Source organism: Centroberyx gerrardi, chromosome 10 (genome assembly GCF_048128805.1).
Source record: "Centroberyx gerrardi isolate f3 chromosome 10, fCenGer3.hap1.cur.20231027, whole genome shotgun sequence".
NCBI classification, from domain to species: domain Eukaryota; kingdom Metazoa; phylum Chordata; class Actinopteri; order Beryciformes; family Berycidae; genus Centroberyx; species Centroberyx gerrardi.
This window is the reverse complement of record NC_136006.1, coordinates 13659210-14235925: the sequence shown is the minus strand read 5'-3', so window position 1 is coordinate 14235925 and position 576716 is coordinate 13659210. Positions and strand designations below refer to the sequence as shown.

Sequence of the window (576716 nt, the reverse complement as noted above, 5' to 3'; positions counted from 1 at the left end):
CATTCTGACAAATATTTATTCAGATAGAGGACAAGTATACCCACTCCAGCTTTCTGTTGACTACATGTTTGTAAATTTGCTCCCAGAAGAGGAGTAGATGATGCATGAAAAGCAAAGGTGTGCTTATTTGTTTTTACAAACCATCACCTGAATTTTGGTAATATAATATTTGGAAACACTTCTTACCGTAAATCAAAAATAGTATTGAACATAATGTATGGTTACTTTTGGGAAGTTGACTTTTTGATCCTGGCTCCAGCATATTTCTATACGTATTTATATTATACTGTGTCCAGGCTGTACTGTCTTTAAAGAAAAAGAAAAAGGGCATTTTTATCTATCAAGGACAATGTACAATATTCTTGTAGTTATGACGGAATATACTTAGATAGTAGTTACTCATGGAACATATGCAAAAAAATAAAAACAGAAATGAGACAATTTTATTTCCAGTATAATTAGCCAAAAGATCTTCTATTTGTAACAGATAAATAAATCCATTACGTACCTCTGTGTTGTAGTCTCCCTGAGAAACGCAGAACTTCAGTGTGCGTCTGGATATGGAGTGTACCTGGGAGTTTGGAGTATACTGTCTGGCCAAAAGATGGCAATGTTGCAGTGCTGAATTCCAAATGAGTCTTCTACTGCTTGACCCTCCGTTGCAGACTGGCCACTGCCTTCCCCTGCAGCAGTCTTCTCTCCAAACTAGCCCAGAAATTTGTCATCCTCACGGTATAACTGCACTGAAGTGTAGGAAGAGCGTTAGAGTCGACCACTAAAGTTCCACCAGAAAAGTTGATTACGTAGAGGACGAATAAAAAGACAGTTTAGTGTGATGGGTAGAGGGAATTGGGCCACAATGCGTTGAACTGAGTTTTTTTTTTTTTTTTTTCGTCATAAGTGTTGCTTAGTATCCTATAAGCGCTTTGTCTCTTGGTACAGTTTTGATTGGATGTGGTGGCTGAGTATAGTTTCCAGGTGCTTTGTCCTGTTACCTGTAGCTTTACACTGGTGTGAGACAGAGGATGGAAAAAATTGTCTTATCTGAATTTAACAATTAATAACATTTTCACCATTATTCATTCTATATTCCTTAATCTGCAAATGTTTTGTTCTGTCACACAGAGCAGCTCCTGTAACTGTGGACAAAGTAACAATTTTGTACTCCAGCTCCAGCATTTCAATAAATGTACCATCACCTTATGTCTCATGTCCACATGATATGAAACTAGGTTTAGCTAGACAAAGTGTTATATGGACTTTTTTTTTCTTTTCATTTTGTTCTTTGAGTGTTTCAGGGTAATTACAGACAGTAGGAACTAAGGCATTGCGATGCGTTTTGGTGCAGCCATATAGACACCCAGCAGGCTAGCAATTAGACAGCTATTATAGGGCTAAAATAACTGAAAATGTGCCTCTCTAAATGGACAATGCGGCTATGTCCTACAGTGAAAGGGTTAACATAACAGGTCTGCTGAAAATAAATTGTCAATTTACCACTCTCAACAAAATTACATCCTTCTTAGATTCTTGCAGAGGGGAATTGAGAAGAAAAAAAGCCCACAACTGAAAAAGCTTAAGGTTTTCATTAATGAAGAATGGAGAGTCTCAGTTCAAGAAAGGTACAAAAAATGACATCACTTTAACTTTGTACACCTTATGGCAGACTCTTGAGGGACACTTGTTTGTTCTGTTGTTTTGAAAGTAGCAGGAATAGAACTCTCTCCCATGGCCACTTTGCTGGTCTTTATTATTGGCTTATTGCCTTTAAACTGTCACCACTCAGAGCATTGCTTCTCTCGTGGGATTCTCCTCAGGGATTTGAGGGAGCTTGGCTGGCTTGGACTACTCAGCTCTGTTGCACGTGTGCTACTGTGACATGTTGCACGCACTGTACTCTGACAGTGCTTATTCACACTGATTTACACACGAAACAATCTCTCTGACATTCAAAATATCTGTGTGAGACGTGTCACTGTTTACTTACAAAATCAGTTAATCAAGCTTTTATCTGGGTGTATTTATTATGATTTATTCCTACAGTTTTGCCATGCTCTCTGTTGTAAAAAGGCCATGAGAGTAAAAGATGGTGAGCACCCCCTGTTTAGAACTGCTTTGTTCCTTAGGGGTATAAATTGCATTCTACAATAGGCTGTGGATGTTTTACTGCATAAGGTCAATACATATGAAGAACACAAGAGCTGAATGCCGGTCGAGCCTCAGTCAGGTAGCTTCTTTGCCTTGGGCAACTGTTGTTTATTGGCTATTGCATTAAAGCGAAAGTGTGCCAGGGAGAGGTTCAAATAAAATCCCACACAGAGAGATAGAGCATAAATATTTCTAATTGAAAAAACTGCTTTTTCACATATTTCAGTTCATTCCCTCAGTCATATAGGCTACATTTCAAGTAACTACCCTGTTAATCTATTCAACTAGTATTCTATTTGATATTTGATTGTTGAGTAACATCCTTAAATGTTTTATTCTTTCTTCGGAAATGTGACAGTGTGGAGGAACGGGAAAGACTTGATTTGAAGTGTATAGAAATCCCAAGATTTAGCAAGAGGGTGTGATTTTCTGCTCCTGAACCTAATCCCACCATTCCTCCACCTCTCCTCTCTTATGCCAGTCACATTTTCTAATTAGCTTTCCCTGTGGAGGAAGAAGATGGATTATATTTTAATATCTGGGGCCTAAAATTAGTTTATATTTTAGCAAGTTAGCACTTCTTAGAAGTTGATTTACTCTTGAAGCTGTAAAACCCGTGAGCTTGCAATTAATCATTCTCTTTGGTCTTGTTCTCAAGGAAAAAGAGAGGCTGCAGTGTCACTAGCTGGATCACAATAGGTAAACACCTAATTTACACTATTTAGAAATCACCTCTCTAGTATTGTACAACATATGACACTCGCTCCCTCAATTGTTCTGCCCTGCTCCAGTTATTAATTACAGTACACTTTTAACAAAGCGACATTGTCTATGACTAATCATCGACACAGAATGATTAAAGACGTTCCTCGCTTTTTTGAATTACTTGCTTCCCCGTCGTCTGTGTTCATTCATGAGCTACATGGCACTGCTTTTTTTCTCATGGTCAAGAAGTCGGTTTGCTGTTATCCGATTACCAGCGTCCTGAGAGGCTTTCACAGGCCCATCCATCAAGTCTAAGGGGTTGAGGGAGAGCCTCGACAAGGCTGCTATAGTGATGTAAAGCACTGAAGGATTCGTACATGGTAATTATAGAGAAGGCACTGCTTGCCTTGTATTTAGGCATACATAAGATTGTACATGTAATATGCCATTATCTGATGCACTCTGCCGTAACTCTAGAAATAGATGTGTGTATTTTTTCCAACCATGATGAATGTGACCTCAGTGTGTAACTGCAGAAGGCTCATATTGTGAAAAACACTATTTTCCTCTAAGACAAAATATAATGGTATCCATCAATTTTTAACATAAAACTTAGTATAAAATTGTACCTACTGAGTACTGCGGATCTTCACTTGAAGAAAAGTTGTCATGGTGAAGAAAATAGAGATAATATGGATTGACTGAAGTGTGCCTGACAGAGCAGGTGTATGGATGCTTTTCTTCACCAAGCAGCCCTCCCTCACAGCCCCACAACAGCCACACAGTGTGAGGAGAGTATCTCCTAAGCCTGGATCTGGCAGGGCTTTGGAGTGCTGTTTGGTGACTGGAGCTGGAGCTGTGTTGGGAGGATCATCAGTGGCTCTCTCCCAGGGAGATGAGCAGCATAGGCCAATTTCATATGCGGGGCTCGGCCCCTGGGTCTGGGTGGAGGTGGGCTGGGTCCACCCAGTATCCTGGCTTCATTAATCATCCCGCCAAGGCTTACCGGCAAACCCCCTCTCCGCCCTCTCCTAGACAACCCCTTGGATTACACAGAGCCAGCGAAATGTCAGCCCAAATCTGAGTCTTGATGCAGATAATCATTTCAATAATATTTCTCCATTTGTGCCCCCGATGCCAGGGGAATAGAGCTTTTCCACTGTCAGGTAGCATAAGACTACAGTTGGTGGGAATACTTGACTCTGAGCCAGATGGCTTAGCCATGCTTGCAGCATATGTTCAACAAGCAGGCCTGTGCCGAGCACGCATTAGGTTTTTATTAATTTGAAGCAGCCAAGAATGCATATATATTTACCTGATCCCGCCACTCTATGCCACCCATCAACCCCCATGTTCCCTATGGAGAAGTTAGGGAGACTAGGCCTTATTGGCGTTGGCAGGAAGTAAAAATGTGATGATGGTTCGTATTTGATGGCTTAATACAATGCAGATGTCATAAGAGACTTGATAGTTAGCACAATTACATTATAACAAATTTTGTATTACCCCAAAATATGTTAGCTAGTTATGTCAGAGAAACATCATATGACCTCAGCTATAGTTACCAAGGCTAATTTGATTTGAATTTATGATCTCTATATTTATAGATTAAAATTATGTTTTCCTCCTTATCTGGCTTCTGTTTAAAATGAGAATGATTTTGTACCTAATCAAAGGCAAAGATGCATTTATGCCTTTGATATAGTGGCATTGACCATAGTGGCACTGGTTGTTACGAAGCAAATTACCATTTAGATGCATGAATATGCTTGGGCCCAAGACAAAAGAAACAGTACTGCATGGGAGGGCAAATTTATTCATTACCACTAAGTTGAACTTCCCTTTAACAGCCCTGTGCTCTGCAATCCTGGGAGTTCTTCTCTCAGTGACTTATGGTAGTGTAGGGGGAGGGGGGATGGCGCGCCGAAAATGTCAATAGAAATAGTAAGTGTGAGAGGGAAGGCTTGCCTAATTAGTGCCCATTTAGATTTTATGACGGCTCTGAGATCTGCTCCTCCTGACAGAGAGCACTATAGTTGCATATTGTCCTAGCCTGAGGGAACCATAGGAATATCCAGATTTATTGTACCTATCATACCAGCATATTTCATTTGCCATTATGAGATGCCATCTTGCAATGATGCCAGATTATTTATTACAGATTAAATTGTGGGACCTGGGTGGTTCAGGAAGATTTCAAAGTACCATTCCTCTTATTAACTTCTTCATTATCTGCCCCACTGTGATCCAAAAGCACCCTCCTTCCTACCTGTGTTAACAAATACATTACGGATTGGACAATGCCTAACTGTTTCTCTATTTCTCTGCATTTCTTTCCTAACATTAGTGCCTGTGTGCACCACAACTCCCCTGTTTCTTCTATTTAGGGCAGACTGCGCATTTCATGAATCCTAATTTGCAATTAAGAAGTTCTGTTCTCTTTGTTTGTTAATAACTGTAACAATTGTAAAGAAATAATGGCGAGCTTCATCATTCTGATTTGTCACTTTGAGTTGGTTTGAATAAATTGCAGTTGATATTGTGAAGTATGTTGGGATTTCATTATATCAAGCATTATATTTATGTGCTTTCGTAGCTGCATGATGTTTTGAGGTAGACTGTAGGTAGGCATTTATTATTGCACCCATAATCGTCCCTGTAAAGCTTTACCTTGCCTTGCCTTCATTCTTGTCCTGCTCCACAATTGCCAGATGCTTCAGTGGTTTAATGTCTTTTGTGTATTAGGTAATGTTTATTTACTATGTCCCTTAAACCCTTGGATGTTGGCATTTATCCTATTTACACATCAATATTACGTCTCCATGAAGGCCTTGAGAGTTGCATTTAAGTAGTTGTGCAGGGCGGTATTAAAATGTACTCCATACTGTGAGGGGAGCTCGTCAGGGAATAGCTGGGCCCTGGACTCCCATTACCCAGTATAAAAGTGTCAGCCACTTTAATTACATTCATGCCTTCCACAGTCCATTTTACTGCAGCCGCAATCAGATTTCATGCACACATCTCCAGCCTCTGTCTCAACCATTTGGCCGCTGTTGGTGGTGAGATGAGCATCTAAGTTGCTTTTCAGATTTTCTTCTGTCTATCGATCTGAACTGATGATATATGACTCAGAATATTGTTAATGTGTTGTCTGGCCTAGACATTACAGGTGTTTCCAGTTGGTCATGGATCTTCAGTCACGGGCTGAATGCTTTGTCTGGGGCTTGGTCCCTCAATGTGAATTTGAGTATCTGTTCCTGGTATTGTTGATTAAGTTGGCATACTCAGCCACTAAATATCAGTGCACCCCACTGAGAGTGGTAGAATTGGCTGTACACAGGACACCCTTACAGGGAAGGGTGGCAGTGGAGGGGGGAAGGGAGGGTCAAGTTCCACCGGTCAGACTGTTAGCGAGTGCGGAAGAGGCAGTGTCACTTACTGTTTCACGGGGAAGCTTCCTGACCTTCTAGGAGTGAAAGCGAGATCCTCTCTTGTTTATACTCAGCCATGGATCAGTGCTTGGAATATGTCTACATCCTCTCAGCCAATTTCACACAGAGGAGGCGCAGTGTGGGCGGCCGACACAAGCCGCTTCCCCTGGACGATGAGGCCCATCCCTCACACACGTCCTCTGTCTGTGACTGGAGGTGTGGAGACACAGACACAGACAGAGGCACTCTACTGCTCCACTGGGCCACAGAACTATCCCCTCCCCAGGGACCCTCATGTTGGGACAAGCCTCTGACTCTGGGTCCTTATCTAAGAGAGGAAGTACTCTCTCTGCCAAACAGCCCTTCCAGTAATGAAATCATAAAGGGATTTATTGCTTTGTTAACACTTCCAGGATGATTCTTTGTACCTTTTTATGTTTTGTTTTCCTACAGTTACAGTGCATTTTTAAATTTGTATTCTTGTACAACTTTTCCAAACAATGCAGGATCCATCATGGAGTTGTATCTCCCAATATTGAACAGTGAAATGCTGAAAATACATCTCATTAGAGCCTCAACTGAAAAGCCCTGTTTTGAAATGACAAGGGAATATAGTCCTGCTTAAAGTAATTGATAGGCACAGTAAGAGGACATAAAGCACTCAGGTGAATTATCAGAGAAGTCATTAATTACCTCTAATGATTTGATCGTGACAAGCACGTTTGCTATAAAAACTATTTATGATGCACATTAAGGTCAAGCTTTTCTTAAAACAAAGATTCATGCACACATCAGTCATTTGAAAATAAACACAAACAATTCTGCAAACCTCTAATTAGAAAATAAGGGATTTCTACTATGTGGTCCAATCCGATTTTGCATTAACAATCAAATGGTAATCAAACCTCAGTCAGTGATCCCACTTCAGACCCACACACTCCTCCTGGATGAAGCCACTTCACTTCATGCCCAATTGATCTAATTACATAAAGAGAATTCTATCTCTCTCTCTCTCTCTCTCTCTCTCTCTCTCTCTCTGTCTCTCCTTTGCTCTCTCTCCCGCCCTTCTCTCACTCTCTGTCTCTCTCTCTCTCTCTCCCTGTTATAATGGTTCCTGTTAGAATTCAGCTTTTCAGTTAATTAAGTCTTCATTCTTTATCACAGTGGTAGACCTGGGAAGACCATCCAATGTCCTGTCTTTCCGAAAACACTCTGTGTCTCTCTTCCTTTTCTGTGCGGCCCAAGCTGCGGGGAACTCCAACCACTGTCTTATGGCTCTGCTGCTTGCCTTGCAATCAGCGACCCCTGTTACTCAATTATGGGGTGTGAATTTGGGCTCTTTGGTGACCTTCTCCCAGTGATCCTGCCACTGACCCTTCAATAAGAGCGCAGCCTTCCCGCCACTGCTTTGTGTGTTGCATCACATTTTTCATTTGTGGGATCTTTATGAAGGAGGAAATGAAAGGAAGCGGGTCACTCACGTTGTGTTCTCGCATCTCCCCACTTCAGAGGCTCTGAACAGGGGCCCGGTGTTTGCTTTGATTCTATGTAGGGCACACCGTAAGTTCAAGGGTCGGAGGGCAGGAAGCGTCACTCTCTTGTAGGTAATCATATCCAGCTTTGTGCTCCCTGTACCCCGACACTGAGGGTGGCAGCTTAAAGGCTGTCTGGTGCCTTGTTCCACCACCGGACTACACCAAGGCAGCTTTTGATATCTGCAACACCAAGTCTCCCACTCTAGTCTGTATTATCGTGGAGGATTCGGCTCAGCTTTTGTGTTGATGTAGAACTCTTCTCTGCAGCAAACCAGTTTTTTATGTACCGTACTTCATTTCAAGCACTCCAAGTCAGGGTTTTAAGATGACATATTAGCCAGCTCTGGGGTGGTTAAAGGTGATGCAAAGATTACAGCTATTTACTGAATTATCTGTCTGTGAGACTACCCTCATATCTCTGCATATATTACCTTGAGCTTGAGTTTAAAGAGCGATTGCTCAGAACAAGGAAGTTAAAGAGGCAATTACATAATGAAATGGGCCATCAATTCTGTTCGTGGCCTTTTTCTCTTTGAACAGAGATGGCCCAGATATCCCTGGTTTAGCTGACCCAGTAGAAGTACAACTGTTTGTATTAAACTCTCCTTTATCAAGGGACCCTTAGATGCTGCATGGGTCTGTCTGGCTTTCTATCTCCATTCCATAATTCAGTTATTAATTACCCTCACTGAGCTACGGCAGCGGCCATTGTATTTACAGTGTTTCCATGGCAACCCTAGCCCATTTATAAGGTATGTGTCAGTATTAAGACCTGTATTGAAATGGCCTCCATCTAAATATAGCAGTGTCTCATAACGTGGGGGTTATTATATTGAAATTAACACTGCTCCATTGCAGGCTGGTAATATTCAGCAATCCCAAAGCTTGCAGAAAAGAAGCTTTCTTTGGCTATATTGCATTATCTGCGCTCATATATTATTGATGTAGAATATTTATTTTATAGATTATGAAAATATATTATATATTTGCTATATTATTATAATTTCATTTTATTTCTATGTTCATAAAAGAAGAATAAATTAATTATAACAATACATAAGATATTATTTATCTAGTAAAAAAAAAAATGTCTTCATTCCTAAGATATTTTCACAACAATCTTCATCGAGCTATGCTGCGTTATTCTGTTGCCCTTTTAAAAAGTCCTAATAGTTCAGTTCCATTTACAGTACCATTCATTGTAGACTTACCTGACTTTCTATTCTTGGTAACAGAAGTTTCCATGGACTTGAACAGTAGACCTAAGTGTCCTCTCAGCAGCCCCAGTTTCTCCTCTGTTCTGCTCAATATTATGGCTTTAGTCTACTTTGTCCTTCTGGTGTGGAGAGTCAAAGAGTAAGATAGTCGGCGGCTCTTATTCAGGCCCAAACAGGACCCACACCTTCTGTTACAGCCTCCAGCCCTGGGCCCGACGGCAACCTGCTGCCAGGCCTATGCGCTCTGCCAGTTGTAGTTTTTAATTGGCCATCTGGGGAAAGCTGGATCTAGTGGCTGGATATTAATCAGTAAATTAACCCAGCCATAATACAGCTCCCTCCCAGTGGAGGCCCGGCAGCTGTGGGCAGAGAGAGAGAGAGAGAGAAAGTGAGACGAACCATGGGCTGGAGAAGCTGAAAAGGGAGGCTCCCGAATGGGCTGGCCCGTGATTGAACATTTCCTCCTTGTCCCCTGCCACGCTCCCCTGTCTGCAGCGCCACTGACCCCCAATTTGTCTGACAATCACATGGAGGATTATCTCCAGCATGTCAGTGCAGATGTCACAGGTACTTCCTCTCACTAAGGACAAAGCTGGAAATTCAGAGTTAAAGCTTGCTTTTCTGGCCAAAACTGACAGCTGTATTGAAAGCTGGAGTGATTGGAGGGAGAGTGCTCTACAAAAGTTCAGGGGGAGGTTATACTTCTGCAAGGTCTTTCCTGTGTGGAGAACTGTTGTGTGTGTGTGTGTGTGTGTGTGTGTCTGTGTGTGTGCGCGCGTGCACATGCACGTGTGTGTGATTGTTCTTGTATCATTAGTGTATTTGACTGACTGGAATCGCTGGCGGTCCCCAGAGCCAACCAATTAAAAGGCTAATGAATATACAACAGCTAATTATTATAAATAAGCTAAATTATCACAATAGCCTGTGCTTACAGTTTCAACACTGAGTTTGGACATACTGAGTATAGCAATCGAATTTGTAAGGTGCACACCCACATTACTAACAAACCGATGTATGTCATTTACTGTAAGTTAAGAGATCAAATGAATATGCTATTGTGTTTTTAAAACCAGATCAAAGATAAACAAGGTGGTGCTTGTCTCGCATTGTTACAACACACTCTGTGAGATGGGAGGCCATTTGTAGAAGCATGATTTCATAAGAGCACTTCAAATAAGAGATGCTTTTAAAAAGGCTTTGAAGACCACCTTCAGGGATGCTTCTTACCTAGACTGGCAGCGTTTTCTGCAAATTAAATGTCTATTAATTGAGCACTTATGTTACAAAAGCGACTCCCTGTTAGTGAGACCATTCGGGTTATTTCTATACAGGAACATGCTGGATCAGGAACTTGTATCATGCTAGGCTGCAGTTGTTCACATGGTCTCAGCCTCGGCATTCAAAAAAACAGAATAGCAGCAGATGTCACAATACATCACAGGAAAGCAATGTCAACCACTGACCCACTACACCTCTTATATATTCATGCATAACAAACACAAAGACTCAAACCCATGCGACTCATGCCATCTGACCCTATGGAGGGCTTTTATGGTGTGATGTCATCACGCCCCATTGTCATAAATGAACCACCTCACTTTTCTGCTTGACTGTCAATAAATTTTCAAGGGGCCTCGGTCATACATCCCTCCTCTACTGTGCTCTGGATGGACATGAAATAATTGCCACGCAAGGAGTTGCACGTTTCCCTTTCTAATTTTAAGGGTCAACAGCATTTTAATACCATTTTAAACACACACCCAATGTTTTTTATGATGCATGTACAAGCGGGTTTTGATAGCTTAACCAGCCAAGCATGGTTAAAGAGAGAAACCATTGCAGCTGCTTCCAAGACCCACTTAATTTAGTCCCCTGACCCTGGCTCACCTGAGTCTGCATGGAAATCATAATGCAATTCAAGTGTGAAGAAAAATGATATACTGTGTATTTACCCTAAATATTTATGCAGGGCCTACTAACAGTCATGCTTACTTCTAATAAAGGGAAAGCGATGCCTTGTAACATTGGCAGTGCTAGGTTGCTGCTACATTGCCCGAGGCCATTGTTTTTTGGCATTATCATTTTCATTGGATTCCATACAGGGCGGTGTTTCTAGTGTTTACAATGCCTGGCTCATACAGGCCCTAGGTGTTTTACAGAGCCATTTTGGATATTGAGAGGTTTCTTTTAGAATTTTTGACTTTATTGTCAATAAATAGGAAAGTCCACAGAGCTAGTCCATATCTTCAATATGAGCTCAATGACACATTGAGTGTGATGTGCCATATGCTGACCCATATTTACTGACATCATATGAGATATGACTCCTATCCAGCCACCGTAGACCCACTAATGCCTCCGATGTTGCCCTGCAAAGGAAACAGGGATTTGCCATGAGTGTGTTCTCTAGGTGATATTCCTTTGTGTTTCTTTCTCCCTTTTCCTATCATATTTTTCTCTCAACCCGCAGTTGCAATTCACTCAAAGTGACAGCTGCTGTGGGGGTCCAACAATGTGTCTATTGCTCAACATCACCACTATCTCCTGACCTGAAGATGCCACACGCCACCTAAGGGATGAAAAGCCAAGCTGAAAAAGACACAATGGGGTAAAAGAAGTATCTGTGTCTCTGTACAGTAGTTGTACTGCTGAATTGACTTGTTATTCTGCAGTTCAGTTCCTAAAGAAGAGTGTCAATAGTTATTAGTTGCCTAACAAGAGGATCAGGTGAGCCCTGCAGCAGCAAAGCAAAGCTCCCTGAGGCACAATCATGTTCAGTATTTCCAGAGCGGAGGTCTGTACAGTACTCTAGGTAGCGATCTTCCAGAGGCCTATTAGACTAGTGTATAAAGAGTCAAGCAGAGAGGGTGTCTCATCGGCGCTGATAACAGGGTATCTGGTCAAGTCATTAGCTCTCCTCTTATTGAATTCCTCCAGCCAAATAGACCAAATGAAGCTAAATAAAGCTATAGATGGTGAGGAGCCTACAGCCCATTAATATGCTGCCACCTCGCTCTCCTCCTTCCAGAGCCGCAGACACGCACTGCCTCTCTCTCTCTCTCTCTCTCTCTCTCTCTTTCTCTCATTCCCACTCTCTCTCCCTCTAGCGCACGTTGCCTCTTTTCTCTTTCTCCACATGTCTTTCTCTCCCTCTATCCATCTCCTCTCTCTCTTTCCCACTGTCTTTCTCCTCCTCTCATTCTCAGCTTCTCTCTCTGTCTCTGTCCTCTCGCCCCCTCTCCCTCCCTCCCTCCCCTCTCTCCTCCCTCCTTTCTCCTCCCTCACTTTCTCCTTGTCTGGGGGCCCTAATGGCGAGCATGTACAGCAGCTCTGACACCGTCACATCTGCTGGCAGAGAGGGTCTCTCCCTCACCACACAGCCTGCTAATGAGATCTTCCCCCATTTAATTAATACCATAAGAATTTTAATTCTGACTGAATCAATTTAATGTGATGTGATTTTGTCAGCTCTATTCCCCAAGTAAGGAAAAAAACAGAGCGGGCCCTGATGCTTATTACATACATCATTTCACGGGCCCTGCATTCCCTGCTGACTTAAACAAATTCTAATTAAGACTAATTAAAGCATCATTTATGAAAACGCTTGTGATAGTTATGCAAACATTCTGGGTGGGTATGCTCTGCATGATAATTACCCCCCGGTTTAAATTAAGACCTGTTCCCTGGCAATTATGCCAGCCACACACCAGTACCTCATGGAAAACGTTCTTTATTCAATTCCTGCAATTAAATATGAGACCTGGCTCATGAACTATCCGTTCAGAATGCATTTTTAAGAGGGGAAAGGATGATTATGTGTCGTTTTTTTTTTTTTTTACTCGTTTTCCCCTCTGTCAGGTGGAGTAAATGGAGCCAATCCAGGGTTCTGTACCAGAGTTACAATGGGGTTAAAGTGATGATCATAAAGCAGCCAGTGGTGACTGATATCCAAGCTGACACCTGCTGTCTTTGGTTGAGGTGATTAGTCTGTGTTTTCTAGGTGGGTTTTCATCACGTTAATGCCGGTTAGGCAGATGTGAGCAGACTGCACTGTCTTAGATCTCCACCTCTGCTCACCGACGACTTTCACTGAACCACTTCAAACACACAGCAGCCTTTCCACTGTACAGTCGGTTTTGTGATGTGCTTTAATTTGGCTCTTGTGATAATTCAGTGGCCATCCTCAACCCAGAAGTAACACCTTTACAAAGATCGCCCTCTGAGATCTTAAAAGAAATATATTTGAAGTGAGACTGGGATCGTATCTGCACTGCTAGAGGTAAGAGTTTGATTCCAACTCTGGTAGTGGATGGGGCATTGGACAAAAACGCCCATCATATGGCATATGAATATTGCTGTGGACTGAATAGTCAGATGGGAACCTCCACAACACTTACAGGCTGAGAAATAGTGAATGTTGATGTATATTACAGGAGCAGGATTTCCCCTCTTTAAATGAATGTGCTGATGCAGTTGCTTATGTCAGCTGGCTGTTAATAGACATCCTGCAGAACGCTGCTCTTTATCAGGCTTTTAGCAGGCGTTTACAGTATGACGCCATTACACCTAATCTACTCTGTTGATACAGCAGCACACTCCCACCAATACATTGTTTCACAGTGCTGAAGACCAGGCTATTCTTACTTGACTTGCACTATTTAAAGGATTTTAGACATATTAATGGTCCTGAAACTCTTACAGTACTGTATCAATAGTTAAAATAACCACCCACCACTCTTGTCAATGTATCTGATTTTATTTAACCCTTATTTATTAGACTTTTCATGGTTCCTTCTGTTTGTTAAACTTTTCATGCAATTAAATGTTACTTTTTGATCATCTTCAAGCAACTCCACAACAGTAGACATGAGCATAAACTTGGCCACTCAATTGATTACATACCCCTTTTATGTCATAAAGCCACTTTACAATACTTTTTCTTATGGACGTTTGCATATTAATACAAGATACTTTGTGTAGCTTTACCAGTATAATGATGAACAGATGTGAAGCTCTATATATGGCATGATACTTCATAATACTCTTAAATGCTTTTAATAAAGTTATGGCTTCCGTGCGCTCAGGTGGCGTGACACGGTGGTGTTGTTTATGTGTTTGCACAACACTTATCACTTCTGTCATGTTTGTTTACTTTTCTCGGTGTCTTCGATTTTGGCAACGCCGCAGCTATATTGCTTTTTACTTCTTGAGAGGCAGCTGGTTCAATAAGATGAGAAAAAAAGAGGCTGTATTCCCAAATCAGTTGCAGGCGAGGTTGAGGGAACTCAGGCGGTAGGGAGCAGGCTCCAGTTCCACCCACGTCCTGTTTTACGTGCGCTGCCTCTCCCTGTACATGCAGATGGCACAGCGCTCCCAGATTTCATTTGAGGTAATCTAATCCCTCCACTGCTCCCTCTAGAAAGGAGGAGTATTAGCGGCCATATGTCAACCAGATTTGTCAGATTATTCATTACAATTAATTGCTGTTCCACTTAAGGCCTTTAAGGCTGTGAATTGCTCCGAAATCTATTGCAAACACAAAAATTATGAGTAAAAGACTTTGGCCCTGTCATTCAAATTTCAGGCTGACCTTTAGCGGAGCCTGGCTTTTCTGAGGGAGGCAGGAGGGAGAGCCTTTCTAATTGGTGTTCTTCGGCTTTTTTTTTTATTTTCCATCTACAGGTAGAATGTCTGTCTCTATTGACAGGGAAGACAGGGGAGACTGTTGCACCAGTCCAGAATGATTATTCCTACTGTCCACTGAAGTTAACTGTACTCATTTTTGTTGCAGTATTTTTCCACTAAATATGCTTATATTATATTGGTTATATTCATAATTGTAATTTGTTTTGCTTATTGTTGGGATGCAGTAACGCCATAGTTAGATTTCTGCACACTGTACACTGTCAACTGAATTTCAATGTGGACCTTTTTTCGAAGGTTGGCTGCAAGGCAGCCTAATAGCCACCTGAATTAATGTGCTGTCCAAGGATATGAGCCATAATACTTTGGTGATTAATGTTTCACTGGTGCTCTGCTCCCATAGTTAGGGCTCAGACCCCAGAGATAAACTATTCACTACACACTCAAATCACGTTCAACCAACACACACATTCACATTCAACTCTAAACCAGATTTCTTTTTTTGTGTAATTTTGATGATTTCATTAGTAGAACCAAACCTGGCTAAAAATTATTGATTTTAAATCCTCTTAGCCCAAATCACACTGAGTAGTCCTTGAAGCAAAAGTCACGGCAAATTACATCATTATGATTGACTATGATTATGATTGAAATCCATGTGGCTGATTCATTGCTGATGATATATTTTGGTTAATTATGGAGTTAAGGCACTAGAGGAGTGACTTTAAGCCTGTCTGATTGGCCCACTTAATTGTGCTTTATGAGATGGGGCTTACATTGCAGGGCTTAGAGACTCAGTGTTAGGGTTGAAGTGGGTGGAGAAAATCTCTCCCAGGTCATATTACCCAGGCCAGAGTTAATGAGAAGGTGGAGGTAAGAGAATCCATCACCATATCAATCTGCACCACCTCTCCTTTCACCTCCACACCAACTATGTTTTTCTTCTTCTCCACATTGATCATCATTAGTACGATACAACGTTGTCATATTGCTAGTGTTACCCAGCACCTAATAATAGCTATACAGAGTTCTTGTGCCGTGTTGAGTTAGGTAAATTAGTGAATAAATTCAGAATGAACTTTGTCATCAAAGAGAATTGCAAAGGCTTTTTTAGAATAGTTAATGGTTTACATAGTCCACAGATTATTATATTGTCATCACCAAATGTTGATAGGTGGGTGGTTGTTTTTGTATGCTGAAAGCTACTAGCCAATATGATTCAGGGAAAAACAGGCCAGTCTAGTCTCCATCATTAATCACAGACAAGAAGGTCCGCACACCTCTCTCTTGTTTCTTATTCTGCGAGATGGCTCAGCCTGACTCAAGCGCCTCGGAGCAGCTCGATGAGATCTCATATCCATCTGTATATTGGGGGACGGAGGTGTTGAAATACTTCAGATTCTCCTCTATACTCAAGGTGCCGGTGGATCGATGCTCTAAACGCCGGTTGCCTGGCCTCGTCTCGTCACTGTACTCCTGCCGACCGACACATCCTCATTATACTACAATACGGTTGCCACTAAAGGTCATTCTCCCAGAACATAATCACACACAATCAAAACCACAAACTTCATATATCAAGGAGACAGTAAATAGCCTCAGGGTTTATTTTCTACTGCCACAGAAATGCTTCCAGTCTATTCATAAGCTGAAGTTGGGGTGACTTGAATTAAGATCTGATGCCACATATACAGTGATGCTTAAAAAAATAATTTTGAAGATGAACAAACTGACTTATTTATTTGACTTGCTCATTCAGAATTCATAAAGAATTTTAAGTATTCTTGATCCTTTATACCTGCGCTTGTACTATGTTGTCTATTCACAGTAACAGTTAAAAACGGGTATTTAAATGTGATATTTGATTTAAAACCTCTTGTAGTCACTTATGAAATGAAGTTATTAAGATTTTAGCTGCCATTTGTCAGATTACAGTTATTCAAAGCGATGGGCTTTGTGTCCAAGCTCCTAATCTTTTTTTCTCCTCCTCAATCAGGAGTAGGTTGTCATGAAAAGAAGTGTCAAAGTAAAAAAGAGCGGAAACACACCCCTCTCCTCCATATTACCATAATGAGGAAAACACACTTAGTGGGCCATGACCTGATGTCATCTGATTATACCCATGATTAATGATATCCTTTTACCAAAACACGCTACTACTGTAACTGTCTGGGATTAAAAGCTGCAGATAGTAATGTATTCCTGGTTTCAGAAATGTGTTCTTGTATCCAGTATTAGACAATGTGTGCGTTTAATACTAACCTATAAGCTTTGTTTTTAATGGAATTTTCTGCAGCCATTTTTTTTTGTCTTTATTCTCATATGATAAGCCTCAATAGGGTTTTTTTTTATCAGCTCGATGTGAAGCTGTTGTATCTCAGGGCTTGTTATGGACTCCACTTTGTGAGCTATAAATGATTTGAACAGCCAGCACCATCTGCTGTAGAATTAGACCAATTCAGTTTTCATATTAAGTCCAACTGTGGATACATGTGCACTTGCCACTGGGTCATAGTTATAAACCAGTGTTTTTTTTTTCCTGTCAAAACTGCATTTAGAAAGACTGTTCAGTGTACAGTCTGTAACTGGTCAACAGCGTGTGGTAAAATAACAAACTGGGGTTGACACTTTCTACACTCATCGGTCTGAAGATGATCTCAATAATGGTGCAATAGTATCCCACGAGAGAGCAATAAGCTGAAATGCTAGCGAGGCTTTAAACCTTCTTGTTTTGTACTCAGACTCCAGTCTCCAGATACCAATGTCCAGTCGATGACTCAGTTGAAAATATTTTCCTCTGGTTTTTCCTCTGTCCAGACGCCATGTCAACAAAGCCCCCAGTGTTGCCTAGATGTAGGAGCTACAATGTCAGTCTGTCTGCTTAATTGCGAGTGGGATGAATGTTAATTTACTCAGTCAAGAACCCTCTTTGTAGCACTTTTATAGCCCAGAGGTGTAGATTTACATCTTAGGGATACAATGAGTTTTAGCTTGTACTAAAAGGGGGGTGACAGGGCCCACATTCCTTGACCTCCTACTGCATATTGTTCTATTGTATATGAACACCTCTCTGCCACGGAGCGGCCCTGGTCGGGGTAGGTGTGGGGGGGTTGGAGGGGAGGGGGGAGGGGGGGTCATCCTGACCTACAGCTGAACTTGGACAAAAGGCAACACTCCATATTTGTTCAGTCTGCATGGTCCACTTCACTGAGTGGAAGTGATACAACTGTGCACTACATATCTGTCAGCACAAGACTCAAGACCTTTTTATTTGTAATGCACTGGCTGCAAGTACATTCATTTCTGGCTCTGTGATTTATTTATTTTATTTTATTTTTTTTATCATTGAAATTTATCCTCTCTATGTTATACCATAATGAACAAATTCAATTCCCATTTAAACAGCTCAGACTTTATCAGAATTTCAGGGAGATCTACTTCACTAGTGCATAGTGTGGTATTGTGTAATTATAAGAGAGGTGGTCGTGGCCTCAGGGGATTGCTGCTAGATTTCACTAGAAAGGTTCCTGTGCACTACATAAATATGCTCAAGAAATCCTGCCTGCATTTGTGTATTGGGCTGTCAAAAAATTAAATGAAAAGTCATTCTAATAGGCGACCCTTGGCCTAGTTCATATTTCCTGTCAATTATGAAAGTATGAAGCCATGCATAGTTATGAGGCATGGGCGGGCCCATTAAAATTCATAAATGATTTGTGTTTATACCAAGTTACCATAAACCACTTAATTCCACGTGGTCATGTAGAACTAATTTTGCTCCCCAAAGTATACCTTAAAAGAGGCAGGTGCATTGTATTTGGGTGAAATCTCCCTATTTTTAATTTACTTCATTATAATTTTAACATTTTAGAACAAATAAACAAATCTGAATGGCTGTATTTTTGCTGTGATATTGATAGCACAGGATTTAGCAACAGTATAATCATAATCAGTTGTTTGTTTAAAGCCAGTAGCTGCATGGATGGATTCTTTTGCCAACTGCCACCACAATGGGCTAATTGTTTTCTGCTAATGATACCTTATTCACCAGTAAACGTTTTGGGGGCCTCTTGGGCTCTTGTGTAACTCAGGTGTGTGTAATTACATTTCTTAAGGTCAACCTCTCACCAGGATGAATTAGTGAAATTGCATAGTTGACCACTTCAGGGCTTGGATCCAAATGCAATTATCTTAGTTAATAGATCTGCTCTACAATGGTAGATGATGATATGGAATGCAACCAATTGACACAAAGCTTAGGATGTTACAGAATCTGAAGTTATTTCCCAAAAACCTATTATCACTTATATTCTTCATGTAGAAAAATATGGAACATACCCAAACTAGTTGTCCCCCATTAGGCCAAATTAAGGACAACGGTGTTGGTGGTTAATCTTAAATGCCAATGTAAATACCGGTTGAAATACACCAACACTTGATTTGTTTTCTCTCACCATGAGGAGCAGGGTATGAGATATTGATCAGAGCATATCCTGGTCAATCAGACTAAATGATTGCCTATAAGCCCCCAGCCTCTCCCGCTGGCTGGAAGGCATGAGGGAATCCAGAGGAAACCGAATTATAGCAGCCTAGATATGAGCTGCCTGGCCACTGATAGTCCCCCGCAGTCTCGAGGAACTGAGCAATGCAAATGTACAATAAACAGGGCCTAAGCTGGTGGAGGTCTTTCAATCACACAGGGGCAATAGTTCAACCCCCGCCATGCATAATCCCAGCCTTGAAACCCCTGGGACTCCAGGCTCCAACCTGCTCAATGGCACAAAGATATTAGATAGCCATATGTAGATTCACTAGGTAAACAGACTCTCATGATAACACAATACGCTTCCTTTTCTACCAGGAATATATTTGAAGCTAAGTTCTGCTTTCTTCTGAGGGAAGGCTCAAATTGAAGGCTTAGCTTTGCGGCATCAGAATTCGATGCAGCTGTTTGCTTTGTTTAACGTCCTTGATATATCTCTTGCTGAGAAGAAATTGGTATCTCTTCTTTGTGAATTAAGTTCCCAGGGTGTTTGCATTATAGACCGGCCTAGACTGAAGAGCGGCTGATAGAGGGCCTGTGTGAGGGGTTGAAGTGTGTTTAGGCGGCTGGTAAAAAGATGAAAAGTGCACTCAAAACCGAGAAAATAAAACCTTATTGAGTGGAGAATGAGTCGGGGCAGAAACAGTTATTTTCAGATGCGGATTTTAGGAGCAAATGTTATTTGATTACAGCTTAAGTGGTAAATAGATTTTGTTTTAATGAGCTGATGGCTTGGTTTAATTGATAGCTTGGTCAAATTTTATCGCAAAGTATCCTCTGTGTGATTATCTTTGTATAGTATTTGGCAGTTTTTCTTGATGCCCCCTCTGATATTTCAACAGATAAGGTTCATCCCTTCCTGGGACATGTTTACTTACTCACTCATTCACTCAATCACACACGCGCACACACACGCACACACACACACACACACACATAACACATACGGATCCATCAGAGAGGCCCATATGGAGACACACGACAAGTGCGCGTACCCTCTCACTCACACACACACACAGCTGAATAGAGTGTCTGTTCATATGGGGGAGGGTTAGTGAGGAGAGGAGAGAATGGGGTGGGGAGGGGGGTTGGGGGGGTGTTGACAATGTGCTCCAGGTCTCCATAAGCCCTCCTCCCTCCCTCGCCGGCGGCACAGCAGTCCCAGCAGGAGCCACTCCAGCCCGGGGAGAGGATCCTTCCGGCCAGCGGGGGCTCTGGAGGGGGGGGGGGAGCCACAGAGAGAGACACGACATGGGCCACTTTACGCTCGCATCACATGATCCGTGTGAAAGGAGCTGGCTGATGAGGAGCTGACACTGATCATCCATCCAGCTCGTCCATTATGTCAGACAGTGTGAAGTGACAGGACGACGACGTCTTCAAAATCCAGTAGATGAACCTCTTTTTGTTTGCAACAAATGTAGCAGAAACAGCCGCAGGAGTCCCAGATAGGATATTGCTAAGTTGTTCTGAAATAGCTCTACTCAAATGTGATTAACGCTCAGTTTTTTTTTTCTTCCAAATGCTTTTAGAGAGTTGATTTGTGAATTTGTACTACACCTATACCATTAATTTGTCCGAGCAATACATATGTATATTTGTTGCTAATGATGCCTCTGAGGTAGATTTTTTGTAACAAATACAATACTATAATTGAAACTCATTGCACAGTAGACAACAGCGTGCAAATTAGATATATTCAAAAGTAACACAATTTCAAAACTTGTGCAGAAGTAAGCTGAAAGCATAAGGGAAGAAGCAGGAGGTTGTTCCATTTGGTGTCGAACATGCGAGCCTGTTCAGAAATGTAAGCACTCGTGAGTAAGAGATGATAATGATGGGATAATAGGAATCTATTACTCCTTCAGTTTTTGCACGCCTAATAATTAGATTAATTGAATGACACTAATTTAGAGAAAATGAGGGACCCAGTGGTGTTAATTCAACCTGTGTTTCCAGATGCTCATTTCTAAACAGCTAAGTGAACTACCTAATCATAGCCCACCATCTGGGAATTCCCCTCCAAGGCAGCAATAGGAGATGGAGCCATAATATGTTTTAAAGCCAGCGACTGACAGTAGCCTGCAACTAACCATATTGAAGCCTCCATTTAGCCTCTCCAGCTAACAAATAGGGGGTAAAAGTGAGCACCTTGATTATTAACTCCCCGTTCATTTAGGGCACCTAATGCTAATTTCTGCCTTTTATATGAAGGTAAATAAGGTCATTATGGCTGTGTTAATGATTAGCATATCTCACAGGTGTAATTCTCTAGGAGTATTGCTCTGAGACTCCTTTCCTTCAGTAAAATCACTCAGTGCCACGCCAACAAAGATGGGAGACGGACTAATTTATCCCCAAATTTGCACCGTGTATAAAAAATCATGCAAATGAACTGGGTTCTCAATTGGAAGACACAGCATTTGGGTGACATTAATCAAAGAAAAATATGCAGACAAAGGTGACAGTAATCCCAATACTCTGCATAAATGGCACAGCTGTGATTTTGCTCACCATATCGTTGTACAGTATATGCATGGACTGCAGCAAAAATGGAAATTCTATACATTATAAACCTGTCTTCTTCTCTCATGACTGTGGGTGTCTAACACCTTTCATTTTAACTCACAGTGATCAAGTGGTTATGGATTTTAATAAGAAAAAAATATTACTGTTTTCACACTTGCTAGAGAGCTGGGGCTTCCAATTCCAGTAACGCAATTACAAGAATCTGTTGGTTTTCCCATTATCACTGAGAGTTGGCAAGAAGCAAAATTTTCATTGTTTCAACTTGCCAAGAGAAAGAAGAAATTTGTGATTTGCAAATTAATATGTACTTTTGTAGCTGAGATGGGTTACAGGATGACTGATAAAGTTAAGGCAATTCAGATAAATTGGTGGTTAAATGAGGGAGACATCTGCCATGATAAATTGTGAAGGTTCATATATGTTTTTCAATCTGGTTAATGATGATTGATATAGACATGTGATAATCCTAATTATCTCCCAGTGCCTTTTGCTCTATCCACATGTGCATCTTCATTAGCTCAGTCAGCCTATAGATATATGCCCATATACAGTTCCTTGGAGTGTGAAATTTTCCCAACAGTCGTCTATTCATCTGCTGGATGTACTGGTGTTGTGAGAACGGTGCAGCGCCGCAGCTCAAGCTCACCCAAGCTCTTGACTGAGTTGTAGTGCAACCCAGCCTAATCCCCCAACAGAGCCGTCAAGCCAGCCTGCAAACAGAGCTCACTGTGGGCTCTCTCTGCGTGGTGGGAGCAAACCAACATCATAACAAAGGGTGTTTATGGAAAAAAAAAGATGCTGGCGCAGCCGACCAGAAAGGGCTTAGCAGTGATCAGACCCCGCTCCCACCTTTATCCTTCACCGTTCACATTGAAATGCAAATATCAAGGCAGGGTTTCCACCCGCGTGCCACTCACAAATTGAAAAGCAGTTTTTATCTATGCAAATGCAAGCATGGTAATTGAAGTTAATCAATCAATGCTAGCTTTCACTAAAACCTTGAACATGATTGAATAAAGTAATTATCATTCAGGAGAAAATGATGAAGTTGTAGACAGCATGAACCTTATTAAAGGAGGATTTTGAGTCACAATGGCTTAATTTAGCCAGCAGCCCCCTCTGTCTCTCTCTTCTTCCTCTTCTCCCCTCTGTCTCTGCATCTCTCTCTCTTTCTCTCTCTCTCGCTCTCTCTCTCTCTCTCTCCCTCCTCATTCTATCCCCCTTTTCTCGCTCTCTGGCTCAATCTTGTGTGAAGCAGAATAGCTCACTGTTAAGATTTTTTTAAGGCAGTGTGAAATATGCCCAAGTCAGACTATTTCTGCTACATGGCATTGGGCGACTGCTGATTAGTAATATTTATTGCATGTTTAAAACTATATTAGTGATTCTTATTGAATATTACCTGGGGAAACAGTCACATTACCTGCTTTCTTTGAAACATGGCAAGCATGCATGCATGATACTTTGACATGCAGCAAACTTATAAAATATATTTTGCAAAAGCAAGCTACCATACTGCATTTGCCTCGGCAAAAAATAATTCAGCGAATGAACAATGAGGTAAAATAATTCCAATTAAGTACCAATTGCGGCGTGTTAAATGTACATCTTGAAGAAAAGTAACATCCCCTTAGAGCTTATCCGCGCTGACCGAACCCTCTCTGATTCACACTTGATGTATCTGTTCTTTGAGGGTAAAGTGACACTTGTACACGATTGTTGAGGTTGGGGATAAAAAATGAGATGTCGGTGTCAACCATTTTTCGAATGAAGGCTTTTCCCCCAGCTTCCACCTGTCAGCCAAGGCAGCGGTAATTGAGACTTCCAGTGTCCTGTGGCTGGCTACCTTACTGTGGCTCTCCTGGCTGCTCTCCTCATGGCAGGGCTAGTTAAAGGCCTCTTCGGTTTGTCACAGAGTTTAATATGCACCCTACATAATTATGCAGGATTCACAGTGCTATCAAACTGCAATTCAAATTAGTTCAGGATTAAAGGCACAGAACAGTACTGGTTCCTTAATTGCATTGTACTGTGCTGATCACATTCAAATACCCATTACTCATTCCCTCTGTGGAGCAATAAGTCAGAGGGATTAATACTGAGGCAGGTGACAGGGCCAAGCCATTAAAAGGCAGTTATGCAGAAAGCATGGCTGGTTTTATTCACGTTAATGAAATCAGCGAAATGAAACTGTAATAGATTTATCAAAGCTCAGATGGATTTGCAGTAAATCAGTTTGATTCAGGCAATCAAACTGGACAATGGAGATAGTTTTCAGCTACAGCAGTGGATATCAGGCAGCAGCATGTGAGAAGTGCTGATATTCTTCTTGTGAGGATTTGGAGAACACCCGGTGCCTAGGCCCTATTCCCAGAGCTGGGCCTGCTCATTTTTGTCAGCTAAATGGTGCCAGTGACTGATAAAACATACAGCCTTCCAGTTAAACACCATATTCGTCTACCCCCTTCTCTCATCTCACACTCTGTCTCTCTCTCTCTTTCTCTCTCTCCCCTTGAATTTATGGACCGTGTGTTGCTGATTCTGGCTTGTTATACAGTGCGCAAGCCCATGAATTAGAACCTAAATTCACTTGCATCAAACGGATTAGTGTTGAAATCCAATCCATCCGTTCTGAGCTTGTCTCATGACACATTCTCTCGACTAGCTGTCCAACAGAGGGTGCTAGCTGGACAAAACATACGGTAAAAAGAATAAAAATACATTTTGCAATTTAAAGTGAATCCTCAAATCAAATACAGCAAACATATTAACACAGTATCCTGTGCAGTCATGTTAGCAAACAGTAAAATAAATCGTTTTTCAATTGGCAATTGACCCTTGAAAGGAGCACCATTTGACCAATCAATAACTGACATTTTGCATTCAACTCTATATACAGTCGGTTTGGAGGCAGTCACAGTGAGCGAATTCTGCATGAGACCAACGACGCCAAATTCCAATTTTTTCCTCCAAGTCCAGCTTCACATTTTTTCACTGAAGAAATGGTTAAATGACCTGAGCTCAAACGACATTATTTTTCAATGTGTTCTTAATGAGTCGTCCACTGTACAGTATAAATTCCAATTACATCCAATTAACCCCAATCAGAAGCACCTCATCTCCAGCCTTTTTTTTTATTTAATGGTTCGCTGCAGCTTCAACCATTGATTAGGCTGAATGAGCAGCACTACTAAATGACCACCTTGAAGGAGACGGGAGCTGTTAGCCTTAATAGGGACAGCATGGCCATTACACCTCTGTGTGCACAGTCCCCTTCTTTAACAGGCTAGATCAACTTTTATATTGGGGTCTGACGGGCCCCTATCCAGGTTAATTTTGACTTTAGCCCATTTGCTTCGAGGGAAAATGTTAAGTAGAAACCTCCCATCCATGAACGCTGGCCCATTATTTTCTAATTACAATGCATTTAGATCCTCCAGTAGGCATGCATGATTATACACAACGCCATTTGAATGTGTACACAATGGAGATGTTCCTAAAGCAAGCAGTTATGAAACCTAATGGCACTGTGTGAGTAGCCTTAGTATTCTTTGTGTCTTTACGTGTTCTACTCTGCAATGTATTCACCAAACATAAAGGAAAAAGATGAGGAATGGATGGCAGATGTGCATAAGGAACATAAAATAGCAAAACCAAGAACACAATAATACAGCCACTGGTCAATATCATTTATTCCAAAGACTATTTTAGGCTGAAAGTGATCACAGCAGCTTATTTTACATTTCATTGCTTTTGTCGGGATCAAGACAAGACTCTACCCAACTGCAAGAGAGAGACAATGAAGATTAGAAATAAAAGCGCAAATCCATTGAACATCAAGTATCCTCGAGTGTTAAAGCTGGCAGCAGACGCTCGGATAAGCCCTCCCACATACTTAGTCTTGAGAATTTCAGTGTTTGTGTTCTTTTGAGGAGTTTGCATTGCATAATACCCATGTGGCCGGCCACAACAATCTGTAGATTAAGCCCAGCAAAAATATGTATTAGAACTCCCTGCCTTTACGACTAACAGTTTCACAAGTGCATTCGAAAAACAATTCCCTCATAATTTGAGCTTTGTAAAAACAAAACAGCAATCGTTTCTTGATGAAAGCACCCATAGTCAACATTAGAAGTGGATTAACCAGGAGAAGAGAGCTGGAGATGTACAATAGGTCTTTGAAACAGCCTTCATATGCAATTGTCACAGCAGAGCCAAACATATGAAATCTTCATTTTAACAGTGTGCGTAAGAAAATAATTGCTTTATTTATAGATAGTGTGAAATTAAGCACACTTAAAAGCCTGGGACAGTATGGTTTAATCAACCCCCTTGATTCATGCTCTCAATTCACATTGCATCTGAAAGCAAGGCACATTAAATACATTCCCTTATTACTCTATAAATGCAAGTGGCCAAGCAGACAAAACACAAGTAATAAATTAATAGTAATAAAAACACCAACTGCACAGACAGATACAGAAATTAAAAGCCAGCATCAAATACAACACGCCATTCAGCTTAATAAAACGCAAGACAATAACATTTCTTGGAACCAATCACATGCACCTAGAATATTTAAACACATTTACTGTTGATTTGTATCTCATTTGACGTTGACTAAATTAATCTAATAAATATCTAGCATTTACAGTCCTTTTGGGAAGGATAATGTACAGATTTTGATGGCAGTGAGTGAAAAATGCAATCATTTTCCAATTACGCCTTGCATTGAGTACAGAAGTCACATTGCATTTCATAATGTAAACCATAGAACTTTGCTGAAAGTGCAATCAAAATCACAATATCCAGCAAACACTAGTATAAAACGTCTTCATGTTTTCAGCATCTAAATTGTATAAAATGGCACAGTAGTACGGTACACAGCAGATATATATTTTTTTAAAACAAACCACAAACAGTGCAAATCAAGTTTTCAGCATAGCCTATTTGAAGCAGCAGCCTACAGTATATGACTCTCTGAATCACATCTATAACATTCAGTTGTGAGATTTCCTGACTGCATCTGAGCAAAAGAGATCACATTAAAACCACCGACGAACAACATATAAATACTATGAACAAATAAATACTTCTTATTAAACATCATTTAAAAAAAAATAAAATAAATGACTGACATTTCAGCTCATACAGTAGTGGAAAAATAAAAAGTCAAGTATGATGGAAGAAAGTCTTTGAAGTAGGAAGCATGTCTGCCACATGGAGTGTACAGTGCCGTGTGTGTGTGTGTGTGTGTGTGTGTGTTTTGGCAGAGCTGCCCGCCGAGAGCTGCCAACACCATCAGGTCAGTGACTTTGGGATGACTGAAATACATTTGATTTAGTATGCCTTATGTGCTAAATGGAGGAGACGTACACATACAGGTACCTCAGTTTGATCTATTTCGACGTCCCGTATTAGAATCAAGCTCCTCTGACAGCTGCCGCCATTTCACTCTAGTCTATTTTTCGGTGCTGAGTCCAAACAGACTCGGCCCGACCCGCCCGCCCACCCATCCAGTTTCAGGGCCTGGCTCATACACCCCCCCCACTGCGGTCCACAGACACCGGCTCCCTCCGCTCCACACTCTGGTCCAGACTCTCCTCTGCAGTCTTCATTAGCATGGCGAGACGGTTGTCGGACACCTGGCCTTTCCTCACCGCGCTCATCAGCTGAGGACAGAGGTACATCCACGCATGTATAAACACATGTTCAGAGGCACTGTACACACGTATGAACGCACATACATCTGCAGTATAGAAGGAGCTCAGCGTTTACCCTATACCCATAAAGAACAAATCCACTACAGTCCTGCGTTCCCTGAAGGTCCAGGATAAGAATAAGAAATAAAAAATGGCCTTCAATCCACTACTTCCAGAACTTGGTAGAAGGCCCTTCCAGTTCCTTGGTACATTCTTCCAATTATACTGCATCAGCATGGTACTTTATAACACTGAACCAAAGGACATACAGTATACAAGGTTCACCATCTAAACCAGAAGTTTGAAATCAAAGAGTCTCCTAATTAGTTAGATTTCAACAGAATGTGTCATCAAAATGTCAGAAGCCTCCACACTTTTAACACATCCCACAAAGGCTTCAGACATCTCATACACGTAGACTCCGCTTATTACAATGACAGCTTATTGCTGATGAAGCACTGTATAGTGACAGTGTATAATACAGGGCGCCTTCTCATAATGATTCACCTCTCAGAGAGAGATTAAAAAGCCTAATGGTGTTATATAAAGAGGTGTGGCCATGTGGACAGTGACCAGAGTATATTTTTTGAGGGAACATCCATCCCAGGTTTCGGAGTGGCTTGAGATTCCCATGACCTCCTCCTTCGATAGCGGGGGTCTTATCTCTGGAGGGTCAATTACCATTCGCTTTTGCTTGATCTTGTTTGTTTAACTTGACACAGTGAAGAAAGGCCTGACATTGACCAGAATCCGCTGCATTAATGTGTTTCATGTTCTGCATTCATCATTGTCACAGAGCTGGAGAAGGCTGCCAGTGTCAAGGGGGACGGGGAAGATGGTGTGTTTGTGTGTGTGTGGTTGAGAGAGAGAGAGAGAGAGAGAGAGAGAGAGAGAGAGAGAGAGAGAGAGAGAGTGGTAGAGAGAGAGAGAGAGAGAGAGAGAGAGAGGGGCAACACTCATACACACACACACACACACACACACACACTTTCTCTCTCTGCAAAAAAAAATTCATTTAAAAGCAAAAAAAAATAAAAAAATAGTATTAGTATTAGTATTATACCTGTAAGAATTCATTCAGCTCCACTTGTCCATTTTTATTCAGGTCAACTTCACTCAGGATTTCATGGAGTGTGTTTTCATCAATCTGGACACTGATGCTCTTGTAGAAAAAAGTGAAAGGTCATTAACTACTGTAAAAGGTAATAGGTCACTAATTGAAGCCAAGGCAATATTTTCACAATATATGCATAGTCATCTTAAAATATTTTGACTGTGAATTTCACCTCCAGAAACTGTTCAACTCTACTGCCTTTAACTACAAGTGTGCAAAACACTTTATATATTGAGACATGAGAATACTGCTTATCTCAAAACTTAAACCTGAATTATATTGTTTGTTGTCTGAAGGCTTCAACTGACACCAATGATTCTTTAGCCAAAAACTCCAGAGACTAAGGATGAATACTTAAAGTAAGGATGAGCTGAGATGAGAAACTGCCTGGGTGTCTACCACTTGAGTGCATCTCACCAAAAGTCCAAAAATCATTCAGAGCAGCTCAAATGCAGAAAATATAGGCATTTCATATCAGAAGTGATGAAAGATTCTTATGAATATGTAACTTCAGTATTTGCTGGTGACGACATGTTTAATTTAGATATTGCGTTGACAGAAACTCCCACACAAACCCCACAGCAAACCCACAGCTCAATTAGTAGTGCAAGAAGGTTCTCTTAGAGAGACCTGTCACTAGCTGAATCTCTGTTTACAGGTAATCCATACACTTCCAATCAAATTGATGTGAACAGGCCTGAACTAATGACAGGACCAAATGATACGATCCTATTTGTTATACCCCAGAGGCTTGGGATCCCCACTCATTGAATGTTTCCACCACAAGTCGTTCAAACACTCACGCTGTTACTACAATACCAAAATACAGATTCTAACACGTTTATGAATCAATTTCTATGACTTTTCCATGACATTAGTTGTAATTTCCATGACCAATTTCTGTCTGAATCTAAGCTCTAAGCTCTATGTATTTTTTTCTCATTAAATAGCTGGTTATATTGCACCAAATCTTTGTTTAGCACATGTAAACAGGAAATGTATGGCTTATTATTCCTTCAAAGGTTGACAGTTCAACACCCAACTGGCTGAGAAAACATTATGAACATATCTCCATGACATTTCCCAAACTTTGTGGATGTGTACTGTATCATTTCCATGGCTTTCCCAGGTTTGACCGAAGGAACCATGACCGCAGCGATCGATGGTGAGACAGAATACTTCATTAGGAATATGATCACAGGGAAAAACAACGTAGATGTGCTGTGCCTGTGAACAGCTGGAGCGGTGGTAGTGAACTAGCATCTGCCTGAGAGTCTGAGTGTCATGGTTACTGAGCTAAAAGAGGATCATCAGCACACGGCTTCTATTAAAGGAGAGAAATCTGAAACCTCCACATCTCATAAAGGCACACAAGAGAACAAACGCCCACTAGTAATAATCACATACGGGAACACAGACACATGCATGCACACGGACACACACAGACACGCCGATCTTTACCTCTAATACTCTTTGAACATCCACAGTTGTGATGAAGCCCTTGTTTTCTTTGTCAAATTTATGGAACCTTTTCATGTATCTGTCAGCAGAGGAACGAGGAACACCTGTAAGTAGCCCTCCAGACAAGACAGGATTGGCCGCACAATTCAACTTCACATAACTTCACAACTTTTTCTTTTCAACGCACACATTTATGCATAAACCTGTGTGAAAAGGCTGCAACTTATGACATCAAAAGAGCAATGTGCATGTAACTAAACACACTGTATGCGGAATAAACAAAGTTACACAAATCCAATGTCCATGTAGAGTGTTATCAGGGAGATGATGTGCTTCAAAATCAAAATCAGTGTAATCACCAGGTACATTTTAATTAGCAGGTTACCGTTGATTTGAAAGATGTCACATAAATATAGCAAAGTAAGCAGACATTAACAGACACAATGTAGCTAGCAAGAAACAAGATACTTTACCAAGTTTACACAATCCAATAAAATCCACAAGATACGCTACATGGTTACAATATCCACCTCTGAATCCTCATGGTGCCTTACCTGTCCACCTCAGGGGGGGAGAGGGTGATCTCAGAAGTGTCAGTTAGCTGCTCGGACCGGGCCTTGTAGCCCATCTCATAGTAGAGGAAGCGCTTGGCTGCTGCCAGCTCCTCCTGCAGGGACACATGGGCAGGTGGAGGGTCATTAGAGGACATTCAATATGACAAGCGTTTATTTGTAGTAGCATATGCCAGTTTGGAGGATGCTTTTGTTCAAAGCGCCTTATAGTACCATGAGTGCATTTTTAGCATCAGTGGGCGCCGTGGGAACTGAACCCTTAATCTGGGTGGGGTATAGGACTATATAGGTGTATAGAATTACTATAGTGGGTTGTCATCCACTAACAAATCAAGTATTTGCACTCAAGCCTGAAATCCACTATATTCAGATTATCCTGCCAACAGTTTTCAAATTACGTAAACTAAGAATCAAGAACTGTTCTCCTTGGTTCTCCTTGGAATTGGACGACCTGAGATTAGTCACGTCATCATATTTGAAAGTCCCAAAACAATGAGTAGTTTGCTTCTCAGAAAAGTGCAGTAAGGAATGTAAGGAGAGCAATCTGATCCACATCTGGGCTGCACTTCAGACGTCACATTATGGAGAGAATGACAGGAAGGGCGAGGTTTCATCTAAACTCAGCAGAATCAAACTGTATCAAAAACACTACTAGGTAGGATGCTATTAATAGACCAATACAAACAAAACTCCAGACGGGAATAGAAAGATCAAAACAATACCTATTTAGTGCCCACGCAGGCAGTGTGAATGGCTTTTGTGTGGCGCTTATTATTGCAATCTCAGTGTAGCAACGGTACAGAGCAAATCTCAGTAATTAACCTATGGTAATGACAAAAGCCAATTTATGGCTCTTAAAGATCAAATGTATCTGGGTTAATGTGAGGTCAGTCTAATGCATGTGCAGGAATACCAGTGCTGGAATTGTAGTAGCTGGTTGGGAGAGATGTATTGGGAATGATGCCAGTGGGAATAATGTTGTCAAAAATGTCCATTCTAAATAGACAGTAATGCACCAGCTTGTGTCAGGTTACATTTCCATTGACTGTGAGCACAGCAGTAACGTTACACTTTGCAGTTACATTTATACACAAAATCAATGACCATGATGTGGTGAGCCTGACAGAAGACAGACACATTTTTGGTGTCATTTTTGAGTAGTTTTTAGCTACAGTTAGTCTGTGTTAGCTGTTCAATATGACAATGTCTTAGATTTAAGTGAGAAAATGAGAAAATGTCTGGGACGTTCACCTTCTTCTTCTGCTCGCTCCAGCTCAGGTTCCTCGCCATGAGCTCCACGATTCGAGGAAGCGCCTCCTCCGCCGCCTGCACGTTCAGGAAGCCCAGCCGCGTCCGCCGCGCAACCACATCAATGGCTGTGCATGCATACTCCTTTATAGCATACTGAACCTAGAAGCAACTATGGTTAAAGAGACTATATATCTTCTGTGAACTCCAAAGATCACTCACATGTTCAATACATGATCTGATTGACAGTATTGATATGCCGCCTGCCAACCTCGCTCTCGATGTAAGGAAATTCCGACACGAGGCGCTTGCCAACAATGGGCCACCTCTTCCCGGTCACGTGGGCCATCTTGGCCACTTCGTAGGCTCTGCCTCCGTAGGTCGAGGCCAGATGTTGGGCCACCTGGACACAGTGACAGACACAACAGGCATTAGCTATTCAGCCAGACTCCAAACACAGCCCACTGACAGATCAGGGCTCCTAGGGAGTTACGCTGCATTTAAATAGCACCTTTTGATATTAGATCAATACGACGGATTAACAGTCAAGTCACTCATGGGGAGATGCTGAGGGGAGACAGCATGCTTTGACTGTGATACATTATGTGCCAGAACTAAACAAAGAAGTTATTTCAATTCCAATGGTTTTGTTACTTTTTTCACAAAAGGTCAAGCGCTGTCAAAAATATCAGCATATTGACCTTTTTAAACATTCCAGAAACATTGGGATCATAGATTATGCTTTCTTCTCCTCTTTCTTACTAACAAAGGGTTAAAACTCATTCACACCAAAGTCGCAGGGGGCTGCAACTCTCTGTGCTTGTCATTTGCAGGTCATTGTACAGTTCATTTGAAGTCTAACATGGCATGGACTGTCCTGGTGATATGTGTGTATTGTCAGGAGGACAGAGAGACGGCGTAGGATGACAGCAGGCTCTGTTAACACTTGAGTGGATCCACTCAGCTCTCACACACTGGTGGCTAATTCACTCGCTGGCCTACATGAACACTTGTCTCATCATCATCATCCGTGTTTGCTGTCCAGCTCAGAAACTCGCTAAAGATTTCTATGAATGTTATTGAATCTTTTAATCTTGTTTTATCTGTGCACGCACCTACACATATTAAGAGATACACACTTGACCTAGTGCTGTTAAGACTGTTAAGACTCTGGATTTTTGTGTCCACTTTTGTGTTTTTTACTCTGTCTCTCCTAGAAAGTTTTCTGAGGCTTTTATGGCAGCTGCCCTGACATTATCTACCGCAGAACTGCTGTCCAATACTGAGGAGCCGGTTTCCCTTTTTAATAGCACATGCGTTACTATCCTTGACTCTCCCCTTATAGGGATAAGAAGGCGAATACAAAAGATCGGCCTTGGCTCATTGAGAACACTCGGGCCTTAAGGACAGCGAAGGAGAGCTGAATGAAAATGGAGGGCAAATAAGCTACGGGTCTTTTTAGACATTCGAAAAGCAATATATTGATATGCAAATTAGCACATGACATCATCTGGTAACTTCTATCGACTTTCTGAGCAGCAAATAACTACTACTTCCTTGGCAACAGTTGGCAACACTGCTTGTGTGTAGAATTTCAGAGAATTTCACCGCAACGAATTACATAAGGAAAATGTATCAATCACAGAAATAACGATTTATTGACTACTATGACAGGGGTGGGTGTGGGCCAGAAGAGGACACATACTCGCACACTCGCAGAAATTTTGGTTAAGCTTTGCCTGATTTCGAACCAGGAAAAACCCTTAAGAATTATCACAATCCAAGGTTTCTGTTCAATGTTACAGACTCTGTCATCAGCCCCTCATAATGAACCTGCATTCTGTCAACCGACCTGAAGCCAGCTGCCAGAAATTTGGGTGTAATTTTTGATGCTGAATTAAGCTTTGATGTACAGGTAAAGAGAGTGGTGCAGTCTTTAAAACAAACGCTAAAATTAAGACATTTTTATCATTTAGTAATCTGGAGAAAGTCATTCATGCTTTTATTTTGTTTATAATACTGTAACTCTTTATTTCTGGCATCTTTTACCCCTCCAGCAGATTTTAACTGGTACAAACAGGCAAAATCACATTACTCCAATTCTGGCATGTCTTTACTCGTTACCTGTTAGGTTTAGAATTGATTTTAAGATTTTACTGATCACTTTTAAAGCATGGTTAGGTCTGGCCCCAGGCTATATTGCAGACATGTTAATCCCCTATGAGCCAGTGTGCATCCTCATATTCTCAGGCAGGGCCCTTCTGGCTCTTCCAAAGTCTCGGCTTAAGACTAAAAGGTGACCGAGGTTTTGCCATCAGGGCCCCTTGGCTTTGGAACGGCCTGCCTGAGAAGCTTAGGCTGCCAGAATCGGTATCATCTTTTAAATCACTTCTTAAAATCTATTTTTCTAGACCTAATTTTATGTGATGTCTTTATTATTTTTACCCTCAGTGTCTTGCTCCGTGTTCTCATCTCATTTTTTTGGATTGCTAAGCACTTTGTAAACTGTGCTTTAAAAAAGTGCTATACAAGTACAGTTTATTATTACAATCACTATATTATCATTGGGATGTCAGCGTTCTGATATCACAATTATCTTCTTTTTTTGTGCAAAACCAATTTAGAAACAAAGAACCATGAGCTGGGCCCAACTGATGTTTAAGATATTAAATGTCTATCTATATGTTATATAATTAGCATATAGTAGCAGTGGTTTGGGTTCAGATTACCTATGATAGTTCAAAGGTAAAAAAAATAAACACAAATTATACCACCTCCACCTCTAGGCCGTAGTCCTGCACCAGTCGGATGTACATGGTTGGCGTCCAGTCTTTGGCCCCCTCTAGCATCAGGCCCACGGTCCGACTGCGTCCGGCCGGCAGACTGTGGGCCTTCACCGCAGCATCCAGCGTGTGCTCAGCCATGGAGCGGTAGGTGGTCCATTTGCCCCCTGCAGCATTCAGAAAGTGATATTACCACATGCAAACAGATCGTCTGTTCATGTTCAGGCTTCCAACTCCGTTATACAAATAACTTTCAGGACGTGTGCAAGGAATATATAAAGAAGGAAGGGATAATACATCATTACAAGGCACATTAGTGACCATGGGAGCCAAACTGAAAAGCTTTCAGCGCAGTTACCGTCGTGGTGAATGGGCAGACCACTGTGTGTTTTACAGAATAATCAATCCAGGCAATGGAGCCGTTGGTTATTTATTATGTGGCGCTAACTATCCTTTTGTGTATTTTCTAAGAACAGGTTCTTTGATGGCTTTGTCAATTCTTTCATGTATTTTGATAACAATAGGTGCATCTGCTAATACTGAAATAACATGATCGAGATCGCTCCTAGACCTAAAATAATAAATCAGTGCGCTCAAAAAACAAATTAACCTGACAGCCATTAAATACTAGCAAACTGATAACTCTAATAACAAATCACTATGCAGTGAAACAGGTAAACAGGCCGTTAAACACCGTTAAATTGCACTGTAAGGTTTTCAGTTTGGCTGCCATGTACGCCCATATGCTGCACAGTGTCTACATTTCTATGCACAGAGAATTATGTTGTCAACCTGGTTCCTCAAGTAACCAGGTTGCATGGTCAACACATGCAAATGTCATAACTTTATTAGAATAACATGAGTAAGCACGTTCTTTGATTATGAGAAACTCAGTTAAGATGCCTGGCTTACTCCAATATTAAATTAATTGCTGTGGCATGTAAACATCTTACTCTTTTCACTTTTGTTCTTTTTTCCGATTTGCACGGCGTTATAGGTACATTTTGATGTCAACAAAAAAACTTGCAGCCAGCAGTACTTACTATTACTACTACAATTGGGATAATAATTTCTTTCCCATGTATAAGAAGTAACCTACTATTGTTCAATGAAAGAGGGAGGAGGTAGCTGGCGTCCGCACCTTTTCATACTTTTTTTTTTTTTGCTGGCAGACCCTTTTCTGTGTGTGTGTGTGTGTGTGTGTGTGTATGTGTGTGTGTGTGGGTGGGGGCAGGGGGTGGGTGCCCACAGGTGGGTGTAAATATTCTGTTCAATAGTTTAGTCATAGCAACAGCGATATTCAGTCGGAGGGTATAAAAGTGCATGTAGTGTAAACACCTTAACCTGAATAAGACATTAACCAGAGTATGGCTGATAGCCAGGTTACTCCATGCAAATAGCCAATGATGTTTCTGGACCTTCTTTCACTACAGATTCCCTGGACTTTTCCAGGCTGTTATTGAATAAATTACACCAGAACATGCACTAAAAGGCAAAGCGTGTATAAGTCATGAACAATGACTAAAGTATATACAGTAATCAAATTTAATAACCATATTTTTCTTAATTGTAATGCACAGACAGTAGTTTCACTGTAGTAACTCAGAATATGAAGTGATGACAAAGTATAAAATTATCACTTTCGTTGTTGAAAGATACCTTTTAAATGCTTATTTCTGAGAGAGAAATAATGTAGGTCTATTTCCATCATTTCCATTATGCTACAATTTCCCTCCTTGAACGTAATGTGAATCATTTTTTATGACTAAGAAAATGTGTGTGGACTTCACAAAATCTTTGTTAAACTTGAAGAGAATTGGAACAGAATAAATTTGATATAGAGCTGTTTTTGGGAAACAACTGGTTTCTAGGTTTTCACATCTACACGTACACAAACACATGCACACACATGTACGCATTACAACGCACACCTTAATGGTACTTTTAATAGTAAATACCTTAATGGTAAATTTTACCTTAAGTGAAAGACAATCCAGAGACACCTTATGTAGTAGGTTTTGTGTTTAAATTATGAAAAACATAAGGAAATCTGTAAATTGTGGCGATAACACGTCAAAACACAAGATGACACGGACAAAAAACACCATTTCTAAATCCGCAGATGTATTCTATATACTCTCTAATACTTGCAGCTGGTTCCCGACCCTTTTTAGGAAGAACAGGCATGAAATTGCGGGTACTGAACTTCAGACAAACTTCTCACCTTGTCGCACTTGAATAAACTTTATATCTCTGGATATCAATATGTCTTTTATTCTGATCAGGAGCAAAACACTAGCACTAAGAGTTTTTGCGTTTTCTGTTGTTTTTATGCTGCCTTGTGGTAGCTCATTTAATACACCTTATGGAATTTTAAAGGATTTAAAGGGAAAATAACTGATAAAATGTCTTTGGTGCTGTATTAACATAGGAAGTGGGACTAACCGGCGATGGTAACCAGTCCACTGTCGCTGATGTTGACAATGTGGTTCCTGCAGATCGACTGTGTGTCCTTGGAGTTCGGGTCTGTGACTAGAGGACGGATACCACTCCAGGCTGCCAAGACATCTCCTCTTCTCACTGCACCAGACAAACACAACAGGGACAAGCATGTTAGCAAATGCAAACACAAATACGTGGGAATCTATGGTATGAAGACACACACGTCTTGTGGATATATGCAACGCAGGCGTATACATGCGTGCATACACACACACACACACACACACACACACACACACACACACACACACAGAGGAATTATTGCATTTCAACACACAACCCTTGAAGAGAGATGTCTCCATCTCTCCTCTCTATTTCACTACCACAGCAGGAAAATAAATGAGCTCCAGCTGCTGCTCCTCAACAATCCACTTTCCTTATATCGTAGTGACATATAAAGAATTAAATATTAATACGCTGTTGTGTATCGATTGAAAAAATACCTGCCACTATAATGGGCTGGTTGATATTTCTGAATAAAACAATGACAAACTCGTTACCAAAGGGCATTTTTTAAACATTCATGACAGTTGAGTAGCTGTGGAGCAGAAGGCCTCACATGGGCAATAAAAAGCGTGCAGATGAAGATAATGCCCATTTATAGCTGTACAAAATGAAAGTTATGCATGATAAACAATGTCTCTTGAGCTGTATTAACCTTGGAAGACCTGCCACAATGGATTCAACAGTCCAATTGATTATCTTGATGGCTGAAAACGTTGGAATGGTTCAACTAATCCTCATCCTGAACCCTTACAAGTCAATACAGTGTACAGTTCATACTGTATGAAGACAATATAACACGTCTAATGGAAATTATTACAGCGAACAAAGGAGAGACGTCCTTTGAGTGATTCGGGATGTGAAGGCTAAAAGATTTCTAAGACTGAAAATATTCGGCGAAAAAAACGTTTTTCCATTCTTTGATTCCAAGAGACCGAGTGAGCCACACTGATGCCTCCTTTGTTAGGCTGACTCATGATTGGGGAATGGAACTGTTGTGTGGTGTGGAAAGATTTCACCACAAAGACAGAAAGAGAGTCCACTTCAGACTGCAGGAGCAGAACAAAGAGAGCCCAGTCTTTAAAACATACCAGTCCAGTCAGCAGAGAGCAGAGTAGACTCGAGTCCAGTGCAGTGGAGTAGGGATCTGGAGCTCGATGTGTGTATCACTAGTGAGGCTGGTGTGACTGTGAGAAGCCATGGAGACCCCACTCCCTTAAGGGAAGGACTGGGGGGGGGGACACACTGGCTGTCCACTGCAGGGCCGGTCGGTCTTCTGAGGTGTCACCGCCATACAATGTGACAAACCCCTCCGGTGTGACCCTTCCACACCCCCCCGTCCCCTCCTCCCACCTTCTCAGATGGATGAGTGAAGACCCCGGTCCGGGCGCCACCACAGGCAAGGACGGAGACGCCGTGGAGTCCGCCAGTCACGGCTTCTCGCTCCATCACTTCACACTTATATCCCCCCCGCACTTCCCTCCTTCTTCCTCCCTCTTTCTTTTTTGTTCTCAGGCCGCAGGGTCTCTCTGCTCATTTTGTGACCACAGGACTTTACCAGGGTCTCGCCCAGACATACGCCACATGTCACCCCGCCGTCCGCGGCCACGCTGCCTGAAGCCGGACGCTAGTCTGAGGCCTGAGCTGGAGAACCGCTGTGACACATCCCCAACAACTCTTCCTCTGTCTGCTCTCTCTCTCTCTCTCTCACTCTAACTTATCTCTGTCTCTATTTATCCATCTACCTCTCCCTCTCTCTCTCTCTCTCTCTATCTATCTATCTATACCTGTCTCACTATCTCTCCTGTGTACTTTACAGTAGATCGAATGGACGACATCAGCTTACTTTTTCCTCCATTTTTTCCCTTTAGCATATAGAAGGCAGAGCTAATATTGAGGAATGCAGAAAAAAACCTCATGGACTAATCTTGTGCTGAGTACAGCCATGATAATGATGATGGATTAGAAATAAGGCAGTGCATTGGGATTACAGTGCTATTAACTGGCCAGGGGAGGAGGATGAGGAGGCAGACCGGTATCAAGCTAATCAATCAAATAATCGGGACAAGCCCTTGTCTACTAGAAACAATTAGACCACTTCTCCAAAATCAATAGCCCTGCATTCTGTTTAGATACCCACTGGTCACTCATTCAATAAAGCCTCCATGGGTTTTGATAAGCCTGCCAGTCGGCAAGGGCCATTTGAGGCTCCGAGTGGGAGCAAAATACATCAAAGAGGCTCCAGGAAGGCCTCATAAAGATTGCAAATCGAAAACAATATAATTTAATGTGGTAAAGGTTATTTTTCCACCTGTTCATTATCAAATGTCTCATGCGAAGGCACTGGCATAAAGGGGAAAAAATCTATTTTGTCTTGAGTGTTTGGGGAAAACAGGAGGGACATGTATTATATCTAAAGGAAAACAAAATAACGATGGAATCAAAGGGGTTCATAAAGTTGCTCTGAGAAATAGTCCTGGTGGTGGAGGTGTCTCCTGTTTCCAGCGCAGCTCCTATACATAATTAAAGCAGGAATTTGTATCTGTCTGCACTCTGTGGCCTCCTGATGAATTAATATCTGGTAGAAGTCCTACACAGCCATCAGATTAGCTCATTTATTTCTGTCAGCTGCTTGCTCTATCAGCTATTTGTAAATCAGAGGGGGGGTGTGGGGGTGTGTGTGTGTGTGGGGGGGGTGGTGTTGAGATTGTTGGACGTGTATTTATTATCATAAATGGCTGTTATGAATTAGGTCTGATTCAAACGTCCAGGCTATAGTGCCGCAAGTGTAAGCGCACAGTGATGAGTCATTTTTTTTTCCCTGTGAGAAATGTTATGTTGACATTGTTGCGCTAGTTATACCTTAAGCATCACAGCCTTTCCCTGCATACACCGACGCAAGATTGACTGCAGACACAAAATCATGTGCGGGATATGACAGCTTCACATATAACGTTATGGAAAAGACAAATACTTGTTGATCTAACTGTGATCCATTATCAGTTAAGTATAATTTCGAGATACTATGAGGATATCGTACAAAAAAGAAACACACCTCCTGAGTAGCCTAGAGGTCAAGACCAGGTATGTGTGTGTGTGTGTGTCAGTGTGATAGTCACCTTCTACGTCAGGACTGAGGTAGTTGCGGACCTCGGTCAGGATGAAGTTGATGTCCTCCTCCACGGGGATGGGGTGCTGCGTGATCTCTGTGGGTGTGTCTGTCGTCCCGGCGATGGTCATCCTCTCCCAGGGCAGGAAGAAGATGACGCGACCGTCGCTGGTGGCGGGGTCCAGGAGCCCCATGTTGTCGGGACTGGAGGTGTGCGCGCGCGTGTGTGTGTGTGTGTGGGAGGGTGCCGGGGTAGGGAGGGGAACAAACAAGACGACTGCATTAACCTTTGGTCTGCTGGGGAGGGGAGGGCACGAGCGGGCCGGCTGGTGGAAGGGACACCCCATAATCAGGCTCCTGTCAGCGCTGTTTCCAGGAGATTAATTCAGCTGGTTTCAATTCCAGCCACTGCTCCCCTTGCCTCAACCCAGAGTGCACATATTGTCCTGTTTAAAACACATGCACGTGGCACTGACTCAATTTAACACAGGAATAGCAGAGGGGGGAGGTTGGGTCGCGGGAGTAGCCTTCCCCCCCTTGCAAACACAAATAACATGCATCAACAAGAAAGCAGAAATCCCAGATCCGGTAGAGGCAGAGAGGAATCCAATCAGAAAGTCCATTTGCACCCTCCGCCATGGGAAAATGTTTGATCAGGCTGGGCTCTGTTCAAAAATCTGGATGTACCTCTAGATAAATCACACACAATATCCCAGGTTTGCCTGATGTTGCAGATCTAACTCTAACATTGACTACTAACAGCACACCATGATACTCCTCAGCACCACTGAGCACCTGCTCTGATCCAGCCATAACAGCAGAGACAGTAAGACCAGCCAGACAGCGCCTGGTTGTTGTGGCCGGATCTGTTGCCAGGGTCTGTGGAGTCTCTACTGGCGCTAGCTAATGAATTGATGAGACGGCAGCGCTAAGGAGCAGGTGATACAGGGGGACAGTGACAGAGACGTAGGGGCCTGCCGTTAGTTACCTGTAATAGCCTGGGATGACGATGTGCACCCCAGCACTGGGCTGACAGATGTTGGGGTTCTTCTGATCATCCATTTTGCGCAGCGCGTCCGTAAAAGGTCCCGTGGCATTGATAACACATTTGGCTCTGACATCAAATTCCTGCCCTATGAAAGAAAACAGCATCAATCACCAGGGGCTATTCATCTGTGGCTGGTGACAAGCCGGATTATTAATTTATCAGCGAACACCCCCCTCTCTCCGTAATAGAGTGGCTCGAGTGTGTCCATGGGAGACTTCCCAGGATTGTAATTAATAGGAAACAGACATACCTAATTTCCCTCTCGCCTCTTTGTGTCACAGAGTAGCTCAGGAGGCAGTGACTGAGCGAGTCTTTTGAAAGTGTGGAAGGGAAATGTTTGTTAATGTGATGCTTGATGTTGACGAGCTATATAATGGGATGCATATCAAAAGATACCGTGAGGATAGTAAATGATGTTTTGACAACGAGTTGAATGACGGACTACCCTTCTAATTTGACATGTGACGCTGACATGTTTGTTTGAATTTCCCATCATAAGCTTGTAATAGGCATTTTTGCAAGGAAGAAAAAAAAGGGAAAAAAAGACAAAGAAAAAAGAACTGACAACAAAACTGTGTTTCTATTATCCTTACAGTTTAAGCCCTCTCTCTGTGAGGCCTCCCTCTCACATAATGAAAAGTGAGACATCTCTTCTGAGAGCACACTTCCGTCTTTAAAAACATCAGGGGGTAGTCATGTGTTGAGATCCTCAAATCTTGGTTATTCATGAAATGTTTCAGAATACCATCTTTTACCCTTAACTGCTTTATTCTTCCAAAGCCGGCCCTATGCATGACATTTAAAAGGTAAGTAAGGCCATTTGGAGTACGCTAATTCCGTCTTATGTCCCTCCCTACCAGATCTGAAGCAGCCCTCTACACCATAAAACGCTTATAAAATATTAAAAGCCCCTGCATTAGATGTGCTATGACTATGTGCAAACTAGCACTGAATAAGAGGTGCAGGGAGGGCCCCTGTTGTGAGGGCTGGGGAGAGTGGGAGGAAGGGGGAGGCAGGAAGGAAGGAAGCGGCTTTTGTTGGATTTACCTGTGATCACGTCCCTGCAGTGCGCTCCGCAGACCCTCTCCTTCCCCGTCTGAGGGTCTGCCCTCTTCAGTAGGTGCACCACTTCAGTGTAATTGGCTATGGCAGCCCCATACCTGGCAGCAGTGAGGGCGATGGCGAGGTTCATTCGAGCATCGTTGTGTTGTCCTGCAGCGGGGGGACAGGACCAGAGCAGGGGGATGTGAGTCACCCCGAGCCTGTGACTGGTGGTATGGAAGTGTGTCGGAACCGATATGTCACATCTGTCCCTGTCACTTTGCATCAGCGCGATGGCTGCTCCGGCCACACAAGGAGCACACTTAAAGCCACAGTGGCCCTTTGGCCTGAGAGCGGGCCCCAGCCGCCCCTCCCTCCCTCCCCTCCCCTCCCCTCCCCTCCGCGCTTCCACCACCCCCTCCCCTTTCCTGCACTGGGAAGGGGAATTGGAGGGGGGTGGGGGTGGGGGTGGGGGGCTGCTGCTCAGGAAAAGGCAGGGAATGTGGGGATAAGGAGTAGGCGGGTCACAGCCTTAAATATACCAAGAGTAACAGAAGTAGGAATTTACAAACCTGTTCTTTGATAGCGCGTGCCTATTTTGTCCTCACGTGTGACACATGCTAGAGTGCGATTCCTGCCTTTAGAGGAGAGGACGCTCATTTGCTACTATAACGTGTGTCACCATGGTGTGTGTGCTTCATCCTACATGCTCAGAAGGCAATTAGGTTCTTAACATAACACTAATTTCCACACGCAGATTACAAAGTCAAAAGAGGATAAAAACAAGTTAACGTGAATCAATGACATGCTACCTTTTAAAACGAAAAACACAAAACAAAACATAAAATGATGGGATTGAATTGAAAAAAATCACTTCCACTCCCGGTAATCACATTTTTCAACATGCGAATGTGAAGGGAAAGAACTGACAGGCAGCTGATCTGCTTGTAAAGCTGAAGATCCCTCGGCAGAATCCTTTTAATGAACAGAGAAATCTAGTATCAAGATTTATGGATTAATCCCTCTTCCGCTTTAAAATACCAGAGATCTATATTCAGAGTCACAAGGTCACAAGTTTTGTAATTTAAATGAAAGGGTCTAAAAGGTGACAAATGAACAAAGCCCAGTTTCATTAGGAAGTGATTCTTATGTACATCTTTGAAGATTTATTGCTGGACAATCCCTTGGTTCAAAAGTAAAGAGAGAATAGAGATGATTAATCACTTTTAATGTTGGTGTCTCGGGTGACTTTCTTTCTATTTGTTATTGCCAAGGAAGTTCAAGTCCTCATTGTTGGCCGGGGAAAATGTTGCTACTTTGCAGGAATGAGCAGGGTCCTTTGTGCCCTGATTTATTTTACGTTTGAGCGACTTGAGGCAAGCTAGCTGGTGGGCTCTGCTTAATGCTACGACATGCTGGAAGCCATTCCACCACTACGGGAAATAAATAAATAAATTGAAAGCAAAAAGTAAAAAAACAAGAAAACAACAGATTTAAAGGCCACATTTTAGAATGAATTACATACAAGAGTATGCACCCTGCCATGATGTATTAGGGAGACCATGGAATCCACTTCTTCATCTCTGTAGGGTGAATGTGACCATTATAGTATGTGGTTAGCAAACTTATGCCATTGGTGTTGTGTGCGCATGAACACACACACACACACACACACGAGTATCTGGCCAGAGAGGGGCACCAGTAGGCAGTGTCTAATCCTTGGTGATTGCTGAGCCTCCCAATGACCTTTGACCCTGTGATTCACAACTCTCTGTTGTGAGCCTGTCACAGATTGGCACTGGGCAGAGAGCCGGAGCATTATCACTACATTAAATGTCAGGAATTCAAGGATTAGTCAGATCATGGGACCAGGATTTATGAATGAGTAGCATAGTAAGGCTATAATAACCTGACACGCTGACGAAGATAACAATAATGATGATGATAATTATCATCAGCAATTAAAAGCCAAAATGGCCGAATGACGGAGCGGCGCTAAATGAGCATCACAGCTCCCCGGAGGAGAGGAGCCCCCCCTCCCAACCCGCCCCTACCTCCGCTCCGCTCACACCACCACTCGTTTCAGCCTCCTGGAGGTACAAAACTCAGTGGAGTGAGAGGAACTCTGCGGCTGGACAAAATGCTGCAAAATGACAGGGACAATAATGACAATGAATTTCATGTCTCCCAGTCATAGAGCCAGAGATGCTTGGTTGGGCTGACTTGTCCAATTAAATTGTTACAGGTACAGCGGGAGATGGAGTTATTATCCCAGATGCTTTTGTCAATTACTCCTCTGGCAAAATGGAGAAGGGCACAGATGAATGGTAGATAAACACATGAAAAGAGGCGATATTTCCTTAAAAAGATTTTAAATAGAGTGCAGCGCTTTGAAAATGATTAAGCGTATTATTTATATTGCAAGGTATTGTTAACACATGCAACACTACAGAATATTTAGAAGAAGATGCTTGCTGCTTTTGAATAGTGTGAGTTCATTAAATCCTCCATTAGGATATCTGTTTTGTCATTTCTTACTAAAAGGTACATTTGTAAAGACTAGATTTTCTGAGGCTAAAGGATGTCTACATGTTGAAACTATCTGACCATGATGGCTTGAAAAATCCTGAGGAGATGAACCCAAGCAGTCAAAGCCCTATCCCCAGTGAAGAAGGTCAGGATAGAAAATGTCATTGCCATAATGTTCCCAGTTGCATATGGAAAAAGGGGCAGAAAAGACAGCTTGAGGAAAAATTAAATATATGTGAACAGTCTGATGTTTTAATTTTTTTTTCCATGTCCCTTGCCAAACTAATAAAAAGAAAATAATTCATTAATTTTAATAATACCGTAAAAATCTATACACAAGCTTTGTATTTTATTTTATTTTTTCAGATTTTGCTGCTGTCTTAAACTAAAAAAAAGGAGAAAAACTGCTATTATAAAACAGAACAAATATAAATAGCTCTAGTATAATCCCCCCTCTCCCACTTACTTCTGCTAAATGAGTAAGGTTGACAGATCACTGCTCAGATAGCAGCCACATTCCCTCAGAAATATGTTGCCTTTTTGCAGTACATGGGAATCCACATATCCTCAAATGCTAAATGAAGTCTGACAGATAGCCTAGAGAAACAAAGTTGGGAGTTTGCAGCTACAAGGGAGACCTTGAGTGAACAGGACATGCTATGTACACCCTGGCTAACAATCAACATATGCTTTGTTTTTCTGATGCCAACACGAGGCACATATAGCCTGGAGAAAGATGGATCCTGGGACTGGTTGGAACGCAACGCCTACTGGCTATTTTCTGTTTTAAACAATGTTGTTTCTAATTTGTTTACGCTCACATAGATAGCAATTACACAGCCATGTGAGACACAGGGTATTTCACTTAGAAGGAATGCTAGAGAATTAAAGCAAAGATATAAAAATAACAATATTTAAGAGTATTTATTTTTCTAGGTGCCAAAAACACACTGTGTTCTAATGATTCACACTGTACTGCTTTCCTCTTAACACCACATTTATATAGAATTAAAATTTTAAAAGGGTTTATGCCATTTTTAGGTTATACATGATTGTGAATGACACAGAAGACTTTCAATATGTGACAAAACTCCATACATCATCCTTAAATTTGTTAATACATTCTGAGAAACTCCCTCATCACTGGACACCTCCATTATATTTTTTGTTCTAATAGTCAAATCATTAAAATTGTATTTCTCACACTACTATCATATGGGAGAGCTAACTATATATTATTTTTCTACAAGTTGCAGTTAGGTGGCTGCTCCTAGACGGAGGAGGACGCCTCCAGCTGTGATAAGTGCTCCGATTTTTAACATTACGCAAAGTGATGCATACGCTGTCACGGTGCATAGTTATGTACACAACATGCTATATAAGATTTCATGATTTGTGGCTTACCATCGTAATAGACAATGGCTCCCACCAGCTTGTCTTTCTTGAGCATGGGGAAGAGTTCGAGAGCCTTGTTCTTGCTGAGGATATAGCTGCTCTTCAAGCACTGGGCGCCTGCCACCAGGTCATACATCTTGATCCCTGCCCAGTAATATGGCAGCTGCCACCACCTTGCAATAGCATTAGGAAAAACACTACATCAGTGGGCTAAGTAACACACATTGTGGTTGACATGTTACCATAGAGTCACACTCTTTTATTCCTTATGATATTGTCTGCGTCTTACTTCTCTATGATGGTTTTTGTTGCTCTAAAAACTACTTAATTTCGTGATGGGGCTGTTCAGGATGTACTGAACTCCAGTGTGATTGATGTTAGTTGTGTCAGGCTTTGTGGGAGAGTGAGGGAGAGGGGCTGGGATGGTGACAGGCAGTATGATGAGTTAAGGCGGTGCCACGGCCCGGCAATGAGAGAGAAATCAGAATCTCCTATCCCCCTCTCAGTAATGAGCCACACCTGTACACTGCTTTAAATACCAGAGAGAAGCTTTAAATGTCAGGTGCAATTAAAGCTTATGATTCAAGGCTGCACCAATCAAATCAAGGCCCCCGAGTTCACCCAAGTCTGGGAGAGCTGGGGCGAGATGGTGCGGCGACGCCATGGACCACTCTTCCTTTACCCTACACCTCGATCGGCCTCTCAGCCCCAAGGTGATTGTCTTTAAAGTTTACTGCCATGCTGCTGAACTTCTCCATCTTCCCAACTCCATGCCTTTACCAAGGGAAAGGTTTACTGCCTTTACTGGTATATGAGGTGAAAAATGATCAGAGGATATGGAAAGCGGGGAAGGGACACAGCTCTTACTTGTACACCGGAAGCATTATGGGTAGGGGGGCCGACAGATGGGGGGCGACAGCCAGCAAATTGGAACGCTCGTGCAGGGCTTCTTTCACCATCGTGTACTGGAGGAGACAAGAGGGTCAAAATGGATCATATCCTGGAAATAAAATACATTGCAATTTTAGTTAATTTTAGTATATTTCAGTCTCATCATCTAGATACTGAAATGAAAAATCTGTGCATAACAGAATCTGTGCATATACTTGAAAATGGCAGCATTTACTTAATACGGTTTACTTTGTTTTGCTGGTATAAGAAGAATTTGTCTAATAAAAAATCAAGCTTTTGTTAGTGATTAGATGGTTTTGAGACTTGAAAACAATATAATACAGTTTTTGGGGGTAAATATTCTTGCTGACATGGAAGTCCAAAGTTCCCAGCCCAAAACACTGTTGCCTTAATTTGCCCTCTGTTTCATCTGAGGCATGTACAGTAGTATAGCCTCCACTTTACTGTCGAGCTGCTGACTAGGCAGTTGTGTTTCTTCCAATCACACTAATTGGTTTCTTCCACTGCTCACCTCCACGACCCTAGCATGTTCATACATATAGCAAAATAAGGCTCCCAAAGAAAACACAAGCTGAGAATAATGAGATTCCTCAAATACTCTGAAATGTAACAGAAAATGGTGACATTTCAGTTTGAACCCGGGTGACTCGTCTTAAACAATTCGCAGACAAAGGAGGATCCATAGGCCTTATTCCACCCATTACTTTGAAATAATCTCATGTATTAATTCACAACTTGATAACAACAGGGGTGGTACTCTGCCAAGTTGTAAGAATTCTTTTAAACAACTTCAGAAAATTCCAGGCAGGCAGTCATTCAAGGCAAACATGTCAGGGCTTCTCGTGAATGAAAAATGAACATGGGAGGGTAAATAAAGCAATATGACCAGAGGGACCAGGAATTCTGCGGATAAGTGTCAGCTGTGGAGAAAAAATGAAGCATTTACCTGTTCGTAATCTAATTTCATGATGGCTTTCTGTAGATATCGGACTCCTCCGTGAATGAGCTTGGTGCTCCGGCTGCTGGTGCCTGATGAGAAATCGTCTCTCTCCACAAGGGCAGTTTTGAGATCTGACGACGGGAACCAAGGAAACACATCAACACCGAGCTGATATTTGGCTACTTATTGTCCCAAATCTTTAGAACGGATCGGATGCTATTCACATATGCACATCCTTCCACTGCAATATTCATGATGGGAAAAATATTGTGAGGCCATACATATTCCATTGGGTAAAAACAACAATCATTTCCACCAGTATGACAGCATGAACCGCAAAAAGGAATCAAATGTTTTTACGAATATAGTTAAAGAAACCAAACTTAGAAAAGAAATCTACTGAATGTCAGTTTTCTTCAGCGTATTTTTTTTTTTGAAGGAAATTGTATGACTTCCATAACATGTTTTAACATTGAAATAGCTCTTTACTTCGACTATTAGAAGCTTCTTTGCTGTCCCAGATGGTCTGTAAATCCCAATTTTGAAAAGAAGAAAGGAAGAATAACTGAGGATTAGAAGAAGGGGAATGAAGGGGCTTCGAAACCCCCTCTACACCGCCATTAGACAGCCAGAGTACATAAAGGGGCAAAACAAATTTAAGAAGCCTCCAACCAGCAGCATAGATAATTGATTTAGTATGTAATGGTAATCGCAAGAGGATGCTCTCCCTCATTGGGAGGGAACAAAAGAGTCATCTTTTAATTTTTTGGTGATTGGACTATGGCCCATGGACGTGTTAAGGGGAGAAATCCTCCCAGTCCAAACATTGTGATGCTCTAGACATCATAGCAGACATGTGAAGCGCCTTACAGGCCAAGCCCCAGGGAGACGGCTTGGAAGAAACTCCATCACAATGGTGAGGAGGTTATGCAACATCAGGATGGAGAATACCCATTTGAGGTTGCAAGGAGGGGCTGAACAAGTGTCTGCCGTGAAAAATCCTTTCAACAAGCTGTTCCCAAAAACTGTGGCTCTTGTGCCAGATGAAAAATTGGGATTTATCCATTCTTCACTCATGAAATTGAAAGATCCATCAAATATATTCCTAGTACAGGATATAGCAATTAATTTTTTCTCATAATTTGTTATAACAACACTTAAAGTGCATATACCACATATCCTTGGGAACTGGCAGTAGCTTGAAAAATGGAGAAACGGGCTGGCCAGTATATAATAAGGTTGCCAGTTCTGATCTCCACAGCAGCTGGCAAAGTCTATGTGATGGAAATTAACAAGACGCACTCTTCCCTCCAACAGTACAAGTCTGAGGTTGTAATGAACAGTTAAGGCCCCAGAAACAACCAATGGAATCAAATTGAATGACTTGCTGCTTGGATGAACAGTACAGAGCTCCAGCTCTTTTATCCAAACCAGTGGACAAAAGCAACTTACTCCGTGTGACTGCATCTAAGGCACAACCTGAGCCTGTGGCTCCTCCTCCAACGATGAGCACATCAAACTCCTGTGTGCTGCGTAAGGCCACTAGCTGAGCTTGTCTGGATGGGAGCTCATCCATGTAGACCATGTTCACCTGTTCAGCCGCCTCCACATGCGATACTCGGGCCTATACCATCCACGCAAAACAAAACCAGTCATCCATTTCATTGTCATATGACTCCAGGGGACAGTACACATTAATAAATGTGTTTCATTATTATGCATATGTCTTCATATTCCTCATGATGGATTTAGGAAAAAAGAAACCATGCATTTTCTGAGAAAAAAAGCTGTCAGACATCATCAAGCAATAAAAAACAATAAATCACATGCTAATTTATATTCCCCTCCCCATAACATTTCAAAATATTGTCTATCTAGATTAATCATAGAATCTGCATGTGGCATGCAGAGGGACTGTATTGAGATATAAAGATAATAGGCTAATTTGACAAATAGCAAGACTTTTAGTTGCTAGAGATGGCACAAGATTATCTAAAACACACAAAACACAAAACAACAAATGACATGCATTCACAAGTTCATTGCAATTATTAGTGTCATGTACACATCCCAGACGCACCATACAATCTATAGGCTACCATTTGTCATGGAGCAGGGGCACTAGGCAACTGCACAGGATTGTAGGATGCACAGTAACTGAAATTACTCCAAGTTGTTCCTTACCCATTCATACTTTGGGACAGAGACATGGAATAAAATAGTATTACAAAACAGGTATTAACAAAATATAATGATTATGTTTCCCAAAACAATAATATAAACCATAACTATTACGCTTAGTCTAGTATACACAGAGCTGAAATATATAGTAGGACTGAAACAAAAAAAAAACAACTTATCTTAGCAATTTTTATTCATCAAACTTAATATGGAAGCTTCTTATTATATTAATAACACTCTGATAACAACACAACACAGTGAGTGTTGCTCTGAAACACTCGAGGATCTCACCTGTTTTCTCCTGTAGTCTGCCAGTTGTGTAAGGCCATAAAATACAAACAAGCCTCCACCAGCAATGACAGCAGTTCCCTTCACTGCCTTGCGGAATGCCATGCCTCCTCCTGCAACGCACAGATAGAGCCCAGTTAGTGATTAACAGGGAAAAAAAAAGAAAAGACAACAGCAAAGAATGCAGTGTAAGTAATCCGAAACAAACTACATACAGCAGGCCTAGTGCGTTAATTCGGCTGCGTTTGGAAATTAAGGATCTTATCTTTTCCTAAAGTTTGGGTGTCATTTTGAGGAGCCCGCAACTAGTACTGGGCAGACTGAGAGTCGCTTTGCTATAGTCAATAATACCATCTCAACCACGGCCCATTCAACTGGTCTGGTACCAGGTCTGGCTCGTAACACCACAACTTGGATTGTGCACTGCACTACACTGGAGCCACTAGGAGAAAAATCCTCCCATCCAGCTGCTTAAAGGAGAAAGCCATGCAGCTTAGGCAAAGCTTTAGCCAATTCCCTCATCATCCATTCTAGGACGCTTTAGTGGGACCGAATTGGAATCACAGCAAATTCTGGTACAAAAAGGAATCTCCTACAGTATGCTAACTATCAGTGGATAGCCTTGATGAAACCAGGCTTGTATCCGTGCATGATGCTCAGCCTCACTCACACCTCAACTGGCTTGGATGGAAGAAAAATGACATCGCATTGTTTTATTTCAGAGCACAGAACGTATTCCACATCTAGCCAAAACAATGAAATTATCTAGGCCTATAGCTTTTTGGGCTATGAGACAAATGTAATCAGTACATTTTACCAGTGATCTTTTAAAAGCCTAACCTTGCCCAATAGCCAATGGCAATGACATGGTATATAGGTGTCCTTAAGGTCTACATCCATAACAATTACAAAGAGATTCAGTTTAACCTATTTAGACTCATCTCAACCTTTTATAATTCAGATAGATTATTAATCAAAGAGATTGACAAAGAAACTAATGGTTTGTCTGATTTTCACTGGGGCACGATCCAGCCAGCAATTGATTGTGGCACCAGGGACACCTGCAGCTTCAGAATACATTTTCACTTTCAGGAGGGAAGAAAAAAACAGCACCATGAGGAAATATTGCCCCACGACATGAATATGCAGGGACTTGATACCAGCAGTGTCATTACTAATGTTGCTGCCAATTACAGAGCATGTCATGACACTGTGATTCATGAATATTCATCGCTGACTGATATAGACAGCAGCACTATGCGGAGGCCTCTATCCCCATTTTACTGTCTCATTGTGAATGGTGAACAGGTACCTTCATCATGCCATGGAGGCGCCTTCCAGCTGCAAGACAAGCTGTTCCATAAGGCATTGCTAGTTAACAGTGTGTTATATAAAGGTGTATAAAAGTGATGAAGTGCTCCCTGGCTCTAAAGAGCAGGCATTAAAGCATATTAAGTAGACATTTAAGCTTGTAAAGTGGGAATCTAGAAATGGAAAGAAGACATGGGGCAAAGGAATGCCTTCAGGGTGGGGCTGTTCAATTCTCAGAAAGTTTGATACCCTCTAGTGCTTAGAAATGAAATGAGGTTTGTGGGTCCCACCAGCAGATTTTGCAAACTACCTAGACTACAACTTAAAGAGAATATAACAGGTTTCCCCCTATATGTTCTGAGCCAATTGAACAAAAAAAGGAAAAAAAAAAATGTATTTCAATTGAGTAAGGGGATGAGTGACTGAGAAATTACCATATCCATTCTTGGAGCACTGCCATATAGATTACTCAAAGCAGCGAGAATGCACTCTGTGTATTGTAGTTTCTCAAACGCAAATCTACAAACCTAATCATGTGACACTTTTGAAAGTTTGGTAATTAATGACCCAAATGCAGCTGTGCAATATGTGAAAAGACTGCAACAGCATCACAGAGATTCACCTGTAGTGTCTGGTCTATTTCAGTATGATAATATGATCTAATCTGATCATTTCCAAACGTCATATCACCGGACGTGTTGTCTGAGCCAATTTAGTATCCAGCTGACTGCAAAAAAGAAGACAGGTCGTTTAATGCATGACAAAAGCCAAGTGATGCTGATGGTGGGCCCAGGATCTGTGGACCACCTGCTCACTGGAAGCTAGTGGCATGCTAACATTAGCTGGAATAACGTTGTGCTGCAGACGCTAAGTGACGGCGCTGTGCTGTAAAGTCGCAAACTTACTTTAGTCCCGATGCCTCTAACGCTACCGGCCTCGTCAAACACTCTGCTGAACACAGTCTATCACAGACGGGCGCTTGACACCCGGGAGGCATCCGGTTGCTAACAACAACCATTCTCTGGAACCAAAACCAGGAAGTAGCTGGCCCGTGATCGGCATCCCGTCCAGCGAATCAGATCCACAGACGGAAGCATCTTGCCCAATCGTCTTTGTGGGCTGACGGACCGGCTCTCCTCGCGACCCACCGAGCGCTTTTGCCCCGGGTCGACCCTCAAGAAAGCAAACCAATGTCACAGCCCGCTTGTCTATTTGTAGCAGCGGATTTAAGCGTTTTCTGACCTTGGGAAGGCGGCGTGTCTTATCCAGAGATAAAATATCTGTGCTGCACATTTCTGGACAAGTACCTGCAGAGGAATGGATAAATGTCTTTAGAGCTGTTACTTGACTATAATGTAGGTTATAGTGTGAGCCAATCAATGAGACAAAAAAACACTTTCTCTCTCTCTCTCTCTCTCACACACACGCGCGCGCGCGCGCACACTCTCTCTCTCTCTCTCTCTCTCTCACTCTCTCTCTCTCTCTCTCTCTCACACACACACACACACACGCACACAAGTGATTGGCAATGTCAGTAGACATTTCCTCAAACAATGTTAAATATATAATCTTAGGAAATAACTTCGATGTGATTAAACCTAGCTCCTCACTTTCAAATGATTGTCAATTAATTGCGCATATAAATGAGGAAGTTAATTATTCTTCAGTAAAATGGGCAATTAAACTGCTAATTGTGTTTTCATTCTAAATTCTAAATGGTAAATGGATAACAGTAGATTAAGGCTATTACATAGTGTGACCAGCGTACTGTTATGGATCTTTTCAGACAAAACTGTTTGAATATGCAGACTATACGAGCGCTTATTTGAGTAATTTCATCTAAAACTAAACCACCCTTTAGCATGGACAGTTGATTTCAATAAAGACACTGGAAGTCGTGTTTCTGGCTGAAGCACTCACACAAAGGTCTTGTACAGCTGTCGCAAAACTGAAATAGGTGCATACACTGTAAAAGATGCAAGTGAATAAAGCTGGTCTAATTACAGTGGCAACCATAAAGGCAATAGTTGGGGAAGGGCAAGTTAATTACGACTTATTGTAGTTTATTGCATTATCAAAAACCTGTAAACTTTTACTACACTGTACTTCTTCTACTTTTGAATAGCCACAGTGCAGTGTGGAGAATGTGTAATCTGCAGCAGGAACTGAGCTAAATACCACGTTTTTTGTTTTTTTGTTTTTTTACAAAAAAAAAAGGCCTTTTTCATGTACAAAGCATGCCATATACGATTGTTATAGCCTACCTGAAAATGATTTGGTGTGATCATATCGCCTTAATGGGGTTAGGTTAATTAATAGGTTAATTATAAGAAGAGGTAAAGAGGGGCTGGTTGATGTATGGGTGGTGAACAATAGTGTCCTCTAGAGGTGAGTGTAACCATGATATATAGAGTTTTTTTTCATCTTGCATGTCATACCCTTATGCCGAGGCAATTCTTTCCCACTGAACGGGACAGTCCAAAAAAGGCTGTGGAGACTTACTAATGGCTGTGCTGAGGCATCTATAATAACGTGCATCATTCCCCTGGAAAGAGCACAAGATGCTGTGTGGCATGTGATGTTGGCCACTGTTATGCATTTTTGGCATGTGGACTTACATGGGCTCAACATCTCTTTTAATATTTGCTTAGTTATTCCAGCCTGCTCTATCCTCACCTTGGATTGCTGCCTAGGCCAATATGCAGATACAAAAATGTAGGCCTACTTGATTGGCTACAATGTGTTGGTGTAAGATTACACTGAGATCAGTAATTCTATCGCAGTTCTGTCACTGCAGAACAATAGAGCCAAAGAGACTATTTTGGCTACTGCGTCAACGTGAGCGTTTTCTGCGTCACTCTCCATTCTGCCCGCTGCTATCACGTTTCCCTCTCTGGGGACTAAATTGGTTCGCCCATGACAACTGGCTATAAGCCTACTAATTATCCGCCTTCCTTCTGCAGCAGCTCACATACACGGTCCGAGCTCTATGAATAGGTAGGCCCCCACGCACCCGCGCCATTTGAGGTCTAAATTTGGAACACAATTGAAATACAGAAATCCTGTCAGAAGATAGCGAAGAATAATATTGACCCCGGCTTCATTAGGCCTATTTCAAACAAGTGCAGTGGGTCTAGCATATCAGCCTCATTGTGACACAACTGCACCTATAGTCAAAAATATATAGTCCATCAATTTTGCACAAAAATAACAATAACATACTGTACGCCCACAAAACTCAATAGTATTGCAGAGACGTTTCTTCTACAGCATTACCTGTATATTCTCTAACATGAACACCTGGTTACCAAAATACACCTTTACGCAAATCACCTGGACGAGACGGTGCTACAGAACTGCTATTGACAGGTATACACCCTGAAAGTCAAACTTTGATTGTATCAGACAGAAATGTGTGATATTCAACCTATTGTCTCTGTTTAAAATCAATAATAGTAGCTTACTGTGTGGTAACATGTGGTGATGTAGTGGTGTAGAAAGGTGGGTAAACCATGACCTCCATAATAGTAATCTCCATAGTAATCACCATATGGTAAAACAACCATCAAAATAAACAGAAGTCAGTTATATTTTCAGAAAAGCATACATTTATGATTTGGCTTCTTGAAAAATCCTCATAACATACATCAGTTGGACACTACTTAATAAGCATATGATGTATACTATGAATTTATGCCATAGAAATTCATATCAGCCTAAAAAAAAGCGTGGGTTAACTCTATTCCTCAAATGAAAAGGCGGGTGAACTGAGTTTAGGTGGGTTTACCCTCCACTACATCCCTGGCCATGTCCATGTGGAAAGCAGCATAGAACACATACCACAAGACAAACATACTCACCAGAAAAATTGGGGCTTGAGAAAGTTCCCAAACGGATTGGTCCATGTCAGTGTCGACGCAGATGACGTTACGATGTGAAACACGTGGGCCACGGCATCCAGCGCTCACATAAACAAAGCCACATTGGCCAGACTGGGTAGTCGATGCTTGTGTCGCGATCAGTGCTCGGAGTCACACGATTTGCCTGGCATTGTTGGGTACCGACGCTCATGATTTGGAGCTTTTACAGAAATTGATGAATACCCCCTGCATGCCTATTGCATGGATTGAAAGCCACGATCCTGATGTGAAAGAGGTAAGGTTCGGTTTGCCTATTTATTTGCCAGCACGGTCTGTGTCTGCGCTTTAGTTGTGCCACTTTGAATCGAGGAATTTACTGTAAATCATTTTTGTATTCTGCAGTTTGCTTCACTGTCCGGTTGAAATTATGCGATATTGAGTCTTGCTGTCCAGACTGTTGAAATCTATGGGTGTGATTGATATTTCACGGGAATTTTCAGCATTCTTCTTGTTTCTATACAGAAGTTGCGAAAGTCACCGATGTGAATTAGGCGAAGTTGCTCTATTCACGCGGAACCACCCCGTAATTTATAATGACTAAACTAAAGAAAAACGTCATGTTTTGCTTAATTTCTATAAGCACTTTATGCACGCATTAAATAACCTACCTTTATTCATTAAACACCTTTGTGAGGTTGTGCGTAATGTTGTGCGTTATTAAAAATTGGTTACACTTTGTGCGTAAATTGTCTAACTTGATTCTGATTGATTCTTGGAACTCATGATCATCTTTAGATGGTACTTTATTTTACAAACCAGTAAATGTCAAAGTTATCTATTTTATTAGGGGAAGATTCCAGAACAGAGCCGCTTTCTTGAATCCTGACCCCCATACAACTCCTGACATTACCCATTTCAAGTGTCACCGAAAAACTGTCAGAAGACTTGAGGTAGGCTTTATTATTTACAAATACACAATACAGATTTGTTATTGTTGCATATTTCATTTTTTTCTGAAAAGTTTCACAGATAAAAAGTGCTGTCATAGACTATTTGTTCAGAGTAAATTTATATCTTATTAATTTGTAAAACTTAACTGATAATACAGCTTGAAGTTGGAACAGCTCTTATAGGAATTCTGAGGAATTTTTGCCCATTTGGTTTTCAGCCATGCCCTGCGTTCAGGCTCAGTATGGATCATCACCTCAAGGAGCTAGTCCTGCTTCCCAGAGCTACAGCTACCATACCGCAGGAGAATACAGCTGCGACTTCTTAACACCTGAGTTTGTTAAGTTTAGCATGGACTTGACCAACACTGAGATCACAGCTACTACTTCTCTCCCTAGTTTCAGTACATTCATGGACAACTATAACACCAGTTACGACGTTAAACCGCCCTGTCTGTATCAAATGCCCCACTCTGGAGAGCAGTCCTCTATCAAGGTGGAGGACGTCCAGATGCACAGCTATCATCAGCAGAGCCACTTGCCACCTCAATCGGAAGAAATGATGGCTCACTCTGGGCCTATGTACTTCAAACCCTCCTCGCCTCATGCCCCAAGTACGCCAAACTTCCAGGTTCAGCCTAATCATATGTGGGAGGACCCAGGTTCCCTCCATAGTTTCCACCAGAACTATGTTGCCGCCACCTCTCACATGATAGACCAGCGCAAGAATCCGGTGTCACGGCTTTCGCTATTCTCCTTCAAGCAGTCTCCTCCTGGTACTCCTGTTTCTAGCTGCCAGATGCGGTTCGACGGCCCGCTGCACGTCTCCATGAGCCACGACAACCCGGGCGCGCACCGTGGCCTGGACAGCCAGAGCTTCGCGGTGCCCAGCGCCATAAGGAAACAGGCTGGGCTGGCCTTTCCTCACTCCCTTCAGCTCGGCCACGGGCACCAGTTGATGGACAGCCAAGTGCCATCGCCCCCGTCCCGAGGATCTCCGTCAAACGAGGGTCTGTGTGCAGTATGTGGGGACAACGCAGCCTGCCAGCATTATGGAGTGAGAACCTGCGAGGGCTGCAAAGGATTTTTCAAGGTGGGCTGACAGTTATCATGAATCAGTGTTACTGTTATTACTTGCAAGATATGCAGTATGTCTCTTATTATTCACGGCACCCGTGTGTTAAATGCTGTCCAATTTCTGAAATTACATAAACATTTAATGACATGCCAGCTACACGCTTTGTAAAATGTGGTTGATATTATCAAGCAACAGTTTAAAGTACATGTGTAAAAACTTTATATCACTTTATATCAAAATCCAATTGAAAACCCTATCCTTACCAATCCACACAGAGCTTTTCTCAGAGGGATGAGTAAAATATGAATGACCACGAATTTGTATTTGCTGAATGTCTATCCCCTCTTGTTCGGCGCATACAGAACAGTCCCAAACAGGAGATGAGACAGATATAATATCGTTTTCATCTTTTCAATATTATATTTGCATCAGTTGTGCAGCAATGCATAGTCCGTGTTCTACATGTCATGAACTCTGATATATAGGCCTGCATGGTGAAATTATGTTTTTCTTTTTCTTTTTTTCAGCGTACTGTTCAGAAAAATGCAAAATATGTGTGTTTAGCAAATAAAAACTGTCCTGTTGACAAACGCCGAAGAAATCGTTGCCAGTACTGCCGCTTCCAGAAGTGCCTTGTCGTTGGAATGGTGAAAGAAGGTATGTTTAGGCCATGAATTAAATTATGGGAGTCCAATAGTTTATATTTTCACGCTGACATACTAGAAACACCCTGTGCGTAATGCGTATGGGATTACTGTTTTATCCAGATTTAACCTTTTACGCACGACATTAAGAGTGTATATAATGATGACTTAGATATATCATATCTTTCTCCCAACACAGTTGTCCGGACGGCTAATCTAAAAGGTCGAAGAGGACGCCTACCATCCAAACCTAAAAGCCCCCAGGAGCCCTCCCCACCCTCGCCGCCGGTGAGCCTCATAAGCGCACTTGTTCGGGCCCATGTGGACTCCAACCCCTCCATGTCTGCCTTGGACTACTCCAGAGTAAGTAAAGGACAACAATTCCACAAACCATACGCAAAACACATTTTTTTAAACTCAGCAACCATTAGTCTTGGAGAAAACAGAAGTAACAAAAGGACTGACGCTCTCTTTAATTTAGCCTTGCTTTTAGGTAACAATTTATTACCTTGAAAAGTTTTGCGTAATACATCCTTGCATTCCTAACTTTGTCAGGCTTTTAATGTGGCATATTTTACTAAGTAAATTGCTTTGAAATTGAGAACTCAATAAAAAGAAGACATGAATTTAATAGTAAAAAAGCACTCTCTCTCTCCTGGAAATGGGCTTTTGCAATTTCACGGATTATATATTTTAAAGGACCTCATTAAAGCGCTGTTTAAATTAAATTCCAGTTCCAGGCTAACCCTGACTACCAAATGACTGGAGACGACACTCAGCACATCCAGCAGTTCTATGATCTCCTGACGGGCTCCATGGAGATTATCCGGGGCTGGGCGGAGAGGATCCCTGGGTTTTCTGATCTACCGAAGCAAGATCAAGATCTCCTCTTTGAATCAGCCTTCCTCGAGCTTTTTGTTCTGCGGCTGGCATACAGGTAAGATGCGTAATTATAAAAAATAACCTAGGCTCTGGTTGAACATCAGCCCCTCCTTCAAGCTCCACTGCTTTGGGTTTTATTAGCTGCCCAATAATTAGGAGGCTCTTAAATTCCCATTTATAGCCAAGGGTAATTAATGACACTTTGTTATTAATTGCAGGTCCAACCCAGTGGAAGGCAAACTTATTTTTTGTAATGGAGTGGTCTTACACAGGCTACAGTGCGTCCGTGGATTTGGGGAGTGGGTGGACGCTATCGTGGAGTTTTCTTCCAACTTGCAGAGCATGAATATAGACATCTCAGCTTTCTCCTGCATCGCAGCTCTGGCCATGGTAACAGGTGCGTAAAGACCGTCCTTTGGAAATGTTATGTTTCGGCAACGCATGTAATATAAGGGAAGTTACTGCTTCGGAAATAATTTCTTGAGTCATTGTCTCAGTTTTTCTTTATGTGTTTACATTTCAGAGCGACACGGGCTTAAGGAACCCAAGAGGGTCGAGGATCTTCAAAACAAGATAGTCAACTGCCTCAAAGATCAAGTGACATTCAATGGCGGTGGATTGAATCGTCCCAACTACTTGTCAAAACTCTTGGGAAAGCTCCCTGAACTCCGCACACTATGTACCCAAGGTCTGCAGCGTATCTTTTACTTAAAACTAGAGGACCTAGTCCCTCCGCCAGCAATAATTGACAAACTTTTCCTCGACACCCTACCTTTCTGAGTTCGACGCATTGACTCAATGGCGAGACCTCAAAGAACTTCCAAAGACTCTGTTTGAGTCAGCCTGACAGATTTTTAACGTATTATTTCTGAATATTTGCAAGCTCCGTAGGCTAATAGAACAACAATACCCTATTGTGAGTAAGGCTTGATGAAAAAGATTAACAGGAGGAAAAGAAAGAACTGAGCCCTCGTTTTGATTGCTATGTAATTCCTCGAAATTATTGTGAGTGCCACACGAAATGAATCATCACGGGGAATTTCTCTCCACTGGACAAATTGTCAACAAAATTAATCCGGTCTTGCAATTATCACTTACTGTTTATTTAACATCAGCTCCACTGATTAAGCATACTCAGATGTAATATATTCCATTTATATATACACACACTGTATATTATGATAGATTATGTGATGCGTCCAATGCATCAATTTATAACATGTGTATAAAGTTTGTTATAATGAAAAGATTTCTTTTTTTTTTTCTTTTATGACTCGTGCCTATGTGTTTCTGTCAGGATCCCGAGGTTTGAAAGTATCCAGAAAAGACAACGCATGTTCTAGGTTTTATAGGCACTTGCTGAGGTGATGTCTATATATAATATATACCGGACACTATGTAGTCTGCTAGATTTGATACAGATTCGTAGTACTGGCACACCTTTTATGTATGACGCATATGTGGAAAAAGTATCTCATCTGTATAGAAAATGAGGGACCCATGGTGTTTGTAAAACTGTCAGACATTCCTTGTTTGTATGTGTTGTAAGTATTGTTGCTGTTGAATATAAACGTTTCTATATATTTATTATTTCTATTGCCAAGAGCTACACTAAGCATGGTGCAATTTAAACGATTTCAAACCATCCAAATTCATGCTGAGCACGTTGTCTATGTTTTATGTCTTATAAACGTCTAGGTAGTTTTGATTTAACACGTTTGGAAATGAAAAGTCCATCTTATATCAAAGGTTCATGAGTTTGTGATAGGCCTACATCCTTGCCATCATGATGTATTTAGACTTACTGCAACGCATTTGGTGCCGAATTCAAAAGGTTTAGAGAGAAAGAAATATTTAATGTTTACAAATAAAACTTTTAAATCAATTCCTTGCTAAATAGTTTCTCTGAAATTACTTTATTCTTCAAATTCAGGCTTTCCTGATCGAAATAGGCTACTTTAGCACAACTAGGAGAGATTAAAATGTACCATTCCAGTTCCATCTAAACGCCTAATTTATTTATTCCCTCGCGAAATATTAGTATTGTGATTAGCGTTTACAGTCATTGACTGAAGAAGGCATATATGCACAATGACAAATCGTTTAATAATGCAACAATTAGTTGTACTTTACTGGCACTGGTAGTATAGTTTAAATGTAAATGTATAGGCCAATTTAGTACATAGGACTAAAATAATTTCTTGTTTTTTAAGACTATCAATTTCTCGCAAATAATGGGCAGGCCTACTACTGTTTTATTTCGACAGTTTGAACTTTTTTGTTCTGATAAAATATGTTGCTGCAGAAAAGCACATCTCATTATTATTTGGTCATTTCGCTCGTTTTCTTAAACGCCAATTGAACAAAAATTTCAGTAGTCAAACTTACATTTTAATATCATCTAACTTGGAGACCATCTAAAACGTTTCTCTGGCATGCTATATATTTGAACAATGTAAAAAAATGCTTTTTATTTGCCTGTCCCGGGCGGTTAAGCGATGAATGCAGACATAACAACCAATCTTTTCATTTTGTAATGTAGGCCTATTGGTATTTGACAAAGGCATTCAGCGGATTAAATCATATTATATTCTTCGTTCCTAACACACATACAATTTTTCAATCGATCATTTAAAAAAAGAAAGCCAGATTTTATCAATCAGAATATGCCACTGGATTGGCTGTTATTTGCTGAGCTGATGCGAATTAAAGTTTGGGTTGTCTTTCTGAACAGACTTTACGCGCTCCTTGTTGCATAATGGTCAAAGGATTAAAACATGTAATGTCCACTTTTGGATCATTTCTATTTGATTGAGAAATAATTTCTGTGGCTACTTTCAACCATTTCAGTTAACTTCACTTATGCAAATGCAGACAATGATCCCTTCTCATCATGCCGACAAGTCAGACAGCAACACAAACCAGTTCCTCTCCAGTTTATTAAAGTCATCACATTCTGCCGACAGTAGGATACAGGGCCGACTAAACAGTAGGCTACTACAAATAAAGAAAAAAAATCTTTACAGAGTGTGCAGCTGAAAAGAGATGGAAACGTATATTCTGAAATTTAAACTGGTTGTGCATAGAGCCACCTGCAGCACAGGTTTATGATTTGCGGCTGGCGCACCTCCGCCTAATTTAGAAATTTTCAGTGGATCAGAAAGAGATTTTGAGAATGTCACGAATATCCCATTTAATTTCTGCAATTTGAGCTGTAACTTCAAACGGAGCCGGTGGCTGAGCGAGTACGCTGTTTTAAATAGTTGTAACTGAGTAGTTTGTTGTTTTATTGTAGTTTAATAAGAAACCTGTCATTGCCCTCAGCCTCCCACAAACCCCCGGGGACTCCAACTCCGAGCAGCTATTCGGATTTCCTACGCAGCCTCTCCCTTCTAAATCACACAGATTATAGATAGGTAAAAAGTCCTGTATACTTTTAATCCCATTTACTGATTGGCAATGTACAAGTGCATTTAAAATCACATTTAGATGTCGCTGCGCACCGAATTTACATATTGTAGCCTATGCTGTGCAAAAATGAAAGACACTGAAAAATTCTAACGTTTCTCAAACTGCATTGATTGCGCAGGAATTGAAGTAGTGCCGCTGTCAGAGTCCCTTTACTTTACTGTATCCGAGCAGAGAAGTGACGCCAGGCTCCGAGGCGATGTCTGGGACTTATCCACAATGATTCCACATTTATCACATGATCAAGATGAAAGGAACAGCTTCTTTTGAGAGATATTAGCATGAGGCAATAAATTGTCTAAATAATTAGATCGTCACTGTAAAGTGCTAATTCCAAGGCAAATTGGGATTACATTCAGAACCGGTTTGCTGACATTTAGCAGATCTGTTGAAAGGGTGCGTTACAATGTCACAAGTTCCCTCTATATTGACTCAAAGTACAGTTAGGTTTTAAATATGTCTATCTCTACACAATAAAATATGACACATGTAGCAAATACTTCTGTCAGTGTTTGTGCATGAATATACAGTATGTGCTAGGGGATTCTGAATCAAAATTCATTAAGATCTTGAGCCTATGACTTAATTTCCTCCCCACACTTGACATCAGTGGAAGGTTACACATTATCATATCAGCATAAGCAGGCCTAGAATAAAGGGGGAGAAATATATTGCAGTTGTTCAGTCTTGTGTTTGGCTCCCACAAAAGAGAGAGAAAGGCTGGAGCTAAAGCCAGCAGGTAAAGGTAGCCGACTGCCTGTTTCCACGAGGAGAACAGAGCGTGTGTGTGATGCTAACTGCTTGTACAGCAAGTGAAAAGGCTCCAAATTATAAGGCTGCATCCAAGCTTCTGAGAGTGCTGCTTCGCAACTGCAGTACCACCATTAGACACACACACAAACACACACACACACACACACACACACACACACACAGTGATGATTATGGTTTGTGTTGCATGCGCAGCTGCACATGGCTGCATTTTTGTCTAATTTTGTGATGCAATTTGACAGGCTCACGTGTGCTACTTGGTGGATTTGAGGAGCAGAGTGCTGTAGCTGTAGGTACGTTAGTCTGTTGGCAGGAACATTGTAGTCGTACGTTTGAAATGACCATTAATATCAACTATTCTGTCAGGAGCCATGCTCTAACAAAAAAAAAATTTGAACAAGGACATATTTTCTTTGACTGTAATATGGATTCCTGTCAACTCTTGTAAAGGTTCTTATGTTGACGATATCGGCCGTGACTTAGTTTTAGGCTGAAGGTCTAATGTATGAATTACCATGTTGGGAAACGGTGATAAGCTAGACCTTTGCTTCATGTGATCCCCATGGTGAGAGAGCACTTGACCTTTCACCTCTGCACTACATGAGGACTTGGTACACATTTGAAGTGGAAACCTCACTGCTACTCACATCGCTGTACTGTAGATGTGTTTTAGATGGAGTAGCTGAAGGTGAAAGCTTTTGTGTTATTATTATTTTTTTAACATAGCAGCAAAGACTAGAGTGCTGCATCCAGTCAATGGGGGACAGAGAGGAAACATAAAGACACGGAAATACACATGATACAAACTACTATACTACATTGTGTAAAACTGTTTATATGTTGCCTGTTGACTACTACAGCAGATTACCTGTGGACAGAAGTTTCTATGTTTAATTTTCTATGTTTTGTCTAAAAACAAGTCATCAGAATCTCATTAGAAGTTAAGCCTGTCAGCAAAGACACCTGAAATAGATCTATATGTACAATGTTATAAAAACAAATTCCACAACATGTTCTTTATTACTTTCCAGACTCTGACTCTCCAAGTGATTCAAATAACCTATCTTACTCTTTATATAAGTCAATGCAGTCTGCTGTTTGACGATGGTCCTCAATAACTTGATTTATTATCATGTCACTATTTCTTATAGGATGTAAACTATTTGGGTGATATTCCTATTATATCATCAGTTTTCCTTGCTCATTTCATACTGTCCAATGATCTGCATCCAGTCCTCCCTCTTCACTAGACTTCAGAATAGACTCCTTTCATGTTACGTTTCCACTGTTTAGGCACAGGGCAGCGGCGAACACTTCTGAGCCTGCGTTAAAACATGTTGATTACACAACTTATGAATCCCGTGAGTCCTGGCAACTATAGCACTAACCGAAATGAATGAATAATGAGTTCAATGATGAGTGCATGGCCCTCTGGATACGAGTGTCTATAGTTATATTACTGTGACTTATTTGATTTACCATATTGAAATGCTCATGATTGTCGAATAAATAATGCAAAAAGCAGATTTTCAAGTGGTGAGGCAAGAAAAGAAAGCCACCTTGCATATAGATGGAAGTGGGTCCTGTCTGTCTCCCAGCCTGTGGCCCAGAGCAGCTTTATCATTCATAGGACTAAACAGACAATCAATTCAGCAGCCATGTATGAAGGATGAAGGGATGCGACAAGCTGTGAATGATGAGGAGCCAAAAATCAAAGGCTTCAGTCCTTCTTAGCTCTAATGGCCATTACCAAGCCAGACAGCACCAGTAAAATGAGGTTAATCATTTGCAAAGATCCTTTCAAAAAAGATTGACTGAACTTGATGCCTAGTCACATCACTCATAAATATTTACTTCATATTAAACAGCTGTGTATAGTCAGTCTGTTATTGCACATTGATTTCTGATGGATGCCATCAAATTATTGTTTCAAGTGTGGTCAGCAAAATCCATTAATGCGACGCTTGTACCAAGGCTCAATTCTGCTAACCACAAGAAATTAATAATGCAATGAAATTGACAGGACCTTATGGTGGGAAGTGATTTCTGCGCGTCTTTGCAGAACTAGACTTGGAATAAAACATGAAAAACAGGTAGGGTGATTCTTACAAATGAACATATCATCACCAGAAACCATAACAGCCTGGGTAAGTAGCCTCTGTATACCTCAGTGAAATATCCCCACAGTTTAAGTTTATGGGCACAACATGCATCAGTATTGAACACATGGGCTGAGTCCTTTGACCTTATTGACAAAATGAAATCGGAAATTTCCTTTATAGAAAGAGTTAATGTTTCCTAGGGCGGACATGTTTCCGATTCAATTAGTTTTAATGAAGCCAGTGCTCAGTGGTTACTGAAGTAGAAAAAACAGGCATAAATGCCTGATGGTAATAGAGGACATATTAAGGAGGAAAGGATCGGACACACATCGGAGTGTGTGTTTCTAAGTGGCGAAAAATGCCTCTATCTGGCTGGTAGGAGCCAGTGGCTTGGGAAGCAGTGAATTGTATGAGCCTCAAATGATGCATTAGGTCTCTGGGGCGAGGCTGGAGGAGATTCAGGAACAAACTGTAAAAACACATATTAGAGAAGAAGAACATGTTTTTGATGACGCATGTGGGGTATCACCGAGAAGACACACATCTCATCTGCATAATGTTATCATGGCAAACGCACTAATTAATAAATTCCATAGACTGGAAATGTTTTGTAATGTTGCTGAAATTTTGAATTCCTAAAGAGATTTAAAAATGCTGCTCATGACCTGCTTTTTTTTTGTGTGATCTCCCCGATTTACACCTTACACTGTGACAGTTTGATTGAATGCACGGTTACAAACTATCCCTCCCTCTGATGTCACTGTGCAAAATGTCAACATGGTCAGATGCATTGGCTCGGTTCCAACAAGAATTTGCCCTCAACCTGTGTTATGGTTTGTGCTACTGCTCCATGTGAAGTGAAACACATTAAACACACCCATGCACATGTAATCGGTTCATGTTTTTTAAGTCAAATTGTGTGTGTGTCGTGTGTGTGTGTGTGTGTGTGTGTGTGTGTGGTGGGGAGGCGGGGCTAAACAACTAAACATTTAGTTTAGTTCAATTGGGGATGCAAAATGGCGCGACTTAAAGTACTCAATGCTGAAAATTGACCTTACCATCCAAAAGCAGGTATATATTCTCTTAAGCATTGAATGGAAAACATAATCATAGTTTCACTTATCAGAATATAGCAGAAGTCGTGTGCTTCATTCAGACAAAAGCAGAACCACACACCAAAGATAAGTTTGTCGAGTAGCTCATCTGAATGCGAGGCCTATAGCAAAATCAAATCAAAAGAAAACAGAGGAAATATTTTTCTTGTTTTGACATGACAGTTTTTGAAAGTTCAAGCAGAAAACCAATTATAATGAGCACCAAGCCCAAGGCCTCTGTCTATGTCATCCATAGATGATAAAACAAGCAGAGGGGGGGAAGAGAGAGCAGTTGCTGTAAGTTAGTGCCAATAGGTGGTGGAGCTTATGCAGTCCTCCGCCTCAGTGTGTGTTTCGCCGTTGAGTTTCCAAGCAGCTGGATTTCACTACAGATCAAATCAAGTCAGGAAAAGAGAGTAAAAGAGCTTGGTTTAATGTAATCTATCCCGCAGCAGCCCAGGTCAAACGCATACAACAACGCCGCATATCGTTTACCCGTCTTCTCAGCATTGACTAACTGGAGGTAAACAGGTTTGAAATTGTTGTTGAATCCATGGGTCGTTTGGGTCTCCCCTCTGATGCCATTTGCTGTTGTGTATGTATGTATGTATGTATGTGTGTGTGTATTTGTGTGTGAATTAATGCATCTGCGTGTGTGTGTTTGAATGCATGCATCCCATAGCACATAGCACATTCACATCTACAGTGAGAGGGTGCCACTAGATGGGTGTCCCTATAGGGTCAAGAGGACATTAAGAGTAAGAATGTGTGCAGGTGTGTGTGTGTATGTGTGCTGGACAGGCAGTAGGGAATGGGTGAGGGGGTTGTGGGGTGTGTGTGTGTGTGTGTGTGTGTGTCACAGCAGACAGAAGAGATCCGGCCCAGGCTCCCACACAGCTTTGTCATATCACTGGGAGATTAGGAACACACACATGTCAAGCAAGGCAGAGCCTGCTGCAATAATGCACCTGCCAGCTCTCTAGATCCACTCAACCCCTGTTCAACCCCTTGTTCCTACGTGCTAACACAAAGGCACACACACACACACACATACACACACCCTTCCTTAATGCAAGTATAGAAATACAAGGACATAACTTGAGGTCAGTGGTAAAACGATTGGTTGTCAACAGCATTAAGCTTCAACTTAGCTTGAGATGTAGTTAAGAGGCAAGACAAGAGAAGAACAGTTCAAATACAATGTGAGTACTAGAGTGTGTTGGATAAAATGTATTTCTACACAGATACAGCGAAAGCCTATACATGAAATATCAAAGACATGGGAAACGTGGCTATTTTACATGAAAAAGGAGTGATAAAATACAACCAGCCAGAAGAAAGAAGCTCCTCGTCTTTCTTCTTCGTGACCGAGTTCCCCGAGAAAAGGAGGAGAAGGAGGGCTCAAAGAGATTCATCTCCGCGAGGATTCAAGGTCAACCAACCTAGTCATCCTAGAAGCACTTGAAAAATATGGAGTGAAGGCTGGAGATATTCTTCCCCCAAAAGGAGCATGGAGGGAAGACTCTCACTGAAGAGAATCACTGACCTTCAAACAAGCTCTCCATCCATATAGAGTAGGGGAAGACATGCACAATCCATCAAAAATGCACATGAACTTTCCCTCTTCAAATAGTTCCCGCTTGAATAGCAGTCAATGGATCAACTATGAATATTGCATATACTGAAATGCAGGCTAAGGCGTTAAGATTGAATTCACTGTGTAAAAATATTTTTCTAAACCTGTGATATAAAAATATAATATCTCAAGACATCTGACTTGATTTGGTTTGGTTTTGGAAGTCTACAAAATGCCATTATTTTCTAACATTTTGAATCAAGACATTTTTGGTAGCGGACAGTATGATAGTGGAGGATGAAATGAAACCTTGTTTTGTTTTTTGTAATATAAACCTGATTCCTCTTTTTGTATAATACAAAAGTATGTAAGATTAAACATTTAAATGATCTGAATGTAAAGAGAAGAGAAAATATAACACGATCAATAAAATGTATATATAAAAAAAAAATCTGAATCCACACTATGGCCATGAAATTGCCTTTCACCACAGTCCCTCTTCAGGAATGGAAAGATCAGTGTTAATTTTCAGCCCTTCTTTGATTGGATGAACCTGCCTCCATCTTGCGCGACATGGCTACCACAGGTCAGTGGCTGGTGCAGCGTAGCATGAAACAAACAAATAGAAAAAGGCACCTTGTGGCACTCTACTTTCACCAGAATGTGACTGACGGCAAGCCTGCCAGGGCCTTGTAATGACGACCAGTGCCTCCTCACCAAAGAGAGGGAGAGAGAGGGGGGTGGAGGGGGTGAAAGGGCAAGAGAGGGAAGAGAGAGAGAGACGGGGTGGGAAAGAGGGGAAAGATGGATAAAGAGTTGGAGATGGGGAAAGAGAAGAGAGAGAGAGAAAGAGATGGAGGGAAAGGGTGAGAAAGAAAGATACACTGCTAAAAGAGTGCAGGCAGAGGTAACAACTGAGCAGAACCAGCTAAAGGGAAAAATAACTTATATTACGGGTGTTTGCTGCTCAAAAAATACATCAGTAATAGTATGTAACAGTATCCAGATGCATTCCTTGTTGAGTGTTTGGAGACTGATAAATGGTGTATTGTGACATGGAAGTAAAAATCTCTAAAAATGATCTGAAAATGAATGAAAAAAATTTAAGACTTCAAGACACCACACGCTTTCAAACACCTGTCAGATATTCAGAAGTATGATCTAAAAATTGGACATACTTTTCCTCCTGATCTGTCTACACACTGTGGATGGAACAGTAATGTGTGTTGTGTTATTATTTCATGGATTAGGGTGGATTTTCTGAGCTGGTTGAATACTCATTTTCTTTAGTATTAATCAGCAAAAAATACAGGGGGAAAATCCCTTAGCAGCATCAACTAACTGCTAACACATACAGTTCATTAAAACCATTAACTGCTAAGACATTCAGTTCTTTCAAGTTTCTTTACAGGACAGTCGGCCTCCATTAGCATTTAGTTTGGTTTTCAGATAATATAGTGAAGACGGGCATGAAAATAAGAGGACAAATTCATTGCATAGTTTCCTGGCCAAATCCTATCTCCACACATAATCACAGTGTTTCAAGACGCCGTCCTCTAACAGTGCAGGGAAACATGAGAGCAGACTGGACAGGACAAGGTGGAGAGAGCAGGGGGAGGAGGAGGAGGAGGAGGAGGAGGAGGGGTAAGAGAGGGGACAAGAAGGGGGAGAGGGGAAGGGAGAGCAGGAGAGGCAGGCCGATCATCCTGTGATAAGACAAGGAAAATAAGTCTGATTATCACAGAGGCTGGGAGCGTTAGACAGACAGTTGGGAGTCATCTCAAAACTCAGGAGGGAAGAGACAAGACAAGAGGTCACAATTATGCCCCGCTAGCTGCGCTCCCCTCCTCCTCATGAAGTCCGTTAATATATTCGGTTAGTTCCTGTATGGCGCGGAGGGGAAATTCTAATTAAGGGTGGGGGGAATTTTGACACATGTGAGGCAGAGATCAATATTTAGCACCATAATCAGCCATTCCTGATGGCTTGACGGTGTCACTGTGAGCAGACTGCAGCTCTCCATTAGTGCGCTTGGGAAAGAGCAGGCAGCCAGCCGAGCAGGCGGGCTGGAGAGGACCGACGAACTCCCAGCCATCATGAATCAAAGGAAGTGATGCCTCTTGTGCTCCACGTTGCCTCGCTTTTTATCTTCATTCATCCTTTTAAAAGAAGAAAAGTGATCTCTGTCAGGCCTGTTTGTGATAGGGGTGCAGGGAAAGTGGAAAAGAAAGAAAGAAAAATGTCATACAGGGGGATGCGGTAGATCAGGAGGAAACACGGGGACTATAAGATGATTGCGGGGAACATACATGGTGTTCACTATTGAATGGTTCCTCTTTTTGGTTTAATATTCAATGAAATAGGTTTATTTTAATTTTTTAATCAAAAGCCTTTTATGATTATATAACACTATTCGTTATAGTGCTTTTATTTGACTAAAAACAGGCTGTGTTTTTGATCCTTTCACCAATTCTTGTATTTATTATTGTATTCATTTTCAAAATAGATACACACACACGCGCACACACACGCGTGAACAAGGCTCTCCAGCTGACATGGATAGTGACCATTGACTCAGTATCAGGAACATGGTGTTGTTTCCAGAGGGCAAGGAGAGAGGGCGAGGGGCAAAGGAAGGGGTGGAGGGGTGTGGGGTGAAGGGGCGGGGGGGGGGGGAGGGCAGCCCGGCCCGGGGTGTCCCCTGTCTCCTTGTGTCAGCCCATCTCCTTGTTCTTGCATGTCACTGACACACACGTGGGTACTTACCACCCCAAGTTGCTCCAATTAATGGCCGTCCCACTGTGCTGTCCGTTGCGCCGAGTGCTAGTGTGGGTGACAAGGAATGGTCTGGGATCTGTCTCTCCGGTGACATAAGGAAGGAATTTTAAGAGGGAAAAGTGATGCAAACACACACCGCCTCATGCTGCGCCCAGATAGGTAGATAACAAAGACTCTTGTAAATGAGTGGCAGCGAGGAAGGCATTGAGGATTCTCTAATTACTAACTGCAATCTATCTAAGTCACTGGCCTTCTAATTTGATTTATCAGAATGCATGAAATCCCTTGGAATAATGCCCTTATTAGAAGGACAGAATTGACGGGGGGACAAGAGGTCTGCCGAGAGGAGGAGGGAAGCGGAGATTTAAGCATCAATTACAGTCAAAAGGAGAATTAATAGTTATTAATCCACACAAACATAGCTATCGTCCTCTGCTACCTCTCTCCCATTTGGAGACAATCCCACTCACACTTGCCACACACATACGTGCATACACTTCCACCACACACACACACATACACGCATACATGCATATAGAATACACACACTTCTTCTGTTGACATTCACACGCATGCACACACATACACACGCAAACACATACACAAGCATGTGCACAAACGCACACCCACACACATACATTCACGTGTCAAAGCATGCAAATGTAGACATAGACATGCATACAGCTGAACAGAGAGTGAAAATGAGCAGTTAAATAAAATAATTCAAGTGAAAAAACAAGACAGCAATAACCAAGGCAAGATGCCATAAATATCTCTTACTCTGAATGGTGATATTATTTTGTCAAACGGTAGATCAAAGGTCTTTAACTCTTTAACTAAATTCTTGACTGCCAAATTCAATTGCTGTCAGTCTTCCAGGGCCCTCAATGTAATATGTGCATTTTGATTCAATTTGCCCGGCAAATACATACATATACATATTGTTTATTTGGTTATGGGAAGAAAAAAATCAATACTTATATCTGTACTTCGTCATTCCTAAGTGCATCATGAAATAGCAAAATATCCCTCTAATTTAATCCCGCAAAACCACATAGATTGTTAATTTTGTGCTATTAAGCATTTGCAACATTTACAATGTCTTCTTTTGCCTGTTGATGACTGTTGTTTGTCCCCTTGTATGGGAAAAGAACATTTTATATATCTAAAAATTGAATTTAGAAAGGTCAATCTCTAAACAAATAACAATAAATCAAAGATGAAACTAACTTGTATCATTTCCAGGGACTGGATTTCAAAGTAAACATGGAAAAGTTTTCATAGACTGATTTAGATTAAACGCTATCATTACGCATACAGACCTATATGGAATAGAAATACATTTTTCTGTGGAGGAAGAACATTTAAGGAAAATCATCATCGTTGAAGATTATTCAGATCATCCTAATTAATTCTTATGTTACAGTATTCATTTAAAAAAAAAATTCCAAAACCACGAGGTCATACCACGAGGCACTACAGTAACGACGACAAAGGGACAGCTTGTCATGTTTAATTGAAAGAGCCGTGACTGCGGTGATGTTGTATTAGGTTATAGTATGGTCTGAGTTTTATGTTAAATCCTTTGGTTTTTGTTAAAGGGTTGCTGAGTGGCTGAAAGGAGAATGCCAGTGTGCTGTTGCCTTGCTGTCAGTCACAGCGAGGCAGTATTTAGACAGGGAGCTGAGAGGTCTGCTCCGCTGCCAGCTCCTGCCTTTTAAACAGCCCTTTCCTCAGAGAGACAGCTTAGCGCTGAGTGCCAGTCAACCCTGCCCGCCCGCCCGCCCAGGCCCCCCCACTCTGAAAGCCTCTCCACTAAAGAACAATTTGGCTGAGGGGAGAAATGATTGTGTATGGCCAGACCCAAAGGTACATTGTGATGGGTCTATCCCCCTTTTTCAACAAAGTGGAGCAAAAGGCATCTGGACAGCAGATTCATCAGCATTACTTGAATGGGGGAACAAGCTCATACAGCATTACGTGGCTGACAGGGAAGATGAATCTAGGCAACGCGGCGCATCGGGGATCCTCATAGACCTTCAGTCACGGCCCGTGGTAAAGACTGAAGGATGAGAGAGAGGTTGTGGAGATACACATCATGCACTGTCTGGGTCCCATATTGTGGTGCTGTCCTGTAGAGTGTCTGGGACAATACTGTGTTAGCTGCCAGAGTGCTGCTGACACCATTGACAAACCACTATGGTGTCAGGCAGTCACTCACACTTCCACAGCGTGTCTGTCATCATGCTCAAACAGTCAGGCACTGACACCTTTTCACGTGAATGAAGATCCTCCAGTGACTGACAAAAAATAGTGGATGGCCTTTAAGGAGGGAAAAAAAACACAGCAAGAATAGCACCTCTCTGTAAAAGGAGAGACTTATAATTTGCAATAATGGCACGCCAATAGCTCTTGGAGAGAAAATTACAGGAAAAAGCGGATCTGAAATATCCTTTTAACTGGCAGAAACAGATCCATTGTAGACAGAAGTCTTGTTTACTTGGTAAAATGGCATCAATTAGGAGCGGATGGCAAAATTAGCATATTCTCTTAATGGACTGGCCTTTCTTGTGCGGCGCTCTCGCACTGATTGTATGGAAGGGACATGTTAAGGGAGACTGAGAAAAGGTCAGGTGTCTGCACCATTCAGGTGATCATATTTTTCACCAAACAGTTGTGCATTCTCCATGCCTATTGTCATGTTATACTGGAGCTGAGAGCAACATTCCTTTTTCTAGGGAAATGTTTTTGAAATCGTCATGGAAAAATCCACTCATTTTGACAAGAAAATGCACTTCCAAGATACTGGGCATGTAGCACTTTCCAATGTTTGCTGTGTTTATTATATTCTGTATTCATAAATAAATTTTTTTTTTTCAATGATTTTGTTTTAAAAAATAACTTGCTCAAAATTGACACCTCCTTATTATCAAAGTAAACCAATAAATGTTATCTACTTGTGAAAGAAAATTCTAATAAAAATTACATAAAAAAATGTTTTCTAAAATACAATGAGTAAATCCCATATTGCGCAATAGACTATCACGGTGTCAAAGACTAATGGACAAAACTTAAGTATAACCAGATCTACTGTGTCTTTTCTTTCCAGATTCATTAGCCTCAGCAGACTCTTGGGATTTAAGCATACTCTTTCATTCCTGGGAGAAAAGAAATATAGCCACAAATTAGAGAAATTAACAGGCAATTTAGAGAAGTGTTCAATATCCTGTGCTGAGCACTGAGCTAATCAATTTGAATGATTTGCCAGTTTATTTTCATTATTAACAGCGCCCACCACTGTGGAAGCTAATTAATTCCAAAAATGATATTTCATCATCAATGCTGCAATAAGTATCCCAAGAAGGGCTCGGCTCCTCCCAGCAAGACCAAAGCAGGAGACTGCAAATTCTCTTCCTCCTCCTCCCGCCCCTCCTCCCCTCTCCCCTCGTGGCCCTGCTCCCACCACCCCAAATTGACTGGTCTTGCACAGTTGCAGCTGAACAAGAAAGGAATTGCTAGTGTCAAGACACAGTTTACAAATATGACATCTCCTCTGGCATGGCTGGAAATATGAAATATTGATTTATGTGCAGTAAAAGGTCTTATAAAAATGATCACATACACATGAGGGATTAATGCGCAGAAGATCAATAGAAATTTCATTCTTGACACTAGACTGTCACCTATGGTGAAATGCTAAAATAAAGAAATCAATATTATCTATGAAATGTCAAATTTATTATAATTATGTGGATGAAAGCTGGCCAAGTGGCTCCCAGGGGGCTGAGAGGGATAGGTTACCACTCTCAAGCATCCCTCATGTCCCTCCTTCTCATGCTGCCAATTTTGAGAGCAATATTGGTGTAAAGGGTTTTCACCCGTTATGTATGGCCTTGTTGTAACAAATTCCTCCTGGAATATTTAACTGTGGAAAGACTGACAATGGACAGAGTTGCAGTTCATAGCCTGCAGGTTGTGTAGTTAACAGCTGTTAGCTTTGGCACATACTGTATGACTCTGCCCTCTCGATTGAAACCTATTTGGCAGCTGCTGCTGACATGGAGAAGTCACAGGCCACTAAAGTACGACATCTCAGCATGCATCCTGATTCAAGGATGACACATTCACTCAGACAAGGTATTGATCTTGAGGCCGGAATATATCAGTAATCATGCTGCTTTGTTCTTTTGCCTGGAAAAATAAAATATTTCTAGAAAGAAGAATCTTAAGTGAATAAATAAAACTACATTATTGCTAGACAAAACCATGCAGTTAACTTCAGTTATCATGGATTCTTTTCTATTATTGGATGGATAAGCTAATCATTTTATTTTTTTTAAATCGTATCTTATAGTGAATTGAAATTTACTGAACCAGCTTTCCATCTAAACATGATACCGAGTGACTTGAGCTTCAACGTCTACTGGGCTTTTTCAAAGTCCCTTCAATCCTTTATTTGCTATTGCGTTTAAACTAAGAGCTATTTGTGTTCATTCAATTGTTTTCCTCATCTAATTAATATCCTTTGAATGTGTGAGGATCAATTTATTTAATCAATGTTGGGTAGTGCCTCTGGCCTTCTAAAGGTCACTTAGATATGGAATGGCAAATCATCAGAGCCAGATCACAAAGGGGAGCGCAGATTATTTGAATGTGGCAGGCAAACTTTGCATGTAAGAACACAGATTTCTCACAAACTATCTCAAATGATTTTCCTTCCCGTCTTCCCATTTCAGGCAGTTGTCTTTTTTCCACCAGAGGCCCACTGTACACACTAGAGTGTGGCAGCTGTGTAATCCCTTTAACAACGGACGGGCTATTAAATGAACCGGTGGTACAGCTGCAAATACCCAATAAAGCCAGCACAATATCATCCCTATTAAACAGTAATCTCAGCAGGCTTAAGAAGTTCTCTGAAAAACGGGAGGAAAACCATAACAAAATGTAATCAAGCAAAACATGGGGATTTTCCTCAGCAGAATAAGCCAAACAATTTTCACAGCAGCTTACATGAAAGGTGTTGAGCAACAGCACTCCAGCCTCAGAGAACTTCTCAGCCCCTTCAGGTGACCGCGGTTTGCTGCCTTATCACAAATATAGAGGCACACAACAAAAAAATGAGCCTGTCAATCGAAGCAATTTATCGCCACAGATATTAACAGAGAAAGGGAAACGGGGGAAAATAACAAATTGTGTAGTTACATTTTAAAAGTGACCAAATCGAATTCATAAGATCACAATTTGAGAGATAGAACCCAGTTTATTTCTCCTCCCTTTCACGGGCTTATGTGCTCTGTCAGATGAAAGCGGAGCAGAGAGCCGGTGTTGATGGAGCCTTTGAGCCTGGGAGAGGAGGCAGAGCAGCCCCTTGAAGGGGGGGCCGGGGCCAGCGATAACCGGGGAGGCCGCAGGAGCTCCCTCCGCCGCCGAGGAAGGTGTTCCAACTTATCAGAGTCTGCACGCAGGGAATGATTACCCCTCTGCCGGGCCGATTACTGCTGGCTCTCTGGGTCAAAAGCAGGCCAGGATGAAAGAGAAAGCTGAAGCCTCCTATCCTGCCTCCAATCATCCATTAGCACTCAGACGGAGGGGCCTGTCTAGCCCTCCACCCTCACACCCCCCTCCGACACGGGCTTGTCAGTCTGGTGCATATGAAGAAGAGGGACATAATCACACTCACACCGATGTCATGGAGGACAGCGCAGGGCCTGGAAGGGTAATTTATGGATCTGAGTCTAAGCGCCTCCTAGAGATATTATTTATTCATTTGAGTTTGTTTAAGAACAATCCTCATCATCTGCTGGGTGAAGCAAAGTGTTGAGCGGTGTTTACACTATTGATGTAGGGTATGTATGCTGATCCCCACTCACATGAATAAGAATTTGAAACAGGCCGGATAGTACAAACAGCCTAACAAGCGCAGATCCATCAAACAACAATAACTGATTGCAGCAAACACCCGGACAAGATTTGCCCCTCTTTTTGTTTTGTTTACCATATTCTAACCATACGAGAAATATACGAAAAGGCATGAGAAATGTGCTCATGCTGGTCTTTCATATTCTTGCTGTGTGTGCAGTATCTACTCTGTATGTGTTTTCATCATTTTCATGAGTCTCCATTGAATACAAATGGATATTGTATTCTCTGAGAAATATCAGTTAGTACTCGAACAAACTACATCTGACTGAAACTGTTCCACTGGCTCCCAAGTGAGCAAGACGCTACAGTTGGAGTATCTACATTTAATGCTTCACTCTGTATGCATTCCCCAGCTGCAGTGATGTTATGGGTGGACAATGGGCCGGTGTAGCACAGCTGACCAGACTCACCTCAGCCTATAACAGCACAACCCTTCAGATTAAGGTCAGTGCTCCAGCCAGCTACCTCTCCCTCCCTTCCCTTTAATACCGGAAAGAGATAGGAAAAACTGCAAGCCAATTGTTAGTGGCATCTCTGATGAATAGAGTGTAAAAATTCTCCCTCCTATGCCTCCATGCACAGGTCAGCGTAGGGGTCTTTACAATACAACGGAGTAATGCCTTGTTCAAAAACCTCAATTGTGCAATCCCAGTGACCAATCTATTAGGTGATATGGAGAGCTGGGTCTCAGGGGAGCGGGGTCTGGCTGGCTGAATTTGGGACAGATGAGTGGAGGGAGGGAAGCTGTATACTGGCTCTCCCACAGGTAATCCTAAAAGAGAGGCTGCACGTCAGTCCTGAAGCACAAGTGGGCACTGCCATTTACGAGAGAGTAGCCGAAACACTCAGGCTACGACTTCAGAATTATGGAAGAGTATTAGGGCCACTGTAGGTGAATTGTTTTTTTTACCATAACCGGAGGGAGGGGGGGTAATATTCTATTCTATATTTCTGAAATTATGAGATTAAAGTCAGAAATTTGTGAGAAAAAAAAACTTGGAAGAATTTTGGAAGAAAAAACTCAGAATTTCTGATATTAAAGTCAAAAGTTTGCGAGAAAACGCTGTCTTTTTTCTCACAAATATCTGACTTTAACCTCAGAGTTTTTTTCTCTGAATATTACCCCTCTCCTTCTGGCTGCGGTAAAAATCACCTACAATGGCCCTAATACTCTTCCGTACCGAATGGTTTATCAGCAGCGCTTCATGATTTCACTGTCACTTAGCTGGGCAGCATGGTGGCATAGAGAGGAGGAAGAATATCTTTCTACCAGAGGACTCAGTTTCAAGCCTCCCTGTCGAAGTGTCCTAGAGCAAGACACTGGATCCTTACCAGCTGCTGCTCTGCAGCTGAACCTGCGCTCTGACCTCTATGGAGGGGGGGGCAAGCAAAAAGATACATTTTCTACGAGGATCAATTAAGTATCAAAGTACTCTTATTTTTCTTATTTATATTATTAAATCATGTCAGTCCTGCTTCTGCTGACCACCGAGCCTATTACTTGGAAGATAACAAGGTAAATGGAAGCACAGGGAATCACATAATGGCCAAAATGAAGGGAAGACCAACATCAAGCCTCATTCCAGTGAAGGACTCTGGTGGTTCTTGTGCTGAATGGGGTGCATTTCCTGACATGGAATCAATCAAACAATCCCTAAGATGACTGATCAAATTCTAATCATTACTAACATAACGATTCAGAGTGATCAACTTCATCCCATGCTGCATTTCTTTATTGATAGGAGCGGTATCTTCCAGGATGACACTGAACCTATTAGCAGCCAATGATTTGAGGAGCATGGTAATAACGTTAACCATATGTCAAGGGCTTTTGGATAACCAGAAGTGATCCCAGCACAGCATTTGAGAGATACTGAAACAGTGTCCGAGATGGTGTTTCCCATCACTGTAACAAAGACGGCGTCCCGGATGATGACTCAAAATCAGAGAAGTCTGCACATCACGCTAGTAGAGATAAGCGCTGACCTTGCCCTTTTGAAGATGAGCAGACAAAAACCATGTCAGAAATAGTAACCCACACCATCACATAGACACTATCACTGGGTGAAATCTTTATGCTGCTGTTTCTTCTATTTTGACCATACCCTGATGGCTTCTTTTATATTTGATCTGTTCAAATTGATAAAACATGAAAATACACGCAAAATGAAATAAAATGTGTAAATATAAGAGGAAAAACAGGCATCATTCAGATGAGAGGGAAAGTTGAACAAGGTAAGAAATTTTCAAGGCCTTTACAAACACAGAGGGAGATCTCAATACATGGAGAGACCTGTGGAAATGCTGTTTTCAATGATCCGAAGCATCTTGTCTTGTCCTTTTCACATGGTTCCAATGAATTATGTATCTGCAGTGATTTATGGTGCTCCATGCTCAACTCTCTTCCTCTCCCTCGATGTGGAACCCTACATGGATTTTCCACGGGGAGCCAACTGGGAATACCAAAATTGCTCAATTTAAGGAAGTAATTAAAACTGTCCGCAATCAATATTTATCTTCAGAAGGACCCTGGTGGGGGTTTAGGGCCTCCCCATCCCCCAACCCCGCCCCATGTCTAGCCCTATGTTCCTCTCCTCCTCTCACTGACAGCTGTCCAACTCCTGCACACAAACCAGAGGCAGGAGCAAGCTGTGCCCACTAAAGACTAAAATGACATGTGTCGTGAATAATGATTGCTGTCTTTACTAATCGGATCTGAAATCTTAGGTTTACAACAGTGACAATATCAATTCTGCAAAATAATGAGCCAATGCATAACATGTTGAGTAAGTTTGGTAGACTAAGCCACACAATTTGTGGGGGAGTCTGTTTGTAGAGGGATAACTCACCCTTTATTTAGTATTTAGCGCAACAATTAACTATAATGTTAGAGCAGTCAATCCATCACTTTCTCACAAAGCAACACCATTTAGATACCGTGACACTTATCTAATTTATGAATAATCAAAAGCTAAGCTGTTGAGCATTCTCCTGTTTTGATAGTCTGCACTCGGATAATTAGTTTGACATTATCCTATCACCTGTGCAGAAGTGGTAGAACTGCAACAACACACAGTTTCCTAGAAAGTTATCTAAATATTCAAAAAAAAAATTTTTTGTACATATTCAGTATTCTACATCCAAAAAAACCCCCAAAAAACGATGAATGATGAAAATTACTTGGGGAAAAAAAGTATTTATAAGCTAATCTCATGTGAGTCTTGAACAGTAGAGTGCTGAATTTTAGAGCAACACACTTAACTATACTTATGACTAGACTGATAATCTCTTTAAAATAAAAGCTCAAAATCTATAATAGTCTAATAGAAATCACACACACTTAACCCGACCAAGATATAGGGTCATGATGTGACAAATTCCATTAAAAGAAAGTAACCTCGAGTCCCCCAGACTGATATATCACACTTTAATTCAATAGAGAGTATTTACTTGCGATCATTTCAATAAGGTGAAACGGTCATGTAAAACAGAATTGCGGTGGCATGACAGTTTGGTTAGATCGTCTTTGGAGACCTCTTGCTGCGGGCAGAAATCATGTCTCTGTCATTCTATATCATCAATTTTAATTATCCTCACAAGTGCTCATTCTGCTTCGGGCACTAGCAGGAAAGGCAGAATCTGGGAAAAATTCCTTTAATCTATTTGGGACCTGAAGTGTGAGACCCCTGTCTGTCACAACACCCCCCAAACACACACCCCCGACCTCCACCTCCCCTTCACACACACACATACACACGCACACTCACACACACATTTGCGCTCGGATGCACACGCACACACACATACAGTAAATGCTTGCTCCACACTCCAAGTTCATGCTTGTACAAATACATACACACAAACAAACACACACATATAGGCCTACACACAAAAACTCAGTTATGCTACATGAATGAATAAGTCACTTAATCTGTGATTCTACAACACAAAATGATATAATTTTTGCCTTTTTTCCTGCTTGAATGTTGTTTCCAGTGTTGTTGCTGCACCCCACTAGGAGTCATCCAGTAGGTCAATATGAGCAAAGGTCATGCACCTCCTTGCCAATCTCCTGCTGTAATTGACCACCACAGACATTTAGTGATCATTATGACGCCCCCAGTCCCTTCTGTCCTCACTGACATGGTGGGGGTCCCTCTGTTAACCCCCCCACCCCCCTGCCCCCACTGGGTGAGACCACCCTCTGTCCAGTGACAGACCATACGCACGGCAGCCACTATCTGTAGTCTCCTATTCTTTTATGTTTTTCTTCTGTTTGTGTAATTGGCTTGTATTGTTTGTTTTTTACCTGCTATGGATCTCTTTTTTAAGATGAGTCTTGAATGAAGTTTGAATGAATGAATGAATGAATGAAGGCTATAGCTGGATTGGGCTGTAGTAGGTGTGAAAGGTGGGATGAGGAGGATGCGGAGACAAAGACATCTGGTTGGACAGGAACGGGCTGCTGATGTTGCTCAGAGTTTAGATTACTGGTGTTGATCTGGCAGTTTAAGGTACAACATCACCTGCCAACCAGAGTTTTTCAGTCGACCGGTGTTCCCCTACAGGCACACTGACACAACACCTTCTATTTAACTGCCGACTGTTACCATTACACCACCCCAAATTTGAGGTAATGGAAAAGTTGGGTCCTCACATCACTGAAGGGAAAAACAGAGATGATTATATTTGCTTTCCTGATCCACAGAGTCGCCCCCCACCCTGCTCACCCTGTAATATAAGAGGCTGACCCTTGTCTAGGGCCGTGTCCTCATGCTCCTGCTCAATGTGGACATATTAAAGTCACAGAAAGCCGGATGAAAGGCTGACAAGGCCATCCACAGTTGTTATCACAGTTACCAAAAAAACCCAATAAAGATAACAGTTTTGGACACTGCAGATAAAAGGGCAGGTGAGTACTTCACATTTTTGGGCTTACATCAAAACAGGAGTATAAAAGCGATATTCCAACATAGAGTAATTAATACTAGCCTTTAGCCTTTAGAGATTTCAAAGTCCCCAAGACAAGTTATAATTTTCTATCATGGAAATGAAAATGGGACGTTTGCCGGACAGAAAAGTTTGGTTCAAGTTCTGTAGTGCTGAGTTCTGTCACTGGTCCAATTTTATGATATACAGTCGATGCAACCATTATAGAATACCATAGCTTCGGTATTTTCTGGCTGTTGATGATGCCTTTATTTACACTGCCTGTAGTTCAATAAATCTGACAGATGATGAGCGACTGGAAATCCCTATAGCAAATAAGCATGCAATATAGTTAAATCCAATTGAGGCAAATTGCATGCATTTTCTGTGATCATTAAGTTATTAGCAACACTAGAGGGGGCAGAAAAACACTTGAAAAGATTTCTTTGCTAATTGCAATCAATTCCTTCCTTTCAGAGAAACTTCCGGTGCCTTATAGGTCTTTTGCTTTCATGGATTTCAGGTGGGATTTCATGGATCTGCTTTACCCTAACAATAGCAACAGTGTTGTCGGCATCCGAGAGAGGAACTCTTGAAACATGTCTGAGGATATATAGCTCAATATTGTAGTTCACAGGAGGAGATATTTAGGTGCTGCTCTGCATACAGCTGACCCATTACCAATAAAGTGCGGACTGGGATGACCCATAAAAAGACACAATTAATTGAAAAGGGAGTAGCGTATGATTGGCAACCACCGAGAAGTGAAACAGACAGAAATGAGAAATTCATAATGAGTTCTTGGCCTCAGTGAAAAATTCCTCTCGCCCCGGGGTGAGAAAGAAAGCTAACCCCCCTCTCCATAAAAAGCAAGGATAAAGGAAATAAGTTTGAAAAAATCACTGCCCAGCTTTTATGTTTCACTCTGTCAGCTGAGTGTCAGGGATTTGCTGTCATAAAGATAGTGAAAGCTCAAGAGCTGGTGCTTACCAGGAATTAATCAGTTTAGGTTTTGGTCCTGAACAGAAAATGTCAGACATTGGCTCTCAACTCTTGTAGGTGATTTCTTAGAGCCGAACAACACAATAATCCCACTCTCACACCTATAGAAGGTCAAAGTTGGTCAGTGAGCCAAGAAATACCATATCAGAGCTTCCTTCCTCTTCAATTGCTGCGAGTATAAATTATGGAATTAGTGTATTGATTGCCAACTATGACTTCAAGCAATCACTTTTACAGCCATGACAAGATTATTTTATCCTACTTTTCCTGTATTATTATATGTTGTGTTTGAGTTATTCTTCCAGCATGGGAAGTGACAACTTGAATTTATTCAATAAAGCGGGGCAGTTAGGGAAGCCAGTGAGGCAAAAAAGAGAAAACACGGCATGAGGGAGAGAGACAGCATTCCTGCCTGCAAGCCTGCCATCCTAAATAAAGAAAGATATCTGCCCAAATAGTGCGCTGATCAATACATTCATACAAACACAAGCACATCATTTGTTAAGTCTTGGGTGATATCCTCGATGTGTTGCACGTGGGAAAGGAGTGAGGAAAAAAAAACACATCATAAATTACAGATAATAGAGTTTGCAATGATTTGTAGTATCTGAATGGATAACGTGCCCTTGTGTTATGTTCATTTGTTTGCAAAATACAATATGTCATAATAAACAAAAGAGATTAGGATTGTTTTTGATAATACACTGATCTAGTTTCACAAATTATTCAATAGTATTATTACACCAGTAGCAGGTATTCTCACATGTATCGGATTGGAGTTAAATAAATCGAAAGTGAGTGTGCCTAAGAAGGAAAAGGTCATGAAGCTCTCTGCATGGAAAAGCCTCCTGTAAGGGTAGGGGGAGATGTCTATAGTATACTCTATACTATATACTGTATATCTACTATATAGTGCAGAACTTAATAAGTCCCACAGTTCTCTGCAGTCATACAAAAAGTGAATCCAGACTTTGATCGTAACTTTAACATTTCTAATTTGTAAACTAGATCTTAATTTCAAAATGCGATTGAGTATAAACTCAGTGAGTTTATAGCAACCAATTAGTGGAATACCTTTTCGGCAGTGTTGTAAAATCATACAGAGTCCAGGCCATCTGTCTCTCTCTGCTCAGGGAATGCCCAACTACTTTCTCTCCCATACTCCAGATGTTTGGCTACAGACAAGTGTTAATGCAATGATCCATACAGCTGCTTTACACATACTGAGCCTGCTATGCAAATTGTTGTCATTTACAGACTGTGAATTTCAATGGATCTGGATCCAGTTATGCTAATCACCAATGAAATTATGTTGTGTGCATGATGCTGAATCATGCGTATTACTCAGAGGCAGGCATGCTCTCGTACAAACACACACTATGTACACTTGCACAAAAACACGTGCACACACATGTAGACAAACACTGATCAAACACAATATTTAAAAAAAAAAATGTAACTTTAGATGCAATGAAAGTATTTTTGTCTCCCATAAATGATTCAATTTAACTGGTACCACAGTGGTTGGTCGAGGTAAAAAGCAATATTACATGTGAGCTCTGATTGATGCACTTTCCCATTTATAATCTCATTTGTATTGGCTTTCCTTTTCTCAACTGTACACCTGATACCTGTCAGTTTCCTCTTTCAATTTCATTACACTAGATTTACAATCTAAAGTGTAGCCCTTGACATAAAAAAAAGCTTTGAGACTTGATACCATGGGTGATTTCCAAAAATGATGCCCCAAACAAAATACTGTGTAGAAAATTAGTGAAGAGAATGCAGTTTTCACACTGAACTGTGACCTGTGTTAGAAAAGCATGACTGTATCAATGCATAACAGCGTATATGACTGTTCTCACCAGGTTTAGCAGTGAATAACCCAGTAAGAGGAATTTAAAGGAACCAATTTGTGCAAAAAGTGTAAAAGATAGAAACAGCGGCTCAGTCAGCGGAAGACAGACAAGCATCTTTGGTCTGGTATTGCATCGAAATGACAGGCCCCAACCAGTAATCTGACACATCTTGATCACAGCACAGTCCTGATCTTTCTGTCACACTGGGGATTAAAACAGAAAACACAGGGCTAACAAGGGTCAGATATGAAATTTCAAGGAAGTGACACATGACAGGACAAACAATTAAGTGTCAGTACGCTGACCTTGGGGCAACAGTTTTACACCATGACCCTCTATGCATTAGTCATTCCACCGGCAGCGTTGGTGGGGGGAAAAAAAAGGGGAGCCTCGATTCTCTTGTTCATCCATTGCCACGGGCCCAGTGTTGTTCATTGTTTAGTCGTTATGATTAAAAGATGTACAGCGCTATGGAGATGGGAGAGCTTGCGATTTGTCTTTGTCTGGCCCACCTCGTACAGTATTCAATGCGAGTCACAGATCCGCATCTTAAGCTAGTTGTGGTCTTTATCAAGCACGCACAAACACGTATTGCACACCATACACACAAACACAAACAAACACGCACACACACACACGCACACGCACACACACACACACACACACACACACACACACACACACACACTTGTCATTCCTTTTCAAAGGGGTGAAGACAAAACATAAATGAGGATGCAGTTCCCCCCTTATCGGGTTTGGTGCCATGGTTTGCTGTCCAATAAGACAAGGAGCAAATTAAACTTTTTAGCATTTGGCTATTTTAATGACCTACACAATGAAATTACAACAGAAAACTAATCCTTCACAAGAGGGGCCTCTATCAATCTTAGGATTTTTCTAATGTGGAAGCTATACGATTGCATCTCAGAAATCAAGGAGGTAATTACTCATGCAGACAGCACAAAATGAAGGAAAAAAAGCCATGTTCTGCTGAGTATTCCTTTTAGAGCAAGCAACCGAGCAAGCAATGGTGGCGCTATAATCAGTCAAATACCACTGCTAATTTTTCAGGTGGTGAAGGCTACAGCATTTTTACTTTAGTAGTACCAATGTTCCACAATAAGAGAGTTAACTAGGAGATCCTCCCTTTCATATCTCTCACCCTTCTCTATCTATCGTTACATGATAAACACGACATCTATTTACAGTACTATAATAATAACTTATAGACAAAAAATACTAACCTTTTTTAAAACCATTGAGAATGCACATATGTAACAGCCAACCGGTTGAACACAAATAAGTGCAAATATCTAGCAGTTTTGGTGCAGGAAACAATCTTAAAAGTAGTGTCAGAACATTACTGTAAATTTAATGCTTACCTTTGGTCAACAGGTGGAAGTAATTGCTGGAATAGCAAATAAATATGTAAGCAATATCAAAATGTTTCATCTTTTTAAAAAAAACATTTTAAAACCATATTCAAAAGAACTTTTTAAAGGACTGAATAATGCATGTGGTTGTATCACTGCCTTGCACATAAAAGAATATTGTCTAATTAGTCATTAATTTCTAAATGTGTTTTTAATCATCAGAGACATTGGCCAGTATGGTCTCATTTCTCTGTGACAGCTGGTGATGCTTTCCTGCGATTCACGGTAATCCACTTTTTATTATGAAGAAAATACTGGTATTTTTTTATACAGCCGGGAATGAATAAATATTATACGTGGCAGGGACATATGGTACTGAATTGCTCGTCTAAATCAGAACAGCAATTACATAGCCAAAATTTCAGAAACAAAATTCAGCACTTTCAAAGCCGCAGCCTACAATTAATCAAGCTGTTTTGGTTTAATTAACTTAAGGATATTCATAGGTACTTGAGGAACTGTAGGAATTGTTCACTATAAAAAACACTTTTAACCCATCATGAACCCAATATGTTATAAAGAATTCAGGGCCAAAATATATTTTGAATAAAAACAAACTTTTATACCTTCAATAAAAGTATGCTTGAAACATATTCATTTTATTGTAGATGACACAGATGTTGAAATTCAGGCAAAAGATCTACAAATTGGAAAGTGTTAAAAAAACAACCTAAAAAAACGATATCTTAATGTTTACAGTGTTGCTTATACTTTGTTTTCAGATAATGCTGGCAGCTGCAAGAACACAATACACCCACATTCAGACCAATGAATGGGTTACAATTTATGACACCTCACAAAGAAATTTGGCATAGTCACTATAGTGATGGAATTAGCCAATTAACCAAGGCCAACTGCCACAATGAACCCATGAGTCCCACAGCATGTAATATCCCCTTTTAGCTGGCAGAGCAAACACCATAAATACTGCAAATGATACAGAATCCCAGAGACATACATTAACTTTTCATGTAACGAAGGTAACACGCCAATGATGAAGTGTAAGCACTTTGCCTCATACCGTAGTTTACTTGCTTTTATAATGCATACTATTATGTAAATGAACATGACATGACCCAAATCTGCTCTGTGTAAATTAATGTATTTTACCTTTAAGATAAGATGTGTTGTATCCACCAAGCCATTTGTGTAATATGTTAACAGGGAGGTATAGCTCAGATTTAGTAGCTAAAAAGCAGCATAAATTACATTAAGATGAAGCTGCTGAGCAATTCTGCTACTTAATGATTTCCATAAAAAGCATTAATATCATTCTATCAGCAATAATAGTGTTCACAAGGTGCAAAACAAATGCCATTAGTCATCTGTGGCCTCTGTGCTATAATGGTACAGTATGTCAGTTTCACTAACTTAGTTCAGTAATTTAGTTTTGGACCAGTCATCACAGACTCCAATAAAGTTCACACCGGCATTCTCATAGTCAGGCTTTGATTCAATAAATATTTGCTCAGGTAAAAACCAACAGTATATAAGTCTCCAGAGGCAATCAGCAATTCTTGCTCCTCTCTGGTAATCACTGTCTTTTGTTGTCATTTTTCTAAATACAGCTTAATGTGATAAGAACCTCTGGGAATCAGGATGTCAATATTCATTCCCGTTTGTTGAAAAATGTCACACTTTGACAGAATTACATGACTTTATGTTGCACAGGCACAATGTATTACAATTAATTAACCAATTTTGCTGGATAAATATTCACTTCTTGGAAAATAATTTGGGAGCCGCAACTTCCTAACATCGGAAACAAAAAGGCAAAATTCCAAGAAATCCTGACAAATGTAAACCTGAGATCGCAACCGTCCAAAGAAAGAATACCAAGCTTGGCAAATTAAAACAAACTAAACAAACAAACAAACACACAAAAGTCTAAGAAGCACATAAGTGGGGTTATGACCGCTACAATATGAAGCGGAGAGGTTGACTGGATGGAAACAGGGGGCTGGGGACACCTTTTTTAAACTACTTCTCCTGCAAACAGCATTATCTTGATTAAAGTTTAATTAAGGATCACATTTGGCTGTGCCTTTCACAGCGATCTACATGAGCAGATTTCCTAGGGCTTAACTCTATCGCTGGGAAAATCCTCCTTTATTACTTTCAACCTGTTGTAAAAGCTGTTGGCACGGAGGGACGGCTGCCTCATTCACTGGCCTTGTTTGCTGCTGGAAAAATCCCAAGTCTCTGGAGATCTCCCCACAGTGGTTCAATTTAATATCTGTCCTATCACTACAAGGCTCGGGCTCATTATTAATGATACTATTCATTAATTTCTTGTTGGGCTGATGTTATTTATTAAAATATTAAAGAAAGCTCCTGAGACACTCTCACATAATGAGGGATGTGTCCTCCTTCCACTACCCCCCTCCCTCCGCTCTCCCCTCCCTCCTCGCTCCAACCCCCCTCTGCTGGATGGATGGAGGGTGGAATTACCCCACTCGGACGCTGCTAGCCTGCGCTCCCTCATTAGTCGTTCTCCAGGGCTGAGTGACACCATAAATCCATTCTACACGCCGACCAATGGCAGCCATATACAAACGCACACCGCTCGCCTCGCCCCGTTAATGAGCCATTCCCATGCACAGGGAATTGACTACTGTCCATCCACCATAACTGGACAGTATTTTTTGGGAGAGCTAAATTGCAGCCGTGGTGTAGATTTAGGGCATCGGATGACAGTTTAATTTCTCATTAAGAAACTATCATGATATAAACTTGGAACTGAACTGATTGGGCAATCGGCACTGTTTACTATAGTAGTAAACAGCGGTGTGCTGATAGTGTTAGTGTTGATCAAAGCAGCATACCTACTATAGTTAGAAAGACTATAGGCAAGTAGAAAACAAAGCAAATGACTCCACATTTATTTCAAGCAATGGAAATTAAGTAGAAGTCGAAATAACATAAGCCTGATTTTCACCAAAGGGTATTTCTTTATTAAAACAAATAGTCAAATATTAGCAGAGACAATAATCTATTTAAGTACCATATTAACAAGTATATTTTAGAATAAAGCCGTTATATGATTTTGCCAGAGGGAAGATAATTGTAAGAAAAAAATACAGACCTTTATCTCCATAGAGAGGCTGAGAAAGTTCCCTGGTAAAGACGTTAAAGTGAGTGGTTAAAGAGGCTTGGACATTACACGCTCAGCTAGCATCACTCTGGCACCTTAAATTTGTGTATGTCATCTGTTTGAAACCCGCAGTATTAATGGTTACACATAGAAACCAAGAATCCATTAATCATAATAATTAATCTGATCCAATTATATTGCATAGAAATATAACAAATTGCAGGGAAAAATAATGATCTATCACTGCCATGTCATAGGGATATGGGACTAAAGCAGTAATTAGACGGAGGGATTTTAAATAGTATACACCAAGCGAGCAGCTGATGGCTCTACTGTTTGGATCTGATGATGTAATTAGAGAGGAGGGTGAACACAGTGTCTTCGCTGGTACAACTAATGAAGGTCTAGCCAGAGGTCTAGCCAGCTTTTCAGAAGCAAGATGTACAAGTAATTAATGTTTTTTTTTTGTGATTGTAAGTAAAAAAATCACAATTGTTGTTTTCATTTGTATGGTAAATGCTGTTTGCCTTTGTTGGGTGAAGTCTGGACCAGACTTGTGTATGCAAGGTGCCTTTTATAGAACAATTACATCTGACTTCACAAAAAAAAAAAAAAAAAGCCTGCACATTGTTAGAAGTATTTGAAATTGACTGCAAAATACTGTAACCTATGGTTTCAAACTGTACGTTATTGTTTATCTAAATTTGGCAAGGGAATGCTGACACAGTTCATGAATGCAGAAATTTCTGGGGTGTGTGGGCAGGAATGCAACAAGAGGCCTCGGCAACTACGACAACTTTGATCTCAGTGTTGTGACGAGTACAAAGACGTCAGCCGCTTATCACAGCTGCTCCAGAGTGTCTCCACAATAAGACCTCAGAGATGCTCTAAAATATGTTAAGATGCAGTAATTTCCTCGGGCTGCAGATAAGACTCACAAAGAAGGTAAATCCTCAAGCATAAAACCCATTCAATATTAATACAAACGCACTATTTTTCACTGGATATAACACCATGTGCCAAACGCTACAGCATATATGTTGCTGCTATACTCTCCACACCACACTTAATCACAAGCAAACTACCCTTAATAGGTAACAATAAAATTCAATAAGGACATAAACAGCACTTTGTCAAACACCCTATAAAGCCAATAAAAACATAAAGTAAAGAGACAGAGTGTTCTGAGCAAAAAGCCCCATAGAAATCCTCCTCCGCTCCTTGTTGTGGGAGCCAGTTGTTGGCTTCTCGTGAGTACAGAATTAATCACCTGCCTGCCTCCCCGGTCTCTGTGCTAGGACCTGAGGACGGAGGTAATAAGACAGGCCCTTCAGGGATGCACCACAGAGAGTATAAATATCAGCTGCTATGCATATGTAAATCACTCCCACATTTATTTATTTATAATTTTTTTTTCCCCCCTCAAAGGCTCAAGTGTGCTAATATCAAATAGCAAGCTTTTAGGGAGTGTTTAATGCCTGTTGGTGGGTGGTAGGGAGCGGCGGACTCTGGAGCGTGCAGCAGTTCATGAGTAATTAAGGGGTGTTTTGCTGAGCATAAATAATGCTGTTTGTATTGGCCTTACACAGGAGTGGAGCGAGGAGAGAAGAGAGAGAAGGGGGTGGGGGGTGGGGGGGGCAGGCAGGGACAGCAGGGGTTAACCCCTCCACACACACCTCCCCTCACCACTCAGCACCTCTTAACACAACACACAAGCAGGGAGAGACTCATTTGTTAGTTGTATACCACTCAACATTACTTAAAGAAAATTATTGTCCGTGAAGACCGCTATGACGTGAGGAAGCGGGGAGAGTTACAGTGTTTTTTTTTCATTACCCTCCCTAATCACACTTTGTTAAAATACATGACATAATTGGGATAGATGGGTACTAATATGGCAATGAGCACTAAAACACAGAAAATACAGTTTTCGTCGTAATGTAGGAGTGTAGCATTGTACAGTATTAATAGTACTGTATATAAATATGAGGAAAAAAGTATCCTATACACATATATCTCCTCTGCATTGTTTATTGTGTAGTCATTGTTTCGGTTGGAAGAACTTCCTTAAGACAAACAAGCTTAATAAAAGATGCAGAGGTTTCTTTCTTGAAAATATGGAGGGCAAACTTTGCCGTGCGATTCCTTGCATGTTATTCCTCTATTGGTATTAAGCACGTACGCCCATGACATTATGTTAACTTATCAGTATTATCATAGAGCTTTTGTAACAAATTGAACATAAAAAAATGTTCTCCAATCATCTGAACAGTGTGTACCTTAAGTCATGTCAGAGCAGGTGATTTTCAGTAGGAGTTATTTCCTCACACCTTTGCAAAGGAGTTGACAGGCCATAGAATGTACTGCACTTGAGCGCACTAATGGTCAGTGAGCAATCCCCTCACTGCAGAGACCAAAGCAATGAGAGCCATTTATAGATCCCTCTCTCACGTCTCCTTTCACCACCAACACGTTCCCTTGCCCTTAAAAGTACTCCGGTATAAGCAGGCTTGTGCAGTTCTACTTGCCAAGGATGCCACTCGAAGCACTGATTTTTTTTTTGGCCACAGAAAGAGCACACAAGCTTGATTTAGAGTGAGTTTTTCTTATAATCAAAGCGATACCTGGGCTGTATTTTCTGCAACACAAAACATTTATCATGCACATGAAAAATGTATCTTGTTAGCGTTCATCCAAGCAACACAGCAAGGAGTATCGCCATGTGAAAAAACAAAGCTCTAGAGGAAATATCTAAGTGATTCTAAACGGTGCTCTACTTTATGAAACTGTGTTCCAATATTGCTTCTAACAAAGAGGGAATAGATATCACCCTCCTCCTTCCAGTTTTAGATGCCACAAAGGACTATGCTCTGGAAGAGAAACAGGCTCACAATATAGGCTTACAAGTTCCTCTGGGTACAATTATACCATATCTCTCTAGTAACAAGTGGCTTAGGTAAGGGGACAAGGGGACAACCTCATGAGTGAAACAATTTAGCTGTCATGACTGTGTGGCAGGGCCCAGTCCTGTTTGGGAAGCTGGCCGATCCCCAGAGTCACAAGATAATAGTGTCCAGCCCAAAGAACCAATAAATCAATCTGGTTTAACAACCACATTTCACAGACCTCTGTTTAGCTCCATCAACAAAAAACACCAGTATGTGCCTTTAAAACAAGCCTCGGCTATTTTTCACCGTGACATCCACAAATATCAATTCACTTGAACGGGAGCAGCATTTTATCTATATATTTCTCTGAGCATTTCTGTTTACCTTCCAGTTAATTAAAAATTCTAAAAACAGAATTTCACATATTGCTGCTATATTCATACATATAGTAACTGAGACTATTATCCAAGAATGCTAAGAGAATATGAAAAGTTTATTCCACTGAACTAAAGACAATCAACTCCATGATCATGTACATGGAAAAGAGCTGTTTATTCATTAGACTTTTAATAAGCCAAGGTATCACAGCAGATGCATGCTGGGATTGTTTGTGACTCACCAGGAGGTAATGTAAAGCTAACAGGGACTGGCAGCACCTGTGCCCCCATGTTCAAGCTGCCAGCACTGTGCTGCGGGGCCCAGGAGAGGCGCATTAGCCGGGGCTGCGACTGGAGCTCAGCTAGCCCGGTCCCCATGCTGGGGAAATGTCAGCAGAGAACCAGCCAGGTCCACCGAGCCCTGAGCCTGGCTCTGGCGCCCAGCAGGACTCTGACGTGATCATGGACGGCGGTTGTGACACATGTAAGCAATGACTCCACACAGCTATCTGATCAGCATTACGCCTCTGTCAGAAGGCAGTGACTACAGGAGCGTGATGGGAGCTGTGATAGGGCTCCCTCTCTCATACGGGTCAAAGATGGAGGCGGCCCGTCCAGCTCCCCAAAAGCACTGAACTCTACCTCTCTAACACAAGATCTGCATGGACAAAAGAGTACTAGAATCGCATTGAGAATATCTTTCCAAATGTGTTCATAATTTTAATTTTTTGTATGTATTTATTTTTAATGAACACACAAGTAGGATTTAAAATACGTCGGGAGCAAAACAAGCATTATTTGTCATAAGCCTGTGTGTGCATCAACCATCAATCATTGCCATCAGAATTGCCATAGTCTGCTGTCAGGCCCTATTACCGCTGAATTCATTTCCCTCAATTAATTCAAAATCTAACCCCTTGGCAGCCACCAATGTATGTTTTTTTATATCCATCCTCCCACCTATTTGTCAAAATGGACTCAGTGACAGTACAGTAATGCACATTCATTATAAAAATGAGAAACAATAGTCCACACATATCATTAATTAACTCAACATTTAGAAAAGACAAATATACAGCAATAGGTAGCATTTCTGTAAATACTGTGGTAACCACAAGAGTAAGCTTAAAAATTATATACTTAGATTTCCAGAATTAATCTATTGTTAAGCAACTTTAAGCAATTTATTTCTTACATGTTTTGCCCAAAATAGGAATAATGCGTTCTGTCTCTATCGAGAAGTACAAATCTCATTTTCAGAGAATATTTGTTTTCAATGATTAATGTTAGCAAACCCAACTCTTCTTTGATATAATTAATAATTTTTCAGACCACAATGAACTAGCAATGCTGATTCTAACCAAACATGTGAGATCCCATCAGCTAAGTATGAAACAAGAAAAGACAAAGAAATGTCACTGGAGTGTATTACTGTCTGATCATTTGTCTTATCTAAATCCACCCCCAGACCCCCACTCCCCTCCACACACACACACACACACACACACACACACACGGGAGCGTTTGTGCGCATACACAACAAAATAGAAAGACTACATAATTAACACACAGCACAAAGCATAACTATCCTTATCACTGTGGCTATACTATAAAACAACAGTTTTGAATAGAGGAGGACAAGGAGACATTAATGCTTCAAATGTAGTGTTTAAATTAATTAACTGTAAACATGATTTAACTTCAGGATATCATTTGAAAGTATAATTGCCCACTGGGATTAAAATGAACTCTGTGGGCTGCAGTGTCACCCCACTGAGCTCCCCATGTTGGGAAATGTCCAGTGTTAAGATTAATTTGCATCTTTGAGGGGAAAGTCTTAATCTCAATCTTAAAGGACATTAAAAAAAACAAAAAGAACACTTGGAACCTTCCTCGCAATCAGATGCAATTTGACTACAACGTTCACCATGCAGAATCTGCGATTACATTTTTCCTGTGCATGATTCCAATCGCTTTAGCGGCTGTGCGGGGAGCATTTCACCGTGCATATTAATTACACAGGGGCTTTGTCGTGTGAGGGTCTCAGCGGCCATGCTTGCTAAGCCGGCTCATTTGAACTGAGAGTGCAGCTTTGTGAGCCTGCTGTGCACATCACGCCCTCAGTCAGGAGGCAAAGGGCTGCAGAGATGGGTTGCTGGTGTGATTACCGGTTCAAAAATAAATACCAATTTCTCACCTGCACCTGCAGAATTCATGCGTCTAAGCATCGCACAATAGGATTAAAGTGCGCCTATTAGCCTGTGTTTATTAGTGATTAATGGATCAACGCTGGAACAGATTAGAAAGTTAGGAAGACTGATACTTCTGTCCACTTACAAACCTATGACATTTTCTAACTGCACTTTAAAACTTAAAATACAAATTGATTTTGTTCCAATAATGAGAGTGAAGAAATTCCTTTAAAATATCCTGTACATAAAACCTGTACTAGTGTTGATTTAGCACCACAGGTGGTGCTATTCTCCAGTTTTGTAACTTTAAAAGCACCTGTTCTTCAAAAGAATAGATCACTGGGTCATGTAAATCAATCGGTCTATTCCGCTATTTGTTTCCTGTGCGGTGCCATTGCCACAAGTCTTAGTTGACATGAGCTCATGTGACATTTGGGAGGAGGGACGCGCAGGAGTCTGGGCTGGTTAGGCATACAACACTGACTCAGCTTGCTGATGTGTGGGACATTTCTCACATTTCTCTAGGCGAACCCCCGTACCAAACAGCTCCAAATAGCTCTGATTAACAATTCCCAGACAGGCAGAAAAGAGATTTTCTTCCCATTTATTCCGAGGGGCACAAACTTTGAAAATGACATGCAATTATGTCTAAAGATCACATGAGAATATGCCCTCAAACATGTGTTATGCTTTGTTTTGATTCCTCCTGTACATAGTACAGAGAAAAAAACACATGTTCCTGATGTTGAAAGTAAAATATCTCATGTTAGGATTCCTGACATACTTCTAAAATAAAAAACACTCCAAATAATCCAATAATCCAAATGATTATGTGTTACAGACACATAAAAAGTGTGATAGATAATAATTCACTGTAGTGCTGTAACTCACATTATGACTATCACTTTGTATTCCTAAAAGCATGACTTTGACAATCATGGACAACTCAAAGCAGGGTCAGTTCATCTCTATTTTGTGACCTGCAAAGGGTTAATTGCTTGGGTGATGAGATATACAGGTGATCACACTTGTTTGACTAAATCTAAGGAAGTAATAATTGTCCAATTTGATAATATTTTATAATATAAAACATGATTGTAAGGAACGCACAACACACGGTATACATATTTTCTGTGGTATTTGCATCAGAAAGCCACACCTGCAGCAACTCTGTGTCCTTGAAATAATTACAGTACTGCTGTTATGGAGGCAATAATTCATCCTCATTGTCCTGAACTTTCCTGTATAAAAAAGAAATCTCAACACACACTGCTAATGTCCATAAAGCATTCATTGTTCAGTGGGAAGCATGAATTAGGCCCCATTCAGTATGTAGAAATGATATCCAAATCCTGTGATGTGTCCTTTTGAGGCACACCTAACAAGTTTGCCCGTTTCTGATTAGCTCAGCAGAAACTGTGATAGTTTACCTTGATAAATTAGAGGAGGCAAGATTTAATGAACGGAACATGGGGGTCACCTTTGTTTCTTGGGGTGATAGAATAAGAAAAAAACAAACAGATTTTTCTTACTGCCACATGCCTCTCCTTAATAATCAGATTTCTCATCCTCCTCGTAATAGAGGGTGCACAGAATCTCATTACCTTCTCTAGCTGAGGGGAGAGAGGCAACACTTCTTCTTTGACTTCCTCAGTAAACCGGGAGGGGCGGGGGGCTTCGGGGGGTTGGGGGTGGGGGGGGTGGAGAAAGCATGGGACACAGAGTTCTGCTTATTTGCACATACATCGACATCCCCTTACAGATATGTAAATGACTCAGGCAAAACCCAAATGCTAAAGTCTACACCATTAGTTTTCCACTTCATAATCTCCACATGGGGCCGTTAGAGGGATAATGTACCATACAATACATGGTTTACTTTTAATTAATAGGGAAAACGTATTTTGAAATGAATATTAAATCTAGATTAATGTGGAAAACCTCCCAGCTCCTTTTAAATTTAAGGCTGTGTTCCATTGCAAGAAAGGGGGGAAAACGGTGAAAGGAGTTTTCTTAAGAGAAAAGGTTCTATAAATATTTAAATTCAAGAGGCATGAAATTGGTAAATGGAACAATGGAAGATCACAAGTTCATTTTCCTGCAAAATAAGGGGATGGCATGGTTATCTTGTCACCGGAGGAGAGACAAAAGCACGGCGAAAACAAAAGAAAAATGTTCACATTGAAGATAAAATGTTTCATAATTGGTATAGCTGTAGTAAATGCTGCTTATGTATCCTACCTTCAAGTGTCAGAGGAATACAACAAGTCAAAAAATAGAAAAGTCCGCTCTTTTCTGTTCTATTCTATTGGCTTGAGTAGTCACACATTGCAAATATGATTATCATTCCAAATACATCTAACTCAATACTGTACAGAACAAAAAAATCTCATAATACAATATACAGTAAACTCCATCCGTCTCATTTTTTTTTTTTTGCATTGACTGTAAGATAGGACATGTAAAACTAGAAACGCCCATACAGAACTTCATTCCAAGCTACAATCCTATGACAGAGGCCCAGCGGTGGTCTAGGTTTGGAGCCAACATCAGTCCTCTTCTGAGGTTTTTAACAACATCTGTTTGATCTCCTTTGATCATCCTTTGATCTGACATAGTCCACAAATAAAAAGCAAAAGCAAAAAGGACAGCTCCTCCACCACCCAAAGTGGCATAACCCTCTACACCCTCTCTGCTCTCCACAAATGCCAGACTTTATTGCCAGGTACTGCCCTGGTTAGGCCAATCTGCACTTCTAACATCCCCTTTCCCCACTTTTATTGTCACCCCAGTAAATCCATCTGCAACTTCACAAACTTCCCTGATCAATGTACTGCAGGATTCTTCCTTTAGCCCACAAGCACGCATGTGTCAACCGAGCTTTACGGCTAAAGATGGGATGTTTGTTTATATCCGTCACTGATGGCGGTTCATATACTAAGTGTTTCTCTTCTTTTCTTAGCACATGGGGTTCTACGACTCCCCTCAGCAGTAGGTGACAAAGCATTTAGCAGCTCTTCTACAGTAAGTGACACATTTGGCTGCAGTTTGCATCAAGTACAACAATTAATGCATGTTAATTCTTAATTATGCTAATTTCATTTGAAATGGGCTGTGAGGTTCTAACAGGGTGGCTGGGTGAGAGAGGATCTGTTGGCGACACGAGGTTGTTGTTTTCTCTGGTAATGCTCCTAGCACATTCACATGTCCTCTGGTGTTAGGGACCCTTAATGAGGACGGAAGTCCAAACATGACATGTTCTCAGCTCATAAACATAATTGGGGTGTTTTTTATCTGTCAAAAAAAATCACAAACAATGTAATTCACTTGCATGCATCCCTACCAAAATTTTTACTGGTAGAGAAGAGTAGTTTAAAACACCATGGTTGTGTTTTTAAAACAAAAACTGTAGTGCACCCAGGATTGACTGGAGGTCTTTTAAAACACCATTCGTGTTCTCTGAAACACAGCTTTCACAAAAGAATTACCTTTTTGGTAAAAATACCAAAAGACAAAAACATTCTGTCAGTCATAACCTTAATTAATTTAATTATTATAAAGGATCATATTCTTTTCATTTGGAAATATTGAAGTGTCATAACTTGGAATATGGATTAAGATATAATTTGTCTAGAAAAGAGCACAGTGAAAGGCAAGAGTGGTTGAATAGACATATACACTCTCCTGGGAAACTGTTTGCTCTGCCTTTATGGTTTTAAATCTAGCTCATGCTATACTATGCTATAGGCCTACATCTCTCTCCACTATTCCCAGTCTATTTTCAATATATTATCTGAAAACAAAACCTCTTGTAAAAAGCTTCTGATGGACTTCATGTTTAACAAGAAGCAGTTAATGCTCTCTCCGTCTCTACTCATTAATATACATATGGTCAATCATAATTAGAATGTTAAAATTCATCCATCTCAGTGTCATCCTGCTTAGAGCATATTGCCTCTGAAATGTTTGGGTTCAGTCCTGTGTCCGGTCATAGCTTCACACTCAACATCATAATTCCCCTGAGGATAAAGCCCTAAACCAGAGAAGTGATCTGTCTGGTGGGTAATGTACTGTACACATATTCAGTAATGAGATAAAATGAAAGCATACAGTGTGTAGACAACTTAGTGTCTCTAATTTTTAGATTTAAAATTATGAATTTAGATGTGCCACTCATTTTGGTGTTCTACATCTACATCACCACATCATGTATCGTTGTATTGTTAACTACCGCTACATTGAAGTTTTACGAGTTCTAAGAGCACTGTAGCCCTTAAGGGTATAACCTTGTAAATAAAAAACATAAAGACAAACTGGTGAACTGTGTGTTGAGGAGATGCAGTGAGATTGTTTAAATGGAGTTTATGGGTTGAGAAATACTTTCATTATGCCCCTAAGAACAGGGTGAAAGTGAGAAAAATTGTGTTAAAGTGTAAAATACTGTAAAAACTGAAGCATCATTTTGAGTGTTGAAATGACTTTACCATGTCTAAAAGGTATTCAAAATCTAGAGATCAGGTGTTTATTTAAGTAGGACAGTAAAATGTGTCCCGGTGTTTCCAGAATAAAGTGCTTATTTTTACATAACACCACAACTGGAAACCTACAAAACGTGCAATTTTGATTTTACAGTTCCATAAAATGTCTCTTACTCTCCTGTACTGCAGGTATTCAAGGAAAATGAAGAGGACATGGTTTTGCACAGTTAAAGACTGTGGCAGTCGGAATATTTCACCTGACATGAGCTGTGCAAGTCGCATGGCACAACCAACCACAACTGGGCCATTAAATATATGTAAATGAAGAGAAACACAAGAGAGCCGGGGCATAATAGCACGCACAAGGGAGAAATGGATCCTGGGTAGTGATTAATTTATTTGATGATGCCTCTAGTGAGGAATTTTAGGTCACAAATGAAGTGACAGGATGACAAATTACCATTTTAAGGAATTTACTGGGAATCATTAACGAACAATTGTCAGGTAGTTTACGGCAGGCAGAGAAGATGGAATAAATGTAGATCTTTTTCCTTATCTGAGATAAATTCTTTTTTTTATTTTTTTTGGCAAATCCTTGTTAGAGTGCTTGTCTTATTATCTGAAATGTATGATGTAGTTCTAGCTAAACAGTAAATTCATTTAGAACGGGAATTGGCACAATTAAATTGCTGGTTAGCGGGAGGTAGGAAATTAAGTTAGAAGCGGATAACGAGAAGCAGTAGACTGTCTTTTCATCAGGTTGCCAATCCGGCTAAACCCTGCTGTCCCCACTATAGTTTCTTATCTATGTTTAGGTTAACAAGCAACTTTTGTAACACTAGAATTTCAGTCTTGACACGCATAGTGTAGCCTAGTGACTTCAATTGATTCTGTGAAGTCCCTTGGATGGAGTAGTTTCTCTTGAAGCTCTGTCACTACTTCAGGGAATATAGCTATCAAGCTTCCCAGACTGGGGAGTAGTGATTTAGGATATCACCTTGATCATCCCATTCATAATGACCTGAAAAGTAATACAGTAATCCTACTGTAGATCAACACTTCTAATGATGCTTGGTAATTTCCATCACAAGCCTTATTGAGAAAGAGCAGGATTATGCAGAGTGATGTAAAACACGGCTTAATCCTTATAGGAATAGTATACAAGATTCATTTTGTAGTAATAAATAAAAAAAGAACACCCAGGAAGTGTTGGGAAGAGTACATTTCATACATAGTTACTGGGCTGAGGTCGTCCTTGGGGACTTGCTTCTCATGGCATCTTTCAAACTATTTGGCTTTCTAACTGACAGAATAAATCAATTCATTAATTAAAACTAAGCTCGTGTAAACGATGGTATCATAGCTTATTTAAGTGTTAAAGGAGACAGATGCTCTGGCAAGAGTCTCTGTCAAGCTTGTCTGTCCCGTTCAGTTTGCTGCCTTTAAATGGCTTTTAAAAGCCAGTGGTAAGAGAGAGTTGAAATGACAGGAGGAATTTTCACTGTGTATATTAATTCGACAGATTCCTTGATTCCCCTCCTGGGCCCCTCTGGAGGGACCCAATGCTTCAGCGACTTGATGGTACATTACAGTAGGTGTGACAAATGTCTTTGGTTTAGAAGTGCCAGTGGTATGTTGCTTCACAGATGACATGTCACTGGGATGTCTAGAAACACTCATAATTGCACTTTCCAAAAGGGAAACAGCCTCCCAATTTGGTCCACGCTGTAATCATTTGTCCCGGAGAGGAACCTACTCCGTGTCTGGTATCGTTAGATTTGTTGTATGTGAGGCATCATACTAGAAGAGCATATTTTTGCTTTGATGGCCACAAAAGAGAAATTCAAAGAGAGTGTTGTCTTTGAAATAGCTGCTATTTAGGAGTACAAGAAGCTGTTTAAAAAAGTTACAAATGTAATTTCAATGTGGCTGCATGAACTATACACCAGAATTTACAGAACAATGTGGTCTATTTTGCAGCCTCTTATACTAAATAGCCTACTGAATATCTACTAGATGAATGGTTATGGAAGCCTCATTTTAAGAGTACCTTATGACCCATTTAATAATGGTATTATTCGCTTTTAGCTAGAGAGTAGGAGTTGCACCTCTGCTTGTCTCTAAATTCACTGACCACTGCAACCTGGGCAGGGAAACACACTGTCGATGTGATAGAAAAAAAGAGCATCTCAGCATCTGCAGGACAAAATGAATATGAAAAAATGCCTGACAGTTCTCTTTTACATAACATTTCCTTGAAGCACTTCTCTTGATTTATGCTACAGTACACAGAAGCAGTGCACCCATATCCCTTCCTCTGTCCCAGAATGCATTAAATCAAATATCACAGTGGGGCAACTTGGTGTTCCTACGATAGATCTGGGTTATTTTGCTCACAAGTTTCCTCTAAATTAATTACATGAATGATTACTTTGCTCAGAAAAGCAACACACTTACTGAACTGAAGTCTAGCAGTAACACAACAGCCTATCACAACTCACTGGTGCAGACAAAGCCTATTTTTACTCACTACTTGCTGAGTTTCAGTATTACATTAGAGGGAAAACATGGTGAAATTGGATGTTGAAATTGAAAACTCTTCTTTGAAAAGTTGGCTTCTCTGAAGAATGAGCCACTTCTCTTGTTCTCTTTCACCAGTCGGAAAATAGAAACTGATTTATTGATTATTTAATGGGGTGGTTAATCATTTGTCAGGACGTTTGTTGGCACTCCAAAAGAATATATCATACATTTCTCTTAAGGGTTTAATTTGAATAATTCAGTTTTGATGTAACAAACAGAAATTCCTGCACACTTCGACCTCAGGCAGAATTGACCAATACACAGACATAACAAAAAGTCTATGGTCACTTTATTTTAATTTCAGGCACGTATTATCATGCTTTTGCAGAAATCTTCTGGTTGAACAAAAAACTGTAGCTAATCTGTTCATCTCTACAACAAACAAATAAATAAATAAATGACCTATACAACATCAGACACTATTCACTAAACTATCAACATGTAGATGCAGCAGAAAGTGTTTCCTTTTTTGCCACTGAACTGAAATAAAAAATATTTATGTAATATTTATGTATATTTCCACTGTCAAGCTGTTTTTTTCTTTACAGGTAAGACATGGATACTCTACCTCTACATAACCCCTGACCAGCCCTTTTTGGTGTCACAGCTGAATGCATGAACGACCGGGGTAATGTTCACACTCTGCATTGGATACACATTGCATGTACCATGAAAGTGAGTATGAGCTTCTTTCCAGATTGTGCCCAATTTCATGGTCCTATACACACACGGCATCAGTTGATCACACCGATTTGGCATATATACTGACAGTGTTTTCAGTAGTTTAAGGTACTGTCTACGGCATGCCTTATCATGGATAGTAATGGCACAAATATTATTCTGCATTCTGCATTTTCAGTTACACAGTCTTCCCACCAATATATCAAACCATATCTTTTATGTTTTAAAGAGGTGTATGGGACTCTATCAGTGAATTTAATGTGCCCTTTGTATCATTTTAAGAGCTAAGAAATTACATCATAAACTCATAATGTAAAATTGGGAAGTTGTCTTTCCTACACACAACCTGTTTTGAGATAACAGAGACCATGCAGCTAATTCTGTTACAAAACACATGCAGAGTAAGTGAGATCATTTCCCTCAGTGATGCAGAAAAAGAAGCAGATATTCCTCCTCTTTTTCCTCTTTCCTGCTCTTGGCCTGTGTGATGAGAATAATAAGCAAGGCTGAATACGAGGGATGTTGTGTGTGGTTGTGGTTTGATTAACCTCTGCTCCAAGCTGTTGCTCCACACAGTATCATTGCCTATTGACCTGCAGATGCTCAGAGCTAGGGCCGGTGCAAAGGTCTGGAGATCTGGGACCAGCAGTGGTAACAGGCCCCGGCCTAATTGTCTGTTCTTTGTAAGCTGAAGTTATTGGCAGCTGCCACTGTCTCAGCCGCTCCGTCCTAGCCCCGGCAAAACGAACCAGGGCCTGCTAATTGCAATGGCCTTTTCATCATCTCAAATCAAACGCTTTCATACAAGCCCAGGGAAGCAGCATCCTTTCAGACCATTAGTGAAGTAGGTAGCTACTGTAAGTATAGAGCTGAGCTCAGAGCACAGGCACACCACCACCACCACCACCACCGCTGGGGTGTTACGCACTCTCCCTCGCTAGCTATGGGAGTATTTAGCACACAGCCCCATTGACCTCCTCTCTCTCTCCGTACCTGAATGCCATAACCCGATTTTACCAGTCATTTAAGAGGGTGGTTGGGAGGAGAGCGGATAGGAGGGGGGCGGTGGGTGTAAGTGGGGGTGTGATGGTGGGGTGGTTGGAAAGTTCAGTGGTGCTGGATTGTAAGGGAAGGCAACTGGTCCTCCTGACAAGAGATCAATACTGTCCTCAGAGTGGCTGGAGTCAAGCTGCTGGGTCTGACAGGGGGCCGTGTGGCGTAATTGGATCAGGGGGCGCAGCAAGTCGCCTGCCCACCCCCCCTTCAGCACTGTCACAGCTGTCACATGTCATCCCCCTGCACCGCTGTCACCCCAGGAGGCTAGTGGTTCTCTCTCTCCCCTTCCCCTCGCACCCATGCAAATGTCCACTTAGCAGATGAATGCCGCTGATATTAGGCACATTCTTCATGCTTTTATGCAAAAGAAAGATCTATGTCATCTGAGAATTTCATGGAAATAAAGTCGCCATTTATTCAGCGCCGAAAGAGTGAAACAGCCTGTAAAAAGTGAAAATGGTTTGGTTCAGCTTATTAAAAATGGAAGCAAAATAAGGCTTTGGAAAAACAAACAATAAAGGAGTTCGGGGTAAGGGGAAATCGAAAGAAATAGCTGATGAAAAAAACTTTATAGACAACATACAGTAATGAAAAATCTCCCACCTCAGTATTACCTCATATAGCACACCAGAAACATCTAATCCAAAACTATTGATTGACTGATGTGTAAGCTCTCAGAATGTCTGTAAATAAAACCTTACATTGTGAGATGTAGGACTCACAGAATATTGTTAGATCTGGATAAAGTCACTGGATCCTCAAGCATAAACGGATGAAAGAGAGGAAAGAGATGTGTAGTATCTAAATTTTATTCTAAAATGAACTGCATGATCACTTTTATCTGTCATTTTTCAGTACAACACAGGGGAGACGATGATCGATTTCAGCAGGGAAGATCGCGTGCTGTAAATGGACAATAATGGAAATAATATGATTGTCTTCAGTTAATCTAGCCAGTATGAGTCCAGCCGAAAGCCCTTAAAGATTCAGAGCAGTGTTCAATTCCTGGCAGAAACTGAGATGATGTTTTGTCCACCATGACTAAAATGCTTTCTAAAGCTAAGAGTTTGAAAGCTGCAGTAATTGTCACCATTTTATCAAAAGGAGCCCGAGCGCGTTTGGAATAATCACACATCATGTGACAGACGCAGACGTTTCCGACTGCAGACATCACAGAGCTGGGTGGATTAAAGGCTGGTTAAACATTAAACAGGAATCCATATGTAAATTTACAGCACCAATTAGGAGACACTGTCTGTGATGTAATCCTCCAAGAGACTCTCTGCCCTCAATTTTCACACACTTAATCAAATTAAAAGCTTAGGAGCAGCATGATTATCGGATTATCAATGATACATGTACAATTCCTTTTAGTTTGGGCAAATAATGAGTGGATTCTGGTACAATCTATCCAATGGCTTAAGTCAATGTTGATTTTTTTGGGGATATCTATTGTGTTGCTCCCTTTGAGGAAAAAACAACAAAGTAAGAATGACTTTTATTATATCACAATCAATTTATCCTCACTTAAAAATTTTTTTCCTAGAAACAAATTTAGCTAATTTCCTCTTGTTGAGCATGCACTTATATTACGCAATGGGCTGATTTTGAGCACAATGGATGTTGTAAAGGTGTAGACAAGGCCATCAGTTCCATTTTTGTCCCTGGTGACAGGGAGATTGGTTGTAGACATTGGGAATGGCAGAGTTCAGATGGCACTGCTTTGATCATGAGTCCTGAAGGCTCATGGACCTCAGGGCTGGAGAGGCTTTTCAAACAGGCAGAGCACGTATCACACACACACACACACGCATGCGTACGAACACACACACACACACACACACACACACTGTGAGGGTTAATACTCTAATAGCACATGCACAAGTGAACTCACATAAACACACGCGGGTGAAGCTGAATCATTGTTTCACTGCTCTATGACAGCAAAGCCTCCTTCAGGGACCACATGTTCACCTTGGCAGTCTCAACGGTTCAGCGGCCCCAAGGATGTGGTTAACAAATGGGGAAAAAGCTCTCCAACTTCAGGGCGGTCTCGGGCTTGTGCTAAGTGATCTGTATTCCCTGTGAATCTGCTGTTGCCTAACCCTGTGAAATTAACAGCACTTCCTGAAACTCGCCCCCCTGACCTCTCACATAATACAAAATTCACAAAGCACCATGCATGAGTGTCCTTGTGTAATGTAAAAAGGAAAAAAAAAAAGGGGCCAGAGCCAGGGCCAGATATTTTCTCCACCACACATTGTTGGCAAAGACATGTGAATATATGTAATTCAATGTAACTGCGCCGCAATATACCATATATGCCCAAATATTAATCTATTAATCTATTTAATCTTGAAGAATTTAAGTTTTTTCTTCTCTCTCTCCATTTTGGAGACTATTCTCAATAGTAGGAATTCCAGGAGGATATACCCAAGTTTTGATATCTGGAGGAAAAAGAAGTGTTTTGTAGACATAATTTACCAGATACCACCTGGTGTATGACAGTGAACAATATAAGGAACAAGGCTCTCGGAGTATCCAGGAAAGTAAAGATTGGCAGGTAAAAGTGAGGCTTACAGGCTGACCTACACACAAGACCTCTTCATCCGTGACTCATAATCACTACTCTGGGGGAGTCACATGGTCTGCTAAAAGGCAGCCAAAGCCATTATGGGGGTGCTTAAAACTCCACTTAAAGATCACTTTATAGCCTATTACTTTAACTGTGGTTTGGTATTTACATGACACTTCCAGCAGCTTTTTGGTTTGGTAATACAGTGGCTCGTGGGTAGAGCATGTTATGTGAGGGTCTGCTGTGACAAAAGCAGTCAACATCCAGGTAATAACAATATAAAGGCATAGGGGATTCCCGCCAAGCCATTTAAGCTTAAGTTATTGTATTGAGGTATAAGACTATTCAAAAGCACCTGATGAAGCCATATCATCTGGGATGTGTATGACAGGTATAAGTACATTTGAAATTACATTTTATGATTTGTAAGAAAAATGTTCTTTGTTATGGAACACCATCACAATGTCTTACGACTGAAATTCTATAGATTTCTTTATTTTCTTGGAGGATATTTGTATGGTGGCATGAAATGGTGCGGCTGCTACATTGTGTATTGCATGACCAGGGCCTGGTCCCCCAGCAGGGCAAGCTTGGATCAGTGGAGACAGCCCCTACCCCGGGGTCAGCCGCGACCGCGCGACCACACCGCTCCGATGTGATGTGGAGCCGGGGTGATGGTGTGTAAATAAAGGGAGAGAATTGTGAATCTTGTCATGGCTGCGCCGAGCGGAGCAGCTCAGGCAAAGATGGTTGCCCGCAAACCTGACTGGGAGGTGGTTTGTGCCTCTGTGTGTGTGGCGGTGGCTGGCTGGCCGGCCGGGCAGAGAGTGACTACGACACCGTCACCGTCACCGCGTCCCTCTCACTGCCTCCCTCTGGCCTGACAGCTCAGGACCAATTCACCCGACTGCTCATTGCTGACATATGACTTAATCACCCGCATGTGCTCTAATGAATAGCCATATGAAAACAATTATGGCTATCAGACTGGCCATGGCAGGTATTTTGTTGTTAACAATTCAAGCTTTTTCTCTGCCTCTTAATCATATCCGAGAAAGTATGATTACATATAGTTGTCTCTGGTCACTGACAACTTCTAATTACTACTTTCATTTTTTTCCCCCCTCCACTTTGAATGTACGATAGATAATCACACTAAATAAAAGGCCATTATCAGGGGTATTCCGACAATTAAGCTTCAGATGGATCAAAATTATTATTTTACTTCAATATTTCAATATCCTGCTCTGTCTGAACCCCATGCATTGTGCAAATGTCTCCTCGACAAAGGATTACAATCAATTAAACATTTATGAAAATGGCATCGCTTCCTGTAACACAGGGCTGATTCCTCTGACATTTTGTACCCATTATATTTTCAGACATTTGATGCTGTTCCGACTCACACTTGGACATTTTGATAAACACGGGCATGGGCAAGAGTGAGACAAGGTAACCCAGTGAATCTCTCTAGTCTGATTTTAAACTGAAACTTGTGTTTTCCCCACAGTGGGAGGTTAAGAATAAGCCATTCCTAAAGTTTTTTTCAAAGCTGTCAGAAAGGCCATGAACTTGCAAATCACAGGCTAATCATAGAATAATTATAATCTTTACCAATTGCATTTATAAAAGTGCCTTTAGATGGGGGTAAGCATTGTCTGGGACTTTACAAAAGTGTTTAACTGTTACTTTTTATAGGCCTGAGATGTTTGGTGTGCTTCTATAGCCGTTTTCATCTGTAGAGTAAATACATGATACTCATAAACGTCATTATTTCAAATGAGGTATATAAATGACAGAAATGATAGTATTAAGAAATATGCTGATATGATGAACATTATCTTTTGCTTTAAAAATGCTGGACTGAGATTATTAGAGGTTTTATTTCTTGCATTTCCATTGAACCTTCATGAGCGGCGCTTTCGCCTGTAGCTTGAAATAAGCAAACAGAGAAAACAAGAGATGTGAATTTATGTAGGGAGAGTGTCTATGGGTTGAATTGGCAGACACCTTTACCATTGAATAGATTCATATCCTCTGTTTATCATTCATATCTATGTTTATGCATAATACCATTTCACATCATGAGGCTTTATGTGAAGCAAACTCCTTTTCTGACAGAGTTTGTCTAATATGAGTGAGGCCATGGGGAGAGGTTGTCAATGTTTGCCAGTGGGTTTGCTCAAGGATGAGAGTGTGATGAACATCTCACCTCTCTATATGCAGGAGATGTGATTTTAATTCACTGTAAAAACACAACTCACTTGCCACTCAAGGCTTTGAAATTCTTAAATATTTCACAAAAAAAGTTGACTATCACACTTATTCACCATACAGTTGTAAATGCAAAAATTTACTTCACCCGTTGTGGGTCAAAATGACTAAGCAAGGTTCAAGAGTCTTCTGTGGATTCTTTATTCAGCCATGCATGGTTCAGTTCAGTGTTCCAGACAAGCAACAAAGAAGTGACAAAGAACGGAGTTCAGGATCCACTTATATAGGTTAAAGTAAACAAAACTATAAATCTTGGCTCATAGCCAAACCCACTTGGTTCAAAACCAAACCCACTAGTTCGGACTTTTTACTGCGTGTCCACCTATAGAATCACTTAAAACCACACATAACCATATATAGTTATCATGCATGCATTCAAGCACTGATTACATCATTGTAGTAAGCAGGACAAAAAACACTCCACTTTCCAGGACAAAGGAAAGCAAGAACAGAGTGTACTATCCATATAAAAAAGCACATTATACATTTTATTTCTTACACAGTATACGACTTCCATATTGTAAATTGTTTATTAACTTTGCCTGTGATCTGGTGGTGGTTCATTCCTATCTTAAAAAGGGAAAGCAAACATTACTCTGATATATTCATTCCACATCGCCCTTCAATAATGCATTATTTCAAGAATAAACCTTGAAGTCTTGCTTGCTTTTTATGCATTTGTACACTGACAAAAGGTCTATAATTCATGCTGGAATTCTGAAAAAAAAGAATAGTTTGGATAAACAGCATGGTTCATTCCACCGTAATTCTTTATTCAACTGGCATATCATGGAAATTTCAACAGTCATAGTAGATTAACCTTGTGTGTGCTTTCTGTGGCTCCCTCTTTGATAGATTTACATGCATCCCGATCAAAACTCTGTTTGGAAAGAGACAGACGCTTTATTGCATTTCCATCCCTTTCTCACCGCCTTGACCTTCCTCTTGCAAAATAATCACAACTGTTATGTTGGAATATTTAGTCATAATAATTATATAAATAATGAATCGCCTGAGGTTCAAGTATTCTAAATGGACCATGCACATAGAGCATGCCTGCCACCTGGCTTGTGACATGCAGTCTTCAAGACCACAGTGCATAGGAAGGATCATAACTGGAAGGTCATATAAGGCAGCAGTAAATAAGAGAAATAGGTAGTTTTGTTTTCTGAAGTATGTAGTTTGCTTTCTGAATTCACTTCCCAATGTTACGAATTGTGAAATGTTTGTATTTGCTATTGTCTTGGATAGATTTCCTCTCCAAGCACTTTGTGACAGACAATGAATGCAACATTTGTTAACCTAGCAAACCCGGCATGAAAATCTATTTGATGTTCAAAACCGGCTTGAGGATCTTTAAAGAAGCTCTGCAGAAACAGCGGCATTCCCTCTTTTTATTAAGCTGCCTAAACTCTCTATGTATTCAGAGCTACATCAGTGCAAACATAATCATGCAGGGATTCAAGGTTCATCTATAAGTCTGTACTGTGTTTATCCTGAAATGCAAGTGCTCTACTCAATGAGCTTTGAATACTTATGTTTAATACATGGTGTGGACATTCCTCTCTTACGTCCATCTAAAAAGAGCTATGATGTCCTCTATATACGCCTGACAGTAACAAGTGCTGCCTCTTTCCATGACATGGTTTGTCCTCTAAGCAAAGTTGCTGACATTGTGGGAGGATGAGTGAAGACATAACAGAGCGGTGCTTGTGATTTGCTTCACATCGGACCCCATTCACACCACTTTACACAAATTAGTAATGGTATCCCCAGGTGGGGTGCACAATATACAACTGTGTGATTACAATATCCATATGCACTGTGGGACCCAAGATATGTAGCAGAAGATAGGGATCCTCCATACAAATATGAAAATCAACAGTGTCCCCCTATTCCATATATAATCAGTCAGCCCACTGCAGGAGGAGATATCAGCCTAGCTTTCCATTTGCTGATAGTGGCATGCGGCGGCATTAAGAAATCACCCTGAATGTGCTGGGGTAGATAACTGAACATGTTGGGTGTCTACGGGAGATATATTTACACAAAACAGGGAGCAGACAGGGTAGATCTAATTGACTAGGTAACAGTTTGCCGAGGTTGGTACGACAGGTCTCAGAGTCGAGTGGACGAGGGGCTTACGGAGAGACCGTCAGAGAGCAACAGATTAGTGCTGACGTCTCTGCCACATCAATTACAACCCGCTGCTTGGCTGGGGAGGAATCCCCACCACTGTCTCTTCATGGCCACCAAGCACAAACTGGCTGTGTCAGAGGTCATCCAGGGGAGGAAGCTCAAGGCCTTGGACCTCCCAGTGGGAGTCACTCCGGTGGGTTGGTGGTTCAGGCTCCCCTGTGGAGGGAGGTGCCACAGAGAGTTTCATAGCAAACCTCAGACCTGTCACTCACTGGAGCCGCATGGTCCTGCACAGTAGGAGGCTGGAGACTGCTATTTCTTTTGTGCAGGCTGTTTTCATGTTTTGAGCATAGGTCTGTATATTCTCATACCATAATCCTGTACTTCTCCATTCACTTCTGGATTACAAATCAGCAATACGTTCTGGCCACTTCAACAGTCCAAAGACATGTCAGACAAATGTATTCCCAAAATAATAATCAAAACAGCAACTTCAATTGTTCATTAACAAAATATTGTATAGTCAATAATAACAGAAGGCCATGTGCATTAGTAGATAAATAGTTCTAGCAATGAGAGTTAGTGTTAGGGATGTGTTAGGAGTAGAACAATCAAGAAAGCATGCTATACAGTTTGTGTTGCCGATATTTCAATGTTATTTGGAAAGGGGACAAGGGAAGTTTTTGAAATGTGAATATCATGGAGAATCTTCTAACAGAGTTTCCTCACAAAGGCTTAATGGCTGTGCAATATAATGTTAGTGATACCTTGAACTCACAGTGCTGTTCATCAACCCAAACATCCGATCCGCCTATAATTCAACAGTTCCAAAGCATCTCCAACTCTCAGCTAACATGTACACAAGCTCCTGGTGTGCTGGCTCAGTGCCGGAAGCCACCAGGCCAGAACGGCAGGAAGCCATCACATAGAGTTACCCTGCCTTCTCTGGCTGCCTGTTGTTGTCCAGCCTGCCAGCCGAGGACCAGTCAGAGCCCCCACCACAACACACCCAGATCCGCGTCCCTGTCGGTGGGGGGCTGACACCAGGCATTAGCCAGCCAGGGCCTCTGATAGCACCAACACCTCCACCTACAGCCCGAACCCCTACCGCGAACCTCCACCACAAAGCCACAGCAGCAGCACAAAACCAGGAGCTAGAATCTGCACAAATACATTTTGTTCCTTGACATCAGCAGTATTTTAATGGAATTGTTAAGAAGGGATGTTTTCTGTAAACATAGAAAGAAATTTCCCCCAAAATTGCACTTTTTAAAATTATTCTTCTCTCATAACCCTTCTGAATTTTTCCAGATAACATTTATTTATTTATTTTTGTATAAATCTCACCATTGTATAGATTTTGACTATATTAGTATTACCTCTACTTTACTCTCTACCCTAATACTAAATTATTTCATTAGTTAAAATAATTATTTTTATTTATTTATTTAGTCATTCAGTCAATTATAATCAAGCATAGAGGAAAAGCAGAGTGATGAGGCACTAAGACAAACAATCTTATAGAGGCCCAAATCACTATAAAGCAGGACTGCAGAGACTGGTACAGTGGCATCACAATCCCATTAACTTTAATTAGATGAAAAGTGATGCTCACCTTTCTTCTGTGACAACAAATTAATGATAAGCCAAAGAGAATTAAAACCATGGTAAGTGAAACCCTTTTCTTCCCCCCAAGCTGCTCTACTGGGTCCCAGCCTCACCTAAAAGCTCATGAGAATTTAGATCAAACCCCTCCTGTGCAGAGCTGAGTGAGACCAGCCATAAATTGCTAATAGACTAAATGAAACGAGGTAGGAGGCTCCTGCTCGGCAGCAATTACCCCTTAGATCTAGTCATTCATATCCCTGCATGTCTCGTTTCATCAGGCTAGTGCCGGCACTTTGTCAGGCCCTTTTTGTTGCGCAGCTCTGGCTTGGTTTGAGGACTGACCATGCCACCGATATGCTGGGGAGCATTTGAAACAACAAAGTGTCGTTTGACTGGCTGGCCGTCCACAGGAGCGGCTCCTCTTCCTGCCTTTCATGTAGCATGGGTTTATATAATCAATTATTAATCAAAGTCGCGTTTTTGAAACCCAAACTCAAAGACACTTCTACCACACTTAAGTATCTCTCTGTGTTTTTGTATTTGCTTGGCTGCCTTTTTATGACTTCATTTATGATGCCCTTATAAGTTTCTGATGAGCAGCTATTATGGTACAAGTTCATGCAGGAGAAGGTTCTTTTTTGTTATGGTGATCTATACTAGACAAAAGACACACATCATGACCATGAATTACCACAGCTTAAATGAATCAATTGCAATACCTCACATCCAATCAGAATATACAAGAAAAGGTTGTTTTGCTTATTAATAAAGCCATATCAGCTGCATACCATGCAGAAAAGCAACTAAAGAGCATTATGAGAGATAGCATCAAAACTCAAATTAATATTCAGTTACAGTATTGTATTTCACAGATTTAAGGGATAATTCCTGCCTTTCATGTTATATTCAGATGGCTATTTGGCATGCGAGTAGCAAAAATAGCTGACACTGAAGGCATCATTTTTAATAGCCATATAAACATCAGTAAAATGTAGCCACTGCAAATGAAAGCAAACCATACGTGCAGTCATTGTAGAAGTTTCACTTTTTACTGCATCCTTGCTGCACTACTGTTACACAGTTGTTTTACCCTGGATAGAAAATGTTTGCAAACTTTAATTCTGTTCACTATCCAGTTGCCAGGAGGTGTAATAATATAGCAATTTGAAAGAAATTTTATGTGTTTCAACATACCTAATAAATTCCACTTTACATTTGAGAAGCAATAAACTGAAATAGCCACTGCTGCACCAATGCAGGATAGATGCATGTAGGAGCAGCCATACCATGTTTTAATCAAAATCTTCCCTTAAGCCACAATATTACATACTACAAACTATAACCTTAAAATCCCTGTGAATTTCAGGTTGCAACAAAAGTTACAGAGACAGGAAGATGGGAATCATGGGTGATTGTTGCTGTGATTGAGTGTAGTTAAGAAAAAAACAATCACATGACATGAGACAAAGCGACATGATAGGTTAGCGAAAGACACCTAGCTGCTTCCACCCAGGTAGGTCCAAATATTTGCTACTTAAATAACTTCATAAAAAGTTTGACATGTTTGCACTCTGTTGATTGAGTGAGTAGCTTTGTGGCACAGACTATGCCAGTATGATCAAATCCTGAAATACTTTAGGTCTAATGTCTCTTTATTAGCCTACACATTTTTGATAAGATCAAGGTTAAAGCTGGAGAGTCAGACATGTAAATCATTATTCAATTAATCTGTTTATCCTTGGGGGACTGAAAGTGGGTGTGAGAGGGTCACTTGCAGGTGCAAGATGGCTTAGCAGATAGAGCGGTGTGTATGGAGCGCAGTAGAGAACTGGTGTGAGGAGGTGAGTACAGGATGAAGAAAATCAGGCCCATACAGACCTCTGGACTTGTTGTATGGGTCACTTTTCAACAGAATATCTCTGTGAATAAACCCCTATGAATAAATATTGTGCCACTTGCAACTCAATTCAACCATTCAATAAAAAATTCATCCATTCTTTGGGAGACTCCAACTCTTCTGTCCACCTTTTATTGTTAGACAAATTGAAGTGTGCACTGGGAGGGAGGCCAGCGGTAAACACAGAGAATCCATTTAGCCATCCCATCCCAGGCTGAGAGGAGAACTGGGCCCTTCAAAGGCAGAGGCAACAATGTGAGTGACATCAGGTCATCCTGCCTCCTCACAGTCACCTGGCTGATAGAATTGTTCTGGGGCGAGATAGGAGGCCCTGTGAAGCACAGCTTTTTTGTCATTGCCATATCTTATGATTGATGGCTCCATGGCCGCAGTGAATCTGCCCTTTTTAAATAATTTATGTTGCCCATCGCTATGGACAAGTAGCTTATAACCGGGTTGTTATTTTTCCATTGACTGGAGAGATCAATACTTTAAAGACATGACATTGCCACTAATGAACTATTTAAGTGGCTCTCTGGAGTGCAAAACAATTGCAGTGTTTACTCAAAGCAAAGAAAAGGGTGAAAACAGTTCAACTTTATTGCATATAATAAAGTTCTACTTTATTGGATAGAGACAAAAGAAGACTGTCAGCACATACAAAAGGTGCAAGCCAGGGTTGGGGTCAGTTCACTTTCAATTCACTCGATTCAACAAGCAAATAGAAACTGTAATCCAAATAAAAATAATGGAGCCTTCATTCTCAATATTTTTTTTATAGAATATATAAGAAACTTGTTATGACAAAAGATTTCTGTTTTGAATTTTGATGCAAATCCACATCTTGATATGGCTGACTTGAAAGTAAAGTGGCCTAAAAAAAGTAACTACTAAAAGTAATCAATCTTTTTATGCGGGTAGTAATATTTTCATTATATCACAATAACATAGTAAGCCATAAGATCATAAAATATGCCTATTATTAACACATGGTTGATTTGACTATTTGATCAAGTACTGAATCACATATTTCACTGGCCAAAAATCATACAAATAATACAAAGGGACTGAGATCAATCAGTAGTGCATCTTTGATGCTGCTGTTGGAACATTATAACACACAATCTAAGACCTCTAAGATACGCTGCGTAATTCCCTAACCCAGTCCAGCAGAGTTATGTGTTGTAAATCAAGAGGCTCTTGTTCATTCTCCCTCTAACAAAGTGACAAATTAGCTGAACAATAGTGTTTGAATTCTTATTAAAGTTGATTAATTCATATCATTAGTTGATCACACAACAGCTCATAAAATATAGTAAATTAATTTCTTTACTGTGATTAATATGTGAAACACTTGAATTAACATCAATAAATCAATTTGTGAATCAATTACATTATCATGTTTAAATACAGAGCTAATAGTGTACATTAACTAGTGGTGTAGAAGTGATCATATATCATTTGACATTACAAAGAGGAAGAGCAGAAGAGCAGCCTTAAATGATCAATGATCAAACAGATCCACCTCTGACCTTAATGGGTCCCAATACATTTTGCATGACATTGTTACTGTGAAACAAGGGTAAGTGATCCACTACCAGAATTCAATGTAAGTCATGCTTCCTTTGATCTCACATTTACTGTATCGGACTAGTTACAAGGGAGCTGCACTGTTCCCATCAAATTACACAGATAATCCTGGTGGGTGCTTTTTGTTACTGAAACAAGAAGGTGATGTGAGCCATTAAAGTAATGCCTCAGCAAATCAGTTAAGTTAAAAACAAATACTGTACGCATAGTTGGACCTATTCCAAACAATTGAAATATCTGAATCAAAGTCCATCTCCTAAGGTGCAAATTTACAGATAACCAGATTCCCTGTATCAATTATGTATGAAGTTGAACTTGGTTTTAGAATATATGTTAAGTATACTGTAGCTGAAGTGGAGACACTTCAGAATCCAATTTAGCACTTGAAAATTGCCTTGTATAGATGACTGCCTGCTCCAGTATGAACAAGCCAGGTATGAAACGTGTATCAAGGCTTCCTTCTGGTTGCACTGCAGAGAGCTACAGACAGCGCCGCTCCCTTACAGGGTTGCTGCTCAGGGGTGTGAGAGGTCTACTCAACCAGCTGTTGTGTGGATCAGTCAACAGAGTTAACGTGACACACTTTGTAGAGAATTACACCTCTACCACAGTGAGCTTTGGGCCTATATGGTCTCGTTAATAAACCTGGACCTTGTAATGGCTGTCTGATCGCTCAAACGTAGGAGCAGCAGCTAAGGGAGGACAAGGAAATGTCATCAGACATGGAGAGGGAATGTACCTCCACCTTTGTTTAAGGTTCATGTGGGTTGAGTTTGATTGGTCTCGGTGTTTGTGCCAGGGCTTGTTATACTATATATGGGCATAAGACCTGACTGTTTTTTTTACCACCTGGCTTGGTTAGGAACCTGGCTTTCCAATAGGTTGAGTTCATCAGCAATGAATGCAGCTATACAGTAAGGGGTGCTGCATATGATCGGAACAAAGAATGTATAATAGTACATGGAGTACACTACCAGTCAAACGTTTGAACACACCTGATTGAATGTACTATGATTTTCATCTTCATCTTAAAGCCATTTTGATCTAAAGGCTTATGTTTAAATGCTTGAAATGTGTTTTTAGACAAATATAAATAGTGAAGTTGATGCCTATGTTTGAATTTCTTTCCAAAGCCTTTGCCTTTCCATCAAGGCAAAGGGCAGCTACTTTAAAGAATCTAAAATATAAGATAGTTTTGATTTGTTTAACACTTTTTTGGTCACTGCATAATTCCATTTGTGTTATTTCATAGTTTTGATGCCTTAACTATTATTCTAAAATGTGGAAAATAGTAAAAATGAAGAAAAATTTGGTGTGTCCAAACTTTTGACTGGTAGTGTATTGCTGACGATGACTGAATCCATTATTGCTATGCCAAAACTGCAAACAAGAATGGATCAATAAGCTTAACTTAAATGTCCTCAAGGTTAGGTTGTGGTTGTGGTTAGTTAGGTGTGCCTTTTCTGACATAATATCCTACTCTTGTGGCCTATATGCCACAGGGGGCACACCATGATGGACATATGATCAATAATACAACATCCTAATATTCGCATATACAGTATGTAGCATAAATCTCATGTGCCAATTCATTTTAACTTTAGGTATTATTGTATCTAAATCTTTTTTTTTTTCTTTTTATGTAGGATTGTAAGCATCTTAAAGCATCCCTTGACTAAACTCCTTGTGGTGCACTGTGGGCCTGACCCATTCAAATGCCAAAAACGCTTAACAAAAGAAGTCTCTTCACAACAGATGTAACAGCCAGTGGATATTAGCCCCATGTTGCCCTCTTGTATCTCCTTCCTTAGCTCTTCCCATTGACTCCACTGATGTATTTTATCACATTCTAAAAGACATACTTACAAATGCATTACTGCATCGAAATGCTTACCAACTTGAAACAATCCATTATTATGGAGGGGATTGAATTAATTCCTTCTCTTGCACCAAGAATTGCTTGACGCCTCAGAAGATAATTTGCCATGTAATTCTTTTCACCCACACAGATGCACCAACATACAGTAACCACAATATATATTTTTTTATTTAACCCTGATAACAACCATTAATTCATCAAGAGTAAATAAAATGTTTAGTTGGGAAGGGACATTAATTATCACATTCATCTGCTTGCTGTTTCCAAACTGGGCTATAATGAAATGTGCTGTAATAAGAGATTGCTCTTGGGGAGGCAAGCCGTTTATGAATCGCTAGAGGTGCAGCAAGCTGCCTTCCCCCTCGAGAGATAGAAATTTATGCCGTACACCCCGCTGATTGTTGAGAAGGTAAAGAACCAATAGCAGCATGTTCAGAGGTTTAATTTAAAGTGTGTTTCTCACTAGGCTGCTCACAACACTTAATTAAACTCTGCTGTTTTGGCAATGACAAATGCTGCGGTGCAGGAGGAAGCTGGGCTGCTGTGACTGAGAGGCTTTTGTAATTTCTTTCATGTGCAGCGACGGCCAGATCCAGGTCAGAAACTGTAGAATTAAAGAACTAAACAAGATTTAGACATGTGGGATGGGGGAGGGGTGTGCGAGGGGGTTACAGTCATTTCTTTCATGGGAATACATCTTTTTTCTCTCTTTTTTATGTTCTCACTCATTTTGGGAAAGTTTTTGTCATAGATTTATGTGGGTTGAGCTTCTGTGCCTGGGTTTCTGCATTTATTGCTTTTCACACTGCAGTTTCCTAAGGCATGTGTCTGCTTGATGGAGACTTCAACATTTTACTGAAAGGTATGATGAATAAAATGAATAGTAGGCTCATGCACAGCATATCACTCCTATTATTTCAAAGAGCCTGATCTTTCTATTAGTCTCTTAGCATGACTCTTGATTTGCCGAGCCATATTTTCACCAAAGTCAGCAATACTTTTAAAATATGCAAGTAAGTGGGGGATTTAACGTCAGAGGTAGAGCACACAAAACATCAAACTCGGGGCAGTCAACAAACTGACAGAGAGTGACTAATAGCTTTTTTTCAGAGTAGAAATCCAATTCATGCCAAACAAAATCTTATTTTGTTTCAGTAATGGTATGACTGTATTATTGTGCATTTCATGAGATCCATTTAAAAGGTGGAGCCAGCCTAGCACATACCCACTCCACAGCCCTGCCTGCTGCCGTGTTATGAAGAACTCCAGCTATACTACCAGGAAATAACCACAAAGATGCCTGCGAGGCACAAACAGGAGCTGGAGCATTTCATTCAATAATGTAATCCAGACTTTTAAGTAAAAGACCTCAATTCTTATGTCCTTTTTTATTACTTGAGTGAATGGTACCACGTTATTTTTCTGTGACAAGCCAATGTTTTTGCAGAGAAGTCTATCAAAACTGTATAAATAAGTAGTGATTTTACTGCGTATGTAGCCAAGAAAACATAAGAAAAACCACAAAGTACTGAAGTTGGAGAATCTTTGACCACAATACACTCACCGCTACAATGTACAATTTTTGTTATCAGGCAAAAGCTATTTAAAGCCTTAGATAAAATTTAAACTAATCTAATGGCAGCTGTATCGTGCATCACATCTTAAACATTTCCAGTTGTCATGAAGATAAAAAGACATCAACTATTAATCATCTACGGAATAACAAATCTTAAAGCACCTCCAGTCATATGATTATGCTAATCATAATTTAATTAAGGGGGCCACAGTATTTACATTGCACTAAGCCAAATTGTGAAAATTGATCAATGCAACTGCATTAATGTACATGGACAGACAATTATATTTGTTTTCATTACCATGTGAAAAATGTCACGCTCGTCAGTTCATTTAGAAATTTAGAAGAAATTCCACCATAAGTGAAAAAGAGCAAAAAGAGAGATCACAAAAAAGGAATAATGCTTGCCATATGCAGATAAGAGAAAATATAGTATTTATCCTATTTGATATAGAGGATGAAAACAGCCCCACATGTATTTTGGTGTTCTGTAAATGCCAGTGAGACACAGCAGCATCCGTTGGAGTTAACGGTGCAGCACTTTTGTGTTCAGTAGCACAAATCATTAATCATGAGGCCGGCCATATTCTTGTAGTGCCTGTGCTTTCATTACTGGGCCTAATTAAACAGTTCTGTGAACTGGAATCTCAGATTCCTCTGTTACAGATTATCATTAATTATGGTGAAAGTGCTCAGAGATGTTGGACTCAATTATATTCTGCTCAACCCTGGCAGTGGGGTGATTCATTGTTCTGAGCACTCCACAGCCGTACTGTCTCTGCTTATCACCAACCTCCACTTTTGTAAATTGGGCTCTGCCAGCCAACAAACTAAGAATTATGTGCTGCTTTTTTCATTACAAACATGTTGGAGGAGCACAGACCAATTAAGGCTGGGATATTTTGTGTGGAGTGATGAGGCAGGCATTGGTGCAGGGAGATGGGGGTTGGTTGGGGGGGTAGTATGGGAATGAGCTCACCATGCTGAAGTTGTGGCTTTATTACCATGTGTAGCGCAGCCCACAGCCAGGGCTAGCGACTGATCATGCCCAGCGTATTTCCTCAATATCTCAGAGCTCACAGTATTGTAATGGTTGTTAAAATTGGAATTTTGACTGAATATTATATTGATATTTCAATGCAAGTGTGGTAAACAGATTTCCATTGTACTGGAGGAGGGATTAACTGGGGATTTCTATTATATTGTGGCAGCTATGAGTGCATATAGCTTGGAGGAAAGTGTTAACTTTTCATAATATTTGTGTATGACATGCAACTTTTTATGCAGCTGAACAATGTCAATATTACTTCTCTGGTCTTATGTAGGGTCCCTTGGGGTCTATGATGGAATAAGTGTGTGAATGAGATTATTGGCCACCTTCTTTTCGGGTCAGAATCTAGAAGGAAATCTGAATCAAAGAGAAGCAAAAGTTCCAACAGTAAGCCTGGGCCTTAGCAGTTTGCACAATTTCATATGCCACAGTAGGTGGTGATTTTAATATATATGAAAATCAGCCAGTGCTGTGTGCATGTGTCTCTTATAACATCACCGGTGGGAGATTTTCACCGCCTTACAAAGCAGGACTGTTTTTGTTTCCCCTCGCTACAGTGTTTACTCAATACCAATCACAATAAAATATCTGTTTGGGTTCCTTTACCTTCAAGAATTATCATATTGAGGTAAAGGGATAATAGTCTGAGAAAAAAATAACACAAAATTTAAGATTTCACAATTTCTTCCTTTTCCCTAAACTATGGTTGGCCTAATCCCATAATTCCCTTGGCAGAGGAGCAAGAAGTGGGATCTTTCCTAGTCGTGGCATAGTGGCAGCTCATTGAAAATGTAATACACTACTTCCAAGTCACAGGTCAGCTGGCAATCTGAATTTTAAAAGGACTGTGAATAATATTCTGTTTTATTTTGAAAATGAACTTTGTGGCCTCCATCATGAATCCAATATATGTCTTAATCTTCTGGGCTCTTGAAGCCCACGGCTCTGGGAGAGGGCCTTTGACTCCTGAACCTAATAAGGAAATCACTTGTTTTCTCATCCGTCTTCTCATTTCTATAGGGACTGACACAAAAAAGTCCTTTATTTTTAAAAATAATTGACAAAGCATAAAATGTGTGTTATATAATGTAAAGGCTTTCTGAGATGTCAAGTATTCCGCCCCTTTTCTACATACATTGAAATTATGTCATACTAGAGGGCTGAAGCACTAACAGAAATAAATAGAACCATTTAAAACAATCTAGACTTTTCCAAATGGTAAACATCAAAGTGGAGCAATTGGATTTGGAATATCCTTTCATGGATTGTTCTTATAGATATTAACACAGCATCTTGCATTTCTGTTTTGTGGATAATTGTACATATAAGGCATGGGGAATTGGGCACTTATCACATTTTGCTTAAGGCATTTTAAAGTATAAATATTATTATTATTATTATTTATCTCATAGGTCTCTCTGGCCTGTTCTATGGAATTGTACAGGCCAGTATGCCTACTGTATTCTAAAGAAGAGCAGATTAACATCTGAGCATCTATTGTTATTCTGAACTGAACATGGCTGACAGTGGCAGTGAATTTAAGCGTTAATTACGCACTAACCTTTTCAGAATGGATATTTAGACATGCTGTGTCCTGCGACTCTGAATGTTCAGGAAATGAAAACATCCAACGACCAATCAGTATCTACTCACATTAGCATAGTCTTTTAAAGCCCATCGCCCCAAAACATGGCACGGAAATCCTCTCCTATTTATCTTAAAATAGCCACTTAACTTTGACTGACACTAATTCTTACTACATGAAACTGTAGAAACCCCTTCATTTCCCCCTTCTGTCTCTGTCAGAAAATTACAAAAGACAGAGTTTGTGATGTCCCCAGTGCGCAAATCCCTTTATTCTGTCAGATTACAGCATTTGATATGACGTAGCGCGGCATGCTGGCCTCACACGCCTGCCAGAGAGAAGGGACCTGTCAGCGGCGGAGGAGAGCAGTGCAGATCATCACTCTGACTGATCCACAGGCCCAGAGACTGTCATCTCCTCCGACTGTACAAGTCAACACAAATAAAAGTGAGGAGGCAAAAGCCATAATGGCTGGGAGAGATCCAGGCTCATTGTGGCCATTACTTTTATTCAAACCTTACAGATGACATGATGTGAAAAATGAGCCTGTGTCTAGTCGGGTGCCCATTAGTGAGTGAGCACATTATCTCCCCTTTTTCACATTGAATCTCCTCCCTGCATGCAGTGGCAGATGCTCCCGAGGAGTCACTCACTTTTATGGGCTTTTGACTGCCGTACTCTTTTAAATACAGGGGCCTGCACCAGGCAGAGATGACGTATGGCTGTCAGTGCTCTTTACCCCACTGACAGATGCCTTCAGTGGATCCTTCCTTAAACCTTCTTTTCGAAACTGAGGGGGACAGCTAACCTCTTCCCTCACAGAGCAGACAAGCATGCATCAAATAGATTATTACAGCAAAGGAGGTGATTTCTAGCAATTTCTATTACCAGACAATTACAGTGCAATTTTCTTAAGTACTGTCTAAAGGCATTCATGAAATACTATTGCTAAAAACCCTTACAGTGTTACCACACAGGAAAACTGAAAACTTCATGAAAATTGAATTTCATTATGCAAGGCTTTGTGCAGAAGATAATCCTGTATTTCACAGTTAATTGCTAATTGTCCAAAGTCATTCCACATATTATGTTAACATTATAAAGACATTTTCTCCGAGGCTTTGATGTTAACAAACATCAAGTTCAGGCCCCTTTTTCTCTCACCCCTAATAGTCGTTAAAACACCTCCTCCAGCTGATGAAGGAAAATCAATTACTTTCTCAAATCACTGTGTTCCTGTCACATTGTTGTGGCTGGGATTGACATGACGAATGACAACTGCCTCCTCTGCACTTCGTCCATCTATCCAGACTGGAAGAAGTTAGCAGCTCCACGTACCAAATCTACTGGCACGGAGACACTTCTACCACGATTTTCACACTCCCACTTGGTTTCCGACGCAATATCACATAAATGAGGCATATCACATTTACAACCCCTTAGTTTTCAGCGCTGTCATCACCCTTTCGTAAATGCGTCCAATAAGTACAGTGGGACTTTAATCCGTTGCCAACAGCACGCATCTGATCTATGCAGAGTCATTTTCAGCGGTTGTTGGGATCTGGGTTGAACATCACCAAGCAGATTGACTGACATTGACTGAAAAAATATTTAGTATAGGATTAGACTTAATCCACAGCTGGGAAACCAGCTATGAGATCATTAAATGATCATAAAAACACATGCATTATTGGCTTCATATCAATGGCACTATGCCTACAATGAGGCACATGTGAGAGATAGGCCTATCCCTTTCTTCATTTCCAAAGCACAATTATGCACCAATGCACTGTATGCTACTGATAACTATTCAACAGCATGGAAACCCCCAGGGAAGGAGCCTATTTTAAAATACCATATAGCCTATTGTATTTTAACAGGAAATACATCTGGATGCTCTGCTACAGAGCAAAGGGAACAAGCTCAGAGGTTGTGGTCAGTGACAGAGAGCCTTGGCCTCTCCCAGGCATGAGTATGAACCATAGCCGCTTGGTTCAATCTAATCTCTGACATGAAACAACAAGCCTTTGGGACGCCCTCCCAGTCCACCCCTACACCACACAACATCATAAGCAGCACAACATAGGGAGTTAGATCTACTGTAGCTGTCAGGGGAGGAATATGTTTCCATTTTACAACTTCACTGGCAGAGAAGACCATACAAATGCTCCTCTATTTCTCCCACTATTGCTCACTCGTTTGAATCTCATGTCAGTTTTCCCTCAGTACACACACTCAAAGGATTCCCTGGTGACTGAGTCCCATTACTGTCCTGAGACTGCTGCACAACAGAGCTGCGGCACCAACATCCCCAACGATGCCAGTCAAATCCCCACATCCCCAAGTCCAGCAGCATATAAGAGAAATGGGGTTTTGTAGTGGGGCCACAAGTGCAGTTTCAACAAACTCCATCTCTTCACTTCTGTCTTTTTCACAACGTCCTGCCTCATTTAGGCAGTAAAAATAGGCCAATATTCGCCAATGCTCCTCAGAGTACAGTAGTTCTCATGTAGGTTCAGCTTTGCATTTCAGATCATGATGAATGAAATGGTCGAGGGGCCTGGTCATAGTGTTATATCAGCAGTGCTGCTCTCATTGGCCCCAGGGCCAATATGAGGATATGGATTAGATGAGAAAAACTTTCAATTCCTCAATGAGGCAGTTTATTGGGCAGCATAAAAAACTCAACAAAAAGTCAACACACTGGAGTCTACTCTCATTTCAGCAATAATTCCACAGCGATTAAATTATTTAGCATACTAAAATTAGTAAAGTGCATTGTATATGTAATAGTTCTTGTAAGGTCCGTTAAAAAGAAAAGCGAAACTGTTCACATGGTTCCAGTTTGCGTTGTCAGTGTATACAAATATACCAATGTTACTACCTATCATTCCAGAAGGATCTCAAGTATGATTGTGCTAATCACCTGACACACCTGATTTCCCGATTCATTTTCTCCATTCATCTTGAGCAAATGTAGCGACAGCTTGCAATCTGTTTGTTTTGAGTTGTCAAAAAGGAACCAAAGGCATGTATCAACACAGAATAAATGCTGCTGCAAGATGTCACCAGCTGCACATGATATGATGAATTACAATCATATGTTAATCAGCAGGAGTTGCAGTAATGGTTTGTTTACACGGCATTCCATCACTAACCTTCATGGACTGTTTTCTCAGGAATTTTTACACCGATACGGATTCTTGAACAGACAGGAGTGGACTACCATTTGCAATACCAATATCCCCAGATTGTTTTTTTGATTTGTTTGTTTGTTTGTTTCCAGCAGTATGGAAACAACTAAAAATGCATTTATAAAATAAAAAGTGTCTTCCGTGAAACATTAACTGAGTTTGTTCATGCATTCATAATTACTTCGTCTAAATCTGCTCGCTTATATTTAGCTGTTGTTACACATTTCATGTAAGACAACCGCTGCCCGAGACACAGCTGACAATAATGGAAACCCAATGCTGTTTTTCATCTTTCATTATTCACTGTATCTCTCCCAGACATGCATGCACAAGCATATAATGTGTGCGTGTGTGCGTGCGTGTATATATGTGTGTGTGTTGTGCAAGGTTGGCTACAGAGCAAACAGCAGTAGGTCCGGCTACAAGGTCAATACCAGCCTAAGTACCTTTTTATTTCCCCAGCCACCCACAATGTTAGATCCTGCAGTTTGTCCAGCAAACTTACTAATGACTGGAATAGCCCTGCTGCTCCACTATTGTTTTCCTTATCCATGTGTGGGTGAGTGTTGAGGATCTGCAAAGTATCTAATTAATGGACACTGATAAAGGTGCTCTTAAAATACATCTATAGCGTATTAACTACATAATAGGATTTAGGATAACAAAATCAATATTTAGGTTTGAAGTGTCTTAAAAGAGATCTTAAAGCTTAAAGCTGAAATCAAAGCATCCCCTCAATACGACATGTCGCTAAAATAGGCCTAATCTTTTTCATATTATTTACAGAAACAAATCTACATTTATCAATGTATAACAAATATATATCCGCATGAATATAGCCTATACATTCATAAATTCCTTTTAGGTAGATGTCCTGAGAGGACAACTGATCCTCTAAAAAAAAGAAATCACTGACTTATCCGAAAGTCAGACTCCAGTCAACTGGACATCAAGAGGACGGGTTCAGACCTGATACCTTGGGTGGCACTGCTATCTCTCCCTGGATCTTCTTTAACTGGCACTGCACAGCCTTCCTCAGTCATCTCAAACATATATTGTACATACAGTATAATGGTAAAGGCACCTGGAGATATAGTTTAGAAGTCCTTGGTTAACTTGAGGACTTGGGTAATCCTGCTCAATGGAAATAGCCACATACTGCCAGGGAAATATTAACTCGATGAAATGGCAAACAATAAAATATTTTTAAAGGAGTGACAATATAGCTAAAGTAATTATTACAATATATTTTAAATTATCTAGAAAGGAGGCTACTGTGCAGTGTGTAAATAAATGAGAGTCAAGAGTAAATAGAGATATCACAAGCACAGTCACACTTATAAACTATGCTACAACTAAATTGCTTCCACACACCATGGGCTCAATATGCGATTTAAAGGAGCCTGGCGGTGGCAATATTCCTCTGATATGGTGTTTAGTTTTAATAGGAACCCTCAGCTCAAATACGAGCTGACAAACACAGCAAGACAAACACAGTCTCTCTCCGGCAATGAAATATACACTATCAAATAGACCTGTACCTTTTTGAATCCGCTGTGTGGGTGAAACTAAAGCGCAGAACAAACAGCGTTCTGATATGGCTTTGAGGGTGATAACAGCGTCTGACAGGGTGGAGAGAGCAGGCTTTGGGCTCGGTGCGAAAACACAACCTGTGATTGACATGATTCCCTGGCCTTAGAGAAGTTTACCTTTTAATAAGAGCTCAGAGAGGCCCTCTCAACAACCTGGTCCGGGCTCTCACCGACAGCAGGCGACGGCTGGGGAGGTGCGTGCGCGTGTTTGTGTGTGTGTGTGTGTGTGTGTGTGTGCGTGTGGATGCACATGTATGGGCGTGCATGGGTGTGTGTCCACTTGTAGCAGATTTCAATCAAGGATTTCAGCCATTCCCAAATATCCCTTCTCTTTTGGGCCAAGCTGTTTGAAGAAAATGAGTGGATTCAGGATCAAGAGCCTTTCTGGAGGAATTTAAGTCTGTTTGAGGATTATGACTTCTTCATCCTGTACAAAGCCTGCAGAGAGGGCTATATGCTAGCCCTTGGAGGCCGGGCTTAGCAATGCATTCCAGACGGCGATATAAAAGTGATAAAACCCAGGCAAGACACCACGCGTTTGGGCACAGATCTTCAGAATAAATACAGAAGTTGAAAACTTTTAGTGTGACTCTGGAATTATAATTCGGACACGGTGTTATAATGTGCATGCGTACAACATGTTGTTATGGATTTATTATATGCAGTAATAAAGAGTACATAAGGAAGTAATGAAGCCAAAAGTGAAGAAAGTCTTTCCTCCTACCCTCACGTAATGCTTCTGAAAAAATATAGCCATATACTCCTCCCTCACAATCTCAAACACCCCCCTCTTCAGCTAGTGCAACATATTTCCAAGCCTACTTATTGCCTATCTGAAATAAACATTTGTCTGATCCTCCCATTCCCGGCTTACTATTCCTGTCGGTGCTTGTTTCCTTGGACCCGACAAACTGCTGCAGCAACCACACCTCCTATCATCTGACTTATAAATTACAATTAGTACACCAACGCCTCCCCTGCCAGCTCTGATCAACATCTTCAGTTTTCAGCAAGAAGTTCCTGTAGCATTGACAAGATGCCTGATCTGCTTCTGAGAGATGTCACCACTGACCTACTATTCATTGAAAAGCTGAAATGACCGCGATGGCCACTTTCCAAAACCTTCATTAGTTACACAGCTGCTGAATGAACAGCAGAGCCTAGGTCTGGATCATCTCTGAAGGGACCTCCACTCAAATCTGTCATTATTTACCCTGTTTACAGCATAACCTGAAAGCAAAACAAGTAATCAATAGAAAACGGGGACAAATTACTGTATGTGCCAATATTTAAGACAGCTGAGATAAAGGGCTCTCAGCCTGTAATAGATTCTTTGGGGGAATACACTCGATTTACCTTAAGCTTATCAAGCAGAGGGTTTGTCAGTTGCTGATAAGACCATTAGCTGGTTGTTGATGAAACAATTTGGTATCATTATAATTCTCAATTTTGTAAATGGAGATCGTTCAATAGATAAGATTAACATCCATCGAATATGCCACCTAAATTTTATTGCAGGATATTCTCAATTTACTTTAGTACTTTTTTTGTATTCCCGTTTAAAACTGACAGAAATTGTAGGCTTTAGTGTATTTCCTTTAGCTTACCTTCAGAGAGTTTAAAGTGTGTCCCTATGTACATGCCTATTAAGCAAAATCCACTATGTAAAGCCTACAGTCCTGTTGTAATCAAAGTGGGTTTGGAACCACTTTATAGAAACCAAGAGACAATCATCCCTCATGTTACCTAAGATCCTCGGCATAACGGACTATGAGCATTTAAATCTTTTTTAACTAGCCTGAAAACTCTGACCAGGAATCATGGACGCCGCTAATAGTCTTACCTTATCTAATCGTTTAGTCAAAAATTCTTTGCTGGAGCGCTGTTACACAAGATGTTATGGCAGGCAGCAATTACTCCATCACCGCACACTCTGAAAAAGATGCTGGGACACTGATTTCAGCAACCATTTCACCAGCATGAGAGTCTCAACTCTGCCGGCTTCGTTGAGGAGGTCATGGGACTTTTTTTGACCCCAGAACAGTGTGAACTTGTGTAACTATGGCTCTTCTGTACTTCACTTATTAGAAATCTTTTGTTCTTGATCAAATGCGCCCACCCCCACACAAAAAAACAGCCAGCCAGACAGAGTGAGGCGATCCTCCTGAGCAAGGGAAGCCATGAACAAGTAGGAGAGGGGAAGTAGCTTCTCCTACAGACAGTCGCAGCAGGGGAGGGACTAACTATAGCCACATCAATGACTAACTCTCACAGCAAGGACACCTCCCTTCACTTTGAAAAGAAAATAAATTAAACAACAAAGAGGGACACTGACATTCACTGCCTTTCAGTTTGTTACTCCAAATAACTGCTTGTAGTATGTCCACAACAGGATCATTGTTGAGCTCAGTAGCCACTAAGACAACAGTAAAATGAAGAAGTGTTTTAAGAGCAAAGTTTGCTGCCCAGCAGGAATGATAATTTGTATGTGGATTCCTAGATGAAGCAGTAAAAAGTTACCTCATCTACTGGCCTAATATGGTCATTCCAACACAGGAGGAGACCCATCTCTGCACTTCTTCATGCATTACACACACAATCAATAATGGAAAAATATACACTGCGAAAGGCCTTAGTCGCACTGCCTACAAGCGGCATTGATAAATGATTTTGTGCCAGTTATGACAGCAAGGTGCACGCAGTGAAGAGAGTGGAAGGCCTTTTTAATAGTGCAAGGAGAGAATTAAATCAAACCCAGGAGGGCCTCCACTGGAAAGGAGGGATGCTGCATCTCTCTGCTCTAAATCACGGCTCTACTTAAGCCCAGCCCTCTCTTTGCCCATTTTTCTACATTATCAGAGGAAACCTGTCACTGCCGTCTATGGGAAAGTTTACAAATCATGATTTATCAGAGAGAGGAGCTCTAAACACCTGTGTGAGAAAATAAGCATCTCCTGCATTATTATTTATAGGCCAAAAGTTTTTTTTTAGTCACCTTTGAGTTAAGCAAGTATCTCAAACAATGTAAAGATGTTTTTTTACTGTACTTAAGATTTAGAGTTTTATCCAGCTCATAGTTTTGTTTAATGAATGCATTAAATTTTAAAAGCCAAAAAAATGCCCTGATGAAATATCATCGCAATACCTGTAGACTATGGCCTCTGTATATCTATACAATTCCTGTGCAAACAGTGTGCTCATTCCATAAGTCATCAATGTAAAACCCTGTAGTGGGCAATACCAAACACAGCACCTTATTATCTCAGGTGGGGAAGAATGAAAAAAGGGCTTAAAAGGGAGTGAAAAGTTTCCAAAGGTCAAATATTAATCAAACTCATTACCTGTGGAAGAGAGGGATTATTCCTGGTTGCTGCTAACTGGTTTAGCAGATTTTTAACCTCTGTTTTCTTTTCAAAGGGCTGAAGATTCCCAATGGGGCAGATGTCCATGACTCCTCATTTACAACAGGATAAGTGAATCATAGCGGTCCTCCTGGGCCTGCTAGAGACACAAACATCATGTTTTTGAAAAAAGAAAAAAAAACATACATAATACATACAGTAAACTCTTGTATTTATCTAGACAAACATGGCTATATTATACCAAGCACATTACACCACATGGCTAATTATTGCTTGTTTTTAATCCTGTGACTTTAATGCCCTGAGAACCCTAAACCACAACCCAGTTTCTAGTCAGTCTGTGCTCGAGAAACCGTCAAAGCCACACCAGCTGGGGAGAGAAAATCCTGCTTACTGGCCACCAAGGCCAGTCGCTACCACTTTATCCAGTAAATACTGCAGAAGAAAGCGACAGAGAGCGAGAGCCGAATGAGAGGGAGAAGTGGTTTATACTCATGAACCCAGGGTGATGGGCACTCTGGTCCACTCTCTTCTCTCTGGTCTTAATGCAGAACTTTGTACAGGCAGGAGGTTCGTATCGGGGAGACGCACTGAACCTGACAGACAGAGGCAGATGATGAGACAAGCCTGAATAGGCACAGACCTTTTGTGTATTGGAAAAATATTAGCCAATCATTACTGCAAATGTCTTTACAAATAATTTAGCTGTCAATGGGGAACAACGCGTGGATAGTTAAATGTTGCTGAGTGGAGATTGATGTTGTCAGATAATAAGAAAACCAATGTATATTATTAATACTACATCCATATGTTAACTGTGAAAGCATACGATTCAACAACAAAGTAATTAAGACAGATCAAACACACACACACAGACAGACAAGAGACTATTACACTACACAAGAGCGTAAGATTTAGCATGTTATCACATCAAAAAAAACATCTGCAGATTTCTGAATGTTTTTTTTACTTATTTTTTTTTATTTGTGATTTAAAATGTTTGTTTTCCATTTGAATATGAAGACTACATTTTCCATTTTTTGCAGAATTGCTGAAATAATTTATATCCAAATGTGGATTGTCTTGTCTTTTCAGGGGCAAAAGGATACGAGATAGCATTTAGGGTAATTTCTCATGCATATGAGCCTAATTTTGGGTTGTAAAACCTCACGTAGCCTAAACATGGAGAGTGGTTGATGCTAAAATTTTAAATCTCCATAGAAATGTAAAGAAAACATGACGAATGGTAAAGTGTCCACATGGCAACATCGTGCACTGGTCTTTGAATTAGAAAGAATTAACTTCTCACTCCACTTCCGTTCCAAAAAAGTAGTCCTTTACACTTTTAATTGTTTTCATTTACTAATTTGAAAGAATTGCAGATGTAAAATAATTTAGCTTCATTTTAACATTTAAGACAAAGTGCAATTTAACATGTAAGACCACAACATAAAAATATAATTTCTATGAATTTTATTAGTACTAAAATATAGCTTATCAAGAATTGTATTTTCCCCATCACACATGGAAAAAATAATCTTAAAAAAACAAAAAAAAAACAATCATAAAAAAAAGAAGGAACCGTAAACGCTCTAAGGGAAGTCCAGGCTGTAAATGTGCACAATATTCCACATTATATACATGTCATTTCAGAGTGCACTCCGAGTGACGCAGTGTCAAATCTGTGTGACAGATTTAGGTGAACGCTGGTGAAGGAGCCCTGCGTGGGGAGAGCGGCTTAGGGCTGACTCAAGCAGCCAGTACACGATCTCCAGCAGGCAGAAAGGAGCCCCGCTCACTGCGGGCCGCTGCCTGTCCAGCCCACCAACACTGACAGCCAAGCAATAACCTGACACCATTGCCATCTTCTGACAATATTCACACATGACTCTTTGTGTCTGCTTTTTGGGCCCATTCTAAGTTGGGATGGCATGGCATTTGTTGAGGGATTGACATGAAAACAAAGCCAAGGCATTTAGGCTGTAAGGGGCCAGTGTCATAGCTAGTAATGAAAAAAAATAATGTAATAAAATATATATGTAAAGTAGTCTGGACGAATACCAATTTGGCTTATAAACTTTATGGTTTATAGAGCTTGAGTTAGTGAGACTGGAAATATGAGACATATGAGGACGATTCTCAAAATGAGCTAATTTTTGGTCATCATTTTTAAGGTAATGTCTCCCTCTTTTGGCTGATACTGTAGGATGAAAGCAGGAGACACACACTTTCATGATGACAACAATCAGCTTTGGATCAGAACATCAAAATAGGTGTATTTAGGTCTTGAGGCCCTTGGCTATATGTCCTTTTATAATTGTTCGCCTGAGTTATTTAACTCTCCAGAATGGTCAGTGTTTTCACGTATTCTTTTTATTTTATGCAGGGAAAATGCATTGAAAGTAATTTTATTGTTACCTGAAATCATTGGGCATGAAGACATTTTAATTGAACATGTGATACGCAGTCATATTTTTCTATTCAGTTGGATTATGTTTGGTCAAACTAAACTTTAAAGTAAGGCACTCATCACTGAGGGATGAACATGGGGGAGCTCCTTCTGAAAACTGGGAGCTCCCTGACATCTAGTGGACAAAACCTAGACTGTTTGGAGTTTGGAGTGTAGCACAGGCCTTCTGCAAGAGCAAGGTGGAAAAGACCCTCTACAATTAGAATTTACACTGTTTACATTGTTTTTACTGACATTTACAGCTTAATATATTATAAACTTGTCATTTCTGTCCAGTTATGCAGAACCACAATGGTACAATAGGCTGTATTATCCATAACTTAATAAGCATATGGATTTATGGATCTATACTTGGCATTCCAAGTATAATAACATAACATATACAAGTATAATAACATAATATTCCAAATAACATGGTGAAATATTGACCATCTTCAAAGACAACAAACTTCTATTTCTTAATGTCTTATACATAGGTCTTTCCTTATTGCTCTGGATAACCAAGTGTACTATTCAGGTTGAGCATATATCACATTATCATAGGTTCATGGAATAGGGCCTATGATCTGGAGAAAATGTGATATAAACTAAACACTTTAATTTATAGTCTTAAAGGCACAGTTTAGTTGACCGTGTATATTTACGATAAATTCACGTTATTGACGAGTTTGACTTATAGATGTAAAATAAGAATTTTAGAACTTTCTTAGCCAGTCATAATACAAATCAGAAGTCTCTTTTACTCCAATGATTGAAAATATTAAAAATGTAAACAAACATTTACAGCATGATAACAGGCTACATGCAAAATTCACATTTGAATGTCCCTTGCTGTGATTAAAGCAGTCCTGTTAGCCCTCCAGTGTTAGACTAGAAATTTCAGAATAATAAAATCTTCAGTCCAATAAATCACTATGTACAGGTAAAGAAGCAAAATACTGAGGTGACTGTTTCAATACTTACTCCATATAGGCCTACTGCAGTTATGGATTGGGCCTTCAGGGTCTGACCTTCACTAGTATGGAGACAGGAATGAAGGGTAAACCCTAAAGTCAGCTTACCCATCTTTTTATTTTAGAGTTATATAGACTTTACCCTCGTTTTAAGCTACCATGAATCCTTATGGTATAAATTCAGAGTAGGCTACATCATAGTAACTAATATCAAACTTTTCTTTTGAGAAAGAAAGAAAAACAACAAATGAATGCTTTTCTGAAAATATAATGGATTCTTGTTCATATTGGTGGTTATTTACCGTATGTTCACCTCTCTCTCTTTACCCACCTTTTTATTTACCACTAACGTACATCACTTGACAAACCCAAACCCAACTTAACTTGGGGGCTGAATTTTCTTGTCTCTCATACTAATGTCTGCACCGCCCGAAAAGCGTCTCGCTGTGAGGAAGACAGGCTAGAAAAGCTATATTGTACTACCGTCCGACGCTAAAATGATCCTAGTGCATGGGGATGTGACTGGACAGCAGTTTGACACACCTTTACCTCAAGTAAATGCAGTTCAAAGTTTCTTCCCACTCAAGCATAAGGAGGTCTCCGGTGCAGGTAGGTCTTTGGCGGGGAAAATTAACCGACGCAGGTGGCTAATCAGGAAACAGGCAACATCCTCCACAGGTTTTTGGCCGTTATATTAAAGTAGTCTAACATGTCGCTGGAGTTTATAGCTTATTCTGTGGGGCTTGCCTTTACTGTCACTTTTCCAGTTCCCACAAGTCCTGAAGTCCGAGCAATAGCGCCCTCTGTTGATAGACTTCTTCTTCTTCTTCTTCTTCTTCTTCTTCTTCTTCTTCTTCTTCTTCTGCTTCTTCTTTTTCTTCTTCTTCTTCTTCTTCTCTCTCTCTCTCTCTCTCTCTCTCTCTCTCTCTCTCTCTCTCTCTCTCTCTCTCTCTCTCTCTCTCTCTCTCTCTCTCTCTCTAGTTTCAATTTCAATTTTCAGTTTCAACGTGCTTTGTTGGCATGACATCTAAATATATCTGTGTTGCCGACGCATACCGGTTGATATAACTGACGAATAAAGGGAAAAAAGAAAAAAGAAACATCTGGTAATAACAATAAAAGTAGCTAAAGAAAAAAAAAAAAGTTATACATTCTCTCTCTCTCTCTCTCTCTCTCTCTCTCTCTCTCTCTCTCTCTCTCTCTATCTCACTGACACACACACACACACACACACACACACACGTACACATAGGCTACATGCACATGCTCACCTCTCACTCTAGTAGTTAAAAATAGACCAGGTCTGAGGTCCATAAAGATGATATGACATACTGCTTTTGTTTTTGTTTTGTTTTTCACCACAGCTTTGAGTGGCTGCCATTTCATCTACTTGGTCCATTATTAAAAAAAAAAAAATCTGAAGTAGGCATGAAATTGTGTATCATGGTCACAGTGCTCAGAGAATTACTAACTGTAAACTTCACCACTGACTCATCACTGTATCCCAGCCCTGGTCTGCCATCTCTCTATATGTTCAGCTTGCTTTATTGGCATGACAACTACAATAAATACATCTCTGTTGCCAAAGTATATTAAAAAATAAAAAAGTAGTAAATAAAAAAGAAAGAGAAGCATGGAGTATAAAAAGGTGAACATAAAATTAGGATCTAACAATTAAATAAAATACACAAGTGAATTTTGTGCCCTACAATATGGTGCTATGTATATTCTGTCTCTCATTTTCTCTCTCTGGCTTTGTTGTTGAATGTAGTGAAACTTTATATTATTTGTTGTCCATGTGGAACTACATGTGTGCTGCTTGAAAAGATGATTTTAGATAGATAGATAGATAGATAGATAGATAGATAGATAGATAGATAGATAGATAGATAGAAAAGTGTTACCGGAAGAAAAGTGCTCATACATCAGTTTGCTGAAGCTGATTAGAGCCGTGATTGCTGCACCTTTACAGAGTGGTTTGTGGTGGCAGAGAGTGGTACAGCAGGTACAAATCTTGAGTGACTATAGTGCTCTCTCAAAGAGGATATATGGGCAGGTGTGCTTAATGGAGGTCTTCATATAGGTCAAAAAACCCAACCCCAAAATAACCAAACCCAACTTATACCCAACCTGACAGGACATGACTTTGGTGACTTCAGCCCACAAGAAAAGAATATGTTGAAGAGCGCTTGGCCCCCAAGCAGGCGAAGAAGAACTGCCAAAGATCAAAAATAATATATTGTTATCATGATATAGAAGCTCAGTACTCCTAGCAATGAAACTGCACCAAGGACCAGACCAGGTCAGGGTGAGTAGCTCTGGTTTTTGGGGAAGCAAGTGTAGCCGAAGACTTGTAGTGCCAGTCATCGGACCACATAGGGCCAATTTCTCTATCTGTTTTTAGTCTGAGGTCAGGCCAAAGATGTCTTGATAACATTGAAGGTGCAACTACATTATTGATCATGGTTGTATTTTAAGTCGATGATAACTAAGCTGAAAGGTGGGTGTATACTATATGCTTAATACACCAGATATAGAAGTGAAAAGTTAAAAAAATAAATAAATAAATCACTTGTAGAGTGAATTCATTTTCCTCTACAGCCTCCTTGTTTTCTCTGTGGCCTGGAAACTGGAAATTAGTAAAAAAGCTGCCTGCACTGCTGTTTGATCTGAATTATGGTAAATTTAACCAACCACTGAAAACAACAACAGTAGACTGTACCGTTAAGAGGGACACCACTAGCTCACTGTAGGATTGTGTATGTAGTGAACAGTTTTCAGATGTTGCAGCAGAAGTGTTGCTGAGTGTTGCTCAGTTTTGTTCCACTTCATCACGTTCTGTTCCCATCTTCTCTGGTGATAACTTTTTGACATAGAAACAAGAACGCCCTTCTGCTTTTCTGTACAACCCTTACAAACATTTCCTCTGGTGCTTAGAAGTGTTCTTGTGGTATTTCTGTGTGGTACTTGATTTAAGATTAAGAGGATAGAGCAATTCTATGGTAATTTACCATATTTCCCATGATAATGTGCCACAGACATTACCACACACCACATTTGTTGTGATGATGCACCACAGGCTTTATGCTGCTGTACTGCAGATGTTTACACATAGAAACCACACAGAGTGCCATGCTGTAAGTATCAGACAAGTATGGCTCGGGTACAGAAAAGTGTGCCCAAGTACCCAGTATCTAAATATAAATACTAAAGGTGAGTAAAAAAAATCCTATCGTAACTTGTCCGACAAAACCCCACAAAAAGCAGACTATGACAAGAATACCACAGCAAATTTTCACAGAACACAATGGTTACCGCAGGAACAGTTTCTGTTGTGCTGGAACCGCAGGAACATGTAGTGTTTCACCACTGGATATTTTTGTAAGCGAAACAGAGTAGCTGTCTCAGCTGGGATGGCCCTGAGCAGTGTAGAGACTGCCAATGATTCAGTGAATTGTAATGCCTCTTTATAAATACAAATGATATATTATAATTTACTTATTTACAATATAACTACAAACATTCTAAAAGCTTATTAAGGAGGGCAGCTCTCTGCAACATTTACTCTTTTAGGTCCCGGTAGTGGAGTTGATGAATGAAGCTGCTTAAGGATCTTTGGAAGTCTCCTTATCAGAAGATGCCCAAGATTTTCAACTTGATGATGCCCACTAGGGAAAAGGGTCTGCTAAATTTGCCCACTATTATCAGTATCTTCCATCTATTGGTATTATAAATATTCATGACTCACGTGGACCTACATGTTGATGTGTCAAGACAGTCATCAGACTAAAACTTGATCATAAATATGCTTCAAGCTGATGGGGAAAATCTTATTAATTTAGTAGTTTGCATATTAAGGATTTGGACAATGCACAGTCATGCACTTGTGAACTACAGACAAAACCACAAATGTTCCAAAGGCTGACTGTCTTTTTGTCTTTTTTTTCTCTATACTCAAGTGAATCCTCTCTCAAGATGGCAAAGGCCACGATTTTTTAAACATGCTTGGGGGCATTTGAGTTACATCTGCTTTGTCTGCAGAATGTGAAAGTTTGTTTCATACACCTAAGACACAATTTGGCAAGACATTGGTACTAGCAGCAAGGGAGGTTCATGCCTATGAAACGGAAAGGGGAGCATGTGCCAGCGAGGCAGCGGCAGCATACAAACAGTCAACGAGAGAGTGTGGTAAATCTGCAAAATTGTCAGAAAACTCTAAAGAGTAAATTGTGCTGTGTCAACAACTGTGCTGGCCATGTGGCCTTGGCTCATGTACATGCCGCTATCAGCACTGGTTTTGATTGAGCATCTGGTGTAAGACATTCTTCAAATAGAGCGCAGACTCCTCCTACTAGACCTGCCTCCAGCGTATGCTGACTTGGTCTACTGGTATTCTCATAAATATTCAAAGCTGGGGGATGCTTGTCCAGGTCGATGTGTGTTGTGCTCATTTCATGTCAGGCCCATCATAGAGACTAAAACTTGCTATCATAATATGTATCACAACTGCAAATATTTCCATGATATGAGATAGTTGGATTATCGTAAAAACTGAATGGCATTAATTGATTATGGAGGATCTGTACTGGTCTCTACAGAAAACCTGGCAGTGCTGTCCATCATAATGTATCTTGTCTAGAGTAATGGACAGCCAAATAATGGACAGTGACATATATGGCCTGAAGCTTACATGGACTGCATACAGTAATTTACCCAAGAGCTTTCTTCTACTGCAACCTGAAAGTGGCTAGGGAGACAGAGACTTGGGAAGAGGCTCTGGAGTACTGCAGGAAACATCACACTTCTGTCACTAGCCTGGAGTCTCAGAGTGAAGTGCCTCAAGCTCAGAGGGAGATCGGGGAAGAAAGGGGATGTCTGCATGTTGGCTGGCCTCCACTACCCAGGATACCATTGGCAGTGGGTGAAAGGTAATTCTCCAGAGAGAACTGGCACCAAGGAAGACACAGGCAGCTTGGAGTCACTTCTGTAGAGTTATAAGCAAAGACTAACCTAAGGGACTGTGCAGTCTCTATTATGAATGCTTCCAAGAATCAATAGAAGAGGCTGAATAGAATAATACTTTGGCTCAGTAAGGTTAATTCCTCAGTTTGAATTGTGCAATGTTGTTGACAATTCTCCTTTTGAGCATTAGATGGCACTATTGTCCTTATAATGTAACTTGATGATTGCACCTCCAGACAAATCAGAGTGCTCTCCAGTCATTAAACAGCATGATGGATAATATCAACAGCTAGTTCTAGGCTATATCCCATTGGGAAGTAGAAAATGGTTTCCATTTTCATTTGAAAAGTTTTGCACGCTGTGCATGTGCTGTTTAATATGGTTACAAATTGGGTATCATGAATGCAATTTTTAGCAGTGATGGATGACATGTGGAACGAAATGTCTGATTGTCAGTGATTTCTCCAATGATGCATTGCAGAGTGAGAGGAAAATGCTGTCAACAGCATAAAGGAGCATGAAATCTGATTGGTTAGGAACATGTTGAAAAAGTCTATTGTATACTGCAACAAATCAGCGTATGATTACTGCAATGTACATCATCACTTGTATGAGTATTGTAAAGATTATGGAAATCAACACATTTTATTGTTTACATTCATTATGTATTCAAATGCAAAAGCCATCAAGGCAACTGGTATCTGCATAGTTTTTGGTCATGTCCGAGAAGTGTCTTAAACCGCCTTTGATTTTTCTGTTGTGATACCTTCTATCCCTCCAAAGGCTGCCTGGTGTTTCATTTACCTGGAGTTAGTGCCTCAGTACAGAGCGAGCCCAATGTTGTCATTTTAAATGAAGATGCATGATGCCAACAGGCTTACATCCTGCATCCACTTCATCTTCATGTGTTCTGGGTGTACTTAAAGAAGGTAAGGATAACCTTGCTTTTACAGCTTACATGCTCTCACCAAGGTTTCCAGTGTTACAAACAGTAGCTAAGCATGCAGAAGGTCTCTGAGTATACTCACAGAGAATATTATTTGATCACAGAGGAGGAATATGCTTTGAAAAAAGACAGGTCATGGTGATCGTAATTGCTCGGAAGTGTTCGTGAAGGTAAATAAAAAGATCAGACCTGTCTCATGATAACTGGAGCAGACAGAGGAGAAGTATATTTGTGCAGGATTTCGTAAGAATACAGCGCATACAGCCCAGAAATATGTAAATCTCCCTTCGGTGTCACAAAGGATTACTCCAACAAACTCTTCTAATCTTTCATCCTCGTGGCGTCATGCTTGTAGGAACCCCAACACCCACTGAAATCATTGATTAGTAAATAATGTGAGGATGGTATGAATGCACAATGCAACTGTCCACAGAAATAAAGCTATTTCTACAATTATCCAAAGCATGACATGGCATAATGATTGAACTAGAAGCATATTCACTTTATTACTTAGTATTTGCCTTTTTGCTTGATCTTGTCAACATAGATTTGACCCTGATTGCTGAACAAACTTTTCTTTCAACCATGCATTTGTTTTAAGTGATCTCCTCATCAGCGCAACAAATAGCACATTGAGGCTGTTGGGTGAAAATCTTTTAAATCAAATTTGGATGCTTCATATGATCGGTATGTTTTGTGATCCTAGGCCCTATCAAATCCATTCAGAACACATTGCATTGAGTGTATACTTGTATATGTGTGTATACTATACAAAAGAAAAACTCATGGTTGTTAATATGCAGTTGTAAAATTACAATAATGCATGGTTGTTAATCAGAAATTGAGTCAGTTATTTTTAAATTCCTGAAAAACTTTTTGGAAATAGAGTTTTCTTCCAGCATGAGTGACATCTGTCTTGGGGCAATGCAGTCATTTCACTACAAAGTTGAGATTAGTGCCAGGTGTACACTATGAACAGCATGGGGGGGATTATGCAGGGGGCTTCGTGGGGGCTGAGGGAGGAAAGAGACGTTTTCTCCCAACCCCTACAGAGAAAGGTAGCCTGCGCTCAACATCAAAATGGAAAATCTTCAACACCTGACAGAGCTCGTCTGACAGAGGGAGAGCTGTGTCTCATTATAGGTGACTCATTATCTGCTCTACTTGGTGTGCTGTGCGTATGTGCAAGTGTGCATGTCTGTGCGCGTGTGTGTCTCTGTGTGTGTGCGTGTGCGTGTATGCTTGCGTGTTTTTTTGCCTGTGCGTGTGCATGTGTGTGCACAGCTGTGTGGTATGACAGGGAGACAGAATCACAGTGAGGGAAATGCCGTATTGTTCCTGGCATGAGGGGATTTTCCCTTTGAGCATGCCAGACATTTGCAGAAGAATCACATTGTATCCAAACACATTGTGACCATAAGAGGGGGTCTAAGTTTTATAATGTGACCATAAAGGGACAAAAAAGGAGAAAAGAGGTCAGTGTTTTATTAAAAGTGACAATTCTCTGACCTTTATGTTCATTGTTGTAAGTCAGGCACACATACAAAATGATCTCTCTCTCTCTCTCTCTCTCTCTCTCTCTCTCTCTCTCTCTCTCTCTCTCTCTCTCTCTCTCTCTGAACTTCCCTCCACTCTATGTACACAGGGATATAACTATATCGGCTCTAGCTGTGGCTCTGCTTCACTGGACAGACCTGTTCTCAGCCCCCAGTTTTCTGATTTAAATGGGAGGCGTGGGTATCTGAGCAAAACACCGCGTTTTCCATTGGAGTGGCAGTAAGGATGATATTAATTAGCATAATTGCAATGACCATGCGGACTGAGATTATTGTGTGGCTGCTAGGCTGTCTGTTCTATTGTAGCTCCTCTCAGAGCCTGTGGATTGCTCATTGACTCACCCAGCAGTAGCGTTTCCTAGCAACGCCTCTTGAATGTACTGTACAGTACTTCCCCATCTCATGGGCGCCTTTAATAATCTGCTTTGCTATTTCCATGTAAGCTTTGTTAAAAGATTTATGATGCATCTAAAACTGTGCTTTTCTGACTGCTGTTCTCTCAGTGTATGGTAGTAAATACTGTAGATTCACAGGATGATATGTGGCACACAGCAGGCCAAATGATTTTTTTTATATGCATCCCTTTCTGTGATGAGAGAATTATAACGATGCAAGAATTTAAGGACTCCAATTCACACAGTAAGGGAAAATGCGGACCACCGCTCACAGCTCGGAATGAATTGCCCCAGTGTGATAGCAGTGCGCTGTTGAAGAATGGCTTTGACCTGGGTAATTTCATTAATTGTACCACACTCCTGATAGACAGTTTTAATAAGTGAGGATAATTGCACTGATGTCCCTGGAGGGACCTTGTTGTCATGACGAAACAGTCTGAAGGCAGACATCGTGTCATGGTATTACACAATACAACTAGCCAGAATTTACAGTGTGGCCTCAGTCTCCTCTGTTGTGTTATGGTGGAGAAGTAAACATCAAATAATAACCACGAATGCCTCATATAGTCCAGGTTCACAGGTTTATCAACAGCACCCAGTCTATAAATGAGCAGGAGTGCATTAGATAGCAGCGAGCTAAGGGTAATAGGAATTGAGAAAGGTTATCTGTTTGCAGGTGATGAATCCCGGCGTGACATGTATTGTTGTTGCCTGGGTCCAGCTGAGAAATTTATGGCCCATATAAAGGCTCCTCATCATGTGGCTGACAGACAGTATATATTCTCGAAGACAGGAGATCATGACTCCTGCTGCCTGTGCGAAATTGCGACTAGGATCTCTTGCTGAATCAACTGGAGAGAATCCATCTGCATGTGGGTTGGTATGTAGACCGCGTTGCCTTGACTTTGCCCTGAAAATTGCCCTGTTTTCTATTTTCCTTTGCAAGTCCCTCACGTCCATCACCTCACCTTTATCCTGGGTAATATATTTGGAATCCTACTATCGTTACTCGAAACGCCCCCGACCCCTCCCTCCCTCCCCTCCCTGCACAGACGCATTGATAAGGATTCTTCGGGGGTCTCTCCAGCATTAAATCACCTGCTACAGTATCTGACTCACTGAGCGTGTATAAATATTAAGGTCTGCAGCTCCTCAGCACGCAGCAGGAAGCCTCTTTGGGAGCTCAACATGTTTTCCTACATCCTGCTCACCGCGCTGTTCGACCACCTTTTCACAGCGTATTGTTTTATTCATGTCTCATATTGAACTTCCTCTCCTATCACCGAGAGCTAACCTATGCCCATGATTGCCGCTTGACTGCTGCATCCAGCGGTCTTGTGTCAGGCCCAGAGTTAGCTCCTATAATTCTGTTTCTGTTGTGTTTTTTTTTGTATCATTCTCTCTCTCTCTTTCCCTGTTTCTGCCCAGTTCTTTTCCCTGAGGTGAAGAAGATGTTGTCTCCCATCTGGCTGACTTCACAGCAGACTGACAGTCTGTTTGCAACTCTCTTGTGACTTGCTGCTGCATGGTGTTCATCCCACTGCCAGAAGCCCCTCTGAATTAATCCATGCACATTCCTCTTTGAGTTTGAGCGTGTTTGTTTAAATGTAACCGTAGTCTTTTGTTTGTTCGTCTCTCAAACACCCAGCATCAGTAGAGAGAATTCCACCTGGGATATTATCACAAAGACCCTTCTTTATTCCAGTACATGTAACACACAGCAATTAGTGGAGGTCTGTATCTGAATTAGCTATTTTACTTAGTGTCTGGGATAGTCAAAGAGCTGGACTGAGTATGCAGTGCAGTTTTTTCTTTTGAAACGACAGTCATCTTGAATGCTTAATCGCTCTTTAGCGTCAATGGCTGCAGGGAAGAAATCTGACACTGAAACTATCCCACTGAGATAAGATTCTCTTCAAATCTGTGCCTATATTTAATTTGTCTGCCCCCCCTCGACATCACATTTGGAGCCACAGTTTTACAAGGGTTCTGAAATCCTGTGACTAATGGCTGAGTGTATGGCTTCCAGCATTACTAAATGTTTTCCCACAAATATTCTCAAAACACATCGTCCCCTGACACATTTGCATACTGTAATAACTGGACATTTTATCATGTCATTCCAATGATCAAATTAAAGAGAGTCAGTCCAAAACAAGATATCTGTCATTTGAAAAAACGAACATCTACTCTTACATGAATGCTGGCCTAAAATTAAGGTACTAATAAAGTCTTAACTCATCTGCAGACCTTTGCTTACAAGATAGCTATGTTTTTGTCTGGGTTTTTGAAATATTCAGGTCAAGAAGTTGTAGATTTGCAGTATTGTGTAGAGCTTTAGATATATTCTAATTAACCCATCAAGCGGCACATTTTTTCTTAACACTGGACAAATTTGGTGTTAAAGAGCCACCTCAGCTCTCCACTGTGACTATTTTCCAGGCCAGGTGGTTCTATTTGGGCAAGGATAAAGTGAAACGAGAAAGAGTGCATCAGCAGTTAGAACTCACAGTGAGGTGATTAAAGGTAGTAGTGAAGGCCCTTTCTGGGAGCAAGAGATTAAGACGATGCTACTCTCTCATCTTCCTCAAAGTCAAAACCATTTGATGTGGTCCCTATAGGTTGCTCGTCCAAAGCCAACTCAACGTTTCCTGGCAACAGATCACAAATGAAATACACATATTCAAATATGTTTTGATGAGAGTGGCTATCATTAGACGATAAATTGAAAGATTGGCTTGGCACATCACAGAACATTTGAATTTCCTCCTGCTGAGGATTTGGCAACAGAGGAGATTTTATATGGCCTGAGCCTAATATTTGCAAATATATAAAGTCGTTCCTCTTTCACTGGTGTGTAGGACATTCATATAATACATGTGTTTGCACTTTATCACCCCCATAACAATGAATGGAGAAACAAATAATTGTTTAATTGAGATGGTAAGCAGCGCTAAAAGCATCTTGGCCTCATAAACTTTGTTTAAGCTTTTTGTTTGGATGTCCTGACTCTACCTGGTTTATCTTCAACATAAACAGTACCTGGGGCGACAGGCCTTAAGGACTTCAACTTTTAATCCTTCTGTTGAAATGCTTTCCCCTTTGGCAATAGTTTGTACCTCATCAAAGGAAGGTCAGAGTTTGTTTAGGAATCTACACAAGCTCTCTTGCTGCAGTCTCTTGAGACAGCTTGTTTGTGAAATGTTGCTCAACGTTTAATTTAGCCCGTGGATCATCCGGTGTATGTGCATGTGTATGTGTGTATGTGTGTGTGCGTGCATGCGTTCATGCATTCATGTGTATGTACAGTATGTGTGTGGGTGTATGTGTTGATATGTATGTATTTATACATATGTGTGTGCGCATGTTCGTATGAAAGGTCCATTACATATTCCACTTCCATATGTCCCTTATTTTACTCAGGGGGATAATCACATTAGAGTGAGTCACACTTGACCTCCCTTGCACAGGATTTAAATGCATCATAAATACTTCTCTAATGTAGTCAAATCACTGATATGTTGCATGTATGCTTGTTGAATGTGCCATTGATTGTGTTGTCAAAGTGATGAAATCGTAATAGCCTTTGATAAGAGTAGGGAGTAGGGAGCATTCATTAACTGTGTTCCTATATGAGCATTATTATCCATGGTCATTGTCAAGTTTGGAAGCGATGGAGCAAATGATTCAGATAAAGAGCTGTTTTGAAGGCATTCATACAGTGCACTTATGAGCTGAGGTCTCACTCCCTCATTGCTTTCACTGATTTCCTGATGTAGAGATGGCCATTGTACGCGGATGATGCAATTAGCACAGATACATTAAACATGAGCCATGAGCCGGGCACCGGAATAAAATGGAACAGATGGTAAGCATATTTTGAGCTGAGCCAGACTGAATAATTTCCCCAACTGATGATACAGCACCGCCAAAACTGCTACCGAAACTTCCAACCGGTTGTTAGCAAAGTTTCAGTTCATATATGCAAGTCGTCTTGATCTGGCCCTGTGTCAAAAATCTTGGAACAGCACATTTTATTTTAAAATGTTTCTGACAAATCCCGAGTTTAGGAAAATGTGAATGTGCAGGGCCGTTCTAAAAGCGTTCATGACCATGCTCAACAAGCTCCTCCATTAATTTAATTACTTCAGCGTAAACTATCGACAATCATAACGCACCTTAAAATCATTAGCAGTTACTCATAATCCCCCTATATAGGTAAGCTCCATTTAATCCACAACAAGGTTTTGTTGCATGACATTCTGTCTTCTGTGTCAGACAGCATGGAGCCGATGCAGCAGGTTAGCATGTCACGTTGAGATACTGGATGTTTGTCCTTGAGGGACAGCTGCCCTCAGACCTGCCTGTCAGTTTCAATAAGAGATGGCACAGCATTTTGCAGTACGTTTCCTAGAACATACATTTCAAAAATGTAATATGCCCTAATCGTTTTTTTCTGCAAAGTGAGGTTATTTTCATTGTCTAGGAACTTAAACTCATTTATGTAAAAGGTTTAGAAATTTTTGACTAATGGTTTGACTTGTGACAGCTCCAGGAGTCAGCAAATGTTTTATTGAACCAATGGCCTGGTCAAGCGTGTAGCTTATTATGCATCAAGGTCACAGGTTTTTTTTATAGGAAAGGCCTTGGTTTTGTCACTCCACTTGTCACTGACAAAACTCATATTACAGGGGGCAGCGGGGGGGGTGTCTAGATATTGATGGGCCCCCACAGGTCAATCGCTGCTGTCAAATATCGACAATTTCCTTTGGAAAGCTCTCCCATCCGTTTATAAATGACAATTTAGTAGATGATTATCCATGTGCACTTGAATTACATTCATAACTATACAAGCTAACTCCCTCTCACAGCTCACTATTCGGATCTTATTTTGTTTGGAAAGCTTTCTGGTCCTCCTATTGAAGTTTACTTTTGACTTCTTTGTTTATTTGTTATGACTATATTTGACATTTGATGCTGAGGCAACCAAGCCAAACCATAATGGTCATTAGTTCTCTAAAAATGACATTTTTCACAGTAACTTTTTGTTTGACTGCATTATGCATTACGTTGCTGAATGATTCATTCACTCTGACAAGTAGCCCATAATTGAATGTAACCTTCATATGCAATGCTGTGAAAGCTATCAGACTCACCCACGTTCGAGCTCATTGCCTCCGGGAAGCCTACTTCCCATTCTACCCCAATTAAGATTGTTTCTCCATGTTATTACTTTCAGCATAACTCTCTAAAAATGAAATACAGTTAAGAGGGAGAAAGGAAAAAAGGGTCAAATTTACAATTGAGCCAACCAATTAGGTAGTATTTTCATGGTCCCACACTGTTCATAGTAGGGTTTCTATAAACAGATGTGTCATTCATTTGTCTAGACGAAGACAAATAAGGTGTTCTTTTCCGCTGTGTATGGTGCTGTTCACCTCTTTTCAATCTGTCTCTGCAGGATGGAAAAGCAACATTAGCATATTTAATCAGGAAACTGTCAGTGGGTTTAAGTAAATTATGTGCCAAGTTGTTAAACTAATTCACTTAAATTAAAACGTGTCTGTGAATTATCTGAGGAAAGTTTCCTTGTGATACGAATCACGCTTAATGTAGCAGAGAACAAGGACCTTTGTGACAAAAGCGACCTTACCTTCGTCATTTTATCTTTATCTTCATTGTCCAAGGTCCTGCCACCTATATTGATCTCATCAATCCTTAAAAACAACAGCAGAGGTGGAAAATTAATATCTTTTGTAGTTACATGGCTCCAATAAAGGGGAAGGCAGAGAGAAAGAAAACAGTGGGATTTAATGTTCTATTCTGCAACATTTAGCTCAATCAGCTCCCTGTGGCTGAATGCTGAAGGGAGGCTTGACTCCTGTGGTGAAAGAAAGTGGAGGCTGTGAGTCTGCTCTACTTTATTTCTCTATAGCATCAAAAATGCATGCAGGTGAAGTGCATTATGGCTTACATGGAGTGCTACGTGCGACATATCCATACAGCCTAAGCATTTTACCCCTCAAGTACCACGTGTTGCTACTTAGCATCTAAGCATCAAATATGGCTGGTCCCTTCATAATGAAGCATCCAGCATCTATTATTAATAGAGTGTAAAGTCTGTTCTGAAAATTATTTCCTAGAGACAAAAATAAAGCAGGTTTCTCACCAATATTATTACGTACGAGTTTGCTTGACAATAATATCTGGACAAGAGGTTTTTAGTTGTTTTTTTTATCCTAAGAAACATACAGCTACAGATTCTTTAAATATTGATCTTACATTGTTGTTAGTGAACAGGATTAATTAACCAGTTTATCTCAGATTAATATATTAACATGCTTAATAATAATTGAGTGGAAAGTTGGGGTGTGTTCAATAATTAAGTGGAGAGTTATAGGGTGAAATAAATAGGAGGGGGGGAATAGCAAAATGATGTTGTAATTGAGTATTAGCAAACAGCCAAGTGTCTGTGTAAACTGAACAGGGTTCTTGGCAGCATTTAAACACCTGACTACCTGGGGACCGGTACTACACAGTTTACAACTAAGGAAACAAATGCAACACAACCCAGACTCTTGAAATATTCATCCCACTGCTAAAGGAAACACTGAAATGGCAGCGAAAAACAACAATGAACTGAATGACCAACAGCAGGACAGATTACACAGACTTCACCTAACAAAGTGACTCCATCCTGAAATTTACTGTGGATTTCAGGGCAAGAATAGTAATCCAACCGGTCAAAATAGAAAGAGAAATCATGAATCACAACCTTTCTACAGTATATAAAACATGTACAGAAAACGCTGAATTTAAATTAAGCTTGAGTGCTAGCATTATGAGGACATCATTTAATCCAGTAGCAGTTTGCTGTTGCTAGGTAACAAGTGCTGTAGGGGGAAACCCTCATCATGAAGTATTTAAAACGCATCATTAATTACTAATTTTCAGACAAAAGTATCTGAATACTTCTCTTGAATATTATTATTCACCTTAGCAACAGCTTGCCATGTGGTAACCTTGATTTCTTCACATAGTTGGGGTTATTTTCAAAAGGAATGCAAGCACTGCTCATGTCGTAAACTGAATTGTCTTGGTGAACATTTGATTTTAATAGGGTGTGTATGGGCCATTGCTGTACTGCATGCTAGATCAAAGCAGTCATGTATCTCACATTCGCAGATGGATAATCACACACATACACACACACACATACACATGCAATCTCTTTCTCATAACTCCATAACCCCGTACTTATCAAACAGTTGCCTCCACAGCAACAGAGCTGAGGATGCAGCCGAGAATCCACCACCCTCGTCTGAACAGGCTTATTTTTAGCAGGCATGGATTATGTGAGAGCACTTGTTTTATTTCAGTCCTACTGGCTCTGCTTGAAGCACCACAATTATTTGATGCCCTTCTAGTATGCAGAGTCATTTTCCTCAAGCGTACATCCAACACATGGACGAACAAAGGTGGTACAATTTCTCAAGGTTCCTTGCAGCGCACAGAAACATTCCTTGTGGCCAGTTATTTGGACAGGCACCTCCTGGTTTTGCTTCTTCTGTAAAATCACTTCAGTAACTTGAGTAATGGGGTAATTTGTCACGACTGAAAATGAAGTCCTCTTTCACAAAATTCCATGCAGAAAATAACATTAATTATATCTTGTTTGCTCGTTACTGAAGTAAAGGCACAGAAAAACAGGAGATACAACTCGCTACACATCACACAACATGACGGCAAAAAGAACAAACAAGATATTAAATTAGATCATAGATCATTCTTCAGTGACAAATTACTGTACCAAGGAGGCCAGTGCGATGTCTGTACTGTCAAATAACATGTTGAACGGTGCAGCGGCAGTAAACAAACCACAAATCATTGTCCGTGGAGGTTCACGTTCTCTACCGGACTAAAGTGCGGCGGCTTTCCTTGGCTGGAGAAAAGGCAACAGAATAGCTCATGCTCTCGGAGTAATATTTTTGGCAAAGGAGGGCGACAGTTGCGCACTGATCTTAAAGCAAACATGAAATGGAAGGGAATAGATAAAGAGAGCATCAGGCAAACAGGCTCAGTATTCCACAGAGAGTGGGCTTGGTGTGATGTGTCCTCAGCTCCTTTTCCCTGCGCTGTTGGCGACTAAAGCAGAGATGGATTCTGACTCAGGTGCAGACAGAGCTGTTTTGCAGACGCCTACACCAGTTATCTTACAAATACAATACACCAGAGACGAGGCATCTGTTAGGCTCTGTGTGTGTGTGTGTGTGTGTGTGTGTGTGTGTGTGTGTGGAAGGGGCGTGGGGGGGGGGTGGGTGTGAGGGTGTGAAGATGTGAGAGTGTGCATGTGTGTGTGTACATGTAAAACGATGGGAGAGAACAACTGATTCTGATAAGTATTTGACTTGTGTGTACAGTTCTAAATATGCCGGATGATGAAGGATTATTTAACATCATTTGACCTTTCCATCTTTCTGTTACTATGTATGAAGCAAACTCACAGCGATATACTGTAGAAAATAATCAAGCAAAACACGGATAATCGAATCTCAACACTGTATAATTCTCCTGAGATTAAAATGTGCCGAATGCGAACTACACAATGCAAACTGGACCAGGCAATGTGTTGTCTTGATAGCAGTTGCACTAGGCTCTGGCTGCCGTTTCCACACCCGGTTATCAAACCTGTTTGTATTGTCAGGATACGGAGGAGCTAAGGGATCTAGAGTAAAAGTGTAAATGTAAAACAAGCCATGACAGAATCTGACAAGAGACAGAAATATCCTCTGCTCCTCTCTCCCCCTCTGGTGTTCTCTTTTACACTCTCTCAACCATTTTAATCTCCCCCTTAATACCATCCCTTGCAGACTCAACTTTGATCACTGTCATTTTGCAAACTTACAGGATTGGAAGGATTGAGACGTATGCATTATTCATCCCACACACCAATTTAGGTCTCCTCTGCTGCCTGTAATGCACTTCTCTCATCTCCCTGTCAGTTTTGTCTTTTGTTCAATTGCTCTGTCATAGGATGGTACTGATCTTTGGGGATCTGTAATGGGCTACAAAGTTTAAACCAAAAGGAAGTCTCACAAAATTACGCAGCGTTAACAGTTTTTGAAAAAATTGAAATAAAAATAATCATATTATAAGAATATATATACGATTATTAAGGTTTATTGTCCTTTTTGTCCAAGTTCACTTGAAAGGGCAAAGGCCCATTACTAGTAAATATTTCATGTTGTTTCAATGACATATATATATCGATATATAGTGAGAATCTCAGTCTTTGCAGTCCCACACGTATAGCCTTCCTAGTGCATTTGGCATCAGTTTAACTACAGTGTCAACAGGCGTGTAAAACAACAAAAAAATAATATGGCCCTCATATTTGTTTCATTGTGCGGGTATTGTCTAACCAAGGCCATGAGCGCCTTGAGCAAGAACAAACACTTAAATGCCAGCTCCCCTGACCCAACCTGCACCTCACTAAATCACACCCAGAACTCATGAGTCATGGACTCCATAGCCGCTGCAATGAAAATGAATTGGAAATCACAGCAGCCTTACACAGTAGATTCACTTTCTAGGCAAATGGATTTCAGACTTATCTGCACTACTAAAAGAAGATCACCATGTAAGAACACTTGACATTTCCTCAGCTGATTTATGAGTACATAAAATGGCATGTGTTACTGTAAGAAAGGTTCCCTACAAATCACTCCACATGGAGCTCCGAGGTAAGTGGAAATTGGAATAAGTGGAAAAACACAAGCTGACTGACAATCCAACAAGGTTGCATTTTTATGCTAAAACTGGGTTCACACTGACCCAGGATTGAATAATAAAGATCTGTTTTCAGTACACCGTGAAACACACTTACATGTTGCATTTGAAAAGGCAGACAATGCATGTCATTAAAAGGGAAAACATCATCAAAACAAATCATTGTAATGCTGTGGCACTTGTCTTGCTTCAAATTGTCTCGTTCAATACAAAGCCACCCGCATTTCCCCCATATGAAGTACCACTCTTCGTATTTGATACACCATGAATCATTCCATCTTGAGGCTGATACATGAAGTGGAGCAGTCTCTTCTCTTCACTGAAAGGAGTGTCAGTAATCAAACAATTTCCCCCTAAACATTTTTTGGACAAGACAACCTGTGAAACAGCTTTATATTTAGCAGTCACAAAGGGTCTGTTAGAGTGTCACTCAGCGAGGGACAGTGGGAGAGGTGTGCAAACAGCCAGTCATCTTAAGTCAACACGCTATATTTAGCTTTGAATGTTCAACCCACTGTTGTGGTTATGAAAACAAAGTGGAATTATCATTGCAAATTTCTGACTGGAGGAACTCATCTGTTTTTCAGCAAATACATAGATGGAGGTGGGGGTATTTATGAGAGCCATTTGGATTCAATAGAACTCATGAAGGGAATGGAAAATACAGTCATTTCAGTACAAAATTGTGTTTCATTTGTCCTGTAATCAGCAACGAATACCAGCTGTTTCCTTGCCACAGGCTGCCTCTATGTCAGATATCCATTCTTAAGAAGCCTGATAATGAACATTATCAAAATATCCTTCAAATGTTTAAATTTTTTTTGCACAAAATGCTAATGAGTCTTTAAACTCGGAATAACCCTTTTCTTGCCTCCTACTACAGCATAACAATACTCCCACATCTTCCAAATACACTTGAGTCAATTACTGTAGTATTGAAATGCTATTTCTGTGGTGCTGCATTTATGGATCTCCTGGAAAACCCCCCCACTGCTCTCAGGACAAAAGAGGAAAGCAAAATGACACCTAGAGCAAAGATCTCCTTGGTGATAAAGGCTGATTGACTCTGGGAGAGAAAGTGCTGATTTAAGGTGCAGTAAAGGGATTTGCACCCTGTCTTCAAGACTTCAGAGGATAATGCCATCAGCAGTTCTAATATTCTGATCCATCCCATAGGTTTATTTAAGAGCTTCAGAACAAGGGGGTTATCTCTGGATAAAGACAGAACAGCCCAGAATTAATCCAACTGCCTGTGATTCCTACAGTTGCGGCACTGACTGGATTTATCTGCACAAGTCCTTTAGGGTAACTCTTGAAATACAGTTATTATTTACACAGCTTATTTGACAGCAACAAAGTGTGCACTGTGAAATATGAACAACTGCAGTGATTATACAGGGTATGATCAAAATAATAAAAACGCCAGAAGAAAGGCTTCTCTCGGTGGCACTGGCTCTGTAACGTTGCGGGATGCTTTATCTGACATGGTTTTGGTCCAGATTTAGAAATAGATCACATCATTTCACAGGCCTCCATGTCGTCTCAATAAGGAGAGATAAACTTACAAAAATAGTATGAGTGATTCATTGTGAACTTTGTGTCTTTCATGTTTTACAAAAGGTCTTTAGAATGTACCGCCGACTCCAAAAAGATACAATCGTCTGCATCTCTGCCCCTGAGATTTTTGGAGAGGGTTACGGTCCAGTTATCTGCTGGAGCACAAGGTCAATATCAATCAGCGTGGAATTTTTAAATGATCATCCGAGTGTGTCATCTTTATCAGGGCGTTCTGACTCCTCTGATTAAGTGTGTACTTGTATGAGGCATTTACAAAGAAACAATTTCCTCTAAAAAAAAGGCTGATGGAAAGCCGTGGCACACTAACATCATCATACTGTTGACACTACAGAATGGTAAGTAGGGGTATTTTCGTGCTGAAAGACACTGTGTCCCAGAGAGAAATGCATCATATGGATGGAGGTGATTGTGGCCGCTCAGAATTGTTATGTCTGCAGTGATTTGAATATGCTTAGCCCTAAGCAATGATTAAACCTAAACTATTGTGGGAAACACACCCACAGCTAGCGCAGAACCACCACAACACTCTACAGTGGCAGAGGAGTGTTGTTGGTCTTTCCATCATTTTGACCACACCCTGTAATAGGCTTATTCATTCCATTTACTTCATTAGAGCGGGTAAAGCATGCATTACATTTAGTCAAAGTAGCAAGGTGTTAAATATTTATGTTAGATCTTTATTCCTGAAGAGGTTGGGTATCATACAATGTCTTTGATGCGTTTAGAGGAACCAGATTTCATGGCATGGATTCAGTAAACAGAATGGATATGGGGCTGTGGTAAACCCTGTGGCTATATAAAGATTATAGTCATAATAACATTATTGCTTTCATCACAGAGGAGGGAGAATACGGGCTCTTAAGACAAAGGTGGTGACTTCCTTACTGTTATAGGCCCACCTCTAAATCTATGAGTAACCAGTAACACTTAAGTTGAAATTTTAATAGAGTGTAGAGTTTGACCATGTAGGCCTGGATCAAGTTGATCTTTTTAATAATGAAACAAAGTGATTGCACAGTACCAAGCAGCTGCACTGAGCAGTACATTTATGTCAAAATGCCCATAAATGCTTACTAATAACACAGGGTATTATATAATGATTGTTTTGTGCTCATAAGGTCAGAGTATTGACCCTCTCAACTTAAGTGTTACTTTAATAAGTGAGTGAGAATCGCGTAGCATTGTGCCCAGTTCCAATAGGTCATATGATGTGGATAATGCATTTTCAAATGTAAAATGCATCATCCAGCAAAATATGTTTGATCAAATAATAAATTCATAAAATTGCACATGGTAAAATATCCTATATATGAAATACCAAAAATACAGCTGTGAACAAACATGGAAATGGAAACAAGGTAATATAGTTAAGGCTAAACATCTTTGTCTATTACCTTTGTATAGCTAAGTCAATAAGAGTAGCATGCAATCAACATAACATTGCCACAATTTTACATTAAACAACAAAAGCAATCAACTCAAAACAAATGTATGTGCCCTTCGTCACCACAAATTAGAACCATGTAATGTAGGTTTTCCATGTCGTAGACCATATGGCTTTGTGCAACTGTTCACTGTCAGTAAATTCACTAATTAAATCATTTTTGTAAAATAATATATCAATAAATGTCATGCCAGAAATTATTGAGATTCTGTTCTACATGCGCTAAGTGTTTCTTACATGCCAGATTGTGCTAATCGTACATCATCCTGAAAAAAATCAGAGGTCTTTCATCATAGCATGTATACTTACATCCAGGAACAAATGTGCTGTATTCCATCACCCTACTTTATATAAGGTATATGTGCACATATTCATATACTACATTTCTTTTAATATAAGAATGTTGTCCATTAATAAATTAGGGAATAGTACAAGGAGGGTTCAAGGAGGGGGGAAAAAAGGGGTACGGCGTAATAAGTTAAAATATGTCGCCTGTTTTACGTGAAGCGATCTGAATTCATCTTTCTGAGTTTGGGAGGCAGGTGTCCGTCCATCCTGCCCCCCCCAGCCAGCCGCTGCAGCTTGGGAGGCAAGTCCGCCACCGACTTACTCATGGGCTCCGTGCTGATCTTGGAGGCCTTGCCCGCCTGCTTGTCATCCGAGACGCCGGGAACGGAGCTGATGCGCTGCAGCTTCATGGGCAGGTCTCCCAGGCTGTAAGTCATCTCCGAGGTGGTGGAGCTCATCCTCAGCAGCTTCTTGGGCAGGCCGTCGCGACCTGTCATCTTCTGGAGCTTGGTGGGCAGCTTGGTGGTGCTCTCATTGTCCTCCAGCGTCTCCAGGCAGTCCAGGGAGTTGTTTTTCTCCCCGCTGTTGCACAGGGACGGAGCCATGAGGGGCGAGGAGAGGAGCAGAGCCTCTTCCTGCTCTTTCACGCTGTACGGCGGGGTGGGCACCTCGAACGTGGCGTGGAACTGAGAGTAGTCCACCTTGAAGAAGCCTTCCTCTAAGGAGATAACCGGGAAGAAGCGGTGTCCCCACAGAACCTCGTCCTCCGTGTAAGACGTCCTCGCTTGGCAAGTCATCCCTGTCAAAGAGAAAAAACATACAGAAACGATCACCCTCGACGAATTGTCTGACTGTTATTACTGATTAAAGAAACAGGTAGCACTCAAAAGTCCATTGTAATTCTCGAATTATTTTAATAAACTCATTTTATTAAAAAAGCAGCAGCGGGGGAACAGGTACACAAGCGAGAACGAGGGGACAAGAGAAACACTTGTGTACCTGTTCCCCTCGTTCTCATTCTCGCCCCTCATCGCCTCTCATTCTCCAATAGTCTCATAGGCTCAGTAGTCCATTATAATTCTTCAATTATTTTAATTGGAGAATGAGGGGTGGGAATGAGAACGAGGGGACGAGAAAACGAGAGAATGAGGGGCCGAGAGAAATGTTAAGTGTACCTGTTCCTCTCGTCGCCTGTCGCCCCTCATCGCCCCTCATCGCCCCTCATCGCCCCTTTCTACAATTAAAATAACTGGAGAATTATAATGGACTTTTGAGTGCTACTCCCTATTTCTTTAATGAGTTGTGCTTGATGGATTCAGCACCAGGTCCTTTTGGTTGTGCGCAAAGTTTTTGATTATTGACTGTTATTCCTGCAAATTAACTTCAAGGCTTCAATTTCACATAGCAAATTATGTGTCATTGTCTTGTCAGAGCACAACACACAAGAGGCTAATGTTTTGGAGTTGAAATATTTGACTACTATAGTATTAAACACCACAGCCCTGATTCAATTATATGCCTGGCACTGTGCCTCGAGACTCAATAATGCGGCATTCTCCAAGATTCTTGCCATTTTCAGATAACTAAGCAAACAATATTGTAAACAAATCTGCATAATGAATAAGTACTTATTACAGAGGCAGCTGCCTAAATAAAAAGCTTAATTGATTTTCGGATTCCAAAAAATGATGATTATGAGCAAGTTCCAAGCTAACTTGAAAGAGAAGTTCAAGTACAGCTGAGTCAATTGCTGCATCTGTAATTTTTTATATGAATCGCTAATCATTCAACTATTTACAAGCCTAGTTACCTCCGCCAAGGAGGTTATGTTGTCGGTGCCGTTTGTTTGTTTGTCTGTTTGTTTGTCTGTTAGCAGGATTACGGAAAAACTACAGGCCTGATTTTCATGAAACTTCGTGGAAGGGTTTAGCATGGGCCAAGGAAGAACCCATTAAATTTTGCAGCGGATCCGGATCCGACTCATGAACAAGCAATAATAGCACGAACCTTGGCGGAGGTCTGCGCTCTCCGAGTGCCTTTCTAGTTCTTTCTGAAATCACTGTGAGACAAATGTTCATAAAGACACTGCAATAAAAATTGTCCTCATCAGATTGTTACAAAAGTAAATTTGACATCAATTTAGTTTTCATAGTGTCTAATTTCTTGAATTTTGTCCAGTGGACCTTTATCTGAGGTGCCACATTCATACATACAAAACAGATTTGGGCTGACTAATGACCTACACACAAGACAGAGAAACAAGCTACCCTAAAATTTAGCCAAGAGCATATAACTTCACATATTTCTGTGCATTTGAGGAGGAAAAACTATGTGCAAAAAGCTTTCATTTAGAACTTTACTGAGAGGGAGAAAGATTGCTCTATTTAGACCCTTAAAACGAGTAATGAAGGTCCTCTCCACATCCAATCATAAGCTACTTAACAATTCAGTCCACACCTTGACCTTGGCTAGTCACTACAAAAGATAGAAGATTAAGATAATCAAATTACTGAAGAGGCAAACCACAGGGGGGTGGGGGGGTGGGGGGGTGGGGGCTGACTGCAGACAAGGGCTCCAGGAGATTTAGCTCACACTAAAATTTCTTTGGACGGTGGACAGCTTTCTTAAACAATAAAGGTAGTTTCAATCCAAAACACAAAACACACGAAACCTCTGTTGTGCAATTTTCTTAAGCTTGACAAAAGCTGAGATGAGTGAGAAAATCCCTGTTCAAAGCATTAAATTCTGTCCTTTTGAGACTACAAAATAAAAGCATGTAACCCAATTAGAGTTATCTATTTAACATCTTCCCAGTGTGTGTGTGTGTGTGTGTGTGTGTGTGTACTGCTAACTAAGTTCTGCAAATTCAGCACAAGATAGGAGATTATGATGCATTTGCCATAAATTTTCCCTCACAGGGGACAGTGAATTAAATCCATGCTTAAACACTCCCCTCACGTCCTCAAAAACAAATTAATGCAATTAGTAAAATTACGAGGTTTGAATTAATGATCAACAACATATTTTTTTCTTCACACAAAGTTATGGCATGATTATCCATGATCACTCATCAGCATTATTCAGCAGCTGCTATCATAACTGTCTGAATAAGAGCATTATATCATATTACGCTGCTTACAAGCCCTATCCATCTTAAACTCTATAACTCAGTTTGCATCTTAAACAAAATACTGAGTTTGTAATATCAGTCCAGCATAGTAAACTAGCCTTCTGTTTAGCATAGAGTAATGGCTGGGGGCGCTCGTGTTGAGGCTTGTTGAAGTCCATTAGGAAATGAGTGATTGCAGGACATTATTATCACATGTTTTAATTACTGCCTTAATATTGCTCTGGCAGCAACAATTGAGTCCAAACTAAGTCGCAGCACTCATTCACTGCATAGATGTTGTCATTTAAACTAGAGGCATCTGTGTTTCCACCCGATTCCCAAGGTCATAAAATAATTCACTGATAACAGCTCTGTACACAATCACAGATGTGCGAGAGACTGAACATCAAGTGCGTTTGGGGTATTCAAAATATTACTTCTGCACTATCGCTTCAGAGTCCTAAAGGCTTCAGGCATATGGAAGTGTGCTGCGACGAGTGAAGCAGGCAAGGCTAATGAGAACTTTAGGCCAAAACGATTGAGAGTAAGTGTGAATGGAAATCTTATTGCATTGTGAGCCTGTGAGACTTCGCTTCCAGCCAAAACATAGTCACCGTTTGATCATCAACAGGCTCGCGCATCCTATAGTGAGAGAATGGTAGTGGAAATGTATGTCTTTCAGTTGTTTTTGTTCTTCTTTTTTTTTTAACAACTATTATAACTATATACTACACCACCAGCAGCTTGCCAGACTTCACTCTTCCCTGCTTTATAGTGCGGTCTATGCTGCAATGCTAAATGGCTATCAACATTTACAGGACTTGTAAAAACGTGCTGGAGAATGTTAAGAAAAAGATTGAAACGATTGAAATGAAATTGTGCCTGAGGCAAAGAGGTTGCTACAGTAATACACAAATAGACAGGAATAGCTTCATCCTACATCTATTAATAATGCTATGGTGTTCCTGCAGATGGTGTAGGAGTGACTGGAAGACCTGCATCTCTGGAAACACATGTCCCCTGCTGGCCTGGGCTTGAATCCCCGCTGAACCTGCTCTGCTGCTTCCCCTCCTCTCCAGCCGCTCAGCCTCCAACTGCCTCAATAAAGAAGAAGCCTCCGTGGTGTGAACTGCCCACTCTTCTTCAAAAAATGACAATGCTATATCAGTTAATAATGCTCATGAATTTATACACGTATTGCCATACATTTCCACATCTCATATCACTCAAGGTACTGACGCCTGAACCACTGCATAATTATAGATGCTTCTGCATCATATACCATTGTCTTGCTACAGAGCAGCAGCTTTGCAAACACCCACATCCATATGGTTTACAGCATAACAGAGACGGCAGTGGTAATAATCTATGCGCCTTGCCCTTCAGAGAGGCCATCGACACAGCCGTATTATGAAGCATTTTATATCTTCTGGAATATGGCAGAAATAGAGACACAAATATGAGACCACACGATCATAACTGAGTGCAATTTAACAGCCTACAGTGGCAAGCATGTGTTTAGAAAATAAAACTTGATAACAATAGATCATTTCAACAATTATATTATTCCTAAAAGTCAGACACATTTGCGCAGACAGACAAAAACAATGTTTTGTGTGTATATTGTATTATTATTAAAGCCTTATGTAACTCTAAAATTCATACCTGCCCTGAACTCAGTGTTTCTATGGAAACCAAACTGTAGGAATCTGTGCATGTACCACATGACAACCATGGACCTTTTCACTGTTGAGTTCAGTCAAAAGTAACCACACACACACACACAAAAAAAACAAAAGTATCGTCCCTCTCTTGGATCATAACAGTGGAAAAGATCCAAACTGCTCCAAATAGGGTTTACCACTCAGGACAGGGTCAAATCATCCATCATGCCTCCAAACCCAGGCCGAAATGGTTTTACTGTCAGTGCAGCCATGACCTTTTACAACACATAAGCCCTGCTCAAAGTGCCTTTGTTTTGATGGGGTTGTGGAATCATATATTTTGGTGACTTCTCATCAAAGAAGCCTTGAGCTCATATTACAAATGTCATCTTTAATAAAGCAGAGAGCAATGTTCCCCGTCTAGGTCATACATCATTCTTATATTGCAGTGTGTCTTATACTTGTGTCATCCTCATGGTATCCACATGCATGCACACACAAACATGCACGCACACACACACACACACACACACACACACTAATGATCCTATTCTATTTCTACCATTGTGTGCTGCTGGGGATATACAATTGAAAGACATCACACCGGGGAGAAACACTTCCGATTGTGTGTACAGTGTTGTCACAGCTAGTTAGAAGTGTTGGTAGCATCACTTAACACATGTTGAAAAGTGACCCTGTTACACACATGCACACACACACACACACACACACACACACACAGAACTTCAGATTATTTGTTCCAAATTATAGGGGTTTGACTGATATGAGTTTTTGAAGGCGGATACCATTATCGTTATTTTTAGACTGAAGCCAATAGCCGATTTTGTGCCAATTAAGGTTACACTGATATATTGCTTTACCTATATATCAGTTTGCCAATATATATATTAGTTTGCCGATATATTGGGATGATAATGGCGTGTTATTAAATATATCATATATCATAGTCAGTTTTTTGTATGAAAATAGTAAATACAACAATATATATATATATATATATATATATATACACAACAAAATATTCAAGTATTCAGTGTTTCCCTCAGAATTTTAGCAATTAGACACAAGGCACCACACTACACCCCCTCCCTTATTCAGTGGCAGGGGATACATTGGGAAGAATTAATTTGCAAAAAGCATAATTGAACAGTTAAATGAATAAATAGAATGTGGAAAGAAAATTTAATTAAAGTTAAAATTTTTTTTTTTTTTTTTTAAAGTTTTACAGACTGTAGCTGTGGTCAGGGAGGAACCTGCAACATATCAGCAGTGGGCCAAAGGCCAATATCGGCTCAATATATCGGCCTAACCCTACACACACACTACATTAAATAACACAAAATGTAGAAATCCCATATCCCATATAATTTCAGGGATATGAGCCTCATTGGAGCGTAAATGGTAATAACTCAGAAGAAAACTCTAACATGATGTTGATGATGGCAATAAGAGTAAGAATAAGAATTACAATAACAGTATTAATAAATGAGAACTTTGTTCATGCAGCACAGTTTCAAACACAATATAAATGAAGCACAATACACAAACAAAAATAAAACCAAAACATGCTAAATATAAATCTACATTTAACACAAAGAACAGAAATGCAGTAAGAAAAATAAATGGATTAATTTAAAAATCAGAACATCAGATATGATTCAAAACACTGAAAATAATATTGCATAATATTGCATTTCCACTTCTATGAGCTGTTCCTTGAGATTTCCTTGAGTTTTCCACAAAAATATGCCTATGCAGGGTGTGGGGCATAAGGGTGATATCTCCTGACTGGCCTGTGTATCTTAATCCCACACAAAATTTTACTAAGTGTGAAATCCCTTCTGAAGTCCCTAGTTGCTGAAGTTCACCCAGCAGTTTGCTGCGCTCATTCCCGTATGCGATATCCATATGACAGCATGAACGGCATTATAATAATCCTCTGCTGAATCCACAAATTCAAGACAGATCTTAAAAACTGCATCTCAATAAAGGTAAATTTCATAGGGGAAACAACATGGAAATCAGAAAATAACGGTCCTCTGCATCGATGAGAATCAAAATGATGATATGACAATCAAACAGAAAATGATATTACAGCCATGTGCAAATCTCCAGATTGAATGTCTGTCTTGAGATTACAGTATGCAACCCGCTTTCATTATGGACTGAAATAAAACACTCACATCCCCCCAAGGAGACGGCTATAGTGTCTAGTGTCTATAGTGTCTAGAATAAACTTTCAGATTCAGAGGCCCAAAAGCCATCTCAGCTCGAGACTCTAAATAAATGCACTTTTCCTTGATAACACAGAGCTGGCTGCTTTTGTGGTCTAACAAAGTGAAGCAGCCACAGAGTCGGTGGAGTGACAGCTAAGATAAAATGGGTTCTTTGGTGGCTGGAATAGAAAAGCACTGTAAACTCTGAGGCAGCCTGCCAGTGTTTCTTGATAGTAGCTGAGAAAAGCCAAATGGTATTCACAGACTACGGAGGCAAAAAAAAAAAAGAAGCTTATCCAGGTTATGGAAGCCAGAGGATCATATCCGCTTGCTGCCTGGCTCAGTCATATTCTCTACTGTAGATCTGGGGTTGACACACCCAGGCCAGGATGTGTCAAGGGCCAGACCGAAGAGCACGGAGCCACTTTTTCTGCAGTTCTGTCAGTCCATCTAGGCAGAGTTTGAATCTAGGTTTATGAAAAAGTCTGTGCTATTATATGATTCAACAACCCACAGGCACCAAGCAAATGACACTCAAAATTGACGCCTTTGTGAAAATGAGGGTTTATTCAAATTACTTCTCTAGATGAACTCTCGCAATGCAAGTCACTGAAAGGAAGGTGGGCGTCAAAGAGTTCTTCCCAACCTCCTATTTTGTGACAAACTCACAAATAACCACCCAATCACTCTCTCTCTCTCTCTCTCTCTCTCTCTCTCTCTCTCTCTCTCTCTCTCTCTCTCACTCTCTCTCTTTCCTTCTCTCTCACTCTCTCTCTCTCTTTCTCTGTCTGGCTCTCTCTTTTTCACTCAGTCTCTCAAATACTCACAGCCACAAACACCCTCACACTCACACTCACATACACAAACTCCTCCATGCAGCCTCACTCACCAGTGCAGTGCTGTCAGCAGAGTCCCCTGACAGTCTATCAGGGCTGTAGAAACAGCTCAAGTGTTATGTATGAGAAAAACACTAGCAGAAACAAGCATGAGAATCTGGATGGTGAATACAGAGAACATCACGACACAACACCATCCCGGATTCAGCCTTTTATCCAAGCGCTGCTCCCATTGTCAGGCACTCGCTGTGGCCAAGCCTATCAACAAAATGCTTGGCAGTGCAATCACAAATGCCTTTACTGCATCACTAAATGGTGAGGGACAACAATTAAATGCCAGACAATTATCTTGTTCTTCGTTTTGCAAAGCATGGAGAAAGGATTCCCATTTGTCTACTTTTAGGATCTGTGATATAAAATATTAAACAGCTGTGCTGAAGAAGATCACTAGCGCTGAGCGGAAAGCTGAAGACGAGGAGAAAATAAGTATGTTGGGCAATGTGCCCCAGCTTATTGAAGAGAGGGCACTTTAATTCGCAGGACTGAATAATACAGTTACGAGTAGTTTGGCTTCTTCACAACTGACTGGTCACCCTTTTCAATAAAATGTTTGAAAGGATAGAACAAATTGTGTTTATAAAAGGATGAAAGAAAAATTTCATTTTGATACAGATATTTCTATTGTGGCCACAAGTCCTCCCTGATAATCTGTTTCTATGGTGACCACCGTCAAGTGGTAAAGTGTAGAAAAATCCAGAAGCTTTCAGTGACCTGTTTTTCTATGTTTGACTTTTCAAAGATGGAAATAAGTCCCCCCCCTGTCAAATACTGTTTTAGTATTCAATCCATTTGCAAAGGTGGCGTCCAGTTGGTTGCAGCTCCGAGGTTTATTCCACCCGTTACAACGCAGGGTGAGCGATGAGCGCAAGGAAAACAGAGAGGAGGAGATTCGCTGAGGGAAAACTGCTGTGGAAGTGCACTGCTATGGGGGAGGGGTGCTAGGAGAGCCAGGATGCTGAGGCAATTGCTTGAGTGTGGAGGTAGTTGGGAAGGGAAGGAAGGGAAGGGAATAGGAGTAGGAGCTGCCAAAGCGCTCTTCACGAGGCGGGGTGTCAGGCTGGTCAGAGGAACGTATGGCCGTATGCCATGAGCAAAGCCAGGAAAGCACATATTACCAAGCAAAGGCACTGCTGAACACTGCTGTAGAGGAAACCAGTTTAGCAAAACAACAATCGATGGATCGCCTTCAGGCCGTACAACCACTATTGGCCATGAGAAAAATCACACTTGGGTTGTGTCCATAACAATTGGAACAATGCATGGCTTTCTCTCAATATAGTTATTATATACTGAGTGGAATAAATGATTAGGAATCCCTTCTCTTTCTATGAAACAGACTGACTGGGGAATCCAGGTGAAAACTGCAATCTCTTATTGATTTCGCCTATTTAATCCACTTCAGTCGTGAAGAGGAGAGCTTGATGAAGGAGAAAAGAATGATTTTTAAGCCTTGAGACAATTGAGACTTGAACACTACTAAAGAGGGTGTAACTCACTATTGAGAAGCTGTCCCTATTATTTTGCAAGTTTGCCACTTTTAGCACTTGAGCGAATTGGTCCAATAAGCTCAAGCATGCCTGAGTGACAGAAATAGAAACAGATATCCCAGAGGAAGGTCTTACTAGAAGACTAGCCCTAAGAACAAAATGTTCGTGCGGCTGTGTGTTTAGGCCGCAGATCGATTCACCTGCACTTCAGGGACAGTCAAGGAGCTACCAATCAATACCGCCAGTGACCAAAACACTGCGAGTGGATCACAACCTTTCTCACGAGGATAACCTCCTACACAAGTGGAGCCACTATATTCTGTCAATTATGACCATGTCCCACATTGTCCTGAGCGTGTCCCTCCTCCATTATGACAGGGGTTAATGTTGAAGCCTACAGCCTGTGTAGGTTATTACTAAAAAAAAGTGTTCTTCTCACAACACCATGGCATACACGTCTTCGGAGACATAGGCAATTATTTCTAGTCAATTATTTCTAGCTCTTCGTAGCGTGACGAGAAGACTGAGGCACCCTGGGTGAATGTGTTTCTGGTGCTTTCGTCACAAAACAGGTTCATCCCGGGTCTGCCACCACACCTTCTCTACCAATGATTTATTACCATCCAACAGAGACTTGACAAATCCCTAAAGACACAATTACCTTGTTTCCCCTTGGGAAGCCAGCACAGTTCATCTAAAGGGGATAATGAATCCTCGATGTCATAGCCGGTTCGTTGCGATGCCCATTACTTGGAGTTCGACCCCAGTGCAATTATTATATATACAGTCGTCATGAGAGGTAAAGCCCACAAATGTGTTCCCTGAATAGCTTTGTTTTTTTAGTCTGAAATTAGTAATGCTAAATTCAGTGTTATCTGCCAAGTCCATGTGAAATGCAAAGCAAGCCAGATTGTCTTTGTCAAAAGCATAATGAATGTTCATACAGTACTGTAGCTACCTGTGACAGGTATTTCAAGCCTCTGAAATTCTAATTTGAAATCTATTCATGCTGCCTAACTTTTACAGCAAATAATTTAAATGTCCTATATTTTACACTTTCCAGTCTTGAGGTCCATTCAAAGCTGTCTGTGTGGTGTCATGTACCAAAAACACTCTCAATCCATTTTTACGCGAACCGGCTGTTTCTGTTGCTGTGTCTTTAAGGCTCATTAATATTAACGACCCTCTGTTCTGATTGGCCAACCATTTCAAGAGTGAAACGTGAGACACCACAGCCCCGGCAGCTACAGATAGGGAAAACTCTCTGGTAAATAAACAATGGCAACCGCTCAACCGCTTTGAAAAAAAAACGCTTTGTTAGCCTATTATTTCTTACAACAGCTGGTGTTGTAGGAGGACAACTGATAATGAGCGTGACCGTTGTGACGTCACAAAGTTACGGAAGTCAAAACGGCTCGTTTAGAGGCTCGGTTTTCTAATCGTGTGACTGTGTGGATTTAGTTGGCGACCGTGTGTTTTGACACTGTCACGATGTTTAGATAGCACATCCAACTCCTTTATAATCAAAGAGGCAAGGGAAATGCCGTTTTCCACAATGTGGGACCTTTAAGCTAGAAATATGTAGAATATTTTAGAATTTTGCAGTATATAATAATACAGTAGTAATATTGTAATACAACAGACTCATTTCGTGTACTACCAGGGAAATACCTCAAATATAAAAATCTCAAGAATAGCATTATTTCATTGTATTCTGATCGAGAGTTTACATATCAGTGCACACCGTAATGACACACATGCAACACAATCCGCAGCATGTTTGACATTATGAAAGATTCAAGGCAGGTAATTGAAAAATTTGTTGTTAATGAAGTCAAATGAACCGAATGAGTGAAATACATTTTTAAAAAGCGAGCTGTGAGATATTAAACATGTGGTTTATCGGAGCGCCTCAGCTACGCAGGTCGGGCTCCGCGGGGAGGGCCGCTGCTCTCCTGTGCTCTGACCCTGGGCACGTTAGATTTAATTGGAGACTCCCGCTCTCACCTGATCTGCAGCCTTACTTCCCCACTGAACCCACATTAACCCTTTGAACCGCCGAGCCCGGCGTGAGTGCGGCACGGGGAGGAGAGGACACGCTCTCGGTGTAATCATTCAGAATGAATTATGGTCACTTTCTCCAGAGGCCGGTCTCGACTTTCACAGTTGGCTCATATGTGAGGTTCACTTGTGCCAGTGTTTACCTAAGTTCTGCAGCACCTGACTCCACGCGACCCCGGTCCTCCAGGGCGACGGCCTCTTACTCATATGCCTGAGACTATTAGACCTCCAGCGCAACAGAAAGCTCTCCATTTCCATTTCAATTACTGCTGTTAATGATAAAACACAGATCAGGCCATGACATTGGCTGCTCTGCTAATCTGTGGCAATAGATGTTTCCAATTAATTATGCTGGCTGGCTTTACTACTAGACCAAGTCTCCATCAAAGCAATTATTACTCTCAATTTCACATTCTAAGTGTATATTGTTATGTGTATTTGTTGCATACCCCTAATTACAAAAGCTATAATGAAAGTGTAATGTCACAAAATGATAACTCAATGCTTTCTTCACTACACAGGTATTTTGTTTTTCTTATCTACCCAAACTGAGTGACAAGATTCTCTTTCTCTCTGGTGCCTCTTATTAAATCTATAAGATCCAAATACATATAACTTCCAATCATACTGTAAGCGATGTCTTTCCTCAAAATTAAAAGTTCCTGAAGAATGCAATTCAGGTCCAAACAGACTTGATTTAAAAGATGCTGTTGCACCATTTCTATTCGAGTCAAAGATTGTGCATAGGGGATGCGTCGTTATTCAAAGCTGTTCTCTCCAACAGTCACATACTGCATTTATGCACACATAAACACATGAATAAACATTACCAATAGATCCAGTCTATATGCAACCATCTCCTGCCTCCCACACTCATTTTAAAATGAGCAGATAGCTGAAACTCAGTAACAAGGATATTCTATTTTTTCTTCTATAGCAGTGAATCACAAAAAAGCCTTGTGGCGGTAAAAAGAAGGGGGCTAGCAGAAATCTTTGAAAGCTATCAAAATCAATGCACAAGTTTATGGGAGAATAGAGTGTTTCTGATCTTTCTTAAACAGATTGTTTTATAAGCAATCAAATATAATCAAAGCAAGAGATCAAATTAAATTCAGTATTTCATCAATGGACAACAACATGACATACAACACATTGAGTGGATTATAATTAATCAAAAGGGAGATTATTAGTCAGTTTAGTAAGGGTAGCGTTTGCCATACAAATTTGCTGTGTCATCATAACAGTGAAACAGAAGTCTAATTGAAGCATAACTAATTCATGAGCTAAGAAATACAAGCATCCAAATGAATACCAAAGACAACTGAGTTCATCCTGAATTCTACTCTTTAAGGACGTGGTCTTCATGAAGCCTCGCAAAACTGATATTTTCTGCCTGGAGACATTTCTAAATGGCTTTGCAACATCATGTGAATTTTCACGGCATGTTCCTAAAAGCATATTGATCATGCTTCATGCATTTGCACATCACTGTAAACAGAAAGAGTTTATGCTAATGATACAGTTTATGCTCATGGATCATTGCTTTTCATAGCTGACACGATGGGTGAACAAAAAAATACTTTACAGAACTTTTGCAGATCTTACATTGTGTGCTGACAAATTTCTTTCCCTTCTCTATCATACATTAAAAGTTAGTTCCCTAAGCTTGTGAAATTAAAATCTTAGCTTGTTCATCTTTACTGAGCATCAATCCTGTGCTTGTTTATCTCAGTACTGAGCACAATTTCTTCTCTGATCTCATAGGTAGTTAAGCATGGTCTTAAAGTACAAAACCGCATGTTAGATCTACAGGTTCAGGTTGTGGTTTAATTGCATCCTGTGCAAATTCAACACTGCAAATCATGAAATGAATTCAATTGTTTTACAGTGATTGGTTTCACGGTTGGAGGCAGCTAAATGGTTGTTTGCTACAGCATATTCTGCTTCTCTAGAACTGCTAATGAATAAACCGCTTATTGCTTCGTACTTGCACTTGCGTAGCGTTTAACAGCATTATTGGTGCCATTAGGATACCGCTCTTAACTTTTGATGTATTATAAGACTGTGTGTACGCAGATATCAACCAGCTGATGATTCAACTTCAGGTCATCCTGGGCCCTGTAGTGGTGCAGTGGAAGTGAGCCGGCAATACTATAAATAATACTATTAATAGGATATTGCATAAGCATGCGATTCTTGAATTCTTATTAACACATAACATGCGCTATTAGCTGATAAATCCAGGATGATGGCTTGTTGACACTTGAAATTCACTCAAACACCATCAAATTCATCTTTGTTATCCAAGTTCCTCAAATGTAGTTTAGAAGGACCTTGATTTGGTGTTATTTTACACTGAGATACACATCAACAAAGTAACAAAGGGACACAGCACTTACCTAACCTAATACCTCACATGCATATTCATGCACGGCAACAATTAACATGACAAATAGCACTGCAATCACTCAAAAACTACTTGATATAAAAAATATTGTTGTTGTTTTTTGCATTGATTGTCATTGTGACCAGACATTATCCATTTTAGTGCTTTTGCTGTTCATGTTATTGTTCAGGTTTATGTTTTAAAATTATCATTTTAGTCCATGCGTGCTTTATTGTGATGGAGGGTATAACGTTTCTACTTCTTTACTAAGTGACTACCCCATGTGTTTCAGAGCAAGGCATCAGACAGCATGTACAGCATATTTACTGCATGCATATATTTAACAAGCAACACATCCCCCCACATTATTTCACCTCAGCACCCCAACTGAAAACATCTTCCTGCAGCTGTGTTAGAAAGCCATCTTGATAACCACACAGCCACAACCGGCGTTACTCCAGAAGAAAATCTGCTATGAGACATCTTAAATATCTCAGTTGGAATGTGCATCACACTGTAGTAGCGATCAGAAGATTTTGGGCTCCTATTCAAGGAGGAATCGCACATACAGTTCCTACAATGTCGTTATGTCAGAGGTTACGGCAAAATGGAATACTTCTGGGGTCTTAAGTGTACTTGGTTTTTTTTTTCTTGTGCATAACGAGATTCAGTTAGAAATATGTATGTGCAACCTTTGGAAAAAAAAAAAAAGGTTTCTATGTCAAAAAGGGCACTATGCTGTGTCTATTAGCTGTGCTCTACAGAGAAAGGCCAAAGAACCCATGAGGGTGTACTTTTTATCTGCAGTGGAGAGTATTTTAACTTGTGTTCCAGACAGTGATTTTTCAACACATACGAAAAAAATAGATCTGGGGAGTTGGGCAGCTTCTTCACTAGTAAACACCAAGCCTCATAAATATTTCATCTTATTCTGTCTCTGCTGTATCACCTGTTCTGGCAAGCAGCGCACTTCATGGTACAGTAGCTCCCCAGTGTCCTCCTCATCATATTTCACAAGAGATCCCTCTTAATACCAGGTGATTTTGTCAATAAACCAATTTCATTTTATGTTCTCCATCCCATGTTTACTGGTGTATTACTGAAATTGTATTACGATTCCTATACCATAGGAATAAAAATCTAAGTTTAGGTGCAGTGCTGCAATCCTGACTACTCAAGGAGAGGTTGCCATGGAAACAGAGTTACATTGGCCAGAAATGAAAGCGTCTGAGGATTTAGACTTTCACTGTACATCAATTTTTAACCATAGATTGTTTTTACATCAGCCTTTCCACCAACTTCACATAACCACAAGTGCTCCTCAACGCAGAAATTTCCGTCAGATGAAAACGTAAGCAAAACAGCTCCAAAAATGTACCCCGTCATGTTTTAGAGAAGATGCCTATTACAAGTCAAATGGGAACTATCTGAATAAGCACCATCTGATAACACATATTTCTGTGACAGTCACTGTAAATATTGTTTTACATGTATATAATATAATATTAATTATATATTAAATCATGTCATCACAATAAATATTTGTATCCAAGCTTGTGTCCAGCAGTGGGCAAGTTCTGGTTAATTTGCCGCACAAATTACTCTTATAATAACAAATTCAGATTCTATATACATTACTTATTTATTGATTGTTACTTAAATATTATAAATAAAACCCTGAGTGAACAGCACATTGTGCGTCATCGAAAGACAGAAAGGAAGAAAGAAAGAAAGAAAGAAAGAAAAGGAGAATTGCAATTGATAGAAATCAGTCTGTGAGGTGTTTTAGTGTGTGGTAAACCAACTTTTGATGGGCATGTCTAACACTGCTCAAACTGAACAAAGGCTCTGTACTATAATCCATCAATATCCTATAAGGATCTGCACATTTTGCCTGAATATGTCAAGTGTCGAGTCAAATCAAAATGATATAAAAACTGCTGTCTGTAAGGAATGTAATGTCTTTGCTAGTTGTAGTCTACAGTGTAGACCTGTGAGCCTTCCTGCCACATCTCCATACGCTGCTTTCTCTGAATCAGCCGACTGTACTACCACTGCTCTGCTGTTAATTCCATAACATTGAAGGAGTTCTCCCCACTGTATTTTCAGCTGTGTCAAATAAACGTTTGAGTTTAGAAATAGGGGCTCCACGATCACAGTAGAGAATTTCACTAGGGGCATTACTCATCTTGTGGAAATGGAATTCCCAAATTCCAAAAGGACTGCAGAGAGCAAATGATTATACCCTCTGAGAATAGGAGCCATGAGGTTAGTGCTGTGGAGGCACAAAGACAGCTTAATGGAATTTGTTTCAGATGAGGAAAAAATACAGCCTAGCATTGGCTTGCTGGAGTTCTGAAGTGGTCAACACTGATATGCACTTAGACTAAGCAGCGAAGCCTTTCTGGAAAAATAAAATGTTCTCTTCAATGTTACATGCTACGGTTTGCAAGTTCTCTCGAAACCTAAACTAGGCTCTACTGCCCCAAACCCAGAAACCTTTAACACATTAATTAAATGCCTGCGACATAAAACTAATCAGGTATGATTTATACATGCTAAGCACTGCCATATGTTATAAAGCACATTTGCCAGAGAAAAAGAAAAATCAATAAAATGCAATCAACAAGGCATCAAGAGGTCAAGGGAGAGCCCATTTAGATGTGGGCTATTAACACCTACAAAACGGTAACTTACATTACTCATCAGATTCTATGTATAAATAGATATCCCAGCACCTCAAAATATTTTAAAGACAATAAACCGTATAACATATCCAGTCACTGCACCTGTAGCCTGCTATCAGCCACAACATACTGTGTAATAATGTATGGGCCCTCATTTTCACAAGTGCAGGCCTATAAAAAGGCATGTTTGTGGTTACTCACCTGTGGTCTCTACTATTCCTTCTAGTATCACCACAATTTCAAACTGCTCTGTTTGCATGGATCTCTGGGAGAGTTCGTAGAAGGGGCTTTTGGTGTCAATCACATGGCAGATCGTGAGCGGTGAGACGAGAAAGAGCTGGTCTGCCCCAGTACTGAAACCCACGTCCAACTCCAACTGATCCAGCGGAAGAAACTCGCCTTCAGGCGTCTGGCGAGACTATGGAAGCGTACAGAGAGACAGAGAGAGAGAGAGAGAGAGAGAGAGAGATGGTTGGTGGGGGAAGGAAGAGGGGAGAAGGGTTTAACTATAGCTACCAAGTGAGCCTTTGTGACAGCTATTCACATTTTGTAAGCAATCAGAGCAATCAATCATCACCCTATCAAAGAAATCACTATAATTTTCTTATAATATTCCTAAAGGGACTCATACACTGCAAGAAATATCCATCTCAACAAGTCAATTAGTCTATCATTGAGTCTTAAAAATGTATTTTTCTTTAAACAAGTGAAGCAAATCAACTTGTTTCATGAATTTTCTTGAATCAAGTGACATTTTTGATATACTAGGGGAGTGATCTGCTTTATTCTGACCTGTGTCAAGACAGTGAAATTATCTCGCCCCACTGGCAGAGTTTTTCACTTTTTTGAGGAAAAACACAATTTTAACACTAGATATCACAGTAAATGACTTGGATATTGTTTCCAGTTTGTCGGTGGTACTCCATACTGAGTTCATAGTGACCTTATAGCACTTTATAGTAGCCTATCTTCCTATACTATAAATGTATTATTCCTAGACTATTCCTATAGGATTACATTTACAATGCAGTGACATTTGTATAGTATCCGTCTACCATTTGTTATAGAATTACTATAGTTTTTGTAAGGCCAGGAGATAGACAGCAAAGGGAAATCCACTGGTGAGACTCTGCTAATAAGGGACTTCAGAAGACCAAGTTATAGCCCAGTGGCAACACAGACTCCCTCCCCACTTTGTAATTCAAATTGTTAAATCAGGTGCAAAAATGAGCAATGGAAACAATACTACTCCCAAGACCTCACTGAATACAGACATGGACATTTCGTTGTGCTAAGGGCGTTTTGCCAAACTTGGTGGTGGATTTTTTTCCTCAACGAGACACAAATATGCAAAATGTGTAATTGGAGGGCTCATGCGTGGCGAAAATAACAGGCCTTCCCTGCTATGGCATATCAATTAGACAAAGATAGCTAATGGTCCAATTGGTGATTATGGTCATTCCATCATTTGTATCCATTACACTGTATAGGCCTACAAGGGAAAGTGGAAATGACGATGATGCTTGTTAAATGCCATTAATGCAGAGGAGTAAATGTTTAACCTGAGTGTGTGAGTGTGTAGGCCTATTTGTGTCCAGTCGTGAAAACCGTGCATTTGATTGAACTGGGGCATAATAAACAATTGTGACAGACAAAATATTTATTGGAAAAATATTGGGCGCATCCACCAAAGTAGTGGCACTTACTTTCAGCAATTTGCAGCGGATCTGTGCGGAGACCATATGGCTATTACGCAGGTTGCCGACCCTGAACATGAGAGTTAGTTTTCCATCTCGCATAGAAATAGCCGCATGTTCACTGAACATTAAAGTCTCGGCCCTTTTTTTGGGCTGAGACATCTTGATGAACATACAGCCGATCAAAAAGGCATCGACGATCGATCCGAGGATCGACTGGAAAAGAAAGAGAATGATCCCCTCGGGACATTTGTCTGTGATGTATCTATAGCCATATCCTATAGTGGCCTCAGTCTCTATGAAGAATAAAAACGCTGAGGGAAAGTTATAGACATTGGCCACACATGGAGTATACTTGTCATCGTGGGCTCTGTTGAGGTCTCCTCTGATGTATGCAATGACCCACCACATAGAGGCCATGAAAAGCCATGCGACTGTGTAGGTTAAGATGAAAATGAATAGATTCCAGCGCCATTTCAAATCTACTAGTGTTGTGAATAAGTCTGAGAGGTATCTGCTGGTTTCACCACCCAGGTTTCCATGCTGGACGTTACATCGCCCGTTCTTGTCCACGAAGCGTTGCCTCTTCTTCTTTTTCTCTGGAGGAGGCTGATTGAATCCAGACCCGCTAGATGAGGTGGTCACTACCTGATAATCGTCCCCAAATTTCTTTCGAAGTGCAGACATACTACGATGACAGCAGCGAAAGAAATAATAAAGGATTCAATGGGAAAGTCTCGGTTGTAGTTGCTGCAGTCCTTAATGCCCGTGCGCAATGCCTCCTAATTGGAAATAAGACGAGAAAAAGTGCGCTGTCTTCGCCCTAACTAGTCATGCACCGTCCTCTTTCTCCACACACTACTGGTGCTACAGTCTACAGCCATGAAATGTCAATAATTTACGAGTAATTTACAAACCCCGAGGAGAAGAGCCATATGAAAAATAGGCGACGCACAGGATAAGGTATCCAAACGCGCCAGTCGCAGTCCAGGTTTTACAGTTTTATCATTTGGTGCGTCGTGGATTACTCATCGCCCATGCAGGTTGGAGCTATGCAGATTTGTTTAAAACTGTCCTCAAAGAGTAAGTTTTCATTCGAAAGTTCAAAATCCTTCAGTGGCCCATAAAACACCAATATCTCTGCGTAATTAATCGTTGGAAACGGTTTCCTCGATGAAACAGATCTGTGCGCACTTCCGACCGATTTGATGGTGTTGGAGAGGATTCGGTTCCCAGTCCTTCCTTCGTGGTCTGTATACATAGGATATGAATTGCATCCAAGCATATGACTGTAAAATATGATGGACTGGGGGAGAAAAATCACTGTCCCACTGTCGTCATTTTTGGCTGCGCGCATCGACGTTAATTGCCAGACTCTTTCTTGTACCTTTTCCCCTCTTCTAATGAAATTTCGACTGTATTCTCATGGTCAGCTAATAGAGATCCACCAGATGCTCTTTTGGCTCCTTAGATCCTTTATTTTCCTTCGATTACCCCGCACGGCTCCTGCGCACTTCCACGTTCCCTATGCAATGATGCACTCACTATTGCCTAGTGGTACTACAAAGACATACAGTTTGGAGGGGGAGGGAAGAAGTCTCTGCTACTTTGAAAGGGTTTTTTTTTTCTTTTTTTCTAGCAAGTGGTCAAGTCTGTGAAATTACAGCGTTAACTGCAATAAATGTCATGATGGCTTGAAACGAATCAATCACATTGAATGCAACATTTAATAATCTATTCGATGCCTGTAACAGGAGAATTAATAGGCTGCTGGCTCTTTGTAAGGTTACCATATTGGTGAGACCAATTAACGTGACCCTAACTTTATTATGATGATGATGATGATGATGGTTATTATTGTTATTTTATTTTTATTATGTTAACTCAGTAGAATAAATGCATGAAAAAATGTCAGAAAAATAAAATAGTCTGTTAATAAAATGGTAACAGTCCTACATATAATGGTGACAGTCTGTTTTCATCTCTATTACAAAGACACTGCCATGAATGTAAGGCATGATCAGTCTCCCTTGTATAATGGTCATGGTAAATATATGTTCCTTGTTTGATTCAGTGTTGTATAACATGCAGTCTATCACGACCTTATTATAATTTTTGTGTCAGCTTTATGAGAAGCAGCATATCTGCGGTAGGAGGAAGATGCCTCCCATGTGTGGTGGACAGTTATAGATGCACCTTCTTTACCGGCTATTCTTCTGGGTCACCTCTGCTAACAGCCACTGATAACCCCCTTCAATCCCATGGGCGGGTGCACCTGCCTTATTCCCAGAATGCTTTTCTTCCCCACAACAGAGGTGGATGGATATTGTTCATCTGAACAGGGTAACAGGTTATGTGCAGGAAAGCTGCTGACACTCGCTACAGACTGTATTAGATCTCATGGGGGACAAAGAGCTCTGATGGAGCTGCAACCAGGATGCACTACACACGATTCACTCATCATATTACCCAGCGCATGGCCACCAAGGAATACACCCACACCATAGTTACCCAGGCATACACGCTGTCTCTCTCACACATATAAGGCAGTATGAACAATCTCCCTACCACCACCACCTCTATCTCTCTCTCTCTCTCTCTCTCTCTCTCTCTCTCTCTCTCTCTCTCTCTCTCCTGCTCTCCCCCTACCTAAATATATTGTGATGTTGTGTATTTCTAAATCAATATGGGCTGGCAATATTCTACCATGTTAATAAGCCATTATCAGTTAATTAAAAAAATTAGTCATTAATGATTAGGGCATTGTTCCAGAGCAAATTCCCATGCGAACCGGTTTTAGCTGGAGAGAGATCAGTAATGAACCAGCGCAAGGATCAATTCACTTCAACTGAGGAAGTTCAAAAACTAAAGTGAAACTGTAATTAAATTAGCAGACTCTGGACATTCATTCTCTGTAAAGTTGCGATGGGATGGGAATATGTGTGTGTTCGAAGTTTTTGAATGCTTGAATTGGATTGAATTTCAAATAAAACCCGCTCCCAGAGTGAACTGAATCCGCTGATGAATCTCCCGGAGCTTTGTGATTAACCCACCTCACCTCTGAATCAAGAATGACAGCCACCCACAAGGCAGTGCTACTTACCATGAGTTGATGTGTCAGTGTGAAACATACTGCTTTTTTACCCTCTCCCCTCATGTCATGCAGCAGCTCTGAACTTCCTTGTGCCGAGATACGCTGTAATGTCTCATTGGTTTGGTTTCATTGCCTGAGCTCCCAGGGATCAATAGACTGTTGAGTCAGTCTGGTCCGAGATGAAACCTACCAGTCTCATTATAGCTCCCTTCCCTGGTCTACTACATGATATTTCATATCCAGTCTGAGCCCAGCATGCCCTACTGTACAAATGGACATCTTCTAAAAACAGCGCTGAGGCCATTGGCTAACATAACTGTTTCCAAGTGAATGATTGCATAACAGTACAGCTCTGTGCTGGAGCTTGTGTCAGTGCAATGTTAATGTGCTTCCAATTGCTGTCTGTGAAGCTCTATAATTCAATCCTCTTGAGGGGGATAGGAAAATATTTCCCCATCAGTCAACAGGCCTTCATCCCAGCCAGGTGAACACCAGCTACAGTACTGCAGGACTCGGCTCTGTGCTTTTATAATGAGTGCAGGGGGACACGGGTCATCCACCATGCATTCTGGCCCTCATTAGGAGGGAAAGGCTACTCACATATTTGCAGAGCAAAAACAACGCTATTAGTTTGAACTGGCTAACGGCCAGCCTGCACCATGAGCTAGAAATTTTTAATTGCCATATTCTCAGATATACGCATCGAAGCTTAAGTTTTTCACAACTCTTGTCAAAGTATCTGTCTTGCATGTACTTTTAGAAAAAGCAATTAAGGAACTCCCAAATGTGGTGGGATGTGTGATCACATACACCATCTATTTCCTTTACAGCGTTCTTATGTCTGTCTCATGACTCAGTTTTACGTGATACTAACTATATACTGTAAGTAACAAACCTGGTAATAGGAATGGATTATTGTCACTTACCAGAAAAATGTTTTTGCAATCCTGGCTATTTCTATGTGTTTCAAATTCATGAGCTCCAATTTCCACATGGATTCATTTCAGCAGGATCAGTCAAAGTGAGACAATTATACAGTCAGCAATTGCATGTGGTGGAAAGTAGTGCTATTTATGGCATGCCCCCGGCAAGATCGGCGATAAGGGACTCTATGGAAACCCTTATTTGAGCTATCATTTCAATAGTGTCAAGCAATCACAACTCCACACAATTAGTTTTTTAATTTTACTGATCATATTGGCTTTGTCACTCAAAACTAAACACAAGAAAGAGGTTAAGGGTTGGGCTCATTCTTTTCACACACTGAGAGGCAGATGATGTGTAACATTGTGCTCTAAATTGGAAAATATGCAGATTAGTTCTTGTTTTGAGATTACTCCAAGTATGAGAATCTGTAGAAAAGCACAAATTTTGCTCCTCTGAAACAAAGACACTTTATCGCCACCTCCAGAAAATGACAGAAATGTGGTATTATTGTTTCAAGTTTATTGATTGCTTTTTCCCGCTATAACACCATCTTCCATCACCATCATTGACTAGTCTTGAGTAGGGGCATGTAGTAGACACTTCCTGCAACAGCCAATGTAAAATTCCCATCAGACAACGATGAGAAACACTTTGATGTTCTTGTGTAACCCATTTTATAAAAATAGCCCTGGCAAAACCTGAAGGGAGGGGGAATGGGATTGATTTATTAATCTAATCAGACCAATATAGGAGAAGAGATACATTTGTCCTGCTCTCTGTATCAGCTGGGATGGCACTTGAGGTCACTGTCTGGGAAGATCAGCCAATCACTTCACCCGATCTTCTCTAATTTTCCATCTTCCTCTGTAATCTCTACAATCAGGGACATAGCAGGCGCACCGCCTCTGCTTTGATGTTGGGTTCGATGGATTTGTTCTTCTATTTCCCCCCACAAATTCACTACTTCCTCATTCAAAATTCTCTGTAATCTTGTTCTGCTGGTACAATATTGATTTTCGAATTCTAAACCAACAATCCTCTGCTCATGAAAGACGTGTGCGATGATTTTCTCCCGGCAAAGATGAGGTTTTAACGTGATCTGGTGCATGCTCACTGGATCTCGAAGCACTAACAGGCCTTCCTCCATCCTTGGCGTGTAATGTGAAACCATGTGGTGGATGGATGGACAGAGCAGCCATCTCTAAACCGGTGATCCCATGGAGCAGCGCAATTGGGTCAAAAGATGGAGCCTCCGAGGGACATATGAAACTGTCAGCATCTTGTGGTAATCAAAGGACATTACAGCTGATCATGAGCTGCGGAGTGACTGGGACAGGAGCAGCAGCGTCTCATTGCATTGGAAACTCAGGATGAAGGCAAAATAATGGCTGATAACGAGAATGATACCTCTAATGCCAACAGCTTCTCAGGTGGGGAATTATTGTGGCTATAGCACTATATAGGTGTAACGAATAAAAATGTGTATGGGATAAACATATAGAAAATGTGGCACATTTACTATTGTAGTCTGTAGGTTTTCCTTTCCCCAACTGAGGCAAGACCTTATTTGTTGTTGCCGTGGTCAAAAATAGCATCTGAACAGGAGTGTTATCTGGAACAGCTCCTGGTGATTGATGATTGATTACTACACAATTACTGTTGAAAGCAGCAGGGCTCCTCCTCCTAATCACTGCTTTCGTCGCTAAAAGGGGATTATCACATAGGAGAAGCTTGTTAGAGCCACTTCCTCCCTACAAATCAATAAAAATTACTCAAGAGATCGCAAACATGCGTCAGGGAAGTATCAGTTGAATCCTAGGCTGGCTCTGCACATTTAAAGACATGTAATGTACAGTACGGTGTGGTGTGTGTGTGCGTGTGCGTGTGTGTGTGTGTGTGTGTGTGTGTGTGTGTGTGTGTGTGTGCATGTGTGCGTGCATGTCCCTCCTGTGGCAGAGGATCTGACCCCCACTGAGACTCCTAGCCTCAAACCATGTCTAATTAAAGCTGCTTTTCAATGCAGGCGCTTTGGAACCTCAGGTCCCCTCAACAATTAAGGGCAGGATTTCTCCTCTGGTCTTGAGTAAAAAGAAAGGGCCCATCCAGAGGGTTGATTATCCCTTCTCTCCTCCACTCTCCCTCTGCCCATTATTGGATTCACTGACTAGATGGAATCCCATATATCGAGCAGGGAGGGAGAGACAGGCAGACCTGCACACAATCAAGTACACCGGAGATGCATGGAGAAATAGGACAAAAAAAAAAAAAAAAAGCGGTGATCTTATTCGAAGTCACAACACAAAAGTGTTAAGAGCCACTAGGCATGACAGGCTAATGGTTACAGATTAGGGAGGCAATCCTGTAAAAGGTCAGAGGTTCAATCCCTGCCATTATGTCCTTTTGAAGCATCCTTGGGCAAGACCACAGAACTTGAATGGATAGACCGGTTGTTCCCATTCAAATCAACATTCCAGGACGGTGGGAGCGGCAACCATTTTTATGTGTACCGCTGGGCTAGCTTCCGCATAAACCGACTTATGGCAAGTCGCTGAGGCGAGACGTTGTGCAGTCAGAACTAATGGACCACCTCCTTCACCTTGGCTTGCTAATATGCTAATGGGTTTTTTTCTTAAGAGTATTTATTTGGGCATTTTTGCCTTTATTTGATAGATGGAAGCAGAGAGACAGGAAACATTGGGAAAGAGAGAGGGGGGTGACATGCGACAAAGGTACGCCTTAGACCACTGAGCCACCAGAACACCCTGCTAACATGCTAATGTTGACTAGAAGAGCTAGCGAGAGAAGTACAATCTTTGCTAATGCTATGTTAACCTTGTCGCTAACGTCAGCATTCAGTTGAGTTTTGACAGTTTGCTAAGCACTCATGCAACAGACTCATCTGCACAGTTCTCAAGCCAGTGTGACACACTTAACGGCCTTAATGTCCAGACTTGCATTGTCACCATAGCAACTAACCCTTAAAATTCCACAATTGTGAGCATCGTGGCAGCTCAGTGGTCTAAGGTGCATGCCATAGGTGTGCAGGTGTGACCTGGGTTCGAATCTGGCCTGGTACCTTTGTCGCATGTCATCCCCTCTATCTCCCAGTCTTTTCTGTCTGTCTCTACTTTGATCTGTTGAATAGGGGTGAAAATGCCAAAACAATTAAAAAAAAAAAAATCCATAACTGCCATTTTATGCTGTACTAGCCAAATTACCATGGCAAACAGTGGAAGGACCATTCTATCCATTCAAGTTCTGCGGGCAAAACACTGAACCCCTACCTGCTCACTCACTGTAAGCTGCCTTGGATGAGCATCGGCTAAATGCCTAAAATGTAAGCTGCTGCTGTTTTAGTTGCACAGCAGCAGCAGGGCGATAAGCATAGGAACTGTAAGTGTTTTTACATCGCCTGGATTAAAAGCATAGCCACAGTTTTATCATTCCAGAAGACCCATTACCTAGTATGAGCCCGTGCTTCATACGGTCGATAACTGTACAGTGGAACGGAAAGAGTTAACCGCCTGGCAGTCTCCATGGTGAGAAGCTGCGATCACGTTCTACCTCTGAGAGCCACAGTGAGCCATGTCAGATAAGGCTTCCATTAGGGCTATTATTTTAAACCATCTCACCCCCTAATGGACTCCCCAGGCCCGGCCACAGCCTGGCTATCTTATCCCCACGGGCCCATTCTACCGTCCCGGTTCTGCTTCCTACAGGTGTGAGACCGGCTGATTGCCCCGGTGCTAGAGGGCCCCTGCTGAGGCTGCGGTGAAGTGCTGATGTGTTGTGCAGTTAATGTCAGCCCCATGAGAAGCCATTAATAACTCTGGAGTGGTTACCTTGGAGAGATTTACAAATATTTATTAAAAAGCCACCCATCCCTCCTGAGTGCGAGAAATGGAAAAAAAGCGCAGTGGCAGAGTGAGTAAAAGGCTAGCCAATACTTTCCATCGATGTGTTCTGTAGAATAAAAACTGCTTCACTGTATGGATTTCTATGTGCTGTAAAAAATGTACACACATTTTGTTAGTAATATTTGTAGTGTCCAGTGTCATTTGGTCATTCAATCTCCCTCGACAGTCTCCCATTTCTGTATAGAAATGTTAACTTCCTTGCATAAATGTATACCAAATAATGAGCCATATCAAAGGTACCCCTCAATGGATGATAATGGCAGTGGCTTGAGACGGTCACATCCATTATAATGCGTTTGTTTCGGCATCCAGTTGTATGTGTTTTATGCTCTAATGGCCACCATGGAACAGAGGTTGCAAATTACCACCTTTAAAAGCCCACACATCCTCCTCCAACCCATAGAAGACCGGTAAAGAGATATACAGTGGTCTTAAAAGTTTCAAGAACAAGGTTTATTAAACAACTGATTTATTGGTGTTCACAGTTTCATCAGTTTGCTTGAAACTGAAATGAATGCTGATTCCAGGTTCAGTCAAAGTTTTATTCTTCATCCCATTTTTTTTTCTTTTTACAAAAAAGGCAAAAGGTACAAACAGGTAACGTCACTTTACGACCAGCACATTGAAACACAAACTACATTCCTATTGTAGTACCATGCACTTTAAGATAATGAAAAACAATAAATATGTGTACGCAATATGAAAGAGTTGATTGAATTTCAGTCTGAATGCCAAGCAGACAGTTGGCAAGGATTCAGTATTCAAGCAGCATTAATAGTATTTCACCATTAGTTGCTCCCTCATGTACAATTGCCTAAGGTCCTTTAGGTAGTCTGAGAATTGGTTTCATGGGACAGATGATGATTTCTCAAACACATTGCAATTTCAAAAACCAAGGTAAGCACTGGATTTTATTACCATATTTATGAATAAAACATTGCAATACCTCATGATCTTTTACCATTCAATGTCCTTTTTTGAAAAGGAGTGTTCAAGTTTTACAGCATCTTAGAAAAATAATTGGTTCTGTATGTACAACAATAATGGTGATAGAAACATGTCAACAGTATTATGTACAATAATATTTGTTGCCTGATCCAGGTCAATAATGTCGTGAAAAGTACCTGTCACATTTGCTTGGGTGCTGTCTGAATATTGATATATTGAATATTGACTTGCTGACAAATGCTAATGTATAACTGAATGTTTGGTTGAGCATAAATATGGTGATGACATATTCATGACATATGACATTTATTTAATATCGATATACTGTACGATTGACCTGAAATGAAAACAGACTTAACATTCTCCTTGTTAACAACAAATTAATTCAGTCGTCTAAAAACTGATAAACCAAATACCAATCAACATTCTAAAGGCACACGCAACTATTCAGTTCCAAGACATCATTTTTGCTCAAGATATTGTAAAGAATTGGGTAATGTCTTAATAGAAAGAATCGGAAATCATGTCCAACCTGATCAAGATGATGAAAGTATTTAATAATGAGGCTCTCAGACGGCCTTGATAATATCATATGGAACAGAAAGCGCCACAGTGCAGTAGAAATATTTCAGAAGAACACGTGTCCACGTAGGACAAACTATTACATTCATTCAAAATGAATCCTATCTGCACATATCAGAGTGCTACTTCATTTCCCAGCCACTTCTCTCAATACTTCAAACAACTTGCAATAAACTTAACTTTAAGGCATACTCTATCGATCCAAGGAACAGGTCCAAAGAACTGTGGCCTCACATTTTCAAAGCGGTATATATAACTCCTCTCTAACAATGGAACATTATGTGATTTCTCATGTTGTTATTTTTAAAAGAGGGAGGATGTCATAGCTGCACTATTTTTTTCCTGCATTCATTCTCTATGTATGATGGTAGTTTGAAATCTTCAGCTTGGTTTTTTCTCTCCCATTGTCCTTACAAATCCTCCGTAACAACATCACTTTCCCATTAGTCCATTGTAACTCTGACACAGATATGAAAAGAGGATGTGCAGCACGTTGTCATGAAAAGAATCGTCTCCTTTTAGGATCGTACCTAGACACCAACGTACCGTATGTACAGAGCACAAGGCAGGTCATTTACAGTGCAGACCTATGGGGAGATGGACATTGTAATGCTCTGTGTTATAGATGCTATTCTATTTTATTGTAAGTCCTGGAGCTAAGCATGGCTAGCAGCTGGCGTACACAGTGTGAGTGCTTTGATATCAGCGTCCTCCGCACACAGAACTCAGTCCTCACAAATCATTCTCCCCGTCTGGACAGAATGAGGAGGTCACCGAAGCTACAGCTTGTTATGTGGACTGATGGCAGGCGCGGCCTCCATCAAACCTGTGGTGAGGAGACGCCACTGGAAACCTCCGTAAAGGAAGAGAGGCCACCGCGGCCCGGATCCCTGTATACGTTGGCCGGGCGATTACAGGAAGGAGGCGTGGGATGTGCGTGATAAAGAGCCACCTGGCGAAGGTGTGGGGAGCCGGCACTGGTGGAGATGAGGACAGAGTGGCAGAAGAGAGCGGTGAGGTGGGGACTCAGACGCTCAGGGTCATGTTGCGGAGCAGCCACTGCTGGGAGCGGCTGCCTGTGCAGTCTCTCAGCGTGGGGACCATCTTGTCCTCCTCAGAGGGCATGTCCAAACACTGGTTGCTGTTCACATGCAGCAGGGTCAGTCGCTGGAGAGACGAGAAGAAAGCAACAAAGGTAATTACACAGATGAAAGCAGGCACACATGAAGGTACAAACACACCGGTGTTGTACGACTCAGTATTGATGACTCAGACTCAGACTTGCACACTGAGGACACCAAATTTGTAGCTGATCATCAGGTTAATTAACAGTACAGGCCTACATGTAGACATAGGCTATGAAATATTACAACGCAACTACTGATAGGATGATGTAAAATATCGATGAGTGTGCAGCGCCTTGGAACGAGAACATCGCTAGCTAACTGAGAGATGAAGATGGCTCCACCATGTATTGTGAGATTTGCTTACATAGATTTTACATAAAATTGTGCAAAAAGTAGTTCCACATGTAAAATATGTGAAAGGACAATAGAGGAAAAGACTGTTCTAGCATGGATTACTTGGACTCATACTGGTTACTTGAGACTCGACTCGGACCTTGGTGACTTGGTCTTGGATTTGAACATTGAGGATTTGGGACTTGACTTGGACTCAAGGTTTTGTGACTCGACTACAATACTGAAACACACAAATATATGTTAAAGGAAATTCCACCCTGGGATATTCATATATTATTATAAATCATCTATATATCATCAATCAAGTTATTTTGTGATGTGAGGTGTTTACTTTTTTCCTACTTCAGTTATTTAGTTCCTACATTTCCCAAAATGCCTTTCGCCAACCCCCAGACAACATGCATAACCTTCTTGCATTTAGTATATGCAGGTGGACAGAGCAATAGATAAGAATGCCGATGACGTGGCAAAAGGCCACGCCTGCAAAGTGCGGTACAAGTGCAAAACCCTTTTCATTTACTATGGGCAAAACAATAAATTGACATTTTCTGTGGTTGCTTTTTCTGTGTTCTAATAATTTATGTGAAATATATATGGTATAAATAATTTGAAGTTACCTTTTCATGGCTGTCAAACAACAGCATGATCATTAAAATGTTTTTTCTTGATGTGTCAAAATGCTAGCATGACTCCACTCGGAAGTTGCTAGCTTGTTAGCATTTTGTGACTTCCAGAAAAAAACAAATTATTTACACCATATACATTTCACATAAATTATCAGAATACAGAAAAAGCAACCACAGAAAATGTCGATATTTTTAATAAGTTGACTTAAATAACTTTATAAGTTTTGCCCATAGATATACAGCGGGGCATATCACTTGTACCGCACTTTGTGGGCGTGGCCTGTTTGAAACATCACGCCATTCTTATCTATAGCGATAGTGATAGCGATAGGAAGAGCAAGAGAGCAGGTTTTTCCAGTCAAGAAAATGTGGGAGTTGTGCCCCTGACTCAGAACACAACATGCCTTGCGGCTCCATTGCATTATGGTCTATTGAGGCCACTGTCAGTAGAGAAATTGGTCACTGTGCCACTTCTAAGATGGATTTCTCCCTGTATGACTGCTGAAAGTTGGTGCAAAATGTCTAAAAAGAAAGAGTCCATAAAGAAGCCCTTGCTCTTTGTTTCTGAGGGACTAAGAAAAATACACTACCAAGCAACAAAATGGGCCCAGAAATGCAAAGTACATCACCAATAGTTTTTTTTTTTTAGGGTGGATTTTTCCTTTAATTTGTATTGTATGTGAGTTCTTTTTCTCCATTATATCTCTTAGAAAGACTGTACAGAAATATTAGATCTGGGTTAAGGAGAGCACAATTGAGCACAGAATTTTTCAAATGTATTTCTGCATTACGATTTAGAAAAAAAAAAAAAAAAGCTCTTTCCAAATAGACTTCTTCTACATTGCTATTGATTTTGCAGTATCTTAAAATGGGAGAGTAATACCTGTGTCCAGCAGGATTACAGCAACAGGAGAATGTGAAGCAAAGTTTTATTGAATACCATCTATTGAGTTTAATTCACTCTCTTGTCCACATAGTTGGGAAGTTTAACTCTTTAATGCATGGCCCAAAAACTTAGCACTTTTCCATAACCTGGGTCAAAATTACCCATCATTTATTTCTTATGGAAAATCAGAATGTTATTACAATAAATGTACAGTAGAGGACATCATTTGGTGTAGAAAATTTGGCATACTTGCATAGTTTTTTGTGCTGAAAAGATCCATGTAGAGTATAAATGCCTTTAGCCATGTCTGTAACCTGTAGCGCCACCTATAGACTGCATGTACAGTATTTCAACGCTACAGTAGATGTACAGTAGATATGAAACATTGATGTGGAGGCCTGAAAAGATAGATAGATAGATAGATAGATAGATAGATAGATAGACACTTTATTTATCCCAAAGAAATGGGTCATATGCAGAAATATTTTTCAGCAGATATGAGACTGATAGATAGAAAACTGATAACTTGGAGATTTGCATATATTTAGGCTACATACTGAACAAAAAGTATGGTTAAGTATGATTGCAGCTGCAGCCACACATGTTGGGAGCCTGCAGCACCTATGGGCCATAGGGTTACTTTTCAGGAGATATGTCAGTTGTTCCATCCTCACGGTAATTTTTGGATCAATGAATTAAATGATGCATTAAACCATGCAGAAGAAGGTCTCTACTCCAAAGTATGATTGCTACTGCACATTTATGAAATACAATTTTTTTTAAAAATCATTAAATTCCCATTATAAATGAATTAAGGGTCATTTTGACCCAGATTATGGACACTTGGAGTAGTGCTACAAAATCATCACTTCCTCAAAAAAAATGAAAGAGAGAAGTGAAATTTAAATTGATGCAAGTTATAAACATGTTTTTCAAGGATTACAAGAAATATTAATGTGTGGTATTTTATTTACAAAATTCTGCAACAAAAATTATGTCACTGGGTCATTTTGATGCGGTTCATGCATTCAAAGGCTGGGGAATAAACACCCTAAAACAAATTAAACACATGTTATTCCTATGAACACTGACAGTTCAGTCTTGATATGTCAACATGGACAAATCTCTGCCAAGGCTAGAAAGAAGAGAGCCAAGACTCTTTTGATGAGCTGCAACACTGACAGTGATGGGAGACTGATTTTGTGGACAGTCAGCTCCTAGGGTGATTTCAGAGGGATATTGATACTATTTTATGGTCCACAACTCAACACACTGAGATAAATCTCATTTGGATGGAAAAGCTATGAGTCCACAATCAGTGTCCAATTCATTCTCAATGAAGCAGTTCCAGGTTTTGTCTCCGGATAACATCACAGATTAGAGCCTTGATCTCTGGCTTCAGGCTTTGGGTTGTTGACGCTCACAAATATCAGTCAAACTGTGTCAGATCATGGGAATGATTTAATTGTTGTAAGGTGGATTTTAGCTTTAAATTGTTCTGACTTAACTGGAATTTAAATGCACATATTACTGGCCATATAATGTAACAGTACTTTACATTGCATATTGCTCATTGCACATATCTGTACATAACTCAGGGCACATATCTTCTATTTTTATTTGTATTGTATTATATATTTTTACATTTTTATTATTCATATTAGATTTTATGTTGACATCTGCACTAAGAGAAATTCCTTCTACATTGTACTTGGTGAATAAAGTTCTGATTCTGATTCTGACAGAAATTCTGAGAATATTTACTCTGCAGCGTAGCATTTTAAGTAGCATATAACAATATGAGTTCAAATCTGTCTCCTGACCCGTTCCGCATGCTGTCCCCTCTCTCGCTCTCTCTACTCGTTCCTATATCTCTTTTCTTTTCTGTCACGTAAACCAGAAATGCCATAAGATAGAACAACCCCTTTTAAAATGTCTAGACTGGAACACACCCATTGTGATGAGTTGAACTGAAGCACCATAGGAGCATGTGGAAATCAATGTCTGACTGCCATCATGGCCAAAGCTCTACGGATAACAGTCTCCACTAACGGCTGGAAGAGAGGGTCCCAATGGCCTTGATTAACCATTTATGTCCATTTCCTCAGAAGTAACATACAGTCGTTCAGCAATTTTGTACCGCAGTGGCATGAGCTGCTTTTCTGATCATAACGATCACATATAGAGGAGTGAAGGACTGGGAGCTACAGAGAGGCAGTGCCTCTACTGAGGAAAACAATGGCAACAGACAAACTGGAAAATTGTGTTCCACTGAAAGTGCTAATAAACCACCATACAGTGTTGCACTGTACATTAGTGCAAGGATTTCCACAAGAACACCTGGCTCAGTCTTGGAACTCAGAACATGTATCAGTGTTAACAAACCAAGAAATTAGAGATTTATTCGGTTTCAAAATTATGCAACCTAACATTTTCAAACTCAATAGCACAGAACATATGAAAGGAATTAAATGTAAAAAAAAAAAAAAAAAACAGGAATGGTGGATGATAATGATGTGTATTCACCCACAACTACAGACCAGAACCTGCAGCTGACTTTGTAAAGCATGAAAACATACGTATGGGCAGTATTTCTTATCCTGAGGTTGTGGGTAATCCTTCATTAAAACATGATTGTGCCTAGACTGTTGACAGAGGATATTAAAACTAATGAGCACACAGTGAGGCGGAGGCCATGTTTGAGCTTAAGCCTCACTCAAAGCTATGAAACACAAGGGCCTGACGTTCATTCTGCCTGGATACAAAGAGCTGCACACACACGCACACACACACACCCACACACACACACCTCTTTACTGAAGTACACGTTACAGACAGCCCTACAGGGCACATTTGTTCAAACAGAACAACACCAAAGAGAGCAGGTGGCATATACCCTTAAACACCTGCTGCAGAAACTGAAAAAAGAGAACAATAAGGCAGCCCTACAGTACAAACGTTTCTCTATTCATGTTTTATTACACAAAATAATTCCTTTTTACAGCAGTCCTTGGACTGAATCGCAGAACCCTCAAGAGCCTCAAACTTGACTAACTTCTCTCTACGCTCTTTTGGGATAAGCAGAGCAAATCAAAAACATTTTCAAATCAGAAGCTAGTGGTTTAAAAGCTTTACTAGTAGAATGCCCAAATGACGAGCCGTAATAGTAACGGATGCCATTGAGGTAGGGTACTTCTTAATGGCATATTCAAGCATGCAGCTGCTGAGAACAGGAGGTAGGCCTAATCAATAAATCATAAGAACATGGCTGAGGCAATAATGAAGGTACTATTTTTGCTTTCATTCAAAGATTCAAACCTACTCTAGTGGCAGAAATGACACAAGAAGAATATAACAGTGGGAGGAAGAAAAGCCACTCCATATTTAATGAAAATATTAGAAATATGGAGGCCTTGTCCTTTGCTCATAATTATTTCATGACTCCTCTGGGCAGTGAAAACACCCATCTCAGCCTCTCAGCAAACCAACCGGTGTCGGAGGAGCAAGTCGCTGTGTGTGTGCACAGCTGAGACCGGCTAATTAAATGAGGACGGTTTCTAACCGTCAGCCCTGGGTGAGGAACATTTATCCCCTTTGTCACCAAGCAGCACACCGGACTTGCTGACAGGCGCAGAGCTCCTGTGTAAGGTGCGCTTGTGCCGACACTGGAAGGCACTCTACAGGGCCGAGCTGGTGTGTGGCAAATATAAAAACAGCAGACTCCTTCTGTCAGGAGGCAGAGTCAGACAACAGTCTCATTTGCTCTAATGGTGCCCTGCCCCTGTGTCCGTGCCCTCCTCTCGTGCCTCGCCATGCCACAAGGACCGGAGAGTGTGGGAACAGCAAATCAGGCCATCTAACAGCAGGTCACTTCACCACCGCAACTCTGACACAGACCAGCAGCCCCGGGAGCTGCTTACCCAATTTACCCTGGCTGGCCACAAAAACTGTGGCATGCTACAATGAAACTGCTCTTTACCTTTTTACAAGATACACCGGTCAGACTCTAGAGACTTCTGCAGAACAGAACTGGCTGCAGGGTGAATGATAGGCAGGTACACCTAGATTGGAAGAGGCAGATAAATAACAACCATATAACGGACAGAAATGCTGAGCCGAAAAACATTCCTTAAAAAAATATGTAAATAGACAGGTAGAGCGGTGAAGAGCATTGATAATTGAAATTCATTGGTTTTACAATAGGGATATGGCACACAGTGTACACAGCTGCTTCAAGGCCATAGGAGTGTTCAAATGCAGAACTCACTTCCCGAGAGGCCAGGGCCATGAAAGGTACGCTCACAATGAAGGATCACTTCAAAAGAACTTGTAAACAATGGCAAGCCCATTTCAATCTGCCCAGCGCATAGATAATCAGCTAAAAATAAACACATCCTCCTCCATTTCAGGCATCATTCACCCAACGCTGGCAGTCCAGTGGACGGCCTGTGAATTTTCACATCAAAATCAAATATTTATGTTGGAAAATAAATGTCAAATGAAATCTAATTTAGCATGAAGGCTGGCTAAAGGTCTTGCAGATAGCAGCTTGTACACAGCACCGTCTTGACGGGACATCTGTCATTGCTTTATTTGTCTGTGTCCCTGTCTTTATGCATTCTCTCTGAAAGGTCACCGGTAATAGCTACTAAATACCTTCTAAAACTATTTGCATGCACATTCTGACTAATGCCTGAAAGCTCACATCATAACAACAATTTCTGCATATATTTACCCTCACAGACAAAAACAAGAAAATTGCAAATACAGTAAAAGCAGAAACGATTGACTATAAAACTACCAACTACAGCCAGAACAGGGCAAACTAATCTACTTCCAGCTCGCACAACGCTGACGACAACCTAGACCACTACACAGCAGCTAAACCGAGCCCAGGACTCTACTCTAAGCCTTGTTGTACTAACCTGCTCCGTCCCAGGCCCTACACCCCTAGAGAAAATAATCAGTGGGACTGAAGTAGAGGCGTCTAAAGACCTCCAGGCGCGTGTAGTTGCGGAGGATCCAGGCCTGCATGGGACTGTTGTTACAGTGCGCCACAGTGGGGCCGTAGGTGCCGTCCTCCAGGCGGCTGATGGTCAGACATGACTGGGTGATGATGTGGAGGAAGGTGTGCTTCTGCAGGCAGCCAGGAATGAAATGGAGAGATGGTAGTGAAGGTGAGAGGAGCCAAATGTATGACAGGACATCATAAGTCGGACTCATGGTGATTAGCTATTCTTGATTTCATCCATCTTTTCTTGACAGCAAATTTTCCAGTTTAGTAAGTGGTGATTTTTCAGTGACAATTATTTGGAGCTGACAAGTGTTGATTGGAGTTGTTTTTTCACTCGTACAGCAGATATGGCTCTGAGGCGGCTGTTCAAAACTATCTAAAATTATTACATTTATTCTGATGGGTGTGGACTTATATAAACATTTGCAGTGTTGATGTTAGATTTTTCTCTCAGAGTTAAATTAACCTTGGAAATGTTGCTGTGTTACCATGAAATATTACAGACAAAAATATTTTTGATAAAATCAAGAATCTAAAGCTGATCTTTCTTGGTTGCTAAGACCGCTTGATAACTGTCTTTCAGTTGGACAACTACAGTAACTAGAGCATTGGTCTCTACTGTACTAACACAGGACACATGTCTATTCAATAAGTAAAAAAGTACAGCTGGATAACTGGATAAAGGGATAAATCTTAGCTAAAAGCCACACTGCAAAAAATAAATAAATACATAAATAAACATATTCTTTATTTAAATGTATGCTGAGGCTAGAGAGATGATTTGACTGCCATCATACATGTAACTGGTATATTGGTGTGTGTTTTCTGCTGGAGAGAACAGAAAACACAGCTCATCTCTGGCTGAAACCACAGCTGAGTGGGCGGGGAGAGGGAAGGCTGTCTCTCTGTCATGGCTGTGAATCAGAACAGCAGGAATATGGAAAAGTCAGGTACTTCTGTGACACCGAAACTGATGACCAGATGAAATGTTAATGGTATTGTAGCAACCCGGGGTTCAACCGTATCAGCCCTTGTCCGTCACACTAGGGCTAAAAATAACCTCGGCCATTAACAGCGCTGAGACCCCAGTGCTGTTTATGACGGAGGCCTGGTCTTCTTCATTTATGAATTATTCAATTTTTCATATTAAGAATGTACCCAGAGAACAAAGTGTAATGAATGGATTCCTCCCAGGGTTTGTACAGTGGTTGATGGAAAGGCCTCAAGGCTTCTTCTCCTAGTCGTATCTACTACTTGTCAGCAGATAAGACATCTCAATCATTGATAGATGACACCACATATCTTCTTTTCTAACCGTCTCCCAGAGGTGAGAAAAAAATAACTACATGAATTGTTAATATAAAGGATGCTTTTAAGTCGTACAATCCAAAATGTATTGTGAGTCAATGGGGCTTGAGGAGAATATTGTAGTTTTCCTGAGATTCAAATTGTCTTTTTGTTTTCCCTTCAGTGGCCTGCAACATCTGTTTCTAAAGTTGACTGAATGTTGAAATGGAAAATCTAATGTTTAATGTACAAACTCTCCCATTGTCACTTATCCAATCTTTGTTTTCAATTTATTGCTACTATGATTGAACTGAGACTCACACATTTGCATGTTGTACGCATCCAATAGTGTCTTGCATGAGTTGCAGGCCAAATGGTCTATAATGTACCACTCAATATCAAATTTTATTAGGGTCATAACTCGACTGGAGATTTTACTATATTCCTCCGGCCAAAAGGCTCCATTTTACACCAAGATTTAAATGATCTTCTCTAATGACTATTGACACTTCACAGTCCACACGGTGCTTTATGGATGACAGTCTAAATGACCAACGATCTAAACATTGTTATAGGATATTACTATATTACGCAAGCACAGGACTCAAACTAAGGGACAATAATCAGAAGCGATGACTTGGACAGCTTACCTCAAAATCATATTCCCACTTGCCAACATACTACATGAGAGGAGAAAATTCTTATGGCAGACAAACATATGGCAGATGCGTAGATACAGCTGCTGGGTGCACAATGCAACTGGAGTACTGTGCTAGAACTCAGAGGTAAAACTCAAATACTGATATAGAGCGCCATCTGGTGGCACAAAACTGTTAGACCATAACCAATTTGCCATTACGTGAGTCTACAATGTGCATTACTGTACATGCAATCTCTTCCAGTACAGAAAGATCCGATCAATCAGCATTTCCACATAGTTATGATTCAAAGCATCATCCATCGAGAGGAAGGAACAGACCGCCATGAGAACCTTGTTGCGGAGTGTCTGGCTACTGTGGGAGACATGGGTCTTACCTCGGCGTCATACTCAAACATCTGATTGCCCTTCATGTGATGACACTTGAGCATGACGACAGGTCCGTTGAGGCGGGACACGTCCAGGCAGAGGTCGTCCGTCCTGATCTCTTTATCCGCCGTGTATGAGAACACCTGGAACCAAGATGCCCAGCTCAGTGGATGCGTGGCACCAACAATGCCAAGATTATTCATTTACCATTCCAGAAATGCATACAATCATGGTGCTGGAAAGTGCTTTCGATAAAAGGATATGTCACTAAATTATATTTCTATTTATACTTTGACTTATTGTTTAAGTGCTGTCCAACCCGTGATGACTCAGATAATGCACTCGACCTGGTGATTATGGTGCAGTGCTTTCAGAAAGTATTCAACACCCTTGGCTTTTTTCCACATTTTCCGGTGTTACAGCTTGAATTCAAAATGAATTAAAATAGGATTCTTTGCCACTTATCTACACACAATAACCCATAATGGAGACTTGTAAGGATAAAGGGAACAATGAATGGAGCCAAATACAGGCAAATTCTTGGCAAGAGCCTGCTTCGGAGCAAAGAGATTAGATGGAGGTGACTATTTATGTTCCATGGGACAATGATCCAAAGCATGCAGCCAAATCAACACTGGAATGGCTCCAGAACAAGAATGTGAAAGTCCTAGAGTCGCCCAACCTTGAATCCTACTGAAAATCTGCGGAATGACTTGGAGATAGTTGTTCACACACACTCCCCATCCAACTTGACCGAGCATGAGCTAATCTGCGAGGAAGAATCCAAAAATCCAGATGTGCCAAGCTGATGTGTCCAAGAGAGGACTCGAGGCTGTAATCGCTGCCAACAAACTGCTTCTACAAACTACTGACTCAGGGGGTGGAATACTTATTTAAATGAGATATTTCAGCATTTCATTTTCAATAAATTTGCAAAAATTTCTAAAAAAAACATGTTTATCAACTTGTCATTATGGGACATTTAGTGAAGATTTTGACAAAAAAAAATCCAAATTTAAATATTTTGAATTCAGGCTGCAGCATCACAAAATACAGAAAAAAATCAAGCGGGTTGAATCCTTTTTGAAGGGACTGTACATGTAAATAACAAAAAAGATTGTTTTTCATTTTCTTCTCACCTGATTTCCACCCATGCCATGACAGTTGAAGAAGCCAACTTTCTCGTTCTCTTTTCTTCCCATGTTGTCCACGCATTGGTTGGTCTCAACATTTCTGATCTACAAGTAGGAAGTATGCAGAGTTAGAAGTTCCTCTAAACTCGAACCAGGGCTTGAAATTAACTTAAATTTTGGCTCTAGTGAGACAATTTGGCTGGTGGATCTCAGAGTTACTAGCTGAAAATGTAACTGCATGCATTTCATCATTTTTATTAATTAAGAGGTTGATTCCAGAGTATTTTATTCACATCAGTGAATTACTTGTATTATATGTATTACCTGTATTATATTGCCCAAGGTTGCTTGTCCAAACAACAAAGCAAAACGTAACATTATGTTGTTTTCTATGTCAAGCCAGTCACAACTTGCTCACCATTTCTCATTAAATGTTCATGGTGTTTTCTTTACCTCCTATTTTTCATTCACCTCTTCTTCTTCACGGTCACTGAAAACCTCAGTCCTTTTTGTGTCTTTCTTCTTCTTAAATGCTACTGTTTCAGCTTCAATATCCTGCGGCCTTGTTGCACCACATTCTAGCTTATTTACTCTTTTCAAACATTAGTTATAATTGATCTATCTAGCTTCACCTTCACTTCATCCAACCTGACAACAACAGCTTTTTGTTTACATTACATGCTGGTGATGTTGGAGCAATCAGAGCACACACAAATCACAGCCACAGTAAATAATACTAACTAATATAAGCTAACTAACTAATAATCCTAACTAACTAGTATAAGCTTTGTTTTCATACAGAAACTACATCAGAGCACCTCACCCACAAAAGCGGCAGGTAGAATTGAGACCAATTTCTGCCTGCATTTAGCGAGTTGGCAGGCGTTAATTTCAAACCTTCCAAATTCCTGTTAGATTACAAATTTACATTAAATTCACAGCCATTTTGGCACAGATATCAAGTCTAATCACACAACTATTCAGTGAAAGATGTAACCTAACCACATTAGATATTTTGCCAGTACGTTGTGCTAATGTAACTCCTAATTATGGACACTCTTTTAAGGCTGGAAAGAATAAATGATCTGACTACACAGTTCTGAGCACCCCCTTCTATCACCAACCCCCAAAAACATTTACTGACTTTATAAGCCACTGAGCTATCTAATAAACTAACACATTCCTAGAGTCCTATAGTTGAGCTGGCTCTATATGTTGCCTAAGCAGCTTATTATGCCTATCATGCAAGAATAGTGGCTCCCATAATTAAGTGATATAAAACCTAATGGCTCCAGCTGTTAAAGATTGGCTGACTGTGTGTTATGGAGGAAGAGAATCAGTCAGGAGAAGTCTAGTTATGAGGAAGATGGGAGCTGAGGTGCCGCAGTGGCTAAGGGGGAGAGAGAGAGAGAGAGAGAGAGAGAGAGAGAGAGAGAGAGAGAAAGAGAGAGAGGGAGAGAGAGAGAGAGAGAGAGATTCTACTGCAGCACAGCACAGCAGCACGGATGAAAAATCTTCTCATTCTCAGCAGTGTGAAAGTTGGAGGATTACAAACTCATTTCACCATCAAATCTTCCATTCATTACTTTAGATGGCCTCCTTGTATCGTACACACACCCTCTTCTGTTGGAGTACTGTATATCAACACAGTGCCATGGGCATCAACAGGCAAATCAGTCAGTCAGCGGTGGGACACTACCAATTGTGTCTGTTGCTTAGTGAGCAGTATCTAATTAATACAAGGAAATTAATCTTCTATTATCAACTTAACACTTATGAATCCTCCTACATTAACTGCAAATTTTCACACAGCTCCCACAATTCCCTTCTCAAGTTCAGAAAGAACTACTCTATCTGCTCAATCTTTAACTACTCATGTCAACATTAGATGAAATATTTCCTGTGTTTTTGGATGTATGATATTGGAAATACATAATCTATGCAACAAAAGGCAGAACCTCTTGGTCACAATTCACAATTCCCTGTCTTAGATGGCGTATAACTGATAATTGCACTTGTGCAAGGTGTTTTGAAATTCTTTCTAGCTAAATATGAGGTTGGTATCAACAGCTACTGTATGAAAATCCCTTTTGTTTGTTTATCATACCAGTTCAATAAGAATGGCCGGGGCTGTTTGTTTTTTATCTAGTTCCATTCAACCTTTTGCTGAATACTGAGATTTTCAGATTTATCTCGCAGCGATATTGTCTTGTGAATACACAGCTCTGAAGCAAAGCCGTATCTGACTCACTGCAGAGGGGAACAGTGTAGCTGCTGTATTATTGGGGATCAGAGTACAAGAAAGCTCATACTTCACCAAGTGAGTAGTATCTCCTTGGGATCTGGGAGTCTGGGTAGATGTTCTCTAGGTACCAGGAAAATGGTTTGCACTGCAGGGCTTCGCGAAGGGCTTTGCGAGAAGACACGTCTCCGTAGTCCACCCGCACCACACCTGCAGACACAACAAGACGAGGAGTCAGCCCGATGCATCATGAAGCATCATTAGTCACTATTTACCTTCATTCTCTGTAGTGCTGAAAGCCATATACTGTTCCCTTTGTTCTGAAAATAGACAGGGCAATCCGGTGTACTTGCACCACCAAGGCTGAACACCAGAGGGACCCTCTATATCGTCACATCTTGTGAAAAGTGCAAGTTTATCTGAAAACACAAGCTATTTGGGTGGTCAAGGAATGCTTTTCTATTGAATATTGTGTAAACTGTCTAATTTGTGCAAAGGGAAATAAGTCCTATTCACACACCTAAAGTATTGCGAGAGCTGAGGCATCTCCTATAAATAGACTGCACCAATCGTTGTGTGTCACTGTGTGTTTTACTTCATCCAAATGGAAACTACACATGATGTATCAGCCTAGATGCAATTGAAGATTGAAGAGGGATTAGACAGCAACTGGGCACAAACACTCACAAACACATTAGGCAGATGGTTTCTCCCTAGAGTGCTTCTTGAGGAATCAAAGCATGTATGTAGATAAATCCAGGGGGTAATTTATCATGAAAGAGCACGATTGCAATAAATGAAAATAGAATACATTTTCAAAATCAGCCGACACACACGACGCTACAGTGCATCCACCCATCAAACGCAAGCCGCAGACAATGTAAACAACACCTCCTGTGATTTCAACAACTTCCAACACTTTAATCTGGGACGCAGCCATTGCAAGTTGTCAGATAAAAGGTATAAGCTGAAGACCGCTCTCTCTCTCTCCCCCATCGCTCCCCCCCCCCCCCTCTCTCTCTTTCTCTCTCTCTTCCTTTTCTCTTTCTCTCTGTAGGGTCTGAGCATCACATGTTTCAGATGATGAATAGCCTCTTTGATCTTGAAATCGCCAGTGCAGAGGAGGGACGAGGAGGGAGATGCACTTTTTAATAGGATCACTAGATGCCACTCCCAAACTCAGCCTGAGCACCATGCTGCGTTCCTCTGTGCCAATATGGGAGGCCTGGCAGCGGCGTGGCCCAGATCATTCTCTCTAATATCCTCGAGGAACAGACAGTCATTGTGGGGCCGCGCTAGACAGAAAGACTCATCCATCACAACCCCAGCTCTGTCTCCGCACCTGCCTATAGAGAATACTGCCTGGCTGCTCCTCCACAGAGGGCTTATGAGTGGAGGAGGAGGTCAGACTCATGCCATAAGATCGGCAGATTATGGATGATCCCTTATAGGTTGCCTGGCATCTAAAACACTTAACCAGATATCTCCAGGCCGCTGCTGTCTGCTAAAGGGTAATCACATTACTAGGCCCGACAGATGGAGGGGTACTCATCTCTCAATCTGCACAATCGTATTGTTGTAGTTTGTCTGTGGGTGGCGGAGCTGGAGTTGGAGCCTCTCCAGAGATTTGGAGCACGTCATAAAAAAGACCGTCTTTGATAAATTTCTGAACTCAAGTTGAGAACAACACGGTTGCACTTAACAATGTGGGAATTAACCAATTCCCAATTTGGGGAAGGTGAAAGCACCACTGCATGCCAATATAAGACAGAGGAAGGGAAAAAGAGAATTAAAATGTTTAAATGGGTGAGAAGCATACAGCACAAGGGACTTAGAAGAATAATGAAGTGAAGAGGAAGGGGTTTTTCCTTTTCACACCAATCTGTTAGATGTAAGCTAATGCACTACCAGGAGGCATATAACAAGCACAGAGGAGTCTGGTAATATTGTAATGAGAAAAGGACTGTTCATATCCGCTTTTGAACAGTGATGCATACTGCATAATGCATCTATTAAAGTCCTATAAAACATGCTGGATTTAAGCCATTGTCAGCATCGTCTCCCGTGTGTGACTGCTATTCCAGCGGCAACAAGATGTAACCTAATGAAAGTAGTCTCACCACAGCACCGTACCTGGTGATATGATATAGAAGAAATCTTTGAAGTCGTCCATCCAGACCTCGGCCAGGCGCCTGTTGTTCTTGTTGATGACTTGGCCGGTTCCTCCAGGGAAGCTGTATGGGGTCGCTTTCCGGAACACATGGCCCACGTGGGAACATGTGACAATTTCCAAAGAGCCGCCGCATTGCCAGATCTGCACACACGTAAGGACAAGGTGGAATTACATGTGGCAGGAAAACAGACAAATACACACAGATACCAGCTTCCCCCCCCCCCCCCCCCCCCCCCCGGTTGACTGTCACTTACTCTGAAAGACATTTCCAAGTTCTCTCCACCCCAGATATCCATCCCTGGATCGTAGGTTCCTATTTCTTCAAAGTATGTTCTGTCTATAGAGAATAAGCCTCCTGCCATGGTGGGGGTCCTACAAGAGACACAGAACAGATTAAGACAGGATACACAAAAAATATCATGTCTTCTCATACACTACCAGTCAAAAGTTTGGACACACACATTTTTCTTTATTTTTACTATTTTTCACATTTTAGAATAACAGTAAAGACATCAAAACTATGAAATAACACAAATGGAATTATGCAGTGACCAAAAAAGTGTTAAACAAATCAAAACTATCTTATATTTTAGATTCTTTAAAGTAGCCGCCCTTTGCCTTGATGGAAAGTCAAAGGCTTTGGAAAGAAATTCATACATAGGCATCAACTTCACTATTTATATTTGTCTAAGAAACACATTTCAAGCATTTAAGCATAGGCCTTTAGATAAAACATAGTACATTCAATCAGGTGTGTCCAAACACAACATTCAGAATATAATATAGGTAATAAAAATAATTTGAAAACAAAAAGCCTAACAGGAGGTTATCAGGTTAACAGGGGCTATTATCTTTATCTTTAAATTGATTCTATACTGAACTAGGGTCTGACTTTAGGATATTGTCTTGTTGCTGGAAGTAATTTGCATACAGATGACAATTTGTACCTAGCTTTGTATGATACCTGACAAGGAGTTTGAAGATCAAATGTAAAGGCATCTCCGAGCAGACTCTGTATTTTCTATTTTTATATATTGAAGATGAATGAGCTCATACATACTGTAGATACCACAGGAGACCGCAACCGCAACTATGTGGATGCTATTTAGACTCGATGGTTTGCTGCCGCATCAGTGGGATATATTACACAGAGGAAAAGGATCTATTTCTATCTGCAGATAAAAATGGCACCTTTCATGGCTATCAACATCAGAAGAGTGTTAGTGAAAGAAGCTAACCATGTCTTCTCCGCGGCCGACTACCATCACAAGCAAACCTTTTTTCAACTGAGATGAGAAGCCGAGAGCTAACATTTGTTCGAACTTACAAAACTGTCTTTTCAATATATGTTTTTTTGTTATTTATTTGTAATTTGACTGTCCCTCTCTTGATTCTTATCACAGAGCATTACGCAAGAGGAAAGTCAGTCACAGCTTCCCCTGGAAAACTATTTGGATATAGCTTCAGAGGAGGGAGGAGTATTTCCTTTGAGTACCTGACAGCGAGCGTTCTGTCCCCTTTGCGTCGATCCATCTCCCGCTGGGGAACGGGGTACCAGCGGAAATTCAGCTTCCAGTTGAATCCACCATAGGTCATGTCCGAGCCCGCCATGTATTCAAACGTCTCGTCGCTGATGACATCGATGATAGGGCACACCACCGCTTTCCTGAAGACAACATATGGAGGAATGTATATTATATTTTTATGTGAGTTATTTCCTCAGAACTCACCATTATAATATGGAATACAAATTTGAAGAGGTATTAGCATTTCCATTCCATTTTTACACCCCAAACCGAAATCAACAGTCCCTATACATTTTCTGACTGTGAACAGATCTTTTGTCTTGTAGAAAGGAATTAACTGCCAACTGCTGACCACACATATATTACTTTATGCTGTAGCTGCATAAACAACCGCTTTGCTACCAGCTCAATACTCAGAGACATCTGCTTATCATTTTTCCTGGCATGACTGCTAAGGAGAATCTCCAGATAGCTGAAAAATAGCTATTGCATTATTGAAAGTTTATCAGCATATGTGAAGACTTAAATAATGTAGCCATCATGAACAAGGGTAAAATATTACAGTGTGTATTGTTAAGTAATTTATTTTGCTGTTGGCTGGCCAGGGGCACAAGGGGAATCTTAACAATGGAGATGCCGTCTGAAAACGGATAAAGGTGAATTGGAAAATGTATTTTTCAGTGAAACTATATGACTATTGCAAAGGTTGCTAAATGCATGACTAAGTCTTACCAGCATCCAAGAAATACCCTTTCTTGCCTTTTGAGGTAACAAACCAACCTGTGTTATGAATTATGTCAATCTGCACTCAACATATATTTCCGGCACACAATCTAATCAGTCTGAGCGCCTCTATACTCTTGCACATACTTATAGACATCAATACATGTGCAGGAGCATACAGCAAAAGTGTAATGGTTCTATAATATAATATTCTGTGTAATATGATACTAATTTCTGCCAGGCACCTGAGGCAAAATGAATGTCTGACCTCAGATAAGAGATGCAGCACAGGAGAATTATTATCAATGCAGCCATCCATTTATGTCACTCTTTCACATAGATATACCCTCCAGCTTTCTTCTCAGTATAGCTATGAACAAAGGCTGAAATAATTCCTCATTTCCCAACAAATAGTAGTACAGCGTATACACCTTGTCACTTTAAGTCGACATTGGAATCGTGGCTTCATAAACACATCTACAGTCCAAAAGCTGTGGAGGAAAACACCTTAATGAAACAAACAATCAGATTTCCCACTCTGCTGGGACAGCATTAGGTTTGGAAAGGCACATACAGCTGTCGCAGCTGAGGCTGCATGTCCTTTTCCACTTTATTCTAGACTCTAGCTAGCATCTACTATCAGCATCAGTTGTAGCACAGCTAACACAAAGACAAAGCTAATTAGAGCTAGCTGTTCCTCTGAGGCAGCAGCAGAAGCAGACGATGTAAAATGATTATCTTCTCCTATCAGCAGTCATGCCCAAACACTCCATCTGTGACTGACAGTTTGCTGCCACATCAATATTCAGATATAACTTTGCCTCAGCTGATGATGCAACTTAAGTGAAATCTGATAATACCACTATAATTGAAGCCTCATTCAGAGACTGAATACTCAAAAGATTATTTTCAATTGCAGCAATATTAAAATGAATGACACTGAGTAGCTCTTGAGCGCTCCTGTGCACTGCTCCGAAAAAGCGGCTTTTATCTGCTATTTCATATAATCGTCAGTTCTGCCTCAGAGATCAGCAGCAAAGTTGAGACTCTCAGTATGTAGCATTTTGGCCCCTACCTGTCCTCTTTGATGCGGGCCAGCAGAGGTTCCAGCCAGCCCATAGTACACTCACAGTGGGCATCCAGGAAGGTGATGACCTGTCCTTTGGTGGCTGCCGCCCCCCTCAGCCTGGCTCTGATTAAACCTGAGCGCTGCTCCATCCTCAGGACCCTCACTGGCACCTCCAGTGTCCGCACATAGTTCTCTAGCTTCTTCTTCAGGAAGTCTGTGAGGAAATCACACACAGCACACATCACCACATGGTTTTCTCTAGAGAAATTAATCTTGATTGTGTTTTATTGTCATTTGCTATAAAGAGTAAATGCTGATTCACCGGATCCCGTGTATTAACTTGAGATTAATCATCTAATTGCGCCTGATTGACTTTGTGTCATACGCTGTTCACAATAATCAACAACCTGCTTGAGTTCAAAATATATTACTCTGTATCTGTGACTACAAAGTTAAGCTTTTGTTAGCTGTTTTTGGTCTGAGCGATAGTTTAGACTACCAACCTCTCTCACTGGCGTCGTCGACTAGCAGAATCTCCACTAGTAAATGTCTGGGGGAGCGGTTAATGACACTGTGGACAGTTCGCAGCAGGGTGCTCCACGCCTCGTTATGGAACACGATGACAATGCTGGTGTTGGGCAGGTCATCAGGGTGCACCTTGGTCTTACAGCTAATAGATCGACAGTAAAAACAAGGGGTCAGTAAATCACAGTTAATTAAAGGGACGTTGCAGAAGGCTTGAGAGTGGAATAGTCTGGGAGAACAGAATTTGAGTGTATCCTGTTGCTAGCCAATTACGCCCCAAGTGCAAAAGCATTGTCACTGGAGATTTATTGCCAAAAATCTCCCAAAACAAGGAAAACCAATGTTGACAGCTATGTCAGCATGTCCTTGGCTTGATGGGGTGTCTGTCACAGCCAAAGAGTGAGGATGTGGGGGTTTGGGACGACGTTGTAGTGGATGATGTTAAATAAAGAATGAGCCTGCGTTAGAGGAGGGGAGGTGGAAGGCCAGGACAGCCAGCGTGGCAGTAGGAGTGGTAGTGGGAGTGGGAGGTGACGGAGGGTGACAGAAGCCATTGGAGCAGACAGCATTGCTTGCTTAGTCCCGTCCATTCATGGTGACAGCACAGACTGACACAACTAGGCCAGGAGGGTGGCCATTAAGACAACATCCTATTGCCCTCCAGAGGCAACGGCCGGCTCTTTTGCACAGGACTGGGCAATTTTCACCATACAGCTGGTGAAATTTGCAAAGCCAAGCTGTGTTCTGTAGTACTGCTGCTAGAATATTTATATGTAGGGAAGGGTAGGGTCCGTAATGGACGGAAAAATTGAAAGAATTCCAATCTGCTGAATGTTCACTTTCTCTCAGAAATATACATTATCTTTTGTACTACGTAAGCAAAATGATCTTTACATTTGCATTCCAGTATTGAAAAAAGAAAATGTCTTTCAGTAGCATCATATATAGGCAAAACGGTGGTGGGTGGGTATGAAAAAAAAAAAGATATTCTTGTAGCATTTTGCTTCTACTGTTAGCTGACTGGCAGAGACCTTGGACTGCTCTTAATGAAAGAGCTGTTGAGAACTCATGTTCAATTGGAATATTTAAACGTGAATCACTTGGGCGATGTCTCGAAGAGCGGAGAATGCCTGCGCATATCAGCAGCCGGAGATGAATGTGCTCATGTTTCACGCAAATTGCTCTTCGGGTTTTCATTAAGTGCTCAAGTGGATCTTAGATGACGGTAAACAAAGCCCTAGTCCCATTCAACTGTCAACCCTAATGTACACAATTGAAGGATCTGATGGATTTGTGCATTGATGCAGTGCCAGTAATTAGAGATTTTTTTTTTTTTCACATCAGATAAAGTAACTAGTTCAGATAACATCTTATAGAATTTGGTCACCTAAAAAAGCATATAGGAGAAAAATAGCGTACAAATAGTTCTCTTTAATCATCAGGATTACATCACTTTGATAGTTCAGAACATTTCATTTGTAGGAGCGGCGCCTTTTATCACTGTCTGCAACCCTGCTGAGTCTCTTCTGAGGAGAGAAAGGAATCCCTGCTGCCATGCTGAGACGTCTAACAAATTTGTTAGAATCCTGGAAGACTTTCTAGTGAACCCAGAGCCCAAAGTCTAGACACATAAAAGAGCTGAGAACCTAAAGTCTAGAAACATAAAAGAAGTAAGGAAGCAGAAAGCAGAAACTATCAGCTGAAATGTCAGCTTTTTGATAAAGAAACCGCGGTACCTACTGATGCGTGATGGGTATGAAAGGTATCAAAGCTTATAGGAGGATGTCGAGGCTGCGAAGAATGTGAGCGCCGGTGCTGGAGTGTGGTTGGTTGGAGTGTGTGTGTGTGTATGTGCCTGTGTTTGTGTCTATGTACATGTGCATATATTGTACTGTAGGTGTAATCTGTAACCGAACACCCCGCAGTAGTATCAGGGTCTGGGTCAGCAGCGTGATTTACAGCATGCGTATGGAAAAAGCTTACTCACCCGTCCAGCCTCACGTCTGGCAGACTCCTGTTGAGTGCGATCATGTCACTGGCCATCAAGTTGAACTGATTAATCTTAAAGAGCTCCTTCATTTTCTCCTGGTCCTCCTTGGGGATGTTCACCGACTTGCCCATCTCCCCCGGACCCTCGTGGCTCCGTGATATCACCGCTGGAACAGAACAAGAGGATATTGCACATAAAGGAAACTCTTCACTTGTTGGATCTTTTTCTCAGTAAGGAGGTGAGAAATTAACATCAAAATACAGTATATTGTTGTAAATTCAGTCTGTATATACACTACCAGTCAAATGTTTGGACACACCTGATTGAATGTACTATGTATTTCATCATCTTAAAGTCATTTTGATCTAAAGGCTTATGCTTAAATGCTTGAAATGTGTTTCTTAGACAAATATAAATAGTGAAGTTGATGCCTATGTATGAATTTCTTTCCAAAGCCTTTGCCTTTCCATCAAGGCAAATGGTGGCTACTTTAAAGAATCTAAAATATAAGATAGTTTTGATTTGTTAAACACTTTTTTGGTCACTGCATAATTCCACTTCTGTTATTTAATAGTTTTGATGTCTTTACTATTATTCTAAAATGTGAAAAATAGGAAAAATAAAGAAAAATGTGTGTCCATACTTTTGACTGCAGTGCACAGTTTATTTATAAAATGACCAGAGTTATGAAAAGCCCAGAGACAAAGTGACAAATGTTCTTTTCCTCTGACTGACCTCCCTGGCCCCAGTCTGCTGGCCGTTTCTCACTTTTTATCAGTGAGAAACAATGAAAGAGTTGCGGTGAGGGAACAGTGCAGAAGTCAGCATTGCGAAAGTGGATTATATTATAAATGCAGCACTGGATTTACTGTAACCGAAAGCGTATTCAGTCAAGATGAAAGTTATACATGACACAAAGTTAGAACTGTGCTCATACTCCTTCAATAATATATCAGCTGCTTTTGAGAGAAAGAAGAGCGAGTCTCTAATCTCAGTTATTCAAGGCTCCGTGGAAAGAGACTGAACTAGAAATGAACTCTTAGTAAGTGATCCTTGTCGTTTCGAGAGTGTATGTCAACTCCCGGGAAGAGAGGATGGCACTGGGTCATTGTGAGATGTTAACATCCGCACATCATCTGCACTGGACATTTCAGGGACAGGGTCATTAACTGTCCCTCCAGGCCGAAGAGAGGCTGAACACAGTCTGACACGCACACAGCGCAACGACGCATGCTGGATCTACCACTGAAACTCTATGTAAAAGCACTCCATATAAATCCAAACACTATATACAAAAACTTGAATGTTCCTATACATTCATGTAAAAAAAAACAAAGCAAAAACACAATTTCCCCAAAGATAGGATAAGATGAAATTTTGACAACAGTAATAAATACAGCAAAGACAAATAGAGTGAAAATAAGAACATAGCAAATGAGGGTTCAACACTAGAATGTGTTAAGCAGAATGTATTCATGAAAACTATGAGGAAAGGTATAGATTACGGCATTATGTGGGTGTGCACAATAACAGCAGGAAAACTTACTGAAACAAAGAACAAATGAATGCAGAATATGTACAATATGAAAATATACCAAAATATGAATATGCAGTATATGAAGTCAAAAACATTATAAAAAAATACCAATATATACACAATAAATACACAATATATAATAATGAAAGATACAAGAATATGAAGAAAACAATTATGTGAACTTAAAGCATGTATACATGGTGTGCAAATATGTGTCGTATTCACCTTAACAGCTCTACAGAAGGCCATGCATATGTACAGAAAGTGTCCAGGCATGTAGACATACATTATAACAGATTATTCACCTGATCAATATATTGAATTTAGAGATGTAGATAACATATGCCCTAAATGTGCCTATTTGGAAAAGTGCATTGCTAGATGTACACCAGATGGAGTACATGTGTGTTTGTCCGAAGCACATGTTGTGCATTATTGTCTGTTCTCAGTATCACTATTTTTAGCAGAACATACTTATGGATCAAGGTTTCTAACTTTCTAACTCAATCTGTTAGAAAGATCTGAGTTCAGAAATTTGGGAAAACATACTGATAGATGGAAAAAAAGTATGAAGCATCTTTCCCACAGTTGTTCACTATGCGTTGCTGTGTGTTATTAAGGCGCGCCACGCTCAGTCCAATATCTGCAAAACATCAGCACCGCTGCTGTTGCTGCTGCTGCAATATAGCCAGCTCCCTTCAACAAAGGTAAATAACCTCTCATGGATTTATGGACTGTGCTCTCTCACTCTCTCTCTCTCTCTCTGTCTCTCTCTCTCTCTCTCTCCAATAATCTCTTAGAGTAGAGGCAGTGATTTCCATGAAAGGGGGCCACACAATTCACATTAGCTGCATGGCCCCAGGTTAAGAGGATTCCCTACGACCCTTCGCGGAGATGGCCTGGTGTCTGTTGGATTGTTAACCTCAACTGATCCGGCTCTCTTCTCTATGGTTGCTGCTGACACTCTCCATTAGGACATTGGCTTAAACCTGATGGGCCTGGCTACAGAGCTGAGCAGGATTATTGAACAAACTGTCCATCAAACACATGCTCTTACCAGCCTCTCCAATCTATCAATCTATAGGGATGGATCATCACAGATCAAAACTCTTATATGACACGCAGTTGAATATAGAAGGTTCTATGCTCGGCAAAACCAGTTCAGGCATAAGCAGAAAATCCAGCAAACCATCAGTTTGGGTTGCCCTTATATTGTTTGTCATCACCATATAAAAAAAATCGAACTATTGATTAGTTATAGCTTCACATAAGCCTATAGATACTGAAGTAAAACATCTTCCAAGGCGGCTTTTTGCCTGTTGACAATGGATTACTACTGAATAACAAGTGGGAAAACAGTATCAGATGGGAACAACTGCAGCCAGCAGTTGATTTTGTGAATTTTGAAAGAGTCCTCAGGCCTTGAAATAACAAGCAGTAGGAGTTATCATTCCCAGATTACCATGCATAGTTGGTCTCTTCATCGCTATGTACAAATAGACGAGTTGCATTCTTCAACTATGGATTGACCTATATTTGACAGGAGATATACAGTTCACATCTACTATAGCATGAATTTGGTTTTGGTCTAATTATGAACTTGCTATCTTTCATTTGTGCTAAATTACATCTCAGTCAAAAGAGCACAGAGGCCACTGGAGCTATTGTAACAGACGTTCTCTTTACCTTGAGGACTTTTAGCTTATTCTGAACCAAACCATGTATTATTCTGGGTATCAGGGTTTATCTTGGTCACAGGCTTATTACAGGTTATTACATCATGTGTGAGTTGATATATGTGGGTTTCAGATGTGAGTAGCACATATTCATATATGAAGACATTTGCCACCGTCATTATGACTGAATATTATAGTTTTTGGCCCCCAACACTTTCAAAGTTGTCCATCTTTGAAATAACACAAATGGTCAAGGTTGAATATAAAGGTCAGAAAGACAAGCACTCCAAACTGATTTCCTTTAGCAACACAGATCAGACCCGCCTTAGAAAACAAGCTTTCCATGGCGGTCCCAGCCCAACACACTCATATTGACCTCCTGACAAAGAGCATTCATTATAAATGATGACCACAATCATCTGGGAAGAAAACAGTGGCTTTGTCCTAAGGCCAACCAATCTAATTCAATGTCCCTGCCCACCGCTTTATCCCAAGCAATTACGGTGAAAAGGTTCCCCCACACACTCGCAGGTAATGAGTCTTCGGAGATATGATCACTTCCCGGCTCAGTGTTGAACAAAAATAGAGAGCAATATGTCTCTCTATCTAATTTTCTGTGTTATGTGACAAGCTCAGAACAGTGGGAGTTCATTAGCTGTTGTAACCAATTAGCAATGTTGTTTTTTCCAGTGATGAGTGCAAATCTAGATTTTCTAAACAGCATACACATGGCACATATGCTTACATACTGTGCCTATTCTGTAATATATTTCATCATTGAAATGTCTTTTGAGAGTTTGAGAGACAGGTGTGCCTAACCTCAGCTGGACCCATTGAGTCCTGCCTGCAAGGTTGCATATTCCACTTATCAAGAGGGACCAATTGCTTATTCCAGGTGGACTGAGCCACTGATCTGCATGCAGCCCGGATTGTGTTATCTGCTTTTCATCCCGTGGCTTCCAACATCCCCCAGCTATTTTCATGCTAAATTTACTTTACAGAGGAAAGTCTGTGCAGTGGTGCAGAGTTGGAGGCTCTTTCATAGGCTCGATCCACTCTTTCTCCCTCCACCTCTCCCCTCTCCCGCTCCTCTCTGTTTCGTGCCTGCCAGTCTGACCCAGCTGGCATGACATGTATCAGAGACGCTCCTGCTGGGCACAGCACCAGAGGAGGCCAGGCACAAACACCCTGCAGAAGTCTATTATGCTGCTCCACTGTGTACCTTAGTCCTAATTGCAGCATACCACCTTTCTGTATTACCACCAAGTGGGGCAATGCTTACACAAGGCACAAAAATATGGGGCAATCAGGATTAGATGTGTGACATTTAAACGGAACATTTGCAAAGGTAAGAGTGTCTAGAAAATGGTAAGCTTCCTCTGTGAGGGGGGCAAAGTCTAAATAATTCATACTTTTTTTTGTATTCTGGAAAACAACAGAAAGTATGGATTGGATTCTGTGACACACCCCACATATTGAATTCACAAGAGTGGTGTCATGACTGAGATCTCCTCACCTCAGCTCCTTCTGCCGTCTCAACAGTGACGTAACCTCATGGTATCACATTTAAATCAATAGCCAACTGTTACACTGCAACTATCTATTCTGCAATTGAAGCGACATAGAGATATCTGTATGACACAATGATTAATTCATGAGGATAAGTGCAGGCAGTACCAAGAGAAATAAGTGAAATTCTTTCTACAAATGAAATACTTGACAAAAAAAGATAGTTCTATCTTCTTACTGTTAATGGCTTTCTTCTGGTTGTTAATGATTTTTAAAGTATATGCTCCATCACGACTTGAGGAGTAATACTGCAGCTGAAGACAAGCTGAAATTTAACAGTATTTGGATAGTATGTATGCATCACTAAGGCCTTGAACACACGCTGGCACTTTGTAATGTTTTGAAAATGATTTCAGCTCCATAAACCTGTCAACACTTTCAAGGCTTGTTACAACATTTTACTTTCAACCGCTGAGGACATGGTTTTGGAAACAGATCAAAAACCACTGAAAGATTTAGCAGTGAATGCGTACAGCGAAGAGGTGTCAAAACATTATCCACTCCACCACTTTATGTTGACTCTCACACACAATTCCATACATAGGGTAGCTTTTATAGAATAAATTAATCTGGTGGATTTGGTTTGTTTATCTCCAGGTACTATCAAATTCCACTGCTACATTTTAGGTTTGTTGTCAGCTGAGTAAGCAGCAAGGGAATATTCCTAAGCAACAGCAACTCAACTGCTGTTGCTCTGTTTGCTTCATCAGTGGCAAAGGTGTGAACATTCGAATGGTTAATGGTGCGGGTCTCATTAATGTTAGCAAAGACTGCAGCTTTGTCTCCAGGTGAATCTCCTTCCCAGACTCCATGAACCCTCAGCCCAGCATTATAGATAGCTGGTTCAGCCAAATTTTAAATTGCACACTGGATTTGGACAGAACAGATAACATTTCCACCAGAGGAGAGAATTTAAACAAGTTCTTAAACCCCATTACATACAGTCAGGACTTGAGGTTAGCACCAGCCAATGCAGGTTAAAATTGGCTGTGGTGGGTAACTGTCAATTCTCCCCCCAACTTTGGCGGTTGAGGTTCTCTGATGTAGTTTTTCTGTATGAAAACAAAGCTACTATTATACTGATGTTGTGATTGATGTGTGCTCTGACATGGCTCCAGCATCACCAGCATGGGCTAGATAGATCAATTACAAATAATGCTTAGAAAATTAACTAAAATGTGGTGCAAAAAGACCACAGGATACTAAAACTGAAACAATACCATTTAAGAAGAGGAAAGAGACAAAAAGGACTGAAGTTTTCAGTGACCGTGAAGAAGAAGTAAATGAAAAATAGGAGGTGAAGAAAAGACCATGAACATTTAAAGAGAATGGTGAGCAGGTCGTGACTTTCTTGTGTTTGACATAGAAAACAACGCATTATTGTCAAGACTAATGGATATAACCTGTGGAGAACTCTTAAATTCTTTTGCTGTTTGGACAGGCAACCTTGGGTAATATAATACAGGTAATACATATAATACCGGTACACTGATACTAATAAAATGCATTTTGATACTTGTAATCAACCTCATCATTAATAATAAACATAATGAAATGCATATGGTTACATTCTCTGCAATCCTTTGAATACATTTAAAGAAAAGAAAAAGGCTGTTAATTCTAAATTACCACTACATTAAAACATTTCCAAAACAAAACCCTCTAAAACCTGCAGGTGTGTAAAAACTACGACCCCTTAACTGTGTGAAAGGTAACTTGATATTCTCAATGAACGTATCCAACAGCGTGTGTGTCTGTAGCTTTCAAGCCTGTGTATGTTGATAAATGGACATATTTATGTTGTTAGCCAAGATCCTGTGGTTACATGGGCCTATACATAATTTATGCATCAAATCAATTGTTTGTCTAGCCCATGAGAGAGCTTATGCAACTTCTGTGTTCCTGCCTTTTACATATTAGCATACCACCTAACACACCAGTATGTCAAGGAAATGTTTCTGTGTGCTGTACGTAAAATGTTATATGAACACATGGGCAGGAGTGACCGGCCATAAAGTTTATGTTGATCAAACTGAGAGGAACGGACCGAAGCTGAGGTGTACCTGCTCTAATCAGGAATTTAAGGCACACATTCTATCAAAGGCCATTATCGACCCGGTGATGAACAACCTGGGATTACTGACCCCTTGTTCAAATTAGATGTAATGGAGTGGAAATTGATCGCCATCCATAAGCTCATACTGTAGGCTTGTGCAATTCTCATATCAAAAGCATGGTGGATTAGAATGAATTTAAGGCTTCCTATGTACTATGGTCTCTTACAGACTCAACTGTTGCATATTGAGATGTAAAGATCAAATTCAACACTATAATACAGTAGCCCTTTTACTGCATAAGCTTTAATTGAATGATAACTACTTTAGTGTGACTTAACTGGAAGGCTTAGTGGACGAGGCTGTATCTGAACAGCTACTTCAATCTTTATTCCATAAATAATCAAATGGAGTTTAATCAAAATCCACTCAAAAAGTGAACATAAGAAACAGTGCCAGACTAAGAGTGGCCTAAACCTTCTTTTCTGGGCAGAATGAATACTTGAGTCTCATTTGACAATTTAATTTGCTTAAAACACTCACAGTGCCGTGACTGTGTCTGAAAATAGCCTCAACACACAGTTCCATGTATTCAACTAATTGTCACATTTAAACTAATTTAAAAGCATAAAGTAACTCCCATGTAACATTAGACTTTTGTAATGCTAATTAGTCTCAGTAGCTGGGCGACTTTATGTCGCTCTGCCTCATTCTAACCTTGAAAGCAGCTTAGCAATCCTCTTGGAAACCTGCTTATTTGAGGGCAAGTGAGGAAATGAACTGCTAAAGAAGGACAGTACGCTGCGGTGGCTTAGGTTCATCATCACACTCACACACACACACACACACACACACACACACACATTGTTCCAGATAGCGAGGCAAGGGTAAAAGACCTGGATCTTTCTCTATCAGTCCAATTGGTGAATCTAAAGCAACACAGGTTATCAGAAAAAAAAATCATAATTATCATAAAACTCATTATCATAAAACTCTTACATCAGCCCTATTGTAGCAATTCAAAATGTCCTATATATATATATATATATATATATATATATATATATATATATATAAATATACATTTATGATCAAATATTTTGAACGAATTCACTTTGAATTTGACTTTGTTTGAGAGGTTAAATTTAAGTTTAATTATATTGCATTTTCAGAAATTCATCCTTTTTCCGGGTAGTTTCAGACTAACTCTCATCAACACATCACAGCTGGACCTGATTGGCTCCCCTCACTACATAATTATTGCTAAAATCCTTCCAATCCACCAAGTTTGCAACATTTATTTGCCATCATGAAGAAAATTATTCTTATCCTGAGCCGTAGTATATTTGAAAACAAAAACATGAAAACTGAATAATGTGGCCTCCAACCTTTAATATTAAAGTTTGGAGTTTCATGAGAAGTGAGTCCAACCTGAGTCTTGGTCACTGCTTGATGCGTCCCTGACGACTTCAGGCCACATCAAGTCTCTGTTCTTTTGGGTGAAAGGTGTAACGGTGTAACGGTGTAACGGGGTAACGGTGTAACGGTGTAACGGGGTAACGGGGTAACGGTGTAACGGTGAAACGGTGTAACGGTGTAACGGTGTAACGGAGTAACGGGGTAACGGGGTAACGGTGTAACGGTGTAACGGGGTAACGGGGTAACGGTGTAACGGTGAAACGGTGTAACGGTGTAACGGTGTAACGGAGTAACGGGGTAACGGTGTAACGGTGTAACGGTGTAACGGTGTAACGGGGTAACGGTGTAACGGTGTAACGGTGAAACGGTGCAGACTCACCTCTGAGGGCGGGGAGCAGCGAGCGGTCCTTCCTGTCGTCACATTTGTTACACTCGCTGAAGTAGAGCAGCAGGAACACATCCACCAGCACCCACACTAAAGAGGTGGTTAAAACCACCTTGCAGTAGACAAACCGCCGCATCACCTCCCTGGGATGTCAGCCAGCCAGACAAACAGGAAGGGAAGCAGTGAGTGCTCAGGAGCGCCCTGTCTGCTGATGAGGCGTTTGAACCGTGGAGATAGGGTGAGGAAGCAGGGGGGAGACTGTGGATGTTCCACCAAGAGGCGTCATCCCACTGTGGAGAGGAAACGACAGGCAAAATAATTTTAAGTTTAATGACATCACCCTGCCAAGGCAATACAGGCTCCTTTAGCTATCCTGATAATATTCTTCCTACTCAGATTCAAGACAGAAAGTCAAAGTGAAACCAACGATGATCTAAAACATTGAACTCATGAGGAACTTATGAGGAAACAATATGTCAGCAAAATCTGTGAGGAACTACACTTGAAGTAGATCAATATTTTTCTCTTGTAAAAGTGATTAGTAATCAACTTCCCGAAACTCTTCACTTTATGCATTTCATGGCTCTACACAATCACGGATTACTTAGCATTTTTCCATTTGAAAGGATAAGTGAATGCTCATTTCCCCTTTGGAGAGTTCTTCCACTTCCGCGATTTGTGGGGGTTAGAAATCTCATTGGCATGGGATATATGCCTCACAGTATTTCAGATGAAAAACAAAATCATTTGCTATCAAATGTGACTTTTACTACACTCAAAATTATGGGCTTGTGAAGGCAAGCCTACTTTTGTCTGCTGAAATGTTTATGAAAGTATAATCAAAATTGAACTGACGGAAAACTAAGCTTTCAGCTGAAGAGAGTGAAATGAGTTGAAACGCAGAACACAAATCTAGCCAGCAGCCTGTTAGGACTGCATAACAGATTAACAAATAAGCTACAGTAGACATCACATAGCATAGTACATTTAAATATAAAATATAAAATATATTTTCCTTCATTATCTACTCTATAGATATCTATGTATCTATTGGGGAGAGAGAGAAGAGGATGACATGCGACAAAGGTCCCAGGCCAGATTCAAACCCAAGATGTTGTGGTCACACGGTATGCACCTCACCCAGGACGCCCCAAATATTACAGATTTATTATATTAAATATAAAGGAATATCAAAAAAAGTCTAATTAATTCTGTCAGCTTAACCTACTACATACAGAAACATGAACGAATGAATGCACTTACATCAGAGGACTGTTTTCTATTGATCATATTTCCATACCAAACACTATAAACAGAAAGTAATAGTGTGGTATTGCAGTAAATATTGCAGTATATGTGTGTATATGTGTGTATATGTGTGAATGTGTCTGCCTGTATGCACGTGTCTGTGTAATGTATGTATGTTAATGTGTGTGTATGTAGGTGCATATGTATGTGCATGTGTGTGTGTGCATGTGTTCATTTGCAAGTGCCTGTGTGTGTAACAGCTTATCATATCCCACTTTACTTTTACTACTAGTGGACAATGCCTTCAGCATCTCTTGTAGGGAATTTGACAATCTCATTTCCTTATCTTTCACTTGCAGCGTGGCGACGGTTTAGCACTCCACACACACCGTCCTCTCCGCTCCCTGTCTAAATGTCCATCACAGGAGCTGACACCGCTGCCCTGGGCTAACTGTTATCTCATTCAAAAACAAGGCTGCCTCTGTCCAGCCGCATCAAGAGCCTCAGATCACAGTACGGTGGCTGCTCACAGACAGACAGCACACTTGACCAGAATTCACACACCATTCATAGTCTTCTGACTCAAGTAGATGGACATTTTGATGGGCTCGGCCCCAATCCACACTTCCTGAAGAATGATAGTCTAATCAACAAAATGGTCTCAGCGGGTTAAGCCTTATGAATCTGCACAAATGTATGTAGCATAACATTTGAAACTGATTCAATACAGCATGTACACACCGCCAGAAAACAGAACTAAAGAGCACAACCGTGCTGAAATCAAAGTCTGCATACAGCATCTCACCTCCGCTCACATCACTGAGAGTTCGATGGTGACTCCATCTGATCATGTCTGTTTGAATCTCTGACCATCTGCTTGGTGTATCAGTGGCAGAGTCATGTTTGGGTTTGGTACCACCAACCACGCTACAGGCAGCTTGCTGCTCAGCGCTCGCAGTCTCCTCCGAAGTAGTCTGGGTCATTAGTCCAACCATCTGCACAGATGAATATTCCTGTCTGCTGAGCAGTGTGCTAAAAAGAGGTCTCTCCACTCATTACAGGCCACACATCCCACTGAACACATCAACACAAGTCTAAACAACCAGGCTTTATCGACCACTTTCCTGAGGTGTTTAGCCCCGTTAACACTCTTTGCTGCAAAATGGTTGGTGCTCTGCTGTCAGCTGGGTTATTATTTATTCATCATTCATTCATCAGGAGTACCTCAGAACAATTACCAGACTGTGTTAACTAATTGCTATCCTCAGTAATCTATACAAAGTCCTACAATTGGACACGCCTGAGATCAATACGTGACATTTGGTACCATGACAGTAAGATGAGGAATGAACATTTGGAGAGAACAGCAAACTGACACAGAGTTGGGCCTTTTTAAACCTTCTGCGCTCCTCTTCAGCAGCAGAGCCATGCTACACACTCATCGAGATATTCTCCTTCAGACCTGGGAGTGGCCAAGTCCAACCACAGTCTGCTACTGTTGGCCATTGAGTGAATGGGGGTTAAGTGCCTTGCTCAAGGGCACCTCAAAGGCAGCCCTTGTGAGAGGAGAGAGCATTACTCATTCACTCTGTCAGACCCAGGTTTCAAACCTTCCAGTCACAAACCTGACTCTCTGATTACTGGGCTATTATAGCCACCAGATGCACCAGAGAGCTGATCCCCTTAATCCCATCGTGCCAATCTACTGTAACTGCTCTAATCACACCAAACAACAACAGAGGTAGAGGTGTGCTCCTGTGAGGCGATATCAAGCAGTTATAGGCGACAGTCGTTTGTAACAGTTTTCCAGTAGAAAATGCATGTGTGAGATTATCAATTTATGATTCTCATGGTGGTTTTAAAGGTGTGACGTGTCAACACACAAACTCTCTCCATGGTTAGTGTAGAGATGCAACCATCTGCTGTTAGCCTACCTCGTATAGCTGTACATTACAGTTTGACTTCATAGTTTATTCTAGCAGCTGTGGGATGCGACAGGAGTGAGATGGGAAAACAATCTAACGACAACAGTAGTCAACAGCCAATAAGCACTCAACTGATACCCTATAAACACTACACATGATATCCTAGGTTAAAAGGTTATTTGAAATTAGAACCATTCCCATCGTCAGCATCAGCATCAGCATCATCTATGTATTCACCCACATGTAATGTTAGTGAAGCTCGTGACATTATTTTGCTAACGGAAGGTGTACAAGCAATGGAAGATGAGAATATTCTTTACTTACCTAAATTATAGATGGAGTGAACCAATGACCCGTTCCAGCCTTGCTTTCCAGCAACGTGTTGAATAGGGATAACAACAGACATAACCTAATGCACAATTAATGGCTAATTGAAACTGGACGAATCGGTCCTGCAAACACACGGCTTCTCCAAACGAGACCCATAGTCCGTCTCAGTATATAGTAGTCCACAATCAGCGTGACACTGCCGGTCCCGTAATAGCTCGCATGGTACCTATTTGGACTCCTTGATATAATTTGTCCCTAGTTGTGTTGCAGTCGCCCCGTCATACAATCTCCATGAATCCCCCCATTCGGTCCGATTGCTGTGCAGCCAGTGCTAAAAAAAAAAAAAAAAAAAGCAATGCAAGATCTGTCTAGGTATGCACCTGTTCTCCGCCAGAATATTATATGTATAGCGGTGAGGGGACAGGCGAGATATTATTCTAGCACAATCTAACCTCAGTCAGCACAGACCGACCAGCCAATGTCTGGTTTCTCCTCTGTGATTGGCTGCGAGCTGCGTCAATCATGAAATCCTCTTGAAGCGGAGCGTCACTGGCATCTGGTAAATGTAGGCATTTTTTCGCTGCACCTAAAAGCAGCGCTAACCCTAAACAGGCACCGCTGGGGTTATAGGCCTTATAGTTTTGCGATTTGCATTCGTTGTTTAATTGCAATTAAATTGTAGGTTATTTTCAATTCGTTTTTAGACAGGAAGTCGAAAAAGAGAATAGAGAGTGGCTTCTATATTGGGATTCTGCCTGGGGAGGCATTTGTTGAAGGTGCTCTTTGGTTTCAGTTGTTGCATAATCAAAAAAAAAATTGTTCCATGGCTCTTTTGACGCAAAAGCTTAGACCTTATAGTTTCATTGTTTTAGTTCATAGTTTTACCATCATGCTGAATGATGCATCATAAGCTGCTTAAGAATTTTCATGTTTGTTTCTTCTTTGTTCTTTGTTTCTTTCTTGTTGTTGTTTTTTGTTTGTTTGTTTTTTGCATGTAACAACAAAAGGAAAGTTATATCCAACAACTATGCTTTCTATCTTTCTTTCTGGCTGTGGCTTAATTTACAACCAGGTGTGGTTGAACTTACAGAAACGTGAGACGTGATGGAGTTTATTCAGCATGTCTGAAAATGACTAAATAAAATCAAAGCTCCATTGCAGCGTCACGTAGACAATTAGCATTTGACACTATTGAAACCTAAACATTAAAATGAACATTTAAATAAACAACATGAACTGCATACAACTGTGTGTGTGTGTGTGTGTGTGTGTGTGTGTGTGCGTGTGCGTGTGTGTGTGTGTGTGTGCGTGCGCGCTGTACCTGTGTGTGTCTGTAGAGCAATTATTTTATATTTTACAGATTCACTTCGTAGTCTACATTACATATATTTTGTGCTAGGCCTTTTTTATTGGTTTCATGTTGAACAATGCTGCCATCTGCTGCTACTGGAGAGAGATCTTTGGTGCTGCATAAGCGTATGAGAAACCATTATAGCCCCAAACACTTCGTCAACATAATTCTTGATAACTCTGCTCAATTAGATGTTGCACAGCACAGAGTCTCTCCACTGTCTGTGATTTATATGAAACTGTTTTGACCCCATTTAACATAGTGCAGCCAAGCGTGTCACAATGATAAAAATAGTCTATCCCTTGTAGGATAGATCTAAATCCCATTTATGAACCAAATAGCTTGCATTATGCAGATAAAAGCTCGAATTGGATTCAAAACACCCACTAGATGTCAGTGTATGTTCTGCTTCCTCTGAGCTTCAGTTCTACTCCTTCGTGTCATGGCTTTGTGCGCCTGGTATGGGAAAAAATAAAAGTTAAAAATTAAAAGTGATGAATTTGCACTTTAAAATATATCTCTTTGTAATTTTGATGATGTCTAATAGTGATGTGCTGTTTACCATCACTATTCAAAGAACCTCTTGGTTCCTCAGCACAACCCATGTAGCAGTTGTTATACCAACCTTTCATCCTCTGACCCCTGATAACATCCACACACTATAGGTGGGGCCACATGGTGTGTGTGTGTGTGTGTGTGTGTGTGTGTGTGTGTGTGTGTGTGTGTGTGTGTGTGTGTGTGTGTGTGTGTACATGTACCAGACCTATACATTGGTTGTCATTTAAGGCAATAAAAGTCAGCGCCATTGACTTCAATTATCATTAGAGACACCAGAAAAAAAAATGACTGGATTAAAGTATAGGGTACTGATTTTGCAATGCCATAGAGCAGTTCTGTGTTAATGAGTGATTCCATAGAAGCAAATTGCTCTATAAACAGTAGAGCCACTGGTTTTTCACATAATGTCACATAATGGTTCCATCTATTTATGTAGATAGATAGATAGATAGATAGATAGATAGATAGATAGATAGATAGATAGATAGATAGATAGATTTTTTTAAATCTCATTTTATTAATCAACCAAGGAAAAATAATGCACTTAATTGACTGTTTGCTTCTTTGGCTTTTATGTTTGTTGAAACTGTATTGGTTCTCTCCCACCAATACACACACACACGCAACTGCATACATACATACATACATACATACATACATACATACATACACACACATACACACATACATACATACGTACATAGGCTACAGTACATACATGAGGCTCAGTCTCATGGTGGCGCTCTTGCTGTGTTCTGTGTCCTGGCTCTGCTCAGCACTGCCCGCCCTGGAATGGTTTCACCCAGGCAGGTATAGCTGGGCTATAATAACCACGGGTTGCTGGATTCATTCCGCTCTGAAACTGGCTACGGGACACATGAAATCTCCAGTAATGCGATGCCAAAGCAGGTTCATAAACTCCAGAAGAGCCTTACCTGATCTGAAGGAACTTCTTCAACTCCCCACCTCATCATCTTTAGTTTCACTTGATGACAATTTCTCTGGGATCGCGTCAGGTGCTTTTTTTCCGGCTTTCGCATCCCTCGCGCTGGTGATATCTGAAAGTTTAACAAAGTGGAGATGAATACCACCGGGTTCAACCATACGGAGAGCGGACTGTTCAACAAGACAGAGGAGTTTTTTTGCTGCAACTTTTCATCCGTGGTGACTGATAATGGCTTCGTGGCCGCCGCTCCGGACGAGAGGAGCCTCTTCATCATGCGGGTCGTGCAAATAGCCGTCATGTGCGTTTTGTCCCTCACGGTGGTGTTTGGCATATTCTTCTTGGGTTGCAACCTTCTCATAAAGTCAGAGGGAATGATCAACTTTTTGGTAACGGACAGGAGACCGTCAAAAGAAGTGGAGGCAGTTATTGTTGGAGCCTACTGATTGATAAGGACCGTTACATTTAAGTTGCGAGTCCGTGCGTCCAGCAGCTGATGTCTGATGGAGACGGATGAGAGGAGCGGCGACGGACGGCTGCCCAAACGAACCCTTGTTTTCATATTGAGTGTTAAACATAACTTCAGAGGAACAGTCACCATGTAAGTGGTATTTGAATCCTGCTGGTGACTGAGGTACACAGGTATTCATCCTTAATTCCTGTGGCTGAAACGTTATGCCAACAAAGACTCACGCATCCCCAAGAGGTATAGTGCGTTTTAAGCCTCTTTGTTTATAAAGTATTCAGTCACGCACTATTGTAATTTGAGTAGTTTGAGCACCGTCATTTGTCAAGCAGCATCCTTTTGTCATGATAGTGGCAAACTGGTCGTTTTTGCTGCTGAAAATACCCTCTCATATTGCTAATGCAATGGAGAAATGAATGTTTAACATGTATGTTGTATGTGTTTTTGCATACAATATGCAGTATATTAATCAGTGTATTTATCTGAATTTCCTGGTGATTCTGTAAATTAAGATTGACTGCGTGGGCGGTGGAGAGAGCCCAACATAGCCATGTATCTTGTTAATTGGAATAAATTCATTCTGTAATTAAAGTTTTCGTTTTAATTAAGAAGGTCTATTTTTCTACGTTCTCTAATTGAAAATCAGAAAGTGCCCACCCCTTTCCCAAAATCCTGTTTCCTTTTCAAAAACTAATTACTTGCTTTAATATTTCCAGAGACAGCCCAATACCACTGCAGAGATTTGTATTGTTCTCATTTAATTATGCATATTCTCTGGTTTTTATAAAAGCAGCATGTGGATTAGACACTTACCCTTTTTGTAGAATATATGTATCTTTAATTTGTTAACTCATACTTATATTTAGCTTGACAAGAAATGGGTATTGTGGCTATTGTGCGAATCCAATGGTTTAAATCTCCATTGCTAGGTATATTTTTCTTCCATGCATGAGAGGAGTAATGGGAAAATGAATCATCATGAATCCACAAGTCGTGACTTTACACAAAAAGATTTTCCTCTCATTTGCTTTTGCCACGAATAATCATAATGTAAATGTTAATTCAGTTCTCCAGTGCAAAAAAATCATTATTTTCCTCTTGTTTTTTCCTGTTCTTCTTTTTGGCTACTCCCAAACTGACTACATTCATATTTGAAAGGCATTAATTAATATCCTACCAGTGATCTGTTATGAGTCACGAATGCAGTTTGCTCTCAATTAACATTATACAGTTTCCCAAGAAGTGACATTTTCTGTCTTCGGGGGGCAGATTTTGATCCAAGGAGCGTTTTACATCCTTTCTCCTTTCCATCAAAGCATCTGTTGTGTTCTGCTCCTGGCTCACCTGGATGCCAGCTCCCCAGGGAGAAGCCAACAGCTTCAGAAATGACTTGCCTTGTCAACCCAGGGAGAATGAAGCCACTGTGCAATATGCTGCTGTCTGATTGCCCACCTGTGCTCCATATACAGAGTTAAATCGTTTGAATCTATTTGCTTCCTCTAAACCGCCCACCCATCTCAATTCCTTCTTGCTTCCTCCTATCCTCCCTTCCTGACTGCCCATGGTGGATCAATCTGATAACCAGTCAGCTCCATGTATCCTGTTTGACAAGGCCTGTTATTACGTGTTGCGATTGATGGCCGCAGCTTGTTGAGGCTGCAACACTGACCACTGCCTCAGCCCAAGTCCTTATGTCCTAATGCCATAAATTGCACTTGAATTGAAGAGAGAGATACAACCATCACAACAAATTGAACAAGTGTTGCTTGTTAAGTGCTCTTGAGGACTTTTACTTCAGTAATGATCTATGTAAGAAGGCAACAGCCAAGAGAGAAGAAGGTGTTTTTTGTCAAATGATTTTGTCTTTAATTGGAAGTGCCAAGCAAGAATAGTAGAGGAATATTGTGTTTCCTGTGTATATGACTGATGAATTGACCAATAGGGGATTCATACATCACATCTGCCCTCCTTGAGATGTGCATGAGGCCTGAATAAGTTATTGATGAAAACTGAGGATGTTAAGTGTATGTACTGTATCTCAAGTATGCTCAATTACTATCGTGTACATTCCTGAAACTATTTTCAACCATTGTGTGTCTTCCTTATAAAAGTATACTTCATGACGGATCAATTTTAATTGCTGTGATAATATGTATCCCTCATTTAATTTGGTTCACACCGCACCTCCAAGTGATGCACAGTATCTACATTTACACAAGTATAGTCTCAACTGAGTTAAGAAATGACAAAACAGATGTTCAACAGATGCATTGCAAGTATGAAAATCACACTGAATAACTTTTTGCATCCACATATTGAGGTTCCACTTGTACATTATCTGGTAGATAAGTTGCAGTTTATGTACAGTTGAAGCAACTTCCTTGAACAACGTTATGTATTTGTCCAATTTTCACCCCAGAATTGAATCTGTATAGTTTTAGAGCAGCACATTATTATTATGTATTGAGACAAATTACGTCCTAACCTTGACTGAATTTAACCCCAATATACAGGAGACCAGCATGCTTGTCTTTTTGTAATTAGGAAATAAAACCTCACTCCTAAAATGTAATTCACCTGATCAAATATGTCGTGGTGCAGTGGGCATAGCAAAATTAATAGTTTTAGGTCAAAGCAGCAGGCAGAATTATTTTCCGTATGTGATACGCAGTATTTCCCTCTGCTCGGTGTGATTGTTTTCATTAAGGAGTGCTGGGAATAGCTCCCAGGAAAGTGTTGTGGCAGTTTAATATCCAGCAGAGAACAATTTTCTGTCTGCAGCCGCACCATTGTTAGTTTGTCCCGCGGTGCCTGAGACACGCTTATTCAGACTGGAAAGCACTAGATTCTGAATGATTTTTAAGAGCCTTTAAGAGGTAGATGTAATGTTGGAGATAAAAGGTTGAAAATGAGGAATGTATATGGTACAAACATTTCTGTAGGAATTATCTGTGCACTACCCTTAAGAGAGTTTCCTTGATAGACAGCTGGCACTACTAACTCAAAGTTTTCACACACCCGTCACACACCAATGCTTAGAGAGATTTAGAGGATAACAACACCAAACAGTCATCTATACCCCTGGCACTCCTGCTATCAACAAACTGATAGTCCTCCGCAGGGCTTAAGAGTAACTCCTCCCTGGATATTTAGGTCTGTGCTGTGAGTTTAAACACAGACTTTTCTCTGCACAAACCGAAAAGACCAAGCCAGGGAATTAACCACACATGGTGCAAATTCAGCATTCACAGTTGTATGGCGTGGAAATGCCTCATTGTAAAACTTGGAAGGTCTCATTCCCCCAGAGTTATGTTTTCACATTTTTTTCTGAAAGGCAGAGAATATCATGGGTCAAAAAAGAAGAAAAAAGGAAAAAACTCTTCATGTTATCAGTATGTACCGGCAGTCTGGGTGGAGAAACCCATGTATATCACCAGCTAGAAACACCAGTATAGTGCAGGCCAAAACAAAATCAAGGCTACTTTATGCCTCATCCATGTCTCCTGTATGTGAGCTGTGTTCCACAGTCACAGCATCAGCAGGGTGTTGATTGTAGACTAAAAGAGGCTTGAGGTCCTAGCTCCCATATGATTGGCTGGTTGGTGGAGGCCCAGTCGATGAACTGGATAGCGACTAAAAGCTTCAGATAGCAGCATGGCAGCCACAATCATCTCCCCTGTTTTCTCCTATTCCCTCCCAACTCCTCATCCACAGTACATCCATTCCTTCTTCTCCCCTGTTCGCACCCTACTTCTGCCATGTGACAGTAGGAAACATGTAGCTGTTGATGGGGTCTACTAATTTATAGAATAAAATAATGATTGTTTTATGTTGGATTTTTCTCCACAGTATTTCTCTTCATGAAAATATATTTGACGCACAGCATATTGATTTTGTACTGCGGTTGCTTTCAAAGCCGGGTCTTGCTTGAACTAGATCTTTGACCCCACTGGAAACTGCACTTTTGGGGGGAGGCTCAATAGATTTTTAAAAAGTGAACACAGGCTGTGCTAGCCGGGGAAATACACACACATTTCCATCAGGGATACAAGGTTATTGAGTCTAAAACAAGCGGTCGCTAACATCATATGGTGCAGTGATTCGACGACAACATCAGTAATCGCGGAATTCCAGCTGTGATAAATCCCCGCAGACTGGTTTTGGAGAATAATTCCATTACTTGGGGTCTCAGCTGGGTCCCGGCCAGGGGATGAGTCATGGCACTCCTGTGCTGTTGATTGTTTCACGCTGAAATATCACAGGGATTTAACATCTGAACAATCTCAGCCTCCAACACTTACTAACTCCGCTATAATCCATTATGTGTGCATGTGTGTGTGTGCATCTGTATGTGTGCATCTGTATGTGTGTGTGTGTGTGTGTGTGTTTTCAGAATTTTATGCAACAATAAGCCAGCAATAACACAATAATCTCTTTTGTAGAATATGCAACATAGTGCCAGTTCAAAATGGACTCACTGTTGTTGGAGGTAATCAAAACATATCAGGGTGGTAAAAACTAAAAGTGTGATGCTGTAAATATTACTTGGCATGTTATTTAGTTCAAGAGACTATTGCCCTCTTGTTATGAAAGAAACAAAATAATTTTACATAATTATAAATAATCTCGTCCTTTCACAATACGATCCTCACGCTGCAGCATTTCACATTATTATGGACAACCAGCAGTAACTCATTATTCATTTTAGTCATGCAAAAGTGTAATAAGTGTTTGTTGCTTTAAAAATAATAGCTGTGATGATGTGCTATTGACCCTGAAATCCATTTCAATCCTTGTGTTAAGGGTGTTTCAGGCTTTATTGACCTTCTAATCATGCATCTCTCTGGCAGCCACATCAGCTTCATTGTAGCCTCGTCTCTGAAAGAAAACTATTACTTTGCCTTCAGAGGAAGGTTTCTGCATACACCATTACCACAAAGGTAATAACTTTTTCCAGAAAGTGCTCAAAGCACAGATGAAGTGTCTCTTTTCAACAGATATTAAGGTAAACTTTCAAGTAGCCCTTTAAATTCAACAGTGAAGAATGCAAGGACTTTGCACGGCCATGTTTATTCTGTGTAAATACAGTCTGACAGGGAGGCCAGTTTTTATGGGAACACAGCACACTGTTTCCCATTGGGTCAGTATACAGGTTTCATGATGTTTTCGGCTCAGTAAAATCCTAATCACCTGAACTATCCCTCACCCACCATGTTTTAAAGAGCTTACGTTGACCTACATGCTGCACAGTTTACTCTCCAAGCATACTCCGCTGCTCTTCAGCCTAATTCCCCGAAGCCTGAGTAAAGATGCCATTAGCTGTCATCTTCTGGATCCACCTGTACTCAGCAGAACACTGTTCTTTTTTATTTTACCAAAAATTGCATTCCACTTCTTTAGCTTGGGGATGGACATCAATAATAGATGGCAGGTCTGAGGAGCAAAGCTACCTAATGAAACAGCAAGGTGTTTAATAGAAATATACATTATTTAGCCAACTACTTGTCTCAGGGCATGTGACCCGTGTCTTTCTGCTGTTTATACCCTGGCTCATGTATATTTGATCACTACTTTTCCAGCACCTATACAGAAAATTCAAGCTCATCCAAGTATAAGCTTGTTGTTGTGGTTGTATACCAGATGCCTAGAAGGGCTAGCTGTACAATAAGTCACTGTATACCCTCTCAAAAGATATCCATGAAAAATGTTGTAGACCCTAACACCAACAGATTCTATAAAAACCTCTCTGTGCAGCATAACCTTTGCACATTTTGTCCCAGTACAGTATTTTTATGTTAAAAATGACTTCAACAGAACACAAAAGCCCCGCTGGCGATCTCCTTCCTTTTCTAATTTCCTGCACCACGTTGTCTTCTGCCCCGTCGCCGTGACTCAAGTGTATTGGAACATGTATTTTTCATCAAACTGCTGAAAAGGTCTTCCTTTGAGATGGTTGTGCCCAGAGCTCTTTGTGTTGAGCTCTGACAGGCGGTCTCAATGGCCGTGAGGACCGCCCTCTCGGGCCACCGGAGGACCTCAGCTCTGTGCCAGGCTCACGCTGGCATCAGAGGGGCAAACTCATCCTCAAGCCCTATGCCATCATCATATCATCATCATCATCATCATCATCATCATCATCATCATCAGCTCTCCTGAGCCCTGACTGACGTGGAGGAGTTATTATTCTATCAAACGATTCACCACCGACTGAGAAAGGCAGGACTGTGACTGCTGCATAACAATACAGTATTGAATACTGCCAAGGTACATTATTACTGATATTGAAAAATGCCTTTACAAACACAAATGTTCCAAGCGTGGTGTATTTGCTTCTTACATAATGACATATCACAAAACATAATGCACACATTGTTCCTAGAAGCCAAGTGATCATAGACATCATAAATGATAATTATTTTTTCAAAAGTACAAATGTTCCTGTCCAGCGCGTGTACCAAGAGATGGACTCTTGGCTGAGCAAAGATACACTGATGAGAAGTGTTCTCTTCAGACCTGGCCGTAGGAATCAGCGCTGACAGCTCGGACCTGCCTGCCAACTAGCAGTGTCCTGGCTGCCTCTGTAGTGCACTCCCGAGCCCCAGCTGTCAGCTGCACTCAGTCACTGTACCAGTAATGAACAACCCATGGCTAAGCCAACCTTTACCATTACCTATGCCCTTCTGTGATCATCCTATGATGACAGCAACATAATTTCTATACTTTCATAAACATAGCCGCTACAGGATTTACCAACGGATTATAGATGAAGTTGTGAGATCATGTTAAGCGTTTTTTTCCCGCAGAATAGTAAATATTTTTACAGTGATGTTACTGATGCAGTGACTGAAAATCCTTGCTGATGTCATTTTCTGAAGGAGGAGGGTTAGGAGGTTTTGTGATGCTCCATAGGAAACCAGAACAGAGGAGCACTGGGTTCACAATGAGGCTGCTGTCTACATACAGTATAGAAGGTAGGTATAGCACCTCTAATCTGATTTGCCAGCTGAGCAAAGTGTCTTGTGTTTTAGAGCTGTGGTCCTACCTTGGGAATTCATGCCTAATGGTGCGCTGCCTGGTACTGTCACAGCACATGAAAGTTAGCCTGAGCGCTGTATGATAAAACCTCCACAGGGTCATGACTTATTGAGCTTCCTCAAATTGCTTCTCACGGTGCCGGAAGCTGTTCCCCTCTCTGGCCGGGCTCCATTATCGCCTGGCTGTGTCTGCAGGTGCTTTACCATCACATCACTGCCTTCCTCCATTTAAGTCATGCAGCAGCTTAGCTCCAGAGAAAGCAACCACACTGTATGTTGGTGATAATCTCCAAATAGACAAATCAGCAAATTTATGACCGATACGGGTGGAGGTTGTACCGATAGGAGGATCACGTTTTTTTCCCGAAATGGAAATGAAAACATGGTCCAAATATGAAACCAAAACAATAATGTCATCTTTGTGTGGCAACATCCACAGGTGGAAAAAAATTATGATGGACTTGTACATGGAAAATCTGGCATGACGTTGAATTGTGCCAACAAATGTTTCCAAAAGCACATTTAAGACATACAGAAAAAAAGACTATAGTAACCGCTTAACAATACATACTTTGTTAAGCATAGTTCTGCCTTTGAGGAAGAGAACAATTACTCCCAGGTTTGACTTTTCGATTAAAGTACCATAGTTTATAAAAGGCAGTTTCCTTCATGGGAAGACTGGGTGGGCAAAGATAAGCAGTCACACTGACAGAACAGATCTATCATAAAGCAGAGGAGATAGAGAGGGAGACAGAGAGACAGAAAGTAAGGATAACAGATTAGGAGAAGAAAGAGAGAGTCAGAAAAAGAGATGACTTATAAAAACATTACTCTGTGCAAATGATGTTATCTGAGCACACAAAGCCAGTTCCAATCACTCAGTGTCAAAATCATCCACTTCACAAGCTGTGTGTGAGTTTACAGCCATTGAACATGATAGATGACATGCTGAAATGCCACTGATAAAACAGTGCTGGTTCCAGACAAACGTATGGATGGCAGCCAAAGAAACAATTGTTATTTATATTTCCCAAAATCTTACATTTATAGATACAAAATCACTTTATTGTGTATTTATTTCACAGCTCTATACACGCCAAAACAACAGGGAATAATTTGCGATTTTGTTGACAGTTGCAACTTCCCTGTTCAGATCTACCTTTCAGGATTCTTTTGTTCAATCTGAGCTGCCTTTCAATTCCAGTAGATTTCCCTCTTTTGTTCACCGTGTTATCTCTGCTGTGTTTTGTGTGTGTGTGACACTGTCTCTCCTGTTCTCATACGGTATAATGGACAGCATCGGTGGTGCAGCTGCAACCAGGGAGCGTTGCTGCGGTGTGTGTGAAATGACAACCCAGCCTAGCAGAGCCACACCTTAGACGCACAGCAGCTGTCACAAAGGATCAGCATCCAGCCCGCCACACTCCAGGAGCCGCTTTCTAAAAGACCTCTGCTGTTCTGTTGTCCTCAGTGCTTATTCTTACAAATGAAAGGTCAGCTGCATCACATGACCAATAAACTCCTGCCTGTGTGACTGTGTGACTCCGGCGTGTCTTGGCAAATCCATCCAGGCACACTTTACATCGACTCAGCTCAATCTCATAACACCTATTTTCATGGCTTATCCAAGGCACAATTTTCGGTTATTATTGCCGGGACAATTTCTCTCACAAAATAAACACACCCTTCCATTGCTATGTCACAAATTGCATAAGCTTTACATGAACGGCTGATAAAAGCTGATATAAAAAAAAACAAATTAGTATTCACAAATGTGCCATTTAGCCATTATGTAGCTCTTATCAGCTGTCATGAATGAGTTATAAACAAGAGTTTGTGCAAAGTGTTACCAGCCATCCAATCACGCACTGGAAATATGATTAGCCTATTCATGTTTACCATATGCACCTTCATTCCATTTTCATTAGGATCAAGCCAGAGGATCACCTATTTTAAAAACAAAGCTCAGCTATAATATTGTGAATTATGTGCACAGCTGCTTGAGCAAACACATAAAAGGTCTGATCTCAGAGCTTTGCACCTGGCTAGTGTTAGAGATGCTTTGATCTTTTTCTCTGCTTGTTTTCCCTCTTTGTAACCATTAAACAGCTCCCTGATTCCTTTGAAAGGGCCAAATGGGGAATTGATCAGTGATTAAAACGGAAAAGAGGAGGAGAGGTGTCTTTGTATCCAAACAGAGTCCCGGAGTCCTGTGGGTGGAGGTGGAGAGGTGGCTTTGCAGAGGAACGAGCAGAGTGTGGCTGTGGTTGTGACAGGGCAGTTAGAAAGGTGTTTAGAGTGCTAACAGCCAGGCTGGCAGGCCGCTGCTGTGAGAGAGGTGCAAGAGCATCCTGACTGTCATTAATCTTAGCCCCGCAGTCGCAGCCCATCTCATCTGCAGCTGGTGTTCGCCATTTTAGTCTGTCTCCCTGACCTCGGGTCTGACCTGCTCCACTCCGCTCGCAGAGCTGATCCTATCGCTTGACAACACCTCAGGGCTTCACCTGACCGATGGCGCCTCTCACTACACCTCTCATCACACATTTACCTGTCAATGGGACTTGCATCAGTTCATGACACAGAGCATCTGTCCTGTCTGTGTCCTTTTTAAAGTCATAGCTGGAGGAGTTTTATTATCTTGGTGAGAGCTGGAGTTAGACCACATCAGTTTGGTGATATATATCGGCCGATACTGGCCTTTTATTAAATATGAGATATCTGCCAATACAATGGAGGTTCCTGCCTGACCACAGCTACATAAAAGCAGTTTGTAAAATCTGCAATGACATTTTATTTTCTTTGCACATTTTATTTATCCATTCAGTTGTTCAACTATGTTTTTTGCAAATGAATTATTCATTTAAAGGCCTAATTTATCCATGAGTTTCCCTTAGCATTGAAAAGGTGCGGTGGGTCACTCACTTCTTTTAAGCCCACTTAAAAAAAATTCAATGGAGAGTTTTAGTGTCACATGATGGTCTACATGCTGTTTCAGAGGCTTTTCCACCCTAACAATAATAAAATTCTGGGGGAAATACTGAATTCTTACATTTTTTGGCATGAAAATGGTCAAATCTAAAGATATTGATATTGAATATTGGACTATTGGAGACTTCAGTCTAAAAATATCGGTATCGGTCTTCAAAAGCCCATATTGGTCGAACCCTAGTGAGAGCACCATGTGCAATATATTTACTTCACAACAACTGTCTCTCACTGCCATGAGCATAAGGATCCAGGCTGCACACCAAACACCATAATCACTGTGTACACTTTCCAACTACAAATGGAACTGCTGCACACGTACAAATTTGATGAACTTGTGTGCTGCAATATCAGCTATTTCCCCCCCTAAATCTAAACCAGGCAAGAACACATGCCTTCCTGAAGCCACCCACCATCAAATCATAGACTGCTTAAATCCCCAATCAATGCCTGGGGTGATTACTAGTCACTGGACTCGAACTTCAATTCACACACTGCCAAACACAGAGCCATATGCCTCTTGTTGCCAATATTTGTCCCTCACATTCATGCCAGTGGTTTTCATTTCAGAGACGCGGTAGAATTAAAATCGATGTGTATGAATCCATGGAATTTTCCACTGCTGTGAACCGCTACCCAGAGCCTATCACGTGTTTCGCTCTGACAGCAGAAAGGAACACCACTGTTACACTAAATGACTGGCCAATATGGCAGATTGATAAAAGCAGACAAAACAGTTCTCCTATTACATCGGCAAGAGGCGTGTATAAATCAGTAGTCAACAGTCAGCAATAAACACAAGGCCTTTACAAATGATACTGTAACTCATAATCATCACTTAGGTCATTATGTTGAGTCTGAGTTTCCATTGAAGCATTTTATAGCTTGCTGAATCACACAGTGGACACAGATTAGACAAGCCAGAGAGAATCATATATAAGAATGAGTCTCTGGGCTTTTTTTTCTTCACAGTGCAGCTTTAGCCATAGAGAACATACCAAGCATGTTGTTAGGCCAGTTCAGCATGAATTCAGTCAGCTGACAGCCAATGAAGGGCTGAGCAGGTCCCTGTTGGAGGAACCCCGGGGCAGAGAGAGAAAGTAGCGCTCCAACCCCCCCACCCCCCACCCCCCCACCCCCCCACCCCCCATACACTTTCGTCACGCAATGCCACAACGCACATCAGAGCATCCCAAAACAGGCAGCCTCTAAGGGGTGCCTCTCTGTCACATGTCAGACACGGGCATTATGTTGTCTGGGCATTTGAAAGATTATTGCAGAGGCAAATTGGTTTCCAAAGGTTTTCCTCTAAAAATAGCTCCCTCAGTGTGGCGCCATGCCATGTTAGGTTATTTTTACAACACCACAGATGTGATGCACGATGAGAGTCATGGCACGAAATAGATCAAACTGATATGAAATAGGCTGTTAATATTGCTACCCCCTTTTACAGCATGTGTCAACCCAAGATAACAACAACACGAAACAGATAATGTGGTGAAAGGATTAGAAAAAAATGTACTTTTCTTCTCAGGCGTGATATTGTCTATGCATCTCAGGACTAATGCCCTCTGACAGCCAAGTGACAGCAGTCACTCCTGAAGCCCTGAGCAACGGGCATATAGGGAATGGCGACCTCCACGCACTCTCAACACAGGCACCCAGACACACACATGCATAAGTTCACACACATTGTCACACACATGCACACACACACACACAAACACTAAGAAGAGGTGATCAGGGCCAAGGATGGTGACGGCTATGACAAAAGGCTCCTGGGAGTGAATGACAAGCTGCCACTGTCACACAATACATTTCTGCTGGTCAGCTGCTGACTGACGAAAGCACTGAAAATTACAGGCGACATTTAGAAAATTGTTCATTTCATAATTAAATGGCAATAACATGTCAGCTGCTGAATTTCCATTGTAGGAAGGGTTGAAAAGGTCTAGCTTGTCTGTAAGGAACAAGAAGAAGAAAACATGTTATGGTAATAAATTAGTGTAATTACTGCTAGACAGAAAAGTACAGCGTGATTTAAATGAGTTTGCAAATACATGATGTATTTGTGATGCTGAATTGAGTCATCATGTGAAATCAGGCTTGCTTAAACAGTAGAATATGAGAAGGAGTACTTCATGGTGAATAACATCAGATATCTCTCTATGTCTTTCTCTGAATTTGCCCCTATGGTTTTCAGTGGTCTTCAATTCTCTCTCTCTCTCTCTCTCTCTCTCTCTCTCTCTCTCTCTCTCTCTCTCTCTCTCTCTCTCTCTCTCTCTCTCTCCTGGGTCTTCAGTGTCCCTCTGCTTGCTTTCAGGCTGCATTTTGGTGACAGCACTGTCAAAACACATCAGCTATATCCAGAGCAGAGCAGGTCTCAGTGCCACCAGGCTGTACCACCTGGCTCTGTAAATGTAAATGAAAAATCTCTCACAGGGGCTATAGACACCCTCATCTTCCCCTAAAACCACAACATTAAAGCTTCTCCCCCTCACACACACCAAATGTATTGTTTTTGTAGTCAGTGTCTGACAGACTGCCCTAGGCTGAAAGGAACATAAATTGAACTCTAATAATACCCATAAATGTGATAATGTGTTTACTCAAGAATGATGGGACAGGAGATATTCTCCATGGAAGGGATTGGTCATTCACGTAGCAACGTACATAGCAACAAGACCCACTGGAGACCAGAAAATGACGATTTTTTTCTTTTTTATTGGCATTGTGACTTTCTCCCAAATCAAATAAAGCACATAATAGATAGTGAAACCGCACACAGTGAACAGGTACAGTGATTAACATTAACAAGCAGCAGATTTTTTCGGTCAATTTGCCTGTGTCTCAATGGAGAGTAATATATTGGCCCAGCCCCCTGGTGATTTCTGCTAAAATTTGGAAGCCGGTTATGGATCATGATTATTATAGGTGAATATAAATGCTGAGCTCAGGGCTCTGCGGAAATGAGACAAGTGCCCACCACGGCTGTGTGTGTCACACTTGATTTTGTGGCATCTAATCCCAGGGACTCTTTCCTAATTGGTCCTTAGTAGGTACTGCTGTGATGGGGATCTATAGAGAAAGGACAACTGCAGCTTTAAAACCCGTCAATGACATCATGAATATAGAGTCTAGCAATTGGAGGTGGATCTATAAAAAGCACAAGGGTGTAACTGTAAAAACAGAACCTGTATGATAGGCGCAGTCCATGGGGGTGCAGATGTTCAAACGAGGTTAAATTAGTCCCTTTCATCAAATCAACTCTCTATCTTTCTCCTCTTCCAAGTTGCATGACTTCCTACCAACCTTAGAAGCTCTGCTACCCATTACGATCAATCAATCAATTACCATTGAATGTTAATTAATAAAATTACAATTAAATTAATGTATGAAAAAGTTGCACATAACTGAGGCTGTGATGAATCCAGAATCTGTAAAACGAATCTGTGAAACATTCCCGCAAGATCTTTCACTTTGTGTAAAAACAGAAATTTAGAAATGGAATGAAATGGAAATTTAGCCTACTTCAGGAAAAAGCTGTCTGTTTTTCTTCTAGTGTACCTATTGTGGATCTCAGCTAATACATAACCTGTTGTGTATTCCAGACACTCAAAACAGCCAAACACAAATACAAAATGTCTAAATTTACAAGAAATGTGTTAAAAAAAAAAATGCAAAAAATCTTTCACCCACCTTCCAAATCCTCTACAAAATTTTGTACACCTAATGTGGGAAAATACTATTATGCCCTTTACCGGCATTAATGTCCTGCTGTGATGCCAAGAGCAGCTGTGTTGGAAAAAAAAAAAAATCAGACCTATAGAAAATCTCTGTCCCCATATTGTCTGAGCAACATCCAGAAAGTCATGTTGTATGGACATGCTCCTGTGTCTTAAAGGGGATGCCATAAATAGCTGTGAGCCATACAGTGTTTTCCTAGAAGGATGTGGGCATGACATGCTACAGCGTGGGTCAGACAACTGTCACATAATATTAGCCTCTGAACACAGGCTCTGATTACTGGCAGGTTGGGCAGATTTGACAGAAGGCAACTGACACTTTGAGATTCATGTTTGAGTAGCTAGGACACTGGAATGGATTCTGAGGGCCGGTTATTAAATATTAAGCTGTGGTCGCTCTCTCTCTCTCTCTCTCTCTCTCTCTCTCTCTCTCTCAGACCTTGGTTTTTGTCTGGTCAAAGCACCACATGCAACACATTTCTTTTCTTCTATATTCAAATGAAAGATGAAAGAGTTTCCAAGGAAATATTACTCCCAGACCAGTTTCTTTCTTTCCAGTCCTTTATAAATGAATTAATGTCTCCAACTCCTGACCTTTATTCGCATGTTTAGCTCCAGATATGATAGGCATTACATCCTTCCAAGACCCCTTTATGGAAATGAGCATATTAATACCTACTGTTGTCTTGTTAGTGGGCTTGTGAGTGGGTTTGCAGATTTAATAAGTTGCTCTAATAAGGAGCAGCTGCCACTCTAACAATAACACATGATACTTCATTGGTAACATAAGAAATTTCAATCCATACTTTAAACAACTGCTACATAAAATGATCACATTTTGCATTACCAAGTTGCAATTTTATTTATCTATTTTATGTATGGTTGCCTCAAATACAATTGTGTAAGAAATATGTGCAGTTATAGATGTCAGTTATGTGTGAGAGAATTACATGTATCTCTATTACATGTGTTTTTGTCTGGCTATTTCTTCACACAATACCACCTGTCTCCAGACTGCAATTTGTTTGTAATGGAGTTGAATAGATGGCCTTTCGGTCCTCAGCCATTTCCCCCGGCAGTCCAGTTTCCTAGAAATGACTGTTGTACTGATGAAGTCCCAAGACAGAGTCTGATTCTGTAAGAGAGATGTATGACAGAGCATACTAACACACCCGGTACAGCGGGAAATAGACTGAGGGAGACGCGGCAAATACATCCCTCCCCATTGTGTTTTTGTGAGTAAAACGTGTGATTTTCTATAATGTGTCTCTGGAACTGGAAAAATTGAAGTTGAGAAGGTTGGAAAACATAGTATGCAATGTGTTTATATTGCACAAAATAGTATACTATATATATATTGCACAAAATAGTATACAATGTATATATATTGCACAATGCAGGTACAGGTTAAACACAGACATTTTGCTTTGTTTGGTGCGTAAAAACCAGCATCCATATATGTAACCATAACCATAGAAAAAGGAGGTTTGCACTCAAAAAGAAGTAGGCTTTCCAAACCTTTTATGTTCTCATTATGCTAATTTTTGTATTTTTTTATAAATGCAGAAGAAACATCAGGCACAAACGTTTCGGCTAGTGCGAACCATCTTTTTTCTGCTGGTGGTTTATTAGGTAAGAAATGTGTTTGTGTTGAGATATTGCTGCTGTTGAAACTCAGAACACAGATTGATACCGACAGACTGTCACCAGCAGTTAAACCGCAGCTAGACCAAATTTCCAAAGAAAAGAAATAAGTCAAGACATATTATTTTGATCCGCCTCTTTTACAGGTAGTGATATACTGTACAGTCATCATTGTCAGGAAGGTTTTCAGCCTAATTTCTTGTTTCAAAGTATTTTTAAGAAGAATTTATTCATTAGTCTGGATGCTCATTTTATACTTTCTTCTCCCAGTTGTCACCTGTTGAGTGACTTTATGAAATAATGCTGCAATGGGGACACCACTCTTTCATTAGAGACTGCCTTTCAAGATGATAGATACCCTTACATTTTTCTCTGAGGGGAAAGTAACACTTCTCTTTGTTTTGATCTATTGCAAATGATGCACCTCATTGCTTTTCAGTTAAGGTTTTTCAGTAAAGCTTTTAAGTAAAGATTTATTGAACTAATGAAGTACCAAAGTTACCATCCCAGCCTGCTTTAATGAAGATCTTTGTACTTCGAGAGATGTGTGAGTCAAACTAGGGAAGGTTGATTGTTGTACATTTGATGTTCATCAGTTTCACCTCAACAGTGGTTTAAAGAGGGAATTATTCAGTCACTTCTCCCATTCAGACTTTGGTAAAATCAAGACCATTTCAGCATCAATTACATCCCTAATTTGGGATTTTTTTAGTATACCAATTAGGTATATAATACGATTCTAAAAAGGTAGCAATTGCTGAAAGAAAATAATCTCTTCACCACTTAAGCATCTCACTGTAACTCAATTTTGTTGCAATGTGCTAGAAACATACTGGCAGTCCTTGTTTCAAGCACTCAGTCACTCAATTTGTGAGTGAAACGATGTCTCCAATGCGAGGAAATAAACATTAAAAAAGCCAGTAGCGGGAGAAAGTGGTACCACAGGGGGCAGTACATTGTGATTCCAAATTGGCTATTTATGCCATCCATAAATTGAAAATCCTGCATCAACATTTCCCTCAGCACTTTTCTCATTGCACCCACACTGTTGAAATTTGGCAAAGATTGGAATTATGCTTCATTAAGTCCTGAAATCTCCACCAAATCTTGTAGTGTATTTCCACCCTAATTCATATCATCGATCGCAACAGCAACAGCAGAGCGAGGGCTTTTATCCTCAGTCAATGGTTAGAGAAGAGGAGTGTGAATACTGAACCATTAGATTAGTCATCCAAACAATTAGGCATTGTCATGCTCATAAACACCACGGCTGTATAGAGAAGATAGAGGACAATACAAAAAGTTGTTGATGCTCATCATTCAAATCTGCACTGACTAAAATGCATTCTATCACTATAGATGTTATTCAGTGTCCCGTCAAATGAGGCCTTTGTTGGCTAAATTGATTTGGTTTACTCTCTGCTTATAATTTATAAAAACAACTTCTATTAATTTAGAGTCTGATACTAAAAGATGAAAATATAATGGTGTTGTCTTAAATACCCCTTGACCCAGTGAAGTGAGACTGATACTGCTGAAGGAGAGACAGTGAAAAACAACTCAGCAATGTTCTTTTAATTAAAGGCCTGTCTCAAGTCTGACAGGACAGACCTGTGGTATCAGAGCCACTGAGAAATGGCACAAAAGGATTGCTCCATGCGTGAAGTCAACAGGACCGCTCCAGCCTAAATGAGAGCCGGCGGAGAGATGGCTTCTGCCCAACTGTTTCCTGGAGATAAGGGGGAACTGAGCATTTGGGACGGAGCAAATTAAATAAGTCAGGCAAACAGAGAATGACAGTTTAACATGCTATCTAATTAACAATCAGGGATTGCCAGACACAAACGCATTCAGAAGTTTCCAATTTGGCCAAAATATAACACGAAGGAATTGTGAAATTCCCCACATCATCAGTAGCTATTTTTCATCAGAGGGAAAACTATCACCGGTTTCCTCTTGGGTGAATAGTTTTGACAGTTTTGAGATGTTATATTAATCCACATCAAGGAGGTGTAAATGTTTAACTGCTAGCCCTAATACGATTCTAAGCGCAAACAAAGCAAATAGTAAATCAGAAGAAAAGTAGGTATGCTAATCAGTTTGCATATGCCATCACTGTATGATCTGTTGGTGAACTATAAAAGAACCACAGAACAATAGAAGATCCAATTGTGGTTCTATATACCACTAACAACTACCACAAAGAATGATCTTTATTAATTTATACTGAAAACAGCATATCCAATTAATTAAGTAGGTTCTTTGTTAGATATATATAACACTACTGTCATGACTAGAACATCTTCTAAGTGCCTCATTTAATAACAAGCTTATGCAACTCAATAAAACTAAATAAATCATAAACTCCGGCGCCGAGAATAGAATTTTTAACGTGAGAATTAACGACCCCCCTCACCATTCACTGATGCATTATGATCACAAAATAATAATGACCTTTCACTTCATCTTGAGAAATTGCCTCGCAGGTTGGAATAATTATGAAAACGAGCCTCAACAGAGAGCGAGCTCGGTGACTAACGGGAGATGGATTCATCACAGATTGAATGATTCCACTGGCAGCGGAAGGCACTGCTTTTAATGAATTATCAAAAGCGTCAGCGAGTTAAAGTGGATGGGGATTTTCAATGGAGCCTCCCCACCTGAGCTTCAGACAAGAGGTTTTTTTTTTTTTTTTACCTTGACTCACAGTTCCCATCAGGTTTTCGCCATTTGGTTCATGTGAGCCAAACTCTGCATGCTCATTATAGATTGGGAGCAGGTGCTTTCAACTAAGTGAATATCATAATGCTGTGTCAGTCACCACATGCAGGAGGACAATGGCTCTGCCTGGCTGCCTGGGGGTCCCATGGGTCTCATGGAAGCTTCAAAATAGAGCATTCAAAGTCTCTTAGAAAGTAGAACCCCAAAGAAAAATTCCCTCTAAATAATTTCAAAAAGGGTAAAAAGTTGAGGGAGAAGGCAGAGAATGAAACAAAATATTCCACTTTTGCATTCCCTTTCACTTTTATTCTGTGCATAACTAAAACGTGATGGGGGAAATGGATTTCCAGTCCACAGTTAATGCTTGCAAGACTAGATCTAAGATTATAACACAGCAATGGAACAGATATAATTGACATTTTAATTAAAATCACCATAACTTAATGACTATTTGACTGATGCACTCACGTACGCTACGTGCACACAGACACCTCTGACGCAAAGATATTATTCTTTGAGTCATTTTAAGAAATCTTTTGACAATACATGACTCTTTGTCAGGTGTTTGTTAAAGTCACTTCATCGCTGTTCATTTCCAGTGTGCATTTTTCTTTTTTGCTAACATTGTCATGGAAAAGTAGTGCGTGAGACTTGGATAGCTGATGACTTTCCAAGACAAACACATAATTTTGGCTCAATATTCCAGTCGCAGTTGCTTCAAGTCTCCTGCACTCCTAACATATAAAGCAATGACCATTTCCAAAAGGCCATTTTATAAATTCTGTGCTGTTATCTCAGATGTCCTGAAGATAAGAACGATGTGACATCCCCTTTCTATCCATTTCAATTCTAAAAATAGGAACCTCTATATTCAGAGAGTGACTCTAGCTCTTTGACTTGTCACACAAAAGCTTCAAAACAAAATGTTCTGTTCTCTTGCGGCCCTGGTGGTCAATCTTGCATGTCAAATTGGTATTGCCAGATGTGTAGACGCATTCCAATATGATGCAGAGTCTCCTTGCATAACAGATGTCGAGTGGTTCCTCTGGATGAGCATTGTTTTGGATATTTTTTTCCCCCAGTGCTGTTAAGTATTGTGGGACTTAACAAGGCGTAGTGAACCTGCTGCCCCTGTCCCATTTTACAGTACACTTCCCAAAGCTGCTCCCTCTGGGATCAGTGTCCCATTCCACACCTGATGTTGGTCCCCCACCTGATCTCAGCAGTCTTTCAAAACAACTCTGCTTACTTTCACAAACAGATGCCACGACGAATCTAAAGATAGTTTTCTGACTGTGAATCTTTTTTTGCTCTCATTATTTGCCCTGTGCCATAACAACTGCACTCATTTAGACTGGAGAAACTTTAGTGAGCCGCACTAGTCTGTCTCATAATCTCCACGGACTGAGATTGTCTGATTGACAGTCAGAGTATTACACACAGACAAATGAGCACTATAATAGCTAATTGACCGCTCATTCATGTCCTGAACACAATGTTCTGTGAACAGGGGAGGGACTGTATAACAGCAATTACATTCAGCAGTGGAAGTCAATATGCTTATCGATTCTGCGTATTTTTCTTTCCCTTTGGGGTAAGAAAGTTCTTTGCTGTTCCTTGGAGATACGACTTCATCAGATGGGTTTAAATGGGCGACTCTCTTGAAAGCAGCCTATATTTCAAAGTAATCTTGCCGGAGCAGTGTGGTGAGTGTGGTTAAAAGCCATGGCTGATCCAGAGATTACACTGTAGCCCACATACACTTTGTCGAGCTAAGCTGAAAAAAAATCCTGTGACTAAAACATTCATCCTGCATGCGAGCATAAGTTCCATTTGACTATTAGCAGATGTAATGGTGCACTCTCAAATAGTAGAGAACTCATGTTTTAATTAACCAATGGTGTTCAATAGGAAGCTCGAATTTGCGGCTGCATAATGCATCAATTTCTGTAAATTGCCTCTCATAAAAAATACAGGGGAGTTGAATTAATTTTAAATGCTGCACAGACGGAATGAGAATGAGCTACACTAATGATTATATTGGTATTTGTTTTGATATACAAAGCAAGGAGACAAATAAGCCTCATTAAAGCATTGCTATTCAATTCATAGAGTGTCTGTGTAAGTTTTCCAAAGCAAAACATTTCCACTGGCATTTAGAATATACTGGAATTAATTAGATTCAAGAGGCTGATAGCTAATTCTGTTATGTTGTATTGTGCTCTATGTTATCATACAGAATGTAGATCTTCATGATACAGATTAGATTGGTCAAATACAAAAGGAAGTCTAGATTAGGGATTTTGTCTTGAAAATGAAGATGGAGTGACATTTAGAAGAACTTCTCTAACGCCACGGGGGCGGCTACTTACCCGGGAAAGTTCAGGCACGAGAGCATCTAAAACCCTCAGTGCGTTCAAAGCCTCATTTAGCGCTCACCAACAAGCCTTAGCTCACTATGAACCGGAGAGATTCAAGCAAAAATCATCTACAGCACATTTTCATTAAATTTCTGAAATACTTTAAATAGTGGCAGCCATTAGACGGCAGATATAACGGAGCTTGTTCCATGAGCCAAGTTATTTTCTAGCAACCAAGCATCCATGATAAGCCCTCTACAAGTGCAATCATGAGAAGACACTGCAGCAACAGGATATTCTTTTGGCAATTTGAAATGAAGGAGTTGAAGCATAAAGGCCCATTTCAAAGACTGCTATTACACATAAATCCCCTGGCAGCATCTTTGTGCTCAAACTCCAGCCATTGCTTCACGTTACAGACCGCAGCCTCAGCAGCCAGTGAGTGCCACCAGCTGGACGTTAGTCCTCAGCTGAAAAACACACACCGCCTCAAATTCATCAGATGAGAAACTGTATATGATGTCCTTTGCCTGAATGCAGTCCGACTGAAAAATTACCTTTGCAGGTACTGTATGAGTGAAGATAAATCAAATGCATGAAGCCCATCTAGTTTTCGAATATGAATTATTTCCCCCATAGTATATTCACATTGTTAATGCATTTCAGTCAGACAAGAGAATGTTTATGTCTTTTGTCTTCTGTCATTTATATCAAGACTGATGCTTTTATTCATGCACAGAGATAGTCGAGAGGTTAAGTCTGCCACCTTCAGAGCCACATGTGAGCTACTGCTGGCCAAGAGTTTTGTCCTCCTCTCTTCTACTCTACTTTCCCACTGGCTAAACAAATAAAAACACTAAAGGTGAGCGCGCTGCCCACTCTCCATCATTGAAAAATAGACTCATTTTTCTGGGCTGTATGTTAGGAGACATTTATTGATAATAGTAGAGAAACTTTCCACAGTTACACCCCTTCTCCTTCATCACAGTGAGAGAAACAAAATGGCCACGAAGATCGAGACGGCATGGTAATTCTGCCTTGATAGTTGCATGCAGGAGGGAATATTAAAAAAAAGAAATGTATTATTGATTTTGATATATTTATCCAAGATGGTAAGATCACACTAAATAGTACATCAGTCATGCGCCGCCTGACACTATCCATTTTGTCATTCAGCCCTGGAAGCGCAAGTGTGTGTGACACTCCCTCTGTCTGTCTCCCCCACACACACACACCCTCTGTCTCTCTCTCTGAGTGACAACCTGTCAGCAGAAGCCTGACCGTCTCACTTTCTGACAGCCAGCAACACATCCCAGATCCTCTCAAACACACACATCCTCTTGTCAAAGACCACAGCAAACACGCAATCAGCAGAATATCTCAAGTGCTGAGCGTAATGTCAGGTTTATCAGATAATATGGAGATATTCATATCCGTAGCAGGGAATCCTCCTGATTCTTTATGGGACAGGATCAGTATCAGACGGTAATTCCTTTCGACAGAGATTGTCTATTACATGTATAAAAAGCCAAGAATGATGATGAAAAAGAAAAACGTACTATGCAAAATGTCGTGCCTGACATTTATTATGATTTTCAAAAGTAAAGGCCTTTACATTCTTTTTTTGTTGTGCTGTGACGCCATCCTTATGAGCTTCTGTGTGATTTTCATCTGTGAAAGCTGGAAAACTTGGTACTTGGTGTGTGTGTGTGTGTGTGTGTGTGTGTGTGTGTGTGTGTCTGTGTCTGTGTGTGTGGCAGTGCAAGGGAGGGGTACAGTAGACCCCTCTAACCTAAATGATTGATATCCATGAAATCAGCAACTCTTTCAGAACAAGAGACTGTGAATAGCTGGTACTCAGCAATCAACAGCTTTGTGTGTGCGCTATAATTGCAGCCCAAAAAGGAATCCTACCAAAAATAGTTTCTCAACTCCAGTAATAAATTTACTGTGCAGTCGATGTAGCTGTACGGCAATGAAACGGAGGAATATATAATACCAGAATATGAATTATCACGTGGCAGTGCAATGTCATAGGATAAAACAGACTGTACAAGCATGCAGGAAATGGTCATAATATTTGATTAGTTCGCGCAGAGGTCATGCTTTGATTGATCAGTGATCCGGTACAGTAGTCAATAATCACCCACAGGACAAACATGCTTTTAGACAAATGTATGTCCCTTTTTAAACAACAAACAACTAAGCAGTGGTTAGGTTGTTCATTCCTCCCTTATTGGTATTCAAAGGGATATTGCTTGTCCAACATATTGTAAGGACTCAGCATATCCTTCACCAATACACAAAGCATTGCAAAGCCGTACCGTCCAACACTGGCATTCTTATAAAAAGTATCACAAAACACCTTTTGTTACACGTTTGTTATCAGTAGAGCCTGAATTCCAACCGTCTGTGCACAAGAAACAGATACGAGGAAAATAAATTAAATTAAAAGAAAGTAATTAAATGTTTTTGTGTACCCCACACACTGCAGAACCAAGAAGTCTTACATTTGTACAGGCCCAGTGTAACTAATCACATTGAATCACTTGAAGTGAATGGTTACTCGAGCTACAAAGGATTACTGGGACTTGTAGATGTTCTTTTCATGATGCAGCAACAACAGTGGTGAACTCCAGGTATTGATGAACTGATGAATGGCCGCCGAGTTTATCACACATAATCATTTTGACTCATTTAAAGGCGAAATCCTTGAGTGAAATTAACCTCTATTTTAGATCAGAGAGATGTGAAAAGCTTAATAGCCATCGGCAAATCCAATAAACCCATCAGTGATCACAAAAATCTCTGATTGGGGCTTTAAGTGACAGAGAAAATTAACCTTGATCAAACGAACAGATTACCTTTTCCTCGCTTAAAAAATCTTTGAATCATTTAAAAAAAAAGAATGGATGACTTTTCTTTTACAAACATTTCCCCAAGTCTTCACAGAAACACTCAATTAAGAGTTCTTCAGATGCAAAAACTCCAATCAAAACAAAAAACATTAAACCCAATTAAGAATCCTTTTAGAACCTTTATTTTTAGTGCGTAAATAGAAAACTGAAAAGTTTACTGTAATACACAGTGTGTTGTTGATAGTTAATGTGACCACGGTGGACAGGAAGCCAATTGTTAGATGAGAGCAGAGTGCCTGGCAGGCAGGTCAGGAGCCGCACGCTGGACTCATAGTTCATGGAGTAAAACAGCTACAGGCAACCATTGACGACCTCATATACTGTGAATCAATCACACACACAACAATGAGGCATTGGTGAACTGTGTTGGAATACATAAATAGAACAGCAAAGACTGTACAGTCCACAAAGTTGCAGTGTATGTTTTAAAGCTATTGTGAAATGGTTTCAAAATCTATTTAACATTAATTATCTACAAACAAATAAGCCAATGAAAAACAAAAGATGATCACATGCCAAATTAAATACAGAATCCAAAGATTGCACCAGAATGATGTTGTCTGATTTGTGTATTGAGACATATTTTATTGATCCCTGTCAGGAAAGTCTCTTCTCATTCATCCCCTCCAGGGAGGTCAGAGGTCAGGGTGAGCCACAGCACAGCGCCCCCTGCTGGTGGCAGGGACTCAGCGTCTTGCTCAAGGACACTTGGGCATGTCTTGGGTTGTCTGGCTGAAGGAAGGTCTCTCTAGCTGCTAGGATACCATGCTTTCTTTACGAATTTTGTGTTGTTTTTTTTAATAATTCAATCCAACCGGGTCTATCTAAAGCTACATAACACTGTTGACCCACAGGGGGTCTAATGTTTGTCTGCTTCCCTGCAGACAAGCGATGTATCCGATGTGTGGCTGGCTGACTGCTCCCATCATTAGTCTGGAGCTCAATCCATCACCAGCCCTCACTGTCTCCTCACTGTCTTTTTGGCTTGTTAAGAGAATGGATAGGGAATACTACAGCACTTGTCAGTAAATGGATCAGAGTTTATTGCCGTCTACCTCAGCAGTGGGCTCATCTGTTTCACAACTCTTTTGTTGCATGCTTCACACTCCAATAGCAGCACTCTAAATCCCAGAGACAACTTCACAGTCAACAACAGCACAGCACAATAAGCTCCACATCTCATACCTCTGTTAATATTCATCCTTTATTTTTGGAATGATCTTGGATGAATAACTTGAACAGCCAATATATTTAAGATGGTATTTATGGTATCTCTGAAGAATGGGAACAGCAATAAATGGAAATTATTCCTTTGTTTCCCAAAATCAATGTGTTTATCAGGCCATCAGACTCATTTTCTGTTTGAATAACCCTCATAATGGGTGAGATGCCGCTTGACCTTGTTGTTCTGGATGGTGTGAAATAACGCGCTGTGCCCTGCTTGAACTCCAGACGAAGAAGAGGAAAAAGAAAAATAATACTGTGCGTCGTGCGCGTTCTGTGTCAAAATGACCAAAATGCGTGAGCAATTGTGCAAAAACAGGAAGAGATTCAAGACAACATAGGCTGTGTGAATGGCACTTACAGGGGTAAAAAGCCTAGATTGACCACTTTCCCATTTCCCACTCTCATCGGGGCTCGTTCCAGCCACATACAGCCAGGACAGCTGTATCAGAGGCCAATAATTGGAAAATCACAACCAAATTATCCCCAATACACCAAGGTAATTTGCTGTGTCTGAACACCAGCTACTCCAGCATCTAAAATGGGCACCTGTTATAACATCTAAAATAACACGAGAAAATGTCAGTCGCTGTAATAATGTCACACACTAATAGCTTTGTAAAAAAAAATTTGTTGGGTTATCATGAACAAGGAAGTGAGAAATGTGCATCCTCCCGTGGAGTGCTAAGCAAATCAGAGGATCATAAAATCTACTAAATGTATCTTAAGTAAAATGAGTTAAGTTAGGATAGTAATGACATATATTAAGCTAAGAAAATGCAGGCAATCAATAGTTGGACAAACCTTCCTATAATGTGCAGAAATTATGACAAGGACCCTTATAGAAGTTATTTTTCAAACTCTTTTTCAGTGCTTCTTGCGATTTCCAAATTAGATGGACTATATTGTTGCAAATTGATATTTTTCTCAAATGCAAAATATGGTTTGCTTTACAGTATAGCCCTTCTTTCCATTTTAGCGCATTTCTGCACAATGGCTACGCAGAATGAAGCGACAGAAATGTTACCTTTGACCTTTCCGCATTGGGAGGAAAACTAACCAATCGCGTTGCTCGTTGTTGTGGGGTGACCAAGTTCCTTGGATGCTCGCCTCTCGTCAACATGGTGAGTGCAGCTTTTTCAAAAGAATAGTTTATTTACAGTTAACTATTGGTCAGAAATATGCCAAGGTTTCTGTCTAAATCATGTTCCTTCGGTTACTGGCTGTCTTTCTGTTCCCCGGCGGCTCTATCAATGATACAGTATTGAAAATGACGGGTTAGCCAGAGTGTGTTAGCACTTGGCTAAATTAGCGGCATACACATATCGTCGTGGTTCAGACTATGTCTTGGAACTGGAAATCGTAACTCATGGCATGTCTATCATGAAGTAAATGTTATTGATTTGAGAGTTGATAGCTAGTAAGCTTTAGCTACACTTAACGTTAGCAAATAAATTTCTCGGCAGTCACAAATTACAAATATGGGTCAATAAAAGGTACATCCAGCTAACTGACTAAAATCCCATAGCAGGTGTTACCGTCTTAATATTCGCTACCAGAATTTAGACAGAGTCTATAGCTAAATGAATCAATGGCCAACAGGATTTCAACCGGTACCTTGTAGCAGGTTAGCATTAACATACAGAGCTGCTACGTTCTTGCATAAATCGTGTCAGTGTTTGCTAATATTATAAGTCATTTAGCATTAGGGGAAATGGACGAACAGTAATGACCAAGAGTTCACGTTAATTTTTAACGTTACCCACTGTTCGTTAAGTTAGCGTGCCAGCCATATTTAATGGTAACTTGCTGAAGTAAGCACGCTGCTAACTTAATATTCATCACACCAATGGACCTTATGAGTTCCCTAACCCTGCGTGGTCTCTTGTTCATGGCAGTCTTCATCGGAGGCTAATAATGGCCCGAGCCAGGCGCCACCTTATCCAGGTGTCCCCCCCTCAGGGATGCCTCCCCCCTTTGTAAGTTGGTGACAGAGATGTCCATGTGAGAGTGGTGAATTGCCTACACACATAGGTTTTTAACATTAAAGCTCATCATAAAAAGTTTCACCCAGTCCAATGTGTTTTTTCTGTCCCTCCCCTTTCTTTTGTCTAGATGGGACCACCAGGAATGCCGCCTCATTTCCCTCCCATGGGAATGCCCCCTATAGGACAGCGACCACCTAACATGACTCCTATGCCACCTGGTATGATGCCCCCTGGTATGATGCCACCTATAGGGGGGCCTCCAATGGGACAGGTGAGCTTTGTAGAAAACTTATTCTACTCTATTCTCTGTAAAAGTTTTTTTGGACTTCTTAGTATTTAGGGTGTGAGCGGGCTGGATTTCTGTAGCCTGCAGCTTCATGCTCATGCCAGTTTTCTTCCTGCAGCTAGTAGTTGAATAAGGACTTACCATTTGTAGGCCAAATAATAATGTTGACTGCTCCAAATTGATTACATTTTTTTATGGGAGGTGGTTTATGATTAGCACAACCAATCTAGCTTAAAATGAGTAGCCTGTTAATGGTTTGGTTAGGCTACACTATAGGCATGGAGCTGAGACAGTTTAATGTATAAGCTTCAATTTCAGTTGCAGCATTTGTGTTCATGCAAGGCTCACCAAAATACACTCGCCCCTCTTCCTCATTCCATAACAGATGCATGAAAGAAGTTAGACAGATCATTTTTACCTTAACATAGGCACTTGGCAATGTTTGGACAACCTGCTCTTCTGAATTTTGACCTAAGTTGTGTAGAGAATTTTTATTTTTTTATTAAAAACATTTTTTTTTTTTATTGTTATCTTTATAACCAGGCAGGTCAGTTAAGAACAAATTCTTATTCACAATGACAGCCTGATGTTAAATGGTAATCGGATATTGAAAATGAATTAATAAATAGACACAAATTGTTATTATTATTACTCTTAATATTGATATCAGTAGTAGTATTATATAATTAACAGTTAGTGAAATCAAAAAAGAAAGAACCACAGCATTGCATGTCTGTGTGCAAGATGATTATTAATTTGCATTACATACACTATAGCAGGGATGGGCAGTCGTTTGCCACGGAGGGCAGACAGTCTGCAGGTTTTTATTCCAACCAAAGACTACAGCAGGTGATTTCACTGATTAATTCCTCCCTCTGGTTGAAGATGAGCTAATCAGTAAAATCGCCTGCTGTGGACTTTGGTTGAATGAAAACCTGCAGACTCTCTGCTCTTCATGGCACATGACTGCCCATCCCTGCCCATTCCTACACTACAGCCTATCAGGGATGTAGCCGATTGGAGGGGGAAATAATTTTCTTGTGGACCACTTGGGATACAGACCATTGCAATCTGTGCTTGTCATCTATAATGTCTGTTTGAGCAGTTTGGTCATTCGGGACCTGAGGGAGTTTCATGATCATGCAGTCCCCTGATCCGGTATTTAGTGACTTACTGCACCAGCAATACTCGACTGCTACTCCAGATCAAACATTCACTACAGTCCAAAAGTAACTGCAGGGCTGTATCAAAATATAATGCTTCCAAAAAGACTTAAGGATATTCTTTTTCATGCTCAAAAGCACCCAGTTTATTGAAACATGTCACATAGTTGACATCAAGTGATGACCAACCATGCTTTTTGAGAAAAGTTCCTTTTTATGTTGTAGCTTCCCTGTTTGGTTCAGCTCGTCTCTACAGAAGCTTGTGTATTTTTTTTATTTGCCCACCTCAAGAGATTTGTCACTCTACTGAGATTTCAACCTCAGAAGAACATTGATTTTGGGTGGTTTTGTCTGAAACCATTGCTAGTGTTCCAGACATAAAAAAATACCACCTATGTTGGGGAAAACTCCTGTAGTACACCTATTATTAATTTTGAGAGGTGTGCAGTTAATTGGCTGACTGAATACTGATGAGGAAGTGATACCATTTATGTCAGCGATAGCCAAAGATAATGAATATAACTGTGTTTGTGCTAATTGTAGCTAGCATATGTGATCCCGTTATATATATAAAAATGTGTGATGTGGTAGTGGTGGGGGGTGTCAGCTGCCAGCGTCACAAGTCTAAAAAGGTGGTGAGGGACTGTAGTTTGGCACGTTGCTGCTTCACAGAGCACAAGCTGTGGCATCACACCGTCAAATAGGCTCAGCGGACTCTGTATCAGTCTCACCTTCTCCCCCCCCAGTCGCACATAGCCTTTCCACTCAGGCACCAACACCCTGTCTCACACTGTGTCTTAATACTTCTGCCTGCACCAAGTGGTATGGAAATTAGTGGGTCAGATGAATATTTCATGATGCTTCTTTTATTAGATGCCAGGCATGATGCCACCCATGATGCCAGGCATGATGATGCCTCCTCGCATGCCAGCTGCGGCAATACAACCAGCAGGACCGGTAACTCGCCTCACTTTTTCTTTCGCATCAGTGCTCTGTTTCACACTTCATAAAAATAGTCTGCAATCTGTCAGGTGGGAACTTAAGCATTTGCACAACTAGCTAACACTGCAAAGTGTTTGAACAGTACTGATGTAGGCCTATGAAAATTTTAAAATCAGAGTATTCAGCATCACAGAGGAATAAAGTGCTGTGATATATCTCTCTGTAATGTGTTTATGCAATACATGCTTGTATATGATGCAAGTTTGGAGTAGGATATTAGTTCCTTAACCCTTGTGCTATCTTCATATTCTGTATGCTCCCCTTGTCCTCGTGTCAAAAATGACCCGGTCTCACTGTCCCTCCTAGTATAAAAGCCTCTTCATTTAATTTTTAACCCAAAATCTATTTTGCATGAAGAAAGAACCTGTCACGTATCAACTTGGGGAATAATGTGTTTTCCTACCTCACCATCCAGGTATTCTGTATTTATTCAGTGTACACCACTGTACACTGTACAATGCTGTACAGTTTTACTGTAAAATATACATCCTAAGTGGACTAGTACTGAATCACCCCTGACTCTATTTCTTGCGAGAAAACCATTTTTCTCACGAGAAAAAGAGTGCTTCATAGTTACTACAAATCATTTATGAATTTTTTATAAAAATGTGTTTAGTCTGTAATTGATTTAATAACGGTCGGGTCAAAAATGACCCAAAGACAATCTTTGTACCCTGATAGTGTACAGCTTGTATAAAAATATAAAAAAGGTAAATATTTCACTTTTTCTAATTGTAATAATTTAGGAGGTTTTCACTGCTGTTAAACTCAGAAACGGGTCATTTTTGACCCGAGGACAACACAAGGGTTAAGATATTCCAGACCACATGTTGAAATGAGCTTAAAATTGTCATTAAATACAGGGTATGATTAAATTCAAAGTGAACACCTGTGTATATGTGTGTATATATAAAGTCGTCCCTTAGTGTCTCTGTAATGCATTTCTGGGATGGCTTTGGCCCCCCATACACACAAGTACAAAAACACTTGAACCCTTCACTATTGGAAGACTATATTGGTGTTCCGTCCATTTTTGCATCATGACCACACTATTCCGCACCAATTCTATTCTTTTTGTGTGAACTATGTTTTTTTTGTTACTGGATAGTAATTAAATTATGCAAAAGTGTGATCTCTGATATGTGAAGTATTTTGAGAGCAGCCAGATGTCGTTAGACATCCACTTATCAACACAAGTATATTTTTGCATGTTGAGAGTTTTGTACTAATTAAGAAAGCCTTCTCAAGTGCTATTTATTGTAACACTGGAATTGATGAGTCTATATTTGCAGCTAAGTTCATTATTCAGTGGTAATGAGGAGTCGATGTAGACTTCCAGCAGTGTGAGTGTTCCCAGTGTTGATATGATATTCCTTTTCACTAATCAAATCGTCTTTTCCGCAGCCTGGTGTGGACTCCACAGGTGAGACCATTAATTGTCCATTCACAAATCATATTCTTGGTTATTTTCTGTTCTTCAGAAGTATCTGATTTATGCTGATTTATGTTTTTATCCTCACAGCTGCTGCACCTGGAACAGCTGTAAGTCTAACCTCATTTTCCTTTGTACACAGTAACTTCAAGTGTCCAAGTTAAGTTTTACACAGTGTCATGCTGTCTTTCCTGTAATTGTAGTCGATCAACCTTGTCATCTGTTCTTTTGTCCTGCAGAGTACCACAAATGGATCTCCGCAGGAAGAACAACCAAAGAAGGTTTGTGGACATCTAAAAAAGAAAGATAGGAGAGCTGGATGATATACAGACTTTAAATATTCATTAGGGACTGATAAACCATTTAAAATAAAGACATAGGTTAGTTGCTTGCTTGTTTGTTTTTCAAAACACAAAATTTAACCCAGAGCAGCTGATTTATCTGTTGTTTGTTCTTGTCCTCCTCAGAAGTCCCTGTGGACAGAGCATAAATCTCTGGATGGAAAGACCTATTATTACAATACAGAGACCAAGCAGTCCACATGGGAGAAACCGGATGATCTCAAATCTCCCGCAGAGGTACAAACATTTATTACTTCTATCAAGTGTACTCTTGAAATGGACTCTAGTAATGACTCATTCAACCACTCATTCTCTTATGCATACACACGCCGTTCAGATATATTTTGATGTAACTTTTATTTTCATGGGGATCTCAACATCTCTATGGTTATTTCACTGTAATGCATGACGACTGAAATATTTTCCCCATCCACTTTTCTCTTGCAGCAAATGCTGTCTAAATGCCCTTGGAAGGAGTACAAGTCAGACACAGGGAAGCCTTATTATTATAACTCCCAGACTAAGGAGTCCAGATGGACCAAACCCAAAGAACTGGAGGATCTGGAAGGTAAAGAGCTGCTGACTGATGATGAAAAGACAGTAACGTAGCATTAAGTTATTGTAATACTAGACAATGTTACACTCTGTGGATAAACCCTTAAAAAAAAAAACCTTTAAAAGCTATGATGAATGGCTGACCGCTGGCCTGTTTTAGTGATAATGCCATGCATTAGTTTCAGCGGCGGACGGGAGGGGGTCCGGGCATCATTAATACACAAACACAGGAATCACAAATACAGGAACACATGCTGGGTCCTTCAGAGCATTTATCTCTGTGCTTTTCTCTCATCTGCAACGTGCTTTGAAATGAAAACAAGTACCCTAACAGCCATCTCTTTTTGTCTATTCCAGCCATGATCAAAGCAGAAGAGAATGGGTAAGAGCTTCCTGTTTACCTTCAGCTACCTTGCACTGCTGCATTATTTTAGATTGTGACTTCGGACAAACCCTCATTAAGGACAACACATACATCGGTTGTTAAAGAAGATGAAAGACAATCATTTCTTCCTCCGTGATCAAAAATCTATTCATGTTTTTAGAAATATGCCCATATACGAGAGACCTGACCCTTTTCCATTCCACGCAGTGACATTGTACCGTTATTCTAACTGACACGCCGGTCATGCCGTATGACTGGGCCCGTCACTCATAATTGGTCCGATTTCAGAACGGTGGAGGCTGCGGCGCCCGGCACCGCCCCGGCCCCTGCTCTGCAAGCAGATCCCACGGCCACCATGGCAACCGTGATGGAGGCAGAAACGGCAGCCTCGGTCTCAGAGGAGCACCTGTCCCAGGCGGCCATGCACCACACAGCTGAGGTCAACGCCGCAGATGCACCCTTGGCTGCACCAGAGACCTCAGCTGCCACGGAAACGGTCGCAGCCAGGTAACATCGCTGTCTGACACGGAGACGCGTTCCGCCTCGGTCCTCAGATGATCAAAGGCCAGAACCGTGGGGTCACAGAGACAACTGGCCCATAATGTCATAGGGGTTTATATACACAGCGCTGTGTCAGCTAAATGTATCTGTGGATACAGAACACAAATCTGCCTTCAGACCTGTTGCTGGTCTACATATTGGCTACATAGAAATGCAACTACACAGGTGCAGTCCATGGTATACCAGAGTAAGGAGCATATTGTGAACTTTTGATGTGATGAGATTCCAGCTTATGACCTGTGTAGTCTGTCCTCACCCCTCTCTCTCTCTCTTTCTCTCTCTCTCTCTTCCTTCTTTCCTGTCACTCTTGTAGTTTGACTCAGATCTGAAAATGCAAACTCAGCTCAATCCAAACCTGTTTTTTTGTGAACCCAAGAAAAGCGTGACATTTTGCAAGGAAATGTTTTCTCTGGTGAAATAGTATATATATATATTTTTTTTTTGGTAATGTATTATTTTGAAGCTGAACCTAACCCAAGTGAAGGAGGTCCTATTTGATTTGGCATAAATGTCAAGCTCTCATCACTCTCCACTATATACTGTAATCTAAAAAATAAATGAGCAGTATACTTGTTATCTTGAAGTAAAATAATCCTCTCTTATAAGATCATCCCAGGGTCACAGTAATATTCTCAGGGCACCATGGCTCTGATGCTTGTACTCCTTAATATTGGTTGCTTGTAATGTTGATCATCTAGGAATAGAAGCTTTTTCTACTGTTGCATTCATTGTAAGTCACTCTGGATAAGAGCATCAACTAAATGGCTAAAATGTTACATGCAGTCGTAGCTAAATTAATCAAATGGCATCTTTTTTTCTTACCCTCAGTACTGATGTTGCTAAGGAGGAGCGCCCAGAACTTCAGAAGAAGACTTACAAGTGGAACACAAAAGAGGAGGCCAAGCAGGCCTTTAAAGAGCTGCTGAAGGAGAAGGTGAGTCTATAGCCATGCTGTCAGATGGGATTACTGCTCAAGTGAACTAGGTCAAACACTGTGGGAGAGTGGAGAGGCTGCACTATTTCTGTAGGCCAAACTGGTTATATTTATGTTAATTGACATGTAACAGTTGAAAAATAAACACAGTATCAGTATGCTGTATTCATCGATATTTTTTTTTTTTTTACAATGTTTTACATTGCAACAATAAGGAAATACCTTTAAGTCTGCTCAATACATTTCAGTTAATAAAATGTATTAATTCCTCATGACAGTTCTGGTAAGCTGGTAAACAAGTTCTACTTTACAGAGGTGGGTTTTGGGGTCAGAACAGATAGGACTATCCTAAAGCACATCTGGGTGTAAAATTTTGCAATCTACAAAGTCAGCTTCTTGTCAATGAAGCAACTCCAAAAAGTCTCTGTAATTTGTAGGGGCATTTGCTGACTAAGGGTTATAGTCTATTCTCTAGATTCTAGTGTAGTTTTTCATGTTTGCAAATCCTGATTGAGCTGTCCAAGATGAAACAAAGAACGTGAAACCTCACAGATTTAGATGCACTTAAAAATACCGTTAAAACTCAAACCCCTATCATGGTCCATACCTGATGTCTGTTTATGAGCACAGCCTTTGTATTTTGATCTGTATCTAATCCCCCCCCCCCCCCCCCCCCCCCCATGAGCCCCTGGGAGGTCTTAGCATGATTGTTAAGCTTCACCTCCTGTTGCTGTGGATGTGTTGTGTGTTTGGCGGTAAGGTGGCTCAGCGCCGCCCGCCACCAATGCTGCTATATTTAGGTTCTTTTTAATTTGGTGCACAAAGCTCTCCTCTGAGATTGCTCGCCATTTCCCTGCAAGATCTTAATGGCTCTGTCTTTATGATTAGCGTTATTGGATCAAAGGCACGGGGCTGCCTGGGATTAAGACAGTGAGAGAAAGTGGCATGCCTCAGTGAGTTAGAATAACTGTGACAACTGACAAGCCGGATGCACGCAGTGGAATCGGTTCATAATGGATGAAGGATTCGCTCTCTGGGAGAAGCGCGTGGCAGAAAGGGCACTTACATAAGTCCTCGATGGCATTTCTTTGAATTATTGGCACTCCACACCTCTTAACCCGGCATCTATTAGTAATTAAGAAAATGCATTGCCTTGGCTGCGAGGAGCCAAAGCAGCTCAGCTCAGTCCCACTTGAGCCAGTTCATTCCTGCTCCTCCTGGCTCACGTGCTTTTCATATACACATCCATGTGCGTTAAAACAATCCCTTTTCCCTGATCTATTGTGCTATTTAATATATATGTAAATTTAACTATTCCATTTAATGACTTGCGTACAGTCATGGTATGAGGTGTAACACAGACGTTCCTCACTTTAATTGAGTTTTATACTCTTCGGATTTCAGGGTGTGTCTTCGAACGCCTCTTGGGAACAAGCTATGAAAATGATTATCAACGACCCTCGCTACAGGTACCCTATTCTCCTGGGAACAGTCAAGCTTATTTACAGTACCAAATGAGGGCAATACCCATCTCTAACCACAAATCTTGCTTTTCTTTGTCAATGAAGTGCTCTTCCCAAACTGAGTGAGAAGAAGCAGGCGTTCAACGCCTACAAGGTCCAAACGGAGAAAGAGGAAAAGGAGGAGGCTAGGATTAAATACAAGGAGTCCAAAGAGACCTATCAGAGGTTCTTGGAAAACCATGAGAAGATGACATCTACTACTAGATACAAGTAAGTGCTGTAGTCATCTCACAATAAATGTGTGTACACTTTTTTTTTTTCCTCTATTGACTTGTGGTTCCCAGAATTGTCAATGTGATTATGCGGATGTAATCAATGAAAGGTCATACATGGTTTGTGCTGAGTTACACGCCATCATGCAGCTACAGCACTGTTAAGTTTTACGTTTCTCTGACCTGTTAGCTCACACACACTGTGGTCGGTTAGGTCTGTACATACTCCATTTCCAGCTATAACACAGTGTTGCTAGGTCACAACTTGGCAAATGAACAGACTTGAGGAACATGGTGTGTCCTGGTGGCTCTGCGGGGCTTAGGCACATGTGACAAAACTGGTTTGAATCTAACTCGTGACCTTTGTTGCATTTTCTCCCATCTTTCTCACTGAGCTGTACACTTACACTAAAACAGCGCAATGCCCGAAAATACATGCATATTTCTTATTCTTGAATACACAGTAAAGATGGAAGATGTACAGAGAAAATTAGGCTAGGTACATTAATAAAGTGGCAGATTTGATGCCACTTCCATACTGCGTGTGACATCCAGCAGACCAGCGCTCTTTGTCTGGTGTTTGGGTGAAAGTCACCGTCACGGCCAGAGGGGACACATGGATCGACTGGTGACCTTGACAACCGTCCAGTTTCAGAGTGCAGCTGGCACTGGGGTTGTTGTGGTGACCGGGGCTATATTCTGCAGTGGCACACAACGGGCAGCTGGAGAGTGGCAGCGGGGCTGTCTGACTACGACGATGTGTGTGTGTGTGTGTGTGTGTGTGTCCTTCTCAAGTCTAAGACCTCGACTCACCACAGTCAACCACAGCTTTTGGCTTTGATGAGCATCAAGTTTGGGATTTGGGTCAAGAAAGTGAGATGTTTTGAAGAGAGTCTTATTTTGTTGGCAGTTTGACTGTTTTTTTTTTGTTTTTTTTGGAGGGTGGTAGATTTCACAAGTTTCATATCAAGTGGACTCAACAGTGCATGTGATGACCTGTACTTAGCATGGAAAACCAGTGTGCAATGGATGAGTTTGGCCTATGAAATGCTGCCCTCATGTGGATAATTGTGTCACTGTGCAGTGTCCTAACCGTGTGTTTGTCTGTATTTGTGTGTGTGTGTGAACCAGGAAAGCAGAGCAGATGTTTAGTGAGCTGGAGGTGTGGAGCTGCGTCCCAGAGAGAGACAGACTGGAGATCTATGAAGACGTCTTGTTCTACCTTGCTAAGAAAGAGAAGGTTAGGCCTTCAACCAGCACTCCTACTCATCACTCAAATTTCTCATGCTCTTAGCAGGTCTTTAAATGGGGTAGTCAGTCTGAACGTGTTTATCACGATGCAGCATTAATCTTTCAACCCTCATTTGCAAATATCCCAGATGTTGTCTGGTAATGGGAGCTTGTGAATATTGGTTCAGTTAACAATTTCCTCTACTGCACTCTTATCTGGTGCTACAGGAGCAAGCCAAGCAGCTAAGGAAGAGGAACTGGGAGGCCCTGAAGAACATCCTGGACAACATGGCCAACGTCACGTACCGCACCACCTGGTCTGAGGCTCAGCAGTACCTGCTAGACAACCCCACCTTTGCAGAGGATGAGGAGCTGCAGAGTATGAGATCAGACACGCATACATCTGTTCACTTACATACTGCTGTTTGAAACCACAATTGTTTACCTTCACATCACATATGTATATTTAGATATAATATTTTATGACAGTCATACATGCACAAACAGAGCTGTTACTGCGTTGTATAAGGGAGAAACCAAAGTGTACTCAAGATACAATGGGTGTGCTGGGTTCTGTGTTAACGTATGTAGACTTTGTGAGTTCACCCTGTTGATGGTCTTCTGTTTGTTGTTGACAGATATGGACAAAGAAGATGCCCTTATTTGTTTTGAGGAGCACATCCGGGCGCTGGAGAAGGAGGAGGAGGACGAGAAGCAGAAGACCCTTCTCAGAGAGAGGCGACGACAGCGCAAGAACAGAGAGGCCTTCCAGGTGAGAGGGAATGGAGGGACTCTCCACCTGCATCTCAAAAAACACTCTCAAACATAAGTCACCAGGTCAGGTGAAGAAAAGCTGGCCTGACATCCTAAATGTACTTTTTAATTTAAAATTTTTCACATTGCAAAGAAAAGGTGGAGTATAGCAGTAGTCTGTTGTAGTTAATTAGTTAATAATAATCTGTCCAAATCAGAAAAGCAGTAAGGGTGCTTCGATCAGGATTTTTGGGGCCATCACCGATCGCTGGAAGCAGTATCGGCCGATACCGATCACAGGGTCTATTTGAAGCCTTCTATTCATCGTGTAGCATTATTTATTTATTTAACTATTCTTAACAACATTGTATATTAAGTATTAAAATTAAGAGATGAGAAAGTATCATGAATTGACAACTGTTTATTGGCAGGCAACATGTGCAACATATTCCACTCTCTCTCTTAGAGACACAACTTAAACCAGCAGCCTACGCTTGGTTATTGGGAGAAGCTTAGATCTTAACAAATATAGCTTTCCTGTGGAATAAAATAAATACAATTTTATAAAATAAAAATTACAATAAAAGCTAAATGTGCACAACACACCAAGTTAGAACAATAAATTATATATAGGCCTACTGAGGCAACAAAAATCAATTCCAATAGATGGAAAACACAGGGCCTTTATCAATTTACTCCAACTTTAGAAACTATAAAAACGGCAACATAACAAAATATTTTTCACTATTAATCTGGATTGAGGGAGCAAACATTCAGAGTCAGAGTTAAAAAGTAAATATTAATGTTTTCAGTCCACTCAGTGGATACTGACTAGCACCTACAGTAGCCTATATACAGCTAATCTGCTAGTCTCGGAAACCCAGCTGTATTCCGAATAATGTTAATAACCCTTAGTTCTTCTATTTGGGAATTCAGCTGGTCGTCTTCTTGGCATGGAAAAAAAAATATCCCTCACGCCCGTGTGTGCAATGGGAGGCGAACAGACGGGTCCGGGGAGAGAGAGAGTGAGCGAGCGAGACAGAGAGCGAGAGAGACAGAGCGAGAGAGACAGAGAGAGAGAGACAGAGAGCGAGAGAGCGTGACACACACACACAGAGAGAGAGAGCGCGACACAGAGGGAGAGCACGAGAGACAGAGAGCGAGAGACAGACCGCACAAAGAGACTACTTCTGTTTGGATCTCTTCCCAACTCGTCTCTCCCTAACATTTTTGCAAATTTATTGTCTTTTTCAGACACCTGGTAGAACTGCCAGACTGGTGAATCCATTTTAGCGGCGCAAATTGTCTCGCATGTTTTGCGTCATCTGATCGGCGCTTCTGATCGGCCTTTATAGAGACCACCGATCAAACTATTTAGAACGAATATCGGCCGATAACGATCGGTGGCTGATCGATCGGAGCACCCTTAAAAAGCAGCACAAGTTCTGAGTGAAGAAGCGTATGAGATTTTCCGCTTCGTGAGTTTTACTCAGTATCTGTCCTGAACTCATGTTTTGTTTTTTTCCCTCTCAGAAATTTCTGGATGAGCTCCACGACCACGGTCAGCTCCACTCCATGTCTGCCTGGATGGAGATGTATCCGACCGTGAGCTCCGACATCCGCTTTGCCAACATGCTGGGCCAGCCGGGTAGGACAGCAGGCTGCTGCACACGTGGCCACACATGTCTCCGTGAGCAGAATGCTCTGAAGCACGTGTCATGCATGCATAAACATCAAATAAACATACAGAGATAGAGACGTACACAGTCCACAGTATTCACAGTAGTTTCTTATTTTTCCAGAACACTCAGCACGTGAAATCCTGTTTCTTCTTGTCTCATCCTTTTTGCATCCTGCTGTGGTCTGCTGGCATTTTTGCACCCTGACAGTGTTCTGTCAGGTTTATTCTTGTCTCGCTGCAGCATACAACATAATGACGACATTTTTTATTTATTATCTGTTCCACAGGTTCCACTCCCCTGGACCTGTTCAAATTCTATGTGGAAGACTTGAAGGCCCGCTACCACGATGAAAAGAGGATCATCAAAGATATTCTCAAGGTGAGATCTCACTTTAACCGCTGCACCTGTTCCACTGGCAGAGAACACACATTTATAGCCTAACATAGGTCACAGGAACAAATTGCACACTTCACATCTGGCCAATACCACTGTTTATTCTAAGAGGATTGTGTTTGATATATTTTTATTTGGCACCATAATCTTCTATATATTTATCATCTTATTTCGTGCATCCTTTTCGTGCATCTTTCATGTCCTTCATGGTGCTTCCAGGACAAGAGCTTCTTGGTTGAAGTCAACACTGGCTTTGAGGACTTTGGATCAGTCATCAGCTCAGACAAGAGAGCCACCACACTGGATGCAGGCAACATCAAGCTGGCCTTCAACAGTGTAAGACTCCTGTCCTTCATACATTCTACCTCCATTAGCTTTTAATATAGTTCCTAAAGATGAACACAGATGCTTACAAACGGCATCTGCCCACCAGCTAACATTTCCATGATTCAGCCAATGCTTAACTTAAGCCTTAAGAATATCAAATGTGCGCTTTACCTTTAAACTTGACTATTGACTTCGTAGCAAGGTCATTGTAACCTCTTTCTGTGCAGTTACTGGAGAAGGCTGAGGCCAGAGAGAGGGAGCGAGAAAAGGAGGAGGCCAGGAAGATGAAAAGGAAAGAGGCAGCCTTCAAGAGCATGCTGAAGCAAGCCACACCGCCGCTGGAGCCAGAGGCTACGTGGGAGGCAGTACGTCCTTCAATGATTCTATTCCTATGGTTTCACAGCTCTGTGTGCTTTCTATTTGGGCATATCACCTTGTTCTTAGTGCTTGTTTGGTGTTTTTTTGATGACTGAAGTCTTGTCATCCCAGATCCGGGAACGATTCTTAAAAGAATCTGCCTTTGAAGATGTGACTCTCGAGTCAGAGAGGAAAAGGATATTCAAAGACTTCATGCATGTCTTGGAGGTAAGGCTCTTTTGCCTGTCATCTCGATGGGAACGGGCTGTCATTCCCATCTTGATCTTCAACTGACAGTATCCGTTATGTTCACAGCATGAATGCCAGCATCACCATTCCAAGACAAAGAAGCACTCCAAGAAGTCCAAGAAGCACCACAGGAAGCGGTCTCGCTCTCGATCGGTTAGTGGTCTTCACCAAACCCTGCTTAGGCCGCCTTTGATCATTCCTGCACCACACTTAGACAGGAGCTGTGGGCAGATAATTTAACAATCAGTGATGTACTGGAACACCCCTCTCCACACCAGTATCATGGTTCTAGACCAGTTAATTTCCTAATGACTCTCTACTTTTATGTCTTGGCAGGGCTCAGAGTCTGAGGAGGATGAATACCACAAGAAGAAAAAGAGGTCGCAGTCCAAGTCCCCCTCCGACCGCTCCTCCAGTGGAGAATCTGGTGAGTGGCTTTCACAGCCAACATTTAAGTGGATGTATTAATCATCGTAGGGAAGAAGTGCAGTGCTGTGGCCGGTCACTTGACATTTCATTTTCCTACGTGCAACCAGAGAGAAGCTATAAGAAGTCCAAGAAGCACAAGAAGAAGGGCAAGAAGAGACGCCACAAGTCTGTAAGTCCACAGGAGGGCTCAAGAGTCCACAAAAAATCTTGATTATTTGTTTGTTTGTTTTTTTTAAATGGCTGTGAACGTACACTGATTCTGACCTTACTTTCTAGGCCTCTCCTGAGTCTGACAATGAGAAGAAAGGAAGAGACCGGGATGGAAAGCGTGAAAAGGACCTGGAGAAGGATAAAGAGAACGACAAGTCCCGGGGGAAAAGTCACTCTGACTCCAAACAGAAGTCTCCTAAAAGGAAAGCAGCCAAAGAGGAGGTTGGTTTTTGTTTTTTATTCCGGTCACTGAACTTGACCTAGAAATTCATGCACCTGAATTTTTAATGATTTTTAGTGTTTTGTAAGATTACCTGATTACCGGATGCTGAAGTAGATGGGGATTTGAGGAGTGAAATAGTAGTTAAAATTTAAAACGATGGTTTAAAAAAAATTACTCTTATTAGGGCTAGACAAGCTGGGAGGTTTCAAGGGAAAAGATGCCAACGGGCCACATTTTAGTGTCATTTAAATATTTTGTTTTTTAGTGTGTTGGAAAATTGCTGCCAGCGAAAAGTTCAAAATCTTTGGGTGTGGCTACCAAGTTTGTCTATCCTACCAGCCACTTTAGCCTGTAGACAAGTTAATTTTCTTCCTTCAGTGTTTATTTCAGTGCTAAATCCTTGCTGTGTTGCATTCAGGGTGGCTGGGATACCTCAGGCAGTGAGCTGAGTGAAGGAGAGCTAGAGAAGAGGAGGAGAACTTTACTGGAGCAGCTGGACGCACCGTGATCGTCCCTCTACAACCATCCTTTTATCTTCCTCGTCCACTTTTACAAACATGCATTCCCTTCCACGCTCATCTGACTGTACCGCTCACACCGCACTGGACGGACCGCCTGGGAGAACACCTTCCTCTGTTATGTATGGGAATGTGCTACACTGAGCTCACACGCTTATTTTGTGACTGATTTAATTTGATATCAGGAAGGGTCGACCTGTGGTGACATGTCAGATAGCCCTTTTGTTGCCTTTGTTATGCTTTAGATACATTTTTTAGTCGATTGTAGTTGTACATGTTTTCCTTCGCCAATAGTTTTGATATTCAATTAAAAGCAAATCTTAATGCCATGCTGACTGACTCTACCTTGCAAATAATGGCAGAGCTAGAAATGAGCCGTTTAGGGAAAGTAACTTGTCCACAAGTCCAGAGCTACTGGGGAATATTTCTGAATTGAGACTTTTTAACTTAATTGCAGCTGTATGCCCGAGGATCAATTCAATAAGATTTTAATTGGAGCATTTGTTAAAATCCTCTAATTGATCTGTACATGTAATAAAATACTATTTCTGTGGATGATGTCTCTAATGGGATACTTTGGGGGATCCAGTGAGGCTTTAGTTAAACGTGATTTTATTTTACATGAGAGAGGTTATTGGTGGATAAAGTATAAAGATGCCTTGGCATGCTTGGATGACAAGTTTTAGTAGTCCAACCCTCCCTAGTCTTAATTTTAGCCACTGCTACAAGAACCTAATGCCAGAGCATTCTGACAAAACCTCCATTTATGTGTGGCCTTAAACAGAGGTTCGCCTCCACCAGAGATCATGCTGTTGTAGCCATCAAATGTTGGAATAGAGTCCTTCATGAATGGATAAAACAGTTGGAAGAAGGAAGCAGAATCAGTGCAGCATAATATTGTATCGAGTCAATACCCAATATGATTTCATCCATTTCAAAGCTGTATGAAAGGTCACAATGCTGTTCTAAGGAATGCTCTTAATGTTCGTAATGAAACTGTCTGCGAAAGAATTCTGAAAGTCCTCAATTCATCAAGCAACTGATATTTGTCTTTGTTTTCATGTATTTTTGATTTGGATGCTCTAATGTTGTAAGGGATATGTCTGGTTTCTATTGTAGTCAAATGAAAAAAAGAAAATTGCAATACTTTGCTGCTATGGTCATGTGTTTTTGCCCAGGTATTGTGAACATCGGGGAGCGCTCTGGTGATTCTCAACTTATACCAAGTTCTCCAGGATCAATTTCAACTAGAGAGTAAGAGTGGAAAATATTCGATGAACAAAAATTCTGTATTCAATGTAAATAGTTTATTTGATCATATTCGTTGAAAATCTCAGATCACCTAATTTAAAAAAGCATGTTATTTAAAGTATTTTGTAATAAGCACAAAATGCCTAAAATACATTTCTGATGATGAAGAAAAGAAAAACATGCCAGTATTATCCAGTCAGAGAAATGTTGCTGATATAGAGACAGTGAAGTTCACAGAGAAAAGATGAATGGCAGCACATGCTTCAGTGGAGATATTCATGGTCCAGAGAGAAGGGTGTATCACAAAGCCACAACACACATAAGCCAGCTATTAAAATCTAACTTTATAGTTACAATGTCTATCAAGTATACAAGGCTAAATCTGTCGTGTTCATGAAGTTAAAATGGAAATATGTGCATAATTGCAAGTCGGAATATGTTGTATATGTAGCTGGCTTTGATATTGCTGACACACCCTCGAGCAAATTCAGTGATCCAGTGCCTCCTGCGTGACAGTGGGGCGTTCTGATTTAACACACTAGCATCTTTCTGTTAATGGTTTAAGCCACTGTTTTTGGCTTAATTAAATATACAAAACGGAAACAAAAACTATAAGTTAAAAACATTCAAAGTGTATAGCACAGGGCGTTGAAAACTTTGTTTAAACAATATGTACAATATTAACCTGGTAATGTAGTGAAGTAAGAAGTAAAAAAACATGGTTTGTAGCAAAATATCTGTACATTTAGAAAACTTTTTGTGTTGTGTACTTTGTTTTGCCATGTCTTTAATGACTACGTGCTGCCAAAACAACGGACACACGTCAAAAGGAAAACATGAGCAAAAGCTAAAAGGAAACTTTTCAGTGGTTAAATACTATACATTAAAATTACAATAAGTGAGTAGACACAGTAGCCTAGATTATGATTAACCTTTTAAACGTTTTCAGAGATAAAATGCAAACTTAGATCCAGTTTTGACAATGAGTTCATCCAGTAGGCCTCAGTATCTTCCTTGCAGTCTCTACACTTGGCTGAAAGTGTACACGGTTACTTTGAGTCCTTTAGAAGCTCTTCTAGCGGCCACATAGGCTTAATTTGTTCCCAGAAACCAGCAGATTGCTGTACGACTGCAGCAATGCAACATTTGAAATGGATGGAGTTCTACTTAAGCAGACAGCCTAGTTCTATAGATTGAGAGCTACGAATTCACGCTTGGTCCAGTAACCATAGTAACACCGATGAATGAGAAGTTAATATACACCAGTATGGAGAGGCCGTGCTATATACAATTCACATTAGCCTGGTCTCGTTTTTTTAAACAGTTTCTTCTTTTTGATATAATTTCTTTACACACATGTACCTCGTACTTGCGTAAGCACTTCCATAGAGTATTAATTAGTTTTGGATCGCTGCTTTAGTCTACACAACTAGCACGCATCTGTTCATCAGCCCTTTTAGTAGAAGTTGAAAAGCTCATGAGATTTTAAAAAGTGCTGGTTGAGCACATGGTTGACTTCTGAGAGGAATGGAGAGAGCACCGGAATGTACTAAGATACTATGGAGCTTCATAGTCATCACCACAGGCGGGATATTTGCAACAGCTAAGGGAACGCGTCCCATACATTCTACATGTTTCCGAGGAAGCATCTCTTTACGTGGCTCTTTGCTACAGACCCTTGTGTCCAGTTTTACACACCACAGGAATCTTACAATTAAAGCCTGGTCGAGTTGTATTGCTTGAAGTGAGAGTAATAAAAAAAACAGTCATCGGACAAACAGAAGACAAAATGACATTGGATCACAAAAAATAAGTTCAGGCACTTGGCTTGTCTAAGGTTTCTTACAGTCGACCTCTCAGACATCTTTCTTTCTTTCTTTCTGTCAGTTCACACCATCCCCAGTCCTTCATAGTGAGAAGCTGCTACTACACCACAGACATGGAATGACATCACATTGTGTATTCTTATGTAATATATATACATATTCATCTCTATGGTTGCTACTACACTCTCAGCATCATCTTTCACTTGTCATCCTTCACTTCACATCCATCCTCACCCTCTCTCTGTCATTACCCTTCCTGCCCATCTATTTCCCCCCTAGCACATGCACTGTTCCCTCATCACATGACCACTTCGGCGTTGTTCACCGGCCGCAAGTTCTGATCATCAAAGCGTCTCCTGACACTCCTCCGCACCGCGTCAGCTCGCCTGTAAGGCTGATTCCTCAGATCTGAGAGGGGAGGAGGGAAGAAGGGAGGGGGGGTGAATAAAAGAGCTGTCAGTCAACTTGTCAGGGCCTTTTGATGAGCCGACAGGCTCAGAGCGCTGGCAGCCTGTCACCCAAAGCAGCTTGAGTTCTACACAGAAAAAAACACAACCTCCAGACCAGCTCTATCTGGGTGTTAGGACCGAGACAGGCCATAGAAAAGTCCTGAAAGGGTTTCAAATTGCAAGCCTCTGCCAATATCAGATGCCTCTTGTAAAACCGAGAGGCATCTTCCCCATAGAAACATTGTTTTACAATGTTGTAAAACATATGCTTTAGTTCCAAAAGTGAAGAAAATACTGAAAAAGACCATTTATAAACTATTTGTATCATAAGACATGCAATATTTCTATTATGAAGGAGATCATGAAGGAAGAGAAAATACAGGGAGAGGTAGATCAAGATGGGCATTATATATCCCTTGTGGGAAGAGAGGAAAACAAGGAGGGAGGTAATAAAGAGATGCTTGCCAGGTTTGGGACACATCCACCACTACAGGAGTGCTATTGGAGGAGTTCCTTACCCTCGAGTAGACATTGGGAAATTTAGTAATATTATTCTTCTTTAGGGCTAGATGAAGAGAAGACAAAATGAAAGTTAAAAAGGGATGGGGAGGATGACCAGAGCTTGTCATCCCAATATTTCACAATGGCCTTGCAGCGAGAGCGCTGTGCGAGCAAAGCGGGTGAACGAGAGCGGAGCAAAGTGGCAGGAGGCTGCTGGGGCGAGGCCAGAGCGGGGCAGGGGCGAGGGCAGGAGGGGTGACAGAGCTGGAGGCAGTTAACTGGCACAGCTGGCACAGAGGAAGACGGAGGGGAGAGTGGAGGATCAAAGCTTCTCTATTTGTTTTCTTTTTTCTGTGTTTCTAAACCCAGACTGCTTTGCAGAGTGGCTACCAGCAGGACAGAGGAAGAGCCCATTTCAAATTACAGAGGAATTACCGACCGAAACAAACAAACATGGTTCCCAAAGACAACAGGATTGTTAATGTTCAACAGCACCTTGACCAAGAAACCAACCAAAGCATGCATGCAGCCAGGTAAACACTGATAGCCAATGAAATGTTTTTAATGAATTACTGCTAAATAGGTGTAAATTCAGTGAATCCACCTGGTTGCATGTTAGTAGCACACACCGAAAAACAATGTGACTGTAAAGACAGAGTGCTGGATTGCAAAAAAAACATATGCACACATCATGCACCATGCAATGCGTTAGTGAATATGACCACATCTAGCCTGCCAGTCCACAGAAAGTCATTTGACAGGAAGGCGACCTATCAGCAGGTGGCAGAACCAGGCACAAGGTAAGGGGGACCGGGAGAGCAGGGATGCATTGTGGGTAGGGAGCAGGGAAAAGCAATTGGCATGCAAGAGGCCAGAACAACAGCAATCGTGATAATGAACACACAAACATTCAGTTTTCATGGAAACATTGATTAACACAGGAGAGCAAGGTATAATGCCACAGGCACTTACACAATTATGAACAGCAAGGAGTCATACTAGTCATGTAGACAGCTGGGATATATTGTGCAGTAATGATGTGGCGCTATACTTGATGTTTCATGGTACAATTACTATATATAGTGCAACATGGGACTGCAATATGTTTAGTGGTACTGACTCAATTTCCCCTCAAGGATCATTTAATTTCCATCTAATCTGATCTAAAGTAGAAAGCTGTGCAGCCTTCCATGCACAACTTAGTCTGTGTTATTCAATCTACAGCCACTAGATGGCAGCTGCCAACTTACTTGTGTGTGCTATACTAAAGAATGAGAAAGTAACTGTACATTCTTCACCAATCTTAATCTGCTGTCGGTACAGATAAGAGCGACCTTGGAGACTGTTCCCTCTGTGACATTATGGTTTGCTGTGGTTGATAATACACACAATGTTGATGAATGAGGGTGTCACACTTCATGCAGGTGCAGGTGGGGGAGAAAAGTGTTACCCCTTCACCTCGTCATGCTTAGGAGGGAGGAAACACACCAATTGCATGCGCACACTCGCATAAAAACACACGCACACGCACACAAACACGCACACATTCACACACACTTGTCTCAACATCCATGACGGGGCTAAATCGGGCAGAAACATGCACAGGTCTCGAGTGTGAGAGTGAGAGACAGTTAAGAGAAAGGAGTGTGTGAGGGCGGAACACGCAGGGTGGTGTGAAGAAGAAGAGAGGGCAAAAGAAGAAGAAGAAGAACGGTATTGTTCCAGCAACCTTTCAGAAGAGAGAGAGTTCTATAAGCTTAGTAATGGTACTCCTCATTGAGGGCGGGCTCGCAGAAGAACCGAGAGCCGCGCTTGGCGGTGCGGGCGGTAAAGGGCACTGTCTTCAGCACTGCATTGAGAACAACAGGGACAACAGCCAGGACAAGACAAGACAAACACAGTATAAGAAAGCAGACTGCTACAGGGTTTAGCACTGGTTAGCAAATACCCAACAACAGCATTGCAGAGCATGGCAAACATCTGCACTTCTAGGATGTTTCGAGAATGAATTCTAGCAGGTTAAGCTCTATCGAGGGCCTTGTGGGCTGCTGGCGGGCAAAAACTATTCTACTGTAACACTTGTGTTAAAGTTTTACTAGACTAGGCCTTTCTGACCTTGTTTGTTACAGTATAACAATGTTTTATTGTTACAGAGACCTGGAGGTGTTGCTGGCTCAATGTGAATTTCAATTGCCTGGGGCGTCTACCTCTAGTAACACATTTACAATATTCCTGAGGCATGTTTCATTGCTCCTCAGTAAAAACAAGATGGGTTTTTCCTTCCCTGCTGATTAAGGAGTCCGTGGTGTAATGCAAGGACCATGTAATATAATGATACAAATCAATTAATGATCTATGAACTAGTCACAGCCCGGCCCTGTCTACATACAATTGGTGTTACAAAGCAACGACAAGCAGATAAGAAAAGCAATGATCATCACACACATTTTGAGCTGACTCAGAATGTCACTAGATTAGCTGGATTGTCAATGCATGTTTGTACTTGATGATTAATGTTAAGTAAAGCCTTAGGTTTTGAAACACCCGACGGCTGAATTGTGAAAGAGTCGAAGTAATTGTGTTAGTTGGTTTAGAATCCCTTGTTAATGACTGAATGTAGAGCACAGGAGAGACCTGCATGCAGAGCGCCCTGTGTGTGTTTGTTTGTGTGTGTGTGTGTGTGTGTGTGTGTGTGTGAGAGACGCCACTGGAGCCAGGCCCAGGTGAGGTTACCCGTGATGATGTCCTCAATCGCCCCGTCTTTGCCTTCATAGACGTGGCGGCTGTCCTTCACCTGTTTCTTCCTGAGCTCCTGGATCAGCTCCTGCTGCTGCCGCTTGCTCTTATGGGAGGGAGACTGGGGAAGACACACACACACACACACACACACACACACACACACACACACACACACACACACACACACACACACACACACACACACACACACACACACACACACACACACACACATTCATTTGACGTGTAATGAGTATTACTCTCAGTCATGACATTTCTTGACAACACTAGTATAATCTTCAGGTTTCTCCCACCCGTCATTTATTTTAGCTCTGAAGTGCTTTTATGCAGCTAATTCATACAGCCCTTAATGTGCACATTAGTGTGTATGTGTGTGTGAGTTAATTGAAGCATTTAAGTAGTATAACTGCTGATCCTGAGTTGATGTGATGCGGCCCAGCAGGGCGTCAGGCTGTAGCACCCGATATAACTACAACCAGCAGGCAGTCAGTGCATAGCTAATCCTGCCATCAGGAGTCTGGAGGGAGGGAGGGAAGGAAGGAGGGAGGGAGAAGAGGATGAAGTGGGGAGGAAACGGAGCCAGCTTACCTTCTGGCCTGCTTGATCCACTGTAGCCTCCTGCCCTAGAAAGGAGGGGGGCGGTAAAGGGAGGGAGGGAGGGAAGGAGGGAGGGAGATGAGGATAAAAAGGAGGGAGGGGGAAGAGAGGAGGAGGGGGAAGTAAAGGAGGGGGGATGGGGAAGGAGGGCGACTCACCTTCTTGTCTTCCTCCATCATGGCCTCCTGTTCTAGAAGTTTCTCCATCAACATCTGCTCGTGTCTCTTCCTCTGCTCGTTGTCCTCCTCCGCTTGCTAAGGGGATCACATACACACACACACACACACACATACACACACACACACACATACACACACACACACACACACACACACATACACACAAGCAGACACACCCTGTTATGAATAGTTTAAATGTGCATCTGTTTATCACAGAGAGCATTAGTGTTGTCACGATAACCACAATGTATCTACCACAGTACTTCAATACCATTGCGAAAGATTGAACTCAATATTGAATTTTATAAACATTCAATACTTTCACCAAATGTGTTATATTGAAAAGAAGAAGAAGAAGAAGAAGGATTTAAATAGGCAGAGCCGCAGTCTGGCTCTTAACAGTGGACTGCAGCAGTCAGAGTCAAACAGCTGAAGACATGGCAAGTGTCAAACAGTCCACCATGTCTTCAACTGGATCCCAGTCCACCTAAACTGGTTGACAAAACTGGTGCCAGGAGTGAAATATGAACTAATTTGCTTACAGAGCCGACAAAGACTGAGACACCCAACCAACATCAAAACCCCTGTGCAAAAGCTGCTAAAAAGCTGTAGAAAAGCTGTAAAGAAGTGCTGTAAAACTTTGCTTGATGGTTTTTGTTGTTTGCTGTGGTATCGCAGTATTACATTTTTAGACATTAAACTTAGCATTGGTACTGAACTCAAAAATTCTGGTATCACGACAACACTTGAGGGCATACAGATGTCTAGCCTCATATACACATGAACACACACAGACATGAACACAACCGCACAGTCAGAAAGACACAAAACAGAAAAACAGAGAGGGGTTTCACACATCGCTCTCCCAGTAACCCCAGACTGACCCTCCCCAGAGGCTGCTGGGGGGGGCTGCACTGACGTGAGCCAGGCTGACATGCCTAGAGCCAACCGGCTGGCGAGGTGTGTGTTCGTCTACTGGGTCAGCGTGATTGTGTGTGTGTGTGTGTGATTGTGAGATGATTATCCGGCTCACCCTGTAAGCCTTGACAAACCGCACAAACACGGGGAAGAAGACGGAAGGCGGCGTGGTTTTGGAATTCTCCCCGAAGAACTTCACCGCCTCGTCAAAGGCGTCCTTTCAAACACAAACGCGTTATTTTCACACTGTATCATCACCCTACTCAAAAGTGTTATTGTCCTGTAGTGTTATTAAAAGATATCTTCAACAGCATTTAAAGATATCTTATTAGACTAATTAGCGTATTTCCTTGGATAACATTCAAACGACTTAATTTAAAACGGCAGCTGTTACCATAAACAGACACAGAGGATAAGGATAATGCCTTAGTAGAGTAGTACAGTGATGACTCGGCGTGTGCTGAGGTTACCTGTGCGATCTTGGCATCGTCCTGCAGCTTTTTGAGCTTGGCCTCGTTGTGTGTAATGAAGTCTTTGAGCATGGTGTTGTGGCCGTGCATGCTGTACTCTCTCTTGGTCAGCTCCATGCCTCGCTGCAGCTCCCTCACATCCAGGAGGACGTTCTCCAGCGACACTGTGAACGCACGTGCACAGTTAGACGTACGGATACACACACGCAGCTACACACACAGCTGTACGGAGTAAGAGGGAGCGAGCGGCATGGTGGTGGAGTCATTTCAAGGCAAAATGAACAGAATGAGAAACAACTGAATCCCCAAGTACAGTAAATATACAAGAATTTGCCTCTGTCGCGTCAATGGAGACAGATGGAAAACGTATGGAGTTGTACAGTACATTCTGGCACACACAGGATCTCACATCTATGCACTAATCACAAGAAATACAACTGCATTGTAGAACTCACCTGCCGCAGCTTTCTCCACATAGTGCAGCTCATTGTAGAAGAGAGAAACCTGCTGGTATTTCTCCTTCACCACGTTGGCTATGTAGTGTAACAACGTCAACTTACGGTCTGTCGACTTGGTGTCGAGTAGCTGTGAGGAATTTAAGAGATACGATGAGAGATGAGAATTTTGTGAAGAAAAAGTGATCAGCTTAAAAAGGCAGGTAGAACTAACTTACCAAGTCTAAACTTTGTAGCTTGAAACCGTACACTGCTCCTCTTTTGCTACTGTTCATGTAGTTTCCAAGTGCCAAGATAATCTGTAGAATAAAAAAACATCATTTGAATAAAAATGAACCCCGCACATTCACTCAACATTACATGCAATCCGTAAAGAACGATACACGTACCTCTAGGATTTTCTTTAGCTTCTGCGATGACTTGATGGACACAGAGGCTGCGATGATTGCATGAAGTTGCTGTGGGGAAACAAAAGTGAAGATGAGATGAGAGGCAGATGTCAAATCCAGTGCGGCATCTTCACTTTCTGTCATCGAACCCTCACAAACCAGGAGTAATCATATGAGAATGCAGCATCTAGGATTGCAAGACTACCTCTAATGATTTTCAGCCTGGAATGCAGTGGAGAGATTTTGTCTCCCCATCCTTGGATCCAGCCCACCCCATGTTGGGTCCCAGCCCTTTGAAACGCATAAAGCCTAAAATCCATTCCCTAATTCTCTGTCTGTTTTAAGCAAAAAAAGGATCCTGGCTCTCACCGGCGTGAGCATCTGCACGCTCTCACAGAAGTTGCCGATGAAGGCCATGATGGTCATTTTCTGCATGAGCCGCTCGATCTTGCTGAACTGCATCATGAAGCGGTCCTCATCCGTCAGGCTCTCCAGCGGCTTGCGCTCCTTCTCAAACTGCCGCAGGATTTTAATCTCGTTCTCTGTGGGCTGGAAGCGCATCAGACACTCCACAAAGTCCACCGGCAGAGTGCGCAGGTCAAACCTGAGTGGAGGGAGGAAACAGGAGGGTGGCAGGCACATAAAGCCATATTAATACTTTCAAACTAAAGCAAGATATAGACTAGAAAATATAGAAAATGTACTCATTATCTTACAAAATGATTGATGACGAACGTAAAGGGCATTATGAGTTACTACAAAAGTTATCAATCATTTTAAGACCTTTGCTTACAAAATAGTTCTGTATAGTTCAAAGTATATGTATTGTAAATGTAAGTATAGTATATGTATTATATGTATACCCACATGCATATATACACACATACACACAAACAAGCAAATATTCAGCACACATGTTCATGTTTATGTTGCAAATATTCAGCACACATGTCTCTCATTCATAAAAGAGTGTGTAGGTTAAGCAAACATTAGAAGGATTGTGGGCTTTTGTTTTGAAAGGTCTTACAGTTGAATGGCCTTGCAGATCTCCTCGGGCGTCTTGCCCACTTTCCTCAGTGTGATGGCCAGGTTCTTGGCCCTGTTGGAGTCCAGCAGAGCCACCTTGTTGGGCCCCTTCTGGATGACCTTCTGCTTGCTCATGGTCACGTCGATCGCTGGGCCCTGGGCCTTGGTCTTGAACATCTCCTCGAACTCATCTACATTCAGGTCCTGGAAGATGACAGCGAACGAAAATGAATGAACAATACAATACAATGGTAGTAGTAGTCAATTCCTGGTATTTATCTAGGCACTAAGACTGACTCTTACCTCAAGTATCCTCTCATCATCAATCTCATTGAAGACGGTCCCGTTGATCTGGTTGGGTTTCAGAGCCACCCAGTTGAAGACGGGCATACGGAACTTGGTCTTGATGGGTTTCTTAATCTTGACGGCTGGATAGGACACAGAGGAGTTAGTGATTCCTATCTCCTGTTGGAGCACACACACACACACACACACACGCGTGCAGGTTGGATTGGTGAAAGGGTAGACAGGTATCTGGGACTGATGACACGCATGGAGATGACTCCCTCTGTGGCTAGACCCGGTGTCCGTCTGATCTGTTAAAACAAGCCACTCCTCATTTTTAGCATTTTCTTAGCTGGTTTTAAAATAGTTAAATATATAAACTTAATTTAATCAGAAGGAATTTGAAATATGATTGATATACCACAAGAAAAGAATAGGCAGTGTTCGGCCTTTTTAAACTAAACAACCCACTGAGCAATTTTATGTTGATTAGCCATTTAAAAGACGTGTACATGTGGACTTCTCTGGTGCATATTTTTGATATATTTACAGTTGTTTGCGCATTGTTTAAATATGTAATAATGTCTTTACTGCTTGGTCTAGTGCTCAGTGGGAAGGAGGACATTTCTTACTTTTTCAAGCAGTGCGAACCCCTCAGTTTCACTCTCTTGCCAGGCAGCGCTGGTATTACGGGTGCATATGGCGAGGTTTTCCCGCTTGGCATGGTGACAAACTGTATTTATCTGGGAGATTACGGTCATTTGTGGTGCCCGCCTGGACTTATTCCTTGAAGCCGAATCCTGAGGTGGCGGCCAGCCTCGCCACAGTGGGGTGAGTGCCACACACACACACACACACAGGGTGCCAGTGGGGGCGGAGATATAAGGCAGTCGGGAGTGTGGTGAACAGCATTCCAGCTTTGCGCAACACTCGTCTATCGCTTACTATCACCTGCCTGCCGCAGCATGTCACTGTGTCTCAGCATGCAACCACCAACACTTTGGGATGTTGCAAGACACGTACATCATACACACACGCACACGCACACACACACTCTACTTGTATATGCAGACAAGGTACATCGAGGTGTGAAGGAATACCATGCAGGTGTTTGAAATGCGGTATTTTCTTTGTTGTGTCATCAATTCAGAAAAATCTAAAGTTTTATGGCGAGGGAAAACAGCAGAATGTCAAAAGAGAATTCATAAGCTCATGGTTTATGGGATGTGGAACTTGTGGTTTCATATCTTGGCGGGCTCATGTTGTTAAGAAGTGTGGCAAAATGAAAGAAAAAAAAAAGAGAATATGTTTGGGGCATTTGAAAACAATCAGGGATCATTTCAAAGAGAATGCATGCAACACAGAGTCCAATTTCACGCATGACTGCAGTTTTTCAGCGTCGAGTGCCAAGGATGCAAGAGCCCACCTCCTCACAGGGGGCTAGTTCCTGTGTGTTCAGCTGGGATTCAGACACTGAAAATACCATTTTTCAAACTTGTGGGAAAGGAACATGTGGGAACTTGGGGGGGGGGGGGGGGGGGGGGGGGGGGGACACCACACATGACAGACAAAACCTACAGAAAAGTTTGATGGGTCCCTCTGGTTGGCAGAAAGATAGGAGAGAGAAACAATTCAAAGAGAAATCATTAAGAAATTGGCAGAGTTAGTGAGAAATTAGGACAGCTTACACAGGCGCATCTCAAACACACATAGTAAACCGCTGTGCTTTAAAAATAAGACTCACAGTTGCTGCTGCTCAGTTTTGTTTTCTGACTCAAAGGTTTCAAAGTTTCTCAGGGCAACCTTAGGCCGTTTATTCACTGTGGAAGTTTAGCTATTAAGCTATTTAATGGCATAATCCTTTTTCTAACCGTCTGGCCATGATCTTGTAGCATGGTATCATGGGGGTTGGTCACGCACACACACACACACACAGTATATACCGAGGAATGTGTACACCCAAATGTACACACAGGCCGGTCTGGTTACAGTAAATTCTATTCATCGAGTCAGATGAGGGTCTGGCTGTGTTACCTATCAATTCTCATCATCTGAACAGGAGCATCAACAGGCCTGAGTCACACAGAGATTGGTCTGGCGTGACTGACAGACAGGAAGTTTGATAGCCTCGGAGCTTCAGACATCCTGATGCTTATCACATGGGCTGTCGACTCAACTCTGGGGGGAGGACTTGGTTCATTAGACCTGATAGTCTGTCTTACAAATGTTAACGGCTGCAGGATTTGACCAGTGTATAGAGATATACTGTTTTACTGTGATATACTGTCCCAAGATATGCAGGAAAAATACCACAGCCATATATAAACATTAGCATTGAATTTCAGGTCGTGAGCCCACTGAGAGAAGTCTGACACTGTGTTATCTGATGGCAACCCAAACCCGCATTTTACTTCAAAAGAAACTCTTGTGTCCATCATGAGATCATCTTTCACTACGTGGCACACACACACACACACACACACACACACACACACACACGCTTCCATGTGGGTATTTTGGCCATGGGTGACCTTACCTGCTAACCCAGAGTTCATGATGACAGTGGGGGTTCCACAGCCGGGCAGCGGGGGGGCTAGAGGAGGAGGTGGAGGGGGCAGAGGGGCCGACATCGCTGTAATGGGTCCCGGGGGCGGAGGGGGAGGTGGAGGGGGCGGCGGCGGCGGAGGAGGCGGGGGAGCCGCTGCCGGCTCGGCCGCCGACGGCCCGTTTGGCACTGGAGGAGAGAGGAGAGACGAAGAGGATGATAAGCGAAACGAGAGGAGAGTGCAGAAGGTGTAGCGTTAAAGTAGAGGAGGTAAACAGGCAGAAAGGCAACAGCAAATCATGCGTGTGGAAATGAGAAAGCAAGTTTCTCCCACGGAGACTGAATTGTAGGTGACTGCAAATAAACTCATCGCACATAAATCCCTTACTGGCTGACTGGCTGAGCAATCCTCCGGCTCTCTAAGCTCTGTTCCCGTTTGTAACACCTCTAATGCCAAAGGATTGTGTGCAGATTTGTTGTTTGGGTTCCTAGCTATTACATCAGGTTGTCAAATTCCAGTGAAATACATGTCTAAACATGAACCAGTCATAAATAATACTACCTTGTCAATAAGCTATACTGAAATATGATTGATCTGGGGTTCTAATTTTTGTTATCCAGTTCAGTTGAGTCTTTTCTCATCTTGATCATTTTTTTGTATTGTTGATTGTTTTTATAAGCCCCTTGGATCTGCTTTATTCCACCTGCACAATGTGTTTTTCCCCTCTCTCTTCTTTCTGCATTTCATGGATGCACTGAACTAAAACTAAAACCTACCAATGCCATTGACTGGCGGTGGTGGGGGTGGAGGGGGCGGAGGTGGAGGAGCGGGCATGCCCGGCACGCCTCCCGCATGGTTTGGACTGACAGCCGCATAGTTCCCCCCTGGCGCGGCGCCCGGTACGCCCTCCACGCCGGAGGGTGGCGAGGGCAGGATGGAGATGTCACCGTCTCCCTTCTTGTGGATCTTGATGGTGCCCTGCTTCTCCAGCTCGTGGATCTTCTTCTCCAGGTTACACTGCCGCTGGATGGCCTCGTCTTTCTCCTTCACCATCTGCCGCAGCGAGTGCACCTGCGAGCTGGCGTCCTTGTATACTTCCTGTTTGGGAGCGGTACAACCGGGAAGTTAGAATTGTAAAAATACATACATAATGTTGGCTATGGAATGTGTATATAATGTGAATTCATAAGTATTGTGTATATGATGTTGCAGATTATACTTCTCCTATGAGCATGTAAACCAAAGCTAACAAAGGCCAATTGTTTAATTTTGACTGGTGTCACATTAAAGAAAAGTTTCCAACTTGTTATTTGCGAGTGTCTCATATTAATGAGCTGTGCCAGTGTGCGTGCCTGTCCTTTGTGAAATGACAAGTTAATGAATGAATATGAATGATCAGAGAGCGAGTCTGACCCTGATGGATTCTAGGTCCTTGTTCCTTTGCATCAGCTGCTTCTCCAGCTCCACGATCTTGGACATGGCCTCGTTCTCCATGTCCTGCAGCTTCTCTGTCATCTAGGAAAACAACAGCCAGGAGGAAAAGGTCACGCAGTGATATGGACTCATGGCGATGACAACATCCAACTCTAATATGTCAACTCTGCAGACATGTCAGCTAAAAAGAGATATGGCGCAGCAGGATGCAAGACATTTAATGTTATATGTGTTAATGTGTCTATGTTTGTGTATTAAAGAAATATACGTTATGGCCTAAAAGTTATAGAAGCAGAAATTCACTGTTTTAAATCTCCAGATCATCTGGGGAAATCTAGGAGGGGAGAGTGAATAAGAAATGTTTCCCCTCACTCAAGAATCCCCATCTGGATGCCCTTGAGAGAGAAATTGAATCCCTAGCTGCTCCAGTGGAGCTGCTCAGTGGCCAGCTCTAGAGGACTGTGGTCGAACTGGGAAGATCCCAGGTGTGAATGTGTGCAGCTGTGAGAATGTGAGGCTGCTGAAAGAGACACATTAACGGAGTAAATAAAGGTTATAAAAAGTGTGTGCGTATGTGTGTGTCCGTATATATATTGTGTCCTCAGTCTTGCCTGGTGGCTGACAAGCATGAGACCATAGCAAAACCTGAGGCTTAGACTGAGAGGGAACCATGCGATAACAAGCGAGTGTGACAGAGCTTCAAACAGACTGCCATGCACCCTGTCACATCGCTGGCGTTGACGCTGCTGTATACTGTCACACACACTCTCCGTCAAAGTGCCCTGACATGCTGGACAGTAGTACATAGCAGGTTGCCTGAGAGGAGAAGTGGGACTGAAGAGTCAGTTGTGTCTGAGTTCGAAAAGCAGAAGGAACAGTTGAGGCCTCTCACATGCGACATGTTCTCCTCCAGCTCCTCTACCCGCTCCAGGGCAGCGTTTTTGGTCTCCGCGTCCTCCAGAAGGGCTCCCACGTCAAACACGTTATCCAAGTAGGCCTGGATCTGAACCTGCAGCTTATCGCTCTCCGTATGCTTTAATTTCTGGAACACACACAAGCGCACACACAAAAAGAAGACAGAGTGAGAAAAAGAGAGAGAGGCAGTCAGAGAGAGAGAGAGCGGGAGAGAGAGATATAGATTCACTTATTCAGTTCACTGCACAAGGCCAACACCTCAGACTCAGAGGTGAGCATCGATCTGGCCTCTGCAGTGAAGCAGCAGACAAGGGTTTACAGAATTGACCGGTTTTCTAAATTCATGGAAAACTCAGTATTGACTGCGTTTCTGCGGTCGCCGTCTCTGGGGAGCCGTAATGACAATCTATGCTTCTGGCGCTGAGCTGAATATTAAAAGGTGTAGCGTTCCGGGGGCTATCTGTCCATTTTTCTTGCAGCGGCGTGCTCCGACTCACATCCAAGTACTCGTCCAGGCACAGCTTGGTGAAGTCGTACTGTAGATGAACCCTGAAGTTCATGTCCTCTACTGAGTGCACCACAATGTTGATGAACTGCATACACGCCACCTAGGGAATATACCAGGAAAAATACAGTTAGAGGAGGACGTCTCAACGCAGAATACAGGCTTTCCAAACGTTTTAAAAAACACTGTATATATTAATGTACTCATAGGCAGGAGGTATACAGTAGGAAGCAGTACACTCAATTATGAGTAACAGTAATTGAAAACTAACTTCTGCGTGTAGAAATTATTCTATGACCCTGAGATAAACCCAAGCTGTTGATAACGCATTGTAAAAATGCAATGAACACACTTACAAGAGATATAAGGTTTTTGTAAGGCAGCTAAGACATCAGCCTGCATTTCTATAAAAACGGGTTCATGCTCATTATTATCGACTTTAATATCGCTTCCTCTGAAATCGTGTGAATAAATCCTGATTATTGCGCTTTGTGCGAATGGCAGCGTAGCTTACACCCTAGCTTAAAGGGATCTGCATAAACAAATCAACCAATTCAATGCCACTGGCTGCCTTGTGGGAGGCTGTATAAACAGATCGAGGGGGATCTCCTCACTGTGTCTAATGTACACACTCCAACACCGGCGTGCATTCTCCTCAGCCTGACACCGGCTTAATGAACTTCATGTAAGAAGCTCAGAGTCGTCTCGGTGCGAGATGCCAGCGCTGACAAAATCTGTTTGCTTTGGTGCTGGTGTCAAATGACGGCCTACCAAGGGACTCAGAGCTGACTTGTGACTTCTGGCACACAAGGCCTATTCAAACAGAGCATCTGTTGGCCCTCACTCACTAACTCTCTCTCTCTCTCTCTCTCTCTCACACACACACACACACACACATGCCCCACATCAATAGAGACACTTAGATGGAGAGGCATATTGGGGAAAATCATGTCTAACTGGCACTCTCCTCACACAGCGTCTTTCATTCTTCTCTGCCAGGCTAATTAGCAGTAATCAGCGTGGAAATGACAGACTTGGCACGGGCTCCTCGCTCAGGGCCAATGCAGTTCGATTTGCTACACCAAGCGTCTGTAGTTTGTGCTGTGATGAGGGATTTTAGAGGGCTCGCTTGGAGACTGATAGCCTTTAGGGGTGTGTCTCCACTGGAAGTAAAATTTTTAACTACAATGTCAGAGTGGACAAATGTGTGAAGACAGTAGTGCAGTCGTGTTTTGAAACTAATGAAACTTTCCAAATTTCTGTCTTTTCATCACATGGAGACTCTGATCCATGTTTTAATTTCTTCACATCTCGACCCTTAACTCCCATACACCCGTCTTACCAGAGTATATTGAGATTACAGTTAGTCCGAAATGCTGCAGCCAGACTCTTGACAGGAATAATAAAACAGCATATTCCCCTCACTCAGGGCTGCTGCAGTTCATCTGTGGCTTGCGCTGTGATGTGGGATTTTAGAGCGCTCGCGTGGCGATCGATAGCCGTTTGGAGCGTGCGTGAACGTACCATGAAGTCGATGTTGTTGTCCTCGTTCTTGAAATGCTCCATTAGCTTCTCAAACCGCTGCGTCTCCACACACACCTGCGAAGCACACCACACACACATCACTTATTCATTTAAGTCTTCGTCAAGGTGTGGAAGAGGAACCCACATTACTGTATACAATCAATCAATGGATCGATCAAACTTGATTTGTACAGATGGCGTCCCTGCCCCGCCGCTCCCTCGTCATTTACACAAACCACGAAACTTGCTGCCTAAGCTAAAGAGATTCCAGATTTACGCTATAATTTTTGTACTGTCTATACACAGTGACACTCAACACAACTCCCTCCCTCTGGCACCACTGGCTTTAGAACAAGCATGACCTATTTTCCCCGTCTGTCTGTGAATACCATATCTACAGGAGAAAGGGAGACAGAGAGAGAGAGAGAGACAGACAGAGAGAGAGAGAGGAAGAGACGGGGAAAGAAAGAGAGAAAAGGAGAGCGGGGAGAGAGAGAGAGAGAGAGAGAGACAGACAGACAGACAGACAGAGAGAGAGAGGAAGAGACGGGGAAAGAAAGAGAGAAAAGGAGAGCGGGGAGAGAGAGAGAGAGAGAGAGAGAGAGAGACACAGACAGACAGACAGAGAGAGAGGAAGAGACGGGGAAAGAAAGAGAGAAAAGGAGAGCGGGGAGAGAGAGAGAGAGAGAGACAGACAGACAGAGAGAGAGGAAGAGACGGGGAAAGAAAGAGAGAAAAGGAGAGCGGGGAGAGAAAGAGAGAGAGAGAGAGATAGAGACAGAGAGAGAGGAAGAGACGGGGAAAGAAAGAGAGAAAAGGAGAGCGGGAAGACAGAGAGAGAGAGAGAGACAGACAGACAGACAGAGAGAGAGGAAGAGACGGGGAAAGAAAGAGAGAAAAGGAGAGCGGGGAGAGAGAGAGAGACAGAGAGAGAGAGAGAGAGAGAGAGAGCGAGAGAGAGAGACTGTAGTTCAGACAGTTCAGCTCGGAGGCAATGAAGAAGATGGGGGAATGATAAAGAACTGAGGAGGAGGAGGGAAGAAAGAAAGAGGAGAGGCGTGTATCCAAAGACCTCAGCATAATGCCGTGTGCCCCCGCCTGAACCCTGTCCTGAATCCTGTCACTGTTAAATAACAAAAACCATTGTAAACATTGTAAAAAAAGTAATGTAAGAGACAGAAGTGAGAGACAGTCCACGCATGCTTCCAGTAGTCGCAGTAATCAAGCAGCCCATAATGGCCATTTCTCAACCTCGTTCTCATTAGATGAGCTCCGGTCTCCCTGAGCCTTATTCTACCTCTAATGCCAATGCCGCTGAGAGTAATGCTCAATATTTCATTCTGGGGTGTAAATATTGCATTAACTGCAGTCGGCCCACGTTTCTGGGCCCATGCTACAAAATGGGGCTGCTGTTAACGCCCACTCCATCATAAAACTCCCCCCTTCTTTCGACGGCAGCCAGAATACCTCATACAGACAGGCAAAGGTCAGGCAAGGCTGTCTATTACATCTCTCTCTCTCTCTCTGCTATTCCACGCTTTGATGCGTCTGCCAAATCCGTTAACACACACATAACTGTTTTCTCTGGATCCCGGTGAGGTCAAGTGGGTCCTCCTGTGCTATGCAGCCAAACCTGTGTCTGTAAGCTATTGACAAAGTGCTGAAGCGCACTCCTTGATGCTATCCCGCTCGGCAACGAGGAATCCGCCGGTCACACGTCTGCCGGGGAGCATTCCTCGGGGCTGAGTCACCGTTTGAAATTACACAGTCGAGATATAATGACATATCCCTCTCCTCAGACCCCACTTCCCCTCTCTGTGCAGCCCGTACCTCCTTAAAGTTGTCGAACGCAGAGAGAATAATTTCGTGGCCTCCTCTCACGAGACAAACTGCCGCCAGTAGCTCCAGGACTAGAGCTTTAGTTCTGTAAAACAGGGAGAAAATAAAGGCATGGTTAGTAAATGAGAAGTGCCGGCGCCACAACAAACCCCTATTTAAACGCGGCGCAAACAAAGTCGAAAAGAGTCTAATTTAGAGTCTCGTCACCACTGAAATTTCGATGTAGAATGGAACAACATAGCAATTACAGTGTTTATTACAATTAATGTCCTTTTAAGTTCATAGCTTTTGAAATGCTGATCAACGGCAAGAGCTTTATAAAACAGGAAGAATGCATTCTAATTCACTGCGATGAATCTGCAAGTATTTTGCTGACACAGTGAGGTTATGAGAGCCAGTTCACTAGGTCTGGCTGATATGACTGAGTTTTGTAATATCAGAGCCTGAGAGGAAAAAAATTTATAGAGTTCCACATTCTCATCTAATCCAAGGGATTAGAAGGCAGGTATAAAGAATGAATACTTCAGACATAATCCTTGTGTGTGTGCAGTGTGTGTATGTGTGTGTGTGTGTGTGTGTGTGTGTGTGTGTGTGTGAGTGTGTATTCGGAGAGGAACACCCTGTGCCTCGGGTTTATTCATGCAGTATTTCTCTGCCTGGATGAGACATTATGTGACAGGTGACGTGAGGGGGTTTCACATCCACTTTTGAGGAAACGCTTAAGCCCCGGGACATAGAGTGAAAACACACACACACACACACACACACACACACACATACACATATAAGCCAGTCCTTCTGGTGCCTGTCTCAGTGCAGCAGCTGCCAGTGCAGCGGAGTGTGCCAGCGGTGCCCTGACCTGCCTGTCAGGATGAATGTGGCCCTGGGCAGCAAAGAAACTCACTCTGGATCAGGCTGTTCAAAAGAGCAGGTGCACTGAGGCTAACCAGCAGCAACAACAGTACTGCTGCAGCAATGAGAGGGGCTGGCTGAACACCTTGGCAGCTCCAGCCTCCCAAAGTCAGATAGGACTCTCTCTCTCTCTCTCTCTCAGTCAATGGTTAGAACTTACCTGGGGTTCTTATTGTTGAGACTTAGTGCAATTTCATTCACAGCGTGTGGGTGTGACATGACCATGTTGAAGCCATACTGGAACATGAAAAATAAATGGAGAGGGAGAGAGAGAGAGAGAGAGAGAGACAGAGACAGAGAGAGAGAGAAATAAGCAAATTAACAGAGAAAAGGAGCTACTTAATAAACAAGGGAGTGCATTCGTTCACTTCATGAATGAAACACGGGAACATGGCAGTGGAGCAAATTGGATTTGGACTCAGACGGATGTGTGTTTCAGTCCGAAGGGAAGTCCGGGGAGTGTAGAGGGCCGACTTGGCTCACCTGGTAGTTCATGATAGCGCGCAGGCACATGATGCAGACATGGACGTCATCTTTCTTACACACCAGTCTGGAGTTCTTCAGCGTTCTCCGGCTGGGCAGCGTGTTACAGCTGAAAAACGGCATAAAACAGACAAAAACAATTAAGCATAAAGTGGAAAAAGGGAACGAGGAGTGGTGTGTGCGACCAAAAGTAGGCCTGAGTGCATCTGAATGCAAACAAACACAGCGCACATGGCTTGGGTAAACAAGAAAAACAGATGCCATTTGTGAATGAGCCCACGCACACACACCGCCACCCCTCCTCCTCACAGGAGGGCTACTAAACCGCCGCACTACGTTACATTAACACACACAAAGGCCACATAATCTACAGCCTCACCAGGGGCCACAGGGCTGCCCCCTTTCAATTGTTTTAATTTAACTATCCTATACACAAAGATATCACTTACAGCTAGTACAATAGCGGCCCGTCATTTGCATGCAGGGCAGCGATCGCACCGGCTTTGTGCGGACAAAACCGGAGACTGGGCCTTTTCTCCTGGTGCCGCTCTCACAATAAAAGCGGAGCGCTGGAGTAGCGGCAACGCTAATAATGTGCAGAGCCGGGGTTTATTTTCAGACCCTTGTCACGAGGTGCTCTTACCAGCCCGAGTTCTGGGAAATAAAACGTGTCTTCAGGCAACAGATAGACACACTGATTCATGTCAGCTCCCATGCCTCAGGGCGTGACTCTGACTTGAGTCACAGCATGGTGCGTGGGTGCGTGTGTGTGTGTGTGTGTGAGAGAGACTCCTGAATAGGGCTATAGCTTTGAATGAGGAGGCAGCAGAGTCTTAAGCTGTGAGGAGGATTAAGGATAAAGGGTAGTTGAGGACAAATCAATATTTAGGCATATTCATGTTACAATCAACCAGAGAGCAGTGAGCCTTCATGACTAAAAAATGCAGGGAATCCTATTTATGTTTGTAAATGTGGGTTTGTGTCTGTGTTTGTGTTCACGCATGACTGCAGCTATGTGTGTGTGTGTGTGTGTGTGTGTGTGTGCCTTTGTATTTATGAGTATTCTCCATGTTCTATTTAGCAGGATGTGGCGCCTACCTGCTGCAAAACAAGTTCCCCAACATAAATGCAGTCGTTTGGTGAGACACTTGGTGACAGAATTGGAACACTGCTTCACACGGCGGCAGCAATAATCTTTAAGGACTGGGCTTTTCCTGTCCTCATTATTCAGCACACAAAATAACACACGGCAAAAAACAAAAAATAAAAAGCAGGAGAAAATATTTGGAGGAAACGAGTGGGCAAACACACCAAAGTAATGATAAATGATGATAAAACTGCAGCACAATATAATAACCTGCTTTGACATGTTTGAGGTTACAAAACGTGAAAATCTTTCAGTCCATTTTCTCGAAGACTATGATAAACACAGCATCTTCTAAACGACACCACAGAACTGCATCAAACACTGAGACTAAGACTGTAACTACAGACTAGGAAGTAGGGGTAAACACAGCTACGTATTTCTACTTAACTCCAAGTAGCTCTTAAGACATACCGTCGTTTCTGAGAACACTTTGGACAGTTCAGTGCGCTCGGTGTCCTTCAAGATGGCCGTTTCAAAAAGACACATACAACTCTTAATTTGACAGTCATTGAATTCACATTATTCTAACTTTAAGGGTGATACACACAATAAGGGGCAGCGATTCTGTATGATGGACAAATTAACATTTAAGGATTATGAAACCATTGGTAATAGGTTGGAGCCGATGTTTGTCAATTAGAATGACATCTTTGTTAAAAAAAACAAGAAATAGTGCTGAGTTTGAGTTGATGCATCCAAAATACAGAGGATTTTTAAGTAGCTACTTAATCTATCCCTACTGGTTGCAGCCTATGCTTCAGCTTTTACAGGGCTTTTGTAGAAACTACGCTAGAATCTGCACATAATGGTGTTAAGGGAGCCACACAAGCATGGAGGCAAGAAACAATGAGTGTAGAAAAATCCATTTGCTCTAAGGGAAAAGGAGAATTCAGTCTCAAGCGCAGGAGGGGAGGCTGGCAGTACAAATAATTCACATCCCCGACACAAACAGTTGGACAAATAAACTGGGCAGTGCTAGCAGGGAGGCATACAGTATAGCGAGGCAAGGGGATTGTGTGTGTGTGAGTATGTGTGTGTATGTGTGTTAAAATGTGAGTTGGGAGGCAGCAGGGATGCAGGGTTAGCGCTGCAGAAAGCTCAGTCTGAGCCAGCAGCGTGAAGCTGAGACCTGCCTGCTGCTGAAGACTGGAAGACAGAACAGCAGCTGACTGGAGGAACACCGGGACAGAAAACACAGTCAGCCTCACTGATGACACTTTGACACGTTACACATCCCAGAGGGTGATGATACGACAGCAACGTTTTGAGGCAATAGAGGGCTAGTATCTAGTAGAAGCTAGCGTTAATAGCTAGTAGTACCACGTTAATATTTGTTTCGAAGTAGCAGCTAAAGACAAGACAGTGTCCTGAGTCATAGTAACCTAAATATGTAAACAAATCTACCTTATCAGACTATTCAGATTTAATTATCTCTCTTTTTCTAACCCGGTTGCTATATATCTAGCCATTATTTGTGCACAACCACAGGACCTCCATAATGGCACCAGACCTGGTTGCTAGGAGAACTGTGATGCAACAGATGGGTGAACATTGCTTTCAACTGAGAGAGGGATTGACAACCGGGACAAAATCAATATAGAATAGAAAGTGTAATAAAAGAATAACACCCCAGAAGTCTAAAAGGTCCTTTAATCTGTCTCCTCCCCTTTTTAAGCCCTCTCCTTCACGATAAAAGTAGAGTTAAAGTCGAGTTTTCACCTGAATCACCTGGTCAGTTTATTTCACGGCAAGAGCAGGTGTTCCTAATATTTTGGAGTAATCAGTGTATATATTATTGGTATTGACGGTGTAAGTCTGTCTAATGTACAAGTTCCTATCAACTATACAGTTATACAACCTTGTGTGTTTTATTATATCTTTAGTAAATAATATTCCTGCTAAATAGATAATAGAAATAATAGATTTTAGATGAGAAAGGAGAAAAATCTTAAGGGAATGAGGAGTGGTGTGTGCGAGAAAAATCATACTTGTACACTTACAACTCAAGGAATGAATGAATGTGGCTTAATCCATCATTATGCAAGGATCTCATATTAGGAAGACATGTGCTGCATGGTGTCAATGGTGCTCTTTGTGCACAATTTATTCGAGTTAACCCGTTCAGACTAAAGGATTAGAGGTTATAGAAGTCAGTGTGAGCACTGCACTGAAACATCAATGGAACGACGAGGAGGATTAGAATGAGCAGTTAGAAATAATGCATAATTGGATGGGATTTGTGTTTCAGAGTGTATATTAACATGGGCTTATGAATGAACTGCTATTTAATCCTCTCTGCACAGAGTTTGGTGGTAAAATAGTCAGTTTGGTGTGTTTAAAAAAAGATTTATTCCATAATCTTATCTTCTCCTGAATCATCTGTCTCAGGGAAAAACATCTGTGTGTCACCCGTGTGTCATAGAAACTTATTATCAGCAACAGTCGTAACAATCCACGGAAAACCGTAGAAAAATGTATTTGCTTCCTGCCACAGAAATGTGTCTTAAGCCATTTAAAGACTTACAGGCCTCATGACTACATGAAGGGGCTATTCAGACATCACATGAAACGTGTGACCTCTCAAAACAATCACAGTACAATCACATTCCTGCAACCAAACACAAAGGAACAGGGACAATACTATACAAAAAGTGCAGAAACATGAAAGACAAAGTTAGTTTTATAAAGTCACAAATCACATAAAACATAGATGGTGAATGGTGAAAATACAATCAGATTTTTTTTTGTTTAACTGACAATGGCAATGGTAGTTTGCCTGTGTGTGTGTGTGTGTGTGTGTGTCGTACCGTAACGTGGAGTGTCTTCCAGCGCGGGTGATGCCGTTCCCAGTGATGGGAGATGGCAGGGTGCCTCCTCCATGCAGGTCTTCTATAGAGCGGCTCCAGGGCTTGGACTTGTCCACCGACATCTCTGGGTTGTTCTCCAAACAGTCCCCATCAAACCTGTCGCACCACGGAAATAATACATGCAATCAGTCTCAAATCACTGCACGGTCTGACCCACGGTCCTCCTGGAGGGAAATGGATCAGGATTGTTCAGAACATTATGAAAGCGTGTTAAAAATGTCTGTTGAGGGAATGGGAATGATTGCACAAGATCAGAAGTCAACAATGCCTTTCACTGATTTACAAGGCACAAGGCTGGCTAGCTAATCTATCCATATTTCGGAACTATTCTGATTCATACTTGTCCTTTTGTCATTACAACTGGAATTAATAAATGCTGCCCTGGGTAACAAAATGTTAGAGGGTAATGATATAATTTTAGAATTTCAATGCTGGTCTAGACATTATAAATAAGCAGGAAGGCTCATGTTATATTATAGTTGGCAGATGCCTACGAAACAGCTGCTAGTTATACCTGTTATGACTTGTTTCGGTTTTTAAAACTGGTAATTTCGATGACTTTTATATGTTATTTAAATGTCAGTGAAACTAGCTGAAAACTCCCATTACCAAAACGTAGCCATGGTCATATTCCAATAGAAACAACACGGGAGTCATAGCGGTGCTGCAGTGGTACTGAGGGTAAACACTCTTTTACGACTAACCATTAGAAATGTGGACAGACCATAATAACATATGGCGAAGTGGGGGGTGAATTAAAACTTTAACTGCGTGGCTCTTTGGCCCTGAATAGGGACCTTGTGACTGACTAATAATCACACCGTCAATCTATGAATAGAAGCCTATGGTTGGTGTAATACACAGAGCAAATGTGTCGGGAATGGGGCCGAGTGACTCAGTGTTTCTGACAAGCAGGCAGTGGTGGTGTGTGGTGGTGGTGGTGGTGGAGATGCATCAGCGGCGATGCAGAATAGCAGCATTGTGTCCGTTGTCTGCGCTGCATATAGACCATGGTGGTATAGAGTGAAAGGGCTGGTAGCGACTTACGTGACGGCGTACTGTGCAAAAGAAAGATACTCCACCAGCACGTCCAGGCCTTTGTTCTCTTCATTTAAGAATTCCCTCACCCACCTGAGGGGAGAAAGGGAAAACAGTTTGAGTTCAGCAACAATGTGTATCCGCAGTTTGTCAGCTTAAAACCTCTTGTTAAACCATGTTGTCAAACGGGCCATAACAGCTAGGCAATTTTTTGAAATTCTATCATTTGTTGTTATGATGGTTATTTGTATGGTATACAGTACAGTGTGGCCATTTGTTGTCTTTTTTAAAACACACTATCCATGATCTGACCACCCCTGACCTTGGTAGACTGATGTTTTTAGATTATTCACCCTGTCTCCTTCGATTTTCCCCCCTTTCGCCAAAAAGAATTGTAATGACCTGTTTCAGGGACTTCAAAGCTTCCTGGCTCACAGCAGCAAACATATCACACATGCACAGGTTTGCAAAAGCCCAGGCAAATGCACAAACAAATGCATGCAAGCACACACACACACACACACACAGAACCTCATTACCATTATTCAGTCTCTCTCCTTTCTCTCTCTCACTTTCTCTCTTTCTCTCTCTCTAACACAAACACACACACACACACACACACACACACACACACACACACACACACACACACACACACACACACACACACACACACACACACACACACACACACACACACACACACAGTTTCTAGTTCGGTTAAGGACAAGCCCCCAGAATGATCAAAAGCCCATTCTCACCTTCCTTACAGGCACTGAACTGGGCCACCCATTCAGCACTCACCATGCTTTCATTTTTTATTCTGCACGGAAAAGCCAAGCTTTTCAGAGCAACGTTACAACGACCCTCAGCATGCACCGCTCTCCCTCCGCTCTCCATATTTATGAGCAGTGTGGGCTAATTCACAGAACATCTTTATTTAATTGCATCAGTGACGGTGTTGCGTCTATTTACAGGAGCCCCAATTGCTTCGACGGGCCGCGATTGCTCCATGATTAGAGAAATTTGCAAAGCATAAACATAATGGCACGCAGGCAGGCCTTGAGTGGTACTGTGTGGTAAATGGCTAACGAGGATGTAGGCTAAACTCCCCTAAAAATCCACTAGCTGCTCCTTTATTAGCTCCCCTGTGGTGTCACTACATGGAAGCATGCTAGACTAAGTAGAGCGTCCAGTAAAGCGGTGCCTGGTGGGGCCGTTGTGTGTTTAAAGGGTTTGGAGGTGTGACCCAGCAGGGCCACATGGTAATCATTACCACAGGACACTAACTAACAATCCTCCCATTCACCACATGTTGTTGACCGCTCAGCAACATGCGAGGAGCAAGCAGTCGGGGAGCGAGGGTTAGAATCAGCAGTACCAGTAAAGGGACAATCTGCCTATTATATGCAGCCTACATGACAGATAGATTTCTCTGTTTCACCTCTGAAAAGAACGAGTGATTATTCACTGTCTGAGCGGGTGACATCTTGCTCCCTCCCCATCCCCAGCCCCCACCCGTCTCTCCCTTCCTATCTCAATCCCCCCCCCCATTATGATAATGCTTCATTGTCTAATCTAGATTAGGTAGATTATTTATGTAATCTAGTTTAGCAACATAAGGTCGCTAAAACAAGGGCCGAGTTAATCCTTGTAAACAATGCCTCGACTGCTCTGCCAGATGGACACGCCTTTGGCTGTGGTTGTGGTTTGTTTTGGTTTGATGAAGTGCAGAATCAGATAAGCGTGTAAACGGTGTGTAGGAGTGTGAGAGACAACATGAGAAAATTTGTGCATTTGTGTGAGTGAGCAAAACAGAGGGAATGGGAGTATATTTTGTGTCTGTGAGGGAGGAAAAAAAGAGAGAGACAGAGACAGAGAGAGAGATGGCAGTTGAGATAGACTGTGTGTGTGTGTGTGTGTGTGTATTAGAGATCTTGTGACTGTTATGCAACCTCCCAAAGTATCTCTGCATCTCTGCTGTCATAACAGCCCGTGGCCAGCGGATGTTCTGCGTCTTCCTGTCCCTCACAGGGTCTCCAGGCCTCCTGTCACCGCCCACCTCCGAGATAACCAGCCTCCGTCCCTCCCAGCCGCTCGCCCTCACCCTGATTCCTCCCTATAAATCCTGCCTACAGCTCCCAGAATGCACCACTGGCCTCATTACTGATGCTGAGCCATCCATCAAAGTCCTTCACTATCTGGGGCCCTAATCACGTAAAGAGAAACTATGCACTAGAGCAAGACAAAAGGATGAGACGACATGCGACGCTCATTGAGATATTGATCTTTCCTGGAGGGTGACTGTACAGCATTGAATCGATATCAGCTGTGGCAGGCTGGAGCTTGCCATCCTGGAATACCTAGAATTACTGATGAATAGCCCAGTGTTTTGTCATCTGATGGGAAATCATGAAGCCATTTTAGTAACATCTCTAAGTCATATCTCGTACACTGAAACAACATCGACTATTTATAAAAGTTACACAGCAGAAGTATTTTTTTTCTACTAATGCCTGTTCCTGTGTCGGCCGCCGCAAACAATCAATACATTCATCCTTTCTCGAAGACCACATGGCTTTCTGTGTAATATTAGGCCAGAGCGCCGAGGTGAAAGGGGGATGGTGGTGGTTGGTGGTGGTTAGTGTAAACGTCTGCGTCTCCCGGTGTCTGGAATGCCAGACTTTCCCCCCTCAATCTAATACCGCCCCGGCCTGGGACGCTCTCAACACAACCTTCACACAATGCTACAATGACTCACCCTATATGATTGGTCCGTAATGAAATTTCCAGTTCTCTCAGGACTTGGGTGGACTCCTGGACTCTCCGTCTGAATTTCTGGGGAGGAAAGACAGAGGAGTTAATATGTCATCGTACCACTAGGATTGTAAATCATAAGAGGTAGCGCAGGGATGTTTGGGCTGGCTCTAGTACACTGGCTCAGCGAGGAAAGAAAACCTTTTTTGACAGAAAGGTCAGACAAACAGGCATAGTCCTAACCACGATGACATTCAAATGAGAAAGCAGGCAAGCGGTGCACTGATTAAAAATCAAAGTTGGGTTTGGGTTATTCTCAGAAGACTTTTAGCAGGCATTTTACTTGCCAATAACCATTCAACAGGCTAAAAGAAAAGGCAAGCTGACTCAACAGAGACTGCAAATATGAAATGGTCCATGTTATCTTGTTTGCTCAAGTTGGTTCTTTATATAGCAGTAATTCCTGCTGGTAACTGCCTGATAAAATCAAGTAACCTGATTGGTTCCCTCTCATACCCTACCAGTGTGTCTCAGCAGGGCACACAAGCACATGTACACACACACACACATTCTTGGCCGGGTTACTGTGGCTACAACTACAAGAGAGAGGTGTGTGAGTGACGTGCATGAAGGTACGAGCCGCCACTGAATATAACAGAAAACAACAGAACAGAGAGCGTGAGGGGGTTCCTCGCTGCTTTCATCCTCTGACAGGAGGGGATCTGCAATACCAAAAACAAAAGCCTCTTCAGGCTGTTATGCAACCGGAGGAACAAAACAAGCAAAGTGAATGACAGCCCCGGCCAGTGATGATCACACAGCCTCGCTGTGACGGGGGGAACCTCCCTGATGAGAGAGAGTGAAATCATTGCATCAGAGGAGAGTGGAGGAGAGAAGAGAAGAGAAGAGAAGAGAAGAGAAGAGAAGAGAAGAGAAGAGAAGAGAAGGACTTCCAGCATCCATCCAGAGTTGGAGGGCCTGAGCACTTTCCATGATGTGTTTGTATCGGGGAGGAAACAGAGCTCAGCCCCATGTTAACCTGTTATTAACATCCACACAGAACAGAGATGTTCCCATAGCCAGGGTCTCTCTCTCTTTCCCTCTCTCTCTCTATCTGTCCCTCTCTCTGTGTCTTTGGGCTAGGGCGGTGTGTGTTTGGCACATGAGGAGATGAGAAACAGAGTGTTTTTATTAGGGAGGAGCCCTTTGTGTGTTTGTGTGGAAAGCAGAGCGTATTTAGGGGTACTGCGCAGGCTCCCAGAGGCAGGCGCCCCCTCCCTCCCTCCCGCCTAACGCCCCACACTCCACACTAAGTACTACCAGCTGCAGCACAGAGCTGTAGAGAGCAGGAAGAGAGACAGCAGACAGGGTGAAGAGAGGACGAAGGGAAGGGAAGGGAGAAAGAGGAGAAAGGGGTAGGTGGGGGGGGGGGGGGGGGGGGGAAGCAGGCGGCGAAAAGGGGAGGAAAGTAAGAGGAGAATGGATGTAAGAAAGGAGAGAGAGAATGTGTTGAGAGTGGGGAGGATAAATAAAAAAAAAAGAAGGGAGAAAGATTTGGGGAGTGTGAGCTCAGGAGGGGTCATCCTGGAAACAAATCAATGGCTGATACATTCTTGGGGACTTGTTGGAATGGAGCTCTTCCTCCTTGGCTGCCGATTGGCTGGGAGCTGCCCAGAGGAATGCACCGGAGCCTGCCTATGGAAAGCAGAGGCAATGACCTCCAGCTCTCTCACAGCGGCACAAAGTGGCAATTGTTTGAGTCTGAAGAAAAGGGGGTTGGAGCAGGAATGTAGAAAGAAGCCCATAACTCTTTCTTTCTCTCTCTCTCCTGCTTTTTTATGTCTCTCTCCGTCCATCTCTTTCTCCCAAATATCACCCTCTACCCTTTCTCTACCCTTCTCCTCGTGTCACTGTTCAATTGCTTATTCCCTCTCCCTCCATCCCTCTTCCTTTCTTCCCTCTCCTTTGCCCTTCTCACTTTTCTCTCTCCTTCAGTCGCTCCCTTTCGTGCTTCGCCGTCTGCTGCAAGCGTTTGATCCGGGCGAGGAACACATGACTGGACCGTGGTAGCAAGGCTCCACATTATTCAAGTTCCTTGTAGGCCTTTTTCCCAAAATCTCATGGGTCTTGGCCCACAGGCCTAAACATGAAAAACATGAAAATAAACATGGGCTAGCAGTTTAAAATCGAACCTGTGAACCTACGATCAGACAGTCATGCGGCTACAGATGAATTCAATAATAAAAAAAAAAGACTCAGACAAACAAAGAATCTGAATGTTGGCCTCTCAAACGTCTGGTTTGGCCTAAATCCTTCAGCCATGACCGCGTTGAGTGTTTACACCCAGGGACGTTTTAACCTGGTCACCAACTTCTCAATGTGGAACTGATCCCCCCCTTTCATCACATCCCAAACAATCCCCCCCCCCTCCCAAATACACACACAGACACACACATTTATAGACCCAGTACACCCAGCACAAAATATCCCAATCTATACTATCTATACTAGCCATTGAGCAGCTCCACTGGAGAAGTTGGGGGTTTGGTGCCTTGCTCAGAGGCACTTCAACAGTAGTTGTTGAGTGAGGGAAGAGCATTAACAGTTAACTTTCCCCTAACTAGATTTTCACAGCCAGTCTGGAGGTTCATACCGGCACCTTTCCATTCACAAGCCTCATTCAAGCATCACTCTTAGCTTCCTCCTTTACCAAATCCTGTGTCAGAGAAGAGTGTAATCCCTCAGTCATGTTAGGCATTAGAAACCATATAGGACTATAGTGATATCAGCCCTATGGCTGGACATCAATAATGCAGGTCTGCGGCGTGTCAAAATATGAACCGTATCTCTACACAAGATGTATGACACATTTTCTGCCCTTTTATTTTTTTTTTATCAGGTGAGAAGAAGAATTCACTTCAAGAATACTGAAAATGAATTCACTCAACAATCAAACCGAAGCTGCCATACAGGTCTAGAGAAGATAAGTATGCGTGTGTGTATTTTTGTGTAAGTTCGTGAGTGTGTGTGTGTGTGTGCGTGCATGCATATGTATGCGTGTATGAGTGAGTGTGTGTGTGCCTCTGTGTGCCCGTGTTGTTCCATTTCTGTCACAGTCATCATGGCTGGTCTGCTCTGTTCACGCTGCTCTAGCTGGCTTGTCGTGACGTCGTTGTAAAACTTTAATTCCAGTCGGTGTAAATTGAATTATCCAGAGCGATTTGCTGTTATTCTGGCAGAGTCTCTTGGTTAATTTGTTTATCACAGAGATGGGTCTATCTCCAGGCACTCCCCCCCCCGCCACCATCCCTCTCTAACTCAGCCAAAAAGCCTTCATTTTGGCAAAGCCTGAGGCTGGCTGATACTTGGCTGTGCGGAGCCCCTCCCCTTACTCCCTTTCGTTCTCTTCCAAGCAGCCGGAGAACCGGCCAGAGCTGGCTGCTCCGCTCTTCCCACCCCGAGCTGCTGCTGGATTACATAAGACGATTTTATCATTTAGCCACGATACTTCTGATAACTCCAGTTAGCTTCTGCCATGTTGCAAGGTAATCTCACTGCAGCTAGAGATCGTTAGCCTCTGCTCAGGTAGCAAAATGGATCTCGCTCTCTCTCTCTCTCTCTCTCTCTCTCTCTCTCTCTGTCTTTCTCATAGCCTACTGACTGTCTGCCATACGAAACCTTCCTTTGTCTTCAGCCAAGTTTGGGTTTCTCAACTAAGTTTGGGTTTCTCTTAGAGCTAGGTGATATGGAGAGCATTAATATCATGATAATCATAAAGAATGATCTCAACATAGACATATAGCGATATCTACATACTGTATGTATGCAAATCACATGTTAAATAAACAAATCAATGTTCATCGTACTGAACTACTTGATAATTGTCATATTAAACTGAACTCCAATAGCATTCCCGAAAATATTTCAGATCTCATTCTGTGAGAGATTTGAATTAGTATTTGCTTATCATTCATTTAGACAACCGAATTCTGTATCACAATATCTCAATATCATAATTTCATCACAATGTCATTCTATTACATGATGATAAATGCTCTCTTTTGGCTTTCCAGGGAGGTCAGAGGTCAGAGGTCAGGTTCAGCTACAGAGCAGCCATCGTGGGTCAGGTGGGGGTTCAGTGTCTTGCTCAAGGACACTTCAGCAGGGCAGAGGCTTGCTGTCAGGAGGGCTTGAACCCGGGACTTTCGGATAAAGGACGGTCTCCCTGCTCACTAAGCCACCCTGCTGCCCGTTATCTCACGTTTTGCGACTAAAGATAGCCGTTGCCAAGTTATCTCCTCCAGCGGCCCTGCTTTTCCCAGGGCCAGAGTGCCGTCTTTCCTCAGCTGTGGGGATATCCTGGACTGGAGATAGAGGGTCGGAGGGGAAGGAAGAGTTGAGGCAGTGGAACAGGATGGCATGTTAGCGGGGGCTCTCACCTTCCTTGTGACTGCTGGGTCCAGATAACTCCTCAGCTTCTGGATGTACGTGTGAGGGGGGTTTTTCACTTGGAATCGCTCCTGTGGAAAAAAAGAAGAGAGAGGAAAAGAGGGTGAGAAGAGAAGAGAGAATGAGAGAGAGGGAAAACAGTAGAGAGGAAGAGAGAAACATTAAAAAAGCTGTATTTTGTGGCAAGTAGACCATCAGTTATAAATGAAAAAGCAGTACAATGTTTATATTTTATGCATTTATCTTGTCTCTCAACGTTTGGTATTAATTTGTATTCCTGAACTCAAGTAAAATCAAGTTATGAACTCTCTCACTAGTCTGAGCACATCTCCAGTATAAGCTGCTGTTGACACCGAAGCCGTCAGATTAAAACTGAATGGGCCTTGAGTAAATAACAGTCACCGTGAGTCATCCTCCAATCGATGTGAACTCCAAGTTATATACTCCACCGTAAGAGGCGGTAAGTGTGAAGAACAGAGAGGGCCCGGTTTAGCGGACGTGACCTGCCTTTGTATGCGGCCATGACGACGACAGGTCGGCCCTCTGTATGCAAGGACCTCGGGTTTAATGAACCGCCACTCGGCACACAAAGGAAAATAAGATTGTCTTGCTGTTGAATTTATCATTGGACCAGTGTTTCCTGGAGATTTTCTTGTAGTACGTGGGGTAACTTTGGTTCGCTGCCCCAGGTTCACTTCTGGACTCATTCCAGGATCAGTGGCAGTAGGTGTGGCAGTAGAACGGCTCTCATTTGGATATTTATATTATGATATATGGACAATTGCAGGTCTAGATCACACTCCGATTCCACTTAGCAAGGAAACTGTGGCTATTAAGGTCAATCTGTGTGAGGAGATCATAAACTGCCTTCCTGGTAATGACCATCGTTATAGTTTTAATGTGCTATAATGCATGGCTTGCCTTGGGGATTGTGACCAAGCATGTGTATGTGTGTGTGTGTATGTGTGTGTGTGTGTGTGTGCGCGTACATGTCCTAAGCTCAGTCAGGAGGCAGGCTGGGTGCCTTAAGCAAACAAGCAAACAGGTTTTAGGTCAAATCCCCCATCATTGTGCTCTAAATATAAATACGAGAGATTAGTGCCGGCTTTGGCTCATCATGGTGAGCGGGAAACAGTATTTGGATCAGGTTGAGTGAGCGGGAAGCCGGCATCACACCGCAGCAGCAACGCTGGTTCTGGTCAATGATGTAACGCGCTATAGAGGGATTTACTGCATCACGGAGCGTGGGAAAGAAAAGCATGCCGTTTAAAGAAACTGTTCTCTGTCCACTGTATGCAGAGAGAGTGAAGATGTATCCTTGTTTAGGCAACTAGCTAGGACAACTGACTGGCCTTAAAGGAAGATTCCACCCTCAGATACACCGTTATATATCATCAACCGGTAATGTTCAGTGCATTCCAGGAGTTATTAGGTGCTTAGGAGTAGCTCAATAAGAGTCTGGGTATGTGTTTGTTGGTTCGTTCACTGGAAAGTTTGCACCTTTGTTCATGGCTTATGCTTTTTGCAATGTGCGGCGCTTAAGGGAATTACGGTATGCGCTCCTATAGGCCAAGCAGAGCCCTAAGAGCCCTGTATAAGGGAAATACAGTGTGCACTCATACACCAGGCAGTATGGCAGAAGTCAAACAAGCATGAGCCACATCTAGGTTGGTGTACAGTAGAGTCACATACCAGGAACTAGCTTGGTTAAGTCAACACATGAATTAAATATTTTGTTCAGTAATTCTCTTAGTTACAACAAAGCTGTGCTAACACAGCACTTTGGTGTTAACAGGTGGAGTTCTTAAAGTCAACGTAGTTTCACTCACTCCAATCATCCACACCACCCACCCTTCCGCCTGAGCACCTATGAAGTGGAATTTTACTTTTTTGTTGTACCCACTTTCCCTCAACCTGTCTTGTCTAGTTATACTTCAGTTAGTGATTTGCTACTTTTCCCAGAATGCCTTCCAATAACCCCTAGAAAAGAGGCGTGAACTTGTTGCATTCATATGTGCAGGTGAAGGAGAAGGCAGTAGTTACAGCAGGTGAGTGAGTGACTTCAGACTCAAACAGTGAGCGCCACTCACTCAAAACACTACATCTTGTGGCTGAGGCTACTCTAGAGGGAGAAATTGGTTTCTCTGCCTCTTCTGCGATGGATTTCTCTCTGAATGACTGTTGAACGGTGCAAAAGGGTGAGTCGAAAAAGAAGGCCTTGCTCTTTGATGCAGTGGGACTGACAGTCTGACACCAACATTTTCTGCTGTTAAAATCCATTGTAGCTGGGGCGTCCTGATGGCTCAGTGGTCTGAGGCGCATATCATGTAACCGCGATATTCTGAGTTTGAATCTAGCCTGGGACCCTTGTCGCATATCATCCCCTTCTCTCTCTCTCTCTCTCTCTCTCTCTCTCTCTCTAATCTTTCACGTCTCTCTTCACTATAAACTTTCAAATACAGGAAAAAAAGAAGAAAAAAAATCCATTGTAGCTGTGCTGGAAAAGTCATGTCCTCTATGTTTGACCACTTATCTGAAAGGAATAAGAAAAATACACCACCAAACAACAAAGTGGGCCCAGAAATGCAAGGTACATCGCCAACAGATGTTTTTCTCTGATGATTTTTCCTATATAAGCTAACTAACAAATTAGCACAGTGGCTCATGTAGTAGGCCTATATGCATATGATGTACTGTACATGTAGCATGGTATATAGAGATGTAGTATATGACATGTATATGATATATGTAAAGCCCTTTGAGACATGCTTGTGATTAAGGGCTATATAAATAAACTTGACTTGACTTGTTATGGCTAGCCAGCTCGATTTAGCTGCTGCATGTATATGGTTGCTGAGACTGACTTAATTGCTCTGGGCTACGCTGCATTATCAGCAACATCACATCTATCACTGCCTATCACTGAGTGCCGCTCTCATAAAAACAGGAAAGACGACAGTGGTGTCAGGAAAGAGAGTTGGCTCTCATGACAGTAACATGGACCCAGCGGGCAGACAGACAGGACAGTCTTGTTTGAGTGTTTTGCTGGCAAATAATAGAGGTAGAAGATGTGGCAGTCTAAATGAAAAAACAAGTGAGAAGTGTGTAGCCTGCTGCATGTAACGAAAGAATGGGAAGTATGGAAACAGACCATAAATAAATGAGGCAGGACTGTATTGTATAGAACACACATGTGATTTATAGGAGCAAGTATAAATGAGTTCCTATATGCTCTATGGCAGCTATAAAATCAGTCTGGGGGAGCTGATCTGGATTAAATCTGAGATGTGAGGTAGACTGCCCTCTCTACACCTGAAGAGCACAGCAGGGGCCAAGGAGTTTAGGGAGACGGAAGGGTCATGAGGGTTAATCTGGTACTGTGCCAGGAGTTTGGGCTTATGTAACCTCCTGAGGAGAGGAGAGGAGAGGGAGAGGAGAGGAGAGGAGAGGGGAGGGAGAGGAGAGGAGAGGAGAGGAGAGGGGAGGGAGAGGAGAGGAGAGGAGAGGAGAGGAGAGGAGGAGTCCTGCATGTGAAGCCTTCAGTTACTCCCAACCCTGCTCTTCTGCTGCTAAGTTATAAGGACAGGTGGAGCATAACAGATAGACAGATAGTAGTTCAAAGAGGCATATATTGTATTTTATAAACTAAAAGCTGTGGAAATTCTACTACAATGTCTCATAGAGGACAAGGCTGCTGTTTGTTGTATACAGACATCATTTGGGTGCTTGACACTATCCCAGCAAGACAAGACAAGTAGATCAATCTGTGTAAGAACAACTTACTCAGATAAACCAATTTGTCAGCAGGAAACAAAGTCAACGGATTGTGAAAAATAAGTCGTAGGATTTGACACTGACGAATTCATCATATCCCTTCCTTTGTACTTTACCGGCTTTTTCACATCAAGAGCATCCTCCATATTTCATAGATGCTCATAATTGCCCTAAAAACGTTTAATATTTCAACCTCTGGCGGCGTTTGCAGGGCCTGTTTTTCAAAAGGGGATGTACCTGTCATCTCTGCTTCTCTCCCTCCCTCCATCACTGTTGCCATGGTTACATAAAGAGATTCACTGTAGCTATGACACAGAAAACATTTTACTCTCGGAGCTGCCTGCGCTGTCATGGGGTTGGCTTGTTGGGAAAACATGAAAAGAAAAATCTAAAGAATATGGTACATTAGAGGCCTAATTTAGCAATATGATGATGTTGACTGTCTTATACCGTCTTATGCTGTAAACAGCAGTTTCTTGGGACTTGGCCACCCACTAGAGGATTTACAGTGCTGTATGGCTAACAAACTTTACACCTACATTCAGTTCATTTTGGGGTTGGATGAGGCTGATCTATGTGGGCAGGAAGATTATAGTGGAAATCCACCCTTGACCAGAATTCACATCGGGTATTCCTACAGCTCTAAACATTTTAGTCTACATTTGTATGAATGAACAAGCCTCTCCCTTAGAGAAAGGGGAGCCAAGATTCTTGTCCGTGAAATCACCGAGCAACATTTTTTGGAGTTGCTTCATTGACAATGAATAGAAGACCAACTACTTTCACTTCATGTGTGAAATAACTCCACTCCAAACTGAAAGAGGATCCTCAACTGCTAGCAAATAGCATGGTGGGTTCTCTCCGGCACCGTTCTCTTCAGGGTCGGTGGCTATCAATAAGGACTGAGTGGCTGGTGGTCTTGATCTTCTCTCCGTCTTCCCCTCTGCTCAGGGAGGCAGAAAAACACACTGGCACGGAGGTCGAGGTCTGAGTGGAGCACTCAGACTGCAGCTCGCCGCACAACATGCACCCTCTGTTATTTTCCACACGCAGCAACAACACCAATGACAGACTCCGCGTTTTAACTGGCTAACTGATGTGTGCTCCCTGCTGCGCCACTTAACCCACTTGACCAGCGAAGCCGGGGCAGAGCCTCAGGCCCGGGAAAGACTTACTTACTGGATAAAGGCAGGGCAATGGAGCATGGGTGCCAGGATCACAACGCACAGCGAGACGGACCTTCTCTGGTGTTAGAGATTCTTTGAGACAGTGCATATTGTCTTCTCAAGCGTGATATCATTTTTCGGCCAAAATAAGGGATTTCAGGTACTGCCCTATTTTAATATAACGTGAAAATGAATGACGTGCAATGCTAATATTGACTATTTTTCCATGGAGGTTTCCTCTATTATGCATTTCTGTATTTGTTGAGGTGGATTCTGATGGGTTTTGAAAAATAGAAAAACGCTAGCCATACTTAGTTTAGCATTTCAGCATTTCATGGCTTAGTAATGTGAGAATAACTTAGATTTGCTCCATGGTTGTTGGCAAACTATCTTTTTTAATTCACTAATGTGTTTCACCCCTTCTAAGAACAGAATGATTGGCAAATGGGATCCAAAAATCCTGTTTGCCAATTTTGGATCCCCATCCGGATCCAAGGTGTAATCCGAAAGTCCCACATTGACAACAACACTAGACTTATAGTGCTTGTGTTCACTTTATTAAACTGTAAAGGATAGGCTGATTGGATGGTTGATGAGTAGAATTACCCTCAGAGACTGGCCACACATTTGGTTTAGATCACTAATTAATACTGTAGGATTTTTTCAAACAATTGCTCTTGGGAGTCTGGTAATTGTGCAGCAACAGTACAATAAATGGCACTTCTACAGCGGCTACATCAGATAATATCATATACGAGACGAGTACATTATGCCTGAAAATGCAAGAGTTGGTGCCCACCTGATCGCAGATGAGTTCCCACTTCTTCTCATTGTCATACTGCCGCAATAGTCGAGCTTTGTCTGGAGGAAGGTTCATCGAGTTCTGAAAGAGAGGAAAAGGTCAAAGTTAATTGGATGTTGATAATGAAATGTCATCAGTCAAATTAGTCCAGAAACACCAACAACCTACATTAACTAAAAACAATTAAGCTCAACAGACAGAAGGGAAAGGGATATGAGGGAATTGTCCATCATTAGGGTATAATGCATGTTTCTTTAATCTTTGTTTATCTAGGGAAAAATAGGACTGAGCATGTATCCTCTTTTTTCACTGACACCCTGCTTCACACACCCATTCACACTGGCAGGGTACCTACAGGTTTAAAAAAGCCAAATATAAGAATTTTAAGACCTTTTTAATGCTACCTGGAATTAAATTGAAAACCAATTTAAAAACCTAAATAAAGAAACAAAGCTGCCAAACGAGCTGTTAAGGAACATGCGCAAAGAAGCCCATCATTAATAACTGAATTTAAGACATTTTAATTTAAGACCTTAAATTTCAATCATTTATTTTAAGACTTTTTCCGACTTTTTAAGTACCAACAGACCTGACTGGGAGCTGCCCAGTACAACCACAGTCTCAACACTACTCCTCATTCACTTTCCCTGGCAGGATTTTCCCAGGCAGTCCAGGATTCAAACCCACAACCTTGCGGTCACAAGCTCACTTCTTTAATATCAAGGCTACCGCCAACCCAAACCGCTTGTGGTTAAACAGCTTACCTAAATCTTTGCCATTTGATACTACGCAGTTACCAACTGTGTGACAGACTGAAAAAAACATAATCCATGACAGAAAAACTATAAAAATCCCCAAAATATCTGCCTTGCTGATTAGTATGCAGTGATGTCGTGCAACATGGCTGGGAAGCGAGCGGCTGGGGAGAGCAGGTCCCTCCTTAACGAGTGTGACACTGGAGCAAAAAGGAGAAACATCTAAGCCCCGTTGTCTGAGCCACCGCTTTGAAGCCGAGAACCTGGGGAAGGAGCTTGACCCTGTCATACTAACCGGCATCAAATGTATTCAGCAGTCACTCAACACCAAGCAATTGCCCAGACATCCCAAGACACTGTACAGAGGGCGAATGAGAGAGTGAGTAAGCAAGTGAGGGCGAAAAAGAAAGTGCGTTTGAGCCTTTTGTAAACTAAAGAAGGATGTTCTGTGTGTTTGCCAGCAATATACTTCTCAACATCGATTTTTCAAACTTCATTTTTCATACTTTTTCATTACTCTTCATTGACTCAATTCCTTGGGTGAACAAAATATCCCTTTGTTATAATGTTCAGAGAGTGATTTCCAGAGAAGCGTGTGTGTTGTGCGGGACAAATCCAATCAGACCCATGTGTTGGTTAAAATTCTGCATGCGTAAAAATAAGCTCCTCATCCAAAAAAAGGATTACACAATTCCTTTTCTTCTTCCGTTCTCCCTGCTTGCCTTTATCAGCATCTGCTTCATGTAACATCCCTGTACTTGTCTAAAATTTGGCCCTCACTCCATATGCATGTTACACCCCACCCTTGTGCGCATTAGAAAAGCTTGAAACAATTAACCAGTGCTTAATCGCACCACCTATGTAGAGCGCAGGACATGCCAATATGTCAGCAAAAAAACATGTGACCCAGCAAGAGGTAGGCTGTGTTGCAGGCAGGCATCAGTTAGGCATCCGGGGTAAACACTTCTCATCTGAAACACAGACCAATCCAAAAATCCACAGCCAAAAAGAATTCTAATAAAAAAATAGGAAGCTAGTGTAACTGACTGCTCCGTCGTTAACAGCAGCCTACACTGGCAAAAAGCTATCAGTTCAAAAAGTGAAGCCTACAAACGTCAGAGTTGTTTACTGGCAAGTTTGGCAATTTATTTGTGTTTGTTGGTGAAAGGTTTGTTGGTCAGGCTCTTCTGACTTTGGACAGCCTTCAATTACACAAAGGGTACAAATGGTGTTGTGAGAGTGTTTTCCACCGCTTAAGGAAGGCAAAAGGGAAAATGTGGCCTTTATTCCGCGCTCGGCTAGGGGTTATTTTCCCCCTCTCATTCAGTGGACTGGATCATCTATCAGTGTGTGCTCAGTGCTGAGCCGCCGCTTCTCCTCCACTGGATTTTCCAGCAATGCGTACGGGGAGTGAGAAGAAGATGGATGAGGAATATCCTGGGATCGGGTCTATTTCCATGAGCGAGTGATGCTGGGATAGAGTCAGAGATGGAGCGAATAGCCTAATCCCCACCTCGTGTCCGTGGTTTAAGGAGTGTGTGTACGTGTGTGTGTGGGGGTGTGTGTGTGTGTGTGTTGGGGGGGGACTCGTGCTGCCACTGGCACAAGGTATTAGGCCTGAGACACTATCCATTTTTTCCTACCATATATTATACTATGGTTACGCTATTGATCTATACAATGATCCATTTTAGTCTTAGGTAAAATCAATGTACAGAGAGGTGCTTCGGAACAGGGAGGGCTGGTATACTGTAGGTACCAGGGGGACAAAGTGTCATCTACTGTATCTTACCCACAGAGGAACGAGGAAGGCCAATGTAAAGATACACAAACACAGGTACGCACGAATAAGATATGATCTGAGTAACAGCAGTAGTAGCGGGGTTCATGGGTAGAAATTTCTCAATACAAATACCACTTTCTGGACTTCAAATTCAGTCGTGTTTTCAAACAATATGTTGTTCAAACCCCCTCTATGCTGACTGAAAGAAAATGTCATCATGATCTAGAGTAAATTCTGTCCTTAGTTGACGCTATTTGCTTTTCTAAATTGAGGCCAACCACGCTCAATTGATCTCCTCCACAGGAATGCCAATAAACCTGCAAAAAGACTTGAGATCCCAATGTAAGAATACAATTTTGACGCTTTCCAGTATGTATTCATATCTGTTGATGCCTCAAAATCAATATCAAGCACAACGGTAACAGGCATGTTTTATTTGATACGAGCCCCCTGGTTGTAGCCTGCCATGCATTCCCAGTCTCCCGCTGAAGAGACCAGGAAATTGCATTAGTATTCAGCAGATGCTGCGAGTCAGACCGACTGCTGCTGTGCTGACTGCAGGGAATTGGGAGTCGGTAGGGCTCTATTGACTCAGTCTGGCCGCTAACCAGACAACTAGCGTTAGTACCCCCTTTCCTTCCCTAAACACATTAAAATACAATTTGACACCCGAGTTGCCGGTCACAATGAATGACAGAAAACCACTAACAGTCTCTCCATATTAGACACAGTGCGCAAAGTGCACAGAGGCAAACCCCTTCACATCATATGGACGCTCATATGATAATTTGATAGCTCAAATTAAAGGAGGGTGGATCATTAATGAAAGTCCTTTCTAGGCCTCTGCCTTGTTATGTTTGGAGCTCGGTGGCCTGCTGGCCTGGGGACAAGCGGGTTTGTGGGAACATCACTGACGTAGGTGCTGTGCTCCTGCAGACTGGCTGGGTGGCTGGGTGGCTTGCCGAGTTGCTGGCTGGTTGAGTGGATGCACAGTTCTGTGGGCTTCCTGTCTGGTGAGGCTCCAACTAAAGCAAAGAACCACTTCTACCAGCCTTCATGTCCTCCCAATGCTAATGAACTGTGACAGGCACTCAGCTTGCTGGGGTCAGGTTACCCTGTGTCTACAGCCATGCTCCCTCTCTCTCTTTCTCTTTGTGTGTGTGTGTGTGTGTGTGTGTGGATGTTATTAATGGGGTGCTGTTGAGGAGGAGGGAGGCAGCTTTTCACCAACACCTGACCGCATCCAACCTAAAACATGGCAGACCACCCTCACTAATACACACACACTTCGTTTGACTCATTAGTAAATGCCACAGTAATTACAGTGTTACTATGACAGTGTAAGCAGGAATATGACAGGTTTGACATAAACAAATAGACTTAGATTGCGTTCCACTGTCAGGTGCTGCAAACACAGTAAATTTACATTTACATTTATTAATTCTCATTGCAACTTCAAAACTAATTCAGAAATCTAAATTCACCTGAATAAGTGTCCTTCTAGCCAATTAATGTAGAGGCCTTACCAATTTGGTTTTAGTGTGCAATAAATTTGCTTACTGAAGTAAGTCAATAAGAATGAATTACAAAAACACCTAGCCTAAGAAAGTATATCCTAAGAGGCATGACTATAAACCTTGACCTTTTTGGATTAAAAGCCATATTAGTTATTTAAACTGGGTTTCAGTAATTCTTTTTCAAAAGACGGACATTATCCCTATCGGTACATGCCCAATGAGGCTGGGTAAATAAATCAGCAGACTGCAGCAGCAAGTGTGTGTGTCATCCCATGGTCTTTCTGGGTGTTGTCCAAGGTATCTTCCTAAAAGGCTATACTTAGAAAAGCCCTTGCTGAATTAGAAACAGAAACACAACAGAAACACAAAGATTTTTTTACACAGCACCACGCTCACTGGCATTTTGTAAGCTCAGTCACATCCAATTATCCAAAAAGCAGCCATCGTGGGCTACATGTAGTGTTGCTATGTAGTGGGTCCAATACTATACTCAAAAGCTGCTGAGCATGTAGCCTACCTAGCAGTCGATCTCTAACTGCCGCTCATCCCAAGGTCATATACTGTCTGGTCTTTTTTAACAAGGGTTTGTGGCTTTACACTGAATTGGCGATTGACATCGGAGAATTAGGGCTTATGGGAAAATGACCTGCTCCATATTTAATGACCAGAGATCTGATGGACATCCTCCATGCCATTCCCACACGGCACGTAAGCGAGGCAACACCTAAATAAAACAGACGGAATCCCTAAAACATTTATTGTCTATGCATTACTGTGGATAAAAACCACCACAGATTGCAGAACTCATGACCAGCAGCTTAAATCTTTAACAGTTGCTAATGATATCAATTTAACCTCAACGCTTTACTGATAGTAGGGCCTGAAGGCCCAGGAATACGGCTAGAATTTATATGTGTCCATCCAGTTAGCCTCTCATTAGGCAGCATGACTCATGAAAGGAGCAAAAACAGACGGTTGGCTCGAAGCCCACCAACCACCCACCACGTTCCAGGAGGTCTGTGGAGGAATGGCCTTCACAGCACAGCTGGCTAGAAAAGCAAACAGATAGCCCACATGATAGGCCTACTTCATTTTGGTGTTGTGACGAGGAGGAAAAGACGAAGACTAAGCCAAGTTGACAAAACCTTGAGATCTATCAATTACAATGCCTGACAGTGAGTCTAAGAAATGAAACATTGTACACTATTGACCATGCATACAGTAACCCTAACTGACCACTATGTGTTGCAGCAGAAAAGTTTATCATGGTCAAGGTCCATTAAAAGTCTAATTTTATCCTCAAAGTAAAAAAAGACTTTTAAAAAATTAAAAAAATTAAATTTGGGCGCATTGCTGCACCTACAAATAATTGTCATGGTGCCACTTGAGAAGAATTCCCTGGGATGTCCTGTCTTGTCTGTGCCTACAGCCCTGCTTCTCCCTGCAGGCTTGTCTGCACTTTGCATATAAAGCGCAGCCACCCTGCATCATGATACACAGAAAACTGTTGCCAGGCCAGGCAGCACAGAACGAGCCTTTATACATTTCACTGAACTATGCCCAAAGTATGCATCTCTAATGATCCAAGTTTGCTCCAAAGTCCTATCCCCAGCTACGAGAAACACTACTGAACAGGAGCTCAGTTTTACATGCAGGTGTAAAACTGGTGCTGGTTGCCTGGATGACAACTGGATCATTTTTCTTTCTTCCTAGCGAGACAGTGCGTGCATATAGTGTGGGAAATTTATGCATATTCGTTAATCATTATTTAAGCCTTGTCTGGCTGTGTTAATTGTGATTGATACACAGTCCTTTGTATTAATTGCATTAATTATGTTCATTACCTTAATGGCCTGCATATTGTGATTTCTGTTCTTCCCTCTCTTTAGAAAACCGTGCTTCACATGCTGCATACCTGACAGATAATACTGCATCAGGAATCCGCCTGTGTTATATTAGACCCCAACTGGACTGTTCTGTAATCCCCTGCAAAGAACTATGATAATTATACACCAGCGAACCGCTACCCTTGTCTGGCTTTGATTATTACTCACAAGAGCCCCACAGTGACTCAGACATTTTAACTCAGACTAGCACACAACAAATACACGTTTTTTCAGACCCCTTTGTTGTGATCTGTTCTGTTTTAGCCAATCAAACGTCAGCGTGACTTTGTTAACCTCAAAGCTGCTTTTTAATTGGGTAAAATCAAATCCCCTTCTCCAGACTTCCTCTCACAAGATATGTATATTCCCCATCCTGGCTTCGAATTAACATTTGACTCAGGAGGAACGCTGCCTTCAAGTGCTGTCGGATATATTGTAATTTAAATTTGAGCGCACATGAACGACCCAACAAACTGCTACATACAACAAGGAAAGTCGGGATTTTCTATGATAGCAGAGTTGCCAAGATGTGATGTTTAGGAGATAGAAAAGCATGGTTAAAAGTAAAAGTCATCCATTTTATTTTATGTCATTGTTTGGCATTGTCTTTAAGTAATTAATATTGATGTATGTTTCTATTTTCCATATTGAGATATCCAGTATACCCAGAATATAAAATTGTAAAAAAAAAAAAAAAAAATAGAATTGCACATTTTTCAATAAAAGAAATTGCTGCTTCTTAAATTTTTTGGGAGTACTTCTGAAGTTTTGCTGGTTCTTCTAAGTTTCTGAGGCTGTGACCGCCAGGGCTACCAACTAAAAAACTTGACTTGGAGCCCTGTTAGGTACTTGTTGCATCAGTGTAGCTCAAAACCATGCTACCATGGTGAAAAAACAAAAAGACAAACTTTCACAAAAGCAACAATTTATCTAAAACGTCCACCTTATTAACTCACATTCACAGGCCCATGCATCACTTTGTTAACCTCCTCCAATGTACTTATTATACACGACAACAGGACGGAGAAATCTAAGAAAGTGTGCAATGCAGCACCTCTCTGCCGCCCACCTCCTCTCAGATGTCTTTCAGAGCAGGGATTGATAGGTCCCTGGGGTGCTGGGCTACAATGAGTGCGAGGCACGCCCCCTCTCTCCTCTTTCTTCATTCTCTACCATGTACCCCGCTATTGCTCCGGGACCTGAAAACACTACAATCTGCATGCAATGGTGAATTTCTCTGGGTCACGTCAGAGCTTATTGCTTTACTCTATTTAAGACAAAGACAAAAGTCGGTGCCTCTCATTGCCCTCAGTGAGGGGGCTGGATTTTTTCAGCTCAGCTGTTGCACATCCAGACAGCCAACCAGACGGAAGCGAAGGCAGTCGAGAGTCTGGGAAAGGGCTGGACTGGGCTCCGTGAAAGACTTGGCCCTCTCGCATTACTCTATTCCCTCATCGTTTCCTGAGCTAGCCAGCACATCCAGCATTACTTGATCCCAATCAGCGCCAACGCAACCAGCAGAACACTGTTATCTCAGCTTTCGTAAGCAAGGCATAGACAGAAACTGACTGACCAAACCAAACTAATGACCCTAACAAATCCAATCACTTTTGGTTGTATGCTGTGAACGCCTAGGCCAGTTTGTATTATTCAAAGCAATTTTCCAACCTAACATACTGTTCATCTCTTGTTCTTCAAAATTGTCTTTCCAAATCAGGGTTTTCAGGCACCGGTCTACATGCCACAACAAGAAAACCCATGACAGCGTCAGGTATTGATGACTAGTCGTAACAATCTTTTTCAAATTGCTCAATATTCCGGAAATGACTAGATCATGCGCTGTTCTCTCACACAATGCTCACTTCATCAGTCACAGGGGACATTATGTTTTTAAGGCGGTTACACAGTTATAATGGGGTCAGTGCTGCAGGCTATGTTATATTACAATAGTCTCTGAGTTGTAAAACACTTGTCCAGGTGCACCGATGTGTGATCCAAGAGAGCACAACACCATAAAAAGACAGACAATAACTATCGCCTTGCATGTGCTGCAATTTGTGGCCCACACTACTAATCTAAATGGCTGCATTCCAGTTCTTGATCCTATTCAAGTCCACGGGGGCAAGGATAGGAATAAGAAGTGGAAGCGCCCTGCAGCTCCCGCCTACAAGAATCAAAATCTTTCATCTCCATGGTGGGGGTAGAGCGCCACAAGTGCAGCCATCAGGGTGAAAGCAGTTAGGAGTAGGACCGCCTCTAGCCATGCGCTATCCAAACCGAGCTGTCCTCCCCTCATTAGCGCAGCGTGTCTCCATAATCCTTGGCATTCTGCGGGGGCACAGGTGTCCCTCGTCTGTCCTCAGATTAGCTTTGTAATCCCCAGGACCCCCTGCCCCGGCTCACAGGCCCGTCTCAGCAGCCTCCTCAGTCAAGACAGTAGTGTTTATGTTTGTGAAGCTGTTCAGTGGAATGCCTGTAGACCAAATGGTGAGTTCAAATGTTTGAGCTCGGCCTCTCATTTCCCCCCCCAATCACATTCCAACAAAATTCCAGTCCTGTGCCTCGGTGGTGATCAGTGTGTCCGGATAGAAAAGGAGCAACCGCATTCTAACCTTAGACAGATAGTGAATAGGCCATATCTACCACTGCATGAAGCCTTACATTCACTAACAAGAGCTCATCTGTCTCTGGGCTGCTGATAAATCACATGCCATTTGATATCTGGGTATAGATGTTACATTGTATGTTAAAATTGAGGGTAAAATGACTTGATATAGGATGGCTTGCATGCTGAAATGTATCCAAATACCAGACATGTTGTGGAGTGGGTTTGGAGCAGCAGGAAGTTGTCCAAATAAAACAAGTGATACATGCACACAGAGGAGGTCTAGTCAGGCCAGATGTTGGGTTGCGAAAGTGCATGGACTGAGGTGGAGTCCATGTTCCAGTTCCAGGGAACAAAGAATATGAATCAGAAAAGTTGTTTATCTAAAAGATAAACAATGGCTCAAGGGAAGCCTAAATGCAGTGGGTTATGGAAATGAAATCATCGGTTTACTTAAAATCTATTAAACAACGTTTCAAGAAAACACTACCAGAAAAAGTTTCATTACTCCTATATTCGTAACAGTTCATTTCAATAGGCGACAGCAGGGTGAATGGGAAATGACCCTATCACACATGGGATGCTTGAATCTCAGAGCTCACAATAAAGAATTTGAAGACTGGCTTAATACTACCACTAAGCGTAATCCTTTTAGACATTGTAATCTGATTTGTTCTATTTACCACAACATCCCAAGATACACGCCCATACATTCACAGCAAAACCTTTGATGTAGCAGGACATAATGTCATGGCAAATAACACTGCATGTAATCCAGCCTAGTCACTTGAATTGTTTCTGCGCAGTCGTCCAATTTATCAGGCCAAAATGAAAGGACTGCCCCGTTAATATAACCCCAAAAAGTTCTAAACTTGCCTTAGGATATTGTAAGTATTATATTATAAGTATAAGTACAATACAATATAACATCAATACAACATAAAAGCAACGCTTTTTCCCCACGCTGGATGATTCAAACAGTACTTTAGGCCTTGGCACTGACATGGCCTCTAAGTGACAGGGAATGGGAAGTGAAGAGGTATTCATTCAATGATTACTGAATGATATGTAGCGATTTGCTTACTTTGCTTACTAACAGAATACCATTTGAGGCATTCAACATAAGATGATGACAGACTCAGACTATTAAAGTGGGAAAGATGCTTTACTAACAGGGTCTGGCTTGCTGTCAAACATGCGCACTAATAACAGGCCTAAACATCTGCACATACTGAGGAAACCTAAACCGTAGCGGCCTGCTTTCTGTTTGGGTTTGCCAATATGGAAAACACTCAGGCAAGCTTAACTGTTGTTTGGAGATATCAAATTATTACACTCTAGCATTTCATTCAGTAGCAGGCAGCAGCCTGAACACCTTGTTGGCCCGGAGCTGTCAAAACAGGTTAGGGTTCTTCTTTGCTCTATCAGTGCCTCTGGAATAGTCTTGGCAGCAGTGCTAACACTTCTGACACAGCTGTGGGCTCAACTCTAGCAAAGAGAAACAGATGATTACCGATTAAAACCCAGGACCCAGTAATAAACCATAACCCTGTAATCCTGCGGCGGTGATTCCCCTGACATCTATGACCATCACCGCTCCAACGCTGAGGAATTCTGAACAAAGAACGGTACAAATAACCCTCCTCTTCCTCCTCCTTCTCCTCCTCCTCCTCCCTATAATGAGATGACTGATGCTCTCTGAACTGCAGGTGCCCACCACAGAAATGTGCATCTGTATCATCCAATCTACATAGGCTATGGGAGCTTAAACAACTTCAAATATATACAGTATATATATATATATATATATATATATATATATATATATATATATATATGTATATATATATATATATATATTAGTGTAGCCTATATATATATATATATATATATATATATATATATATATACATATATACACACACATACATATATATATATATATATATATATATATATATATATATATATATATATATATATATATATATATATATATATATATATATATATATATATATAGGCTACACACCAACTTGAATGTGGCCAATTTTGAAAACAACATCAAAGGCTTGACTGAGTTTCAAAACAAGTTAAAAACAACACTACACCCTAGTCAAAAAAAAAACAAAAAAACAGGAAGTTCTACGCTTATTTCAAGAGGCTGTTTTTTTATACCCCTGCTTTGGCTTTTGAGTTTTTCTGGCATTACATATCTTAATCTAAATCCTTTGCCATGAGACCTAGGCTGGTTTACTCCACCCTGGTTTCATGACTGTGTGTGTGTATGTGTGGTGTGTGTGGGGGGCCCAGGGTGAGGCACATCTTCTATCCAATAAGCCTGTAACAACAGATTGCTGCATTGTCTGGAGCCTAAGGAGCTGTCACCGGGGCCTATATCAAACCCTGGCAAAAAGCATGGGAGTACATTCAAATGCAACAGGACCTCCCATTCTGCACTGCAGATGTTGCTTCTGGCAAGACGTTAACCAACAAAACCTTCCTTTTTGACTCTGGCAGCTTCAAAGCCAGCACATGTCCCAAAAGATGGCTGAGAATCATTCGGGACAAAACGTAAAAGCTTAAAAAATGACTATGGCTACCTTAAAGAAAACTTCTAAATAACGTAAATATTTCAGCACAAGTTATGGATGAAGTTATGGTGTTATACGTTATGGCTCTGCACGCTTTCCTACATTTGGAGGGGAGCATACAGTCGGTCTGGATACAAGGTTGTAAAAACTGGATGGACGTCTGCTGACTTCTCCAAGATGTCAGCCAGTAGACCATAACTCCTGGCAAATATACAGGCGTCATAGAACAGTGTTAAGCAATTCCAAAAAGCTACACAAAGGCAGTAAATAAGCCAAACAAACAAAACCGTTATAAGGAGTTGGCAATTCAATGGTAGCCTAATATCAAAATGTAAACATACTTGATATAGACTAGCTCAAGGCCCTAAAATGAAAAGGGCAACAACATAAATACCACAAGATAATGAAGGCCCTGCCGCCACAACACACTGATACTAATTTGTCAGAATGACACGGAGATTTGAGGGCTAACTTTGCTTTTGATTTTGACTGGGTTTCTGATAAAGTTTAACACCATGAACATAAATTAATCCTTAACACTATATAACAAAACAGACACTCTTGCACAGCACTTGGGCCAAACAATCTCATTTTATAGCACAGCTGTCACCTTGGACCCTGGACAGAGCCAGACTATAACGCACTTCACCACAGAGCTGCGACTCTCCCCTCCTTTTGTGTGGCCCTTGTGCCAGTCCTGCTGGACAACGCTGGCAACTGGCTGTGACCAACATAAAAGCACCAGACTTGGTCTTTCCCAAACTGCGTCATCTTACACCTGCTCCTTACACAGGAAGACCCACAGGAAAGACAGTACTAGCCAAGTCCAAGGGTGCATCCAAAACTAAAGGCTATTGTCCTGATAGATGTCAAAAAGCTGCTGGAGAACGTTTCTGTTTATTTGGAAATGGGCCTACTTTTTGTCCTACTTTTCAATTTAATTGGCATTCAGTATGACATTACACTGACATCAAGTAAAAAGCTCAACTGCTCCTGCTATTCTGTAACTGAGACAGAAGGTCGCCATGCAGAATCCCACTAAGACTCATCTCATTAGTCCAGCACCCAAACAACAGTCAGGGACTGTTGTATGGATCCTAAGAAACTAAGCACAGGTGATCAAAGACGATCTTACTTAAAACCCTCAGTGAGGTTGATCCCCATTTTGTCAGTATCTTTTTGCTTGATCGGTGCTGTGCAGTCCATGCCACCCACGCAGCAGTGGAGAAATCAGACCAACACCATAACCACCCCCAAATGTGCAAATGTCAAAACCGAACTGAGAACAACAATACTGATTGAAGCCCCAGTGGTTTCAACTCAATGGAGCCTGCACACAGCCAAAGGACCCGTTCCCACACAATCAGCTGACCCTCTGCCAGCCAGGCAAGAGGCCTTCAGGCTCTGCTGCAAGGCTTTCAGCAGCACATTATCGCACACCACCGCAGCACCTCACAACTCTTCTCAGAGGCTACACTGGCCAGCACACTGGCTGCCGGGTCTCATCTCTCCCCAAGCAGCTCATGCTAGACTCTGTTACGGCTAATTGGTGGGTGAGCATCCTGGGGCTCTGACACCACGTTGCTGCTGCTGCCACTCAATCAAGCCTCCTACAGAAACACACATGCATGTACGCACAGACACACACACACACAAAAACATACTACAGTGTACTGGGCATGGTGGTGGCCTCTCGCGGCCCGCCGGGTCTGGGTGCAGTGCCAGGCTCTGTCTTGGGCTCTCCACAGAATAAAGAGCAGCTCTGTTCCCCGGGCCTGCTGCACGAGATTCAGCTACTGTTCGCCCTCTGCTCCACAGAGAATGCCCATTGTTCTGCTTTTTAATGAAGAAGAGTCAACATGAAAATCATGCTAGCCTCGTCATTTCCTGGGTTCCAGGTTGAACCACAGCGAGCTTGGGCCTCTCAATGTGACGAATTAGACTTCAGCTGAACATGAAGGCTATTGATGTGATAAATCTAGGGGGTTGATTTCAAATACACTGTCTCACGGCAGAAATAACAGCAGCGCGCGACCCTTCGGCAGCCTTTAAACAAAGCAGCTTAGATGTAATCTGGCCAGACTATTGAGAGGAGCAGCTATAACAACAGCTAAGCCTATAGTCCCCATATGGCATTTAAATAATGGCCGCAAACTTCTCTGCCTTCAAACTTCACTGACAGCAAAGTCATGCTATTCAGCAAATACTCTGCGGCCCTTAGATGAAGGCGCATGATCTCCTAGATGTGGGTACAATTTAATTTGATGACAACTCTATGGTTAGCTGAGGCAGAGGAGCAGCCATGAGGCCTGAGCTACATTCTTGTTGCACAGAGTCATCTTCCTGTGTTGCAGTGTAATGCATAGACCAACCCATACATGTGACTCACACAGATTGAGTATTTTCCAATCATTTCACATGGTGCTTTCAGCCAGAATGCACTTAGCCAGACACAAATGCCACTTTATAGCCTCGCCTACATTCTCTAATGCTTTGCTAAATGATAGTGTTGGACTATTGATTAGGCAATGAGTACAGAGTAAATTGATCTAGAAGGATATTGATATTACCATCCATAAAATACCTTCACTGGGATATCAGCATTGTGTTGTACATAGTAAACATTAAGAGCGCTGCCCTAGTACTAGACAGTCTTTCCTTATTATTAGGCCGAGTGCAGCCCATCTTATTTTCCTCCTAGCAAGACTCGTGTCACAGATGCTATGGCAACCACAAGAGAGGTGCAAGCTTGCAGACATGCTTCCAACAGAAAGCATACTGCCATTTTCCCCTTGACACTATATGGGAAAATCTAAACCCACGGTACACTAAGACTAGTAACATTCAAAACAAGAAATACTAAAGAGAAACGAGGCCTTGGACACAGAGAGCAAATTGCTCATTGAAAAACTTGCGAACAGAGATTAAATTTCTGTTTAGGCCTGTGTGGAAAACTACCCGCCTCCAGTATCTTAGACAATGAACGTTTGAGTCTAAATTATGCCTCTCTTCATGGTCAAGGTCACATGTGAATTAGCCTCTCTTATCATGGCAGAAGCCTTGCATTACAATTAGCCTATGTCTAGTTCGAGTATCAGCTTTGGCCCTAGGGATTCTCAAGACAGAGACTTCAACGGGAGCTTTTCATTTAGTTAAAAACAGCCGATTCAGCCAGCAGCAAACCTTGACTTTTTCCAGTAAGCACTCATACACAGCCAGCTCACTGTATCTGACAAGCGAAAGGCAAAATTGAGTTTAACAATCAGACTGGAAGCACTGAAAATGCAAGATGCCTTACAGAGCGCAAGCTAGCAAACAGACTGCCTGGTAGTTGTTGGTATCCTACTAGAAAACCTAGTCAAAGCAAGGATGTTGAAATTAGACTGAATTAAACTTAAAAAGGAGAATACCAATGTCTACAGCCCATTTACTACTGTTTTTCAGCATTTACTTATGTTTGTTTATGTTTTTAAAACACAAACTTTACGGTGTCAGACCTAGCTTGAAATTAACTCCTCTCCCGGCTAACAAAGACGTCCCACATTAGAAGACACAGATGTGACAATAAAGTTTGTAAAGCCACATGTTTTGAGGGATTATTTCCTGGCGGAGGCTTCCATTTCTCCCTGTGGGTGTCAGGTGATTGACAGTAAGTAGGGTGTAACATAATGCACACACTGATATGAAAACACTCAACTCGAGCACAACGAAATAACTATTTAACAAAAACTTTAACAAAACCACGTTAAGGCTTCATGTTTACTTTGATGGCTTATCTAGCTGCGACAAGTCTGTGGAAATAGTTTTTCATACTGAAGGGCAGCAAATGGCTTCTTCTGAAGGGAGGAAAACGAGCCCTGATATCTTCACCTATGCTGACTGTGTGTACTTCTGGTTTGGTTTGGTTCTGGTTTGTCAGTGTAATCACCATCCAATTCCTATCGTGCAACATATGCCAATATTGTGCACTTGTAGGTCTAATAATCAACTCGTACAGCAGATGTCCAATTCATACTGAATGAATTAGCCTTACTTAATAATACAATGCTGGTACACAGGAGTCTAATTGAAACACAGACAGCTACTGTGGATATCAGCAAATGTGCCCAAACCCAGAGGGCCTGCACTGTGTCTGCACAGGAGCAGCGGCTCTACATCCCTGCGGGTTTTCAGCCAGTCTGCTCAGATGATGGAAGTCATGAGTCAAGGTCTGAAAGGAGCTGCTTTTCATAGCACACAGCACGGACCTGAAGTCAGATGTGTCCTTGCTAGAAATTACAGGGTCTACAGAGAGGTCAGTGCTTTAATGTGGTCACATACAGCACAAGCCTTTAATCCAAATGGTTCCCTACAGTGATCCAGGGCTAGGCTGTTGATCAAACCTATTCAGGGTGGCAGCTTAGCCCTTATGTAAACATCACTGCTGCTATTCCATCACCTCTGGCTCCACAACATGTGGAAGGAAAACTACACTATACTGCAAACAGACCAGTCAAAAATTCACAGAATCATCAGCTAAAAATAGCCAAACAAAAAAAAATGCTACATTACATGAATTAAGGAACAAAACAGCTGAATGGATTAATCAAAACTTTATGGGAGAGAATGTGGCACAGTAAAGCTTATCATTAGCACACAATATGAGGAATGATGTGGAAGAGTAGGTGAAAAGAAACAGTGATCGTTGATCAGCGGCCAAGTACACTTACAATTCTTTTCCACAGCTTTATCAGTGGTTATCACTGATATGTAGGCTACATAGATGACTGAATGGTCTGACGAGGTATCTTCCCGATCATTAGCTATTCAAACTGAAGAGATTCTGAGGTCATCAGAGCCACACGGTGCCACTCACTGAGGCAATCAATGGAGCCGCCCGCCATCAAGCATGGCTGACACGCATCAGGGTTTAAATGGCAGTAAATAACACTAAGTGCTGCGATTATAGCACTAAATTCTCCTAATGCTGAAGGGCTTCCATCCTGCCAAGAGCAAAGGCATCATACTGGCAGCAGGGAGGGAGTGGGGGAGTTTCCTGACATGCTATGAGCATAGTCATTCTGACAGCTAGCCCACTAACTCATCTCTTTTCCTCTTATCCACACCTAGAGTTGGACAGGTGGAGCGTTTTTTGGCATGCGTGGTGAGGATCAGTTCTGTAAACCAACCTTTAGCCCGTTCTCATTCCGATCCCTTCAATTTACTGCTGAGAGCATTTGTCAAACCAGGTGTCAGAGGGAACCCTTTGCGCTCAGAGATTGTAGGACGCAGGTGATCCTGCAAGCAGACGTGATTAAGAAGACGGCTCCAATCCCTTAATAGTGTGACGTCAAACCTCACTACTCCAAAGTCTGCCGCCGCCAACACAGAATAGGATTGATCAGCTTCTGACATGCAGCTATTCCACCCCGACTAGAACACTGTGACACACTATGATCTGACTCCCACAAAAACTTGATCCAATTTTTGTAATTGGCTTACAGGCTAAGAGATCTGTGCCACTGCACCTCTTAAGAAAACAAAGCTATGTCTGTGCCAGAAAAAAGGGTCAACACGCAAAGTCAGAAAATTAAACCCTTTCCCTTTCCTCCAAGACAAGTTTACAGTCGCGCAGCTAAAAACCTGCTTAGGTTTTGCCAAAGTCCAAATCCTTCTGCTGAGGCGCTTGTGTTTACGAGAGCACTAGGCCAGGCAACAATCACGTTTGACCCATATTTTGCCAGCTCATAAATTTCGCCATTACTTCCCTAGTACACTGTTATGCCATTTAGGTCTTTATTCAGTGACTGGAGGGCATTGTACTGGAAATGCCTCTGGTCAGCAAGAAGTTGTCATTTGTTATTCACAGTGAAGGCCTATATGAAGTTACAATGTTTTATAACATAAGATAAGAATACATGATGAACAACACTAGCAGCCCACAAAATGATTACAAACCTCAATAACTGGTTTGCAATGCAGACTTGGTCAATATTAGTAAGGGCAGTGTTATACAGATGAGACCAGTCAAAAGTGTCATCCTCCAATTTCACCACTAGCCCAATTTCCCCATAATTTGTGTCTCTCTCATTGATGACAGCACAGTCTCAAAGTTTTGATTTTGCATTACAAGGTTATTAGTCTGTGTCTACACACATATTAATATTAACCTGAGCTGTTACCAGTTCAGGATGTGACTGATGTTGCAAAACCATCTGGCATGCTCAGCATTCATTTCCAGGTAACATTATTGTTGACACATGAGGATGTGGCTGATCTTGAATGCTGTGCATTAAAAGCTTCAGTAGTGAGCCAGCGCCTGCATTCATAAAGTCATAAAGTTGGACAGGAACGCCATTAAAACAGTAACTTACTGTTTTTGACGGCAGGTGTCTCTTTGAGAGGATTCATGTGGCTACACTTGGAAATTTACAGAAGCATAATTGTAGCTTGACCTATGTGTGTTTAGACTGCACTATCTAAATGAGCAGGCTGCTGTACAAATATTTTGTAATGGGAAATCCCAAGTTGGATCCATGCGTCTTTTTTTCTTTTATTAGGGCCTAGGGAGTGTCAAATGTGATATTTGATTTACATTCACCATGACACACAGCAAAGAGTTTAAAAGTTGGCGAAGACATTTATTGCAACACTTCAAAGACCAACTTGTTGAACGACTGGTTTGAGTGGCTGTTGAATTCAATTTGCGCACGGTCCTGCTACAACTTCATCTCTACTTTGATGAGGATCAAAAGACAAAAATAAAATGCCGCCCAGCCATGATTATGTGTGATGGCATATATCAACAGATGCAACGCGTCCATTCATAGCTTTTACACAAGTAAACAAGTTATTCTGTCGGAATATCTTTTTCAAACAACAAAGGATCAGGCGTGTTGGACAAGACAGAGGTCCAACCTACACACAGCTGTCCCATCCCAGGACACTGAAGCATGGTGGGAACAAAGAGTGGAGGGGGGGGGGATACTCAAATGACCACGAGTTTTGTTTAATATGGGCTTACCAAAACGATAGCAAATCTTTCCTCCAGTTCCCCCGGCTCGGGCATGGGCAGTTTGAGAGGCATGTTGTGGCCCCTGAAGTCAGTGTGCTGGTCCATACTCCCTGCGTTCCCCATGTTTTCACGGCTGGCTCCTGCGCTTCTACCAACGAGTACAACTTTCCCCCTCGACTTCAGAATAAATCTCTGCAAGGCGAAACGAAAATATCCGCACGCCCTTCGTTTTTGCTTTAGTCGTCCTTAGGGCTTCTGTTTATCCCCTTCTTGGTCTCTTCTTCAGCATAAAGCACATGTGAGGAAAGCAGCATAATGCGACGGGTCCGAGGAGGAGGAGAGCCCCTGGTGAGGCATTTTCACAGCAGAATGAGGGACTTGGAAACTTGACTCGATCTACGGACCAAATCAATCCTTTCGCTGTTATCCGTATCTTGCACAATTTCGGCTCCACTCCCAGTTGGTAGTAATGACGACGTGCATGATTCAGGCTTTGCAATCCCCCGTCTGTGAGTGAGCGAAGCTGGCTTACTAATCCCTCCAGTGCTGACCAGCTAGTTAAGGAGGGGGTCCGCACACCGCACACCACACACACACCGCGGCTATACAATCACATCCCTCCCTACAATGAGCCCTTTCAGAGACAAGCCTCCTACTTCTTGGGGCGTAGCTCCAAAAGCCGTAGCTAAGGAGATGATATTTTCTGTGTTGCATTGTGGTACTTTGAGTCCATTGTAAAAGGGGAAAGCAGTGGTTCCCAACCAACTTTGGGTTTAGTGACACCCCCCTCTCCCCCCCTCCTCCCCAGGGGCCCTTAAAGGGGGTTTCAAGGGGTCCCCCAGCCAAAAGAGGGGTAGTTAAAGGGGCTCTATAATAGGAATTCAAATGTTCCTCTATTTATATACATGTATGATCAAAGATGTTTAATGAAGACATTGTTGACATTTGATTTTGTTTGAGAGGTTAAAATTAAAGTTATTGCATTTTTAAAAACCCATCCTTTTTTACAAGCCCATTTGCAGTTGGATGATGAAGTTGGAAAGTCAGAGATGTTGCTACCTGAGTTTCCAAGTTATGACGCAATGAAATGCCTTTAACCTTCTCATAATGGCAGAAAAATCAAGTTTTGTGTCAGTCAACAGTCAGAAAATTGCACCTTTATTTGCACATGCAGCTTGATTACATATTTGTAGTTAGCCAGACTAACCATCATAGCTAACATTTGTTTAAACAAAGTTAGTTAAATTAGCTTAAGCTGCAGGACGTGTTGTCATTTGTCTTCCTGGTTTGATTTTCTGTGAATGCAACACTGTTTAGCAGCCGACTTGGAAGTCCTGGGTGTGGGACCTTTAGACCAGCACGTGAACACACAATAACTCAGTCAATGCGCAGCTGGACTTGGTCTTGACTGGCTGACCTTACTAAACAATTGCTAAAATCCTTCCAACCAAGCAACTTTGCAACATTTGACCTGACACACCCACTGGAATGACTTCATTGTTGTCCAGTCAAGGTTATGACTGTTTTGCCTGTGACGACTTATCAAATTCATTCAATAAATACTCTTCTGACTAAACAACATTTATTTGGAAAACATGACAAACATTATTCTTATCCTGAGCCATGTTTGAAAACCAAGTCATGAATAATAAGGGACCTTTAAATTTCAGTGTTATTTCATTCATGAGACATTAGGACAATGAGATAAGGTATAAAAATGACTATTAAAGCCAGCATGAATGTCAATGCACTAATAATCTGTTTTACATACTGTACTTTTCCATAGGACACTTTACTTCCCAGGGGTCCTTGAGAAGGTTCCAGTGGATCTGCAGCAAAATTAGGAATAGTTAAATTTCACTCTTAATTCATTCACTAGAATTAAAATCTACCACTAGGAGAGAATGTGGAAGAACTGTTCTGATCAGAGGTTTCACTCTCTCTACCTCCTAGTCTTATCTTGTACCTACAGTACAGGACCTCTCCTTGGATTGAGGTCCTTGGGACAAAACTTTCAACAAATGGGGGTCTATAGTCAAAAATGTTGGAGAATCCCTGGGTTAAAGCAATCAGTCAAAGTGACCCAAAATCCCTGGACACGCAGCAGTGTCTCCAGTACCTTTTCTCCGCATTTTAAAACTCAAGAAACACTGAATAACCACAGCTTTATGATAACTTGGTTACTGACAGGCATAGCTTTCCCCCCCCAACATCTTCAACATGTGTTGGGGTGAAATCTGATCTCCTGACAGGGTGTAGTCCCCATTACACACAAGAGGATGACATCAGCAAGCACTGCTCTGGAGAGGATCCAGAAGTTCTCCAGATGCACAGTGGTTTTATTCAGTCCAGGCTGATTCAACAGGGGCGTGTGTCATATCAGAGGTTAGCTGGCTGAACACATTAAGGACGCAAGACACAGCTGACTGACCTCATATATGATCATTACATCTTCCAAGTTATGTTGACGTGGCCTGTCTGAAGCCCCCCTCCCCCACTGTTTTGTCCACTGTGTGTGCGTATGTGTGTTTTATCCACTTGTTCGATTTTATTAACTTAGATGATGCAGTGTTTCCTCCATATCCATTAAACAAATGGGCCAACACAGCAAGAGTGCTACTATCACCGCCAGAGAAAAGGAAAACATTTAAAGAACACCATTTGGCCCTATCAGCACGAATAACTATAGACCCAATGGTTAGAATTTGTTCATTTATCCAAATAAAGTATCAAAATAAGAACAGTTTTATCTCGACAAACAGCATTTGAGCTAAAAGAAGGATGGATGTGGAACCAAAGACAAAATTATCCCCTAGTGAGAAAATGATGGGGGCAAAAATCTGTGGTGTATTTTGAAAGGAGGGCCAAATTTCATTGAATTAGTTGTTATTCACTGATGTCTTTCACATCGGCTGCATTACTTAGCTATCATAAAATAAACTCATATAACAAAATTAGTGAGCATCATTTCACATGGCAATAATCTTCCATTTCTTCCCTCTAAAGCCATATTATAAGTAACTAAGCAATTGGAGTCTCAATAATCCACCCATTATCTTGTCACAATAACGCACAAATAGGCCTACAGTACACTGGCAGCAGAGCTGTGGATGTCACAGGCAAGGCAACAATGAATGAGCACTCCAACAATAACAACAATATATAACGCGTCTTTCCATTAGCTGCGGTGGAGAACAACTGGGGGTAATGTGCTGCCTCACAGGCATCCCGACACAGCTGATGGTGACGCACAGCACAACAAGAATGCAGCATTAAAATGTTGCTGAGACGGGAATGAGATGATGGGAGTCTCGCCTGTTGCTTGAGAGTGTGTGTGTGTGTGTATGTGCTCTTCCAAGGCTCAGGACAGGACAGGAGGGGGCAGAAAGAGAGAAGGAATGGGCAGTGTTCATACAATTAAGGGCTCTGGATATAGGGGCTCAGTTAAGAGAGAGTTAGGGACAGTTACTGATTTCCAGGAGGCCCCAAATCCAGTCGAACCTCAGGCCGCACACACACATACTGGGAAGCAAGGCAGTGGGAAGATGAGTACACAATATTCTTTAGAGCAGACACAGCACACAAAAAAAGCATATACTTGTCACTTTGATGCAATGCAGTAGTCCTGCTTTCAGGGCGATGCATTTTAACCAGACACAACACAGCCAGTCGAGTGTCCTCACTGAAACAAAACATGGAGAGGCTGTGTTGTGCATTGGAGACCAAAGGGAGTGATTGAGTGAATCAGTGGAGGGGGCACCCTGCAGCTGCACATCTCCGAGAAGACTAGAGAAGTATGAGAGAGGCTTCGGATTGCTCCGTGAGGAAATGTAAAATGCAAAGCAGATGCCAAAAATAAAGGCAGCACAATCAAACCACTGTGTAAGGAGCCTCACGGGGACACCATTTCACAGATGTTGCTAAATTTGTCCGCAAAGCAGCCAAAGGAAGTAGTTTTCTTAGTCGAGGGGATGCCAATGTTGTTATGGCCTCCACAAGGCTAGATTGGAGCAAATACAAAAAAGTACATCTTTGTGTCTTGATTTTTGGACTGGAGATTTGAGTTCCTCAACCAAGGAAAGACGTGTAGATGTAACACTGAGTAGGTAGGGATCATTTGTATCTCCATAGAGCAATGGTGCCCTCTAATGTATGACAAGTGCATTGTCCACTGAGGAGTCAGGCTGCATTATTATAAACACAAGCAAAACCTTCTCTTATCTTTCCAGCTCATGTTTTCCATTTTCTTTCAAGGGAGATACCACTCTGTTTAAAAAAAACTTGGGACAACTTGACTCTGTCCCAAGGGTAAAAATTAAAAAACCTAGGAGTCTTGTATATCCTATAGTTGTCACAATGACAGATTAGTGGCCAAAACAAACTCTTCTCACCTCTGGCTATGTGAGACAGCAGTAAACAATAGACCAAACTGTCCTGAGGTATAGGAATGACCATTTCAAAACTCAAAGTCAGTGGTACTCCCCTTTGACTGAGGCCTTTTATTGACTGCACATTTGTTTACAGCCAAGACGTGAATATTGCAAAACATTTGTTCTGGTATGTGTACAGGCTCGCAGCTGAAACAATATCAATTTTATAGCAGGTCCACACAAATGGAAGGTAATATATAATTCAAGAGGCTGAGTATCAAACTATATTTATTGTATACAGTATAAGGACAACAGATAATGTACAAATCAAAGATCTGTGGAATATTTGTTTGCCAATTCCACCCTTCACAATCTGCCAAATCTTATTTTAGAATGAAGGCGGACAATCTCATAAAAGACTGCTACCAACGCACAAGTCTGACTCAGTCAACAAACAATCCTAGTATCTGTCAAGAATGTTTGGATAGATGTTAAAGGACTGTGTTCAAACTGGCAATATAGCAGTGACGCAATACTTGACTGTATGGAATACTCCTATCTTTCAACAAAAACAGAAACAAATCATTCCAGACAAGGGACTAGGAGTTGTTTCTGGACTGTTAAGGTGGATTCTCCATTCTAGGATCATGAAATAGTGGGGGGAAAAGGCAATAATTTAAACCCTAACAGAAGTGTTCTCCTGCTGTGTAGTGATATGAAACCACCGTTAAGAGTTGCAGCCGCCTCTGACATTGCTCTTTTGTATTTACCAAACCATTTTTATTCAGAACACCGTTCATTTAGCATTTTTGGTCCAGAAAACATTACCATACTTTATTTACCATTCAACCAAATCAGCATTGAGAGTGACACTATTGAGGTAAAGCGTCCATATACATATTTCTCTGCACAAGCATCGTTTTTGAGCAAATTGTTAAAAGTTAAAAATGAGCATGGATGAATCTGACAAGTTATTTTGAATGTGTTGTTCCTAAAAAAAGATGACTAAAAATGAGTTACATAAGAAATCTGTCATATAAAGTCTCTCATAGCTATGGATTGAAAGACAACCGTCTCCCATCCAGCATTTTTTTTCTCCACAGCAACGAAGCGAATGCGTCCTATCAGCTACATGACTCAAAACAGTTAATCCTGAATTTGAAAGCTTAGGATCTGGAGGAATAAACAAAAAATGGGTGGATTTTGGCATGTAGTTCACCTTATGATTAATGACAGACATGCAGGAGGTCATCTTTCCATCAAAAAAAAAGAAAAAAAAAAGAAAAAAACAAAAACAACAACCATGATAGGCATTTCACTGCAGGCCATAGCCAATTTGAGATCTGTCCCTGCCTTGGACAATTTCATATTATCCATTTATGTAAATAAAGCAATTGAATGTTTAAAAAAACAAACAAAAAATAAAATAAAAAAATTACCCTGCATCTCAAAGTTAGGATTTGGCCCCAATGAAATAAGCCTACCTTCTTTTATGTTGTGTGGAGCTTGATGTTTGGGTAAGCAGACGAAAAAAATAAAATAAAAAACAGAAATGAACAATTACATAATGAAAAAAAAAATAGTGTGGATGCTCTTCCAAGTGTAGAGTCCTCTGTGAGGCGTGTCCACTTCACACTTAAGAAGAGGCCCCTCCTGTCTGTTGTTGAAATACATCAATAGTGTCTTCATCCTCCATCTCCAGCTGTAAAAACAAATACATTTACATAACTCAACAGTTATTCTCAGGACCCATCAACAATTTATTCTTTGGACAGAGCAAAGTCTCCAATGCATAACGTTTAGCCTAGTGGAAGATCCCTCCATCCTCTATACAGATCCCTGTCTACAGCACAAATTAATGCAAAATCATGAGTTTCAGCTGAAGCCTTTATGGGAGGAATGGCATTATTGGGGATTTTGAAGTGTCATTTGCTTTGAGTTCCTTGTATTTCCCCCCCTATAATTTTCACCTCCCTCTAGTGAAAACACCACACATTATTTTTAATGATTGCCAACTTCACACCTACTGTTCACATCTAACAGACTCTGTCCAGGGAGGAACGGTCAATTTTTTACTTCAGCTACACCCATTTTTCTACCGACTAGACAAATTTGTGATTATATAATTTACACATCTTGTAGGACTCCTTGCAAATTAACCCCCAGAAGAAAACAGAATGAAGTGTTGCAGATTGAACTGTGCTTGAATTTTGTTGTGAATACTTTAATGTGATATGGTCACATTTAACCTGCAACATGCCATCAACAAATACATTGAGCTGGGTGTGAGGATTGCTAACGCTATGTTTTGTGGTTTAACTAATGGGTGGCCTGGCTCGATGGGTGACCTGTGAGACAAGGGAGCAATAATTCTCGCAGGCAGGGATAAGACTGTCAGGCAGGGATAAGACTGCCCACTGAAAAACTGTATTCTCTACTCACATGAATTTCAAGCATTCAATATGGGCAACAGCAATTAAGATAAGGTTGTAACACTCAAGCCAAGCAAGCATAAATGTTTACAGCATGACTTCATAGTGCCTTTCACATCTGACTACATTAGAGGTTTAAGCTTGGTTCATCCTGATCCCAGTCGTATAGTGTCTCTTTGAAAGCAACAAAATGTTTTGAGGACATTGCGGTGGACAGAGAAATCCTTCTGCAACACTTTATAATGGAAAACTGTATGTCATGTTCTATCAAAAACCAAAGGTGTGAGCTTATCGCAAGTCAGTGTTTTGCAATGTTTTTTGATTATTATGAAGGAACTTCCCATTATCTCCCACAATATAATGCAATGTCAGAGGTCTATTCTGCCCTACAAAGTTAAAGGGCAGTAAGTGCTTAAAAATGCCAACATCTTCAACTTCATTATCTCCTGTCCTGACAGAAGTGTTGTTGGTAAAGAAGTGGATAATATATACGGTTTAGTAGCATGTTTAGTAACACCTATGGGTCTACGTTTTGTTAAAATGACATGTAAACTTGAGTCATGTCTGACCTTCGAAAAACACAAAATAGTTACTGTGTTGTTTACCTTTGTAGGGCAGTATTTTAATATAGCCTATATCATGTACAATAATTCAACAAGTAGACCTTGGCAGTGGGTTGGCCAACGGTTAAAGGCTAGACTAGGTGGACTTTTAATAAAGCATGGCATATGGATTTTTCATGATACAGGGCCCAGCTCTGAGGTCACCAACCTGTGCAGGTGTGTCCGTTTCATTGATTGGCTGTCCGTCAAACCTAAACCTTATCTGACGAATTGACAAACCCTGTAAAAGACAGAACAGACAGAAATGGCATTTTAATGAAATTTTACAATTATTTCCAAATAGTAATTGAAACTATGCCTAAAACCAGAATATTACAGGCATCATCTTATTAATTTGATGCATCAATACAACACAAGACTACCACAGTGAGTGAAGTTTCTGCCTTAGTTTTACAGGATGAACTTACCTGTCTTTCGCAGTATGCCTTCATTAATTTGCTGAGCGGAGTGTGCCTTTTGATTTTGAACTGTACAACCGACCCATCTTGACCAGCTACCTTGAGGTTGATATGGTCATTCTCCGTCTTCACACCTTCCTGCAACAGACAGAAACGTCATCGTCAGCAATATAGTAATCTCACTAACCAGCTAGCAAACCAGCCAGACTCATTTACAATAAAGCTTAGTCCTAGAAGCAACGTCGTTAGCTGTAAATACCTACCAACCAGCCGCACACACACGCCTTTCAATCTTCCAGTCCATGGTTAGCATAGCAAGCTAGTCTATGGTTAAACTGGCGCAGAAAGCCACAATGGCGCAAACAAAAAGAACACACATCATTCATTTCACTGTCTATCTATTGTACAGAAATAATCCATAGAGTAATATAGACCGATAAGTAGCAATAGCCGATCCTGGCACTGCAACAACACCAAAAAAACAAGGAGATGTGCGCCTACAACCCAAAGATCCGCAAATTGGTCAACCTTTGTTTTCTCAGTCTACCCGCTCAAATGCGGTATCTGGAGCCTGGCAGCTACGCTAGCTAGATTAGCAAAAAGCTAACGTTAACTTGCAAGTGGCATCATGAGCATCGTTCGAAGCCAGCTAATTCCAAACATAAACAAATTATTGTTTCAAAGAAACAAAAGTACTGACCTTTGGCTTTTCTTCGGACATCCTGCTATTTTTCCAGGACTTTGTTAATATTGTGAAGTCAGATTGTTAGTCGAGAAGCTGGCAGTGTGATAGCGGGTTTTCAGCTCCTCCGTCTCCTTCGATTCGACCAGGAGCGCGCATAGAACTTTGAAATGCAATTGGCTCACAACGGTCACGTGTTCCCCTTTCCTCGGGACCGTGGATACGTGAGCGCGCAAGCCAATTTGCGCATCCCCGTGAGATAGACTAAACAAAAGGACTTTAAAACGAAAGGTTCTTAAAATCAACCCTTTCGTCTAAGGGGTTCTTAAACTTTTGCATCCAAACTAAGGACCCAAACGATAAATTACCTCTCTCGCACTGGGGGCCAGAAACACATCACTGCTGTTGAGAACCAACCAGAAGTAAGCTGGGACACACTTTGAGTCTTGATCCATAGCTTAAGAAACCAGACTCAACTATTTCTCTATAATTAAATGCTTATATTCCACTTAATAAAATAAAGCTGGCCCCAGAATTAAGTGAAACTGATTCATTTCATTTATAAGACATACATGTATGGTAACAATCTTATCTTTGACAACATTTGCACAATGATCAAATGCATGTAATTCAAGAACGCAAATATTTCCACATAAAAAAAAACAAGTCTTGAAACACTTTTCAATCACAAATCTGATTCAAACATTTATCAACAGCTTACATGGTACAAAAAGCTGTAACACACAAATGTAAATTTTTTAAAGGAACTGCTGATAGATAAGTGTTATATTTAACACATGATGTATGTCAATAAAAGTTTACAAATCAAACCAAATTGCTAGTTATAAAAGAAGCACAGTGCAAACACGGAAATGCCCTGGGGAAAATGAAATATTTAAGATATTGGATTTTATGCAAATTAATAGAAGTAATTTGATCAAATATTTTCCTATGCTATTGGACAATATCTTCTGACAGGTTTGCTTTGCATCTGGACTCCAGTGTAAACAAGAAAAACAAGGTTACTGCAGTGCTACATTCGTGTATCACATTTAAAGCATAAAGCTCTCTCTTAATAGAAAAGGAGTCAGGAGTAAAATAATTCACATCAGCATTACTGGGTAAGAAACACAAAACCATCAACATAATAAAGAGAGTGACATGTATGAACATGAAGCATTAGGTAAGATACAAGACAATATGTTTAAAACAGAGTGCACAATCAGTCTAACTGAATCTCTTGGTGACATTCTTTGGCTAACACTGACACACAAAACAGATCATCACAGTTTATCACATGCTACTTTTACAGCCTACCCAAATAGAGATAAGCTATGTTGATGTTACTGGCATTAATACGATCATCAAAAGGGAGTTAAAAAAAAAACAGACATGTCCCTGTGATTCTTCTTAATTGTCTTCCATGCGGGCGTAAGGATTATCCTTCTCCAGACCTGAAAAAACAGAATGTAGAACAAAATCACATAACTAATACAGTACTGCTGGAGTAGAATCACACTAACCTGAACCAATTAGGAATAGAAGATATTCAGATAAGTTGTGTTTGGATGATTGAATTCAATTGAAATGATTGGCAAAAGCCAATTTCAAATACTAAACATGAATAATTTCTGTTCCAAAATTCAGCATATAGTAATCTGCTGTTGAAATAACTGTGCAGGTATCAATAATGTTATTGTTTTCACATGGCTGCATATATAGTTCATTATGGCTGAGTAATGTCAGTTCCGATGTCTGAATTTTGGATAATTAAGGTTCAAATGCATATTATACTGTTAGAAAAACTAACTGATGAAAAAAATCAGCAACTGTATTGGAGTAAAATAAATTCTAAACCTGATATGTACAATGTTGTTTTTTCTCCAGTAGGTGGCGCTATGAGATGAAGTTTGTTTTTTTGTTTCCCTTCTGACTTGTTTTAATCACTTTGCTGCTGTTTTATCATTTTGCAAATAAATAAACTAAGCACAGTCAAAACAATCATCACAGCATCTGTGATATTACAAAGTTCTGATTTTTGTTAAATTAAACAACACAAACAAGGAACATGTCTCACCATATTTATGCCTGATTTCATCATGCCGCACCTTCATTTCAGTTCTCCTGTTTGGGCATAAACAAAGACAAATGTTTAGACAGCATTTTGGCTACAATGAGCACCTACCCATTTTGTTCATTTAAATCATGGCTTAAGGGTGAGCGCAGACCATTGCTCTAGTATGCTGACAGCATCTGGCAAAACCCCATTTCAGATCTGAATGCCTTTAAAAAGGTCCAGTAATAACAACCTCAATAGCCATCTACCTCAGATCTTGACGGGCCTTCCTGGCACGGGCTTGTTGCTCCACCTTTGCATCTTCTCTCTTGTTCCTGGAATATAAGAACATGAAAGGGGATTTATTCCTGGCTTTGTGAATACAGTCTTACACAGTAATGAAAATGAAAACGCCTATTAAGAGTGGGAGTTTCATTCTCTCGGCTGGAGAGACAAAATGCGATATCCTGTCCTTCTAGCCCAGTGCAATGCGACAAAGCTAAGCACATCATAGTCCAATAATTTGACCAAACAAATCATTGGCTCCTCTTCATACAACAACCATTATAGAATTAATTTTATCTTTAGCGTGGACTGGAGCAAATGATCAAAAGAAGCTCATCGGGAAGAGTGCAGTTAGTTTCAGAGCTAAATTGCCGCCACAAATTCTGGCACGCTTTTGGAGACGGCTGTATCAGTCTTTTCAGAACAACAACCCATTGTGTTCTTCCTCCTTCCTAAGATGCTGAGCCAGATTTCAATGGCAACACCACATGTGACTCATTAGCATGTTCACAGAACATAGTCTTAAACTGGTGTGATTAATTAAGCCACCTCACGTCTTGTTTGTAACTGTGTTCTCTTAAATAAGATCTCTGTTTGGTCAGCTGTTTTGTTTACTGCTCAGACAATAATTAAAATGGGTCTAGCACTTGTGTGAGGTGAGAAAACCTGTTTCTGCGTACTACAAACACCTGTCTGACGTCCTTCATAAATTAATAAACTGAATATGTCGCTTTGCACTGCTTACCCAGTTCTCTCACACTTGCAGCAGCAGAAGCAGCAAACAAAGATGGCGATGATGATGATGCCAGCCAGCACCGACATGGTAATGATCAAGACCTGGAAGTTTACTGGAGATGAAAGACAGATACAAACTTAAGAGACAAAAAGGAACAGTGAAAATCACATAACCATGAGCCACAGGCTATACAAATGCTGTTAAAAGCTACACACTACACTACTGCCTAGATTTACTAGGCTGTCCCACACAAATTCAAAAGATCACGGTGAAAGGACAAACTTGTAGTATATATCCACATGTGGGATTAGTTATCTGAGGACTGAAAGGTTTGATGAGCCATACCCCAGCACAGCCCCCATCGTGCTTCGTTTAATGGACAAACACTGCGTGGGGGCAAGATGGTCCTCACAGGGTAGTCGACGCATTGTTTCGTTGTTATGCACCACAAACACTGCAACAAATACAGCAAAGCATTGTTTTTGGTACTGATAGTTGCATATGTCAGTATATTATTGAAAGACTGGACACATCTAGGCCTGTTTGTCTTGCTGAATTTGAGAACACATTCAACACATGTATGACTTTAGATGAGCTACTTACTGTCACATTCTTCAGGCACTCATCACAACTGGTGTTGGATCTCAAAGCACAAGGAACTGAAATAGGGAAGCTTTGTCATAAGCTGTTAAGTACACTGTACATTAGGGCTGGTTGGCCCTAGGTTCAGGCAGTGGTATACATTTAGTTACAAGAAAAGGAGATGGAACAAAGTATAGCTAGAGATAGTTTTTGTGCAGTTTATAATCTGTCCACAGTGACAAATCCCATGCAGCTATTTGGTGCCAAGGCAACTTGAAGTGAGCCAGCTTCAAATCACTGACAACTGGAAGGTGACCCATAAACATTTAGCTACTATAACTTCGGAGAAAGAAAGAAGAAAGGCTAAAATTTGTTTGCTTTAGATTACAAAGAGTGCCAAAGATAGGTTAAGTGTAATGAGAAAATTTTATTCAAGCCCAGTGAATGAAATTATTATTTGATTATTTGCTCGGACGCTATGATTAGTGAAAATCCATTTTTCTGTACTATCATGTGACAAACCTTCCTTGAGCCTCCTGACCTGACCCTGGCAAGGCAAAAACAAAGCAGAACAGCTAACTCGAAGGCTAATTCAGCTAGCAAGCAAGGAAAAGAAATACTTACTTGGAGCTGGAGAAGGAGCCGATGTCTGCGCCTCTGTAGTTACAATAATACCGCACAATATAAAGGCAAAAGCTACGGTTAAAGGTCTGTAAACTCCGAGCATTTTGCGACGTGTGAAATCGCCCGCTTGCTTGAAAAATATCAGTTAACTTTTTGTTGCGTTTCTGAAGTCAAGCTGAGGGGTGGACCTCTACTTTATAGGGGTGACGTCATGAACTCCTGACTCTGTTGTCTGCTATGATTTCACCCATCACAGCTGTAGGGTGAAGCATCCTAAGAAAATCACTTAAAACAGAGATTATTTGAAGGCTAGATCAGATCAGGGGTTCCCAAAACTTTTCATTTGAATAACCCTAAAAATACAGATTATTTTAAGACAGAATTACATAATTGTCCATAACCTTATACTGTAGATAATGAGTTAACAGTGGGGGGGGGACAAACTACTCATCCTTGCACATTCTTTCATTTTGCTAACTGCAATGGAATGAAATAACAGTGAAAATAATCTAGGCTACAGCTAAATTTACTGGGGACCCCTGGGGGCTCTCAGACCCCAGTTTGAGAACCACTGAGACAGCGGAAAACTAACATACTCCTACTCTTTCTTTACTATTTTTTATTCTCTTCAAAACCTTGGGACTCCAACTACCCTCTACATGCCTCCAGCTAGAGGCACTTAAGGAGATGCATGGATGTAAACATTTTGATACTGTTTATGCTTTTTAAGGATATTTAATGCCTTTAGTTTTCCCCATACAAATTAATGTCAGAGAGTGAAAAGGTGGACAAATGTGTAAACACTTAAAAGATTAAACTCTTTCCAATGAATTCAACTCTTTAATGTTACAAGTTAAAGTAAGCACTCTTCCAGCTGTTTTCAGCTAGCCTGCACATTTTCTCTGGGAAATGTACTTTTCTAGATTATAACACAGTTGTTGCATAATGGCCAATGGAATAGTAGAAGAGCTTAATATATTTTTATTTATGTTGTTATTTCAATGGCCTTATCTTGTTATGTTTTCATAGTAAGCCTGATGCATAAAGAAACTGAGATCCAGGGAGCTGGTAGATGTACCTAAACTCAGTTTCTTGACATGATAGATAATGAGACAATAACAAACACCAAACACCTTATGAAATACAATAATTTATTAAAGCATCTTTAAATTCAGTTATAAAACATCATTTTCTGATTTTTTTTCTTCAAAACAAGCAGAAATTTCATAAGTACAGTCATCGTCAATGGCAAGATAAGTCTCTGGTGTGGCCGCCGGCAGCTGACCAGATAGCCTAAGTCAGTAAGATTGGAGAGCAATGGAAGACTGAGACAGTGATGTGATGTGAGGTAAAGACTAAACTGAGTATGTAGCCTATATGAATCATACTGTTATCACGGACTATAGCTTGATTGGCGTAGGCCTGCGTTCTTTGTTTTCATCCACAGTGACCTAGGTGTCCTTCAAGGGAAATATCCTCAGGTTAAACAAGACAACAAACGGAACTGAGCTTCCTGGGTATTCAGGACAGTATGACATTACTTTGATCACTTTGATGTCAGCAAAAGCTCCCAGAAAAAGGGCACAAAAAGAAGCAAATTAACAATTTGTCTATCTCTGCATCTCATGAATTTCGTGTCCCTGAATGCACAACTAATAGGACAACACAAATATTGAACAGAATTGCATGAATACATTTCCATTACACTGCTCCCCTCTCTGAGTTGGCTTTTGTGTATCGTCTCAGCCTCTCTCTCCCATTCCATTAATAGTTCACATAATAAATACCCCACCCTCACATGGCCTTTGACATCATCTGAAACACATAAAACATTCTTTAGACACAGACGCGCCAAACAATATCATGCTTGTTCCTCAAAACATATTCCTTGAACATCAGCGTCAGTCACAAAAGGTTTCAAGGACAAACATCCAACTCAGTACACAAATAAAATAGCTCAACACTGAGTACTAGTCCTAGAATAATGAATTGCATGTAGAAGCGCAAATAGTTTTTACAACTGTTTTTAGCAAATGGCACCTGTTGTGAAAATAATATTGCAGTGGTTATACACATTGCATCTCCACTAATGCAGTGGTTATACTCATTGGATTTCTTTGTGTGCTGCAATCCTTTATAGATTTAGAAAAAGGCAAATGTTCTTTTCCTCAAGATGGGGCTGTGCTTTAGAGGCACAGGTGTTCATGGAAGCCGTAGCTACCACTGCACCAAGACACTCAACCCCCCCAAATGTTATATTCCATTCCTGGAAGGCCATATCTGCACCGAAACTATTAGTACAAAACTGCAGACAAAATAACTTGGAAGCAGTGAAACTCATAAGGCAAGATGAGGGAGATAATCTCCCTGGTATCGTGACAGTTGTATTGCCCATTAACCTGAGGGAATCTCCATTCAGGAGAACGTTCATAACAGCGGGCCTCCATTTTCTGTGGAAAAAAATCACTTGAATAAGGGTGCCAAACAAGGTTCAACTCATTCAGAATATATCTGCCACTGCAACACATTCTTTTAAGTAGTTGTTTGGGATGTGGGCTTGAAAGCAATAAACCCTTTTTGGAACTTAAGTCTGAATTTAGGTGTGAATGTCTGTATCTGATTTGAGAAACAGGGCTTCTTTACTTTAAACTTTAAAAAAAAATCCTTTAAAAAGATGTTTGATGCCTAAAGTACATTTGAAGCAACATGTGAGAAATGACCAGTGTAAATAATGTGAGCATAACATGGTTTTTCAGCTTGGAGACCGCATGGAGGAAAGCAATACTCAGTCAAGATAGCTGTAAAGCTTATAATTGTGCAGACGCTAGAATGTTCTGAATTTTGCCATAAGCAGGGAGGACATCACCATTTTTGAGTCTTTCTGAACAGAGTTTGTCTATTTTGCTGTATTATAGTCAGTCAAAAGCTCTGAGGCATGATCTCTGTGGAGGTGATTTGTTCATCTTGTCTTCTCTACGCTCTCTTCCCCTGCTCCTTTTGGGTCAGGTGTAGTTGAGTACATATTGGGTCGTGTCCTGTCCATCACCTGATCCAGTTGGTTCCGTAGCTGGACACAGACCTCACACTGCACCGCTTCTTCACGATCATGTTGATGTAGGCTTTCATGATCTTTGTGATCTCTCCAACCTGGCAGAGTACAGATGGAACACACAGTCACCAGAAAGCAACAAAACAGCACATGTAAAAGATATGTATAGAAAAGGTTCTCTTCTATATATCCTGATTGAGAAGATTAGAGACAAATACATACCTGTGGTGTTTCAAAGAACATCTCTCTCTCATCCACAGTGATCTTGTAGGTGCAGGGCTGCGGAGCGCCAAAGAAAATGATGTGCTCATATGGGAAGGTCTCCAGAGGCTTGGGCTCTCCTCTCTTGTAGACGGACACATTCTCAGCGCTCACACTCAACCACAGGTCATGAGGGAAGCCTCCTTCTTTGCACTACAAAGACACACACACACACACAGGATCTGATCAACACCATGCCATGTGCGCTGCAGGCTTTCATCATGATACTGGACATCCTCTAAGTCACAATCAAAGATGCAGTAGATTTACCTCGACATCAAAGAGTGTGGATCCATAGCCGGGCCATTCTTTGATGATGGTCATGTATTTGAGCATGGCCTGGTGCTGGTCCAGACCTTGGAGGCGGGACCACTTCTCCAGGATGCTCGCCCTGGTGGCAGAGGTCTCCTCCTTTATCCACATCTCCAGCATCTGCTCCTCCTCCATGCGCTGCTTCTTCATGGAGCCCGTCTTCAACCCCCGCCGCAGCGTCCCATCCAGGAAGCTGGTCCTCCGACGCTCCAGCGTGTGGCCCGGCCCCGCGGCCCCGCCCACCTTGGTAAACTGCAGGATGCGGTTGCGCAGGCGGCCCACGGGGTAAACATTGTCCAGGCTCCAGCTGACCCGCGCTTTGTCTCCGTGCAGGAACTGCAGGCGCAGAGCGGCTAGGTGCTGCAGCGTCTCCTCAGGAGCAGGGAAGTGGCCACTGGTCAGACTCTCATGGGCCTGGAGGAGCAGCATCAGAGTAAAACATCGACACCAACTGGTATTTATGTTATCTTTACTGATTAAAAACACCCTCATCGTAGCAGAACATGATGACTGAAACACACCTGCTCAAACATGAAAGCAAACTCCACTCCTTCCTTAGGCATGCTCTCCACATCCAGGAAGCAGTAGAGTTTGAAGTAGAGTTTCCACTGGCCATCATCCTCCGCTTCCTCACTGCCAGCCAGCCTAGTGGGAAATCACAACGGCACAAGCCACTCACTTACACATCTTTATTTTGCTCCATTCTTTAGTCTTTTCTTTGTCTTTTTCTTGGGCCTGATCATTACCAAGTTCTGACAGCAAATCCATATGTACTTTACCTGGCAATAGTATTCTACTGGGACACTGAATGCATAATAGTATTATCAAATACAGTATCTAGTGGAAAATTACCCTTTTGATCTTCATATGTACAACATACCTTTCAAATTTGGCCAAAACATCAGCCACAATGACCCTGCTCTCCACAGCTCTGTCAATGGTGTTGTTGTGTTCAAACAGAGCAAACATGTTTCTGCTGTCCTCCATAGCCAGGCCTCGGATTAGCTTCTCCACCACCTGGACGAAGCAGGGGAAGATGTCAAGAATTGCAACGTTTCCTTTTTACATGGCACCCTGTTTTGCCACGAGACGAGGTTGTATTTTGAATAATTAAGAAATTGATAAACACAGATCTCCACTGAGAATTTGTTCCTTTATGTCGTGTTGAGGAACATTTAAAACAATCTAGCAAAAGTGAAACATTAACAGTGTGTAAGAAGTGACTACAGCTTGCTCACCTCTCCAGCAGTGGTGTGTGAGTTGATGGAGATCTTGCAGGAGCCTCCTCCATGGCAGTAGACTGTGGTAGTCATTTCCTGTCTGGTCACCAGAGCCATGATCTCTTCCTGGGAGGGAACAAACTCCCTGGCCTTGGTCTTCTTCAGAGACTCACCGATGAAATGGGCAAACATTTCAATCTCTGTACCAGGGAACAGCTCCTTAATCCTGCGGGGAAAAATACATATAGATAGTGAAATAGGGGTTTCACCCAACTGCAATTTGTACAAAACAATCCTGGAAATACACTTAATTTTTAGCTTTTGTATTGAACCTTTACTCATCTAGGTGAGTCCCACTGAAATCGTACCTTTTGAGGTGAAACTTGAGGTAGCGCAGGATGCCTCGGCTGGGCAGGAAGGTGCAGCTCATACAAGTCAGGAGGTGCCAGTGGGCGCGATTGGCCGGACTGTTGGGCTGAGGGACGTGATTGGTCTGTTTGATCAGCTGACAGTAGACCTCGTCCCTTAACGGCCGCAAGTCTTGGCAGGTCTGCAGGATTCCCTGGATGATGGGCACAGGATCCGACACTGCCTCCATCTCCTGCAGCGAGTTGAAAATCTTCACGGCCTCATCCTGCAGGCTGGCATAGCCCTTCTCCTTTTGCACTGAGAGAGAAAAGGGGAGCGAGGACAGAGAGAGAGAGAGAGAGAGAGAAGGAAAGAAAGAGAGAGATTTTAATTACAAACCGTCTAGTCAGATAGGGTATCTCATCAACTCTACATCTATCAGAACCAACAGAAGTCAACAGTCTGAAACAGTAGCTGCAGGCCAGTACACTCACAGTGGACGCTGACATCTCCATAAGGCAGAGGTAGTAGAGGGGAGTGCAAAGGATGCTGGGTATATCTCAGGATGGGGTTCCTCCAGTATGTCTGCTCCACAGCCTCCACGTTCAAACTGCTCTCCTGGAGAGACAGAGAGCAGGATCAGCAGTCTGATAGAAATGTCTTCAGGAATTTATAATTTAGCAAGATTGCATCTCAGACTGCAGCTTATTGATAGTAGTGAAAAGATCAACGCTGTGTTTAATTAAAGTGATCAAGCTAACAGAATAGCAATATCAGTGATGTATGACATCACTGCAGTAAATCCAGCAAACAGCTGAATGTGAAGAAAAGAAGTCAGAAAAAATCTTTGAAAGAGGCAAAACCAAGACTAAAGGAATATCACTCCACACACACAGTGAGAACAAGTACCTCACTTTACTACAGTGTGTGTCCCAGGTAAAGCCTTGCATAGCTGAAATGAATTGGGAGTTATGATGAAATCAATATGCAAATGTTATGCTGATTTCTTTGTGTAATTCAATGAGCACATTGCAGTCAATTGTGTATTGTACAGATACAGCATAAAATCTCAAAGCCAGACATATGATATAGTAATTAGTAGTAACCATGACTTTAGTGTGACTTTACTGTAGTGAATGCTGTCGTACCTTGATGTCCCTGATGAGTTGTTGGGTGGGCGTCTCGATGGGAACCTTGCTGTCTATCGCCCCCTGTATGGCAGACGCCCACCGCATGGCTTCATTCAGCATTTTGGTGTAAAGACGATACGAGTGTTTACGCCCGTGGATTATTATGTTCCAGTAACCTGGGTGAACAAGGCAAAAAGTAATTTTTAGAACAACGTAGAATAGACAAAAAAAACTCACTGGAAGAGCTTAAGAGAACTTCAAAGATCAGGAATATCTTTTCCTTTGCAAAAAATAATCCCTAACTGCTCAAAGATTAGAAATGAGTGCATATGAAATAGTGTAAAACGAGATAAGGAAAGATGAATGATCCCTATGGGGAATTTTAGATAGTAATATGGTATAATTTTATATAATATAATAGTATATAATATAATAGTGCAAACAACATACATTTGGGGAAACTTTTTTTTTTTTAAAGATAGTATAACAATTGTAAACAATACATTTCCAGCTGGAAGGTTGAGATGGCGCTACTAGTAGAGCGAGTGTATTATTCCTATTCAGTTCTTTCAGTGACTATATCAATAACTTAAACCCACAAGCGTATTTCTCTGCAAGAGGAGTATAACGGCGAACACGAACTGACCGGTGTCCTTGAAGACCTTCTCATCCGGCTGCACCACGGAGCAGAGGCTGTTGAGGACCAGCGTTCCCAGCTTGGAGGCGCTGCGCTCCGACGACTTGTAATAATCCAGGGAATTACTGGTCAGAACGAACCAGCGCTTCTTCAGCTTCAGCGAGGTGCTTTTGGCTCCTGACTTCATCTCTTTATGCAGCCAGCCTGGGGTGGGATAAAGAAATGAATCACTCATGGAATCTTAATAGAGTATTTTAGATTAAAGGACTTTTCCCTTAATAGTCACACTAACACTATCATATATCCCTATTTTATGCAAATACAGTGCATTTACTCACCTCACTGCGGTATCACACTAGCCATCTATGCTAACCAGAACTATATCACCTCATATCCTTTAAGCAAATTACATGAATCACACTCTCATACTGTGAGAGTGTGTATCCCTGTTGACTGACCTCTGACCAGGAACTCCTGTCCGTCAATCCTGGAGTCTCCCTTGGGTTTCTGCAGCAGGCCGATCCAGTGGTGCATCTCCTCCGGCATGTCTGTGTTGCAGTGGATCACCCGGTTGGCCGTGATGATCACAAACGAGTTGGGTCTGGGAGCAGAACACATCACACACACATTGCTATAGCATGTAGTTTTAACAAAAACCTTTCAATCAGATATGGGTTAGATCTGTGGACCGTTTCTCACCTGTCAGGATTATCCGATGCACAAACAGAATCAATCAAGCCCACATCAAGTGTTCCCTAGAGAAAGACAAGAGAGGGATTAATTAGTATGACTTCATCAGACCTTAGCCAAATAGTTGGGCTGTCAGGTGAAAACCTTGCATCTCCCAAATGCCAACTTTTCAGGAAACAGACTTATTTCAGACTGACAATCATGCATTTTTGAGTTTATCCAATGGGTTTTGAGAAAATTTCATAAACCCTAGGGGTCGTAGAATTTTCTCAAACCCATAAAAGATAATCTAATCCTTCAATTGAAGTTAAAACATAAACTTCAATTGAAGGATAAACTTCAATTGAATTGAAGTTGTGAGGTTTTCACACAACAGCAGTGATTTGCAAATGTTTTCTAAGGTTGGTTTTAACCTAATTTGGTGCCAGATGTGGTTTGCCTCATGGGTCATTACAGTTGGTGCCAGAAAATTTGATCAATCGGTATTTGAAAGTTGCCTTACTTTTCTGTAATTGACAACTTACCTGACTCTAACTTGCCCTGATACAGTAAATCTCATCATCTTGTACTCCAAGCAGTTTACAACAAATTCTAAGAATTACTTAAAAATACTATTTGGGGGCAAAGAGGGATAGGGACGGGGGTCGGGGGAAGAAGGTGGAGGCATAGGAAAGGAGGGAGGGTAAGGTAGATTGAAGGGAAGTAAAGGGGTGGTTAGGGTAATATAGGGAGTATCAATAATTTGTGCTAGCTAGGTATATACGTTATCTGATTTGAATTTTGTCTTTCCTCCATTTTCCTTTTTTGTTCTTATTCTCATCATGTTTTCCTGTCACTTTTTCTTGCTCACTTAATTTATGTATCTGTGAATAGATATTATTACTCACTACACTCTACACTGTATTCCTTTTAATATCCATGAAAATTAGCAATGTACTGTGTAAAAAAAAAATTTCTGCTCAAAACTTACAAAACAAATACTCTTTGGCCCACGTCTGGACATCATTGTGCAGCTGATTGAGTTACACGCTTCATCATTACTGCTGAAAATGAATATGTGTCTGGGGCCGAGGCAGGAGGCTACAGAGGTAAAACAGCACTAACCACTGCATTCTTTGGGTTGGCTTGTTCATGGTGCATCTCCATGAGCTGCTCTGGGCTGGCGCTGTGGACTCGACTCAGCACATTGAACCAACCGCTGGACGGGGTCAGAGGGAGTTCAAACAGAAAACCAAGAGAGGATATCGGTGAGTATGCAGTTAAGAGAATTACACCATGAAGTTCCACTGGCGACCACAAGGTGGAACTTCATTTCCACATATTGCCATAGTGAGGTGATAAAGAACACAGTAAAATACAGCTCATATGGCAACTACAGTTATTTAATGAAGAGGCTTTCCATGGGATATGTAGGTATAATGTACCTGGCATCTTCAGGAGACTCTGCATAGATGTGGTAGGTCCTCTCATCCGTCACAATGTTCAGTGCATTTTCCTTCTCATGGTTGTCCACTATGTCCCTATAGAAAGACCAAGAGTAAACCACAATTTAGTGGGCCATAAAGTGTAACATTTTCTCCTTTATTAAAGCAAGCGAACATATGAATTCAACAAATATCAATTCTAACCTAACGTGAAAATGTGAGTCTAAAATGTAAACACCAAGGAGCTTGGGTCTAACAGTTGGGTCTTACTTGGCTGTGCGGATGTCGATGGTCCCTTTCAGCTTCTCCTCGCTGTCATTCTCAAAGTACATGAGCTTAGACTCCCGCAGCACGAACCAGCGCATCTTCCAGTTGCGCCGAGACAAGGTGGACATTCCCCCTCCTTTCTTGTAAAGCCAGCCGGATTTGAGGGAGTCTTGCTTGGCCCGGAACCACATGAAGGTCTCGTCTTTCAGCACACACCAGCGCCGCCGCCACGGGATCATCAGGCCACCTGGGAGAGGACAAGGTGGACAGAGGGAAAAAGGGAAGGGAGGAAAAAGAAAGAAAGAAAGAAAGAAAGAAAGAACAACGAAAAACAGAAAGACTTCAATTTTTGATGTTCTTCAATGAAAAATCTCACAAAATGACAGGAAAATGGAAAAAAAACCATCTTAAAACCTCATCAGTACTTGCAGAAGAAAGAAAGAAAGAAAGAAAGAAAAAAGAAAGAAAGAAAGAAATGAAAGATGCAAAAGAAGTGAAAGAAAGAAAGAAAAAAGAATTACTGACAAAAAAAATGTAAATGTGTAAATGGAAAAAAGATAACTATCAACAGCAGTGGAGTCAAAGGCAAGCCTGTAAGACATTTCTGAAACTCAGGATACCACCGCCACACATGCTGCGTTCAGCTGTGCATAAATCATCTGCATGCCTGCTGGGCAGTGATTTGGCAAAGCTACTCACTCTTCATGTAGAGGTAGCTGTGGAAGTAGGGAGGCCCGCTGCCATTCAGCAGATTCACTCTCCCATTGGAAACTTCCTCATCTGTGTCCACATAGCCGTCGTTGTCCTCATCGCTGTCAATGAACTGAAACACAAACATAGGTTTTTCCTGATTAGAGAAGTCCTTTGTAAGAGCAATCTGCAGTGCTGTGGGCATTTAAATGGCATGTTCAAATGTTTACAATGCTCCAAACAGTCGATAAAGTCATGTATATTTAATTCTAAAACCTGCACAGTTGCAATATAAGGGTTTCATGTCAAGAATGAACAGGTACATTTTTTTCCTTGTGAAGACTGCAGGGAGTCAACTGCTTCATTCTGTAATTTCAGTACTTACATCAGTGCCCTGAAACTGTCTGACACCCTCCCTCCCCCTCCTTCCACTCCTGACAACCTCTCTCAAGTCATCACTCTCTCTTTGACTCAAAGCCAACCTAACCCTAAAACACATATATGCACACACACACAGACATACACACACGCTCGCTCCCTCCCTTCCTCTGTCATTTTGCTGAACTGACAGTGTTTGGTCCAAGCTCTCTGCTTGACTGGCAGTATCTGGGAACAGATTCACATGCACGCCAGCGGAGCCAACAAAATCATTGCTACAGTATTCCACTGTGATTCTAACATGAGCTGGGTGTTGTGACAAGTTAAGGGAAGATTCAGGCTTTAACGTGTGCGCTGAACGTCGGTTTTTAAGATGCCCAGGGGTGTTTGTGTTGAATGAGTGTGTGGGAAGCATAATATGCCCAGAGGAAATTGAGGTGTGTGTCAGACTTATGTGTCTGAACCATGACTGAAGTCAAACCTGACAAGAGGAGGATACGCAACTGAGAAATATAGTGACCTCATATTTGGGTGGATTTTGAGGGCAAAAGAACTAAGAAAAGACAGGGTTAGCGCAATTGCAATTCATGCTCTTTCTATTAAACATTAAATCCAATTTCTGCAAAGGGTTTACTTGTTTTGACTGAATTGACATGATTTGATTCCACTGGACCTCTGATGGAATTACTCATTTTAATGAGACTGCCAACAACTTAACTCTTTAGATTTAGACAGAAATGACCCCTAGCCTGTTCGTTCTCGTTTAGCGGGCCTCACCGAGTCGGAGCTGCCCCTGAAGGAGTCCAGGCTGTTTTGGGTGCAGGAAGATTTCCGTAACACCTCCTCATCTGTGGCGTGGCCGTCGTTGGTGCTGGCACCTGAGCTCCCATGAGCCTCCTCGTACTCATCCTGATCATAGTCCGACTCCGTGTCCTGCAGGATGCTTTGGGACGGCTCCTCGCTCACCGGCTCAATGTCCGACCCCCTGCTGGCCCTCAGGTACGGCCGCCTGTCTCCGTTGGTGAGGACAGGAGGAGGGCCGGGGGTTGGGGAGTCTGCGGGGGCCGTTGAAGTAGGCGTGAGAACAGGGACATGCCTCGGTCCATTGGAGACCTTCACTGGCGCAGCGGAGGAGGCAGAGGAGGCCGAGACCAGTAGTCCTTCCGCGAAGGCAGGCGGAGGAGGGGGAATACTTTGGAATATTTCCTGGTCCAGAGGCGCCACAGCTGGCGGAGGGAAGTCAGGCAAAGGAATGCACTCCTCCTCGGCGTGGAAGCCCTCGTCCACCTCCTCCTCAGCCAGAGGGGCGGTGGATTCGGTCGGGTCGTGGAGGTTCTCCTCGCTGGAGAGAGAAGGCTCTAAGCCGCCGAAGTCCAGGAGATCCAGGAACTCGGTAGCCACGCGCGAGGCTTCCTTCTCCAGTCTGTAGATCTCCGCGTCCCTCCTCTGGCGAAGCTCGTCTCGGGCCACGTCTCCCAGAAGGGACACGCCGTCCTCCTGCTGCTTCTGCAGACGCTCGATCTCCCTCTCCAGGCGCAGGATCTCCTCCATCTGACGGCTCTCCTCGTCTGAGGTGTGGCCCGGCCCAGGGCTGGAGGACAGAGACTGGGACAGCTCCTTCTGAAGGATGGACAGATGACAAGGACAGGGGGAGAGAAATAGAAGGCAAAATTAAGTAACTATACGTTGGAGTCTCCCGCGAGATTCACATCACATGCATTTTGTCATATGAATGAAATTTGCTGAACACTGTAGTTTATGGATGTTTATGTGGTTTATGGAGATGGAATTACCTTCTGACAAGCACCGTTCACCCCCAGTGAGTTCCTAAAGACAAAATAAAAAAAGCATTGGTAATGATCAATACTGCTGCATTACATACAAATAATGGAACGATCTAAGTCATAGTGGTGATCATTACACCTCCAATATTTCACAGAGTTTAGTATAGTGAACTATACCTTTTCTTGTCCCCGTTTGCTGCCATTCTCTGCTCCTCCTCTTTCTCCTTCCTCATTCTCAGCTCCTCCTTCCTCATCGACTCCTCCTCCTCCTCCTTCCTCCTCCTCAGCTCCTCTTCCATCAGCCTCTGCCTCTCCTCCTCCTCCTCCTCCTCTCTCTTCCTCCTCTCCACCTCCTCCTGTTGTCTCCTCTCCTCCTCCAGCCTCCTCTTCTCCTCCTCTACTCGCCTCCGCTCCTCCTCCTCTTCCCTCCTCCTCCTCTCCTCCTCCTCCTCTCGCTTCCTCTTCTCCTCCTGGATCTGGCGATAGAGGGATCGGGCCAGCTGGCCTCGGTGGTGTTTCTGCAGGACGACGGTCGCCACGCGCAGGCGCAGGAAGACGCGTCTCCAAAAGTGAGCGCGGTAGTTCTTCTGGATGGTGATGACGCTGGACAGGACCCGCTTATACTGCTTCCTAATGAGGGGATCAAACACACACATTTATAGTCGGTGTCAAGTCTCATATTGTAACGCAACATTATTCGGGTCGCTTTTTTGTGTCACCGTGAACAAATCTGTGACGTCACACTGCTACATGGGCTTGCTTCTAACGCCCACTGGCTTTCTCCATTTAAACAAACACACTGGTAAAAAAAGCCTGTATATTGCAAACTGCGCAATGTTTAGAGTTTGATGAGCTGGTGCTCTGCCAGTGTGGCTGTGTGGGCTGTTGTGTTTAGCCCTGTGACTAAGCCCCGTCACCCACACCACACACCACACACACGATGAACACACATAAACACACACACACACAAACGCACGTGACTTGCTCAGGACCACACACAATGCTCTGACTCCCTGACCCTTAGCCCTGGCCTAGTCTCTGCAACAATCCTTGCATGGCCTCACGCTAGTCTTCAGCACAGAGCTCGACTGGAGGTAATGTTACATATAATAATACAAAGGGTTTACTCGTGCCTTAAGGCAACTTCCAGAGCCTTGGTCTTTAGTATGGTTGGCCCCAAAGGGAACTGAACCCACAGCCTTAGCACTGTCAGCAGCCCCATTATACTCTCCCAACAGAGCCTTTCAGAGGACTGTATGTGACCTTGTATGTGGCAGCATGCAGGTGGAGTGCAGCTAGTTTACATGCCTGGGGGTGTCTGCCTATGCAGATTTCTAAACCACCATAGTGATGGATGTCCTGTCTCCCTGGCAGAGTGGAAAGGTAAAAAACTAGGCTGAATGCTCAGACTGAGAAGATTTATTCAATGAAGAAATACAGACAATTGGATCTACTGTACTGTTGATCCCATTAAGTTGGAGCCTCTGATTTTGATCAAAGAGGATACTGTCTATAGAAGAGTGGTCCAACTAAGGGGCATGACCTGTACATCAAACAAAATCAAACTCATCTAACAGTCTTCTTTTTTTTTTATTTATCAAGGAAGAGTCTACTGTATATAAAGAGTCAATTAAAAGCTTTGATGTGGAATGCACAAGATACTTCAACTGTCCACCTCACACCTTCAGAGTAGCTAACACATAATAACTATACACCTCCATAGAGAATCTATAAAGCAACTTATAACTGGCCCTTTATATAAACACACATATACACACACACACACACAGAGAGACACACAGACATACACACACAAACACAAACGCATGCACACACATTGCATGAGCACACGCACATACTTGCACATGCAGCGGCACAAACGTACACACACGCACACACAATGAATGAGCACACGCACTTACCCACACACACACACACACACACCTCTATCACAAAACAAACACTGACAACTGTCGCTGTCACTCATCCCTCCCCACCCCCTCAGCCCCTTTTCCACCCTTCACCACTCACCTTGCCACATAGCTGAGGATGTGGGCGCGGATCACCATGCCAGCCCTGCGCCGCACCTCTTCCCTCTCCTTCTCCAGCCTTTGCTCCAGGGCCTCCTTCAAGAACACCTGCGGGACGAGCAGCGCCACGGCCGAGGGGGAGAGAGAGAGAGAGAGAGAGAGAGAGAGAGAGAGGAAACGGGATGGGTTAGTTCCTCGTCTTGGTAAGGCTCCGAAAGAGGGCCCGCTGTGATGTGTAGGGCCCCTGTTGTCTGCTGGCAGCACCCTCTGCCCGCTGCAGTGGAAGCTGCGGTGCGGCTGAGGCTAGTGAGCTAGCTGCTCGCCCTGACTGCAGAGCAGAGGAGAGGGGGAACCTGGCACCAGGACCGCAGTGTGGCTGCCACCGCTGCTGCACAGCCTCATTGTGTTCACGCGTCCTTCCTGAGCGTTTCCCTACTGCTGCCGCCGCTGCTGCTGCTGCTACTGCTGCTGCTTTCTTAGCTCAACTGACGTGCACAGGCAGAGAGACACAGAGACGGAGGGAGGGGAGGGGAGGGGAGGAGAGGGAGGGATGGATGAGGGGGAGGGATGGTGGCTGGTGTCCAGATAGCAGGCCACACCCCTCCTTGCTCTTATGAAGGAAGGAGGCAGAGAAAGAGTTCTTGTTAACCCTTCCCTGGCTCCTGCTGCAGTTTTTCAAAGTTGATACTTTCTTTGTGGGTCATTTGACAGTAAATCACAGCCACAGCTGAGGCGCAGCCCGGCTGAAAAAAGTGTATTTCTTTTCTTCAGATAGAATGAGAAACATCGCCCTACTGCTCCTCTCAGACAAAAGAGCCTACAAGAAAGAAACATAGCAACGCGACATTGTAATGCATGCACAGATTTGATCTGTCTGACCACATTAGTGTCGAGGCTGGGAGACGCACTCAGTTGTGTGGCTGTTTGTTTGTGTGTGTGTGTGTGTGTGTGTATTTGTGTGTGCTAAGGTGCTTCGGTTAAATATGGGCCTAATAATGCCATGTCAGTTTCTAGCCTGGAGGACCCACCCATCTGCTTCTGTGGAGGGGGAGACCTTTGTGTGGCCGTGTGTGTGTGTGTGTGTGTGTGTGTGTGTGTTTTTGTGTGTCGTGATCCCAGATGTTCCACTAATCAAAGGATCCCACAGCTGCAGCCCTGCCTGCCTCCGTGCGTCTCTGAGAGGAGGAAGCTTCCTCCTCGTCCACATCCTTCCCTCATCTGTAAAACAAATGGCTCGCACACACACATACAGACACACACACACACACGCGCGCGCGCGCACACACACACACCTCGGCCGTCCAACGTCACCCAAGCCCCTAATTCTGGGTACGCACTTCCTCCACACACAATCAGCACGGATATAATTACACACAGATTGTTTCTACAAAGGAAATGCAACCCCCTCTGTCTCTGCCCCCCATCCCACAACCCACACTTCATCTCCCGACTTTAACCCAAAAATCTGCTGCCGCTATCAAAAACACAAACACGTGCAAGATATGATACCCACTGTAAACACGGCTTAGCTCTGGGCATTACTGTAAAAAGCCATTATCATCTCTCTCTCTCCCTCTTTCCCTCCCTTTCTCTCTCTCTCTCTCTCTCTCCCTCCCTCCCTCTCTCTCTCTCTCTCTAAGCTGGAGCAGTCAACAGCAGAGAGTTCACCAAAGGCCAGTGTGCTGACCCTGGATGCACGACGGGCTGCGCTGAAAACAAATTGAAGCTCTCCAACCCCGACCCACACGGAGGGACAATGAAGCTATTCTGCAGCCGAGAAATCAGCCAGGCATGATGACTCCAGAGGTTTGCATGGTGTGTGTGTGTGTGTGTGTGTGTGCGTGTGTCTGTGTGTGTGTGTGGGCATGTGCACACTCATGGTCATACATTGGTAATACATTCATCAAGAGCACAAAGTGTGGTTCCAGACATTTTTTGTGTGTTTTGTTGTTTTCGATGTATATTTCAGAATGTGTTTCAACATGCCATGTATGCAATTATCACTATCCATGGTGCCAGCCGAACGGGGTATCACAACAAAACTATCAAAATGGCACCAACAAATGAGAGATGTCTTCAGCGGTTTGACAGACATAAAGGGACCACAACATAGAGCAGGAAATAACAGTGGGACAAATGTGGATTCAGCTGATTTCTAGAAACCCTATAACCCTATAAACCCTTATTTATGGTCTCCCTTCCTGCTTCAGAAAGACCATCTAATGCTCTTTCGACATGAAGCAAAGCGTCCGCAGTTCTCCAGAGTTCAGATCAAACAAGTCATTAAAAGTTAATCATTCGATGAGGATGGAGAGGAGGGAGAAGGCTTTCCACCGGGGAGTCGATGATTGTTCGAAATAAAGAGACAAAGAGGAGCAGAGAGAGAGAGAGAGAGACGACGAGGCGGGGAAAGAGAAAGAAAGAGAGAGAAAAAGAGAGAGGTGAGGGTCACTGAGAGTTCTCTTGCAGCAGATGGGAATCATCATACTATGCAAACTATCATCTGCAAAATGCGTGACTATCCTCTAGCCCCTGCTCAGTTACAATGCCTCGTCACTGCCGCCCCGTTCGCCAGGAGTTCATGTTATTAGCTCGGCAGCTTGGTGAGTGTCAAGAGGCTGACACTCTTCCAGCTACAGTAAGTAAAGCTGCCTCCGGATTTACTGTAAGCGCCCCGCACTGGGCTACAGTTACAGTAACAGTTGTTGGGGGTCAGGGTTTAGGGGTAACCACGTAACTCTGCGGTTGTAAACAGAAGAACAGAAGACTGACCACAACCGGCCAGAGAAATCCTCCGGACGTGAGTCACAGCGGAGGCCAACAGCTTGGGAACGACAGGAGCTGGGTTTCTGGAGAGAGCACAACACTAACCAGCTTGAACTGATCTTCTATCGCAAAGTTCTGCACACAATTACTCTACTTTATGAATAACGTCTACTCCTTCATGTAATCCTCTAAATCCCATAATATGACGGCAAGATATTTGGAGATCTAATATTAAAAATGGTGATTTCAAACCAGCTGTATGGTTGGTTGCTGTGAAGGCCAGCTTATAGAAAACATAAGCTGACATTTCACCTGATCCCTTCACAGCCTGCCCAGCTGTGTTCTTGTCTGCTTCAAGCCTGCAACTCTATCCTGCCCTCGATATGTGTGTGTGTGTTTGTGTGTGTGTTTGTGTGTTTGTGTGTGTGTGTGTGGGTGTGGGTGTGGGTGTGTGGGTGTGTGCACGCGCGTCACCTTTGTCTTCCCCAGTTGCCACTCTTTCTTAGCCTTGTCGTGCAGTGTGAGAAGCTCTGAGCAGCTCCCCTTCACATCGTCTGAGTGGATTTTGTTCTTCAGGATCATCTTGTACCTGTGGGAATACACACACACACACACACACACACACACACACATTTACAAACACACAATAGCACAAACCTTTCAGTACAATGAGACTAAATGCCTCATACAGGCTTTCAGCATCAAGATTTGAGGTTTAACTTTTATTTGGTTAGGAACTATTAACAAAATGTGTACTCTTCCAACTTGCTCATCCTCCTTTCTGTCAGTTTTGGTGTGTGTGTGTGTGTGTGTGTGTGTGTGTGTGTGTGTGTGTGTGTGTGTGTGTGTGTGTGTGTGTGTATTTTACTGACCTGCTGTCAAAGTCCTCAAAGGTTCTGCGGACAGGGAATCCGGCCCTGCGGATCTTCACTGTTTCCAGCATCCCAGAATACCGCAGCTGGTTCAGGACTACGTCGGGATCAAATCGGTTGGCGTTCTGGACATAACCAAAAACAAAACAACATGAAGTTTGCTGGCACCAAAATACCAGCTTGCACCTGTCAAAAGTGACAGAAAAAACAACACTACTTGCCCCTTTATTCATTTTATTGTGTAATTTATAAGCAATAGCCATGCATAGAAGGTTGAAGTGCATACAGGCCTAATACACTCAACACAGTTCATGTTCTGGTGACTAACTTTGTGTTCCCCAAATGCATTCTCCCATACTCCCATATCTGTTAGTGCAAGATTATGGGACAGCTAACCTCTACAAACAAATATAATCCTACACCAGTCCGACAACACACCTATTCAAATGATCCTATTGCCAAGTCGAGTTAAACTTGAACTAGAAAGTGAATTAGCACAGCGAGGGCTATCAGTTTACATTAACAGTCAGGTTTGTGCAAAGAAAACACACGCCGCCGCAGAGGAACCTGGAGAGTGTTGAGCAAGACCTTGCCAACCGGGGAGACCTTTCTTTCTGGAATAATCAGCTGCATTGTTCGCAGCTCTGCGTCACCGTGTTCCTCAGCGCTGCTTATCAGAGAGGAGGATCAGTAATGTCTGCTGCCTCACACCTCTACCCAGGCTGCCTGATCAGTCGGAGGGACCACACGAAGGCCATTGTCGCCCCGAGGGCATGTGGTGTTGGATAAGCCCCACATGGGACAACAGCATTCCCCAAATGTGTCAATCTAATTACGGGCTAATGCTACTATGCATGGAAACAGACACACAGTTGGATACACAGGAACTTGCACGCTTGCATGCACTCACTCACTCACACACACACACACACACACACACACACACCTTTGCCCCTTCTGAGCGCTGAACTCTGCTCTTTAGCAGAGGATTTAGGCAGCTGAAAGAAGTATTGCATGTTTGACTGCAAACAAGCTGACCCTTCCCTGAGTGAAGTTTTTTCCAGGGAGAGTGGGTGTGTGGAAATTGTATGAATGTGTGTGTGTGTGTGTGTGTGTGTGTGTGTGTGCGTGTGCTTTCATGCGTGCAAGCATGTCAGAGGATTGTGCATGCACTCCTGTCATTCTGTGGGATTAACGGAGGCACGGCCTGTTCCATCTTGATCAACCGAGGCCAGGTGCTCCGAGTGAGCGAAATTGGGAGACAGACGCAAGGAGGGCAGGGGGACGGATGAGAGAGAAAGGCAGGGAAAAAGAGAAGGGTAGAGGGAAGGAGGGCGAGAGCAAGACAGTGCAGTTGCCATGCTAATGAGTGAGAGAGGAGGTGTGGAATGACGCGTAGGGAGGGAGGCAGGCAAGGAGCCAGCGGCAGCCCGTCCCCATAGAGGACAATCACCACACTGTGTACATTAATTAACTCTGTTACTGTAGCACACGGTCCTGTTCTATAGCCTTGAACTAGCTTTGCCCCTAGCCTCTGAATGCCTCTGGCTTACACCTTAGCCAGTTCACTCACTACACACTCACTAACAGGGAATAAAGAAAACTATAAGCAATATTCAGAACTATCCGATATCAGGAAAATGGATAACAATGCTAGTTTTGGAGGGTTTGCCGCAATGTGGTAAGGAGGAGTGGAGGGGTGGAGGCATAATAAATAAACTGCAGAGTCTTAGAGTACGTCTACCCCTCCCTCTGGCTAGGCTGCAGCCACTGTGGTCTTATCTTGGCATTCCACTGATGCAGCCAGGTCAGTGGAGCATCAGCCAAGCCGCTGCAGCTGGAGTGGCCAGCAGTGACCTCTGACCCCATGGTGAAGGGCCTAAAGTGGCAGGAATGTGCTGCTGGCACACAGCCCCATTATATGGAGAAGCACAAAGAGAGTCTTTTCGCCGAACCAGGAGGGCAGGGTCAGTTTATCAGTGTTAAGCATTTCATACGCAGCCAAACTGAGTCAGTAGTTCACTACCAGCTTGTGTGTACGTTTCTGAAAAAGTTGTTGTTGTTATGAATTTGCGGTAAGGACTGTCATTACATTGTAAAATGGCTTTGCTGTTAGTCATAATCATAGTAGCATGGCAACAACAAGACTAATAACTATTAGATGTGAGCAATGGGAACTATGAATAGCACTAAGGAGGTTTAACTTTGCAGGAGCTGACCTCGACAAGACCTGGCATGGTTTATGACATTTTTTGTGCAATGAAATTTACATGACCTACCTTGTCCATATTGGGTTTGATGCAGCGTACAAAGAAGGGGTTGGAGGCACTTAGTGTGGCCATCAGGGAATGGAGAGAGTCCTGAAACACATCAATAACAACAGGATAAAGCATCAGGGCAGCATGAAAGGTGGCTCGTCAGCACCAACACATTCCTTTATGTTTATTTATTTATGCTGATGTTGTTTAGTTTATTTGAAAAGGGAACATTTATATTACAATTACTAAATTTCCATAAATGTGTTTTTCACCTTGAGGACAATATAAAAAAAAAGTCTCAGTCAAGACAAGTTGAAGTCTAGACAGGTCTGACTTATTATTTGTTCAGTACTTTGTCCACTGGGTTCCTGTGTGTGTTTACAAGGCCATATTTACCTTAACACATACACAAATACACACACGCGCGCACACACACTCCAAGGACCCTTGAACCTGGCAGGCTCTGTCAGCCTCCCTCTCCTCCCTGCCTCAGACAGGCTGTCTCCAGCGAGGCCTGGCCTGGCAGAGCTGAGCGTGATTGGCCCCTGGTTGGCCCCTCTCTGCCCAGCCATCAACCCTAATCCCCTGGCTTTAGGAACTGTAGGCCGGGGCAGCCTGCCAAATCCTCTCCTCCCCTACTCCTTCTCTCCGCACCGCAGTTAGGACACGCTAAGCCCCCCCCGCCCCCCCTCCCTCCTGCCCCCCACTCCACCCCCCACCCAGCGCTGCTCACAACCACATATTTCATCTATCCCATCATCCGCCACTCTTTGCAGATCAAATACACGGAGGGCATTCTCTTTCCCCTCTGTCTCCCCCTGATTTTCATTCTTCTTGTTCTCTGTGCCCCCATGCTGACACTCGTTATGACAAGATAAAGACCCAAATGTTAAGGGTTAAGTGATCATTATATGCAGCGATGCATGGCAGACAATTATCCTGTTGTCCTTCCGATGACACGATCATACAATCACTAGTGTGGAACTGAAAGTGATACTGAGGGGCAAAGAAGCGTCGGTCTCACCCTGAACTGGGAGCTGACGGTGGGCTTGCGCCGGGCCGTGCCCATCTTCAGGGTCTCATCTCCGCTCCGGCTCCCCACGCGCTCAAAAAGGTCGTAGATGAAATCGAGCCTGCGGAAATACAGTACAGAGAACATGATTGTATAAACTGAATCGTATGGGTGTGTGTTCAGAGTGCAGCAGTCAGAGGTCTGCTGTGCTCACCTGCTGTCTTTGAGAATAAACAGGATGTCGTCTCTGAAGGTATCTCTGTTCTTCTCTAGGATCCCCCGTGCATCATATAGCACCTAACACAGCAGGAAAAACAGAAAGGTTATTTATGTGCGTGTAGACTCTGTTTACATGTACGCTAATAGCCAAATATAATCCAGGCTAACAAAATAATCTGTTAAGGAATGGAGCATGTAGATGCCATATCCTGTTTTCAATAGTCATTGGCTAAACTCATATCCTGATTATTAGAAATGACATTAGAAATGAATATGATATAATAGACCAATACAAGCCAGGATACTGAAAGATTTAAAGACTTTATGCTATTTACTGTTGGTTTTAATTCACATATACAGGGATATTTGTTACTGGGATATGAAGAAAGATAGAAAAACATTGTTGGAATAAGACTTACATATGAGTGAAAAGTACAAACTATTACTCAGTGTTTATTACTGTATGCGTATAAATGCACTTATTGAAGCTATTGGTAAAGCATTATTAGAAGAGCACACTATCAATCCATTTATGCAAAAAACTGCAACTTGTAAATCATAAGTTAATATTTCAAAAGCACATATGATTCCATCTTTAGAAACGTAACCATTTTGCATGCAAAAGTCTTAATATAACTCATAACTTTAATAGTAACCCATTACATGCTTCGACTTCAAGCCAGTACAGATTTTATGAGAGCGGGCATCAACATTTTCAAATGATGGATAACCCAGTTTGGAATGAAACTGTTAATTTGTCCACGCGCATATAAACATACAAGGGATTTATTTTGCAGACTGTGGGGTGAGTGTGTTCACATGAGAGCATTCACACGCGTACATGAGAGTGAGAGTGTGTGAGTGAGCGTGTGTGATCAGTGGGGACGGCGAGCGTGTGTTTGAGGCTCGGTGTGAACAAAGCCGGTGGCGGGCCTCTGTGAGGAGAGCGGCGGGGCTGTGTGTTAATGCAGTCACCTGTTGAGTTGTGCTCAGCCTCGGTCTTAGCAACACCGCATTCCTCTCCTCGCCCTGATCCACCATAATGCCGTCCTGTGTTTGTGTTTGTGTGTGCGTGCATGTGTGTGTGTGCGTCTGTGTGATGAAAATAATTTAAGCACAGAAAATAATATGTATGTACAGAATCTGTGTGTGTGTACGCAAACGCAAGCATGTTTGTGTGCATGTGTGCCTGTATGCATGGTTGTGTGTGTGTATGTGTGTGTGTGTGTGTGTGTGTGTGTATAATCCAGTAATATCCCCCCCCCCCTGCCTTGAGGCTCATGGGGATGAGATCCGCCATAGATGACACGGGTATTTATATATCACAGACACACTAATTACAGCCCATTCCTTCATTGTTGAAATAGACCCATAAAAAAGTCTCTCTGTGTCTGTCAATATTAGTTTCAGTTTGCTTAGCATGGTGTGATGATTAAAGAGAAATGGAATAATGAAACAAAGAGAAATGCACAGTGCAAGGGCAAAGTTTCACCTGTGAGCACACTAATCGTGCATACTGTAAATAATAACCATAAGTGCTGTTAAGCTCTCCCCACTGTCCCATTCTGATGTCTGCTATTTGATATAGCCATTTGAAGACAGCTACACTAGGATATATATATAGTAACAAGTAAACAGTAAGCATGTTGTCCCCCATGAAAGCTGCAGAGTTGTAGTGGGGCAATAAGTAGAAAATATGTTATCTCATGTTTCTTGATTGGATGCAGCAGTTATAAAGCAACAAGAGGTGCTATTCATTGGCGCCCAAGATATTGCGTGTGACGAACAGACAATTAAACGTTGCAGGACCAATCAGTGTGATTTTGAAAATGGGGGAAGAGAGCAATGAGACTTATCATTCCACGCGATCGGTGGTGTCCAAGATATTGTGCGTGACATACAGACAATTAAACACACGTTGTTAGCGCCCCCCGTAGGCTAATCAGTGTCATTTTGAAAATGCTGGAATGGAGCAATGAGACGGATCATCCCCCAAAGTTTTATCAAAATCCAATCAGTGGCGCCCGAGATATTGTGAATGACGGACGGATGGACAGACAACCGGACAGATGGGCCATCACCCGATTTTATCATTGGGGAGAAATATAATAGTGGAATCTATTTTAGGAGGTTTTGAAGGAATCTTAGGCTGCTACAATTGCAATATTACACACAGTGCAACTGGGAATTTGCCTCTTCGCATGTCCTTTTGACACACACCTACATGTTCACATTTGGCCAGATTGTGAAACAACAAACAAAGACCAGCTCACCTTGTGAACTCTGAGCTGGTCTTTGTTTGTTGAGAGCTCATATCTGGCACTGAGTGAATTAAATTGAAATTAACTGCATCTCCCCGGCACCACACGGATAATCAAATCTACTGGAGGATGCTACACTTTCCTCCGGTGAAGTCACGGCGCCCTTTCAGATAACAGTAGGAGCTTTCAGAGAGGCAACTAAGCTCTCTGGAGAGGCAGACTGGAGAGAGAGAGAGAGAGAGAGAGAGAGAGAGAGAGAGAGAGAGAGAGAGAGAGAGAGAGAGAGAGAGAGAGAGAGAGAGAGAGAGAGAGAGAGAGAGAGAGAGAGAGAGAGAGAGAGAGAGAGAGAGAGAGAGAGAGAGAGAGAGAGAGAGAGAACAACTGGCTGGCCTGCCTGTCCTCTCCGGACCAAGTCATTACCATAGGCATCCATGCCAGGCTTGTGACTAGGCTGCCATGCTCACACTGAGGGGACATTGTCTGAGGCCGTCTTCATAAGGCCATTCTTTATCAAAGCCAATCTTTGACTCCGCCTGGTGTCAGCAAGACACCCCCCCTCCCTCACCCCCATCCCTTCCCAACTATCCAAGTCACTCCCTCTCTGTAGTTATGCCCAGGACAGCCGTCTCCCTCTCTCCTGATCCCCTCTCCCTTTCTCTTCATTTCCGTTAGGAGTCATCTCTGCCCTCCATTCAGTGTGGGGGAAGGTGGGGGAAGGTGGGGGGGGGGGGGGGTGAAGCAGAGTCTCCTGACTCAGGGAAAAGGGAAGGGAGGGGTGGAGGTGGAGGGTGGGGGGGTGACAAGAGAGAAGAGGATGATGGTGTCAACATCCTCTAGCAGATTTTGGCAGGCAGAGCCTAGTGCCCATCCAGCAACTCGCTCACTTCCCCACTCACTGTCTCCAGTCAGGGAGAGAGAGGAACCTAGTTTGGCTGTGTGTGTGTTTGTGTGTGTGTGTGTGTGTGTGTGTGTAAGTGCTGTTAATTACCTCTCCAGCGTAGTGCTTGATGCCAAACTGGTGGTCAGTCACCCTGGGCTTCACATAGTATGGGTTGGTCTGAGGAGACAAGACAAAGAGCCCCCTTATTTACTGAATCGCTGTTTGTGAAGGTATAATACGGCTAATACAGTGGAATAAATAAGAAACCAACTGAGTCCTCCACCATGAGGGAGTTCAGAAGGCAACCAAAAGGCTGGAAAAACTGTAAAGTAAGTAACATATCCCCCGCATGAACCGAGAGACCTAATCTCTAACCCCTCTAACCACAACCTTAACAACCTAACACATGGATCAGCAGCGAAGCCAGACACCTAAGGGAGAGGTCAGGCGGTTCTTATGTCTTGCCTTGTAACTCTCCTGTTTCCTTCAGCCCTGGTGCTGCTGGGCTTTCTGAGGACACTCTTTTCTCCTGCGCACAATGCTGATCGGGCCAGGAGAATGGCTGATCACATTTCAGTATTGTTGCGTTTGCGTGTGAGAGGAGCCGGGGGCGTGTACGAGTGTTGCACAGACGTTCAATACTGCACCAAAGGCATTATTCAACAGCGAGGGGAGAATTAACTCTTTGAGGCCGAGTCTGGGCTGGTGGGTGGCGAAGGCATTTCCTTAACGGGGGTTAAGGAGCTTTGGTGGGGGATATGGAGGATTCTTTTTATGCATTTGAGCGTGCATGTGTGTGTGCAAACATCTGCAGTGCAAGCAGGACTGTGTGTGCATGCACTGTAAATTAAAGAGTGCTTTCACATGTATATCTGTTGCATATGTCTAAGCTGCGTGTATGCTTACAAGTGTGTGTGTGCGTGTGTGTGGACTCACTGCGTGTCGACTGTGCAGTTTCTCCAGAAGGGTGTAGTCAGTGCCTTTGGGGAAGCGACTCTCCTCATTGATAAGAGCCAACATGCCCAGTTTCTAAAGGGGAGGCAGGCAGAGGAACAGACAGATAGAAAGACATCACAGTCATGATGGAACTAGTTATAACCCCACAGAGGCACATCTGGCAGCTTTCATTAAAACAATGCATCCGGAATACAGCATAGTATTCATTCACTCTTAAGATTTTTTTTTAAATCTTTATTTATCCAGAGAAGGTTGACTGAGCATGCACGGCCTTTTACAGCAACACCTCGCTTCACATTCATGCAGTTACACACAGCCACACCTGGGTGCTGACCAGTATAGCCACAATCTTCTACTAGGGATTAAGCGGCTTGCTCAAAGGCACAGTAGTTGCTGAGAGAGAAGTGTTTTGTCCTCAATTTTTCCCCAGCCAGCCTGTGGATTTGAACCAGCAACCTTCCGGTCACAAGCCCACTCCTCTAACCTCTATAGGATACCACCACTCCGTCTTAAACCACCGTTTTAACAATTCAAACCATGGTAAGAAAATGACACAAATTATCTTCCTCTACCTCTAACCGCCGACTGGTATACATTACTGTGCACACAACATGGAAAATTAGGCTATATAATGATAGACTGGGACGGCGGGGTCAATGTAAGCACAGTGTGGCGTCTAGGTCAGCACGATCTGGTTGGCGGTCTGTGGTCGGTCCTGGTTGTGACTTTGCTGTCGGGGTCTGACTGTCTGTCTGCTGCAGCTACCTTTTCTATGAGATCCAGACACTCCGCATTATCCATCCAGTCTATGGCCTCCCACTGGATCCCCTCTCTGTGGGGAAACAGACACACACACACACACACACACCACAGATATATATAAATATAAACAGCAAGGAAGACACAATGGTGGTATTGTCCAGCAATTCATGTGATGAAATGAGCCATGTCCAAGCTGCTGGCCCATTATACAAGAAAACAACTGTCTGGGGGAGAAACCGAGCCCATTCCAAACTCCTGGCAGTTTGCCTGTATCGCCATGAGGAGGCCTAACCCCCATCCCCAGCCGATGTCCTATCTCTCCCACCGTCTGTGGGATGTTCTCTCCCCTAGTACCAGCACATCCAAAGCCTTATTGTATTTTTCAAATTATCCACCGGCATAAAAGCAAAATATCTGAATGAGTTTATCTCTCTTATTGTTGTAAGCAGATATCGTGGGCCTCTTTACCTGTTGTACTCCAGCTGTTCCAGGGAGAAGATGTGCTTATTGAAATACTCCTGGAGTTTCTCATTGGCATAGTTGATATTAAACTGTTCAAACCGGTTCACCTGCAGGACGAGAGAACAAGGGTGCATGAGTTTCATTTCAATGCCATCAGTTCTGCAGGTCAAATCACCCATGAACAGTGCTCAATTGCAAATAATATGCATCTCGACAAGCCATTTAGTCTAGTATTAAGTGTTGAAATGCTTTTTTTTAAGGTTCACAGTGAGACTACATGACTTGATGAGTGAGATATATATTTTGCAGAATAAACCCTGACTCTCACCTCAAAGTTCTCAAAGCCAAAGATGTCCAGGATACCAATGGACTTGAAGTTGTCTTTCCCTTTGATCTTCTGGTTGATCCTCATTATGATCCAGGAGAAACACTGAGAATAAAGCGCCATGGCAACCGAGTCCCGCGAGTCCACGGCCTGCAAATCGCAACACGAAGAGATGAAGTCAGACATCAAAGAAGACACAGACAAGTCTGCAGAGGCACGACACAACAGATGCTACCATATACATTTGATCACTTCTGTCAGACACCTTGAGTTGTTAAAAACGGTGTTATGTTTGATTGTTTGAATAACGGGGTGTGTGACACCGCAGCAGTGTGTCTGCAAAACAAATAGGGGTTTGGAGACAAAGGTGTGTTATTGTCAGTGTCTGTCTGCAGAGAGCAGGGAAGACAATGTCTGTTTTCACAACAGACAGCGTCGTTTATCACCAACGTATCTTAAAGGAGTTACGCAACGCATGCAGTATTTGTTATATTACAAAAACCCTGTAAAAACAAAGACAAATCACAGTACACAGTATAATCATGCTTCCTTAGGTGATTGCCCCTAGCCTCATGGTCTCCTTTCTATGCCCAAAAGAAGAAGACACACCTTAACCACAGAAACCTTCTTATACTGCCATGTAAGGGCAGAGTGACAAAAGGTAAAAAGAGGACATCTACTGTGTATTATGGAGACTTGGATAAAATAGTATTTACAGATAATTCCTATCATTTTACTTTTTATTTCATTTTATTGTATCGTTTTACCCTGCTGGGAGTTCCAGACAGGTGGGGTTTTCCTCATGAGACAATACAATGAGTGCCAAAAAACTGAATGCAATCACCGTAAAGTGTTTGAAAGTTAATCAAGTGTACTTTTCTGATTCACAAGTTACCTAGCCTTATTTGCATTGTCCTGATGTGGTAAACTCCACTCATCTGGCAATCCAACCAAGTTAAAACAAATGCTAAATACCATTTGACCCAGGTCTGACTTTATCCATAGCGACAACAGCTCCCATGAAGTCGGCCTTCCAGTCAGACACCATCCGTATGTATGTATATAAAAAGCTTGAGCTCGCCAGCTAAACTTCCTCTATAGGCATTGTGCTTGAACTGAAAATAAAACAGAGTGTGGCGGTGTATATGTGGGGCAACAATGCTCTTGGGCTGTACAGTAATCCATCATGCCCAGTCACTTCGCGCAACTAGCGGGTGTGAACAGAGCGCTGGTGGCTCCAGGATCTCCGTCACAAGGGTGAGAAGAATGGCTGTTTGTCCAGGATGGGGGGCCTACAGCAGGCAGAACATGGGGTGGGAGACCACTGGCCACTGTGAGAAGAAACCATTCTTACTGACTCCAGGACAGGAATAATACACTCTATTAAGAGACAAGCAGCTTCAAAGGCCAGGCAGCAGAAGCAGCAGCAGGATGACAGCACAAGGTCTTTGTCTTAGTGATGAAAAGCTTTCTTGTGACTTCTGTGTCCCCGTGATAATAGTAAAGGTCCGTTCTGCATATTCACTGACATTTACGAGGCTGCGTGGGCTGAGGGCTTCTGCTCATCCAAAAAGGTTTGTGTCATGCGTCAAAACATTCTTGTGGCATATGGTGAAAAGGATAACGAATGCATTACATTTCTCACATATTCCCGTTAATTACAGACCGAGGCATGGACATTTGAAGCCGGGTAAGACATGAGTGAATAATTATGCCAACATCTCGCGTCCCGGTGCCTGGCTACACTGCCTCCAGAGGAGAACTCTCACTTCACCCCGGTCATTGGCTCTATTGTGCTTTTGAGTCAGATCACTATCACGATAGCTTTATTGTGCCAGGAATCTGGCAGACAAAAAGCAGGAAATGGCTGGGAGTCACGCAAGGGATCTGGAGAGGCATGTGGGGGAGAGCGCTGGAGAAAGGCTGTGTGTGTCACCAGGACAGGGGGAGGGTGAGGGGCGAGGAGGGGGACGGACAAACAGGCGTCTGTGTTTCAGCGTCTTCAGACCGAGACAGGGAAGACGCTGCAGAATTCTGAACAATCCCCAGTGCCTCCTCGCACCTAAACCCCAAGATACTACCTTCAGATCAGGGGGGAAAATGGACAGACAAGTAAATGTTTCATGCTCCAGTCAGATCGGCACGTCGGGTTGTTGTGTCTTAGCTGTGTGATTCCTCTAATGAACCGTGGAGGAGCATGGTTGGTTACCTGCTCCACAGTGAGGGGCGAGCAGATCTCCTCTCCTCTGAGGATCATGGAGCGCTGGGTCAACACCTCCGACAGCTGGAAGGAGTCCAGGCCCAGCAGATCGCTGACGTTGCTGACCACTGCAAGACACACACACACACACACACACACACACACAGACACACAAAGGTACATTTTATATATATAACATAAATGCCGAACACAGACTAATGGTCCAGCTGACTCCCATTTATGTCAGACATCAGAGCCTACATCTCTTCTGATCCTATACAATACGGAGGAAACTCCCTATACTCTGGTGGCTGGTCTGTAGTATACTGTAGTACACTGGTTCCTTGGAAAAGAGGTCAGACTCAGCAAACAAAGGAGCCTCAAGCTCATGTTACAGCCTGTTTAGTTCTCTCCTACTGTCTGTTAGTGCAATGTCACTCACAAACTCAGGGCTAGAAACCAGTGCCGGCACTAGGAATATTGTGGAGCGACCCAACATCAGTGGTGAACAAGTTATCTGGTATAGAAATTGGCTATTTCTACTATCAGTTGCAGTGTAAACAGTTGGAAAAAAAGGTTTGTGCTATCACGATCAAAATCACCTTTGTTCTGTAAGTACAAGGAATTTAACTTTTTTTGCTCTTTTGCAGTCTGAACAGTGTGTTACAGAGAAGAGTGAGGACATGTAGAGCACTTCCCTTAGGATCAATCTAATATGTTCTGTGCCAATAGATCTGTTGAATATCATTTTCTTAATTTGACTCCTTCTCCCACCTCCTTTGGAAGTGATCTGAGCTCCACCGGCAGTCATGAATTCAATGTTGCCCATCTGGAGGACAGCAGACAGCAACTTGAACACGTCTCTGATCTCCTCCTCAGTGAATTCCATCACTTTCAGAGCTTCCTGCACCGGCACCACAGAAGAAGGTTAGATGACATGAGGGGAAACATGTAATCACTGAAGACATTGGAAACACAGGCCCGTTCAAGATGTAACAGTGGTTATACTGAACTTCCTTGTTCCTTGGAGCTTTAAATCCACCTCATAAATTTCAAGAGGATATAATTCAAAATGTGTCTCACAAGCCAGCTAGACATACAATCAAATAAAAACATTTTCCCCCCAGGCTCATGTTTTCTAGGAGTGAAATCTCTGTGTGACGGGATGGTATTCCACTCATCATAAGGGTTATGGCGCCCTCTGGTGGAAATACAAACCATGTGCAGAAGAGATCCCTTTCCATATCTACAGAGGATTACTATCTTCCTCCTCCTTACCATGACACTGTCAAACAGCTGCTTGTCATCCAGACTGCTGTCCTTCATGCAGCCTGACTGGGTCAGGTAGTGGTACGACTCAGGACCCTCAGACAGGAAGTACATGTCTGCAACACAGAGAAATTGGGAAAATCACACATTGAATAAAATGAAATGGAATGGATTCATGCCCAACAGTACACATAATAAAACATAGACAGCAAAATCATCCATCTGTCCCTGGTAGATCCTTCGCTTTGGTGCTCCATGCTAACTCTTTAGCATACACTTGAGTGATAGTAGGAAACTAGCATTATCCAAGGTAAGAGGACTGACCTTTTAGTGATAAAAGCTGTTACATTTTCTTACTTTCGAGATACATAGTGTATGATGAAGTGTTAGCATGGGCCACTGGTGTAAACAATCTACTAGGGACAATAGATGACTTTAGTGTCTACGTTCTTCAAAAACTTGGTGTATTCCTTTAAACGTCATGAAAACCCACCTCTGTGGTCTCTGTCTGCTCCTGCTAACAGCGCATAGAAGATGTGGTAGTTTCTCTCTCCAGGATTCTGTCTGACCACACGGTTCTAGGAAGGAGGGATAATGGTTAGAAGAAAAGTTTTTAAACAATCTTTCATAATTGAATGGATTTTGCTGATGGTTGTATTATTACAGGTTGATCTGATCAAATAATACATTCACAAACAAGAAACGTCCCAGATACTGATGTGTGTCACCAAACACAACGCAAGGTTACCTTTTCGAGCAAATCTGAGGGTTGAAAGTCAAGGAGAACACTGACATACTACAAGAATCACATCTATGAATCATGACCCCCTTTTTTTCCCCAATTTCTACTCTGTACAAGGCACTAGGCAAATGTGAGTTGATGAAGGATACAGTCAATGATGCAGCCTCCCTGGATGTTTCCGTTCTGGGAGAAGTGGAGCTGGATGAACTTCCCAAAGCGACTGGAGTTGTTGTTGTACACCGTCTTGGCGTTCCCAAACGCTTCCATGATAGGACTGGAGACAGAAGAAAGGGACAATCAAAATCAAGCTAATAATCGTGTATTTTTGCATTTTTCCCATACATTTTTAGCTCTATACTCTGTCTATCTGTGTCAGGGCTTAAAAGATTAATAATATCGTTCATTGGGAAGATATTTTTTACATTTGAATGGCGTTTACATCAGAGTTTCACCTGCCATTGATCAGTGGGGTGGGTCACCCTGCTTTAAAGAGCTGCAAATTTAATTTCTATAGTTTTCAATGGGGAGGTTTTGTGTCCCATGATGGTCTAAATGCTGTTTCAGAGGCTTTTCCACCCTGACAAGAATACAGTTCTGGGGAAACGCTGTTTTACACTGCAAATAAATCAGATGAAGGATTTTATTCAAGAGTCTCACATGTCTACTTTGGAAAACAGTTGCCTGATGGATGTTCATTGTTCTTTAACATCACAGATGAGCAGACCCTCTAAAAAGTAAAGGCCGCAAGATGGCTAACAACCTCAAATAATATCCAGGTGTGAGTTGTACTTTCATGCCAGCATTCAATTTTGTCAGAGCAGGTGTTTTGGATTAGTGCAGCAGACTGAAGGGAGGGTCAGAGGGGAAAGCGCAGTACGCTACCTGCTCTGAACGATGGCCTGCTCCACCCTGGTGGTCCTCTCCGATAGAGGAGTGCCTGCTGAGTTCTGACTCATCACTGACAGGAACTTCAGCAGCAGCTTGGTGCTCTCCGTCTTCCCTGCACCGCTCTCTCCACTAAACATGCATCAGAGTCAGAGAGAGAGAGAGAGAGAGAGAGAGAGAGAGAGAGAGAGAGAGAGAGAGAGAGAGAGAGATTCAAAATTTCAAAACTTTAAATTTAAAAAAAAAATGCTGCCTTCCCGAGAAAAATCAATCACACTTCTTTCTATAATTTCATTTCAATGTGTATTGGAATAGGGACAGATACATAGACAGAGAACGTTTAAAAAAAATAGTCTGATGTCACAAATCATAATATTTATAGCCTAAGCTAATTTGCAATGTTTGTCTCTAGATGAGCTTTTGTTAAAAACTTAGGAATATAAAGAGCTTCATTCCAAAATGCTATTCATCCCATTTGGAAGAAATTTGCTACATGAAATTCACCAGTATTATTTCAAAAGCACAGATGCTTGCCATCATTTTGTAAGAGTAGGTGTCAAATTGTTGGATCCCCCTTTTTGAAATGAAACTTTTCCCCAGTTCTCACCTGATGAGGACACACTGGCTGTCGTGTCTCTTCCACAGGCAGCGGTAACACTCGTTGGCCACGGCGAAGATGTGAGGAGGCAGCTCCCCCATCTGGTGTTTGCTGTACACATCGACCGCAGCACCGTCATACAGGCCCGCTATCTTCTTATAGGGGTTCACCGCTGCGAGGATAGAGCCTATGTTGGTCTGGGGGAAGCGAAAAGGCAGAGAGAACGGGAAGAAGAAGAAGAAGAGGGGAGAGATGAAAGATGGGGATATAGGGGAGATAGAGAGGGAGAAGGAAGAATAACATGGGAAAGAAGATGATAGAGGACACATTAGGGATTCTTCACTACTATTTGCAAGTCTGACATCTTGACCAGTACTGGAACAAACACTGTACTACTGTATGAAGTTTACTAAAAAGTATCAGTTCAGAAGATTCACCCAGTTTCCTATCTCCTATCTCCTCTGACACACTACCTGAAGTCAGTAACGCTCTAAGAAAATAACCTTACACTGCTGTGAATGGCCTAGTTTGCACCGAGGCTGGTATTATTTTAGGATCCAACCCATTGCTCCTGCTCGGGTAATGCACTATGGGGAAAAAAGGCCTCACAAAAGTGTGTTTGTGGGTCATCATTCCATTTACAATGATAACGGTCTGTAATGCCATTTAGACGGGCCAGGCAAACCCTCCGAGATGAGATTAGGAGATAGGGTTTCGAGAAAGACAGTAACCATGTGACTGTGGGCGATGATTATTTTCCCATACAGATTCAAAGAGGTCGGGTTGAATCTTTCAGTTTGATGCCACATGGTGCAATAGAGCCTGGGTGGTGTTTGTTTTAATGGGACTTTAACACTTTGTCATGGAAATAATCCCAGGGGGAAGACTGGGTCAAACAAACGCATGTGGACTCTTGCAAAGATGATTAAAGGAAAAATTTTGAATATTCTTACACTGTTATATTATCAATCTGTGATGTTCAATGCATTCCAGGAGTTATTTTGAATTTTGTATTTTGTGGGTTTTTTTTACTTTTTTGATGTACCCACTTCCCCTAAACGTGACTTGTCTACTTCATCTCCAGTTAGTGATTTTCTACATTTCCCAGAATAGCCCAACATTTATCCACAGGAATAAGAAAAACACACAACCAAACACGAAAATGGACCCAAAATGCAAGGTACATCGCTATAGCTGTTTTTTTAACAGTGTTAAACTGTTTTAAGGTGGAGTTTTCCTTTAACCCCTTGTACACTGACTTTTCCTGACTTTCCCCTTAAGTAGCTTCAAAGTTAGAAAAAAAAAAAATTCCTAACTGTACAACAATGTCACATCCATATTCTGTATATGCTTATTCCAACGCTTTCTTGAAGCTCTAGCTGCTTATATTGAATGAAATATTCAAATACAAGACGCCATGTTTTTACGGCTGCACCATTACATCAAATGGAAAAAATCTAGATGCATCATTATATACACATTTCCCTGTAATTCAGCATGACACATTTGGTGTCTTTGGAAAACGTGTTATCTTGACTAGAATTTAAAATAAAGTTATGTGGGTTTGAACAAAGCTTGGCTGTGCAACCTGCGTTTGTAATGATGGACCCAGTGGCGGGGGCGGCAGGGAGGAGGAGGTTAAACATAAATACACTGCTACCCTGCTGGTCTCACAGATGAAGGTAGTGTGTTGTCTTACATAGATGTTGTCTTTCTGGTAGCGCAGATAGAGGTTGTGCATGATGGCGGCTTCATGCAGCTCTGCCAGTGTGGACATGTCCTCCACTCCATGGATGCTGCTGGGGTGCATGGGGTACACCGTCTCTCTGCTCAGCTCCGCCCTCTGCAGGTAGATCACCTGAAACAACACACACACACACACACACACACATATCCAAGGAGTTAGCCTCTCATAACACTGTGCACTAGGTTTTAATGCAATCCATGACAGCAAGACTAATTTATTATTGGGGAGGTAAACTGCACCTCAGCTGCATAGCATTAACAGGATAATATGAGAAGGGCATCTGTATAGAGTTTGCACGTTCTCCCCAATGAATTTCCTTCCATATATTCCAAATAAATGCAGACTGGAGACTCTAAATTGCCCAAAGGTATGAAGGTGAGTGTCTGTCTATCAGCACTGTCCTTCTGCCCACTGTATGTTTGGGTGTTCCAGCTCCCTGAAATCCTGAATAGGGATAAGTGGGTGAAGAAGATGAATGAATGTGTATGGACAGGCTACATATCAGTGGCCCAATCTGCTGCTGTCAAGGTGCCCTACACAGTATTTAACCTTATTAATACAAAGGCAATGACTTTGTATACAAGCAGCTGTAGAACTAGGCCTGTGTCGATATGAAAATTTCATAGTATGATTATCTTTGATTATCTTGATATACAATATCATCGTGTTAATTATTAATAACATGACATTTTTATTTTATATATATTTTATAATTTATCATATCAATCACAAGACATTTCTCTTTTTTAAACACGTTTTAATGTAAGACTGTAGACCATACAGTATGTAAAATATTTATGTCAAATATTAGACTTTTTTCTTGAAAAAAAAATGCAGTTTTAGCATATAAAAACTGTACAAATAGTTTTAAACAACACATAAAAATCCCAAATCAAAAAAGCTAGAAAAAGCTGCCGGCCTGCATCCATCCAGCAACATGAATACAACATTTTGTTGCCGGTTATCACGGTAATAAAAATCAGGGACAGTGTCATAATTTTTACCTTGATATAGCAATTCCGCTTATTGTCCCATCCCTAAGTAGAACTGGGAGAAATCTCTAAGAAAAACGACTTGAGGCCTTTATTTAGTATCTCCTTCCACAGAGGCAGCAGACAGCCAGAGGCCTTTACTGTACGCTCCCGCCTCCGGGGCTGAACAGCACTGGTGCAGATCTAGGCCACAGACAAGTTCGCACAGAACCGAATCAGGCTGCTGGCACAACATCAGTCTTTTATTGTGAGCATGCACGGACGACAGGCAGATTCATGGGACGATACAGGAATAACTGAGGGTTTTTGAGCCGGCTGAGGCGATAGACTGAAACCCTGATGTGTGCCTGCCTGTGCCTGCTGCAGGCATACCTGACAGGTAGAGAGCCCCAAGCCCAGACTTCTCTCCCCACTTTGTTCCACTCATTTCTTTGGCGTTACAAAAAAAAACAAAAAAAAACAACCAAATCCCTAACCATGCCACATTCCTGTAACAAGACCAGTTAGATACAACAGTAAAGCAAAGGTGTGGGAGTGGAGATGTCCTTGTTTTCACTTTCAAGCCTCACATGAAAGGTTTTGCTGGCATGGCAATAGGTATTGAAGTGTTTCAACATGAGGGCATCCTATTTTTAAGAGCGTTGACTTGAGATGGATTGAGATTGAGCTAGAGAGAAAGGCAAACAGCAATAAGATTCATTCAAGTTCAATACAGATCCGTGGACAGATAGAGATCCCTGATTCTTAATGACTTTCTGGCTATCAGAAGTCTAAAGGAAGAGGGGGCATGAGATAAAAGAAGAGATGGGGGATTGCATCTGTGTTGGTCACTTTGATGGGAAGCAATGTCTAGATCAATGCTGATGGACAGAGGGCTGGGGGCTGTGGTGTGCCAGTGCATTATCGCTGGCTCTTCCGGCAAATTCTGTCCCTATGGGGAGCAGACATTGGGTTTCACACAACTGCTGAGTCAGCACAGACTGGCTGCTGGGACTCTGTGGTACCTGACTGAAGAGCGTTGGAAAGCGTGGACCAGAGGTTTGGTTTAGTGGACTTTAGTTTAGTCAGATGATTTGGAAACACATCTAAAATCTAAACATATGAAGTGCTCCGTTCCAAAATGAGATATCCTCCATTTGAAAAAAGCAACACCTACTCTGACAAAATGACTGCTGTCCTAAAAGTAAAGCACATTATGAGTTCCTATTAACATTATGAGTCTAGAACATAGTTATGTGTTTGAAGGTAGAGTATCCTGTGCTAGTGAAATATTCACTAATGCATTAGAGATACCAAAACTGCTCTGAATATATAATGTTTTGGAATGAAACCCTTCATATAAAGTATCACATGCATATTTAACAAGATCAGCGGTATCACAACAAAGCCTTCAGACTTGTTTCCATTACTGTTGTTGTTAAATCTGGAGAAGACAGTCTGACTGTTATGTATTATGCAAACTCCTCTTGTACTTGTTTATGCTTGATCTAGTTAGTACAATGCATTAACTAATATGAATCTGGATAAAGTTGTGTGAAAAGAGCTCCTGACTATATCAAATTATATTATATTGACTCAAATCTGGCAGCCATGTCCATTTCAGCCTCAGACAGCCATTACAACTAGAAAGAATGGGCGTATGCTGAGATAACACCATAACAATAATGCACTCCTCAGTGAGTTACTGCATACTTCTGTTGTAATAAGGGTTGTGGAGGGGTGAAGCCCTTGGGGAGAAAGGCAGCACGTGCGGTGATGTCACCCACCGAGCGGAGGCGTGCAGATTTACAGCCACCCTAGCTAGGTGTCACTAACCCTCTGGCCTTAACCCCACCCTCTCCTCTTAGGCAAATTGTCCCTGATTCACCCATGCAGGGCCTCACTGACCGATAAATCAAACGGGCTTTTCACTCGTCTCACATAGTTTATCGTTCTCCGTTCAATAACATCACAGTTACTTAATGTGGTTGATGTCATGACCGACACCTGGGCTCTGGGCTAATGGAGTGGAGTTGATTACTAGCTGGAGCATCATCATACAAAAACACACACTACTGGTATTCTGGCTGAGGAACACCCACACAGTCAGCGGGATGAGATCACTTATCAGATCATGTCATTACATTACGACAGCACTGCCCTACAAAGCCAAAGTCAAGTAACTGAGAAAAATAACATCAGAATGTATCTCCTGTCCCAACAAAATGATTATAAGTGGACAACAGATCATTTTATTGCATTTATGGGAATAATGTTTATAAATATGAAACCCTGGTCACCTTTGATCTTTAAAACAAACAAAAAAGCAGTTATTGCTGTTTGCCTTTGTTTGACATAGTATTGCAATACAATTATACATGATAGCGCAATATCTATAACTAGCCCAATGATGGCAATGCTGTTATTATATAAAGCCATTTTGTTCAGCTTATGAGAAAGAGCCTGGGATAGCATTCGCACCTTGTGACTAATGAGGATGACACTCATTGAAGTTTTTGGAGGAGAGGGATTTGATAACAAGCATTTACAAATCTTCACCCTTCTATCTCATGATTCCAGATGTGCGGTACAACAGGAAGCACCAACCGCCTCTCAGGTCAAAGTTCACTGTCAGAGCACGAGAGGTTCTGTCAGCTGTGGCCAACACACCCTCAAATGAATCAGCAAGTCAGGAATATTTCTCATACTTGTGTTAGGATTCTTTACATTCCCATGGCACAGGTTTAAAGTTGCATTGAGGTGGCTGGAAGGAGAGTTAATACAGAATAACAAAGAGCTGGGAGAGGGATAAAGGACCAGATTACATTCCCAATTACTGTAAGGACCTCAAGTTTCAAGGGAGTAAAACAAATATGGCCACCTTGGCCAAACATGGAGCTGCATGCTGGAAAAGCACCCTTGCTAAGCTCCCCCAGAAAAATAAACGAGTTATGTCCGCCTCAGCCCCACATATCTCAAGGGAGAGGAGTTGGCCATTCATATTTAATGTGTGTGGGTGTGCAGCTTTCTTATTTGCGTGTGTATGTGTATGTGTGTGTGTGTGTGTGTCTGACTCTGTGTACCATACATCGTGACCTTCGTTTTTTATCTTCTATGAATAATTTTCTGTTCAGATTTCACAGAGCAAGCCTCAGGGACTTGTTCATGCCTGAATCATCAGAGCTGCTCAGAGAAAACTGAGCTGGAGTTCCCAGCATCAAAAGCGGTTTCACATTTCCATGTTTTACCCCACTGTGGTCTTTATTGCTTGGTTTCATTCTTAGTTTCATTCCTGTGTGATAGGCAGCTGAGCTCTGCTCCCACAACCCACAGCCTTACTCATCTATATATTTATCTCTATAAATTTGTGTTTAAGATACTTTTCTAGCTAAACAACATCCTGAAAGTAAGGCTAAAATGAAACAAATATGAGAACAGTTCAGGCCTAGACACAAAATTATATTTTAAACTTCATGTCAGTCATGTACCATTTCCATTTCAATCCTTAGGAGGTGCATTAGAGTTCTGTTACTGTACATTATAACAGTTAGACATAGAGGAACATTCTTCTGTGGGGATTTTGCAGCAGTCAGCCCTGTCCCATGTGGAGCCACCAACCAATTACAACACATTAACTGCAACAAAAGCCTGGCTCTGTGCCAGTGAGGCCTAACCCAACCCCAGTGATATAATACTGTGTGTGCACACTGTTACTGCTTATCATCTTACCCAAAAACACAGCAAATTAAAAAGAAAACCACTGTGAAATCTATGGATTCTCTCCTGAACTTACTATCAAGCTACACAAAGTACATATAATTCATCTTGATCACAAAGTGAGCATAATTAATCAGGATCAAAGTGACTATTTCACCATGTTAGGGCATTTTCCAGTAGCGGTGTCTCAGTTAGACAGTCAGACTCTTTATTAGCGCAATGCTGTTTCATGTGGATCTGAGCGGTGTAGTGATGGATGGAGACAACTTTATCCCACTTATTACAACGTGTGACTCATCTATTGATTGGTGAACAAATCAATCCTCTCCGAATGGTGACTGGTGTTGACGCTAGCACAGTGCGCTGCTGGCCAAGTGGCTGGGCATGAGGCTGAAAGATAATAATAATTACTGCGCTAAAAAGCCAAAGAGCAGTAACTGTAGTGAGTAGAGAAACTGGGAAAAATGGACTTCAAAGTTAATCTCCTGCCCCAACAAAAGTATTATTGGCACAGAAGTATATCATTTAACAGCATTTATGGCTATATTTTTCGTTTACTAAGCTTACTAAGGTCTCTGCAGCGATCACAGACCCTTAGATCTACTACAGCATAAAATTTAAATCTCCATCTCTCTGTAGCTGAATCTCAATGTCTTCCCGACTGGCTGCTTGTGGTCTTGAATAGTACATTTACAGGATTAACTGCAGCCCACGAGCGGTGCACTCCATCTATTTCTCTTTCTTTTAGTTTCTTCCTCACTGAAACCACACCCTGCTGCCGCTTTGTTCCACCAGCTCTACTGAATATTCACATGTGGGCGGGGCCAAGCTCACTGGAACCAATGGTCCTGTGTTTAGCAGGCAGATATATTCAAGCCTTTAGAAAGAACACATGGATGGACACAAAAACACAGGCACGTGGATACACAAGCTGTCTGTTTATCACTGTCTATCTGTTTCCGCCTCTTTTTCTTTTACTCTCTCTGACTCTCTCTTTCTCTCTCTCTCAGACACACACACACACACACACAGTGAATCCATCTGCTGCACTGGGGTCCCACCCAGACCCGGGGGATGTGGGGGAAGTAGGAGGGTGCAGGTTTATTAATGTTGAAAACTGTGACAAGACGTTACTACGGTGTAGAAGGAGTGATTAACATCACAACCTGCTGGTCAGACATCAGGCAAAATCATAATTATTGATTTTCCCTAACATAGCATGCAGCAAAGCCAGATCACAAAGACAGACACAGACAGACGCAGATGCCTACAATCACGTTTGTGTGAGCATGGGATTTCAGTGAGCACACTAATGAATGCACATCGCTCACACAGACACACTCACATTAAAACACATAATGGCTCAATTGACCAATAATCCAGAAAAGGCAGAGTGGCCATCAATGACCTATTTTAAGCCTCCAAGACTGTGTGGCTAAAGGGCCTGGACAACTTCAGGAGACACACTTGGGAACAGACTACTCTCATCTCTTTCTCTCAGTGTAAACACAATTTGTTGAAAGCAAAGTAGATACCTGAGAGTAAATGACAGACTTGTTTATTGGGCTTATTTCTTTATTCGTGCTCAAGGTGACAAGGGAAAAAGCCTTTGTGTAAAACCACATCATTGGGTTCAGTCTGGGTCTACTCAATATAGGAGAGAGCCTGGTTTATCTTGTGTGATAAACTAAACTGGGATCCCTCTTCATTGAAATGGCCATCAATTACAAGACAAGGAGCGGCCATGTGGCTAGTGTTGCCGTCTTCCCCTTTAAATTATACCTGACTGCAGTTACATGCAAAGTAAGAGCAATACGATTCATATTGCATGTGCCAAATTATGCATGCTTAACGATGAAACATGTCATTTGTACTGACACCTGGTAGACAAAAGCAATTAAACGCATTGCTTGGTAAGATCATGACGACATCACCAGCAACAGCGATTTAGTTCAGGTGACAGCACCTCGCCCTGCTTTTCTTTACATGTGCGCTCCTCCGGGGATAACTCACTGTCAATCCAGCTGGTGCCATCTGGACATACACACACACACACACACACACACACACGCACACATAAAGCAGATGGATGCATGCACACAAACACAAAACACACACCATATTTAGCTCTCAGCAAGTCCACTGTAGCTTACTGGTCTTCTTCAAGCCTGCGCTGTCCCCAGGAACAAGACAGTGATGAACGGTGATATGATGGTTAATGTGACAGGAGCCAGCTCAGCGTGTTAAACGCTAGAGAAGGAGCCTGCTGACCGTGTGGGCAAAGGCACTCTGGTCCTGCTCCCTTGAGTCTGCAAGCTAAGTAGTCAGGCAGTGAGCTGCACCGTAGTGCGAGCATTGAAACAATTGGTAATGGTACGTTACGGCCCCACAGGGGGCCATGCTGCCAGGATACATCTCCGAATTCACCTCTGACACTGCAGACGGATGTGAAAACACTAACACACAGACAAAGACAGACACACACCCACTTTGAGATAATATCTTGAACTCACTGACCACTCTAGACAAGCTGGTTTAAGTAAGGTAAGATTATGAATAAATCTAACAGTGCATGCGAGTAAACCGCAGCAGATTGTCCAGGAGCAGGGGATCACATCAGGTCAGTCAGCGATCCTCTAGGTGGAGACGGGCTGTTTCTCAGTCTCACATTCCTGTCATTCTGGCTGCAGAGTCTCAGGACTTGGGAGACAAAGGCAGCATCCACATGCCTGGTGTGACAACCAACACATTCTGAGCTCATATGTGAAGCACATATGAGCAGCAGACAGCCCAGCGTCTGCACACAATGTGGTCCCAGTCCCACTCCCAACCTAATAACAACATGTGATCTATCTACATGTTAACCAAATGTTGTTTTTTTCAATCCCACCGAGAATGGTGAAATGTTACTGGACTGAGAGCAGCACCCTGCGGTATTCCCCGGTCATATTTAGGCGATAAATAAGGAGGGCGACAGTGGGACCAGCCTTTAACTGATTCCTTATTCAACCTCTGACCTGGGACTGCAGATCCCTCCTAACTGTGATAAATGGTGTTTTCTTCCACAGCCGGAGATGCTCCTGCCCCTCTGACAGCACGTGGTCGACAGGCTGGCAGTATCTCACACAATAAACATCCTGATTGTGATCTCTCTTGACCTCAGAGACATCAACCCAATATACTGAAGAGGAGGGCATGTGCATGAGCTCATTATGTTCTCCTCCATAAGCCCTTTTTACCTCTCTACCCACAACACAGCACCATGCTCTGGGCCCAGGAAAACCATGCATAATGCACATGCCCTCGAGATCAACTACTGTGTAGTTGCTAATTAACGTGCCCGATCAGTTGTGCCATACATGGTCTCTACTGTCATCGCCATGGTAACATGCCTGGCAGCAAATTGTTGGGTATAGTGTAGCCCTTAAGGGACAGCCTGTACAGTATAACAGTAGACACTGCACTCTTCACTGGAGTAAGTAAGAGGGTATCATGACATTAATGTTATTAAAGAGCTCTTACGTCTGGTGTATTTTACCTGACCAATTCAGCTGATGTGGAAACACACAGTTAAGCACAGCTACACTCCACAAAATGTGTCTGCTGGACCCAGAGACAAATAATAAAGCTGCCTTTATGAATGTGAGCGATGTAAAATGTATTTCCTTGGGGGTTTCACTGACTGTACTGAAGATCTCAGTCTGCAGGGCCAAAACAAGAGCCTCTGCTCATCTCATCACATAACCTCAGACCTTGACAAAAACATGGTTTGTCTCCCTTCCAGCCACATGCATGCAATATTAATGATATCTCTAATATTTTGTGCTACAGTGTTGATGCTATCTGAACGCGGATCATTAAAAACAGCCTAGTGGGCTCCAAGTTTCCCACGACAGATGAGAATAAGCTCATTCAGTATAATACGATGGTGGGGTGCTCTTGTTTTCCAAATTAAAAAACTGCTGCACTTCAGCAACTTTGCCACCTCAGCCCATATGTCGCCCTTGTTTAGATCAATGGTGAAGGCATCCAGAATAACACGGGGCCTTGGGTTGTGGTTAGGGTGACAGCTGCGTGACAGAGGCTGGATGTGGAAGTGATGCGATAGGTCGTGGTCCTGTGGACGGGGTCGGATATTGGGCCCTTCCCTGTTCCTTCCCCAGACCCTGACCATGGACAGTCAGTGACCGTGTGGCGATAGCGGAGGCTCATACGTACTACTCATACTACTTCAATATAAAGGCATTCCTCAAGAAAAGAGCAGCGGCAGAAGGCTCATTTTCCCTCTATGACATCTGATCCCCAGACATTTGAATGAGAAGCTATTTTTTACCCTTTCAACACCACCATTCTTTCTCTCTGTCCCCCCCTCTCTCTCTCTCTCTCTCCTCTCTCTAACAGGATTTCCTCCAGACACAAAGGCCAACACGCAAAGCCAAACAGATAAGCACAGGCCAATGACTTGTCACAAGGAGCCCATTCCTGCCATTCTTACTTTATTACAAAAGGTGTTGAGCCCATCACAGAGCCCAGAGATCATACATATGTGTGCTAACAATAAACGGTCTCTCATACCCGCTGTACTGTGCTATTTGAATCATAGTTTAGCAGTAAGATGAAGAGACGCTTTATATCGGCTGTAGCCTACAGGACATTGGGAGGGTCCTTGGCTTTTAGTCAAAATCAGCAAGGAGAAATGCATTGGTATGACCTTCTTGAGTGCATGAGAGACTAAACAGTGTTGGTTTTAGATAGTACTTCCCTGGCTTTCAGATGGACCTATAAAATGATGTGGGAACATACTGTCACAGCGCAAACACAGTGCATTTTAAAATCTCTATCAGAGTCCTTAAACTAATGAAAGATGCTAAAAGATGCAGATACACTAGAGAGATGACAGTTTGGGACAGTTCACAGTGGGTTGTTGGCACAGTGAATGCTTCAGCATTGTAAACAATGTGCTTCTTACCTTTCCATAGTCGGTAGTGAGGACCAGGGAGGCGTCGTCACAAGAGCTGACGGTGGAGGGGAGGAGCTGCTCTTTGTGTCTCAGCCAGACACGGGCCCCCTGCAACACAATAGCCAGAACGACAACATTAGCATCTAGAAGCACGGCTCACATTTGAGTTATCTGTTTCAGAGGAAAGTACCGAACATTTGCATCACATTTACATTTTAGGCACTTAGCCGATGCTCTTATCCAGAGTGCCTTACAGCAAGACATTACAAGCGACCAATAGTAAGGAATGCAAAGGTCAAAGCAACGGCAATAGATGTAAGAAATATTCCTATCCCCTAGAGTATAATATGAAAGTGCCAGGTAAGGAGCCAGTGACTGTGTTTATCAGCTAATAGAAGACCAGATGGGAGAGACAGCATTTAGAATGATTTCAGAAGACATTAAAACGGCAGCTGACATGGCGTTTTACATGATCCTAGTAATACAGGCATCAGATCCACTGGTTTTCTTCTCTCCCTCTCTCTTTCCATCCTTCCCTGAGTCTCAGTGTTGCTCACTCTTTGCTCCCCCACTACCCTGTGCCACATAGCCATTCCCTTACCACACCAAACTGGCAAGGTTATCCTCTCATTAAACTGTCATTGCATTTTAGCAGATAGGCAGGCCTACATGCTGAGGGTGTGTCAGAGGTTCAAACTACCACTCAGAGTCATACACACTTTGTAAAACTGCCTAAAAGGCTTTGAACCTTCGGTTGTGCGGGGTTGGTTTACCTCATAAAAGAGAGGAAAATGGCCCCAAATGAGGGTTTGCCACTTTAACGTTAACACTGAGTGATAATAAACGGAGTCCATTATCAGCCTATTCCCGTCAATCGATAAAACTCTTTCTCCACCCACCCTCCTTTCTGCTTTTCCAGATTTCAATAAACCAAACGTTTCGCCATACTCCCAGATCACATCCTGGTTCCAGACCAGTTGCTGGTTAAAACCAGACCAGTTGCTGGTTAAAACCAGCACTATAGATGATATGGGTGGTCTGGACTCCTATGTTTGTGTATCCATATGGAGTCACTGACCTTCCCAGCCATGTTTGTTAGCAGCTCAGTAACCAGGAGCAATAACAGGAATCGGTGGCTGATTGCTCAGACAGACAGTCATTTCCTTACAGCAGTGAATGATACATTTATAGCACAGCCAGCGTTAGATTGACTGTAGTGGACCAGAAAGAATGCCAGTACATCCTGAGTCTGCGGTCTAAACTTTAAATCTTTTAAGATGACTAGTCCCATAACTGCCAGGGTTAAACACAGAGTTTGGCCTTTAGGTTATGCAGCATAAAGAAACAAGATGATGGTGAACCTATGGTCGTCAAGAAGCCAAGCTGAAGAAGCCTGTCTGTGTTTCCACAATCTACGGTCTCAACTATGTTCCACTTAAGATAATGAACATGCAGAACTTGGGCTTGTGCGCTGCTTAACCGCAGGATGTGCAACTTAAAGAAGCAAGGCCTGAAAGTCAACCTATCTAGTATCGCTCAAGAAGCCTGTCTTTAACCAGCCAAACACCATTAATCATCGCAAGTGCCACCATTAAGGTGGCCAGGGGAGCGCAGAGCGAGAGAGAGTTGTGTGTCCAACAGGGCATAAAACTGAAGAGATCAATAGGCATGGGTTCCACTAGGAAACCTTATACAAGGTCACCACTCCCAGACATCAATCCTCATTAACTATTAACAACAGGCTGCCACGTGTGTGAACACGCTCCCAACCATGGCGCACAAATGTGTTTGCTGTCAGGGTCAGGACAAAGATCAAGATGCTCTTGTTTAAGACAGTTGAAGATTATGTGAAATTCGATCTGGTTGTACCATCACTGAATCACAGAGACAAAGATTAGAAGCGAGAGGAAATTAGGTCAACAGAGAAAGGCTGCAGGCACCTGATAATGTCCCACCTCCCATTGTCTGGAAAAAAGAGGCCAATAGAAACATCAGGACACAAACATTATAGAATTATTATTTCTCTAACACATGGCTAGACATTAACATTTTTTCCACATATGAGATGATTCTGTAAGTATGACTCCTTCAGTGAGAAGCCACACCAGGGTCTGCCCGGTACCAGCTTGGCACGCATGCCTACTCCGAGAAAAGCTGCTTCACGTGAGCTTGCCGAGGGCCAGCTAGGAGAATTAATACTGTTTGCTCTATAGATTTTAAGAAGATCAGTTGCTGTTATGTAACTGGAAATTACAGGGGCTTGAATTCGGTGGCATATTGCTAGTACTCATCGTCTTGCAGAGTCCAAAGCAGTGGATCTGATGAAGGGGAGAGACAGTCAGGCACCACGTTGAGGTAGGTCATCCAAGACGTTCAACAGAATATGGACAAGTCCAGTCATGGGCAAGTCACGACTGGAGGAATGGAGTGGGATAACTCACACCTCAATGGGTTTCTGCACCACATCCGGTTATTGCCTCAGCAGCTATTTCATTGACGCAAATATTAAAAAGGGAAATTTTCCAAAACCCTAGCTGGAGTGGTTAAGCTGCTGAGTAAGTGTCTCAGAAGTTTTCCATTTATATAAGTAGCAGGGAGTTTCCTGAGGGGATGCCAAGTCACCATCTTATAGATGCAGACAGACAAAAAATACTGGCCAACACATTGCACATAGTACTGCTGCTCTCTAGTTAAGAGACCCAAGATGATAAATGATAACGGATTCATTAAAGGGGCAATGCTAAATGGTAAACTGCTGACCAACTACAAGCTTTAAATACCTGTCTGAGGTGATATAAGAGTACCGAAACGAAAAGGTTGAACTAACTATCAGGAACCCAAAATGCACAATTAATGTCAGTAGTTAGTAGTCAGTAATTACTAGACTTATGATCAACAGTTGTGGGGAATCTGTCAAAGGATAGTTATGTTTTGGCTTGCTCTTTCGAAAAAAACCAAGGGGATTTGTCTGGATAACTGAATCAGCTGGTAAAATTGAAGGTGGGAGGATGAAGGGAGGGGGAGGGTTTGCTCCAGTGACTAGAGGGCTCAAGAAAGCCAGGCACCAGATGTGTGTTTGTGCATGCGTCTGTGTCTTTGTGCCTCTGTCTGTGTGTGCCCATAAATGTTTGTTGGTGTGTGTGTGTGTGTGTGTGTGTGTGTGTGTGTGTGTGTGTGTGTGTGTGTGTGTATTAAGAGCTGTCGAATGAAGCAGTAGGGTGAGGTAGAGATGTATTGTCTCTGCAACAGATGGTCCACCAAACTCCAGGCTCCTCCCCCTCGTCCCCTCCCTCCCTCCTCAGGAGCTCCGTCACTGAGCCGGGACAAAGGCTCCCACCCCAGCCTGAGAGCCCAGAGGTTAACCAGGCGGAAATACCCCAAACAAAGGCCAGCTGGGACGCACAGGGACATGGGTGTCAGCTCGCATAGACACACACACACACACACACAGAAAAAACCCAGTGTCAACCCCCCAGACTTAAATCACCTGCTGCAGCACAGCTGATCATTCTCACTGGACCAGTGAAACAGTGCAACTAGTGCTCGCATAATCCCCCAAAAGGAGATTGTTCATTATGGTAATAAAGTAGTTTTCGTTGGGTTTAATTATCAGGTGTCAGTCAACTCCACTCCCAAGCCTCCAGTCACCAGATGTTTTGATAGCTCCATTAAAAAGCACAGCTGAAATGCTGCCATAACATCTCCAATGCAGGCTAATTGCAAATTCCTCATGCTGCATGTCACTGAGCACGTGCAGCAGCGCTAAGGCAGAACTGGCTGACAATGGTAACCCGACCCATCAAAACAGGGCGCACGCCGTCCCATCATGCTCTCTGACACAGGAACCACTCAGGCTGAATGGCCTGATCCCAGAGTTGGAGGCTTGAGTTTCTGCAGTTTGTATAATGACAAGCAGCTCAGAGATTTGCTAATTAATGAGCCTTAAATATTAAAGGGCTTACATGGCGCAAGGTGCCATGGCTCTTTCTCTGCTGTCCGCCGTAGCATGAGCCCAGGCAGTATCAGGTGATCGCATCAGCCTGAACAAAAGAAAGCTAATCAACTCAGCCTGTCTTGGACATGGTTGAACAATTAGTTATGATAAGCCTATTTCTTGGATGCGAGTGCGGTTTCACGGAGCAGCGAGTGAGCGCCCGACCAGCGCACGGCGGTGAAGGGTCCTTGGTTCTGTCGGCAGAGCAGACGGCCGGCCAGGACTCGTGCCCGGCCGAGGGATGATTACATTCTGTTGGATCCTGACAAGCCTCTAATTTGTTTTGCCCGGCCGTGGAGAAGGATAAAGCTGACAGAGGGACGCTCCCACCAGGCACGTGCACAGATACGGTCCAAAGGGAACTAGTCCACCCCTTGCTGCTTTGCCCTGTCACTCACAAAATGCCCCACTTGCATGTGTTCATTTGTGTATTTTTTCATATTTATTTTGTCTGCCATCATGTTCTTTAACACAGGGAAAGATATCCATCCTAGAGGCTATCCTGTCTTGTTGAGCTCTTGTTAGTCAAAACTGTGAGGGGCCCACTGACGTATTGCAGCTCCTTTACAAGCAGCTGTTCAACAACACATCTCTCTTTTATATTGTATTCTGGTCCAGCACCCTATTTGCACCTCAAATACCAAGACTTATCAGCATTATCATAACAATGCAGAGGCGTGAGGCCAAGTCACTAACCCCTTCTGACCCCGCTGAGGGCGCATGGACAGATGTGCAGTCCAGAACACTGACTGGTTGGCTTGCAGTTAATAGGTCTGAACAGCAGTCAAACTGACACTTGTGTGTTACTTGTGTGTGTGTCTGCTTGTGTGTGTGTGTGTGTCTGTATTTTCACAAAAATTAAATCCCCTCTAAGGAAAATTACGCTCAACACCAAACATATTGTCTGTTCACTATTATGCTATATGCTGCTGGATTTCTCATACCTCATGAAACATACTTTTTTCTTTTTACAGTGTGTTTGTACTGAGATTTTGCAAAAACAATAAAATCACAGGAACGTATGCACCCAGCAGAATAATGAGAAAACAGAGAAAGTAACTCAGAAACAACACAGGAACTTGTTGTTCTGTCCATAAAAAAGGGACCAGAGCCAAATTCAAGGATTGTACCCAAATCTCTGGGATGCTGAGTGAGTGGAATGAGGAGGAATCCGCCAAGTAGCTGGTGAGATTAAACCGGGCAAAGGTCCCTCTGGGTCTTTGGCCACACGCTTTCCAGTAGGGTGAAAGCTGCACTCACTTCCTATAAACTGCTCAACTATGTGTTCCACTTAAGGAGGTTACTGGGTAAAATTCAATATCACAATCACAGCAAGCCAGGTCACATCACAGTGTTACAAATACATGTTTTTGTAACCTTTATTCATCGAGGGATGGTTTTGCTGAGAAAGTTTTCAGCACCCTGCTTCACGCTCATTCATACTTGGAAGCGACCCGGTACAACAACATTATTCTTCCACTGGCGGCCGCTGAGCAGCTCCACTGGGGCAATCGGGGGTTAAGTGTCTTACTCAAATGCAGCTCGGTGGTAGTTGCTGAGGGAAGGAGAGCGTTTCTCAACCACTTTCTTGCACAGATTTTCTGAGCCGGGATTCAAACTTGCAGCAAGCTTGCTTCTGCCACCAGTCCTGTCTGCATTTGCCAACTGGTATAAAGAGGAAATTAGGCTTACAGTGAATATATAAAAAATGTACCTCTGCATTTCCCTTCATTTTTTTTTGTTTCTTTGTTTGCTCCTTGCCACTGTAATGGCTGCCTGCTGCACGGGTGCGGCCGGTGCGGGGCGAGGGCAGGGTGGGGCGGGGCGGGTGAGTGACAGGGGAGGGATCAGATGAACAGAGGCAACCTTCAGCATCTGTGCTGGAAGAGGTATGAATTAATGATGGAGGGAGCAGCTGATCAGAAATTAGCTAATGGAGGAGGAGGAGTCCCACGGGGTACAGGGCTTCCCCCGATCCATGGTGTGTGTGTGTGTGTGTGGTGGGGTGACAGGAAGGAGGGATGAGGGGTGCAGGGAGCGGCTCATTAATTGTTCTCGACTCCGAGGAACTGCCTGAACCCCCTGCTGAGGCAGATATAAACACAGATGCAGCAGGATGGCTCAGAGGCAGCAGCCTCATCTGTTAACACGATCTGCACTGGGAGGCAACCCACCATGTCTGAATGACATCATTCATCAGTTTCATAGTCAAAAAGTCTATTTCCTTGATGATGTTGTAAATGCAACTGTGTCACTAGGTTAATGGGAAGCAAATACATGCAGTGTAGCAGCAATTTGTAGGCAACACTACAATCAATGGACCAGTCACAAAGGTAATCTGGCGTGTGTGTGTGTGTGTGTGTGTGTGTGTGTAAGTGTGTGTGTGTGTGTGTGTGTGTGTGTGTGTCCGGGGGGAGGGGAGGAGACGCCTTCCTCATCATCATTAGATGGAGCGGAACTGCCATGCTGCTAATGAGTATTTTGCTTAATTCATGTGCACAGAATTAACATAACAAATGACGCTCTTAAAGCCTTCAAGTGCACAACAAGAGGAACGCTTCTTGAGCTGCCACAGACCCCAGGAGCATCCATTATCCTGTTTTGCATCCTTATCCTGTGGGGAAATGCTTTTTCAAACTGTCTCTTCCAGTACACTTCCAGTATGATCAAAGTGTCTAGTGCTCAGAATGAGGAGACCTGTGTGGTTATGAGACTTTGTTTTTATTCCACAACAGGATAGGAGGAGGAGGAGGAGGCAACAAATGATGCGATTACTGCATGTTTGATTGGGTTCTCAGCTAAGCTTCATGAGTCAGAGTATCTACAGAGCTGGCTCCCATTCCTTCTTACTCTCTGTCATCTATCTCTCTCTATCTATCCCTCTCTCTACTCATCTGTGAACTGTGATGGGATCACACAGCAGGAATCCCAGAGATATTCCAGGAATTCAGCTCAGTCAGGAGTCTCAGAGACAGAGGAAGTGTGTTTATGTGTGTGTGTGTGTGCGTGTGTGTGTCATCTGAGGCGGGGCCAGTGAAGTAGCGGTTCTGGAGGCAGGGTGGAGCCACCACTGGGTCACCAGGCTCTTTTTACATTGCCTTTGACCTTTGCTCATATCTCATGCTGTCCCAGGTTGACTTTGCATGTTTCCACGGTCTAAACATTCAGACCTCTGGACCTTCTTGTGTTCCAGCAGCTTGTTTTATAGTTTTCAATGTGCGTTGTATGTTCTGTATACAACAGTCTTCCTAATCATGTCAACATTGTTTTGGCAGCTGAAACACTGGCTACGCTTACATGCACAAAATAACGCGACTATTTCCAATACTCTGATTAAGACAATAGTATGATTGAGACCTTTATATGATTCTATAAACTGCCACCTCCACTAATAATCATAATAACATGTGTCTTAATCGCATAACAATCACATTTCTTTGTGCTCAGGTACCTACTGTGCAACAGCTCCTGTATCTGCCTGTAGGAGTTAGTTTACTCTGTCTGTCTGAGGATGAAAATGAGGAGGAGGAGGAGGAGGAGGAGGAGGAGGAGAGTTGCCTGAAGCACAGGCCAAGGGTGGAGGTGGGAGTGATCGCCAACACATTGAGAATCTAATAAACACAGAACATTCCTCTCCATGTGAGTCTCAGTACCACAGTGTATCTTCCTACCACGGCCTCAGGCCTCACCACACATACTGATGTCTAATCCAATAGACAGAGAATGGATGGGAATGCTAACAGGTCGTGACTGTAGATTGTACCATGCTGTGTGTACGCTGCTATTAAGCGCCAAGGCGCCAGTTAGACTCTCAAGGCCATGGCATTTAAGGCTCATGCAGTATGGGATGCTACAGTTAGGCCCAGTGGGGGTGTTCCTCCTGGCAATTAGTCCTGAAATTACAACTGCGGTGCTAATCTCTTCATGAGTAAGTCAACAATGTTTAATAGCATTTTTCACCTTAGGCTATATTCCCTTGCTGTTGTTGTGATGTGTTTAACTCACACATACACATTGCTCACACACATATGCCGATGGAATACAGACTTGACACACACACACACACACACACACACACACACAGTCTTCATCCATCCCGTAATAGGCTGCCTCAGTGAGCAGTAATCATAGGGGGCTAAAAAAGGAAAGTCAACATCTGGGCTGGGAGCAGTAATCACAGGTTGGCTGGTTATTAAACTGCCAGGCGAGACCTCTGAACCAAAGGGATTTAGGCTACACTTATTACCAGCTAGGAGTGTCTGTCAGGTAGGGCAGCCAAGGTAATGGCCAACAAACATCGACTTTAATCTTCTCTGGTTAAGTATTCTGGACAAATATATTGCACGCAAATCTGCTGCAGCCACAGATCAAAAGCAATTGCTGTGCTTGCGGAAGATTGGTGTCAGAGCTGCGATATCGCTCAGATTTACCAGGTGGAGAGGCAGACAGGTGTTACTGTGCTCCGGAAAACACTTTTGAGAATTTAACACGGGACAAAGTACCTGTCACCTTGACCCAAAGAGAGACATGGGGCTAAATATACCATATAACACTTACATACATCAACTACAGTAGCTCTCATGACCGTGGACCTCAGTACAGTTCAGTAGCATAACTGTGTGGCTCCGTCACCAGCGGCCAGTGGCACGCTGCGACCGCACCGGCGACTGGCAACATGAGTAGGCCACAGAGGCATCCACACCCATCAGTCAGACTACATCATGAGCAACTTGTCATTCAGAAATCTCTCTGGCGACAGAAATAAGACAGGCGAGTCAACGAAAATGTGTTCTACGATTAATTATGTGATTAGAAAGTGGCAGTTAAATAGAAAGATTCAGTCCCTCCTCTCACATAGTCCTTTTTTTCTCAACTCACTTGAACTAACAAGACATTAACACTTCTCTATGCCCCTGTTGTTTTTATACTACACAGGGGAAGTACATCCACCATGAGCTAATGTGTGTACAAGTCCAGACACAACTCTGCGTGACTGTACAATGGTTTCTTCATTTCATTTCATCACAGTATTTAGCAGACAGTGTTTGTGGATGTTCTCTTTTATCACCGCCTTGTAAAGACGTCAAATAAGAGTCATTTGCTCAAGTGCCCTAAGGTGGTTTATTTTCTAGACCATGACACACCCTGGACCACCGTCATAAGGATATACACACACACACACACACACACACACACACACACACACACACACACACACACACACACACACACACACACAGAGGACAGGAAGGATGGGTGTAGGAGAGTAGACTGAACGTCAGTAGTCAGTTTTTTGTGAGCCGTGTTTTGTGAACCCATAAAAAATATCAGCTGCCTGCATTTGGAACATCGCTCTTCTGTCTAACCCTATGAGGGACCAGAGGGAGTGTGACAAATGGGGGTTACATGCCAGAATCAGGCTTCGGGTTGTCAGTGGAGGTCAGCTATGTAGGCTAATGGCGATGGGTGGACAAGAACCATCAGCCACTGCTACAAAATTGCTGTTCAGCCTCCATGATGTGACTTACCTTGGGATTATGTTGAACACACAATGACAACAATCGCAGTTGAAAAAAACATGTGTCAAATCGACAAGTGGCTTTATAGAATAACTGTCACAATATTAACTCTCTTAATCATCAAAAGCTAATATGCATGATGACAAGCTCCTGAGTTGCATTGTTTGTTACTGGCAAAACATTGGACAAATGAGACAGCTTTGTCTGAAGAGCTGGGTGATGTAGCAGGTTAAAGCTAAAGTCAACAGCATGGTGTCAGCAGGAGGTTATCACACTCTGAGACCCCCTCCTCGCTGATCTCACTGATAGACAGGGGGAAGGTCACTGATATAGGCACAAGAAATTTAAACACAAGCCAGCGGGGTGAAAAGGCCAGTTTCAGATTATTAACAGTTGATTCCAGATTCAAAGCAGACTTTCAAGTCGCATTCAACATGTAGAATTTGTTTGTAATGTGTGTGTTAAAGTGGGATGCCAAATTAAATATGTCTGTTTTTTATTATGCTGTCTGGGTTTGCAAACCTAAAGCACATCTCCTAATACTGGGCATATGCGTAAATATGAGGAAGGATTATCCAGTTTTTCAGTGTGGCAGTGGGACAATGCCTGTTGGTAATTAGTCCCAGCACTCTTGTGACAGATTAAACCACTTCCAGACTGTACACAAGCTGCTGCTATTGTGCTGACGCACACCTAAACTGCTGCCTTAATAACAACTCCCTCTGTTTTTCACAAAAACACAATGCTTATAATCCCCCCCCCCCCCCAAGTTCAACACTCTCAATACTCTAAACAGCATTGTTTGAAAAGCCCACATTTAATTGGATATCATACACAATAGCCATTGCAAGTTTAAGATTGAAAAGAATGCAGGACCCACTAGCCAATGTTGTATTGTTGAACCTTTCCTTCCTTCCTCACATCCTCGGTTCACTTCCTAACTTCCTTCCTCACTCCATCGGCCGTCTGCGTGGCTGGAGGTGAGGAACGATGAGCTCAGACGGCATCGCAGCTCTGCAAAGGGGCAGCTGGAGGAAGTGACAACTGGGTAGGAAAGATTCTGCCATCGCAAGAGAAAAATAGTTCGCCCTCTGGAGCGGGTTGGGCTTTCTCAGATTACCCGTTTCACCACAGAATGCTTACCGAGCATGCCAATCCACGGCTCCCGCTTCAAAGACCCAGACATAAACAGCACACAGGGCTGTGAGGGATGTTTCGGGATGGGGAGAATGTGTGTGTATGTATGAGGTGGGGTGGTGGTGGTGGCGATAGCGTGAAACCTAAAGCCTTGCCACCACAGTTCCACAATCCAAGGGGCGACGGACGGCCATGACCGGGAATCTCAGGGGTCAGGGCCGGGAATTTGGGAATCCCTGCATCAGAGTGCCTCTGAGAAGCAGGAATTTGGTGTGCAGCGCAACGCTACTCATCTAGGAAGGAGTTAACGGGCGTGTAAAGGACTTCATGTGGCTTTACAATGTGTAGCAGCTGCTGCTATAAGGGAACCGATTACCAAGTTTAGAAATGCACATAGCTGGGATTCAGCTTCGTCAACAGGATGTTTCACAAAGGTGTAAAACGTCTGATGCATTTCGTTTTTTGGGTGTGTGTGTGTGTGTGTGTGTGTGTGTGACCTAATGATGTTTTCATCTGTGTGTGTACAAGGATACATAAATGCTTGAGAGGAAGAGGCCTTCAGTCCAATGAGGCCCTCATCACATAAATCTCTCCTTACACACACACACACACACATCCATACAAACAGGAAGATACATAGTAGTCATATTACCTGATGCAGGGAAGTCTAGGATGACCAAATCCACCCGCCTGGCAGGAGTTATTGGGCACCGTGTGTGTTTAGTGACTCACACCCAGCCAGAGGATGGATGGATGGGGTGTGGGGTCAGGCCGTGCCGCTGAGGGCTTTATGGTATTCTGTCAGCTCCTGAGAGGAAGGGCTGGAGCTGAGGGACAGGATGGGCCTTCAGGAACCACCTCAGACCACACACCCCTCTACCTGCCTCTCCTCTCACTCTCTCTCTCTCTAACCCTCTTCACCCTCTTGACCGTCACGAACGACGACATGCGAGGGAAAGATGACTCTAGATTAGCACGAGACAAACCGTCTGAGACACTTGATAAACACTGGCCAGCGTCCATTTCTATAAACCTGATCTGTAGAAGAACCCGTCTCCTCTCAGATCCGCAACATAACCCATCTATGGGGCAGGAGCGGCAGTCGGTGCGGTCTGAGAGTTATACTGTACGACAACAATGGTCCTGTGTGTTGCCTGAAACCCAAGCAGGTCTGAAACAAGGCTGTAGCAGTTGTACGCAAAGGCTTATAAAGACCGTGACTCACTCATCTGTTGACATCTACATTGTAATCAATGACTGGTTGAGTCGGCGGACTACACAGTACTGAATCGTGACTGAGATTTATCCCGCTGCACTTGTTTTCACTGAGTTGAACTCGGTTTAATCCTCGTCTTACTTCCATTCCAGAATTCCAGCTTAATTAAATCCACACTGGTAGCTTTGTGGTGTTCAGGATGCCGGCTTCCTTTCCTTAAACAGAAAGTCATTTCAAAAACCAGGACAATTCAATCATTCAGTTTAACTCATTTCTTTATAAAGATGTGTAACTAGCAGCACAGTCACTGCTGCGTTCTTCAGTAGCTGTGCATCAATGATCAGCTCAAGAGGCAGAAATTGATTCCACTTCCACTGCCAGGTTGTAGCCAATTACCTTGAATTATTATTCACCCAAATCTCATATATAATGAGATTTACAAACAAACTTTCCATTCATACAAGCCTTAAAATAAGGGATTATTTTTGAATGAGCACATTACCAACTGAATTCTTCTAAAAACAAACATGCTCATGAATAGTCATGATATGTTTATGATGTTTTCACTATGATGTGGTCAGGTCAAGTCATCCCAGGATTGGTTCCTGTACCAACAGCATTGTATCTGACCCCTGTGACCTCATATTTGCCAATGTGGACCCATCTGTTCACATGCAAAGCTTCCTCTCAAATTTAATTAAATATACAAGATTCAAAGTATCATCTGAGATGCTAAAAAGATCGTTCTATGGATTTACATGTGCTGACAAAATAAAGACTGCGGAGCATCGAACTATAGATAAAGACTGTTTTCTCTGAGCGGGGTCGCATCACACACTTCATCTGACCTCTGACAGCATCTCACTCAAACATACACATGGATACAGTCTCACCAAATGACATGCTGAAGCTTTATTCTTCCCAGATAAATTCAGCTTTTTCTTAGACACAGAAAAACACAGACGATTATACGGCTGGATGAGAAGCAAAGTAACAAACAACCACAGAAAACAGACAAAGGAGTCTGGATGAAGCCAGATAAATCTTCGGGGAAATCTCACACAGTCGGTACGGGGAGAAGGACACGCACCAAATTACCACAATGTACTCTTCGGTTAATCTGCAGTCCTGGATTCACCCTAAGCAAGCAGAGACTCAAAATAATAACCTTCCACGCACAGCATATCATCCTAATAAAATCAGATTATAAACCAGCATTCAGTTCACCTCAACCTGTCCGCTGCAGGTTTGGGGATTTACACAATAGGCTATAGAAAGGCTGTAATTCTTGCTAGGGTTCAACCGGTATGGGTTTTTGAAGAATGACACCAATAGCGAGATTTTTAGAATGAAGTTGTTGATAGTCGATATTTTGTGCCGTTATTCAATATCTTTAAATTTGACCATTTTCATGCCAAAAAATTACAAGTATTCAGTGATTCCCCCAGTATTTTATAAATGTCAGGGTGACCATGGTGACACTAAAACTCTCATTTGAAACCCAGACTAATGGAATTCTTTTATCTGTTCAATAGGATAGATTACTCCCTTTAACAGAAAAATGTATAATAAAAAAAAACACAACAACTAATTGGATCAATAAAATGTGCAAAGAAAATAAAATGTTATTGCAGATTTTACAGTCTTGCTCCCAGTGTAATATTGAAAAATGCTCAGCCACATATATGTTGAAAAAGAAAAATCAATACTATTGTTATTGCCAAGGTGTAGGATAGAGAAAAATGAGAGCATGGAGCAACTATGGATGGAAACAGGTGAGAGCCAGGCTTAATTCTTCCCAAATCAACATTGTTCCCACATCGGAAGTCAGTGGGTGTCGACTGTGTGGCTCCAATACTTTCATCACTGAGGGGCAGGTATTGCTGACACTGGACTAGAGGAAAGGGGTACAGGAGATGAATGGAGCGACTGTGAGGGGAGGAGTTACACATCTCACACACACACACACACACACACACACACAAACACTCTCTCTCTCTCTCTCTGTGTGACTCTGTGTGTCTGAGTCTGTGAGTGGAGATGACAAATCAGACCTAGCCAGTCTCTCTCTCTCTCTCTCTCTCTCTCTCTCTCTCTCTCTCTCTCTCTCTCTCTCTCTCTGTGTGTGTGTGCGTTGATTTGGAGATGACAAAGCAAACCAAAAGGAAATACATGGGCACACACTCTCAGTGCCTTTACAGACAACCCACTGTTGGATTCTCTTTGAAAAATGAAAATAAGATACAGAAAGAAAAACAAAAAAAAAACAAAGAACAAACATCAAGAATGCTAGTGATGATGTCACATGAGAGCTCAGACACTTACTGCTGCTTATCTTCATCTGCTGGTAATGAGATTATCTGGGCTGGATTGTGTGGGAGATGTTTAAAGTCAGGTAGAACTCGTGCAGGACACAACAGTAGAGTTTAATGTGTCTGGGGCTTGCTTTAATAAGTTCTCAGCATCAAGTTCACACTACAGCTGCATCCTGTAGACCAGCCCATTGCGCTGCAAGCACACCATGTGTCACCCGGCTTGTCTAGGCTATATTATTTACTGAGTAGACTAGACAAAGACCACATACAGTAGACTCAACGGGATGGACTGCTGCTATGTAGTTGCCATGCGAAGAGTTATAAAAAGCACTTTGAGAGGCTAAAATGGTATTGAGCATAAACCAGCTGGGCTCACTGAAACGCGCACAGCATGTTAACAAAGACCGACGGGCTCCTAAAATAATTCAGGACTTCCACTGAAAGGAAAGGTCACAAAAAAGCCATCCTTAATCTTTGGTATAGAAAAAGTTACTTACCTCTAAGAAGAATGTATCCATTTTAACCAATGCCCGACCTCAAGCCCCTTTGTAGTCTGAGTTCAGGGTACCACAGTTGCGCAGGAGAGGAAGATGTATTCCCAAATGCTTTCCATCCGCAAGCTCAGGGAAAATTAAAAGTTCGTCTTCTTTTCCCGACGCGTGTCCCCTCCTAGGTGTTGTTCGGGAAGACCGTGTGGGTCAGAAACGAGCCATTTTGCAGTTTTTTGACACTTCAGCAGTTGTTTTCTTTAGCCGCTGGTTCCCTGTCCCGGGAAGCCGCTCTGCTGCTCTGTTTCTCCTGTCTAGCCATTTCAATGGACCCGGCATATTATTCATAGAGGCGGAGCTTGAGGCCGACAGTCCTTCCCACAGCATACGCCCTCTTCATGGCCATTTTTTACAAAGAGTCTAATCATTTAGAAGGATGCACACATTCCCTGCTTTCCCCCCTTACATTTTCCAACAAGAATACACGTCCAGGAAGATATAGGAAGGGGTAATCAAAGGTGGGACTTATGTCCAAATGAAGGTAACCAGGTCAATGAGTTAAGCATATGCTGTAATGCTAGAGGATACCAGGGGTAACAATTCTTTTTGACTTCCTCCTTTGGGAAAGATAAACTGCCGAGGAAGAGGCAGAGGCCTTCGTGTTAGTCATGCTTGTAAAGAACTGGGTCCCACAACATTTTCATTCACATTTCTTTCTTCTTTGACAGTAAATACTGTTTTGGGAGATTTGGCCCGTTGGTTAATTTACACCAAAATCATCCATGTGTCCCTGGTAGCCTAGGCTACATATCATTCACTCCAGTAGCCTAATCCATGCTAACACTTTAGCATATAGGCTAGTAGGTGACTAGCATTATCCAAAGTAAGAAGACTGACCTTTTACTAATAAAATGTTGTTAGTGGCTTTTATTATAGGCTATGACCTGTAAATTCATAAATCTTAAAAAATAAAATCTTATTAGCCTAACTCAATATAACTGATGTAGCCACTTTTGCTGCTGTACAGTCTCATATTGTCTACTTTGGTCATTCCCATGGAAACAGGCAAAGTAGGGTCCTTACTGCCATACTTCTCTGCATATAATTTAAGATTGCTTACCATTTTCACTTTAGAGCTGCTATAAGTTCTCATTTTATCACTTTTGTGATGAAGCTAAGCGCCTACTATCACTCAACATAGCGTATGCTAAAGCGTTAGCATGGAGCAGAGGAGCAAACAATCTGCTGGGGGCACATGGATGATTTTGGTGTCTATGTTCTCATCAAAGCTGTATTCCATTACTCCTCTCTCTTGTTTTAAAAACAATCCTTCAAATCCAAGCCATTTAAATATAATGACTACTCTGTCATTCAGGCCATTGCCTTTAGGGTATTCTTGGAGATGTGATGTCATACCAGGACAGGGCAGATTTATTCAAAGATGAAGAAATTACAGTGCTCATTTTCTGGTTATCTCTGGGAGTGCTTTAGCTGGGATAGGCTCATATTCCAAAATCCAGTTGTAGCCATTTAACCTTACTCATCCTCCCCACATCTACTGCTTACTCTCTGTAAGACCAGGCATGGGGTGGCTGTATATGTAGGCTATAGTACATATCTGTGGTACTGTGTAGTCGTGTCGCTCCTGTGCAGTCCCCCCACAATGTAAAAATAAACAAAAACAACTATTGTTATCAAAGTAAGTACTTTCAATTCATCATATCGTCACTGTTGGGCTGATGAAACCAATTAGATAAATTCAAAAATGCATGACCGTCCAGCTAAAACCAAGGCTGTTTTGTCTGAGTTCTTGAAAGCTGACATTTTGGCGATACAAGCTTTTCACCCAACAACAGCGATATGCTTCCTCTGTCTTTGATCTTTGGCTAAGTGCTCTTAGACATTCATCCGTCTCAATATTGCATGCAAGCTGGCAAACTAATCAGGGAAGATATGGCACTGGAATCTCATCCTTTTTATTGTAGACTTCCCCCACACTTGCCAGATGCAATCTCACTGATTGTCCTTTAAGCCTATACCTTCATTTCTGCTGATGCACCCCTAGAGGAAAGAAGAGACAAGTGTTTTAATCTGGATCCTTGTGCCAGTAAGATCAGACATCCAGTCATTGACCTGTGCTTAACCGTGGATAGAAAAACACAAGCAAATCCGCATGAGATAGTCATGCAAGGGATCCAGCCTGGCAGATTGTCGGCAGTCTGTTATGTAATCAGTCTTGTCAGTGTGACAGATAATAGAGGGGCATCGTTTTACTGAGACCCAGCAATCCTTATGGTCGTGTTGCTTAGTGTTGCTTGGTCAGTTAGGTTGCATACCATGTAACTGCAACATTAGAGGTGTGAATTGAGCCTTTGTTGCATTTCATCCCCCTCCCTGGCCTTCATTTTGCTCTACTGTAAACTCTCTAGTAAAGCATAACCCTAATTTTAAAAAAGTAAAATAAAATAAAAAAGGAAACTAATTAATCTTCTTCACTTCTGAATTGTGTCTTGTGTTGGACACATCATACATGATTTAAGCAAATTTTATTCCATTCATACTTTGAGAAACATTGATCCAAAAATATCCAGTCACAGGGTTTTGAATGGGTGGTGTCAAGGTGGATGTGGTGATGTAGACATGTTTCGTGAATGTAAATAACAACAGTAGGTAGTAGCTTAGCATTAGAATACTCCTGCAAGACTATGCTACTTCCAAGGAAAGAAATTAAGTTGACATAGCAATATGAGATTTATTTTACTAATATTCCATTTTACCTCTAAGGGAAACTGGACTCATAGCTAAAGGAAAACAGTTTGTTTTTTTCACCTCTCCCTTTTCATTCAAATATTCACATTTTACAGCTTGAGGTTGACAAGCTTGTCTAGGTTAATACCGAGTTAGAGTTTCTTGATTATTAGGTTAATAGCAGCTTTTATAAGAACAGCCTAATCATTGTTTTGTGTTGTTTGTGTTCCAGTACTCTGAGCTATTAGGACTCAGAGGGAATAATACTTGAGCAATGCCTGTGCCAGTGCCAATGCAGACTACCACTCAGAGACATTTTGCTCATGGCAGCCTGCTCCAGTAAAGTCTTGTTGTGTGTAGAGAAGAGACAGAGTTCCTGGCTTCTCTGCACCAGCTGATTTCCCATCCAGACAGTCCACCAGCCGGTCTGATTCTCTGTAATGACACACAGATCAATCAATGCCTGTCGCTACTTTAAAGCAAATAGCATACAGGTTCTCCTCTTTGACTCACTCTAAATTTACTGCAAATGCAATTTTACTTAATTCCCAGCAAATCTTATTTTCTCTGACCTCTGTTTCTTTTATCTGACTTTGCTGAAATAGACTAATAAACCTTGAAACGTGGCGTCATATAGTTTTATCACATATGGATGCAGCTGTAATGCAAAATAGGGGTGTTTACAGTATATGTGATACATGTTTTTGTTTTGGAATTTTATGTTGCCAATAAAAAAAATGGATCCAATTACATGGACATTCAAGTTCTATGTCCTACAGTTCAAATGTAAAAGTATTATCAGTTACAGTGCTAGGGACATTTTAATTTTTTATTCGTATCCGTTAACCACCGGTTCTTCAACAATAATGATATCAGAGTCAGCTTTGTGCAGAGATAGTCCTCATCCTGTCCCAGGTGAACTGACCTTAATCCCAACATCAGCGATGGAAGCCCAACTCTGTGACTGAGAGTACACATGGAGACTCGCTGAGTGTATTCAGCATAGCACAGACCAAGCATTACCCATTACGCATTTGCCAGGCCTAAACAATAGAGAATGAATTGCTCTTTAAATGAGTCACTCATTAGCCCCTTCTTCTACCCCACATGTGAAATTGTAGTTGCCAGGCGGAGAGTGGATTGTGTGTGAAACCAAAGCCTGCTTCTACTTCACCTGAGGCGGGGACAAAGAGCCAGAACAAAACATCCATTTGGTCATCAAGTAAAGATCCCCAGAGGCACCGGGGGAGGGGAGGAGGATCACACGACTTGCTGGTCTTGACTCTTGCCACAATGCCTCAAACAAGCTGCAACTCAACATATGCTGGTTAGATCCACTGGGGAGAACAACTGTGTAGGTGTACTGTAAGTAATGCTTTTGAAGTTTGTTCACTACACTCTGCAATAGAAGTGGAAAGCAGCCGGAAACTTGCTACCACTGTCTAAGAAAATAAAAATGCAAGAAAGAGAATTCAGCCTAATTTCGTGCCCATAATAGAACCAATAATAGTACCAGACCTAGTATTAAATTATAAATAATAAAGAGGTTTAACAGTGCAACCTACCTGGGACCAAAATAGTGACAGATGTGGAACCAAAACCAAAATTACCCCCAACCATGACACACACCTTGAGAAATCATTTCAGTTTCCTCCTCATCTACAACTTTTTCCACACCCATGCACTTTGTTCCGCTTTGTTCCTACTGAAATCAATTCCTGGGAGGAATTTGGGAGACTGCACATGTCACAGTTTATTTTTGTGTTAGGGGTTTTCAATTACTGTTGGAAAAACAGATCTCTGACCCTACATACCAGTGTGACTCCTAAGGAGACATTCGGCATACCACAGACTGAGATGATCAGCTGAGTGTCATGTCTGCCAACTGCCTCCTGGTGCAGAATATGTTCTTTCCCCAATGTCCTCCCTGCAGATGAACACAAAAATGTCCTGGTGCTGATGAACTCTGAACAGTTTAAACCTCAAGAAATGGATGACAGCTGCACACAGATATAATGCTCAATACTAAATGTTTATTTCAACAGCGTGAAGCTGAAAACAGCCAGCTGTTTCATTGTGCTTTCATCGGGGGCAATTTGATTCTGATGCTTTTGCATACAGTAGAGTGGCGTGCACAGACTCTCTAAGGGGCAGGGGCAAAAAATGAAAAAGGGGCACCTCTTCTGCCCGCACCAACCTGAAGCCACCTGGGTTTGGGGGGCATAAGTGCATGCTGATATAGCCCCCCAACTATGTTCAAGTGAATATTAATTTAGGCTGAATTAGGTCACACGCAAACACACACACACACACACACACACACACACGTTACGCAAGAGTGTGTCTTTCAGTGGCATGGACACTTTCTAACATGTCACATAAACATCAGTGAATAGGTTAAAATAACTGGGATGATGAATCAAATCAAAACTTGGATACCAACTCTTACTCTACGATTAATGTTTTATTTATGATTCTGAACTCACATTGAAATAAATTAAAGTATATTTCTCTTTCAGAAAGAGCATTTACTCAAGTGCTGTACCTCAAGTACAAATTTGAAGTAAATGTGTCACTTTACTTGAGTATTTCCATTTAGTGAGACTTTAAACTTTTCATCCATTACATTTCAGAGGGAAATATTGTACTTTTTCCTCCACTACATTTATCTGACGGCTGGAGTTACTAGTTACTTTGCAGAATAAGGTTTTACATGCAAAACATACAATAAGCTCATAAAATCTGTTGCATTATTAGACTCCCCAACCGTATATGGAGCAGTTAGACCTATATTAAAATACTTATACTTAAAATACACTCTGAAAGGTACCATTCTTCAAAACAAGTACTTTTACTATTATTACTTAGGTACCAGGGTCAGCCCCAGGGTTTTGCTGTCCCTAAACAAGAAATTTGTGGCCCTATAACACTAAAAAATGTGCATGTATAGAGCTCAAACCTGGGTAATAAGTCTAATTCAGTTTCTTCAGTGTCATTCAGTAACAATATTATACTTTCTGTACCTGTTCATCATTGTGTTCCATATTGAATTTATTGATAACCTGTGGAGGCCTTGCTTTCCTGTATGATTTAACTGGAACAGTAGATCTATATACACAGGTGGAACACTAGTAGTCATATAAATGCTGTGTAGCAAAATCACAGTATACACTGTCAATAAAATGAGATGAACAAACATAACTTAGCTAACTAAATATAGAGAGAATAGAAAATCACTAAAAATAATCAGGTAAGTAAAAGGGTATTCAAGTATGTGATTCTTCTGAAGGTGATTTTATTGAGCTGTGAGTGTCTTTTACACAGCTCTGGCTCTCTCAGAGGACGAGAGAAATGTAGAGTAATGTAGCAGCTCCACTTCCATGTTTGAGTTTGACAACAGAATTTAAATTGCAGAACCAGACAATCAATTCATACGTCAAAAACATTAAAACAACTATAGATCCAATACAGCTAGCCTATATTTTCTCTACAACACTGTCTCTGTCCAGCTGTCTTAAAAATGTTGACTGCAGTGCCACTTTCACTTCTCTACAGGAATAAAACAATACAGGAAGAGCATTATTTTAATTGATATTTTATTTTATAGAAGTTAGGGTATGTGTGGGGAGGGTGGGTTTAAAATGGGTGTTAGGGTGTGTGGGGGGATGGTGGGTTGTAAACGGGAGTTGGTGTGTGTGTGTGTGTGTATGTCTGAGAGAGCACAGGTGTTAATGTGCTCAATTTATTGAGGTAATTCAGGAAAAGTCAAATGTTGGAGTTGTTGTGGGGGACTCCATCTTCTCCTGTTTCTTCTCCCTTTTCTTCTTCCTCCCTTTTGGGGTCAGAAGCGTTATCAGTCTCTTCATTTTGGAAGGCTCTTTCTCATCTTTCTCCATGCAGACCTTGAGCTTCATGGCCTGCTCCTCCATTTCTTTGATGAGAACCTCCATCTCCTTCTCTGTCTTGAGCCTGATTGAAAGCTCCTGGATGCTCAACTCCTAACCCTAACCCTTTTGGAGTATCCTCAGTTTCTCCATTTCTTGGAGGAGGCCCACCTTCTCTGCCTTGAGCTCGATGGTAAGCTCAATGTATTCTCTGCACGGAGCCTTTCAGCTCCTCGGTTTTTTGGTCCAGTGTCTTAAGCAGCTCTGAGCCACTGAGCATTATGGTCTCCAGGTTGCTCAAGGCCTCCTTTTTCTGGAACATTTTCAGCTCCTCCATTTCTTTCTGGTGTGCCTTCTCCATCTCACAGGCCTGCTTCATGGCCTGTTCGTAGTTGGTGTGGAGCTGTTCTTTAAGCCCGTCCATTTCTTGGAGGAGGACCTCCTTCTCCTTCTGCTAAGCCTTAAGCTCAGTGGCCTGCTGGCAGGTGGAGAGGCCCATCTGTTTGTGGCGATGTCTGAGTTCCTCCATTTTTTGGAGGAGGAACTCCTTCTCCTTCTGCTCTGCCTTAAGCTTAGCAGCCAGGTCGTTTGTGGAGAAGGCCATCTTACTCTGGATCAGCTCCATTTCTTGGCAAAGGCCTTTATTCTCGACCTCAAGCTGGACGACCTGCTCCTCCTTCTCCTGACGAAGGGTCTCCTCAGCCTCACAGGCCTTAAACTTGATGGCCTGCTCCTCCAGTTCTTGGCGGAGGCCACTCTTCTCGGCCTCGCAGGCCGATAATGTTAGCAAACGAGTGAATCTGAGCTACTGGGCTAAGAAAGTTAGCAGTAGCATCAAGCTAGCTAGCAATAGTCAATTAGGTCCAAATTTCAATTAGCTACATTGATTCACTGACAGCCTACATGCTAAGAAATAATAGCAGGATATGTGATATATCGGCAGCTTTAAGTAATGGCTGCAGGGGCAATGCACTGTGCAGACGATCTCATTTGTGTTTTGCATTTGCTCAAATAGTTTTACTCGTGTTGCTACAATTTATTAACTATTCGGAAAATGCCTAAAATAAAATAATAAAATTATACTGGTAGGGGCATTTTGTTCAATTAAGGGTAAAGGGGCAGGTGCCCAAGCACCCAGATCCCCCCCCTCTGCACGTGCCTGATACAGTATGTTTTCATAATGGACTGTTATCAGTCCTTCACCCATAACCCAGTCAACCAGCTGCTCTCATTCTCATCATGTCAGTGGAAATCGCATGGGGCAGGAAGATTTTTGAGAGGGCCTGAAGATAAAGAGAATGGGGTTATAAGGGCCAATGGAATAGAAACATGTCCCTATTTGTGTAAATCAACAACTAAGATTGTATTTTGAGTGTACTGTATGGTAGAAAAAGGTCTGCTGAGTGTTGCGTTATAAGAGCCGTAAAATGCAGAGCCTGGAGGCAGCACAGACAACAGCCTGCTGCACAGTCTTTGGCTCCACATCCAGCCCTTACAGTAAGTGCTCCATTTGTGGCAAGATGTGTGGCTGCAGAAATGGTCTCATGCAGTGGCACTGACACCAGACCAACAGACATGCAGTAGATATACCTAATGCATGAAAGCAATTCTTCTTTTTTTAATGGACTGCCCTAAATAAAGTACCATGTAAGGGTCATGAGATCATTTCAGATGAATCTACTGGCTCCATTATATGAAAGTGTGATTGAGCATGAAAATGGAGCATGACATGTGAGAAATTGTATGTTTGGAGCGCTAATGGAGACAGAGAGCCTGTGTTGACCCTCCCACTGGCAGACAAGCCCTCAAGCAAGGTCATTTAGGTCGGGTGGAGGACCCTTGTGCAGCCTCATGTCAAATAATGGTTAAGTCTGGCTTGAGTACATGTGATGGAGGTCCCATTGACTGAGAGTGACTGTTTGATTAGTCTCTCTGCAGCCATGAGCTCTCACTCTTATTCAGACCATGATAATCACTTAACTGGAGATGGTTTGATTATGTAAAGAGCACCCACCCATGCGTCGCCTGCACCCTGACTGCCAGCTGAACAACAAGCACAAGCATTGACCCACCCTCAGTACCGCCTGGGGAGCAGTCTTTGTATGTTCCCATTTCTGCTCAAAGGCATCGGTCACACTGCCAAATTCAATCCAATAGCAAAGTCCACATACCAAATATAAAATCGCAGCTCTGCTATGGAAATACCAGTTTATAGAGTAAAGTCAAGTGTAAGAGATTCCAGATTTGCAAATAATGACATTAAATTGATATTAAAATGATTAACATGATGTTTGAAAGCCTCTGATTTTGGAAAATGTTCTTCTGAATATGTGATGATGGCACTTTATTGTAATATTGGAATTTTAAATGTGTCATGTCCATAACTGAACTACTGATAAAAGCATACCAAAGAGGTCACACCCATTAGCTGAGACCAAAGCATTACGTTAAGTGAATTTTGCTATTTAGAGTAGACGCCACGCAGCAGCTGATTAGTCAAGCCAACCACGCACATGATGTAATGATTCATATTGTCCAATTTCACTGATTGAATTGATGTGGGTGTTGCTTTTTCGTTTTTCGGGACGGGGACTGCGGTGTCAGGGGAGCAGTGGAGTACTGAAGTGGACACACCCAGGGAACAAAGGAAACAGGGAGGGAGGGAGAGGGGATGAAATTGATCGAATCAGTTTTGGTTTAGGTTAGATGGATGGCAAAAGGAGGAGAGAAAAAGTGGACATTGAGATGAAACGGAACATCTAACAATAACATCAAATAGAGGTGATTCAATCTATATTGGATCACTCTTCCAGGCAGCAACACAATAATGTGTAAATATGGGCAATGACAGATCCTGGTGCCACGTATTATTGAATTATGTGGCTGATGCTGGAACATCAGAGAGCCAATGTGTCTCCAATTAAAAGCATTACTCACACCTTTGTCAACATTTTAGCCTGCAGTATGGGCAAATTCTTTATTTGTCTTAGGGGTACAAGCAACAGATGATGAGCTAAAAATATTATGTAAGTGATAACGATTCAGTAGATTCAATTGCAGCTGTTTTTTGTGTCTATTAAGGGTCACTGCAAGGGCCTTCTACGTGTTTTTCCAGTAGAGGAGTTCATGAAGGAAAACTTTCCACTGCTGTTATTGTACGTATAAATTTGAAAACAAACTAAAGATTCTGCATAAAAAGCAAGGATTTTGTGATTCAAATTTTATATCGTAGAGAGATAACGCACACCAAAAAATCTTATTGTAGAGAGGTGCTGATCACTGGCGGTAAACAGGAGAAAAAAAGAAGAAAAGCTGTCGCACACTCCAGCTCCATAGAAAATACTCTTTATTTGATAACGTTTCGGCCTTCTTCAAGATCAAGAATCAAGAAAGTGTCACCATTAAATCTGAAACCATGAATATGCTTGTGAAAGCTGATGGATGGACAATTATAAGCTGTCCACTTCAGCAGCTGGCCAACACATTCCTATAAAAGGGCGGAAAAAGGGATGGGAAAAAGCCGTTCATCATCACAGTGACTGGTATGGCTAAAGATTCTCCATCAACCATGGCCGACCTCCCTGGGTCCGCTGCGCTTTCCTGAACCAGATTCCGAGCAGCAGGGTTTCACAATATATCTCACCACAAACATTCCCCCTTAGACCCGTACCTTCCTCGAGGCTGAAGCATGAGGGCCGGCTCACACACACTTCCCATGCTCCCCCAGATCCTCTCAACTTCCTGTTTGTTTTTAGAGCTTCATATTTCTACGCTCCCACAGTGAGAACGTACTCCCTGGCTATCTGTCACTCAACAAGCGTTTTTCGCTGTGACGTGCTTTAAAGTAATGTGAAAAATCATCATAAAATACATAGGACCCTTGTAAACATGCCACTAGACTCCTGTCATATTATTGGGAATTGAGTTGTCATTGTCCATTGTTTTGTTTCTGAGAACTGAGTGAGGACTCGGGACATTTCCCTCTCAGAGTCCAGTCAGAGTATTAGCCTTAGCCACCAGTAAGCTCAGCTGTGACTCACCGGCCATTCAGAGCCTGAGAAGTAAGAAGGGGCACATTCTCCATGGTACTGATACGGAGACCTGTGGGGCATTCTGCAGTGCTGCCTCATACCGTGTGACTCAACAGCGTGAATCACAGACAGCTCAGCATTTAGGCTTCACCTCTGGGGAAGGTACCCCAATGATCTATGAGGATTTCCTTATATGTTCACATTTGGCAAAGATAAACATTGCTGAATCAGCAAGCCATATACCACTCAAAGCTTTAGGCTGTGTTTTTTTTTTTGTTTCATTCTCTATAGACTGCAGTCTACTATATAGTCCACTATATAGTCCACTCTATAGACTACTCTATAGTCTTGTATAGTCTACTCTATAGACTAATGTAGGCCACTATATTAACTAGGGATGGGACGATATGCTTATCTCACAATACAATTCGATACGTGATATGGGGTTCACAATTCGATACAACCACGATACGATCTAATAAATAAAAGTTCAATGTCAACAAACTCTGACTGTACAGATTTATGTTTATTTCTGAGCCACAAATCTTTCTAGCAATGGCACTGCCTTACTAGAATGTAAACAACAATTTTAAAATGTCATTACAAAGTGCAAGTAATATAATTTCAATGGAGAACTTATGAAATTGTGATGGACAAGCCGTCTCATTTGTGATTACTAGCAGAATATAATAGCTATAATAAATGAATTAGCTATAATCTAATTACAGACTCTGGGGAGATGACTTCACTCAGGTGACGCCCCTCCCTGAGGTGACTCTTTTTCTCCGTCTCCCGTCACATAAGAGGCAGACCCCTCCAATTACTGAAGGCAGGTCTAGTCAGTACCTTTGTATAGTGATGAAAAGGCTGAGCACGGTACTTAAAGTCTGAAAAAACTCTCTCAAAAGCGTATGCAGTATAGCAAGAGAAATGGAGGGTTATGAACTAATGTCAACAACTGACAGTGTCTGCCACTGAAGTAATGAGAGTTAAGTAGTCTCTCTGGTGTTCATATTAGTCTCAATCACTTCCTGAGACCTCCACTCTCGCTAGAAGTGGAGCTATCCTCAGTGCATTAGCCAGTCACTGAGTTTCTTTGTGGTTTGAACAACAATTTTCCACAAGCTCAGGGGATTCGAAGCCGGGATATTGACGGGCTCGCTGTCATTAAAGGGTATTGGCACTATTACGCTCATAACAAAATTACAAGACCGGTGCATGTCGTTTTTCCTCCCATTCCCAGGACAATTAACTGCGTCTGACAGTAGGCTAATGAGCCAGAGAGCCAGGGCATTTGTCCTATCTGCAGTTGGGATCAGTTGCCATTAGTGATTGTAAGCACCCCCCCCCCCCCCCCACACACACACACACACACACACACACACACACTTAAAATGGAGACAGATGAGTAGAGAGGCAGTGCAGGAAATGAGATTACTGTATAGCTGTATAGTTAGTCATTACTACTGGGGGGAGGGACTGAAAAAAGGGTAAAAGCGTACTATAAAAGTAAGTGTGTGTCTCTTTTTTGTGTGTCTGTGTGTGTGTCTGTGTGTTACCATATGAATGGGACGACAGGCTGAGCAGGCTAATGCAGGCATTATTAACCTACATTACCAGGATTTAACTGATTTGCGTTTACATGATAGACAGAGACAAACTGCTGTTCCCACATGTTGATCCATTACACACCACCACATCAGTCCCTTCACTTCCACTTAGAGCTCTCTGTGACCGTAATGACATACGGGTCAGGAGGAGATATGGTCAAGGAATCTTCTTTGATCTTCTTTTGGTGTCTCAACACAACACTTGGAAGCAAATGACTCAGGTAAAGTGACAAGGCAAGAACAGTCCTTCTGTTTTAATGGAGAAATGTAAGTAAATGTGTTGAAAAATATACCTTCATGACAATATTTGAGTCGATAATCAAACAATCTTAAATATTAGATATGCTAGATTAAAAATGTACTGGTCCATCTCAGTAGAGACAAAGGCAAAGCACATGATAAATGTGCGACTGCTTTTCTGGATGAGTTTGACTAGTTGGTATAATAGCTCATGGGTTCCCAGCATTAGGTGGTAAATTGAGCTTGATTTTTTATTTTAGTTGTTGTTGTTGTCAACTTTGAAATAAAATATAATCATATTGAAAAAAATACTATATTTCCCTGTTGTATTAAGACTAAAACATGGTATGCCTAAAATCTGTCTTGAGATTAGATCCATAAATTCTCATCTCAGACTGAACTACCAGCATCATTTGTTTCCCATTAAGGTATTCAAGCGCCATCTTGTGTCCTTTAAAGTATATGACGTTATCACAATCTTTCATTTCACATCAGGAGAGCATCTACACATGCATTTATTATAATTAGACCAACATAAAATCTGTTACCATCTCATGACATGTCATGTCTCTTTCTCTGTTAGGGTTTCAGCAATTTTCTAGGGGAAATCGAAAAACCCAAATTCTTCTCAAAACAGTCATGAATCTTTGAATAAACCTTTGACCTATGTTTACAATCAACGCCGAAGGCTCACATGTGATCATCATTCAAACAACATGAAAAGATGCACACACACAGTATATAATAAAGCAAACCATTCCTGAACTGGCTGCTTTGTTATCTTGCCATGCCAAGCACAATAGTAATTGTTCTCAGTCCAACATAGTGTCTGTCAAACGTCTGCCTATATGACAGCTTTATGTGAGAGCAGTATATGATATGGTGGCCTTCTGTTTTTTGTTTTTGCCCTTACAGTGATATACTTTTATTCGGTTAGGGTTATACTCATGCTATACCCACTATATTTTTATATTACTCTCTCCAAACTATGGACTATAGCTATTTTTACATACTTTCAGCTAGAGACTCCATTCCAGCTATCAAATATTTGAGTACTTTAGGAGATTTGCTGGTGTATTCAACTTTTTGATACTTTTTACACTTTTTGAGATATTTACATTTTATTCGTATTTTCTCCATAGAAATTAATGGTGAAGAGTGAACAGTGACATCTGGTGGCCAAATTGTAAACACTCTAAAAAGTTTAACTCTTTCTATTTTTTGGGTTTTTTTTTTTCATTTCAAGCTGAAGCAAGCACACTTCCACCTGGTTTCAGCTAACCCACACATTTTCTCCAGGAAATGTGTTTATCTTGTTATCCTTCATTTCCTTTTATAAATTACAGTCTTCTAGGCTTGTTGTAAGTGATCACGTGTACTGGTCACTAGTGAAATAACTGACTGATTATATTTACAATATGGGGATAATCAGGCAGAGTTCATTGCTAAGTAAGATGAGAGGATCAGCTCCATCCAATGCCAGGATAGGTTTGTGGTGAAATGACGGGTTTTAGGACCCTGCAGATAACCAGTGAGAAAATCACATGATAGCCATTTTTGAAGCGGAGAGGTCGTATGATAATGTTGCTTCCCTAGTCAACAGAGCGACACAGGGATGAGGACCGCACAGTTATAGTAATACAGGATGAAGTCGTAATGTACAAAGTTGTTATGAACTAGTTGTAGGCCTTTCCTCACAGGGAGGTTTGGACATGGCTGTGAAAATCCTGTTCTTCGTTGCAGTGAACCTTGCCTATTTAGCTGTAAATGGAAACTTGGTAAGAAAGAAATGAAAACTACTTTATAGTTAACGTTATTCGCCTAGTGGCTACTAAATGTGTAGACCCTGTGACTTTTTCTGCTTCTACTTCTTTTGCCTTGGTTTCATAGTTAAATTAGAGAAGTGCTAAATTTAGAATGGGGCAAAAGGTGACGAGTGCAAATCCTCCTTGAAAATTAAATATATATATATATATATATTTTCTTGGCTAATTCCTCATAAAATGGATTAAAAACGCACCCTCTTGTTTCAGTACACAGGCCTTTGTTAGAGTGCAATATTTTTGTGAATGTTTGGATGTCTCTGAAACTTTTATTTTGTTAATGATCAGTGTTTCTGGCATGTATGAACCCCTGCCAATTATAGTATTACAGCATTGTCATAGTATGTGATAATATCTGTCCAAATTGGTGACACTTAAATGGAATAATAGCAATTACAGCCTCACTTCTACCTGTTGCTGAATGCTTTGTGTCAGTCAGACCCTTTGTACCGTGCCTCTCTTGCAGGTGTGTGGGGAGAGATCATTCTCCATAGACTACAAGAACAACTGTTTCCTAAAAGATGGGAAGCCTTTCCAGTACATCTCAGGCAGCATTCACTACTCCAGGATCCCACGGTACTACTGGAAGGATCGGCTCGTGAAGATGTACATGGCGGGGCTTAATGCAGTCCAAATGTAAGCTGAACACTTGGGATACTGTCACTGGGCCATGCCTCTCTACCATACTGTAATAACTTAACTATGTTCACTGTTTGTTCCATGCAGATATGTGCCGTGGAACTTCCATGAGTCCGTACAGGGGGTGCACAACTTCACAGGGGACCGAGACCTGGAGCATTTCTTGGACGTGGCCAATCAGACGGGCCTCCTGGTCATCCTGCGCCCAGGACCTTACATATGTGCAGAGTGGGAAATGGTGAGAAATTTTACCCTTCTGTTCTAATCTCCTACACTGTTCCCTATGTTCCCTATACAGTGATTCTCAACCTTTTTCATATCAAGAACCTCTTATTTAGTCCACATTAGAGCCACAGAACCCCATTTGATGAGATTTTGTCTCTCAGACCCAAATCTGAGAATATATTTATTGTTGGATATGATTTTGTCCATATTTCCATGACTATCTGTAGAGAGGTAGAGAGAAAACAGTGAAACTATGATCAAAATAGTCATTCTTCTACATTCTTTGCGTTAACTTCTTGTAAATTCAATAATGGTGAAGTTTAACAATTCATTCATTTGCTGGGGGACCCCGTGGAACCTCCTCAAGGACCCCTGGTGGTCCCCGGGCCCCACGTTGAGAACCACTGCTTTAGTATTTTGCCATACATGAGACAAACCATTTAGTGAGGCAAAAATTCAGACAGTCAAGTGATATTTTGATGCAGAGCACCACTAAGCAGCAGACTTTGCCTTGTGATGTGACAACCTCCTTTGGCTGTCAGCCAGCTAACTAGTTGAGAGATCTGAAGCATGATCTCCCGCTGCATCCTGTCTGTCTATCTATCTGCATCCTCTCACTGCTGCTGTGCACTTGATAAAATGCCCCACTTCTGATAAATCTATCTCTTGTTGATATTACCTGAAGTGACATTATGTGTCGTCCTTCCTCAGGGTGGATTGCCAGCGTGGCTCCTCCAGAAACCAAACATCATACTTCGCTCGGCTGACACAGGTACAATGTTGACATGCCCCTCCCTTGTCTTCGTCAGTCATTTATTCATTTTGCCACTGATTTATTTTCCTCTGCTCCAGATTACTTGCAGGCAGTTGACAACTGGCTGGCAGTTCTCCTCCCGAAAGTGAAGCCCTGGCTCTATACCAACGGGGGCAACATCATTAGTGTCCAGGTAGAGCATTAAGCAGGTGCCTATGAGTTGTTAGAACAATCAATCATCAATATGGCTTGAACTCATCATCTTTCTTAATCGCAGGTTGAGAATGAATATGGAAGCTACTACGCTTGCGACTACAACTACATCCGTCACCTGCGGACTCTGTTCCGCTTCTTCCTGGGCGAAGACACATTGCTGTTCACCACTGATGGAAACACAGACAAGGAAATGACGTGCGGGTCTCTGGAAGGATTATATGCCACTGTAGACTTTGGCACAGGTAGGTATTGTATGCAGGCAGGGGATAGAGATGTTAGAGGTTATTTACAGAGAAGTTGCTACAAACGATGTATAACCGCTGCCATTTATTTCTTCATCCAGACACCAATATAAGTCAAGCCTTCAAACGGCAAAGGAGGTTTGAACCTCGAGGCCCCCTGGTTAGTTACATGTGATTTCACTAATTATTAACATGCAGTAAATTATCCAACTAACAGCATACTGTAAACAAGTGTTTTACATGCTGTGGTTGTGGTTACAGGTGAACTCAGAGTTTTACACCGGCTGGCTGGACCACTGGGGAGATCAGCATGCCATGGTTGACACTCAGAAGGTCAGCAGAGTGCTAGGAGAAATGCTGTCCATGGGGGCCAGTGTCAACATGTATGTCCCCCAAACCCTCATCCCGCAAACCTTTCTTCCTCTGGGTACAAACCTGGTTAACATCCATTAGTCACCAATATTAGCTGAAATTGCTCCTGAGAGGTGGAAGACGCCAATCTGCGTCTTATTACAAGCACTGATGGACAATGAGGAGTAAATTTCCCCTCGAATCACCTTACCCAGTCTCCCCCCCTCTCTCCTCAGGTACATGTTTGAAGGAGGTACCAACTTTGGCTACTGGAATGGTAAAGTCAAGCGATTTGCTTCATTATCAATATCTTGATATTGATCGTCTTGGTCTGTTCAAGTGATTGAGATGCGGATAAAAACGTTATTTGTGGTCTTAATGGTGCTAATGTGGCTTCCTGTATCATTCTGCCGCTCTCCTAAAGGTGCTGATCATGACACCAGGTTCCGCTCAGTAGTGACTAGTTATGATTACAACGCCCCGCTGTCTGAGGCAGGAGACCCCACTGAGAAGCTGCTGGCCATCAGAGATGTCATTCAGCAGGTACCACTGATTGCAAATAGCCACGCACGCACCAAGGCTGTTTTATCCTGATCACACGTGTATATCTTGTTTTCAAGGTATAAAGATATCATTAATTTCTTTATCACTGTTTTTATACAGTTTAGAGAAATTCCATCTGGTCCCATGCCACCAGCAACTCCCAAGTTTGCGTACGGCTTTGTGACCCTGAGAAAGGTATTATCATTTGTTGATGTTCTTGCCGATGACAGGGTTTCAAAAGTTTCAAGACAGCTGTGGCAGAGCCTGACTAATATCATTATGTTAATCGTACACCTTTTTAGGTTGGCAACATCAGCAGTCTACTGGACACCCTCTCACCCCAAGGGCCCGTCAAATCCCAGCACCCCCTGACATTTGAGGAGGTGAAACAGGTATGGCACCTGTCTGAAGGCACTGACACTGTAGGAGAGCTAGTGTTGTAGTGACAGTAAATCTCTTGAAACATGGAGAACTTCTAGACTGTTGTGTCTGCAACCTGTCATGTCTATTGTGTTCAGTACTATGGATACATGCTGTATCGGACCACGCTGCCCAGGGACCTCTCGGAGCCCACGCCACTTATCTCTCCACTGAATGGGGTTCATGACCGTGCATATGTGTCCGTCAATGGGGTAGGTGCTCACAAAGAACTTTTGTTGTCTAGCCAATCAGATGGCTAGGTTTGGGGAAAACACAAATATGAAGTTAAACATGAGAGGATAAGACCAAACATGCATGTTCATGTAATTGTGTTGTGATTTTTCAAATATTCATCCAATACAAGGGTGATATTGTAGTTGAATATTCAGACTCTTGACTAGGTGTGTTTGTGTGTGTGTATGTGTGAGCAGGTGTTCCAGGGCCTGCTGGAGAGAGACACCGTACTAGTGACAAATGTCACTGGGCAGCAGGGAGACACCATGGACATCCTAGTGGAGAACATGGGCAGGGTTAACTTTGGCAACAAGATCAACGACTACAAGGCAAGGAAAAAAGTCCAATAACAGAGCACCAATGACATTCTTTTCCTGCACACACATACTGTATGTGCATAAACATCACTTCTTTCATACAGTAAGAGTTTAGATGGAATATGTACTGCTGACAGCTCCTGTTAGAGAGATGGTAGCAAATTTTAGAGAGGATTATGAAGAATGAATGACTATGCTCTCGTATTTGATAGTTAGATAGAAACAACATATACAGTGCCAGCTGGTTAATGGTATGTGTACTGCAGGGCCTCTTGAGCAACCTGATCCTTGGTAAAGATGTGCTGACGGACTGGAAGATCTACCCTCTGGACATTGATGGAGCCATAGCAGGCGGATGGCCTCATTCAGACAGTCAACACTCCTTCCCTGCCCTTCAGAACGAGCCTTCAGTCGGGCCAGTCTTCTACATGGGGACCTTACAGCCCAATGGTCTGGCGTGGGACACCTTCCTCAAGCTCAATCAGTGGACAAAGGTGAACACTGTTATTGCGGCACAATTGACAGTCAATACACTGTGCACTCCAGTGTAGGCTTACTTCACGAATCATGGGAGCTGCATGCCCAAAAACCTGAAAAATGCCATCCCTAATGCTTATGTGGTCCCACTGTTTTCTTCTCAGGGTCAGGTGTGGATCAACGGTGTGAATCTGGGACGCTACTGGCCAGCCAGGGGCCCTCAGCAGACTCTGTACGTGCCCGGCCCCCTGCTCAGCACCACCCGGCCCAACAACATCACGGTGCTGGAGCTGGAGGCGGCCCCGACACACCTGCGGGTCCTGTTCATGGACCGGCCTCAGCTCAGCGACACTCCCGGAAGGACTTGACAGAGCGCTCTCAATCATTGTTAAATAAAATGGGTCTGTTCAGGGCATGACGCTACTCAACATTCAGTTATATACAGTTATATATTCAGTTTCATCCCGATAGGTGTTCATAGCATCTATACAGGAAAACACATGAAGCTCTGACTGAAACAAAACAGTCAGGTAGTGCTCTGAACAATCCAGCTGAAATATGAAGCAGTTGCTCAGAGTAACGATGCTCTGTCCAGCATTATTTTTGTATATCAGTATTCTCAATCACTCGTGTTTTGTGACAATCAGTGTTTCACAAGTAGTCAAACGGCAATCCAATCATCTTGTAAACAGGCTTGACATTCAGTGGGGCCTGCGGAAAAAATTACATCAATATGGTAATTTTATTAACTTGATCTTTTTTATTATAGTTGCTTTGTATTTCAATTTTTATAACTGCATATACTGTGAATAAATTATGCATTTGCTTTATAATACCACCTATTCATTTCTTGGTATATGCATCGCACAAAACACTGTTCAGATTAAAAAGTCTGACTTTGACACTGGTTGTCACAATGAAATTCTCTTTGACAAGTTGATCAGTCGAAATATCCTAACACTGGAAAGTGAAAGCAGCACCCTGGCGAGTCTTAATCCTCGTATTACAGTCAAAGCTGCTCAAAGTCGCTTTTAGTTTCAGTGAGGTAACTTTGTTCTAACATCTTATCTACATGAGTGTTAGGTCTTGGCAGCGACAGCATTGGCTTTTCGATGTGCTTGGACACAGCGAGGGCTGCAGAATGAATAATCCAGGTACTGAAACGGGATCTTCCCAAGCAGAGACTCCCCACACAGCCAGCACCTCCTGGTGGCAAACAAACCAAATTTCAGCACATATATTTTAGTTAATATTTTTGAATAACAAGCCATTTATAATGCAGCTCAAGGCTAACTGAATTACAGGGTTAGGGTTACCAGGCTCTAGGAGAGGATGGTGCATAGAGTCTTACTTTATGTTAGAGACGCCGACTCCTGTAGCAGCCACCTGCTCTGCTAACCTCCTCTCTGCTGCCAAGGCTCTCTGTAATCAAAACGCAAATACAGTCAACATTTTCAAAATATTTTTAAGTCACCAAATATGTGATCAAATAGACACATTAACGCACCTTCTCCCGATCTGTGAGATTGGCAAACCTCTTCTTTTCCTCCACCTCCAACTCTTGTTTCTTCTTCTCCTCCTTCTGCTCTTTCTCTCGCTGTTTCCTCACGGCCTTTTGGGCCTTCTTCTTCTCCATCTTTTTGGATTCAATCTCTGCGGTTAGCGGCCCAGGAACCTTGAGTGGCACAAAAACGATGTCTCAATGTCAACATTGAGTGCTGTGCTTTATATTTTATGTGATGTGTCACAAAGTGCTGGTGGGAAGCTGCCTACCTGTGCTTTACTGTAGTCATATTTGTCAGGATTCTCACCCATGTATTTACGAAAGACATTCCTAGTGTCTTTCTCGGGAGCGACAATATACGGAGTCTGGCCTTTAATATCCCTATAAAGAAATATAGCAAAAATAATAATTATATTCATATTAAGTCTAGGCATAGTTTTACAACACTCACTACACTTCAACTTATCAGTTATTCACTCTTACTGCACTTGCCTGTACCGTTTCATCATACCTGCAGGCCGGGTCTCCTCCTGCGTCCATCAGCAGCTTGACCACCGCCTTCTGCCCGGCTGCTGAGGCAACATGCAGCAGAGTGAACCCCGAGGAGTCGATGGGCTTGTTGAGCAGAGTCAGAGGGCCGAGGGCATCGGGTGGTTGCTGCTGATAAAACGTGTTGCTCCCCAGCTCCTCTGGACTCTGTGCCGTTTCCCCCGGTAGCTGGAGGAGTGCGCACAGCGAGTCCACATCCCCAATCTTACAGGCTGTATAGAGAGCATCCCTCAGGCCGTACTCCCATGACTCATCTTCTTCTATGGTGGTCACAGAAAGCAAAATAAGTTTACATCCTTCTCTCTTGAACACTCAGATTAGACGAGCGATAAAGCGACAAAGAGCACTGCCTCACCTTCCAGTTGTTTCTTCTTACTCTGTGCTTTCCTCTTTCCCTTGTTCTTTGTTTGTTTCTCTTGAGGGGCGTCTTCTGTTGGCGTAGCCTCTGGCACCTCCTCCTCTTGCTCATCTGCTTCCATGGTATTCAATTCTGGGATGGAGCGATAAGAAATTCTGTAAAACTTGCACAGCTATTCCGCAATAAATAAGCATTCCTTTCATGTTGGAACATATACACAGTGCTCAGACACACCGATGGATTTTAATGAGCTATAAGCACCTATATAGTCACACTGGACCTACCGTCATTCTGCATTTTGTTTCCCTCCTTCTTTCTCCTCCTCCTCTTCCTCTGTCTGGAGGGATGGATTTCAAACTCCCGGAGGTCCAGGGTTCCTAATGTCAGCTCCACTGTCTCCAGCTGGATCTCTCCATCCTCCTCCTTATCTGAACTATCAGGTTCATTTGCTTCTGCTGATGGCAAAAATAAAGGAAACATACTGTAATACCAAATGTCGCAGTAATAAATTAAAAAACTTGGGCCTGTTGAAACAGCAAGCCATATAGTCATGATCAATGAATTTTCACCTAATTTTAGTAAGCCTGTTTATAGAGGCAGTAGATAACTTCATAATTAATTTTTAGCCACCTCAGGTTTGAACAGAGTGCAAGTCAAGCCTGCATTGTTAATCTTAACCTTTTAAACATCATTCAAAACTCACCTTTCTCTTGATCGGAGTTTGTTTGTGCCGTAGGTTTGAGTTTTCTTTTCCATTCCTTCTTAGAGGGACTGAAGATTGTAGAGATGTCTGTGTCGTTCCCTGTATCAAGATATGTTCACCCAAACATTGATTATAGCCTGGCTATACAACAACAAGCAGAGAACATGTTATTATTCCAAGTATATGACTTGACTCTTACCGTAAACATGAACTGTGGAGAGTACCTCGTGAACTCTCTGTACCTCTCGAAAGGTTGCCCTGCGTGTGGCAAAGGGAAGTGTACGGATCCTGGGATCCTTTTTGTCCAGCGGTGCTGAGCGACCACCGAAAAAGATGGTTTTATTGTAGCTAGGGGCACGTAGGAATATCGCAGAGGCCTCCTTCAAGTGCTCAGCCCAGCTCTCCAGAAGATCCTGGATCTCCTACAAAAAAAACCAAAACAAACAGAACTACTTTATTTATGAATGCATTACATAAGAAAATCAAAACTGTAGCTATTTCACCGTATAAGTAAGGTGCATGAACTAGAAAAAGGTAGAAAGGAAGAACAAATTCAGCCACTCTTGGAGGCCGATGGAAGAAACGTTTCAGCAGAAAGACTTCATCGGGGTTAAATGGATCTTTAATACCTAAAGCCTTTCCACTTCAAGAGCAGCTAAATTTGTTCTTCCTTTACAAATGAATTAGACATTTTCACAGCCATCGCAGTGTAGGCAAGGTGACAGTGCTGTTGTTTTTGAAGTCTTGAGTGAAGTTTAATCTTGCCTTGACTAGCGCCGCCTCATTGTGTCTCCTCAGAGCCGCTCCAGCTGACTTGGGTGCATGGCTGCGGTTCTGAGCATCTCTGAGTCCTTGAGCAGTGCCTCGCTTCGCTCGCACCGTGTATCGGTGGAAAGTCTTGTGCTCAAGAACTTCTTTTCTGTAACGCAAATAAATACAGCAAGTTGGGCAAGAGCTTGCACACCACTGGGCAGGCTGTCATATTACACTTATAATTCCAGCCATACTGTGTGATCAGAGAAACTGAATCTTTAAATAATAAAAAAAAAAGGCAACCACTTACCCTTGGAATACAGCGCCAGCGAAATGCCCCCCTCCCGTCATGAGAATGACCCACACAGTCTTCTTACTTATGGTCTTTAGGGAAGCTACCACATCTCCCTCAGCATCTGACTTCAATATCGGGAAGAGCAGAACACAAAATTAGCCTAAATAATACTGTTAACGTACAGATTACACATTCCTCCATAGTTCATTTGGGAATTTCTCCTGTCAACACTCACCTTGCTCTGGAGAACGCAGCGGTAGACGGCTAGATACTGTCCTTCTGAGTCCTGGAAAACCACTTTGCTGGAGAGCCGGCTAGGGACTGAATCGGCTTCAGCTGAGCTGTCATTATCTGTGCGGGTGACGTCACTGCTTTTTCCTCCCCAGTCACTATCTGAGTCCTCTTCCCCCGAGTCCGACTCTGAACCCGAGATACTTGACATGTCTCCTGTGAAGAGACAAATGAGATTCGATCAATTGTTAGAATCTTTTAAACTGTCAGGAATTTTAGGCCAGCCCTCTCTTTGACTTCCATGTTAGATGTCTAGGACTCGCTGGTTTTCCTCACCTGTTCCAGTCTTCCTCTCAAACTCCTCCACTGTGACCGGCGGTAGTCCTACAATCTTTTGTCTCAAGTTGAACCGATGCCAGTCGAGCTTATAGTGCTCCATCTGAGAGATTGGGACAACTTACATTTCAGTCACTTCCATACAAGTCAAACAACAATCTCCTTCATACATAGATGGACTAAACTGGTGGACTAGATAAATTCTTGAAGCCCAAAATGATTCATTACCTGTTCCTCACGGTTATTAAAGGAGCACCTGCAGGCCGAGCAGACCATCTTGTCTGGCACCTCTCTAGCCAGGCTGCTCTCCCTCGGTCTGCCATTCTCCCCTCCTGTGTGGATGGCACGCAGAGGTTAGGTTTCAAACCTATCCAAAATTAGAGGTATAGTCTTGCTTACAGACATTACGCTACAATACGTACTGTCTGAAGTTGGCTCCGTGAGGACAGGCTGCTCCTGGACAGTGGTCACTTCTCTCAGTCCGAGCACGGCGTCGTCATGGGGACAGAAGTCGAAGACGGAGCGGGAGGCTGTGCGAGTCGTCATGGTCACTCCTGAGACGCAAAAAACAGAGAAACGTACTGCAATTTTGTCTGGAGGTCGCCAAAATCATTACAGTTGGTTGTTAACGAGTCAACGTCATGATAACATTACTGGTGTGAGCTGGCAAACACAGTACAAACCGATACTCATAATCATATCTTGACCGGTGGTGTTACGTGACCATAATGTACTATGAACGACACGTGTAACAGTCACTACTACTACTACTATCCATATTAGCTACTACTAGTATCACACCATTACTGCTGTGTACATCTTCTAATACCTATTTGAGTATGTTACTACTAGACAGTTTACGAGGCTAAAAATGCTAAACAACTTACCATAAAAGGCTGTGTCACGAAATACTTTGTTATGCTGCTACATACTTCCTGGAGTGTCTACGGAAGCCCGTAAGCACCGACAAAAACGCTTCAAACGTTAATACGGCAGGATAGTCATTCATTGTTAACGATGTAGTGGTAAACAGAAAGGTGGGTAAACTACACATCCAGTCAACATAACAACAACCATATAAATAAGTCATCTTTACAGAAAAACATTTAAGTATGCTCTTATTTCCCGCAACCCATCATCATGTTGTGTGATTCTTTTTCTGACTAAACTGTAGATTATACGTCGTGGAGAGTTTAGTCAGCCTAAAAAGGTGGATGAACTGAGTTTAGGTGTAAATTAGAGGCCTACTACGCTACCAAAAAGCACTCAGTGTACAAGCTCAGAGAATCAAATCATAACTTTTATTCGGGTGTAATAAAATACATACACATTTGACATTTTAAAATAGACACAACATACAAAAGAAAAAACCCCAAATGATTCACTTGTGTTTGCTTTGATTTCTCTTTGGTTTGCTGGTTGGTGCATGGATCAAAGCTTGTGCTGAAGGGAAAGAAAGACGGTATATCACGTGTTATTTCAAATCCTACAACTTTGCCAAGAAGTGGATTCCCCCCTTACCAGCCAGACTGCGACCTTTGGCATCTGCTAGAGACTGTTTCACCTCCGAGATTTGAGTGGTGAGGCTTCTCGCTTTCTGTGTGACACACTCTTCCATTTCCTGTAAATCGATCCTTTGATTTCTGAAAGATAATGCAAATTCGTCGTTGAATTGCGTGGTTGCATGTCATCTTCACGGGCTGACGGTGCGGTTTCGTGCATTTCTCCTCCCCGTCTCTCTCTCTCTCTCTCTACAAAACAAACACACACACACACACACACACACACAGCATATTATCATACCATACCTAACCGCAGGAACTTGGGCATTCAGCTGTTCAGAAAGGTGATTTTCTTCTTGCAGCAGGTGACCCAGTTGCTGTAGCACATCAGCAACTTCACTCGACTCCATCATCAAAACCACTCTTCGTTCTATTTCTTTGGTGCTGCAAGTGAGAACAGGCCGCATTAGAAATTTATTAAAAAGTAAACACAACGATTTGGTACAATACCCCACTACGCATGTGCACATTTTTGTAACTGCCATGAATGTAACGTTTGCCCAAAAAGTGAGGCCAAAACAGCGTACAAGATGGGTAACAGTACCACTGAATGGTGTCCTCCTCGGCACGCTGTCTCTCCTGCTTGACCTCCTCAAGTTTGCCAGTTTTTTCATCGATGGCATGCTGTAACCGTTTGATTTGCTCCTACAGTTTAACGTTAGTGCAATTTGCAACGTTAGCTAGCTCACAAACAGTACCAGTAAAACATGAAGTAAAAAAGAAAAGTAACGTAAAAGAAGCCAGGTTAACGTTAGCTTACTAACTTCAAAGCTAGCTTGAAATGTGGACATAACGTTAGCTTACCTCAAAATTGCCGTGTTGTAGAGGAAGCATGTGGGCAGGAAACGCATTCATGATGTACTCTGTTTTATTTTAGTTTGGTCACTGGATTTTGTGAATATACACCTAACGTTACCTACCAACCAGACCCTAGGCAGGACGTGAAACCGTATTTTCTTTATTTTGGTGACTTCCGCTTTCAATCCGCAGAGCCCGGATAGCTCAGTCGGTAGAGCATCAGACTTTTAATCTGAGGGTCCAGGGTTCAAGTCCCTGTTCGGGCGGTAGTATTTTTCACAATTTAATGAATATTTGGAAGAACATATATTTTAGTCATGTGTTTTGCTGCTGAAATTAGCACCGTACCATTGCAAATGAACAGATAGTAAGCCAAGTCTTACAAGAAAGAAAACAGCACTCCTGGCATTTGGTATGAGTCTTCTAAAGCCTAAAATTGCCATAAACCTATGCTAAACATTAAACCATTTATTTTAGAGCAGGTCATTGAACTGGAGCTGTTATTACAAACAGGGAGACATCACATTATCCTACAGTTGGAGTTGTTGTTTATGAAAGAACTGAACTAATTAGGGGATTAAACTCACTCATCAACAAACAAAAGTAACCATGTAATTTAGCTGAAATAATGATGGGTATTTTCTCAGGCGAGTGATAGGGAACGCCTATAAAGCTAAGTGTTACTACAGGTAATGGCAGCACTGAAGACATACCTGACTCACAACGATGGAGCGGATTATCCTGTTGTACATGGTTGTTTCCACTTGTCTCTGGGCCATACATGCTCAGGTAAATATGCATGGGAATGGGACTGGTGTTCTTATGAATTCAACAGATTTACAACAAACTTTTCTCTGTCTTTTTTTTTGCAGAAATTTGTGATCAACACCAAAATGACCCCCAGGAGCTATAAAGGTAATTGCACCAAATGTTGATGGAACTGTGTTACCAATTTCCATTTGGTAAAATATGGATTGTGTCGCAGAAACAACAGATACACTGACTGCACCTCTTATTTCTAAGATCACGCTGAGCAAAGTGACGGGACAGCAATGGATGAAATCATCAAAGCTAATGAGTTCCAAGGTAAGTTGCTTGCATTTCACTTTATCTAAATATAGTGCAGTATAGACTACATGCAGCGTAAAAATAAGGTCCTATTACTCTGTCTAGAATGATTTAATTTTCCCTGCTTTCTGCCTCAGCTGCCCGCATCATAGATGGTAGCACCAGTCTCAGGGAGGGAGACATAGCTGTTTCATCCGGGAGGCGCACAAAAATCTGCTTTGCACGGAGCTGCCTGTGGGCTAAGTCAGTGGATGGACATGTCTATGTTGCATACAGGCTCTCATCTGAGTACAGTAAGTTTTTCTTTTGGTGTTCATGGTGCAAATAAATGCAATACATTACAGTCTTGATATTCAGCATATTCAGTGATGTCTGTAACTTGTCTGTGCCCTGTCCATCCTATCTAAACCACTGAACAGCTGATTCGGAGAAGAAAGTGATAAAGAAAGGGATGGAGAGCATAGAGAAAGGTACCTGTGTGCGGTTTGTTCCCCGGACTCACCAGCGAGACTACATCGACATCCAGCCAAAGTCGGGGTGAGAGCTGTCGTTTGAAGAGTTTGATTCCAAAACGTGATATTTTCTCCTTCAAATTTGTGACTCCTCCTTTGTCAAAATGATTTGCTGGGATGAAGGAACGTGGAATGTCCTTATCATGTTGCCTCCTGTATTTTCAAATGTAGAGTTAATGAATATCAGCAGTTTTTAGCAAAATGGATAGAATGGAAAAAATGATCCTTTACTTATAAAACAGTTTTCCAATCAGTTCTTACATAATCTCTGCTTTGCTGCTCTGGCAGTGCAGTTGCCTCGCTTCTACAAATTGTTGTATTGGTATATTATGGTATTTGTTAATCCAGGTGTTGGTCCTACCTTGGTGCGCGCGGTGGAAGACAGACCGTATCTCTCCAGTCCCCTGACTGCGTCCGGGCTGGAGTGACTTCCCATGAGCTCATGCACGCCCTGGGCTTTGTACACGAGCAGTCCCGAGCCGACCGGGACAACTATGTCACCATCATGTGGTCAAACATTTGGAGGGGTAATTTGAAAGGGGCGGGAAGGGGAAAGGCATTGGGGGAAAAAATCCCCCAAAATGGTGAATTAAAGAATATGTATAATGATAATAAAGTTTATTTCTATAGCACTAATACAAAAGAAGTTACAAAGTGCTTTTACATGGTTTAAAAGCAAAATAAAAAAATGCAGTCTGCTTGGTCTGATCATGAATATGAAACATATTTTCCAATTTCCAACAGATCGTTTGAGGAACTTTGAGAAATTCAAGACTGACAATCTGGATCTGCCCTATGACTATGGCTCCATCATGCACTTTGGAACGTAAGTAGGATGAATTTGATTTAGATCGCTGAATTATAATCTTGTAAAATGGCTATCATCTGGCTTGAATGGCTATCTGAATAGTACATTAAATACATATTATTTTTACAATTTGTTTCTTATTATCTTACCATGAAAGTACCTAGTCTAGCTGTTTTTCTGCAAATCTGTAGCTGAATCAGTGTTTAGCACAGAAACGTTTTGATGTCTATCTTTAGGTATGCCTACTCTGAGGATGGGGCGCCAACCATTGTTGCCAAGAACAGCAGGGACATTCAGCTGGGCCAGGCGTCCGCTCCCAGCCATATTGACAAGCTGAAAATCAACAGGCTTTATAAGTGTGGTTGGTATCAAACATCCTAGTTTAACATAATGCTTTGAGAACTAGTAACTAGTAAGTAAGTAGTAGTTATAATATTTGATTTATCGCAATGTGAAGTATCCTCTTAAAGGGCTTAATACTAGAGATGTCATTCTTTCTAACATGCTTTTCTCCATTCTGTTTCTCTCTTCAGGTGACAAGGATGATTACTGACCGAGCTGAGTTGAATTGAATCAGGAGCTACTGAACATAATAATACAATAAACTGGTGTCAAATCATGGAAACATTTTCAATAAAGATTCATTCAAGCTTTCAAGTAGCACTTTCTCTGTGTAAATGCAATCATCTGAGTATTTAAATACAACATGTCCCCGAACTTGAGGAGGTTGAGAAAGGGAGTGTGTGCAAAATTGTGTTATAGTTAATAGAAAAAAGGTCAGAGAAAAAGGGAGCTGGGGACCATTGAAATACAAGGTAGTTTGGTTTGCATTAGTCATCCAAATGTCCTTGTCCTTCCATACAACGTGTCATTTAATAAATAAATCAGTAATAAAGGACTTGTGAGAATATAACACTCTTCAAACACTCAAACTACAATATTTGAGTGACACAGTATTTGAAGTAGGAAATAAAACAGCAGGTGATGTTAGAACATTAAACAAGGGAGATAGAGAAATAGTCAGATTCACCCAGAGAAAGACTGAGTAAAACACATTCCTGGATTAATGAGGTGCCTGCAAACAGCGTAACAAGAATCGAAAGTATCCACACTTGAAACCACACACTCATAACTCAGATGCAGAAGAAATCGTACAATGCTAATGTTCCTGTAGAAACCAAGGAGAAGGCATTGCATAAACTGTGCTAACGCAGGAGATTCTTAGCCCCAGTCATCACCCTTCAAATTGGCCCCTTGAAATAAATAGAAATAATATTTGGAGAGGGATAAGGTTTTTGTTTTATATATATTTACCTATATGACAAAATGATTGCTGTCGACGTAGTTATAAACTGATAGTTTATCACAAAATCACAGGTTGCCAGTTCAGTCAGACACAAATTGATGGTCTGTTGGACTGGGTGGACAGTTATTCCCCTGCTGAGCTGTAGCACATCCAAGCGCAAAAACACCTTTACGTGTCTCATCTCTGAAAGTGCTGAATCTTACATGTGGTAAAGTACAGGGCACAAGTGGAGGTCAGCACTGGGACCACCTGTTATGGATCAGCAGTGGACTTTTGTTAATTACATACAGTTGGATGATGAGGGGTCTTAATCATGATTCACCGCAGAACATGTGCCCAATCAGTACGGAGCGCAGGAGGAGAAGTGGGTATATAGTTTCGGTGGAGATGGGGAGTTCATTTAGCTGTTGTGTTAAGAGGAACCACAGGCAGGAACTGGTGTGCCAATCTGAACCAAAGCAATGCATTCTACCATGATCCTTCTGGGTGTCTTGTTTGGCATGCTGACCCATACGTACGCCCTACCTGTTAAGGTCAGTACTAAGAGAATATATCTTATAGGTTATGCCCATTTTAGTCTTTAGTCTAAAAAATATGTTAACATGCACCTTTGATTTACAGAATTCAACTGGAGTACATGAGGGGAAAGTGAGGTTGAAAAGAAAATACTCAGGTGGGTTCTTGCAAGAATATGGATATGTTACTTTTTCATGGCACAGCATAAATGTATTTTATCACGCAAGTTAATGTTATAATACTCTTCATTTTTATTATAATTCTGTTAATTGGAAAATAAGTTTATGTTGCAATAAAGGGGATTACTTCTTTCCTAAAACAGGAGTGCAGTATGAACTGATATGTTTAAACCTAACTGTGCTCTCTCCTCTTTTTCTTTGTATTCAGAAGAATATGTAGATCATGACAATATGAATGCGATGGACAAAATCCTGGAGGCAAACAGAAGTAAGTAAGCTGTATACTCTAGAGAATGATACTGATTCAAGTTACTGGGTATATCTTGATCTAGTTAAAATATTTTTCTCACCAGGGCTGCGAACCCCCAGAGGAATGACATTCAAAGAGGGGGATATTGCCAGCTCATACATACGAAGTGCCATTACCTGTCCTGGCAATGCCTGTCTATGGCCGAAATCAGTTGATGGATTTGTTTATGTACCCTTCATCATGTCTCCACTATATGGTATGCATCCAGGTGTTACGTAGAACTTGGGAGCTCATATCTTTCTGTTTCATAAGCTCAATTTAGGGCTTACTACAATATATGACTTGATTTGCCACAAGATTCACAGTCAAAGGTTCAAGTCTGATTTGCTGTTTGCTTGTTTTTGATGATAGATGATATGGACAGAATCACAATAGAAACTGGGATGCAAGACATCTCCTCGGGAACATGCGTTAAATTTGTTCCGCGCACTCATGAAGCCAGCTTCCTCGATATTCAGCCTAGATACGGGTGAGTATGACTAGTGCATATGGCCTTTACATGTATTGCATGTAGAAACCTTTCACAGTTTTTATGTATGGTTCCTATGTGGTGAATTTGCATAGTAATGTCACTTTTTTAATGGACACTTGTTGCTTCTGTTGCACCCTAAGCTGCTGGTCGTTTCTGGGGCAGACTGGAGGAAGCCAGACCCTGTCGCTGCAGTCTCCTGGATGCATGTGGTCAGGAGTGGCTTCCCATGAGTTCATGCATGCTCTCGGCTTTGTGCATGAGCAGTCTCGCTCAGACCGAGACCACTACGTCACAATCGTATGGAAAAACATCATGCGAGGTTAGATTGAACGATGAATTATTTCATTGCTTTCGTTTTGTAAAACTTTTTTTTCTAGCTTTTCCCGTTTTACCAAAAGGGTTTTTCCGAGCAAGTAAATTAGAAAATTCACAGTTGTCCTTTATTGTTTGTGCCTTGACAGACCGTATGCATAACTTCAGGAAGCAGGTGACAAACAACCTCAATACTCCATATGACTACAGCTCTGTCATGCATTATGGGAGGTGAGCTGCTCTATAGGGCCACATAATTACAGGCTTTTCATATTTTGCTGAGGCGTCTCTACACCACATACTCTGTGTAATTTTTGATGCAGGTATGCCTTCTCTGAAGACGGTGGACCAACTATAATCCCTAAACCAGATCCTTACATTCCCATTGGCCAGCGAGATGGACCCAGTGTTCTGGATCTGCATAAAATAAATATGCTGTATAATTGTGGTAGGTGAACTCACACACATGTACTGTACATGGCTGACATTTTATTAATTTTTTGTCATTCATTCACTGATTCCATTTTCTTTCTGCTGTCCACTAGGTACCATGGAGTAACAGGATCCAGAATGTCGACAGAAGCCCAAACCAGTTTGCTAATGACTCTGAACTCAAAGCTGTGTAACCATCACAGCGACAGATGGACTGATATATTCTGTTATACTTTGCTCTCAGGTGAAGCCAGCCGTGGGACGTAGCTAACTATAACTACTGTTCTTAAGTAGATTGTATGAGCAGCACTACTTTTTGAGTAGGTTCATTTCTGTGATCTTTTTAATGAATCTTTTGATTCATTATTATACATTCTAGTCTGTACTTTAATTTGACTAATGTGTTCACACCTACATGAATAGATTTTGTGTTTAGTCAATAGAGTAGTGAGTACAATCTGCCACTTAAAGTAAACCTTCATTCAGTCATTTCTAGTGTTACGTTATAAAAATTTAACCATTTTCAGACCTTGGGCTGATGATGACCAATCAAATAAATTACAGCAGCTAGGCCAAAAAAATAAATGAAAGGAGCAATTGTATTAAGGAATTAAAAGGCGTAAATATGTTCTTTAAATTAGTAAAATCAGCATTGTGGTGTAGGTCGCCAGACTGAAAACTGGCATGTTTATGTGCCTGCAGCTGCCCATTATGTATCCAATCCTCTGATTTTCTGTCTCTTTCTCTGCTTCTTCTCACTTTAAATAAAGAAAAAAATATGCAAGAGATGAATGGTCTGCTTCATGCATCTTTTTGTGACAGATTAAACTGTTTCCTATAGAGATGGGCTACAAAATGAGGTCCTGCACATAAAGGATTACTGGACTTCAGTCTGACAGAGCGTGATCCTTTTCAGTCCAGGACAATCTAATTATACATGGCAGGTCCCTTTAGCAGCATTCACCTGCATCTAATGATTAAAAAGGCACATGACTATAGTTTTATAAACACAGAATGAACAGATAATTATTATTATTAACTGTCTCACATTCTCCTTCTGAACCTTTCTGTTCCATGAAACACAGTCCAGTACCACTGAACCCTGTAAGTGTCAAATCAAACAAAAGCAAATAGTTTTCTGCAGCCCTTTTGAGGTGTTTCCCTCTTCTCCTGATCCCTTCACAGTCCAGGGAGCAGCATCCATCTGCTAGTGAGCGCTCTTACGCTGGAAAGACATCCGTGAAGACATCCGCGTCCTTCCTCTCCGCCTCCTCTTCCTCCGGACTCTGGCTGTCACTTTCTGCTTTTCACTGTCTAAAGTGAGCAGGCTGCGGATGAAGTTGAAGGAAAGGTAGAGTGATAGATAGGTGAGGAAAAGGTAGCAGGACCAGAGAATTACCATTATTATGGTATGGAGATCAGTAGGGTTAACCAAAACACAGATCACATCTTTCATGCATTTCTTGTGCAGGTGAGATGTGCAAAAAGAAAAATCCTAATCTTCAAAAGGATGACTCATATTGGGTCCAAGATGGAAACAAAACACCAAAGCAAAGAGCAATAGATGAGAATATGAAACAATGTAACACTAAAAAATAACAATAAAAAATAAAAACATCAACTCATCGCACAAATAAAAAACATCAACTGATCGCACTGATGGCTTCTTATCTCGCTCCTTTCTAAGCGGCTTTAAGATTAAGATTAGCGTCTCAGATAAACAAGCAACGTGTTGTAGGTATCTATTATCATAATTGTTTGTATCATGCCCCTAATAATCAAACATAAGTAAGTAACATATACTGGTATTATTCGTAGTACAGGGTTGAATGGGGCTCCAGAAAATTACATTATTTATTCCATAAATTTGAACCGATAACATCAGAGATATGATTTTTAAAGCAAGATGAAGCTGCTGAGAGTTGCTATAAACACACCCATCTGTCTGTCACCGTCAGTCAGACCGAAGCGATTTCAAGTATACTAGGCTACATTGCAGAAATGTCCGCTAAAAACAGATCGGAAAGCGCTCTGCAGCCAATCAGAGAAAGACAGCGATAGCCGCTTACGCCCATCCCATTTAATCAGATCTACGTTTCCCTAGGACCAAGGGACAAAGCCAAGCCGAGAGATCCCGCTCTCACCCAGTCTTGAGGAGGAGCTTACAGCCGTGTGCTGCACGACTTGAGAATACATTACAGGTCGTAGCTGGTTAGCAGCAACCGTGAAAAACAGTTATTTTTTTTAATTTATTGCTACAAGACATGAGCGATAACGAGAAAGGTTACGGCGAGCGGGTACGTATGCACTTTGCAAAGGCTTTTTGTTCGATTGTTTTATTAAGCCATGTTTTTTTTTTCACTCAGTTGAATGAAATTGAATTGGGAGCACTTAACGTAGCTACCATGTTGTATTGGCTAATGTTGGTTAGCTAGCTAGCTAAAATTTCAAATCAAAACCAGTAATCGAATTGCCAATTGTTTGTAAAAACGTAAACTAGATAGAGGCGATTTGATAATAAATTGACTAAAACGGCACAATCATCGTCTAAATTTGCCCCAGTCACTGTACATCTAACGTTAGTTGTGCAGATAACGTAGGCTAACACTCGCTCGCTAGCTAGCTTATTAATGTTAGCAGGCCCAAGGCCCAGTCTGCCCACGAAATTCATTGCCAAAAGAATTTGTGATTGCTGATGCTAACTTTAGCGGACTAGCTAGCCAACGCAATGATAAAGACTTAGCGTTAACTGTGGATAATCGAATGTACGTTATTTTGCAGATTTAGGCTGATTTTCAGGCAGCTGGCATTTAATAGCGTAATTGCAAATGCTATTTATTTGCAAGGATAATTTCAGCTACCTTTGGTTAATAGCCTAGCAAGCTAGCTAGACTGGTTAAGGACCTTAAGGGCAATTCAACAAAGTCTGTGTTAAGAAACTATGCGGACATTCCAAAATTGATGATCCAGGAAAACTTAAATCAACATCAGTTAGTTTTTTGATTGGCGGCATATAGAGGCAGCAGTTAGAGCTGGATTGAGTGAATTTTAATTTGATCCGATAGAAAGCCATGCCGGTTTCTCTTAGTCGGGGCGCAGCAGTTTGTGTCAATCAAGTCCCTTAATGGAGGTGTTGAGCATTTGATCAACAAAGGGGTGCCTTGAATTTCCTAAAGCCTATCCCGAACAGCCTCAAGACGTCGCTTCTATTAATCTGCATTTACTCGCATCTTGAGTTCTAACGCGACCATGCAATACCGGAGTAAATCTTGACAACATTACCATTACATTAGCTGCAAGAAGCAGCTCCTGAAAAACCAGTTCTGATACAATGCCTTCCTCAGTTGGCATGTACAAAACAGGTGTGTGGTGGTGGTGGGCGGGGTTAGGCACTACTAAAACTGATTTCGTTGTTAAAACCAACCTGGTATCAGCAAACACACCATTTGCCCTTCTGTGCAAGCTCCCTTCTCCACACCTCTATAGCATGCACAGTCCAAAATAAGAGTGATGCATGGACCAAACAATCAAATCATAATGTACAAGTCCACCATGCTGTCCCCATAGGAGGCTCTTAATGGCATTTGTTGGGTTTGTCTGGACTACGTATCACTCCTATTTTGAGATTTGACCTGTAGGTGCTTGAGGCAGTGCTCATGGAGAACAGAGCCTGTACAGTAGGGCAAATGATAGATTTGAAGTAACAGTCTAATTCTGAGATGTACCATATTGGTTTTAACAACAGAATTGAACCTTTTTTTCCACATATCAGTTTTGTTGTTACTGGCTGAGAAAGACATTGCATCATCATCATCACGCTGCGGAAACAAATTTGTCAGGTTCATACGGACAAAGGTACACTTTTGCAGACAAGTGTGCACGTGTCACATTGGATTCGTGCTCTGCAGTGTGCACAGGCTTGCAGAGTTTTTGTCACCATTATTTCCATTTTCCCGGGGTTACGGTTACCTTTTTTAATCTTCATGCACCCCCAGTGGCGTGGAGTGTAAATTCATGAACAGTTTTTCCTTTTCGGTCAAATTCAACTTCATTGCAAGTGTACCAACAACTTAGGCTATGTGTTGAAGATTTGCTCCCAAAGTTTTGCATTCACTGTAGTTGCGCTAAAGATGCAACTAAATACAAATGAATAGCACCGACGTCTTGAGGCTTTTTGGGTTCTCAAGCCCAGATTTATTGATAAAGTGGAAGTTCTGTTTGTGGGGTTCATTCTTGAATAAGCATTATTCACATAGCATATTTTTTTAAATGTATACACAACATTTAACAGGTTTTGACTTTAATTTTTGTATTATGTGCTCTGAAACATTCCCATGCATGCCATAAGATCACAGTAACACATTAAAAGTTGAATGAGGGTGCAGTTATGATTGTAGTCATATATTCTTCATCCTTTCTTTTTCATTAAGGTTAAGGTTGGACGAAGAAAAATGCGGAAGAAGTCTCATGTCCTGTTTATTTTGAATAATATGAAGCTCAGATGTGTGAAGCTGAATTTGTGAATGCATGCTAAAACATGAGGAGGGAAGAAGTATGGGCAGTGTGTGAGATGTGGGAAGTAAGAAGAAGTAAGAAATTTGAAGAAAGAAGAATTAAATGAAGTAATGAAGTTACAGAAATGAAGTTAAGGAAGTAATCGGGCATAAGGTCACTGTGCTAAGTAATTTCTAGTCTGTTTCTCAAATGCGTGCATGTTCTTTTTATTGAATACTATGTACATTACTTTAAATTATTGAACTTTTTAATCAACTGACAGATTTCTCTGTTTATTCATTACATTGTTATTTGCATTGGCTAATTTAATGATATTACTGTCATACTATCCATGGCTACTTAAAATAGCATTAACCTGCATTCCTAAATCCAGTATTCAAAATTCTTCTCTTTTCTACACTCCTCACAGGATAGCCTAATTCTTTACTACATTGTAGTCTAAAGGCAAATTTCACAGTTTCCTATCTCATTGATGCTGACAAGACGTATGTTGGTGTGTGTGTGGTTCGTTCAGGAGTCTCGCTCTGCATCCAGGAGCATGAGTCCCCGGGGCTCGGGGAAGTCGGCGAGCCGCTCCCCGGCCCACTCACCTGCCCACTCCAAAGACGGCTCCCGACGCTCCCGTTCCAAATCTCGGTCCCGTTCCAGGTCCAAGTCTGGGTGAGTGCGTGGGGGGGCTGAATCAAGGGAAACAGAAAAAATGAAACGATTCAGCTTGCTGCTCTTGCAGAATAAATGACAGCGCTTTAATTTTTAATGTAGAAAAAAAAAAAAGACTTGTTACAAATAGACACTGACGAAGGCCAGAGGGCTGAAAACGTTCTGTCCATCATGGAATAAAATAAGTGCTCAACAAAGTAACTTTCTATTGTGTGCGACACCATATTTTCAACTAATGTTTAAAAACCAACATTTTTCTGCTGTTACAGCCTTCACTGTGGTTCAGAGTTGATTTGAGACAGCTAATGCCATTATAATCAGCCTGTATTTATTCTAAGCTACTTCAGGATAAAACTCAGAATAGCCATAAAACCCTTTATAAAGCTATTATAAATGTCTTTCTTCCACTACAGGTCCCATTCCCACCGTGGCTCACGCAGACACTACAGTCGCTCTCGCTCCCGCTCGAGGTCCAATCGTCGCCGCTCTCGCAGCAGGTCCTACAGCGGAGAGCGTCGGCGCCGGAGCCACAGCCGTTCACCCATGTCCAACCGCCGCAGGCACATTGGCAACCGTGTAGGTGCTCCACAGCCCTCATTAACACAGGAAATCCAAGTAAAAAAAAATACATTTTTGTTATGGGTATTGGCAAAGTCTCATAAAACCAGTGGGTAAATTATGACAATCATCTTTTTTAATCTTTTGAATTGCAGGCTAATCCAGATCCTAACTGTTGCCTGGGAGTATTTGGCCTGAGCTTGTACACCACAGAGCGGGATCTGAGGGAAGTCTTCTCTAAATATGGCCCCCTGGCAGATGTGTGTATCGTCTATGACCAGCAGTCCAGGCGCTCCAGGGGCTTTGCTTTTGTTTACTTTGAGACCAGAGAAGACGCTAAAGAGGTACGAGGCATTTTTTTTGTTGACAGAGGCCCTTGTCAGACCTGTTTGTGAAATATGTGGCTTGCATCTACGAAGTCTGAGGTCTGCATAGGTAATGGATGTGTTTGTTCATTGTCAGGCAAAGGAACGAGCTAACGGTATGGAGTTGGATGGTCGTAGAATCAGGGTGGACTTCTCCATCACGAAAAGACCTCACACCCCAACCCCTGGAATCTACATGGGCCGGCCCACATAGTAAGTTCTCTGAAGAGTAGTGAGTGCGTACATGGACAAAATAATGGGAACGCATTAACAGCTCCCCTCTTTGATAATGATGGTCTGATGATGTGGGATGCTTTTACTGTTTGAGTTCTACTAATCTGCCAGAAACAAAGCCCAGTGCTTATTAGTAGTGAATCAATTCAAGACCGCTTTATTTGATTCATCTTAATAAAAATGTTTTGTTGCCAACAGCACTTTGGGCTACACTCCCAATCTCCCCAAAACTGAATGTATTTCTTTAAGGGCATTGTCATCCTCTAGGATGGAAAGAAATATATTAGAAATTAGAAAAGGGTGATCACTTCAATCGTCTTTTTCCGGTCTAGTGGTGGAGGTGGTCCAAGTGGTCCACGACGCTATTCACGTGACTACGACCGTGGTTACGATCGCGGATACGACAGAGGCGGCTACGATCGCTACGACGACAGGGACTACTACAACAGATCATACAGGTGCCTGCTTCTTCATTGCACAACCAATAACCTGTGGATCATTACTGGAAGAATGGATTGAGTTGTGTTATTTCGATTCCCCGCCCAGTTTTATCCAAGATCTTCTGATTTGACAAACTAGCGTAATTGAGGATTTTGTGTGTCTTGTTTCAGAAGGCGATCTCCTTCACCATACTACAGAGGAGGAGGAGCTTACAGGTCTCGGTCCCGATCACGGTCCTATTCTCCCCGTAAGTCCCTTTTTTATTAATTTAAATTATAAATGTTTGAGAACGGTTGGTTACATTGAAGCACTCAGTTGGCTGCAATGCTGTCAGGTTCCCTAGTGACTGTGTTTTATTTCACAGGTCGTTATTGAACATCGCTGTCAAGTAACATCCCCTTCCCTTCCCAAGCACATGGCGAAATTCTGTCCGAGAGAAGGAAAATTGATTGATTTCAGAGTAGATGTTCTTTATTAAGGTGACCATGTAACTTTTGTTAGCAAGTGTACATGACCAATATGTGTAACTGTATACTGAGATCAGTTGTAAAGTGGTATGTCATTTGAAATGACTTGAGCTGTCCTCTCTCGTGTTTTTAATTTTAAATGTATGGACCACATATGCCATACGTGTTTTTTGTATACAAATTTTGCTTGAGTGTGAGAATCCATCTTGTATGAGATTAAAGGAAAATGATTTTTTTTTTTCCACTTTTTGACTCATGTCCTTCATTACACCTCTTTTACATTATCTGTGGGTCATTTCTTATTGCAAGGCTGTTTATAAGTTTAGACAAAGTCTCTTAAACGCCCCAATCTGTAAATGCTGTATGGTGCCCTCTGCTGAAATACTGTTGTCCCACCATTGGCTTTGTTTACATAATGATTGATTCACTTCAATATATTTTTTACACTCTGAAATGTGTTGTCTGACCTTTTTATACAATAACTTATGTGATGGCAAAACATGAGATCACATGCATTTTGAGTCTGTAATAGAATTTACCTTTGTAATATTAGAACACTGGAGCAAAATGCAGCGAAAGCTAAAAAAAAAAAAAAACTTAAGAAATTAAGTGAGTATATGCCGAATATTGATGGTGAAATCATTTGATTGTATCTTCAAGGGTCAAGTCATGTTTGATCACTTGCAAAACCAAGGTGCTGCCAAACAGTTGTTTTCAATTAATAGATGATATGGATAACTTTCAACACAAATGATATGACCTTGATTTAATGGTACAGAAAAATTATTAAGTGAAAAGCAATAAACAATTTTAAAGGCTGTTTTGTCAAGCTTATTTCACATACAGAGAATTAGTGAGGCAATATATTTCAGACAATGGTGTTGGCTAAATACAATAAAAAATCCACCATCAGCTGCCTGTATCAAAATTAGATCAATTTGGGGATACATGAGTGATCAGCCTGAAGGTCTTTGTTTGGTTTTATGAGGATAGTTGTTGCATGCACAATGTTATTGGCTTAATCCCCTATAGGTAAATATCCTGCTTATACAGTAATATCCGCTGGGAAACAATATTCAGAGAATTACATATTCCCTGACTGAAATGCCACTGGCTTGTCAGTCGGACTGAATTTCAAACTGAACAAGGAAATAAAAATCACTTTTCTACTTATACTTTACACAACGCTTTGCTATTGACATTCTTAATGGGCTTTTAACGTTAGAAATTGGTGAGAATGACTAATCCATAGATAAATATGGCTAAATAAATGGAGCTGATTTGACCTGGTACTCTGTTTTAACTCTTCTGTGCCACTTGCCATGTGGCGTGACGAGCTCTGCCCTGCCCAGGCCTCTGTCTGAGGGACTGAAGGACAACATCTACCCCTACTGGCCACAGAGAAACCCTCGCCGCCTCCGACATACAGCACATGATATAACTGGCAAACTGCATGACCTACTGTGCCTTCTTCAAGGGCACTTAGTTTGTATAGTTTTGAATTTACTGCACAATATAAGGTCATCAACAGAGGAATTATTCTATGGGACAGGTATAAAAGATGTTTCAAAATTAAAGTTTCACAGTTGGAAAAGTATTCAAAATAATGGATAAAATAGTGTTGTAGAGAGATAAAATAAGTAGCATCTAGCCTATAGTAATAGTTCCAAGTAATAGTTATCACATAATGCAGGTATTCCAAGTATGTTATTAGTTTTTCAAAGTGCATATATGGTTCAGATAAGACAGGAAAGAGGGCAGTGTGAAAATACACTATTCCACTCAACCACCAGGTCACACACAATTTGAATTTTGCATTTGTTTCCCTCTTAAAAGTAATATAATATACAAACAGTCTCCATGCATGTGTGTGTGTGTGATATGTTTTTTCGTTTTGTTTGTTTTGGCCAGCAGTTCTCTCAGTGTTCCCCAAATACTGCATCCCTTCCAAGTTCATATAAAATAACTTTTCAAAACAGAAATCGTTTTGGGTGGCTGCAGTGTCGGCACACTGAGATGATTGGGCATAAAATGTACCGGAAAGAAAGTAAACAAATCCCAAGTTTGGATTGATATTTCTTCTGCTCTGTATTTATTCATTTGCAAAAAAAATGTAAAATTGTAAAATTGGTTTGTTATTGTAATGGTAACATTATCTAAAATGCTTTAGCAAATATCTTAAAATGTAATGATTGTCAGAATAGTTCAAATTGAATATGATTATTTAAATCATAAATCATATGTTCAGTCGATAATTGTGAAATGAATTTTGCAATGATTTTGGTAAATGAATTAAACAGTAAATGAATTGTGAGATGATTGGATGAAACAGTCATTTCTTTGGAACAGGTTTGAATGCATGAAAGAGAGGGGGGAGGGGCTGGGGGGGAGAGGAGGGAGGGGGAGGGTGCAGCACTGTGTTGTGGCCTGTCAACAGAAAAGTAACTAAAGAGTTGTTTTGTAAATAGGCCACAGCTCGGACATTCCTCTGTTCACACTCGGATGTAAACAAGACGTGGGATGAGGCTGGTCACTTGTGTTACTGGCAGTCTCTCCACAACAGTAGGGTGGCAGTAATGTTCCAAGGCGTAGGCAAGTCACATGTAGAAACAACTCAAGTGGAGGATTTGCAAAGGCTCCTCCCCTCCGAGTACTAATGTAGGTAGAAGCCTAAAGACTACACATCCATGCATGATCACTGAACCCTGTCCGCCGGCTGTGCAGCTAGATGAAGAATCTCCTCACAATAAATCTTTATTTTCCCCAATTGGAGACTTTTTTTTATAAACTTCTCACTTGGTTTTGTTTGTGTTGTTTACCATTTCTATTACAAGTCATGTGATTAGAAGAGAAAACATGAGTCCCTTTAGGCTCTATACCCAAAAAGGGGAAATACTGTGTGATGCCATAGCATGTCTGTAGCCTTGGTATGAGCTCAGACTGACAGACTGGCACTGCATGCAGGCTCAGCCAGAACAGGAAAGCACTCTTCCTCTATGGACCGGTTTCAAATTCAAGTGAGGTCAAGTGTCAACTAGCCTCTGTCTGTCAATTTCCTGAAAAATAAAGTTTGATGAGTTTGACATTTTACAACTCGACCAATAAACACAATCCACATGATATAACACAAATTTAAATTGTGGTCATAACACTGTGTTAATGTGGCTTAGATCTGTGCCCTGGACCTAGTGGCTTCCAAGGTGTGGCCCGGGGCCCTCCAGGGGGTCTCACAGCAGGTTTGAGCAAAATGAGGAAGAGTTTCACTATCATTTCGCCCTACTATGTCAGCACAATGAGAGCATGCACAAGGAGGACTGTTTTGATTATAGGTTTCACTTTCCCCACTGCTGCTAACACCCCACCTACAGTAAAAAAAACAAAAAAAAAACATTATGCAATTCTATGCGAAATTCTGCAAAACCACAAAAAGTAAACCTCAGATTGAGGTTTCTTGGGATAAAATCTAATTAAATGGGCGTCCGTGGTCTAATGAGGGTGTATCTCGGCGAGGTTTGGACCTCCTGCCTGCACCCACTCTAATCCATATTCCTATGTTGCTCATAAATAAATAAAAGGCAAACTGTGGGGATCAGTGACACTGTTTAGTCCTACAAGTACAGTGACAACGACTTGATTTTCCAGACAGTAGCCTTTTCATTCCCAGCCTGGAGAGACCCAAGGCACGGCCCTTATTATGATTTGATGAAATAACCCCTCTGCCTCCTTTTAGCCCAGCCCTTGCTGAATGTACCCAATGATCATCATGCCACTTTCATACCCTAATGCACTTTCTATACTGAAAACCACGAGTGATCCGGCCCACATGCACCTCCAAACATTTTTTTTTCTGATATTTTAAAGGAGATTTTATTTAGAGGCGGTGCTTGTTGGCTCCAGAGTAGCGTCGTAACGACACTTTTTTTCAATCCCTGTTAAAAGAGTTTGACCAGGGGCAGAGTTGGTGCTGGGGGGTCGCCTAGCCTAGTATTTCCTGGGGGGTGATTGCTGTTTTTTTTCAGCAGATTTTTCTATTTTATTTTTTATTTTATTATTATTATTATTATTTTTCTACTTCTCTGAATATCGTCTCCCTCTGTAAGATTTGATACCCTATCGAGATTTTTCCTTTCAGATCATGAACAAACTATATGTTGGGAATTTAAGTCCTTCGGTCACTGTCGAGGACTTGAAGCAGCTCTTTGGGGAGAGGAAGCTGCCAGTGGCCGACCAGGTCCTACTGAAATCCGGCTATGCTTTTGTGGACTTCCCCGACCAGAACTGGGCCATAAAGGCTATTGAGACTCTTTCTGGTAAGTGTGGATTTGATAACTACACGGGTGATGCTGCGGTGACAGAAAAACCCACAGCGAGTGTAAACTGGGCAGGTTAAAACACACAATAGATTGGGACAGAAATGTGAAATGTTAATAATTGCCTTACCCTGTATTTTTTGCTCGGGACAGTGTTGGGGTTTGCGATCACACCAGTGCCATCAGAGTTTAGATGATCGCTCAGTCACCATGGTCAAACAAAAATTGGGTAAATTATAGATCATAGGACACACTCAGGGCTTTACTGCCCGTATGCCTAAAGAAAACACGACTCGTCGTAACGCAATTAACGCGCATAATAACCTATATTTTGGAGATTCCGATACTGTGGGGCGCTACTTTGCAATCACCCACTGGAATGTATGGGATGGTCTGATGGTTCGGGTAGGCATAATTATTTTTCACTTATTTTTTATCTTGATTTTATTGAAAAGAGCAGACCAAAGGAACCGGAAAAAACTTGTCAAAACCATGTTCCTATGATGTCTGGGTATGTTTTTACGAGGTGTCTTGGAGGTGGGTGATGGGGGTCCGGAGGAAAGAGCTAATAAACAGGTAGCTGAGGGGGGACGAGGTGAGACGCCAATTCCGTGCTGCGCCAGGCCACTTATACACATAATAGTAGTAACGAAAACCATGTTCAAGCTCGTTGTGCAGCACGGATATCACCCCGGCTTTATCAACACGGAGAAAGACCTACCTACATAAGAGTACAAGTCATTCTTCTTTCAAACCCTCTCTTCTTTGATCTTGCATTCTTTACTGAGAGGGGGAAAAAAAATACCCCTCATTGCAATGAGGGTTGTGGGAGTGGAAAGCATGGCTGCCCATTTCCCCCATACTATATAAGCTTATCATGCTTCATTTTGGCGCCGATTTCCTGAAATGTGATTCACAAAATGTCACACGGCGAACATTTTAATCAAACCATACCCACTTTATCCACCGCAATACGCGTGACACGTCCATTTAAAGTTGTTTTTAAGGGGTTACTGTTGCATATTGAATGGTGAGGCACCTACTTGTGAAGTGATTCAAAGTGTTGCTGTAGGCCTACCGGTCATGTCAGCTTGTATTGTTACTTTCATGATGGAGCTAATGTTACACTATCAATTTTCGTCCCTACAGGTAAAGTTGAATTACACGGAAAGGTGATAGAGGTAGACTACTCTGTTCCCAAAAAACTAAGGTAGGCCTAATGGATGTATCTGACACAAACACACACACGCACGCACACATACAAACACGCACACACACACACACACACACACACACACACACACACACACACACATACATTTTGTCATACACGTATATTTTTGTCCCATGGCACGCTTTGACCTGTAGGCTTCCGCTGTGAAATGTAGGGGGAGTTTTCCCTCTTCACCGGGCTTCAGCGTGTGTTTCTGCAGGCAAATCAATCTTTTATTATCTGGCTTTGGAAATGTAGTGAAATTCAGATTTTAAAAATAATCAGTATGTGCCCTAACATCCGCAGAACACGCGTAGCCCATAGCCATCGCGTGATCTGCATTTAGGCCTATCCCAATTTTTCAATATGGACACGGACACACACACACACACACACACACACACACACACACACACACACTGTGCATACACTAAATTAGTGTATCCGAGATTCATAGCTTGGATCTCCTATATGAGCTAACTTTACACGAGGCTACAATTCATAATTCCCCCCCCCCCCTAGGCCATTTATAGCCAATATGAGTATGCAGGAAACTTTGATTTCATTATTGACTATAACACTGCAATGTACTATGAGTTGCATACTAATCAAATGGGCCTTTCCTTTGGTTAGTGTGCGTATGCGTGTGTGTGTATGTGTGTCAGAGATTGAGTGTGTGTGTGAGAGAGCGAGAGGAGGAGAGGTGAAGGTTGTCAGCTAATCTATGAGTCAACCAAAAACTCTACAATCCCACTTTTCTTCTATATCACGGCCCATCCTGCACGCGCAGCCTGCAGCCTACAAGCATTCAGCAGCTTCTGATTGATTGAAATAATAATAAAACCCTTAAGCATTTGCCTGTGCGTAATGGCGAAAAAACATATTATCCCTCGATGGTGGCAGTTGATATCTGCTCCCTCTACACATATAGACCTGCCTCTTTTCATAACAATGCCTTTGGGTGTAGGAAAGAGTACATTGCGTGACAAAAAGGTAAATATTCAAGCCCCTTGTGGAGGAACACGTGACCCTTGCTTTATGCGCCTCCAGCCCAGTCCTCCCCCTCTAGTGCAGGCTAGACTTCCCTGCATACAGCTCTCGCCTGTTTGCTGTGCCACACTGAACAAAAAGATCAATTTAAAATACTAAATGATGTTATTTGCTGTACTTTGACTCGATTTTGAGGTATTCTGTAGGCTGCGTGGAGTGGGGCGCAACATGGTGTAAGCCTGCGCCACTCCCCACAGCAATGCGCACGTAGGCCATGGAAATGTTGGAGAGCCTCATAATGGCTGCCATGATGGCCCTGCACTGCACGACTACAGGGGGAAATCAAATGAATCAAACGGCCATACATGTGGCTGCGTGTGTGCAGTCAGCACTTTGTAGGCCTGTGTGAGCTGCATGCGTGTTGAAAAGGGCCTTAGCGTGATCTTCGCCACGGTTGAGTTAGTTCAGTCGAAATGTCTATATTCAATGACGCCTACAGGTGTTCATTTTGAAATGCACAGAGAATCTGTGAAATTGGGCGAAATTACACGTGTAGGTGCAGCCCACGTAGAAAAGGCCTGTATGTGTGTGAGTTTGCCCAGAGGGCACTGCGAAAAAATGAGCTCTGTTATGCAGTTTTATTTGATATTGTCCAAAAAAATATTTGTTCAAATCGTTTTTGTAGTGATAACGTTTTTCCACGTTCAGGCTTGAAATTGTGGTGAGTGCTGCAAAAGGCTTGTCAGCTATTGTTCACATTTAGCCCTCATAGAGAAGTGGAGTTGTTTTGTTGTCCTTTATTGCAGAAATATTTACATTGATTTAGAATGGACTGTTTAAAAAGCGTCTTTTTTGTCCCTCGACGTGGGATATAATTGTCTTAAATTTTAGAAGTCTAGTTGATGCAAGATTAGATGTGTGATTCTGATTAATAGCTATCAAATGTATCCATGCTGCTCTAGCTGCTAACATAAAAAAAATGAAATTCATAATTGATAATTGTGACTCATGTAGGTCTACTCATAGAAATTATATTTCCTCTCTGTGTTTGCTCTATTAATCTAATATTATATCACCCATTCTTGCATTTAAATAATAATGGTCATTATTATAGGTATGCTTAGCTGGTTTTGGTGTAAAATATACGTCATTACTATAGGGAAGTCATAGCTGAACATAGCATGAGGAATGAACCAATCATCAGTTTGGGTTTTCTCAGTCAGGAAGCTCTGTGTAAGCTCAGGTTTCAGTCTCATCTTGAGGCCTGCTGCCACTTCTTGCTTTTTGTCAGGCTGCTGCAGATTTCACTGGCGTTTGTTGTGTGTGAAGTCTGCTGTTTGTTTTTTAGTTGTGTTTTGTTGTGTAATGTCTTATGCAGTGTGCTGATAGGTATGGTGGAATTGACAATTAAATTATCTCTATTTTTAGGTAAAGAATTGTGATTGATTCTGATACTGTCTGCGTAATTACATTTACTAATGAACTTATATTCTGGAAAGAACTGGGCCTTTTAAGTGCAATTACTGGACAAAGATATTAACTGTTGTGATTTTGATATCCTAATTTTGATTTTAATGTTATTGAAATGACAGTTATTTTACATTTTGAAATATTAAATTGATTCAAAATCATCATCTTGCATATGTTACTACTATTACTTTGGATTCATTTTAAAAAGCAGTAAACTAGCTTTTTGATTTAATTTGTAAAAGCTTTTGAAGCTTCTTTTCTCAGTAAATGCAGAATAATTAAGTTCACATTATCAATCATGTTCCAAATATATGTTTTAAATTATAAGGAATATTTTTTATCAAAATTTATTGATATGATTATGAGATCAGTGTTATAATAATGTAGGTTACTAAATATAGGTTTTATCTGGATTTTAGTATTGTGATCTCATTCAAAATTACTTGCATATTTTGATATTTGCGAGTAAAACCTAAAATTAAATGTTTGGCATATGTAATTTAATTGTCATAATCATCTGACCTTCTTGCATAATTGCAGGTGTAAGATATAAACTATTACATCTTCTGATTTGCTGAAATAATCAATACCAAAGAACACACTTACACTAGAGAAAATAAATTAAATCTTTGGTGGCAGTTGTATGTAGAATGATTATGAATAATTCCTCAATTTATATTGGCTAAATTTCAATAGAATATGCATTGTTTGACATATTCTGAAAGAGATTTCTCACACTAAAGACCGAACAGTATAACTGTGAATGTAATATTCAATGTAATGAGTTTGAGAATGAAATTGAGTTTGTTAGCCTAAAGGTAATTATTCCTGATGTATTTTTGCTGCTGTATTTTATTAATGATGATTTACGCTGCCACCAGAAATCAGAAATTGTTTAAACAAGTTTTCTTCTTCTTCAATAACACGGTTACATCACCTGCTGCACGTTCCGTTTTCATCTTTTGAGTTGAAATTTCTTGAAGTTTTAAAAGGACATTTCTGAGTCTCTGCCAGTGCAACACAGTGTGACAGATGTATTTTGAATTGTTATAATTGTTCAAGAGGAAGCAGAATATAACTTGGTGTTAACTGATGTTGCTGCTACATAAATGATATGCAGCGTTGATTGACTAGAGGACAGGTGGAGGAGGTGTGGAAGAGACAGATCAACAAGTATTATTAGGTATGTGAAGAGAGTTTTATGTCACTTCAGTCGTTGTGGAATAGGCTACACATTTAAATCTGTGTTCCTGAATATTGCACACTTGATTGGTTATGTGCCTTGCTGTTGTAGGTGACAAAGCCAGACTTTCCTCATTCAAATTATCTCTCTATACCTTTGACTTAACCTGGCATGATTATATGCTAAAGTAAACAATTGTTGAACATAGAATTGAATGGAATCTAGTAACTAACTGTTGCATCACATGCCAGTAAGTTTTATTACAATGAACATAGGTTGAACTGTCTTGTGCTATTCACATGAATATAAGTTTATAGTGTAATGAAGTGAAACATAGTTTGATGAAGCTAAATTGACTACTAGACCTGTTTGTTCCAAAAGGGGTATATACCAAGACATGGGTGTAAACATCTGCATTGCACCACAGTGCACATGCAGATGTGTGTTGGGTTTGTCAATGCACACTGAGTCATAACAGCGAAATACGATAGCCATCAGTTGATCCACTCCGAATCCATTAATACTCCCCAGTTGATCCTGGGTGTGGGGGAGCTCTCCGAATCAGGCTCCGGTTTTGTCCGGAGTGATAGCAGGAGGCACTGCACTGCTCCTCTCCCAGCCTCTATCCGCTGCTCCCTCCTCCTGACTCCTAATGTCTCCCTTCACCTGTCTGTGAGGAGGGCTCGCTCATTTTCACAGAGCACAAAAAGGGACACGCTTTGTGGACCGAGGGGAACAGATGAGGCTGTATGCCTGAGGTGTCCCTCAAGAATGTTCATTTTCTGCCCTAAAGAGCTTTGCTGTTGTTTGTTTAACTCGCCGTTGGTCTGCCTCAGGCTTTGGACTCAGGAAGGGGGGGTGGGGGGGGGGGGCGTTTAATGTGATGCATCTCTGACCGATCCCTTCTGCTGTGCAGTAATGCTCATAAGAGGTGAAAACATACAGCAGTAAACGAAATATATTTGCATTAGCACTTCCAGGAATAATCAAAGTGGTAATGACTGTTTATTTGTCATGTGCCAGATATAGGTTTGTAATCGAGTGTGTTCAAGCCCCTACGTTCTCATTTCAGTCTTTCTCCAGCAGTGCTAAATTTGTATAACATTTATTCCTTTCTCACAAAAGCGGAGTAGTGTATTTTTCTCTTGAAGTGATAACAGCCTTGCTAGTGCAACAGTGTACATAGCTTAGGGGAACGGCGGGATTAGATATAAGAGAATTGTAAATTCATTGTGTGTCTATCAGACCTGTGGAATCGCTGTTCAAGCTCTTTGAGTTGGAATCTCCTTTCACAGACACTTGAATGTACATCGCAGCAGCAGCAGCAACAATAGAGTATCTCTGTGGCAAGCTGTCATTCCACCCCAACCTGTTGCATGACTAATGAGTGTTACCATGCAGTAACGTATTATACGTTACTGCATGGTAACACTCATTAGAACCAGGAATTCACCAGAAATTCACCAGGAATGAAGTAGTCAGCCTGATGGCTTTGGGACAGCGGTGACTAGGTGTGGAAGGTGTGGCTGGTTTTAGAGGAATTCCTCTGACTTGAGGTTCTGAGTGTCCTCTTTTAGTGCAAATATGAAGCAGGACCATTCACTGCTTGCTTATGGCCGGCTGGAGATGGTTTCACCTGAAGAGAAGTGACAGAATTGGAGCAGCAATTCCTGATGTGCTTGGTCAGTGACAGATAGCAGTTTCGGCTGAGGAGCACCATTCAGCCAGTAGGACACGTAGTTGGAACGGTTGCTCCTGTCTGTGTGTTTTTTAGATGTGACCTCACCGTTACTTCTCACTATTTATTATTATTGAATGATAAGAGCGATGGAAAGATAGCCCATAGCAGGAAAAAAAAAACTTAGCATAAAGTCTCATTGAACTGAGCCAGTGGGGTCATTTTTATTCTGATATTGAACTGTAGAAGTCCGCGAGAGGATTTGTCACCGATGTTATATTGTGTTTGGTCGGTCGGATATCTCTCCTGTTTGTACAAAAAAAAATGTGTCATCAGTCTAACTACTGTAATCCTCACCATCCTTCTCCTCTGCAAGGACCATCACTGTTTTGATCATTTTGTCTAGTTTTGTAAGATTTATGATGTTTGAGGATGCTGTTTTGCTAAGTAGGGTTTGATGAATTGCTGGAATTTTAAATGTGCTGCATGTGAATATTTAATGAATATTAAATCATTATTATGAGTAGCGCAGTTTGTACCCAAGTTCTTTTTTGGGTAAGTAATTTGAAGTGTAACAGCTGCTCCGTCTCTCTCTCTCTCTCACCCTCTCCCTCCATCTCTATGTCCCTCTGCTTCTCAGTCTGTCTCTCTTGTGTTAGTGTGTGTGTGTGTGTGTGTGTGTGTGTGTGTGCGGCTTGTGCATGTAGGGGGGGTTGCGTTCACATGCAGCTTGAGGAAGACACTGGAAAGAGAGAAAGGCTGTGGCGAATCCCAGCTGAAGGCATTGCTGCATGCCGGATGTAAAGTTTAGTGTTTCTCACCCCCTCAGCACTCAGTATGCCAGTGACATGGTATTCCCAGTGGGCACCCAAGGGTGTGTCTCCACGCAAGGGTGGGCAGCTGAGACACAGGTGGTAATTCTCACACAGGCAGACCTTGTCCCTGTCCCATATCAACGCCATATAACCCACTACCCGTGCGGAAATATGGAGCTCTGATGGGTCTTGAACAGGTGAAATGAATATGGCAAAAACATCCGACGAGCCTATCAGAGGGCGACAGCGAGCGAGCCAACGCCCGTAACGCTCGCCCGCAGCCAATCCTGCGCAAGCGGGTCGAGTTGTTAGGGATAGAAGGTGTGGATGTGAGATTTATGAAGAGGCCTTGACCGGCCTGACAGAGGAGCCCTCAGTATGTTCATAGGTTGTCCTTACCGCTCGGCGACACTGGCGTAGAGCCTCGATTTGGGAATGCTGTTGGCCTGAAGCGTCTCCCGGTCCAATCGCCTTCCTCATCTGTTCTTTCAGACTTTTGCCACGGCCATGTCTCAAAAAGTCTTTTACCTTGTGTGTCACATTAAAAGGAACATATTTGGTGTAAAAATGAAATTATGAAAATATATGCATTCGCCTGTTTACACACCCAGTTTCCCACGTGGATGTGTAAATGTTTTTTGATATTGGCTTTCTGATATTAGCTTTCCATGCTGCAGTAAATGTCGTAACACATAGGTGAGCGTGCTTAAATGGGAGAAAGAGACAGACTGAAACTGTCATTGTTGGTGTGTTTGTGTGTGTGTCTCTGTGTGTGTGTGTGTGTGTGTGTCCATGTGTGTTTACATTCAGGTAGCTCTGTATTCAGTTCCAACTGTTCCAGGTTGGGTTATTCTCCGCGTTGCTATGGGAACCAGATTTGAGTGTTGTGCTTAGTTATAGGAGGCAACCTTAAAGTAGGGTTGTCAAAAGTATCGATACTTCGATAAGTATCGATACTAAAAATTTGAAACTGATACAATACTCATTTGCAACAGTATCGATACCAGCAGTGCTTTCTCTTAATGAAAAATCAAACATATTATTTCTCCGCCTCCACTAGCCACACACACACACACACACCCTGCCCACAGCCCCTCCTCTCACTAGTAGCAGTCAGCTGGGTTGTTGTGCTACAGAGTGGTGCCGACGAAGGAGGGTAACACGTCAAACTTGGCGAAGCACCTTAAGGGCCGACACGCCAGTCTATATAAAGAATTTCGAGAGGTTAGCGAAAGCTCCCGTTTCAACATCACTGAAGCATTAAATATTTATCATCAACGTTAACGTACCCTGCACATCATCCGTTTTAGTTTAGCTAGCAAACCAAATGTTAGCTACAGAGCTAGCTAATGTTATCAAGTAGGTTTGCCAGATGCCCGGTTTTCGACCGGACTGTCCGGTTTTCAGATGCATTGTCCGGGCCCGGTCAGAAGGCTCGACCGGACGTTGAAATGTCCGATTAAAATCATTCTGTCAATAATAATCCACTAACTCTAGCCCTGCTGATTTTTCCCTATCATTGGTGGGTATCTGTTGCTTCAACAAGCTAAAAGTGTTCTGATAGGCTGATGACTAGAGCAGGGTAATCTGCCGTGTAAGTGCAAAGTTTTATCGGGCCTACATTATGGAGAAGCGTGCGTCTGTCTGTCTGTCCGTCCATCTGTCTCGTTTGCACCGGGATTTCCCCCGTGTTGTCGGATATTAAGGGACTGGTTTGGGTCTGTGTCTGTGTTTTTTTGCTTAGTTGCTTACAGTCTGTGCTGCAGAGGCCAGGAGGCAATATGATGTTTCGCATGCTTGTGCAGTATAAGCTCACTCCCCTCAATAAAAAAGAGCAAATCATGACGGCGATCGACACCTGTCAATCAAAAATGTGTTGTTTGATCTCAGACAACTTTAAAATATTGTTTTCATGTTAAAATTATATTTTAACATATAACAATATTTAAAAAAAAAAGATTGAAAATTCATTTTCCCCCCTGTGGTATCAAAAATGGTATCGCATATCGATATTTTCCTGTGTATTGTATCGAAGTTAGAAATTCTAGTATCGTGACAACCCTAGCTTAAAGTACGATGGGTTTCAGAATATGAGCCCAAAGCCCTCTGGAGAAAAAAGGACAACACACAAGCTGCAAAAAGGAAAGTTATGTCTCTCTTATCCAGCCTTTACAGAAAATAATCTGAGCTGACTGCATTCGCCACCCTGGGTTTCACCTTACAAGTTGTCATTATAATATCTTTTGATAGCGTTTTCACAATCCTATGATTACAGTTTAAGGTTGTTGTGAACTGCTGTGAGTTTAGGGACCCTGTAATTTCCCTCCATTCCCAGGAGAGTGGAGACTGCCCACCCGTTAGCTGCGAGCGCCGCTCTGTAGTGCTGTCTTGTCTCGGCGGCTCACGCTATGGGAGGTGCAGTGGTCAGAGTGCTGATTTTATATGACAGTGAATACATATCTCAGTAAGGTGTCTCAATAAAAATGCCTCTTGAATTTAATGTTATCTCTTCATTGAAACGCTCAGGTACTCATTTTCTTTCCACAAGTTAGTCAGGGAAAACTGCCGAGTGGGCTGCCCATCTATGTCACAGCCTCAACCCTTTCCTGACCTCTCTTATTCATAAACCCACTCAGAGCCACCGTTTCCATCCTCTTCCATATGTATGGAATGGAAACGCAGGGAAAATCCCCTGCAGAACAAATCATCTACAGTAAGGTCCGCACAGCTGAGCCTCCAACACAAGTACAGTGAGCCAGAGTACAGTCTGCGCATTGTGTTTCCTCTTGTTTCACTCTGCTTCTGACAGAAGAGGAAGACCTGGGTAGGACTTCCGAGTCAAAGAGGCAGAGTCAGAGAGACGTGCGTGCGTGTGCGTATTTGTCTAGTATATCAAATCCGCATGTTTGTGCTTGTCATTCTGTGTTTTTCTCTGCGTCTGTGTCTCTGTACTTGTGTGGGTGGGAATGAGCACTGCTGATAGAGGGCAGTATTTCTACCCCTTGGCTGGCAGGCTGTGCTACAGGCTCGGAGAGCTGGGGCTGCTGGTGGCTCCAAGTGGCTTCGCCCCTCTCTCAGCGGACTCTGACGGGTCTGACCACAAAAACTAGGATTGCTGATTGTGGGTTTCAGAGCTGACAGAAATGGAAACCATCTATATTTTCACATCGACCCCGTATCTTTCACTCTTCTGTCCTATCATCTGACTTCACTCCCTCCACGGTTGCCTACCTTCTCTTGCAGTCTCTTTACTGTAATGCACTGTACTGTGTAACGCTGCCGTCATTCTCGCTGCTGGACAGTGAGTGCATTAAAGAGAATCACTCTGATAGAGATCCAGCCTCGTGACTGGTAGTTAGATGCTGAGATGTAATTTATTAGAGGAATATCCCCGCCTACAGTGAGCAGGATACATTTCTAGAGACACAGATCATGGCCCTGTTGTGGTAAACACATCATTATCTGAAATATGTGCAATGTGAATTGGCTACTGCATGATTTATTTCTGTCTTTTTAAGTGGAAAAATATTTTTTTGCTCTTTTAACCATGTATTATCTTCATCTCAGTTGCATGATAGAGCGAGCGCACTAACACATTCAAGTTAACGAAGTACTGAGAGATTTGTTTGCATTTATCTGACTTCAAAAAGGCTCTTTCTGTTCTGTTCTATTCTATTCTATTCTATTCTGTTCTATTCTGTTCTATCCACAGGACCGTTTTACAACCGTCCACAAAGGCAGCCCTTCTCATGTTTTACAGCATAGAGCTGTGGTTGTCTCTGTAGGCTTTCCTTGAGTTTCAGTTGAAGCAGCGTTTAGTGTTTGGCAGTTGTGATATGCCATAAAGCCTGTTGTTTTAAACAGCTGTGCTTGATCCTGTCTATGATTTGCTGAGCCCAGAGATGAGTCGTGTAGTGTGGGCCAGGCAGGTGCTAGAGAGCAGAACGGCTCCATCCGCCTCCCTGCCAAGTGACCTAGCACATGCCAATACCCAGTCAGTCAGAGAGAGAGAGAGAGAGAGAGCAAGAGTGAGAAAGAGAGAGCGAGTGTGTGCGTGTGTGTGAAAGAGAACGATAGTGAGAAAGCAATGGAAAGAGAGAGGGAGAGAGAGGGGAATAGAGAGGTGCAGTCTGCTTAGCATATACAGCATCGCTATATCTCAGTGCCTCAAGAGAGAAACCCTATGGGAGCCTCTTGATTTTTATCACACCAAACGTCAGGTTGCGGAGAGCAGAGTGTTTTCATACAGCAGCCGCAGAGAGCTGCACATATAGAGCTGTGAGCAGAACATGAAAAAAACTGTTTGTAAAGAGTTGCTGCCTTGTTGACCGTCGGTTCATATTTCCCTGGAGAGGAGGATGTATTCAATGTCGTATTGTGAAGTGTTCAATCTGTGCAAGTCATACTGGTTTCTCCATGCTTGGTATTTCCTATGGGTACAGTAGCAGCTGTGCTGGTGTTCTACTGTACATGGAGAGCATTGGCTCACTCTTCAGGTTATGAAGCTATTGCAAACCATATTGTTTCAGCGTAGTTATGTTCCCATCTATAAATGCACTCTGTGCCTAAGCAACACCCACTGGTAATGGTGATGCTGTCAAAAGTACAAGCAAGTTGCTAGGATACCAGCTGATTGATTGATTGGGCATGTGTGTTAAGCATTGTGTTCTCAATACTTCTTATTGCCATCTGTCTTCAGGATTCACCAAAATGCTGGCTCTTCAGCCAACAATGCAGCACAATGGCCTTACACACGCTAACAACATTATGACACTGATTAATGCATTACCCATCCCTGTCAGATTCAATGAAGCACACATTGACACAAATCCAATTAAAACCAAAGTGTGTACCCACTGTAGAGCATGATCCTGTAAAAATCTAAAGGCAAAACCTGGGCATCTTCAGCTCACCGGGTTAGTAAATATTTGATGTTGAAGCAGCCATGCATGTGTTCTTGCGGGTGGGGATGCGAAAGTTAATGGGGTCTTTGCTTCTGGTGCATAGTAAGATCAAAACAACTCATTTTGTTTTTTCCACGCAGTACAGAACAGCAGCACACTCACTCTGCGCCTGCTGAAGAGATTTTCATTTTGATTAATGGTGAATTCCACAAGATGCAGCTCGCACGATGATTTCGATTCACCTCCTCACTCTAGGGACTGTCACACTCTCTCTTTCCACTGCAGCGTTTGGTGCCTCTCCACCCCCCACCCCCCATGTGCATGTTTTGTGTCAGCGGGCCATGTGAAACCTAGATTGCATGCGCTCTCTCTCTCCAACTCACAATGTCACTTCTCCCCTGGCACAGCGTGGTATTACAGAGTGAGACCGGTTCTGTGTAAGCATGGAGGGGGAGTAAATAGTGTTCAACTGTATGTTATGTACTGTAAGCTAAATGTGAGCCACCCTATCATATAGTGTAACAGAGCCAGCCAGTTTATTCTTAGTAGAGTTGTGGTTACCGCTATTGGAATTCTCTGACAGCAATAGACGTCTGTGTATGCATGTGTCTTTATGTCCTTGTGTGTGTGTGTGTGTGTGTGTGTGTGTGTGCGTAGCGCCTGTGTGTGCCTGCCATTCCCCAAGCGGGAGGCAACAGTTCAGAGCTAGTTGCTAAGCTGGTTTTGTTTTAAGTGGTGTGAGTAGTGACTCCAGTCAGCCCAGTTTCCAGTCTCTTGACGTTGTGGAGAAATAAATTACAGAGATATAGAATGACAAGCTTCAAAGCCGAGCTTGATGTCAAAGAGACAGCGGTATGGATGTGGAGTGACTGAAGATAGTACATCAAATATGCTACACTTGAAGAACAATCTTATTCAACAGGACTTGTGTTTGTTCTTCCTTTCGTCAAGTGTAATTGTTCCTCCTTTGATGGACGTGCGGCTCTCAGGTGATCTCAGGTGTTCGTTTGTGGAGGATTTACAGTATCGCTGCTTCCTCCCCATCGCCACATAGCGTCAAAGCTGGTGTGTCCCTGCGCTCACGGCCCAGGTCCACACACACACACAGACAGACAGGCAGGCTCGGATTTGATCCAGTGCCAGTGAAAATAACGGAAATGCCACCAGACAAAATGCTGCACTGGTTCACTTCTCAAAACACTGGCCAGTTCTCCTACACTGTTGTTGTCTTTATAACATGGAATAATTACAGAATGTTATATAATTACAGAACGTTAAATAATTACAGAATATTACAGAACGGCTGAATCATTACTCATCTTTCGCCAGAGACTGAAGACTCATCTCTTCAGGTTACACCTGGACCCCACTTGAATTAACCTATCATGTAACAATATTCCTCCCCTTCTACTCTTATTTAAAAAAACACTCTGATTCTACAAATGCTACTTATTCCTATTAAAGGCTTAGCTGATGAAGACTGTGATATACAGTTAGTTTTGACTACTGTTGACAAAATGCACTTATTGTAAGTAGCTTTGGACAAAAGCATCTGCTAAATGACGTGATGTAATGTAATTAAATTTACAAACTACTAACAATAGCTTTTTGATGATGAGGTCCTTTTATAATGTGTGGTTTTTATTAGCATTTTGTTTGTCCCGGGCCTTGACATTGACTCAGTGGTTTTCTGAGAGGTTGTTGTAGCTGTCTTAAAGAATGAGCAGCCAGGTTTTCAGGTCAGCCCTCACTGCTAATAGCCCTTCCACTTAAACAGGGTATTTGTTAAAGAGGGGAACCAGCGTCATATGTTGTCTGCCAGGAATGATGAAAGCAGCCGGCCTGTAAATGCTTGCAGATTTGTTTCAGTGTTCCTGTGTGGTGGAGAGTTGTAAGCAGACAGCCAGAGCAGGGCTGGAAACAGTTGCTAAATTAGAAGACTGCACCCTTCAATGTCCCCTCTCACAAATCACAGCCCTTCCTTCATTGTGATTGCTCTATTGATCATGACGTGGTTCTGAACTCGAGCATCTTTTCCCTTACGCTGTGTGCATTTACCAACAGCAGCAAAGTTGGAAGGAGGTTATGATTTCACCCCTGTCTGTTTATGTTTGTTAGAAAGTTACAAAAATGGATTTAGCTGAAATTTGAAGGTCCAAGGACCAGTTGATCAGAGTTTGGTGGTGATCCGGACCTGGGATTTCTGCTATTAGACGATTATCATTTTTTAACCACAACCACTATGCTGAGTTCATGTGCTGGCGGCAAGGTCCGACATCCAGGACTTCCAAGTCAGCTGCTAAACAGCGTTGCATTCAAGTGCTATTTTCTCAGAAAATAAAACCCAGAAGACAAACAACAAACAAACATAAACCGTTTCGGAGACCGCAGCTTTGCAAGTTGAAGGATTGCTCAGCGTTGGCGGAGGTTTGGGCTCTACCAAGTGCCTTCTAGTCACATACAAGATGTAGAGGTACCAACAACAAACCTTTCCCCCAGGCCTTTCCACCATAACCATAATTCTCTCTCTCCTTCTCTGTCTCACTTTAAATGCTGCCCACACAACAGGCATTTCCATCCGCTCTCCTCTGCTGTGTGGCTCTGGGCAGACTCCTAACTTGAGATATTGATGTTCAACTCAGGATTTTTACTCGAGTATTTATCGCATATTGATTATGGCTCACACCCTCATGAGCACCTCAGATAATTGAATTAGCCCACATATTGCATGCCCATGCTCCACACACACACACCCACACACACACACACACACACACACACCCTCTAAACTCCAACTACCCCCTCCCCTTCCTTATCCAAATCACCCATTTCCCGTTCCCAGCACCCACCTCCTCCAGTCCCCACTGATCCACACACGCACACACACACACACACACACACACACACACACACACACACACACACACACATACACACATACACACACCTCCACACTAACCTCCAGCCCACTTCCGGTTCCTCCCAAGCCCCCCTGCCTCATTTCGGAGACTAGGTCAGGATTTGGAGCCATTTGAGCCACAGGATTAAACACAGACAGGGATAATGCCACTTCAGCCACTTGTGAGTCACGTGACACAAGATGATCTAAGGTTTTGGGAGGAGCACTATAATGTAATTAATGTATTGGAAGCTCTTATCCATCTAGCTCCGCCCCGCCTACAGCTAGATGCCCATAACTGTTAAAAAAAAAAACCTGTTGTTTTGCAGCCGGTGGCGAGGAAACAAGTGGTAACGAGAAGATTTTTCCACCCTCATCACTTTTTTCTGTCTCTCCATGCTCCTCCTCTGTTGGCAGTAAATTGAATCTGGTCTCTCTACTGCTCAAAAATTGCTATTGATGTAATTTTAACCTCAAACCGTTTTGCACTACCCCCGCCCCCCCAACCCGCACATGTGTGTTATATATAGATAATCCCTCCCACCCTGTTCATCTCTTGATGGCTTATTGGGGTTGCTTCACTCCACTATACCACACTTTACTTCACTCGCTTTTAATCTGCAATTCATTCAATTCATTTAATCTCTTTATCTGTTCTTATTTATAGATTTTTCTTTATTTTCTTAGTTGCATTTTCTTTATTAAGCAGTGTTAATTTATTTGCAATGTTTTCATTTTGTATATACCTCTGGTTTATATAAGGTGTCTTTGAGTATCAAGAAAAGCACTATACAAATAAAATGTATTATTATTAGTAATAGTATTTATTATTATCTATTACTTATTTATTTATGTTTATTAATTAATTTGTGGCTCCAATCCAATGTTCTGTCTATATTTTACGGCTTCTGTTCACATCCATTAGGACACTACACTTATTTTGTTTTGTTTTGATTCAAATTCATATTAAACAGTGGCCTATTCCTTTATCAGCCACGACTGTCCCGTCCCTCAGCAGCATCTCACAGCCTGGTACCGATTCCCGGCCCAGTCTTTAAGAAACGCAGTGTGTTACATTGCACACACACACACCGCTGATCCTGTGGCTCCCGAACGCTTTGTTCTGCCACCGTATGGAGAGCGAGCGCTCCTCAGTGACAGTAGCTGTGATTGGCAGGATGTTTTTAAAATATGCTCCTTGTTGACCGGGCTTGTCAGTGTTTCTGCTTCTCAGAGGGTAAGTCTTCACTCACCTCCTGCCAGTTACACGTTTTCACTTTCTGTTAGGGACTCCACTACAGACAGGGGGAGGAGAGCAGGAAAGAGAAGAGGTAGTGTGTGTGTACGTGTGCGTGAACAAGTAACCTCTCTCTCCAGAGGGAGCTGGAGAGAATAGTGAGACGGGAGGATGAGTGAGAGACAGACTGTGGACGAGCAAGAGAGGGAGAGAGTAACGAGAGAGACAGACAGAAAGACAGGCGGGCGGGCAGACAATCCGAGGGCTTGAGTAATGTTGAGTGGTGTACGTGCGGTATTGATCCAGGTTATCCCTGACGGGACCTACACCTATGGCAGACAGGCTCAGCCTCCCAGCTATAATACCGCACGGTTGGCAGATTAAAGGATGAGACCTAAGGAACATGCTGTACAGCTCAACGTAAAGCTACAGAGCACAGCAATGAGGAGCAGCTAACATCGGACCCACACTGCACCACCGCAGTATGAGCTGGTATCCACCTGTCAGTAGCCCTTAGCACATAGAGCAAGCCTTTGGTGTGTGTGAATGTGTGTGTGTGTGTGTGTGTGTGAGAGAGAGACACAGAGAGAGTATATCTATATGTGTGTGTGTGTGTGTGTGTAGGGGAGGGGGATGTGAAAAGAACGCACACCAGTCGCTATGCGTTAGTGTGTCCACTTGTGTATATATGTGTGTGTGTGTGTGCCTCTGCGTGCATGTGTGTGTCAGCCTGTGGTGTATCCCTGTAGGCTCGCTGTGTGCCTGTCAGTGACAGTGCAGCAGAGTGCTGACTGTGTGCTTTGTGATGGGGACTCAGAGGACTCCTTAGTTTCTGAAGGAGCAGGCTGCTGCTCACTGTGGAGGAGCGGGTGTTTGATGTGTGCAGGACAGGACAGGACAGGACAGTATAGGACAGGACCGGACAGACAGGACAGTGTAGGGCATGACTCTGCATGTCCTCTGGAATCATCCTTGTATTTATTTTTTTGTCTCATGCTTGTGGCTCAGTGGCAAGGGAAGCGGTTGCAGCACCAATGACGTTTTATGTGTAGATGTTCTAAATGCTGGCGTTGCATCTGATTGAACGTTTGCTGCACTTGTGTAAAAAGAAATCCCATTTTGCAAAGGATTGCAAGTTGTGTTTCATGTCCATCACTATAAGCCTTCAATGTTTTTCGTTCTATTTTAGGTTTTGGGTAAACACCGATTTGTTGGTGAGGTTTGCTGCTGTGTGTAGGACTGTTGGCAGGTCTTTGGAAGCTGCCTGCGCTCCACACTGGTGTTTCATTCAGGTTTCGGTGACAAATTCGGTTGATAATCTCAGGAAAGTTGTCATAGCGATAGTTACAGTCAACTGTCTGTCACAGTTTCTGTCCCAGCCGTTCTGTCAGTGTAGCATCCTTGATGAGGCAGGGCATCCCATATGGTTCCTACTAGTCATTAACATTTATAAAGCTCCCCACTGCAGCGTAAGCAACTGTTTCACACTGCCAAGGCCACCTACTATACTGGTTAGGAAGGAGGTTCAGCGGGGACCTTTATTTGGAAAGAAAGGGGCGACGACAGGGAACGAGAATGATTGGCGCACCAAATGCAAATGTACAGATTTGTTTGAGAATGTGTGAATTCGTGTTGTGTCATGCTGGTGTGCTCAGTAACTGTGTTGCTGCCAACAGTTGTCATTTAAACAGAAATGCATTGTGCCACAGCGATAAGCAAATTGAACATTTTAAAATACTCACTTCATTGGCTGAGGAGCCAGAAAAATTGTTTTGTGTCAGCTGGGTACCCTGTGGCATTTTAGCACCGACTGAAATTAAATGTGATTATTACACCTGAGAACTGAAATTAATTTTACATCTACAGCATTATGCAAATTGCTCTGGACATTTTAAGAGTGCTGCATATGTCTAATCATATTGTGTATGAAAATGCTATATGATTTAATTGCTTGTTTTCTTGCCTTTCATTCTGGCCATATTATCTATCTTTGGGCTTACATGCCCAGTGAAAATCATAACGCTCGATAGAAAGCTGCTTCCTTAGATAGGTAATGATGAGGACCATTCATCTGAAGCAGGATAAACATTTTGCTACTCCGAACCATCCTTAACGCTGTGTGCATCTCAAACGTAAATGACTTGCTTGGACCGAGTTAGTGAAATCAATTGAATCATTCTGAATCAACCTCATCCTCTGCCATTGAATTATTCTGTGGTCCAAGATATCAATCTACTTGATGTTTCTCCGCATCACCAATAGACCATTTCTACGCACTCTGTGTTGAATGCAGTGCCGGATGAACAAACGATGTGAGAGCGTTGCTTATTTACATCTTTCTATTATCCAGCTGAGTGAGTGTTGACAGCAAGAAGCAGGCGGATCTCGACAGGAAGGCTGTAGCTTCCATTAGCAGGGAGCTGCGTGTGTCTACCTGCCTGCTTTTCTGCCTGCTTTCCTGCCTCTGTGCCACAGCCACAGTGAATAGTAATGCGTGAGGAGAAACAGGCAGGCAGGTCAGCCTGCTGCATCCTGATGAGTTCTTACGTACGCGCCGAGGGCCAGCAGGGAAAACAGAGCCCGGCACCTGAGCGCTACACACTGAGATGAGATGGTTAGCAGCACCATGGAGCGCCAGCTTTGTTCACTTTACAGTCTCAGTGTGAAAAATATATGATGAGGGAGAAATGACAAAGAGCATATACGATGTCCATGTTCTGGCTTAGGCTGGTGGGGAATAGATTTGTGATGAATGCAATTCAATGCTGGGATGAATAGAGAGAATTAATGAAATTAAATGTGAAGGTAAGTGTCACTGGTAATGATGGCTATTACCTTGAAAATATTATCATATGCATTGAGTTGAATCAAGGTCTTTAATATTTATTATTATAACTGTTTTGTGCACAGCTCTCTTTTCTCCTCTGGGTTCTTTTTTTACTTGTGGCCTGGGTCAACTTAATTATTGGTAATGATCCTAGTTTTGCACTTAATTCTTAGCAGGCTTATTGTAACGCTAGGAATCAGGTAAGGAGGCTACGCTGGCTATGACTGCCAATTAATTTTTTAGAGTTTCTTTACTATGTTTCTCTTAAACATGGCTCACAGTAAGTGACATTTCAGTTAATTAATCTATTTATATTTAGCCATAATACACTGCATTGGTCTGCACAGAACTTTATCAGAACTTTACTGCATTATAACAATTGTCTGTGTCATCCATAGCTTGTGTTGGACACCATGGGCCAGTGGTTGTGTGCTTTACCTTTCAGCATTGGGTTAACTTGACATGTTGAAGCATGCAACTAATGGTTATGTTTTAAGAAAAATAAAACAAAACTATATGTTATATGTATATAATATGTAATACGTAAGCTGAGGAACTGCTACAGTGTTGAAGTCCTCATGCACATATTTTCTAGCAACAGACCCTTTTGGTTAAAAGACAATGGCAATGGATAGACAGTTGTACCATACAAATTGCTCCGCAACAATTGGATGCACATTAGAGACGTGTTAAAGAGTACTACACAGAAATGGCACTGTGCTCCGTTTTAATCCAGCAATAGAAAGCACAGCGGGAGCGCTGCCAGACTTTGAAAAGAAGAGCAGAGGGACGTCTTCTCACACGAGTACAGTAGGGTCTCCTGAATATTGTTGACTTGTGGCTTCCTCTTGGAGATTTCAGGGCATTTAGGTGCTTAAGAGCTTAAGGGTCAAAGCTGGAAATGCGGTTAATTCAGATTAGACTAGTCTCTGGATGGTGTATAAGGACCACCAGACTATTAGACCAACCCACCCTGACTGACCCATATACCAATCGAACCAGCACTGTTTTCAATATTACACTGAGTAAATCAGAATTGTGTCATTTGCTAAATGCAATAGATGGTGCAGAGGCATCTTGACAACTTGCAGAGCTTTACAGCAACATGCTGACACACTGGTATAAGCACAACTTCACATACAGAGCAATGTAGGTGTATCTGATTGTTAGATGATCACATTATACTACACTAAGCACTGAAGCATTGGACTACACACAAAGAAAGACAGACACAAGAAAAAAACAAGCAGACAGGCTTTGCAATATGAGCGTATAGGTGCATAATCACAAGCCTCCAATGTGATTTATGACCGTAGAGGTTTTAATTTCCTATTTTACCGATATTGTATGGCTGTGATGAAGCCTGTATCACCTTTCATTTTGACAGTCATCCATTCTCTTGTGCGCAATATGAAGTCTTTCATCGGCCTGAGCCTTTGTTTCTGGCCTGACTTGGACTTCCGATATCTATTGTGTCATCAAGCGAGGCCATCTGCTGGAACAAAGCACTTTGTCAACGCACAGATTACAGAGAGGAGAGGAGGGCGGTATAGGAAGCTTTCTGTTTTTCTGCCATTAGACTGATCCATTGATATTACTCACCATCTTATCACAGGGACACAATTGTCTCTTATAATCACCAGCTAATATGTCGCTACACTGCTGCGAAGCAACGGAGGGGCAGTTTATAATCGGACACTTCTGAGAATCAGTCAGCGAGAGAGTTGACAGCCGGATGGAGACAGGAGAGAGGGAATTGACAATTGAGTGGATTAAAAAAAACACGCTTTATCAGTCAGGTGAGGTTTTTTATGGAGGAACAATTAGATGTGAGGTGTTTTGCAGAGGTGACTGTGGTAGCTTGGTGAGGCAGCCTGCCCCGGACAGGCTCGTTGAACTGAAAGGCTATTTGGGATGTCTCTTTATTCTTCCCGAGAGAGCTCCCCCGCTGGGCACAGAACTGCGGGCCTTGTGAGCGCTCTCTGACAGCATGGGCATCTGCACAGAGCCGGGGGGGAAAGGTAAACAACGCTTTTAAAGGCCTCATTAGACAGAATGCTTGAGCAGAGAAGGAAATGTTTAATCACTGGTGCCTTGTGAGTTTCTCTTAAAAGTTTTTTCCCAGTCAAGGAACTCTGAAGGATATCAGACAAAAAAAAAAAAAGAAAAACATGGACTTACTGTGTTCTCTCCTTGTGTTCGTACTGCTATTGACGACTTGGATTTCTTTTGGACTGTTCAATAAGAAAATAATTAAAGATAGTTTAGGCTAGACAAGGTGAGCGGCCATGATGTCCCATAGAACAGCATGAAATGAATTATTTGCACTGACTGAAGATGAAAGAGGTTTTTAATGTCAGACAAGGTTGTTGGAAAAAAAAAATCCGCTTTTAGCCTTGCTCCCTTTCTCGAGGTCAGTACAGCCTGCATAGACCTATATTTCATATAATTCCATTTCATATCAAGTCAATAAATGGCAATTGAATGGAATTCAGCTGTCTCCCGTAATTAAGAGACGATTGAAAATACAAAGCTTAACGAACACTGTCAGGTTCACGGTGATATCTTTGAGTTATACGCCTAATATCTCACCATAAGTTTGACTCGCAGCGTTTTGCAATTGCGGTATATATTTTAAGCCATGCTGTTGGCTACTGCAAAATTACTACACTATATTAATCTAATGTATACCATTTGCGGTGGGATTCTTCCCTGACTGCCCTAGCTATTGACTTCTTGTCCCACCGCTTTTCTCAGCCTCCACCAAAGAGGGTATCATTTAAAAGCCTTCCCCCATTTTGTATTGGCAGACACATGCTCCTTATTCAATTAGGTCTCTCCACATGCAGCCCTGTGATTTATGTATGGTGAATTTCATTTGGAGCTTTTGACAGTGATGATCAGATGTTCATCGTTAGGAACACTGCAAGATGCTGGCGAGGGGTGAATACCCTCTTTCTCACCCCTCTGTCCGCCCGCTCTCAGAGGTTAGAATTCCTACGACTGCTCCGCATGCATGTGCGCATTAGTATGCACGCGTGTGCGCCGACATGGTTTTTTACCTTGTGCAGTGCAGCTGGGTGCAGTAAATATTAGCTTTTCAAATGAACATGGCCACCCTCAGATATTTAAAGGCCAAAATTGAGAGGCTTTCTTTTTTCTCTTGGCAGCCCGCTCCAAACCAACAGCAGACAGCTTGGTTACATTCGACAAACATTAAGTAACCATCGACTTCAGTCTGCATCTTCTACTGCAGTTCATTTTGGGCTTTGGGAAAGCAGGAGGAGGGCTAGCTGAGAAAGGGCGTTGGGTTCACCTTGACTGCAAACAAACAGGAGATATTACCACTGATGCCTGCTGCTTCAGATATTACCACTGGGTTATGCCCCGTCGCTTTGATTATAAAGCAACAAGCTTAGTAACTGTTGCTTGAGGACATACAAGTTGTGGGAATAAATCACGCGTACCCAGACCTGAGCAGTGTGTGTGGAGAGAGACAATAGTGTGTGTGTTGCCAGGTCTGGGTGGTGTGTGTCTTGGGGCCCCTCCCTAAACGCAGGAGACAGACAGACAGACAGACAGACAGACAGACAGACAGGCAGAGAGCAGTGATCTTATGGGCAGCCAGTAGCCACAGGCACGCTGGAAATGAGATCTTGAAGAACTGTTGGGACGCACTGTCACTTTTTCCATGAGATGCCCATTCAGGGCGCTTCCTTCAGCAACAGAGGAGAAATATTTCAGAATGAGAGACAAGCAAGTGACTTTTAGCTTCAGTGAAAGTGTGTGTTAAAGAAATAAAAAAGTGGTCTAGTTTGAAAAGGAAGAGATTCATGTGTTGTGTTGATCTGGTGTTACTGATGTAGTGGATAAAGGAAGCCTGCTGTACACACCAATCTCCACATCTCTGCTCTGCCCTCCAGGCACCCGCTTCAGGAGTGCACCTCACCCCTCTTTCTCTCTCTCTCTCTCTCTCTCTCTCTCTCTCTCTTGCACTCTTGCTCTCGCTCGCTCTCTGTCAATGGATCCTTCTCCAGGGTGCTTATATAAAGGGTACAGAGGACAACACCACTGTTGCTGTGCGCCAGTTCAGCCTCATGCAGTCTAATATTACTGATCAAGGTTAGAGTTGGCACTTGAGAAAAGCAAATCAATTAGCAAAAGCACAATAGAGAACCTGGCCTTCAGAATTCACGGGCTATTTAACCAGACGATGCCGAATGAATGGAGCTTTTATTGTCCATATTCGGCTACCCAGGAAAGTCGACGTTTGGGGCTGTTTTGAGGTTTGGAGTTGGCCTTAAATGCTTTTCTGCCGTTGGCTGCTGTTGGATCGCAGGAGGTTGTTTACTATGTTGAAAACGGTAATGTAGTTTAGTGGTACAGACTGATTTTATGGGTCTATCCTTGTTTGCATATTGGTTGCCAAGAGAGATCTTTCATCAAACCACTCACCAGTAGCCACTTTCAATGACAGAAGGCTTGCAGGCCAGTGTGTGGTAGGATGCATTGAGAATAATCACTTTCCCGTTTTTCTATGTTTTACGGTCTCTTACTCTCAGAGGAAACACATGGGAGAGGCAGGGATGTAGTGGAGGATGAACCCACCTCAACTCAGTTTGCCTGTTGTTTTACTTAAGAAAGAGTTTATCCACCTTTTCAAACTGATATAAATCTTATTCATATGGATTTATCGAATAGATTATAGTCCGTAGAATCATGCTGATGTAATTTGCATGTAAATAGGGTCTTTTCAAGAAACTAAAACATCACAGCAACACTATTTTGAAAATAATGTATTTTGTGATAATATTTGTTGTGTTTTGGTACTGTTTCTGTTGTGGTTGTTCGCCTGATGGTGATCACTGCCAGCGGTTTACAGTTTACCCCCCTTACATTTAACAATACATCCCTGGATGGAGGGAGGGAACGGCAGGAGAGGAGAGAAGGGAGCGGGTCTGTCCCAGATCTGTGTGACGCTGTGTTGCTCTTCTCCCTCTGGGATTTTTTCCTCCAGCAGCACAATTAGAAAGAGTCATTCATTCATGTCCAGCTGCCAGCCCAGTCCTCTGCTCCTCGCTGACAGGAAATTCTGACCTGCGGTCTTCTGCACCCAGACGACTGCAGATTCTGGAGGGCAGAGAGAAAGATGCAAGCCGTAGATGGAGAAATATGTGTTTGTGTGTGTATTGGAGGGAGAGAGAAGAGGGAGATAGAAAGGGAGGTATGTGTGTGTGTTTAACTTTGCACGCACATGTATTATATGCTTGCTTCCGTGTGTTTGTGTGTACCGTGCCGCAACCCCCTGAACTGAGATCCACCTCTCATTATCTCTCTCCCCTCTCCCCTCTCTCCTCCCACACCAGCACTCTCACTCCATTTCTGTACCCCTGTCCTCCAATCTCTCTCTCTCTCCCTCCTCTAATACCTCCTATTCATACGCTGAAATGCTTCTTTAATGGTTATTGGGATTCGGTCCCTCAGCGGTGTGGCTTTTTCTCCGCCAGCCTCTCTGCTTTTTAAATCAGCAGCTCTCATTGCGGAGCTGGGCTCACTCACGTTAATGTAGTTGTTAACAGCTTGTGGTCGCCGGGCGGTTTGTGTGGCTTTGCTCTCTGAGCGGACACGCTCACTTGAGGCAGAGAGGCTGTTTGGTTGCATTGGATCTCAGAGAGGGCAGAGAGGGAGAGTCCTGTCTGTCTGTCTGTCTGTCTGTCTGTCTCCGGGTCTGTCTGAGCCATGGGCTTGTCTCTGTATCAAGTGCAATCCATATGCACAAAGTTGGAATATCCAACACGTACGCGCACACACACGCACACATGCACATGCACACACACACACGCGCACACATGCACACACACACACACACGCACACAAGCACTGTCTGGACAGTATGAGGAGCGGAAGTAACAAAAATGAAATGATTTAAAATATATTTGTTGGAAATGCATGTGAATTAAAAACAAGAGTGATACATTGTCAAGCAATTGGGTAAATCCAAGGATGATTTTTATTAAGATATAAGTGATTTGATTAAAAAATGTTGTCATTTTTGTCATTTATCACCACTTTCTATCATTCATCATTAAAACAACAAAATTGCCATTTATTGTTGAAGGTGAGCAACCTCTAGTCCCTAGAAGGGTGGAACTAACGATAATTAACTGATAAATGTGAGGTGATGAAAATGAATGTGAATTGAAAAACAGCATGATGTAAATGAACGTGAATGGAGCAAGCCAGTGATAAGTTGAAGTGACCTGATAAATTCAAAGGCGATTTGATTAAGTAAGTGGTGATTTAAAATTTTCCATTCATTCATCACTCGCACTACAAAATTGCTATTAAGGTCGTTTAATGTTTGGCTCGAGTCATTTCTCACACTTCTGCTCTCATACCTAAATGTCACTCAAAAGCCACGCTGAAGCTCAGATTGCTCGACTCTCTCCTGTTGCTGTCTGCTGCAGGTTTGTGGAAGGAGGTTTGTCAGTGGGTGTGGTTTTTGATTGTCATTTAGGTAAGAGAGCGGAACTTTATCACCAAGCGATAAACAACCTTGAGGCTGCACCGCTAAACAATAAATAGCAATTTTGTAGTGCAAGTGATGGATGAAAGGAAAATTTTATATCTCAAATTATTTATATTTTTGTCACTTCCACCTTCCTAGGGCTCGCCTTTAAACGATAAATGGCAGTTTTGTTGTTTATATGATAAATGATAAATGCTAAAAATGGTTCGGTTTTCATCAAATCATCTCTACTTTAATCAAGTAGTCTTTGGGTTTGTCGAATCACTTGACGATTCATCATTCAATTTTTCCATTCACAAGCATTTTCAGCACTCTTGTTTTCAGCTCACAACCATTGTCATCAGATCTATTTTTATCATTTCATGTTTTTTTGTGGGGCAGTAGCACTTGTAGGAGGGTGCTGCTGAAAGTCACTAGGTGCTGTGTAATAAACCTCCTTACCTACACACCTGTGTTTCCTCCAGCGGGTCTGTGACAATCCTCTGATTTGGGTTACTGTCCAGCGTGTATGACTGGGACAAATGAGTCGTGGGTGTTATACAATGTAATATAACATAGACTGGTTAAGTACATACAATACAGTCATGAAGGTGACTCTGCATTTCAGCTCTAGTCATGAAAGTTAGGTGGTTTCTCACGTATTGCAGAAACTAGTAACTCTCCCAAATGACTGAGTGTGTGAGTGTGATGCTGCGTATGTGAATGTGTATATGAGTGTGAGTGTCTGCGAGAGTGAAGTTTCAGCTTTCGGCTTAGTTGTAAACACTCTGTCTGTGCCATGTGTTGGTGAGTGTGTTCCTGACCATCAACAGACAACAGACGACTGTAACTCCCAAGTGTGTTTGCATGTGTGTGTGTGTGTGTGTGTGTGTATGTGTGTGTGTGTGTGTTTGTGGTTCAGGTCTGTTAAATCCACTCCCTCTCTGTCTCTCATCTCCGCAGGAGTCGGAAGATCCAGATCCGGAACATTCCCCCTCATCTACAGTGGGAGGTCAGTAGTTTGTGTGTGTGTGTGTGTGTGTGTGTGTGTGATGCCCAGTTGAACATCACCAGGAAGCGCATAAACCAGTTGCCTGGCGATGAGTCACCAGTGGACAAACCTTTATATGTTTTTGTAGACTTAAGTGTTTGTGTGTGTGTGTAAGTGCATGTGTTTGTGTCTGTGTCAAAGCATGTTTCCTACCTAGTGTCTGTGTTTATATCTGTGTCTGAGTCTATGTCTGTGTATCTATATCTATGTCCTTGTGTCTAAGTCTATGTCTGTGTTTGTATCTATTTCTGTGTCTATGTCAGTCTCTATGTCTGTGTCTCTGTTCATGCATGTAACTCTGTGTGTGTGGTGACCCCTCGTTACTGAAGTGTGTGCTAGTCAGTTGCACCACCCACTCTTTTCGTCTCAACACCTCAGTCTGTCAATCAGTCAGTCAGTCAGTCAGTCAGTCAGTCTGTCAGTCAGTCAGTCTGTCAGTCAGTCTCTGACATCAGTGGTAGTGACATGGACAGTCACCCAGGCTTACAGGATGGAGATGTAGCACATAATGTAGTATATGACGTAGTATATGATGTGTAGTATGTATATGACCTAGTATAGGATGTATATGATGTGTATATGATGTAGTATGTATATGTATGTTGTAGTGGTATATGATGCTATGTAAAGCCTGACTGTGATAAAGGGCTATATAAATAAACAGGACTAGACTAAACGAGAGAAAGAGGAGAAGATAGAGTAAATAAAAAATAGCGCTGCTTCTGCTTCCCCAGCTTTTTGTGATTACGATTCCCCTGGCGACTTATAAAGTACAAGAGGTACCAGACCTATGTGTGTGTGTGTGTGTGTGTGTGTGTGTGTGTTCATGTGTGTGTCTTTATGTGTGTGTCAGCATCTATGCTCGCTTCTCTAACTCTCACTTTTGTGTCTTCCCCAGGTTTTGGATGGCCTTCTAGCTCAGTATGGTACTGTAGAAAACGTGGAACAAGGTACAAAAAAAACAAAAACGCTTCTCTTCTCTTCCCTTCTCCTGTTTGCTGCTCGTCTCATCATCTGGCTCAAACCGTTCAATGCACATCATGCGTCTATTTAGCAACACACAGACCTCCCAGTGAGTCAAGTCTCCCTGTGTGACTTGACTTCCTCGTTAACCCTCATCCCACACACCCATTATCTAAACATAACCCATCTCTGCATATAAATCTAGCTTTATCATCCGCCTGTCTGTGTGCATGCATGTGTGTCTTATAAGTTTGACCCAGGGAGACGAGCGTCTGAATGGCATGCAGCCTCCATAATAAGCACTGTGTATTGCCACGGGTCCCCTTGGCCTCAGCATATGGATTGAAGTGGGCAGACATGGCAGACATCCAGTAGTAATGTGTTCGTAGTGTGTGTGTGTGTGTGTGTGTGTTTTTTTATGCCTGTGCGTGTTTGCGTGCGCGCCTGTTTCGGGGAGGTGCATAGCGGTAATGGGGGAGGATACTGTAGGCGCCTGTGGTGAGTCTTGCAGTGTGTGAAGGAGTGTGTGTGTGTGTGTGTGTGTGTACTGTACTCGTGTGTGTAGAGAGGTAGCCAGCACTAGAGTTGTCCCTGAGCTCAATTAGGAACTCTCCACTGTCCACACACACACACACACACGTGCACGAATCGCACACAGGCAGAAACATAGACACAAACACCCACAAACACACACTCTCTCTCACACACACACACACACACACACACACAGACGAGCTGAGCGCCCCTCTGTGCTTCAAGCCAGCCAAGACCAACTACCGCCCACTGTAGTCATGACAGGTGCTAAAAGAGAACCCAGCAGAGAAGTTACTCCGCTCAGAGTTTTCCCAGACTCTGCTATAAAACAGCACACTCCATCTGCACCGCACCAGATACACGGGTAGCGCTTCCTCCTCTGCAATTCTTCTTTATCCGTCAGCCTGTCCCTCCAAACTCTTACAGTCGCGCAGTTATTTGATCAAAGCTTCCCCCGAAAGCCGGCTCGCCCATGTCTGTCCGCCTGAGTTATCTGTCTGCGTCCTTGTCGTCATGTCTGTCCAACTGTCCCTCCTCCCCCCACTCCCGTTCATCTGTTTGCCCGCCCGCCCGCCTGTCACTTTGTCTGCCTGCGGATGTGTCCCGTCTATGCTCTCTGGTTACGGGGTGAGGTTTGGAGGAGTCCCATGTTCTTGTGTGGCATGGTGAGGGCTGCCGGTGGCGGGGCAGGGCGGGCGGGGCGGAGCTGGCTGTGAGCTCTTGGCCCGGGCAGCGTGCCAGGCTCAGCCCACTCACCCTCTCTACGCCAGCTGGAGGCTCTCACTAGTTTTAACCCTTCCAAAGCTCCCGCTCCCGGGCACACACACACACCATTTTTTTTTTTTTTTTCACTGACGGAAAGAGGTGCTCGGCAACTCTAGGTGCTCAGATGACGTTTCCTAATACATGTTTTACTTTTCTGAGTGACACTTTTTAAAAAGAAATCCACTCTAAAACACTTTTATCACTGTTAAAAACCAGCTATTGGCAATGTACCTTGCATTTCTGGGTCCATTTTGTTGTTTGGTGGTGTATGTTCTTTTTAATTTGCGTGGTTATCGAGCCAAATGTTGATGACGTGATGTTGGGATATTTCAAGCACCACTGTAGTAGCAGAACATTTTTCAATTATCTAAAACATCAATGGTAAACATCAGGTTTTCAGTCCCTCAGAATCAAAGAACAAGGGCTTCTTTCTAGAGGCACTGTTTTGCACGTTCAACAATCATACAGGGAGAAATCCATCATAGCAGAGGCAGAGATCAATTTCTCCACTGACAGCAGCTTCAATAGGCCATAATGCAATGCAGCCACAAGTCATGTTTCACTTTGAGTAAGGGGGCACAATAACTTTTTCTCAACTGGAAAACTTTGTTCTCTTGCTGTTGCTATCACTATCACCATCGCTCTTTCCACCTACATGCACTGAATGCAACAAGTTCACACCTGTTCTCTGAGGGTTTGTCGAAAGTCATTCTGGGAAATGTAGGAAATCACTAACTGAAGTAGTGGAGTAGTAGAGGAGGCAGGTTGCAGTAGAGTGGGTACACCAAGAAAAGCAAATTACAACACTTCATCACAAAATAAGGGTGGATTTTTTCTTCAAATCAATTGTTTTTTTTTCTTCAAAATTTGTTTGTTCTCAAAGAGCTCAGAGAGTTCACATCGTCATGGCAACAGCTTCCGCGCGTTGATATTGGTGCGTGGTGAAGTACAAACACTTGCTGACCTGTTTTCATTGACTCCTGAATCTAAACTAGAGAAAAGCTACAAGTCGATTATGAAGGTTAGTTTTAGTCATCACCTCATTTGCATAACGTTATTACATTATGTATTTAGTGCTAGTAACCATTACAATTTTGTTGTTTTTGTTGTCTTTGTTGGATTGGTTTGTAAGTAATAAGTTGTCACAGGAAGTTGCGATGCACCGGTTTCTCAACATGGAAGCTGTTACCATGACGATGTGAAAAGGGCCTATTGGCAGTCCAGCCGGTCTGCTCAGGGTTATAGGGTGCTGGAACCAGGGCCCAGCACCTTTTTGTGATTTGGCTTCCACTTTGTAGTCATAACAAAACATATGCTATTCGGTGGACGCTTTTATCCAAACCACCTTACAGTACAATCTTTTAAAGCACAATTTTGTAACGTGTGGTCCCAATGGGGATCGCACCCCTAACTGTGGCAAGGTTAGCGCTATCCTCTCCCCGCTGTGTGATACATGGCCACCAGGCATCCCAAGGTGTGTTCCCATTGTGCATTGCAGGGAAATACTTTATCACAGATTACTTGCTTTGTTTTGCCTGCCATGTCAAACTTAAATCCGTTATTGTGCAAGCGGCAGAAAGGCTATTGTGTGTAGCAGCTCCCGTCTGTAGAGGCAGCAGCAGGGTCTGGAGGCAAGCCAGTGTGGTGATGGCTATAATGGATTCACACGGACAAGTGTCTCTCTGGGTCGCCACGGGAACCTGGACGCGTGTCTAACTCACCTGCAGCAGGAACAAAGACCTGCTATGTGCACATGGAAATGGCCGAACCATTCTTTATGTTTTTTTTACCCTTTATCTCTCTCTCTTTTTGCACAGTGAACACTGATACAGAAACGGCCGTGGTGAATGTTACGTACGCTACCAAGGAGGAAGCCAAAGTGTAAGCAGCACATATAATGACTTTGTTTGTCTGATGCGTCTGCCAAGGTGTAGGACTTAAAAGTTAGCCAATTAGTTGTTTGCAGATGGTTTAAATCACGGCAGTAGAAACCTGTCCAAAACCTATTACGCTCACTCAGAAACTACTAGAACCTATAAACTGTGGTAGAAGCCCCCGCTTGTATTAATTTACCTATTTATATTATGTATATTGACCTATTGTATATTGTTACTGGTACATACTCTATTTTGTTTGAGAGCAAACAATCATTATGCCTCTTACTTTTGTTTGACTGTTCATATTTCTCCCCTTTCCCTCCTTTTGTATTTCTTCCTGCTCTTCCTCCTCCCTCCTCTTCTTATCTCCATCTTCTCTCCGTTCTTCTTCCTTTTTCTCTGCCCCTGTCCCCTCCTCCTCCTCCTCCTCCTCCTCCTCCTCCACCTTGTGTCCCGTCCCCAGAGCCATTGAGAAGTTGACAGGACACCAGTTTGAGGACTACTCCTTCAAGGTGTCGTATATTCTGGACATGGATGCTGCTCCGCCCCTCCAGGCTCCTCGCATGCGGCGTGGGGGTCGATCGTCCCGGGACCAGGACGGCTCTCAGCCCGGGCCCTCGGGTGGCCTCGGCGGTCCGCGCCTCAAGCAGCATGACTTCCCCCTGCGCATGCTCGTGCCTACCCAGTTTGTGGGAGCCATCATCGGCAAGGAGGGCCTCACCATCAAGAATGTCACCAAACAGACACAGTCCAAGTAAGCGACTAGCAGGACTCTTCTGTGCTCATTCTTTGTTTTTGGTCTGTTTTTTGTGAATGTGTTTTCTGTTTCATTCACATTGAAACAAAAACATTTGACAAAACTTTTTGGCACTGTGTTCTGGCGTTTTTAAAAAATACGCTGATTGACCTGATGGAGACGCTGTAATTTATTGTAAAAAAAACGTGACATCTCAGACACCACTGGTCCGATTTTGATGAAATTTGGAGGGATGATGCATTTTGCACATTTCAAAGAAATGTATCTACAATCAGGCCAATCACGCCAATCATTGGAGTCTGAGATATGACGCATGATAGCCCACAAATTCATCCACAGACACAGACCATTCTCTATCCTAAACAAGCATTGGGTAACATCATTTTTTGGACATGATTAGCCCAAACAATGACTGCATCATGCATGGTGCACAAAATGTTAAGTGTTGCCTTCTATTCGCTGGGATTGCATTTTGCTTTCAGTTTTTTATTTCAATAAGGTGTGAAAATGTGAGAAGCTTTTACAGTCTCTCTGAATACTTCTTTTTTTAACACCCTCCACCTCGACTTAATTTCCTTGACTTCTTTTTAACACCTTCATTTTGTGTCTTTGTGTTCTTTGTTGCTCTGTAGGGCACATGATAAACCTGCTCATTTTAAATCACTACCCTCGTTTTTGTCTCTTTCTCTCTCTCTCTCTCTCTCCCCCTCTCTCTTTCCCTCTCTCCCCCTCTCAGGGTGGACATTCATCGGAAGGAAAATGCAGGTGCAGCAGAAAAGCCCATCACCATCCACTCCACTCCTGAGGGCTGCTCCTCCGCCTGTCGCATGATCCTGGACATCATGCAGAAGGAGGCCAACGAGACCAAGACGTGAGTCCTCGCTTGTACACATGCACAAACATTCACATATACGCACATAAACACATGCGCTTATACTGTACATAGACACACACTCCCACAGGCAGATTAGCCATAATGTCTGCAGGACTATAATCTTATCCTTTAACCTGCCTTGCACACCCTTTAATCTCAGTGTCTATTCTCTATCTTGGACCACTAACACAGTAAACCCAGTGCGCATGACACACTCGGCTAGGCTCACACGTGATCGCAGCTTAGCATTTAAGAGACCAGGCCAACATCGCTAATTGAGCTTGACACTTTTAACAAGACCATGCACCTTTTAAAACTCTATGAGCTTCTGCTAGATCTGAGAATCACCTCCCACCTTTACTGGATAACACCGGTGCCAGTCGTTTAGTTTGCCGCTCTCCTTTATATTATTCCTGCAGTATGAAAAACAGCTTCCACAGACTTGAAAATTGCCCGAGCAAGATAATCCATCCCAGTAAACATGAAGCCTTGATTTGGTTTTGTCAAAGTGTCTCTATTTTATCGTTATTTCACGGAGTGTTTTCATATCAGTGCACGCATTCAGAGACCTCTCACTGGGCCAGGGAATATTTCAGGCTCTGTGATTGGATGAGCGAGGCCGGAGGGCGTGCACGTCAAAATTTTAACATAGGATGTAGACAAACCAATGACTGACATCCTCCGTGATTACGTTGCGCTCTGCTTACTGTCAGTCAGCCACAGGGAGAAATGGAAGCCTCCGCCAGGAAATTATCCCTCAAAAAACATGTTGCCTTATAATCTTTAATGTTTATGTCTTCTTATCTGGGGCGTCTTTTTTAGCAACAGTTAATTTCAAGCTAGGTTTGACAACCGTTTGTATTTTAAAAACAAAGAAAAATTTGTTAAAATTGTTTTATTACATACAGCATGCATTGCAAAATGATTGGGGGAAATGTAAACTAGACACAGACAGTAGTAAATGGGCTGTAGCTCTAAGTGACTCCGGTATTCTCCTTTAAACCTAAAAGCACACTTGGAAAGCAGCAAAAAATTCCTATCCACTTCTACATGCCAGATCAGAAATCATGCTCTCAAAAACCTCCATGGAACGAACGCTAACTCTGGCTTATAAATGAAGAGTTTCGTTCCAAAATGAGATATCTACCATTTAAAACCCACTCTCCCATATTGACTGCTGGCCTGAAAGTTAAGCACATTACAGGTGAGTATTGAAGTTAGTTATCGCTTATAAAATGTTAAATTTTTTGAGGACAGAATCATTAAGGTTTTTCAAATATTGCATAATTAATTTCAGGCACCATTTATTTTCCCAAAATGGATATATAGCATTTTGGAATTAAACCCTTCGAATTCACTGACAACTGCCCCCACCATGCACTAAGACCACACCTGCATGAGTGAACTCGTCACCTTCTACTGCACCACTTGGTTGCCCCACACCCTGTAATTTCACCAGGTCTAACCGGGCCCAACACCCAGTGAAACCCTAACCACCGACTTGGCTTCTGAAGCCACAACACGCTCCTCTTCTCTTACTTGTCCCACACCTCACCCCAAACTAATTTCACCCTACACCACTGATCTACACTAGATTATAACATGCCCTGACCTGATAACGCCCCCCCCCCACCTCCCATCCCCCTCTTCACCACCACCACCACCAAGCATGTGACCCAGCCCTAATCCCCCAGCATCTGGTTTCCCTCCACCCCAAACATAATTCACCCTCCTTTGCCACAACTGTCCCACTCAGCAGAGATGTGGATTGTGCATAAATTGTGTTCCTCGTATCTCTCCCCGCAAAGGAGGATATCAGGAGGCCATCACTTCTCCCACTGCACACTAACACACACACACACACACACACACACACACATACACACATAGACAGCTCATCTCTGACCAGCGACCAACCACTAAACGAAAGGCTCCTGTCTTAACAGAGAGCCCTGTGCTTACAGCAGCACTCCCAGCTGGGCAGCTATCCACATTCCAAACTGTTCATCCCACCACACCAAAACATTCCTCATGCCACATCAGTGACACTCAGCGGAACCTATCCCCTATCGTCTCCCCTAACCTGCGGGTGTGTGTGTGTGTGTGTGTGTGCAGGACGGAGGACATCCCTCTGAAAATCCTGGCCCACAACAGCCTGGTGGGCCGGCTGATTGGGAAGGAGGGCCGCAACCTGAAGAAGATCGAGGAGGAGACAGGGACCAAGATTACCATCTCCTCGTAAGTTATCTCTCCCTCCTCCTCCTCCTCCTCTGTCTTTCTCCTCCACACACGCCCACGGCACTGTGTCTCTACGCTGCATTTCTGCACAGTCATACCGTACCGATCCGCAGCGCCTTAGGAAAACAAAAACACACACGCGAGAGCAATCAAACACTCTCATCTGAGGCCTTTATAATTAGTACAGTGCAGAAATAGCAGCGATTGCATCCCAGAATTATTTTAACGACGATTTGACCTGTTCAGCCGCTGTACAAATAACAGACAGTGATATCACCACACCTTCCTCCTTCAGACCGATGCTCATTAGCCACCCAGCATGTGGTTTCACTTAACTTAGTCAGTTATTACAGACCGAATGCGAAGAGTTGATTACAGCTCCTTCACTCCAGAACACGATATTAGAGGGGCGGTGATTGCACCCCATTTAACGGACCGTGCTCCCCAACCCTCGTTCATTTAGGGCTAATGAATTGCTCTGTCTCCGTACGCCGCGAGGACGTAATGAGCCTTGAGAAAGCTAGAGAGAAGAAGAGAGGATGAGAGAGTCCTATTGAGGAGAGGCAAGCATTAGATTCAGTATTGATGGCGCTGCTTTGTCTCTGTGAAGGCACATCTTTTTGGAGTGTCCTCCACGCCCACTGACACGGTGGAGAGAATAGATTGGTTCCACTTCAGTGGCCCAAAGGTGTTATCTTTTGTGCGACATCCAGCCTAAGTGGTTTATGGAGCGATCGATTATTTGATTTATGTAGTGGTAGATTGAAATCCATTCAGAGTTGTTACAAAGATTTATTTTGGATATGCCAGATGCGGTCTTTCACTCAGTAGTGCTACGGTCAGCTCACCTGCTGCACGATCCTCCTGTGCTTGTAAGGGTGAGAAAAAACGCTGCAAGATTTCTCACACATTACCGGAACCAAGGGAGCGTCAAAGCTGCTGTTCTAGCCAAATTGTCAAGATCTATGTTTTTTTTTTTTGGCGCAGGATGTGAGAACGCTGCCTCGTAGCACCTATGTCCTGTTGGACCAGAACTTAGCTTTATGGCACTTACTCTCGTTGTTCTCTCCTGACTAGATCCTTGCTTGTGTTGTATTAAAATCTCATGTGTACGTCACTTTGGATAAAAGCGTCTGCCAAATGGGAAATTGTAATTGTAACAACTATAGGGGCATTTATGACATGAGTTTTTTCACTCCAACTCTTTAAATTTGTGTAAGATTACCTAATTGAGGCTAACTCTGGTTAAATCCAACCAGATTTACTCCTAATTAGGCTGTTCCCCAAAAATGGAAAAGATCAGGCTGAACGTCTTGCGTCAGCGTTTTTCCCAGTGACTTTGCTCATTGTACTGTGATCTTCAAGTAATGAGCACGAATTCTTGCAGTGTTTTCCCTCATAAAATATGTATATGGGTGAATCCATTTCTTCTGTATATGTCACTGTGCCGGCCTCAGTATGTTGAACTTCTGTGACAGAGGGCCTAGCTGCCAAAAGGTTGGCTATTCATTTGGCTTTCCTAAAACATGGGAACACAAGAGGAGATAACTGCTTTTCTTTATATGCTGCACACCCTGCTCCAGTCAGTCAGCAAGTTGCCAAATGTTTTTTGGGTGTTTTCTTTTCTTCTTCTTTTTTAATCTCAGTATGACAGCGAGGAATCCTAATGTTACAACAACTGTCAGTAACACTTCAGTGAGATGATTAAAAAGACTGGAAATGAGATTAAAATCAGCCCAGTGACTTCCACCTTCTGAGAATATGTGAATAGAATGTGTGAGTGTATTCCTGTTATCTGTGTATTTACATTTGCATTATGCGTATGCTTGTCTCTGTGTGTGTGTGTGTGTGTGTGTGTGTGTGTGTGTGTGTGTGTGCATCTGCATGTGTGTGATCTCCCCTTGCAGGTTACAAGACTTAACCATTTACAACCCTGAGAGGACCATCACGGTGAAGGGCAGCATGGAGGCGTGTTGTAAAGCCGAGGTGGAGATCATGAGGAAACTGAGGGAAGCCTACGAGAATGACGTTGCTGCTATAAACGTAAGACGAACAGGGACTTCGAGTGTGTGTGTGTGTGTGTGTGTGTGTGTGTGTGTGCTTGGGGGGGGGTATGATCTCAACTTGACTCATATAGACTGACAGGTGAACCGCTGAGAAGGGTGATGAAATACTATCAGAGCAGCAGGGATAATATTGCCCTCCTATTCATACATGTTACCACCAGCATTAGTAATACCGCTCGCTGTCTGCTTGGTAAATGGATAACAGTAAACGATCACTGAATAGCTCATCAGTGACTCGAGTGTTTCAGCACAGCATGTCGGCACGCGTGTGTGTGTGTGCGCGCGCGTGTGTGAATGTATGTGTGCGTGCGAGCGGACGAGTCAGCCGGTTATACAGAGCCTCTGACTCACTCCTTCCCTGCTGTGTGTGTCTGTGTTCCTGCTGTAACACACTGCGTTTCCCAGCATCCATCTGATATCTGTAGGCTGCTCTCTCACCCAGCTCCTCTTTCACACTGCCCTGATGACATCACCGCTTGGCGTAGCCAGGGAGGTCAACCATAGAGGAAGATTGCATTGCGGTAATATGGGGATGGACGCCGATAAAGAGCGATCACATTCACGAGCGCGGTGATGATGCATCTTGTAATGGAGAGAGATACTAGAATTCCACGTGTCTCAAAGTGCAAGTGCATTTTCATTGGCAGTTTGACACGGAGTTGTGAGTTTTCTCCTTCTTTTCAGCGCCTGATATTGGCGAGGAAGTAAGCATCAAGGAGTATCACGCAGCATGCAGTTTGATTGCATTGGCTGGTGTGAGCGCCAGTGCACAGTCTTGGCACCTGTCTTGCTAAGTGTCTACAGCGAGCGGGTAGGGCCATCTAGCGTGACAGTTTGGATATTACACAAAGTCATCATGGAGAGTCCCTGGGAACAAGGAAGTGAAAGGACACCGCGTGTCATTCACGGCCATGAAACAATAGCTGAATCAACTATGAAGGGGAAACATACTTGTCATGCAGTTACAGCGCTAAATATACAAATGTAAATAATGCGGTTAGTGGTAGGAAAGGATTAGTTCACCCAGCATATTGCGTGACACATTTTACTCTCTTACCTTGAGGGTGATGTGAGGGGAAAACGTCAGTCTGAGCTTTAGTTTAGTTTCTGTCATTGTAACCGCAGTGAGATTGAACGCCAATTCAGCGCTTTCGTTTCTTACAAAGTCTTTTCCCTGCTTTTTTTTCGCTTTCAGATCTTAACTAAACTAAGCCTCCCGTCTCTCTTCTACCCCAACAGCAACAAACCAACCTTATCCCAGGCTTGAACCTGAATGCCCTGGGCATCTTCTCCTCTGGTCTGTCGGTGCTGCCCCCTGCTGCAGGACCACGTGGTGGAGTGCCCCCTGTGGCGCCAGCAGGATACAACCCATTCTTAGTGAGTACACCCATTTTAATAGACTAACCCACAGGCTTCACTCCCTCTGCACACAACCATATGAGGTGAAAAAAACATGACAGACCACATTCAAGATTGTTTCTGGCTGCTCTGGTTGCTCAGATGTCTTGGGTTTGAATCCCGCCCAGGACTTTCCTGTCTCTCTCTACTTTGAGCTGTATAATAAAGAAACACAAAAATGCCAGAAAGATTATTATTATTTTTTTTTAAAGGTTATTTTTTTGGCATTTTCACCTCTATTAGACAGTTCAAAGTGGAGAGAGACAGGAAAGACTGGGAGAGAGAGAGGGATGACATGCGACAAAGGTCCTGGGCCAGATTTGAAGCACAGGACGTCACGTTTACATCCACCAGGACGCCCAGAAAAAGAATCTTTTAAGAAAAATTGTTTCTTTTGAAATCACTTTGTTACTGTTGGATTTGTCTGTTAAAGCACAGCAATGCACAATTCATGTGGGATTACTTTTTTACTTTGAATAGCAATTCATTCCCATCTGGGCAGGAATACCAACATGTGGTAAACCAGGTGCTTTGAAAAAACAATACTGATTTGACTCAGGTCTTCCTACATGATGTTGTACACAGTTTGAAACAAGCAGAATTCCCCCATCTCCTCTGGAGATGAGTCAGTTTGTCTGTAAAACAAAGTCTCCACTCATTGCCTGACGAAGGCGAGCCAAAGTGGTGTGAGACAGTGTGTGAGAATGTATTTGCGTGCTTGAAAGTCAAGAAAGTTAATGTGTGATTCATTCTGAGTTTATGCCCTGAAATTCCCCTAATAAGAGCATGTGTTGTGTGTGTGTGTGTGTGTGTGTGTGTGCGTGTGCATGTGTGTGTGTGTGTGTGTGTGTGTGTGTGTGCGTGTGTGTGTGTGTGTGTGTGTGTGTGAACCATCTGACCAGTCTGCTTGTCACTTCACTTACAGAGTCACTCTTCACATCTCAGTGGCCTGTACGGGGTTCCTCCAGCAAGTGCCATCCCCCACCAGCACTCAGTATGTTCCATAAAATCTGCACTGCACTCATGACTTTCCACCTCATTTCTCCTTGTTTGCAGCGCCACATAATTATTTAGACAGTTTGAAGCCAAGAGGCATGATTTTTCTGCTTCAAAGGCCCATTCACACATCTAGAACAATAACTATAAAGATAACTATAGCTATAAAAAGATTTAAATCATTCTAAGTCAATAGAACGATGAATCAAGCCACAAAATAGCCTCCTCCAATATAATGTAACCTAATCACACACACTTACGCGCGTACACACACGAGCACACACGAGCAGACACACACTCCCACATAATTTACTTGTTTTTTTGTTTGTTTGTTTTGTTTATTGTTGTTTCCATTGTAAACATCTTTTAATTTTATTTTCTCGGTGAGGTACCTTTTATAAGCCCACTTTTATAATGCCCTTTTCTTTTTCTTTGTTTTGTTTTGTCTTTATTGTTCTTTTTTTTATGGTGCGAATAAATAAATAAACCTAAAACAATAAGTAGGAAAACATCCAAAACTGTAACTACAATAACTATATTTTTGGATTGATTTGAGTGATTTTTGGGAGGCAAAGAAAAACATTTTCAACCAATCAAATTAAAGCTCTAAGAAAGACGCAGGCGGGAGAATTTTCGGCAGCTCACTGCAGTGATGCTTCATTTGCTGAGGAACTGATCACAGATAGCGTGTGATAGTGTGAACGCTTGAGCAACAGCGTATCCTTACAGTTCATAGCTATCTTTATAGTTACCGCTTTAGATGTGAATGGGCCTTAAGTCTTGTTTTCTTCCCCCTGCGCTGAGTGAAAAAAAACCTCTCTCTGCAAGTGGCTTTTGTGTGGGAGGTTGAAACTATCCACTTTATACCTTCCCCGCCACCTCCTTAAACACTGAGGACTACTACAATACAGAGAGAAAGAAGGGAAGATAAGAGAGGAGAAGAGACAGAGGTATAAATAACAGACCATGATAGCCTCTCAGTCAGCGTCTAGGTTGGACAGTGGGTGTGGAAATCTCATGTCTCGTCGCCCAGTCACCAGCACACCACAAATATTTCTGGAAGGGGACTTTTTTTCAGCCCGGCGTTGTCCTGTGGCTCATAAAAATCCACTCCATAAACCTAGAGTGTATGAGTGTTACCATGCTAAGAAAAACAAAAACATGGGGGAACCATCAGCCCTAATGGGAAATATTCCATTCAGACACGGCCAAAGTTGGTTGTTTACTCAAAGAGAAAACCCTCGACGAGAGCTTAATTTAGCTTTCCTTGCATGTGGTGTCATCATTTTCGGCGGCCGTTCAAGTATCTGGCAAGTCAAATCAAACTCACCCCCGAAGCTTGCTGTAATTATTTTAAAACCATATTGAACGTATTTTTCTAGCCCTGGTTTGAATTCATTCATGGCTGCCACCGTCTCTGAGCTCAAAAGAATAGATTATGGTGGAGCATATCAAAGAGCGGCAGAGTGATTGAAAGCGTAATCACTCGTCCCCCCTCTCTGTGTGGTTGGTTTCTCAGCAGCAGGCTCCAGAACAGGAGGTGGTCTACCTCTTTATTCCAACTCAGGCAGTCGGGGCCCTGATCGGCAAGAAGGGCCAGCATATCAAACAACTAGCCCGCTTCGCTGGAGCTTCCATCAAGGTGGGTTCATCACAATCTGCAGACCGCTGACACTTGGTTTATCTCTAACGTTGACTTCTCAAGAGTCTGTCTTCTATCATACGGTGCGCTCCACACGTACAAGCGAACGCGCATCGCATTCTTCTGAGCCAGTCACGGAGCGTTAAGGTTATGTTATCAAGTTGGCACCCGGCGTCGGCTGAGTCAGCAGCACTTTTCAGACCACAGCTGAGGATGTTAGTTTTTCGGCATTGACAAACAGACTCTGTTAGCGGATGACTAGTGAGCCGAGCATTTAAAAAAAGAAAAAAAAAAAAGCCTCAAGCCTATCTGGAGATGTGTGTCAGCTGCTCAACGAATTCTCATAATATGATGCAAGGGGAGTTTCACTAAGTAGGAACTGCAGTCTTCTCAGATTATGCAGCGGTTAGCCGCACTGGCCGACCACAGAACTGGAACACCTTTAGCAGAACGAGTTTTGGACGCATTTTCTCTGTTTGTCTTTATAACACAGCTCTTTCTTTCTCTCTCTTTCTCTGTGCCCCTGCTCTCTCTCTCTCTGCTCTCTCCCTCTCTTTCCTCTCTGTCAGATTGCCCCGGCAGAGACCCCAGAAGTTACTGAAAGGATGGTCATCATTACTGGACCCCCAGAGGCTCAGTTTAAGGTAAACACACACCTGTATGAATCTATATTCATCAGAAATAGAACTGTTTCATTCCAAAAATGATACACATCCATTTCCGAAACAACATATCACTTGAAATTCAACAGCAAATATTTCAAAAACGCAGATGGATCTATCCCAACAAACTATTTCATAAATAAAGGTGATTGAGGTGATTCATAATGTGCTTCACTTTCATGCAGTCATTTTGTCACAGTAAGCATCATTTAAAAAAAAAATGGTGGATATCTTGTTTTGGAATGAAACTCTTTAACTGCTGTCAGATTAACATCATAGGTTTATTATAATGTTATGACTGAAGCTGCCTTATATTATAGTTAACATAGGTGGATCACTGTGTGTCCCCATTTTCCCCAGTCTCCCCTTGCCTCACACCCTCCTCTGTATTCCAGGCCCAAGGCCGGATATTTGGGAAACTGAAAGAGGAGAACTTCTTCACAGCAAAGGAGGAAGTCAAACTGGAGACGCATATCAAGGTTCCCTCGACCGCAGCTGGCAGGGTCATCGGCAAAGGCGGCAAGACGGTGAGCCGATGGTTAGGGTGGAAAATGAATTCAACTACGGTACATGGAAAAAGATATGGAAAGAGTGCATCAGTTTCCCCATGTTTGAAACCTCGTCTTTCAGCGGGTGATGTCGGTGTGTGTTGGAGGAGTGTGTTGGAGGAGTGTGTCGGAGGAGTGTGTCGGTCTCCGGATGCAGGGTGACGACCGCTGGGATCTCTGTCTCTCTCTTCCAGGTGAACGAGCTGCAGAACCTCACGAGCGCCGAGGTCATCGTACCACGGGACCAAACTCCAGACGAGAACGATGAGGTCTTTGTGAAAATCAGTGGGCATTTCTTTGCCAGCCAGGTATGCAGAACAAGGCTCATATGTTGTTTCTATCATTATGCCTTTAAAAAAATGCCACCCCTGCCAAAAATACTAAAACTAGTGAAACTAAATAACAACTAAACTAAAACAAAAAAATTGTGGAAAAAAAGAACTACAACTAAACTCAGATTGAAATAAAAAATTAAGACAATGAAGATTTAGATATACAACATATAGTCTATTCTCACACCCAACTCACTGCATCTTTCATTGAGTAAGCCTTCATATTTTAACTGTTTATTTGAATTGTTGTTTAGTAGAATTTAAAGATTTTTATGCAAAAATGCACCTGTTTTATAAGCCTAAATAACAAAGTGGGGCTGCGACAGAGAAGAGTGTCCCATCCCCACTAATTGAGACACTGTAGATTTGCCCAAATTAAATTCTGGTGTTGGGTACGGACACTGGAAGTCTCCTAAACAGCTGCAAGCAAGTGAGCAAGCTGGACTCACCACTTCCACCCTCACCAATCATGAAGACAAAATGAATGTTTGAAGAGTGTGCGTTTTACTAATGTAACATGACATGATTTCTGGGTTTTGAAGTCTTCAAAATTCAAACAGTTACCTCTTGCTGTCATTTGGGGACACCAGCGAGCGGAGTTGCATCGTGCAGCTTTAATAGGTTGGGTGATTGTACAGGGGGGCAAACAGAATTTTAATCATCAAATGTTCAAGAAATATTTTATTAATCAATAATAATTCAATGATGATAATAATTAAATAAAATGATTCTTCCCCCAAGCAATCTAGCTCTTGAACAGCAGCTGAACAATGTGGTTGCTAAGTGACACAGAAGTACCAGCATGAGAGGTTATTTTCAGCTAAACTAACAGGCTTAATTAACTTTGATTAACCGCTATGAAAAAAAAGTGTGTTTTTTGGTTGTTTTACCACAGCATCGAACACGATGCAGCCAATCTGTCTGTTTTATGAGTGATAATATTCACCTTATTGTGTTTGGCTCCTTCCCCCAGACTGCACAGAGGAAGATCCGGGAGATCATTCAGCAGGTCAAACAGCAGGAACAGAAGCACCAGCAGGGCGCCGCCGTGCCGCCGCACCACTCCAAGTGACCAGCGGGGCTCCAGCCGGCGCCAGCCAATGAATGTAGCCCTCCCAAACGGACAGAGACCTATCCAGACAAAGGCCAAGGCCAAGGGGGACATGCAGGGCAGACCAGCAGCACCGGGATCAAAACCAAAGAACTTCACTGGGGGGGAGATGAGTGAGAGCCAAAGGCTGAGGGCGTAGTGTGCACTGCCAGCCCTGCGAGAGTAGAGAGGGGGAGAAACCTTACTGATATAATTAACAAAAAAGATGGGAAAAAAATCAAACAAGAAGGGTGGAAAATGGCAGAGAATTGGGCATATGTTGTCTTCACCGTTAAAAAAATGGAAAAACAGGAAATATTATGTCGCCCTGCATAACGTTATCTCTTTAGTTGGACTAACATAGGCCTAACAGACAGATAAAGCAACTGTATTAACACGAGCGCATTTGAGGCATTGTAATAGATATTTTGGGTTAGAACGAGAGCGAGTGGTAATGGACACTTTCTCTCACAAGACGGTGCGATATTCAGATTGCAAGAGTAAGTATCCTTAGCAGTATTAATACAGAGTAGAAAAGTATATTGATACACACTGATAGTATGCACTGTTATTTTTCTATGGAAATGACAGTACGACTTGGTGTACTTTTTAATATTTTGCTTGTTTCAGAGATTGATTGGGCTGTGACAGCCGCGTAAAGTGATGTCCCCTTCGTGTTCACGTTTTAGGCCACTGAAATCAAAACAAAACCCCTAAGAAAACATAGTGGATGGTTCTGAGTCTTTGTAACAAGCCTGTGTGTGTGCCAACGCAAAGGATAACGTCCCTTTGAAATGTTTCTTACCATTCATATCTGATGCTACACTTATTTTTCACTTTCTTTTCATTTCATTTCTTCTTCACTTTCACTCTGCTATCACTTTCTCATCACTCTCTCTCATCTGGCGTATTCTTATTATTATTATTATTATTATTTTTAACACGATAAAATATTTGTTTTCAGTAATCATTTGTTTTCCGCAGCCTTTTGATAACATTGAACTGACTGCCACTTTCGCCACAGAGCTCAACAGAGGTTAAATGCAACAGAGGGATTTTTTTTTTTTTTTTTTTTTTAAACCAGTAAGCTGGTATCATTCCCGTACTGTACAGTAGACTGTATCTACATTCATGCTTGTTGTCCTGGGAAAAAACACAAAAACAAACAAAAAAACAAAAACAAAAGGATGCCTCTAAAAGGTATTCTCCTTGAAGATCTGAGCAAAAAATTTGACGTCTTAAAAAAAAAAAAAAAAAAAAAATTGGTGCACCTTCGCTCGTTAAGAGGCGACCAGTCATTTTGAATGTGCACCGCTAACACAAGCTCGGCCTTATGAGGAAGTCAGGAGGGCCAATAGACAAAATGTGAGCTGAGGGCCCGGGGTTGGGATAGGGGGGGGGCGGCGTTAAGGGTTAGGGGAGTGGGGTGGGGGGGGGGGTGGTGCAGACTTGTGGTGTGTGGCGTGACAGTGAGGAAATGGAGGAGGAGGAGGAGGGGGGGGGGGGGGGGGGGATTGTGCGGGGAGGCACTGTATGACCTGTGGTACACACACGACCGCAAAACGTGACCGCAGCCGCGTTTGGCTTTAACCCTCTCTTGTCAGGGAGCTTTCTAAAACGGCATGACAGCTGTGAATGTATGATATGCAGCCTTTTAGAAGTATCAGCCCTGCCGTGTCCAGCGGGACAGACATTGTTCTCTCGCTCTCTCTCTCTCTCTCTCTTTCTCTCTCTCTCTCTCTCTTTTTCTTTTTGACTCCGTGCTTTTTCGTTTTTTTTGTTTTTTTTTTCTGAAGCAAGCCGATCGACCGCTCGGAGAGTAGTTAGTAGCGCGCTGGACATGCAGGCCCTGATATCCCTTTGTGCTTTACTTTGGAGACCATGGAAGCTTGTTGCCTTATTTTGTCACCATTCGGACATCACCCATCAGCTTCATCTTCCAGACGCAAGGTTATTGCCAATACGCACAGCTTCCTCCGTGTGTGTGTATGTGCGTGTGCGTGTGCGCGTGTGTGTGTATATATATATAAAAAGAGAGAGTAATATTTATGAATCTATTTTTTCCTATTTTGTGATGAGAGCTATTGATAAGAAACAAAAAGAAAACAAAGTCCTTTTCTTTTTTTCCTCAGTGGGACACTGCCATATTACTTTGAAGGGAAGTGTTTTATTTTCTTGAAAACTAGACTATGAATAATAATATAATAAAACCTGAAAAAATAGGAGAACAATAAGTGAACCACCGCATAACTTTGGTCAGGATGTGAACAGTGCGCATGTCAGTATTGTGATCTACCTCAGGCTTCAGGGTACCTCAGTCCAATCTTTCATTTCCCCTTTTTCCACATTTTGTATGCCTTGTTAACTGATCATTTTGAGCGTTTTTAATTTTCTTTTTTAATAAAAAAAAGAACAAGAGAAAAGATTTACAGTAATCTCTAAACTCTTCAGGTCCAGCCGACTAGTGATGGCAGAATGGGTCTGCAAACTTTGTAAACTGTAGTGAAGTCTGTTGGACTGTCTTTGACTGGACGCCATTCAACCTCTTATTGATACCCGTAAAAGGATTTCCAAGTCAATTTCACTAGAAAGGAATGAAGAGCAGGATCTAAGGGGTACACACCTGCCCGAAGTGGTTCTGAATGTGGATGTTGTGTACTGATTTCACCATCAAAGACAGAAAGAAATATAAATCCCATGATAGAAACAGAAAGAAAACAACTGTACCTCCTGTTTTTTTTCCCAATTGTACCTCCAGGTTTTTTGAGTGTTTTAAAAACAATGAAGTTTATTCACTTGTGAAAAATGAATTTTATAACGACCCAACCCAATCTTACCAGCTCTGTTTGATAACAACATACTCTGGGGTTGATTTGAAGAAAACAAGAAGCTGCAAAATACACTGACAGGACTCTTGAACATGGTGTAATACCCTAGTCTTCTGTGTAGAATGTAGAACAACTCTAGACTAGTCGTTGAAATGTCACTGTGTACGACAAGATAACTGTATATCTGTATATCTGTAAACATGTACAATAGAGTCACACATAAATGCATCGTTTTCTGTCTCTCTATAACCTAACACTTACCAATCTGCACCTGCGTTGTGAGAGATGGTGGGAGAAATTTAGAGCGTCTCAGCTTCATTCAAAAAACAAAAAAAAAACACAAAAAAATACAACTCTCTAAATGGTTTTCTCATCACTCTACCATTTTTATTTTTGTTGTGCTGTAAATTTCAAAATTACCTCTCAGAATCCAAGGCTGACTTTTAGTTACTAAAACTAAAACCAATGTAGGGCAAAAAAAGAATTAAATAAATGAACCATAGTGAAAGTTAGTGTTTGTCTTTGGAGTTCTTTAACTGTTAAGAATTGATTTTGAGAGTAGACAGTTGTTTTTGGGGGGGGTTTTTTTGTCCCGCTCAGTCATCAGATGAGATGGATTGTCCCAGTGAACACAGACTAACAGTGCTAAAAAAAAAATAAAAAAATAAAAAAAAGGTCTATCAAACTCACACAATGCCTGAGGCCTTTTCAGCAGGCCTCCCCACAGCCAGTACAGTACCTCACACTGATAGCTCACCAGACCTGACTAAAAACCCCCGACCTGAACCTACATGAACGCAGTACAGTGCCACTACTCAAAAAACGCATGACTTTCTGTAGTGGTCCGGCTTCGCCACAATAAAGGCGCGTCTTGGAGAATACGGCTTTCACAGTAGCACTGGAAACTGCTCTTTGTCACTCACACTTTGTAAGCGGTTCGTTTGACTGTAAGGCATCAGCACTCGTTTTTACAGAGTAGAGCAGTTTCGAGAATTTTACACTCTTGTTTTTTTTGTGTGCAGAGGACTGATTCTTTTTTTTTCCTCTTCCAAACCTCTGTCTCACTTGTGTTTTTTTTTTTTTTTGCTTCTTGTGTAGGTCTAGCCTCAGTTGGGCCAGGATTCCCTCTAGATGAGATGAGATGTTTAGTTTCATTTGCGGTGTGGTGAGCAGAGCATCCCGGTCTTGTTTGCCAGTTTCTGCAAAATGGCAATCGCTGGGACGTCTGTAACCAACAGCATTTTGAGGTGAAACTTTACCAGATGATAGTGAACTTTTTTTTTTCTTCCTTAAGGATTGGTGTTTCCAAGTTTTGTGAGGTGTGCTAGACATTAATAATCAATGCCAGATAACAACCGTTAACACACATCACCGGGAGAGTACAGTGTTGTTTGTCATATCACACGGTGGTTGGTTGGTTAGTTTGTTAATCGTTTTGTTTTCTGGTGATCTAGTTTTCTCGTCATTTACACTGATATAATATAGTCTGGAGAAGTAGCTGGGATTCTTTGCTTTTATATTCATTCCTTTAAGATCACCGATACTAGCTGTTAAATTGTGGTAAAAATCATAGCTTGTATTCTGAACAGATTTGGGAAGCAGTATGGCAAATCATGAATGAGTGACATGAAAAGTAGATGATGCCTGTTGGACAGGGGGAAGGTTGTCCAGAGTATCCAGGTCTGAAAAAAGCTGATAAAACTTTTTCTGCCTTTTGGGAATGAACAGAATAGAGGGCATTCAACACCATCCAAAAGAAAAAAAAAAAGAAAAATTGGCATGGATTAGCTGAGGAACGATTCAGTACATTCTCCAGTCAGATGTATGCAGAACCACAGCAGTTGTTTTGTCCTATCTTGTTGTCGAATGAGAAAATGCGAGACATTGCATGAGAACTGTCCTAGGTTATCCAGTATGTACTACATTTCATATAGTCCTAGACTTACAGTAGTGGTTTTCGATGGATCCATTTCTTAATTGCATTTCACCAATGGGAGATTCCTTTTGTTCCTTCAGTGGGTCAAAACCCTTCGGTCCTACATTTCCCATGAGCCAACAGGTCTGAAACACCTCAAGGTGACTGGTGATTGTATGCTGGACAGATATGATCCATGTTCAATACATCTCAATGGATCCATGCCTTTCTGGTAACAGCCATGCTGTTGTGTTGAGTTGTGAGTGAACTGTATTGCTGACCAACCTGGATCTGAGCAATAAAGAATATTTGAAATACAGTTTTCCAGATGTTTACTTTTTTTCCTCCTCTCAGATAAAGGCAACACATACAGTAATGTGTGATCACATTGTTTTCTTTATTGACATATCACAATGTCAAAGCCAAATTCTGGATAATGTTACACTAAAAATAATGGACGTCTGTGGTGAAACTGAATACGGGTGTGACAATAATATACATTTTAACCTGAAATGACAGACCAGGAGTTCTGAAAAAGACTGTAAATAATGCATAGATAAATTATAAGTGTATTGTAGACATGTGGACCATCGGAAGCAGCAGAAAAGGGAGACAAAGGGGCTTCAAGTCATTTAGAGCAACATTAAGGCTTGATTCAACAGAGGCCTCAGACTGTCCAAATTAATTAGACATTCATTTAAAAACAACAGCAACGCAGTTGGATGGATATCACTGTGACATTGTGGAACAGGGCTGCAAATTAAATAAATACATACATAAATCACATTATTAACTACTTCAATTTCTAAATCGCATGAGGCTGCAACTACTTTAGAATCATTGGTGTTCAAAACGGATTCCTAAACATGGTCTCCTGGTGCTGAGCCCAATATCTGGCCTATAAATTCAATTGCACATTGTAAAAAACTTGCATTGTATTCAAACTGAGCAAATCTTAAGCAACATCTCAGTTTTTATTAGAAATCTTTGTTTGCTGAAAAATCGAAAATACTGAAAAATCTGCACCTGTATTCTGTATTGCAATTTCTGTCGCAATTGCAATATTCAGCGAAATAATTGCAATATGAGTCATTACTTGTCAATATCGTGCAGCCCTATTGTTGAACCATAACAATAAAATTACAACCTCATAGTGTTCATACTGTACATGCTGCAAACAGATGATTACATGATTCAGTTACAGATAAAACAATTTACACAAACCCAACTTCAAATAACTATTGCATCTCCACAACCATGGATAGGCCAAAAACACTTACAAAGATTTTTCCATTTGTCTATTTCCGAGGTAGTGGTTTGAAAGAAAGAGTCTAGATTTGCATGACTCCTCGACAGGCACTTTAAAACCGAGCCACAACAATTATAGCAAGATGTATCAAAAATAAACGGACATTTACATTACAGCAATTACAGCAATACTGTAACTGTATTACACAAGTGTAAAAGCAATTTTTCCTTCACTTCATCTTTCCTTATCCCCATAAAGATTCCTTTACAACACATACACACATACTGCACTCACAGATGCTGTGATACAGACACACAAGCACTTGATAACACAAAATACTCAGCTTAAAGTCCCACTGAGCCAATATCAGCGTTTTCTAGAAGCTGCAATCCCTTCCCATCTCTAGCTGGCTCCAGAAACGTACGGCACTACAAGTTAAAACGGTCCCTCTGTCACTGATTCTTGACAATCAGTCTTCACAAAAGCTAGTGTGAGAAAGCTCTCCGGAGAATCACATCTTAAACCACATTCCCTCTTGTGCCCGCGCCTCTGATAAATACATTGATAGTGACAGCAGGCGTACAGAGGGCAACGCAGTCCCAGGCGACGCGTTCATTCCCAGACGGACTTATTGGATCTTCTTATCTGCGATGAGCCCGTTCTGCTGCGGATCATCCAGTTTGAGGCGGCTCTGACTGTAGCGGCGGATCAGGGCTCCGGGCAGCAGAGCCACGCAGGCGATGGCCAGCAGCTGCAGCAGCCGCTCCCAGGAGAACAAGTCGTCCAGGGACGACACCTCAGACAGCATGGCGCCCGTCTGGACGCAGATGAAGTTGTACGGCAGAAGTCCTACGAAAGCAAACAGGAGAACGAGAACGAAACCGGTGTGAGACATCATGTAAGACTAGCTGCAGTGCCGTGAAAAAAGCATTCGCCCTCCTGTTTGATTTTCTGGATTTACAGAGTTTCTTGCCTTCCTGTCATTATTATTATTCTTAGTAGTAGTGGTATCGTTACTGATTGATAACCAAAGTATTCAAACAGCTGGACTTACTTAGCCCATTAATTGGGTTGAGTAACAGGTGGGAGGATTACTTTTTCACAGCTGAAGGTTGCATTTTTGATTACCAAAGGAGAGAGGCTTCAAACTTTGGAATCCAATTTTTCCCTCAGACTCTAGAATACTAAAATGACCAAATTCAATGTAAATTATAGCGCCACCATCTGGTCGATTGGTGTAATATTTTTGGCCTGAGTAGCGGCTGACCATTCAAACATATCTGCCAAGTTTGGTTGCTGTGGGTCTTCTGAGCTCCACATACTTTTAGCGGAGAAGAATGATAATAAAAATGTGAAAAAATACAGAAAATCAAGCAGGAAACAAATGCTTTTTCACGGCACTGTAGGCTTGAAGTTGAAAACACTGATGAATGTGGGAGAGCATCAGCAAGCCTTTTACTGATAAGCGGTTACAGCTTATAGCCAAGCAGGATCGACCAGGACATCTCTCTCTGTGCTTACCAATGAAGACTGAGCAGAAGAAGAAGGTGATGGGGATGTTGACGATGGGGGCGGACATGTTCAGAAACCAGTTGGGAGTCATGGGGAAGAATCTCAGGAAGAGCAGGAAGAAGAACAAACAGTCCTGGTTCTCCTCCACCTGGGAGAAAGAGATTTGATATTAGAGGTCATGTGTGTGTGTGTGTCTGTGTTTGAGGAGGGAAATGAGAGATGAATATTTCATTTTTGTAATTTCCATTTTGTCTGTCAGGAGTAATGCCACGTTAGTGACAATATCCATGTGGTGTGTATCTTTCGAAAACAAACACAAGAATCAATCCTTGTAGCCTAGGCTTATCTTTTGACCGTATTATAGATGGACAAAAAGTATCTCCATTATTATTGTTCTAAAGCAATGTCAGTTTGGTGAATAAGAATGCAAAATAAAATCTGCTATCATCCAGTGGTCATGATCTTGCATATACTGTAAAATATATTTTTACAGGAACAATTAATTGCCTATTACTATATGTTGTCCCTTGAGTGACTGAGTCCTCTTTACATGGTGTGACTGACCTACCTTCCTCTGCAGCATGGAGACTTTATCAGAGAAGAGGTTGACGATGTAGCGTTTCCCAAAGGCTTGGGACAGGAGGTAGCACATGGTGGATCCCACGGTGGTGAGAACACAGGCAAGCAGCAGCCCTTGATACGGTCCAAATATGGCACCTGCTAGAATGTTCTGCAGGATGACATGACAAGAGGAGACCATGTGATCTGTGCCATGTAAAGACATATTTTTAAAGGCTGCTTTATTAGATGTTACAATGCTTTGGTTGTGATGATCACCTTTGACACATGAATCTATCTTTACCTGGAAAAGGAAAGAAATACTGTACTATCTGGCAGTGGTTTTAAGTACAATGAGAGTGCGTGCGAGACACTTTTCAGTATTTTCAATCCAAGTCAGAGGGGCGAGTGGAAAACAGAGCCACTTGAGTGTGTACCTGAGTGTGGTGTGTGGTTGGTACCTCTTCGGGCACACTTGTGCAGATGGTAGAAAATATTAGGCTAGTGCAAAGTACCAAATAAATGGAGTCACTACACCCTGATGAAGGCCAACGACTGCAACGCGTCTGCAAGTTTGACACCCTTTTTTTTTACACTAGCCTACTATTTTCTACCTTCTTCTACCCTCTCAAATGGAGACGAGGCCCCAACCACACACTGCACTCAGGTGAAGTGGCTCTCTTTTCCACCTGCCTCTGATTATTTCTTCCCATCAAAGAGCACCTTGCATATAAACCTAGTGTTTACACACACTGAGGAAGACAGGTTTTTTGCAACTTTCAATCAAAGTCTTTTTTCTCCTATGCTCGAGTCCCCAATGATATTCAAACATGTAAAAACTCTATTTCATGCCCATAAAGATCAAATGGATTGCTTGAGCATAGTTCTGGGAAATTCCACATGTGAAATGATTTACACATCCACTGTTTCTGTGTTTGATTTGCCATCTAGCATCAGTCTGTGGCATCTGCACCTTAAAAGCTAAGTCAAATGCCAAATATCTACAGCACCGAACGAGATACATCATCAAACATCCCAAAAAACGTTCTCCTTACCAGGAATGAGGATCCGGGGATGGCAAAGGACTGCTTGTAGAGATACGCGCTGCAGAAGAGCAGCAGTACATATCCAGTGTGCTCCGTCTTGTAAAACTGCAGCAGCTCGGCCAATTCCCTCAACTCCTCCAAGTCTGACGGGAACTTCAACCTGCGAGGACAACAACACTCAGTTAGTAACCTCTCCTCTCATCCTGCATGTAGAGGCAGGGCTGGGCGATATGGACAAAGTAAATATCGTGATAATTGAAAGAAATTATTCTGATATTGATATATGAAGATATCTTCCAACATGCAAAATCACATTCATTGCATTGAACTGCATGGCAATATAAAGTATGATAAAACTCTGTAATCTTCAACTAATGTTACCTAATTTGTTTCAGATCTCATTTTGTGAGAGTATTAGTATTTGCTTTTTAACATTAATTTAAACAGAATTGTGTATCATGATAAATCTATATTATTATTTCATCACGATATGATTCTATTGAAAGACAAAAGATAACACTGCATTACTGCCAAGACCTATTATGGGCCATATACAATCTTTCATGGTTTAGCCTATACCATTGTTTATCATCTCATCATCATCAACCTATTATTTTACTTGTTGAGGAATAGAAAAACACTATCTGTGATTTTGTCTGAATGTATGTGTGAGTGAGTGAGTGAGTGAGTGAGTGAGAGAGAGAGAGAGAGAGAGAGAGAGAGAGAGAGAGAGAGAGAGAGAGAGAGAGAGAGAGAGAGAGAGAGAGAGAGAGAGAGAGAGAGAGAGAGAGGCTAGTTAGTTCATTTCCATTCAGTAAACACTGCATACAATGCCACACTTGTAAATTACGATAAAGTTTATGGATAGAGGAACGTCTTATCTCTCTGCTAGCTAGCTAACCTAGCTAAGGTTGTACTGTCAGTCACCTGCTCGGTTCTTCATAACTGTCAATGGGCTGCTCGGAGTCTGCCGCGTCCACATTGTTTGTTTCGGCATTGGGATGAAGACGACGGGGTCCCGCAGGAAGGTACGACGACAGCAAATACAGATAAAAGGTGGCTGTAACAACAACGACGATCAATCCAACAACTGAGCGCATATTCAACGGTTAATTTGCGAGCGAATGGCTTTCTATGGTTACGACTGTCAGTGAGACCAACGGAACGAAATGCTAGTCAAACCGGAGGGGGACAGTAAAGGTGGTGCACCCAACCGCTGCATCGGCGTCACATCCGATGTCAACAAACGTTCCAGATCATCTGATATTTGCAGAAGTATGGCTTTAAAGACAGTATGAAATCGCTTTTTTGTTATCGAGCAGGATATACAGGACGCGATAGCTTATTTGCATGTGTAAAAGAAACATGGCTGAAAGACAGAATTTAGTTTTTTTCTGATCCACTCCAGTGTCAGTTGGTGGCGGTAATGCTCCGAGTGGTTGCCATCCGCCAGCTAAAACCAAAAAGAAGAAGAAGAAGCTCGTCGTGATATGTGGAGTAAAAGTGTGAGAAAGGTGATGGCGACGTGCCAAAAGAAGAAGTTCCAAAGTTCAACATAAACTGCGCACCATACGGCATTGTGCTATCTGTAGTGTTTGGTCGACACCATGGCGCTGTATAGTCGGGTTTCTGGATCTGTTGCCCTGATCACTCTGCAGAATCCGCCTGTCAACGCACTCAGGTGAGCTGGGTCAAACAGCTGCACGGCTTGTTCCTGGTAAAATGTTTATTATTTTTGCGTAGAGCTCCGTGTTCACTTCAGACACCTGTATCACTCGTCTGAAGGTGAACCCCACATCATATAAGTAAACAATTATGGCGTTGAAAGTCAAAAAATTAAAGAGCCAAGACTCATTTGTGAGATATAATCAAAATTAAGGCAACAGGTTTGAGCAGCTACAATGACCAGTACTAGGTGAGGCATATTATGCATGAAACCAGAGAATATATACCTAAATCATTTTTTCACACCTACCTAATACATCTTTTTCAATAGACTACATGCCTAAACATGGCAGTCTCCTGAATTGAGTCACTTGGTCCCGTCCCACTGAACAACCTGCACCCAGCATTACTGCACTGGCAAGGGCCAGATGTTTCCAGTTGGGTGTTTTGCACTGTGGGATGGGCAGTGAGGTCAAGCTGAGACTCCGGCACACCTGGGCCGCTGAGCCATGAGGATTCATGTTGTGCACCATCTGCAGGTTTTCATTCCAACCAAAGTCTACAGCAGGTGATTTCACTGATTAACACACCTTCAACCAGAGAGGAGGAGCTGATCCGTGAAATCAGCTGGTGTAGACTTTGGTTGGAATGAAAACCTGCAGACTCTCGGCCCTCTATGACACTAGGTCTGGGTGATAATTCAATATTAATCGTCTTTCAGTGGCATCATATTGTGATGATATGGTGATTTTTGGATATTGTGACACAATTCTGTTGTCTAAATTCATGAGAACAAGCAAATTTTATTTAAAAACTCTGACAAAATAAGGTATGGTAGTAATATTATTTGAAAGTTACAGTTTTGTTTGTCATCACACCTAACATTACCATTCGATTCAATAGGATGAACATAATTAGATTATTTAACATGTGATTTTACATACATGAGCCGTATCATGATATATATTGATATCGGAAAGAATCCTTATGATTATCGGGATATTGATTTCAACCATATGGCACATGGTTGCCCCCCCCCCTGGTCTCGCACATGGGTGCTGCAGGTTTAGTGCCGAGTTTCTTTGATTTACAAAAGGAAACTATTTTGATTGGCTTCGCACTGCCCCGTCCTGGCATGCTGATGTGGAGAACGCCCATTCTCAGCAGAGCACTGTATCGGCGTGACATCTCACATTCAATCGCATGACAAACTGTGTTATCCCATTTGTTGTTGATGAAAATGGTTGACAAGTTAATGTAGTTTGTGTTAGTGAATAAAAGTGTGGACTGGGAGTTGACAGCATGATTCCACTATTATATAAACATGTGTGTGTCTTTGTCATGCAGTGCGGCGGTGAGGCAAGGCATTGTCGACACGGTGCAGAGAGCGCTCAGTGACCCAAAGGTGAAGTCTGTCGTCATCTGTGGCCAGAATGGAAAATTCTGTGGTGGTAATGAACTTTTTCCTATCAAACACACAACTCCAATTCATTTCTGATGGGAAATAATGTTTATTTTTTTGCTTTTTTTTTTTTTAAAGTTCCTTATTACATCACCGATTTCTATTTGTGCAACAGGGGCAGACATCAAGGCGTTTGGGGGTCCAATGTCTGGGCCTCCATTGGTGCCGATGATCCACACCTTAGAGGCTGGACACAAGCCAGTGGTGGCAGCCATAGAGGGGATTGCGTTTGGAGGCGGCCTTGAGTTGGCTCTAGGCTGCCACTATCGGATCGCTCATTCCAAAGTCAGTTTACATTTTACATCTCTCTCTTACTTTCTCTCTCTCTTTCTCTCATTTTTTTTTCCAATTTTTCATTTTTTCAATGTGATTTATTGGCATATTAGTCCATGTTGCCAAAGCATCAAGATCTCTCTCTCTTACTTTCTCTCTCTCTCTTTCTTTCTCTCTCTCTCTCTCTCTCCCCCAGGGGTCAATGTCTAATTGACAGTGCTGTTTGACACATTACAGAGTGACTGTTCTTTGACTTGTCCTTACATTTACCTTTGTTGTCCCGTGAAAACCTTGTATCTCCAAAATGTCAACTTTTCAGGGGCAAAGAAGGACAGCCTTGTTTTTAGCCTGACCACAGCGCATTTTTGAGTTTATCTAATGTGGTTCTGGGAAGGTTTCAAACGCCAGAGGGTTGTAGAATTTTTTCAACCCATAGAGGGCCATGTAATCCTTCAGTTGAGGTTAAACATGAAAATCACCTAAATTGCAGTTATTGGACAGAGAAAGCTGGTTCCCTATTTATATTTGTACCTACACTGTTCAGTATGTTGCATTCAGCTAATTTTGTGTGTGTGTGTGTGTGTGTGTCATGTCCTTTCAGGCGCGACTGGGCCTTCCAGAGGTGACTCTGGGTCTGCTGCCAGCTGCAGGGGGAACCCAGCGTCTGCCCAGGCTCATAGGGGTCCCAGCTGCTTTAGACCTCATCACCACAGGTAGCACAGACCGGTTCAACTTGCCTACAAAGTAAACATTACAACAACACTCTGAGTACCTTAATAGCTCCTCCTTTAACAAACACTTTTACAACAAAGCACTGATAAATGCTAAAACCCAGTCACCTTACCGCTTAGCCTGTTTCTGTTACAGTATGCAACTACTGTTTGTGCACTCACATTTTTATTGTATTCTTATGCTTGTACTGTCTTGAAATAACGTAACATGGTGATTATGCCTGCATGTTTATGGAAATACATTATGAATGTTGCCTGTGAAGGCTGCTGTTTTTACTTTTACAGACCCTGTACACTAGAATCCAGTTGTTACCACCACAATAGATTGGTAGTTTACCCTGATGACCAGCAGGGGTCAGCATGTATTCAAATTTGTCATGCTTATTACTAATGAAACCTCTTTTGTCATCCTTTCATCGCCCTGTCCAGATGATTAGGATTTCACCAAAAGCATTATCTCGGGGAGACAATTATTCCCCATCTGTTATACTGAGGAGGAGCTGCGTACAAGCGTGTGAAATGCCACGTGTCCCTCGTATTGACCCCTCCATGCCTTTCGTGTCTCCCGTAGGCCGCCATGTGACCGCTGCCGAGGCTCTGAAGCTCGGCATAGTGGATCAGGTCACCGATCACAACACCGTGGAGGTAGCTGTGAAGTTTGCCCAGAGCGTTGCAGGTGAGAGGCAAAACCAAAGAGTGGCTGAGGCCCAGTTGACTCAGACAGAAGCTAGACACTGATATAAGATCCACTCACTCTTCACTGGGTTAAACTTTAACCTTTACGTGGAACGAGGGCCAAGAAATGAACCCTAGAGCGGTAATTTAGTAAAGTCCAGCATCAGGACGTGTCGGTATGTAGGTTGTGGAAGTCAGAGGAAGCAGCAAACACGACGGGCAGATCTTCCTCCACAGACGCGATAAATGTTTCATGGCTCTGTCAGATGTGCTCTGATGTCTTCACTGCTTTTGCTGTATTATTCAGAAGGGCGAAAAGGGACAAACATTCTTAGAATATTAATCACGGTCCCTTGCCCGACGTTCACTTAGATGAGGATAGCCCTGCACTTCTGACTCAGACTGATTTAAGAAGTCTATGGACTAAAGTATGCCATGTCCCTGCAGTTTAACAGGAATAATATCTCAGTCTGTGTAAAGGATAACATTCAGATTATCCACATAGTGATAATAGTGCGAAAGAGGAATGTTGAAGCTGGATTTATTGTGCTCCCAGGAAAACAAATAAGCTTAGTTATCCTTTTTTGACTTGCTTTTAATCCTTCACATTCTGTTTCCACGGCCCTTCTTGTGCAGAGGATGAAGCTATTGTTCAAAACCATTTAACAACAGGCTTATTTTTGTATCCCCTCTGGTATGGTGAACTGATACACATACCACCCTCTCTGGTGTGTGGGCTCACATTGCAGGAGTACATCAGGGGAGCGTGGATTTCGTTCAGCCTTGCCTGAGCAGAGCAAAAGCCTTGGATTCTTCCGCATTAAATGAACAGGATATGTCCTTTGCATTACTGTACTGGATACTTGGTTTTGAGACCAGTCATCCTCAACTGGCTCCCACTATCTTATTTGGCACTAACAGCCCATATCTAAGGCATTTGAGTTAGTGTGAACCCTGTTATTTTGTGAAATGCTTTTGTTGAGGCATTTCAGGCATTGTGCCTTTTGCCTTAAAGGCACAATCTAACCACGTCCGTGTAAAATGTCACTGATCCAAAAATAGGTTTGTAGGGAATGGATATAAAACACATTTAGAATCCAAAGATGACTGCACAATGTCTATTACATGTTCTTCACATATGATTTGCTCCACACAGCGCTGCCAAGTTCACTTTTTGAGTGGGAGAAGAACGTGCGTGTTGTTAGAATAGCTGAGGCTTACAGTGAGTCAACAGCATACAAGCTGGAGATTTGAGGAGATAGAACCAAAATCTTAAAGTTGATTAGCAAGGGTGTTAAATGAGGACTGAAAATGTGTCGCCAGATTTACAAACCAATCCAATGTTCTTATCAATGCCATTGAGATGCACAGCTGGTGAGTCAACCAGGACAGAGTAGATTTATAACTTTCACATACACAGACGCAAACGTACAACACTACACAACAGTGAAGCTGGCACATGGGTACGTGCTTAGGCGAAACATGATCCATGCATGCACACTGATGCACGTGTGTGCTCACGCGCTCCCACCCCCCAAACGCACACAGACTCAACTCTCTTCCTGTCTAAGAGATTAACTTTTTACCCCAATAGTTGCAACATCTGCCTGCTGCATCTGTCAGGACAACCGGCCTTCCCACTTGCCGCACAACAAATCCATCGGCACAGCTCAACCATTTACAGATTAACCGCTGCAATAATGCCGCCCTTAAGTACATTGGAATCACCCTGCAGTGTCATACAGCATCCCACTGACATTTTAGCGTGGACAGAATATATTTGTAATTGGCGTTGGCCTGAAATTTCTCACACCGTTCGTTCTTTCTCTCTGATGTATTGATGCCGATTTAATCGCATTAGACAAAATTGTTATTGGACTAAATGGTGACCGTAGATCAGATGCTGCTGCTGTCCCTTTAAGCTTTGCCATGCTGACCCAGTTTCTGGCCCAAACCCATGGCTGAGCGTAATTCAATGGAGCTGCAAAGGGATCTGACTACTGTCTCATGTAATCATGTCAGAGGAGACAGGAAAGGGAATTAAGATGCTTTTAACAAGGTTTTAGCAAAGCGGTCATCCTCTTCACTCTCATTGTTCCTAGGCTTAAATCACTGCTGACAGACACTTTTGTGTTAGGTGAGTTTGCAGGCTCTGATATTAAATCTCTTAATGTATTTTCACCTGGAAAATTTCTCAAGTCCTGTACCATCGCTCACATGCCTGGGCAACACATATGTTCAATTTCCCCCTTTCTGTCACAGTGACAAATTTACCAACTGTTTTGCCCAAAACCAAATTGCTGCTCTTTAGTTCGGTTCAGATCTGCGTTATTCAAGGTGAACTATGACAGTGCGCTAGTGGAGAGGGACTTCGATTATCTTGGAAATGGTCTGTCAAATCACTGCGCTCTGAGAAGCTACTGGGGTATAGTGGTTGAGTGGATGAGTGTGCCTGAAAAACCAATTATATGCAGACTCATACTTTACTGAGTGCTATCTAAAAAAAATTGGTAAAATGGTGCTGATGGAAAGTGGGAAGCAGACAAAAATATACATCCAGGCATGCATGTACAGAAACTTTACAGCGTAAAGTTTAGTTTTGACATAAACTATAAGTGACAAGTAAAAAGGCCTCTTTTTCTGGAGTCACTCTCTTTCTGTGTGTCTGTTTCAGGACAATCTGTGGATGCCCATCGTCTAAGCACCTGGCCGTGCCCGTCCCCCCCTAACTTGGATGCTCTGTTTGAGGGGGCGATGCAGAAGGTGCGGCAGAGCGCCCGCGGGGCCATAGCGCCAGTTGCGTGCGTGCAGGCGGTGAGGGCCGCTGCCACCCTGCCCTACCCTCAGGGCATGGAGCGGGAGAGCGAGCTGATGGCCACGCTCTTCAGCTCAGGACAGGCCCGCGCGCTGCAGTACTGCTTCTTTGCTCAGAGAGCTGTAGGCAAGTGGAGCCTGCCGAGCGGAGCGCGCTGGGACACGAGCGAGGCCAGGCCCGTCCGTAAAGCAGCTGTCATTGGTAAGGGCTCCGGGCCAATTTAATTTCTGTTTGCCGTAACTATCAATAAACACAAGTAAATTGGCTTATCCAGATATCTGCTTGGCATCTCCAAATTCGCGCTGCCTATGGTGAGTAAGCCCTCATTTACAGTCCAGCTGGGTTTAAGTGGATGAACTCTCTCCTCGCAGCAGGGAGCAGTGGATGTGTGACAATCTGGATATGGGGAGCTCAGCAGCTTGTGCATTAAAAAAAATGCAAGCTTTGGGAAAAAAGTTTGTGGTTTATGCAGTCATGCTGAAAACATTTACAACCTGGCATAGTGCATATTGCACCAAAAAAGAATCATTTCTACTTCGGTGGTTAATATGAGTACTATTGACAAATTTTTCTGGTTGGTCAGATTTTGTTTTTTTTGTCTGACTCCTTACATGGAGGAGATTCTGAAGTAATTTGCTCTAGTCATGGTGTGATTTTTGTCCTATTAGGCCTGGGCACCATGGGAAGAGGCATCACGGTGGCCTTGGCTCAGACAGGGATGTCTGTGGTTGCCGTGGAGACCCAGGAGCGGCAGCTGGCAGAGGCAAAGCAGGCGGTGTCAGGCATGTTGGAGCGTGGGGCTCAGAGATGCGGGGCGGCTCCTCCGCCCGGTCTGGTCCATTACAGCTCTAACCTCCAGGCTGCAGCAGAGGCCGACCTGGTCATCGAGGCTGTATTTGAGGACATGGCCCTGAAGGAAAATGTCTTCCAGCAGCTGTCTGCAGTTTGTAAACCTGGCACCTTGCTGTGCACCAACACTTCCGGGCTGGACGTGGACCGCCTGGCCTCTCACACCCGCAACCCGCAGCTGGTGGTGGGGATGCACTTCTTTGCCCCGGCCCACGTCATGAAGCTGCTGGAGGTGGTGTGCGGGCCTCGGTCCTCCCCCGAAGCGGTGGCCACTGCCATGCAGCTGGGAAAGAAAATGGGTAAAGTCAGCGTGGCTGTCGGCAACTGCCCGGGCTTCGTGGGCAACCGCATGCTGAAGCCGTACCTGGAACAAGCTAGCTTCCTGCTGGAGGAGGGAGCCACCCCTGAGCTGGTGGATCAGGCGCTGGAGGAGTTTGGGATGGCCATGGGCGTGTTCAGGATGTCCGACCTCTCTGGGCTGGACGTGGGCTGGAGGGTGAGGAAGGAAGCGGGACAGACGGGCCCCAACGTACCACCGGGGCAGCCAGAGAGGATGCGTCAGGGCCGCAGGTACAGCCCACTGGCAGACTTCATCTGTGAGCGGGGGCGGTTCGGTCAGAAAACGGGCCGGGGCTGGTACCAGTACGTCAAGCCCGGCTCTCGGGTTGCCAGGTCCGACCCTTGGCTGCACAGCTTTCTGGAGGAGTACCGGGCCCGCCGCGGCCTGGTGGCGCGCCGCATAGACCACCAGGAGGTTCTGGAGCGCTGCTTCTACGCCCTGATCAACGAGGGCTTCCGCATCCTGGACGACGGCGTAGCTGCAGGGCCCGAGGACATCGACGCCATCTATGTGTTTGGTTACGGCTGGCCCAGGCACCGCGGGGGGCCCATGTTCTACGCTGGCATGGTGGGGCTGGCCGGGGTGCTGGAGCGGCTGGAGCACTACCACCAGGCTCACCCCGATGTCCCCTACCTGGAGCCCTGCAGCCTGCTCCGGAGGCTGGTGGCCGCCGGCAGCCCGCCCATCCAGAAGTGGAGGGAGGTCATCAAGAGGCTCCGCAGCCAGCTGTAAACCTCAAACATCTCAGCTTTAATGTCTTAATTCACCACCATAATGATGAGTTTATACAGTGATGAGGATGATTATTTTCTTATATATTACAATTATCGGTGACAGTACTGGAGGCTATTACAGTTTCTCTGAGTAACATTAATATCGCAGAATGGCCACTTAGCCATGTGAGTCTATAGTAGAATCTAAATCAACCCCTCAGGGGATTAAGGTAGTTCTGTATGGTGAAATATTCCATTGAAATACATTGATATTAAAATCTAGTCCACTCCTATTTAACATATTAAATTTGCATGTAACATGGCACACACCCCAGAACACCCTCTACAGTCTACCTTGCTGTTAAAATGCCCTAAAATGTAATGAATCAAACTCAAAATTACAACATTTGCTCACAATAGATACAGTATATTTTTACTAAGCTGTTGGTTATCAATCAATGTCTGAAATTTGTAAAGGCTTCTGTTATGTGTACAAAACATGTATCATAATCTCATCTACTATCATGTTGCTTTAATAAAAATATCTTATATTCTCTTATATGTACTTTATAATGTCTTCAGTATACAGTCTTATTTGTGGGATGTTTAGTACAACATCTATTAGCCTTGGCTAGAAGTTATTCTGAGCTACTGTAATATAATATTCCATCTCTCTCTCTATAGGTGGCTTCTGGTAACTGCTTAGTGGCATTTCATATGCTTGCTCATCAGGGAAATATTCTCTCAGTCTTGACAAGGAAATCAAGCCATGTATTCTTCCTGTAGTGTGTATTCAGGTTTCTGGGTGTTGCTGACTCAGCTGCAGCGGTGAGAGAGCAGAGCTGAGGGAGACACATAGCTGCCCACATAGCTAAACTCCTTTTATATAAATCAATGGCTCATTCCCAAGGAAAAACTCATGCCCGGCAATGAGCAGATGTTGGGATTGCCATCTAGTGGCTTAAGGCTCCTGACTGCGCGACTGGAATATATTATGCTGCTCCATTTTGTCTATGGCCACGATATTATATTTCTATGCTGTTGCCTCGGTATTTTACTGTAGGTTATTAATGGTCATAGTCGAAAATCCATGATTGAAGAGAATCTATATGACTTGAAAATATTACCAAGATATTATTTCCAACTATTTTAGGCAATATGTGTGAATACATTCACGGTGAAATCGAGACTTCCCTAATTCCCCTCAAACCCCAGTAATTTGGAGTTTATAGAGGGACTGATGAAAGAATACGACCTGGGTTTGAAGTGCGCAGAGCAGCTGGCTTTGTGTTTGTGGACTCCTCCCGTTATGTGATGAAGTTGAGATGCGTTGCCGTTGTTTCCACCGCGCGTCAGCAGCGCGCAGAGGACCTTTCCGACGCGAAGGGAGGATGGATAGATGTACGGATCACGGACATGGGAGGCATTCGATATGAAATTTCACCTCGCTAATCGGTAGTTTTCTACTTTTATAGGATATGTTATGATCGTTTTTATGAGCATTAACCCAACTGCTCTGGGCTTTCTGACATCCAACACCGTTCTGTTTCCCAGTTGAATCGCCTTCTGGGCTGCATAGTCTGTAAACCCACATCTCGGTCACTCACGGTTATGTGGTAGTTTACATAGACTGGGTTGTGTGCGATTTGATCCAGGAATGTTGGCATGGCCGCCTCGGGAGCACAGAAGTGTCCGAAGAGTGAGAAGTTGGACGAAGCGCAAGCTTTGGCCAGGAGCTGCGCAGGGAGACCCGACTTCTTACCTTGCGATGGACTATCCATCTGCGCGACGCACAGCCATGGGAAGTGCTTCAAGCTGCACTGGTGCTGTCACCTGGGCTGGTGTCACTGTAAGTTGTGTTTTTACATAGCTTAATAACCCTGTTTTATCAAAAAAGTACCTTCTTGTCACACACTAGGCTGTGATTGACTCAATATTGGATGATGTATGAATGCAGGAGCGTCAATTCACTAAATCTGAGGTCTGGCGAAGTGCCTGCATCTGAGATCATTCACTTATATAGACTAAATTTCCGGAGACAAAGTGGAGCAATTGCTGACACGACACTGATAAGATATTATTATAGAGTCTATCTGATAAATTATCAGACGCAGGTTATCCAACTATCTTGTACAGGCGAGCACAGCTTAGAGGGAACATTGGAGCCTGATGTGATTTCTTTTTAGATACGATTTACAATTAGATTTCCGGATTTATTTCTTTTTTTTTTTCAATCTTTGTTCTTTATTAGGCTATAATGATAACAACAAGATCTAATGGGGATTCACTTATAGAGATGAGATATGGCTTTCCATAACCAATTGACGCCCATGTATGAATAGTTGATACAATGAACAATGTAGGCTGGAAATTCAGGGGAAGGGGAATATTTTTCAGTGTCAGTGATTCCATTGTTTCACACTGTAGTCACATTTCTCCTTGTTTTTTTTTCACTTTATACTGGTTGGTCGACAGTGGTGAATTTTGATATCCATGGCAGCCCAGACTTTCAGTATAGCTTACCATGATGGTAGAAATAGACAGGCTGTAAAAATGTAGTGGTTAAAAGGGATTCCATCAAACAATAATATCGACTCATATTACCTGAAACATTATCTTAATACCTGCTGAATTTAAAAGGATTCATTATTATGATTAGAGTGACTATTATCCATGTAAAATTAAATCTTATTTTGGAATCCATACTTCCAGCTGGCAACTAATTGAAATTTAGGGCCATCTGAGAGTGACAATCAATAGGCTAACTAAGATAATCCTAAATTCTGTTATCCCTAATCTCTTTGCAATACAGTTTGTACTGAAACCCAAGTAGACCATGGTTTATAGCTTATGGATGCATGTCTGGTTCTGAATGCACACTGTATCTGTCTCTGTTACACCTGACAGAGCATGTGTCCTTCCACAGATAGTGTACATATATTGCACCAAACCTGGATATGAGAGCACAGTGGTATATCATCACAAAATATATTGTGATACCAAAAAAACACTCACAATACGCTTCATGAAACTGAAACATGCTGCGCATATAGGACTGAATTAAAGCAAAAAACCAGTACAAGTAGAATCTGCACCAGAATTGGTGTGACAATATCAACTAGGGCATTTTTACAGGAATATAAACCATAAACTAAAGGTCATTGGGATGTACAAGTATAAGAAAACATACAAGCATTAAAAAAATCTTTCAATCAACTTTCCTTTCATTGTCAATGTAGCAACTTGAGAAAGTGCTGCTTGATGACATCACACACTTAAGTCTCCTCTCTCATTTCTGATTGAGGATTAGATTTCGATTTTCCACCTATGGCCATAAGTGAATTTGGGTAATGACTACTAGGAAACAAAATTCACAAATCATCATGACATTTTGATATCATTGTAATAACACATGGCCCTTCTTATCCATTCAATTGTCCACAAAAATGTGGAAACATGCAGTCAATCATTAAGCTGTTCAGTCATAGGCAAATTTGTATTAATTTTAACTTAAACTTGTATTGTATATCAAACTATATTAACTGAGCATATGGCTACAGCTCTACTCCATTTTTACCCTCACTTTGAAAAATGTCAGTGCCATTTTTGCCACCCATGTCTCTCAGACACTACTCACCGTTTGAACCCTTGTCAACCTGACACCTCAACGCTGTCTGTGGGATCACAAAAGCTGTGACCCAACTTTACAGGATGTCCATCTCTGTCGGCTGTCCTTATTTATCCTGGATCTATCGGCCCTGAAATCCTCAGATCAGTGTAAAACACAACCAATGTGCCGTGTGCTTCCCCTCTCCTGTCACCAGTCTGTAGTAGGAGCTTATGATGTGCAACTGCAGAAGTCACATTGTAATCTTTGCAGTGTAATCTTTGGATTTAGATCCAGAATGAGCCAAGCGATTTGAAATATCTGATGTGGCAGAAATATTATGAAGCCTACCCAGTGTTTGTTATGAACCACACCCAGGGTTTATTTTTCCCAGCAAAGCCTGTTCAGTGTTACATCATTTGTCTACATTTATACTTCCTCCTACCCTGAAATATTCACTACTTCGGCTGAAAGTGTGCTGTACAGAAGGGCATGAAGGAGTTTCTTTCTAAGCCTTGTTCTGCTTTGAAAGAAAGAGCCCGTCAAGTCACAACGGAGCTTCTCACCTGCACTTCCCTTTCTGCTGTAATTCACAGTTTCACCTCGTAGAACAGTCATGCACCGCGGTGAGAATTTACCCGCTTAGACTGCTGAATCAGGCAGAAGCAAGGCGCCCAGTGAGAAACATGCAGCAGCGTTGCTCTGCATGTAGCGCCAGCCTCCTCTGCTCCTCTCACACCCTCCGTTCCACTGATGCATGGTGCAAAAACATGTAGTGAAACGTCCTCAAGCCTTCCCCTCCTCACTATTTCTTTTTGAACATGCCTATGATTGTCGCTTGGAATATAAACTTGTTCTGAAGCTGATAATTTTGCATTCCCCACAGGGAGCCGTGGTAGACTGCCTTTTTTTAATTACATTTTTAATAGGATTTCAGGCAAACAAATACAAAAGGTCAATGTGTAAGTAAGATTGAGTCGAGCGTCCTTTCTCTGGTGTTTACCATTTCCATTCTCAAATTATTTCCATTATCTTACCTGTGCTGTGTTTACAGTCAATGGAGAAATTTGGAGGAATTGCCTGTGACATAAATCCTGGCTTTTCTTATTTCCTTCGTGCCTCTGCAAACTAAAGATCCTCCGAAATACTTTTCTCTCGGTGATTCTCTGCTCTCAAGACACTAATCAGATTTGCAAGTAGCAGCGAGGAAAATATGTTATGCTATGACAGCTTTCCAGTACTTTCCATTTAGTCGCAGCTTTGTTGAAACCTTTGGTTGAGGAAAAGAGAAAACTGTAATTTAGTGTAGGTGGAGGCTGTGCTCCCAGCTGGTGACAACATCAGTCCAAGCCTCTCTCATTAGCGGTAATTAGCTGTGTTTAGTGTCACCGCCAATATGTCATGTCTGATGAGAGAATTCGCTCACAGCAGCACTGGAACCACCTGGTCTGAATGTTTTTCCTTTTTATCCTTGACTAACTGATTAAAATTACTAGGCAAAGCAATGCAAAACTCATCAAGAACACACAGTAATGAGTCCTGAACAATCCTGTCAGTCAGCTGGTTCTCTGTCATCTCCAATTTATATTATACAGTGGAGCTTAAAATACTTTGTGCTACAGATAAAGGAAAACAGGATCTTAGATTTTTTTTTTTGGTTAAGTCTTTCTCACGTGTTAGCAACCTTACCTGTGTCATACTATGCAGTTGTTTCTTGCAACCACTTCCAAAGGAACATAATGGAGGTTTATCTGAGCAAAGATTTTAGATACTATATTGATTGATCTATTGATCAATCCAAAATTGACCACAGTGCTGAATCATGAAAGGCTATCCTTATTATTTAAGAGTCAATACATGGTCAGTGCAGCCCTGAAGGGCCGTTTTTGGATTGATTCTTCATTGTTTGGGAACCATAGTGCTTCTACCACTGTAGCCATTGGTCTTCCAAATTGAAGGCAGAGCAGCACCCAGACAAAGGTTTAAAAGCCTTGACAGCTTTCGATTGAAAAATATGGAGTTGAGCCTTCATGTTCACTATGCACAGGAAAAAAGAGTTTTTAATTTGATTCAAAAATTATTAGAGAGGACAATTTACAGTTTGGATATACCTAACAGTAGATGGTAAATTGTGAGATGGTAAATGGTAAATCAATGCTTCTGGGGTCGGGCTTTGCCTCTGGATGCATGAAACAGGAAGCAGGAAAGGAGTTTCTGTTGGTCCTGGGCCAGACAGTCTCTCTGCTGAGACCTGCTTTCCTCTGTTTGTTGTGGACAGGGTTTCAGCCCCTTTTGTTGAACAGATTTAAACACAAAGAACAGCGGAAGTTTGAGCGGACAATATCCGCCGGCCAAATGGGTCTAGCTGCTGTGAAGCATGATAAGAATCTGCTACAATAATTGTTTTTGCTCAATCAGTTTTGCCAAACTGCTGTTTAGAACCGGTGTATTGCTTTTAAAATGTATCTACTGCACAGTCTACTGTATCTAAATGAAGATTGCGGGTATAAGCTCATACATACAGAAATTAAACACAGAAACCAAAGAGGTTGTTAATGACTCAATCTCAACTGACACTGCAGTACAGAAGCTTCTCAATGAGCAGATACTAAAATGATAGAAGCTGAGTCAGACGGTTGTGCTCATTCATCTTGACAACATGTTCAACTGTTGAGCCTCGTCCTCCAGCGGCTCGTCTACAATGAACATTAGTCTCCCAGTATTTCCTTCCTGCAGGGTGACAGGAGAGTTGGAAATTTGGACGGAGTGATGTTGAGCTCTGTGAAAGACAGAGAGAGACAGACAGAGAGAGAGAGAGAGAGAGAGAGAGAGAGAGAGAGAGACGGACTACATGCTGCATTATTCAAAGAGACCGGCTCCTGCATTAACTCAGACTGTGTAGTCATTGGCCAGCCACGGGCCCAGGCCACCGCAGAGGAGGAGAAAAGGGGGGGGGGGACACAGACGGGCAGCAGGGGGTTGGAGCGATGCTGGACCTCCTCAAGCCTCCTCAGGCAGCTGCTCTGTTTTCACTTCTCCCTCTTCTCACGAATGAGCTGCCTGTTCTCTCTCTATCTCACACACACACATTTTTATTACTACACACGTGAAGACTATTATTAACAACATTCATTCCCTAATCCCAAGATCCACCCTCCGATGCTCTTATACTGTTAGTATCAATATTTATGATGTTCTTTTTTGTGACTTTACTTTTTTCGGTGTGTTTCATTTTCCCTCAACCTGCCTCGTCTACTTCAACTTCCGTTAGTGATTTCCTACATTTCCCAGAATGCCTTTCGACAATCCCCAGAGAGCGGGTGTGAACCATGGTGTGAACTTGTTTTGTCCAGCTGTGGGTTATACATGTAGGTGGAGAGAGAGATAGTGATAGCGATAGCAGAGTGAGAGGTTTTCCAGTCGAGAAAATGTAAGAGTCAAAACACAACATGTCTTGTGGCTGCATTGCATTCTGGTCTATTGAGGCTGCTGTCAGTGGAGAAACTGGTATCTCTGCCTCTTCTATGATGGATTTCTCCTGTGTGATTGTTGAATATTGGTACAAAATGGTGAGTCTAGAAATAAGCCCTTGCTCTTTGATTCTGAGATACTGACTCCAAAATCTGATGTTTACCATTGATATTTTAGATAGCTACAATTTTTTTCTCCAATCAAACTCCATTGTAGTCGCACTAGAAATGTCTCAACATGACATCATTTTGTCTACATTTGATTATCCTTAGCAATAAGAATACCAAACAACAAAAAAGGGCCCAGAAATGCAAAGTACATCGCCAATAGCAGTTAACAGCTAACTTTTTAATAGTGTTCTATCCTTGTGGGACATCCTCAAAAGTATCGAAATACAAGAGCACATACACACACACTGGGGACTTTGAGTAGAGAACTCAAAACAACTGACATTGTCATGCAAGGGCTCCAGCGCTGGGTAACACAGAGGGGTAGAGTACACATGAATATCAATATTGCCTGAACTGCATACACAGTGTCCACTGGCTGTCAGTTACTGTTTGCGTTAGGTTTTACTCAGTGTACAGTCTGTGGAGTGTGGGGAGGTGGAAGTGCCAGCTCTACGTTTGCTCATCTGTCGAGCTTCCTGGAGATTTTTGTCATGTCTATAGTTAAGACCATCGGTGTTGCACTTGGACACTGAAGCTCAAGCTTGGTACACATGCAATACCAGATAAACCAAATGTCAACATATCAACACTCAACAGTCCTACTCAAAGAGTTTCAAATCAAATAATCCAGCTCAAAGTATTTGAAAGAAAATAGTTTTGTTTCATAGAAACAGAAAGCAAATATTCATGAAAGCAAATAGTCCCACACCACATATTTGAAAGCAAGCAGTCTAAAATATTTGTAAGCAAATAGCCAAACTCAGAATATTTGAAAGCAAATAATCGTGCTCAAAGTATCTGAAAGAAAATTATTTTGCTCAAAGTTTTTGCAAGCATAGTCCAACTGAAAGTGTTAGAAAGCAAAATGTCTCATCTTTTTTTTTTTTGCTTAACATCTGAAGGTTCCCCTTTCCTCCTGTGGTTTGCCAGTCAGATTAATCTCACATTTTACTTAGTGTCAGAAATAGTGATATTCCTAAATTACTGCAAAGTATTTCTACATTCTGCAGACACCCTGTAAATCTAATTGTATTGTAGCTAGACAGCCTGAACAGCACAACTACACGACTGTCTCTCAGTATAGTGTTAGCTCCATTTGTCTGTCTGTCTGTCAATCCGTCTGTCTGTCTGGGTTTACATCTGTCTGTCTCTTAATATTGCTCTTGGTAATTGAGGCTCCAGATGGATGAATGCAATTAGATGTAATATGCTAAAAACAAAATGTCAACACACTGCCTTCTACAGCTCCAGCTCTTATTTGTTCCCTCTATCTGTCTGCCTGAACTCACTCCTGTCATTCTCACCATGGACCATTGAGTTTCTCTCATTAAACAGAACACGCGTACTATTCCTCCTTTTATCTGTATCGACATTAGCTCCTATGCTTTGTATTTTAACAATGTTTACAAAGTATGCTAACACCAACTTCAGTCACAGCCTGTTTTAATTGCTTCTCATGCATGGATAGCTCGGTTACGTGCCCTTTGGTGTAATAACAAGCATTTAGCAGTAGCTATTTTTAAGGTCAGAAACTAAAAATTCTAAAATGACTGTGTAGTAGATTTAGTTAAAGTACGTGTCTTGGTTAGCGATTTCCTTTGTGTGCAATCAGCATTACAGGCTCACTCCGTCCGTTCGGCGGTGCAAAGCAAAGCTACTTACTTGCTTTGTAGTGCTTTGACTGTTTTCAGCGTAACCTGGGAAAAGATTTTGATTGAATGGGTCCCCCAGCCTGTAAAACAAAAGACAAGGACACAGAGTGAGAGGAAGTGATGCGTAGGCCTGTCATCTTCTATAGTTTCTCTCTCTCCAGGGAGCCAGTTAAACACACATCTGACATCCACACTATTCAGGCAGCACAGCTCGGAGTTGGAGGCAGTGGGCTGCAAACAGTGAATGACATTTGGAAGCAGTCATTTTGTACAATCACCATGTGTACATGAGTGTTTGCTGCCAAGAAGGAATGCCTAACTCACATAGACGGGGTTTGAAAACTCCTGTAAAAATTTAGCCACTTTCCAGAACATATTTTACATGAATATGGTCTTGAGGATTTATGTATATACATTTTTCATGTATATACTGTATATGGCGCTATGTATTACACCATACCTATCCAATCCATTTCTCTTCCTGTCATACATTACATGCTTAACAAGAATTCATCATTAAAGAGCGAATCAGCATTTAATCACGTTTTGTGAGCTGTAAACATCATTATATGGCTTCTATATAGTAGCATTAATTCTGTACTTAATCTCAACATTTTTGAATTAAGTCCTGCAACCGCTTCTAGGGGCAAAAAGTCATTGTTGCACTGCTCTCTATGGGCTGAAACTGTCAACCGTGTTGCACTTCTGGCCACACCTCCATCAGTGAGTTCAAGGCAGGTATTTTGCCTTTGGCAGTGTCAAATTCTTTGCGATCAGAAAATTGTTACAGTCTCCAAGTAGAGATGGGTGATCAAAATTGTGTACTAGGTGGAGACTGGCTGAAAACTGTATTTACACACTCTTTAAAATCCAAGCTTACTACAAAGAATGCTGCTAGAAAAAATGTTTCCACATGGTGATTGAAATATGTTTTTACTCAATTAGTGAATGCTTACCTCTGGGCATTCCTATTAAAACAATGCTGATGTTGTTTTGTAGCCTTTAACATGTAAAACAATATTGTAATTACAGAGATACTCTGCAGCCTGTTACGTCAGCATGAAGTGATCTCTGAAAATTAACCACAGCTTTTTCCATCTGAAACAGGACTACTGCCTTTGTCTAAGTATATATCAGGTTGAATTAATTGTTTATGTCATACTTTCTCTCTGTTTTTTTCTCCTTTAGGCAAGTATGTGTACCAGCCCATGACCAGTGTGTGCCTGCTCCCCAGCACGGCGGTGCCTCCTGCTGCTACAGAGTACAGTAACACCATCAACCTGTCCGTCTCTCTGGCTGAGCGCTTCCTCAAGATCGCCCCCTGCTTCCAGTCGCCGCCTCACCTCGAGTCGCCCAAGTACTGCGTCATCGCCGACCTGTTTGTGGACGACTACATTGTAAAACGCATCAACGGAAAGATGTGCTACGTGCAGCGCCCGCCGCCTCCCTTACCGGAACCGCCTCGACCGCCCACCCCTCCCCCGCCTGCGCCCCCTGCCCCTCAGATGCCCCAAATTCCCAGTCAGCCCCGGCAGCCGGCTCAGCCCACGCAGCCGGCCCAACAGGCTCCTGCGCCCGCACAGCCGGTCCAGCCGGTGTACACTGAACACAAACACCCCAGCCCCGTGGACAAGGTCAAAGGCCCCAAAATGGACCACTGCTCCTCTCCGTCCAGCTCCGAGGACTCCGGCATCAACGCGCTGGGTCTGCACTACCTGGAGTCCTGCGAGGAGGAGAGCGAAGAGGAGGAGGACGACGAGTTGAGCACAGACGGGAACTCCAGCCCCGGGAGCCTCTGGGATCAGGACGAGTGCTCGCTGCTGTCCCCCTCCAAGTCCATGATAGAGATCATTGAAAAGATCGAAACAACTGTGTAACTCTGACACGCCATCTGCATGGGGAGCACATCTGCAGAACAGACTCATGAAAAAAAAAAACACTCTAGGATTTATTTTAGATGGACCAGTAGAATTTAAACCCCTCTCTAAAGCTCCGGAGGGCTTTGCTTTGTTGTGATGAGCTGGAGTGTGTTCTCCTACAGGTGGATTTCTGGACTGTACGTCTTTTCCCACACACACTGCCTCTCCTCTGTCCACAGCCCCTGCATGGTATGAATTTCTAGATCCTCTTTCACAAAGGAGAAAGAGGAAAAAACACCCCCATCAAGCACATGCACAGTGGACCAAATCGACTTTTTCATAATCCTCCTATACACGACATTCATACAATGAAAAGATCTAAAAAAAATAAATAAAAGAACGTAGGTGCACCTCGGTTAGGAGAACAGAGTAAGACTTTCAGTACCTTCTCTTTAGTTAGATGTGACTGTAGCTACATTATGTATGAATGGAGGTGGCATTAAGTAGATTTCTTGATGAGAACGAGCAGTTGGGTAATTCTCGGTGTTCTCCAGTCATCAACCAGGCAGTCAGTCATGTTCTGATACAACATTCAAGTAGTGCAGAAGCGTGCCATTTCTTGCTCTCCGGTCGGTGGCTCCACCCACACGCATTAGTCACCCCGACACTTCAGCAGAATAACTAAAAGGCCATCTACCTCTCACGGGCCTGCTGCACATCAGCCTTTTAACACATTAATTACTCGAGCCTTGAACCCGCTAAAACACACCTGCATTTAGTGTGTTACGAGACCGCTGGTGCACACAGTCGTCTGCACTTTACTGACACCAACAAGAGCGGTGGGTCAGTGTTTGACAATCAAGGATTACACATAAGCACATTCCTATACTGTACCTGCCAGTGAAGACACATGTATCAGCCAAGGATACTTTGTAAAGCCGCTGATCAGACATTATTGAACTGACAAGCTTGTAGTAGTGCAGTGAAGACGATGCTTGTGGAGATTTACTGATTTCTGGAAACATGTTTTGGTTCCCTGGTTGGAAGCACCTAATACTGACCAACTTTTCTGGTCAAGCTGACCCGGGAACCAGCTTGTTCTACGGTGTGTTCTTGTTGAGGCTTCATTAGTAGAACAGTGAAGAGCAGTAGAACAGGGTTAAAGGGGCATTAAGTAAAATATGACTTTTAAAGAGCTTTATTGGCGACCAAGGAATTGCAACAACATCGACAAGTCTCTGGCCTGTTTTTGACATAAATACACAGAAACATCTAGTAATAGTAGTAAGAGGTAATATCAGCATGCAAATACTGTACTAATAATACTGCTTTGTCAGTTGCTTTTTTGGGTTGGGGGGAGGGGGGGGGGGGGGGGGGGGGGGTGGCTCTGTTCCAAACCCAGAAATCTCCTCACGAAGTAATCATTGAGTCATTGGTATTGATTAACAAACCTATCAACCCCCTGCAGATATATTACGGTCTTTTTGTGCTCTGCGGCAGTAAAAATCGTACTTAATGCCCCTTTAAAGAGAGGACTACTGAAAGAAATATGATGCTGAGTTCATGTTGTGATGTTGTGATGGACATGATATTATACAGAAAAAGCACTCAAATTTGAAATTAGTAGGGCAGCCCCCTATTAGTCAGGTAGTCGACTTAATGGTCAGGATGGAGTAAAAATATTTTTAGTATTTTTTTTTTCTTTCAGTGTTGAATAAATTATTTCCTGGAGAGATATGAGCTAGTATCACAAAAATATTCACAAATATGTATTGCTACATGATCAACACTAGATGTAAAAAAAAAAAAAATAGTAATTTTGCATGACTGCATTCATTTGCAGGAGTTCCCTACTGTCAAAAAAGCAATTTAACAAATTTGTAAATCAGAATATTCAAAGAGTCGACAAAATCCAATATCTATTAGTCAACTAAAATGTTTTTTTAGTCAGGGACAGTCCTAGGAATTAGATACACTGAACACAATCACCTCTAAATGCAGTTTCTTATTTCTTATGTTCCTGTAATTGTTATATTATTTTCATATGAATAAATCTTAATGAAATTGCCATTTTTCCCCCCTTCATTTGCATCTTGCAGCTTTTGGTTCTTAAAATGTGAGGACATCATCTGGAAAAAGGAACACACTTGCTGAAATTAAATCTTCCTTGAAATGCACTCAAGCCTCCTCCACCTGACACATAAATGACTAATCCTCTCCAGAGATAGAGGGGAAGAGCAAAGTAAAGAGAAAGATAAAATTGAGTCATTATTTCAGCTGGAGTTGTTGTGTCTGCTGAAAGGTCTTGAGGAATGTTCTTTGATTTTTTTTTTCTTTTTTCCGCATTCCCTCCTTTGTGAACTGCACTTACTCTGCACTTATACTGCAATGACATTATGTATAGAATAATTACAGTGATGGAAAAAGAAAAAAAAAAAAAGAAAGGAAAAGAAAAAAACTGAAGTTAGCAGTTTGCAGTGGAGGAGTTGGGACTCAAGGCCATTACTGTAAAAGATGACCTGCACCTGGATTTTAGTGGAGCATACAATGCTGTTATAAGAAATACAATACTGGTTGGAGCCCGGCAGTCCCCCCCCCCCCCCCCCACCCAGCCACACTGACAGGCTTCCTTTTATTGATCCACACCAACGGGAGCAGAGGCAGAGAGGGAAGGCGATCGAGGCAGAGACCCGTTCTGTCCTCTGGGCTCCTGTCCCAGACAGTTCTCTCCACTCTCCGTCTATCGGCTCGTTTTATGAGACCATGCGAGTGCCTTCCTCACCTTCACCTCAAGCTCAGATTGATTTCTCCATGCTTCCCTTCTCCGTTGCATTGTGTCTATCGATCCTTCGCTCTCTGCCAGTGCGGAGAGAGAACCAAGGCCGGAATGAAATGCTAATCAGTTTATATAAATGTACAGTCTCCATTCTGCCGGGTGATGAAGGGGAGGGCTGTGTTACAGTCTGGCTGAGTCTCTGGGTGATGACACAAAGTGGCAGGAGAAGAGAGGAGAAGAGAGGAGAAGAGAAGAGAAGAGAAGAGAAGAGAAGAGAAGAGAAGAGAAGAGAAGAGAAGAGTGTATGTGGAAATCTGGATGGAGGGAGTGCAGTGCAGGAGAGGAGAGGAAGCTCAATTAGAAGCATGGTGATGCAAGAACATGTAAAGAGTTAAGATGGATGTATGATGTGTGTGTGTGTGCCTCTGTGTGTGTGTGTGTGTGTGTGTGTGTGTGTGTCTAGCTGAATGTATGAAATCCCATAATATCTGTTATAAAAAGGTACTGACAGATCTGGTGGTGAGATAGGGTCGGTCTTATTGTTCATCCCTTGTAGCAAAGTCATTCGATTGGCAGGCACCATGAGCAGCTGAGAGCTTACAAACACACACTCAAAAACATCCACACACACACACACACACACACACACACAAAATCAAAAATGCCCTTGGACAAGGACTGCCTCACAAGCAGGCTTGGCACAACACCACTCACAAGCCTGGCTCACTCACTCGCTAAGATGTTTTTGGTGAGTCTTCCTCCTTTCCTCGGGAGTCATTCAGTTCATTGCATTCATCTGGTTCAAACGCATTACCTTTAGCCCTCTCAAGGATGTTTCCTTTTAATTTCATATAATTGCATTTTCCCTCCAGAGGCAAGTTAATAGAGTGGCAAAACCTAAAAACTCTCCAACAAATTTTAAGTGACAAGTTGAAAAGACGGGGTGAACAACCTTCAAGGAATCTCAACTAAACGGATTTGCTCTGATGGGGAATCGTTAAGAATTCGGTCAGAATGTATCACAGGGGGAAGGAGTAAGCTCAGTCATATACTAACATAATAACAATCCTCTTACATATGCTCACCCTTTATGTGTGTGAGTGTGCATGTTCTCGGGGTTAAGATGGGTGTTATTCGCAGACTCAATCTCCCAATTATATCTCCTTAACCAATGGATTTTTGGATTTCCAGAAGTGAATAAAAGTGGTAGCCCGACAGTGCAAGCCATACAAATCCATATCAGCTCCCTGCCAGTGAGTCAGCAGAACATCAAGGCACACTGCCGCCCCTCAACCTCTCTCTAATCTGAGGTATGCAGAGCCAAACTTCTACAGCACTGCTCCATTTCAAAAGAGCCATTTATCTGTTCAATTTCCACCATAATGTCGCTGTGATTGGCCTGATTCAGCCAGCATGCAGGTAACAGGGGAACTCACCAATAGGCAACTGATAAACAATCAGCCACACTGCTGGCCTTGGCAGGCCGCGATGGGTGATGGGTTTCTGATAAGCTCCATAAACGCCTGAGTGTCACCTGGGGTGCCGCTCAACACACCCAGCCTGTAAAATATTCATTGCTTTTTTTTTTTTTGCCACTGTCTCTCTCTCCCCCCCCCCCCCCCCCTCTCCTCTGAAATGGATTTGGAGCACTCTTTCCTTTTAAACACGGAGCATGACTCGCTCCCTAAAAACAATCTGTAGACAACAGGTTCAAGCTTTAGTTTAGATCAGGGGTGCCCAAACTGGGCCATTTGTTTTGGCCCACCAGAGGTGGGTCAGAAATATGAGATAATTTAGAATAGATAAAAACTTGTGTATAAATATATACATAATCAGTTGTATCAAACATTTTTCAAACAATCAGTTGTATCAAATATTTTTTATTATTATTATTTTTTTTTTAATTTGAAATATTGATTTAACAGAGAACTTGATTGGGAGAACATGCTTATACATTTTGGCCCACAGAGCCGAAAACATTGGGCACCCCTGGTTTAGATACATGGACCTGTTTTTTTTAAATATCCTCTTTCTGTTGCCTAAGGCTACTCGATGATTCATCTTTTTCACTACTTCTGAAATGTCTGGTGAATAGCCTGCGAATAGATTTGCTATGCCAGAATGACTCACTGTGGTATATCTTGATGTGATTAGCTGGCTTTGTTGCTGTGGATTATTCTGTATCAGTTGATGATTCTCTGTGGTTGGAGAGAGCACTAGATGGTTGATCGCATAAGGACAAATCATAGAGGAAAATTTGTAATTAATGAATTCTCAATAATGTAGAAAATATAGGGCTTTCTGTTCCTTGTTGCAGAAAGGTTTGTAATGTACAAAGTCACTTAACAGGTAAATATAATATGTAAGGAAAATCATAGATCCTTCACATCCTTCACAATAATTTCAGTCAAAGAGCCCAATTAATTGATGTCTCTTATTGAAATATGATACTATTAAGCCAGAATTCTTAAATGAAACAATACTATTATCTTAGACTTCACTGGTGTTTCCAATGTTTTGGTAGTAGCCATTGTGTGGTTTTTATGCACTCAGGGAAAGTCTGAATCCATCCTAATCACATCAAAGAGACAGAAGATGTCAGGGATGCCTACGCTGGCTTTCAACTTGAAAGCAAGCAGTCAATATGGCCGCCTTCTTTTCTTTCTGTTTTTCTGTTTGTTCAATCTCCTCTTCCACAACTTTTTTTTCTCCCTTTGTCTCTTGTGATTTTTAGAACCACTACAAAGGGAACATTACCTACTTACGTTAGAAGTGGGCAGATCCATCCACTTTCTAAGGTTTGCGAGGAAACAAGATTAATGTGTGCACTTGTTCTAACTCTCTCTTATCTAAATCTCTTGCTGGAGCCGCACAACAAAGACAAGATTTATTTTGAAAGCAGTGAGTCGTTGAAATCGAGTAGGGTGTCGCTGGGAATGTCAGGACTTGTTTTTGTGTTGCTTCTTTAGACGCAGAACAGTTTATTAGAATCTAAAACATGATGAAAAGGGAGTTTTTCTTTTTCTTGTCAGACTCGTGTGGCGTGGAAAGACCTCTCGCTAAGCCAAAATATAGGATGAGTGCCTGTGTGAAGGACTTAGCAAACCATGTCCTCAATTTAAAGTTCAATACATTTAAAACCACTTGAGGAATTCATGAAAAGCAGGAGCCCTGAGCGCCCACAGTCACTTGAAACATAGCTAATAGAGGCTTTGACCATCTAAGGACACATATACTGCAATTTTATATCGTGATTTACGCCCACACACACACACACACACACACACACACACACACACACACACACACACACACACACATGCAACATTCATGAAATGATGGAATCACAAAAAGGTTACAGAAGTCATGTTTAGAAACAATAAACACAATAGAAACAGCACTATTTCATCTCTGTCCGAACCAGTCGAGGCCAGGTCACGGTCTCGGGAACTTGTCGATCCGCACAGTCTACATTCACATGATTGATGTTGTCCCAGTCTTCTCCCACAACACTTTGGACAGATGTGGCTCTCATCTGCGAGAGTATTTCATAATGCTGCCACTCACAATTGCATTGTTCTATCCTGTTTAATACTTTCTAAAGGGTTGCCCAAAATAGAGGGACGGAACTAGGCCAGTGCTAGACCCAGATTGCTTCCAGCAGATATGAAATATGGGACAAAAGCTTTCTAAATCCAAATGCCGGCTGCCTGTCAACCATGAAAACATTGGTTTGGAGGGAATTATTGCATTACAGGATCTTAGCCATCATGGCCCCTAGGACTAGCTTTGTGATTCCATTATTCCGTGTGGAGATCTTGAAGGAAGATGTTGTCCTCAGCGACATATCATCCATTAACTCAAGTATGAAAAACAATAATAAAAGTTTCAGAAACTTTTCAGCGTCACCCTCCCAATAGCGTTGCTTATACCGAAATGCTAAACGCTGGGAGATACGGTGTATGGCAAATAAGTTCCCAGCTAACCATATAATTGGCTGATTCACTAGTGATTGGCATTGTTACTGGTATCCTTCAAACACGGCTCTGTGAGACTATTCTGAGGCTTGTTTGTTTTTTCTCAGGATGGCGAAAGTTACACCCACACCAACCTTTGAAATGCATCTAAATAGGGGACATTACACCTACACCGCACAGTAAGAGGAAGAGTGTGGGAGAGAAATAAAGGTTGCTTATTTTCCAGCCTTGAATTCTGCTCTTAGAAACATAGCATCTTCACAAAGCCTTAATCTGTCTGCATAAAACACCAAGCAGCTGAATCATTTAACGTAAAATGCACACACTACCAGCCTACAGCTAACCAAAATGCTAACCCTAATGCTAACACATACAGACAATCAGATACAGACAGACGGACAGACAGGCAAGTTCCCAACAGCGAGACATTTAATGGCACCCAAAAACTGGTGCAGAACATCACCAGCTCAGCAGGAGGAAATATGACACACTAATTTGTGTTTGAAAAGGGGCCTGGCAGAGAGGGAGAGGGGAGGAGGGGCGACCAACAGACACGTCTGATTAAGCGCTGTGTAAATGGACCTGCTTGCTGGACCAGATGAGGACCAGCAGATGGTTATCCACACCGCAGGGTCGTATGTGCTGCTGTGCCGCGCCGTGGCCCCGAACCTCCCTCAACACAGCCCGGCCCCCCGGCCCACGGCCCCCGGCCCCGCTCGCTCTCGCCGCCTCCCCTGCCACCATTAGCATGTGAATGAGGGCTGAGCCGCTCGCCTGTGGGCGCCAATAGGCTGCATCAGGCCTCCCGCTTCTGGCTGCATTAATATCAGCTCTTCCATTGTTGTGGGATTATGGCAGTGGGTGGGTGTTGGTTAGGTATGGAAGCGATGGAGAGGTCAGGCTGGCTCGATCCTCGGTCTGAATTTCAAAGGTCGTTTTGTGTAGAGCATTATATGAGATCCACACCATATCCTACGGAAGAAGGGACAGGACCAAATAGGAAGCTGCTCTGTCTATTGTGAATGAAACATTTATGGGGTGTGAAGCCCATTTCTGTAACAAAATCCCACAAAAAGATGAGAGGTATTGTGATATTTGTTATCAGTAAATACAAGAGATACCTTCAAATATATATTTAGAAAATAACTGCAGGTTTTGGTGTCACTAGTAGACAAATGATGAAGATAGAGCCATATGAATTTGTATATAGCTTCCCTTTGCTCCATTCATTCATTCATTCATTTTCTTTACCCACTTATCCCAGCATGCATTAGGAGGAAGGCAGGGAAACATCCTGCACAGGCCGCCAATCCATCACAGTCTAACACAGAGAGACTCTCACATTCATATCTACTAATTCAGTGATTCTCAACATTTTTCACATCGAGGAGCCCCAATTTAGTCCACATTCGAGCCACAGACCCCCATTTGATGAGATTTTGTCTCTTGGACCCAAATCTGAGAATATTTTTATTGTTAGATATGATTTTGTCCAGAATTACAGACTATCTGTATTGTAGGTAGAGAGATAAGAGTGAAACTGTGATCAAAAACAGTCATTCTTCTACATTCTCTAATTGTGTTAACTTCTAAATGAAATAATTATGAAGATTAACAATTCATCAATTTGCTCACGACCCACTGGAACCCCCTCAAGGACCCCTGGTGGTCCCCGGACCCCACGTTGAGAACCACTGTACTAATCCATCTGAACTGCATGTCTTTGGAGTGTGGGAGAGACCCATGCGAACACGGGGAAAACATGCAAACACACAGAAACAAACCTGCGTCCTTCTTTCTGTCAGGTGACCTGTGAGTGAACCACCATGCCGCCCCGCTTTGCTTTACATAAACATTATAAACAAGGATCAAACAACGGTAATGAGGAGAAGGTTTCTGCTCTAACCATATTTCTTTATGCAGCAGCTCTAGCCATACATCTTCATCTATAATAGCAGTGTGTTGTTCTGCATGTTGATCCCGGCGCCTTAGACGCTGCTAGTTTGTCTTTATTTACCGCTCCATTTCCTGGCTTTGTTCCTCTATGTTCACTCCTCATTTTTGCACAGCAGATTGAGCCTTGCGAGCACAATTAAAATAAATTAGATTAATTGCTGACTGTTTGGCTTGCATTTTAGCCAAAGGCTTCCATGCTCTCTTTACCAAAATAAAAGGCATGGAAACACTGACTGAGGCATATGCAAATGACTGAAATATCATATCTAGCACCCATCCCCACCCAACCCCCATCCCTAACACACACACACACACACACACACACACACACACACACACACACACACACACATTAGTGGGGATTAGTTTCACTACATGTAATTAAACTGGTAGTTTAGTTACATTTTGCAGTAGCTTAAGTGATTAAAATTCAATTCAACTAAATTGTTCTTAGTAGAAAAAGTTCTTAGTAGTTTATTCAGTGTTTTTAGCTTTTGGCTATAAAAGAAAAGAAGGAGATTGCATTTTATTCATCCTTAATTATATCCTTACTTATTTGTATTTTTAATATTTTTATTTCATTTTATCACTGCCTCTCATGTCTTGATTCAACCTCCTTCGACCCCCCTCCCTCCTTCTTCTCTCCTCCTGACTGCTGCAAAGGTCCAGACGATGAACTCCTGCTGCGTCCACCTGCTGCCTCGATTCACCCAGAGCTTCATGTCCTGCATGAGCTTTTGGCCTTTACTAACAGCGTTTAATCGTCAGAGGTTGTTCAAGTCAAATGGTACAGAGACCCTTTTATTTATTTACTTTACATTTACATACAGCAAAAAGTGAATTTTTCCTAGATAAGATAAGATAAGATAAGATAAGATAAGATTGCACTTTATTGATCCCCTAGGGGAATTCCGGTGATGAACCCAGAGAGGATTTCTGGCAGGCAGCTGTCACAGTTTGGCCATTACAAACACAGTCAACAGTCTTTGAACTTTATTTCAAACAAAATACACTTTTGTTAACGGTGGTATTTCTGTAGTCATGGGATTTTGTATTATATAACACTGCAGATGTAGTTATGATCATTTTTCACAAAGTAGTTTGAACTACTTTATAACTTAACTTTACTTAACAAAACTATATGTCACTTGAGGGAAGCTTTGCTGTAGTTTGACTTCTTCCAAAGTGAATTAACGGGTGCTTTGTCAAACTACACTTTCAAAGTAACCTCTCCAACACTGCGCACGCACGCACGCACACACACACACACACACACACACGCAGAGGTATAAAACATTGGGTCTTCCTTGTAATATTTGCGTCACACAGAACTCCAGAGAGTAAAAGAAGGTCAGCGGGTTTAGATAGCTGGTAGGTACTGCAAGTCCTCCTCAGTAAGTGCCCTTGCCCTTCACCGCTCGGAGCCTCTCTGTGGCTGTATTGAATTATTGAGGAGACAGCAGTCATCTCTGAGAAAACCCAACAGGCTCTCTTCTCTGTCCCATGAGCCCTGCAAAAGGCAGAGAGGCAGGCTGGCTGGCTGGCTGGCTGGGGCATCACTGCCAGATATAACATGGCAGAGCGAGTGGTATTGGCTTCTGTCTAGCACATGGCTGCTATCTGGTTCAGAGACTCCTGCTGCGACTGAAGCCTGTGATAGCGCCACGGTAGAATCAAGGTTTAGGAGCAGATGTGTTGACGCCAACGCTGGAACAAAGGCCTCCGCTCTCAGATGCGGTCCAGGATCACAGAGGAGGAGATGACTGTGTATCTAAAGAGCATTTCAGGACGGTGGACAGAGCCAGTTAGGAACAAAAGAGGCTCTGTCATCTCTCTCATCCTCGGCTACCTTCTGACTCACTGCTACTACCCTTGTCCAAACACACACACACACCACCACCACCACCACCACCAACAGACGCCTCCCCTCTTTGGACAGTGACAGTTCATCCTGCCTCGTCCACAGGCATGACTAATCAACCTTGAGAAGAGTGATGGATGATCACTGAGTCCGCTCTCTCCTGCTCCCGGCCCCTCACCCTTTCAATCTTTTGTTATCCACCTGTCTGGCAAATCCATTTGTGCAGAACCGTACAGTCTGTTTTTTTTTCCTGTTCTTTTTTCTTCGTCTGGCCTTTTTACATTCACCTGAGGGAAAACCACAGCACACATATCTGTACTTGAAATTGTAAAACACACACGCACACTGGAGATTAGACGGGTTGTGTTAACAGAAGTGAGCAGCAGAGTAACAGATGTTTTTGTGCTTGGTTCATATTGATATTTCAGTCGGAGCACCTTGCTTAGCTAATTTCCATTCATGCTGTAACCAGCGAATGAACCAGTTTCTAGCTTCAGTGGGGGGAAAAAACATGAGCTAGGGAGCAAGCTCTTATTTCTAACTCCTTTAGCCCCCAGCCAAAACCCTCCTCGCTACAAACACTGCATGGTGCTCCGTATTTATCAGCAACTCTGACACTATTTCACGGTTTGTCAAAAGGGAAAACTGCCTTCAGAGGTGTGTCTGTGCTTACATGCACAAGTGTGTCTGTCTGTGTGTGTGTGTGTGTGTGTGTGTGTGTGGCAAAGTCAGGCAAGCTAGCAAGTGAGTTGAATTAAAATGAAAACAATTACATTCAGGTGCAAAATGATTCGGTATATAGCTTCACTATACCCACCATCACATCTCCACAATGTCACACCTCCACACACACACTCACACACATGTACACACACACACACACACACACACACACACACACACACACTCACTGCTGTATCAGTGTCAGCAATGTGTCTTTTCACGAGCAACAAAAAACAACAGTCAGAAGATGTCTGCTGACAGTCTGGGCCCAGCTGTCGTCCCTCTCACTCCGGATAATCGCAGCTCATCATCTCCATCTTGGCTCGGGTCAATCCATTCTGTCGCTCCATTCATCCATACTTCCCCACACTCATGGGCACGCCGTCTCAGGCTGTTTGCATGTATACCCAATCGCTGCAAAGGTTGCTGCGGAGCAATAACGCTAAGCAGCACATATTGACTCAGAATTGCCTCCGGCTCAAGGAGACGCGCTTAATGAAGACAAAACTGTTTCGCTGGGTGTCTCCCGGATGTCTCCAGAATGCAGAGAGCGCTCTCTCATCCCTCCCTGCTTCCTCCCCCTGGCCCACGGCACAGCCGTGCAGGGAAGGAAACCTTTCAGACGAAATAAAAGAAACCCATCTTCCTCTTGTTTTCCTGTCTGTGTAATTCCTTCGCAACCACTTCACCCTTTTAATTAAAACCACAGTAAATTAGTTTGTACATTCGAGTGTATTAATTTTCCGAAAAGGGCCCGAGGATTTGCTGTAATGAATATGTTTTACCCCCTTTGTCTCGCAAATCTCATCGTATTCACCGGGGACGGCAGTGAAGGGGCTTTCTGTCTGTTTTCTGCTGGGATGTCAGGCTCATTTTGTGATGTGGATGACATCATACATTGTCCCTGCTCATTGTGGAGAACAGGCACACGGGACCATTGTTAGAGGCTGTGTCATTTTTTGTCCCTGCAATCCATGAAGTCAGGCTGGAGCTGCAAATCTACCCAGTAAATAAAAAAATAGAGCAAGAACTGAGACACATAGTATTAAATGTGTAAAGCTTGGAACATTATCACAGCTAGGCAAAGCAGCCGTCGAACACATTTTGAATGCTTGGGGAAAAACAGAAGCACTTTATCTTATTTTGCAAGTGAGGCATCCATTTTTGAGTCTCTTTAAGCATCTTACAAGATAAATCATGTCGTACAAAATATCTGAAACTCAATACTATAACCCAAACAGTATAATCTACTGTATCCTTTAACCTGATCTTGTAGACTTGAAATCAAAGGGAAGAGCTGGAGCCTCAGAGTATTCAGCCTCGCAGCAGGACTTCCGTCGTAATTGTCAATAGTTTCTCCCGCATGGTGAAACTTGATGCGAGCTTTTCCCGAGTTTATTCACACACTCCATTACACAATTTAATTTCCCATTGTCTGTAACTGGGTGCTGCTTTGATTTATGTCCCGTTCTGCACCATCATGGATCATTAGAGATGTTGTAATAGACCTCCTGGCGTCTTTCCAGCATTCATTTACTTTCTCACCCCTGGCTTTTTAAAAATAGGCCTGTTTTGATGTTGTGTTGCTGACATTTTGGGCAACATCAGGCGCATAACTTTTAAAGAAAAAGTTTGATTAGACTCCAGCTGGATTCTTTCCTCCTCTCCTCTGCCTCCCACAATTGTTTTAGCAGCAGGCTAATGAGAGAGAAAAGGAGAAATGAGTAAATGAGGAGAGATTTCCAAAGAGACGGGTCTCCGGGTTACTGTACCTTACAATCCAGCTTCTATAATCTTGACATCTTACATTAAATCAGCCTCTGTGTGTGTGTGTGTGTGTGTGTGTGTGTGTGTGTGTGTGTGTGTGTGTGTGTGTGGGTGTGTGCATTCTATATAATGGCCAGCTGTCTTGTCGGTCTGCTTTAACACTGATCACAGCCTTTACCCGATTTCCAATGACAGTGAAAAGTGTTTGCCTGTGATCCTATGTTTCTGTGTCCTGGACTGTTACTTGGTTGTGAGATCATTAAATTTGTGCTCAGGATTCAGCATGGTGTATTAACGACAACTGTGTGTAATGGACAGCAAATGGCTGAGGACAAATTGCCTCTGGCCCTGCTATGCTCAAAACGCACACGTCTAATTTTAAACGGGCATGCCACTCAGTTTTGAAAAATAAACTCGATAAAAGGTTTAAACCCGAGACCCAGGACTTTGAAGTTGTAATGTCATCAATATGTATAGCCTGTCGCTGCTCTATTGACAGTGAAGTTGACTTCGGACTCCAAATGAGCTCCATATTTTGGTACTGCTATAGTTCTCATGCAGCCACATATCCCATATATATATATATATCCCCATATCCCAAGTTAAAATATAAGCTCTGTCACAGTCATACATGCTCTAACTTTTCTAATTCTTTTCTATGGAGTTAAATTGGTATGTCACTACAGACTAGACAAACTCCTCTCCCTCTTTTCTGGCTCGTTGACACGGGAGTAAAAGGTTGCAAAGGCAAACTGAGGTGTCCTTGGGCATAGGAATGACACATTTTAATGTTGAAACCCGATGCCATTCCCCCCCCTTTAAAATTGCAGGTGACTGATCTTCAAACGTCAAACAGACAGGTTGTCTTCTTTGAAAGTGACACTTTGAAGGTCTCGTCTCATCCTCCTGACGTTTTCCTCCAGAGTTTAGATGCTGCTGTTTCATCCGCTCCCCCGTAGAGAAAATAACTACAGTACGATACTTTTACTTGCAAAGTAGGGCTCTGGCTTAAGGTACAGACTGCCTGAGTCATGGTTTGACTGCAGTGAGCCCTTTGAAGAATATCATTAGCTACCACTGCGATGATGAAACTGGTGAAAACTGTCATTGTGAGTAAGAGTAGGGAAGTGACTTACACGAAAGTGACAATTTTGTGTCGCGTAAAGGCAAATTATATGTTACAAAATGATACGATACGAAGTGCAAATAGCAAATCATGTACCATTTGTCGCCCACACTGCTTCTTCTTTTGCAGATCCACCTATCTTATACGCATTTAGTATTTTCATATTCAGCTCGCATTAATTAAACTTATAAAATTCACACACTCCCAAGTGACACACAAGTTTACCCTACTAACCTCCTCACCCTCGACCCTATCACTTCATTATATCACAAAATAGTACAAATACAGGGTTGACACTCGGGGGTGAGAGAGAGGAACGAGCACGGAGGAGAACAGAAGAATGTAGATGAATTGGCAGCAGAACTGAGGCGCAGAGGAACAGCAGGTCCCACATGCCCCAGCCCCTTCAGCTGGCTTTGTTCCTGCATCTTCTTTGCAACATTTCAAAAGCAGCTTGCACAAATTAGACCCATGGGGGGAGAGAACAGACCAACGTGCAGCAAACTACTGTCACTCACAAAGCCTTCTGGTGAGGCGAGAGAGGAAGGGAGGAAGGAAGGGGACGCTGGATAAGCAAAGCGCTCCAACAGACGAATTGGGCATGAGGGACCAGATGTTCCTCCACTGTATAGTCTCTTCCCGCTAATAAATGCACTTGGCAATTTACTGCAGCGTATTCACTCCCGCTCCCAATCCCCTTGTCTTTGCTGGTGTCTTCATTTATATATCGGGGCTCGGTTGTGTTGTGGGTTATTTAAAAATGTGGAGGGAAGGAAGTATTTATGGCTTCTGAGAGGATGAGCGCGCATTCAGTTCTTGCTTGTGGCGTGCGTTGAAGACCAGAGAAGTAGTTGCTCCCAGTGTCACATTTTTGTACCCGCTATCCATGCCAGGGGCGCTCCGAGCACCGCAACACCCCTGCAATACCCGAAATGTAATGAGAGAGAGAAAGGAGATAGGAACAGAGAGAGAGAGAGAGAGAGATCTTACCATGGGAGGAACTTGGCAGCTTCCTCAACCTTATAGATCGCAGGTGTTGTGTTCATGATCATGATTGTGTTAAGAATGCCAGACATCAGTGCATGCTGGCAGGAAGAGCTGGCAGGTGTTGTCTATGGAGGGAGCGCTGGCAAGCAGGAGGTGTCATATCTGGAGTGGATTGGAGAAACAGAACAAACCCTTATTCTGTCACAGCCTGCCTTGTGATATTCATGATGCTAAGATCTGTTGAACTGCTGCACCCAAAAGTCTACAGGAAAAATTTGCAAAATGCACCCATCAACTGAGTATATGTGTGTGTGTGTGTGTGTGTGTGTGTGTGTGTGTGTGTGTGTGTGCGTGTAGCTGTGCGGTGTAGCGCCTCAGCATGTCACTCCCTAAACCGGATTCTCCACACTTATTAGCAACACATTATATTTTATCCAATAGAGGGAATTAAGCTAATATTTCAGCAGTAATGCCTGATATTATGAAGGGAAATGAAAATACATGAATCACGAACATCAAAAAAAATAAGCTTCTCGCAAAGGGACAAAGAAAGGTCTTTTAAAGATCCAATAAAAGGTCTGTTAACTGTACAATAAAAAGTACAAATTAAAATCTATAAACAATCATTTTTATAGGCTGCGGCGTAGCAGACCTAGATAAGAGCAGGTATTTAGAAACGAACAGAGATAGAGACTGTCTGGCATTTGAGCATCACATCATCTCTCACTAGACAGACAAAAAAAAACAAAAAACAAACAAGCCGCCAAATGAAAATCATACATAACAATGAACTTGTTCTCTTCGTCTCTGGCAGAAATTGGAATCTAAAAGTCGGGGAGAGGGGGGGGGACTATTTTCATTATTTATTAATTTTTTTTTACCGCCGTTGTCAAGGACAGGGTACAGTTTGTAATGGCAGCCAATTACAGAGGCTTTTCATCCGGCAGGCAGCATCAAACAGCTCGACTGTCAGCTATTGTAGCCGGAGGCAGACAGGCAGACCGGCCCGGGGAGAGACCGAATCACACAGCAGCGCTTTCCTCTCTTCTCTGACTGCCCGTCTCTACATGATAAATGGCCTCCATAGAGATCAATGGAACACGGCTGCAATAATGACCTCTTAACGGTGAAAGAGGTTAGGATACTGCACTAAACAAGACGCAAAGGCTGCTTTCCAACAAGGGGGCAAACCGGCTTTGTGTGTTTCTTCAGGATTATCAGAGCAACAAAAATGGCACATGCTGTATTTACTGCTGTAAAGGCACGGGTGTTGATTGATTTCACTTGACCTGACCAAGTTTGTTACCTCATTATTGTCCCATTTCCACCTGCGTTGCAAAAAATCTCCATCTTAAAAAGTCATTTAGTCTATTATTGAGTCCTAAAATCTGAATTTTCTTAAAATAAGTGAACAAATCTGCCAATGGGGTTAGATAATTTCACTTGTTTCCAATGCAAATCAACTTGTTTCACGAATGTTGTGGAATCAAGTGTCATTTTCTCGATAGTAGCGCAGTGATCTGCTTTATTCTGACTACATTTCTAGAAAATTCCTGAAAGAAGTGAAACTGCATTGGAAACAAGTGGAGTTACCTCACCTCATTGGTGACGTAACTCACCAATGAGTTTTCCTCTTGGTTTAAGAAAAATAAGATTTGAAGGCTTAATATGAGACTAAATGACTCGTTAAAATGGATGTTATTTTGCAGTGTGAGTGACTGTCCTGGGATTTCATTTGACAAATACAACAGATTCAGCATTAGAGCAACTAAAAAGCCCTGAGTAGCACTGTGGATGCAGACACTCATGCGCACAAACACAAACACACACACACACACACACGTACACACATACACAATGCATACATAGGCACAAACACAGCACAGGCGTACAGGCAGCAAGGGACAAACAGCTCCTGGCTGGGAGGGGGGGGTATATTTAGAGTCTTGCGTAATGTGCTTTTAACACAACACAGAGTGGATGAATTTTTAATGCCAGGGTGGAGAGAGAGAGAGAGAGAGAGAGAGAGAGAGAGAGAGAGAGAGAAAGAGGGTGGGAGGGAAAAAAATGAATAAAGTTAAGTATTTAATCTGTGCTGTTGCTTAGGGGAGAGACAGGGAGATCTAAAAGCAGCCTATGAGCATCAGCCAGGCCGCACAGGACAGCCGCCATTGTACCGGCTACGGATGCATGGGTTGGGAGGGCTAGATGAGAGCGAGGGAAGAAGGAGAGAGAGAGAGAGAGAGAGAGAGAGTAAGAGTGAGGTGGAAGGAGACAGAAAAATTGGGAGAGAGAGAAAGCCAGAGAGTGAGAAAGAGAGAGAGAGAAAGAGTTTGCATGAATGAGTGAGCAGGAATAACTAGTAAAAACGACCCATGTCAACGTTATGCTGAGTAACCCAGGGGGAAACAAAAAAAAAAAAAGTGCACAGCGCTTAAAGCTCCTTTGGCAAGCCTCTACACTCGGATGCGAATGTTTACAATGCAAAGGCATCTACAGGCATGTCTGCCGCGCTGTAAAAGCTGTTTAGCTGAGAACAGTGTGCCTCGGCGTAATCAAATATGGAAGAACTCAATAGCTTATTTAGCTACATTATCCGGGAAATCGTCTCGCTGTATTCCCTCAGCTGTTTTTGCTCTTTAATATAATATTAATGAAACAGCCGCCATGAGGAAGCAGGGGAGAATAAAGAGAATCAGATGTTTTAAAGTGTATTAGAATCAACTGCAGATGGAGGTGATAATTGCCGCCTTTTCCACGGTTACAAAAAGTCAACAGACACACAATTGGATCCTGGATGTGACATTTAGGTTTGTGCTGAAGGTTAACGATAACAAGGCGATGTCAGAAGGATACTATCTGTATGTGCAGACCTACACACTATAGTGTTTGTCTCCACTCTTCCACTGAGAGAAGGTTGCGTTACAAAATCATTCAAAATCAGTGGCTGAAGTTTATTTTCGTATTTGATTATTTTCACTCATTTTGATTTTGAAAATGGCTCAGCCCTGCAGAGCAAAATATAGCATGTGTATAAATTAGTAGCATATTTTCCTGCTGCTGGCTTGAAAACAAAACAAAAAGATAAAGTAAATAAAGCAGACATGAAAAGCCCAGAGACACGTTGGCTAAGAAACACCTGCCTCTGAAACCAGCTGGCCGGGCAAATCCCACCAGGAGCTTAATCGCCTACTGTATGACTCACTACATGGTTTTCCTCTCAGCCTCGCTACTATCTTCGCTGGAAAAACACTCGAGGGTGGACAGGAGGACAGAAAGCACACCACAAAGAAGGTTTTACTTCTCCTAGGGTGTGTCTGAAAACATTTCGACAGTCAGCAGTATTGAAATTCATGCGAAACAGCTTAGCGGTATTTTCTGGTGGCTTCGAAGGCCGGAGTGTCAGCGCCGATGACAGCCGGAAGTGACAGATGGCCGATCAAGAAAGACTATCTGTCTTCTCGCAGAGCTTCACTGTTAGGGGAGTCTTTAGGGGCAGAAGATTGAAAAACGATCAGGAGCGGCTGATCAGCAGACGTATAGGCTCACTGCTGCTAATCCCACCATATGCTTATCTCCTGAAAGAACAACAACAGCGACGTGACGGCGAGCGATAGTCGCTGGCAGCAGATGTGGGTAACACAGGAAGTATGACTGAGAAAACCTCAGGATATGCGGAAGCAATGAGAGGATAAAGGTCAAACGAAGTTCAACTCGCTGACAGCACTGAAGTTACCCGCTTTTTAAATCTTCTGTTTCAGCCTCTTTTGTTGTAAGATTGAGGAATACAAGCCTGCAATTTAGTTTTTACCTCAATAACAGTGTTTACTCCATTTGCACCCAGTGGAATTAAGCAAAGGTCTTCTTCTATTGAATATCTGTTAGCAAATCACACGGGGCATTTTGTCCTCTAATTGCTGGTTAGTTTACTGTCTTAATTAAGCATTGCCTTCAGCACTCAATCGTGTGCGACAACAAGCAGGTAGAAATCCCACTTTGCCTTTGTGTGACTTCTTTCTGATGAAACACTGTGAAAAGCTTCCTCCCTTAGAGAACCGCTACATCCATGAATACTAAAGAGATAATCACATAAAGTTCATCAATCAAAAAAATCACTTACAAATAGGGAGAACTTTATTTGAAAGAGAAAGTTCCCATACTCCAGCTCCTCTCTAGTGGCTGGAATAAGGATCTTGATAAGATTGATAAGTTACTGCTCTGCTCCTATCATGATTTGCTCTTTGCATTCAGCTGAAGAATAAATGCAGTGGCATCCTGGAGCATAGGCGATGGCTGTACACATGCCCAGGGGGCATCCACTCACGCTGACTTTGCTGATAACAGAAAGAAAGAGTCCAAATTCAGAGCCGTGCCCATCAATCAGAGAGGCAGGAGTTTTCTCTCCTCCTCCGCCACTTCACACTGAGCCAAAGATGCTCTCTGTCAGAGAGGGAACAAAGTTGCTTTTCCAGACACTATACATACAGCTGCAGCATACAGGGGGAGAATTATTACCATGGTGGTGCTTTCTGTTTGGATATCACACTGTCTCAGCTCGGAGCTGAAGCACCAGATGTGCTGGTGTGATTTCCTCCTGGGCTCTGACAACATGTGATGCTCTATAAGGCTCTGCAGTGAGAGAGAGAGTGAGAGAGAGAGAGAGAGAGAGAGAGAGAGAGAGAGAGAGAGAGAAGGAGAAAGGGGTTTGCAATATCCATATAACACAACAGGAGGATATGATATATGAGAACTTCGCATATTACCAGCACACAAGACAGTATCTACACAAAGCCCCTACAGTACAGTTATATTATTCTGTAACATGCAGCAGAGTTGCATTTCCCAAGACATGGGTTGGCCTACCGCATCGATTAGAAGAAAAAATCAATGTCACACTCACCACCACCGGGCCTTTAACCTCGTCGGCTCTCATTCCCATAGATACGTTGTGACTGATGGAGCCGGAGGTGTGTGCGCTGTCATCCGAGGCTCATCTGGCCCACGACGGCCCTGAGGCAGCGGCTGTCACCAGCAGAGCGGACCTCCTGCTCCCAGCCGCGGTTTCCGTTGGGCCAGGACCAGCTAATGAGGACATTATCAGATCAGTGTCTTCAACCTGACACACAAGCCTAGCCGCCGGCACCACCGACGCGACCTTTTCCCCCCCCGCTCCTCAAGATGAACGACCACAGCCTCACACAATATTCACAGGAGGATGGAGGTAACAGATATTGTGTGTGATTATCAGGAAGTGTATAACTTTATACAAGAGCTGGAGCTGAAAATTATTTTTTGTGATGCAGCGTCTACATAATGCAACATCAAATTAATGTGGATTATACTGTTTGCATAACGCTTACTGTGTTCCTCTAAATGTTGTCAAATCTGTCTGGTGGAGATCAATACGTCAACAGAGAATCAGCGGATTCAAAAATGGCTCACATAATTCATGTAACAGCCATCAGCATGTGCTGAGCGAAGCTTTGTCAGATTTGCAAATGTATGAAGTTTTGCTCTAATTAAGAAGCGCTAATTTAGCAGAGTGTGTGAAGAGATGAAACAACACACAAAGTGCTGTTGTCTGCATCCGTTGTCAGAAAATGCTTTCAATCAGGGACAGACACACTTAGGCGCTGCCTTCCACACACCTCCTCGGTGATGGGTAATTGGTGTGTTTGTATGTGTGTGGCTCCATCACATCGCTGATTGTTGTCATTAGCGAAGCCAGCCGCCAGCTGCAAAGAACATGCCAGCCTATCACACCGCCACATCCTCCTCCTCACACCAAACATTTTGCAACAGAAAACAGTGTCGGTGTTGCCTTTAAGCACTCTCTGAACTTCAATGGGTGCAAACCAAGTGTGAAAAGCAGTTGTGATTGCTCTGTATGCACTACTGAACATTTGCTTGACAGGGCAATGTTTACAACAGGTCATGACTGAGTAACACAGCAGAGACCCATCTGTTGTAACTTTGGCACCACACGATTATAAACATCTCAACACCACTCTGTGACTACGATTATGAGGAAAAAAGTATCATTTTTAGAACAATGTGGCATTCAATTGCCTTCACAGAAAAACTTAGACATCACTTCTAGCTCTGCAACAGCAAGAGTATCATTCTCCAACAGAGTCCTGAGAACAAATTAGCTTTGTTTACTGTTTTGCGCTAATACATCAACATAATTATCACCACTGTGATGGAAGAGAGGTGTCTATACGCTGAAACCAATTTTAACTTTGAATTGTCATCTCCTAAACAGAGCCATTCTATCATTCTGAAAGGCTTATGTGGGCCATTAGCATGCACAATGAGGGGCACTTCATCTTCACACTGGGAGCACATTAACTTCAAACACTGGTACTGTAGTGGAACTGTAATGGCGCACTATATGGGCAGATGTTGTTTTGCCGGAGTTGGTTTGCCAGGATCAGCCAGGGACAGAAGGGCTATAAACATTGCTTCTGTAACTGGTGTGAAATCACATGACATCATTTTTGAGGAGAGGGGCAACACCACACTCTCTTTTAATCCGTCCATTTCCAAAAAGGCACCATGGGCAGGAACATTCACAGAGCGTCCACATGCTGAAAACATGTCTGAGAGAAACCTCAGAAGATGGCAACTTAATGTCCTCGGTGACAGCTAGTTTGGCTGTGTGGGAGTGAGAGGGAGCAGCCAGAGTGTTTATTTCCCTCAGAAAAATCAACATATCTGATCTCTGGTGGGAGGGAGAGTCATTTTCCAGAGTTAATTTTCTTCCTCTCAGAGAGTAACGGCTGTTAGAGGCAGCATAAGATCACTGCCTCGTATTTCCACTGGATGCCTGTCTAAATTGAGATTAGTCACAGAGGCCTCGCCACCACTGAACTGACTCGTATGTATAAATGCAAGCATTGCCCAGCCTTTTGCCGCCAACATAAACAAACCTAACAGCCATGGATGAATATGTACACAAGAAACAAAGACGCATCCAGACATGCAGAGAAATAGAGTTGGGACAGTATCCTTCTCAATTACAGTCCGCCTGCACAATATAGCTTATTCTTTTAATTTTGGTACCATGTAAAATGTATACCACCACTGGCATATCAAATACAGTAGAATGTATACTTATTAAGTATGGCCCTTGGGAATGGAAGTATGGAAGAATGTTTAGATCACTGAAATATATAGACAGTCCAGGATAAAGACTATTCAGAATATAAAAATGTACAAACATTGTAAAATGCTTTGTACAGTTGAATTTGCCTAAATGCTTTTGCTTGCAAGTATCAACAAAAAAGGCAACAATTAGGCACCATCAACAAAAAATATTTTTGTATTACCACATTTTTGGCTCTTTATAACAAAATTGTTTCATTTCCAAGGAAGTCTAACAGAGAGCAGTTTCTCATTTTCAAATTATTCAGTCTCAGTGATTAAATCGAGGTTAGATTAATTTCCTTTATTGGAGGAAATGTGAGTTGCTGCTCCAGTGAAATTACTATCACATTAGGGCATCTTTTTACACATTAAATTTCTAAGTGTTTCATTTATCTGTGAAGTGCTTCCAATTAATATTGGATTATTCAAAAGTTGGGGATATTTTTTTTTATCTCCCTTACTTGTACTTAGACAGGAAAATTGTACACACTGCAAGGGATTTTAAATTGTTATAACACACTGTAATTCACGACTCTTATCAAAACAGTGGTGAGATTAAATGTTTTTAAATTCAGTGAAACTACACTTAAGTTTTCAGTGACTTTGGCATCAAGTGTAAGCTAAGTAAATGTAAAAGTTAAGAAATGGCAAGGATATTGTGTAGGTGAGGGCTTTCAATCAGTTGGACATCATCATCATCATCATAACCTACAGATACACATTCGAGACACATGGACCTACCCAGAATCTATTAAAAATGTTTGATTTCATAAATTCTAAATTTGACAAACACTTACTGTATGTGTGACGTGCTAAAATGCCAAACAAACTTCAGTTATAATGTCACATCATCACTGTAATGTCATCACAGCAGCCCTCAACACAGGACTGTCCCTGCTCCCACAGGTTATAAAAAGATGGATAGCTGCATTATTGTACTCCTTTGAATCACATTGTCCCTTGACTCTCGAGTACATCTCACATTCATCAACACTTAGCACAAAGCTCAGTGCTGTTGCCCTCAGGTGGGAGTAACTGGCCGTATGAAACCGAATTAAAGCCTAAGGGGACGATCTGAGGCGGAGGGGAACTACAGGAAGACGGCCTGCAAAGCCAAGGGAAGCACACACTGCAGCGAAGACATTCTTTGAAACATGACAAATGGAGAAGAGACTGGAGTTCCACTCTAATCTACAATGCGGTCTGTGCAACACGTCTCAGTAGAGAAAGTTTTTCCTCATCTGAAACAGTAAAGCAGAAGACATGAGGTCGATCGGTTCTTTCTTCTTTTTAAGATATTTTTCACAGACAACTGTATCTTTCAGTAAGGCATTTGATGTGTGCAGAGGCATGGATCTGATATTGAATGCTTGGTGTTGGATAGAAAAGGGTTGGGTTAGTTTATTTGAATGTATATTTGTATGTATGTGTGGTTATTTGTCATAAAGGCACAGTCTTAAATGTGGAGTTGGAGGAAGATAGTTGGAATATACACAGTTCTTTAGATAAAGGGAGAAAATGAGTGCATCAGTCCTAATTATACACAGCTGGGGCAGTGAGGTGAAGAGGCAGGTAATAGTTCAAGTGGGAGTGAGTTCTGGGGTGAGTAACTCTTTTCTACACCTGGCATGCTTAAAGTGTGCGTAGGCCCATACTATACGTTTGAGTCTTGAGAGAATTCACTGCACTCAATAAAAAAAAGAAAGAATTCAATTCCACCTGTCTTTCCCGGCGCTTCCAATTTCATAGTCATTGCCCAAAACCGTCGCACAGCAGCACATTGCCGTCTCAGATGAAAGTCAGAGATAATCACCTCCACGACAACACTGACCCACAGCCGTCACGCCGCCGCCGGTTAGAACCTCCTCACCTCCAGAGTGGAAAAGGCTAAGGACGGTGTGAAGGTGAGGAGCGGCGGTTGTGTGATTTACCATGCAGCCGTTCCCCCTTCCTCTCCATGAGCAGATGGTGAGTTGGACCGCTGCCTTCAGACTGGCTGCTATCTTCTCATCTGTGGCTCTGTCTCTGCCCATCAGCAGCTGCCTCCCGGGCAGTAAACGTATTGATTACAGGTGGCATTGAACTCTAAACAGCCAGGCTGAGGCATATGGCGCTCTATGGAGAAAACAAGAACACAAGGGGCAGCACACAATTACTCTGACAAGAGTAGAATATTAATACGTGGGGTATGAATTCTGAATTTGCACACATATCAAGTGTTTCTCCAACAGCACTGAGGTAGTTAACGATAGGGAAAGCATTTTTTTTTTAGCTTCAGCCTCTTTTTTTTTTTCAGCAAAGGTGCAAAGATCATCTTGAAATGCTGCCATGGCTTGATGAATTCAGAATACCAATTGCCTGGAAACCTGGAAACAAGTTTAATTAGTTTCATTACACATGACAGATACACACGCGCGCGCACACCCACACACACACCAATTAGTCATAGCGTTGTTCCCCATGGATAAATACCACCCACTAGGAGTCACAGTAGTCCTCTCCACTGGAGTGAGTGAATCTACAGGTGCTCAGTGTTTCCAGCCATCCTACTCTGCGTAGGAGGCTTTCCTCCTTTAGACTCATTAAAACTCTGATTAGCTGGGCAGCCTCATTACTTGACCTCTCACAGAGTGCACTAGGACCTACATTAACTTTCATATTGCAGTTTCTGGTGAATAATTAAGACAGAGTGCTTAGGGTGGTGATGTTCTATAGTGCTGCTCATTATATTTTTACCTCTGGATCATAACCAAATTGCACATAAAACTGTTAGAAGATGACTAATCAATCCTGAAAGCATTTTTTTTAAATCGGGATCTGGGCCCGGTTTCTCAAAAGCATTTACTACTAAAAATCATCCATATTACATTAAACCTATAATTTAAATCTAATGCAAATTTTTAGGTGTGTTTGCATAGATTTCTGATTTGCAAAGAGTATTGATTTGTACATGGCAAATAACATTAAAAAACATTACCAATGTAACAAATCGTCCCGTTTCAAAACACCTGTGATATTGTTGAGCTGTCACACACTGTCAGTCTTTGTATTAAAAGCTATGTCAATCAATTTGCCAATCATAAACAATGCCAGTGGCGGGGCAACAGTGCGTCATTTAAGGATGGGAAACAATTATGGATTCAGTCAAAGATGTTACAAAGCTAAGACAGAGATAATTAAAGACCGCGTCAGTGCTAAGGGACTGTTGGGAAAGCAGGCCTTGGTTAATATTCCTCGTTCAACACACCTGGTCTTAAAACCTTGAGAAATATGGGCCCAGGTGTTGTTATTCTCTGAGACTTCCCTCTTGTGCCGTTATCTCCCTGGTACAACCCAGAACCAGAGTACCTGGATTCAGTGCAGCCTTAATGTCCCTGCACAAAACAGCCAACATGTTTGGCATAGTAAGTGTTTCACCATCATGTGAAGTTCAGCGAGTACAAGTCTGAAACCCTGCTTCACCCTGGAGCTACAGAGAACAGAGCTGCCATAACAGAATGCTAAGCAAAGGTACCGCTAATAAGAATGACTTTCAGCCTTCAGTATGCCATAGCCCAGATTAAAGTGAAATTTATTCAGACCCCTCTCTCTAAAAATAAGCTTTCTTACCTTGCCCCACTGAGGAGTGTTTAAGAACATCTGAAGTTACTTCTCCAAGGCAGTAATAATAAGGTTAGGGCCTGGTGGAGCACTTTTTAATTACTTAGTCATGGTCAGGGTCCTACGAGAAGAGAAGCGCTTTACCTCACTCAAAAACTCAAACGCCCCCACAGGGGCTGCGAGGTCAAACACTTACAGAAATTAACAGACTTAAAACACACTTTTAAAAAAAAATCAAATAGTCCCTGCAGGTACTTCTTTTAATTAGCAAAGTTTTTAGCTAATGTGTCCCACTTTGAAACAGTTCTGGAGGATGCAGAGCAGGGGTAAATATGAATATCAAAAGAAGAATGACACTGTGTAATCCTCTGGGGCACCTTAAAGCCATCGAGACAGCGTGCTACAGCATCCACATGAGCTCTGCATTGTTGCTAAATGTCACGGTAACAACCTTGCCAAGCAGGGCGCACTCTCCCTCCAACACAGCCTCCTTCCCGACTTTCATCATTAAACTGTGCACATGGGCAAGAGGCTTTGAAGGGCCTGGCATTATTGAGCACTGCTGGCTCTTGAAAGGAAGCCTCTTTTCATTCAGTGGTCTCATGAAGATGATTTGCATTCAGGGTTTTAATTGTGCCGTGTGATGTTCAACAGGCTAAGCTGCTCCGGAGAGCTCGCTCTTCTCATCTGCATTGTTGATTGATGGCGGATGATTTTCCCTTGAACTTGCAGGGCCGGGGAGTTCAGAGCGATGGGGGTGGAGGGGGGGGGGGGGGGGGGGGGTGAGTTTGGCAGGCAGGAAGGACGGTGGACTCAATGAGGACCGTCCATATTCAAAGACAAAAAGACAATCAGCCACAGACGGCATTTAAAAAGGCTTTATTTTCCAGTTTTCAGCTTCCACAATAGTAGTCAGCAAACAGGCATCCAGCCATTTCCAATATATTAGATGACAGTATTACTACAAGAGTAGTAAGACCATACAATAACATTAAAGTCACAATGAAACAGCATATTGAGAGCAGCTTACTTCCATAATTTGATGTATTTCCAGTTAAAACAGGATGCTGAGGCAGGACATAATGCAGCGAGGAATCATTGAAAAGTGTAAACCAATGGGACATCCATTAGGAAGAGAAAGGCGGTTTTATTTGATGAGAGGGGCGGGATTGGTCAAAAATCTGTGATGGTACTATTGGTTGGAATTTGTATTGTTTTATTGTGAATATTGTGACATGGAAAATTAGCTAACAAGGTGAAAAAGTCATTTTTCATTTCATACTGGCAAACAATATTTCAGTTCGGGGTGTCGGTGCCAACTTATCAATGCAATCCACAGCATCAGCCATTTGAAGTTTGAGGACAAACAATAGGTTTATTCCCCATGGCTGCGGTGTATCATCTCCCAACCAATAAGTACACAGTGTGAAACAATACACAGTGGCAGCCTGGCAGGCACTTGATATTTTCTGTATTTGAAATCTGGGGCTGCTGTCAGGCAAGCTGGCATGTTTACCTACAGCATAAATGGCTCAGAGGAGTATATAGCCTATGAGTCAATACAAGTAGAATCCACAGTTAGAGACAGGTTCCATTAGAAGCTGTTTGGAGCCGCTAACCACTTTAAAAGGGAATCGCAGAGCAAAGTAACCTGACAGCTTAACAAATAGCTTCAGCCATATTCTATAGACCAATCCAATTCCACCATTTTCCGAATGTCACCTTTTAAATGATCATGCATTGTGAATGTAATACTATGAGATTGAGGATACCTTTCAGCACTGAAGCAAAGAAGATTAACCCGGCCTACTGATGCTCAATGTGCTGCTAACACTATTTAGAGATGAAAGCATGTCAAGCAGAAAAAAAAATGAATGAATGTGGCAATCAGTTCCAATTCACTTTACAGACAAGGCTAATTCAATTAGCCTTTATTCCTCACACATATACACTGAATGGTAGCTGGCATCTACTGCTGTGAGTCTGAGAAGATCATCTCTTCTGTCCTGAGGTAAACAGAAACCCAGCTGTGACAGCATTCCAATATCTATGAGGAGAAATAACAGCATCAAGAAGATTGTTTTGCTGCACATTTATTTGGTTGAAAGGTTTTTGTAGCTGAAATGATTAAAGTTGTATTTGTGCCCGTGGTTTTACAGTGTATATATATATGAAACAAAAAAGCTTTTAAAATACCCTTCAATTTCCCAACATACCTTTGAGGGGAATAAAATGTTACAGCTGGTGAGAGTGGAGTTTAGTTAGGCTGCTATCACTAATACATTAAATGAAAGCACTTCCTTTACTGATAAAGGAATGCATGTAAGGAACTATGAGGGGAAACGTCTGACTATGGGAGTTCATGGTGGCAGTACATCCTCCAGTGTGAGTCAAGCACATTATCTTCACTGCATCCGGTCCTTGAATAATGCATGCTAGCTAGCCGCATGCATCAGCAGCAGATGCACAAGCCTCTATGGCATCTCTTCGCCTCACAGCCAGACTGCAGGCACCCCATCTACACCCATCAAAACTGAAACAGCACCCAGAGGCAGTGCTAAGGTGATGAAGAAAGATGACACTGGAATAACCCACTTGGATAAAGTGTACACTGCCTCGCAATCATGCCGGGCGCAGCACAAAACTCCCTTTTTGGAAAACGTTGGTGGCATTTGGTCTCATGCCAGCGCAAAGATTCCCTCTGCCACTACAAACCACTCTCAAGGCTGAACCAGTGAACAGACAGATGCGCAGATGTAAGAGATGAAAGGGTTAGGCAGAGCCGAGAGTTGGGCTATAGTCGGATTCACCTCAGCTCACCTCTCATCTCCCTGTGATGGAACGACAAGCGCCACCGCTCCATTTTCCATTTTCATGGCTCATTTTGTGCCATCTGCAGCACTTTCCAGTCTCTGAGGACCTATAGTTCATGTGAGAAGCAATGACAGCTCTGCCACAGGGTTATGTGACCTCTGAGAAATCCCTACAGTTTTTCCTTTGCGTGTCTCCAACTGTATCATCAGAAGGATCAGGGCGCGGTGGTTGCCGTGGTTTGACAGCGTGTGAGATGCCAGTCACAGTCCCATATGGCTTCAAAATATTAAAGAACCTCTTCCAACCTCCAACAGCAATTGTTACAGCTCAGATTTAGCAAGCAAGATTATGTGCTTTGAGTTTTATACAGAAGCATTTTTATCTTTTATTCTCGTGTACTAGTCATGGCCAAATGTGTTTGGCGGTAGCAAATGAACTCATCCACTGTTGCCATGCTAAACTCGTATGCCAAAAATCACAGGATTTGGCAGAGACATTACAGTGTCTGGAGTACTGGCTCTCTGTACAACTATTCATGGTTATTAAGATGTTTCAAACACTGCAGATGTGTTGGACAAAATGCCAAAAACACTCCTTCATTAACTACATGGCACAGCATTTGTTGAGACACCTTTCTGAAAACAGACAGTATAATTGAAAGGAATAAAAGTAGCACTTCTATGACAAGGCTTTCTCATGAGCCTCCAGCTTTTACAAATAAGCCCTACAAAATAAATTGGAGGGTCTGGAGGCTGTTTTGCTGCATGATTCACGCCAGCCCCAGACAAAGACAGATTGCTTTTGTCAAGTACACAAGAACACAGCTATAGCAACAGTCCTGCTGAGAAATAGGGAATGCTTAAGAGTATGATACTGCACATAAAAACTGAACTTCAAAATGAAACATATTATTACTACCACGCAGAGTTATATTCCCCTAAGACCTGCAGGAAAAGGAGAACAAAATCAGCAGAAAACTGGCAGGGGAATTAGATCTGAGAGAACTGCAAGCTTCAGTAGAAGCAGTCCATTATCTATAATCATTTGGGAGGCTATCCGAAACAAGACCTTTAAACCACAACCCAACCCTCTGAAGACTGTCTACCCGCTAATAAACTGGCTTTTCAATTAGCACCTATCTGACAACGTTACAACGATAACACAAAAACCAATTACACGCTGTGCTGCAGATAACTCGTAATCCACTTAATAGGTCTGATTTGACTTCTTCCTTTTTCCTCGCTCCTTCGACCACTATTGCCCCGGGGCGCTTCTGTTCTCCACGCAGGAGCAGGTATCAGTTTGAATTATCGGTATTGAAGGCACATCGGAGATAGCAGGAGGGCGAATCTCCTGGAGGTCCTGATAGTGTTTTTATGTCTATGTACGGCGTGTTGATGACAGCTTTGGAGGTGAGAAGAGCGAGCTTAGCTTTCATCAGTAGCTTCAGGTGCTAATTCAGCATCACACCTCCTATTACACTTCTGCACTTCCTGTGTTTTTCTTAATGAATACTGTTAATTAGGTTCAACTTTTTTTTTTTTACCATGAACCCAGAATAACAATATTTAGCATATTTCTGTGTGTCTTGACTGTATCCTGTAACAAGAGAGATTGCTGGTGAAATTCATATCATGCACTTTTGCAGCACAGAAAACATGGCCCTTGCAAAGCCCGGATAGATAACCACGCAAAGGCTTGTCAGGTCTGCAGTCTAGCCCGACTGCTGTGGTGGAGAAAGAGAGGGAGAGAGTTGCAGACTTGGGAAATGAGAATTTCTGGAAGCACCAGAGCCAAATAAGTAGACTGACTGACCACAGCCTACTGTTAACCTGGAGCTGTCTCAGCTTTGACAGATAACAGATACCGAGCTCTAATGATGCCGCAGAGTCACAGCAACAATCTAGGACTTTAATGGAGTGGAGGAACAGCAAAGAATTGTTCCTTTGTTTAAATAAACCCACCTAGCAAATTACAATGTGGAGCAATCAACTGCACATTTACTGTCTGTGCGAACCAAAAAAAAAAAGAGGCTAACACATCAACATTTTTTCTGTAGCATTCATGCAAAAGTAATCATGAATTTCCACATTTTAATCAAAACAGGTTCATACACCCTGAAGTGATTTTCTTTCATTATCTACCTGATATGAAGCAACCCATCTAACTGCTTCATACAACGCACAAATCAATCAGAATTTGCATCAAAATGATATCTGGGTGGAATCTTTTGTCACGTCTCGCTGCATGTTCTCCTTGTTTAGGAAAGCAAATAAAAGCCATTTTTGCTTCGGGCCTATTTGTACGAATGAAAGAGGAAAAAGAGATGGTAGATGCATTTATCAAATATGGCAATTTGCTTAATGGACTCTGACAAAGCCAGCGGCGGTCTTTATTTAGATGCAGATGACTTCCTCCATAGTGGCTTGCTCTGTCACTGGTGCGGCTGCCTGTCAGGGAAAAAGGCAAGAAAGCTTCCTCCTGTTTCTAGAGACTGACAGTCAATCACTATCACTGTCTGTCTGTGTGTGTGTGACTGACTGACTGCCTGTCTAGGGTGTTACATCGATCTCTCTCTATCTCTCTCCCCCTTTGTCTCACACTATTTTCCCCCTTCTCTATTTAAGAATTCCATTTTCCATTAATGCTGCAAAAGGTGAACAAATTGTCTCCTCTGGGAATGACAGTGCAAGGCAGTCTAGTCTGCATGATGATTTCAGGCTGTGTGTTGCATGAAGGCACAGAACCACATGGAGATGGTTGTCATGATGGCAGAGACAGAGGGAATGTTTCAGCAGAGAGGAAGCCAAATAGCGGCAGGTCTGCGTCCAGCATCATATCACTCAAAAGCATACAGTAGCACTACCACTCCTAAACACAGCCTAGTGAAATTGTGGCATGAAATAGTGTTTCTAATTCTTTCAGTTAGAGAGTAGTCAGTGTTATACACCATGACTTTTAACAAATCTGCCAGCAAATTAAGCTATTCTGTACTCAAACGTTGTAATGCTTAGGGGATAAGTTTAAGGTCTGCAAGAGCTGATAAGCACGCAACCAGCATACTCACAGCACAGGGCTTTCCCCTTATTACAAAAACTCATAGAGCTGTGTGTGTGTGTGTGTGTGTGTGCGGTGGGAGTGTTTCAACGTTGAGGCAACAGTGCCCTCTTGGAAAAAAGCACCAGGCGCTGCTGTTATGTTCACTGCAATTCACTACAGAACCTCGGGCCTGACAGATAATATCCAGCATCAATGTTATCACACAATGCTGTTGTTTGATGTAACAAAGTATAAACTTTTGCAGAGAAATATCATTTTTGCAGCATATCCGTGCATTTGTTTGTGTTTGCAAATTGTAAATGCATTCCATATCAAATGTGTCAATTTTTATTTTCTGACATCATATTTTCTCTTATAAATATAAACTAGAGTCTCCAATGAAAGGGATTATTTTTGGTGAAACTGGCTTTTCTTGGCTTCATGTAAAAAGTTTGTACTGACAACTGCATGGATAATTAGAAATTTTCCTCCTCAATTATTGATATTGCATCCAAATATCTTGTATCAATTGGGCCCTAACAGAAAACTACAATTATACTGTAGGATCCTAGTTTACTCTACGGTAATTATACAGAAATACAGTTTTGTCCATCATCAAGTTCCCTGTAGTACATTTCTTCTACAACTTCTCCAACTTCTACATCTTGCTTTCAGCACTGCAGCAACAACTTTACCCTATAAAGCTAATTAAGTTTTTGTTTTCCTCTGAGGCGTAAAGCTATAGTGCAACGGTGGGACTTCTCCAATGGCTGCATTTGTTGCTAAACAATTAAACTAAAGTCTTTTGGGCCTCAGTGTTGAGGATAGTAGGCTGAAGCCTCTTATAGAACAAATAAACACACAACAAATGGAATTATTCTTTAATGAGGCTTAAGACTTGCTAATGGCGATTAATCTTCAGCACCGTCGTTGCTGCAAATCCTCTCTGTCTGAGGACTGACTCAACACGAGTGAGAGATTACCAGCAATCCACCAGGGAAGATGATAAGTGGTTCCTGAAGCCCCCGTGGGGACAGAAGGCCTGCTGGGAGACTGGTGGATGACCTGCACGCTGCCATGGAAACCTCTAGCATTAGTATGGTAACTAACTTCAAGCAAAGACCTTCAAAGTCTGTCAAACAAATGGCCCATGACTAAGACTCAGACATCCTGCAGAAAGAGCTTCTCTGTATTTTGGAGAGGGTCAGTAATGGTGAGGTACAGTACGATCTACAAGACTTCTGCTAACGTCACGTGATTTTGACATTAAGTTATTCCTTTGTTTGACATTTAATAAATGAGCCGCCTTTGCTTTAAGACATATTTTGAATGGACAAATATACAGAAATGTGTTGATAACTACATGAGAATCCTAATGTGAAAAGATAAATGACTGAAGAAAAAAGCAATTTTCTACTCAATTTTGTCGACCCATCCAGATGTTTAACAGCATTCTCGAATTCAAGGCTAACCCTCAAACTGAGTATCATCACAAGGGAAAGAGCAACCACCCGTCTGACACAGTGTGTATAACATAATGATTTAAAGTGTGTACACCCATTTCTCTTCTCAACATGTGCTACAAATTGACTTATTGATCCACTCAGCTGCACAGGGCTGAACACTATAGTGACATCAGGTCTACATTTTACGTTCTAACCATCTTCTCCCAGTATATTCCCCTAAGGCCGCATGTTTACACTATATAATTTGCAAGAGCACATCTGTTTAGCATACAGTCAACCAGAGGCAGGTAGGAGGAATCATTATTGGTGGCACTTGGTGACAAAAAGGCTAACATTGGATAATCAGGCAGACCAGACCAACGCATCAAATCAATGCCTCTTAATGGCTTGATACAACAAAAATAATTACTGTGCAATTAGTATTTCCTTGCATCCCACTGATGAAGAATGGCACGCAACACCTACATTCATTTTCTGTGCTTTATGAGTCGTATTTCTAGGGGTGGACACTGTGTCAAGACCTTGTCACGGCGGCCATGATGGAGAGGAGGTGACCGTTGTTTCCCAGCTGGCCGCATAATGAGCTACAAGTCACACAGGGGAGACTCCCATAGAAGCAGGTCATACCGAGGCTGCAAAACAAATTGTACAGCTGCTTTGATGGCACCAGGGACGCTGCCATCCCTCTAAGTGCCCACTCTCCTCTCTCATGTAATAATTCTCTCTCTCTCTCCCTCTCTCTCTCCCTCCCTCTCTCTCTTACTGTCACAGCACACTGATTTTCATTTGTCCTTCTCCAAAATTACTCTAATAGTGCAATTTGTTTTAACTGGACCCGCATTGTAAAGGCACCAGGTTCCGGAGTTGAACCACTGAAGTGCAGCAGTTCATTGAAATTCATGTGGAAATAGCATGCATAAAGAGGCTTGATCTCTTTAGTGGACCTATTTCGCTATTAAAATAAAATGTTACAGTTAGCTGGAAAGCGGTCTGAGGATAATAATAATAATAATAATTATAATTGATTACTTTTATATAGGGCTTTTCTAAGTACTCAAAGCGCTTCACATATCAAAATACTAAGTAAAAAAGCAGGAGGATTTAAAAGACAAGGGAGAAACCTTGGGCTACTAGTGCAGCTTTGTGGAGGAAATGTCTAAATAACTTATATCTCACTGCCATTGTCCATGTTGTTACCCATTTTATTGTTTTGTCTCAGCGCCTATTACATGCTCAGCCTTGTGGGGGATTGTCTCACCCAAGGTTTCTTCCATTTATTTTTCCCTCATAAGGTTTTCTGGGAAATTTCTGTCTTTGTCTTATGTCTTTTCAACATGCAATTCCTTGTCTTGTGCTTTGTTTTGTTTCCTTGTGTTTTATCGTGTTCGTATTGCTTCATTTTGTTTTGCGGTTGATTGTTGATTAGTTAGATCTAGGTAGGCTTGTTCTCTGTAAAGTCCTTCGAGACAGGCTTTGCGATGAAGGGCTATATAAATAAACTTGACTGTAAACACCTGATTCCAAAGACTGTCAAGCTTACAGGAGGTAGTCGAGCATTTGGAACAAAGCAGAGTATCACAGCACATTCACAAACAATGAAGAAAGTCAAGAAGAAATGGGAGAAAATACTGGAAATCTGCGCCACTGAGCAAGGCACCTAACCCTGCTTCCCTGGATTGGCCTAACTAACACATAAACAATTGCTTTCTTCCTTATGACTGGGCAATGATTGGGGCTTTAATCATACAAGGCTGTAGAAAACTGTGCTGTCCCTCTCTGCATCACAGGAGGGGTTTGGGGTAAGGCCAAGAAACATCATATTATTCAGAGTGTTTACTTGTAGGGCCTGAATTACATGACACTGCCATATGTTGCAGAGTCAGAACATTGAACACTCCTTATCTTATTAATTCGTCAAGGTTTGCTGTGTACTGTAGTCTCTCCTACTTGTGGGGAAAAAAAGCATAATACACTTTAGATAGCAAAACCGCGCGGATATCAGACTTAGGTGTTTGTGCACCATCTGTTGTTTTGATAAGAAAACAACACTGGCACGATAGCATAAGCTTTAGAGGATTGCTTTGAGATTTGCCGGCGGAGGCTCGTGGCGGTGAAAAACGAAATTACCTCCAGTCGACTTTCTAAACTGGAAAAAGTGGAAAGATATCTTGGGGTCGAACAGGGACACGGGGAACACAGAGCCACTTACTTTTGTAGTCCTGTACATGAATACATTGTAGCTTGTTCAACAGCGACCCTCAGGGGTGAGTGGAAACAGAGAGCGGAAAAAGATATGAGCTCTCACTCTGCCCCTAATTCTGGGTACCATAAACGTCATCGAGCAGCGAGGCGACACAAATTGTAGCACAGATTCTGCTTTCACTGTATTGACATTAATAGAAACATTGTGAGATACGGCCTCTTGTTGCAGATATCATCCACTAAAACATCTAAGTTTGTTTGGACCAAATACAAACAAACCCCAAAATATGGAGAGCTAAATGTTTGTTTATGCGATCAGTATGTGAAAAACAGGTTTCTTTAAGGTCTGTACTAGCTTGTTTTTGTTCGCTATGGTAACGGTGTGAAATTACGTAGAACTACAGGAAGAGAGTGCAAGGTTTAACGCCTACTTTCGCAGCCTGAAAAAGGTACTAGTTTTTTTGTTGTTTTTACGAATGAGTGATTTGTCAACTTAATATACGATCTTTGGTGGAGATCAACCAGAGGATGTATCCCGGAAAGGGGGATCGCCGTTGCTTGGCAACCGTGTGGCAAAACAAGCTCGTGCACCATTAGAGAATTTGAAGAGTTTGATTATGCAACAAACTAACTAGCATTTCAGCTAATACAACTAACGCCTATAGTAACATTACTGGGGGCTTGAGAGAGATATTTTCTATTATTTTCATTTGCCCATCATTTGTTATGCCTCTGAAATGGCAGGCAAGAAGAAAGAAGTGAGCCTGCAGGTTGGTCAAACACAGCAGAGTTTGCAGATTATATTTCCAGACACAGCAGGGCAAGAGTCTGTTGCTGCCTCTGTGTTTCCTGCTTACTTTATATTAACTTGACTGTTTGTGTCCAGGCACCTGTCACAAACCATGAACAATGGGATGAAATGCTTGCAACAAAAGGGTTAACAGGTAAGACCTTTAAAAGAAAAAGAATAAATGTTTCAATGTCCTAGTAAAAATGAATACCAATGTTGCAGCACTAAGAATCATCACAGCAATGACAAAATCTGAATGAGTTCTTTCATTGTGATTGTCATTTATTGTATGCTGCTGCCCCTCTGTGTTCGCTGTGATAACTGCAGAATGAATGCTTGCACCAGTCTAGTCATGTAATCATTATGCACATTATGCCCCCCCAACTCCCTTCCCCCCACACACACCCCACCCCCTCTCCTCCTAGTTGTTGATGTGTACCAGCAGTGGTGCGGCCCCTGCAGAGCCGTTGTTAGTCTCCTGCGGAAAATCAAGAACGAACTGGGTGACGACCTGTTACATTTTGCCACAGTAAGCACCAAGACAAAGTAGCAATTTAACGTGGAATGAAAATCTGTGAAGGAGCAATCCTTAACCATTTGTGTGTGTGTGTGTGTGTGTGTGTGTGTGTGTGTGTGTGTGTGTGCCATGCAGGCTGAGGCAGACAGCATTGATGCTCTAGAGAGGTATCGAGGCAAATGTGAGCCCACCTTCCTGTTCTATGGGGTGAGTGTGTGTATATGCACACAAAACTGACATTTTCAAATAATATTCCTATTTAATATATAAAGTAATAGATACTTAATATATACCTCATTTTGTCAGCTTGTCAGTTTTTAAATAAAATTTGCATGTTATCATCAGTTTAGACAGCAGAATTGTGTCACGATGTCCCAAAATCACCATATCATCACGATATGATTCCACTGAAAGACGATAAATGATAATATTGAGTAATCTCCAAGCCGTATGTATGATATATATGAGTATATATCATTGTTTCCACTTCAGTTAGTAACTAGGGATGGGACGATATGCTTATCTCATGATTCAATATGCGATATGGGGTTCGCAACTCGATACAACCAAAGTTCGATGACAACAAATTGCAGGTTTATGTTTATTTCTGAGACATAAATCTTTCTAGTGATGGCATTGTCTTGCTAGAATGTAAACAACAATTTAAAAATGTCATTACAAAGTGCAAATAATATAATTTCAATGGAGAGATTATGAAACTGTGATGGACAAGCCGTCTCATTTGTGATTACTACAGCAGAATAAAATGGAGCTAATATCGCAATTCATTTTTCTGCCTGACGATACGTATTGTCACATTTTCATATTATGATATATTCAATTTCAGTATATCGTCCCATCCCTATTAGTAACCCGTTCCTCTGTGTTGTGGCTGAGCAGGGGGGAGAGCTGGTGGCCGTGCTGCGAGGGGCCAACGCTCCGCTCCTCCAGAGGATGATTGTAGAGGAACTGACCAAGGAGAAGTTGGTCCTGGAACAAGGAGGCGAGCGCAAAGTGGTGAGCAGTTTGACACACACACACACACACACACACACACATACACGCACCCACATACAAGTATCCACACACAAGTTGTTTGTTTTTGTTTTGTTTTGTATGGCAGGTTAAAGATGAAGGTCTGGTAGATGAGGAGGAGGAGGAAGAGGAGGAGGGGCCGGAGCAGCAAGAGAATGACGAAGGCGTACTTGGTATTATAGAAACGATGTCCTCGTTGTCTTCGGATCGGCTGTCAATTTTCGTTGTTGTTGTCATTTTCATTGGCGGTAGCGTTATTGTTGCTGTAACTGTTGTTCTTATTATGTTTAGTTCTATTATCATCATCGTTATCCTCAGTTTGTGGCACATTTTGCATTTTGTTCTCTCAGTGTTATTGATCATTACTGATGATGCTCTCTGTCTTTCTCCCTCTCTCTTTCTCTCTCTCTCTCTCTCTTCCCCCTTCTTCTTCCTCTGTAGTTCCTGCCAGTAAATCCTACACAGTAGCCATCATCAAACCGGATGCTGTCGCTCATGGCAAGGCAAATGAGATTATAATGAAGGTACAGAAAGAGGAGCAGCAGTGTTTGTGTTCTGACAAGCCAGACAGTCACAGGCCTTCCAGCTGCTTGTTCAGTATTTACACATTATGCTCACTTCACTCCTCTGGCTAGATTCAGGATGCTGGGTTTGAGATCCTGGCCCACGAGGAACGCATGCTGACTGAGTTTGAGGCTCAAGATTTTTACCAGCACAAAGCAGAAGAGGTATGGCATGACAGAGCGGAGGATTAAATAGAATGGAAAAAATGGCAGATACAGTACAGACCTATACAGAGAAAAATAATACAGACAAGGGTTATGAGTCAATCATCTTTGTAGCTCATTGCAGAGATTGCCACACCAGTCAAACAAATTCCTGTTGAAGGAAAATGGCTGAGGGCTTGAATGAATGTTTGTGAAAGCTGGTGTGGGCAATTGGTATTCTGACTCAACGTCCTACTGGGAGAGCTCCACAGCGCTCAACACCAGCGCAAAATCATTTCATTTAGTCGGCAATACATCACACATCCATATGCATTTCTGCACGAGGCCCAAAATAGAGCTGCTGTGTAAGCAGCTTTTCTGCTTATCATGCTGTTTGTGATGAGAGCAAATGATTAGAGATTCAGAAATACAAAATATGTGAGGGAAAAGGCGGCCAGGTAAACTTCCCGCAATAGAAAACCTGTGAAATTAGTAAAATGCATAAGCCTGCTAGTACGGGGTAAGGGGAAAAGGGGTTTTATGGGCAGTTCAGGTTTCTGTCTTTCTTTCCTTGTCGATATGTGTCCACGTGTTCGGGAATGTGTGCATGCACCTGAATAATGTGTCTGTGTATGTGTGTGTGTGTGTCTGTATACATCTACATATGTGCCTAGACATGCCTGTGCGTGTGCTCATGTGTATGCTATTATTGTTTTGCAGGCTTGCTTTGAAGAGTTGGTGCAGTTCATGTCCAGTGGCCCCTCCCACATACTGGTGCTGTCTCAAGTAGAAGGCTCAGCCAATGTTGTGCCAGCATGGCGCGAGTTCATTGGCCCGGCAGACATCGAGGAAGCCAAGAGAGACAAGCCAGAAAGGTTAGTCACTGAAAATAATACATTATGCCCCACACAGAGAGCTTATAAATCAACAGCTATCTTGAGAAATCAACAGTTTACAATCATTAGGAACGATTAAATGATCACCCAGCATGTCTGATTCATGATGATTTGTTTATTCTATTTCATTTCAGCACAGATGTTTAGTAGGGCTTCGGTGCACAGTAGGGCTTCAGTGCATTTTAAGTTCAATGATTGTTATACAACATTATGGAGCATTCTTATCACTGTGAAGTCTGGACAAGCAAATGAAAAGCGCATTCTCACCCGCTCCGTCAGACACACCCAAACATTATGCTCCTCTTTGGTTGAGCACCAGCCGCGCAACCATCTGCTCTGCTCTTCTCTCTCCCCCCTGGCCTCCTGCAGCTTGCGGGCGCAGTACGGCACACAGACACTGCTCAACGCCGTGCACGGCAGCGAGGACGGCGACCGGGCCGGCAGGGAGCTTGCCTTCTTCTTCCCCAACTTTAGAACGGCCTCGGTACCAGAGCAGGATGGGGAGGAAGAGCGTGTGGAGAGGACACTGGCTCTCATCCGGCCTGACATTGCCAGAGAGAACAGAGGTGGGGCCCGTGCCAAATACACAAGCACGAGTACATACACACACACACACACACACACAAGATGGTTCATGTTAACATGGCAGACCTGCTCTGATTCCTTGAGCAAACATATGCTTGCTGAGTGACAAGGCACACGCTTTACAGGTTTTGTTCAGTTGACTTTGTGAACTAGCCTAAAGACAAAGCCAATTTTTGAGAGAAAAATGTATCATACTGTCAAAATGGAACATGGAAACTATCGATATTATGCTGATTACCTATTTGATATCTGTGGCTCTGCAGTGGAGATCTTGTCTCAGATCCATGAGTCAGGCTTCACAGTGGCTCTCCAAAGAGAGGTGATGTTGACAGAGGAGCAGGTGAGACAGTTCTACTTCCAACATGTTGAAGAGGACTACTTCCCCGCACTGCTCCGAAACATGACCAGGTAACTTACACATGCCCTAAACAATCTAGAGAGCAGTACGACACTGCAGAGGTTTATTCAATGTGTGTGTGTGTGTGTGTGTGCGTGTGTGTGTGTGTGTGTGTGTATCAATGTGTGTGTTTACAGCGGGCCAGTTCTCGCTCTGGCTCTAGCCAGGACAGAAGCTGTCCATCACTGGAAGAACATCCTTGGTCCTCCTGACGTTAACAAAGCCAAAGAGGAACATCCTGATTGGTGAGTCGGTGTATGGTTCAGACAACCTTTCACTCACTGTCAAAAGAACTCACTGTAGTATAACAACTATTATACAACAGTCCGGTTGAGTGATTTGATTGGACAGAAGGCATTCCATGAGTGCTGATATATAGTATAACAGCACTGGGACATTTCACTATCACTCTGCTTTACAGGTGTTCCAATCTAAACAGTTTACGTGTTGCTTGGCAACACGTGGTAGTGGAATCCTGAGGGAACAGTTTTTGTTGGCGGAGACAAACAAAAGACAAAAATCATAATCTGTTTTCTCAAATTACCTTTACTTGATAAATAGCTTTGTTTATAGAACTGTTGTATAAAAGCAATATCCCACTGGAGGTTGTGCTGTTACACCATTTTGCACCAACCTTTAACATACAGGGAGAAATTCAGCATAGACAGAGAGGGCAGGCAGAGATACCAATTACTCCACTGACAGCAGCCTCAATAGACCAGAATGCAATGCAGCCATAAGACATGTTGTGTTTTGAGTAAGGAGTATGACTCTTACTTACTTAATAACTCTTACTCTTACTTTTTCTCAACTGAAAAAACTTGTGCTCTGCTATCGATGTTGTTCTCTCCACCTACATGTAATAATATATAATCCACAGTTGAATGCAACAAATGAAACCTAGTGCACACCTGTTCTCTGGGAGTTGTCGAAAGGCATTCTGGGAAATGTAGGAAATCACTAACTGAAACAGAAGTAGACGAGGCAGGTTGAGAGAAATCGGGTACACCAAAAAAGTAAATTACAACACTTCATCACAAAATGACTCCTGGAATGCACTGAACATCATAAATTGATGATATCTAATAGCCTGAGAATATCTGACAGTAGATTTTTCTGTCTGCTGTATCCCTCACCACTCAGTCTAAGGGCCCAGTTTGCTGTGGAGAACGAGCCTATCAACCAGCTGCATGGCAGCGCCAGCAGTGAAGAGGCAGAGCGAGAAATCGACTTCTTCTTTCCTAAGCAGCGGACGCTGGCTGTGATCAAACCTGATGCCATGGAGGAGCACCAAGGTTCTTTATGGTCATTCAAAACAGTATAGAAACTTCACTGACTTTTCTCAGTATAGATAAAGCAGACAGCAACTTCATGACAGATGCACTGAACTCCATCTCCTCTCTCTCTCTCTGCCTCCTCCCCCCTCTGTGCTAATTCGGACAGAGGAGATTTTGGAGGAGATCCGCAGCGGTGGTTTTTCTGTGGCGCGGCTGAAGGAGACGGTTCTGTCCAGGGAGATGGCTGAGGAGTTCTACAAAGAGCACAGGGACAAGCCTTTCTTCAGCCAGCTGGTGGAGTTCATGAGTCGGTTAGTCTGTCCGCAAGAGCAGGGCAAAGTGACCACAGCGGACCTGCCCTAATTCCTATTGCCACTGCGAGTTGCAGTCGACCTTTTAACAGTAATCTTAGCAGCTTAGAATCAAGGCAGCCGCGGGCAAGTGGCTGGAAAGTCCATCTCGATTTCATTCTTATTCCACTGCCCATCTAGATTGTAGACGCATCTTCCGCTCCGATTAGTCCCTTCACTGGGGTTGTTACACAACTCTCCAGACACAATGGGGCAGAGAGATGGGTGCAGCTGGGCGCCTCAGCCTGAGAAACTACCTTGGCTGTCACTCTCCCTCAAGATCAGCTCAGATTTAGCTCTAATTGCAGCAATAGATTCAGACCATCTTAGGACATTTTGGAAGGATGTTTTCATAGCCGAGGTAATACTTTCCCTCTTTCAGTGTATTTGAACATAAGGTCCAGCCAAAGGCATTTTACTGTAGTAATGGTAGGTAGGAAGTGGCTCTTGACAAGTTGATTGCATTATTCTGCACTGAGCATTACATCCAGCATATATTGGAGATGCCATCCTGTCTGTTAATAAGCTGATAAATTTGTTCAATCCATAACAATGGAATAACAATCAGTAAGTGTAAGAGTGTGTGTGTGTGTGTGTGTGTGTGTGTGTGTGAAGGGTGTTGCATACATTGATAATGGGAGGGAGAGAGAGAGTCCTCTATTTATAAGCTCAGCCACAGGTGTTGGCAATCACTGGCTCTACTAGTCCCGCCTGTATCAAAGCAGTAGGCTAGTAATAAGCCATCGCACCATCCACTGAGATATCTTTGTATTTTTGCAGTCCTCTAAATGCCTTGTCAGCCTTGATTTAGAATAAGCAATAGTTAAAATTCTCATAGAAGGGCATTTTAAAAACAAATCAATCTATTTTATCTGTTAGGATAAATATGCATATCTGCTCATTCCTTGTTTCAGGGGTCCCTGTATCATGCTGGTCCTGACCAAGGAAAATGCAGTCGAGGAGTGGAGGGCCATGATGGGCCCCACAGACCCTGAGCAGGCCAAGCTGTCCTCCCCAGACTCCCTGAGGGCCCGCTTTGCCTCCAACATTCTCCACAACTCGGTCCACGGCTCCTCCAGTCAGCGACACGCAGAGGAGAAGATCCACTTCATCTTTGGTGACATCTGCTCAGACACGGAGCTCACCAGTGACGGAGAGATTGACGCAACCCTTTTAGGTAATCATGTAATGTTTTTGTACTGAAGTCAACTAAAATACACCACCATCTGGTTTCAGTTAAATCAAGATCCATTTCTTTCAGCAAAAGAGCAAGACGGCTCTGCAGATGCCATTAATTCAGGAATGTCAAGATCTCCAGCTGAAGAAATTTCTCATAATGTTCACTCAAGTCATGAAGGTATGCAAGATTTCACTGGCTTTTTTTTACTGTATGCTGTGCATTGTGAGCAGACTGCAATAACTGTCTCTCTGAATACTGACAATTCAGATACCAACCATGGGCAAGGTGAGGCAGTCTCTCCTGACTCAGAGAAAACTGATGCCACTCATCTCCATAATGTCATGAGCAGCAGCCAGAATGGTGAAGGTAAATTGCTATCATGGTCTCTCTGTAGACAGTGTAGAGTCAGATGATTACTTTTGAGCGTTTCAGTCGCTCTGGGTGACAAGTTCAATTCAAATGCTGTAGCTTCTTGTGAATTTCTTTGATTCACAAATATCCGTTTTGGGGAAAAAATAATAAAAATATCTGGTCCCTGTGTTGGTCCCATGGGTTATGAATTTCAGCCATGTGACATTATTGTCTAATCCTCTTTTTATTGGCTCTAGGAGTAATTAAGCTTTGGTCATTGTTGTCAGTGACCACATTCAGATGAGCTAATCGTCTTTTTTTTATTTTACAGGTGACCAGATGCTTGAATCAAATCCCTGCAGCCCGCAGACAGGAGAGAAAGAAGAGCCAGAACACCCAGACTAAATCATCACCTCTAAGCTTTTTATTTTCCATCCTGTAAATGAACAACACTCTATGAATCATTAAAATAAACATGACATTCAAATTTCTCTAATGCTGAAAAATATATTATATAGGCTACATCTTTTTTTTTTTTACATTAGATGCTGCATATTTGTATAGCTACATAAAAATGGGTGGGGAAAAAAATAGAAAGAGAACATTTGTTCCTCAGCCAATGTCAGGTCTTTTGGGATCTTCAGGATCTTCTCTTTTTAAATCTGGCTTTTCTGTACTTTTTGTGTGGCTTGGTTGACAACTTCGAGCTGGTGACCCGGCTGCGTTTGTGGTTTCGCTCCGTTTGTGTTTTTTCTTCGCGTGGCATCTCAACTAACGCAAAGTCCTCTGCAAGCGTCTGTGTGACCGAGTGCGTGGAGACGGCGCCTTGAACGGTCTGGACAGAGGTTACCGGGTGGACTGAGGTCCGTTTGGTGTGTGGTTTAACACCGCAGCTGCAGGAGAAGACCACAACCAGGATCATGGCGACTACCGCCGTGCAGAAGACCAGGATCACCACGAAGCCAGCGATGCTCCAAGGATCGTGGAAACCCTCGTAGGAGAACCTGAACAACAACCTCTCATACAGGGAGTTGAGGCTCTTGGGGATTGCCGATGATGCATCTGTCATGCTGGGAAGAGATGAGGGAGAGTGAAGGGCTGGAATATTATTGGAAGTCAACTAAGTTAGTTAACGTTATCTCCTATTCTGAAAAAATAACGATTTTTCTGCTAAGCAAACGCTCAATAGCAAAGGTGGCATGTTCCATTTAACAAGATACAAGCTAACAGGTAAGCTACACCAGACATTTCTTAGCGTTATGTCATTGGCTACTTACTTGAGGATCAAGTGGATCGGGTTTTATGAATTTAGCCAGGAAGAAAGTACAGGGAAAACTGAATTGGTCTGCAAATGTTTGGACAACTAAAAAAAACATCTTCAGTCACCATAGTAACCAGCCAAGTTCCAAAGTTCTGAAGGCTTCCACTGCACCGCCTTTCAGTCAATGAATTTCTTTATTCTGGCAGACAAAATATAGGTTTATTACAGTATTATTTACATGAATTGAACAACAAAAAATAAAGAGGCTTTTTTTCCCCCACATACACAAGACAAAATAAGTCCACGCCTGTCATGATAAATACAATAACATACAGTATGAGAACTAAGGGCAGCATGACTGCTTCACACAACTGAGACCTGTAGCAAAAAAGCGCTACACAATTAGCACTACAGAGTGACTTTTATACAATTTGTTAGGAAAATAAACATTTCCTGAGTCATCTGCTGAAATAGTCTTTAATGCACATCCTTTTGCTGGGGCTTGGTGCGACCATGTCGTTGTGTTGGGCAGGAGTGTCTCCAGGCAGGCTGTCGTCCCAGTCGTTCACTGCCTCCAGTAAGATGGCCTCGTCAATGTCATCATCCTCAGTGAAAGACCTCTGGAACATCTCCGTAATGGTCCTCTGCTGCGGGTCCTGAACACATACAAACAACAACTCATTAGACAATCAAGTTCAAGAAGGAATCTACAGGCACATTTTTGGCACACACTTTGAATGAAATGTAATCTACACTACCAGTCAAAATTTTGGACACAGGCATTTTTCTTTATTTTTTACTATTTTCCACATTTTAGAATAATAGTAAAGACATCAAAGCTATGAAATAACACAAATGGAATTATGCAGTGACCAAAAACGTGTTAAAATGGTCTTATATTTTAGATTCTTTAAAGTAGCCGCCCTTCGCCTTGATGGAAAGACAAAGGCTTTGGTAATAAATAAACTCATACATAGGCATCAACTTCACTATTTATATTTGTCTAAGACACAAATTTCAAGCATTTAAGCATAAGCCTTTAGGATAATGAGGCTTTAAAATAATGAAAAACATAGTACAGTCAACCAGGTGTGTCCAAACTTTTGACTGATAGTGTATTGGTGCAATTATGTGAACTGTGTTGGCAAAGGGGACTTTTATTTTGAAAATTGCTATGTAGTTATGTTTCATCAATATTACATACATGTGTAATGTCATGTGCATGGTATGTCAACACCTTACAAAGGGTTACACACAAATTATACATGCATGCAGAGTTCACCTTAGAGTGGAAACTGGCGTTCACTGCGTTGTCTGAGAGGTTGGACTCAGACAGGCCCACCTGCTCCAACACATTCATTTTTCCCTGGATCATGGGCCTGGATCAACAAAAACATTATGATAATTGAGCAGATTCAATTCAATGCTTATGGCAACATACATATTAGAGAACCAACATGAACTTGACCCCTAACTGCTTCAGCAGCCAACAGTAGAAGACTGGCTGTACTCTGAATGGGTGTAAATGTATGAATGTGAAGCAGGGCATGGCTGAAAAAGAGCATGCCTGCTAAAATAAAATACACAAATGCTTTTTTTTATATTGAATAGCTTTAACAGCCAAAGGACACACAGCGGGGTCGTACCGCCCCCCAACAAACACGTACCACAGGTGATCATCGGCAGTTCCTTTGGCAACCAGGTAGTGAATGTCCACGTTGCTGGTTTGTCCGATGCGGTGGACTCTATCTTCTGCCTGAATGAGAACCTGCAGTAGAAAAGCATTAAGGAATGTCAATAAAGTGCACTTAGAGGTTTCTTAGTAACCCAGTGTTTACTTAATTTATTTAGCTGTGGTGGCCCCACACAGCTGGAAAACTGCTCCAACAGCAAGAAAAATGTAAATACAATGAAAATTCATCATCTGGCCTTATTATTCAGTCTGCCAAAAATGTAACAATTATAATTGTAATTACAGCACAATTATGCGTATATCATGATAAAAATATCTACACAATGGTTATTCCTAGACTGCTGGACCAACTGGAGCTGATCCTGGAATAGTCCAGCAGTAAACCTGGGTCTCAGAAACCAAAATTACCCCCATCTCCCACAGCTACAAAAACAATACAAAAAAACCAAAACAAAAAACTACAGGAAACACTGCTGTAACCGCCACTTGGCCACTTTATTAGGTACACTTTCCTGTTTACAGCTCTCTCCTCCAGACAGTGAGTCACGCGGTTGTGGCTCAGTGCATGAAGCATGCAGACAGGGCCAAGAGGTTCAGTTACTGTTCAACTAAATGCTAAAATGAGCAAGGCTGATCTGACTTTGACTTCGAACGTTGTATGATTATTGGACCAGATGTGCTGGCTCTAGCGTTTCAGAAACAGCCGCCCTCCTGAGATTTTTGTGCATTACAGTGTCTAGAGTTTACAGAGAATGATGCAATAAACAAAACACACCCAGTCAGCAGCAGTCCTGTGGGTGAAAACGCCTCACTGAAGAGAGAGGTCAGAGGAGAATGGCAATGACTCACTCAAGCTAACAAGTGGGCCACAACAAGTATACAAATCACAGCTCAGTACAACAGCGATGTGCAGGAGGGCATCTCAGAACACACAACTTGTCAAACCTTGAAATCGATGGGCTATAGCAGCAGAAGGCTACAGTGGGCATGTGACCGCCAAAACGTACCTGAATATGGTTGCTGAGGTGTTTCCCTTCATGACAACAGTCTATCCTTTTTCAAATGGACACTTCCAGCAGGATAATGCACTGTTGTCTCAAGACGGTTCTACTAGACTTTGGTTTTCTGCAATGGCCTCTGGAGTTCCCAGAAATTTGGGATAAGGTGGAATGGGACGTTTGTAGCATCAATTTGCCACCAAAAAAAAAAACAGCATGCACCAAGATCCCTGTGGAACGTTTCCAGCACCTTGTTGAATCTAAGCCTAGGAGAATTCAGGCTATTTTGGAGGCAAAAGGGGTTCCTAAATGGTACTAGCTGGGTGTACCTAATAAAGTAGTTCCATTGTATTTTAGTAGTTAGTGTATTTTGCAGGGATCACATCCCATGCCCTACCCCAGGATTCCAGAAGAGCTCGGCGAAGATCACCAGGTTAGCAGAGTGCAGGGTGAGACCCATGTTGGCTGCAGTGATGGACAGTACAGCCACGCAGCTGTCGGTCGAGTACTGGAACTTGTCACACAGCTGCTGCCGCTCAGCTGACGGAGTGGCGCCGTCGATACGGATGTAACAGATATTCTGTAGAGGAAATGCGAGGCCATTTTAATTGCTGTTCCGTTTCCTACAAAACTAAACCAACAGCTGTCCTCCAAAACAAGGGGAACTGACAAGAATCACCAACAAACAGCCAAACATGAAGGGTACAAAAATTGGAGATTGCTAATGAGAGGCTCTTCAAAGAGAAAACAGACGAGCCAGCAAACCAACATAACACCCTAACAGTGAGGACAACACCAAGCAAAACAGGGATGATAAACACAGTGTTGTTCAAATTCAGAGTGAACTAAAGCTGCTGTTTCTGAATGGAAGTGAGGCGGAAGGGTCATGGAGTGAGTAGGAGCACTGTCCTTCAACCAGAGGACCCGGGTTCAAGCCCTTGTCGGCAAAATCTGCCCTGCTGAAGGGTCCTTGAGCCAGACACTGAATCCCTACCAGCTTTAATAATAACAATAATAATAATAAAGTATCACATTTCCATTATTATTATTGTTGAGCTCAAATGTGAGGTCAGCCCTCCTCAACACCTAATCTCTTCAGCTAGTGAAGGCTGACTTTTCAACTCCCACGCAACAGCAGGGGAAAATGACTGGTTAACAAAATGCTGTATAATTGACTCTTTGATGCCCCAATTATATTTCAATGTAAATCTAGCTTTTATACTGTATAAAAATAATTGTTTGCAAATGCTACATATCACAATAACAATTAGACGATTCCATTCGACCACTTTGCAGATGTCAGAGAGGCCTCCAGGGATCCCAGTCATGCTCCACCAACCAACATTAGAACAGACCTACTACACTGTAACAGAGAAAACCAGTGCCTTAACAATTACGGGATAAATACATTTTGCAAATAATCTTAGTCACCTTCTTTCCCAGTTCATTGGTAATGTGATCCAGAACCAACTTATGATGAGCAAAAACCAGAAACTTCTGCCTTCCACATTCCAGCATGTCCATGATGTATTCCCTGGAAATGATACAAACAACATAGCACTGAAATGTTTTTAGAATGAAGCACACTGAGATAGTCATTCCTATATTTTAGATTGCCAAGACTTTCAATTATCTCCAAAGCCTGTCTAATCAAAGTGGTCTGACAAAACAAAAGCCTCTGCCTAAGCATCATTACCTGGCTTATTTTAAGTACTTCACAAATCTAAGCTGATATGACTTACTGATCCCCCATTAGAGGGTGTGTACATACATAATGGCTTGCATCTTGGCATCAGCCGTGTGGCTGTAAAAGATGAGGAGGGCTTCCTTCTCTTTCATCTTCTGAAAGAGAGATAAAGAGCAACATCAGATAAGAACTGACAGGAGATTCTTTTTCATGATTTGATAAGATTGCCATTACTGTGAGCAGCAGTGTGATAATGCACAACCAAGGTCAACTACTCACTCCCGTCTAGAGTGTATAAACAATTATAAAATGATGCTCTCTGAAATGTTCTGGGTCGCTTTGAAAGCAGTCGCTGTGTTTGAGATGCGTCTGAGGTTATCCAAGGTCTCCCTCCGCTGATGAAGTCAGAGCAAATCCATCTGTTTTTAACATAAAAACCCCTACCCTAAACCCTTTTACAAGGTAATTACAACGTACTATGCTCAAATGTTTATTTTGTTTCTGCTCTATATCTGATTTGAATGTCCCTGCTCGCTACAATTATCTTTTGGGACATATTTAATGAGGACGTTTGTTCTTTGGGGGAATTATTCATTCAAAAGGAATAAATATACTAGTTTCAGCCAAGCTTGACATTAAACAACTGCCTGCTAGAGAAACAAATTATGAACAACCTTCCATGACCTTTCTAGGATTTTGGATACTATAACTTTTCCAGGTCTGGAAAACATGATATTCAAATTCCATGACTTCCCCAGCTTTTCCATGCCTACAGGAGGCCTTTGTAACTTACATTGTGCTGTCCCTTGGCCAGCTCCTTGGCTGCGGCTGAGAGAGCAGCCTTGGTGCGCGTGTTGACGCCGTCTACGGTCACTGTGACGACCTTGCGCTGCTTAGCAGGCAACTGGGAGAGGACGTCACACTTGAGGCGGCGCAGCATCAGAGACTCCTCCAGCAACAGCTTTAACTCCCCGAGGTTAGACGAGCCCGAGTAGTCCCAGCCCCAAGGCAGCTGGAGAGGAGGGGATGGAGAGAGGAGCGGATGGAGGCAGAAGAGGGGAATTGAGAGGATTGCAGGATAGTGGAAGGGGAGGATTGGAGATCGGGAAGAGGGGAGGTAAAGGTTAGAGAGATGGAGAGAAAAACGGGGGGCGAGCAGCAGTTCATTTGGAAGTAAAGGACTAAATAAAAACATTAAAGTTCCCTCTAACCAAAACCTGGACACGTCTAAGTACAAGTAAGCTGTTAAAAATAATAGTAGATGTAAATGACAAGGGCAGTACAACAAAGTAGGTGAAATAAATGGAAAGAAAATGACTGTAGAGGCATCTTTTGTATTCAGAATGTAATTCTACACCTCAAAAAAAGGAAAACAAAAACAAAACAATCAATGCTAATGTATGCACTGTTTACCCATGGACACCAGCGTGATAGTGCGCTAATCCCAACAATAACAGCCTTGATATTCCTACATTGTTTTGTGCCCGTCAGCAATCCTGCCTAATGTTCCCTCTGGTGCACATACATCCCCCTCCAAGACACTGCAGACTATACAATGTAAGTGAGACCGATAAAGAAATCAGAGATAATCCCACACCTAATGTCTTCAGCGTTCTCAGAGGCCTCCTGGAATTTCAGCCAATTACCGCTCTAATGCCGCCGGGGCCCGGGTATTAAGTATCACACTCTGAAGACTTAAACTACCTGTTTGGCATCGCAGTAGCGCGTCCCGAACTCGTGGAACCGTGGGAAGAGGGTCGGTTTGACAGCCAGAATCTGGGTGTAGAGCTCTGAGGGTCTGGACATGGCGGGGGTCCCAGACAGGAGGATCACTCTCTTCGCCGCCTGAGGACGGAAAACAACTCTGATCAGAACGCCGTTGAGCGAGCAAGGAAGGTGACAGAGCAAGGAATTAATCCCATCCGAGAGCCAAATGCCGGCTGTGGCTGGTGCGTTTATCTATTCTACCAGCCACTTTTCACGTAAACAACAATCATTTCACTCTAATACAGTGACATAGCGAAAATGGCAAATAAATTCTGGGATCCATCAGCCACTGTGGCAGGTGCACAAAAAAAAAAGATTTTTTTATTGGCCTGCTGGGTAGGAAAATGGTCATTAGATATTTCAGGAAATTTCTCCTTGTCCCTGATTTGACAGCTTGACGGAACAGAAGTCAAGCGAAGTGCAACAACTGATTTACGACGCTCTTTTAGATTTTCTATGGACTGTTTGAATCCTCCTTGGCGCAGGTAATAAAACTGTTAATCAATCAAAGTCAAGTTAGATGACAGAGAAAAAGGGAAAGAAAAAGTACCTTCAGCAGGGGCAAAGCTGCTTTACAGCGTGCAGTCTTCATGTTCTTCAGAAAGTGGGACTCATCCTGCACAGAATGGCAGAAACAAATAACAACATTAGATTTTTCTATAACATTATTGCCTTTAAGGACACAATCATTTCTAATACCAATCACTACATCAATGAATTGACTTAAATACACCATGTTAATTTAGTTATCTTTTTGCAAAGGATCTGGGCGCTAAAACTTGAACACAAATTCCAAATTGGAAACCATCAATGTCTAAAATACGAGTTAGTTCAACCAGACAACCAACCATGATGAGAACATTGAAGGGATTGGCTGGCTGCTGCTTGTCCATCCGACTCAGGAGGTCGTAGCTGGTGATGTTGACCAAACCGGAGCGCAGGCTGTCTTTGCCCTTCACCACCACGTTGATGCTGTCAGGCCTCACTGAGGGAAGCCAGCGCCTGAAGGCCTGCAGACAGAGATACTAATTCAAACTCAGAAACACGGAGTGAAACAAAACACCAAACTGCATAAAAAATGGGCCAGTATTGGCTTTCAGGCCTTACTTTTCCCAGGGTGCCCCAAATACTGGAAGTATGACAATCTGTGAAATTTGTAATGAATGCCATAGAAACGCATTCAATAAAAATTATTTTGTGAGTTGTAGTTGATCCAAACATTACTAATCGCTAATAATTCAGCCAACCTAACACCATAGTGTTTCCATTTCCAAACAGCCAATAATGCGGTGTGGGATAATATCCACAGTGGCCAAAATGTTTCTGACAATTCACTTACTTGCTCTCCATTCGCCTGTCAACCTGGCTTTAACTCACTAAGTTACAGCTCCCATGCTTTGGAGCAGATCTGGATAAATGCAGAGAAGACTAACAGTGCAGATAAGAGCCGAGCCAGAGAGAAGTAAATGTCCTTTAATGGGACGACATCCTCTGACTAAACTCTCCTCGGCGATTCTAACTCCTGATTGGGGAATTGTATTTGATGCGGGATATCCATTTAGAGAACAGACAGACTGTCTTGTCTCGTCAATAGACAGCAGGCCAAGGAAAGCTTGTTTGAAAATGTACGACTACTGTAGCCTGCTAGTTCAGCTGCTAATTAAGCCGAGAGTAAATAGAAGACGAGAGATACACTCAGAGAAATGAGAGAAACCCGAGATGAACTCTCAAACTAGCTGGCATGGAAACTAAACTAACAAGGACAAAGACCTGAGGCACACAACATTTCGATGATGCAAACAATAAATTCAAAACTTTCAAGCTTTCATGTCAGGTAAGGCAGATCTTAGTGAAAGACAGAATCAACAAAGTAGCCCAATAAATAAATAAACAAACAGTGTCAGCATTCCGTGCCAAAACAATGATTCATCGTTCAAATTATCAACTGCACCCGTGAGACAAAGAAATAGATGCATAAAATTCAATACTGCCATCTTCTCTCCTGAAGATAAATTACCTACCAGAGTGCTAGCAGCCCTTGGGGGACAGGATTAACATTCCTCAAATGCGGAGAGGTTTAAGCAGAAACCAGCATTATAATGTGTAGGGAATAGCTTTTGTCAAACGGAACTAGAGACCCGGATTGTAAGGATATCCTTAAGAAGGTGTCTACTGACTTAATGCAGACCAATAATGACATTCGGCCAGTTTCTCCTAAATGGAAAGAAAGTGATAGAGTCTAATACTCACAAAGCAATCGGGTGGTTCCTCGGGGCACGCAACTGTGATTAACCGAATAGTCTGCTGAGTGTTTTTACCTCGGCCCAGGTGAATCGTACAGAGGAGGGAGCCACCACCAGCAAGGGCCACTCGTTCCTGTAGTAGGCTGCGATACAGATGGCCTGTACCGTCTTCCCCAGGCCCATGTCATCAGCCAGGAGGAGGCGGCCTTCTCTAGACACCGCAAAACTACGGAGACAGTCACAGATACTGATACAGAAAACTATAGCAGCACAGTGGGAAGTCACACCGATCCAACCTTTTTAATGCATCAACTTCAAGTCACAGAGGAACGCCAACTGTAGGCACACAAATAGTCTGAATAAGATCCCCTCCTACATATGAGGATGAGCAAGTGTTGATGAAATACATGGCTCATTATGCTCAAGATAACTTTGTTCGCACAAGAATGAGCAAATTCCAGATAACAGCTGTCGCCAAGTATTGACAGAGTGGCTGGCTACACCGCACAGACAGAGCACAAGCACTAATGGCTGTCCAAAGGCACCTACTTGACTCCCTCCCTCTGGAAGGGCATGAGGCTGCGGGTGAGCGAGGGGTCGATGGTGGAGAGGTCTGCCTCAGGGACCTCTAAAGACCCGGCCTGAGGCCCGTCCAACCTGGCACAGAAAGCCTGGATTATTGCCCTGGGCAGAGGCTCCACCTCCACTGCTGCTATCCCACTGAGGACGTCCACTGGGTGTGGAACACAGTGTGGTTAGACAAGATGGCAAATGTAACAGAGACAAACAGGAACATGCAGATTAGGGCTGCAACTAACGATTATTTTCATTATCGATTCATTTGTTCATTATGTTTTTCGATTAATCAATTAATCATGTAGTCTATAAAATGTCAAAAATAATAACAAATGATGTCTTAAAATTGCTTAATAGTCTGACCAGCAGCCAAAAAAACTGAAAAGTATTAATTTTATAATGATATGAAACAGAGATAGGCAGCACATCTTAGTGTTTGTGAAGCTGTAACCAGCAAATGTTTGGTATTTTTACTTGATAAAAGACTAAAATGATTAACCGATCATCAAAATTATAATCGATTAATTTTCTGTCGATCGACTAATTGATTAATCGTTTCAGCACTAACACAGATAAACTATTTGCATAACAGAAAGAATATTACTCACTGAGTCTTTTGTAATCTTCCAGCGAGAAACTCCACTTCCTTGTTTTCATGTCTACCCCCCACCCGAAAAAAGAAAGAAACAAAAAAAAAAAACAAGTATCAGAATAGCAGCAATTGCCAAAGTTATAAAATGCAAGTACAACAAGATCCATAACAGATGGGAAGAAAGAAAAACAGCATTGATCACATTTGTATTGATTTAAATTAAGTAACTCCTACCGTAGTTCTTCGTTGGCATCTGCTTGAACGCAGCTATAACATCCACATGGTAACCGACGTCAACCTCAAACTTCGATCGGGACACCAGGATGCACTGGCCCTGCAGAGTGGCTCCGGGTTTCTGCCAGCCGTTGCACAGCTTCAGCAGCGCGCCCAGTGCTGCACTGTCACGAGCGCGACTGCCGGCTGCCGTCACATCCACCGCCTCCATGCCCTCCAGAGGCCGCAACGACACAGAGATGGCAGCCGCCGCCTCCACTGAAACACAGGGTCGAGAGACAGGGGCCGACAGCATCAGGATAACAAATACTTCCTCGTAGGGCCGAGCGATAATTCAATATTATTGTTTATCGTCTTTCACTGGAATCATATCGTGATGATTTGGTGATTTTGGGATATGATGACACACGATTCTGCTGTCTAAATTGATGATAACAAGCAAATTATATTTAAAAACTCTGACAAAATGAGGAATGGTAGGAATATTATTTGAGAATTTCAGTTTTGTTTGACATCACACCTAACATTACCTTTCGGTTCAATGGGATGAACATGAATTCAATTATTTAACATGTGATTTTGCATACGTGAGCCATATCATGATATTTATCGATATAGAAAAAAAACCTCATGATCATTGTGATATTGATTTCAGCCACATTTCCCTGCCCTACTTCCTCATACCTTCAAAATTAGGCTACTTCTGTGCAAAGTGAATGCATGCTTAAACCTATTCTGACAAAGACAACTATTTCATATGACAGTCTTCATTAGGAGATGAGAATATTTCTATATTGTACATACTTAGCTGTCGATAGTCCTCAAGACTGAAGTTCCACATCTTTGTTGCAGGGTCTAAGGTGAAGACAGGGACAAAAGTCTTACAAAAGTACAAGTAGATTTCAACTTGAACCACTGGTGTGCAGCATATTTTTTATACAGGGATTCTGTTTGAATAATTCATTTTAATTACCAAACTCAATAGGTATAGTTGCACGGCAGGTGCTTACCATAGCTCTTGGAGGGAATGGTTTTGAAAACAGCAATAAGCTCTGCATGGTAGCTCACTTCTATTCTGAAGCGGTCCTCTGTGTGAGGCACACATTTCCCTCTCATAGAGATGGCAGGCTTTTTTGGAGGTACACTGTTCAAAGATGAGGGTTTTGAGGAAGGCTGTGCCACAGGACTTTGGACATGTTTACTGCTTTGTTTGTAGAATGAGCCAAGTGTACCACCGGAGCTAGTGGAGGCAAAGCTAGGCTCAAGTGGTTTCACACCGAAGTTCCCTCCACCAGACAAGCCAGGGCTGCTCACATGTTGACCCCGTGACTGAGGAAGCGGGTCTATAACTTGTATCTATGAGGAAAGACAATACAGAGCATCAAGAAAGACTGTACGTTTTTTCCCCCCCCAACAATGACAGAGGGAAATGGAAAAACGTTCAAGCTGCTCAGATCTCACCTGTCTGGAAGGGGCAGAGTTATGGGGAATACTCTGACCAATCTGCTTCCCAAAGCCAGATAACTGCTGAGGCTTTGTGTCTTGGTTTTGGTTGATGTGGTTCTGTAAAGGGTTTTTAAAGGGTGGGACAAACTGTGCTGGTCTAGAAGCTGAGCTGGGAGTTGTTCCTCTGTGATGAGGGAGGGTAGCAGGATCCGGAGCAACTTTCTGTTGAGAGTTTACGGAAGTACAGTTGTAGCCTGATGAGGTTTTCTGATTGGTGCTGACAGTCTGGCCAAGTCTCTGGGCTCTTCTCTCTAAAGCCCTCTGTCTGTTTTCTTCAATCTTTCGTTGCTGCTCCACAGTCAGCTGATTGGACATGTTGATTAGCTTTGCTGTTGTTTAATAGCCAACGCTAGCTCACCAACTAGCAACTTCTTCACAGTCATCCACAAATTCAGATAGCTAGCAATCAGGCTCAGAGCTTACCAATACATCTAACGTTAATTAACTGAATCAACCAAGCTTGTGATCCAACTGAGAACATTTGGACAGTTAGTAAAACTATTAACGTTACGTTGTCGTTAGCAAAGTTTGCATGCATGCACTCATAGCACTGCAGCCTCCTCTGCTAATGATAGCTGCTAACGTTAGCTAGGCTAGCCAGGAAGAAAAACTATCAACAGTTAACTGTTAACTTCCCCAACAAAACTGTACTGGCACAGAGTAACAGCGTCTCAATGATGTTAGCCAAGCATGGGCGTTCGTGGAACAATACATCACCCGCAATGTGATCTAAGGACGGAAAGATGATTTTCTAACTAACGGCGCAGGGTGAAGTTGTCAACTCAACTTGCTGCCTGCTCAGAGCGAGTCTGCCGCGCAGGAAGTGACGTAGGACAACAAGAAGGCACGTGGAAGTTTCAGCCCCTATCATCCATGCCCAGTGGTGTGGTGGGAAATAAAAAGCTATGGAAACTATCAGTTTCAATCATTGATCACCTCAAGAGCAGCCAACTTTTCATAACAGTAATCTTGAGAAGATCCGTTTTTATGTAAGTTAAGTCTGATACTACTTACATTACACTGAATTTAGATCATAATGATTTACAATAGCTTGTTAAGGTAGGTAAACTTTGTTTCACAACCTGAGTTTACATTGCCTACAACTCTCCACTGAACCATTGTTAAAGTATTAACAATAATAATAATAAGAACTTCATTTATAGCACTTTTCTAAAAAAAAAAAAAGCTCACAATCAAAACAAATAAAAGAAACAAGGTTACAAGAAAGAATCAAAAGTACCTTTTACTAACCAACATTGCACCGAGGCTATATATTCAGTACAACACTACTTTCATCAGTTACATCAACAAAAATTTTTAATTTAATATAAATTATATCGAAGCCCTATCCTCTATTATAATGTATTATCTCTACTTGTTATTATAACTGCCGTATTGTACTTGTTTTTATTTTGTATTTGACATGTTACTCTGTAATGTTGATATAAAACTGTTAGATTTTTGTCAAAGCTTTCTTATACTCTATAATTCAAATTTATATGTAATTTCCACTGCTTCTATTTGAAATGTATCAACTGTTTTGAGCATTGTTTCATTCAGTGGTTTTGAATCTAATCATCTAATCAGGGACTATTTTACACCTGGGATGCAAGGTGAATGCAATTTACTGCAATTAACTACCTGCTAGGACAGTGATTCTCAACCTTTTTCATATCAAGGACCCCAAATTTAGTCCACATTAGGGCCACGGACCCCCATTTGATGAGATTTTGTCTCTCGAACCCAAATCTGAGGATATTTTTATTGTCAGATGATTTTGTCCAGAATTTCATGACTGTCTGTATTGTAGGTAGAGAGATAACAGAGAAACTCAGAACAGTCATTCTTCTACATTCTCTAATTGTGTAAACTTCTTGTAAATTAAATAATGCTGAAGTTTAACAATTCATCAATTTGCTGGGGACCCCCTGGATCCTCCTCAAGGACCCCTGGTGGTCCCGGGACCCCACGTTGAGAACCACTGTGCTAGGACACAAAACCAGCAGCACTCTGGGTCCAGGGGATTGACAACCACTGGTTTAATTTGTGAGTTTCCTCATAGCACCATAGTTGACAGTCCATTAAGTGCCTGACCACAGTTTGAGTTCTGGCAAAGAAAGCTCAGTCCCTCAATCAAGCCTCGCTGCTCCCTGACCAGCAAGTTAACAGTCATTGTTCCCATTTCTTCTGTTTTTCCTGCTTTCCTTTGTTCGTTTTTGTTCATTTGCGTCCATAAGTGAGCATTTGGTTTAGTAGTTGTTATGATTCATTGTTCTTTTGCATTATCAATTAATTTGGAGAAATAACTGCTTTTGATAGTTATTTGCATTGTGTGAATTTAGTTTAGCTTTTTTTTCAGTTCTTCAGTTCACTCTTTGTTGCCTGATCATTTGATCATTTACTGAAACTGAGATTTGTGTTAAGTAATTGACAGATTGAGATTAATATGAATTATTTGTGTTTTGTGAATTATTGATCAAGGAGCTGATACTGAATTTTCTGTTGATGTAATGGGCTTTCTGTTTGTATCATTTTATACAGAAAACACCACTCAAACAGGAAAAAAAAAAAAAAGAAATCTCACTGTTGTGGAATACGGACCTTGCTCTCCATCTGTCATTTACTCAATAGCTCGTATTATGAATGTATCCAGGATGCTCCAGCCCCAATCCCAATAGGTGCCTTACATATAACAACTAGTTATTATGATGATCATATTCTCTTGAACTTGTCTGAATCCACAGTTTCCCAAGTAATGGGTTGGCTGCTTGCATCACCGTGCGGTGGTGACGTGCGGCGCCTGGGAGCTGTCCCAGGAATCATGGTGCTGAAGCTGCAGCACCAATTCAGCAGCCAATGATCACTGATCATTCCGGGGCTACGGATGCATTCACCTAGCAGGACGGTCCGAGAATCGTGCTGGAATTTAATGGATGGATTTAAACGCACCGACTTGTTCCTCGAATATGGAAATTCGATATTTGGCTTTCAAAGCTGTGAAGAGACTTGTGCAAGACCTGCAGTCCGGCTTGGAATCTGTCAAAAAAGCCTGAAATTGTGAGTCATATGGAAATCGGTGTAGCTCGTCAGGTAAGAGAGATTTGCTTCCTAACATGGCACCCCATCGATTGATTTGGTTTTGCTTTAAATGGACAGGATGTCGACAGTAACCCGAGCACTGCTGGTTTAAAATTGCGCTTTCGTTGAATATTGTTGGAATATTAGAATTTTAAGATTGAGCGCTGCAATTTTGTTTTCTATTAGGCTACTGCTTAAATTGCGAGCCATTATACAGACAGATGTGATTCCGGGTTTATGCACTGGACGTGAATCTGGAGGGAAAAGACTGTCCAGATAGTTTATGCTGTGTAGACCATGCAGACTGTTATAACTGATGCCATGAAATGACCGTGGACATTTGAGTGAACGGGGCATAGCCTAATTATTTGAATGCATATTCCTATCAATCTAACATCTGACTTTCCCCCTTTTAGCGATTCCATTTATTGAACTTAATGGCTTCAGACACTTGTTTGCATCGATGGAATTTATTTTCTTGTTGGATTTACTCTCTCGTGGGGAAAAAATAAAAGACTGAAAATATACCTACATATGTCTACATAGGAAACTAAAAGCTACACCAAAATCCCAACAAACACCACTGGAAGACGCCCCCCCGCCCCCACCACCCCATCCCACGACATATGAAGAAGTGCCTGCTCATGACGGGGGCACATGCTGTTTGCTTTCAGCATCATTGTATGGTGCTGTGAATTTGTAGCCGGAGACAGGCTGATGCTGCGCAGCCAGGGCATGCTGAAGAGCCGCTGCTGCGTCCTGCTCGGTGACCTGAGGGTGCTCCTGCTCGGGCCACCGGCGCCGCCGACACCGCTGCCTCCGCTGACCCCCATGAGCGGACAAGCCGCGGAAAGCCATGAGACGGGCGTCACTGTCCCCGACAACAACAACACGTTAGTGCGGGGCCACCAGCACGCGGGGGACTGGACTACCCCACCTGCGGGAGGAGCCACCGGGCCACCGGGGGGAGACCGACAAGTGGCGGGCTGGGTTGATGCGGCAGAGCTGTCGGCGGCCCTGCGCGGCTGCAGCAGCTCCTCTGATGACTGCTCAAAGGGCAAGCTGGAGGAGAGATTCTCCCTCACCAGCTACAGTGAAAGTGGCTTCAGGACGCCTGTGTGCAGGATCTGTTTCCAGGGACCAGAGCATGTAAGTCAAGGAAGAATGTTCCTCTATTTGCTGCTGAGCTGCAAGAGGGGGGTTTCTTTTGAAGAGGTGACTTGCTAAAATGAGAGATTAATGTCTTACTGTTATATTCTATGTCATTAGTCTAAGATCATGTTCCATCTAGGGCTAAGAGTATGCAGGTTGTCACTCCATCTAAACACTACACCAGCTCATTTCACTAATTACCCCACATGCACACACACTCGCACTGAAGGTATGCAAATGAGTGAAATCTGTTGGTGTAGTGTTTGGTTGGAATGAAAACCTGCACACTCTTTGCCCTCCATGAAACATGACTGGAGACCACTACAGATTAACTATTCATGTTGGCAGAACATTGCATATTCAAGCCCAGATATCAGTCACTGCTCTTGGAGCGCTGATATCAAGCATTCTTTTACAAGAGGATCTACTGGTCAAGTTTCTTTTCCTCTGAGAAAGCCCACTCCCAGTGTCTTGTTAGGATAATCACACAGCTGCTGGAGAGCTCTCTCAGCAAGGCTCCCACTGCATCCTGCCCTCATCACTTTGTGAGGCATGAAAAGACAGCTACCAGTGGGAGGATAATGAAAGACCCTGTCCCCCTGGTTGACAAGTGTGGAGGATACACAGAGATGCCATAACAACTCATTAGAGCCAAACGCTTACTGTGAATTCATACCGAAACATTATGTGCGTGAAAAATCAAATAATGCTTCTCACTCTGTTGCACACACACCACCTGAAACAGTAGAAATTAATGTGAACAGAACGGCAGATACAAGAGAGAACGGCAGTCGCATTAGTCACACTGTTTGTCTCTGGCTTTGAGGCTATATTGATGAATATGTCACACTTCATCAATCAGCAGAGGGAAAATCTGGAGGAGATGGCCAAGGTGTGCCGCAATAAATAAGACTAAATTATAACAGAAGAGCAGACAGTTTGCGATTTGCAGCCACATTAGTTGCACTGTTTGTCTCTGCCTTTGAGCCTAGATTGACGAATATGTCACACATGGGGGGGGTGGGGGGGGTGTAGAAAAAATATGAAGGAAGACAACTAAGGTGTAGCACAATAAGCATACTTTTTTCCCCAACACTCTACAATGTACTTATAGTTATGTTGCCTTTACCTTAGCAAGTTTTCCTAATTGTTCAGATTTATCATTTTATGGTCATACCATTCCACTTTGTATAGCTTCATCTCTTTATATATCATCAACTAATTACTCCAACAGCAAAATTATGTATCATTCCACCTCTGAGCTTGCACTTTCAAATCATTACTGCCATGGGATCTAGTTATGAGATTGGAAGACGAGGCCTCAGATCCTTGTTATTTCAAAAGCTCGACAGATAGGCAGCAGGCCCTGCAATGCATACAAAATACAGCCTTCGAAAATTTGCAGTATTTCCCAGGGCCTCCTCCAGCTCACCCCATCGACGCTTCTTTGAGACATTGCAGCTACTCAATAGCACTTGATTTTCTGCCATCTTTTCATTATGCAAGTTCTTATCTATCACCATCCTTCCCTCTCCTATCGTCTCTGCTGTTGGTTTGGGTGAAGTCCAGATATAGATCTGCTGAGGTGTAAATGGGTACAGGAGCAGGCAGCTCCATTGGAAAGGAGAGATGAGTGGACTGTCTGTGTGTCACTGTGTGATACAGGCAGCGGGGACATTAGTTATCCTCTGTTCTCCCTTAGCCTCCAGGATGTCACGTAGACCAAGGCAGCCAGTATCTGATCTGACAATCCACCTCCAAAACACTTCCATCCCCGGGGCTGTGATACTCAAGACAGTGTGAGGAAGGGAGTGAGGGACGTAGTTTTTAAGTATCCTGCTAGAAAAGGGCCTTTAGCTGAATGTTTGACAGAGGCAACCACTGAAAAATGATTGTATTCCGAATAAATATACCGGCACCAAGCCTAACCTTTGCTAAATAGTCTATGTAATCTTTGTTGAGTCGAATCGATCTTGATGTTGTTGGTACCATTGTGATGGAGGCTGTCCTTAGCGATTCCCAATTTAACACCCTGTTGTTTCAAGTCAGACTACTTGTGTTTGAGTCAAATTATAGCCTCAGACACAGTAAATAATGAAAAGTTGAGCCAATATCAGATGAAGTGGCACTTTGACATTCCAAAGGTAAGACCCATAATATATTCATGTCTCTTACTTCAATACCTCCAGTTATTCATCTAGTTTTCATATACAGCTACCTTGAGACCCGTTTCCATTTTCCATCAGTTCTATTCAGCGAAAGCTCAACAAGAAGCTTAACAAAGGGCTCGCTTTATTCAAGCGCGTGCGCCCAGACCTGGTCTAGACCGCATCGCTCACAGATCCACTGTGAACAATTCCTCTGCCACGTTTTCTTCAGATCATACAGATCAGCAGGAAATAACACTGTATCGCATTGTCCTTGAAGTGGAATAATATTAAAGGAAAGCTGTGGAATATGTCCCCGTTTGAGGGATCCTTTCCTGGAGTGTCATGCACTATTACATTGAAGTGGCCTTTGGGGCAGACGCTCCTACTATCCAGTCCTCACTTCAGTTGCATGTTAAGAATGTGAGTGTGACTCCCTGCTGCTTAGAAAAGATGCTGGCTTTCACTCCTAAATCATAACACAGATAATGCACTTGCACAGTTCATTTGTCAGAGGCACAATGAGAGCCCTTGAGGGGTCGAGTTAGCATCATTCTCTCTGCGAGGCCCCACAGCGCCGGAGCACTATGCTTTCTGTATTCCATCACATGTAAGATGGCTCCTCAGCCATTTCTTGGGAATGGGATATAAACAAGTTACATAAGCGAATGAAATATTTTGGCCCTAGCTGAGGTCTATTGGCAGGAGCTATGAAGTCATAAACATTAGATCAGAAACCCCTAGTTATTGCTTTTCTATTCAATTGCTCTTTATCGGGCCCATTAACTATTACCGTAATGGTGCCGCAGAATAAGCGATGAGCGGAGCGTCCTCCGGCATATGTTTTATGAAGGGTCATTATAGGTAAATAAATCTAAACTTATATGCCCTGACTTGGGCCCTTCAATTCCATTATTCAGTGGCTGTACTTCTTTTCTCTCTAACTTGTTGGATAGGGTTATTACAATATACACAATGAATCTGTATTTTAGATGACTTGCAGGTTCCCGGAAAAAGAAATGCTTTTGGCCTGAACGTCTTTTATTGGCCGATGTAAAAAATCTCTCTTGTTTTGTTTTGGGGTGAGCTAGTTTATTATCTCACGGTGTCCCCTCGCCTAGATTTAATGGAGTTCGCTTGCCCTGATTTCACACCCTTAAAAAATGTGAATCTCAATCTGTAATTCAGTTTCATGTCATTACACAGTAGCAGCCAGATGTGGTTCTGGGTTTATGAGGAGAATATTAAGTGCGCTGAGTTGTTTTTGAGATAGAAATAATGTAGCACAGAGAAATGTAATAATATGACCAAACTCCAGTTATTAATAGAGTACATTGTTTTACAGTATAATGTAGTAACGTTGCTGTTTGATCAGCAATAGGACATTAAGCTGTAGCGCGTGTCAGTGTGTGTGGGCTGTAATGCCACATTTGTTAGCAGACTCTTTTGCTCGCTCTGCGGCCTCTGTTGCATGGGAGTGGATCTAGGTTTCAGCTCTTGGCTGTGATCAGGCCTGTCACAGTGAGTAGTCCGAGTCCCACTGGACACGGCAGAACTGTTCTGGTGCGCCTGCCAATACACTCCCACCATGGCCATCTGTAGATGGGCCTTTTCTCCTCTATCGCCCCCCTTTTTTCCTCCCTGCTCCGCGACCAGGGTGCTGCTCCGTCTGTCAGAGATGTCAGGACAATGATGGCGTGGAGACATCAGTTGGAGCGCTGCTTTGTGTTTCTCCCCACAATCTCTGCAATGCTGTGTTCATGGTACAGATTGGACAGGGAATGTGAATACGGAATTAACAATACCTCGGCTTAGAAAACAAATACCTTGGCTTAGAGGGGTAGAGCTACATCCCTTTTTCATTCATTATAGGCTTTTGTTCAGTCCCATTTAGATTAAGAAACATCTTTACAAGGAGGTCCTGCTTTGAATTTCATAGATCCAAGTTTCTTTAACTGCAGGTCAGAAGCCAAAAAGGGCAGCGGGCCTACATCTTTTGGGTTCCCATATGACAAGGCTTGTAATATATTTTAATGAGCTTGGGACCCAGGGTGGAAGAATACATTTCTCATTTGTATCTCAGGCTGAAAATGGTTTAAGAATCCCTGGCTTAGATGGTGAAGTTAATTGCAGAGTCTTTTGTGTACTATGTCATTGATAGGTTTTTTTTTTTTACCTTTTATTTATCCGGGGAAGGTTGACTGGGCAATTTTGGTGATTTTTTTGTTTTCACTTAAATTGAAGGATTACACAGCCGTCTATGGGTTGAATTCTATCATCCTTGGATTTCCAGAAACCCTTTCAAACCCCATAAGATGAGCTCAAAATGCAATTTTTCTCAGTTTCTAAAAAAGTTGACATTTTGGGGTGTCCTGGTGGTTGAGTGGTTTAAGGCGGGTACCATGTAAATGCGACGTCCTGGGTTTGAAGACCTTTGCTGCATGTCATCCCCTTGTCTCCGCCCCAAACTTTCCTGTCTCTCTCCACTTTGATCTGTCTAATAAAGGTAAAAATGCCCCAAAAATTATCTTTAATAAAAAGAGTTGACATTTTGGAGATACAAGGTTTTCAAACGGCAGCAACAACATGTTTTTTTTTTCAGTAACGCCTTGCTACACATACCCACACACTTACACACACATTCACACCAGGGAGCTGCCCAGTACAAACACAGTCTGTTGACCACTGGGGCAAACGGAGGGTAAATGCCTTGCGCAAGTGCATCTCGACAGCAACTGTTGGCGGGAAGCGCGCCTCTCTTTCGCCCTCCCCGCCCACATCTTCCCAGCAGGCATAGGTTTTTAGCCGGCCACCCTCTGGTCACAAATCTGCCTCTCCGACATCTAGGCTGCCACCGCCTAGGGCTTCGGCTAAAACGCAGAACTAGCAACAATTGTCATTAATTTTGCTTGTTATTCACTAAAATCACCCAGTCAGGCAGAGAGTGGGGACATGAAAGACCGTTATTTATATTAACATTTACATTTTAGGCTTTTGGCTGGTGCTCCCATCCAGAATGAGTGCAGGAGTGGAATGAGCTTACATTCCTAGATGACCAGCATTTACTGAAGAGTGCAGCGCTCAGACAATAATATAAAAAAAGATATTGGATCCTGTTCAAATTTGACACGGAAAATCTAAATAAAGGCGTATGAACCAGACATAAGAGGTTAGGTTTTACAGTTTTTCTTTAACAAGACAGAATCAAGGTCGAGTAGAGAGGGAAGGCAAGGAGAGGAGGATGTGATTTAAGGGGAAGAGGAAGGAGAAGGCACGGGAAAATTAAGCATTTCTTGATTTTAGGGGCTATTTCTTTTTAGTCTAAACGTGTATGTGTATCCCTATAAACTTGAATGATGAATCTGAACACACCACTTTTGTAACTATAAAAGAACATTGCTGTAAACACGACTATTCCATCACAGTGTTTTGAAGGGCTGCAGTAAAAAGAAGTTAAAGTAACAAACTCTATTGTTCAGTGTTTTGCATCTTCTTTGGGCTTTGTTCTTTGACAGAAGCGTCTGTGGCTAATCCCTCCACCTCTCAGCTGTGCCAGTAATCAAGGATTTGGACTGTCAACTAGGTGTAATAGTTATGACAACGCAAGGCTTTCATGTCATTTCTGAACTGGCATTCTACTGAAATAAGATTGTGCAGTGCGTGCGTGCTTTCCTACCTGCCTGCCTGCCTGTGTGTAAACCTCTGAGAAAATCAATAAGACACTGCAAGGAACTGCAAACATATATGCATGTAGGTGATTTATATTGCCTGTAAAAGGATTTTCTACAGAGAGGGTACATAAGGTGAAGAAACTAGGGATAATTAATCGGTTAGTGATTGCTATGGGCAGATGTTTCTCCTAAATAGGAAATCAGTACTCGACCTACTGAGGCTCCAGTCCAATGATGTGAAGCAGAAAATGCTAGCTTGCTTCATCTCCAGTATTGCATTCTGTCTGCTATTAGTGAAAAAATGTGACATATTCATGGTATGTATCAGTGCAGGACCTTATTGTTCTTGATTTACACTTCCAGTCAAAAGTTTGGACATTTATTTTTCACATTTTAGAATAATAGTAGAGACATCAAAACTCTGAAATAACACAAATGGAATTATTTTATTTGTCTAAGAAACACATTTCAAGCATTTAATAAGCATAAGCCTTTAGATCAAAATGGCTTTAAGATAATAAAAAACATAGTACATTCAATCAGGCCTATCCAAACTTTTGACTGGTAGTGTAAATCAGTTCAACACAGGTATTAAGGCACATTTCTGTTTGACCTGCACTACAACTTGCTCAGACAAGACATCTACCAGAAGTAAAGAAAATGGAAAAACTCTAAGCCTAAGATAATAAGATGATCTTAAACTCGGCTGTGAAGGTTATTTATCAACTTAAATGAACTGAATTATAATAATAAACTCTTGTCCTGGGTCCTTAGCTGCAGTCTTCTGGTGCTGATTGGCTGTGTCTGTCCTACAGGGGGAGCTGCTGAGCCCGTGTCGCTGCAGCGGGTCGGTGCGCTGCACCCACCAGCCCTGCCTCATCAAATGGATCAGTGAGAGAGGCTCCTGGGCCTGTGAGCTATGCTACTACAAATATCAGGTCATTGCCATCAGCACTAAGAACCCACTACAGGTGAGCTATTGGTGTATTACAGAGCGAAGTGGAAAACGGTGAGCTTTTAGTGGAAAAACAGCTGAGCCAGAAATTGAATTTTTAGAATATCCACAAGTAGGGAATGTATGGCCAAGATACTGTAGGTTCTTGGAACTAAGAGAATCTGTAAAGTTAAAATCCAATCAAAAACTCGAAACACTGAGTGCCAAAATCTATGTTTGCCAACATTATCAAATCATCTCAAGGGGAGAGCTATTTGGGTATATTGAGATGGGGGTAGATAGCCCCAGGCCCTTTTCCTGTGAGACTCATTTGGACGCATTTTTGTTATTCATATCGTAATTTGTTTTTGGTTGGGAGGAGAAAGCACCTAAAACATCGTTTTCAGTAATTATCCTGTGTTTACCGCAACTCTAGTTCTGCCCTGATCATAAATTGAGAAGAAAAAAGCTGAGAATGAAACTTTGTATAGAAACAGGGCTTGTTTCCCAGTGTAGTTCTGTAGACAGATTGTGGAAGCAATCTCTCTCTCTGTTTTAGACTTTGGTGATATAATCTATAGGCATTCAATAGTCTCCACTCTTAAGTAGAGATAGATGCTGTCTACTCTCCAGCTCTTTGATTTGTAACTGGAAATACTGCATTTTATAGCAAAAAGTGAGCAAGCCCACTGTTTTTGTGAGATCAGGATTGGTTTTTGTTTATTTCTAAAACTCTTCTCCTCGACTATTGCTGTATCTTGCATTGTTTATTGACTGGAGAGTTGGAATTGGACTGGAAATAGAAATGCTCTCGGGACTAGCACTGACCTGGGAAATACTGCCTTTAGATTTTGTGTTTCATATACCTGAAGACAAATGCTGCGAACCCTGAAACTTGATGCTTTGGTTGCGATGGAACATTTCAGGAATCTGATGAAAATGTGAATGTTTTAATTAATGATTTGTGAATGTTTTAATTGATGACTGTAGACATTGTTTGTGTCTTTCTCTTGTTTGTGTTTCTCTCTACATAAGCACTCCTCTCCTACGCACTCCTTTTCTGAGAATTAAATAAAGGTTAAAAGAGAAACAAACCAAACTGATTGTTCTCTGGTCTGTGTCTCTCCATGCAGTGGCAGGCCATCTCCCTGACAGTGATAGAGAAGGTGCAGATAGCAGCAGCCATCTTGGGCTCCCTGTTCCTGATGGCCAGTATCTCCTGGTTGGTGTGGTCGTCTTTCAGCCCGTCAGCCCGCTGGCAGCGCCAAGACCTGCTGTTCCAGATCTGCTACGGCATGTACGGCTTCATGGACATCGTCTGCATCGGTGAGGCGCTACATTTCAGATTACAGGGGATCGGTTCATTACTTGCTGAATTTAATCAAATGGTTGGAATTCTTTTGGAATGGCCTTGTGGTTTTGGATCAAATAGAATTGGAGTACTTACATCTTGAGATTGGATTCTGAGATTAATATTAAGTGCGTGGAGTCTTGTCACATTATCCCAGGTCAAGATGTGCCTTTGACTTATGATTCTTGGGCCATAGCTTTACCAATATTTTTGTATTACAGTGTTGAAACATGATGAGATGCTGGGTCAAAACTTACTTGATAAATTAAACATGCATGCAGCATGTTTTCAAGTCTTGGTACAGTCCTATCAGCAACCGAAGTGGTTTTCTTTGCGTGCATTAAAAAGGCTTTCAGCACAACATTAAACACTACAATAGCAATCCCCAGCAAACTTTGAAGACCAAGGTACTCTGACACGACCTCGGAGAGAAAACTGTGATGTAGCATTTTCAACTATTTTCTGAATTTGCGTGGGAGTCGTAATTGAAGCTTTAAACCCGGAGAAAATCTTGTAGTGTCGCTCCTCTTGAGCTTGGCTGCCTGTGTGCTTGGATGACTGTCTGATGGCATCTCACATTGAGAAAAGCCTAACTGCCACTGCAATAGACAGCAGGATGAGAGGAAGAGGAGATTGATTGTCTCCGGTTTGGTAGCAGGAATTGACTGTGGAGTCATTAACTCTGCACTTTACAGAGATTAACTTGTCACCTGGCAGACATTAAAGAGAAAAGACTTGACTTTCTCTTATCAGCAGACAAAGACGGAGTGGGAGAGAAACAGAACTGAGGAGGAGAGACAGGATTTCTTATCATTAAACTCGGTAAATAGAGGAGAGTGGAATTATTACCTGTCCATACTTGGGAAAACTGCTAGCACTGTGGTTGCTGCACTGCTTGAAGCTTATGTAACTGCTTATCATATGCGATGACAATATTATGCTAATTGTAAGAAAAGACATAGTGAGCCATTATAACGTAATTATGTTGTTCTATGATGAATACAACTGCAATATGTTGTATATTGGCTATAATGATAGTGATGATACTGTCTAAGCACAATAAGAAGACACAAATATTTCCCTTTACATGAATCTACTATAACAAAAACAGGCTGTAAAATCTTGGGGTCCATGCATCTCTTGTTACAGATTGATTTCAATTTTCCAGCATGCTGAGTTCAATGAGGACGAATCAATAAGCAATTTTGAACTGTGATAAGATATTATCGAACAAACCCACAGAACGAATACATCATCTTTGCTAACCTAAAACCTAAAATTGGTGTGTATTACTGTGTCGCAAGTTGTACCATGTCTTACACTTTTTCATGAAATAAAGATCTTATCTTTGGGGTTACGGTGCGATACTTTAAAGATTAGTTGTTTTGTTCTGCTGCTCCCACAGCTAATACTTTCTGTGGGCTTCACCTTCACCGTCTGCCTTAACACAGTCACAGTGAATCCACCACTGCAGAGATATATCACTCTGTGGTATCATTAAGACTGCTGCCAGACAGTGACATTGTCTAATTGATGTTCTGATCTCCACAGCGCTAATTGTCCACGAGGGACCCTCTGTGTTTCGCATCTTCCACCGCTGGCAGGCCGTGAACCAGCAGTGGAAGGTCCTGAACTATGATAAGTCTATGGACAGCGACGACCTGAAGCAGGCCGCCGTGGACAGGACGCTCTCTCAGCCCAGCCAGGGCTATCAGACTGGGGTAGGAGTGTCCACCTCCACCTCCTCCCTGATGGTGGTAGCCTCCACCACCCCCGGCTCCACCGCTACCACCGTGGTGACGGCCACAGGAGGACTGGGCGCGCACGATGACCCCGGCGCAGTGCCGGACCAACACTGTCCCTACAACATCCTCCACCTCCTCAGCCACCTGAGGCAGCCGGAGGTCCGCAGCCAGCCCAGCAACAGCACGCGGGAGCTGGTCATGAGAGTCACTACGGTCTGAGGATTCAGTTTGAGGCCTTATCTTGCGCGAAGGTGGAAGGTTTATAAACTGGCAGACAGTTGAACACGGTCTTACCCTAACTGCACTGGATTAATACAATGTTCTTGTTTGTTTCAAATGCATCTCTGATGTCCGTACATGGATTGAATAAAAGTCGAAGTTGTTTGATTTGCAGAATGGGTTGGAAAATAATTATTCTGGGGATACTTAAAGAATAATTAAGATTTTTTTTTATCAGGACTTCTGTCTGTATCGCATGACAATAATACAAAAAATGTCATGTTTTGAAAATCAGAATTCTCTCTTCTCTTGTCAGCAGCAATACTATCTAGAATTAGAAATTTTGATGTACTGAATGTTTGTAAGTACAGTCATATTCACAACTAATTGGATAATTAGTTGGGCCAACATCTCCATGCCTGACAATATGTTTCTCCTCAAAAGCAGTAGTGCCACTTGCAGTCCATGTGGCACATATTCATTTTTGGCTATATCACCAATAAGTAGCTCCCAGAGCCAATGGTTTCCCAGTCTCCTCTTTCCTGAGTATCAAAATCAGATGTGCTCTTTGATACTTGTTTATAGCCCTTGTTTCATGTCCATGAAAGATCACTTTTCGTCACAAGGGACACTAGATCTCAGAAGCATGCT

General features: G+C 42.2%; 22 protein-coding genes and 1 non-coding gene across 35 annotated transcripts; 12 read left to right on the top strand and 11 right to left on the bottom strand.

The window, feature by feature from the left end:
- Positions 1-27288: 27288 nt before the first annotated feature.
- Positions 27289-50687, bottom strand: LOC139926625 (glycerol-3-phosphate dehydrogenase, mitochondrial-like). Its single transcript, XM_078286206.1, has 16 exons — positions 50586-50687; positions 49566-49737; positions 48120-48244; positions 47129-47226; positions 46271-46434; positions 42344-42508; positions 41237-41381; positions 40259-40452; positions 37080-37214; positions 34626-34801; positions 32123-32254; positions 31855-32013; positions 30586-30698; positions 30032-30110; positions 28520-28618; positions 27289-27426 (listed from the first exon to the last, which is right to left on the bottom strand). The coding sequence occupies exons 1-16, from the start codon at positions 50685-50687 to the stop codon at positions 27289-27291; spliced, it is 2196 nt and encodes a 731-aa protein (XP_078142332.1).
- Positions 50688-56923: 6236 nt separating this feature from the next.
- On the top strand, positions 56924-60084 carry nr4a2a (nuclear receptor subfamily 4, group A, member 2a). The gene is made up of 6 exons (XM_071918360.1): positions 56924-57793; positions 58306-58435; positions 58622-58785; positions 59157-59359; positions 59523-59701; positions 59828-60084. Exons 1-6 carry the CDS (start codon positions 56924-56926, stop codon positions 60082-60084), a joined length of 1803 nt encoding a protein of 600 aa, XP_071774461.1.
- Positions 60085-154204: 94120 nt separating this feature from the next.
- On the bottom strand, positions 154205-173201 carry kcnj3a (potassium inwardly rectifying channel subfamily J member 3a). Its single transcript, XM_071918337.2, has 3 exons — positions 172524-173201; positions 171019-171235; positions 154205-155089 (listed from the first exon to the last, which is right to left on the bottom strand). Exons 1-3 carry the CDS (start codon positions 173199-173201, stop codon positions 154500-154502), a joined length of 1485 nt encoding a protein of 494 aa, XP_071774438.1. The 3' UTR covers positions 154205-154499.
- Positions 173202-189925: 16724 nt separating this feature from the next.
- galnt13 (polypeptide N-acetylgalactosaminyltransferase 13) lies at positions 189926-212460 on the bottom strand. Of its 2 annotated transcripts, none has more exons than XM_071918362.2 (11): positions 212319-212460; positions 203682-203850; positions 201673-201839; positions 201176-201383; positions 199347-199517; positions 198106-198223; positions 197812-197992; positions 195749-195888; positions 193443-193541; positions 192312-192446; positions 189926-190111 (listed from the first exon to the last, which is right to left on the bottom strand). In XM_071918362.2, exons 1-11 carry the CDS (start codon positions 212458-212460, stop codon positions 189926-189928), a joined length of 1716 nt encoding a protein of 571 aa, XP_071774463.1. The 2 variants fall into 2 exon arrangements, with proteins under 2 accessions (XP_071774463.1, XP_071774464.1); XM_071918363.2 differs by having other exon boundaries at positions 189926-190081.
- A 6356-nt stretch (positions 212461-218816) lies between these two features.
- Positions 218817-219182, top strand: rprma (reprimo, TP53 dependent G2 arrest mediator candidate a). The gene has a single exon (XM_071918393.1). It carries the CDS (start codon positions 218817-218819, stop codon positions 219123-219125), a length of 309 nt encoding a protein of 102 aa, XP_071774494.1. The 3' UTR covers positions 219126-219182.
- Positions 219183-228349: 9167 nt separating this feature from the next.
- glb1l (galactosidase, beta 1-like) lies at positions 228350-408720 on the top strand. The gene is made up of 17 exons (XM_071918386.2): positions 228350-228359; positions 403552-403759; positions 404271-404440; positions 404531-404681; positions 405380-405440; positions 405521-405615; positions 405700-405880; positions 405982-406040; positions 406142-406263; positions 406468-406508; positions 406656-406774; positions 406895-406969; positions 407077-407166; positions 407293-407406; positions 407626-407757; positions 408012-408239; positions 408387-408720. Exons 2-17 carry the CDS (start codon positions 403694-403696, stop codon positions 408588-408590), a joined length of 1908 nt encoding a protein of 635 aa, XP_071774487.1. The 5' UTR covers positions 228350-228359; positions 403552-403693; the 3' UTR covers positions 408591-408720.
- On the top strand, positions 244873-261681 carry prpf40a (PRP40 pre-mRNA processing factor 40 homolog A). Its single transcript, XM_071918336.2, has 27 exons — positions 244873-244901; positions 245676-245756; positions 245893-246036; positions 248088-248171; positions 249621-249639; positions 249739-249758; positions 249888-249929; positions 250116-250226; positions 250437-250557; positions 250902-250926; positions 251218-251436; positions 252319-252424; positions 253829-253893; positions 253993-254157; positions 255291-255399; positions 255618-255768; positions 256028-256161; positions 257676-257790; positions 258111-258202; positions 258437-258553; positions 258772-258909; positions 259034-259129; positions 259217-259303; positions 259487-259577; positions 259687-259748; positions 259856-260011; positions 260431-261681. The coding sequence occupies exons 1-27, from the start codon at positions 244899-244901 to the stop codon at positions 260518-260520; spliced, it is 2643 nt and encodes an 880-aa protein (XP_071774437.2). The 5' UTR covers positions 244873-244898; the 3' UTR covers positions 260521-261681.
- On the bottom strand, positions 261809-318533 carry fmnl2a (formin-like 2a). 5 transcript variants are annotated; one of them, XM_078286209.1, is made up of 27 exons: positions 317938-318533; positions 299792-299875; positions 294043-294123; positions 289608-289684; positions 286856-286939; positions 285749-285904; positions 281795-281903; positions 281472-281548; positions 280391-280484; positions 278561-278635; positions 277029-277139; positions 276509-276658; positions 275596-275697; positions 274959-275280; positions 274173-274370; positions 271655-271779; positions 271353-271555; positions 270695-270929; positions 270326-270394; positions 270155-270235; positions 269937-270066; positions 269482-269645; positions 269127-269228; positions 268073-268168; positions 267291-267414; positions 264522-264621; positions 261809-264015 (listed from the first exon to the last, which is right to left on the bottom strand). In XM_078286209.1, coding segments are annotated over exons 1-27 (3264 nt in total). In that variant the 5' UTR covers positions 318052-318533; the 3' UTR covers positions 261809-264014. The 5 variants fall into 5 exon arrangements, with proteins under 5 accessions (XP_078142335.1, XP_078142336.1, XP_071774441.1 ...); XM_078286210.1 differs by having other exon boundaries at positions 264575-264621; XM_071918338.2 differs by lacking the exon at positions 264522-264621 and having other exon boundaries at positions 261810-264015.
- sumo3b (small ubiquitin like modifier 3b) lies at positions 322397-326576 on the bottom strand. Its single transcript, XM_071918342.2, has 4 exons — positions 326452-326576; positions 325761-325889; positions 325502-325573; positions 322397-324000 (listed from the first exon to the last, which is right to left on the bottom strand). Exons 1-4 carry the CDS (start codon positions 326470-326472, stop codon positions 323935-323937), a joined length of 288 nt encoding a protein of 95 aa, XP_071774443.1. The 5' UTR covers positions 326473-326576; the 3' UTR covers positions 322397-323934.
- pttg1ipb (PTTG1 interacting protein b) lies at positions 327204-330897 on the bottom strand. The gene is made up of 7 exons (XM_071918380.2): positions 330717-330897; positions 330114-330169; positions 329856-329964; positions 329520-329622; positions 328759-328824; positions 328511-328557; positions 327204-327887 (listed from the first exon to the last, which is right to left on the bottom strand). The coding sequence occupies exons 1-7, from the start codon at positions 330817-330819 to the stop codon at positions 327844-327846; spliced, it is 528 nt and encodes a 175-aa protein (XP_071774481.2). The 5' UTR covers positions 330820-330897; the 3' UTR covers positions 327204-327843.
- On the bottom strand, positions 331851-389746 carry myo10l3 (myosin X, like 3). Of its 2 annotated transcripts, XM_071918347.2 has the most exons (41): positions 389478-389746; positions 374809-374907; positions 365104-365262; positions 363414-363601; positions 362804-362938; positions 362071-362195; positions 361928-361941; positions 361673-361757; positions 361189-361295; positions 360685-360814; positions 359920-360038; positions 357714-357860; positions 357392-357492; positions 356927-356993; positions 356141-356233; positions 355313-355381; positions 352059-352141; positions 351857-351965; positions 350854-350934; positions 348575-348699; positions 348177-348291; positions 344938-345044; positions 343084-343536; positions 342916-342949; positions 341900-342742; positions 340754-340877; positions 340058-340301; positions 339788-339883; positions 339468-339561; positions 338373-338428; positions 338132-338274; positions 337683-337877; positions 337055-337212; positions 336401-336524; positions 335927-336224; positions 335577-335784; positions 335219-335355; positions 334860-334983; positions 334297-334752; positions 333988-334179; positions 331851-333863 (listed from the first exon to the last, which is right to left on the bottom strand). In XM_071918347.2, exons 1-41 carry the CDS (start codon positions 389496-389498, stop codon positions 333759-333761), a joined length of 6363 nt encoding a protein of 2120 aa, XP_071774448.1. In that variant the 5' UTR covers positions 389499-389746; the 3' UTR covers positions 331851-333758. The 2 variants fall into 2 exon arrangements, with proteins under 2 accessions (XP_071774448.1, XP_078142157.1); XM_078286031.1 differs by lacking the exons at positions 360685-360814; positions 361189-361295; positions 361673-361757; ... (5 more) ...; positions 374809-374907; positions 389478-389746 and having other exon boundaries at positions 341900-342739; positions 359920-359973.
- Positions 408721-409137: 417 nt separating the features above from the next.
- ankzf1 (ankyrin repeat and zinc finger peptidyl tRNA hydrolase 1) lies at positions 409138-413884 on the bottom strand. 2 transcript variants are annotated; one of them, XM_078285905.1, is made up of 16 exons: positions 413839-413884; positions 413374-413505; positions 413180-413283; positions 412952-413054; positions 412620-412831; positions 412400-412509; positions 412102-412255; positions 411536-411758; positions 411337-411435; positions 410918-411088; positions 410631-410765; positions 410238-410535; positions 409996-410107; positions 409730-409897; positions 409574-409644; positions 409138-409428 (listed from the first exon to the last, which is right to left on the bottom strand). In XM_078285905.1, the coding sequence occupies exons 2-16, from the start codon at positions 413495-413497 to the stop codon at positions 409302-409304; spliced, it is 2211 nt and encodes a 736-aa protein (XP_078142031.1). In that variant the 5' UTR covers positions 413498-413505; positions 413839-413884; the 3' UTR covers positions 409138-409301. The 2 variants fall into 2 exon arrangements, with proteins under 2 accessions (XP_078142031.1, XP_078142032.1); XM_078285906.1 differs by having other exon boundaries at positions 410918-411085.
- Positions 413885-414265: 381 nt separating this feature from the next.
- Positions 414266-415443, bottom strand: LOC139926622 (uncharacterized). Its single transcript, XM_071918390.1, has 5 exons — positions 415318-415443; positions 415058-415158; positions 414760-414897; positions 414473-414594; positions 414266-414394 (listed from the first exon to the last, which is right to left on the bottom strand). The coding sequence occupies exons 1-5, from the start codon at positions 415366-415368 to the stop codon at positions 414333-414335; spliced, it is 474 nt and encodes a 157-aa protein (XP_071774491.1). The 5' UTR covers positions 415369-415443; the 3' UTR covers positions 414266-414332.
- A 61-nt stretch (positions 415444-415504) lies between these two features.
- On the top strand, positions 415505-415577 carry trnak-uuu (transfer RNA lysine (anticodon UUU)). Its single transcript has one exon. It is a non-coding gene; the product is annotated as a tRNA-Lys (tRNA).
- Positions 415578-415999: 422 nt separating this feature from the next.
- LOC139926620 (uncharacterized) lies at positions 416000-422005 on the top strand. The gene is given in 19 exon segments (XM_071918388.2): positions 416000-416100; positions 416184-416226; positions 416335-416397; positions 416517-416672; positions 416799-416916; positions 417240-417418; positions 417636-417717; positions 417936-418060; positions 418233-418249; positions 419333-419458; positions 419461-419538; positions 419627-419678; positions 419909-419968; positions 420054-420206; positions 420362-420479; positions 420623-420801; positions 420944-421025; positions 421118-421242; positions 421340-422005. Coding segments are annotated over 19 exon segments (1833 nt in total). The 5' UTR covers positions 416000-416037; the 3' UTR covers positions 421354-422005.
- A 1369-nt stretch (positions 422006-423374) lies between these two features.
- Positions 423375-428710, top strand: tra2b (transformer 2 beta homolog). Of its 4 annotated transcripts, XM_071918375.2 has the most exons (9): positions 423394-423523; positions 425657-425894; positions 426256-426401; positions 426815-427016; positions 427115-427303; positions 427422-427537; positions 427891-428016; positions 428170-428246; positions 428364-428710. In XM_071918375.2, the coding sequence occupies exons 3-9, from the start codon at positions 426280-426282 to the stop codon at positions 428372-428374; spliced, it is 843 nt and encodes a 280-aa protein (XP_071774476.1). In that variant the 5' UTR covers positions 423394-423523; positions 425657-425894; positions 426256-426279; the 3' UTR covers positions 428375-428710. The 4 variants fall into 4 exon arrangements, with proteins under 4 accessions (XP_071774475.1, XP_078142240.1, XP_071774474.1 ...); XM_071918374.2 differs by lacking the exon at positions 425657-425894 and having other exon boundaries at positions 423375-423523; positions 426815-426977; XM_078286114.1 differs by lacking the exon at positions 425657-425894 and having other exon boundaries at positions 423375-423523; positions 428173-428246.
- A 3708-nt stretch (positions 428711-432418) lies between these two features.
- On the top strand, positions 432419-477668 carry igf2bp2a (insulin-like growth factor 2 mRNA binding protein 2a). Of its 2 annotated transcripts, none has more exons than XM_071918350.2 (16): positions 432419-432776; positions 433926-433986; positions 459464-459512; positions 460450-460501; positions 463631-463694; positions 464154-464444; positions 465184-465318; positions 467437-467559; positions 469467-469602; positions 470865-471002; positions 471949-472017; positions 473542-473661; positions 474231-474305; positions 474719-474850; positions 475066-475179; positions 476177-477668. In XM_071918350.2, exons 1-16 carry the CDS (start codon positions 432602-432604, stop codon positions 476273-476275), a joined length of 1833 nt encoding a protein of 610 aa, XP_071774451.1. In that variant the 5' UTR covers positions 432419-432601; the 3' UTR covers positions 476276-477668. The 2 variants fall into 2 exon arrangements, with proteins under 2 accessions (XP_071774451.1, XP_071774450.1); XM_071918349.2 differs by having other exon boundaries at positions 473539-473661.
- A 3805-nt stretch (positions 477669-481473) lies between these two features.
- tmem41aa (transmembrane protein 41aa) lies at positions 481474-486544 on the bottom strand. The gene is made up of 5 exons (XM_071918383.2): positions 486329-486544; positions 485411-485561; positions 484366-484527; positions 483807-483945; positions 481474-483134 (listed from the first exon to the last, which is right to left on the bottom strand). The coding sequence occupies exons 1-5, from the start codon at positions 486499-486501 to the stop codon at positions 482914-482916; spliced, it is 846 nt and encodes a 281-aa protein (XP_071774484.2). The 5' UTR covers positions 486502-486544; the 3' UTR covers positions 481474-482913.
- Positions 486545-486843: 299 nt separating this feature from the next.
- ehhadh (enoyl-CoA, hydratase/3-hydroxyacyl CoA dehydrogenase) lies at positions 486844-495436 on the top strand. Its single transcript, XM_071918382.2, has 7 exons — positions 486844-487082; positions 488414-488517; positions 488644-488813; positions 489403-489514; positions 490104-490208; positions 492882-493223; positions 493691-495436. Exons 1-7 carry the CDS (start codon positions 487009-487011, stop codon positions 494941-494943), a joined length of 2160 nt encoding a protein of 719 aa, XP_071774483.2. The 5' UTR covers positions 486844-487008; the 3' UTR covers positions 494944-495436.
- A 1153-nt stretch (positions 495437-496589) lies between these two features.
- Positions 496590-505832, top strand: LOC139926626 (UPF0524 protein C3orf70 homolog A-like). 2 transcript variants are annotated; one of them, XM_078286295.1, is made up of 3 exons: positions 496590-496773; positions 505013-505345; positions 505466-505832. In XM_078286295.1, exons 1-3 carry the CDS (start codon positions 496590-496592, stop codon positions 505699-505701), a joined length of 753 nt encoding a protein of 250 aa, XP_078142421.1. In that variant the 3' UTR covers positions 505702-505832. The 2 variants fall into 2 exon arrangements, with proteins under 2 accessions (XP_078142421.1, XP_071774497.1); XM_071918396.1 differs by having other exon boundaries at positions 505013-505832.
- Positions 505833-541834: 36002 nt separating this feature from the next.
- Positions 541835-549794, top strand: LOC139926610 (thioredoxin domain-containing protein 6). Its single transcript, XM_078286119.1, has 18 exons — positions 541835-541896; positions 542013-542070; positions 542342-542445; positions 542569-542640; positions 543334-543450; positions 543557-543641; positions 543910-543992; positions 544104-544196; positions 544896-545050; positions 545441-545637; positions 545920-546064; positions 546191-546298; positions 547197-547348; positions 547497-547641; positions 548595-548857; positions 548942-549037; positions 549128-549226; positions 549543-549794. Exons 1-18 carry the CDS (start codon positions 541864-541866, stop codon positions 549614-549616), a joined length of 2079 nt encoding a protein of 692 aa, XP_078142245.1. The 5' UTR covers positions 541835-541863; the 3' UTR covers positions 549617-549794.
- Positions 549795-550695: 901 nt separating this feature from the next.
- Positions 550696-562393, bottom strand: smarcal1 (SWI/SNF related, matrix associated, actin dependent regulator of chromatin, subfamily a-like 1). The gene is made up of 17 exons (XM_071918372.2): positions 561724-562393; positions 561273-561618; positions 561067-561117; positions 560263-560520; positions 560045-560095; positions 559410-559593; positions 558936-559086; positions 557466-557627; positions 557168-557233; positions 556555-556695; positions 555644-555862; positions 554935-555005; positions 554595-554697; positions 553561-553743; positions 552140-552240; positions 551755-551851; positions 550696-551128 (listed from the first exon to the last, which is right to left on the bottom strand). The coding sequence occupies exons 1-17, from the start codon at positions 562081-562083 to the stop codon at positions 550931-550933; spliced, it is 2742 nt and encodes a 913-aa protein (XP_071774473.2). The 5' UTR covers positions 562084-562393; the 3' UTR covers positions 550696-550930.
- Positions 562394-565563: 3170 nt separating this feature from the next.
- LOC139926616 (E3 ubiquitin-protein ligase MARCHF4) lies at positions 565564-576129 on the top strand. Its single transcript, XM_071918384.2, has 4 exons — positions 565564-565995; positions 572632-572787; positions 573884-574076; positions 575653-576129. The coding sequence occupies exons 1-4, from the start codon at positions 565564-565566 to the stop codon at positions 576063-576065; spliced, it is 1194 nt and encodes a 397-aa protein (XP_071774485.1). The 3' UTR covers positions 576066-576129.
- Positions 576130-576716: the final 587 nt, after the last annotated feature.

Coding starts and splice junctions, on each gene's coding strand:
- LOC139926616 (XM_071918384.2), top strand. CDS start 565,564: ATGCTGCGCAGCCAGGGCATGCTGAAGAGCCGCTGCTGCGTCCTGCTC. Junction 565,996..572,631: donor GTTTCCAGGGACCAGAGCAT/GTAAGTCAAGGA, acceptor TCTGTCCTACAG/GGGGAGCTGCTGAGCCCGTG. Junction 572,788..573,883: donor GCACTAAGAACCCACTACAG/GTGAGCTATTGG, acceptor CTCTCCATGCAG/TGGCAGGCCATCTCCCTGAC.
- LOC139926610 (XM_078286119.1), top strand. CDS start 541,864: ATGGCAGGCAAGAAGAAAGAAGTGAGCCTGCAG. Junction 546,299..547,196: donor AAAGAGGAACATCCTGATTG/GTGAGTCGGTGT, acceptor CTCACCACTCAG/TCTAAGGGCCCAGTTTGCTG. Junction 547,642..548,594: donor CTGGTGGAGTTCATGAGTCG/GTTAGTCTGTCC, acceptor TCCTTGTTTCAG/GGGTCCCTGTATCATGCTGG.
- kcnj3a (XM_071918337.2), bottom strand. CDS start 173,201: ATGTCTGCACTTCGAAAGAAATTTGGGGACGATTATCAGGTAGTGACC. Junction 171,236..172,523: donor TCCGCTGCAAATTGCTGAAA/GTAAGTGCCACT, acceptor ACGCTTCCATAG/TCTCGCCAGACGCCTGAAGG. Junction 155,090..171,018: donor AGGAATAGTAGAGACCACAG/GTGAGTAACCAC, acceptor TCTCTTTGACAG/GGATGACTTGCCAAGCGAGG.
- glb1l (XM_071918386.2), top strand. CDS start 403,694: ATGGCTGTGAAAATCCTGTTCTTCGTTGCAGTGAACCTTGCCTATTTA. Junction 407,758..408,011: donor ACAAGATCAACGACTACAAG/GCAAGGAAAAAA, acceptor TGTGTACTGCAG/GGCCTCTTGAGCAACCTGAT. Junction 408,240..408,386: donor AGCTCAATCAGTGGACAAAG/GTGAACACTGTT, acceptor TTTTCTTCTCAG/GGTCAGGTGTGGATCAACGG.
- tra2b (XM_071918373.2), top strand. CDS start 423,491: ATGAGCGATAACGAGAAAGGTTACGGCGAGCGG. Junction 426,402..426,814: donor CGTTCCAGGTCCAAGTCTGG/GTGAGTGCGTGG, acceptor CTTCCACTACAG/GTCCCATTCCCACCGTGGCT. Junction 427,538..427,890: donor TACATGGGCCGGCCCACATA/GTAAGTTCTCTG, acceptor TTTCCGGTCTAG/TGGTGGAGGTGGTCCAAGTG.
- ankzf1 (XM_078285905.1), bottom strand. CDS start 413,497: ATGACGACTCGCACAGCCTCCCGCTCCGTCTTCGACTTCTGTCCCCAT. Junction 410,766..410,917: donor AAACAAAATGCAGAATGACG/GTAGGTCCAGTG, acceptor GCTCCATCCCAG/AATTGAATACCATGGAAGCA. Junction 410,108..410,237: donor GGAGGAGACCCGGCCTGCAG/GTATGATGAAAC, acceptor ATTTCTTTATAG/GGATATTAAAGGCCAGACTC.
- ehhadh (XM_071918382.2), top strand. CDS start 487,009: ATGGCGCTGTATAGTCGGGTTTCTGGATCTGTTGCCCTGATCACTCTG. Junction 488,518..488,643: donor GAATGGAAAATTCTGTGGTG/GTAATGAACTTT, acceptor TTTGTGCAACAG/GGGCAGACATCAAGGCGTTT. Junction 488,814..489,402: donor ATCGGATCGCTCATTCCAAA/GTCAGTTTACAT, acceptor ATGTCCTTTCAG/GCGCGACTGGGCCTTCCAGA.
- smarcal1 (XM_071918372.2), bottom strand. CDS start 562,083: ATGTCCAATCAGCTGACTGTGGAGCAGCAACGAAAGATTGAAGAAAAC. Junction 560,521..561,066: donor TGAGGACTATCGACAGCTAA/GTATGTACAATA, acceptor CCTGTGTTTCAG/TGGAGGCGGCGGCTGCCATC. Junction 554,698..554,934: donor GCCAAGATGCAAGCCATTAT/GTATGTACACAC, acceptor TATCATTTCCAG/GGAATACATCATGGACATGC.
- rprma (XM_071918393.1), top strand. CDS start 218,817: ATGAATACCACCGGGTTCAACCATACGGAGAGCGGACTGTTCAACAAG.
- sumo3b (XM_071918342.2), bottom strand. CDS start 326,472: ATGTCCGAAGAAAAGCCAAAG. Junction 325,890..326,451: donor TGTCCGAAGAAAAGCCAAAG/GTCAGTACTTTT, acceptor TGTCTGTTGCAG/GAAGGTGTGAAGACGGAGAA. Junction 324,001..325,501: donor AAACGGACACACCTGCACAG/GTTGGTGACCTC, acceptor TTGTTTTTACAG/CTGGAGATGGAGGATGAAGA.
- igf2bp2a (XM_071918349.2), top strand. CDS start 432,602: ATGAACAAACTATATGTTGGGAATTTAAGTCCTTCGGTCACTGTCGAG. Junction 433,987..459,463: donor TCTGTTCCCAAAAAACTAAG/GTAGGCCTAATG, acceptor TCATCTCCGCAG/GAGTCGGAAGATCCAGATCC. Junction 474,306..474,718: donor CCCCAGAGGCTCAGTTTAAG/GTAAACACACAC, acceptor TCTGTATTCCAG/GCCCAAGGCCGGATATTTGG.
- prpf40a (XM_071918336.2), top strand. Junction 251,437..252,318: donor ACGGAAACGGTCGCAGCCAG/GTAACATCGCTG, acceptor TCTTACCCTCAG/TACTGATGTTGCTAAGGAGG. Junction 252,425..253,828: donor AAGAGCTGCTGAAGGAGAAG/GTGAGTCTATAG, acceptor TTCGGATTTCAG/GGTGTGTCTTCGAACGCCTC.
- myo10l3 (XM_071918347.2), bottom strand. CDS start 389,498: ATGGATACATTCTTCTTAGAG. Junction 352,142..355,312: donor TCAAGCACTACGCTGGAGAG/GTAATTAACAGC, acceptor CTGCTGTGTTAG/GTGCTATATGATGCACGGGG. Junction 334,753..334,859: donor TTGCTTTCATGTTTGAGCAG/GTGTGTTTCAGT, acceptor CTGCTCCTCCAG/GCCCATGAGAGTCTGACCAG.
- pttg1ipb (XM_071918380.2), bottom strand. CDS start 330,819: ATGCTCGGAGTTTACAGACCTTTAACCGTAGCTTTTGCCTTTATATTG. Junction 328,825..329,519: donor TGCAAGTGTGAGAGAACTGG/GTAAGCAGTGCA, acceptor CTTATATTCCAG/GAACAAGAGAGAAGATGCAA. Junction 327,888..328,510: donor TGAAATCAGGCATAAATATG/GTGAGACATGTT, acceptor CTGTTTTTTCAG/GTCTGGAGAAGGATAATCCT.
- nr4a2a (XM_071918360.1), top strand. CDS start 56,924: ATGCCCTGCGTTCAGGCTCAGTATGGATCATCACCTCAAGGAGCTAGT. Junction 57,794..58,305: donor GCTGCAAAGGATTTTTCAAG/GTGGGCTGACAG, acceptor TCTTTTTTTCAG/CGTACTGTTCAGAAAAATGC. Junction 59,702..59,827: donor AGCTCTGGCCATGGTAACAG/GTGCGTAAAGAC, acceptor TTTACATTTCAG/AGCGACACGGGCTTAAGGAA.
- galnt13 (XM_071918362.2), bottom strand. CDS start 212,460: ATGCGGCGGTTTGTCTACTGCAAGGTGGTTTTAACCACCTCTTTAGTG. Junction 201,384..201,672: donor CGACGACGCCAGTGAGAGAG/GTTGGTAGTCTA, acceptor ATTTCCTCACAG/ACTTCCTGAAGAAGAAGCTA. Junction 198,224..199,346: donor GACAGAACGCTCGCTGTCAG/GTACTCAAAGGA, acceptor TGTCTCTTGTAG/GACCCCCACCATGGCAGGAG.
- tmem41aa (XM_071918383.2), bottom strand. CDS start 486,501: ATGCGCTCAGTTGTTGGATTGATCGTCGTTGTTGTTACAGCCACCTTT. Junction 484,528..485,410: donor TCCCCGGATCCTCATTCCTG/GTAAGGAGAACG, acceptor GTCATCCTGCAG/AACATTCTAGCAGGTGCCAT. Junction 483,946..484,365: donor TCTCCATGCTGCAGAGGAAG/GTAGGTCAGTCA, acceptor TCTTTCTCCCAG/GTGGAGGAGAACCAGGACTG.
- fmnl2a (XM_071918338.2), bottom strand. CDS start 318,051: ATGGGGAACGCAGGGAGTATGGACCAGCACACTGACTTCAGGGGCCAC. Junction 278,636..280,390: donor CGTTCGACAACTTTAAGGAG/GTACGGGCTGCA, acceptor TGTGCTTCGCAG/GTGTGTGTGGAGACGCAGCG. Junction 274,371..274,958: donor ACCGCCAGTCAATGGCATTG/GTAGGTTTTAGT, acceptor TCTCTCCTCCAG/TGCCAAACGGGCCGTCGGCG.
- LOC139926625 (XM_078286206.1), bottom strand. CDS start 50,687: ATGGCATTCCGCAAGGCAGTGAAGGGAACTGCTGTCATTGCTGGTGGA. Junction 40,453..41,236: donor GTCATCCCAGGCTATTACAG/GTAACTAACGGC, acceptor GCACACCTCCAG/TCCCGACAACATGGGGCTCC. Junction 32,255..34,625: donor ACTACGGCCTAGAGGTGGAG/GTGGTATAATTT, acceptor CACTGTGTCCAG/GTGGCCCAACATCTGGCCTC.
- LOC139926626 (XM_071918396.1), top strand. CDS start 496,590: ATGGCCGCCTCGGGAGCACAGAAGTGTCCGAAGAGTGAGAAGTTGGAC. Junction 496,774..505,012: donor TCACCTGGGCTGGTGTCACT/GTAAGTTGTGTT, acceptor TTTCTCCTTTAG/GCAAGTATGTGTACCAGCCC.
- LOC139926622 (XM_071918390.1), bottom strand. CDS start 415,368: ATGAATGCGTTTCCTGCCCACATGCTTCCTCTACAACACGGCAATTTT. Junction 415,159..415,317: donor TACAACACGGCAATTTTGAG/GTAAGCTAACGT, acceptor GTTAAACTGTAG/GAGCAAATCAAACGGTTACA. Junction 414,898..415,057: donor GAGGAGGACACCATTCAGTG/GTACTGTTACCC, acceptor TCTCACTTGCAG/CACCAAAGAAATAGAACGAA.